Here is a 576716-nt window from a genome sequence, read left to right on the forward strand (position 1 = left end):
AGCAATTACAAACGCATGAATCCACTTTCTCGGTTCTTCAAGTGAGCGAGCGTCGGTTAGCACTGGTCTCCACAATGTGGAGCAGGCATACCGGTACTTGAGGGGGGGGTGTCTCCCTGGTGATCGGGTTGTTGGATTCTGGGCAGGGTGGTACCATGGCACCCCTGATGCCACCTGGGCACTCTGGCAGTGTCATCTGGCTGCCAGCATGGCTAACAAGGTCAAGCAGCACTTAAACAGCATTTGCACAGCCAACCCCACTCAGCTGGCAGCCATGACACCGAGAAGACCGCCCCCACGATTTGGAGATGCGGACCGCGGGAGGCTGCTCGAAGTGGTGGAGGCCAATGGGATGTCCTGTTTCCCACAAGCGTCCCGGAGGGTGAGCCACAGAGCAGCCAGTGCCCCCTGGAACAAAGTGGTGTCAGCCGTAATCTCAGGGAGTGTGACCAAGAGGACTGGCCTCCAGTGTCGCAAGAAGGTTAACGGCTACACTGGACAGCATGGGTTAGTTGATACCATCGCCGCCCCCCCCCCCCCCCAACCCCCCCCATCTCCCGAGATCTTTCCACTCCCCTGCGAGCATCCACGCCCCCAACCCTCCCTTTAACACACCTCTTTTCCTTCAACCCCTTCCGCAACCCTTCCTTCACACCCCCATCCACCACTGTGAACCACGCGTGCAGCTAACAATGCCCTCTCTGTGGCTTTGCAGGATAAGCTCTCCCACAATCACCGTTGGGCCCAGACTGGCGGAGGGGTGCCGGATAGACAAATCCTCATCAGCTTCGAGGAACGGGCCACTGAGGTGACTGGGGTGGCTGAAGACAGAGCTGTCACCCATACGAAGGTTGACACACGCTGCAGATGTGAGGATCCACCGGGCCCCATCCAGAGGATCTGTCAAAGGTTAGTTGTTATTGCTGACTGACCAATCTCTCCCACTGACCACATGTCCATTCTCCTCCAGCTCCTCCAGCAGACGGATCCAGTCCATCTGAGATGACCCCCTCTCCACCTCCCATGAGACCACCTCGGAGGAGTGCTCTGAGAATGCAACAATTGACGTGTCACAGCTCCCATCCCCACCCTCCACCAGCGCAGAAACATACACCTCCATGGGAAACGTTAGTGGACAGGCTTCTGGGGCATAATCCGGTGAGCACCACACTGCTGATGATGCACATCAGGTGGAGGCAGGAACCCATAGACAAGACAGCAGTCGGAGGTCTGCTGGATCCCTGGACCCAGCTGGGTCCCAGTTAGATGTTAAGCCGATGGAACAGGTATACCCAGAGCTGATGGAGATGTTAGGGAGCGGTCAAGACATACAGAGGGAGATGTCAGCGACACTCCAGCAGTTTCAAAGCTGATTGGGGGAGCCGCAGAGACTATGGGTGCAGGAGATGTCACCGGCAATGTGTGCACCGAGGTCAACACTACTCGTGTGGTGACCGCAGTGGAGAGCTTGGTGCACGATGTCAGCACCATTAGTGGAGGTGTCCAAGACGTCATGCAGTCGGTGACGGCCATGGCTGATGGTCTCGGAAGAATGTCTGACTCGTTGGGGAACGTGACCCAGTATCAGGCTGACCTTGATGAGGTTCTGCGGGACATGTCCCGCTCTCAGATGAGAATGGCTGAGGCGCTGCAGAGCTTGCCCCAGTCGCAGGTGGGCAGGGCTGAGGCACTGCAGAGCATGGGCCGGTCACTGAGGAGCATCGCCGAGGGCGTCGACACAATGATGCAGACATTGGGCAGCCGCCAGGGCTTGCAGAGCCAGATGATGCAGGGGCAGCCCGGGCTCAATCCAGCCGCCCCTCTGTCCCAAGGTGAACCCCATGGCCCTATTGGCACCGTGCGGGAGCAGAGGGTGATTGGTGCCAACTTGGACCCGTCCCATGGAGTGGAGACGGTGACCAGCAACTGCCTGAATTCCCCCCTCTGGTCAGGCAGCGTCTCAAAGTTAGCACATGGGACATGGTGGCACAGCTGTGCATGTGCCATCGATAAGTGTGCCAAGGCCCTCTGGCCCCAGAGACTCCAGAGGAAGCCTGCCATGGGGCATTGAAATCCATGGGATGTGATAAACAGCCTCCACCTCAGATGTGCATCCTGGGGACACACCTGGAGGTAGTGGGAGAGCAAGGAAGGTTAAGCACATTGAGGATCACTGAGAGTACCAGGGGAGGGGGGTGGGAGAGGGCCGGGGGAGGGGGCTAGGTAGGGAGTAAGGTGGGGGGTTGGGGAGATTGGGGCGACACCATAAGGAGCATTGTTGGTCACCTAATACACATTAAAAACCCTTGACCACAAGAAGTATGACACCTCCAACACTTACATCCGCAGTGTGGGCCCACCTCTGATACCTTGGCCCATCTCTCCAGGCATCTCCCCTCCCCCCGGGCACACCATGTGCAGCTGATGGGTGTGAGCGAGCATTCAGCAGACAGGCAGGTGTCAGACTGGCATAGACTCAGTCGCACCAGCGCTCAGCTTTCTGCGGGTTATCATTACTCCCCTGCTCTCGACATTGACTCGCTGATGGTGCCGACACAGTCCCAGCACCCTGGAGGGATGTAACACATATCCTGGGAAATGGGTGCGGGTAAGGTAGTGGTAATGAACAGGCCACGCCATATGTGAATGGGTGTATGAGGGCCTTCCTGGCCCTCCGGGTTTGCCACACACTTTCCTGTCCTGCAATTTCTGGTTGGTCCTCCGGTTCAACCCCGGGCGCTTCCTCCAGCCCCTTCTGATCCAGAAACGCCTCATCATCCTCCTCAGACGTGGCATAGTTGCTCATCTCCAACCTCCAGCACGTCACCCTACTGCTGTTCCAGGTTGTGGAGAATACAACAGAGCACCACTAAGCGAGAAACCCTCCGGGTGGTGTACTACAGGGTACCATCAGAGTGATCAAGGCATCGGAACCGCATTTTGAGTAGTCCGATGCACCGTTCAATGAAAGCCCGGGTAGCCGCATGGGCATCGTTGTACCGGGTCTCCGCTTTGATCTCCAGCCTCTGTCCTGGCATCATTAGACTGGTCCTCAGCAGGTACCATTTATCCCTCAAGTGTCAACCGCCCATCTGGGCCTCAAAGAGGCCGGGGATGTCTGACTGCCCCAAAATACAGCTGACATTGACAGTCCCTGGGACACATGCAGAAGGGGCATTATCGGCATATGGTGGTCACACATGGGCTGGACATTCAGGGAGTAGAACTCCTTCCTATTGATGTAGGGCACTCTCAGCTGGCATGGTGCACGCAGGACGACATTCATGCAATCTCTCAGACCCTGGACCTGGGCATCCCGGCGATGGCAGAGATTCCTGCTGCCTGGGCATCCTGTTGGGCCTGGTCCATGTCAAAGTTGATGTAGTTTTTCCGCTTGGGGAAACAGGCATCCGTGAGTTGTCGGATGCACCTGTGGGCTCCAGCCTCCGAGATGCCACACAGGACCCGGCTCGAGCCCTGGAAGGATCCTGAGGCGTAAAGCTTCAGGGCTGTGGTGACCTCGACGACCACCGAGAGTGGGTATCATCCTCCACGTGGTGTCAAGTCCGCGAGGACATGGCACAGGTGCCGCACCATCTCCCTGTTGAGGCGGAGCCTCCTGCAGCACGTGCAGTGCGTCATTTGTTCAAAGGACCAGTGGTGCCTGTACACCTTGGGCCGTCACGGGACTCGCCCTCTGGGTCGCTCCTTGGCTTAATGGATGCCGTTCTTGAAGGGGCGGAGCATCAGAAAAAAGGCCCCGCCCCCGATTCCAGCGTAAAAATGCATTCTCCGGCCGATCGCCAACGTGATTTTGGTGATCGGAGATACCAGCCCTGTTTGTCTGGAATGCCCTTTGTTGATTGAATGTGCGAACAGAAACTCATTTAGAAACTAAAATTATATAACCCTGGCCAGGAGAAATTAAAGGATACTTAAAATCGTGCAGATATGTGGGGCGGGATTCTCCGACACACCGCCGGGTCGGAGAATCACCGGGGGGCGGCGTGAATACCGTCCCCGCCGGTCGGCGAATTCTCCGGCACTGGAGATTCGTCGGGGGTGGGAATCGCACCGCACCAGTCGCCCCCCCGGCGATTCTCCGGCCCGCGATGGGCAGAAGTCCCGCTGGTTCTATGCAGGTCCCACCGACGCAAATTGGATTAGGTCCCTCATCGGCGGGACCTGGTGGTGCAGGCAGGCTCCGGGGTCCTAGGGAGAGGGGGGGGGTGGCGGGATGATCTGGTCCCGGGGGGGTGCCCCCACGGTGGCCTGGCCCGCGATTGGGACCCACCGAACGGCAGGCGGGCCTGTGCAGTGGGGATACTCTTTTCCTACGCGTAGGCAATGTCAGCCTCCGCCATGGCCGACGCGTAGATGAAACCCCCGCTGCGCACGCGCAGAGATGATGTCAGCTGCCGCTGATGCTCCCGCTCATGCGCAGACCCGCGCCAGCCGGCGGAGTTCCTTCGGCCCCGACTGGCTCGGCACCAAAGGCCTTCCAGGCCAGCCGGCGGAGCGCCAACCACTCCGGGGCGGGCCTAGCCCCTAAAGGTGCGGAGGATTCCGCACCTTTGGGGCGGCCCTCCGCCGGAGTGGTTCACACCACTCCGTCCCGCCGAGACCCCCCGCCCCGCCGGGTACGGGAGAATCCCACCCCACATGCCAATGTCCAATACTACCTTATTAATTGCGCAGCAGCACTGCTAAATATTTATCATAGAATCCCTGTGTTTCAGAAGGATTCCATTCGGCCCACCGGGTCTGCACCAACCCTCTGAAAGAGCACTCTACCAAGGCCTCACCCAACCATCTTTGGGCAATTTAGCATGGCCAATCCACCAAACCTGCCCATTTCTGGACTGGGGGAGGAAACCAGAGCGCATGGAGGAAGCCCACACAGAAACAGGGAGAACACACAAACTTCATACAGACAAGGCATGAATTGAGCCTGGGTCCCTGGCGTTGTAAGGCAGCAGTGCTAACAAGTGTGCCACCATGCCATCCCAGCAGAGGTTATTAAAATAGGATGACAACTATAGGTGTAACTTTTCTTAAAGTGATCTAATTATTTCAGGATAATTAGTTAAAATAATAATTTGGAAGAAAATTAAAATGATGGTTAATTTTGAATCAAATACATATTCTCAGCAAAACTATCATTTTGAATTTCCAATAATTATGCAATATGAAATGTAGCCACTGGATGGCATCAGGGACTGAACATTTACTTGTCTTTCTGTACTGGACCTGTTTGCACACAGTTTGGAACTGCTGTAATTTTCTGACTTCACACATCCCAGTGGGAACTTTCCCTCATGTAACATTTACTGGATATTTGGACTCATGTTGTGCATGATTTGCAGATGCTTTCTGAAGTTACATGCAGTTCACACTTAGGTTCGCTTTTCTTGTGGTCTTGGTGCAACTTTGAGTGATTGCTATTCATGTGCTCTGAGATCACTTTATTCGTCTACCCCACCTGAACTTGAACCTTCCAAATAATAATGACCACCTCCAACAAGAGAGAATCTAACCAGCTCCCATTTATGTCCAATGACATTACTGTCCATCAATTTCCCATTACCAATATCCTGGTAGTTCCCATTGACCAGAAACTGAACTGGATCAGTCAGATAAATACTTTGGCTCCAAGAGCAGATCAGAGACTGAGAATCCGGCAGCGAGTAACTCACCTCCTGAACACCAAAGCCTGTCCTCCAGCTACAAGGCACAAGCCAGGAGTGTGATGGAATACTCTGCAGATGCCGGGATGAATACAGCTCCAACAACCCGCAAGAAGCTCGACACCATCCAGGAAAAAGCAGCCCTGCTTGTTTGGCATCTCACCCACCACCTTCAACGTTCACTCCCTCCACCACTGGTGCTCAATGACAGCCGCGTGTGACATCTACAGAGATGCACTGCAGCAAATCAACAAGGCGTCTTTTACAGCACCTTCTAAATTCACGACTTTTATAACCCAGAAGGACAAGGCCATCAGATGCACGGGAACAGTATCACCTGAAAGTTTAACTTCAAGCCCCCCCCCCCAATCACTTGAAACTATATCGCAGTTCCTTCACTGTTGCTGGAATTCCTGGAATTCCCTTTCCAAAAGCACTGGGCGGGTTTCTCCCCCCGCCGCGCCAGATTCCTGGTTCAGCACGCCGGTTGGATGCTCCGTTTCGCCGGCAGCTCAATGGGGTTCCCCATTGTGGGGCAGCCCCGCGCTGACGGCAAAAAGGAGCATCTCGCCGATGGAGAATCGAGCCCACTGTGTGTGTGCCAACATCATAGAGCCAGTAGCAGTTTAAGAAGATGGTGAGCCACCACCTTCTCAAGGCCAGCAACGCCCATGAATGAGTAAATTTCAAAAATATATATGATCTCCCTATTCTTCCTACCAAAATGATGACCTCACATGTATTGTAATGCCAATGGAGGTCCCATGATCAGGACAAGACGATTTCCCAAGACCTTCCTGGAATATGAACTTCCCCTTTGGGGAGGGGGGGGAGGCGGCCTCCTCTTTAAGAGGGCGAGGCTTCCCCTCGACAAGGAGAGCCCACTTATATAAAAACAATTGTATAGATGCAGGTCAGGGAAGAAGGCCTGAAGGTGAGTGGAGGAGTAGTGGAATTGTTTTGAAATAAACCTTGTTCGTAATTTCTACTAGCGTCTATGCGTTCTACTTATCGTGGATTCAACAACACTCATTTGTGTTGAACTTCATTCTGCAAGTTTATTCGTGTCCTCCTGAAATTTATTGCGATCTGCCACAGTACTGACTACTCCCCCAATTTTATGTCATCCACAAATTTAGAAACTGCGTTTTTGATTCGAAAGTTCGAATCATTCATGTAAACTGTGGACATCAGTGGTCGCAGTGCTGATCCTTAGTGTGCACATTTCTTCCCATCTTCTGCCACTCCGAACAACTACCTTTTACTCCCATTATTTGCCTTCTGTCTTGAAACCAGTTAGCAATCTATTCTGCCATTTGATCCCTGACTCTCTGGCCTCATTCATTAGTCCAATGTCTAACACCTTATTGAAGGCCTTTGAAAATCCAGGTTGATTAAATCTACTACATTACATTTGTCTTCAGTCCCCGTTACCTGCTCAAGAAATGCAATCACTATTGACCATGCAAGATTTCCCCTTATGAAATCTATTATTTATTATTGTATTTTTTATTTCAAGATATTCTTCTATTCTCTCCTTTCGTAGGGATTCCATTATTTTACCTTCCACCTACATTGAATTGACTGGCCTATGATTCTCTGGACATATTCTGTCATGCTTTATAATATAGGAATTGCATTGGGCTGCCCACCAGTCCTCCGGCACTACATCTTTTTCTTCACAAATATGGGTCGGAATTCTCGATCCTGAGGCTAAGTGTTCACGCTGTCGTAAACGGCGTCGCGTTTCCCGACGGCGTCAACATGGCCTCAGGATCAGCAGTTCTGGCTCCTACAGGGGGCCAGCATGGCACTGGAGCGACCCATGCCGCTCCAGCTGCTGATCCCGGCGTCAACTGGGCGCCGCGGGGTCCGTGCATGCGCAGTGGCACCGGAGCCAACCCACGTATGCGCAGTGGCACCGGCGCCAACGCGCGCATGTGCAGTGGCTCCCTTCTCCGCACCGGCCCCGATGCAACATGGCATAGGGCTACAGGGGAAGAAAGGAGATCCCCAACCCGAGAGGCCGGCCTGCCGATTGGTAGGCCCCAATCGCGGGCCAGACCACAGCGGAGGCCCCCCCCAGGTCGGACTCCCCCCCCCCCCCCCCCCCCCCCCCCCCCCGACCCCACAGGCCTACCCCGGACCCTTCCACGCTGAGGTCCCACCGGGTAAGACCAGATTAGAACGGCGGCAGTGGGACTCGGGTTTTTTGGTATGGCCGCTCGGCCCATCTCGGGCCGAGAATAGCCGGGGGGGGCCCCGTAGAGCGGCCCCCGTCCGGCACCACGCCGACCACACCGGTGCCAATGGCACCGATTCTCCACTCTGCGGAGAATCGCGTCCTGGCGTTGGGGCGGCGTGGCGCGATTCGCGCCAGTCGTGGCGATTCTCCAGCCCGACCCCGGGCTGAGAGAATCCCACCCATGAAATGTGTGTAATAAAGTGTAAAGGCGCAAATCCATCCAGACGAGGGTCTTAGTCCTTTTGATTTTGTTGAGTTCATTCATCCCCTTGTTTTGAAATAAGTGGACTTATCCCATTTATCATACCATCTTTCAATGTCATGTTTACCTGTTCTGTCTCCCTTGTAAATACAAAGGTAAAATAATTATTTGAATTCTCTACCAGTACCACTGGTATTAACCTATATGTACTTTAATGATTCTGTTCCCATCAAAACTTTCCTTTTTTAATTGATGTACCTGAATAATGTTATTATTGCGCTTTATGCCCCTTGATAAATTGAATTCATGGTTCCTCTTTGCTTCCTAAATATGTTAGGACTTTTCTCCTAATCTCTTGTTCACTTTTATTATTCTGCTGCCTATGTGCTTAATGTACTTTCTTCACCTTAATTATTTTACTTTATGTCTTTATTAATCCATGGAGTCTCAATGGTATTTAGTTTGTTCTTTCCTTTTCGTGGGATATATTTTTCTCGCATTCTGTTGAGCACTGGTTTAAATGTTTCCCATTCTGTTTCTTCACTGCTGTTACAAATATTGGGCGAAATTCTCCTACCCGCCCCGCCACATTTCTGCCCCGACCCGCCGGCGGGAGTCTCTGTTACACCGGCCGGTCAATGGGGTTTCCCATTGTGGGGCAGCCCCATGCCGTCGGGAAACCCCCGGGCGCCGGCAAAACGGAGACTCCCGCCGGCGGAGAATGACGCCCATTGTTCCTCATTTTAGTTTCCCACGTTCTATTCTCATCAGCTCTCAAAATTCGTTTTTTCTCTACTCTGTTAACCTGGTTTACATCACACTAATATCGTTCTCTATCATCATTTTAAAGCAAATTATATCATGGTTATTATTGCCACGGTGCTTCCCTCCTTTTACTTTTCTTGTCTGCTCTGGTTCTTTCCCGACTCCTGGATCTAGTTGTGTATTTTCCCTTTTTTCTCATACATAAATATGTTTTGGGTTAGAAAGGAGTCGTGTACAGGTTGGAGGAACTCTCCTGTTTTATTCACAGATATTGGGCTGAATAATACATCCCCAGATTAGGAGGATTGCCTGCAGTGTTGAACACAGTACTGGGTGTGATGACATCAGGCAGCGTTTCCAAAGTCACCACATTGGTTTGGAATAATATGACATATGGGTGGGGTCAAAATTCAGACACAGACCTGCGTTATTTAAATGTTAATTAAACTTGCACGTTAGATCATTAATGATCAAATTGAGAATGATAATGTGATCCGAATTCAATAATATGCCTTCAGAATGAGAATCATGGCGGTTTTTCAATGGTAAAGCTTGTTTGGGAGGGTTTAAAAGCTGCAGCTGAGACCAGAGTTTCAGTTTTGCATTTAATATAGATGTCATTGAATTTACAGTGCAGAAGGAGGCCCTTCGTCCCATCGAGTCTGCACCGGCTCTTGGAAAGAGCAACCTACCCAAGGTCCACACCTCTACCCATAACCCAGCAACCCTACCCAACACTATGGGCAATTTTGGACACTAAGGGCAATTTAGCATGGCCAATCCACCTAACCTGCACATCTTTGGACTGTGGGAGGAAACCGGAGCACCCGGAGGAAACCCACGCACACACGGGGAGGATGTGCAGCCTTCGCACAGACAGTGACCCAAGCCGGAATCGAACCTGGGACCCTGGAGCTGTGAAGCAATTGTGCTATCCACAATGCTACCGTGCTGCCCTTTTAGGGCATAATGTAAGGTAAAGTTGCCGTAGTCCCAGATGACCATAGGCTGCTTTCCCCTTTGAGGGTTGTCATGATATTCAAGTGAACATCACAGCACATACACAAATACATAACGATAGACAGAGCAACAGACCAATTAGCACACATAACACGACAGCCAATCACAGACAAGAGCATACACAGTACAAAACAAGAAACACGACACTTCCTGGGCAGTCCATCAGGAGACAGCACAGGGCAAGGACCTCAAAGCCAGACACTCACACTGTCACCACGTGCTGAGTACCAAGTTTGTTATATAAATAGTTTAAAGGAATAAAACTGCGTTGTACCAATCGCAACCGTGTTGGTTCGTCTGTATCTCAGAGCACCCAACACTTCACGATACCAGAAGTGAATCAAAACCTACCCACAAATCTGCCATCCTGCGCCATGGACACCATCAACACACCGCAGCCGTTGCAAGTCACTGAGAACCTTGGCATAAATTGGACGCTGTTCAAGCTGCGCTTTGAACTCTTTATGGAAGCCAACGAAAAACAGGGCGCCTCGGACAAAAGGAAGATCGCCATCCTCTTCACCACCGCAGGACAGCACGCCATCCATGTATACAACTCCCTCGTGTTCGCGGAAGGTGAGCACAAATCTAAATCTGACACGGTCCTCCTCAAGCTCGACCAACACTTCAACTTTGAGGTCAACGAGAGCTTTGAGAGGTATGTCTTCCAGCAGCACCTGCAAGGTAAGGATGAGCTCTTTCAGTCCTTCCTGACGCATCTCCGCACACTCGCGCAGTCCTGCGGTTACGACACCACCTCAGAGTCCATGATCCGGGACCAGATCGTTTTTGGGGTTGCCTCCGGCAGCCTACGCCAGCAGCTTCTAAAAATAAAAGACCTCACCTTAGCATCTGCAGTTGAAGCATGTGTCCTGCACGAGAACGCGACTAGCCGCTATGCCCAATTTCAGGCGACCGAATCGGCGCAGAGGGGGTCCTACGCGACCGGATCGGCGAGCCAGGTGCCCCACGAGGCCGAACAGGTCCAGGCGATCGGGTTTCTCCCGGCCCACATCCCGGACGAGGGCGGCCGTTTCGCGCGCTTTTCGAGGCCTCCCGCGCTTGTGCGCGCCAAAACCTACGGCAACACTGAGGGACGTGATGCGCAGGCGCGCTCGACGCAAGACCGAACTGCGCATGCGCAGTAGCATAACGAACGTCATGACGTCACGACGTGCGGCAACTGTGGAGCTGCACATTTAAAAGGGCAATGTCCCGCAAAAACCCGACAATGCCTACGCTGTGGCAAGGTGGGCCACTACGCTGCTTACTGTCGAGCGGCTCAACCTTTTGATCTTCCACATCTCCGACAACCTCGCAGGAACGTGCGGACCATTCAGCCTCCACATTATGACATCCAAACCGACGACACAGATGACCAAGACGACTTCCGGGTTGCGGTCATTGATGTGAACCGGCTCAACACAATCAATCCGGGTGATGAATGGTGTGCCACCCTGATGGTCAACCGATCGCAGGTCACTTTCCGCCTGGACACTGGCGCCTCCGGCAACCTCACCACATGGTCCGCCTTCTACGCCATGAAGGTCAGACCACCAATCCTGCCGTCCCGGTGCAGGATGGTCGACTACAACGGGAACGTTATCCCGGCTATGGGATCCTGCCAGCTCCAGGTGACACACAACACACACACGGCCACACTCTCGTTCGAGATAGTCGGCTCATCGAAGGACTCCCTGCTGGGTGCACAGGCATGCAAGGCTCTCCACCTCGTGCAACGAGTCCACTCTCTCTCTCGAGACGGCACATCAGACTTCCCAGATGCAGAGCTCAACGCACAGCTCCAATCGCTCCTCGCCCACAACCAGGAGGCATTCGAGGGCATGGGAACACTGCCATACACCTACCGAATTCGCCTCAAACCGGACGCCATCCCGGTCATTCACGCTCCTCGCAGGGTTCCTGCGCCACTTAAAGACCGCCTCAAGCAGCAGCTGCAGGATCTCCAGGACCAAGGGATCCTATCCAGGATCACGGAGCCCAAGCCGTGGGTCAGCTCCATGGTGTGTGTCAAGAAGCCCTCCGGCGAGCTCCGCATCTGTATTGACCCCAAAGACCTCAATAATAATATCATGAGGGAACATTATCCCATACCCAAACGGGAAGAGATTATCATCGATTATCATCGAATTTACAGTGCAGAAGGAGGCCATTCGGCCCATCGAGTCTGCACCGGCTCTTGGAAAGAGCACCCTACCCAAGGTCCACACCTCCACCCTATCCCCATAACCCAGTAACCCCACCCAACACTAAGGGCAATTTTGGACACTAAGGGCAATTTATCATGGCCAATCCACCTAACCCGCACATCTTTGGACTGTGGGAGGAAACTGGAACACCCGGAGGAAACCCACGCACACACGGGGAGGATGTGCAGACTCCACACAGACAGTGACCCAAGCCAGAATCGAACCTGGGGCCCTGGAGCTGTGAAGCAATTGTGCTGTCCACAATGCTACCGTGCTGCCCAGTGAAATGGTCCAGGCGAAAATATTTACGAAACTGGATGCTTCCAAGGGGTTTTGGCGGATCCAACTCGATCCCTCCAGCCGAAAGCTATGCACCTTCAACACCCCGTTCGGCAGGTTCTGCTACAACCGGATGCCATTTGGCATCATCTCGGCATCCGAGGTCTTTCATAGGATCATGGAGCAGATGATGGAAGGCATCGAAGGGGTGTGCGTATATGTGGACGACGTCATCATCTGGTCCACCACACCACAGGAGCACATATATCGTCTCCAACGCGTTTTTGCCCGCATACGGGAAAACGGCCTGCGCCTCAACCGAGACAAGTGTTCCTTTGGCCAGACCGAGTTGAAGTTCCTGGGGGACTATATCTCCCGGTCAGGGGTCCGTCCGGATGCAGACAAGGTGAGCGCCATCACAGCCATGCCGCAGCCGGCCGACAAGAAAGCAGTGATACACTTCCTTGGCATGGTCAACTTCCTGGGGAAGTTAATTCCCAACCTTGCCTCCCACACGACGACTCTCCGCCACCTCGTCAGAAAATCCACAGAGTTCCAGTGGCAACACACACACCAGCTGGAATGGGAGGAGCTCAAACTCAAACTCACCACTGCACACCCGGTATTGGTGTTCTTTGACAAGTCTCGTGCCAGCAAAATCTCGACTGATGGCAGCCAATGCGGCATTGGAGCAGTGCTCCTGCAGTGGGATGACACGGCATCATGGGCCCCAGTTGCCTATGCATTGCGAGCCATGACCCCCACAGAGCAGTGCTACGCGCAGGAGTGCCTGGGCTTGCTAACCGGTTTAGACAAGTTCCATGATTATGTATATGTCTTCCCCGGTTCACTGTCGAAACTGACCACCGCCCCCTGGTCAGCATAATAAACAAGGACCTGAACGAGATTACCCCTCGCCTCCAGCGCATATAGAACATAGAACATAGAACATAGAAAATACAGCACAGAACAGGCCCTTCGGCCCACGATGTTGTGCCGAACCTTTGTCCTAGATTAATCATAGATTATCATTGAATTTACAGTGCAGAAGGAGGCCATTCGGCCCTTTGAGTCTGCACCGGCTCTTGGAAAGAGCACCCTACCCAAACTCAACACCTTCACCCAACACCAAGGTCAATTTGGACATTAAGGGCAATTTATCATTGGCCAATTCACCTAACCTGCACATCTTTGGATTGTGGGAGGAAACCGGAGCACCCGGAGGAAACCCACGCAGACACGGGGAGGACGTGCAGACTCCGCACAGTCAGTGACCCAAGCCGGAATCGAACCTGGGACCCTGGAGCTGTGAAGCAATTGTGCTATCCACAATGCTACCGTGCTGCCCTTGAGAACAAATAAATCTACACTATATCATTTAACCGTAATCCATGTACCTATCCAATAGCTGCTTGAAGGTCCCTAATGTTTCCGACTCAACTACTTCCACAGGCAGTGCATCCTACTTAAACTCAGGAGGTATGACTTCCAACTGGTATACACCCCAGGGAAGGAACTCATCGTTGCGGATGCCCTATCCAGAGCAGTGAGCACGCCGCCAGATGAGGCGGGGTTCGTTTGTCAGTTTGAGGCACAGGTGGCTTTCACATCGGCAAATCTGCCAGCTGACGACTCCAGTCTGGCCCGTATTCGATGAGAGACTGCGGCCGACCCCCTTCTACAGCGTGTGATGCACCACATGATGGGAGGGTGGCTCAAAGGGCAGTGCCCGCAGTTCTACAATGTCCGAGATGACCTGGCCGTCATTGATGGCGCCCTTCTGAAGCTGGACCGGATTGTGATTCCGCACAGTGTAGCACCGTCAATATGACGCGAGGCAGGTTGAGGTAATGTCAATTGAAGGATTTATTAAGCAGAACTTTATCCCCAGCAGCGTGGTTACAGAATGCAGCTGCTGAGGGAAATGGAGGGAAAAGCTGGGTTTTTATACCGGCATTTCTGGGTGGAGTCCAGTAGGTGGCAGATCCTCTCAGGACCTGGCATCCCTCCACCAATAGCCTGTCGACACGTGGTGTACCGTATTACCCCTAATACATACCACCACATTCACCCCTTGTTGAAAAAGAACCCGGCGGGATGGTGGTTCGCATGGTGGTAGAGGTTTACAGAGTCGGTACTGTGCCGTAACTTTGAACAAAACACAAAATTATCGCTTCAACTAGGCCAACGGGCCAAACAGGGTCGGCATGATGCCATAACTATAACAAGACACAATAACTGAAAACGTTGAGAGTTAAAGTGAGTCAATGAGCTGGATGGGCGCCCTGGTCGTCCTTTCCGATCGTCTCGGGCATGGTGGTGATGGCGCTGGCTCGAGTCCCGTCGACTCTGGGAGCGTAGCGCTGTCCCCTGTGTCCTTACTCCTGGGCGGGTCTGGGAGGAGAACCGAACCCCCCGGGAAGGTGGTGGCCGCGGGATGAACCGGCGGGAGTGAGGAGGTGGTGATTGACGTTGGGGGGGTGTGGGTAGCTCCGGCGGGCGCCAGATCTCGCAGGGAGACCGTGTCCTGTCGGCCATCGGGGTACTCCACATAGGCGTATTGCGGGTTGGCGTGAAGGAGATGCACCCATTCCACCAACGGATCTGACTTGTGCGCCCGCACATGTTTCCGGAGCAGAATGGGTCCCGGAGCTGTTAGCCAGGTCGGAAGTTGCGTTCCAGAGGAGGACTTCCTAGGAAAGAGGAGGAGGCGCTCGTGAGGCGTTTGATTCGTGGTGGTGCGCAGCAGGGACCGGATAGAGTGAAGGGCATCCGGGAGGACTTCCTGCCAGCGGGAAATTGGGAGACTCCGAGAACGGAGGGCCAGCAGGACGGCCTTCCAGGCCGTTCCATTCTCCCTTTCTACCTGCCCGTTCCCCCGGGGGTTGTAACTGGTCGTCCTGCTCGAGGCTATGCCCCTGCTGAGCAGGAATTGACGCAGTTCGTCACTCATAAAGGAGGACCCCCTGTCGCTGTGGATATAGTTGGGGAAACCGAACAGTGTAAAAATGGTACCGAGGGCTTTAATGACCGTGGACGCTGTCATGTCGGGGCAGGGGATGGCGAAAGGGAAACGGGAGTATTCGTCAACGACGTTCAGGAAGTACGCGTTGCGATCGGTGCAGGGGAGGGGGCCTTTGAAATCCAAACTGAGGCGTTCAAAGGGTCGAGAGGCCGAAACCAGGTGCGCTCTATCTGGCCTGAAAAAGTGCGGTTTGCACTCAACGCAGATCTGGCAGTTTCTGGTGACTGTTCGGACGTCCTCGACAGAGTAAGGGAGGTTGCGGGCCTTAAGGAAGTGGTAGAAACGAGTGACCCCCGGGTGGCAGAGGCCCTCGTGGAGGGCTAGTAGACGGGCAATGTGCCGCGAGATAGGGCATCGGATGGCTCGTTCAGCTTTCCGGGACGGTACAAGATCTCATAATTGAAGGTGGAGAGTTCGATCCTCCACCGCAAGATCGTGTCGTTCTTATTCTTGCCCCGCTGTGCATTATCGAACATGAAGGCAACCGACCGTTGGTCAGTGAGGAGAGTGAATCTCCTACCGGCCAGGTAATGCCTCCAGTGTCGCACAGTTTCCACTATTGCTTGTGCCTCCTTTTCCACTGAGGAGTGGCAGATTTCTGAAGCATGGTGGGTTCGGGAGAAGAAGGCCACGGGTCTGCCTGCTTGGTTGAGGGTGGCCGTCAGAGCTACATCCGATGCGTCGCTCTCGACCTGGAAGGGGAGGGACTCGTCGATGGCGCACATCGTGGCCTTTGCGATATCCGCTTTGATGCGGCTAAAGGGCTGGCATGCCTCTGTCGTCAGGGGAAAAGTAGTGGACTGGATTAGTGCACGGGCCTTGTCGGCGTATGTGGAACCCACTGGGCGTAATAAGAAAAGAAGCCCAGGCAACGTTTCAGGGCTTTGGCACAGTGGGGAAGAGGGTAGTCCATGAGGGGCGCATGCGTTCAGGCGTGGGGCCTATCACTCCATTACGCACTACGTAGCCCAGGATGGCTAGACGATCGGTGCGGAACACGCATTTTTCTTTGTTGTAAGTGAGGTTCAGGGCGTGAGCGGTCTGGAGGAATTTTTGGAGGTTGGCGTCATGGTCCTGCTGGTCGTGGCCGCAGATGGTGACGTTGTTGAGATACGGGAACGTGGCCCGTAAACCGTGCTGGTCAACCATTCGGTCCATCACTCGTTGGAAGACCGAGACTCCGTTCGTGACGCCGAATGGAACCCTTAAAAAGTGGTATAACCGCCCGTCTGCTTCGAAGGCAGTATAGTTGCGGTCACCGGGACGGATGGGGAGCTGGTGGTAGGCGGACTTGAGGTCAACGGTGGAAAAGACCTTGTACTGTGCAATCCGATTGACCATGTCGGATATGCGGGGGAAAGGGTACGCATCTAGCTGTGTGTATCTGTTGATGGTCTGACTATAGTCGATGACCATCCTCTGTTTCTCCCCGGTCTTAACGACTACCACCTGGGCTCTCCAGGGACTGTTGCTAGCCTGGATGATGCCTTCCTTCAGCAGCCTCTGGACTTCGGACCGGATAAATGCTTGGTCCTGGGCACTGTACCGTCTGCTCCTTGTGGCGACGGGTTTGCAATCCGGGGTGAGGTTCGCAAACAAGGAAGGCGGTTCAACCTTGAGGGTCGTGAGGCCGCAGACAGTCAGTGGGGGTATAGGGCCGCCAAATTTAAATGTTAAACTCTGGAGGTTGCATTGGAAGTCCAACCCTAGGAGTGTGGGTGCACAGAGATGGGGGAGGACATACAGCCGGTAATTTCGGAACTCCGTCCCCTGCAGAACCCCGTGATCTGAACGGAGTGAGATCCCGCCGCCAGGAAAATTTTCTGGGTGCTTGGCCAAATTACAAGGGAACAGCGCCTTACCGTGTCCGGATGAATGAAGCTCTCCATGCTCCCAGAGTCGATAAGACACGGCGTCTCGTAGCCATTCACTAGGACTGTAGTGGTTGCAGTCTGGAGCGTCCGGGGGTCGCGACTGGTCGAGGGTCGTCGAAGCCAGACGTGGTTGTTGAAGTTGAGCATCGGAATCAGACAGTATGTGGTCGTCTGTGTCGGGGTCCTTCAGCCAAGATAGCGGCGTCCACGGACCAAGCGCGGTCGGGGGTGGACGAAATGGCGGCGCCCATCTCTCCCTCGTGGCGTCCGGGGTCCAAAATGGCGGCGTCTGTTTGTTGCACGTGAATCGCTGGGGGGGCTGGGTCTGTGGTCCCATTTCTTCCCCGGAGATAACGGCGACCCCGCGGGACTTGCACACCGTCGCGTAGTGGCCCTTCTTCCCGCAGCTGTTGCAGGTAGCCGCGCGGGCCGGGCAGCGCTGCCGAGGGTGTTTCGGCTGGCCGCAAAAATAGCAGCGTGGCCCCCCCCCGGTTGGTCTGGTGTTTTGGCCGCGCAGGTTTGCGGGGGTGGGGGGGTGTCGGAGAGTCGACCGCTGCGGGGGTCCACGGAGCCCAAGGGGCTGTAGTGCGGTCGGAGGCGTAGGCGCGGGCGTTATGCGAGGCCACATCGAGGGATGCCGCCAGGGCCTGAGCTTCTGTAAGTCCGAGAGATCCTTTCTCCAAAAGCCTCTGGCGGATCTGGGAAGAGACCAAACCTGCCACATATGCATCGCGGACCAGGATCTGCAGGGCGTTATAAAACTCGTCCAGCAATTCCCCCGGAAATTGCCGTCGTGTGACGAGCTGGTAACGAGCAAAACCTGGTTGGCGGGCCGGATGTAGATGTCTTTCAGCGCGGCGATGGCACCGGTGAAACCATCCTCGTCCTCGATAAGGGAGTAGACGTCAGGACTCACCCTGGAATAGAGGACCTGCATCTTTTGTTCGTCTGTCGGTGTGCCGGGGGCCGTTCGGAGGTAGCCCTCAAAGCATGCCAGCCAGTGTTTAAAAATAGAGGTCGAGTTAGTTGCTTGGGGTGCGATGCGCAGGCATTCCGGGGTGATTCGGATCTCCATGTTCCCACGTCGTTTTCTTCAATTTAAATTCTGCTGAATAAATTGTAGCACCGTCAATATGCTATTTATTAAGCAGAACTTTATCTCCAGCAGCGTGGTTACAGAATGCAGCTGCTGAGGGAAATGGAGGGAAAAGCTGGGTTCTTATACCGGCATTTCTGGGTGGAGTCCAGTAGGTGGCAGATCCTGTCAGGACCTGGCATCCCTCCACCAATAGCCTGTCGACACGTGGTGTACCGTATTGCCCCTAATACATACCACCACACACAGCAAGCGCAAGCTTGTTCTCGACCAACTACACGGAGGCCACTTGGGGGTCGAGAAGTGCAGACGGAGGGCCCGAGAGGCGGTATACTGGCCGGGCATCAGTGACGATATTGCCAACATGGTGCTCAACTGTACAACCTGCCAAAGGTTTCAGCCGGCGCAACCTCCTGAAACGCTTCTGCCCCGTAAGCTGGTGACGTCCCCCTGGGCGAAGGTGGGTGTAGACCTGTTTCACTCGCTCGGCAGGGACTTTGTCATCATAGTTGACTACTTCTCCAACTACCCAGAAGTCATACGCCTGCACGATTTGACGTTGTCTGCTGTCATCAGGGCCTGCAAAGACACCTTTGCTCGCCACGGCAATCCGATGACTGTCATGTCGGACAATGGGCCCTGTTTCACCAGCCAGGAATGGTCATTGTTTGCTGCCTCCTATGGCTTCACACACGTGACGTCCAGCCCTCTACACCCCCAGTCAAATGAAAAGGCGGAGAAGGGCGTTCACATTGCCAAGCGGCTCCTCTGCAAGGCTGCTGCTGCCGGGTCGGACCTCTGCCTCGACCTGCTGGTCTATCGCTCGGCCCCACTAGCCACTGGTCTGTCACCAGCACAGCTGCTGATGGGTCGCGCCCTCAGAACCACTGTGCCTTCATCCTGGCACCAACAATAGACCATGCTCCGGTACTGCATCGGATGCAACTGCAGCGCGGTCGCCAGAAGAGGTCATATGACACGCGGGCAACTGATCTTCCCGCCCCTGGAGACGACGTCCGCATCCACTTAACAGAAGGTGGCTGGTCAGCACCTGCCGAAGTGCTCCGACGCGTGGCTCCCCGCTCGTTCCTGGTACGCATGCCTGATGGATCCGCGCGTCGGCCCAATCACCGGGCTCTTCGCCTACTTCCATGCTCGCAACGAGACCTTCCACTGACGCCGTGTCCTCTTGTGGTTCCTGATAGCAACTTCATGGAGCTGTCTGCTACCATGCCCCTTCCGTCGCCGCCCGTGGCCAGGCCCGCACCTCAGCCGGTGGTTCCCAACCCACCCTTGAGGCGGTCAACCCGAATTCGTCGCCCACCTATTAAACTGGACGTATGAGACTGTTTACACGTTGAACTCATGCAACCACTGTTTTAACATGTCTATGTACTTCTCGGTACAGGCATTCGTTTTATCGTTCCACATTTCCACGGTTTTTTTTGTTCTGGTACAACCTCGTTAGTATGTCACACCCGACATCGCCCCTTGTATATAGTTAAGCCCCATGTAAATGCTGTAAATATTACGCACACACACATTTCGCTGCACTCAGTACACATTTCTATTTATAACCACGTAGGCACATAATCTTGTAAAAAAAAAGGGGATGTCATGATATTCAAGTGAACATCACAGCGCATACACACATACATAATGATAGACAGAGCAACGGACCAATTAGCACACATAACACGACAGCCAATCACAGACAAGAGCATACACAGTACAAAACAAGAAATACGACACTTCCTGGGCAGTCCATCAGGAGACGGCACAGGGCAAGGACCTCAAAGCCAGACACTCACACAGTCACCACGTGCTGAGTACCAAGTTTGTTATATAAATAGTTTAAAGGAATAAAACTGCGTTGTACCAATCGCAACCGTGTTGGTTCGTCTGTATCTCAGAGCACCCAACACTTCAAGGGTGAGAGCTGTTTGGTGGTGATTTAACCTGAGGATCACCACTTCTCCAGCAAGGAACTAGGTTGAGAAGGCAGGGCCTTCACGAATAACCTCAGCAAGTACAGAAGTATGTTAGTGACTGCGCAGGGTGCTCATCTGAATGAGTAGACAATCCATTTTGAGATTATTTGAGGTGGATGTTTTTTCTCTGCTGTGCTGTGCTCTGCTGAGTTTATTTTCAAATTTTGTGGCCATCCCCCAAAGCTATAAATTGACAGACATTGAGTAGGCATTTTGGTTTTGGTGAAAGATACAACTTTCAATCTGGAGGAGAGAAGGATTAGGGGGAGGAGGAGGATGGTGAGAAAGAGAAGGGCAAAGAAGGAGACTCAGGATGCAGTGGTACTGTATAAAGGGGATTGAACGACCTGTAATTGACTGAGACTCAATGCAGAAATGATTCAGAAGAGGAGCCGCAATCACATCATTCTGTGAGATAGCAGAATTGAGGGTGACACGGTGGCACAGTGGTTAGCACTGCTGCCTCACAGCGCCAGGGACCCTGGTTCGATTCTGGACTTGGTTGACTGTCTGTGTGGAGTTTGCACTTTCTCCCTGAGCTCTCATAGACAGGCGCAGGCAGTCCAAGGATTCACACCTGACTGCACTCACAGTCCTTGTGCTTTGCTTGGACCATGAAGGGGATTTGTGAATGTTTACTCAAACATAAGGGAAGGGATTAGGAGCACACCCCTCGGCCAGTGTTCCATGGCCACCTTCCTAAGGGGGCACTTATGTTTGCCCAGGCGGGTAATGATTCTACAGCACCATCGCACTTATTGGATTTGGAAGTCTGTGCGTGAGGGGTTAAATGTAGAGCAGTAATCATTGGCACTCTCACACATCATTGCTGGTGCTTGGTGAGCCTGACTCAAAGCTTCTGCTTGAGCTTAAGCTCAGTTGTAAAAGCGTGCCCATCTTTGAAATGTTTTTTCCATTTACCTGGCTGTTTTCTTTACTTCTTATCCTGCCCCCAACACCCACCCCAGCCTCTCATTTGTCTGCGTGCAACCTTCAGTCTGTTCTGCCCCACCCACTCCATCCGCTTTTCACTTTTGCCTCTGCTCTGAGGTTGCCTCCGCTCTCCTCCACTTTTTACACTTTTACCCGGGCCCTGACACCACTGTGGAAACCTGCGTGTGGGTACCCCCCTGCCATCCCACCACCCCCACCACCACATCCCCTCCCCGCCCGGAATCCGTACAGCTGCTTCCATGCATTGGAATCTTCATGAACGCCGCATTAAGTTGCTTGCACAATCTAAACTGTTGCTCTGGTTTTCGCTAGTGTCATAATAATGATGGAAAAACACCAAATTACATCTGGAAATATTAAACATTAAGTAAAACCTGTGAGTTTAAAAAAATGGACATGCAAACCAAAGATGGCTAAAGATGTGAAGCCTTGTTCAGAGTATTTGAATTGCTGGGGGATGATACTCTGAAAGACAATGGAACATTGTATCTCGGCAAAAATACTCCCACAGGATCCATAAATTAATTGCCATCGCTGTTGGAGACAATGGGAGGTGAGTAACATTCATCAAGAAAATGAGTAATGCCCAGATGGATTTATGGATTCCTCCTTCCAGGAATAAATGAAAACTGAGATAAAAGCCAACTAAAACGCTGTCCCAAGTTTGTGTGTGTGCGCGTGTGTGTGTGTGTGTGTGTGTGTGAATCAACGCTGGGGTGTGACACCAAAGAAGAAGGAAGAGAGCAGCAGCAACATCCCTGAAAGAACCTTTTAAAGGGGTATCTCCATCTCTCTCTCTGTTTGTTGAAGGAAGCCAAATCAGCAAAGAGCACAGCTGAAACGGAAACAGGGAAGTTTCTCCACCAAATTGCAGAACACTGGAATCTCGAAACCGACTATCCGCCGACTGAAGCCAGTGGTACTGGAATCATGAATCGCAATGGCTGCAATGCGCAATTATCTACTCTACGCATGCCAAGAACTGTTTTGTGTACTCTTTCTTTTACTTACTTTGGTCTTTGATCTCACTTCTAATCTGTATGAATATATATATGCATGGGTTTTTCTCATTTTCTTGACTTTAGTAATCAATGAACTCATTTTATATTTAACTCAAGAGAACCTGGTTAAATTAGCTGCTTTTAAAACAAAATATTTGGTCTGGGAGAAGGGAGTGATCTTTTAAAAATTAATTTGGTTGCCGCCAGCTAGGGGGGTGTAATAAAGAATAAGAAAAGGGAGCCGGTTCATCCCTCCTCATTCGTGTGGCTCAGTAGCACAGTGGGTAGCACTGTTGCTTCACAGCGCCAGTGTCCCAGGATCGAATTCGGCTGGGGTTACTGTCTGTGCGGAGTCTGCATGCTCTCCCCGTGTCTGCGTGGGCTTCCTCCAGGTGCTCCGGTTTCCTCCCACAAGTCCCGAAAGACATGCTTGTTAGATGAATTGGACATTCTGAATTCTCCCTCAGTGTATCCGAACAGGCGCCGGAGTGTGGCGCTAGGGGATTTTCACAGTAACTTCATTGCAGTGTTAATGTAAGCCGACTTGTGACAATAATAAAGATTATTATATAACACTTTGAAGGTATCCCAGCCGGATGGTAAAAAATTGACGGATCTCAACCCGGGTTAATAAATGTAGGGAACCTCACCTGGAGACCAGCAACAACACAAGGTGAAAATATTTGCTTTAAGGCTTGCAAAATTCAATGTTTAATTTTCTCAAATGCACTGTAGTTACTGACACAGACTGTGCCTTTGAACAAGGCAGGATGGTAATCAATTGTTTGGAGTCAAAATATTCACTGTTTGTGTGTCAAATATTCACAACATAACCCTGACAATCTCCCTTAACAATTTTCTCTCCTTTAATCACCTCATCTGCTGAATCTCCTTCTGAAATGTTTCCTCAGCATCTTTAACATATCATGGGACTAGACAAGGACTAAGTTGGATAGCTCCTGAAAACAGGCCAGGATGGTGGTGGGAGGGGAGATTGCACTGTATATTGTCTTGTGCCATTCTGGGCAATGCTGGCAGCTTGCCAATTCTGTGCTGCATGCTCGTCATAATGATCTCTGTGTGCAGTCAGTGCTGAATAAGCTGCAGATTGACTGCATACTGCAGCAGGTAACCCAAATCGAAACATACCGGCATTACCTAGTCTGTGATCCTAACACCTAACCTGTACCTCTTGGCCTTTGTGTGGAACAAGTGCTTGGAGTCCTTTGTCAGATAAATCTGATCTGGGAAAGGCGGAAGAATGGAGGAACTCAGGACAAGAGTAGGCCATTCAGCCCCTTGAAGCTGATCCGACATCAAATGAGATCATGTCTGATCTGAAGAGTAACTCCAGATACCCTCCTTTGCCTGATTTCCTTTAATACAGGCGGCTAGATTCTCCATTTGGGAGACCGTGAGTGGGATTCACCGTCGGCCAACGCCAAAATCACGAAACGCGATTGGGTGGGGAATACCTTCCGCCGCCAAAATCGCAGTGGGCGTCGATTTGACGCCAAATCGGGATCCTCCATCACCCTGAAAATGGCGTAAATGCATTGCTCGCCGCACAGTGTTTAAGTACTGTTGGCATATCATTAGCGGGCCTGACCCTCTATTCTCTGGCGCATCCATGATTCACCGCCGTCGATGGCCCGAGTTCCCGACGGCGTGGTTCACTTGTGGTCTCAGCGGTCGGGAACCCGGCATGGGGGCTGCCGACTGTGTCCAGCGCCGCCACAGTCGGCCAGGAGCCGTGCTGCTGGCCAGGGGTGGGGGCTTGCGTGAGGGTTGGGGGAACTGGTGGGGGTTGGCCAGGGGGTGGCCGGGGCGGGCACTATTTGGCAGATCGGGTCCGCGCACGTCCGGCACCATGTTTTACGGTGCCACTGCTGCAGGTCGTTGCCATGTGCATGCACAGCCACGGACCCAGCCATTCTCCAGGTGTTTATATCATGGGAGCCAGGAGCTTTATTCAGCGCAGTTTGTAGCCCCTCACCGGTCGCAGGATTGGTGAGGGTTCGGCAACAGTTTTTCCATTGTAAAATGGCTACAGTTCCCACGCCAGCGTCGGCACTTAGCCTCCAAAACTGTGAATCCAGCCCTATGTTCTCCCGCCTGAACTGAATTTCACTAATTTTACGATCCCCTTACGGTCGTAAAGTGGGATATAATTCAGTGTTCCATGCCAGGCAAATTTATGCATGGCGTGGAATACGAAAGATTCCCGTCAGAATCCCGCTATCGGGCTGCCATCTTGAGTGGGTGACCCAATAGCGGAGCCTTGCGGCCAGCCACTCCCTCTCCCGCATTGCAAGTTGGCCCCAATTCGACTACCCACTGCTCTGCAAATCGGCCTGACTCCCCACCATAATGCAAATCGACTCTGACCTCCCCCCACCTCATGGCAGTCCCCCATCCCTGGATTGCCTGGGTGCCCCCCCCCCCACCCCCAAGTACAGGGATCATCCAACCCACTTCCTCAGGAACCCCTGTAATAGGTGGACTACCCCCCCTCCCCCCAGTGAACCCTGTAATAGGAGGACCCCCACAGAGATCCCTGTAATAGGAGACCCCCCCCCCCCATGCACCCTCTATCTAAAGGAACCCCTTCCACAGACCCCCCCCCAAACACACACACAGATACCACCCCCCTCCCCCCGCAAAAGGGGACCCCTGTGTGGATGCTAGAGAGCAGTCCAGACAGGGAAGAGGCTGTGGGAAGCATAATAGCTGTAATACGTGCCTTGCAGCTCCATGTGTCCATTCCTTGAAGGAGAACAGCTGTGCCTGCGTCTGGTTCCCACATTCACTGTCTGCAATCTATTCATGGCTTTCCAGTAGTGGTTTGTGATTGACAGCTCATAAAAAACATTTGCAGCTTTGGTCCATTCATGCCCCATCACGTTGCATTGGCCTAAGTGGTGAAAACCCTATGTTTGTAAACATTGCCCACATCAAAGAGATGAAAGTGCACTAAGTGTATTCCAAACACTCAAGTGTGTGAATTCATTGCACTTATTTGCACTTATTCCCATGTTCCCACTGACATTCCTGTTTCTGCCCTGACGCCCGATTTTCTGTCCCATTGAGGAACACATTCTGAACATCCCGAGGATGGAGAATCTCACCCAAGGTTTTTCAAAGTGCAGGTAGCGACCGATGGGTGGGTATGGGGATAGCCGCGGAGTGATCGGTTGCTGCATTCAGTGGTGGAGTGAAGCACCCAACGGCCACTACCGGCTTTTAGATTAAGAAAGACAGCTGTATGGAGTCTTCCAGACAGAATTGGCAGCAGAGAGCAGTTGATGCACCTAATACATGCAGCTGATGTCGAGCACCCTTCATGTAAGTGCTTTTGGTGTCAAATAACAGAGCAGAGTTGCTTCCATCTTCCATCTGTTGGCAGGTGGACTGTGAAGATGGATCATTTTCTTAAAAATAAGAGATTCAAATAGATAGTGTACCTACTGGACAGAATCTCACAACTGAATCTGCTGGAGGGAGCAGCTCAAGAGAAGCCAGGGCAGGAGAAAGCAGTGCTAGTGTTAGCTCTGTACAGAGTTCAAGTGCCTTTTGTTAAAAACCTACAAAGAAGAAACTTAACTCAGGAACAAAGCGTATAAAGATGATTTCTTGAGGTGTAGTTTTATCAATTGTGCCAATCCAAATAAGGATACAAAGTTCATTTGTGACATATGCAGGGAAGTACTCACAAATGAGACGAGAATTTTCAGATTTTGAAAGCAAAGTGGTGGGAGAAAGATTCCTTTTGAAGTTGAGACCCCAGAGCCAGTTATTAAGTTACAGCTGATACCAAATGAAAAGACTATACTGCTGTATCTGACCTGTGATATAGAATCGTAGATTCTAGATAGATTTTACACTGAAGAAGCAGGCCATTCATCCCATCGAGTCCGCACCGGCCCCTGGATGAAACCCACGCAGACACGGCGAGAACGTACAAACTCTGCACAGACAGTGACCCAAGCTGGGAATTGAACCTGGGACCTGGAGCTGTGAAGCAACTGTGCTAACCACTGTGCTACCATGTCCCTCCATGTAAAAACACGCCAAAGGTCTATGAGGCTGTCAGCATACTGGAGTTGCATCTCCAGGCGTACCAAGTGCTGAGTAAAACAAGCATTTTGTTGCTATTGCCCTTTAAGATGACCTACATGCGCGAAGTTGGATTTCATAAAGATGAAAACGGCGCAAAGGAACTGGCTGATGTCTATATCTGATATGCACATTGCCCTCTCCTCCTGTGAATCTGATTGGAGTGAGATTCTGAGAATCAAGCTGGCTCCCCTTTCGCATTGAAGGTGAATGAACATGGCATGTGTCCCAAAGGCCGACCGGCCTGGATTGAGAAGGCTGGCCGCCAAGTGGTGTGAGTGTCTGCCGGCCTGGATCAAGAAAGTCGGTCACCAAGTGCCGCGAAGGTCAGCCAGTCTGAGCCGGGAAGGTCGGCCGCCCAAGTGTTGCGAAAGCCGGGCAGCCTGGATCGTTGAGGTTGGCGCCAAGGGCCATGAATGTCGGCCAGCCTTGGTCGCGAAGATGGGCAAGCCTGGGCCGTAAAGGTCAGCCAGTTGGCAAAAGTGGGTCCCAGGAAAAAAAGTTTGAAAAACACTGCCTTAATGCATTTGGATAGCAAAATTCTATCAACCTTGGTTTAAGAATCTGTAATTGATCCAGTGGAATCAACTTCTACATGCTTTGTTTGTGAAGCTTTATCTTTTATAATTCTACTCTCACAAGATCTGTCTCTAATTTTCAGATGATGCCCCCAGTGTTAAACTCCCCAACCAGCCGCATCAGTTTCTCGCTATCTACCCTTTCTATCACCCTTAATATCTTGAAAAATGCTAACAAATCATCCCTTAACCTTCTGCACGGTAGCACAGTGGTTAGCACTGTTGCTTCACAGAGCCAGGGACCCGGGTTCGATTCTCAGCTTGGGTCATTGTCTGTGTGGATTCTGCATGTTCTCCCTGTGTCTGCAGAGGTTTCGTCCGGATGCTCCGGTTTCCTCCCACAACTCCCGAAAGACGTGCTTGTTAGTTGAATTGGACATTCTGAATTCTCCCTCAGTGTACCCGAACAGGCGCCGGAAAGTGGCGGCTGGGGGATTTTCAGTGACTTCATTGCAGTGTTAATGTAAGCCTACTTGTGACACTAATAAAGAACATTATTCTTATAATTATATGCCAAGCAAGGTAAGTCACGTTTGTAAAATCTCACCTCACAATCCTTGGGATTCTGGTGTAACTTGGGTAAATCTGAGCTGCGGCCCCTACAATCCTTCCTAATGTACTACATCCAAAACTGTTCACAACACCTCAGGATGTGGTCTGAGCAGGACTTTGTATAGTTGAAGCAACCCCACCCCTACCCGCCCAGCAGAAAGATTGAGGCACTTTGGTGTAAAAGATGAAAGTGTAACTGATCCCTTTTAACGTACTGGATAGTCTAAATATTGATGTTCAGTGGTAATTGGTGTGCACATACAAAGGACACAGAAGGTGAGAAACTCAGCACAGCAAGAAATTACTGGACAAAATGGCATGTCAGCATTTATTGCAAGAGCTTTGGCAAAAAGTTCCTGGAATCTTATCTAGCTTCAGTGACCACACCTGAAGTGTTGTGTGCACTTTTGGTCATTTTAGAAAATATCTTGAAGCAATGACATACCTGTCGTTGGGGGATTATTAGCATAAGGGCACGTCAATTTGCCAAGGTCAGAGCTATATTCTCTGATGAGAAGTCCCATTCATCTTGTGATTAGGGAAAAGTGTGAGGTGGTTTCATTGATCCATGTACAATTATAAAGAAGATTGAAAGATTTTAGAGGTCATTTTCCTGGCTCTGGAATAAAGAAAGGGGAGGGTGTGGGGAGAGTGTGGCTGGGCAGAGTCGAGATAATCAGTCAATTCATTGGGGCTGTAGACTGAGAAATCCTGCTCAATTCGCTCGGACAGACACAAGAAGACGCACACTGTCTACTGCAACTCGATTTCATTTGAATATTACAATCTTCAAAATCAATCACACAGAATATGATTCAGATTCACAGCTGAGCTTAAGGTATTATGTGCCATAGTGATGGAGGCTGGGCAGGCTATGATCACTCGGTGTTGATATCTTCTTCTCTGATCACCGAGCTCAGGGCTCCTCTTCTGCGATGATTGCTCCTGGGGATGCCCAATTCATTTTTTCCAATTAAGGGGCAATTTAGCATGGCCAATCCACCTAGCCTGCACATCTTTGGGTTGTGGGGGCGAAGCCCACGCAAACATGGGTAGAATGTGCAAACTCCACACGAACAGTGACCCAGCGCCGGGATAGAACCTGGGACCTCGGTGCCGTGAGGCAACAGGGCTAACCCACTGTGCCACCATGCTGCCCTACGAGATGGAGAGTTGAAGTGAACAGTGGCTTTAATCAGCTAGAACTGTGCCTGCCTGCGACTGCTCTGCACTGAGAACCGCCTACAGAGCAGCAGCTCTATATACCTCCCCCAAGGGGGCGGAGCCAGGGGCGGAGCCCACAAGGGCACTAACATGATACAATGCGGTGTAATACAATACAATGGTCCATAGGTGGAGCCCACAAGGGCAACAACAGAGTACAATGCCATACAGTGGTGAATGGCTGCCATCATACATTCACCACACCCCTCTTCCTAATTCCTAATATATGTGTAGATATAGCTGGAAATCAAATACATTTGATTTCTGTGCTCATGCCTATTTCGTGCAAAAAAGGAGTATCGACATAATGGGTATGTCTGGGGTTCTCCAATGGTCTTGGGAGGACACGGGGATTTCCGCAGCTGGAAAGGTTTGGGAAACACTGGTGCAGCTATAACAAGGCACAGATGAGACCAATGATCAAACAATGCACCTAATGAATGAGGGAGTGAGCTCAAATGGGTCAAACTCCTCCTCCTATTTCCTATATTCCTCTCTCTTTATTTTCCAACTCCTCCAAATTCCATTTTTGGACGCTGGATTGTGTCACGTGGATCTCCATCATTCCATTGCCACACATGGGATGCCAAAACTGGACGTTAAATGCCTATGAGCTTGCTGAGTTAAAAAGCCACCGACAGACATGCTGACCTTCCTCTCTTATTTTTCACAAGATGTTGGACCCTATCCCCCTCCACCCATTACTGCTGAGGCCCATGTGTTTGAAATTGTGCTTTTGTTTCAATGAAGATGTACAAATAGACAAGAAACACATTAGTTATGGAGGTTGGATTTATTTTATTACAACGCTGACCTCTGTAAATATGCAAAGAAAATATTTGTATCATGAGGTTTATTGGGAGCAGTTTGACATTGAAGGCCCCTGAGCCCATCTTCTACAGTTGTTGTGCAAAGCAATGCAACTGTTATAAATTACACTTTTGGAGTTGGCCTTTAACTGCTTAAATTAGATTTTGTCACAGACCCCGCACCATATCCCCTGTCACGCATTCAACACAAAGACCAGAAGGAACATTCAAAGTGGTGAATACGTTAAAATGCCACAGGTTAACAAGCTGAAATATATTACAGGTTACCCACGCAATACTGAACCGCCCCAGCTTTGACTGCGTCTGAAATTATTGGGTCTATTGATGTTGGCGGATGTTGTGCATTAGGGTCCCTCTGGAATGATACAGTAACATCTGCTGCCATCTAGTGGAACTGTTGAAAATTATCATAGCAGTGATGTGCACATCATACACTAATGACACAAGGTGACTTAAATAAGATCTCCTGTTAATAACACAGATTTACCAGAACCGGTATTATGATTATGCTTCTCAAAAAGAGCCAATATTTAATTTAATACATGTACATTATTATTCGGGTGAGGTTTTTACTTTGACCTATTTCAATTTCAAACAATCGTAGAACCACAGAATAATCACTACAGGAGGAGGAGGTCATCCGCTGCTGGTTTGGTGAATGCACAACTCAGCTATGCACACTCCCTCACGCTCCCTTGCAGACTGCAATTTCTATTTTCTTTGGTTAAATTTCCCATTGAAAACCACAAATGGATCTGCCAGCACCTCAGGCAGTGCATTCTAGATCCTAATCACTCGTTGAGTTTATAAAAAAAACGTTTTTCCTCATGTCACCTCTGGTTCTTTTCCCAATCACCTTAAATTAGTGTTCACCGGGTTTTCAACCCTTTCACCAATGGGGGCAGTTTTCCACTATCTACTCTGTCCAGACTCCTCATGATTTGTGCACTTCCATCAAATCTCCTCTATCAGGTCTCAGCTTTATTGATCAAACCTTGTAACTGGAGCCCCTTAACCCCCAACACCATTCTTATACATCTCTGCTGCACCAGCGCTAAAACCTTTCTAAAATGCGGTCCCCACACAAAAATATTATCTGACAAAAAAGTATTTATTTTTGCAATGAATTTACTTCAATTTAATTTATTTGATTTGACTCTAGTTTAATGAGATCTACAATTTTTGTTACATGGTTTCTGCTAATCATTCTCCACATCCTCGGTGTCACTGTCAAAATTCTCAAAATCTACAGCTACACTTATTTCCCCAATGTTTGCTAATATTCTGAATATTATATCATCATCAGTGTCAAAGCCAACACCTGTATATCATTTTGCATTTTCAGTGTTTGTTGAAACATTAAATAATTAATGGCAGAACACAACAGAAGCCCTTCCTTCTTGTAAGGTAAAGGGATTCCTTGGTGATCTTACTCAGTTGTTCTATTTTCTGATGTTTTTCAAGAAGTGTTTTGATTTTTGTTGTTGTTCTAAGAAGAACATTGACTGGGTCATGTGGCTCATATAAGGATGGCAATCATACTTTACCATTTGGTAACACATTAAAGTTGGCTCTTTTTTCCTGCTTTGTCGCATACCTCCGATCTACTGCCAATATCATATTCCGGGTATGTCGCATAATTATGATGAGGGTCGTGGAGGAAAGGTTCCTTAAAAAATCTTGGTTGCTTACTTCCAGTGCTAGTTCTTCTTGCTCTTTGTTGCTCTCTGTCAACCTCTTACCTTCTAGCTTTAGGCTGTTTCTCTTCCTTTTCTCAAAATTCTGCCTGATGCTTTCTGTCGGCATTTTAACTTCTTTTTTTCTTTGGTCTCTTCACCTTCCAGGCTGTGTGTGCCACCTGTTGCGTTTCCTCGGTAAGTGGTAACATGTGATGCCTCTGGACGTAACTTACATGAAAACATTTTAAAAAATGAAAGAAAAGGGGAAATAAAATAGGAAAGAAAGTCAAGGATTTGTGATGTAAATTCATCGCACTCTTTTGTGGAATTTATGGTTAAATTGGGTTAAAGCTTGTCTTAGTGTCCACTGTGCTGCGGGATCCTCTGCTGGATGACAAAATACCTCTGAAGTGGGTGGTTAGATGTCAACTACCCCACAGCATGTTCCTTGGTATAAGGTATTATCCCACCAGGTTTGGTTGACATTGGCCCCAGGACTTCAGAGGAGTTTGCCAACAAACCGACAGACATTTCACTTTTATACATATCGATATATATATGACATATGGCACAAATAATGGTGATTTGCCCAATCCACGCTCTACACAGAACTCTTTCCATCTTTTCTTATCTGCCATTGTAACCATCTATTCCATCCTCCCTCATATGCTTGTCTACTTACCCCTTCAATGAAATGTCACTATTGCTTCAACCACTTCATGTGGTAGCGTGTTCTACATTCTTACTACTCTTTGGGCGAACAAGTTTCCACCATGGGCGACACGATGGCGCAGTGGTTAGCACTGCTGCCTTGCAGCGTCAGGGACCTGGGTTTGATTCCGACCTTGGGTAACTGTGAGCAATTTGCACGTTCTTCCCGTGTCTGCGTGGGTTTCTTCTGGGTGCTCCGGTTTCCGCCCACAGTCCCAAGGATATGCAGGCTAGGTGGATTGACTATGCGCGGGGTTACGGGAATAGGGCAGATGAATTGGTCTAAGTAGGGTGCTCTTCCACATGGTCAGTGCAAGGGGCAGGGGGCGCCGCATAATTTCTGTGTCTTTGCATGCTAAATATGGGCACAAGAAAGTGAGGACCTAGACCTGGCACTCTCAGTCGGCCATTGGGAGAGACAGAGGTGGCAGGAAGCATGGTATGCTGAGGGCATTTTCAGATGGCAGCAAGGGGGGGGGGGGACCCAGCACTGAGGGGTGTGTTGCCACTAAGGGGTGTGTTGCAGGGTCACATGTGGGCAATGACACCTGTTTGAAAGAAACAACTCAGGGACTAGTTTGTGAGGATGTGGTAGGTAGCATTTGAATAGACAGCATAGAATAGGTTTTAGGACTCCCTTTGAGGAAGAGGAGGAGCAGCTCAGAGAGAGGTTGTGCCAGCAACTGTGGAGCTACATCAAAGACCTCAGGACCGGAAAGTGGACCAGTTTTGGAGCGGGCATGCCAGAGAAGGGTGCAGAGGGGTATGACAACAGCCATCTGTGTGCTGCAGAGGCTTTCCCCAGGAGATAGCTTATCACCTGAGGCTGAACCTTCTTTGATTGTGGAAGCAGCAGTGTAAATGAAAACTGTGCCTCTCCAGGGAAGCAGTCACTGATCTCTGCTCCGTCTTGCTGGATGAGCTGGGACCCATTGGGATTGGGGAGACCCAATACCAGTGGTGCTGAAGATCATTGTGGCTCACAACAATTATGCTTCTGGCTCTTTCCACGGATCCACTGAGGACATGTTTGGGATCTCGCAAGCTCTGCTCCATTGTTGCATCAAGGAAGTGACCAATGTCATGTTGAAGAAAGCTGGTAAGTCTCTGCGCTACGGAACTGCGCTCCTGCACTACTGAAGGGCAGCACGGTAGCATAGTCATTTGCACAGTTGCTTCATAGCTCCAGGGTCCAGGGTTCGATTCCCGGCTTGGGTCACTGTCTGAGCGGAGTCTGCACGTTCTTCCCGTGTTTCCTCTGGGTGCTCCGGTTTCCTCCCACAGTCCAAAGATGTGCAGGTTAGGTGGATTGGCTATGCTAAATTGCCGTTAGTGTCCAAAAAAGGTTAGGTGGGGTTACAGGGATAGGGTGGAGGTGTGGGGATAGGGTGGAGGTGTGGGGATAGGGTGGAGGTGTGGGCTTGGGTAGGGTGCTCTTTCCAAGGGCCGATGCAGACTCGATGGGCCAGATGGCCTCCTTCTGCACTGTAAATTCTATGAACTCACCCAAGCAGTCAGGTGGAGCAATTCATTGACTTTAGGGCCATTTCGTGGATATTGGGAGAAAGGGGCTACCCACTAAAGACGTGACTGCTAATGCCTGTGAGGACCCCACGCACTGATGCAGAGTAGAGGCACATCACCTGCCACAGGTTAATCTAAGCAACCATCAAGCATGCATTTGGGCTTCTGAAGATATGATTCAGCTGCCAAGATTGACCTGGTTGAGTTATTAGTAAATCCCAGAGGAGTCTTGTATAATGTGGTAGTCTGCAATAATGCGGGAAATGCTGCTAACAATTCCTCCTCCGATAAAAAGGATATGCTTCAGCCTGCTGACCAGGTGACATAAAATGCGGTATCCCTTGGACCAGAGATAAGGTGCAATGAGGTAGACGCAAGGGGGACTTCGGGTGACCTAATACACAATTGTTCCGTGTGATCCTTATGTCCTTTCAGAAACGTTAAAATAAACCCTTACCTTTAAGCAGTCCTGCTGTCAGCTCCTTTCTTTGGTAACCCATTGCCCAATGCCCAGTTGCATAACATAGAGTGAGAAGGCTGAGGAGCTGAAGGAATGCAGCTCATTCTATCACATGCAGCCATTGAAGGGAGCAAGGGTGGAGATGAGATCTTACAAGGCATCAAGAACAGGTAGGACAACCAGCACCAGTGAGTGCAAGATGGATTGAGTGACACAACAAACAAAACGGGTTTATGTCTACACACCCTGGAATCCCAGTGTTAAGGATTGCAGCAATACATATGATGCTATAAGAGAATCCAGCTGGGAGGATGGAAGTTTAAGATTAAAAGAGTGATCCTCCTGTGAAGTAGAGATTAAAAATTAAAAACAGGGTTCATCTGCTGAACAAAGGTTCAAAAGTTTATAAACATGCCTGAGCATAATCGTGTGCTCAAGGACATCAGGATCCTGTGGAGTAGGATATCGTATACCCTGTAACAGAAGGCAGTTGTGAAAAAACAGGTAGTGACCTCTACATTGCCTCAGCAAGTCATTGGTAAATTGTAAGATATCACAATCTAGCAATTGGTAACCTTATGGATGTCCCTAAATAAGTTATCAGCTGAATCCTGGAAGCTGAATAACCATCAGCTGTAGTTTCCGTATCCTGTTTTCTTGAAGGATATTGACTGAAACAATTGATGTTGTTCAGCACAAGTGCTCAACATGTTTCCTGCTGGTTCAGCTCCAGTACAAATAATTGACACCACACAATAGGATTTTTAAATTCACTGGATTCATTCCATTGTCTCTTGAGGTAAAGGTACGGCTGCTGTCATGTAGCAATGATAGTTCTCCCCTCAATTGGGATGGAGATATCTTGCTGCACCCCGTAGCTTTCTACTCAGGGATTTAAGATAGATACGAGTTAAATATTGAAAGATATTTTAACTATCACTATGTAACATTATTTAAATCTGGAATCTCTAATAGAACATGGTTGTGCTTTCTATTCCTACAATTCTCAATGTTGCAATCAGCTTACCATCAAGTGCATATTGCATATTGAGCTCGTTAGTAAACTTTATATCAGTTAGAAAGCATATTGAGTGCGATTTTCCCACCACCAGGATTGTCCAGTCCTGCTGAAAGCCTATGGACATTTGGCTTGCTGCTGAATATCCTGCCGTGGGACCTGCCATGATGGGGCCAGAAAATCGTGGCCATTGACTCACACAGAGTTCTGCATCCAAACTCGATAACCCATCTTCATAAACTCCTCAATAGAGAGGTACATTGTTAAGGAAAGATGCCTGAACCTTTATAATATCTGTGTCGTTATAAACTTTAAAAAAAATTTAGAGTACCCAATTCATTTTTCCAATTAAGGGGCAGTTTAGCGTGGCCAATCCACCTAGCCTATACACTTTTGGATTGTGGGAGTGAAACCCACGCAAACACAGGGAAAAAGTGCAAACTCCACACGGACAGTGACCCAGAGCCGGGGTCGAACCTGGGACCTCGGCACAGTAAGGCCACAGTGCCAACTCACTGCGCTACCGTGCTGCCCGTGTGGTTATAATCTGGCTAAAACTTCTTAAGCAGGCTATCTGAAGGATGGTAATATGGTTTGGTGGGCCCTTTCCTATTGGAACAGATAGATTAGTTCTTCAGACTCATTTAAGTGTCATGTGCCTGTCTTTATCAACCTGAAGTGAGAGTGATCATCCAAGGAATTCACCTGATCTGCATTAAAACATAGAACATACAGTGCAGAAGGAGGCCATTCAGTCCATCAAGTCTGCACTGACCCACTGAAGCCCTCACTTCCACCCTATCCCCATAACCCAGTAACCCCTCCTAATCTTTTTGGTCACAGAGGGCAATTTATCATGACCAATCCACCTAACCTGTACGTCTTTGGACTGTGGGAGGAAACCGGAGCACCCGGAGTAAACCCACGGGGAGAACGTGCAGACTCCACACAGACAGTGACCCAGTGGGGAATTGAATCTGGGACCCTGGCGCTGTGAAGCCACAGTGCTATCCACTTGTGCTACCGTCTTGCCCTTGCGCTACCGTCTAGTCCAAAAAGGGCCTAGGATTATAATCCACTTCACCAAATGCAGCTAGGTGTTTGACTTAACTCTCTGACAAGTGCTCCTAAGTGGTGCCTCCCTTCCTTTGCACCTCAGTTGGAGTCAGGGTGCTGAGCATGTTTTCCCATGGCTTGGGATGAACTTGGTGACTGTTCTCTATCATTACGACTACTTGAGGTACTGGGGTTACTGACAGAGGGATTGAGGGCCATTGGCTACACCAGGAGCTCCCTGAGATGAGTCCCAAGAAGTAGACGTCAGCCATTGCTTCTCCCTTGAAAAGCACACTCATACCCCCTTGCAAATCTGAGAGAGATGTGGAATGGGAGAAGACTCCAGGCACCATGTCTCCTCTTTCTTTGCCGCTGCTGCACAGAATCCATGGACAAGGTGATGGTATGCAGGTCAGGGCAAATCTCTAGTGTACATTAAGTAGTCTGCTGTATTGGCAAGTGATGAGGCTTATATTAAAGGTTATTATAGAAAATAAAAGCTCATTGTATAGGGGGCAACATATTGGCATGGATTGAAGATTGGCTAGTTAAGAGGAAAGAGAGTTGGCAAAAATGGGCCTTTTTCTGGTAGGCAGGATGAAATGAGTAGTATGCCACAGGGATCAGTGCTGGGCCTCAACATTTTCAACTCATATAAATGACTTGGATGAAGACACTAATGGTGTGGTTCATAAATTTTCTGGTGTTAACATGTATGTGATTGCAGCAATCATGTTTTAAAATAAATCCTATTTTTAAAGGGAAGTATATTTTGGGAGCCGGGGTACAATTAAACCATCATAAAATGCTTGGGCTAATGCAATTTTGTTTGGATTAAGGGGATTCCCTGTGGATTTAATTTGATTTCAGCTTGGTAAGATGATGTTGTTGGTTGATGGAGCTAAGACATCAGGCATTTTGCAGAAAGCAGTTCAGTTGTGACCAGATGACAAGCACTTTACTCTCACTGCAGTTCAGTTAAAAGAGATTAACAGTCTTTAAAATTGTGCAGATTTGTCTGAGAACAAGGTGTGTTGAATCAAACCAGCTGAAACAGCTTCTTAAAAAAATGGCGGCGGCGTTTCTGCATAGCTCTGACAGGGTTCAGGTCTTGTCTTTAAAGCGGCGTTAAAAGATCTCTCTTTCTCAAGGAATATCTATGGAAAGCAGGTATTCCTGAGTGCCAATGGTTTAATAGTATGTTGACAACTGAAATGGTCTTTATCTTGTTGTTTGAGTGGTAATAAAGATAGCAGTTCAGGGTATTGTATTCACCGTATTGAATAGTATTGTTTAAGAGATAATTGTAAATATTTTCTGGTGTGATATTAATGATATTTCAATACTGTTTTGCTCATAAAATTTGTTTCAAAATACCATATCCTTATATCTTCATGTAATAACTCCTGGAGTGAGGTATCCTTCCCCAAGTCTTACAAAATTAAAATTAATTATTGGGGTTTCTGTGCAGTATCCTAGTCTCTGTTGGGGTCTGGTCTGGGATCATAATAGGTCGGCACCTGGTGCCCTGTCCTGTCTAAGGCCTCCTCCTCTCCGGGGTCAGGATGTGGAGGTATGGCACTACCAATCTGTCTTGGCCTTATCTTTGCTTTTGTGTGTTGTCTTTTCCTGCAAGAGCAAAGAAGGCTGTTAGCTTCCCCCTGGAGATAAGCACAACACCTATGCAAGTGGAATCCCATGGGGGAATACAAATGTGCCTCCTGAAAATGTATTTTTTCGAGATCCTTTAGTGAGGGCCTCTCAGCAAAATGCTGTTCTTCCCACCCTTTGGGAGGAGGACCACCTTGCCCTTCTGGCATGAATAAGAGCCTAGGGGGAGACATTACTGAACCATGGGGCCACCAATGGTCTTCCTTGTGCCCTTCTTACCAAAGGTATTTAGTCACCAGTCAAGCAGCACTATGTAATCTGGAGGGAGCAGTCAAACAAAAGGGCTCATTTGTGCCAGAAGCCGTGAATGCAGGGCTGGCAGCCCTTTACGAAAATCACCAACATCTGCCATGGTATCACCTGGCACCGACCTTGGCTCCTAATTTCCTGTTTGGGGCTTGCAAATGGACGGCCTATGTGTCTCCCGTGAATTATTTGGCCGACCACCGTGAGATCACAGTGCTCACCCACTGAATGTGCACTTGTGGTTTCACTGTTGGGACCCTGTGATACTGCTTAAAAATCCAGCCCATTTTTCCAGCACCGCTGTCCTTACCTTGTAAACTTGTTCTTCCATATCAATGTTTCTCAAATGTTACCCCACTGTCACCCCATTTTGATATTTAAAAATCAGCCTGTCCTCAGGTGCCCAGATAAACATTAAAAAAATTAATAGTAACTGACAGGTTAAATAAGGAGAAACTATTTCTGCTGGTTGTTGAGCCGAGGACTAGGAGGAATTGTTTATTTGGAGTCAGATATTTCAGGAGTAAAATTGGGAAACCCTTCTACTCATAAAGCGGGCAGAAGTTTGGAACTCTTTCGCAAATGACAACTGGTGCTCAATCAATTGTCAACTTGAAATCTAAAGTTGATAAATTTTTGTTACCCAAATATATTGATGGTATGTGCCAAAGAGAGATATATGGAGTTACGCCACCAAGCAACCATCGAATGATGGAACAGGCTTGAGGGGCTGAATGACCTCCTCCTGTACCTTTGTTCCAATGCTCGGCTGCTGGACAAAGTGAAAATAATATGCCACGTCTAATGAATTTGTAAAAAGATTGCAAATTTCCATAAAATGGAAAGATTGGCATGTATTGTACTGAATGTTAGTTAAGTTAATCAACACATGAAGCAAGAGAATTAAGGGAGTTTATAAGCCTAGAGATGGTTAAATTTAGTTTAAAAGGGAATGATGACGGGTTTCATAAACAATGGCATCTGTTTATATCTCGCTTTAAGGAATTAACCTTGTGTTATGCTGCTTCGGATAACACAAGCTGCTACTTGATGCAGTCTTAACTAAAGGATGCTCCAGACTCTGAAATTAGTTAAACGTGTTTATTGAACTATTAACACAGTGCTCAAATGAGTTCGACTCTCTGATAATTTAACTGTAGTAACTCAGTCTAACTGTACCAACTTGCTCTAAGCCACGTGTTGGGGTGTGATGCTGCTGATTAACCCTGTCTAACTCCCCAGATGTCTGTCAATGGAAAGAGGCAGGGTGTGAGTGCCTCATCCCTTTTATAGTGTTTACGTCATGCCCCCTTGTGGTGATGCCACCTCTGAGTGTCCTGATTGCACATTGGTTGTGTCCGATTCTGAGAGTTCATTGGTTTCACGTTTGCATATCATGACAAACCTCAGTCAGCAGCTAAAGTTGGAGGGCAGCAGTTAATTACTTGATGAATTAATTATTTTCAGGTTGAGTAAAGGATTGTTAAATGTTAATTAAATATGTGTAATGTAATTGTCATGTGAGAGTACCTTTAAGACATGGATGTTTAAGCAATGTACCTTTAAGAAAACAGTGATGTCAGAGAGTGGGTGGAGCTGAGGTCAGGTCAGCCATTTTGCAGGGTTTTTTTTGCAGTTTGAAAAGAGATTGGGGAGTGTCTGTGTTTGCAGTGAGCTGGATCTCTGCCATGAAAGACTATCTCTGGATCATTTGGGTGATTTAAAGTAAAGCCTTTAACCTGATGTGATTTTGTTTAAAGGTGTTAAGTCTCTTGGAAGTTTGAAGGAACATTTTAAGGAATTATTTGCTGTTGCAATATTTTCTGAGTTATCTTTGAAGTAAGGGATGTTAAGAGATCCAATGTTTATTTAAGATGTGAAGTTGAGTTCATGGAATAAACAGTGTTTTGTGTTTAAAAACCCACGTGTCCATAATTGTAATCACACACCTAGGGAAAAAGCCGTGCGCTAGGAAAAGCAACAAATCCATTAAAGGGAGAGGTTGGTTGAACTCCATGATACATTTTGGGGTTCTGAAAATGCCTCGCCCATAACAATTGAGGGCTCGAGTGGGATAAAAGTCTATCTATTGGATTGGCTTTTGTGAACTTAAAGACAGTGAAGGATTGTTGCTTTTCCGGTGTGGTATTTTAGTTTAAGTGGTGAGAGTGTTGTGAACAATGGCTCTTTCAGAGGCTCAGAAGTTTTTGGGGGTGGAGAATGTCACACGTAGTACTTTACGGACAGAAACGAAAAGCAGACTGTTAGATTTGGCAAGAACATTGCGGTTAACATTACCTGAAAAATGCGAAAAGATGAGGTAATTATGGCAGTGGTTAAGCATTTAAAGTTTCCTGAGATAGAGTTTGACTCATTGGAAATGGCAAAATTTCAGTTGCAAATTAAACAAATGGAACATGAGAAAGAATTAAAGCGGCAGGCATACGAGAGTGAGAGAGAGGAAAAAGAAAGAGAAAGAGAGAGAGAGGAAAAAGAAAGAGAAAGAGAGAGAGAGGAAAAAGAAAAGGAGAGAGAAGAAAGGAGAAAGGAAAGAATAGCCCCAGCAGAACAAAAAGCAAAAGAAAGGGTGATACAGATCAGGGAAAAAGATAAAGAGAGGGAGTTTGAACTTCAGAAAATAGCCATGAAACGTGACAATCAGTTAAAATTGGCACACGTTAAGGGAAACGTACTGTTGGATGATAGTGATGAGAATAATGAGGAAGAGCGTCACAGTCGAAAGTTTGGTGGGAATCTATTTAAATATGTCCAAGCATTCCCAAGGTTTGACGAGAAGGAAGTGGAAGCCTTTTTCATTTAATTTGAGAAGGTAGCTAAACAAATGAAATGGCCACAGGACATGTGGGTGTTACTGATTCAAACAAAGCTGGTAGGTCGAGCTAGTGAAGCGTTTGCATCACGACTGGAGGAGGTATCTTGAACGTATGAGGAGGTGAAGAAATCCATCTTAAGTGCATATGAGCTAGTGCCTGAAGCTTACAGAAAGAAGGTTGAGAAATTTAAGGAAAGAATTTGGTCAAACATACATTGAGTTTGAAAGGCTCAAACAGAGTAATTTTGATAGGTGGATAAGGGCTTTGAAAATAGACCAAACGTATGAAGCTCTTAGAGAAATTATACTTTTGGAGGAGATTAATAATTCATTTCCTGATGTAGTGAGAACTCATGTGGAAGAACAGAGGGTTAAAACTGCGAGATTAGCAGCGGAAATGGCAGATGATTATGAATTAGTTCATAAATCAAAGATTGGTTTCCGACATCAGTTTCAGCTGGTGAGGGATAGAAACTGGGGACGTGAGAAATACTCGAGTGGTAAAGGTAAAGGTGATCTGATGGGAGACAATAAAGAGAGTGTACCTCAGATTAAAAAAGAAATCCAGGAGGGTGAAAAAGAAATGAAAAGTTGCAAATGTTTTCACAATAATAAACTAGGCCATGTAAAATCACAGTGTTGGTGGTTTTGAAGAAAAGCACTGGGAAGGCTGATGTGGTAAAACAGGATAAGACAGTGGGGTTTGTTAGAGTGGTAAAGGAAAGCCCAAGGGAAGCGAAGGAGGTACAAATGATTGTACAGCCTGTTCAAGAAGTAATTGTTAAGAAGGTGCCAGATGTCTTTAAAGAATTTACTTGTGTGGGTAAAGTTTACTCATGTGTATCAGGAGGAGCAGGTAAAGATGTCACAATTTTAAGAGATACAGGGCCAGTCAATCTTGAATGGTAAGAGATGAGGAATTATGTAGTTTGGGAAGAATGTGGCCAGAAAAGGTGGTGATATGTGGAATTCAGGGTGAGAGGAGTAGCATTCCATTATATAAGGTAAGGTTGGAAAGTCCAGTGAAGAGTGGTAAAGTGGTAGTAGGAGTAATAGATAACCTATCTTGTCCAGGAATACAGTTTATCTTGGGTAATGATATAGCTGGATCGCAGGTGGGAGTGACGCCTACTGTGGTTGATAAGCCAGTGGAAAATCAGACAACTGAAGTGTTGAAGGACGAATATCCTGGGATTTTTCCGGATTGTGTCGTAACAAGGTCGCAAAGTCACAGGTTAAGACAAGAGGAGAAATCAAAGAGTGAAGGTGAAGTTGAAGTGCAATTATCAGAAACGATTTTTGATCAGATGGTTGAAAAAGAACAAGAACATGTGGAGGATGAGGCGGATATTTTTAGTTCAGGAAAATTGGCGGTGTTACAACAGAAAGATGGAGAAATAAAACGGATATATCAGAAAACATATACGGAAGAGGAATCTGAGATTATCCCAGAGTGTTATTACCATAAAAATGATGTCTTGATGAGAAAATGGAGACCTATACATATGCAGGTGGATGAAAAGTGGGCAGAAGTTCATCAAGTAGTATTGCCAATAGGGTATAGAAAGGAGGTGTTGCGAGTTGCACATGAGGTACCAGTGGGAACTTATTTGGGAATAAGGAAAACTCAAGCAAAAATCCAGAAACATTTTTATTAGCCTGGACTACACAAAGGTGTAGTTAAATTTTGTCAATCATGTCACACATGTCAAGTGATAGGGAAACCTCAAGCAGTGATAAAACCAGCACCCTTAATACCCATTCCAGCATTTGAGGAACCTTTTACAAGGGTCCTAATCGATTGTGTAGGACCGCTTCCTAAAACAAAAAATGGGAATCAATATCTTTTGACTGTAATGGATGTGTCTACTCAGTTTCCAGAGGCCATTCCAGTATGTAATATTACATCTAAAAGGATTGCGGAGGAGTTACTTAAATTTTTTACTAGATATGGACTACCCACAGAAATTCAATCGGATCAAGGGACTAATTTTACTTCAAAGTTATTCAAAGAAGTTATGGATAGCTTAGGAATAAAACAATTTAAATCAACTGCGTACCATCCAGAATCGCAGGGGGCGTTAGAAAGATGGCATCAGACATTAAAGACAATGTTGAGGGTGTATTGTCAAGGTTATCCAGAGGATTGGGATACAGGAATTCCATTCGTATTGTTTGCAATTAGGGATGCACCTAATGAGTCTACCAAATTTAGTCCTTTTGAACTAATGTTTGGTCATGAGGTAAGAGGACCACTTAAATTGAGTAAGAAAAAATTGGTGGGTGAGAAATCGGAAATTACACCATTGGATTACATGTCAAATTTTAGAGAACGACTAAATAGAGCAGGTGAATTGGCTAGACAACATTTGAAAGTTGCACAAAATGAGATGAAACGGGTAGCGGACAAGAAATCCAACGTTCGTAGTTTTGCCAGTGGGGATAAAGTTTTAGTGTTGTTACCAGTGGTAGGGGAGCCTTTAAAAGCTATGTTTTGTGGACCGTATCAAATTGAAAGGAAATTAAGTGAGGTGAATTATGTGGTAAAAACACCAGATAGAAGGGAGACTCACCGAGTGTGTCATGTGAATATTCTTAAATGGTACTTGGAAAGGGAAGGAGAGAAAAAGGAGATCTTAATGATTCTAACTCAAAGTGATGAACCAAATGCAGATAACTGTGAATTTGACATACCTCAAAGTAAATTGGAAAATGAGGATGTTCTTAAAAATTGGGATGAATTGTTAAGTTACCTACCAGAGGATAAACAAACTGACCTGAAAGAGTTATTGATATCACATGGGCAAGTTTGTAGAGATAAATTGGGAAGTACTAAAATGGCTATACATGATGTCGATGTGGGAAATGCTGTTCCTATCAAACAACATCCATATAGACTTAATCCTTTAAAATTGGCACAGGTTAACAAATAGATTGAGAGTATGCTTAAAAATGGCATAATTGAAATGGGTTGCAGCCAATGGAGCTCACCCATAGTGATGGTACCCAGACCAGATGGTAACCAAGGGTTGTGTGTCGACTATAGAAAGGTGAATGCAGTTACAAGAACGGACTCTTATCCTGTCCCACCATTGAAGGATTGCATGGAGAAAATGTGGCAATCTGTTTTTATTTACAACTTCCAGACATGGAAAGAACATTTAAAGCATCGTATGGAGTTCTTCGATGACTTCAGGTGGCGGATTTGGTGATGAACCTAGCCGAATGTGAATTTGGAGAAGCCAGAATCACTTTCCTTGCGGAGTTTCCGTTATCCACAAGACAAAGGAAAATAATGCGATTTCTTAGCATGAATGGCTTTGATCTAACAGTTGTGCAAAGGTTTTGTGGTGTGATTACTCCACTGATGGACTTGCGAAAGAAACCTAAAAAACTTCAATGGACAGCGGACCTTTAACAGGCATTTGACTGCCTGAAAGCTGTGATCACAAATGTTCCTGTATTGGAGAATTGCAAGGGGCTCTGTGGTCAGATTGAACTAAATTATCTGATTCTGAAGAGAATGCCGAGGGGTAGTGGAATGGATGGATCGTGCAGAGACTTTGTTCAAAGAGACTGTCAATCGAGAAGGATTTTGGTTGTAGGAAGAAGAACAAAGAAAAATGGACTATATTATTATACCTGTTTGCATGTGTTGTTTTTTTTTTAAAACAAAAAGGTATATTTACTCTGTACATTTCTTAGGGGATGGTGCAAAAGTGAAAAATGAAACCGTCTTGAAGTTGATGGTTTTTTTTTTTCTTGGGGGGAGGTGTCATGTGAGAGTACCTTTAAGACATGGATGTTTAAGCAGTGTACCTTTAAGAAAACAGTGATGTCAGAGAGTCGGTGGAGCTGAGGTCAGGTCAGCCATTTTGCAGGTTTTTTCTTTCAGTTTGAAAAGAGCTTGGGGAGTGTCTGTGTTTGCAGTGAGCTGGATCTCTGCCATGAAAGACTATCTCTGGATCATTTGGGCGATTTTAAGTAAAGCCTTTAACCTGATGTGATTTTGTTTAAAGGTGTTAATTCTCTTGGAAGTTTGAAGGAAAATTTTAAGGAATTATTTACAGTTGATGTGGTGTATATAGATTTCAGTAAAGCATTTGATAAGGTTCCCCACGGTAGGCTACTGCAGAAAATACGGAGGCATGGGATTCAGGGTGACTTAGCAGTTTGGATCAGAAATTGGCCAGCTGGAAGAAGACAAAGGGTGGTGGTTGATGGGAAATGTTCAGACTGGAGACCAGTTACTAGTGGTGTACCACAAGGATCTCTTTTGGGGCCACTGCTGTTTGTCATTTTTATAAATGACCTGGAGGAGGGCCTAGAAGGATGGGTCAGTAAATTTGCAGATGACACTAAAGTCAGTGGAGTTGTGGACAGTGCGGAAGGATGTTACAAGTTACAGAGGGACATAGATAAGCTGCAGCGCTGGGCTTAGAGGTGGCAAATGGAGTTTAATGCAGAAAAGTGTGAGGTGATTCATTTTGGAAGGAATAACAGGAAGACAGAGTACTGGGCTAATGGTAAGATTCTTGGCAGTGTGGATGAGCAGAGAGATCTCGGTGTCCACGTACACAGATCCCTGAAAGTTGCCACCCAGGTTGAGAGGGTTGTTGTGAAGGCGTATGGTGTGTTAGCTTTTATTGGTAGAGGGATTAAGTTTCGGAGCCATGAGGTCATGCTGCAGCTGTACAAAACTCTGGTGCGGCCGCATTTAGAGTATTACGTGCAATTCTGGTCGCCGCATTATAGGAAGGATGTGGAAGCATTGGAAAGGGTGCAGAGGAGATTTACCAGAATGTTGCCTGGTATGGCGGGAAGATCTTATGAGGAAAGGCTGCGGGACTTGAGGCTGTTTTCATTACAGAGAAGAAGGTTAAGAGGTGACTTAATTGAGGCATACAAGATGATCAGAGGATTGGATAGGGTGGACAGTGAGAGCCTTTTTCCTCGGATGGTGATGTCTAGCACGAGGGGACATAGCTTTAAATTGAGGGGAGATAGATATAGGACAGATGTCAGAGGTAGGTTCTTTACTCAGAGAGTAGTAAGGGCATGGAATGCCCTGCCTGCAACAGTCGTGAACTCTAAGGGCATTCAAATGGTCATTGGATAGACATATGGATGATAAGGAAATAGTGTAGATGGGCTTTAGAGTGGTTTCACAGGTCGGCGCAACATCGAGGGCCGAAGGGCCTGTACTGCGCTGTAATGTTCTATGTTGCAATATTTTCTGAGTTATCTTTGAAGTCAGGGGTGTTAAGAGATCCAATGTTTATTTAAGATGTTAAGGTGAGTTCATGGAATAAACAGTGTTTTGTGTTTAAAAACCCACATGCCCATAATTGTAATCCCACATCCAGGGAAAAAGCTGTGTGCTAGGAAAAGCAACAAATCCATTAAAGGGAGAGGTTGGTTGAACTCCATGATACATTTTGGGGTTTTGAAAACGCCTCGCCCATAACAGTAATTTATGTAGAAGAAACATTTTGAAAAAGCAAATGAAAATATTTATTTTTAATAAACACACATAACAAATATACATGTATTGTGCGCAAGGCATTTTTGACTAACTTTAGGGTATGTGATTATAATGGTGTCATCATGACCACACCTATGATTATTTGGCCTATACTGTTCGTGATAATCATGACTTAACATTTATTTAATATATTCATATGATATTCATCGGCCTGTTGTTTGAACTTTAGACGTTAACCTCGTTACTTTATCTCCACTAAAATAGCAGGTAGAAATTTGCCAGTCAAATGCATTAAGCTTTTGACCAGTGATTGTGGTAATTCAGTCAGATTTGTTTAATGTACCGTTGATTAAACTGAATTTTGAACAAAAGCTTACAGGTAGTCAGCAAACGGATCTTTTTTAAATGGGATTCTTAAATCCATCAATCTGCTTCAAGCGTTTATGACGTCTTTGCGTCATACGTAATTGACATTCGTTACAAAGTAGAAATGCACATTTGCAGCAGAATAAATTGATAGAATTTTACCTCCACACCCACCCCATCACCTAGGAATTCTTAATTTCAATGTTTATTGTTCATTTGCCTTTTCCTGTGCTTATAATTGTAATACTTGTGTGGCGTGAGGGGGAAGCAATTGCAGAGTGGCATTTTCATTGAATAGTAACTCAAACACCCAGGGTAATGCTCTGGGGCTTCAGCTTCACCATGGCAAGTGGCAATATCATGAATTCAATAAAAACTGGAATCAAAAAGTCAAATGATGACTATGAAGACATTATCATAAACACCCATCTGGCTCACTAATGTCCTTTAGGAAAGGAAATCTGCCATCCTTGTACAGTTTATATGTGACTCCAAATCCAAGGCCATGTTGTCAAGTCTTAAATGCCCGCTGAAATGGTCTAGCAAGCCACTCAATCCAAGGGAAATCAGATAATGGGATATTATTTTTTAAAATGTATTTATAAATTTCAAGAACCCAATTCTTTTTTTTCCAATTAAGGGGCAATTTAACGTGGCCAATCCACCTATCCTGCACATCTTTGTGTTGTGGGGGTGAGGCCCACGCAGACACGGGGCGAATGTGCAAACTCCACACGGACAGTGACCCAGGGCCGGGATCAAACCCGGGTCCTCGGCGGCGTGAGGCAGCAGAGCTAACCACTGCGGCAAGATATTGGTATATTATTATCACCCAGAGGGATTAAGACAGTTAAAAAGCAAAGAAAGTTTTATTCATCAAAGGACCATCTTTATTTTACGAAAACTGCCACATGAAACGCAACTAAGGAACAAATGGCTAAACAAGGTGGACAAGCATCAGCCCATAGTGAAGCTCATTGGACGTCTTTAAGGTTTCTTAAAACTGTTTTTTTCACTTACTTTCTATCTTCCTCTCACTGTTTTTTTTTAAACGAAAGGATAAAAAAAATAAACAAACCATCTACTCAGCTCTGGGGCGAAATTCTCCCCCAACGGCGGGATGCCCGCCGACTGGCGCCAAAGCCGGCGCAAATCAGACGGGCATCGCGCCGGCAAAAAGGTGCGGAAGTCTCCGCATCTTTGGCGGCCTAGCCCCAACATTGAGGGGCTAGGCCGACGCCGGAGGGATTTCCGCCCCGCCAGCTGGCGGAAATGGCGTTTGTTGCCCCGCCAGCTGGCGCGGAAATGCGGCGCATGCGCGGGAGCGTCAGCGGCCGCTGTCAGTTTCCCCGCGCATGCGCGGGAGCGTCAGCGGCCGCCGAAAGTTTCCCGCGCATGCGCAGTGGGGAGAGTCTCTTCCGCCTCCGCCATGGTGGAGGCCGTAGCGGAGGCGGAAGGGAAAGAGTGCCCCCACGGCACAGGCCCGCCCGCGGATCGGTGGGCCCCGATCGCGGGCCAGGCCACCGTGGGGGCACCCCCCGGGGTCAGATCGCCCCGCGCCCCCCCCCAGGACCCCGGAGCCCGCCCACGCTGCCTGGTCCCGCCGGTAAATACCAGGTTTGATTTACGTCGGCGGGACAGGCAGTTTCTGGGCGGGACTTCGGCCCATCCGGGCCGGAGAATCCAGCGGGGGGTCCCGCCAACCGGCGCGGCTGGATTCCCGCCCCCGCCCAATCTCCGGGAGCGGAGACTTCGGCGGGGGCGGGGGCGGGATTCACGGCGGCCAACGGCCATTCTCCGACCCGGCGGGGGGTCGGAGAATGACGCCCCTGATATTTATCGTATTTTCTTTCCCGCCTTGTTTTTGTTTTAATGCTTCACATCTCCCTTCTATTCCCATTTCTATTTCATAGCCTGTGGGATTATTGCTTTTTCCTGCATTTCATTTTATTCTTCCATTTGCTTGTTTCTCCGGATAACAGCAGGAAAACCAATAATAGTTGAAGTATATTGAATAAATAATATCACATGGGTCTGTTATGAAATGGATTTATTCCAAAACCTTGAAATGGCAGCACTGGGTCAGATGCATGCAAGTGTCACTGTGTCAGAAAAAAGATTACTTCATATGTGAGATGCAAAATGAAAATTACTATCAAAATCAGAGAAAATGACATTTCACTGCTCAATTTACAGATGATAAAAGCAATGCCTTGAATAAAATGTCCTTAAGCGTGGAATGAAAATTATGATCCTGTGTGTTGTTTGACAGAAGGCATTGCTAAGAAAGTCCAAGTGATTCACGTATTACCTATCTTATGTCAGGTGCAGCTTTTTAAGATACACCTGTTTACTTAAACAACACCTGAGACATTGTTTTTTACAACATAATTGTCCTTTAATTTGTTAAATGCCTTGATGGTACTTCAAGCATGGTTCCATTTTTGAACCAGCTCAGAAGCTCTGTCTGCTGAAGTGCACCCACTCAGCAACTAAAGACTTGAACTTCACCATCAACAGAGGTGCTTCATTAATGCCGGCCTTTGTGAGCTAAACTGGTGACAGAACTTCAACACTGCTGCCTTTAAGGCTAAGGTTAGCTCGCCCTATCGATTTTAATGAGCCCTGCTGATCCTCTCCAGCTTCATATGTCTGCCTGAACACAACAAAGTGTTACTACCGTACGCTTAAAGCATGAGGAATATGTCTGCATCTTCTGGAATATTTTAGCAGCACACAATGGATCTTAAGTGTGCCTGATGCAAGTATTAAAATGTCTGCAGATACATGTGTAAAGCAAATGATCAAACATTCTCAGAAAGCATCAATAGAGTATTTCCTACACTTGTTCCATTCCAATTCCCTTCCCGCAACTAGTGATGCATTTCGGCAGACTGCCTGTTTCCACAGTTAGGACAGCACCGTAGCACAGAGGGTAGCAGTGTTGCTTCACAGTGCCAGGGTCCCAGGTTCGATTCCCGACTTGGGTCACTTTCTGTGTGGAGTCTGCACGTTCTCCCCGGGTTTCCTCCAGTGCTCCGGTTTACTCCCACAAGTCCCGAAAGACGTAATGTGGACATTCTGAATTCTCCCTCAGTGTACCCGAACAAGCGCCGGAATGTGGCGACTCGGGGCTTTTCGCAGTAACTTCATTGCAGTGTTAATGTAAGCCTACTTGTGACAATAAAGATTATTATTCGTAGTAGTAATTACCGGAACATGTCGCCAGGAACTTATAGATTGAGGGGCGCCACTACACATCAACTGTGGCTGACCAGGAGTCTCCAACCTGTTTGACCGCGTTATCACCGCACCTTCCTTGGCCCTCAAGTCCTGGGATGGACTTGAACGCACAGCTTCTGACTCAGAGGCAGGGATGCTATGCACTTCCGCACAGACATCCTCCCTATCAGGCTGGCTTATTGCACACTCATTGAAGCAAACCTGTTGCCTTCTTTGAAACTACTCGGCAGCATCTTTCATCTGCTTAATTTTAACCTCTTGTCAGCCTTGAGAGTCAGAAATCTGTATTTACACTTTGTGAGAGGACTAAGATCTCACTCTGTATATTGTTGTAAAATAGATATAGATATCCTCATGGATATTTCTAAAATTTTAGAAACTGGACAAATATGTTTTCAAATGGCTGACTCTATGTCTGTCTGTGACCCCCTGAACAAAGGATCTATCTGGCAGTTGTGAAGGAACATACACCTCATTATCTCATGAAAATACACTAATATTTTGGGCTACACAGGCCACTTTCAAAGACAGATACACAAAGTTCACCTGCATTTCATAACCCGGATTAGCCGATCGATGTTGAATAGCCTGCTAGGACAAAGGGCCTTGCCACCTTCCTTTCAATTCTTATTGGTTGAAATATTTAACTATCTCAAGGACATTGACAAGGGATATATGCCCTTGGTCAAAGAGACTGTGAAAGGTGGGAGTCATGTGACATGAACCTCCAACTTGTGTCGTCAGTAATATTGTCTTGCTGTACTGCTAATTCAGTCTGCTATTTTACTATCTAACAGTCAGCAATACAGAAAAGGAACTCTGCCCAGATTGAAGAGCTTTCCACACCTACATTGGTTTCGCTGGAGCTTCTGAACCATCGCTTAAAAAACTGATTCATTTTCAAGTATCAAGGTATATTCAGACACAATTATGATGATATGCATAACGTAATTCTGTACATAATATTATACATGACCTCCGACCACCAAGTGACAGTGTAAATCTACCACATGACTGTGTCTGGGGAGTCGGGAGTAAGTCGTGTTGGTGGATTGACGTATTTTGCAGTAGTTCCAGAATAGTTAGTAAGTGTTAATAGTTTGTTATTTATTTATTCTAGTTATCTTTACAACGCAGTTGTTTCATAATAAAATATTTAAACTATTTGTTCTGTAGTGCATCATTCATATCGGCCAGTCTGCAGAACATGACAACAATGTTGAATAGTTTAATTCTTGAAGGGTAAATACCTAGTTTCGGAAAAAGTGGGATCTTGTGATAATAATAATAATAATACACTTTATTGTCACAAGTTGGCTTACATTCAAATGAAGTTACTGTGAAAAGCCCTTAGTCGCCACATTCTGGCACCTGTTCGGATACACAATGGGAGAATTCAGAATGTCCAAATTACCTAACAGCACGTCTTTCGGGATTTGTGGGAGGAAACCGGAGCACTGGGAGGAAACCCACGCAGGCATGGGGAGAATGCAGACTCCACACAGACAGTAACCCAAGCCTGGAATCGAACCTGGGACCCTGGAGCTGTGAAGCAACTGTGCTACCCACTGTGTTACCATGCTGCCCCGATGGTAGACATGTACTTTTAATGGCGCAGATCTTAAACTGCTGTCAATTATTAACCACCTCGAGATAGCATGTAATATAGTACTCTCATGACTCTGTATTCAGAATAAAACAACACTTACTAGGTCTACTCAGCCTCCCAGTTAAAACTGTATGCATATAGTCTGATTTTCAACTAAAGAATTCTTTATTCATATGTTTGAAAGCAACACTTACAGGCCCCAACTTATAAAGGAGATTTAGCAGTTTGGATGGTGGGGGAAAAACCAATGGCATTCCAGTGTCCCACCACATATGGAAAATGTTTGTTTTGTAAAGGGCAATGAAAGGAGTCCACACCAAGTTGTTGAGAAAAACAAAGATTTGTATATTTCACACGTTATCTATTATGTAAAGCTCCTGTCGTTCCCGACTGGGTCTTCTCTAGTTGGTGCCTGATTGGCCAACTCATAGAATCATAGAATCCCTACATTGCAGAAGGAACCATCAAGTCTGCCCCGACGCTTCGAAAGACCACCATACCTAGGCACATCCCCCACCCCATTCTTGCAACTCCACCAGAAGGGACCATTTAGCATGGCCAATCCACCTAATCTGCCCATTTTTGGACAGTGAGAGGAAACCGGAGCACCCGGAGAAAACACATGCAAACACGGAGACAATGTGCAAACTCCACACAGTCACTGGAGGTCGGAATAAAACCCAGGTCCCTGCACTGTGAGGCAGCTGTGGTAACCACTGTGTCACCATACCGCCCCCTGCCAACTCTATTTATAAAAAGGCACATAAACTTGTTAAGGGTCCCCCATCCCCTTACCAGGGAGCTTGTGTTCCAAAAGCTCCACGGTGTAGGAGATCATCCCTACCCCTTACGACCCGTTCGGGAAATAACAGTATGCGTGTGAAAGCTGGGTATGTCATCATAATGATACCTCTGAAAGAGAAAGAACGATTGCATTCCATCTTTCAGGGTGTCCTTGAGATTTATGAAGTACTTTTTTGTTGAAGTGTTGGCACTGTTGCATGTGGAAGTGAATTTGCGCACAGCAAGAGCTCATAAACAGCAATGTGATAATGATTAGATGTTCTGTTTCAGCGATCTTTGGGGAGAGAGATGTATCGTTCAAAATATTGCTGCTCTGTTCCAAAATGCACCATGGGAGGTTTTAATGCTACCTGAAATGTTCAACTCAGTCTGCGCTTATCTGTCAGATAGAGTTGAACCTTGACCTTTTGATTTAGAGACAAGGGGCGGGATTCTCCCCTACCTGGCAGGGCGAGGGGTCCCAGCGTGATGGAGTTGCGGGAACCACTCCGGCGTCGGGCCGCCCCAAAGGTGCGGAAGTCTCCGCACCTTGAGGGGCCAAGCCCTCACCTTGAGGGGCTAGGCCCGCGCCGGAGCGGTTTCTGCTCCACCGGCTGGCGGGATTGGCCTTTGGCGCCACGCCAGCCGGGGCCGAAAGGTCTTCGCCAGGCGACGTGGGTCCACGCATGCGCGGGAGCATCAGCTGCTGACGTCATCCCTGCGCATGCGCAGGGGAGGGGGTCTCTTCCGCCTCTGCCATAGTGAAAACTATGGCGAAGGTGGAAGAAAAAGAGTGCCCCCACGACACAGGCCCGCCCGCGGATCGGTGGGCCCCGATCGCAAGCCAGGCCACCGTGGGGGGCACCCCCCGGGGCCAGATCGCACCGCGTCCACCCCCCAGGATCCCGGAGCCCGCCGGCGCCATCTAGTCCCGCTGTTCAAAAGGTGGCGAGACAGGCATTCCAGCAGCGGGACTTCGGCCCATCGCGGGCCGAAGAATCGGCGGGGGTGGGCCCGCCGGCCGGCGCGGCGTGATTCCCGCCCCCGCCATCCGGCGTGGCGCGATTCCCGTTCACGCCGAATCTCTGGTGGCGGAGACCTCGGGACACGGCGTGAGAATCGCCGGGGGCTGGCATGAATCCCGCTGATCCGCGGGCGGGCCTGTGCCGTGGGGACACTCTTTTTCTTCCGCCTTCGCCATGGTCTTCACTATGGCAGAGGCAGAAGAGACCCCTCCCCTGCGCATGCGCGGGGATGACGTCAGCAGCCGCTGATGCTCCTGCGCATGCACGGACCCACGTCGCCCGGTGAAGACCTTTCGGCCCCGGCTGGCATGGCGCCAAAGTCCTTTCCCGCCAGCCGGTGGAACGGAAACAGATCCGGCGCGGGCCTGGCCCCTCAAGGTGAGGGCTTGGCCCCTAAAGGTGCGGAGACTTCATTACACCGGGACCCCCCGCCCCACTGGGTAGGGGAGAATCCCGCCCCTGATTACCAACTGAACCATTGCTTACACCTGACAACATAAAAGTCTCATTCCCTGTTGCCACTCACTGGTTGGCTTGAACGCGAATACTAGCTACGTAGGCTACTTCCCAGCACCTGTGGCTCTGGACTTCTTTACAAATTAACATTTTCATGAAAGCAAGGACTGAAATGGTAAAAAGAATGAACTCCAAGTTAGCAGAGCTTGGGTGATCCACGACCTCTGTTTCATCTCTCTGCCACATTACAGATCCAGAGAAACTCTGCTGCCTTTTGCTGTGTTCCACCTTATCCTGAGAAGAATGTCAGAGGTTGCACTTGGTGATGTGCCTGCCATAGCTGGAAGTATGTGGAGGCAGAGAGGTAGATGTAAGGCTGGCGGCACGTTTAGGTATATGAGGATGCACTGGAATATTTGGATGTTATACATGAGTCCTGAGTGCCAGGAACTGGTGCGGGCTCAGTGCTGGGGATCTGTTGCATTAAGCAGTGTTACAGGTGGGTAGAACATGGGTAGTTGATGTGATATGATGATGCTTGCATTAACTTTTATACTCTTGTTAAGTAATTGAAAGAACAAAGGAACAAAGAAAAGTACAGCACAGGAACAGGCCCTTCGGCCCTCCAAGCCTGTGCCAACCATGCTGCCCATCCAAACTAAAATCTTCTACACTTCCTGGGTCCGTATCCCTCTATTCCCATCCTATTCATGCATTTGTCAAGATGCCCCTTATCGTCCCTGCTTCCAGCACCTCCTCCGGCAGCGAGTTCTAGGCACCCACTACCCTCTGTGTAAAAAACTTGCCTTGTACATCTCCTCTAAACCTTGCCCCTCGCACCTTAAACCTATGTCCCCTAGTAACCCTTGCCCCCTCTACTCTGGGAAAAAGCCTCTGACTATCCACTCTGTCTATGCCCATAATTTTGTAGGCCTCTATCAGGTCGCCCCTCAACCTCCGTCGTTCCAATGAGAACCGAGTTTATTTAACCGCTCCTCATAGCTAATGCCCTCCACACCAGGCAACATCCTGTAAATGTCTTCTGCACCCTCTCTAAAGCCTCCACATCCTTCTGGTAGTGTGGCGACCCGAATTGAACACTATACTCCAGGTGTGGCCTAACTAACGTTCGATACAGCTGCAACATGACTTGCCAATTCTTATACTCAATGCCCTGGCCAATAAAGGCAAGCATGCCGTATGCCTTCTTGACTACCTACTCCACCTGTGTTGCCCCTTTCAGTGACCTGTGGACCTGTACACCTAGATCTCTCTGACTGTCAATACTCTTGAGGGTTCTACCATTCACTGTAGATGCCTGGTATGGAGGGAAGATCTTATGAGGAAAGGCTGAGGGACTTGAGGCTGTTTTCGTTAGAGGGAAGAAGGTTGAGAGGTGGCTTAATTGAGGCATACAAGATGATCAGAGGATTGGATAGAGTGGACAGTGAGAGCCTTTTTCCTCGGATGGTGCTGTCTAGCATGAGGGGACATAGCTTTAAATTGAGGGGAGATAGATATAGAACAGATGTCAGAGGTAGGTTCTTTACTCAGAGAGTAGTAAGGGCGTGGAATGCCCTGCCTGCAACAGTAGTGGATTGGCCAACACTAAGGGCATTCAAATGGTCATTGGATAGACATATGGATGATGAGGGAATAGTGTAGATGGGCTTTAGAGTGGTTTCACAGGTCGGCGCAACGTTGAGGGCCGAAGGGCTTGTACTGCGCTGTAATGTTCTATGTTCTATGTTCTATCTTGGGCGGGATTCTGCCGTAATCGGTGGGGCGGGCAACTCTGGTGGGACGGAGCGGCGTGAACCACTCCAGTGTCGGGCCGCACCTTCAGGAGCTAGGCGGGAAAGGGGCTTGGCGCCATGCCAACTGGCACCGAAGGGCCCGCTGGCCGGCGCGAGTTGCCGCATGCGTGGGAGCGTCAGTGTGTGCTGACATCATCCCCGCGCATGCGCAGAGGGCTTTGTTTCCGCACCGGCAATGGCGGACTGCTACAGCCGCCAGTGTGGAACAATAGAGTGCCCCCACGGCACAGGCCCGCCCGCGGATTGGTGGGCCCCGATCGTGGGCCAGGCCACCATGGGGGCACCACCGACGCCAGGTCCCGCCGGTAAGGACCTACTCCAATTTACGCCGGCGGGACTGGCAAAAAATGGGCAGGACTTTGGCCCATCGCGGGCCGGAGAATTTGGGCAGCAGCGGGGTCCATTGAGTCGCGCCATTCTCCGAGGCAGGCGGCGCGATTCATGCCGGGCCTATTTTTGGAGGTAGGCGGGGGCGGGATTCACGCTGACCCCCGGCAATTCTCCGACCGGCAGGGGATCGGAGAATCCCGCCTCTTATTTGGACTGCAGCGGAACTTGGAGTGAAGAGGAAAATCAAGCTGCCATGGTCCACGTACGTAGCAATGACATAGCTGGAACAAGAATAAAGGTTCTGCTGAGAGAATGTGATCAGCTGGGGGAAAAGTAATAATCTCTGGATTACTACCTGAGCAAGGAGCGAATTGGCACAGGTTCAATAATCCAGAACCAGGGGTCACAGTCTGAGGATTCAGGGTAAACCATTTTGGACAGAGATAAGGAGACATTTCTTCACACAAAGAGTGGTGAGCCTGTGGAATTCATTGCCACAGGAAGTAGTTGATGTTAAAACTTTGAATATATTCAAGAGGCGGCTGGATATAGCACTTGGGGAAAATGGGATCAAAGGCTCTGGGGAGAAAGCAGGATTAGACTATTGAGTTGGATGATCAGCCATGATCGTGATGAATCGCGGAGCAGGCTCGAAGGGCCAAAAGGCCTCCTCCTGCTCCTATCATCTGTGTATTAAACACCTAAATGCGTGGCTAAAAGGTTGGTGCGGAGGAAATGGGTTCCAATTCATGGGACATTGGCACCAGTACTGAGGAAGGAGCGAGCTGTTCTGATGGGACGACCTTCACCCAAATCGTGCTGGGACCAGGGTTCTGGCAAATCGCATAAATAGGGTTGTAGATAGAGCTTTAAACTAAATAAGGGGGGAGGGTTCAGTTGCATGGAAAATTAAAAATCAAAGTTAAAGGAGAAGGTAGGAATGTAGGTTAGTGATGAGGCAGATAATTGCCAGAAAATAAAAGGAAGAGACAGAAAGTGTGAATGTTATTTTGCACCAAGGGCACATACAAGAGTAGGGAAATTTGACAGTAGAACAATCAAACTTAAAGCATGAATGCATGAAGTTTTGGAAAAAAATTAATGAGTTAACAACGCAAACAGAGACAAAAGGGATTGATTTGGTGGTGATTACTGAGACATGGTTACAAGGAGACCAGGTTTGGGAGTTGAATATCTAAGTGTACTCAGTGTTTTGGAAGGATAGCAGAAAGGAAAAGGAGGTGATGTAGCTTTGCTAGTAAAGGATGGGATCAGTGCTGTAGTGAGAAATGATAGGCACTGGAGATCAAGACATGGAATCAGTCTGGATAGAAATAAGAAATAGTCAAAGAAGGAAGTCCCTAGTGGGAATAAGCTATAGGTCCCCAAACAGTAGTTCCACAGTGGGGCACAGTATAAAGCAGGAAATACCAGGAACTTGGAAGAAATATATGACAATAATCATGAGTGATTTTAAATGTATTTAGACTGGATTAATCAAATTACCAAGGGTAGGCCCGAGGAGGGGTTCATTGAATGAACGAGAGATTGTTTCTTGGACCAATATGTTCTGGAACCAACCAGGGAGTAATGAGGAGGGAATAACGAATGACCTCATAGTTAAGGATCTTCGAGGGAAGAGCGAACATAGTATCATAGAATTTCAAGTTCAGTTAGAAGGTGAGAACTTGGCGTCCAACACTGGTGATCCAAGGGCAGCATGGTGGCGCAGTGCTGCCTCACGGCGCCGAGAACCCGGTTTCGCTCCCTGCTGTTAGTGTGGAATTTGCACATTCTCCCCTGTTTGCATGGGTATGACTCCCACATTCCAAATATATGCAGGGCAGGTGAATTGGCCACGCTAAATTGCCCCTTAAACGGAAAAAGAAAAGCATTAGCGATCTGGAATTTAACTTTGCAGACATGCAGACAAATTTGATCCTAGTGGACATGGCTGGAAGACAAAAAGGGAGGACAGTTGATGAGCAGTGACATTTGTTTCGGGAGATATTTAATTCCTTTCAACTAAAATATTTTCCAGAGAGGAAGACTGTATGAGTGGAGAAAACATCCATGGCTAAGCAAGGAAGTTAAAGATAACATAAAGACACAAAGTAAAGCATACCATATTACAAAGGCCGGTGGCAGGCTGGAAAATTGGGAAACTTTTAAAGATCAACGAAGGGTTACCAATAAAGTTATAAAAAGAGCAAGGGTAAATTATGAAAGAAAATTAACACAACATATAAAAAAGGATGGCAAAAGCTTATTTAAATATATAAGGGATATTATGGGACAGCACGGTCGCGCAAGTGGATAGCACCCTGGCTTCACAGCACCAGGGTCCCAGGTTCGAATCTCCGTTGGGTCACTGTCTGTGCGGAGTTCTCCCCGTGTCTGCGTGGGTTTCTTCCGGGTGCTCCGGTTTCCTCCCACAGTCCAAAGACGTGCAGGTTAGGTGGATTGGCCGTGATAAATTGCCCTTAGTGACCAATAAGGATAGGAGGGGTTATTGGGTTATGGGGATAGGGTGAAAGTGAGGGCTTAAGCGGGTCGGTGCAGACTCGATGGACCAAATGGCCTCCTTCTGCACTGTATGTTCTATGTATATAAGAGAGTAGCTAAAGTGAATGTTGGAGTATCAAATCGGGGAGTTAATAGTGGGGAACACAGGCATGGTAGAGATGCTAAATCTCTATTTTACCTCAGTTTTCACAGTGGAGGTCACAAGTACCATCCCAATAGTAATTGGTAATGTAGAGGTAATGAAAGGGAGGAACTTGGAACAATCATCATCAATATTGAAAAAGTACTGAACAAACGATTGGGATTAAAGGCAGACAAGTCCCAAGGGCTTGATGGCCCACACCTTAGGATCTTAAAAGAAGTGGCAGCAGAGAGAGTGGATCCATTGGTTATAATATTCCAAAATTTCCTAGATACGGGATAGGTTCCAGTGGATTTGAAAAATGCTAATGTAACACCCTTATTCAAAAAGGGAGGAAGGTGGAAAGTAGGAAACTATAGACCAGTTAGTTAAACATTTGTCATTGGAAATTATTGGAATCGATTATTAAGGAAGTAGTAACAGTACATTTGGAACGTCAAAGGCAATCCATCAGTCAGCATGGTTTAATTTGCTAGAGTTCTTCAAAGATGTAATGAATCAAGTGGATAATGAAGATCCTGTAGATGTAGCATGGATTTCCAGAAGGCATTTGATAGGATGTCACACAAAATGTTAATACACAAGATAAGATCACACGGTGTTCGAGGTCATTTATTAGCTTGGATAGAAAGGCTAACCGACAAAAGGGAGAGAGTTGAGATAAATGGGTCTTTTTCTGGTTGGCGAGATGCAACTGGTGGGGTGCCACAGGGTTCAGTCCTCGGGTCCCAACTATTTACAATATATATTGATGATTTGGATGCAGGAATAGCCGAACAGGTGGGACAGTAAGTTGCAATGCGTAAATATAAATTTACAAATGATTATAGATACGTCAGGTGGGTGGGCCAAAGTTTGGTAGATGGAGTTTAACGTGCATAAATGTGAGGTTATCGATTTTGGTTAGAAAGGTGGAAAGGCAACTTATCTAAATGGAGAGCAACTTCAGAGTGCTTCAGAGCAGAGGGATCTGAGTGTTCTTGTGCATGAATCGCAAAAAACTAATATGCAGGTAAAGCAGGTAATAAGGAAGGCAAATGGAATTTTGGCCTTTTTAGCTAAAGGAATGGAATATAAAAGAAGGGAAGTGTTGCTTCAACTGTACAAGCCATTGGTGATGCCACACCTGCAATACTGTGTATAGTTTTGGACCCCTTATTTGAGGAAGGATGTAGAAGTTTAGAAGACTGAGTGGAGATCTAGTTGAGGTACATAAGATGATAAAAGACATTGACAAAGTAGACATAGAAAAGATGCTTCTTCTTATTGGGTAATCTAGAATGAGATCTTAATTTTAGGATAAGGGGGAGCAGATTTGAAACTGAGATGAGGAGAAATTACTTCTCTCAAAGTAGCGTGAATCAGAGTGCGGTGGATGATGGGACATTAACTAAATTTAAGGAAGAGATAGACAGGGTTTTAATTGATAATGGGTTGAAGGGTTAGGGAGAATGGGCAGGAAAGTGTAGTTGAGGCCAAGATGAGATCAGCCATGATTATATTGAATGGCGGAGCGGGATCAAGGGGATGAATTGCCTACTCCTGCTCCTAGTTCTTATGTTTCTTATGTTCAGACATCCTTAAGAGACATATCCTGTAGCCAACACCATTACAAGAATCACATAAATATCAGCCGCTTCTTATAATTCAATGCAACTGCCCTTTAAGAGGGACAGACTGCCTTCAAGAACAGAATCTGGCTGCACCACATCAAATTCACTCACGCTGCTTGGCTTCCTGTTGAGCACCGAGGCAACCAGTACCATGGAAAAGGTGGTCCTGCGCAACAGTCAGATAAATGAGGTGGCGGCACCAATTTTGTGTGTTACCTACCTCTGTTGGAACTGGCATGGGAAGATTGTGAATCATAACTCTCGCACCCAAGAAATGGTACAAACCAATTTTTAGCCTTATAACTTTGAGGAGTGATCTCGAAGGCAGATAGGGAGAAAACATTTCTTCTGGTGCAGGAAATCCGGAACCATCTACATGAAAAGTTTACCTTAATTCAAAGGTGAAGACAGAGATTGACAGGATTTCTGTGAGGTGAGGATATATTTTTATACATTTTTTAATTCAAATTTTTACATATTTTCCACAAATTTTCTTATTCCAGAAATAAGAAAAAACAAAGAACACATAAATAAACATCTTATAGCTATGCCACCTATTCCCCCAATAGCTTTACAAGCCCCCCATTAAACGATAATAGTAAACACAAACTACCACCCCCACCCCCCCGGGTTGCTGCTGCTGTCCACCTCCTAACGCTCCGCTAGAAAGTCTAGGAACGGTTGCCACCGCCTGAAGAACCCTTGCACAGATCGTCTTAAGCCAAATTTTACCCTCTCCAATTTAATGAACCCTGCCATGTCACTGATCCAGGCTTCCACGCTTGGGGTCCTCGCATCCTTCCACTGAAGAAGAATCCTCCGCCGGGCTACCAGGGATGCAAAGGCCAGAATACTGGCCTCTTTCGCCTCCTGCACTCCGGGCTCATCCGATACCCCAAATAGTGCGAGCCCCCAACTCGGCTGAACCCGGGTGTTTACCACCTGAGACACAGTCCTTGCAACGCCTCTCCAGAACCGATCCAGCGCTGGGCACGCCCAGAGCATGTGGGCATGATTTGCTGGGCTCCCTGAACACCTCACACACCTGTCCTCTACTCCAACAAAACAACATAGCCTTTCCCCAGTCTTGTGCGCCCTGTGCAGAACCTTAAATTGTATCAGGCTAAGGCTGGCGCAAGAGGAGGAAGAATTTACCCTACCCAGGGCGTCCGCCCACGTACCCTCGTCTATCTCCTCCCCCAGCTCCTCCTCCCATTTACCTTTCAGCTCCTCCACCGAGGCCTCCTTCTCCTCCTGCATCTCCTGGTAGATCGCCGAGACCTTGCCTTCTCCAACCCCCGAGAGCACCCTATCCTGGATCCTGAGGGCTAGAAGCAGTGGGAATTCCCTCACCTGCCGTCTTACAAATGCCCTTACCTGCATGTACCTGAAGGCATTTCCAGGGGGAGCCAGAATTTTTCCTCCAACGCCCCAAGGCTCGCAAACGTCCCATCTATAAACAGGTCTCCCATCCTTCTAATACCTGCCCTGTGCCAGTTAGGAACCCATAATCCATTCTCCCCAGGACAAACCGATGGTTCTCTTGGATCAGGAACCACACCAAAGCCTCCGCCTCCCCCCTGTGGCGTCTCCACTGCCCCCAGATTTTGAGGGTCGCCGCCACCACTGGACTCGTGGTGTACCTTGTGGGCGGGAGCGGCAGCGGTGCCGTCACCAGCGCCCTCAGGTTCGTGCCCACACTGGACGCCATCGCCAGCCTCTTCCACGCCGCCCTCTCCCCCTCAATTACCCACTTGCGTATCATCGCCACATTGGCAGCCCAGTAGTACCCACACTAGCCCTGCTCTGTCCCTGCTCCGTTCCAGAAACACCCCTCTCACCCTCGGGGTCTTTTTCGCCCATACAAACCCCATGATGCTCCTGCTGATCTGCTTAAAAAAGGCCTTAGGGATCAGGATGGGGAGGCACTGGAATATAAAAAGGAAATTCGGGAGCACCGTCATCTTCACCGACTGCACCCTACCCGCCAGGGAGAGGGGCAGCATATCCCACCTTTTAAACTCCTTCTCCATCTGCTCCACCAGCCTCGTCAAGTTGAGCTTGTGTAGGGCCCCTCAGCTCCTGGCCACTTGGATCCCGAGGTACCGAAAACTCCTTTCCGCCCTCTTCAGTGGAAGCTGGTCTATCCTCCTTCCCTGGTCCCCTGGGTGTATCACGAAGAGCTCACTCTTGCCCATGTTGAGCTTATACCCGGAAAAGGCTCCAAACTCACTGAGGATCCGCATCACCTCCGGCATCCCCCCCACCGGGTCCGCCACATACAGTAACAGGTCGTTGGCATATAGTGATACCCGGTGTTCCTCCCCCCCCCCCCCCCCCCCCCCCGCACCAGCCCCCTCCAGTTCCTGGATTCCCTCAAAGCCATCGCCAAAGGCTCAATTGCCAACGCAAATAGCAGGGAGGGTGGGGGCACCCCTGCCTCGTCCCCCAGTACAGCCGAAAGTATTCCAATCTCCTCCGATTTGTGGCCACACTCGCCACCGGGCTTCGTACAGTAACCTAACCCAACTAACGAACCCCTCCCCGAACCCAAACCTCCTCAACACTTCCCACAGGTACCCCCACTCCACCCTATTGAACGCCTTCTCCGCATCCATAGCCGCCACTATCTCCGCTTCCCACTCCACTGCAGGCATCATGATTACATTTAGGAGCCTCCACACATTGGTGTTTAGCTGCCTTCCCTTCACGAAACCCGTCTGGTCCTCGTGGATCACCCCCGGGACACAGTCCTCAATCTGGTAGCCAACAGCTTCGCATCCACGTTGAGGAGCGAGATTGACCTATACGACCCACACTGTAAAGGGTCCTTGTCCCGCTTCCAGATCAGCGATATCAGCGCCCTGGACATCGTCGGGGGTAGGAACCCCCCCCTCCCTCGCCTCATTGAAAGTCCTCACTAGTAGTGGGCCCAACAGGTCCATATAATTCCTGTAAAATTCCACCAGGAATCTATCTGGCCCCAGTGACTTCCCCACCTGCATACACCCCAGCCCCTTAGTCAGCTCCTCCAGCCCTACCGGTGCCCCAAGCCCCGCCACCTGCCCCTCCTCTACCCTAGGGAACCTCAGCCGGTCCAGAAAACGACGCATCCCCACCTCCTCCGTCAGGGGCTCAGACCTATACAGCCCCCCATAGAAGTCTCCAAATACCCCATTTATTCCCACCGCACTCCGCACTGTGTTCCCCCCCTTATCCCTAACTCCCCCAATCTCCCTCGCTGCCTCCCGCTTCCGAAGCTGTTGTGCCAGCATCCGGCTAGCCTTCGCCCCGTACTCATACACCGCCCCTTGCGCCTTCCTCCACTGCACCTCCGCCTTCTTGGTAGTCAACAGGTTGAACTCGGCCTGGAGGCTTCGTCGCTCCTGGAGTAGTCCCTCCTTGGGGACCTCTGCATACCTCCTATCTACCCTTAAAATCTCCCCCACCAACCTCTCCCTCTCTCTCCTCTCCTTCCCTTGCTTGTGGGCCCTAGTGGAGATTAGCTCTCCCCTAATCACTGCCTTCAGCGCCTCCAAGACCACCCCTACCTGCACCTCCCCATTATCATTAACCTCTAGGTATCTTTCAATGCACCCCCGAATCCACCCGCTCACCTCCTCATCCACCAGCAAACCCACCTCCAGGCATCACAGCGGGCGCTGGTCCCTCTCCTCCCCTAGCTCGAGCTCCACCCAGTGCGGGGCATGGTCTGAGATGGCTTTGGCCGAATACTCCGTGTCCTCCACCCTTGGGATCAGCGCCCTGCTCAAAACGAAGAAGTCTATCCGGGAGTAGGCTTTATGGACGTGGGAAAAGAAAGAGAATTCCCTGGTCCCCGGCCTAACAAAACTCCATGGGTCCACTCCCCCCATCTGGTCCATAAACCCCCTCAACACCTTGGCTGCCGCCGGCCTCTTACCCGTCCTGGACCTAGAGCGGTCCAATGCTTGATCCAATACTGTATTAAAGTCCCCCCCCCATTATTAAGCTCCCTGCCTCCAGGTCCGGAATCCGGCCCAACATGCGCCGCATAAATCCGGCACCGTCCCAATTCGGGTCATACACATTCACCAAGACCACCTGCACCCCCTGCAGGTTACTACTCACCATCACGTCCCTACCTCCATTGTCTGCCATGATGCTCAGCGCCTCAAACGACACCCGCTTCCCCACCAAAATCGACACCCCTCGATTCTTTGTGTCCAGCCCCGAATGTTAAACCAGCCCTACCCACCCCTTTCTGAGCCTAACCTGGTGTGCCACCCTCAAATGCATCTCCTGGAGCATGACCATATAGCCACATCTGCCTTCAGTCACTTCAGGTGCGCGCACACACGGGCCTTCTTGACCAGCCCGTTCAGGCCTCTCACATTCCAAGATATCAGCCGGATCAGGGGGCTGTCCCTCCCGGATCGCCGCCCGTTGGGCCTTCTGGTAAATAGAGTTGAGCCATTAAACAGCCTTGACCTGATTGACTAAAGGAACAGTCACAAGGGGCTGAATTGTTTCAACCTGTCCCTATATTCCTCAATAAAATGTAACAGCTTATTTGATTTTGTTTAAAAAAAATAAGAACCAGGGGTCTTTAAGCAATAATTTAACTATTTATTTCAATTTTCAATAAAAAGCCCAAAGCAATGCAGTAACAAAAGTTTTGACATTTTAACATACGTATTTAACAATGATAGTTGGCAGCTTGAGAACGGAATACCTCATGTATACTTGGAATAAAACTGCAAAATAAGTTCAGTGAAACAGCACGGGCGAAATTCTCCTACCCGCCCCGCCACATTTCTGCCCCGACCGGCCGGCGGGAGTCTCCGTAACACCGGCCGGTCAATGGGGTTTCCCATTGTGGGGCAGCCCCACGCTGTCGGGAAACCCCCGGGCGCCGGCAAAACGGAGACTCCCGCCGGCGGAGAATGACGCCCCACATTCTTGATTTCATATTGCAGTTTTCGAATTTCAAAATAATGGAACTTCCTTTTCCAATTAAATGACAGCATCTCCTCAATAAATACTTAAATATGCATATGTTCGGACAGTTTATGATAAAGCTCAGAGGAGACAACTGAAATAATTACACACTTCTTTATGGGGGGGTGGGGGGTGGAGAACAACAATATCAAATAAGTTTTCACTGGAGCTACTCTGTCCTAACATGACTGTGAGGAGGATTGTTCGGACGGACATAGCAAATATTTTTCTCTGAAAATACAGTTTGGTTTTGAAAATGACAAAAATTGCACTTTTGACAGTAGAAACTTGCTGTACCTGATAAAAAAATAATCACAGCAAAAAGAAGCGAAATATAATCACTCCGGGCTTCGATCACATGCGGTTAGGGTGTGATGGATCAAACCTTCTCTTGGGCTGAGATGCCGACGGGTCACATTGTTGTAGTTGTTCCACTGCAAAGGAAGTAATGTTTTCCAAACCTGAAGCTTTTAATCAGTACACACTCGTCTGCCAGTTATCCATGCCTTTCCGTCTACACATATGGGCTCAGGCACTTAGAATTTGTCTTATTTTCTCTGCATCTATCAGGTGCTGCAGAGTGAGATTGGTAATGATGCTAACGGGAAGGACTTTGAATATTGTAATGAGCCTGAGAATGTGGCAGTCATGTTAGTTGGCCGGCCTGGAGGATGCAGTGAGAGGTGGTCATATTTTTAACAGTGGTGGAGGAAGTAAGGTCCTGTCGGCCTTTCTTGATGAATTTCGCAATTGTCGCTGTCATCACTGTCATTCTCTTCCAACCTCAGGGGTATCCCTCTGAAGAAGAGAATAAGAACATCATTAGCATCATGCGACCAGCCGATGGTGAAGTACTCCACCAAGAATGCAGCAGCTGAAAAGATTGAAGTATGAATGAAATGGAAGAAAAAAATAATAATTTGCTGTTGAATGATATGCTCGCAAAATATTGTTCTGCAATCACCTCAAATATTGGTGGACCACTGAGAAATGATGCTACTGAAGCAGGTTCTACAGGAGGGATTGACGCTGTCTACTGAACAACAGATGTAGAGTGAATTGCTGTCCCTGGACATGATACGAGAAAACAAAATCATCTGTTAGGCAATCCTCCCCTCAACTCTCTCCTTCAGTTTTCACAGGAATCTTCGCTGATCCTCATTCTGGTCCAATTATCATAGATTCATAGAATTTACAGTGCAGAAGGAGGCCATTCGACCCATCGAGTCTGCACCGGCTCTTGGAAGGAGCACCCTACCCAAGGTCAACACCTCCACCCTATCCCCATAACCCAGTAACCCCACCCAACATTAAGGGCAATTTTGGACACTAAGGGCAATTTATCATGGCCAATCCACCTAACCTGCACATCTTTGGACTGTGGGAGGAAACCGGAGCACCCGGAGGAAACCCACGCACACACGGGGAGGATGTGCAGACTCCGCACAGACATTATCTGTCTGCATTTGTTTTCACTCAAGCTTTCAAAAGCTGCAGGCTGTTAACATTAGATAGTTTGAGATTATTGATGACAACAGGGATGGGAAACTAGTTGTCAACCTCACAGGCAGACTGAACAAGTGCAGTGTCATGAGCCCCAGATTCGCTGTTGAAGGAGCTAGAAATGTGGAAAAATGGTCGAAGGCCTTCTTGTCAGTTTGGGTATCTCGTTCTAACGACCTCATCTGGCATCAAGAACCGTGAAGAGGCCAAGCGAAAACATACGGGAGGAAAAATCTTAGGATTATTTTTCCAAAGGACACCATGGTGGCGCACTGCTGCCACACGACGCCAAGGACCCTGGTTCGATCCTGGCCCTGGATCACTGTCCGTGTGGAGTTTGCACACTCTCCCCGTGCTTGCGTGGGTCTCACCCTAACAAAATTGACCCTTAATTGGAAAAACAATTAGGCACTCTAAATTTTAAAAAAGGATTATTCTTCCAAAATGTGAAACCAGTATATAATAAAACATTGAAATGAAAAAAACAGAAGCTTGGCTATCACATAATCACGACTTTTTGAAATTATTTTATCTTCTTTCTTCCTTGCTTTTCAGGCTTGAAGATATCCCATACTACTCACCCAGGGTGTCCACCTATATTTTATCAATATTAGTGGATTACTGAGCGGTCCATTTTGCACATGGAGTAGGATTTAGCATTTCAGCATTCCTGCTGGAACTATCACAGTTTAGTTTCATTCTGTCTGTTTACAGCATGTAACGATCGAAAAATTATGGAAACAGAAGGAAAGTTCCTAATATCTTGGAACTTCAAATGCAGAAATTGAATTAGTCCCGGTATGAAAAATTGTGAGTGCCGAAAGGACAGATGGCCATTTTCTCAAAATTTTCAAAATGCCATGATGCATGGCTACTTTTTCAATTACATTTTTCAAAGCAAAATGTGCATGGAAACCAGAATTTAGTGACAAGATCTTCTTTACTGCCTGTGCATAGTTATATCATTGTTAAAATCCTGGCTAATGAACACTTCAAAAACTGACAGGAAAGTTTAACACCATTGCTTTGTTTGATATATGTCGCGAGTCAGCAAACCACCTATTTTCAGACTGGAGAATTTTAAAATATTCTTTCATGGGATGCGGGCATCACTAGCAAGGCCAGCATTTGCTGCTTGTCCCTAACTTCCCTTGAGCTGAATGGATTGCTATGCCATTTGGAGAGGGTGGTTACGATCGACCATATTGCTGAAGGTCTGGAGTCATATGTAGGCCAGACAGGTATGGCAAATTTCCTTCGCTAAAGTGGTATGAGTGAACCAGGTCATTTTTTACAACATAAATGATAGTTGTCATGGTCATTGTTATAAACCGCAGGGGACTTACGGGGTAGAGATGATCCATGTTACCACTATGCCACCATCTGTGACACTAGATTTCTGGAGGAAAGGAAGGAGATGTCAGGCACATCCATAGATTCTAGACCTGGTTAAGCTGAAGAAGCTTTAGGGAAGGCTGATACTGAAGCTCGGGCTTCAATTCTCCAAGGGTTGAAGGCAGGAGGCCATGGAAATGATGTGCATAAGCTTGGTAGTGGGTGCTTCATTTAACTGATCAAGGAGATACACAGTTGGTTGCCTTGTTAATTCAGAATGTCCAAATTACCTAACAACATGTCTTTCGGGACTTGTGGGAGGAAACCGGAGCACCCGGAGGAAACCCACGCAGACACGGGGAGAACGTGCAGACTCCGCACAGACAGTGATCCAGCCGGGAATCGAACCTGGGACCCTGGTGCTGTGAAGCCACAATACCAGCCACTGTACTACCGTGCTGCCCTAGTTCTGCAATAGTTAATACCTGAAGGAATATAACTCCACACTTTTAGGATTAATTTTCAATGCCAGAGTGGCTGATTGGCAGTAATGAACAATTATTTTGCTATTAATCCCTACAGTGCAGGAGGAGGCCATTCAGCCCATCGAGTATCCATCGACCCCCTGAAAGAGCATCCCAACCCAGGCCTAATCCCCCATCCTATCCCTGTAACCCCACCTAAGGGGAAACTTAGCATATCCAATCCACCTAACTTGTACATCTTTGGACTGTGGGAGGAGACCAGAGCACTCAGAGGAAACCCACACAGACACAGGAAAAATGTGCAAACTCTACACAGACAGTCGCTTGAGGTTGGAATGAGAACCCGGGTCCCTGGCGCTGTGAGGCAGCAGTGCTAACCACTTTGCCACTGTGCCGCCCGAAAATGGCAGCTACAAATGGCATAACTTTAAATTTCTTTGACAAACTTAGTTTGTATTTGCCTCTCAAACATGGCAGCTTCATGCCATGCAATTCATGTCAGGAGTGAGGCAAGCAACTGCGTGCCTGTCTCTCGCCTGATGTTGCTGTGTCTTTTACACACAAATAACAGCTGGTGCCTTTGGCCTCACCGTTATTTTGACAGCAAAATCTGGCCCTGAATTTTCATTTCAGAAAGATGTTCAGATGTCATGAGATTTAACGGACCTCACAAAATATCTTGCTGAGAAGTTGGTTATGGTTCTCAGAATCAAAATATTAATCTTAGAACACACTTGATGATTTTGGGAATTATTATCTGCCTTTGGATAAACCGAAGCAATCAGTAATAATGATCGAACTGCTGTTAAAGATTGATGATGAGAATTACAATGCATCTGTGCTCTATTCGCTCAAACTGAACAGTTGGAAGCTGATATTAAAGCCATTGGTTATGAATAGCTTGAGTTAAGCACGTAAGATTAATTGTGCCTTCTCAGATGGGTCTAACAGTATTGTCTGGCAAGATTTAATCAAAGTGAATTCCACAAATCTACTTTAGTCACTGAGTCATATATAATCATCTTTGATGCAACATGTACTGTAATTTCACGACATGGTTACAGGTCGAAACCAAAGCACACTGAAATTGCTTATACATCTGGAAAATAAAATATTCCAATGTTTAGTCATGAGCTTGAGATTAATATATCAGTTATGGTGCACAGGATGAAAGATCAATCAGTGGTGCGTTGATTTAATGAGCCAGCCAATCCATCAGGTTAGGAGCTATGAAGAGAGGTTGGATAAACTCGGTTTGTTCTCACTGGAATGATGGATGTTGAGGGGTGACCTGATAGAAGTCTACAAAAATATGAGGGGTATGGAGTGGATAGTCAGAAGCCTTTTCCCAGGGTGGAAGAGTCAATTACTAGGGGACATAAGTTTAAGGCGCGATGGGCAAATTTCATAGAGATATCTGAGAGAAGTTTTTTATAGAGAGAGTAGTGGGCGGCTGGAACTCGCTGCCGGAGAAAGTGGTGAAAGCAGGTACGATAGTGATGTATAAGGGGTTCCTTGACAATTCCATGAATAGGATGGGAACAGAGGGCCCCAGAAGTGTAAAAGGATTTAGGTTAGTTGGGAAGCATAGTTGGCACAGGCTTTGAGGGCTGAAGGGCCTGTTCCGATGCTGTACCTTTCTTTGTTCTTTGTTCTTTGTTCTTTGAAGTGACGCTTTAGCATGTGGCAACTTTTTAATTTAATGACCCAGTGAGTAGAGACTAGGATAGAGATCACAGCTGTATTAAATATACACGCAAAGTCTTGTTCCCGGTAGTTTAGACAGAGATATTGGTCAGAACATTGAATATAGGAGTTGGGACGTCTTGTTGAAGTTGTACAAGACATTGGTACGGCCACACTTGGAATACTGTGTGCAATTCTGGTCACCCTATTATAGAAAGGATATTATTAAACTAGAAAGAGTGCAGAAAAGATTTACTAGGATGTTGCCGGGACTTGATGGTTTGAGTTATAAGGAGAGGCTGGATAGACTGGGACTTTTTTCCCTGTAGCGTAGGAGGCTTAGGGGTGATCTTATAGAGGTCTATAAAATAATGAGGGGCATAGATAAGGTAGATAGTCAACATCTTTTCCCAAAGGTAGGGGAGTCTAAAACTAGAGGGCATAGGTTTAAGGTGAGAGGGGAGAGATTCAGAAGGGCCCAGAGGGGCAATTTCTTCACTCAGAGGGTAGTGAGTGTCTGGAATGTGCTGCCAGAGGTAGTAGTAGAGGCGGGTACAATTGTGTCTTTCAAAAAGCATTTAGATAGTTACATGGGTAAGATGGGTATAGAGGGTTATGGGCCAAGTGCGGGCAACTGGGACTAGCTTAATGGTAAAAACTGGGCGGCATGGACTGGTTGGGCCGAAGGGCCTGTTTCCATGCTGTAAACTTCTATGATTCTATGATTCTATGACTAGGAAACCAATGCAGCTATGTGGAAAGTATCATTATAATGATTGAATGCAACAGGAAGATGTTGATTGAGCAAGAGTGCTGGACTGAAGGTAGTGAAACAGGACATGGTATAGCAAACCTGGGGCGAGTGTGGGAAGCTTTGAAAGGAAAATTGTAATTGTCCCAATGATGAATGTGAACTTCCTGTCAAAGTGAAAACAGGAACTTTATTTCAAATCATACTTGTGGTTCAATCCTTTTCTTAGATTTAATGGATGTTGGAACAAATGTTGCTAATCAGTAGAAGCCATGTGCTTATCTTGCTCCCCAAGTTTTCTTACTCTCATGTTGAGCTATTTCATAATTTGTTTCACTTAATAATGCTTTTATTACTCGGTAGTGGTATATTTCTCCGCAAGACTAACATATGGTCCCCATGGTCGGCTCATGAAGAAAGTAAGGAGATGTGGGATAGCGGGAAATTTGGCCAATTGGATAAGTAACTGGCTCTCACAAAGAAGACAGAGGGTGGTGGTGGATGGAAAATTTTCAGACTGGAGCGGTGTACCACAGGGATCAGTGCTGGGTCCTCTGCTATTTTTGATTTTTATCAATGACTTGGAGGAGGGGGCTGAAGGGTGGGTCAGTAAATTTGCTGATGACACCAAGATTGGTGGAGTAGTGGATGAGGTGGAGGGCTGTTGTAGGCTGCAAAGAGACACTGATAGGATGCAGAGCTGGGCCGTAAAATGGCAGATGGAGTTTAACCCTGATAAGTGCGAGGTGATTCATTTTGGTAGAAAAAATTTAAATGCGGATTACAGCGTCAACGGCAGGGTTCTGAGGAATGTGGAGGAACAGAGAGATCTTGGGGTTCATGTCCACAGATCTCTGAAGGTTGCCACTCAAGTGGATAGAGCCGTGAAGAAGGCTTATAGTGTTTTAGTGTTTATTAACAGGGGGCTTGAGTTTAAGAGCCGCGGGGTTATGCTGCAACTATACATGACCCTGGTGAGACCACATTTGGAGTAATGTGTGCAGTTCTGGTCACCTCATTATAGGAAGGATATGGAAGCATTGGAAAGGGTGCAAAGGAGATTTACCAAGATGCTGCCTGGTTTGCAGGATAGGTCTTATGAGGAACGGTTGAGGGAGCTAGGGCTTTTCTCTTTGGAGCGGAGGAGGATGAGAGGCGACTTAATAGAGGTTTATAAGATAATGAGGGGGATAGATAGAGTGGACGTACAGAGACTATTTCCTCGGGTGGATGTAGCTGTTACAAGGGGGCATAACTATAAGAGTCAGGGTGGGAGATATAGGCGGGATGTCCGAGGTAGGTTCTTTACTCAGAGAGTGGTTAGGGTGTGGAATGGACTGCCTGCTGTGATAGTGGAGTCGGACACTTTGGGAACTTTCAAGCGGTTATTGGATAGGCACATGGAGCACACCAGAATGACAGGGAGTGGGATTGCTTGATCTTGGTTTTGGACAATGCTCGGCACAACATCGAGGGCCGAAGGGCCTGTTCTGTGCTGTACTGTTCTATGTTCTATGTGCTATACAAAAACAGCTTACTTTTATAAACCAAGATTTAAATTCCCAGGAGTCCAAAGTAGAAATCATTTATACTTTGTAGAGAAACTGGGAGTCAATTTACATATAGCAAAGTCCGATAAGCAGCAATAAGATTTTTAAAAATTGTTAATCTGTTGTTTTGAGGACTTCATTGAAGGACACATGTTGGCCACATTCTGTTGCTTTCATAGGATAAATGCATCACCGGCTAGGCCTGTATTTATTGCTCATCTCTAATTGCCCTTGAGAAGGTGACAGTCAGCCACCTTCTTGATCCACTGCAGTCCATGTGGTGCAGGGACGCTCACAGTGCTGTTAGGGAGGGTGTCCCAGGATTTTGATCCAGTGACAGTGAAGGAACAGCAACATGGTTCCAAGCCAGAGTGGTGAGTGGCTTGGAGGGGAGTGTGCAGGTGGTGGTGATCCCCTGAATCTGCTGCCTTTTCTGTTCCAGGGGGTAGAGTTCAGTGGCGGGATTCTTCGAGCCTCCGTGCCGAAATTGAGCTCGGCGGGGGCGGAGAATGGGCGTCAAACCCGAGATCGGGTCCGTTGCCGCTCCTGCGATTCTCAGGCAGCATATGTGAAGAGCGACACAGAGTTAACATTTCAAGTCCATGACTTTCCTCATCGCACTCTTGCTTCTACGTCAAAAGGTGAACTGCTGAATATTTGATGTCCGGCAAGTCTGACGAATTGCTGTGAACGTCCAGCATTTTCTGTTTGTGGCTGAATTCTCCGGCCGTTCGCTGATGGCAGGATTCTCTGGTCCCGGCTGCGTTGGGCGGCTTCAATGGGAAATCCCATTGACAGTGGCGGGAGCGAAGAATCCCGCCGCCAGCGAATGGCGCGCCGCCTCCCGCTTGCCGAGAAACTCTCAGCTCGAATGCTGGAGACTCCAGCCCTATATTTCAGATTTCCAACATCCTCAATATTTTGCTTGCACCTTGGTAAAATTTCAGACATGGGTGTGTTTTGGCTCATTTTAGTGAACACGGCAAGTTCCATACATTGCTTTCCCTGTGAGGTGCTTGCAGTGAGGGATAACACGTACCTGAAACAGGAAATATCATGCCTAGACAGGCCATCATTTCCAGTTTGTTCAAATTAATCTTTGGAATATCAGGGTGTGAGGGTCTCTGACCTCCCAACTAATGTTGCCTACAAGTGTCATGCTTGCTGGTCCACTGGATAGAAAAGTAGGACTGGGAGGCAAGAGTTGTATTTCTGATCAGCACATTTAACAGGAGTTTAAGCAGAAATGCTGTTTGACTATAGCACTGAGATTAATTTTAAACTCATATGTATTCAGGAATATTGAGGAAAATCTTTTTGCTTTTTTCTCCAAGAGCTGGCTCTGTTGAGGAAACTAGTGTGCTTCTTCCCGGCTGCATGGCCAGCTTTCCTCGCCAGATACCGCTGCACTTAGAAAAAAACAATGCTGCAGGCGCCTCTGATGCCACCATGCGCTGGCAGGGCAGGACCTGGTAGAGCTGGCAATGCCAGCTCCACAGCGATTGGGGGACCAAATTCAAATTTAAAAAGCTTATTCCCCTCCACCTTAAAGATACGGTGAATCCCACCCCCCTCCCAACACATGCATTGGGGCAACCCCTCCCGACATAAGAACTGGGAACGCCCCCCCCCCCCCCCTCTCCCCCCGCCGTTCCTCCCACAACACAGGCACTGGGGCAACCCCATCTGCCACACATGAGCAATGGGGCAAACCCCCCCCATACATAAGGGAACATCCCTCCCCTCCCCACCCCAATGGAGCTTCCCACAGAGGCTCCCTGACCCTTGTGATCTTGCCGGCGAGAATCTTGTTTCCGATTCTTGCAAGATATTGCGCCCACAGCGGCGTTTGTTCTCTTGGCTAATAGAGGCTCCAAAGCACTCCCATTATACCTTAGAACTGAGGAAGAGGACACATATTCATGCATATCCATTTATACCAGAAACCTTAAAGCATATACATGGATAGCACTAGCTGACATCTTTTGGTTTGAACAGGTATTAAACCGATATCTCTAAAGTCATTTTCAAAGGAATTTTAAAAGCTTTTACGATTGTATTGTCCCCTTAATAATTTTGAAGGCCTTCCTTCAAACTACCTCTGCAAATTAGACAAACAAAGTTTTTTAAAATCTATTCCCCTATTAAACGTTTAAAATCACTTCAATAAAACAATTGGAGGTAAACTGGAAAGATATGAAGGACATATTTAAAAACATAATGACAATGTATAGGCTCACAGCATGGATAATAAAACTATTTCAACAATTAAATCATAGTGAATATTAAGGACACATCTAAGTCGCGGAGTTAATCAAAGAGGCAACACCCTTTGCTGCTGAAGAATAACGTAATCTGGTTTTGGAAGGGTATAACTGTTCCAGTTTCCTTTCATAAAATCAGGAATATTGTGGAAGGTAACTGGGAGAACCCCCTCAATGTTTCTGTGGTTGTCGAGGAGTTGGATATTTTAAATTGGAGAGCTTTTCTATTCACCTGCCCAAAAAACTGATTTACTCGGTGGATTAAGATAAAACATTACTTTGAAGAAATGGGTATTCTTAAATTGATATTAGCTGCGACACATAATTTTTGAAGTTTTATTAGATTTGGTTTTAGAACTAAGACTGGGGCGGGATTTTTGTGCACTCCAATGGCGTGTCTCACAGCGGCGGGAGGCGGCTCAATGATATTGGCCAGCCACGGGCTGTATGCACCCTCTGTCCCCATGCCCCCCACCCTGCCGCCACTGGTGGAGAGACCACGGCAGGGTTTTCCCTTTGGAGAGACCGTAACATCCTACCAGCAGGAACAAACGCAAAACTCCAGCCTATCTCCGCCCCACCTCCCCCCCACCCCAACCGCCATGCAGGTACAAACCCGCCCCTCCACAATTTGTGAAGAGACAACCGCAGACCCTTTTAATGTCCATGTAATTATGACTTGGCCAACAACTTAGGGCAGCACGGTAGTGTGGTGATATGTATTAGGGGTCATGTGGGACTGTGAAGCCGAGATGCTATTGGCTGACAGATCCCGGGTCCTGGTTGGCTGCCGACTCCTGGCTCCACCCTGAAGGCGGAGTATAAGAACCCGAGCTTCTCCCCGCAGCTTCATTCTGTTGCTGAGCTGCTGGGGACAAGCATCGCTTAATAAAGCCTGGATCGACTTCATCACTTTTCGTCTCTCGTGAGTCATTGTGCGCTACAATTTATTAAGCGAGCTTAAAGGACTATGGAACTCCGGATCGCCCCGGAATGCCTGCGGATCAGCCCCCACGCAGCGAACTTGGCAGCAGTATTTAAACACTGGCAAGCATGCTTTGAAGGCTGCCGCCGAACGGCCCCCGGCCGGATCACAGAAGACCAGAAAATGCAGGTCCTGCATTCGAGGGTAAGCCCGGAAATGTACCCTCTCATAGAAGACGCAGAGGATATCCCGACAGCGCTCGCATTGCTGAAGGGCATCTATGTTCGGCCCATTAACCAGGTCTACGCGCGCTACCAACTCGCGACGAGACGGCAAAGTCCCGGAGAATCGCTAGAAGAATTCTACGCCGCGCTGCTAATTTTGGGAGGGGGCTGCAGCTGCCCACCGGTGAACGCGATCGAACACATGGACATGCTAATTCGCGATGCATTTGTGGCAGGTATGAACTCTCCCCAAATCCGCCAAAGACTTTTAGAAAGAGAGTCGCAAGGACTCCATGGGGGCGGCCATTTTGTCCACCCCCGGCCGCATGCGATTCATGGACGCCACCATCTTGGTTGACAACAAAGGACCCCAGCATCGACGGCTCCACGGGGTCCGAAGAAGACGCCGCGACACTACTACCCCGACTGGCTTCGGTGACACTGGAACAATCGCGGCCCCGGACGCTCCAGATGACGACAACAACGGTGCTGGTCAACGGATGCATCGGGTCATGTGGGACTGTGAAGCCGAGATGCTATTGGCTGACAGAAACCGGATCCTGGTTGGCTGCCGACTCCTGGCTCCGCCCTGAAGGCGGAGTATAAGAACCCGAGCTTCTCCCCGCAGCTTCATTCTGTTGCTGAGCTGCTGGGGACAAGCATCGCTTAATAAAGCCTGGATCGACTTCATCACTTTTCGTCTCTCATGAGTCATTGTGCGCTACAGGTAGCATAGTGGTCAGCACTATAGCTTCACAGCTCCAGGGTCCCAGTTTAGATTCCCGCTTGAGTCACTGTCTGTGCGGGGTCTGCATGTTCTCCCCGTGTCTGCGTGGGTTTCCTCCGGGTGCTCCGGTTTCCCTCCACAGTCTAAAGATGTGCAGGTTAGGTGGATTAGCCATTCTAAATTGCCCTTAGGTTAGATGGGGTTGCAGGGTTACGGGGATAAGGTGGAGGTGTAGGCCTAAATAGGGTGCTCTTTCCAAGAGCCGGTGCAGACTCGTTGGGCCGAATGGCCTCCTTCTGCACTGTAAATTCTATGATTCTAGGAACTTATTTAACAGGCTATCTGGGAAAAATTAATGTGCGGGATTCACTGTCCTGCCAGCTGGCCAGTGGGGTTTCCCATAGTGGGCAGCCCCACGCCGTCGGGAAATTCTCGGGCGTGAGTGCGCTGCCATCGCAATGGAGAATCCCGCCAGCAGAGAATCCAGCCCAATATCTCTCAATCATCGCTTTCCTCGGCGGAGACGCAGTTCACTTTCTCAGACCAAGTGTCTGTGAAGTTGTTGCCTTGAACTCGGGTGAGGGTGATTGTTGAGGCAGCGCTCCTGATCTATACCCACAAGTATGCTTGGCCTGCCGTGCAGGGAGACTGGAATTGAATTCTTTCTCAGGGAGGATAAAATCATGAGCTACAAAAAAAAAGCTACAACAACATATGCAGTGCAGCAAATGTGTTCCATAACTGTAATCATTGTGCAGTTGGAGAAAGCCATTTGAGGGGAACTTTTCAAGAACCAACAAATTTAATGGATACATCGATATTCCTTTAATTGTTAAGGAGAACGAAAAATGTTGACCTATTAAAAGGGGGGAAATATGTCTAAAAGATTTTAACACTTGTCTTTCTTTTTTTCCTTTAGAAGACAACTGTGCAATGTTTCTGGGATGGCAGATAACTGTGTATGTTGAATATTATGAAATGAAAATCGCTTATTGTCACAAGTAGGCTTCAAACGAAGTTACTGTGAAAAGCCCCTAGTCGCCACATTCCGGCGCCTGTTCGGGGAGGCTGGTACGGGAATTGAACCATGCTGCTGGCCTGCCTTGGCCTGCTTTCAAAGCCAGCGATTTAGCCCTGGGAAGCAACTGTGCTAACCACAGTGCTCCCGTGCTGCCCTGAATCTCTCAACGGAATCAGGATTTCCCGATCCGATTGCCCCTGCCCCTGTACCCCCCCCCCCCCCCCCACCCGCCCCATCAATGGCATAATAGGGTTCCCATCATGAAAGCTGAGGAACTCCACTACCATACATTTGAATATCATCAGTTGGTTTTCCTGCTCTATTATCCCCCCCATGCCACCATATTTGGATTCAACCCCCCCTCCCCTCCACCATCTGGCTAAAGGGTTTCGAAAAGCTTTTGATAAACGGGGACCTGGCGAAGGGAAGCCACTGTTAATGCAGAGTTAGGCACAGCCCCTATTTAGGAGCGCGGCATGCATGGGCAGGACAGTGGCACTGCCCCTGACATCATGGGCCCACCGCCAGGATTTGCTTTGACCAGGTGTCAAACAATATGGTGGATAAAGCCAGCACTGGAGCCGCCAGGCTACACTCTACTTTTCCCGCCTGAATTAACACTTAGTCAAAAATATAGAAAATTCCACCCCTTATCTCTCTGGGGTTTCTGTTTGGGTTTGAAAACAGGTTTCCTCAAATCACTGGGAGACAATTTCTAATCATCTACCATCACAGCAGCTGCCCTTGTCTTAGAAACATTGTGGTCTTCAGGTGGGACCTTATTCCTAAATGGACACTTTTATTAAATTCTTCCATTTGCTCTTTCACTCGAACATTTTCAAAATCTCATTCAATTTTCATAGCTCTAAGCCACCGGCCAATATCATTTTCTTTTCCCAAAGAAATTCCAACAAAATCCGACCCTCTTTCTTCCTTAAATGTCTAAATTTCTGGCTATAAGCCTCTGGAACCATCTCAAAAGCTTTGGTCAAATTGCTCAAAAGCAGTTTTCAATGTACCATGACTGTGTATTGAATCCCTACAGTGTAGGAGGCCATTTGACCAATCAAGCCTGTCCCAACTTCACCGAAAGTGCACTCTACCTGGGTGCACTCCCTCACCCTATCCCTGTAACCCCACATATTGATCCAATCTACCTAAACTGCACATCTTTGGACTGTGGGATGAAACCAGAAACCCATGCTGACACAGGGAGAATATACAAACTCCACACAGTCACCTGAGGCCGGAATTGAACCTGGGACCTGGCGCTGTGAGACAGCAGTGTTAGCCACTGTGTCACCGTGCCGTCCATGTGAAAGAAATGAACATGCTTGTAACATACTAAATCGCTGGCTTTGAAAGCAGACCAAGGCAGGCCAGCAGCACGGTTCGATTCCCGGAACAGCCTCCCCGAACAGGCGCCGGAATGTGGCGACTAGGGGCTTTTCACAGTAACTTCATTTGAAGCCTACTTGCGACAATAAGCGATTTTCATTTCATTTCATTTCATCTCCGTGAACACGCTTTGCAATAAAACTGCCCAACTTTCTGCAGGATTTCCCCCACTAAATGGCAAAGTGTCATGTGCTGACTGAAAACTGGCGTGTTCCTCCCCGGAGAAACTGCCAGGTTTTTCCTCCAGATCTTCTGACGTTTTGTCAAATAAAAGAAGGGGGGGGCGTGTTTTGCTGGCATGGCGGGGCCTAAAGACGCCGGCAAGCTTGGCCGTACAGAGATCAGAAGGGCGCCCCGATTTCAAAGAAAAAGTGAAACCCCCCCTACCACAATCGGCGGCATCGGTGTTTCATTCCCCCCACCCCGCCTCCACCACTGTCACATGCAGTGAATCGCAGGTTGTACCAACCGCTGCATAAAAATGTTTTTATGCATGGCCCCTTTGGTCCTTTTGCCAACCACCTAACTCTGTGCTCTTTGATTCTCGACCCATCCGCCAATGGAAATAGTTTCTGTCTACTCTGTCTAAGTTTCCTTGTAATTCTGGGCACCTCCATTGCTCCCAACCTTCTATTCTCTCAGGAGAACAACACCAGCTTCACCAATTTATCCATGCAACTGAAGTGTCTCATCCCAGGAACTAGTCTTGTAAATCTTTTCTATAACGTCTCCAAGGATTTAATTACCTTCCTAAAGTGTCATGCACCAAATTGAACACATTATTCCGGCTGACGCTGAAATAGTGTTTCATTACGTTTCATCACCATTTCGTTGTTTTTGCACTCCCTGCCTCTATTTATGGTGCCTACTTTCTTAGCCAGCCCTGTAACCTTCTGAGCTTTGAATCATGGAATCATAGAATTCCTCCAGTGCAGAAGAAGGCCACTTGACCCATCGGGTCTGCACCAACCCTTGGAAAGAGCACCCTACCGAAGCTCATACCCTCACCCTATCCCTGTAACCCAGTAAACCCACGTAACCTTTTGGCTATTAAGCGGCAATTTAGAATGGTCAATCGACCTAACCTGCACATTTTTGGTCAGCGGGAGGAAACCGGAGCACCTGGAGGAAACCCACGCAGACATGGGGAGAAAGTGTAAATTCCACTCAGACAGTGTGGTGTCATATCCTTACAGGTCCCTTTGTTCCTGCAGCGACTCTAGAATTGTACATTTTATTTAAATTACCTCTCCCCTTCCTTCCAAACAAAATGTATCACACTGCATTAAATTTCCTCTGCCATCTTCATCTTCCTGACCATTCCATTTACCAACCTGTATCCTCTTGATGTCTATCACCATCGGCCTCACAGTTCACTCCACTTTCAAGGTTTGTGGGACATGTTAATTAGGAAATTGTGCCTGTATACCACACCGTTGTCCAAATCATTCACATATATCAAGAAAAACAGTGGTTCTGGTCCCAACTCCTTGGGAATCCCACCCTGTACCTTCCTCAAGTGCAATGGACAACCATTCACCATTACGCTATGAACTTTAGCTGATGTTGTATCCATGCTGTCCCTCTTGCTTTTCTTGGAGGTCCAAATACATCACATCAACCAAGTTACCCTCATCAACCATCTTTGTTAACTCATCATGAAAGCCCATGAAGACAGTTAAACACAATTTGACTTTGACATTCCTTAATTAATCCATACATGTTCAAATGACTGTTAACTTTATCCCAGATTATCATTTTTAAAATCTTATCCACCGCCAATGAGAGGCATTAAAGGCTGGCCTGTAATTTTTTTACTTATCCTTGTACCCTTTGGTGAAGAAGAGTGTAACATTTGCAATTCTCCAGTCCTCTGGCACCACCCCCTGTATCTATGAAGGATTGGAGGATTGTGACCAATACTTCCACCATGTTCTCATGTGCTTCCTTGGATGCAGCCTACTGGCCACCTACTTTCAATGCAACTAGTCTTTCCAGTATCATTGCTTTATCAATTTTAAGCCATCCACTATCTCAAATACCAGTTCTTTTATTAAAAGTATCTTGGGCTGGATTCTCCGTTTCAGGGACTATGTCCCCACGCCGTCGTGTGAACTGTGGTCATTTACGCCAGAAAGACTGGCGTCAAAAGGCCACAGATTCACAGCCTTGCAGGGGGCTAGCAGGCAGCTGTCGTGGAGCTCGCAGCTCCAGCTGCCAATACGGCCCCCCCGCTTCCGAGTCAGAGGCCGCGCGTGCGCACGCCGGTGGCCTCCAGCGGCCACAGCGTGCTCCATAGCGGACTCAGACTGTGGACCTGGACTGTAGGTGAAAATATACTCCGTCTTGTCTGAACATCTTGTCCCTCCAATCCCCTGTATACCCCGGCAAGTGGGATGCGTGGAGTTTATTAGTTCCACGCATCTTCCTTGTATGCTTCTACTATAGCTGCCCGTCTGTCCCACACAGGGTCTATCTGACGTGTCTGCAGTGTGTAGTTGGAGGGGGGTCCAACTCGGGGTGGCCACAAACAAGGCCTGTACAGACTTGGCCAACGGGTAACACACAGACTGCTTTCTGTACAATCGTACATGAGTTTTATAAAAAAGATTGTCTTCCAACCCCATCACCCTTACACCCGTGACAATAGATATTAACGCGACTACATTCCTTAGAAGACTGGGGAAGCACACCATCTTGCTTCCCATCCTTATCTCTATTCATTCCCTTAGCTTATCCCTAAGCCAAGCAACGAGCACAATAAAAGGAACCCGATAGATACAAATTACACAATCATAAATTGAACGATCTGGAAGGTAAATACAAAAGCAAGCATCAGTTCATCATCCATTACTTCGTAGCTTGGTAATCTGATTTAGACATGAGCAACCGTGTCCAACCTTTCATCTGCGTATAGCCGGTATGAATGAGAAAAGCCCGATGAGGTCGTCTTTTCCTCATATAATTTTAATTGGGTCCAATGTTTCCACACTCCTTTTCCCCTAATGTCCAGGCAGGCACAGGTGTCTCCACTCATCATAATCTCATAAGGCCCACTCCATTTTGGGGCGAACCCTGGTTTACTGGGCAGGGTTTTTACCATGACCTTACTACCCGCCGTGGAACGTACGCCGCCATCGCGAGCTCTTGTGCCCGGTCCTTATTTTCCTGATTGTCACGAACGTTCTGTCGCATCGTTTTGAGTTGTGTACTCATTTCCAGAACGTACCGTTTTAATCTGTCTTTTAGGAGACCCACATCGGCCCCGCCTGTTATGATGCCTTCTGGTAATTGCATCGCTTTTCCTGTCATTAGTTCATAAGGGGTTAAGCCTGTGGTTCGGTCTCGCGTTGCCCGCAGTTTCATTAAGATACAATACTTAGGTCCAGGTTTTTCCTGACGTCTGTATTGCCTTTGCTAGCGCATTTTTAAGAGTTTGATTCATCCGCTCCACCATTCCCGAGCTTTGGGGATGGTAGGGAATGTGGAATTTCTGCTTTATTCCCATTAATCGGCACACCGTTTTTATAATATTTCCAGTAAAATGGGTACCCTGGTCTGAGTCTATTTGAATAGACACTCCCCATCGGGGAATTACTTCTTCAGTTAAGACTCTGGCGACTGTCAAGGCGGTACAATTCCACGTAGGGAAAGCCTCCACCCATCGGGTGAATTGATCGATAATCACGAGGCAGTATGCTTTGCCATGTGATGGTGGCATGGGACCTGTAAAATCTATCTGCAAGTGTTCCCATGGTCCCCGTGGTCTGGGTTGGTGTCCCATTCTGACTTTTATGGGTCTCCCCGGATTATGCTGGGCACCGGTGATGCACGATGACAGTATTGTGCAACATCTCGCCCCATTCCTTTCCGCCGCCACTCCCTTCCCAGGCTCCCTATCATGGCTTCCCTGCCTGAGTGTCCAAGCCCATGGTGGAGCTCCAATAATGTATGTTGAATACATTTGGGGGCCATTACCCGATTATCCTTTCGTCAAACTCCATCCTTACCCTTCTCCGCGCCTTGCTTTTCCCACGTACCTCTTTCGCTGTCGGGGTTGTCCTCATGGAGTTCTTTAATACTTATCTCTTTCTCCGTGTGGTCCACAAGCGCGATCGGTGCGTCCTCAACCTCATTCTATTCTAATGCCTTTTGCTCCGCTAGGTCCGTGGTGATTTATCCAGTCCAAGCTGTTCCGGTCCGGTTCCCTCTGATGTGCCTTAATTTTAATCACTGCTACCTGTTGGGGTTTGTTACTAGCATCTAAGAGGGCTTCTATTCTCAACTGATGTTTTATAGGATTACCTCCTGTTGTAATAAATCCCCTCCTACCCCAAGCAGTTATGTAGTCATGTATGACTCCAAAAATATACCTACTGTCTGTATGAATGTTCACTGTCTTGTTCTCTGATAACTCTAGCGCTTTGGGGAGGGCCTCTAGTCCTGCCACTTGGGCCGACGGGCCTCCATCAATTCGTCCTGATACCACTGTCTCCAATGCTCCATTCACTACCGCCCACCCCATTCGGGGCCGCCCATCGACATACTTACGTGACCCATCTACATAGAATGTTTCTTCCGCTGTTGCCAGAGGAGCATCCTTAATCCTGTCTCTAGATTCATGTCTACATCCCCACAATTGTGGGGTTCCCTTGTTCCTAATATTCCCTCGGCTGGGTTCTCCCCCATGTCCTAACAATGGTTACTGACTTACTTGGAGGGAGGAGGAACGCCTCCCACTTGGCCCGCCTCATATTCGAGACGGATCTTAGCTTTCCGGTGTTCAACATTTCTACCAGGGTATGTTTTGTGTGTAGTATAATGTTTCCTGTCATAACTATTGGTTCACTTACTCTCACAGCCCAGGCTGCGCAATCTAGTGCAGCAATGCACCGGGAGAGTCCAGTGACTACCGGTCCCTCTACCGTAGAGTAATAGGCAACGGGCCTTCTCCTATCTCCATGGTCCTGTGTGACCACTGTTGTATAGAACCCGTCCTCATTGTTGCAGAGTATGTGGAAGTCTTTACTCATGTCTGGTAAACCCAATCATAGGGCCGACATTAACTCAGACTTTAATTGGGTATACGCTTCCTCCTGTTCTGGGCCCCACTCCACTGGTTCATACTCCCTAATGATATCGTTGCCCAAAATCGTGCCTTCATTATTTTTACACACATAAAATTTCATAGGTATGTATATGTTGTCAATCTCTACCACCTGTGTGGTACTAAAGTAAGCAGTCATTCTGGTGCCCTCAATTCCCTGTAAAAATATTGATTTATTGGTGATAGGGAGGGGGAGGTTTGTAACGGAGACCGATGCTCCTGTGTCCACCAGCATTTCGCATTGTCGGCACCCCAGCAGTGCAGACACATACATTTTCCCTTCCCTTTTGTTTTTAATGGGGGCCACAGGGCATCAGCTCTGGCTTTTCTTCCATTCTGTCCATTCTTTATACTCTGCAGCGGATAAGGTATTTTGGCCTCTAGGCAGCTTGCATTGTTTGCTGAAACAGGCAGCTTCCAGATGGCCCTGTTTATTACAATAGTTACATTGTTTCTCAACCTTCTTGCCCTTACTAGTTGGTGAATGTCTCTTAAGTGCAGTTGGTGACCCACCCAGACGGCATTGGGTTCCGTCCAAAAGTTTACATTTTGGCTTCGGGGCTGAAGTTTTCCCAGGACGGTCATAATCTGTTGTCTTTCTCCCGGGGTGAATGGTTTGTAACTGGCGGTCGGGTTTGCCAAAGAATCCTCTCGGCTCATGGGTGCCACATCGACCGTCTCCTCAGCCTCCTCACTAAGAGGGGCAGTTGGTTCCATACTCTCATATGGGGGCAGGGAGGTTGTGTCCGGACACGGCCCTATTCTTCCCCCCTCATGCAATTTATACCCTAATTCCTTTATGATTTTTGTTTGACATTTCACTCTCGTCTCTAGTTCTGTCTTCTTCTGTTTTACCACATTTACTTGTTCTATTAGTCCCGCCAATTGATGTACCAAAAGTACCCCTGTTTTCTTAATCTTGTCTTCAGTTTGTTTTGTCAGCCAATCTCTCTGGAGTTCCAAAGTATGTGATCCGTCCCAGCCGTCCTCCTGCATCTTTTTAATTAACAACTGTCGGTCTGTCATATAAGAGTTTATCAGGGAGCCCGGGGATCCCCCTTTAACTTATTTCGCCGCCATTATTAATTTACCTACCGTCCCTGTGTGACTAAAGAATGTTTATGTCTAGACAGTCCCGTAATTCTTTTCTACTGAGAGTACATGGACTTCTTATAGTACTCACGGCGAGGTTCTCAGAGTTCCGGCAGCGTCCTCCTCCGTTCTCGAGAAGGTCCGGACGTGTAACTCTTGCCTCCGCGGACGTGTTCCACAACACCCCCCTTTTCTCTCCGATGCCTGTTTACCTGATCAGGGCCTCACAACATCGTCCTTCAACATACCTCCATCAATCACCTCTCGCACCTGTAAACAATCTCATTCGTTAATTCTCAATGCGGCAGTATCACATTAAAGGTAAACCAGTTAAATCACTTCTCTTACTCACGCAGTCTGTCTATTATTTTGGTTCTTCCGGTGCCACGTCCCTGATCAGTCGGCTTGCCGAGTGTCTATTTCTGGGTGGTCAAAGTTTTACTACTCACCCCGTTCACTGACTCGAACGACTGCTCAGTTCCATGACACCCTGCTCGCTGCACCATATTGCAGGTGAACATATTCACGAATAGACATTTGAGTGAGTAAAGAAGCGATTTATTAATTTTCAGAATTCTGGGAGAAAGGCCTTTGACCCCTATGGTCTGCAGCACCCTTTCTCACCTGAGCTGAGGTTGCACTGAGTTAGTATACACAAGGAAAGCGGAATTAGTTTGCATTCACATTTACATATACCCAATCAATTCTGTTCACGTCACACTCCTTAACATGCATCTTCAATGCCATAAATGGCTACAAGTTAGCTCCTATAGCCTCTAATCGGAAGTCTGTGCCTCATTACATAGATAATGGTTTCATAGAACAAATCCTTCCTCATTCCTTGCTAGTTCCTTAATTTGAGTCACCTTTGTCCGGTCCGTTAGCTAAGTAGCTAACAATACCGACATTAGGCAAGTTTGCTAACAGCTAATTGTCTCTCCGGATGCAGCTTGTGTGTCAATTGTTTTGCACAAAGCTTTACTTACTACAGCAACAGACACTGATAATAACATCGGGTCAAGAACATTGACAGAGTATATTTTATATCAGGCGGCATCCATGTTGTATCTTCTGTAGTCCATTCGGAATTCTACCTCTTCAGACCGCGGAAATAGTGCCCCTGATCGGCCGCGCGCCCGGCTCGGACTGCCCGCCAAGAAAAACCCAGTCTCGAATGAGGCCCCCCCACTGCCCTCCGATCGGCCCTCCCCTGACTGTGGCGGTCCTGGACTGAGCCCGCAGCCGCCACGCATGTATCACGAACGGTGGGACCATGAGTGGTCCACGCTGTCGGAAATTCGGCCAGTCGGGGGCTGAGAATAGCCGGGCGGGCCTCAGGCAATGGCCTCAGGTGGCGCATAATCGGTGCAGCGTAGTCCTCGAGTATGCTGCTTTTCGGGGGGGGTGAACAATCGCTGAACCGGCGCCGGTCTCGATTTCATGCGGGCAACTGGATTCTCGGCCCTTTCGCCAAATGCGATTTTGGCGTTGGGGTGCGGAGAATCCAGCCCCTTGTTTTTAGTGAAGGAAGATGCAAAGTAGTCACTTAGTACTTAATCTACGTGCTCTGCCTCCATGCATATTTCTCCTTTTAGGTCCCGAATCAGTCCCACCAGGAACATCCCACTCACGAACATATGAAAATACGAATTAGAAGCAATAGGCCACTGGGTCCTTCTAGCTTGCTCTGCCCTTCAATAAGATCATAGCTGATCTGATTGTAACCTCAATCCCACATCGCCACCTACCCCCGATAACCTTTCACCCCCTTGCTTATCAAGAATCTATTTACCTCCGCCTTAAAAATATTCAAAGACTCTGCTTCCACTGCCTTTTGAGGAAGAGAGTTCCAAAGAGTCATGATCCTCTGAGAGAAAACCTTCTCCTCACCCTTGTCCTAAATGGGGCGATCATTAGTTTTTACAGAGTGGCTCAAACTAGATCCTCCCAGAAGAGGAAACATCCTCCCCACGTCGATTCTGTCAAGAACCCGCAGGATCTGATGCATTTCAATCAAGTCACCTCGGATCTTCTAAACTCTCCACTTCCTACCTGCAACTATTTATATGCTGGGAAGATGTCAGGATTCCCATGAGAGAGAAGGGCAGACGGGAGGGGGTTGCTGGCGAGAGAACACTATACTTTTCAGTGTGAGAAGTGCTTAGAGTTCCTTTATCTTATTGTTCTTGTGTTATATCAATTTAAGATTTGAATATATTCTCTTCACAATCAATATTTGACAATATTAACATTAGTAATCAGTTTTAAACCTTTTTCACCAGAGAGAGCTGAGGCTCTGTGAACAGAAGCTGAGAACTGGTGATTGCTCTTACAGTCTATTGTGGTAATTTAGTTGTTGTTGCAATAAAGTAATCCACCAACTCGAATTTAGGAATATAAATAGGACAGGAATATTAAAATTTAGTGTCGACAAAAAATGGATTCAAATTTGAAAATCTTAATCGATTTAATTCTTTTTTGCAAACCTTGGACCACACAACAGATTCAAAATCAAGAACATTGTGACTATGTTGCCAGGATGTTCACTCGGGAAAAGACCTTCAAAGAAATGAATGAGGGAATTTCAAAACCTGAGGAGCAGTTAAGTTGATTAAACCATTTGTTTTGGATGACGTGTGGCTTTCAAAATAGTAAATCCGCCTGCAATCTGCTGATAGTCTACCACAGAAGATCCATGGAAACCCTGGAGAAGGGGTATGAATGAAATTTAATCCTTGCAGCGTTTCAATGGGTCTTATGCTATGGTTACAGCGGATGGCTGGAGGTACATGGCTGAAAATTCAATCGCTGATAATTGAAGGGCATAAGATTGAGAAAACTCCAGTCAACACAACCCATCAAGCAGAGTCATGTATGGTTCCACTCAGCTTATTTTCATCTTCCCATTCTCTCTATATCTAGCCATTATAATCTTCCACTTCTAACGAAGCAGAAATCTATTTTTTATGTGACTGTTTCAAGTAAATCTACCAGCATTGTATTAAGCAGAAGTCTGTTTCATAACTCAAACTGTAATGGTTACTTCTTTCAGGAGAAGTTAAGTTTGAGTCATAGCATCTGAACATTATTCAAGGCATTGCTCCGATTGTTCACACTGTGTCATATTTCTAATTTTTTTAAAATGCTCTCAGTATTTCTTTTTTGATTGATATTCCTGCAAGAATAAAAATGGAGAACGTGAGTATCTGCTGGGTTCTTCATACCACACCTCAGTTGGGGGCATCTTTGAATCTTGGGATTTACCAACTGTTGTTGAACATATTTGTGAGCATTTTGTCGTTTGAAGTGCTCATGTGTATTGGCACCACTTGTCATTCGAGGACCTGCCGGACCGGGCAGTGTGTAAGGCCAAGCAGAGACCCGCTACAACAAAGCCCATGCAGCAATCAGAAGCGTGGTGGAGCAGTGCTTCGGCCTCCTGAAGTTGCGGTTCAGGTGCCTGGACCACTCTGGAGGTGCCCTCCAGAATGATGCTGAGAGGGTCACCCGCATTGTGGCGGCCTGCTGTGTCCTCTGTCACATCGCGTAGCAGAGGGATGATGTGTTGGAGGAGGAATGGCAGGCCTCGTACGACGAGGAGGATGTGGGGATAGGTGAGGGTGGGCAGGGCATGGAGCGCAGGCAGGCATGGAAGGCTGCACGACGTGTGCGCCAAGGCCAATGCGCACAGGTCGCTCTGATTGCCTCCAGGTTCACCGACTGGGGGGCGGGTGGGGGGGGGCGGTGGAGGGGGCGGGGGGGACTGGCCAGGAGCACATACACTGCATCCCAACTGCACACTGCCTCATCCCACTCCACCCCCACCCCCGCCCCCGCCTGCAACGCCCTCTGTGATACATACCTGTCGCAGTGTGGGGTGGGGTCCCTGGGCTGGCAGTAACATGGGGTTTGGTCCATGGGATGGAGGATAATGACAACCCACTTCGTGATGACTCTGGTGCTCCGCATCGTATGACGATGTTTGTCTCCTGCCCATGGTAGCACTGTCCAGCGTCCACCTGGGTGATCCCTGCATGGAAGCTGGTCATTCCATCACATGGTTCTATCGGATCCCTGGGGTGGCAGTGGTGAGGACGGTCAGGGGGGCGGGGGTGGGGAGTCCGGGCCACCCATAGGATCCGCCCATTCACCCACCCCAACGTCCACCCTCCCCCCCCATTCACTCCCCCCCCCCCCAACGTCCATCCTACTCACCCCCCCATTCACCCCCCCCCCCCCCCCCCCCCCGCCAGCCAGCCCTCACCTCACACCCATCAGACAGTGTGCACCGAGGCACGTTGTAACGCGGTGGCAACAGGTGTTTAATGTGAATGAACATATACAGATTTGTGCCCTCGCCCCTATAACTAAACTGTACCCTGCACCTGTGCCAACTTAACCAGTGTCTAACTTCCTGGCCTTACGGGCCCTAATGATACGTCTGGGTGGATCCTCAGACTGTACAGCAGGAGTGGAGGCGGCCTGCTGTGGTTCCCGCTCTGGGACCTAGATCCCTGTTGGGAGGGGTCTTCTGGGGCGACCGGGCCCAGATGTGACTGGCTGCTGCTCAAATGTCCCGGGTGGCGTGATGCCGCCCGGTTCTGCCCGCTGCCCACCAGATGCACCAAGGACAGGAGGGGTGGGGGGAGAATCCAAGATGCTGAGGTGTTCTGGCACCTCCCCTGCAGGAGTTACCAGCACGTGCCCCTTCACCTCCTCCTCCCTCGGGATGTCTGATGGCTCCCGAGCTACTCCATGGGACGGGGTTGCGAGGGGAGCTATCCCCTGAGGCACCCCCGTCACCTGGCACTGCCAGTCCTGCAGGCCTGCTCTGATCTCGACCAGGGTCCAAATGCCCGCGGCCATGGAGCAATGGTAGTGGACAATCTCCGTCTGGGACCGCGCCACATTATGCTGCGACTGCGCCACCACCTTCTGGGCGTGTGCCACATCAGCCAATAACTACGCCATCTCCCTCTGGGACTGGGCCACCTCCCTTTGCATCTGCGCCACATTGGCCAGCGCCTGGGCAATGTCGCTGGCGTTCCTAGCTATGTCTGGTGGAGGGTGTTGAAGATAGCTGTGACAGGGAATCAGCGTCATCCCCAGACTCCAGCTCTGGGGTCTCCTGAGTCTCAAGTGGAGGGCTGGTCTCCAAGCTGCTCTCGGAGCCACTGTTCGGCTGGGGCATTAGCTGTGGGCGGGGGACGCCAAATGGACCTGTCCCATCACTAACAGGCCTTGCAAGACACAATACAAGACAGATGGTTAGAACGCAGGCCGGGAGGGATTAGGAGTGGGCACGTAGGTCGGCGTGGTGATGTTGACGTGAGAATGGTGTGGGGGATATGGGGTGAGGGTGGTCATGGGAGGGGTTGGCACACGTGTCACAAGGAACCGCAATAATGCGGGCTCTCACATCCTCGCCCGCAAACGAGCTCCACCTCGGCGGCCTCCCATTCCTCCGGCCCGCCGACAACGTCCACGGCCCTCTGCTCGGCCACGGTGAGGGGCCGCAGTTCCAGCAGTCCCCCCCTTGTTATCCGCTTCCAGCAATAGTTCTGCACGCCCTTCTCCTGGCGGGGCGGGGGAGGTTTGCTGGAACAGAAAATGACAGTGTTACACAGTCCGATGCATACAGACCAGGGGTGGGTAGCTGTTGGCCTCAGTGGCCAGGGCACCCGGCCATGGTGGCCTTTATGGGTACCAGCATATGATGCAGGGGTGGTTTAAGCCACCCTCTGGGTGGGGGGTGGGGGGGGGGGGGGGTGGGGGGCTAGGGTTATGGGTGTGTGGTGGTTACTGCCAGGGGAACAGTGCTTCCTATTCACCCTGGCTGCCTGAGGAGCTCGTGCAGTTTTTTATGCCACTGCTGGCCCGTCCAGACAGTGTTGCCCATGGCGCTCACGGCCTCTTCCACCTGCGCCCAAGCACAACGAATGGCGGCAGCTGGCAACCTCCTCCCGGGCCAGGGTACAAGGTCATCTGCCGTTCCTCCACCGCATCCAAGAGGTTCTCCAGCTCGGCAGCGGTAAACCTCGGGGCTGCTCTCCTCGCTGCCATCTTGTTGGCTGGGATGGTGTGTGTGGTGAGTGAAGTGTGTATATGCAGTTGCAGCTTGTCAGCCTTTGAGTGTCAATCGCAAGTCCGGCGAGTACGGCACCATTTCTCAATATAATCAATTGTGTTCTACTTGGCGCCTGTGCTAGCCCCTTAACAGTCGTGGAATCGGTCCAGGTGTGGCACCAGTTTTCCTGTTGTAGTTCACAAATTCTGCGTTGGCGTCAATACTTAGTTTCAGAAACGGAGAATCCCGCCCACCTCTTTGGCCAATTGCACCTGGGTGGAAATAGTTGGGCCAGGATGCAATTGAAATTGTGGATGGCTGAGGGGGGTGCAGGAGTTTTATCTGCATTCATTGCAACCAAATTACATAGAAACATAGAAAATAGGAGCAGGAGGGGGCCATTCGGCCCTTCGAGCCTGCTCCGCTATTCATTATGATCATGGCTGATCATCCCGCTGACAGCTTCCCACGCATGCGCAGTGGAGGGAGTCTCTTCTGCCTCCGCCATGGTGGAGACCGTGGTGGAGGCGGAAGGGAAAGAGTGCCCCCACGGCACAGGCCCGCCCGCGGATCGGTGGGCCCCGATCGCGGGCCAGGCCACCGTGGGGGCACCCCCCGGGGCCAGATCGACCCGCACTCCCCCCCAGGACCCCGGAGCCCGCCCGCGCCGCCTTGTCCCGCCGGTAAGGTAGGTGGTTTAATTTACGCCGGCGGGACAGGCATTTTAGCGGCGGGACTTCGGCCCATTCGGGCCGGAGAATCGAGCGGGGGGGGCCCGCCAACCGGCGCGATTCCCGTCCCCGCCGAATCTCTGGTGCCGGAGACTTCGGCAACCGGCGGGGGCGGGATTCACGCCAGCCCCCGGCGATTCTCCGACCCGGCGGGGGGTCGGAGAATCTCATCCCAGATTTATAAGTAAAACTTTGACAAACTGTTTATTTATAACAAGAGTAAAAGATGAACATAAAGATGAAATAATGGAACGATGGTCTACTAGTCTACCTATTCCCAAAACCTCATCCTACCCTCCACCCAGACACACAAAAGACAGATACGCGGTGAGGGGATGGGGGAGAATTTAAATCATGGGAATGGAGGGAAAAGGTTTGAGATCAATCTTCACTGCTGCGGTTGGGACCTCTGGAGGGGCTGATCTTCTCCGAATGCGACATCTGGGGGATGGATTTGCACAAGAGATTCAGGTCAGTGCAATCTGTCCGTCGACCCCCAGATGGAGTCTTACACAGGAGATTCAGGTAAATGAAATTCTCTCCTTCGACCACTAAATGGAGCCTCTGTCTCCCTGAGATATTACTGGAACTTTATGCCTGAGAATTTACAGAATTTGCCATTCAGTTGATCTCTGTGCAGAAACATCAGCTGTATTATGAAGAGTGTTGTCAGATTGGGCTTTCCCCAGCCATTCAGACAGAGGATTAAAGTATTATGGACATGCGGAGAAACTGCTTGAAGCCTTTCACTCCAGAAGTTCCCTTCACAGGTCTGACTGCTGCCTGCAATTCTCCAAATAAGAGTGCCTTCACATGTCTGGCTAGGAGCCTTTTAAATCACCTGGCAGAGAGAGAGCAGAGAGTGCACTTTCCAGCTGTTTCCTGCCTGTGTCTTCTCACAAAACTCAGGACAAAATGGAACCTTCATATGACCCGCCTTCCTTCTGGAAGATTCTGAATGGCTACACCAATCGCAAGCAACAACAGGAGAGGGCTCAGAAATCCTGATTCACCGATTGGCTGCTTGCCAAGTCTATCAAACTGACATCACGGGTTCTGCCGCAGAACCTAAAGGGAAAGTCCTGGGCTAGTTCATTAGACCAGGGCTGTTTTGGTTTGCCTAAAGCCTGTATCTTAAGCAAAAATCCCAATGTTACCCTCACGACACAGTCATTGTTCAAATCTCACGTGAGTAAATTGATGCACTATCAATTACCACAAGACGAGAGTAGAGAGTAATCGAGGCTTTATTAAGCAGAGATGTGTGGCCTCCTGCAGCTGCTACCAGAATGAGAGCAGTTCCAGTGTGCACACACATTTATACGCCGCCTACTGGGCGGAGCCAGCAGGCAGGGATTTACCCCTGTACCTCTAATACAGGAGCCTTACCGTACTACATCTAATATACAGTTACTACATCTAATATACAGTTAGTGGTGACTACCACATTCACCCCCTGTTAAAAAAAAGTCTGACGGGGGTGGTGGAAACATTTACAGTTCAGGCAATATTTACAAGTTCAGGCAAAATTTACAGGTTCTGCCGGTCGGGTGCCTTGATCCTCCGCGGTGATCGCCTCGGTCCCGGTGGTGATGCGGGTCACCTGTGACTCCGGGAGTGTGTTGTCCTCGTCTTCATTGCCCCCGAGTGGAACCAGAGGGAGGACGGATCGTCCTGGGGCGGGGGCTGTGGTGAGGTGCGCTGGGGGGAGGGTGAGTGGCGCCGGGCCAATCGGAGGGGGGGGTGTCGGGTTGTGGGACGTGGATGGGGATCCAGCTGGTGCCAGGTCCCAGAGGGAGACTGCGTCCTGGCGCCCGTCGGGGTGTGCCACATAGGCGTACTGCGGGTTCGCGTGCAGTAATTGGACTCTTTCGACCAACGGGTCCACCTTGTGGGTCCGCACGTGTTTGCGGAGGAGGCCGGGTCCAGGAGCTGCCAGCCATGTTGGGAGGTGGATTTCCTGGGGAAGGCAAGGAGACGCTCATGGGGTGTTTCATTAGTTGCAGTGCAGAGTAGCGATCGGATGGAGTGGAGTGCATCGGGGAGGACAGCCTGCCAGCGGGAGACCGGGAGATTTTTAGACTGTAGGGCCAGCAGGACAGCCTTCCAGACCGCCCCATACTCCCTCTCCACCTGCCCGTTTCCCCGGGGGTTGGAGCTGGTCGTCCTGCTTGAGGCAATGCCCTTGCTGAGCAGGAACTGACGCAGCTCATCGCTCATAAAGGAAGATCCCCCGTCGCTGTGGACGTAAGCGGGGAAACCGATCAGGGCGAAGATGCTGTTGAGCACTGTAATGACCGTGGCATAAGTCATATCAGGGCATGGGATGGCGAAGGGAAATCGGGATAATACATCGACCACGTTCAGGAAGTACGTGTTTCGGTCGGTGGAGGGGAGGGGCCCTTTGAAGTCCATGCTGAGGCGTTCAAAGGGGTGGGAGGCCTTCAACAGGTGCGCTCGGTCTGGCCGGTAGAAGTGCAGTCTCTGGTGACAGCCCTGACCTCTGCAATGGAGTAGGGCAGGTTGTGGGCCTTTATGAAGTGAAAGAACCGGGTGACCCCTGAGGTGACAGAGACTATCGTGTAGGGCCCGGAGTCGGTCCACTTGTGCGCTGGCACACGTACACGATGGCTTGGGCCTCCTTTTCGACAGAGGAGTGGTGAATTTCGGAGGTATGGAGGGTGCGGGAAAAGAATGCCATGGGCCTGCCTGCCTGGTTGAGGGGGGCGGCTAGAGCGACGTCCGATGCATCGCTCTCGACCTGAAAAGGGAAGGACTCATCGACCACGTGCATCATGGCCTTGGCGATGTCTGCCTTGATGCGGTTGAAGGCCTGGCGGGCCTCAGCCGTCAGGGGGAAAACTGTGGAGTGAATGAGTGGGCGGGCCTTGTCCGCATAGTTAAGGACCCACTGGGCATAATAGGAGAAAAACCCCAGGCATCGTTTGAGGGCCTTGGGGCAGTGGGGAGGGGGAGTTCCATGAGGTCGGGGTCGGGCCCTAGAACTCCGTTTTCCACAACATAGCCGAGGATGGCTAAGCGATTGGTGCAGAACACGCACTTCTCCTTATTGTACGTGAGGTTAAGGAGTTTGGTGGTGTGGAGAAATTTGAGAAGGTTAGCGTCGTGGTCCTGCTGATCATGACCGCAGATGGTGGCATTATCTAGGTACGGGAAGGTGGCCTGCAGTCCGTACCGGTCAACCATTCAGTCCATCTCACGTTGGAAGACCAAGTCCCCATTAGTGACTCCGAAGGGAACCCTAAGGAAACGATAGAGGCGGCCATCTGCTTTGAACACAGTGTATTGGCGGCCCGCCTTGTGGATGGGGAGCTGGTGGTAGGCAGATTTCAGGTCCACTGTAGAAAGGACCAGGTACTGTGCAATCTGATTGACCATTTCAGATATACGTGGCAGGGGGTACGCGTCGAGCTGCGTGTACCGATTGATGGACTGACTGTAGTCAATGACCATCCTGTGTTTCTCCCCAGTCTTTACTACTCCCTGGGCTCTCCAGCGGCTGTTGCTGGCCTCAATGATGCTTTCCCGCAGAAGCCGCTGGACCTCTGACCTGATGAAGGTCCTGTCCTGGGCACTGTACCGTCTGCTCCTGGTGGCGACGGGTTTGCAATCCGGGGTGAGGTTTGCAAACAAGGAAGGTGGATCGGCCTTAAGGGTTGTGAGGCTGCATACGGTGAGGGGTGGTAGGGGTCCGCCAAATTTTAAAGTTAAGCTTTGGAGATTGCATTGGAAATCTAGACCGAGTAACAGGGCAGCACAGAGGTTGGGGAGGAAGTAGAGTCGGAAGTTGCTGAACTCTACGCCTTGGATGGTGAGGGTCGCGATGCAGTACCCCCGGATCTCCACGGAATGGGATCCGGAGGCCAGGGAGATTCTCTGGGTGACAGGGTGTACCGCAAGGGAGCAGCGCCTTACCGTAGTGGGATGGATAAAGCTTTCCATACTCCTGGAGTCAAGAAGGCAGGAAGTCTTGTGCCCATCGACTTTCACCGTAGTCATCTCGGTTACGAGGTTGTGAGGCCGGGACTGGTCGAGGGTGATCGAGGCGAGCTGCAAGCTGGTGCTGGTAGGTCCCGGGCTGGTCGGCGATGGTAGCAGGCGATGAACGGCCAGACGAAGTTCCCGACGAGCAGGGGTCCTGAGGCGCCATCCAAAATGGCACCGAAGATGGCGGTGCCCACGGGGTTCACGTGGCAGGCGCCGTTAAAGATGGCAGCGCCCACGGGCCGCACGTGGTCTGTAGAGAAAAAGATGGCAGTGCCCACGGGCCGCACATTGTCTGCGGGGACAAAAATGGCTGCGTCCACGGGTAGCACATGGCGGGGTGTAGGAACGCTGAGCCTAGAAACAGCAGCGATCGTCTGGGCCTGGTACACTGCAGCAAAATGTCCCTTCTTTCCGCAGGTCTTGCAGGTTGTGCTCCGCGCCGGGCAGCGCTGCCGGGCTGTTTGGTCTGCCCGCAGAAGTAGCATTTGGGCCCCCCCCGGGGTTGGCTGGCTGCCGCGCGGCGCAGGCTTGGGATGGGCTGGGGGCGGTAGCTGGTGGGGCCCACGATGTCCATGAGGGTGCTGTGCGGTCGGGGGCGTACAACTGTACATTACGGGAGGCTACTGTTAGCAAATTCGCGAGCTGCCTGGTTGCCGCAAGGTCAAGCGTACCCCCTTCCAATAGGCGCTGGCGGATATACGCCAACCCCATGCCTGTAACAAAAGTGTCTCTGATTAAAAGTTCTGTATGCTCGACTGTCGAAACTGCCTGGCAGTCACAGTTCCTCGCCAGGATGTGCAGGGCACGCCAGAAATCGTCTAAGGCCTCACCGGGGAGTTGCTGTCTCGTGGACAGGAGGTGCCTGGCATAGAGTTTGTTAACCGGCCGAATGTAATGTCCTTTCAGGAGCTCCATTGCTTCAACGTAATTGGGTGCATCCCGGATAAGGGGAAAAATATCCTGGCTCACCCGTGAATAAAGGACCTGGAGCTTCTGTGTGTTCGAGGGTTGTTCAGCCGATGATTGGAGGTAGCTTTCGAAGCAGGCTAGCCAGGCGATGGCTGCTTGAGGGTGCAGCTGCAGGCGATCAGGCTTGATGGGTAGTTCCATCGCTGTAAAATCTCTGCTTGATAAATTGATGCACTATCAATTACCACAAGACGAGAGTAGAGAGTAATCGAGGCTTTATTAAGCAGAGATGTGTGGCCTCCAGTAGCTGCTACCAGAATGGGAGCAGCTCCGGTGTGCACACACATTTATAGGCCGCCTACTGGGCGGAGCCAGCAGGCAGGGATTTACCCCCGTACCTGTAGTACAGGAGCCTTACCGTACTACATCTAATATACAGTTAGTGGTGACTACCACATAAACATTGTCACATCATTCATTCCCCATTATGCACTCAAGCCATCTCCCTGGGATGTCCATGCCTCCGTCTGCTATGGAAATTCGATTGTGAGGTTCTCATCAGTAAGTGACCCAGAAGCCTGCCTACTACCTAATCCCACCGAGGTTCCTTGCAGGGCAATCAGTCGACCAGCCTGGGTCATCCTCGTGCCCTCTGGACACCATGACACGAGCAGTTCCGAGAGAGCATTCTCGGATACCACCATTGAAGAGGCGTCACATCTGTCACCCGCACCTTCCACCAGCGCAGATACTCACACCTCGGTGGGATTAGGTAGTAGGCAGGCTTCTGGGTCACTTACTGATGAGAACCGCACAATCGAATTTCCACAGCAAACGGAGGCATGGACATCCCAGGGGACCACCACTCAGAGGGATGCCGGAGCCCAGAACACTGCCGAACCCCTGGCCGATGACATGTCTCTGGGACTGGTAGTCCCAGAGCTGCTGCAACTACAAAGGCAAAATTGCAAGTATCTGGAAGGGACAACAGCATCTTTCCTCAGACTGCAAGTCGAGTGGAGAAGTCCCATCGTCTTCCATCAAAGGGGATGGTGCCGTCACTCCTACACAATGAGGTCAACCCTGTGAGGATGGCATCCACAACGGAGATCTTGGTGCAGGAGGTGCACTCCATGGCGGGGGATGTCCGCTCCATGGTTCTGCTCATGACCTCCATGGCTGTGGGCATGGTCTCCATGGTGTAGACGTCCAACTGCATGTTGCAGGCACTGGTGGGAATCCTCGAGGGTCTGTGACAGAGGATGGTGGGGTTTGTGGATCTCACTCCATCTGCCCCTCCATACCATGGATGAGCACAGGAGCACTGAGCACATAAACAGAAAGGATCAGCAGAGGGACAGCCTGGGGCCTGCTACCCAGGGGACCCTAGGGGTGTACAGCCCATCAGACACCCCTACCTGTGAGCGACGCATCTCCAGCGTAGCAAACCGGGGAGAGCAGCACTGCAGCACCTAGACATAGCGGGAAGGTGAAGTAGAGTAAGAAACTGTCGGCACCGTGTGGGCACGGGTGAACCTAGGCACAAGTTGAGATAGGTCAGCATTGTAATATAGCTCTCTTATTAAACAGCAGATCCGCCACTCTGTCATTTCATGGCACCATGATCTGCAAACCCCTGCACACACTCGGCGCTTCATCCCTGTGCAGTATGAGAATGGCAGTGCCATACCTCTCCCACTTCCCACACTATTACGTCAGTTAGGACGTACTGCTGCTGGCATGGGCCACCACGGAACCCCCACACCTCCCGCCTCCTCCAAACCGTCCCCCCCTGCCCCACCCCTCCCACACTCCTCTCTTCTACTGGCATCAATGGTCAGGCTTTTCATTTCTGCCACTCTCCTCCAGTGATGAGGAGGCCATGGACTGACAAAGTGTAGAGAGGCTGACTGACTACAGCTGTTAGTTGGAGGAAAACACCAGGACCGCTTGTAGCGCACAAAGACTCCCGAGAGACGAATAGAGGTGAAGTCGATGAGGCTTTATTAAGCGTGACTTGTTCCCCGCAGTTCAGTAACAGACTGGCCTGCGGGGGAGAACTCCTGGTTCTTATACTCCGCCTTCAGGGCGGAGCTAGAGGTCAACAGCCAACCAGGACCCGGGATCTGTCAGCCAATTACATCACGGCTTCACAGTCTCACATGACCCCTAATGCATACTACCACATTCACCCCTTATTAAAAATGAACCCGGCGGGGTGGTGCTGCGCATGGTGGTAGAGGTTTACAAGGCTGGTCCTGGGAGGAAAAGCTTTTGCATGTCATCACAGTATGTACAGGGTATTTTTTTGTTTTGAACTATTTACAGTATTCGTAAGAGAGAAAAAAGTAAAAAAATTCTCGTTAAAGTCCACAACATTCTAGTGTTACACCGATGCCACAAGTCGGTCGGGCGGTCTGGTCGTCCTTGTCGATCGCCTCAGCCCTGGTGGTGGTGGTGCTTGTTCCAGTGTTGTCGCCTCCGGGAGCTTTACGGTTTCTGCTTCAGCTTCACTTCTGGTCGGACCTGGGAGGAGAACCGATCCTCCCGGGAAGGGGGCTGTCGCGGGGTGCGCCGGTGGCAGGGAGGGGGTGATAGGTGTCGGGGGGGGTGTGCGTGTTGCCGGCGGGCGCCAGATCTCGCAGGGAGACCGTGTCCTGTCGGCCGTCGGGGTACTCCACGTAGGCGTACTGCAGATTCGCGTGGAGGAGGTGAACCCTCTCGACCAACGGGTCCAACTTGTGCGCCCGCACATGTTTCCGGAGCAAGATGGGTCCTGGGGCCGCCAGCCAGGTCGGCAGCGACGTTCCAGAGGAGGACTTCCTGGGGAAGACAAGGAGGCGCTCATGAGGCGTTTGGTTAGTAGTGGTACACAGTAGCGACCAGATGGAGTGGAGGGCGTCCGGGAGGACCTCCTGCGCAGCACCACCCCGCCGGGTTCATTTTTAATAAGGGGTGAATGTGGTAGTATGCATTAGGGGTCATGTGGGACTTCACCTCTATTCGTCTCTCGGGAGTGAAACTGGGAGATCCCTGGACCGTAGGGCCAGTAGGACGGTCTTCCAGACCGTGCCGTTCTCCCTCTCTACTTGCCCGTTCCCCCGGGGGTTGTAGCTGGTCGTCCTGCTCGAGGCTATCCCCTTGCTGAGCAGGAACTGGCGCAGCTCGTCACTCATGAAGGAGGACCCCCTGTCGCTATGGACGTATGCGGGGCAACCGAACAGTGTGAATATGGTGTTAAGGGCTTTAATGACTGTGGCCGCTGTCATGTCAGAGCAGGGGATGGCGAAGGGGAAACGGGAGTACTCGTCCACCACGTTCAGGAAGTATGCGTTGCGGTCGGTGGAGGGGAGGGGCCCTTTGAAATCCAGACTGAGGCGTTCAAAGGGAGGGGAAGCCTTGATCAGGTGCGCTCTATCTGGCCTGAAAAAGTGCGGTTTGCACTCTGCGCAGATGTGGCAGTTCCTGGTGACTGTACGGACCTCCTCCACAGAGTAGGGGAGGTTGCGGGACTTTATAAAATGGTAGAACCGAGTAACCCCCGGGTGGCAGAGGTCCTCGTGGAGGGCTTGGAGACGGTCTATTTGTGTGTTGGCACATGTGCCGCGGGATAGGGCATCGGACGGCTCGTTCAGCTTTCCGGGACGGTACAAGATCTCGTAGTTGAAGGTGGAGAGCTCGATCCTCCACCTTCAGATCTTGTTATTTTTAATTTTGCCCCGCTGTGCATTAGCGAACATGAAAGCTAACGACCGTTGGTCAGTGAGGAGAGTGAATCTCCTGCCGGCCAGGTAATGCCTCCAATGTCGCACAGCTTCCACTATGGCTTGGGCTTCCTTTTCCACTGATGAGTGGCAGATTTCTGAGGCGTGGAGGATTCGGGAGAAGAAGGCCACGGGTCTGCCCGCTTGGTTAAGGGTGGCCGTTAGAGCTACATCGGAGGCGTCGCTCTCGACCTGGAAGGGGAGGGACTCGTCGATGGCTCGCATCGTGGCCTTTGCGATATCCGCTTTGATGCGGCTGAAGGCCTGGCAAGCCTCTGTCGACAGAGGGAAGGTCGTGGTCTGTATTAGGGGGCGGGCCTTGTCTGCGTACTGGGGACCCACTGGGCGTAATATGAAAAGAACTCCAGGCAGCGTTTTAGGGCTTTTGAGCAGTGAGGGAGGGGAAATTCCATGAGGGGGCGCATACGTTTGAGGTCGGGGCCTATTATCCCATTGCGCACTACATATCCCAAAATGGCTAGCCGGTTTGTGCTAAAAACGCACTTGTCCTCGTTGTATGTGAGGTTCAAGGCTTTAGCGGTCTGGAGGAATTTTTGGAGGTTGGCGTCGTGGTCCTGCTGATCGTGGCCGCAGATGGTTACATTGTCGAGATACGGGAACGTGGCCTGCAACCCGTGTTGATCTCTCATTGGAAGACCGAGACCCCGTTTGTGACGCCAAATGGGACCCTTAGGAAGTGGTATAATCGCCCGTCTGCCTCGAAGGCTATGTACTTGCGGTCACTTGAGCGGATGGGGAGCTGATGGTAGGCGGATTTGAGGTCCACGGTGGAGAAGACCTTATATTGGGCAATCCGATTGACCATGTCGGATATGCGGGGGAGAGGGTACGCATCTAGCTGTGTGTACCTGTTGATGGTCTGGCTATAGTCTATGACCATCCTTTGCTTCTCCCCTGTCTTTACTACTACCACCTGTGCTCTCCAGGGGCTATTGCTGGCCTGGATTATGCCTTCCTTCAGTAGCCGCTGGACCTCGGACCGAATGAATGTCCGGTCCTGGGCGCTGTACCGTCTGCTCCTAGTGGCGACGGGTTTGCAATCCGGGGTGAGGTTTGCAAACAAGGATGGGGGCTCAACCTTGAGGGTTGCGAGGCCGCAGATAGTGAGTGGGGGTATTGGGCCGCCGAATTTGAAAGTTAGGCTCTGCAGGTTGCACTGGAAGTCTAATCCCAGTAATGTGGGCGCGCAGAGTTGGGGAAGGACGTAGAGCCTGTAGTTTTTAAACTCCCTCCCTTGCACCGTTAGGGTCACTATGCAGTAGCCTTTGATCTGTACGGAGTGGGATCCTGCAGCTAGGGAAAGCTTTTGTGCACTGGGACGGATGGTCAAAAAACAGCGTCTTACCGTGTCGGGGTGGATGAAGCTTTCTGTGCTCCCGGAGTCGACCAGGCACGGTGTCTCGTGCCCGTTGATCAGCACCGTTGTTTGTCGTCGTCTGGAGCGTCCGGGGCCGTGCTTGGTCCAGCATCATTGAGGCCAGATGTGGTCGTAGTGCTTCAGCGTCTTCCTCGAACCCCGTTGAAGCGTCGATGCTGGGGTTCATTGTTGCCGTCCAAGATGGCGGCGGGGTGAACAAAATGGCTGCCCCATGCATCGCACATGGCTGGGGGGTCACAGGATGGCGGTGGGGGTGGACAAAATGGCCGCCCCCATGCGTCGCACAGGGCTGGGGGGTCCCAAGATGGCGGCGCCCCTCCTCCCCTCGTGGTGGCCGGGACCCAAAATGGTGGCGCCTGCGGGTCGCACATGGGGCGCTGGGGGGGGTTGGGGAGCGTTTGAAACGCGCAGGACTCCTTGTTCTCCGGGGACAGCGGTGGCCGGGACCCAAAATTGCTGCGCCTGCGGGTCGTACATAGGGCACTGGGGGGGGTTGGGGAGCGTTAGAAACGCGCAGGACTGCTTCTTCTCCTGGGACAGCGGCGACCTCCCGGGACCGGCACACAGCCGCGAAATGGCTCTTGCAAATCGCTGCGCGGGCCGGGCAGCGCTGCCAGGGGTGTTTCGCCTGGCCGCAGAAATAGCAGTGGGCCCTCCTGGGACGACTTGGAGTCTGAACCGCGCAAGCCTGTGGGGTGGGGGGGGGGTGGGTGTTTGTCGCGACGGGGGTCCACGGAGCCCAAGGGGCTGCCGCGCGGTCGGGGCCGTACGCGCGGGCGTTTTGCGCGGCTACATCCAGGGAGGCTGCATGGGCCCGTGCCTCTGAGAGTCCCAGCGACTCTTTTTCCAAAAGTATTTGGCGGATTTGGGGAGAGTTCATACCTGCGACAAAAGCATCGCGCATCAACATGTCCATGTGTTCAATCGCGTTTACCGGCGGGCAGCTGCAGGCCCGTCCCAAAATTAGCAGCACGGCGTAGAATTCGTCTAGCGATACTCCGGGACTTTGCCGTCTCATTGCGAGTTGGTAGCGTGCGTAGGTCTGGTTCACTGGGCGAACATAGATGCTCTTTAGTGCTGCGAACGCCGTCTGGAAATCCTCTGCGTCTTCGATGAGAGGGAAAATTTCCGGGCTTACCCTCGAGTGCAGGACCTGTAGTTTCTTGTCTTCTGTGACCCGGCCGGGGGCCGTTCGGAGGTATGCTTCGAAACAAGTCTGCCAGTGTTTAAAAACTGCTGCTGAGTTCACTGCGTGGGGGCTGATCCTCAGGCATTCCGGGATGATCCTGAGCTCCATTGTCCTTTCAGCACGCTTAATAAATTGTAGCGCACATAGACTCCCGAGAGACGAATAGAGGTGAAGCCGATGAGGCTTTATTAAGCGTGACTTGTTCCCCGCAGTTCAGTAACAGACTGGCCTGCGGGGGAGAACTCCTGGTTCTTATACTCTGCCTTCAGGGCGGAGCTAGAGGTCAACGGCCAACCAGGACCCGGGATCTGTCAGCCAATGACATCACGGCTTCACAGTCCCACATGACCCCTAATGCATACTACCACACCGCTGACCTCAGAGGGCACTGCAGCAGGTGAGAGGTCAACCAGTGTCTCTGAAACCCATGATAAGCCCACTCATTGGCAGGATGTGTTCAGCTCTCTGTCAGGCAAGGTTCAGACGTATCGCTGTGGATGAGGAGAGCATCGCTCTGTCCTCAATGCAAGTCATTATCATTCTCCCGCAGAGCCTTCGCGCCTGCCCATGAAACTGGGCACCATCACAAGAACCTACCGATGGCATCACAGTACTGGTGAGGTGTCAGTCTCCACTGTTGGAGAGTGCTTCACTACCTGGTCCTGGATGTCCCCAAACCAAGATGCTATGAGTGCATCTCTCGCCCTACGCCCCACATGGGCCTGGCCAGGTCTCAAAGTTCTTCCTCCTCCTCCTGCCTGGTTTCCCCCTGCTCGACCTCCGCCTCATCTGATGAAATGCGGTACTCCCCCATCTCCTCCTGGTCCAACTGGTCTCCGCTCTGCTGCGCCATTTTGCGGGACACCCTCTGGGGGCTGTATTTGAGAACTCCCCACACCCGGTCCAGGCACCGGAACAGCATCTGAAGCAGTCCAATTACTTGCTCGACCAACGCTTGTGTAAATGCGTGAGCCACACTGTTGCGAGTCTCCACATGTGTTTATGGCCTTCTGCACTGGAGTCATCAGCCACTTCCTGAGTGAGTACCCTCCAACCCCTGCTCTCCCTCAAAAACATCAGGGATCTGTGAATGCCCCAAGATGTAACTATGCTCCACGGGAAAAGGGCACATAATTGCATTATGCGCATCATGTAGTCAAAAACCAGTTGGACATTGAGGGAGTGGAATCCCTTGCGGTTCAGGAATGGTGTTGCATGACGCCATGGAGACCACCGGGTCGCATGGGTGCAGTTGATCACACCCTGCACTTGGGGCATGCCTGCTAAGTGGGTGAAGCCCATGGCCTTGGTGTCCTGACTCGTCGACTGAGGCAGTCTTCTCCAGCACTGAAGCTCAGATATTTGCAAGTAGACGACTATTTGCCGGTAATGTCCCCTAAGGGGCTCCACCATCTGTGGTGCTGCTCCCGGAACAGCTATGGGCCCAACCTCCCCAGGCCTCTGCAGGATGCTGGGCCTGGCCACATGCAGCGACACGTCAATGTCTGTGCTCCTGCTCGATCGCTATGATTAGAATAGCCAACTCAGGGCAGCACGGTGGCGCAGTGGGTTAGCCCTGCTGCCTCACGGTGCCGAGCTCCCAGGTTCAATCCCGGCTCCGGGTCACTGTCCGTGTGCAGTTTGCACATTCTCCCCGTGTTTGCGTGGCTTTCGCCGCCACAACCCACAGATGGCCAAGAGGATTGACCACGCTAAATTGCCCCTTAATTGGAAAAAAAATGAATTGGGTACTCTAAATTTATTTTTTAAAAACAAAAAATAAAAAAAAAGCATAGCCAACTCAACTGGCTCCATGATTCTCCAGAATCGCACATCGAATAGATAAGAACACAAAAGTGAGCGTTGAGGATTCCTGACAGAACCCTTGCCCTCAGCACTCCACTGCTCTGGAACATCCATTCGTGTGCTTCTCCCCTACCAAGTGCCTCTCCACTAAGCCCCATACCCTTCCCTCTAACACTATAACCACTTCCCCACAATTGTCCCTCTCAGCTCCACCTGGATGAGGTGCGTGGACCTTCGAGAGTCTCAGTGGCACCTTAACCCCGACAATTCCCCAACTAGCCCCCCAAACTCTGGCATTAGGTGAAAGGTCAGTTGAGTGGATGCATGGGACCAGCATCTGCAGCCTCATGGGGTACCTCAAAGATGTCCGTCATGACTTTAGACAGAGTGAATGATGATAAAAATCACCATCACACCTTGCATAGGAGTACACATCGGTGTCATGCTAATGCTTGAATGAGCATTAGAGTTCAATCCTTGGGGCCAACACTTTAAAAGGATGAAGAACTTGGCTCCAATCAATCGCACTGATGTTTAGCTCAGCAGATTTCACTGGCACAATCGACAAGTCAAGGAAGGGTGGTGTAGCATTTCAGAAACTGACTGCCTCTTATGGCAGACAAGGCCATAAGTGAAGCCTGCAATTAGCAATGACAAGCAAGGGCAGCATGGTGGAGCAGTGGTTAGCACTGCTGTCTCACGGCGCCGAGGACCTGGGTTTGATCCCGTCCCCGGGTCACTGCCTGTGTGGAGTTTGCACATTCTCCCCGTGTCTGCATGTGTCTGAATCCTACAACCCAAAAAGATGTGCAGGGTAGGTGAATTGGCCAAGCTAAATTGTCCCGTAATTGGAAAGAAAATTGTGTACTCGAAATTTTTTTTTTAAAAAGCAATGACAAGCACATCCCTAGAGGGCACCCTCTTCTCCCAGGTCACAAGTGATGCAGAGTTGACAAGCCTTACATCAGCCATAGCCCTCCACCTAAATACTAATTCCTGACAGTCAAACTTTCCTGACAAGTAGATTTGAACTTCCATGCAGCTTAACCACTTTGTCCTCACAGTGCTGCCTGAGTGTGGTGTTAAACTCTCACTGCAGTCATCCTCCCCCCAGTGAGAGGGTTTTCATGCCTCATGAGGCAGGGATAAGAACATAAGAACATAAGAACTAGGAACAGGAGTAGGCCATCTGGCCCCTCGAGCCTGCTCCGCCATTTAATGAGATCATGGCTGATCTTTGTCGACTCAGCTCCACTCTCCGGCCCGTACACCATATCCCCGAATCCCTTTATTCTTTAGAAAGGTATCTATCTTTTTCTTAAAAACGTTTAAAGAAGGAGCCTCAACTGCTTCACTGGGCAAGGAATTCCAGAGATTCACAACCCTTTGGGTGAAGAAGTTCCTCCTACACTCCGTCCTAAATCTACTTCCCCTTATTTTGAGGCTATGCCCCCTAGTTCTGCTTTCCCCGACCAGTGGAAACAACCTGCCCGCATCTATCCTATCTATTCCCTTCATAATTTTATATGTTTCAATAAGATCCCCCTCATCCTTCTAAACTCCAATGAGTACAGTCCCAGTCTACTCAACCTCTCATCATAATCTAATCCCCTCAACTCTGGGATCAACCAAGTGAATCTCCTCTGCACTCCCTCCAGTGCCAATATCTCCTTCCTCAGGTAAGGAGACCAAAACTGAACATAATACTCCAGCTGCGGCCTCGCCAACACCCTATACAATTGCAGCAGATGCAACCCATTTCTGAGTCCCCACTCTGTCATTACAGCCTAGCCTCTCATGAAGCCCGACACAAAAATCTCAAACTCACCCCAGTGCTGACACTTTGTATTCACCTCCTCCCACCCACTTTCCAGCTCCCACAAAGGATGGGAACCCCCTCAGTGGTGATCTGATCACAAACCCAGCAAGAACACAGGAAGTGATGCCGGCAGGTCTACCTCCAGACCCCCTGAAAGCCCAACATGAAGGGAAGATAAGGACTATGAGCAGTCCGTCCCCCCCGAGATTGAGTGACTGAACATCATCCTCGGCCCTGAGCTAAACTCATCTTGTCCCTCACATCCTCCCCGGGACACCCTGAGAATTTCACACCCGAGAGGGTGATGGCTGACTGGGAGCTCATCAGTTCCTTGGAGGTGAGGCAAACTTGTTGCAAATCAGGGAAATCTCGGACTGAGTGCTCATTAATGACATGCTAATGTATTAAAATGAGCTTCCTGGGCTCCCGTGGCAGATTTTGCATTACTCCATCCCTGAGGGGGTTTGAAAATCGGAAATCCCAATTTTCCCCAGAGAAGTGTTTTCTGATTCTCTCCACATTTTGTGTCCGTTTTGCCGTTCTCACTGACAACTAACACGGGTTCAAAATTGCCCCCAATATTCCGGGTGTGGTCTCACTAAGGCCCTGTATCACTGCCCGCGAATCCTCTTACTATGAAGGGCAACATACTGAAGCGCTCCTGTACGCGAATCCTCTTACTATGAAGGGCAACATACTGAAGCGCTCCTGTACGCGAATCCTCTTACTATGAAGGGCAACATACTATTTGTGTTCTTTACCGCCTACTGCACCGACATGCTTACTTTCAGGACGAGGACACCCAGGTCTCATCGCACATTCCCCATTCTCTTTTTAAAAAAAAATATATTTATTAAAGTTTTTTTAACACAATTTTTAATCCCTCACAAACAATAACCCCCCTCCCTCATAACAAAATAACAAGAAATCGCACAAAGCAAGATATATACATGGTAAAACGATATGTTACATAGCTTTGTACACTGGCTCTCTCCCGTACGTGCCAGTTTCCCCAATCCTTCATGTTATCTCTTGCTCATCCACCCTCCCAGGCAAGCACCCATTCTCCCACCCACCCCCCTCCCCGCCCCCCACCCCCCAGGTTGCTGCTGCTGCTGACCGACCTTCCTCTAACGCTCCGCGAGATAGTCTAGGAACGGTTGCCACCGCCTGTAGAACCCCCGCGCAGACCCTCTCAAGGCAAACTTAATCCTCTCCAGCTTTATGAACCCAGCCATGTTGTTTATCCAGGCCTCCACGCTGGGTGGCTTCGCCTCCTTCCACATTCGCAAGATCCTTCGCCGGGCTACTAGGGACGCAAAGGCCAGAATGCCGGCCTCTTTCGCCTCCTGCACTCCCGGCTCGTCCACTACTCCAAATATTGCTTGCCCCCAGCTTGGCTTGACCCGGACTTTCACCACCTGCGATATTGCTCCCGCCACTCCTCTCCAGAACCCCTCCAGTGCCGGGCATGACCAAAACATATGGACACGGTTCGCCGGGCTCCCTGAGCACCTTCCACATCTGTCCTCTACCCCAAAGAACCTACTCAACCTCGCCCCCGTCAAGTGCGCTCTGTGAACCACCTTAAATTGTATCAGGTTGAGCCTGGCACATGAGGAGGAGGAGTTAACCCTACCCAGGGCATCAGCCCACAAACCTTCCTCAATCTCCTCCCCCAGCTCCCCCTCCCATTTACCCTTCAGCGCTTCCCCCTCTTCTTTCATCTCCTGGTATATTGCCGACACCTTGCCCTCCCCGGCCCATACACCCGAGATCACCCTGTCTTGAATTTCTTGTGCCGGGAGCAACGGGAATTCCCTCACCTGTCACCTCACAAACGCCCTCACCTGCATATACCTAAAAGCATTTCCCGGGAGTATCTCAAACTTCTCCTCCAGTGCCCCTAGGCTCGCAAACGTCCCGTCAATGAACAGATCCCCCATTCTTCTAATCCCCGCCCGATGCCAGCTCTGAAACCCCCCGTCCATCCTCCCCGGGACAAACCGGTGGTTACCCCTGATCGGGGACCACACCGAGGCTCCCATTGCACCCCTGTGCCGTCTCCACTGGCCCCAGTTCCTTAGCGTTGCCGCCACCACCGGGCTTGTGGTATACTTTGTCGGCGAGAGCGGCAGCGGTGCCGTCACCAACGCCCCCAGGCTCGTTCCTTTACAGGACGCCATCTCCACCCTCTTCCATGCCGCCCCCTCTCCCTCCATCACCCACTTGCGGATCATCGCCACATTTGCTGCCCAGTAGTAGCCCCCTAGGTTTGGCAGCGCCAGCCCTCTACGGTCCCTACTGCATTCCAGAAACTCTCTCCTTACCCTCGGGGTCCTATTCGCCCACACAAACCCCATAATACTCCTACCTACTCTCTTAAAAAAAGCCTTGGTGATCACGATGGGAAGGCACTGAAACACAAAAAGAAACCTCGGAAGGACCACCATTTTGACCGACTGCACTCTACCCGCTAACAAGAGCGGTAACATGTCCCATCTTTTGAAGTCCTCCTCCATTTGCTCCACCAATCTCGTCAGATTCAGTTTATGTAGGGGCCCCCAACGCCTGGCTATCTGGATCCCCAGGTACCGAAAGCTCCCCTCCGCCCTCCTCAGCGGTAGATCCCCTATCCCCCTTTCTTGGTCCCCTGCCTGTACTACAAAAAGCTCACTCTTCCCTACATTGAGCTTATAGCCCGAAAACTCCCCAAACTCCCTTAGAGTCTGCATGACCTCCACCATCCCCTCCATTGGATCCGCCACGTACAGCAACAGGTCATCCGCATAAAGCGACACCCGATGCTCTTCTCCCCCTCGGACCACCCCCCTCCATTTCCTAGACTCCTTCAATGACATGGCCAAGCGTTCGATCGCCAATGCAAACAACAGGGGGGGACAGGGGACAAACTGGTGGTTACCCCTGATCAGGGACCACACCGAGGCTCACATTGCACCCCTGTGCCGTCTCCACTGGCCCCAGATCCTTAGCGTTGCCGCCACCACCGGGCTTGTGGTATACTTTGACGGCGAGAGCGGCAGCGGTGCCGTCACCAACGCCCCCAGGCTCGTTCCTTTACAGGACGCCATCTCCACCCTCTTCCATGCCGCCCCCTCTCCCTCCATCACCCACTTGCGGATCATCGCCACATTTGCTGCCCAGTAGTAGCCCCCTAGGATGAGGCATTTTCTCCTGCCTCATCCCTCGGTACAGCCGAAAATACTCCGACCTCCGCCGGTTCGTCACTACACTCGCCACCGGGGCTCTGTAGAGGAGCTTAACCCAACTGATAAACCCTCCCCGAACCCAAACCTACGCAGCACCTCCCAGAGGTACTCCCACTCTACTCGGTCAAAGGCCTTCTCCGCGTCCATAGCTGCCACTATCTCCGCCTCTCCCTCCTCCGATGGCATCATTATCACGTTTAAGAGCCGCCGCACATTGGTGTTTAGTTGCCTGCCCTTTAAAAATCCCATCTGGTCCTCATGGATCACCCCCGGGACACAGTCCTCGATCCTCGTGGCCAGCACTTTTGCCAGCAACTTAGTATCCACATTGAGGAGCGAGATCGGCCTGTACGATCCACATTGCAGTGGGTCCTTGTCCCGCCTTAGGATCAAAGAAATTGTCGCCTCCGACATTGTCGGGGGCAGGGTCCCCTCCTCTCTTTCCTCATTAAAGGTCCTCACTAGTAGCGGGGCCAATAGGTCTACGTACTTCCTGTAGAACTCCACCGGGAACCCGTCCGGTCCCGGGGCCTTCCCCGCCTGCATGCTCCCCAAACCCTTGCTCAGCTCCTCCAACCCAATTGGTGCCCCCAAACCAGCCACCTCTTGCTCCTCCACCCTCGGGAATCTCAGTTGGTCTAGGAATCGTCTCATCCCCTCTTCCCCCGCTGGGGGCTGGGATCTGTACAGCTCCTCATAGAAGGCCTTGAATACCTTGTTTATTTTCGTCGCACTCCGCACCGTGGCTCCCCTTCCATCCTTGACTCCCCCTTTTTCCCTCGCTGCCATCCTATACGGAGCTGGTGTGCCAGCACCCGACTAGCATTTTCCCCATACTCGTAGGTCGCCCCCTGCGCCTTCCTCCACTGTCCTCTGCCTTCCCTGTGGTCAACAGATCAAACTCCGTCTGGAGACGCGTCTTTCCCCAAGTAATCTCTCCTCAGGTGCCTCTGCGTATCTCCTGTCCACTCTTAAAATCTCCCCCACTAACCTCTCCCTTTCCATGCCCTCTGTCTTCTCCCTATGAGCCGTGATGGAGATTAGCTCTCCCCTGATCACCGCCTTCAACGCCTCCCATACCACCCCCACCCGCACCTCCCCATTGTCGTTGGCCTCCAAGTACCTTTCGATGCACCCCCTCACCTTCCCACACACCACCTCATCTGCCAGCAGTCCCTCATCCAGCCGCCACAGAGGGCGTTGGTCCCTCTCCTCTCCCAGCTCCAGTTCCACCCAGTGCAGGGCGTGATCCGAAACGGCTATGGCCGAATACTCCGTTCCCTCCACCCTCGGGATGAGCGCTCTGCCCAGAAAAAAGAAATCTATCCGGGAGTAGGCTTTGTGCATGTGGGAGAAAAAAGAAAATTCCCTGGCCTGCGGCCTAGCAAACCTCCATGGGTCCACTCCCCCCATCTGATCCATAAACCCCCTAAGCACCCTGGCCGCCACCGGCCTCTTTCTAGTCCTTGATCTGGAGTGGTCCAGTGCTGGGTCCAACACTGTATTGAAGTCCCCACCCATTATCAGGCCTCCTATCTCCAGGTCCGGAATGCGCCCCAACATGCGCTTCAGGAATCCAGCATCATCCCAGTTCGGGGCGTATACATTTACCAACACCACCCACGTCCCCTGCAACCTACTGCTCACCACCACATATCGCCCTCCATTATCCACTACGATAGTCTTGGCCTCAAATGACACCCGCTTCCCCACCAATATTGCCACCCCTCTGTTCTTCGCGTCCAGCCCCGAATGGAATACCTGTCCTACCCATCCCTTTCTTAATCTGACCTGGTCCGCCACCTTCAGGTGTGTCTCTTGGAGCATGACCACGTCTGCCTTCAGTCCCTTTAAGTGCGCGAACACTCGAGCCCTCTTCACCGGCCCGTTCAGGCCCCTCACGTTCCACGTTATCAGCCGGATTGGAGGGGCTCTCCTCCCCCCCCCCCCCCCCCCCCCCCCCCGACCGACTAGCCATCTCCTTTGCTAGGTCAGTCCCGTGTCCGCGCCACCCTCACCCTCCAGTCCCCCAGCCGGGAGACCCCCGCCCCAACCACCTCTTCTGTGTCCCATTCCCTTTCGGCCAGTGCAGCAGCAACCCTTCCCCCCCCCTCCCCACCCCCCCCACTTATACCCCTGTCTAGCTTTTTTGCTCCCCCCAGATCACTCCCGTAAGTCAGCTGACACCTGCTGACCCCGGCTTCCCCCGCCTTCCCATTGACCTCCCCGTGTGGAAGTGTCCCAATCAGTATGCCTCCATTCCCCTTCCCGCCTTTCTTCCCTAGCGCGGGAAAAACCCCGCGCTTTCCAAAGCCTACCGCGCCCCCTCTGGCGCAGTTCATGTCGCGGCCTTGCCTCTCTCCCCCAGCCCATGGAACATTTCCTGAGCGTGATTGACCCCCTATATACAACAACCATCACACATTGAACATCCCCCCCACCCTCACAAACCCTCAGTTTGAGTCCAACTTTTCGGTTTGTATGAAGGTCCACGCCTCTTCAGCCGTTTCAAAATAATAGTGTTGATCCTTGTGTGTGACCCACAGTCGCGCTGGCTGCAGCATTCCGAATCTCACTCCTTTCCGGTGCAACACCACCTTGGCCCGGTTGAAACCCGCTCTCCTCTTTGCAACCTTCATGCTCCAGTCCGGGTATATTCGGATCTCTGCATTGTCCCACTTGCAGCTCCGCTCCTTCTTGGCCCATTTCAGGACCCTCTCTCTGTCCGTGAACCGGTGAAATCTCACCACCATCGCCCTTGGCGGCTCGTTTGCCTTGGGCATCCTCACCAGCACCCGGTGTGCCCCATCCAGCTCCAGCGGCCTCGAAGGGGCCTCCGTGCCCATCATCGCCCCGATCATCGTGCCCGCGTATGCCACGGCATCGGCCCCCTCCACTCCTTCAGGGAGACCCAGGATCTGCAGGTTCTTTCTCCTCGACCTGTTCTCCAGGTCTTTGAGTCTTCCTGCCCACCTCTTGTGCAGCGCTTCGTGCTCCTCCACTCTCACCGCCAGGCCCACGATCTCGTCCTCATTCTCGCTGACTCTTTTCTGTACCTCCTGGATCTTTACCTCGTGTGCTTTCTGGGTCATCCCTAGTCCTTCAATTGCCGACAACATAGGCGCCAGCATCTCCTTCCGCAGCTCCTCGAAGCAGCGCTTGATGAACTCCTGCAACTCCGGCCCGCACTCCGCTTTGTCCCCGGCCGCCGCCATTTAGCTTTTCTTCCCTCGCTTTTCCCGCTGCTCCAACGCCGCTTTTTTGGCCGTTTCACTTCTGGTTCGGTCCATAAACGTTGAAGGGGGACCTCTCTCTTCCCTTCCCCATGGGTTGTCTTCAAAAAAATTTCCGTTGGGGCTCCTCTAAAGAGCCCGAAAGTCTGTGATAGCGGGAGCTGCCGAATCGTGCGGCTTAGCTCCGCATAGCCGCAACCGGAAGTCCCCTTCCCCATTCTCAATCTATAGCCATTCAGATAATATTCTGCCTTCTGGTTTTTGCTACCAACAGTTATCTCTATTATACTGCATCAGCCATGCATTTTTCCACTCACTTAACTTGTTCAAATCACACTGAAGCATCTTTGCATCCTCCGAACAGTTCACCCTTCCATCCAACTTTCTATCATCTGCAAAGTTGGAGATATTACATTTAGTTCTTTCACCTAATCATTAATATACATTGTGAATAGCTGGGGTCCTAGCACTAACCCCTGCGGTACCCCACTAGTCACTGCCTGCCACTTGGAAAATTACCTGTTTATTCCTTCTCGTTGTTTCCTGTCTGCCAACCAGTTTTTTATCCATCTCCATATACTACCCCAATCCCGTGTACTTTAATTTTACACACAAATCTCTTCTGTGGAACCTTGTTAAAAGCCTTCTGAAAGTCCAAATATATCACATCTAGTGGCACCCCCTCATCAATTCTGCTGGATTTCAGTAGATTTGGAAAGCATGATTTCCGTTTCATTCATCTCTGCTGACTCAGTCTGATCCTGCCACTGTTTTCGAAGTGTACCGCAAGTAAATCTTTTATAATGGAATCAAGGATTTTCCTCACTACTGACGCCAGGCTAACTGGTCTATAATTCCCTGTTTTCTTTCTACCTCCCTTTTTAAATATTGGGGTTACATTAGCTACCCTCCAATCCATAGGAACTGTTCCAGTGTCTATAGAATCTTAGAAGATGACCACCAATGCATCCACTATCTTTTGGGCCACTTCCTTAAGCATTCTGGGGTGTGGATTATCAGGCCTTGGGGATTTATCAACCTTCAATCCAATTAATTTCTCCAACACCATTTCCCTACTAATACTGATTTCCTTCAGTTCCTCCCTGTCACTAAACCCTGCGTTCCGCAACATTTCTGGTATCTTATTTGTGTCCTTCTTTATGAAACCAGAACCAAAGTATGTACGATGTTGGCCAGCCATTTCTCTATCATAAATTCCCTTGATTCTTTCTGCAAGGGACCGACATTTGTTTTCACCAACCTTTTTCTCTTCACATGCCCCAAGAAGCTTTACAGTCAGTTTTTATGTTTCCTGCAAGTTTATTATTGTACTTTATTTTCCCCTTCCTAATCAACTCCTTTGTCCTAATTTACTGAATTTTAAATTGCTCCCAATCATAGGTCTGCTATTTTGCCTGACCAATTTTTATGTTTCTCCCTTTAATCTTATACTATCACTAATTTCCCTTGTGTACCATTGTTTGCCCACCTTTTCTGTTTTATTTTTGCGCCAGACTGGAATGTATTGCACACATGCTCCTTGAATATTTCCCATTGCCTATCCATCATCATCCCTTTAAGTAATATTCCCCAATGCATCATAGCTAGTTCATGCCTCATACCATCGTAGTTTCCTTTATTTAGATTCAGGACTCTCGTCTCAGATTTAACTACATCACTCTCCATCTTGATGAAGAATTACAATCAAAAGAGGCAGCCAATGGAGGCCGGAAATATCCCCACGGTCTTGGACAATGGGGTTGTAGTGGGACCCCAAAAGGGACAGGAGATATAAAGGAGTGCACTTAACTGCTTTTGATGTACTCTAAGAGCTGTCAATCATAGTTGGAAGTTTATAAACATTGTGGTTAGTTACACAGCTAGGTACTTGAGAGCCATTCAAGCATTAAGTGAAATGAAACACAACAATCCAGACAATTCGCTGTGTGCAAGCTGTCAATCACAGCCTAGTAAAACCAATTCCCCATTGATATGAATGAAAGCCTTGCAGATCAAAGATCTTAGGGGGTTTAAACCCAGCTGGTGTGGTTTTCTCTTTCTAGGAATTTACAGGTGCTGCTTCCTCTGCCTGAGCCAGCAGGTAAATTGCACAGGTGAGTTATGAAGCAGTGATTTTTTCACTGCCTCTGTCTGGACTGCTCTCTAGCTTCCAGGCAGAGGTCACTGTAATAAGGGGGTGGGGGGGTTGGGGGGTCTTTGTTAAGGCATATCTCTGGTGGGGGTCTCTCTCATGGGGGTGGGACAAAAACAGAGTACCGTTTTGGGTGCATTTAGTGCCATGTTTCTCGGCACTGCGCCAATGCCGAACTGATCTCATTTCCTGCACAGAGGACTCCTGGATTGGGGTGCCATTTTTAAATGGCTCTTCAGCCATGCCACCGCAGTCTCCGGACCCTCCCTCTGCGCCCAATATATCTCTTAGATAGTATTCAAGCCCTGCTTCACCACACCTCATAAGTGCAAGGCACCCCCGGGCCTGATTCCTGGCATGGGCAAGCTGGGACCAAGGCATCTTACATTGGAGTTCCCCTACTGGCCTGACAGTGCCACCCAGGCACCCTATCAGTGCCAGAGTGGCACTGCCAGGGTGCCCTGGTGGCAGTGCTAAAGTTCCATGCTAGCAGTGCTAAGATGCCTGGGTGTCAGCAGGAGTGCCAGGGTACTACCCTTCCCAGAACCAGACCACTCAGGGGTCTCTAATGGCCTGGGAGACCACCCCCCAGATGCCATTACGCCTGGTCCATGTTTGTGGAAAACAGTACTCAGCGAGTTCTCCCAGGTGAGGCCGTTAGTTCCTGGGCCCCAGGTGAATATGGCACAGACATATTTAATGAGCCTAATGGATCATTTAAATATGTTCATCTGGATCTTGCGATGCATTACAATGTCGTGGATCTCATGAGTGGCCTCTCGTGAGATTCAATGGTCTTGTCACGGCATCAAGTCGGGCGCGATGAGGCCGTTAAATCATGCCCGCAGAATTCTGCCCAATATCTGTTAATTAAAATGAAGTGGTGAGTAGAAAAGTTTAATGTGAGTCACTGTTCTCCCTTCTGGTTGTTAAATTTGACAGTGGACTAAACGTTTTGTATGAGTAACCATTAGAGACCCTATGGTTACAAAACTCCTTCTCCATATGCACAGGTTTAATAGCATCAAAACATAAAAAGTTGACAGCATATCAATAAAGTAATAGTGATTTGAGCCACGTGAGGATCAGAGTCCGAGAACCTCAATCGGTGTCCTTCACAATGGATACTTATAAATTAGAGTCAGTGTTCAGCCAGTCACATGGATGACTATAGTATGCAGGTTCCACTTTAAATAAGAAAGGAAGTATAGCACTTTTAATCACCTCATGATGTCCCAAATTGCTTTACAGATGGATACGTTTTTTTTATTGTGTGGGTAAGGTTACAGCTAATTTGCATAGAAGGACCTACAAACAGCAGCGAGATACATGGCAGATGATGCCCAGGGATAAATATTGGCAAGGGTATTGTGCGAACACCCCTGTATTTGCTCAAGAATTGCCATGGGATCTTTTTATATCAGGCAAGAGGCCAGACGGGGCTAACATCTCATCTGAAAGACAGCACCTCCTCTGCACGTCACTGAAGTGTCAGCATAGATTGTATGATCAAGTCTCCAAAATGTGCTTTGATACAGCGACCGTTTGAGTTAGAGGCTAGAGTGCCACTTTATTCCCCCGTCATTGATGTAAAATTGTTTGACACCTTTTTTCCCCACCAGCTACTAATAATTTCTCAATAACATTGATAGATCCCAATAGAACACCACATTAAGGTTAATTCCCTAGTTCAGTCTCTGAGCCCGTGTCGTACAGCACAATAGCCTAAAATGTGGGATGTGGAGCTCAGACTAGAGTTTATTAAAACAAGCTTCTTGGACAAATCCCCAGTCAGTTTGTCTCTGCATTTTTACTTATGCGTTAACACTCGACCACATCCCCTCCTCCCCACCATAAAGAAATAAGATGCACGATAAAATGGACATTGATTTTAACAATTTCAAAGTTCATCAGTCATATGTCTGTATTCACCCAAGTACACAATACTTTGTGCAAAGATTTTAGACAAAAGTAGATATTCATATAAATGCATGCAAAAAAGAGAAGTTTGCAGGATCTGTCACATACATCATTTCATACTGTAGAAACATATTGTATAGTTATTTACCCTGATTAATAAAAATACAACTTTATGCATCTGTCAAAAGAAATGGTTGTAATTACAACGCTCAGTATACAGCACAGTGTAATTTATACCTGTAGATGGAAACATTTTTGATACATGTCTGACAGTTATATATCCTATACAATAAACAATTTGCAATAACTTTTGTCAGAAATCAACTGCTTTTATCTTGGTTTTCACTCTTCAATTCATTGATTTTGGCCAACGTTACATTACTGGCATACAAAGTCTTATTGTGAATATTCCTTAGCGGTTTTGAAGTAGGTTTCAACCTCCTTCATCAATTCCGACGTAATCCATTCACAAAGCAACAGTATGAAAATGGAAGGCTAAAGCACAGATAGGGATGCAGTTAGAAAAATACATTTTTAAGTCGTCTATTACTCCATTATTTTCAATCATCCCTGAAAATATATCAAGATCCCCTCGCAATTAACTGGGATCTCCTGTAAGAATTGTCTTAGAATCTCAGGTGTAACAAAATGAGTATAAAGTAAAATAATCTTGGCTATGGTGAGCGCTAGTAAGGAATTCACGTTAATGAGTCAGGGAGCTTTTTAATCTCCAAAGCTACAAAGAAAACAATTATTGCATATTGTGTATTGAACACCTAAAGAATAATTCAGTAACATCGTACAGAGAAAACAGAATTATATTTATGACGATCATTCCCAGCCATAACAGATTTGGGAATTCCTGCAACTACAGGTAACCTTCTTGAAATAAAACTCTCCAAATTTAGATAATACTCTAAAAGCAAACATTTAAAGGAAGCTTACTAGATATAACTCATATTTAAGTATTGATAATTGCAATGAAAGAGAAAATATAAAATGCCTGGATTCTACAGTGCTCCAATCTGAACATATTATAGTCCTATTTGTTTTGCATTTGACGAGTTACTCCCCAATGCTGAGTAACATTCTTCTGAATCCTTGTCTTCCACCGATGAGCTTGATCTTCAGCCTGTATTTGTCCTGAACACATACATAGATAAATATCTGTGCCATCCTGGGTCCGACTGCACCTTACACAAAAGGCTACACCAATACTGGTCTTTTCATCATTATTGCACAGCTACATTTGGTTCAGGAAACAGACGGTAGGTAAATTGATGTCCAAGAAACTCAAGCTGGCGTATGTCCAAGGTCCACAATTTCAAAATTCTTGGATGCATGTTCAAAATCATCCAGCAGCACATTATTCTCAAGCAGTCTATATAATGGAAATAATGTAGATGTGATACAATGGTTAAAACCACATTGCTGCTAACACATTATGGGAATGGTATTGACTAAAATCGTACTGTGCATCTAGTCAAGTATGTACATGTTTTTGCAGCCAGGAACAAATCTCGTATCCGTTACAGAACCACCCTGATTTTTTTATTCAACAAACAAAAAATCAGGCAGGTTTTATAGCTGGTGGGCGATTTGTTCTATCTTATTATTGGTGAAAACAAAACATTGGCCCAATGAGTCAATTAAATAAATGAGATGCCAAGTAAAAAAAAAAAATTGCTTAAGAAACCCAAGTAATTTCATTTCAAGAGATCCATATTCATAGTTCTCACAATGAGTACAGAAATACTTCACATCATGTCGATTACACAACACATGTTAGAGAGTCAAGTTGCAGGGCTAAAGAACTGGATGGTGACCATAGAACTATTAATATGTTTAAATAGGAATTTGCTGTTTAAAATCTCCAGAAAATATGTTTTTAACTCATTATCTACTGCACAACATCCTTCACCTCATTTCAGTGACAGTCTTGACAATGCAACTATAACATTTGTTCATCCATCACTTGACTCTTGGCCAGACTTAAGCTTAGTAGCTATATACCATCATAGTTCCCCTGTAGTTTAGCAGGTTAACAGCAACACTGCTTTATTATTAATTTTAGAAATAAATAATTTATTTTTATGTGGAAAAACATTGGTTATGATAAAATAAATTTTCATAATAATAATATCAGTCTAAGTTTAGTGGTCCTTTACCCATAAATGTCTGGCCATTTACATTAGACTTTTTAGGAAATCAGGTTTATGACTCCCTTTGTTTCTTAATGAAGCAGTTCAATTTGCTATTTTGCAAAGCCAAATACTGGTGATTTGTAGACAATGTAAGAGCAATGGTTCAAAAGACTAATTATTTCCCATCTTTAGAACATGCGCCTATGCTGGATTTCTCAGAAGCTTATTCTTGCAACTCAAACTAATGCATTATTGATGCCGAGGGCAGATTTCCTCTGCGTGCTGTGTATATAAAAACGCATAAAACTAGTTAGTAAGAACACACTGACATTTTTGACACACACAGTAGACGGAGGATGCCTTCCCTGTGATGCTAACATAAACACCTGTCCTGGTGACTTTGCCCTGAGTTAACAGCGCTACTAAAATAACGAGCAGAAGTGTCTCAGACAAACACATTTAAGCATTCATACTTTAGTGTCCGACAGCATAATTTCAGGGCCAAAGGGAGCTACTTTTTGTGTTGCAGGCAAAAGACTGCACTCAAGTTAGATATGCATTTCTATTTGATTCTGAACAAACTCAGTTTACGACTGTGATAACACAGAGGAAAATCAAAATTGTTTCATGTGCATAGGCATAGGTTTGCAAAGGAGATTGAATAAGAGCCAATACCTCTGTAAAAAGAGCACTATATAATGGAATCAGAAATTAACTAGGTCATTGCCTTCCATAGAGAAACATTGAACCACCGACTGGCATTTATGGGACATGGATTTAGAGACCCCACTTGCACAGGCAGTCTGAATCTAATGCAATTGGCCTCTTTGTATGCTCAAGGGATAGTGAAGCTGCTTATATTTATATCATCAATGAATTTCCTAATACAAGGATTTTTTTCTACTTCATTCAAATTTTGCTCTATTTCAAAGTTGAAACATTTTGCGATTTCTTAAGCAAATATTTCTGTTTCAAGTAGACAATGCAACACATGGTTCACAGATTATACATGAGAGGTAAACCCGTCCTTCACACAGATTTGTGCAGGTCTTTAACTCTATATATGCAGGTGTTTATTTATGATTTAGCTATATACATATTATATGTAGTTATATATAACATATAACAAGATATAGGTATTCATCTATGATAATCTCTATTTTGTCATGTATATATGCATGTACACACACGCATAAAGATATATCCATGTTGTAACTTGAATCAATTCTGAAAAGACAACACCCAATTTACAATGGCTAAAAGATCCAATCACCGGGGGAAGATACATCCCAGTTGGTAGAAGGAAAGCAACTTGCACTTGCTGCTGTAAAGCGTATATATACACATCAAAGCTGAATATTGCTTTACTCTAGCTGTTGGAGGAATTGTGGAAATAATAGAAAATGCACAGAAGAAGGTTCTTGATAACCAAGGCCCGCTGATGTAAAACAAAAAGCGATTTACTTTTATCAAACAGATCTGCTAGCTCACTTGAATATCTAAGATGCAGTACACAATAAAAATAGTTTCTCTTTTATTAGACTTGATTAAAATATTGGTTCATGCCACATTTTCCTGCTTTATGCTGCAGAAAGATTACACTGGCCGACAGTGATTATTAGAGAGAAAGCCACGGCTTGGTTGGTAGCACTCTTGCCCGAGTCTGTGCCTTTAATTAACCCTCCAAAGACTTGAGCATAAAATCTAGGCTGACACTCCAATGTTGTACTGAGGGAGTGCGACACTGTTGGGAGTGCTGTCTTTCATGAAACATGAGACCAAGGGCCTGCCAAAATAGGCTGTGGCACTATTTTGATGCCCCTGCTATCCTGGTCAACATTTATCCTTCAATGAGTACTTCTCAAACAAGTATCCAGTAATTTTCACATTGCTATTTGTGGGGACTTGATGTGTGCAAATTGGCTGCCACATTTCTCAGAATAACAACATTGACACTACCAAAAGATTTAATTGAGTGTAAAGTGCTTTGGGACATCTGGGGTCGTGGCATGTGCTATATAAGTGTAAGTTTTCCTTTCTTGATTAAACATATCATCCATATGTAATATATATGAATATATATTGCCATATTTATTTCAGGACTGAGTGGTTTATATATCGACAAGATGAGCAAAGGTATGGCTGATGATATCACCACTGTAAATTTGAAAAACATTTATTATCATTGGTCTTGTAGAAAATAAAACAAATTTAAAACGTAGCTTTGCTTCTTTTTCCCTCAAAATTATGGCAGCTATTTTATCCCTCAGCTCCTTCATGCACCTCATTATTTGGTCGTACAAAACGGCTCGGTCAAAAAGCAACATAGCAGTTTCCCATCCCATTGGCATATCTATGACATGCACTCCACCTAGTTGGAATGAAAACATACACTACAAAAGTTTCTTTGGTTTTAGCCATCTCAACATTACGGAATATTTTTTGTTGCACAGTGGAACTCTACAAAGCTCACTCCTTTTGGTGCTGGAACATAGAACTGTTTGATTATTTATTTCAAGAGGCTCTTTTGCCTCCTCTTCTCCTTAAAGGTACTGACTCTTATTGGCATGTGTGCCTCTTAACTCTCTCAAACGGCCATTCTGCAGCTTTGACCTTGGACAGGGAGTGCCGGCAGGTTATTCAAATGCATTGATGGGGGAGTGGGGGGACCTATTACTGCTGAGTTGAATCTTTTCCATGTCCTACATCTGCAGTTGCGAGCTTCCTAAAAGGAGTCAATGGAGACAAATGGCCAATTATTGTTCCCCTGCCTATCTTCAATGTCTCGGGGGTCAGTTACTGGGGTGGCCACCTGAGGTTAGCTGTCAGAAACCGGATCGGAATGGATCTGTACCACATTTTTAAAAAAATGTAAAGTACCCAATTCATTTTTTTCCAATTAAGGGGCAATTTAGCACGGCCAATCCACCTACCCTGCACATCTTTGGTTTGTGGGGGTGTGACCCACAGGGAGACACAGGGAAAATGTGTAAACTCCAAACAGACAGTGACCCGGAGCCGGGTACGAACCCAGGTCCTTGATGTCGTGAGGCTGCATTGCTAACCACTACACCACCCTGCAGCCCCTTGGATCTAGACCACATCGAGGAATTTGGATATCCCCAAAACCATTCAGAAATGCCAATTGAGTTTGATACATATTAGAAGGCTTTCCGCCCCCCCCCCCTCCCCCCCTCATTTTCTGGTTGTTACAACTGCTGACAAAGCATCTCAAGGTTCCACAGTGCATGCATGATATGTGAGCCAGAAATGAAAGAAGTAATTGAAAACAGAGACTGTTTGACACTATGGTAAATATGGAGAGTGCAGTTCTTGGTTAAGATTAGTCTTTATCAAAAATCAATTGATACTGACCGCTGGACGGACTTATCATTTCTGGATAGCCTGTGACTCGTCGTCGGGACTTCTTCAATTTCGTCGATATCACATCCATCCCCTGTGTCCTGTGAGTAGCTGTGCTTCATGACTAGGATACTCCGCCTGCTTAAGGACTGGACGCTGGGCTTCACTGGTTGCGGCTGTATTTCTGAGAGGATGGTGGCATCACGGGTGCTGAGGTTACTACGGCTACCTTTAATGCTCGATATCTGGGAACCACAGTGATGGTCGTGAATGCATTTAGAAGATGACCGCCTTAGTTTATGGTAATTCTCAAAGTCATCTACAATGTCCCCTAGATCAGCTGCAGCCCCTTTTCCTTTGAGTGAACAGAGTTCATACTGCGTGGGTTCAAAAACCTCCTGAAAAACTGTTTGGTCAAAGTCTGGTTTTCTTTGGATGACTTTTTTGCGTGGCTGCTTGATCTGAACTATAACAGAGATAACAATGAGAATAATCACAATGAAAGATGTGATCCCGATTATAGTCCCACTAGTGTTGGTAAGCTGGTCCAGCAGGTTAGCCTTTCTTTTCTCTGTATGAGAGAAAGAAGAGTGAAATTAATACAACTTTTAAAATTCAGAATTCAATCACAAAAACTTGTCTTAAAACTGCAGCATCCCTTTCTAAACTCAGCAAAACCAAATGCATCGACTATTAAGATCCACTCAAGATCAAACGTCCAGGCTCACTTCACTTCAAAAAGATGAATTGCCACTCAATAGTCAGTAGTAATAATATACCATGATAATTCAAACGGTGTAGTTTGGTCAGATTTTCTCAACTTGCATTACAGTCCCTGGATAATTAAAATGGTGGTATCATGTTTTTAGCACAAGGAAATGGCTTTTGCAGGAATTTGGAAGGATCCTGGATGTTTTCTTCTGCATGTTAGCTTTGTAAATCATGGGAGGACTTCTGGTGGTGACATGTAGGTGCAGGTCACATGTTGGGTGGCTCCTGCTAGAACTTTCACTTTTTGGTCTTTTTCACCCAGTTTTGGGGGGGAACTTTATTTAAACGGTCTCCAGTAAAGTCGTGGAAATTGGAGGATGTTGAAAGCCCAACGGAACAATATGGGACAGAAAGGGGCAGACGCTCGTCTGCGTGAGAGCTCAGGTGCGGTGCGGAGTGCTTTGGGAGGGAAGATGGCGGGTAAAGCTCGCTGGCTGGGGCTGCGGCCATTATGCTCAACACCCTGGCCGAGGTGATGGCGGTGGCGTTTGAGCGGCAGTTTGAGCGGCATGGAATGGAGATAATGGGAATGCTCAAACAGTTGGTGGACGGTATGGTGGGCCCGTTAAAGGAGGTTCTTGGAAAGACGTCGATGGCAGTGAGGGAGAAGGGAGAGGTGTTGAAGGGGGTGGAGGAGGCATTGTCACGGCACAGTGACCAGCTTGCCTCGTTGGGAGAGGAGCTGCGGGAGGTAGGGGAGAGTAATAAATGGTTAAAAGCCAAACTGGAGGACCTGGATAGGGGGGGGCAGTGGGGGGGAGAATGAAGTAAGTTGATCCACCAAGAGCTGTGATAGTCTGTTTTCACAACTATCAGATGAAGGAGAAGGTCTTGTGATGGGCCAAGCAGAATCGAAAGGTGAGGTGGGAAGGGAGTGCTATTTGTATATACCAGGATGTCACAGTGGAGCTGGCAAGATGATAAGAGGCATTTAACAAGGAGAAGGTGGCACTCTATAAGAGTTGGTCTACCCGGCCAAGTTGAGAGTCACTCATAATTCCAGGGACTATTATTAAGATGGCAGAGGAGGCGGAGGCTTTCGTGTGGGCTGAAGGATTAGGACTGAACTGAGTTTGGACCTTGTTTGCTTATGTTGCGGTTTGGAGGGGATGGTTCAGGGATGGTGGGATAATGTGTGGGGGGAGGGTTTATTTCCCGTTTTGTTTGGGGTTGATCATGTTTGGCTAGTTTAGAAGGGCTGGGTGTGGGGGGGGGCTTTCTGTTGGTTTTTATACTGGGTATGTAGGGGGAAGGGTTCTGGCACGGGCCACCTCACTCGCAAACTTAAGTTGGCCAGTGAACGGGAGCAAGGTGGGGGGAGGGGCCACGGCTGACTGAGCCTGTGTGAACAGGTTTCGATGGGCCTGGGAGGTGTGAATAGAAGGGGTATCGGGAGTATACAGAGAGGAGCCATTTTGACAGGAAGTGGTTGGGGGATTTCTGGGAAGGGGGAGGGATAGCTGGCTGGAGGTGACTAAGGGTAGGAATTGGTCTCACTTGTGGGGCGGGGCCAGTGACTGTGGTCATGGCTGATAGGGGGGAAGGGTGAAAGACCCCAAGTCCCAATGGTAACATGGAACATGCGGGAGCTGCTGGACCGGTGAACTGGACAAGAGTCTTCTCGCATTTGAAGAACTTGAGAGCCGATGTGGTGTTGTTGTCAGAGACCCATTTGAGGATGAAAGACCAGGTTAGACTTTGGAAGGGGTGGGTGAGTCAGGTGTTGCACTCAGGCTTTGATAGCAGGGCCCGGCGACTGGCGATATTAGTGGGTAAGAGAGGAAGGTTTCAGATGGAGAAGGTGGTCGCAGATCAAGGGTGTAGATACGTTATAGTAACGGGTGCTTTGGAGGGGAGGTTGGTGGTGTTGTTTAGCGTGTATGCCCCGAATTGAGATGATGTACGGTTCATGCAGAGGATGTTGCCAGCCATACCAAGTCTGGATACACATCAGTTAATTTTAGGTGGGGATTTAAGTACACTGTTGCATCCCAAGATGGATCGATCAAAACCGCGCTCATTGACCCCTTCGGTTGGGGGCGAGCGGGACAATGTTGGCAGCGTTTATGAAGGAGATGGGGGGAGCGGACCCGTGGCGGATCTTACATCCAGGAGGCAGAGAGTATTCCTTTTGTGCACCAGTGCATAATGTATACTTGGGGATTGATTTCTTTATTATAGAGAGGTTGTTGTTGCCGGGGAGGAGGAAAGCAGGATATTCGCCGATTGTCATTTTGGATCATGCTCCTCATTTGGTGGATGTGGACCTGGAGAGGAGGAGACGGCAGGGTAGGAGGAGCCAGTTGGATTGAGGAGGTTCGGACACGATAGGGAAGATACAAATGGCTAAAGTGCTGGAGCCAGGTGGGTTCCCAGTGGAATTCTAGAAGATGTTTTCGGATAGGGTGGCTCCGCTGTTGGTGGAGATGTTTGAGGAGGCGGTGCCTAAGGGGGAGCTCCCGGAGATGATGGGACAGTCATTTATTTCACTGTTGTTAAAAAGGATAAGGACCCAGTGGAATGTGGGTCATATCAGCCAATGACCAGATGGCGAGGATTCGGAGGTTGGTGCTTCAGAGAGTGGGGCGTGGTAGCATAGCACAGTTGCTTCACAGCTCCAGGGTCCCAGGTTCGATTCCCGGCTTTGGTCACTGTTGGTATGGAGTTTGAACTTTCGCCCTGTGTCTACGTGGGTTTCCTCCGGGTGCTCCGGTTTCTTCCCACAGTCCAAAAATGTGCAGGTTAGGTGGATTGACCATGCTAAATTGCCCTTAGCATCCAAAAAGGTTGGGTTGGGTTACTGGGATAGGATGGGAGGAATGGGCCTAGATAAGGTGCTCTTTCCAAGGGCCGGCGCAGACTCGTTGGGCCAAATATCCTCCTTCTGCACTGTAGATTCTTTGAAAAAGAGGGCGACAGTCGGGAGGTTAGGCTCTTCCGTATTTTTCGAAGGGTATGCGAGTTTGGAGGAGTTTCCGAAGGGGGTGCATTTAGGTATTCGCAGGTGCATACGGGACTTTGCAAGGAAGGTTTCCCCGACTTTTCCAGTGACACCGCCCTCCGCACTGCTGGAGGGGGTGTTGTCGGTGATGAAGCTGGAGGGGACGTCATTTCGTCAATTTATCGGAGGATTTTGGAGGAGGATTTGACGTCGCTGACGGTGGTTAAGACCAAGTGGCAGGAAGAGCTGGGGGTGGCATTGGAGGAGGAGCTGCGGTGTGAGATGCTGCGTAGGGTGAATGCCTCAACCTTGTCTTCGAGGCTGGTGTTAATACATTTAACGTTGGTGCACAGGGCACACCTGACGAGTTTGAGACTAAGCCGGTTGTTTGAAGGGGTGGAGGAAACTTGCGAGGGATGTGGGAGAGGTCTGGTTAACCATGTACATATGTTCTGGTCCTGCTCGAAGTTGGAGAAAATTTGAGGGTCATTTTTCAGCACCATGTCGACGATCCTGCACTTGGATTTGGAGCCCAGTTGCCTGGGGGTTGTGCTTAGGGTGCCGGACATGCCGGAGATGCAGATGCGAGAAGTGGCAGATGTTTTAGCCTTCGCCTCGCTTATTTGTGACTTTCTGGCGCAGGCAGAATGCACAAGATGTTCCTTTAGTGGCAAGGGTGCTTGCTGACCTCAAATACAGTTACCTCCCAGTGGCCCTCAATTATAGTTCAACTCAGAAACTGTCATTTATCCCAAATATTTTTCTCTGAAATATTTCTTGCTTTAGAATGGCCGTCGCAGACTTCAGGCTGACATGGGCAGACTGGTGAAATGAGAAGACGTATGGCAGATTGAATTTAAGGTAGAGAAGCATGAGGGAATGCATTTTGAAAGAGAAAATAATGGGAGGCAATATAAATCACAGAATTCAATTATTTAAAGAGGGTCCGAAATAAAGGGACCTGGGGGCTTAACGTAGAATATTACCATAGATTACTTATAGTGCAGAGTGAGACCATTCGGCCCATAGAGTCTGCACTGGCCCTCTGAAAGAGCACCCTACCTAGGCCCACTTCTGCACCCTATCCCCATGGCCCCATAACCCCACCTAACCTACACATTTTTGGACTGTGGGAGGGAATCGGAGCACCCAAACGAAACCCACGCAGACATGGGGAGAAAGTGCAAACTCCACACAGATAGTCACCCAAGGCCAGATTCGAACCCAGGTTCCTGGCACTGTGAAGCAGCAGTGCTAACCACTGTGCCACCGTTTCACCCAAAATACACAAATCCTAAAGTTGATAATGCTGTTAAAAAGCAACAAGGATACTTGGTATTATAAATAGAGGCATAGAGTACAAGAACAAAAACGTTACGCTGAAGCTTTATAAATCGTTGGTTAAATCTTAGCTAGAATACTGGGCTGGATTTTGCAATCAGAACAACAATAAAGTTTGCACTGAGTGTTGGATTTGGTGCATTTGAGTGCTATAGTGAGAGTTTGGTGACTGAGGGAGTAAAAGGCTTCATTTTTATCTAAAATCTAGTCTTTCTTTTATTTAGTTAATTAACATAAAAGTTGCTGTTTGGTTTAGAAGAAGGTGAATTTTCAATCAGCTCTAAACAAAGGTTCTACTTGTAGGTACTTGCAGCTGGAGCTTGTTGATTAATTAATTGGATTAGGCCAGTTTTCAGAGGCTAGATTCACAGTTCAAAAGTGATCCCCTTCAGTGCAGACTTTGTTTGCACTGAGTGCTGAATTTGGTGCTTTTTGAGTGCGATAGAGAGAGTTTGGTGACCGAGGGAGTATAAGGCTTCATTTTTATCTAAAGTTTAGTCTTTCTTTTATTTAGTTAATTAACTTAAAAGTTGCTGTTTGGTTTAGAAGAAGGTGAATTTTCAATCAGCTTTAAACAGGCTTCTACTTCTAGGCACTTGCAGCTGGAGCTTGTTAATTAGTTAATTGGATTAGGCCAGTTTTTCAGAGGCTAGATTCACAGTATAAAAGTGATCCCCTACAGTGCAGACTTTGTTTGCACTAAGTGCTGAATTTGGTGCTTTTTGAGTGCGATAGTGAGAGTTTGGTGACCGAGGGAGTTAGGTGAGGAGGGAGTAAGGTGCTCCTTTCATTTTGTTTCCTACATTTCCGCAAAGAGTGAGAAGGGAGCCAGGAGTTTACAGAGAGTGCGGCTGACTGGGAGCAGAGTCGGAGGGCGGAGGTCCAGTTGGTCCAGAGGGCAGCTATATTCTGAAAGGTAAGAGGGGATGGAGGCTAGGCCAATTGCATGCTCCTCCTGTAGGATGTGGGTGGTGAGGTATACCACCGGTATCCCCGCTGACTGTACCTACGGGAAGTGCACCCAACTCCAGCTCCTCAAAGAACGTGTTAGGGAACTGGAGCTGAAGCTGGATGAACTTCGGATCATCCGGGAGGCAGAGGGGGTGATAGAGAAGAATTACAGGGAGGTAACCACACCCAAGGTAAAGGACAAGAGTAGCTGGGTTACAGTCAGGGGAAAGAAAATAAACAGGCAGACAGTGCAGGGAACCCTCGTGGCCATTCCCCTTCAAAACAAGTATACCATTTTGGATGCTGTTGTGGGGGGATGACCTACCGGGGGAAGGCCCTAGCGGCCAGGTCTCTAGCACCGAGTCTGGCTCTGGGGCTCAGAAGGGAAGGGGGGAGAATAGAAAAGCAATAGTTGTAGGAGATTCAATGGTTAGGGGAATAGATAGGAGATTCTGTGGTCGCGAGCGAGACTACCGGAAGGTATGTTGCCTCCCGGGTGCCAGGGCCAGGGATGTCTCGGATCGTGTCTTCAGGATCCTTAAGGGGGAGGGGGAGCAGCCAGAAGTCGTGATGCACATTGGTACCGACGATGTAGGTAGGAAGAGGGGTGTGGAGGTAATAAACTAGTTTAGGGAGTTAGGCTGGAAGTTAAAAGCCAGGACAGACAGAGTTGTCATCTCTGGTTTGTTGCCGGTGCCACGTGACAGTGAGGCTAGGAATAGGGAGAGAGTGCAGCTGAACACGTGGCTGCAGAAATGGTGTAGGAGGGAGGGCTTCAGGTATTTGGATAATTGGAGCGCATTCTGGGGAAGGTGGGACCTGTACAAGCAGGACGGGTTGCATCTGAACCAGAGGGGCACCAATATCCTGGGAGGGAGGTTTTCTAGTACTCTTCGGGAGGGTTTAAACTAATTTGGCAGGGGAATGGAAAGAGGATTTGTAGTCCAGCAACTAAGGTAGCCGATATTCAGGACGCCAAAGCGTGTAGTGAGGCAGTGGGGAAGGGAACACTGACAAAGGAGAGTACTTGCAGGCACGGAGATGGGTTGAAGTGTGTATACTTCAACGCAAGAAGCATCAGGAATAAGGTGGGTGAACTTAAAGCATAGATCGGTACTTGGGACTACGATGTGGTGGCCATCACGGAAACTTGGATAGAAGAGGGGCAGAAATGGCTGTTGGAGGTCCTTGGTTATAGATGTTTCAATAAGATTAGGGAGGGAGGTAAAAGAGGTGGCGGGGGTTGGGGGGGGGGGAGGTGGCATTGTTAATTAGAGATAGTATAACAGCTGCAGAAAGGCAGTTTGAGGAGTATCTGCCCACTGAGGTAGTATAGGTTGAAGTCAGAAATAGGAAAGGAGCAGCCACCTTGTTGGAGTTTTCTATAGGCCCCCCAATAGTAGCAGAGATGTGGAGGAACAGATTGTGAAACAGATTTTGGAAAGGTGCAGAAGTCACAGGGTAGTAGTCATGGGTGACTTCAACTTCCTAAACATTGAGTGGAAAATCTTTAGATCAAATAGGATGGGGTGATGTTTGTGCAGTGTGTCCAGGAAGCTTTTCTAACACAGTATGTAGATTGTCTGACCAGAGGGGAGGCAATATTGGATTTGGTACTTGGTAATGAACCAGGGCAAGTGATAGATTTGTTAGTGGGGGAGCATTTTGGAGATAGTGTCTGTGGTGTTGGGTGCTCTGGTGCACAGATGAGCCAACACAGTTGTATGTGGTACAACTCTATTTTATTATAACTCTTATAATACAGTTCGTTCTGGATACTCTGCACGTGCTGTCTCCCTAAGTGTGTTTGGCAACAGATGTGTCCTGGTTCTCCTCTGCAGCTAATACTGACCACCGGGGGTCGTGTCTGTGCTTTTATATCTTTCTGTCATTGGTTGTGGTGTTGTGTGTTCTGATTTGTCTGTTGGTGTGTCTATCATGATGTGTGTGTTTGAATATCATGACATCCCCCCTTTTTACAAAGATATGTGCCTACGTGGTTATAAATATAATTGTGTCGTGAGTGCATCGAAGAGTGTGTGTGTGTGTTATGTACAGCGTGTGTATATGACGTAACTATTTACATGGGGCGATGTCGGGTGCGTCACACTAACAAGGTTGTACCATAACAAAACTTGGATGCGAGAGAAAAAAAAAAACTTGAACATTGGTCTGGTCAGACGATATCCGGAACAATAAACAACAACAGGTTATAATACAGAAGTGTTTGACTTTTTGAACGTATGAACAGCGTTATAAGTCCAGTCTAATGGGTGACCGCCTCAAGAATGGGCTGGTCCTCAAGCCGGTTCAGCTGTGGAGATTTGGGGTCACACTGGTTCACCTTGGACTGTTGGAGGTGATGCTGTTGCCGAAGTCTCTACTTTACCATTTGTTGTACTTCGTGCAGTGCTTGGTTTTTTCATTCGTGCAAATATAACATTCAACATCTTTGTTAGTGGTGCCTTGGCTGTGGTTTGGTTCTGGTGGCGATGGAAGGGGCATGATCCGTGGCATCTCCACGAAGTCATCCTTGGGAACCAGTGGAGGATCCGGCGTGTGCGTACGGTTCAGTTGCGAGCGTGGAAGGCGGCGCAAAGCTCGCTGATTGCGCCTACGCACCAATCCATCCGCCCTGCATGCCAGGAACAAGGTGGAGTCTTTTTCTTTTTATGTTTGTGGTGGACGGCATCTTGTAGCCGATGGGTCGTCGCCATCGAAGTAGCACCATCACTAATATCATGCAAGGCGATGACTGTGCCAGATGTGGAAGTTGGCCGAGACCGTGTACGCTGGTTCCGGCCACCTGCTGTGCCGGAAGGGCGACTCCGCAGAGAAACGTCGAAGCATGTCGCCTTGGAGAGAGAATTGTTGCTCGCATCAACGTCTGGCGATGGCGCGAATTGGTGTGTCCATCTTGGACCGCCGGTGCTGGTTGCCACTGCCGACCCAGTGGGACTGCCACGCGATCCATTCCCTGTCGCCGTGGCATCCGCCGTCACCCTGAGCATGCCATCACCGAGGCCGCGACACCGCCCGTCCGGAGCAAGGTCTGGCGTGCGCGAATCAGAGTCGGCGCTTGGCTGCTCCCCATCTGGAGTCCGGTCTGCCTTCCGTCGATGCCCCCCGTCCGGAGTCCCAACGGGTTCACTGGAGGCAGCCGAGATTCCCTGAAGCTGCACTTCTGGAGTCGGAACATGCAGGAATGCACCGACCAGTGGAGAGGCTCGAGCCATCGAGGGTGGAAGCGGTGCGCCGCCACCGCAGTCGTCAGTGGTCCCACCGTGATCGTCGAGTGCCTCGGTACGCACTAGGCGAGGTCCGTCACCTTGCACCTTTTGCATGGGAAGTGGGATGCTGTCGTCACTCGTCTCACATCCCGTGGATAGATCCTCATTAGCAGCTTGCTGTTCACTAGGGTTGGGTAAATTGTCAGAGTTTTCATCTGGTGGTGCACACCATGTCGGTGGACTGTCATTGTCTTGCCGTTGTCCTTCATTTGGGCTTTTCTTCTTTGGAATTTTAAATCTTCCCCCAGACATTGCAGAACCTTGTTTATTACCCCCAAATTCTCCCATAGGTATGGTCTCGAATATAGGATCCAATGTTTCTATCGACATTGTACTATTTTCCAAAGAACATTCCGTTTCACTTTTCTTCTCAGGTGCCTCATATGTATCTTTGTCTAATGTACATGCCTTCATGGTCTCTGGGTCTGATTTTGCTGGGACTGGCATGGTCACAGTCTCTCTTTTACTGTTCTCAATTGCCCACATTATACTCCCCATACATAACTGCTTAATCACTGGGGTTAGTGTGGTACAATGGATAATCGGGTCGACCTTATCTGCATCTTCACCATTAGTGGAAAGCACACTTGGTTCACTTGAAACTGCTGTGGGTTTTAAATTTGTTATCTGGCTACTCGATGTCGGTGTCCTCAGGATTCTTGCTCCAATGTTCTGCTCAATAATCAGTGGAGCGTGTATAGGTTCAATGCAATTAATGTTCCCCTCAAGGTTTGAAGAGTCATTACTGACTAACTGCTGGTCTCCGAAGTTGGGATTTTGCGGTGTTGTGTTGAAGGGAGACATTTGTCCCTGCTGTAGATATGATTCAGGTTGTGTTATTTCCATTGCCTGAGGATCAATGTCTTGTCCATTTTTTCGATCCGTACTAAAACACTGGCAATTCTCAGTCTGCTCCTTGCAAGTTAAACATTCAATTAATTTCGTTAGCAAATCCTCAGCATCCTTCTGTGGCCGTGCAGCATTATTAATCTCTGTTCGGCTATAATGATCCTGAAGGTCAGCGCATAAACCTTTTTTCTTCGGGCTTGGACGAGGCGATTCCTTTGGCTTGTCTTCAGTTGGGCTTGAACGGTCTTCAGCGCTGTGCCCTTCATTGTAGCATGAGAGACCGTCATGTTCATGCTGCTGTGTAGTGGAGCATGGTAGGCTGTTATAGCCTTCTTGCTGTTCATGTGAGCATGGCAGACTTGCATCGTCTGCCGCTGGTTGGTCAGGAGAGGTTGCTAGACCCTTATGGTCTTGTTCCTGCAAGGACTGCGCTCTGGAGTCTTGCGTTCCTTCCATCGTGGAGTCCGTCCACGAGCTCTCTGTGGAGGCTTGTGACACTGGAGTCACTTCTTGTTCGTGCAAGGACTGCGCTCTGGAGTCTTGCGTTGCTTCTATCGTGGAGGCTGTCCACGAGCTCTCTGTGGAGGCTTGTGACACTGGAGTCACTTCTTGTTCGTGCAAGGACTGCGCTCTGGAGTCTTGCATTTCTGCAATTGTGGAGTCTGTCCACGAGCTTGCTGTGGAAGCTTGTGACACTGGAGTCACTTCTGGTTCATGCGAGGACTGCACTCTGGAGTCTTGCATGTCTTCTTTCATAGAGTCGGGAACGTTGAGCGGGACGTGGACCACGCTCTGTGTGGCAGCAGGGCACTCTCCGTGTGCTTGCACCGCTCCCTGTCTGTTAATGTCAGGCTGCAGCATCATCCGGTACTGATAAGTTGGAACGTCATATCTGCTGGATTGAAGATCCTCAAATCCGAAAAATGAATCCGCATCTGCGTCGGATTCAATGTGGGGGCCGCCAATGTGCAACACGAAAGGTTCGTCCGAGTCATAGTCATATCGGACCACGGAGCTATCATTGGGCTCGCGAGGTCCGGAAACACTGTAAAGATCGTCATCGAAGTATTCAAGGTCGGAATCATCGGCTTGTGCGTAGGTAACTGCTTGTCGGAGGGTTCTTCGGAGGTCAAATTCATCTCCTGGGTCAATTTGCGGCACTGTGCTGTCATTCCAGGTGAGGGAAGGTTGTTTTACAGCTTTAACAGATTTTTGTTTTTTTGATTTGGGACGTTTCCCTTTTAAATTGGATTTGGGACGTTTCCCTTTTAAATTGGTGCAGTCTGGGGCCTCTGACATCCTGACGCTCGGTATGTAGCACGTAGGAAGCGACTGCGCATGCTCAGATCGCTGTTCCTTTACCGATGGCCGTTTTCTGGACTGCGCATGCGCAGCATCTCGCGCATGCGCAAACGAAACTTCCGGTTCTGCGCACTGCTCGCGCAACTGTGCTAGCGTGATACCTTTAGCAAGATGGCCGCCGACCTCGACCCAGCCTTCTCTCAGGCCCGGGATTTCGGCCTCTGGGAATTCGGGCTCCGGGATCCCAGCCACGAGGTGAGTACTGCAGCTTTTCTTACCTTTATGTGCCGATTGGATTGCGTTTTCTTCACAGTACTTGGAGAATTTGCCCAGGACTGCCTGGTAATCGTACCTTTGCTGCCTCCTGAAGAACCTGAACCTTCTGAATATTTCTCTTGCCCTTGCACCGGCGATGGTGAGGAGAAATTCAATTTTTTCCCTATCATCCAGGTCTTGGAGTTCAGCTGCCACCAGGAACAATTCGAACATTTGCCGGAATCGCCGCCAGTTTTCGCGGAGGTCGCCGTGGCACTGGAGCGGCTGCGGAACCGGGAGCTCGTACATCATACCTGGGCACTGCTGGTTGTCTGTGTACACGGAGGTATGCCGGCAGGTATCGATCCACTCCTGTACCATGTGGTGTTGGGTGCTCTGGTGCACAGATGAGCCAACACAGTTGTATGTGGTACAACTCTATTTTATTATAACTCTTATAATACAGTTCGTTCTGGATACTCTGCACGTGCTGTCTCCCTAAGTGTGTTTGGCAACAGATGTGTCCTGGTTCTCCTCTGCAGCTAATACTGACCACCGGGGGTCGTGTCTGTGCTTTTATATCTTTCTGTCATTGGTTGTGGTGTTGTGTGTTCTGATTTGTCTGTTGGCGTGTCTATCATGATGTGTGTGTTTGAATATCATGACAGTGTCCACAATTCTGTGACTTTCACTTTAGTAATGGAGAGGGATAGGTGCGTGCAACAGGGCAAGGTTTACAATTGGGGGAAGGGTAAATACGATGTTGTCAGACAAAAACTGAAGTGCATAAGTTGGGAACATAGGCTGTCAGGGAAGGACACAAGTGAAATGTGGAACTTGTTCAAGGAACAGGTACTACGTGTCCTTGATATGTATGTCCCTGTCAGGCAGGGAAGAGATGGTCGAGTGAGGGAACCATGGTTGACAAGAGAGGTTGAATGTCTTGTTAAGAGGAAAAAGGAGACTTATGTAAGGCTGAGGAAACAAGGTTGAAACAGGGCGCTGGAGGGATACAAGATAGCCAGGAGGGAACTGAAGAAAGGGATTAGGAGAGCTAAGAGACGGCATGAACAATCTTTGGCGGGTAGGATCAAGGAAAACCTCAAGGCCTTTTACACATATGTGAGAAATATGAGAATGACTAGAGCGAGGGTAGGTCCGATCAAGGACAGTAGCGGGAGATTGTGTATTGAGTCTGAAGAGATAGGAGAGGTCTTGAACGAGTACTTTTCTTCTGTATTTACAAATGAGAGGGGCCATATTGTTGGAGAGGACAGTGTGAAACAGACTGGTAAGCTCGAGGAAATACTTGTTAGGAAGGAAGATGTGTTGGGCATTTTGAAAAACATGAGGATAGACAAGTCCCCCGGGCCTGACGGGATATATCCAAGGATTCTATGGGAAGCAAGAGATGAAATTGCAGAGCCGTTGGCAATGATCTTTTCGTCCTCACTGTCAACAGGGGTGGTACCAGGGGATTGGAGAGTGGCGAATGTCGTGCCCCTGTTCAAATAAGGGACTAGGGATAACCCTGGGAATTACAGGCCAGTTAGTCTTACTTCGGTGGTAGGCAAAGTAATGGAAAGGGTACTGAAGGATAGGATTTCTGAGCATCTGGAAAGACACTGCTTGATTAGGGATAGTCAGCACGGATTTGTGAGGGGTAGGTCTTGCCTTACAAGTCTTATTGAATTCTTTGAGGAGGTGAGCAAGCATGTGGATGAAGGTAAAGCAGTGGATGTAGTGTACATGGATTTTAGTAAGGCATTTGATAAGTTTCCCCATGGTAGGCTTATGCAGAAAGTAAGGAGGCATGGGATAGTGGGAAATTTGGCCAGTTGGATAACGAACTGGCTAACCGATAGAAGTCAGAGAGTGGTGGTGGATGGCAAATATTCAGCCTGGAGCCCAGTTACCAGTGGTGTACCGCAGGGATCAGTTCTGGGTCCTCTGCTATTTGTGATTTTCATTAATGACTTGGATGAGGGAGTTGAAGGGTGGGTCAGTAAATTTGCAGACGATATGAAGATTGGTGGAGTTGTGGATAGTGAGGAGGGCTGTTGTCGGCTGCAAAGAGACATAGATAGGATGCAGAGCTGGGCTGAGAAGTGGCAGATGGAGTTTAACCCTGAAAAGTGTGAGGTTGTCCATTTTGGAAGGACAAATATGAATGCGGAATACAGGGTTAACGGTAGAGTTCTTGGCAATGTGGAGGAGCAGAGAGATCTTGGGGTCTATGTTCATACATCTTTGAAAGTTGGCACTCAAGTGGATAGAGCTGTGAAGAAGGCCTATGGTGTGCTAGCGTTCATTAACAGAGGGATTGAATTTAAGAGCCGTGAGGTGATGATGCAGCTGTACAAAACTTTGGTGAGGCCACATTTGGAGTACTGTGCACAGTTCTGGTCGCCTCATTTTAGAAAGGATATGGAAGCTTTGGAAAAGGTGCAAAGGAGATTTCCAGAATGTTGCCTGGAATGGAGAGTAGGTCTTACGAGGAAAGGTTGAGGGTGCTAGGCCCTTTCTCATTAGAACGGAGAAGGATGAGGGGCGACTTGATAGAGGTTTATAAGATGATCAGGGGAATAGATAGAGTAGACAGTCAGAGACTTTTTCCCCAGGTGGAACAAACCATTACAAGGGGACATAAATTTAAGGTGAATGGTGGAAGATATAGGGGGGATGTCAGAGGTAGGTTCTTTAGCCAGAGAGTAGTGGGGGCATGGAATGCACTGCCTGTGGAAGTAGTTGAGTCGGAAACATTAGGGACCTTCAAGCAGCTATTGGATAGGTACATGGATTACGGTAGAATGATATAGTGTAGATTAATTTGTTCTTAAGGGCAGCACGGTAGCATTGTGTATTGCACAATTGCTTCACAGCTCCAGGATCCCAGGTTCGATTCCGGCTTGGGTCACTGGCTGTGCGGAGTCTGCACATCCTCCCCGTGTGTGCGTGGGTTTCCTCCGGGTGCTCCGGTTTCCTCCCACAGTCCAAAGATGTGCAGGTTAGGTGGATTGGCCATGATAAATTGCCCTTAGTGTTCAAAATTGCCCTTAATGTTGGATGGAGGTGTTGACCTTGGGTGGGGTGCTCTTTCCAAGAGCCGGTGCAGACTCAATGGGCCGAATGGCCTCCTTCTGCACTGTAAATTCTATGATAATCTATGATTAATCTAGGACAAAGGTTCGGCACAACATCGTGGGCCGAAGGGCCTGTTCTGTGCTGTATTTTCTATATTCTATGTTCTATGAAGCTCACTGTTATAATGGAGTTTTAAAAAAAGAAACTTCAGGTGTCCCAACATGCACAGTTAAAATTGAAAAGCAGATATACTATTAGAGATAACCCACTACTCTATAAGTTAAACTGTTATAGCCTTTGCCAATAAAATTGGCGTTTAAATCAATACAATGGTGCAAAGTTGAGGTACTCGCCCACTATTTCTGGACTAAAGTTGGCTGAGAAAATTATGGCTTGTGCGTTCAGTGGAAAGTGACATTTAAACAGTCTGATAATTGATTCCTGCCAAACAACCTCTGAGCTGCTGAAAAGAATATAGTTTTCCAAGTGTTGGTTACAATTCGCTCAGAAGGTAGCATTGAAGATCTTGCTACCTTTTCTATCTGTCTTGTCACAAGGTTATGCCCTTTATTATTATATTGTAACTTTCAACTGACTAGAAATTTTCCAATTTGAAATGAGGCAGGACAAATTATTACTCCAAAATGCAAGGCCAACTTCCAAGGTGAAGATAATAAAGCAAACAAGATATGCTCAGGGTAGTGTGAAGACAGTAACATTTCCTATCATTCAAAGACCCTTCAAAACTCAGCACTGCCTGCAGAAGAGGGATTAAAATGCAACATGTTGGATATTGAAACAATGGCTGCCACAGATATACCCACCCCCACAAGCCCCTTGGAAGTACACAATGGGTGAAGGATAACAAGCCAGACTGGCAGTTACTGCAGAGAGCTTGCAAGTGACACAGAGAGTGTCAAGCATATTTCCCACTGCGGAAACGGGCTGAAAAAACTGCGCTCTCTCTTCCGGAAAAGGTGTATGTTACAGTTCGAGAAGTCAGCTTTCAGAAACTTATGGGTGAACCGAGATCACCTAATAATTGCAATAATTTCGACACCTGACTGCATTGAAGAAACCAGCCAACGTAAATAGGCTGCAACAGTTAAAATCTATGCCTCAAGGGAAATCATATGACACATAACCATATATTCGTTAAATTGTTTTTACTTTCTAACTTTCCTCATTTCTGATACGTTTGTTTGTGTGTGTGTATGACTTTCCATTTTATTATTTTTCTCAGGTTTAATGATTAATAAGTTTGCTCTTTCTTTAACACGAACATCATGTTTTGTTGTCGCCTTATTGCTAACTGTGTAAATAGTTAATTAATTCTGATTTGCAAATGGCGGAAAAACATTTTCGTGTCCAACCGAGGGGGCTGTACAGAGTGGAGCCAGTTCACCCCTTCTCACCTGATCCTAACAGTCACTCCTTACTTCCTCTCTTAATCTTAACTCAATTTCCCAGTCTTTACTCTGCTTTTTGCTTGCGATTTATATTCAAAGTTCATTTCCTGCCTTGTACTTCCTGTTTCGATGCTGCTTGCTTCAGTGAGAATTCTTCAATCTGATTGGTTGAAGAGCCCTCACTGTTCCTTCCACTTCTCACAGACACCTGTAGAGTGTCCCATACTGGATCAAACTCCGAAGTAGTGAAAACCTGTGCTCTGAAACCGGCAAAACCTTTATGGGTAGCATCAATGAGGTGAACAATGTGAATTCTCCTTCGCCTCTGATGCAAAATGTGCACTGTCCTGTCTAATTCTCTAATTCTCCGGCACCGGGCCGGAGAATTGCCACAACCGTGCCACGATGCCACGATGCCCCGATGCTGCCGTGCGATTTCCCCGAGGTGCGGAGAATCGGCGTCATTTGCGCCGGCGCGTTTAACACGGCGCCAGCCGTGTCCCGCTAGAATCGGTGGGGCCGCTGATTCTCCGGCCCGAATGGGCCGAGCGGCCGCGTGGAAAAAGCAGAGTCCCGCTGGCGCTGTTCACCCCTGGTCGCTGCCGGCGGGAACTCCAAGGGAAGGGTCGGGGGGGGCGGCCGATGGGGTGGGGAAAAGCGCTCCTTCACCGGGGGGTGCCTCCAATGGGGTGTGGCCCGCGAGCGGGGCGCACCGATCGGTGGGCTGGCCTCTTCCCCCCCCCCAGGGCCTAATTTGTTGTGCGGCTGGCCCCTGAAGCCCCACGCCATGTTGCTTAGGGGCCGGCGCGCGGAAGTCCCCCGCGCATTCGCAGGTTGGAGTGGCCCAACTGCGCATGGGCGGGTTGGCGCAGCGCACATTTGGCGCCGGGGAGGGAATCTGGAGCAGCATGAACCACTCCAGTGCCGTGCTCGCCCCTGTGGAGGACAGAATCGGTCGTCCCCGTGCCCGTTTCACGCCGTCATGTTTATGATGGCGCGGTCACTGTCTGTGCGGAGTCTGCACGTTCTCCCCGTGTCTGCGTGGGTTTCCTCCGGGTGCTCCGGTTTCCTCCCACAAGTTCCGAAAGATGTGCTTGTTAGGTGAATTGAACATTCTGAATTCACCCTCAGTGTACCCGAACAGGCGCCGGAGTGTGGCGACTAGGGGATTTTCAAAGTAACTTCATTGCAGTGTTAATGTCAGCCTACTTGTGACACTAATAAAGATTATTAGCATTATTAGAAATTGCTTCCACTGGCAAGAGGAACAAAGGCTTAAGGTAATTAGCAAAATAAGGAAAAAGAAGAGGGGATACCAGGTGAAATTATTTTACACAGTGAGTTATTATGATCTGGAATACGTTGTCTGAAAAGATGGTGGAAGAAGATTCAATAGGAACTGTCAAAAGGGGATTGAATATATTTGAAAAGGAGAAATTTGCAGCACAATGGGGAAAGAGCGGGGAAGTAGGATTATTTGGATAGAACTTCAAATACTGGGCATAGGCATGATGGGCTGAATGGTTTCTGTCTTTGCAACCTGATGCTATGATTTGATAACTTATTTCATCCTTCATTGGCTCATTCCTCATATTATGAAATTATCGATCAGTTTAAAAAAAAAAAAAATTGAGAGTACCCAATTATTTTTTGTTTACAATTAAGGGGCAATTTAGGGTGGCCAATCCACCTAACCAGCACATCTTTGGGTTGTGGGGGTGAAACCCATGCAGAATGGGGAGAATAGGACAGTGATCCAGGGCGAGGATTCAAACCCGGGTCCTCAGCGCCGTAGTCCCAATGTTAACCACTGCGCCACTGTGCTGCCCTATTGGTCAGTTTTTAAATTCTTCGTTGAGATTGTCATAAAGGACTGCTTTATTAAGCAAGCCGTTGTGAGTTAAGGAATAACAAATAGGAGAAAGTGAGATATACGATAATAAAAAGCAGATGAAATTGTGATCTGCACTTTTATATGGATGTTCTAACGTTTCAAACTCCCAAACACAAATTTAATGTATAGCAGCCATTCCAATTCTCTTCCAGCACCTAGTAGTGCTCTAAGACAGACTTCTTTATGTTTCCATAGCTATTAACTCCTGGACTGGATCACTAGTCTGTCGTAAGAGCTTGTAGCTTGAGGGGTGTCATTCCGCATCAAGAGTGGCTGACCACACATCTCTCCCATTGTTACCAACAGACACTGGCATGTTCGGAAGGATTTGCAGATTGACACGTTCAACCTGTCCGACCGCGTTATGAATGTACGTTCCTTGGCCATCAAGTCCTGAGGTGGGACTTGAACCCGGAGCTTCTGGCTTCGAGGCAGGGCGCTATTATTATTACCCATCGCACCACAAGACCTCTTGGTACATCTCGAATATCAATAAATTAAAATTGCTGAAAGAGACAATCTTTGGTAACTTGGAACTATTTTTCTCCGTTCAGCTTTAAATAGGATTTGAAGCTTCAATTTTCTTCATTCAATCCCCTAATTAAATTGTGGGGTATGTGTGTTTGCGGAAATCTGATCCATTAACAGGACTGTAGAACTAGTTGCCAAGCTCAATGCACCTATTACAAATTACACTCTAACTCTTCTTAGACAGCATTAATGTTGGAAGGTTCACTGAACCAGCTGTGGAGTGCTAAATGGTTGAACAAAATTGACACAAATACTAAATTACACAAGCGGCACGGCTTATCCAAGCACGCATTCACTGTTTTACGAGTGTTTCCTTAAGAATCAACCATACAAACCTCATCTCCACAAAGCAATCACTGCACACAGTATCTCTTCTAGTTTCAATTCAAGAGCGCAGAACTTGAAGGTTTATATTTTAGCAAAGCTAACTGAGGCTTTCTTATAAGATTCAGAACTCAACCGAAAATTTGGGCAGGGATCCAGAACACAGTCTCCCTACCTACTTCATGCATTGTGCATATGGTTGGGGAGTGGAAAAAGCAGAAGCGGCCAAGAAACAGTCAGAGGAAACAGCTGGGAACTGCAGTAAAGTATTTAAATGTCTCAGTGAATGACCTTGATGCAACTTTACAATGATCATACCAAGGTAATTTGCAGGACTGTTTAAGCACATTGAAATTGGACATTGCTTTGAGGAAATCGTGTGTGTTTTTAACCACATTGAAGTAAATTGATTTAGCACTTTTCATTTCTGGATTTCCTTTTTGCTGCCACTTACTTTTAGAGAAACCTTCCAGCCAATTGAAATGCTGCTTTCTTCACCACAACACTCTAATTCCCACCAGCTCCAATATTGGCACAAATGGATTTCCAAACAGGAATCACTTAATTGAGGTACTCAGAGCACAGGAAGGACTTCAAGCTGTTCAAGCAGCAGAGCAGTGATCCAGAGTACTGTGGTAGTCACCACTGTTTGTATATATTGCACATATGAGAAGTAATACGATAAGGCTCCTGTACTACAGGTACGGGGGTAGATCCCTGTCATAATATACACCAGTATATCATGGTGCAGACACACACTGATGGACACACAGTGGGACCAATCAACACACACAACACCGCAGCCAATCACCAGTTAGAGCACACGCATTATAAAGACAGGGGACATCAGAGTTCCCGCTCATTCGAGTAGCAGCTAGCTAGGAGCACAGAGCTCACAACCTGCAACACAGGCATTCACCATGTGCTGAGTGCATCAACTGGTTAGGACAAGGCAAAGGCCTTTACTTAAAGCTGGTGATGCGCAATCAATTACACTCAAGACAAAGTGATTCCATAACTGAAGGCTTTAATCTGCAAGCACTCTTTCCCCAGCAGCTTCGATACAGAAAGTGAAGGCTGCTGGGACAACACCGTTTCTTATACCCCGCCTGTCAGGGCGCAGCTACGTACAACAGCCAATGGTAGACTCCTGGGTCTGGCCAATGGTCATCAGCCTCTTGGGTGCCGCAATACCTGGTACTACCACATTCACCCCCTGTTAAAAAAGAGTCCGGCGGGGGTGGTGGTCAGTGGTAACAGTCGCTTTTACTGTGGTATGACCAGGTATGGGGGCACCGTGGTGTCGAGGATATTTACAAAGTGTTCACAGTGAAGCAATCAGTCGATCGGGTGGCCTGGTCGTCCTTCTGGAGTGTCTGGGCTTCGGTGGTGATTCTGGTGTGGGTCCCTGTGGTTGCGACTCCGGGAGCGTAGTTTCGTCCTCCCAGCAAGCTTCATCACCCCTAGGCGGCGCTGTTGGGGCAAAAGGTTGACGGGGGGGGGGGGGGGCGCCTGTAGGGGGTGTCGGTGGGTGGTCGGGCCTAGATAGGGACGGCGGGAGTACTGACCCTCCAGTGAGGTGCTGTGGGAGGGGGTGGGGGTGGGGGCAATGGTTCGGGTGCGCGTGGGGTTCCGGCGGGCGCCAGGTCCCGAAGGGAGACTGTATCTTGCCGGCCGTCAGGGAACGCCACGTAGGCGTACTGGGGATTAGCGTGCAGCAGGTGGACCCTCTCGACCAACGGGTCCAACTTGTGCGCCCGCACATGCTTCCGAAGCAGGATGGGTCCGGGAGTCACTAGCCAGGTTGGGAGCGAGGTCACGGAGGAGGACTTCCTGGGAAACACAAGGAGACGTTCATGAGGTGTCTGATTTGTGGTAGTACAGAGCAGCAATCTGATGGCGTGGAGGGCCATCGGGAGGGCTTCCTGCCAGCGGCAGACTGGGAGGTTCCAGGACCGTAGGGCGGTGGTTGTGGTCATGTCTGGGCAGGGGATGGCGAAGGGGAACCGGGAGTATTCGTCAATCACGTTCAGGAAGTACGTGTTGCGGTCGGTGGAAGGGAGGGGGCCTTTGAAATCCATGCTGAGGCATTCAAAGGGACGGGAAGCCTTTATCAGCCCTCTCTGGCCGGTAGAAGTGCGGTTTGCACTCTGCGCAGATTTGGCAGTCCCTGGTGACTGACCTGACCTCCTCGATGGAGTAGGGCAGGTTGCGGGTCTTGACAAAATGGAAAAAGCGAGTGACCCCCTGGGTGGCAGAGGTCCTCGTGGAGGGATCGGAGGAGGGCCACTTGTGCAGTGGCACAAGTGCCGCGGGACAGGGCATCAGGAGGCTCATTTAGCTTCCCCGGACGGTACAGGATCTCATAGTTGAAGGTGGAGAGTTCTATCCTCCACCGAAAGATCTTGTCATTTTTAATCTTGCCCTGCTGTACATTATTGAACATGAAGGCAACCGACCATTGGTCAGTGAGGAGAGTGAATCTCCTGCTGGCCAGGTAATGCCTCCAATGTCTCACAGCTTCTACTATGGCCTGTGCCTTTTTTTCGACCGAGGAATGGCGAATTTCGGAAGCGTGGAGGGTACGGGAGAAGAAAGCCACGGGCCTGCCCGCTTGGTTGAGGGTGGCCGCCAGAGCTACGTCGGACGCATCGCTCTCGACCTGGAAGGGGAGGGACTCGTCGATTGCGCGCACCGTGGCCTTTGCGATGCCTGCTTTGATGCGGCTGAAGGCCTGGCGGGGGTCCGTCGACAGGGGGAAGGTTGTGGACTGGATTAGGGGCCGGGCTTTGTCTGCGTAGTTGGGGACCCACTGTGCGTAATAGCTGAAAAACCCGAGGCAGCGCTTCAGGGCCTTGGGGCAGTGAGGGAGGGGGAACTCCATAAGGGGGCGCAAGCGTTCAGGGTCGGGGCCTATAACTCCATTACGCACTACGTAGGCTAAAATGGTTAGACGGTCGGTGCTGAACACGCATTTATCCTTATTGCATGTCAGGTTAAGGATTATCACGGTCTGGAGAAATTTGCGGAGGTGGCTGTTGTGGTCCTGCTGGTCATGGCCGCAGATGGTGACGTTATCCAGATACGGGAACGTTGCGCGTAAGCCGTACCGGTCAACCATTCGGTCCATCTCTCGCTGGAAGACCGAGACCCCATTAGTGACATCAAAGGGAACTCTTAAAAATTGATAGAGCCGCCCATCTGCTTCGAAGGCAGTGTATTTCCGGTCACTATTACGGAGGGGTAGCTGGTGGTAGGCGGACTTGAGATCCACCGTGGAGAAAACCTTGTACTGTGCGATCCTGTTTACCAGGTCGGCTATACGGGGGAGAGGGTACGCGTCCAGCTGCGTAAACCTGTTGATGGTCTTGCTGTAGATAATGACCATCCTCTGCTTCTCCCCGGTTTTTACCACCACTACTTGCGCTCTACAGGGACTGTTGCTCGCTTCGATGACCCCTTCCCCCAGCAGTCTTTGGACCTCTGACCTGATGACGGTCCGGTCCTGGGCACTGTACCGTCTGCTCCTGGTGGCGACGGGTTTGCAATCCGGGGTGAGGTTAGCAAACAGGGAAGGCGTGTCGACCTTAAGCATCGCGAGGCCGCAGATAATAAGAGGAGGTATAGGGCTGCCAAATTTAAAAGTCAGGCTTTGCAAATGGCATTGGAAGTCCAGCCCCAGGAGGGTATCCGCACAGAGGTGCGGCAGGACATACAGGCGGAAATTGTCGAATTTCCTGACTTGGACAGTGAGGTTCGCTAGGCAGAACCCCTGTATCTCCACCGAGTGTGACCCGGAGGCCAGGGAGATCCTTTGGTTTACAGGGTGGGTTACAAGTGAACAGCGCCTTACCGTGTCGGGGTGAACAAAGCTTTCCGTGCTCCCAGAGTCAATGATGCAAGACGTCTCGTGGCCGTTGATAAAGACCGTCGTTGTAGCTGTTGCGAGTGTCCGGGGTTGACTTTGGTCCAGTGTCAACGAGGCCAGATGAAGCAGTTGCGAGTTCTGATCAGGCAGCGTGTAGTCGGCCGTGCTGGGGGCCTTGGGCCCCATCCAAGATGGCGTCACCCATGGGTCACGCATGGTGTCCGGGAATGAACAAGATGGCGGCGGCGATGGACAAAATGGCGGCGCCCGCCTGTCCAGTGTGGTGTCCGGGGGGGCAAGATGACCGCAACCATGGGTCACACGTGGCCCTTGGATAGGGGGGTGGCGGTGAATGCTGGCCGGCCGGGGCCTGAAGGGAGGGTTGCCGCGGCAGTCCACAGTCACTGGAGACCGCGGCCACGGCGCGGGATAGGGGGGTGGCGGTGAGCGCTGGCCTGTCGGGGCCTGAAGGGGGGTTTGCCGCAGCACTCCGGAGTCGCTGGAGACCGCGGCCACGGCGCGGGCCATGCAGACCCCTACAAAGTGGCCCTTCTTGCCGCACACTTTGCAGGTGGTGGTGCGGGCTGGGCAGCGCGGGCGGGAATGATTCGCCTGCCTGCAGAAGAAACAGCGGGGCCCGGCGGCGTTAGCGGGCCATCTCGCAGCGCAGGCCTGCGAGGTCAGGGGGAGGTCTGTGGGGCTGCCGGCTGCGGGGTGCTACGCAGCCGAGGGGCGACGCGCGATCGGGCGCATAGGACTGCGTGTTTTTGTAGGCACGTCCATGGACCCTGCCAGGGCCCGTGCCTCTCTGAGTCCCAGAATGTCCCTTTCTAGGAGTCTTCGGCGGATATCTGAGGAGGTCATACCTGCTACGAAAGCATCCCTGATTAAAAGTTCCGTGTGCTCGTTCCCCGAAACTTGCGGGCAGCCACAGTTTCGGCACAGCACCAGTACCGCCCGGTAGAAATCTTCCAACGATTCCGCGGGGCTTTGCCGTCGAGTCGCAAGCAGGTGACGAGCGTAGACGTGATTTACAAGGCGGATTTAATGTCCTTCGAGCAGTTCGATCGCGGCATCATAATTCCTCTGCCTCCTCGATAAAGGGGTAGATCCCAGGGCTGACCCTTGAGCGCAGGAGATGCATTTTCTGTCCTTATGTGGGGGTGCCTCCGGCCGTCTCGAGGTAGCCTTTAAAGCACGCCAGCCAGTGTTTAAAAATTGCAGCTGAGTTCTCCGCGTGGGGGCTGAGTTAAAGGCACTCCGGTTTGATTCGGAGACCCATCCTTCCAGCTTAAGTCTAGCAGATTAAATTGATGCGCAATCAATTACACTCAAGACAAAGTGATTCCATAACTGAAGGCTTTAATCTGCTAGAACTCTTTCCCCAGCAGCTTCGATACAGAAAGTGAAGGCTGCTGGGACGGCACCGTTTCTTATACCCCGCCTGTCAGGGCGGAGCTACGTACAACAGCCAATGGTAGAGTCCTGGGTCTGACCAATGGTCATCAGCCTCTTGGATGCCGCAATACCTGGTACTACCACAGCTGGTATCGTATTTACCCACAGTTCAAGTATGTTTAAATAGTTAACCTTTTAATAAAATAGTGTTGCACTACTTCAAGTGTTGGTGACATGTATGTGATCCAGAACACCCAACACATCAATCCCTGCCTGCTGGCTCCGCCCTGGCGAGGAACTGCGATTGCCAAGCAGTTTCAGCCCTCGAACGTTCCGAACTCCTAATCAGGGACGCTTTCGTTACGGACATAGGGTCGGCGTACATCCGCCAACGCCTCTTAGAAGGGGGTACGCTCGACCTCACAGCGATCAAGAAACTCGCGACCTCGCTAACGGTAGCTTCCCGTAATGTACAAGCGTACGCCCCTGACTGCACGGCGACCCCCTCCTGGACATTGTGAACCCCACCAGTGACCGCCCCCAGCCAACCCCAAGCCTGCGCCGCGCGGCAGCCAGCCAACCCCGGGGGGCCCAAGTTCTATTTCTGCGGTCAGACAAAGCACCCCCGGCAACGCTGCCCGGCACGGAGCGCACTTTGCAAGGCCTGCGGGAAGAAAGGACATTTTGCTGCGATGTGCCATGTCCGGTCGATCACCGCTGTAACCAGCCCCATTGTTCCTGCACCCTCCACGTGCGACCCGTGAGCGCCGCCATTTTCACCCCGCAACCCGCGTGCGGCCCGTGGACGCCGCCATCTTCCCCCCATCAGACCTCGTGCGGCCCCTGGGCGCTGCCATCTTTAACGCCGCCCGCCACGTGCGCCCCATGGGCGCTGCCATGTTCGCCGCCATTTCGGACGGCACCTCAGGACACCTCCTCGTCGGGCACCTCATCGGGCCACTCATCTCCTGCAACCGCCGTCGACCAGTCCGGGGCCCACCAACACCAACCGCAGCTCGCCTCCATCATGCTCGACCAGTCCCGGCCACACAACCTCACAACCGCGACAACGACGGTGAAAGTCGATGGCCACAAGACACCTTGCCTTCTCGACTCCGGGAGCACAGAGAGCTTCATCCACCCCGATACGGTAAGGCGCTGCTCCCTCAGGGTACACCCCATTACCCAACGAATCTCCCTGGCCTCCAGATCCCACTCCGTGGAGATCCGAGGGTACTGCACCTCCACCCTCACAATCCAGGGCGTAGGGTTCAGTAACTTCCGGCTCTACGTCCTCCCCAACCTCTGCGCTGCCTTGCTACTCGGCCTGGACTTCCCGTGCAACCTCCAAAGTCTAACTCTGAAATTCAGCGGATCCCTACCGCCCCTTACTGTATGCAACCTCACGACCCTTAAGGTCGACCCACCTTCCCTGCTTGCAAAGCTCACCCTGGCTTGCAAACCCTTCGCCACCAGGAGCAGACGGTACAGCGCCCAGGACAGGACCTTCATCAGGTCGGGGGTCCAGCAGCTACTGCAGGAAAGCATCATCGAGGCCAGCAACAGCCCCTGGAGAGCACAAGTGGTAGTTGTAAAGACTGGGGAGAAACACAGGATGGTCATTGACTACAGTCAGTCCATCAATCGGTACACGCAGCTCGACGCGTACCCCCTCCCACGCATATCTGATATGGTCAATCAGATTGCACAGTACCGGGTCTTCTCTACACTGGACCTTAAATCTGCCTACCACCAGCTCCCCATCCGCAAGGCGGACCGCCAATACACTGCGTTCGAAGCAGACGGCCGCCTTTACCACTTCCTTAGGGTTCCCTTCGGCGTCACTAATGGGGTCTCGGTCTTCCAACGGGAGATGGACCGAATGGTTGACCGGTACGGACTGCGGGCAACCTTCCCGTACCTAGATAATGTCACCATCTGCGACCACGATCAGCAGGATCACGATGCTAATCTCCTAAAATTCCTCAACCTTTTCAAATTTCTCCACACCGCCAAACTCCTGAACCTCACGTTTAACAAGGAGAAGTGCGTGTTCAGCACCAACCGCTTAGCCATCCTTGGCTATTTGGTGCAAAATGGAGTTCTAGGGCCCGACCCCGACCGCATGCGCCCCCTCATGGAACTCCCCCTCCCCCACTGCCCCAAGGCCCTCAAACGATGCCCGGGGTTCTTCTCATACTATGCCCAGTGGGTCCTTAACTATGCGGACAAGGCCCGCCCTCTCATTCACTCCATAGTTTTCCCACTCACGGCCGAAGCTCACCAGATTTTCGACCGTATCAAGGCCGACATCGCCAAGGCCGCGATGCACGCAGTCGACGAGACCCTCCCCTTTCAATTCGAGAGCGATGCATCAGACATCGTTCTGGCTACCACCCTCAACCAGGCAGGCAGACCCGTGGCATTCTTTTCCCGCACCCTCCATGCCTCCGAAATTCGGCACTCCTCCGTCGAAAAGGAGGCCCAAGCCGTCTTTGAAGCTGTGCGGCATTGGAGGCATTACCTGGCCGGCAGGAGATTCACTCTCCTCACTGACCAACGGTCGATTGCCTTCATGTTCAATAACACAGAGCGGGGCAAGATCAAAAATGATAAAATCTTGAGGTGGAGGATTGAGCTCTCCACCTACAATTACGAGATTTTGTATCGCCCCGGCAAGCTCAACGAGCCCCCAATGTCCTATCCCGAGGTACATGTGCCAGCGCACAAGTGGACCGACTCCGGGCCCTACACGATGGCCTCTGTCACCCAGGGTCACCCGGTTCTTTCACTTCATAAAGGCCCGCAACCTATCCTGCTCCATTGCGGAGGTCAGGGCCATCACCAAAGACTGCCAGGTCTGCGCGGAGTGCAACCCGCACTTCTACCGGCCAGACCGGGCGCACCTGGTGAAGGCCTCCCACCCCTTTGAACGCCTCAGCATGTACTTCAAAGGGCCGCTCCCCTCCTCCGACCGAAACATGTACTTCCTTAACGTGGTCGAAGAATACTCCAGGTTTCCCTTCGCCATTCCATGCCCCGATATGACGTCCGCCACAGTCATCAAGGCCCTCAACAGCATCTTCACTCTGTTCGGGTTCCCCGCTTACGTCCACAGCGACCGGGGATCCTCCTTTATGAGTGATGAGCTGCGTCTATTCCTGCTCAGCAAGGGCATTGCCTCGAGCAGGACGACCAGCTACAACCCCGGGGAAACGGGCAGGTGGAGAGGGAGAACGGGGCGGTCTGGAAGGCCGTCCTGCTGGCCCTACGTTCTGAAACTCTCCCGGTCTCCAGCTGGCAGGAAGTCCTCCCCAATGCCCTCCAATCCAACCGATTGCTACTTTGCACTGCGACTAATGCAACCACCCATGAACGTCTCCTTGCCTTCCCTAGGAAGTCCACCTCCGGGATTTCGATCCCAACGTGGCTGGCAGCTCCAAGACATGTTCTCCTCCGCAAGCACGTGTGGCTCCACAAGGCGGACCCATTGGTCGAGAGGGAACAGCTACTCCATGCAAACCCGCAGTACATCTACGTGGCGTACCTCGACGGCCGCCAAGACACAGTCTCCCTCAGGGACCTGGCACCAGCTGGGTACCCACCTACCCCCAACTGCCCCGGCGCCACCCATCCTCCTCCCAGCGCACCTCACCACAGCCCCCGCCCCAGGACGATCCGTCCTCCCCTTGGTCCCACCTGGGGATGAAGATGAGGACTACATGCTCCCGGAGTCACCGGCGACCAAACCGGCGCCTGCATCGCCACCGGGACTGCAGCGCTCACAACGGAGGATCAAGGCACCTGACCGGCTAAATTTGTGAACTTTTCCCGAACTGTACACTTAAAAAATGCTCACATACATGTAAATAGTTTTTCCACCACCCCCGCTGGACTCTTTTTTAACAGGGGGTGAATGTGGTAGTCACCACTGTTTGTATATAATGCACATATGAGAAGTAATACGGTAAGGCTCCTGTACTACAGGTACGGGGGTAGATCCCTGTCTGCGCCGCCCAGTAGGCGGAGTATAAATGTGTGTGCTCACCGAGCTGCAGCAATTTTGGCAGCAGCTGTAGGAGGCAACACATCTCTGCTTAATAAAACCTTGATTACTCTCTACTCTCGTCTCGTCGTAATTGATAGTCCATCAAGTACCACATCCACCATAACGTTAGTTGCAGGACACTGGAGCAGCTGAGCAAATATTGGGCCGTAACCTCTTTGGAGGGGCAATCAACGGTGAACGCCACTCTGTATTATGCTGAAATTCTAAATCTCCCATCTTGCCCGATTCCTAAATCAGGCCAGGGAAGATTCAGGCAGTGTAGCAGGTTGAAGTGTAAAAGAAGTGGAGTGAAGCAGAACATGGGCGGCAGGGAGTAATGGGTGACATCAAGCGTGGAGGTCAGATTTTGGGGGATCAGGGATTTGGGCATTGGGAGAGTCAGATATCTGTGGGGATCGGACATGCCTGGGGCGGCCAGACATCGGTATGTTCGGATATTGGGGGGTGATTTTTGACATCGGAAGGGTCAGGTATCGGGGTGGAGGTCTGACATTGGGGGTCGGACATCAGGAGGGTTGGACCTCAGGGGTGTCGGTAGGACATTGGGAGGATCAGACACTGGTGGGAGAGATCGAACATCAGTGAGATTGGACATTGGGAAGGTCGGCCATCAGGAGGGTTGGACATTGGGAGGGTCAGACATCGGGAAAGTCAGACAGCAAGGGGATTGGGCATCAGGGGTATAAAATATTGAGAGGATCAGAAATGGGGGTACCGGACATCGGGATGGAGGATATCGAAGGGATCAGACATCAGGGGGGAAGCGGACATCAGAAATGTTGTACATCCGGGGGTGGGAGGGTCGTTGGGCAGTTCAAGGACCAAGAGAACAGTTTGAGGAGACAGAACTTCAGGATCATGGGGTTGCTGAAGGGGATGGAGGGCCTGAGGTCAACCAAATACATGTCCCACATGTTTGCAAAGTTGTTGGGGAGGGGATGAACAGATGTCCTCTCCTGAGCTGGAAAGGGCCCACCAAACATGCCAGCAAAGGCCTCGGGCGAATGAGACACCATGGGTGTCGGTAGTTCGTTGATCTGGCTGGACTGGACGCAGAACAATACTTTTCACTGTACCCTGTACACGTGACAATAAAACACATCCAAATCCACAGCTTACAGAAGAAGGAGCGGGTCCTGAAATGGGCTAAAGAGAACCGGAACGTGAGGTGGGAAGGAAGCAGCATCCAAATTTATCAAGATGTCGGGGGCAGAGCTCACAAAGAGGCGTCCGGCCTTTAATAGGCGAAGTCGGCGCTATATAAAAGTGCATTTTAGAGTGGTGTACCCGCGAGGTTGAGAATTGCATATAACTTAAAAGATCGTCGAAGGAAACGGAGGCTTTTGTCAAGGAACAAGGACTTGGACTTAATTGAAAGGGTTGGAATGGGACTTTAATGGGTGTTGATGGGACGGGATTGTTTGGGGATGGTTCAGTATTCTGTATATATTTTTGGTTATTTGGAGTTTATTGTTCTGTATTGGAATGCAAATATTGTTGGGAAAGGGACAAGGGGGCCAATGAAATTGGGGTCATGGTTAAGGCAGGATATGGACAGTATATGGCCAGAGGTGGGATGTTGAGAATTTTAAAGGCTGTGGTTTTGTTTATTCTTTTGCAGCTTGGGTGGGCGGGTGGGAGAGCTTCTCTATTGTCTTTGTTCTTTAGTGTGGGCCCAGGTGGGGGTGGGGGGTGGGTGATGCACGATCAATTGGACAAAGGCGAGAGTTGAATACAACTGAAGCTTTATTGCTCTAAGATGTGTGGCCTCCCACAGCAGCTGGCTATTGGGCGGAGCCAGTAGGCAGGAATACCGCAGTACCTGTAGTACAGGTCCGACCGTACATCACTTAACATAGGTGCAACAGTGGTTTACCACATTCACCTCCTGTTAAAATTGAGTCCGGCGGGGGTGGTGGAGAACTATATACAGTAATTGAATTTACATACACAATATTTGCGAGAATTTTTTTTTCTTCTGCAGTCCAGTGAACCAGTTAGAGGTTTAACCGGTCCGCGGCCTTGATGTGCAGCTGGGAATGATGCAGTGGTGGAGGCGATGCCGATGCTGGTCTGGTCTTCGGTGACTCCGGGAGCGTGCCAAAATCCTCTTCATCCTCGGGCGTGGGCATGGGGAGGACGGATGGTCCTGGTGGTGTTGCTGCTGGGGGCGCCTGGCGAAGGGGGGTGGAGCCGGGCCAGAGGTGTGGAACCTGCTGGTGCCATCGGGGTATGCCACGTAGGCATACTGGGGGTTCGCATGGAGCAACTACACCCTCTCCACCAACGGGTCCGCCTTGTGGAATCGGACGTGCCTACGGAGGAGGACGGGTCCTTGTGCTGCGAGCCAAGTCGGGAGCGACACCCCAGATGTGGACTTCCTGGGGAAGGCAAAGAGACGCTCATGGGGTGTGTTGTTAGTGGTGGTGCACAGTAGTGACCGAATGGAGTGTAGTGCATCACGGAGCACCTCCTGCCAGCGGGAGGCCGGGTGGTTCCTGGATCGTAGGGCCAGTTGGACAGCCCTCCAGACCGTCCTGTTCTCCCTCTCTACCACTCCTTTCCCCGGGGGTTACAACTGGTCGTCCTGCTGGAGGCGATACCCCTGCTGAGCAGGAACTGACGCAGCTCATCGCTCATGAATGAGGATCCCCTGTCACTGGGGATGTAGGCGGGGAAACCGAACAGAGCGAAGATGGTGCTGAGGGCTTTGATGACGGTGGCAGACGTCATGTCGGGGCACGGGAAGGCGAAGGGGAATCTGGGGTACTCATCGACCACACTGAGAAAATACGTGATACGGTCGGTGGAGGGGAGGGGCCCTTTGAAATCCACGCTGAGGTGTTCAAAGGGACGGGAGACCTTCACCAGGCGCGCACGGTCTGGCTGGTAGAAGTGCAGTTTGCACTCCGCACAGAGCTGGCAGTCCCTGGTGATTGTCCGTGCTTCCTCGATGGAGTAGGGCAGATTGCGGGCCTTTATGAAATGGTACAACCGTGTGACTCCCGGGTGACAAAGGCTGTCATGCAGGGTCCGGACTCGGTCTACTTGTGCGCTGGCACATGTACCTCGGGATAGCGCGTTTGGGGGCTCGTTGAGCTTGTCGGGGCGATACAAAATCTCGTAATTGTAGGTGGAGAGCTCGATTCTCCACCTCAAGATCTTATCATTCTTGATCTTGCCCCGCTGTGTGTTATTGAACATGAAGGCTACCGACCGTTGGCCCGTAAGGAGAGTGAATCTACTGCCGGCCAGGTAATGCCTCCAATGCCGCACAGCTTCAACGCTAGCTTTGGCCTCTTTTCTCTTTTTTGATGGATGAGTGCCTAATTTCTGAGGCATGAAGGGTGCGGGAGAAGAATGCCACGGGCCTGCCTGCCTGGTTGAGGGTGGCGGCTGGGGTGAAGTCTGATGCATCGCTCTCCACTTAAAAGGGCAGCGTCTCGTCTACTGTGTGCATCGTGGCTTTGCTGATATCGGCTCTGATACGGTCAAAGGCCTGTTGAGCCTCGGCCGTCAGGGGAAAATGGGTGGACTGTATGAGTGGGCGGGCCTTGTACGCATAGTTTGAGACCCACTGGGCGTAGTATGAAAAGAACCCCAGGCAGCGTTTGAGGGCCTTGGGGCAGTGGGGGAGGGGGAGCTCCATGAGGGGGTGCATGCGGTCGGGATCGGGCCCCAGAACTCCATTCTGGACCACATAGCCGAGGATGGCTAAGCGGTTTGTGCTGAACACGCACTTCTCCTTGTTGTAGGTGAGGTTTAGGAGAGTGGCGGTGTGGAGAAATTTGGCAAGGTTGGCATCGTGGTCCTGCTGATCGTGGCCGCAGATAGTTTCGTTGCCTAGGTACGGGAAGGTGGCCCGCAAACCGTACCAGTCGACTATTCGGTCCATCTCCCTTTGGAAGACCGAGACCCTGTTGGTGACGTCGAAGGGAATCCTGAGGAAGTGATAGAGGCGGCCGTCTGCCTCGAAGGCAGTGTATGGACGGTCCACTTTCTGGATGGGGAGCTGGTGGTAGGCGGATTTGAGGTCTATCGTTGAGAAGACCCGGTCCTGTGCAATCTGATTGACCATATCAGATATGCGTGGGAGTGGGTACGCGTCAAGCTGTGTGTTCCGATTGATGGTCTGGCTGTAGTCCACGACCATCCTGTGTTTCTCCCCAGTTTTAACTACTACCACTTGGGCTCTCCAGTGGCTGTTGCTGGCCTCGATGATGCCTTCCCGAAGCAGTCACTGGACCTCGGACCTGATAACGGTCCTGTCCTGGGTGCTGTACCGTCTGCTTCTGGTGCCGACGGGTTTGCAATCCAAGGTTAGGTTGCGAAGAGGGAAGGTGGATTGACCTTCAGGGTCGTGAGGCCGCACAGAGTAAGGGGTGGTAGGGGCCCGCCGAATTTCAGGGTTAGGCTCTGGAGCTTACACTGGAAGTCCAGGCCGAGTAGTAGGGCAGCGCAGAGGTTAGGGAGGGCGTAGAGGCAGAAACCGCTGAATTATACACCCTGGACCGTGAGTGTGACCGTACAGTACCCCCGGATCGTGACGGAATGGGATCCGGAGGCCAGGGAGATTCTTTGATTGGCGGGGTGTACAGCGAGGGAGCAGCGCCTTACCATATCCAGGTGGATGAAGCTTTCGGTGCTCCCGGAGTCCAGCAGGCAAGAGGTCACGTGTCCGTCGATTTTAACGCTGGTCGATGCGGTGGCCAGGTTGTGCGGACGAGACTGGTCGATGGTCACTGAGGCGAGTCGTGGTTGGTCGTCGCTGGTGTCGGATGATGGGGTGCCCGTGGGGCACGGGTCCTGGAACGCTGGTGGTGCCCATGTGCTGTGGGGGAGACAAGATGGTGGCGCCTGAAGATCTTGGGGAGGACAAAATAGTGGCGCCCATGGGCCGCACGTGGCGGGGGTTGAACAAGATGGTTGCGTCCATGCGCAGCACATGTTGCGCGGTGGGGAAGATGGCAGCGCCCACTGGCTGCGCTTGGTATGAGGGTGAGATGATGGCGGCGCCCACTGGCCGCATGTGGTCTGAGGCGGAGAAGATGGCGGCGCCCACTGGCCACACATGGTCTGAGGCGGAGAAGATGGCGGCGCTCACTGGCCGCAAACGGTCCGGGGGGATGAAGATGGTGGCGCCCATTGTGCATAAACGAGTGGGCTGGGGGCGATAGCAGCGGCTGCGCGGGCCTGGCACACCGTGGCGAAGTGCCCTTTCTTACCACAAGCCTTAAAAAGGGCAGCGCGGGCCAGGCAGCATTGGCGGGGGTGTTTTTGCTGACCGCAAAAGTAACATCGGGGACCCCCGGGGTTAGCTGGCTGGTGCGTGGCGCAGGCGTATTGGCTGGGTAAGGTCCCCGCTAGGGCGGCCGTCTGTGGGGTCCATGATGCGTAGGAGGGGTGGGCCGCGCAGCTGGGGCGTAGGCCTGAATATTGCGCGAGGCACCGTCATAGAGAGGCTAGCTTCTTTGTCTCTGCGAGATCGAGCGTGGCCCCTTCTAAAAGTCGCTGGCGTATGAGATCCGGCCCAATCCCCGTAACAAAAGCGTCCCGCATAAGGAGGTTAGAATGTTCAGTGGCCGTAACGGCCTGACAGTCACAGTCCCGGACTAGTGGGATTGGGGCCTGCCAGAAGTCTTCTATGGACTCACCAGGGAGCTGAGAGCGAGTGGCGAGTATGTGTCTGGCAAAGAGCGTATTCATCCGCTGGGCGTAACTTTCTTTAAGTAGCGCCATGGCTTCGTCGTAGTTCAGCGCGTCCTGGATCAGCGGAAAGACGTTGGAGCTCAACCTCGAGTACAGTATCTGTATTTTCTGAGCCTCGGGAACAGGGTCTGGTGCAGACCTGATGTACGCCTCGAAACAAGCTACCCAGTGCTGAAAGTCCTTTTTGGCGTCGCTTGATTGCGGATCCAGCTGCAGGCCATCCGGCTTGATACAGACGTCCATCTTCTGAAAATCTTAGAGCAATAAATTGATGCACGATCAATTGGACAAAGATGAGAGTTGAATACAACTGAGGCTTTATTGCTCCAAAATGTGTGGCCTCCCACAGCAGCTGGTGAAATGGCTGCTGCACGGAGGACACACATATTTATACTCCACCTACTGGGTGGAGCCAGCAGGCAGGGACTGCCGTCGTACCTGTAGTACAGGTCCTACCATACATCACCTAATATAGGTACAACAGTGGTTTACCACAGGGGGGGGCATGCTCTCTAGCAGTTAAGTCTTAGCTAGTGAACAGGCGTGAGATGGGGGGAGGGGCTTCAGCCTGTTGGACCTGTTTAGCAGATGTGTCTAACTTGTTTGTTTAATGGGGGACTTCTGGTGGTGGGGATGTGCTGACCTGTCACAGGAAAGGTGGGTATCCTCTTGGAAATTTCAAACTAAGTACGTTTGATCCGAAAATTGGCCTCTCAGCCAACCAAACCCCCCCCCCCCCAACCCACTCTCCCCCAAAACCACCACATAGCCATATTTGTTTGCTGGGGGGAGGAGGATGGCAAGAAGGGAGCCTTGTTTGATGGGAGGTAGTTTGAAGTTTCTTGAGTTGGGGGGAGGGGGTGGAATGCTGACTGAGACCAGGGGATTTTCTTAGTCTCACCTTCTGGATGGGGTTAGCGGCCATCTTGGATTGGCCTCAGCTCTAGGAACCTGGAGCAAGGATGGGATAATTCCCCACAGCGGAAATGGCAGATTTTTTTTTCCTATAAGTTTAGAGTACCCAATTCATTTTTTCCAATTGAGGGGCAATTTAGCGTTGCCAATCCACCTACCCTATACATCTTTAGGTTGTGGAGGTGAAACCCACGCAAACACGGGGAGAGTATGCAAACTCCACACGTCAGTGACCCAGAGCCGGGATCGAACATGGGACCTCGGCGCCGTGAGGCAGCAGTGCTAACCACTGCACCGCCATGCTACCCTGAAATAGTAGATTTGAGAGGGAGGGTGGTGGTGAGAGATCCCTGATCAGACTAGCCACTTGGAACGTTAAACAAAGGAGACTACAATTGGATGAGGAGAGAATTGGCTGGGGTACATTGGTAGAAAAGATTGGTGGAACAATTGAGGAAAGTCTAGGACTTCCAAAGAGATTTTTCACAATGCAGAATGGGTATATACCAGTAAAAAGGAAGGACTGTAGGAAAAAGGATAAATAAGCCATGATGTCTAAGGAAATAATGGAGGGTATCAAATTGAAAGTAAAGGCATACAAAGTGGCAAAGATTAGTGGGAAACTAGAGGATTGGGAAATCTTTAAAGGTCAACAGAAAGTCACGAGAAAAGCTATAAAGAAAAGTAAGGTAGATTCTGAGAGTAAACTACTGAAAATATAAAAACAGTTAGCAAATGTTTCTATAAATATATATAACGAGAAAGAATAGCTAGGGTAAACATTGGTCCTTTAGAGGATGAGAAGGGAGATTTAATAATGGGAAATGAGGAAATGGCTGAGGCATTGAACAGGTATTTTGTGTCAGCCGTCAAAGTGGAAAACACAAATAACATTACAAGAATTGTTGGCAAGGTCAGTACCCAAAAACGATCATTATCACCAAGGAGGTAGTGTTGGGCAAGCTAATGGGGCTAAAGGTAGACAAGTCTCCTTCGCTGATGGAATGCACCCCAGGGTACTAAAAGAGGTGGCTGGGGAAATAATAAATGCGTTTGTGATAATTTATCAAAATTCACTGTTCCGGCAGATTGGGAAACAACAAATGCGACGCCATTGTTTAAAAAAGAAGGTAGACAAAATACAGCAATTATAGAAAGGTTAGCTTAACTTCTGTAGTGGGGCAAATGCTTGAGTCTATCGTTAAGGAAGAAATAGAAAGACATCTGGATAGAAATTGTCCCATTGGGCAGACGCAACATGGGTTCATGAAAGGCAGGTCACGTTTGACTAATTTAGTCGGCAGCACGATGGCGCAGTAGGTAGCACTGTTGCCTCACAGCGCCAAGGTCCCAGGTTCGATCCCGGCTCTGGGTCACCATCGTGTGGAGTTTGCACATTCTCCCCGTGTTTGCGTGGGTTTCGCCACCACAACCCAAAGACGTGCACGGTAGGTGGATTGGCTACGCTAAATTGCCCCTTAATTAGAAAAAATGAATTGGGTACTCTAAATTTTTAAAAAAATGTTTGGCTAATTTAGTGGAATTCTTTGAAGACATTACGAGTGTGGTGGATAATGGACCAGTGGATGTGGTGTATCTGGATTTCCAGAAGTCATTTGACAAGGTGCCACACAAAAGGCTGCTGCATAAGATAAAATGCATGGCATTATGGGTAATGTATTAACATGGATAGAGGATTGGTTAACTGACAGAAAGCAAGGAGTGGGGATAAATGGATGTCTTTCTGGTTGACAATCAGTGGCTAGTGGTGTGCCTCAGGGATCAGTGTTGAGTCCGCAATTGTTTACAATTTAAATAGATAATCTGGCATTGGGGATCAAATGTAATATGTCAAAGTTCGCAGATGGCACTAAGATGAGTGGTAGGGCCAAGTGTGCAGACGACACTGAAAGTCTGCAGAGGGATATAGATAGTTTAAGTGAGTGGGCAAGGGTCTGGCAGATGGAGCTCAATGATAATAAATTTGAGGTCATCCATCTTGTTAGGAATAGAAAATGGACTATTATTTAAATGGTAAAAAATTGCAGCATGCTGCTGTGCAGAGGGACCTGGGTGTCCTTGTGAATGAATCGCAAAAAGTTGGTTTGCAGGTGCAGCAAGTAATTAAGAAGGCAAATGGAATTGTGTCCTTCATTGCTCGAAGAATGGAGTTTAAAAGGAGGGAGGTTATATTGCAGCTGTATAGGGTGCTGATGAGGCCACACCTGGAGTAATTTTGGTCTCCTTACTTGAGAGAGGATGTATTGGAACTAGAGGGTGTGCAGAGGAGATTCACTAGGTTGATTCTGGAGTTGAGAGGATTAGCTTATGAGGAGAGACTGGGTCCATACTCATTGGAATTTAGAAGAATGAGGGGGGATCTTATAGAAACATATAAAATTATGAAGATAGGATAGAAACAGGGATGTTGTTTCCACTGGCGGGTGAAACTAGAACTAGGGAGTATAGCCTCAAAATAAGGGGGAGCAGATTTAGGACTGAGTTGAGGAGGAACTTCTTCACCCAAAGGGTCATGAATCTATGGAATCCGCTGCCCAGTGAAGCAGTTGAAGCTACCTCATTAAATGTTTTTCAGGCAAAGATATAGATATTTGAACCGTAAAGGAATAAAAGGTTACTATGAGTGGGCGGGGCAATGATCTTATTGAATGGCAGAAGGGCCAGATGGCCGATTCCTGCTCCTAGTTGAGGGGCGGGATTCTCTCAGCCCGCGCCGGTTTGGAGAATCGCCGGGCCGGGCGCAATTCACGCAACGCCGCTGGTCTGCCGATTCTCCGGGGGAGAGAGGGCATCCGATCCCGGGGGGGGCCTCCACCGTGGCCTGGCCCGCGATCGAAGTCTACCGATCGGCAGGCCGGCCTCTCTTGCTGGGGGCCTCGTTTACTCCACACCGGCCCCTGTAGCCCTACGCCAATGTTGCGTCGGAGCCGGCGCGGAGAAGGAAGCTACCGCACATGCGCAAGTTCGCACCGGTTGCAGCGTGCATTCGCGCCGGTCGCAGCGCGCATGCGCAGACCCGCGGCGCACGTTTGACGCCGGTATCGGCAGCTGGAGCGGCATGAGTCGCTTCAGTGCCGTGCCGGCCCCCTGGAGGGCAGAAGATTACTACACCTAGCGCTCTGATGACGCCGCCATTAAACTCTCCGGTTTTTACGACGGCGTCAATACTCTGCCGTCAGAAGGCAGAATCCCGCCCCTTATGTTAGAGGTCTGGGGTGACCGGTGAAATGGTCAAAAGCCTTCGCTCATCTGAAGAATTTAAGGGCCGATGTGGTGCTTTTGCAGAGACCCACCTGCGGGTGAGGGATCAGACTAGGCTCTGAAAGGGCTGGGTGAGCCGCATATTCCACTTGGGTTTTGGTAGCAGGGCCCGGGGCAATTTTAATTAACAAAAGGGTTCATTTTCTAGCGGGAATGGTTGTGTTGGATCAGAGGGGTTTTCCTACCAGATATTTATTTGGGAGGGTTGAGAAGTTGATATCATCCTTTATGTGAGTGGGCAAGGCTTCGAGGATTCGTAGGGCAGTCCTGCAAAAGGATGGACAGTCGGGGGGTTTGGCATTGCCGCGTCTGATATTTTATTACTGGGTAGTTAATGCAGAGAAGGTGTTGGGTTGGTGCAGTGATCGGGAGCTAGGTGGGTACAGATAGAATCGAGGTCATGTAGGGGGTCTAGTGTGGAGGCATTACTGATGGCCTCGCTTCCGTCCTCACCGACAAAGTATTCGTCAAATCCAGTAGTTATTTGGAGACAATTTCGACAACATTTTAAATTGGGGTCCGTGTTGAAGCTGGTTCCCATCTGTGCTAACCATCTGTTCGAAACTGCAAGATTAGATGCCATGATCTGGGGGTGGGAAGGGACGGGAGAGAGTGGATGATTTATTCCTGGAGGGGCGGTTTGCCAGTCTGGAGGAATTGACGGAAAAGTTTGGGCTCTCGAGATCGGATTCATTCAGATATCCTCAAGTGCAAAACTTTGTGAAATTGATTTTCTCGACATTCCCCGTGGCACCCCCAACCTCTCTAGTGGAGAGGGTTCCTTCACTCGTAGGGTCAGAAGAAGGGCACCCTTTGGGTATTTATGGACAGATTTTATCGGAAGATTTGGTGTCAGTGGAGGGGGTTAAGGCTAGGTGGGAGGACAAGTTGGGGCTCATATTAGATGATGCGGTATGGAGTGAGGCTTTTTGTAGGGTGAACTCCATGCCCTCACGCGCAAGTCTTGGTTTGATCCAACTTAAGCTAGTTTTTAGGGCGCACATATTCTGGTCTTGTCCCAAGCTCGTGGGACTTTGGGTCGTCTTCTTTAGCACCACGTTGGTAATTCTGAAGATTAAGTTGGGGCCGATGTCCTGGCCTTCACCTCGCTGATTGCCTGGAGGCTTGCTTGGGTGGAGGTGGTCATCGCAACCCAGTGCCTCGGTGTGGCTGGGGGACCTGGTGGAGTTCCTCGACTTCGAGAAAGTCAAGTACACCGTGAGGAGAAGGCAGTATTTTATTGTTTATTTCAAGGAACTGGCCATCGTTAGTTGTTAAGGGGAGAAGGGAAGGGAGGAGATTAGGTTTTTGTGAGGGGTTATTTTAGGTTTTTTGTTTTTTTACGTATGTAACTCTTTCTTGTTATTCTGTATTATATAAAGTGAAAAAGGAGAATAAAAATATTTTTAAAGAACTGATGTCCTTTCCATTAAGGTACTGCTTGTGGCGATCCGAGTGTCTCCTCTTTGCTACAAACTACTGGCCAAACTTCACATTAATAATACAGCATGAATTATCTACACATCATTATTTTAAAGAAAATTCTAGCCTAATGTCTCTCAAATGGTTTTTGGGTGGACCCACAGACTGAACTAGTAACAGGGCTAAAAACACCCTGGTTTCATTCTTGTCGGGGGCTGGTTAGCTCAGTTGGCTAGATGTCTATGTGTGGTGCAGAATGAGACCAACAAGTGCAGGTTTGATTCCCATCCCGGCAGAAGTAGACTTTGGACCTGCTCCTCCCGCTGTCCCTGGAAGCGGAAGGCATACCACCACGTAAAGAAAAAGTACCACGGAAACAGTTCAAGCTAGAGCGAGCAGTTAAATTGAGCCAAGGCCTTGCCTTCAGGCTGAGCACATATACCATGCCCTACTTCATTCTTCTGTTCTACCTCCTCTGGGGAAATAGGAAGGATGTTATAATGGGTTGTTGAGGAACCTGTCACTTCAGTACAAGGAGTGCAGAAGATTTTTATGATATAATTTGAATTAAACAGGATGAGAAGGAAGAGAAGCAGATGTCAACACAATGTGAAGCAGCCCTTAATCGGCCACTGAAGTGGTTCAATTGGCATCCTAATGGGCATTCTGCCTGACTTCAAATAGGAGCATTTCCACAGATTAATCTGTGACCCTGAGAATTCTGAGCCCTGCTCCAAGTCTCACAGGCCTGGTGGATGCTCCTGGAGGAAGAAACGTGCTGTTGCGCAGTAATACAATTGGAGCTGGCATTGTCGTGCGCCAATATCTTGTCAAATTCTGTTCAGTTGCCAAATTGGGTCAGGGTGGTGAGGACAGCCTGCCACCTGGAAATGAAACTATTTGGCAGAGTGTAATTGTGTAGCTCATGGTAATCATGTGAGAAACCTTTCAACCAATGAGAGCAGTGAGAAAACAGAATAATTTAAAATAAAGGCTACCAAAGATGCCGATAAATATGGCATTAAGTGGTTATCCCTGAATCTGTGAGCTGGTGAATAGCCTGATTACTTTTCCTGAATTACACCAATATTGGTTTGCATTTCCTTGCCTTTTTCTCTGTCCATAGAACCCCTACAGTGCAGAAGGAGTCCATTCGGCCCATCGAGTCTGCACCGACCCTCTGAAAGAGCACTCTTTCCAAGTCTACTCCCCCACCCTATCCCCATAGCCTCGCCTAACCTGCAAATTTTTGGACACTAAGGAGCAATTTAGCATGGCCAATCCACCTAATCTGCACATCTTTGCACACTAAGGAGCAATTTAGAATGGCCAATCCACCTAATCTGCACATCTTTGGACTGTGGGAGAAAGCCGGAGCACCTGGAGGAAACCCACGCAGACACGGGGAGAAAGCGCAAACTCCGCACAGACAGTTACCCAAGGCCGGAATTGTGCCCGAGTCCCTGGTGCTGTGAGGCAGCAGTGCTAACAACTGTGTCATCTTAAAATATTCCTTGTTACTTTGCCCTACCTGCCCCCACAACATATAGGATAAGTACACACCCAGTCTAAACCCAACCGTTTCTTTGCAACATGGTCTGGACCTTTGCTGATAACATCTCAACATTTGAGCTGAGCTAACATGAGTTTTCAGCTACTCTGGCCTTACAATGGTGGCTAAACAAAACTAGAAAATTAGACTTTGAGGCTACTTTTTCCTTTCATTCTATTTCTCCACCATGAAATGAACTTAATTTAGGGGATTTCAAATTAGTCCCCCTGTTGATTCTCTGTGTGATCATACCATTGATTTCTGTGGCAGGTGTGGAATACTCCAAAATCTTCCTGATCTTTTAAACTCACTGGAGTGAAAATCTGTCCTGCATAAGGTAAGACCGGTGGTACAGTGATACAACCAATATTGAGTGCCACAAACCTCCCAAGGTGAATATTTATTCACTGACTCAGGTCTTACATGAAGCTCATTCTTAACTTGAGGACAGTCGTGGAAAACTGCATGAGCTTCTCACTAATGACCTTGGAAAGGCTTTAAATGAGCAGAAAATGCCTTTGCTCCGACAGATGACCCGGCCACTGAAGCCACCAGCTACCAGGGACACCGACATGGATGGGAGCCATTCACCTGAGACCCAGGACACCCTGGAACTCGAGTCAGCGGATGACAGTGATTTCCCGTCACAGCTATCTCCAACACCCTCCACCATCCCAGGCACACTCACCTCAGTTTGGCACTTTAGTGAAGAGGCTCCTGGGACACTATCTGGTGCGCACCACACACAGTGCTCCGGTACAGCAGGTGGAGGTAGAAACTCATGACGGGATGGACAGTCGGAGGTCAGGCTGATCCCAGGGACTACCGGCCGTCCAGATGGGTTTCGGGCTTCTGGAACGGACAGTCGCCATGGACTACATGAAGGATTGTCAGCGAGCATCCAACACCTGCAGGTGCAGCTGGAGGAGTCCAGCCACCTGCAGGAGCAGGAGGTGGTGCCGGCCATGCGTGCCACCCTGGCCAACACCGCATAGGTGGTGTCTGCGATGGAGGCCTTGGTTGTGAGGGTTTTGGCTATGGATCAGCATGTCCAACACCTGGGGCAATCTGTGCAGGCAGTGTCCGAGGCCCAGGGCAGGAATTCTATCTGGTGGGCAGCACATAGAAAAAGGTGACAGCATGCCATATGGGACACCCGAACAGCAGCCGGGTCCATCCAGGCCCAGTCGCCCCAGAAGACCCCGCCAAAGGGGACCCTGGTCCCAGGGTGAGAATCACAGGAGGCTGCCACCACTCCTGATGTACCATCAGGGGATCCACCTAGACGTAGCATTAGGGCCCATAAGGCCAGAAAAGTAGACACCAGTTAAGTTGGCATGAGTGCAGGACATAGTTTAGTGTTGGGGGCTAGGGCACGTATCTGTATATATGTTTTCCCATTAAACACCCATGCATAATGTTACAACCTGCCTCGGTGCTTTGTCAGATGGGTTTGAGGGATGGGCTGGTCTGGGCTGGCTGTAGAGGGGGCACGGGGGGGCTGTGGTGGGAATGGGTGGACGTTGAGGGTAGGCATGGCAGAGGGACCGCAGTTCTGCTAGCGCAGCCCGCTCTGGTGACCCCGTCCTCACCTCCGCCCCCCCAGGGAACCAATGGGACTGCTGGCCCTGGTGCACACATTGTGTGGCTTTCTGTACCTGCCCCAGGCTACATGTCCTGCCCATCCTCCACGCCGGACCAGACCGAGTATTCATCCTACTCCTCTGGCACGTTGTCCCTCTGCTGCGCGATGTTGTGGAGGACACGAGCGATCCTCCCAGCGCCATACTGACGGGCCCCTCCAGAGCTGTCCAGGCACCTGAACCGCATCTTCAGGATCCCGAAGCACTGTTTGATCACGCCCCTGGTCGCGGAATGGGCGGTTGATGTACCGGGTCTCTCCTTCGGTCTGTGTACCCCCTGCTAGGCATCATGAGCCATGGCTGCAGCAGATAGCCCCTGTCACCCAGGAGCTAACCCTCCAGCCGGGGTGCACCTCAGAGAGGCCGGGAATCATCGAGTATGCCAGGATGAAGGTGTTGTGCGCGCTGCCCAGGTCTCGGACACAGATGTGCATGATGCGCATCTCATGGTCACACACTAGCTGTACATTCATCAAGTGGAATCCCTTTCAGTTTGTGAAGAGCGGCCTATCATCTGTGGGTGCTCATAGGGCAACATGCATCTCGTCGATCAACCCCTAGATCTGTAGCATGTTGGCGATGGCGGCGATCCCTGCTGCCCGGGCATCCTTCTAGGCTCGGTCCACATTATATATGAAATGGATGTTATGTGCCAACAGGGCATATAGGGCCTCCGTGATGGCTGTTCATACCCTAACACACCAATGATCCCTCTGCTCACTGAATTAAATTGGCTCCCCGTTAAGCAACACACCTTGATCGCCAAGCTCTGATCCATGCTTGCAACTCCCTCCCTGGCTTCACCCCTCCCTATCTCTGTAACCCCCTCCAGCTCTACAACTCTTGGAGATACCTTTGACCCTCCAATTCTGGCCTCTTGATCACACCTGATTTCATTTCTTCATCATTGGGGTGACACCTTATAACGGGTGAGGAACGCAAAATGACATTTTTACCGACCAAAAGATGCCGCCGATGGCCAACGCCTCCACCGACGGAAAAACCACACCGCGAGGGGGCCAGAAAACCGGAACATTTGATTCTAAGATTTGCCCTAATATCTCGCTTTTTGACTCTGTGTTTATTGATCGCACTTCTGTGAAGGTCATTGGGGCTATTAACTATATCAAAGGCACTATATGAATAGGAAACTGTACTCTCCCTGCACAGGCAGACATCAACGTCTTTATATAAGAGCGAATACTGAAAATGCTCAGCAGGTTTGGCAGGAGCTGTGGAGGGAGAAACAGAGAGTCAACATTTCAGAACAGTGATCTTCCTCGAGAAGAGTAATCCTGAGTATTTCTGGGCTTTTCTGTTTTTGTTTCAGATTTCAAGCGTTCATATTCAGGTGTTGCTGTTGCATCAAAGTCTTTACTGTCACTTCCTGGAACTTTAGACCAGCTTTGGTAAGGCAGCTGTAGGAAGTGATGTTGCTTTGAGCCAGATAGGGGACAAGGTTGTGTGACCCACTCCATCACCATACACCCCCCCGCCCCCCCCCCCCCCCCCCCCGCCCCCACACACAATGTAACAAACTGGAATGTGCAGCGAGTAGAAGTTCCGGGAGAGATGGGGGGTGAAGGAATCTCCCATTCGGACAGCTATGGCAGTGTTAGGCCTCAACACCTGAGCCTTTGCTCATTTTCTGTCAACTTCCGGCCCAGTTTGAATTTCCGATTGGCTTAAGGAACAGGATTACACCCATTTCCCTCACTTTGGGCTTATATGATGAGAGGGGATCTAATGAGGTATTTAAGATACCAAAAGCGATTGATAAAGCAAACGTGGACCAATTGTTCCCCCTTGAAGGGCAATCCAGAATGAGAGGTCACAGATATCGGTTGATAGACAGGAGATTAGGAACTGAGATGAGGAGGAACTATTTCTCGCAGAGGGTGGTGAATTTGTGGAACTCGCTGAACCACAGTGCAGTGGAACCTGAGTCATTAAATGGTTTCAAGAAGGAGATAGATATATTTCAGATTTTTTAAAAAACGGGTTAAAGGGATATGGGGAACAAGCAGGGAGGTGGATTTGAGACCAGGAAGAGATCAGCCAAGATCTGATTAAATGGCAGAGCAGGCTCTAAGGGCTGAGTTGCCTACTCCTGCTCCTGATTCCAATGTTCTCCTCCCGAAACCTTCCATCAATAATAATCATGGTCCGCTTTTCAAATGAGAATGCAGGAGAATTCTGCCCAGTCCTGCTCCAGTCTTCATGGATTCTGACTTGCCTTGCGCATTCAGAACACTCATTTTTTAAGAAGACTCCAGCACTGTTTCAAGATCCAACATCTATTCTCTTGCAGGTCAAACAGCATTTGTTGCTTCCTTTCAGACCCAGTTCAACCTTGAAAATGCCGTGGATATACACGAGAGTTGAATACAGTATGGGGTGGGACAGGATTTGTACATTACAATCAAAGAGTAACACCAGTCTGTCTGTGGAGATGCAATTTGATTTACATGTCTCTGTTTGTCGGTCAGTGATTCAAGACAAAAAAACACTTTGTGCTATCCAACACGAGTTTGTGAGTCAAACGAAACATAACTTTGTTTACACTAATATTTATGCAGCACCAGTACTGCGCCACTGGTCTTAACTCCAGCTGGTATGTAACTGGCTTGCTCCATTTATACAACAGAAAATTAACACTTCCCCTGCAGCCCCCCCCCCCCCACCCCCTCTTCCCCCACCCCTCCCCACTTATCGAGAGAGCTCATATTCCCTGAGATCGTGGGGTAACCAATTGTCCCTACCAAATGGGATCTCTGCATGTTACAACATCGTACTTCAGCAGGAAGTCAAACAGTGTTCCCATTGGGAAAGAAAACACAGCAAGAGTCAAAATGGATCTTACACAGCCCAAGGTCGGTGAGTTGAGTAGCAACATAATTAACCAAAACTACAGATTGCTTTTCTACATGGCACGGTCCAATAGAAGTCCACATCCCGCCTGAAGATGTGGTAAGTTGAAAAAGGAAGACAGTCCACACGCATTTTAGTTGGACAATTTCTTCAGGAAGAAAAAGGGAGCAAGCTATTTACCTTTGCAGTGATTTTCATCCCAGGGATATACGCAGTTTTGCACGCCATTGCAGACCAAGGTGTTGTTGATGCACATGTTGCTGTGACAAAAGAAAGCACTACCTTCACAGGGGGCTGGAAAAGAAAGCAGGATAAACATAGGTGAGTTCAAATGCATCCACGTACCGTGGAGGGTGAGACATAAACCGAGAAGCGGACACTTTCCGACAACAATCGGCCCTCGCTGACTGCAGGTCGAAATGTATTTTTCTCCATTCCCTTCCTCCCCGATGCCAAACTTGACAAATATTTACATGCTCGGTTCTGGTCACTCTGACTGGGTGGATTCTCCTTACATGGCGGTTGGGCAAGTTATTCAGAACTTTCCGCACACTGACCAGCTCAACTGTCCCTTTGCAAACAAAGGACTTGAACCACTTTCGGAAACATTTTGCCAATAATAATAATAATGCAATGTTGCAACACCATCTGAAAAGCTGCAAAAGTGAACATTTTTTAAGTTTGAAAGATTAGTTACAGATCACCCCCTATGTTTCTTTGAGAACGTTGTTTCTTTTCCCAGAACCCTAACCATTTCATACCGGCAAATCAAAATGCCAGCAGTGTGTTAAAAACATAAAACAAACAATCATGTTAACCTCCTGTATTTTGTTTTCGAGAGCAAAGTCTTTTCACTTGTGCATTACAAATATGGACGCAGAGTAGCACAGTGATGAGCACTGCTGCTTCACAGTGCCAGGGTCCCAGGTTCGATTCCCAGCTTGGGTCACTGTCTGTGTGGGGTCAGCACGTTCTCCCCGTGTCTGCGTGGGTTTCCTCCGGGTGCTCCAGTTTCCTCCCACAAGTCCCGAAAGACGTGCTGTTAAAGCATTTGGACATTCTGAATTCTCCCTCCGTGTACCCGAACAGGCGCCGGAATGTGGCGATCAGGGGCTTTTCACAGTAACTTCATTGCAGTGTTAATATAAACCTACTTATGACAATAAAGATTATTATATTAATATTATAATAGGGACCAGATGATTGCATCAATGTGTAGTCTGACTTTGTCACCAAGTGGATGGAAAAGATCGGTGAGATCATTCAAAGAAGACCAGATAGTTCTGCAGATGTTCCAGCAATATTTCTCTCTCAGCACCAAAAACAGATAGGTCTTTCACTCACTAATTGCTGAGAGTCCTTGCTTTGTACGAATTAGCTGCCACGCTTCTCTGCAAAACAGTGAACATGCTTCACGATTGATTTTATGTGAAGCATTTTATGGTGCCCTGAAGCGTTGTTAAGATGCTGAATAAACATATGTAATGTTTTTTGTTCTAAAACCATTTTCCACCCCATTGCTGGGCACACTATCGGGCTGAAGCAGGCTGTTTGCAACCTTTGCATCCGATTTGAATTATCTACTTGTTCAACTTCTCCACGGCCTCACCTCTCCCTCACAAGAGGAAAACAAGGAAGTGAGAATACTGATCTAAATTAGCCTTGCATACTTTAAAACGGGATACCAGTAAAACAGGGAAATAAGAATGCTGGTCTGAAATATTTTTTTCCTTCTGGATCATCAATCTAACCTTCTTCAGCCCCTCACACATTCAAACACTCTGTAACTCTAATTCTGGCCTCTTGACCATCCCTCATTTCCTTCACCCCATAGTTTCAACGAACATGCTTTCAGCCTTTTATGTCCTTAGCTCCAGAATTCCCACCCGAAACCTCTCCACCTCACTCAACTTCATTACGATTCAGTTATGAGCTACCTCTCCGGGCAAGCATTAGGTTAATGACATTGACTCAAATGCAGGGGGGCATGATTAAGAAGTTTGTAGATGATAAGGAAATTGGCTCCGTGGGTAAACGCGTGGAAGGCAGCTGCTGATTGTAAGAAGATGTCAATGAACTGATGAGTTGGACTGAAAAGTGGTAAAATGGAATTCAATGCAGAGAAACGTGAGGGAGTGCAGTTGCAGAGGACAAACACACAAGGGAATACACAGCAGATGCTAGGTTCCTGCGCAGCATAGAGGAAAAGTGGGACCTCGGAATGCATGTCGCCAGATCTCAGAAGGAAGCAGGAGAGTGCTGGATAAGGTGGTGTAGAAGGCATATGGGAAACTTTCCTTTATTGGTTGGGACCCAGGGTATAAGAGCAGGAATATTAGGCTCGAACTTTGGTAGAGTTGTTTGAAGATTCTGCTTGTTTTCACAGTGATTTCTCTTGTAGCAGCATGGCTCCCATTTTATGTTTGTCATACAACTGTACCTGAGTGCCCAACTGAAGTCAAGAGCCATGTCAGCAGGGGATAACACTTTTCACTCATAGAATCACTACAATGCAGAAGGGGACCATTCGGCCCATCGAACCTCTGAAAGAGCCCCCACCCTATCCCCATAACCCAGTAACCTCACCTAATCTTTTGGCAATTTAGCATGGCCAATCCACCTAACCTGCACATCTTTGGACTGTGGGAGGAAAACGGATCACCCGGACGAAGCCCACGCAGACACGGGGAGGATGTGCAGACTCCGCACAGACAGTGACCCAAGCCGGAATCGAACCTGGGACCCTGGCGCTGTGAAGCAAAGATGCTGTTGAAGTCAGATTCAGAAAGAAGGTTTTCAGACAAAATTTACCCATTAGCTTAGATGCTTGTACAAGAGGCAATTTGTAGGAATAGATAGTATAAACAATGCATCTGATTTTGTAACCTAAGAATTAGTAATATCAGAAAAGACAGACATACAATTAAAAAGAAGTTACAAAAAATGGCTGTTAGTTGAGCTAGCAATACTGAAGAGACTGTTATGGGTCAGGGTTTAGAGAACCCCAAAGTGTATCATGGAGTTCACCTGACCCACAACTTTTAATAGATTGTGGTTATGGGGAGCACACGAGCTCACTCTGCAGGTTTGATGCAAACATAAATCTACAGTCCTTTTAAATCACAACAATGTTTATTTATGAAACCAGTTAACACTTTATAAACCCACAGTAAACATCTTACCAACTATCAACACCAATAAATCCCCAAAGAATACAGTATTCGATAGATAACCCTTAATAAATAACCAAACAACATCTGGAAGACAAAAGACCCTTTTTAACACAAAGATCAGGTTTAAATTCACTACTGAGAACAGTAAGCACTTTGAAATCACCTAATTGATTTGGAGACAGTCTTTAGTTTGCACAGAGATCCATGCACATTTGCTGACTTTCACTGCAGCTCTTTTTGAAAACACAACTAAAAACTCACTCTGTACAAACCTGCTCAAAAACGAAAGTAGAGCAGACAGACAGCCCAGCTCCACCCACTCTCTGACATCACTGCAGCTCTCTAATAAACCCCCATTTCTTAAAGGTACACCCAGTACAGCTAATCAATAAACCCCCATTTCTTAAAAGGTACTCTCACATGACAAGACAAAATGGCTTTCAGCTGAACTCGCCACATTCCTGAACAACCATTCGCTGGGTTAAGTTGAAAACTGGTATAAATAACATCATTTAATTACAGACAGCAGAGTTAGTCAGGGAGACAAGAATGATTGACACATACATGGGAGGCCAGGGAGTCATCACAGAGGAGTGATAAACAGTGTCCATAAGACAAGGACTCATCCTCGCCAGCCCAAGGTCACCAATGCAGGCAGGAAAGATAATTTTAACAGTTAGTATGAGTGACCTCTTCATGAAGTTAGGGGCTGGTAAGATACCAACCCACTTACATAATGTCAAACTTAATTGGATATATAGCTAATGTATGTAATCTACAACCAATATTATTGGACAAGGTCCAGCCAAAATGGGCTGAAGTAGCTGTTTTGAAAAATGTATAATGGAAGTTTTCCTTTTGTCGGTGGAGAGATGGTTTCGGACTTTAACAGACGCCATCTCCCCGCCGGTGAAATAAACAGTTTGATGCGAGGACCAGTAGCCCTGGGCATTGAGTGATTTCTTTGAGATCCTCTCCCGCTAACAGGTGCTAACCAGTCAATCAGTGCTAAGCACTCAATAACCAGCTTTAAACTTGGGAACCTGGTTGGAATAAAGGGGGCACGGAGACGGGCAGAGGATGAAAGAGCCATAACTGACACCAGGAAAACGGAGACAAAGCTGCACGTTGTGCTTGCTGGTGGCGGTTCCAAGACAGGTACACAATGAGACAACCAAAATTCCTTTTGAATGATGAATATTCCAGGATTTTGATAAGGAAATGGAAGGCAATGTCGGCGCAGTAAATAGCACCTGGCACCCCAAGGAAGCTTTTGATGCAGGAAAATCCTGACACGTTCTTATACTGCTAAATTCTATCTTCGGGGGAAAGAGATGCAAGTGTTTCTCATGCTCCTCGGTGAACTTTCTGGTACAACATTGTAATGTGTGTGATACACTCACACACTCTCCTTCCTACACCATGATGGTGCACTTTTTTCCAGAAGAATACGCATGCATCTTGGATGCTATTTTGGAGCCTTGGGTAGTCGCATTGCACCTGATAAGCAGGCAGGTGCTTTGCAGTCCAATTCTTCGGTGAATGTTCGCATGCTTGTACTAAACTAGGTAACCACTAGATGGTGCTCTGATCACACTACAGTCGAGCAACCACTGACACTACTCAATTTTCAACTCTAACTAAAATCCTTTGCTTATCTTTGTAAACTTACAATTAAATTTTCCAAATATGTGAGTGAGTGAAGATTCACAAAGTTGGAGCATTGTTTTATTGAGCAAGTGGCCATGTTTTGCCGCTCTCTAATTCAGGTTATCCAAGAAAGCACAACAGCACCTGTACTTCCTGGGGAAATTAAAGAAATTTGGCATGTCCACAATGACTCTTACAAATGTTTACAGATGCACCATAGGAAGCATCCTATCTGGCTGCACCGCAGCCTGATATGGCAACGGCCATGAACATAAGAAACTACAGAGACTCATTAACACAGCCCAGTCCACCACATGAACACGCCTCCCATCCATTGACTCTATCTACACCTCCTGCTGCGTTGGGAAAGTGGGCAGCATAATCAGAGACCCCTCCCACCTGGGTTATTCTCTCATCCAACCTCTTCCATCGGGCGGAAGATACAAAAGTCTGAGAACATGCACTAACAGGTTCAAATACAGTTTCTTCCCCGCTGTTACCAGACTCCTGAATTACCCTTTTCTGGACTGAACTGATCTCTCCACGCATTTACTCTACTGAGTAGTCGTATACTCCATGGCTGGGATTCTCCGGTATCCGGCAGGGCGGGACATACCGGCACCAAGGAGTGGCGTGAACCACTCCAGCTTCGGGGCCCCCCCCGTAGGTGCGGAATCCTCCGCACCTTTGGGGGCTAGACCGGCGCTGGAGGGGTTGGCGCCACGCCAACCAGCGGCGAAGGGCCTCCGCCGACCGGCACAAGTTGGCGCATGCGCAGGAGCACCAGCGTGTTCTGGCGCATGCGCAGAGGGTTTCTTCTCCGCACCGGCCATGGCAGAGCCTTACACAGGCCGGCACGGAGGGAAAGAGTGCCCCATGGCACAGGCCCGCCTGCAGATCGGTGGGCTCTGATCGCGGGCCAGGTCACCGTGGGGGCCTCTTCCGAGGCCGGATTCCCCCGCGCCCCCCCCGAGGACTCCGCAGGCCACCCTCGGAGCCAGGTCCCGCCGGTACGGACCTGGTCTAATCCACGCCGGTGGCTCTGACCGTAAACGGGCGGCCGCTTGGCCCATCAGGGACCGGCGAAACGCCGGGGGGGGTGGGGCACTGGCAACGGCCCCCGACCGGCGCGGTCTCCACCCCCACCAAAAAAAACGCCGCTAGAGAATCCGGCAGCCAGCATCGGAGTGGCAGGGCGGGATTCACGTCGCCCCCGGCGATTCTCTGACCCAGCGGGGGGTCGGAGAAAAAAACGCCGCCAGAGAATCCGGCAGCCAGCGTCGGAGTGGCGGGGCGGGATTCACATCGCCCCCTGCGATTCTCTGACCCAGCGGGGTGTCGGAGAATCCCGCCCCACATTCTTCATCTGATGTCTGTGTCTATGCATTTACATTGTGCATCTATCGTATGCCCTATGTTTTTCTTTTTTTAATATAAATTTAAAGTACGCAATTCTTTTTTTTCCAGTTAACGTGCAATTTAGCGTGGCCAATCCACCTATCCTACACATCTTTGGGTTGTGGGGGTGAGACCCACACAGACACAGGGAGAATGTGCAAACCCCACACGGACAGTGGCCCGGAGCCGGAATCGAAACCAGGTGCTCGGTGATGTGAGGTGACAGTGCTAACCACTGCGTCACCGTGCGGCCCCTGCCCTATGTTTTTTATGCATTGAGCGATCTGCTTGGACTGTACGCAGAACAATACTCTTCACTGTACCTCGGTATACGTGACGATAATTCTAAATCTTTCCGCACTGTGTTATTTCCATTGCTGGGCGATGAAAACATTGCTCCTCAGCCGATCTCAGTTCTCAGTAATCTTGCCCTACATTTGACACACTGGGAAACAAGGCTTTCCATAGGAATATATCACCACTCAAGTCTCAAAAACAATTAAACTCCAGCATCAATCATACCAGCCATCGCGAGACAAATAATGAATGACCTCTGCACATCAAGATTCAAGGTAACGTTACTCTGCTGTGGCATATTCTTTTTCTATCTAGTTATGATTACATCTTAAGGTCATGCAATAGGAAAACAAGTACCATCCACTCAATGTATTTCCTCTCAAAAGACATTTTCACATGTTTGTTTCAAATTGCTTATTCTTTCTGCCATTTACTTGCCCCTATTCACTAAGATCATAGATGTCACCTCTGGGGAACTGAATACTTATCCACTTATCGCATGGATTTCCAGCATTGTGGTCTGTGGAGTCTAGTTTTAGAATCTTTAATTGGCTGCAACAGAGCGCCTTCAACATAACTTCAAAATACCTTCCAAATGTACCAAATATAGATTTCCGCTTGTCGTGCCAGTCATCCTATTGTCTCCTACAATTGAGAGAACAATTTATTAGTCTTAGCGTCGAATCACGAGCGGCTTTTTAAATTTTAATATGATCGATTGCCAACTATGAAACAGAGCACCGCCACCCAGACCCAAAATGTGAAAGGGTTGTGTGGTGATCTTTGTGAGGGGTTCCAGGATGGAAGGCGTAGTGATCACAAAGATACACAAAACTCTTTTGAAGACCTAAACTAATTTTATTAACACTATTACATTTGAGTTTGATTCTTATTCTGAATAGCAAACATACATGTAAGAGTTAAACTGCACTCACTAACACTATCTCGATCTACTAATTATAACTGTGATACCTTAACTAACTCTGCAATACACTATGAATCTTATCTTGTTCAGCTCCAATCCAATCTCCTCCCCTTAGCTTAAGAGCCAGTGCAATATATAATCATGATAATCTTTATTATCACAAGTAGGCTTACATTAACACTGCAATTAAGTTACTGTGAAAAGCCCCTAGTCGCCACATCCCGTTCAGGGACACAGAGGGAGAATTCAGAATGACCAAATTAGCTAACAGCATGCATTTCGGGATTTGTGGGAGGAACCCAGAGCACCCGGAGGAGATCCGCGCAGACACAGGGAGAACGTGCCGAATCCACACAGACAGTGATCCAAGCCGGGAATCGAACATGGGACCTTGGAGCTGTAAAGCAATGGTGCTAATCACTGTGCGACCCAATTTACAGGACTGTCCCTTAGCCCCCTCTAGTGGCTAGGCGTAACATAACATTAACTCTTCACATGCTGTACATTTGTATAATGTCACAGGTTGTGTGCTCAGCGACCAGACCAGCCAATCACTTGCCTTCTTGTAGCTAATGTATGACATTCCAGAAGGAAAATCTAGGGTTGTGAGAGGAGTCTGCAAACGTTAACGGCAACAAGTAGAATGTCATTCTGCAGCAAGGTTCTTGAGTTGACATAACATGAACCTGATTCTTATTGAGCAGAAAATCCCAGCTGTGGTATGGAATGAATTAATTTTGTGTCCGGAAGGTAAAGTCCAATGTGTGGTATACAGCAAACATATTCCTTGTGTAAGTGTTAAATGTTTAATGTACAAGTGTTTTATTTTATTTCCTACTCCAACATTATTTAGTAACAGGCGAATGTATTCCAGCGCGTGGACAGGCACAGGCTTGTGATCACTACTCATGGATTGTTATGTAGGGGCGCGCGCTGAGGTCCCAGGTTCGATCCCGGTTCTGGGTCACTGTCCGTGTGGAGTTTGCACATTCTCCCCGTGTTTGCGCGGGTTTCGTCCCCACAACCCAAAGATGTGCAGGGTAGGTGGATTGGCCACGCTAAATTACCCCTTAATTGGAAAAAATGAATTGGGCATTCTAAATATTTAAAAAATGGATTGTTATGTGAACTTTTTTGCCAAATCTCACAGGGCAGGAGCGGGTACGACTTCCAGTTTTTACTGGGGTGCATTTTCAGGTCTTCTGGAAAACCTGTGGAGCCAGTGCATGGGTTTGCCAAGCTGAGTGGACCTCACCAGAGACACCAGCACAGCAGGGAGCCACTGGTCAAGGAAAAAGGCAGGCTAGGAAGCCAGAAATCTGGGAAACTGCACAGCTGCTGTGCTGCGAAGATGATTGGTTAGTGCTCACGGGACCTGTTTTGAGAGTGTGTTTTCAGTGCATGACAGGAGATTTTCAACTTCTTGGAAGCCATTTCTCCATCACAATTTGTTCATTTTGATCTGAACCTCCCTACTGGCAGCCTTCAGCACAGCACAGGGACAGCTTATGCAGCTACACCATGCACCTCTCATGAGGAATAAAAGGAGCTGCAACACCGGAGATAACAGGAGGAAGATGAACAGTAATGACACCAATGGCACCAGCAGCAGTAAAACACAATAGCAGCTCCCTTCACCACAGTTAAATGTGCCTCAACAGGACATAAGGGATGGGCACAGAGCTCCAGATCAAAGGAAATGATTTTACCATCAGAGTGTATAAAATCAGAGAATTAGCTTTAAGGAGGATGAATGAATGAAAATTGCTTATTGTCACAAGTGAACTTCAAATGAAGTTACTGTGAAAAGCCCCTAGTGGATGATGAGGAGGAGGGAGAGGAGGCATCTCAAATTACCAGGATTCCGCAGTCACTCACCTCACTGCCAGAGTAGTCCATGATGGATTCACACAGGCACGGCAGAGATAACCTGAGTGTGTGAAGGCATAATTCAGAACAAATACACCACCACCAACCAAACACAAACTTTGTGGCACAATGATTAGCACTGTTGCCTCACAGCGCCAGCAGAGGGCAGTAGAGCGGAGCTGCTGATTGGCTGTTGCGGGGGAAATTTGCATACGTCGTTGTGCTCATCCTAACTTGAAAGTGTACCTGAGCAAGAGACCCTAGCTGTTCAAGTGAAGACAACCATCCAGCAGAGGGCAGTAGAGCGGAGCTGCTGATTGGCTGTTGAAGGTTCAGTTAGGGCGTTCGAGAGTTACAAGTTAGCTAGGAAGGACCTAAAGGGAGAGCTAAGAAGAGCCAGGAGGGGACATGAGATGTCTTTGGCAGGTAGGATCAAGGATAACCCTAAAGCTTTCTATAGATATGTCAGGAATAAACAAATGACTAGCATAAGAGTAGTTGTGCTTGGAGAGGTGTTGAGTGAATATTTTTCGTCAATATTCACACAGGAAAAAGACAATGTTGTCGAGGAGAATACTGAGATTCAGGCTACTAGTCTAGAAGGGCTTGAGGTTCATAAGGAGGAGGTGTTAGCAATTCTGGAAAGTGTGAAAATTGATAAGTACCCTGGGCCGGATGGGATTTATCCTAGGTTTCTCTGGGAAGCTAGGGAGGAGATTGCTGAGCCTTTGGCTTTGATCTTTAAGTCATCTTTGTCTACAGGAATAGTGCCAGAAGACTGGAGGATAGCAAATGTTGTCCCCTTGTTCAAGAAGGGGAGTAGAGACAACCCCGGTAACTATAGACCAGTGAGCCTTACTTCTGTTGTGGGCAAAATCTTGGAAAGGTTTATAAGAGATAGGATGTATAATCATCTGAAAAAGAATAATAGAGATAGTCAACATGGTTTTGTGAAGGGTAGGTCGTGCCTCACAAACCTTACTGAGTTCTTCGAGAAGGTGACCAAACAGGTGGATGAGGGTAAAGCAGTTGATGTGGTGTATATGGATTTCAGTAAAGCGTTTGATAAGGTTCCCCACGGTAGGCTACTGCAGAAAATACGGAGGCATGGGATTCAGCGTGATTTAGCAGTTTGGATCAGTAATTGGCTAGCTGGAAGAAGACAAAGGGTGGTGGTTGATGGGAAATGTTCAAACTGGAGTCCAGTTACTAGTGGTGTGCCACAAGGATCTGTTTTGGGGCCACTGCTGTTTGTCATTTTTATAAATGACCTGGAGGAGGGCACAGAAGGATGGGTGAGTAAATTTGCAGATGACACTAAAGTCGGTGCAGTTGTGGACAGGATGTTACAAGTTACAGAGGGACATAGATAAGCTGCAGCGCTGGGCTGAGAGGTGGCAAACGGAGTTTAATGCAGAAAAGTGTGAGGTGATTCATTTTGGAAGGAATAACAGGAAGACAGAGTACTGGGCCAATGGTAAGATTCTTGGCAGTGTGGATGAGCAGAGAGATCTTGGTGTCCATGTACATAGATCCCTGAAAGTTGCCACCCAGGTTGAGAGGGTTGTTAAGAAGGCGTATGATGTGTTAGCTTTTATTGGCAGAGGGATTGAGTTTCGGAGCCATGAGGGCATGTTGCAGCTGTACAAAACTCTGGTGCGGCCGCATTTGGAGTATTGCGTGCAATTCTGGTCGCCGCATTATAGGAAGGATGTGGAAGCATTGGAAAGGGTGCAGAGGAGATTTACCAGAATGTTGCCTGGTATGGAGGGAAGATCTTATGAGGAAAGGCTGAGGGACTTGAGGCTGTTTTCGTTAGAGAGAAGAAGGTTAAGCGGTGACTTAATTGAGGCATACAAGATGATCAGAGGATTGGATAGGGTGGACAGTGAGAGCCTTCTTCCTCGGATGGTGATGTCTAGCATGAGGGGGCATAGCTTTAAATTGAGGGGAGATAGATATAAGACAGATGTCAGAGGTAGGTTCTTTACTCAGAGAGTAGTAAGGGCGTGGAATGCCCTGCCTGGAACAGTAGTGGACTCGCTAACACTAAGGGCGTTCAAATGGTCATTGGATAGACATATGGACGATAAGGGAATAGTGTAGATGGGCTTTAGAGTGGTTTCACAGGTCGGCGCAACATCGAGGGCTGAAGGGCCTGTACTGCGCTGTAATGTCCTATGTTCTATGCCACCTGGGTTCGATTCGAACCTTGGGTGATTGTGTGAAGTTTATACATTCTCCCAGTGTCTGTATGGGTTTCCTCCGGGTGCTCCAGATTCCTTCCAGTCCAAAGAAATGCAGGTTAGGTGGATTGGTCATGCTAAATTGCCCCTTAGTGCAAAAAAAAAAAAAATTTAGAGCACCCAATTCATTTTTTCCAATGAAGGGGCAATTTAGCATGGCCAATCCTCCTATCCTACACATCTTTTGGGTTGTGGGGGCGAAACCCATGCAAACACGGGGAGAATGGGCAAACTCCACACGGACAGTGACCCAGAACCGGGATCGAACCTGGGACTTCGGCGCCGTGAGGCTACAGGGCTAACCCACTGCGCCATCGTGCTGCCCCTAGTGTCCAAAGATTGCACGTTAGGTGGATTGGTCATGCTAAATTGACCCTTAGTGTCCAAAGATGTGCCGGTTAGGTGGGATTACAGGGATAAAGAGGGGAGTGGGCCTAGGTAAGGTGCTCTTTCAGAGGGTTGTTGCAGACTCGATGGGCCAAATGGCCTCCTTCTGCACGATAGGGATTCCATGGATTTTGTTCACAGAGTCTGTCCATCTCAGTTAAACCCTTTTACTTGTCTTCTACCCTGATCATACTATTCTCTTCAAGACTAATGTCCATGGAAAGGAAAAGAGGCTACAAAGGAATGGACTGTGAAAACTTGAAATAAAGTGCAGGGCACATTTACATTTCGCAATACATTCACGTCATGTCATTTTTATGATCAGCTAAGTGAATTCCCTGCTGCATTTATTAAAGCTTTCACTTCTGTTTCTGATTATTCTGTGGCTTCAGCAGTGTGAAAGGTAGGCTGCATAAAGGCCTGCTCTGACAGAGGAGATGCTGGTGGTGAACATCCATTGGGTTTTGGAGGCCATGAGGGCCCAATCAATGACTCCAACAAGAACCTGTGCGAGGGCAGATTTGGTCGTCAGGACAGGGGGCAACATGCAGGGCTCTGACTGAGGGACGGAGGGACAAAGGGAAAAAGTGGGAACACCTTGAATTGAACCTCAGCTTCCCTGTCCCTTTCTCCATCTTCTTTCTCCTGGCACCATCCACACTTCCTTGCTAACCAAGATCTGCACTTGCTCAGGCAACCCCAGCCAGCCCGCAAATGAGGGGCGGCAGTCTCTGACTTCCCGCCGGGGCAGAGAATCGGCGCGACGCCGCTCTGACCCCGGGACACCATTCTCCAAGGCGTGCCAAAATGGGCGCCGTGGGGAGGGGAGGCTCCCGTACCAGCCTCCCCGAACAGGTGCCGGAATGTGGCGACTAGGGGCTTTTCACAGTAACTTCATTTGAAGCCTACTTGTGACAATAAGGAATTTTCATTTCATTTCTCATGGCGCACGGCGAATCGGCAAAAATGGGCGTAGCGGCGATTCTCCGATGGAGCAGCTATACTCCGGGCCGGATGGGTCGAAATCCCGCCGGCGTGACCGGATGTCTTGCCGGCGCCGTTCTAACATGCTATAAAACAGCGTCAACCAGTCGTGCTGGCTGACGCTTGGGAGGATGTGGGTGACGGCGTGGAGCGGCCCCCGTGGGGGGGGGGGGGGGTGGGAGGCGTAGGGGGTGGGGAGCCCGGGAGGGGGAGCAGCACGGCCGAGTCTGTGTGCGGTGTGGGGGAGGCTGCCGGGGGTGGGAGCGGGGTGGTCCCACACATCCGCTGCTGGGGTGGGGTGGGGGGGGGGGTCCGCACATCCGGGGGTGGGGGTGGGGGGGGAGGCGGACCACACATCCGGGGGTGGGGGTGGGGGAGGAGGCGGACCACACATCCGGGGGTGGGGGTGGGGAAGGTGCGGTGGGGGCGACAAAGGCTGCGGGCGGCCACGGGCCGCCATGGCAAGGCGGATCTAATGGCCAGACCCCATGACGGCGGACACGTGGCTGCCCACCCAACCCGTTCGCTGTCGCGGCGCAGGCGGCCCGGCCGTCCTGACGTGTGCCTGACCCCCCCCCACCAAACTGGCGGCACCCACCAGCGGGTAGGTCCAGGGCGGCATAGACGGCAGCCCCCCAGTGAGGGCAGTGCCACCAGATGGTGGTCCTGGCAGGGGGGACAGGTCTCAGGGCATAGAGGGGGCAGGGGTGGGGCGCGTGCTGGCAACCGGGCCGGCCATGTAGCTCATGGCACCTGGTTGTGGAGGGGGGTATACCAATGCTGAAACCCAGTCTATTCCTACCCCCTACAGATCGTACAATGTTTAGCCATCTCCCAGCATTGCTGGCCGCCGTGGCAGGGGCTGTTGCCCTGCATGAGGCCCAGTGGGAGCTGGAGCACGGGCGTGACAGGGAGGTGGCGGAGCCTGTTGCAGAGCAGCGGGCTGCAGTGGGGCACGTGCAAGCCGCCCAGGCCGCAAGGCCACGCGTGCGAGAGGCGCAGGAGGAGCACCACGCCATGCGGGATTCACAGCACGAGGATAACGAGGAGGAGCAGGAGGAGGAGGGTGTGCCACGGCCATGGAGGCGTCCGATGCGACAATGTGTGCACCGGCCCCGCATGTCCTTCGAGGACCTCCCGGATAGGGCGTGCAGGAGGAGACTCCAGATGAGCTGGGAGACCGTCGCCCACATCTGCCACCTGATGGCACATCTGGCACCACGTGGGACCGGGGTTGTACATGCCCTCCCGGTGGCTGTCAAGGTGATGGTCGCCCTCAACTTCTTCGCGATGGGGGTCATTTCAGTTGCCGAGTGGGGACCTGTCCGGCATCTTCCAGCCATCAGTGCACAGGTGCATCCGGGCCATCACCGACGTCTTATATGACATCGCCGACCGGTACATACAGTTCCCTGTGGACCGCGCCCACCAGGATGCCCGCGCAGGGGATTTCACCGCTGTTGCCCGGATTCCCATGGTGCAGGGGGCGATCGATGGAGTGCACATCGCCATGCGGCCCACCTTGGAGGAAAGAGCATGTGCTGAACAGGAAGGGTACATATTCAATGAACGGCAGGTGGTCTGTGACCACATGATGACGATCCTGCACGTCTGCGCCAGGTACCCTGGCAGTGTACATGACTCCTTTATACTGTGGTGGCTGGGTGTTATGAGCCAGGGTTTAGAGAACCCCAAAGTGCATCATGGAGTTCACCTGACCCACAACTTTTAATAGATTATGGTATGGGGAGCACACGGCCCAATCTACAGGTGTGGTACAGCAGAAATCTAAAAGTATTTTTTTTAAAGCAAAACAATGTTTTTTCTATGAACAAAAGTTTACCTTTTTAAAACATACAGTGAACATCTTAGCAACCATCAATTCAAATACAACCCCCAAAGAATACAACACTAAGTAATCCTTAATAATTTCCCAAACAACATCCAGAAGACAAAAGACCCTTTTAACACAGAGGTCAGGTTTAAATTCTCTAATGAAAGGTACACCCACTACAGTTATTCTATAAAAACACCCATTTCTTAAAGGTACTCTCACGTGACAACTCCCACCAAGAAAAAAAAAACCATCAACTTCAAGATGGTTTCATTTTTCACTTTTTCACTATCCTTTAAGAAACGCACACAGTAAATATACTTTTTTGTTTCAAAAAACAATACACGCAAACAGGTATAATAATATAGTCCCTTTTTGTTCTTCCTCCAACTGGAATCCCTCTCGATTGACAGTCTCTTTGAACAAGAAGGTCTCTGCATGATCCATCCATTTCTCTACGCCTCGGCATTTCTCCTTGAAGTCAGATATTTTAGTTCAATCTGATCACAGAGTCCCTTGTAATTCTCCAACACAGGAGCATTGGTTATCACAGCTTTCAGGCAGTCAAATGCCTGTTGAAACTCCGCTGTCTACTGTAATTTTCGATGTTTCTTCAGCAAGTCCATCAGTGGAGCAACCACGCTCCAAAAAGATTGCACAAATGTTCGATCAAATCCACTCATGCCAAGAAATCGCATTATTTCCCTTTGTGTCGAGGGTATTGGAAACTCTTCAATAACTGTTGTCTTCACATCCCGTGTGACCATTCGACCCTGCCCATTTGTATGGCCAAGGAAAGTGACTTGGGCTTTTCCAAATTCACTTTTGGCTAGGTTTACCACCGATTCAGAAGTCGATCGAATAACTCCCTCAGATGTTTTAAATGTTCTTTCCATGTCTGGCTGAAAATTACCAGATCATCAATGTATACCGCACAATTGGGTAATCCTGAAACGACTTTGTTAGTTAACCGTTGAAATGTGGCTAGGGCGTTTTTCATGCCAAATGGCATAACTTTGAATTGGTGTATACTATCTGGAGTCACGAAAGCTGAAATTTCCTTCGCCCTTTTGGATAAAGGTACCTGCCAGTAACCTTTAAGTAAATCCAGTTTGGAAATAAAAGCTGATTGTCCCAGTTTCTCAATGCAATCCTCCAAACGTGGAATAGGATAAGGGTCCGTTCTTGTAACTGCATTAACCTTTCTATAGTCCACACACAACCGTTGGGTACCGTCCAGTTTAGGTACCATCACTATGGGTGAGCTCCATTGGCTGCCACCCACTTTAATTATGCCATTTTTAAGCATACTCTCAATCTCTTTGTTAACCTGTGCCAATTTTAAAGGGTTAAGTCTGTATGGATGTTGTTTGATTGGAACAGTATTTCCCACATCTACATCATGTATAGCCATTTTAGTACTTCCCAATTTATCTCTACAAACTTGCCCATGTGATATCAATAACACTTTCAGGTCAGTCCGTTTTTCCTCTGGAAGATAACTCCACAATTTATTCCAATTTTTAAGAATATCCTCACTTTCCAATTCAATTTGAGGTATGTCAAATTCACAGTCATCTGGATTTGGTTTGTCACTTTGAGTTAGAATCATTAAAACCTCCTCCCTTTTTCTCTCCTTCCCTTTTAAGCATATTCACATGACACACTCGGTGAGACTTCCTACTATCTGGTATTTTTGCCACATAATTCACCTCACTTAATTTCCTTTCAATCTGATAAGGTCCACAAAACCTTGCTTTTAAAGGTTCACCTACCACTGGTAACAACACGAAAACTCTATCTCCACTGGCAAAACTACGAACTTTGGTTTTCTTGTCCGCTACCCGTTTCATCACATTTTGTGCAACTTTTAAATGTTGTCTTGCCAATTCACCGGCTCTATTTAATCGTTCCCTAAAATTTGACACGTAATCCAAGAATGTAAGTTCTGATTTCTCACTCAACAATTTTTCCTTAATCAATTTAAGTGGTCTTCTTACCTCATGACCAAGAATTAGTTCAAAAGGACTGAATTTGGTTGACTCATTAGGTGCATCCCTAATTGCAAACAGTATGAATGGAATTCCTTTATCCCAATCCTCTGGATAATCATGACAATAAGCCCTCAACATTGTCTTTAATGTCTGATGCCACCTTTCTAACGCTCCCTGCGATTCTGGGTGGTACGCAGTTGATTTAATTTGTTTTATTCCTAAACTATCCATAATTTCTTTGAATAACCTTGATGTAAAATTTGATCCTTGATCTGATTTTATTTCTGTTGGTAGTCAATATCTAGTAAAGAATTTAACTAACTCCTCCACAATCATTTTAGCTGTAATATTAAATACTGGAATGGCCTCTGGAAACCTAGTCGACACATCCATTATCGTCAAAAGATATCGATTCCCACTTTTTGTTTCAGGAAGTGTCCTACGCAATCAATAAGGACCCTTGTAAAAGGTTCCTCAAATGCTGGAATGGGGATTAAGGGTGCTGGTTTTATCGTTGGTTGAGATTTCCCTATCACTTGACATGTGTGACATGATTGACAAAATTTAACTACATCTTTATGTAGTCCAGGCCAATAAAAATGTTTCTGGATCTTAGCTTGAGTTTTCCTTGTTCTCAAATGACCTCCCACTGGTACCTCATGTGCAACTCGCAACTCTTCCTTTCTATACTCTACCGGGAATACTACTTGATGAACTTCTGCCCACTTTTCATCCGCCTGCATATGTAAAGGTCTCCATTTTCTCATCAAGACATCACTTTTACGGTAATAACACTCTGGTATACACTCAGATTCTTCTTCCGTATATGCTTTCTGATATATCCGTTTTATTTCTACATCTTTCTGTTGTAACTCCGCCAATTTTTCTGAACTAAAAATATCCGCCTCATCCTCCACCTGTTCTTGTTCTTCTTCAACCATCTGATCAAAAATCATTTCTGATAATGGCACTTCAACTTCATCTTCACTCTTTGATTTCTCCTCTTGTCTTAACCTGTGACTTTGCGACCTTGTTACTGCACAATCCGGAAAAATCCCAGGAAATTTGTCCTTCAACACATAAGTTGTCTGATTTTCCACTGGCTTATCAACCACAGTAGGCATCACTCCCACCTGCGATCCAGCTTTATCATTACCCAAGATGAACTGTATTCCTGGACAAGATAGTTTCTCTATTACTCCTATTACCTCTTCACAACACTTCACTGGACTTTCCAACCTTACATTATATAATGGAACACTACTCCTCTCACCCTGAATTCCACAGATTACCACCTTTTCTGACAATATTCTTCCCAAACTACATAACTCCTCATCTCTTACCATTAAAGATTGACTCGCTCCCGTATCTCTTAAAATTGTGACTTCTTTACCTGCTCCTCCTGATACACATGAGTAAATTTTACCCACACAAGTAAATTCTTTAAAGACTTCTGGCACCTTCTTATCAATCACCTCTTGATCAGGCTGTACAATCTTTTGCACCTCCTTCGCTTCACTTGGGCTTTCCTTTACCACTTTAACAAACCCCATTGTCTTATCCTGTTTTACCACATCAGCCTTCCCAGTGCTTTTCTTCAACCACCAACACTGTGACTTTACATGACCTAGTTTATTACAGTGAAAACATTTGAAACTTTTTCATGTCTCTTCCACCCTCCTGGATTTCTTTTTTAATCTGAGGTACACTCCCCTTATTATCTCCCATCAGATCACCTTTACCTTTACCACTTGAGTATTTCTCATGTGCCCAGTTTGTATCCCTCATTGGCTGAAACTGATGTCGGAAACCAAGCTTTGATTTATGAACTAATTCATAATCATCTGCCATTTCCGCTGCTCACCGCACAGTTTCAACCATCTGCTCTTTCACATGAGTTCTCACTACATCAGGAATTGAATTTTTAAACTCCTCCAAAAGTATAATTTCTCGGAGAGCTTCATACGTTTGGTCTATTTTCAAAGCCCTTATCCACCTATCAAAATTACTCTGTTTGAGCCTTTCAAACTCCATGTATGTTTGACCAAATTATTTCCTTAAATTTCTAAACCTTTGTCTGTAGGCTTCAGGCACTAGTTCATATGCACCTAAGGTGGATTTTTTCACCTCCTCATACGTCCCAGATACCTCCTCCGGTAGTGATGCAAATACTTCACTAGCCCTACCTACCAGCTTTATTTGAATCAGTAATACCCACATGTCCTGTGGCCATTTCATTTGTTTAGCTTCCTTTTCAAATGAAATGAAAAAGGCTTCTGCCTCCTTCTCATCAAACCTTGGCAATGTTTGGACATATTTAAATAGATCCCCACCAAGCTTTCGACTATGACGCTCTTTATCAATATCCTCATCACTATCATCCAACTGTACGTTTCCCTTTACGTCTGCCAATTTTAACAGACTGTCATGTTTCATGGCCATTTTTTGAAGTTCAAACTCTCTCTCTTTATCTTTTTCCCTGATCTGTATCTCCTTTACTCTTTCTTTTTGTTTTTCTAGAGCTATTCTTTCTTTTCTCCTTTCTTCTCTCTCCTTTTCCTTATCCTCTCTATCTCTCTCTCTTTCTTTTTCCTCTCTCTCTCTTTCGTATTCAAGCTGCTTTAATTCTTTCTCATGTTCCATTTGCTTAATTTGTAACTGAATTTTTGTCATTTCCAATGAGTCAAACTTTATCTCAGGCAACTTTAAATGCTTAGCCACCGCCATAATTACCTCATATTTTTGTGTACTGCGTGTGACCGTCTCCACCCACAAAAACTTCAGAGCCCCTGGAAGAGCCATTGTCCACAACACACTCCCACTTAAACTGGAATACCACACCTGAAAAGCAACCACAATATGCTCACCCCTCACTGTCTATAAGTTCACTAAGCCAATCCAATAGATAGAACTTTATCCCCCTCTAGCCTCCACGTTGTTATGGGCCAGGGTTTAGAGAACCCCAAAGTGCATCATGGAGTTCAACTGACCCACAATTTTTAATAGATTGTCGTATGGGGAACACACGGCCCACTCTACAGGTGTGGTACAGCAGAAATCGAAAATAATTTTTTTAAAGCAAAACAATGTTTATTCTTTGAACTCAAGTTAACCTTTTTAAAACATACAGTGAACATCTTAGCAACCATCAATTTAAATACAACCCCCAAAGAATATAACACTAAATAATCCTTAATAAATTCTCAAACAACATCCAGAACTCAAAAGACCCTTTTAACACAGAGAACCGGGAAAATAGACCAAAGTGGGGGGTCGGAGAATCGGCGGGGGGCGGTGAGAATCGCGCCCCGCCGCTGTGACGGCGGCTGCCGAATTCTCTGGCGCCGGACTTTTGGGCGGGTGCGGTGATCGCGCCGCGCCGGTTGGGGGCCGTTGGCAGTGGCCCCCCCCCCCGGCGATTCTCCAGGCTCTGATGGGCCAAGCGGCCACCCGTTTTCGGCCAGTCCCGCCGGCGTGAAATGGACAAGGTCCATACCGGCGGGACCTGGCTTTGACGGCGGCTTGCGGAATCTTCAGGGGAGCATGGGGGGATCCGGACCCGGGGGGCCCCCATGGCGGCCTGGCCCGCGATCAGGGCCCACCGATCTGTGGGCGAGCCTGTGCCATGGGGGCACTCTTTCCCTCCGCGCCAGCCTGTGTGAGGCTCTGTGATGTCCGACGCGGAGAAGAAACCCCCTGCGATGCGCCGGAGTCACGGCAGCGGTTCTGCGCATGCGCCAGAACACGCTGGCGCTCCTGCGTATGCGCCAACTCACGGTGGCCGGCGGAGGCCCTTCGGCATCGGTTGGCGTGGCGCCAACCACTCCAGCACCTTCCGGGCGGCCCGATGCCGGAGTGGTTCACGCCACTCTTTGGCGCCGGTACGGCCCGCCCTGCCTGTTGCGGGAGAATCCCGGCCCAGGTTTAAATTCTCTAATGAGAGCAGTTATCCCTTTGAAATCACCCAAATGAACACTCTTTAGCTTGTAGAGAGATCCATGCACATCTGCTGGCTTTCACTGCAGCTCTTCTCTCTGAAAACGAAACTAAAACCTCACTCTATAGCAGCCTGCTCAAAAATGAAAGTAAAGCAGACAGGCAGCCCAGCTCCACCCACTGTCTGACATCACTGCAGTAACAAACACCCATTTCTTAAAGGTACACCCACTACAGTTATTCTATAAATAACACCCATTTCTTAAAGGTACTCTCACATGACACTGGGCGACAGGGGTTATCCGTTGCGGTCGTGGCTGATGACGCCTATGCGGAGGCCACAGACCGACGCGGAGCGCAGCTACAATGATGCTCAAGCAGCAACCAAGAGTGTGGTCGAGAGGTGCCTTCGGCTGCTGGGCCGCTTCAGGGACCTGGAGCGCTCTGGGTGGGCCCTCTCGTACCTGTCGGAGAGGGTCGGCCGCCTCGTCGTGGTCTGCTGCGTCCTGCACAACATAGCCCAGCAGAGGGGCGATGTGCTGGAGGAGGAGGAGGAGGACGGTCAGGATGAGGGGATCTCTTCTCCAGATGAGGGGGATGGTGAGGGGGAAGCAGATGCACGTGACATGAGGGATGAATGGCAACAGGAGGCTGCCCACGCTGCCGGCTGGGCCAGCAGGCACGGGTGTTGCTGGTACCTGCACGTTTCAGCGACCACGGTGGGGGTTAGTAGTGATGGGCATGGGCACAGGCAGCAGAGTTCGGCACCTCCCCCATCACCGCCAACCCTCACCTCCCCCACCACCACATCACCTGCATGCATACCACCCCTCCATGACACATTCACCTGCGGCACAACGGGATGGGGGCACACGATTGATGGTGTAAGCGGTTCTGGTACAAGGCATGGAGGATGATGACAGCCCGCCCTGCGATGGGCTCCGAACCATACATCGTTCGACAATGTCTGACTCATGGCCACATCAAGACTCTCCACCTGGGTGGGCCCTGCACGCGGCCCAGACACTGCATCACATGGCCCTGTCGTATGGCCGGGGGCGCCAGGGACGGTAAAGGGGCGGGGGGTGGGGGGAGTCCGAGGTGGCGTGGGGTTCCAGCACCTCCCCTGCAGGGGGAGCCGGAATGGGCCCCAGCACCTCCTCCTCCCTCGGGGTGCCCGGTGGCCCCTGGGACTCTCCATGGGATGGGGGTGCGAGCGGATCCAGAACCCGGGGCACCATCATCACCTGGCGCTGCCAGTCCTGGAGGCCCGCGCTGGTATCGACCAGGGTCTGGACGTTGGCAGCCATGGAGCTCAGTGAGTTCGCCATCCCTGTCTGGCTCTGTACATCGCCGTCCATCACCCGGGCACTGGCGCTGATGCTCTGAGCGATAGCCTGTTGAGAACGCGCCAGGTTGTTGAGCGCCTCTGCGATGTTCAGCTGGCCCTGGCTCATGGATGCCTGTGAGACGGCAGCCCTGTCCTGGGCCGCGGAGGCAGCGTGCACAGATAGCCCCAGGCCTTGCAAACTCAGTCCCATGCCCGACACCGTCGCCACCATTGTCTCCACCGTGGACGCCACCCGTGCGGTGTTGGCCTGTGTGGCCCTCATGACCGGCACCATTTCCTGCTCCTGGACGCGGATGCACTCCTGCACTTGCATCTGCAGGTGCTGGAAACCGGTCGTCACATTCTCACACCCCTGGGTCCCTGACTGCATCGAGTCTATGGGTAAGCGGGAGAACTCCAGGAACCCGGGACCTGTCTGGGCAGCAGGTGTTTGCTGGGGCTGGGCTACCCTCCGACCGTCCGGTCCCTCAGCTGCTTCTGCTGGCCAACCGAGGTGGCGGAGGGTGCAGGGGACAGCTGTCACGCAACCTCAGTGTCTTCATCGGACCTGCGGTCGGGAGGTCCCCTGGGGTGCCATGCCCTGTGATGCACGATCAATTACCACTAAAGCGAGGTTGTAGTCCAACTGAAGGCTTTAATAAGCTAGATGATTCCCCCAGCAGCTCAGATACAAAATGAAGGCTGCTGATGCGGCACTGGTTCTCATACCCCGTCTAGCAGGGCGGAGCTGTCATACATTCTAAACAATAGAAAGTATATAGTTTCCACCAATGGTGTTTTAGCCTATCAGATACCGTAATACCTATAATACCACATTCACCCCCTGTTAAAAAAGAGTCCAGCGGGGGTGGTGGCCTGAAACTACAAAACATGGCAACGTGGTATAATTAGGTATGGAGGTACCGTAATACCTCCGTACAGTGTTTAGTAACTATTTACAATTCTGATAGCTATGTACATTTGATGGTTTATATTTACAGTTTACAATGAAAATGAAGCAATCAGTCGATCGGGGTTGTCCTCTGTGATCGTTGGAGCTTCGGTGGTGACTCCGGTGGAGGCTCGGGCATCTGTGACTCCGGGAGCGTGGCTTCGATCTCCATGGCAGCTACGGCACCCCTAGACGGCGCTGGCGGGGAAAACGGTTGACCTGGGAAGGGAGCGCCTGCGGGAGGCGTCGGTGGGTGGGGGGGCCTAGACGGGGCCGGCGGAAGGACCGATCCTCCTGTAAGGTGCTGTGGTGGAGGGGAGGATGGGACTGGTGGCTTGGATGTGCGTGGGGTTCCGGCGGGCACCAGGTCCCGTAGGGAGACCGTATCTTGTCGGCCGTTGGGGTAAGCCACGTAGGCGTATTGGGGGTTAGCATGGAGCAGATGGACCCTCTCAACCAACGGGTCCGACTTGTGTGCCCGCACGTGTTTTCGGAGCAGGATGGGTCCGGGTGCTGCCAGCCACGTCAGGAGCGAGGTCCCAGAGGAGGACTTCCGGGAGGACTTCTTGCCAGTGGGAGACAGGGAGATTCCTGGACCATAGGGCCAGTAGGACGGTCTTCCAGACCATTCCGTTCTCCCTTTCTACCTGTCCGTTACATCGGGGGTTGTAACTGGTCGTCCTGCTCGAGGCGATGCCCTTGCTGAGCAGGAATTGACGCAGTTCGTCGCTCGTAAAGGAGGACCCCCTATCACTGTGTATGTAAGCGGGGAACCCGAACAGTGCAAAGATGCTATGGAGGGCCTTGATGATGGTGGTTGCCGTCATGTCGGGGCAGGGGATGGCGAATGGGAACCGGGAGTATTCATCAATCACGTTCAGGAAGTACGTGTTGCGGTCGGTGGAGGGGAGGGGGCCTTTGAAGTACATGCTGAAGCGTTCAAAAGGACGGGAAGCCTTTATCAGGTGCGCTTTCTCTGGTCGGTAGAAGTGTGGTTTGCACTCCGCGCAGATTTGGCAGTCCCTGGTGGCTGTCCTGACCTCCTCGATGGAGTTGGGCAGGTTGCGGGTCTTGACAAAATGGAAAAAGCGAGTGACCCCCGTGTGGCAGAGGTCCTCGTGGAGGGCTTGGAGGCGGTCCACTTGTGCGGTGGCACATGTGCCGCGGGACAGGGTGCCAGGAGGCTTGTTTAGCTTCCCGGGACGATACAAGATTTCGTAGTTGGAGGTGGAGAGTTCGATCCTCGACTGCAAGATCTTGTCATTTTCTATCTTGCCCCGCTGTGCATTATCAAACATGAAAGCAACCGACTGTTGGTCCGTGAGTAGAGTGAATCTCCTGCCGGCCAGGTAATGCCTCCAATGTCGCACAGCTTCTACTATGGCCTGGGCCTCCTTTTCGATTGAAGAGTGGAGGATTTCGGCAGCATGGACGGTACGAGAGAGGAAGGCCACGGGCCTGCCCGCTTGGTTGAGGGTGGCCGCCAGAGCTACGTCGGATGCATCGCTCTCGACCTGGAAGGAGAGGGACTCGTCGATGGCGTGCAACGTGGCCTTTGCAATGCCTGCTTTGATGCGGCTGAAGGCCTGGCGGGCCTCTATGGACAGGGGAAAAGCTGTGGATTGGATCAGGGGACGGGCCTTGTCCGCGTAGTTGGGGACCCACTGGGCGTAGTAGCTAAAAAACCCGAGGTAACATTTCAGGGCCTTGGAGCAATGAGGAGGGGGAACTCCATAAGGGGGCGCATGCATTCAGGGTCGGGGCCTATAATTCCATTTCGCGCTACGTAGCCGAGGATGGCTAGGCGGTCGGTGCTAAACACGCATTTATCCTTGTTGTAAGTAAGGTTAAGGATTTTAGCGGTTGGTGTCGTGGTCCTGCTGGTCATGACCGAAGATGGTGACATTATCGAGATACGGGAATGTTGCCCGTAAACCGTACCGGTCAACCATTCGGTCCATCTCGCGCTGGAAGACCGAGTCCCCGTTGGTGGCACCGAAGGGAACCCTGAAGAAGTGATAGAGCTGCCCATCTGCCTCGAAGGCAGTGTATTTGCGGCCACTAGTACGGATGGGGAGCTGGTGGTAGGCGGACTTGAGATCCACCGTGGAGAAGACCTTATAATGCGCGATCCTGTTTACCAGGTCGGATATGCGGGGAAGAGGATACGCGTTCAGCTGCGTAAACCTGTTGACGGTCTGACTGTAGGCGATGACCATCCTATGCTTCTCCCCGGTCTTTACCACCACTACTTGAGCTCTCCAGAGGCTGTTACTGGCTTCAATGACCCCTTCCCTCAGTCGCCTTTGGACCTCTGAACTAAAAAAGATCCGGTCCTGGGCACTGTAGCGTCTGCTCCATTTGGAGACGGGTTTGCAATCCGGGGTGAGGTTCGCAAACAGGGAAGGCGGATCGACCTTAAGGGTCGCGAGGCCGCAGACAGTAAGGGGGGTATAGGGCCACCGAATTTGAAGATCAGACTTTAAAGGTTACACTGCAAGTCTAAACCCAGGAGTGTAGCCGCGCAGAGGTGGGGAAGGACGTAGAGACGGAAACTTTTGAACTCCCTTCCCTGGACTGTGAGGTTCGCTACACAAAACCCATTTATCTCCACTGAGTGGGAACCGGAAGCCAGGGAGATTTTTTGATTAATGGGGAGGATGAGGAGAGAACAGCGCCTTACCGTGTCGGGGTGTATGAAGCTCTCCGTGCTCCCAGAGTCAATTAGGCAGGATGTCTCGTGCCCATTGATAAATACAGTCGTCGTAGCAGTTGAGAGTCTTCGAGGCCGAGACTGATCCAGAGTCACCGAGGCTAATCGTTGAAAGTTCTCTTCGGGCAGTGCGTGGTCAGCCAAGCTGGGGTCCTGGGGGTTCATCCAATATGGCGGCTCCCATTGGTCGCACATGGCTGGGGGTGCACAAAATGGCAGCGCCCATCCCTCCAACGTAGCGTCCGCGGAACAAGATGGTGGCGCCCGGGTCCTCACGTGGCCCTAGAATATGAAGATGGCGGCGACCGCTGGCCGCACAGGGCCCGTGGAGAAGTTTGTGGTTGCGGTCCGCATTCGCCACCGGAGACCGTAGCAACGCACGGGCTTGGCATACTGTAAGGTGTTCGGGCAATTCGGCCTTTTTGGAACTGCCCAAGAATAAAAACTCAGAGACTGTAAACTGACTTTTCAGCCAAGAGAACGGAACCAGTTTTCCCAGCAGGCTTGGTCCGCTGAGCTGAGTAGGGACATAAGTACATAAGTATTTACAAACCCCCCCCCCTAGGAGCTACAAGGAAGAAGGAGCCGGACAACGAGATAACATCAAAACACAGACAAAGGGGCACGGGAATACACAGGAGGCCTGCCTGCAAGCAGGACAATGGGATGGTCATAGCCCCATGCAAATGTAAATGACCTGGCCTCCACCAGAGCAGAATCCAATTAACACCCCATCAACATAGCGAGGTGAGAATAGCAGCCATCTCCGGAGCAGCTGGAAGACACTGAAATTCTTCACAAGAGAGCTTAACCTCGTTATCCTAGAAAACAGACTGTCTGGGCTCAGTATATTGCGCTGGAAAAGCCCCTTGAAGATAAGCGGTAGAAAAAACCAAGTTGGAGGCGGACCTGGGGGAGGTACTCCAATCTTGACAGAAGCCACCGGCAGGAACTCACTGGGAGGAGGGGGGCGGAGCCAGCGCCAAATTCAAATCGCGGAGCGGTAGAAAAAAACCAAGTTGGAGGCGGACCTGGGGGAGGTACTCCAATCTTGACAGAAGCTACCGGCAGAAACTCACTGGGAGGAGGGGGGCGGAGCCAGCGCCAAATTCAAATCGCGGAGCGGTAGAAAAAAACCAAGTTGGAGGCGGACCTGGGGGAGGTACTCCAATCTTGACAGAAGCTACCGGCAGAAACTCACTGGAAGGAGGGGGCGGAGTCGGCGCCAAATTCAAATCACGCAGGTCTGCCTAGCTGGAAGGAGCGGACCTGTGAGGAATACCCGGAAACATACAGCTCTGACCGGCTCAAAGGGGGCGGGACCAGCGGGAACTTTAAACCTTACCTTTTCAATGCAAAAGGGGCTGGCCGAACACAGGACAAAGCCAGGTAAAACAATATAAAAGGGGCTGTGTTTCGATTGAGGGTCTCTTCGTTCTTGGCTCGACCTCTGCACCCCTGACTTGACCTCTGCAGCCTGTGACCGTAAGTACCCTGCAGCAGCTTGCGAAACTCCCTTGACTTTAATAGTGGTTGAGGCTTTGGGGAAGGGAACTTGTTTTGTGTCTTGTGCTATTGCTAAAACTGTGTAATCAAAAGAATTTTTGTTGTGTCCGTTATAGTGCTTTTTGAATAGACTTAGTTTGTGTTTAGAGTTTAAGATTTTATTATATTTTCTTCTGTTGATGATTTTGACCTGGGTTTTGCAATAAACCTTGATTTGCTGATAATTGGAGTCGTTTAAATTCTTCAATCTTTCACCAGCGATCTCTGACCAAGTCATTGTTAAAATATTCCTCACCTTAATTCCGGGTTCAAGAATCAAGGGTCATCTTGAGCGATTCACTCAGGACAGACTGCTGGTTAGGGAATAAACAGCAGTGTCCTATTCTCTCTCTTGGGAAAGCTACTCTAGCGAAGTAGGAACCGGGTGGGTGTTGCACCACCGGCAAGAGAGAGAATCACCTGGGTATTGGTAGGGGTCTGTAGATCTGTGTGATATAAGCCTCAGGCTGCCGGTTAGGGATAAACGGCAGGCTCGATTCAGTGCTCTCTTCAGAGGAAGTGTCCCAGTGCGGCATCCCCTGGCCTCTGAAGTTTCAGTGTCAGCTGGAGAGAGACACACACAGATATTCAAACCCCAGATATCGGCCCAGTAGTGGAGTAGCAGAGATGGCACCCTCTACAATACCCCCACGAAATGGCCCTTTTGCCGCATCCCTTGCAGGTGGATGCGCGGGCCGGGCAGCACTGCCGGGGGTGTTTGGCCTGCCCGCAAAAGTAGCAGCAGGGCCCCTCTGGGTTGCCAAGCCGCCTTGCAGCGCAAGCCTGTGGGGGAATTGGGGAAGTCTCGGGTCGGTCGCGGAGGGGTTCCACACTGCCCAGGGGGCTACCACGCGGTCGGGAACGTAAGCGCGGGCGTTCCTGGAGACCACGTCCAGGGAGCCTGCAAGGGCCCATGCCTCCCTGAGACCCAGGGTGTCCTTTTCTAACAGACGCTGGCGGATTTGTGACGATAGCTTACCTGCCACAAAAGCGTCCCGGAATAAGAGTTCCGTGTGTTCGCTCGCCGAAACGTTCGGGCAGCTGCAGCTTCTTCCCAACACCAGGAGTGCACGGTGGAATTCCTTCAGCGATTCCCCAAGGGTTTGTCGCCTTGTTGCAAGCAGGTGCCGGGCATAAACCTGGTTTACCGGGCGAATATAGTGTCCTTTTAGCAGCTCTATTGCTGCATCAAAGTCTTCCGCTTCCTCGATGAGGGTGTAAATCTCCGGGCTCACCCTTGAGTGCAGGACGTGCAGTTTCTGCTCTCCCGTGGGTGCGTTTTCGGCCGTCCCAAGATAACCTTTAAAGCACACCAGCCAGTGCTTAAAGATTGCCGCTGAGTTCGCCGCGTGGGGGCTAAGTTGCAGACACTCCGGCTTGATTCGGAGCTCCATCCTTTCTTCTTAAAAAAAACTAGCTTATTAAATTGATGCACGATCAATGGCCACTAAAGCGAGGTTGTAGTCCAACTGGAAGCTTTAATAAGCTAGATGTTTCCCCCAGCAGCTCAGCTACAGAATGAAGGCTGCTGGGGCGCCACTGGTTCTTATACCCCGCCTAGCAGGGCGGAGCTATCATACATTCTAACCAATAGAAAGCACACAGTTTCCACCAATGGTGCTTTAGTCTATCAGGTACCGTAAAACCTATAATACGACATCCTGTGTGTCCGTCCCTCCGTGGTGTGTCATGTTGTGTTCTTTCATGTCTGTCTGTACCCTGTGTGCTAGTGTCCTGTGTCGTCGTGGCGTGTGTGCTTGTGTCCTGTGTCGTCGTGTCGTGCCTGTCTGTCCCCTGTGTGCTTGTGTCCTGTGTCGTCATGTCATGCCTGCCTGTCCCCTGTGTGCTAGTGTCCTGTGTCGTCGTATCGTGCCTATCTGTCCCCTGTGTGCTTGTGTCCTGTGTCGTCATGTCGTGCCTGTCTGTCCCCTGTGTGCTTGTGTCCTGTGTCGTCATGTTGTGTCTGTCTGTCCCGTGTGCTTGTGTCCTGTGTCGTCGTGTCGTGCCTGTCTGTCCCCCTGTGTGCTAGTGTCCTGTGTCGTCATGTCGTGCCTGTCTGTCCCCCGTGTGCTTGTGTCCTGTGTCGTCGTGTCGTGCCTGTCTGTCCCCTGTGTGCTTGTGTCCTGTGTCGTCATGTCGTGCCTGCCTGTCCCCTGTGTGCTTGTGTCCTGTGTCGTTGTGTCGTGCCTGTCTGTCCCCTGTGTGCTTCTGTCCTGTGTCGTCGTGTTGTGTCTGTCTGTCCCGTATGCTTGTGTCCTGTGTCATCATGTCGTGCCTGTCTATCCCGTGTGCTTGTGTCCTGTGTCATCATGTCGTGCCTGTCTGTCCCGTGTGCTTGTGTCCTGTGTCGTCATGTCGTGCCTGTCTGTCCCCTGTGTGCTTGTGTCCTGTGTCGTCGTGTCGTGCTTGTCTGTCCCCTGTGTGCTTGTGTCCTGTGTCGTCATGTCGTGCCTGCCTGTCCCCTGTGTGCTTGTGTCCTGTGTCGTCGTGTCGTGCCTGTCTGTCCCCCGTGTGCTTGTGTCCTGTGTCGTCGTGTCGTGCTTGTCTGTCCCCTGTGTGCTTGTGTCCTGTGTCGTCATGTCGTGCCTGCCTGTCCCCTGTGTGCTTGTGTCCTGTGTCGTCGTGTTGTGTCTGTCTGTCCCGTGTGCTTGTGTCCTGTGTCGTCGCGTCGTGCCTGTCTGTCCCCCTGTGTGCTAGTGTCCTGTGTCGTCGTGTCGTGCCTGTCTGTCCCCTGTGTGCTAGTGTCCTGTGTCGTTGTGTCGTGCCTGTCTGTCCCCTGTGTGCTTGTGTCCTGTGTCGTCGTGTCGTGCCTGTCTGTCCCCTGTGTGCTTGTGTCCTGTGTCGTCATGTCGTGCCTGCCTGTCCCCTGTGTGCTTGTGTCCTGTGTCGTCGCGTCGTGCCTGTCTGTCCCCCTGTGTGCTAGTGTCCTGTGTCGTCGTGTCGTGCCTGTCTGTCCCCTGTGTGCTAGTGTCCTGTGTCGTTGTGTCGTGCCTGTCTGTCCCCTGTGTGCTTGTGTCCTGTGTCGTCGTGTCGTGCCTGTCTGTCCCCTGTGTGCTTGTGTCCTGTGTCGTCGTGTCGTGGCTGTCTGTCCCCTGTGTGCTTGTGTCCTGTGTCGTCATGTCGTGCCTGCCTGTCCCCTGTGTGCTTGTGTCCTGTGTCGTCGTGTCGTGCCTGTCTGTCCCCTGTGTGCTTGTGTCCTGTGTCGGTGTGTTGTGCCTGCCTGTCCCGTGTGCTTGTGTCCTGTGTCGTCGTGTTGTGTCTGTCTGTCCCGTGTGCTTGTGTCCTGTGTCATCATGTCGTGCCTGTCTGTCCCGTGTGCTTGTGTCCTGTGTTGTCGTGTCGTGCTTGTCTGTCCCCTGTGTGCTTGTGTCCTGTGTTGTCGTGTCGTGCTTGTCTGTCCCCTGTGTGCTTGTGTCCTGTGTCGTCGTGTCGTGCTTGTCTGTCCCCTGTCTGCTGGTGTCCTGTGTCGTTGTGTTGTCACTGGACTGGGCCGGGGGGGCTGTTGGAGCTGCCCTCCCCGTCGCTGCTAGAGTCCCTGTGGGCTGGCCGCCCAGGCGCTGGCCAGGGGCGGTGTAAGCCTGATGCGCCCGGTTGATTTGAGTTGGCTGGCCGTCCAGGCGCTGGATGCGGGCGGTGTCCACCGGGTGTCCGGGTCGGTCTCCGTGTGGCCCTGCGACACAGAATACACCATCATGGTTAGGCGGGTGGAGGGGGTTGTGGGTCGCGGTACGGGGTGAGGGGGGAGTGCTGAGGGGAGAGTGCTGAGTGGCAAAGGCTGAGAGGAGAGTCCTGAGGGGAGAGTACTGAGGGGAGAGTGCTGAGGGGTGGGCTGAGGGGAAAGGGCTGAGGGGAAAGGGGCCAGGCAGGGCGGGGGGATCTCACTTGGTGGCTTGCTCCCAATCTCGGCAGGGGCAATCTCCCGGTCCTCGGGTCCACCAGCTATGCCCAGTGCCCTCTGCTCGTGCACGGTGAGGGGCCGCAGGTTAAGGGGGGGGGGGAGGGGGGATGACAGCATTGTTAGGCGGTCCGTGCATGCGGTTGGATCGATGTTGGCATTGGTGCACAGGGCACACGGCCAACGCGGCTTGCACGTGTGGCTGCAGCCATGCGGGTCACGGCTGTGGTTGTACCGTCCCCCTGGGAAGGAGGTGGGTGTTACACATGTGGGGGGTAGGGGTGTTGGTGCCATGGGCACATTGCTGGGTACTCACCCTGGCTGCCTTCAGTAGGTTGTTGAGCTTTTTGTGACACTGCTCGCCAGTCCTGAGTGTCACCGCGATGGCACTGACGGCCGCGCCCACCACCCTCCACAGACGCCGGACCACGTTGGGTGGGACACTCTGGCTGGGTCCAGGGTACAGACGCCCCCTCATCTCCTCGAGGGCGTCCAGGAGCGTCTCCAGGTCGTGGTCGGTGAACCGGGGCGCTGCTCGGCGTGGCGCCATGTTGCTCCAATGGCGGCCTGTGTGCTTGTGTCGCGTTATGTGCCACGCGGCGCCGCGTCGATTGCATGGCGCCGCGTCTCCGATGCAGCTCTGGGGCCGCGCCTCCCACCCCTGCTGGCCCCCTTGTACGGTGCAGAATGGGGTCCCGGAACGGGCGCCGACCGCGGAGTGAAACACTCCCGTTTTGATGCCGGCGCCGACAGTCTGCCGTCGGAACAGAGAATCGCGCCCAAGGTGCCCAGGAGACCGGCCCCAAGATTCGGAGATGCTGACCTGGCGAGGCCCCAGATGCGGTGGAGGCCAGGAAGGAGGTCCTGTTCCCCCGAGGGCCCTGTAGAGTCAGCCACAAGGCAGCCAGTGCTGCCTAGGATGAGGTGGCGGCAGCCATCAGCTCGGGGAGTGTGACCAGGAGGACTGGCTTTCAGTGCTGGAAAAAGGTCAACGAACTACACCGGGCAGCACGAGTGAGTAGACAGCAAAGCGCCCCCCTTCCCTCGCACCCTGCACAAGGGAGCATCCACCCGCCAAATCCCCCTATGACCTCCACAGCCCTTCCTCACACCCTCCTCCCACCACATGTGTGTCTAACGATGCCCTCTCTGTGACTCCTCAGAAAAAGCTCTCCCTTATACGTAGTGATAGGGCCCAGGCTTGCTGAGGGTTGCCGGACTTAGGAATCCTCACCTCCGTCGAGGAGCAGGCCCTGGTGGTGACCGGGGTGGGCGAGGACAGATCGGTCGGCCATGCGGAGGTTGTCGCATGCCGCAGAGCTGAGGAATCACCGGCTCCACCCGGAGGACCTGTCAAACATGAGTAGTGATTGACTTACTGACTGACTCATCCCTCCCACTGATCAGATGTCCATTCTCCTGCAGGTCCTCCAGCCGATGGTGCTGGCCCATCCCAGGTGGCCCCCTCTCCTGACCCCGAGAAGACCACCTCGGAGGAGAGCTCCGAGGAGGCAACCACAATAGTCGCGGCACAGCTGTCATCCCCATCCTCCACCAGCGCAGATACACACACCTCGGGGGGAAATGTTAGTGGTCAGGCTTCTAGGACACAATCAGGTGAGCATCACACTGCTGCTGATGTACATCAAGTGGAGGCAGGAACCCCCAGTCAGAGATCTGTAGGATCCCTGGACCCAGCTGGGTTCCAGCCTGATGCTGAGCCAAAGCTGATGGTGCTGACAGTGAACAACCTTGACCTTTAGAGGGAGTTGTGGGCATCACAATAGCAGATCCATAGCGGCTTGGAGGAGTCCCAGAGGCTAGGGGCACAGGAGATGGCTCTGGAAATGAGCGGCACAAAGGCCAACACTGCTATGGTGGCAATCTCAGTGGAGAGCCTGGTGCACAACATCGACAGCATGAATGAAGGTGCCCAAGGCATCGCGCAGTCGGTGACGGCCGTGGCTGAGGATCTCGGCCGGATGTCCGACTCGCTGGGGGGTGTGTACCCAGTACCAGGCCGACATCGATGAGGTTCTGCGGGACATGTCCCGCTCTCAGATGGGCACAGCCCGAGGGCGCTGCGGAGCTTTTCCAGTCGCAGGTGGGTATGGTTGAGGCACTGCAGAGCACGGCCCAGTTCCTGAGGAGCATGACCGAGGGTGTCGACACACGGTGCAGGGCTGGCAAAGCCAGATGATGCAGGGGCAGCAAGGGCTCAAACCAGCTGTTCCTCCATCCCAAGGTGTACCCCCGGGCCCTAAGGGCACCGATCAGGAGAAGGAGGTGCTGGGTGCCAGGCCGGACACGTCCCAGGGACCTGGGATGTTGGGCACCAGCTCCCCTGAGTTCCACTCCTCTGATGAGGTTGCATCTTGCAGTCAGCACATGACACCGTGCGACACCATCGCGAGTGGGGTTTGTACAACACATTAAACTCCTTTTTGCAAAACCATTACAATGCCTGTGTCACTTCCTTCCGGAATGCGGGCCAAACCCCGGACCCTTTGCCCATCTCTCCAGGCATCCCCCACACCCCCTCTATGATGGCCCACCCTTGCTGAGGGTCCCCCACCCTTCACCGAGCACTGGGTTGGAAAGCCCAGCACCCCCAGGTTATTTGCTTGTGAGCAAAGATGCTGACTCATTTCCTCGGTCCACTGAAGCCCTTCCACTAGGAGCACGTTTTTCAAAAGGGGTACTAATCGGCGCCAGCGTGAGCACTTGCTGGGGAGGCTGCTGAATGAAGTGAGGCCGTTGGATATGGGGTCACTCTCGTTAGTTATATGGAAATGGGGCTTAAGTGGTGATAATTGGTTTCTCGCCATGCTCCAGCGAGAGCCCGATTTCGCCGATGGAAGCGGGCCAGTTGCATCGCAAACTGTTTGGCGCCTGTCACGGATCTAATTTTTGGCCTCTCCCGCTATTCACCGGCTTTGTTACGCTTGAGCGAGATGAAAACAAGGCCGGAGAATCACGCACTTCATTAATGAACACAAAAGGTATTTATGGATAAAATTTGAACAGAACCTCATGGTAGCAGCTAGTTCCTAAAATGTATCTGCTTCAGAACCTTCTCACCATGGGGTGATTCCACACTCCATTGGTCGATTGGTTGCACAGGCCATGTGACCCTTACTCTGCTGTGTTGCCCTTAAAGGGACAATCATCACAGGAAACAAAGACATTAATTCTCTTTGCTGATTTCAATACTACCATATGATGCTTTTCCTTCTGACTTCAGTTCTCTTTTCCTGTTCCTTACAGAATGTGACTCTCAACTTTCGTACTGTCTCCTCTCTCCCAACCGCTTGTGGACTTTAACACGTTCCTGATACTACTTTCCTCAGTTGAGTACTCTCTTCATCCTCTGCCCAATTATACCACTGTCTTTTGCTGCTCTCTTCCATCCTCGTCTTAAACTTATACAGCCTCCCTGCTCTCCTTCAGCACATGCTTCCAATATTCAGTAGTCATACACAAAACATTTTTACCAACTTCTCGTACACTTCATTCATCTGGCCCCAACTTCAGTCCCAGCTGTCTCTCTCCATTAATACTGGGGTTGGATCTACAGGGGGTGGGGGTAACAGAAACCAACTCTGTTTTTGTGTCAGAAACTCATCACTGGGGGAAAACTGATTAGAATTCAGATTCTCCCGGAGGTGAGTTCAAGGAGACATTTTTCCTGTCCAATTAAAGCTGATGGGGGGCAGGTGTGGTTTGGTTTCAGAAAACCATGGCAGCCCAGCACTGAGGCTGTCAAGGGAGAGAATTTATGCCTCGACTTACACTGCGCAAGAAGAAAGCGCAAAGTCACAGCAGCGGGAGAGGCCTGGCAGCCATCAGGGAGAGGAGAAAGGTCCTCCTCCCAGAAGGTGGCAGAAGAAAGCCATCCCACAATGTAGTGGTGCCACATCTCTGTTCAACATCATCTACTTCCACCTCCAATTCCTCGTCCTGTCTTACCTCCTGCTCCTCTTCCAGTGAGCCATCCCAATGATTAAGGCTCCTGCAGGAGGTCATTGCAGGCTACCAAATGACTGATCCAGGTACAGGACCCAGTGTCGTCTGAGGCTATGATGTCTCATCCTGTGTGAATATGAAAGGGCGGCACAGTGGCGCAGTGGTTAGCACTGCTGCCTACGGCACTGAGGGCCCGGGTTCGATCCTGGCTCTGGGTCACTGTCTGTGTGGAGTTCGCACATTCTCTCCGTGGCTGCATGGATTCCACCCCCACAACCCAAAGATGTGCAGGGTAGGTGGATTGGCCACACTAAATTGCCCCTTAATTGGAAAAAAAAATATTTGGGTACTCTAAATTTATTTTTTAAAATGTGAATATGAAGTGTTTTCCTGGGTTGGCACGAAAGGACATCAGTCACCTGGATGATGCGTCCTGTGTGCACAACTGTAAGGTTCTGCAGAGGTCCGCACTGACCAGGTCACAGATTCCTGGGACCATCTGGCTTGAGAATCACAGTCTCCTTTGGCAATGATTTTCAGACGTCTCCAGGTACCTTCGGCTCTTTCTGTTGCGAGGCATCTTGCTGGGGATGATGGCAATCTCAATGCAGCCCCTCTTAATAATGTGGGAATCACTGCCAAGGTGGCTGTAGTATTTCCCAATCATTCCTCGACCACCTTTCTTGAATGTCCGAGTCCTGAATTCCTAGCTCAGTGCAGCGTCTCCTTCCCCTTTGTGCCCCTTATCCCTCTCCTCTGACCTCCTGATACCTGGTGCTCTGCTCCTCCTCTGCAGACTGCTGCTCGTCATTTCAAATGTCCTAGCTTTTTCTGGGTGCTGCACTCATTTCCAGCTGAATCCTTCCTGGCCCTCAATTGAAGTCCAAACAGCCTTGCCCACTACTCTGATGCCCACATAATGCCAGCAAGGTGATGAGTCCCTGTATTGGGAAAGTTCTTAAGCCTGCCTCCTCACACGACCTATGATGAACTGCGGCAAATTTGTCTTCAAAAGGGTATAAGCCCTTCAACCGTTGAAAAGCATGAACACTTTTGAAACTTATCTGACCTCGAGGACTCGTCCCCGACATGATCCATGTCTGACTTCAGCTCCCTTGATGCAGACAGCTGCAAAAAACTGGCTGTCCTCAGGGTCATTCAAATCGTTTTTAATGAGCCCTCACCTGCTTCATTTGGCCTGTTATAAGAGCAGGCGAGGTTGGAAGCCTGCGCTCTCAATAATGTCTCTGAAGGTAGAAACGTGGCCAGCAAAGCACCCCCGCCATTTCTTGTGTCCGCTTGCCTCCACTCCTATCTGAATTGGGCTACGGAAACTCAGCCCGTGATGTTGCATAACAGAGAGCTGCGCTATTTTAAGGAGATGACCATATGTTTGTTCTGATGGAAGGTCATAGGCCTGAGATAACCCAAAGATGTGCAGGTGAGATGGATTGGCCATGATCTCTGTGCGGGGATCGGTGGGCACGGAAAATCCCACCGATGAACTCCACAGACCTACTGAGCATTCCCGGCATCTTCTGATTTTAATTTCATGGTTTCTGTAATATGTTGAGATATCGTGTGATAATTCACTTCCGTTAATTGGGGACAGTCATTGAATTCTTTCCAGCGCACAAACGTTTGCTATCTTAATCCAGAACCATTTCGATTTATTCTTCATGCTGGTGATTTCGGTGACAGGGGACATAACTACCAGTGAGCAAAACCAAATCAGCTTCTATCATTTATTTTCTGCCTTATGGGTTGATAGCTCCTGTACACTCTCAACTGTCTCCTGTGCTGTCCTGAGGAAATGTCTTTACCACGTTCATCCAGCAGCGCAGTAACATGTTGAAAAATAAATTATTGTTCAAATGTTCTTCAGTTATTTGCCGTTTCTTTCCCATATCTCTTCCAGTAGCTAAATCTCTCACATTGTTGCATTATTCACTGCGCGAACACTTTGACAGCATCATTGTTATTCATTGCAAATGATCAAATTGAAAAATTGCAAGGAGAATGTCCTGTCTGACCAGGGTTAGAGATCTGGGGTGTCATTCTCCGCCGGCGGGAGTCTCCGTTTTGCCGGCGCCCGGGGGTTTCCCGACGGCATGGGGCTGCCCCACAATGGGAAACCCCATTGACCGGCCGGTGTTACGGAGACTCCCGCCGGCCGGTCGGGGCAGAAATGTGGCGGGGCGGGTAGGAGAATTTCGCCCCTGTTTCCTGACTAGCAACACAGTCAATGTGATCATTGTCTCTGGCTCCAATGAGTGATTGTGAAGGAAAAATGATTGAGGATGTCTTTCACAATGTCACCAAATAATGGGATACCCTACTGCTTTGCAGCCCGCGTCTGACAAGGAATAAATCAGTCGGATATGTTAAAATCCTTAATCGTGACTTCCGGTGGCGGCAATGAGTGAGTGAGCCGCACATTTGGGGGCTCTCACTCCGGCGGGATTTGAGGACTTGGTTCCCCGGTTTTGCGGGGCTGTGGAGCACTGAAAGGGCGGCCACGGGGGGCTAAGGAACGAGCAGAGCTGCATGGAACTGCGGGAGAGCAGAAAGCATCGCAAACGGGAGAGGAAGGGACAAAGGCAAGGTGCAGGGGAAGCTGACCCGGGAGCAAAGATGGCGGACCTGCGGACCTCAGACCCGGCGATCCAGCAGGCGCTGGAAAACATGCTGCAGGTGATAAAGAGCAGTTTTGAGTCGTTGAAGCGGGATAACTTGGACCCACTTCAGAAGGCAGTGGATCAGCTGAACCAGAGTCTGGATGCCCAGGACGAAAAAGTTAAGGAGCTGGGGGAGCGGTGGAGGAGCAGGCAGACGCGCAGACGATTGCTGTGCTAGAAGTCGACGGGATGAAGGAGAGACAGAGAAGACTGCTGGCCAGAGTAGAGGAGCTGGAAAATAGAGGCCGGAGATAAAATCTGAGGATCATCGGCCTCTCGGAGGGAGCTGATGCCACAGCGTTCGTGGCGGATCTGTTGATGCAGCTGATGAGGGCTGAAGCCTGTCCGCGACCGCCGGTGCTGGAGGGGGCACACACAGAGTACAGGCGAGACAGGTGCGTCCGGGGGGGGCCCCGTCCGATGGTGATTAGGTTCCACAGGTTTGTGGAGAAGGAGCGGGAGCTGCAGTGGGCAAAGAGCGCTAAGAGCAGCACGTGGAATAACAGTGTCCTTCGCATTTACCAGGACCTAAGCCAGGAGGTGGCCAGGCGGCGAGCAGCCTTTAAACTAGTTAAGGAGGTGTTGTTCAAAAAGCATGTGAAGTTTGGTCTGCTCTTCCCGGCCTGTCTTTGGGTTACGCATCAGGGCCAACACCACTACTTCTCCGAGCCTGAGGAAGCGATGGACTTTGTGAGGGATCAGGGGCTGGTCTCGAAAAAAAGGACCCACGGACGCAAGCTAGGGTCCGAGAATTACTGGTTGAAGGGACGCCTACTGTGCCTGGACTGCAGGTCGGCTGTTTACTGCTTTAAAGGTGCCATGTGGTGTATTTTTTGTGGGCAGTTTTTGCCTGTGGGGGATGTGGGGGGACGTGGGTTAACACTTTTCTGTGTACACAGCTGGGACTGTATTGTGCCTGGAGCAGCCTCGCGTTGCTGTTTGATGTTTACATCTTGTTTGAGCTTTCCCATCTTAGTGAGACTGCTCCAGTGGGTCGGAGTGGGGGATGGTGTGCTGGGGAGTGGGGAGATGAGGCCGGGGAAACAATGGAAGTGAGACAAGGAGGCGCCGGAGCGATGAGTCACCGGGCTAGCAGATTGGCTAGTCAAGGGAGTCAGGTGGGGGGGGGGGGGGGGAGAATACAGCCAGTGAATGGCAGGGGTGGGGTCATCGGGGGATGTTGCTAGGGGGGGAGGGGTGGAGTTATTTTGCTGATGTGGGGGGGGGATCTGAAGTAGGTAATGGAAAGGAGGTCGGGGGTGGAGGCAGTCAAGAGGTAAGCCAGGAATGGCACGGCGCATGGGCCGGGGGTGGGCCCAAGAAAGGTTATGGCTGACCGGCGGGGGGGAGGGGGGGGGGGGAATGGACGGACCTTGTGCCCCCCAACCAGGCTGATCACCTGGAATGTCAGGGGACTAAATGAGCCAGTTAAAAGGGCACGTGTGTTCGCGCATTTGCGGGCTCTAAAGGCGGACGTAATTATGTCGCAGGAGACATATCTGAAAGTGCCTGACCAGACTCAGCTAAGGAAGGGCTGGATCAGCCAGGTCTTCCACTCGGACTTGGATTCTAAGTCCAGGGGGGTAGCACTTATGATCAACAAGCGGGTTCAGTTTGAGGCGGAGGGCGTAGTCGCAGACGGCGGGGGCAGATTCCTTATGGTAAAGGGCAAGCTGGAGGGGAGAAGAGTGGTGCTGGTGAACATGTATGCGCCAAACTGGGGCGACGTTGACTTTATCTAAATAGTGCTGGGGAAGATCCTGGACCTAGACTCACGTAAGTTGATGATGGTGGGGGGGTCTTTAATACGGTCCTTGACCCGGGGCTGGACCGGTTGTGTCCCAGAACGGGCAGACTCCCAGAAATGGCAAGGGAGCTGAAAGGGTTCATGGAGCAAATGGGGGCTGTGGGCCCATGGAGAGCCAGACAGCCGACGGGAAGGGGCTACTCGTTTTAGTCACATGTTCATAAAGTATATTCCAGGATTGATTTTTTTATTGTGAGCAGGGACTATATAGGGGAGGTAAAGAATACAGAATACTCGGCAATCACTATCTCGGACCATGCCCAGCACTGGGTGGACCTGCAGGTCGGGGGGGGGGGGGGGGGGGCGAATTACCAACGCCCGCAATGGAGGTTAGGCGTAGGACTGTTGTCGGAGGAGGGGATATGTGAGAGACTTCGGAAGTGTGTGCAAAATTACTTGCAGGTGAACGATACGGGGGAGGTTTCAGCAGCGACCCTGTGGGAGGCGCTGAAAGCAGTAGTGAGGGGGGAGCTGATCTCAATTCGGGCTCACAGGGTCAGGGTGGACAGAGCAGAAATGGACAGATTGGTTAGGGAAATTCACCGGATAGACGAGGAGCATGCGGGGTCCCCAGGGGAGGACCTACTCAGGGAGAGACGGAGATTGCAGGCGGAACTGGGGGTGCTATCCACGAGTAGGGCCGTGGAACAACTTAGGAAGGCGAGGGGAGTGATGTATGAGCATGGGGAGAAGGCCAGTAGATTGCTAGCACAGCAACTCAGGAAGAGGGAGGCAGTCAGGGAAATAAGTAGAGTGGTTGATGGGGAGGGGAGCAGAGTGGAGGACCCGGCAGGACTGAATAAGGTATTTCGGGACTTCTATAGTAAGCTGTTCACTTCAGAACCCCCGGAAGAGCCGGAAGAGATGAAAAGGTTTCTGGATGGAATTACATTCCCAAAAGTAGGCAGGGTACTAGTGGACGGGCTGGGGGCCCTAATTAGAGCGGAGGAGGTATTGGGGGGCCTAAAGTCGGGGAAAGCCCCGGGACCGGATGGATACCCAGTAGAGTTTAACAAGAAGTTCTCGGAGATAGTGGGACCGGTCCTGACAAGGGTTTTTAATGAGGCAAAGGACAGAGGGACCCTGCCACCGACGATGTCGCAAGCCACCATCTCACTGATACTGAAGCGGGACAAGGACCCGGAATCCTGCGGGTCATACAGGCCAATCTCCCTGATCAATGTGGATGCCAAGCTCCTGGCCAAGATCCTGGCGATTAGAATTGGGGACTGCGTACCGGAGATGATTGGGGACGATCAGACAGGGTTTGTGAAAGGCAGGCAGCTGACAGCTAACTTGAGAAGATTGCTTAACGTGATCATGATGCCCCCGACGGGCAAGGAGGTGGAGGTAGTGGTGGCAATAGACGCTGAGAAGGCCTTCGACCGGGTGGAGTGGGGCTATTTGTGGGAGGTGCTTGGACGGTTTGGGTTCGGGGAGGGACTGGTTAATTGGGTCAGACTATTGTACTAGGCCCCAAAAGCAAGCGTTAGGACAAACAGGATAATGTCAGATTATTTCAGACTACACCGCGGGACCAGACAGAGGTGCCCACTCTCCTCGTTGCTGTTCGCGCTGGCCATAGAGCCGTTGGCGATAGCGTTGAGAGCTGCAAAGGGGTGGAAGGGAATGACTGGGGGGGGGGGGGGGGGGGGTGGAACATCGGGTCTCTCTCTATGCGGATGACCTGCTCTTGTACGTGTCGGACCCACTGGCCGGGATGGAAAATATACTGGAAACATTGAGGAAGTTCGGCCGGTTTTCAGGGTACAAATTAAATATGGCCAAGAGTGAGATGTTTGTGGTGCAGGCAAGGGGCCAGGAGAATAGGCTGAAGGAGCTGCCATTTAGGCTGGTGCAGGAAAGTTTCCGGTACTTGGTGATACAGGTGGCACGAGACTGGGGCAGGTTGCATAAGTTAAATTTGACTAGGGTCATGGAATAAATGAAGAGGGAGTTTCGGAGATGGGATGTACTCCCGCTGTCACTGGCGGGGAGGGTGCAGACTGTAATGATGACAGTCCTCCCTAGATTTCTGTTCATCTTCCAGTGCCTCCCGATCTTTATCCCACGGTTCTTCTTCAAAAGGACTGGCAAAATCATCATGAGTTTTGTCTGGGCGGGAAAATCCCCGCGGGTGAAGAAGGCGATGCTTGAAAGGAGCCGTAGCAAGGGGGGACTGGCATTGCCGAGTCTGATCAACTACTACTGGGCGGCTAACATAGCCATGATAAGGAAGTGAATGGTGGGTACGGGGTCTATCTGGGAGCGAGTGGAGGCGGCTTCGTGCAGGGGCACCAGTTTGGCAGCCCTGGTCACGGCTCCCCTACCGCTGTCGCCGGCCACGTACTCCACCAGCCGGGTAGTGGGGGCGGCCCTGCGGATATGGGGCCAGTGGAGGAGGCATGTGTGGGGGGTGGGGTGGGTGCGTCTGTCTGGGCTCCGATATGTGATAACCATCGATTCGCCCCCGGGAACATGGATGGTGGGTTTCGAACATGGCGGTGGGCGGGGGTGGGGAGGGTGGGCGATATGTTCCTGAAGGGGAGCTTTACGATTTTGAGGGGCTTAGAGGAGAAATTTGGGCTGATAAGGGGAAATGACTTTAGGTACAGACAGACGCGGGACTTTGTACGCAGACAGGTCCCATCCTTCCCACGCCTCCCGCCAATAGGGATCCAGGACAGAATAGTCTCTAGAGGAGAAGGAGGCGAGGGTAGAGTCTCGGATATCTACAAGGTGCTCATGAAGGGGGAAGAGTCCCAGGCGGAGGAACTGAAACTCAAATGGGAGGAGGAGTTTGGCGGGGAGATGGAAGACGGGCTGTGGTTGGAAGCTCTGCGTAGGGTAAACTCAACCGCAACATGTGCCAGGCTTGGCCTGATTCAATTTAAGGTCGTTCACCGGGCCCACATGACGGTAGCTCGGATGAGCAAATTCTTTGGGGTAGAGGACAAGTGCGCTAGATGTGCAGGAGGACCAGCGAACCATGTTCACATGTTTTGGGCATGTCCTAAGCTTAGGGGGTACTGGGAGGGATTTGTGGGGGTCATGTCCCGAGTGCTGAAAACAAGGGTGGTGATGAGTTCAGGGGTGGTAATATTCGGGGTTTCGGAAGACCCGGGAGTCCAGGGGGAGAAAGAGGCAGATGTTCTGGCCTTTGCTTCTCTAATAGCTCGGCGGCGAATACTGCTGGCATGGAGGGACTCAAAACCCCTGAAGACCGAACTATGACTTTTGGCCATGTCACGTTTTCTGGGTATGGAAAAAATTAAGTTCGCCTTGAGGGGATCTGTACTGGGGTTCGCCCGAAGGTGGCAACCATTCATCGACTTCTTCGCGGGGCAAAACCATTTATTTCTTTTACATATCAATTCCATTACATGATAATGGTAGCCAAGACAATTATCCTTGGTTGTTGTAAAAATGTGGCCGGAATTTTCAGACCGTTCCCTGGCAGCAGGATTCCTGGTTCTCGCCAGCAGCACAAACCATACCGTGGGTTTCCCGGCAGCACGGGGTGGCTTCAATGGGAACTCACATCGACAGCGGCGGGGACAGAGAATCCCGCTGCCAGCGAACGGCGCGCTGCCTCCCACCATCGAGAAACAAGTGGTTTGGGAGGCCAGAGAATTCCGCCCGATATCTGGTCCGTTAACTCCTTTAGGAAAGGAAATCTGCCAACCTTAACTGGCTTGGGCTACGTGTCACTCCGGACTCAGAGTAATGTGGCTGACTCTAACTATCCTTTGACCTACCATGCCACTTGGTTCAAGGGCAATTAGGGATGAGCAACAAATGTTGCCCTTGCCAGTTATGTCCACATTTCATGAAAGAATAAAGAAGATAAAGACAAAATCTTGTTCTCTTAACTTTAACATCGTGTCATGCAGAATGACGTTATTGCTAGGCGAAAAAAAACTATGCACAGACTGAACAGCCTAAAATTGGACCTTCATCATTGTATTATGAACCAACAGCAGTAAAACCTGATGCCACCACAATCCCCAAATCTGTGATTCAACACATTCATCATTGTTCCATTACCATCAAGTTTAATCGCCTCCAATTCAGTATGCATGTGGAGAATATGCTAGGAGCAACATCAGTCATACCTTAGTATTGGTACCACCAGAACTATATGCATATTAATCACAATATTAGACACATTATACACAAAGCAATGGATATGAATAAAGTAGTGATGAATGGTTGTGAACAATGAGGTAATCTCTTTGATTAACCATGTCAGGGCCCAGTATGTAGGTGCAAGTACACGGCTAAAACTGTTTCCTTAACTGCCTCATACAGCATCAACTTCACTTTAGCAAGTAGCGTTCATACCACACAAGTGCCAGGAAGTAAACATCTCCAACAAGAGAGAATCTAACCATCTCTCCATCTCATCCAATGGTCTTCCATCACTGAATGTGTCACTATTGACATCTTGGTGGTTACCATTGATCAGAAACTTCACTGGACCACACGTACTATGGCTAAAAGAGAAGATTAAAGATTGGGAATTCTGTGGTGAGTAACTCACCTCCTGACTCCCCAAAGCCTGGATATAAGGAACATATCAGGAATGTAATGGAATACTCTCTACTTGCTTGAATGGGAGCAGCTCCAACGAGATAGTTGACACCATCCAGGAAAATGCAGCCCACTTGATCGGCACCCAATGCAGCAGTTTAAACATTCACTCGCCCCACCAACAATGCAGAGTAGCAGCAGCGTGAACCATCCACAAGATGCACTGAAGCAACTCGCCAAGGCTCCTTAGATAGCACCCTCCAAACCCATGTTGTCTACCAGCTAGAAGGACCAGGGCAGCAGAGGCATAGACACTTGCAAATTCCCCTCCAACTGTTTTTAATGTACAATTAAATTCCATTAAAGTGGAGTGTATCCATCATCACTGGTTGAATATGACTAATGAGAGCTACTTTTAATAGGAAAGGGGCATATTTAAATATTAAAACAGGTAATAATATCAAAAAGTCATCAATGCCATATGGTACAATATTACTTCAACACATCTGTGTGAGATAAGGATATCAGACACACATGGCATTATACATTAGTGGATTCTTCTGATGCCTTTGTCACAGTCGGCAACCCGTGCTAACCTTGCACAACATGTCCCGATAGTGCCTACTCCAATAAAAGAAAACAATCCAAATATTGCATTTCAGGCTTACGTTCTTGAAAGGAGGTGAAAAGCATCTGGAAGTGACTGCTCCGACTCCCTTCATCAGCCCACATGCGAATGACGCCTAACCCTGTGCGAAGCATCAAGTCGTTGGCCACGGTGCTGCAGAATTTGGCTTTAAGGTCCTCCACCGCATTGCTTCCATCATAGATTGCCACAAAATTGCGCTTACACTCATTTGAATTCTGCATCTCGTAGTCAAGAAATCTCAAGTAAATCTAATGGAAGAGAAAAAGAAATCATTCACATAAACCTCACAGCTAAAATTCTTCAAAGTTAACCAAGGGATGTGTGTTGGCCTGTGATCAAACAGCTTTGAGCAAATACCAAAGAAATACAGGAGACACGCGCAACCTGCTTCACCAAACTGAAGAGAAGTGGAATGACAGAAAGAGCGGCCGAAAGGCTTCTTCCAACATTCATTCACTCTGGTCTCATGTACCAGAATGCTACTTGCAAAGCATATCATTCCTATTCAATCACATTTTAAATATACCAGTTCTACATTTCCCATTATTTCAATAAGATAGTCTGTCCTTCAGCAAGAATGCATTTAACTAAAAGGGAGCAGACATTAAAAGGCCAGGTGACTATGCTGCAAAGGCAGTACAAATGGCAGTACAAATGAACAATCATCAGCCATGGGTCAAGTTTCATACCTCAGGAAGCGCCAAGACCTTTGACTGAGCTTTAAAAATCAGAACAAGCTGGGAGCTGAGATAAAAATTATTCAGAGACGCAGAGACAATGAACTGACTTCATGAATATGTTAACCTCGAGATAACTGATGCAATCAGGCCACACAAAGTTATGCGTTTGCCCAGATTTAAGTGGCTGCCTTGACCATCAAACTTACAGTCTAGTGGTTCTAATACGTCAGGGCCGACACCCACATGCCTTGGACATGCAAATTCCAAAGCTTCATCAGAGGGTGAAACTCATTCACCAATCTGATGATTCTGATAAATCCTGAATATTTGCCATTTATATGTTAATGGTCTGTTCACAAATCCAGGATGTGGAATTGATGCAAGATTTAAGACGTTACAATCAAAGGTTGTGGTGGTGTGGGAGCTGGGATGGATGGAATGGTTGTGTCAATCATTGCCATGGGTGTGATTTCTTTCAACTATAAGAAGTGTGCGTTTAGGAGACAAGGGAATGATTGCAAGGGTAACCGCGGATTGATCACCCGTACTGATGGGGATGAATACGTCTTGATCGTTAGGGTGAGTTTTGTCCGTAATGGAGGGGGGTGTAAGAGAATAATGTTTGTGAATATTGCGTGAGCTGGGAGGGAGCAGGGGATAGATAGTGTTATGGGCCAGGGTTTAGAGAACCCCAAAGTGTATCATGGAGTTCACCTGACCCACAACTTTTAATAGATTGTGGTATGGGGAGCACACGGCCCACTCTCCAGGTATGGTACAGCAGAATTGGAAAAGTATTTTTGAAAGCAAAACAATGTTTATTCTATGAACTCAAGTTAATCTTTTTAAAACATACAGTGAACATCTTAGCAATCATCCATTCAAATACAACCCCCAAAGAATACAACATTAAGTAATCCTTGAGCTTTCCTTTTAACATCCATAAGACTGAAAACAAAACCTTTAACAGAAGCACCTCAGGTTTAACTTCACTACTGAGAACAGTTACCACGTTGAAATCAGCAAATGGACATTCATAAGCTTGCAGAGATTCACACACATCCTGCTGTGATTGCAGCTTCTCCAATACTAAAATGAAACCAAACCCACCCTGCAGCAAAAAGTCGAAAGTGAAAGTAAAAAGCTGACAGACAGCCCAGCTCCACCCACTCTCTGACATCACTGCAGTAATAAACACCCATTTCTTAAATGTACTCTCACTACAGATATTTATATACACACCCATTTATAAACACCCATTCTTAAAGGTACTCTCACATGACAATAGAGAGATAGAGAAATAGATAGAGATAGAGAGATAGAGAGAGAGATAGATAGAAATATAGATAGACAGAGAGAGATATCAATAGAGAGATAGTTAGAGAGTTACATAAAGAGATAGATAGAGAGATAGATGGAGATAGATATAGAGAGAGATAGAGCAAGGTATAGAGAGATAAGACCATAACACTATAAGACATAGGAGCAGAATAAGGCCACTCGGCACATCGAGTCTGCTCCGCCATTCAATCATGGTTGATATTTTTCTGATCCCCATTCTCCTGCCTTCTCCCCATAACCCCTGATCTCCTTATTAATCAAGAACCTATCTATCTCTGTCTTAAAGATACTCAGTGATTTGGCCTCCACAGCCTTCTGTGGCAAAGAATTCCACAGATTCACCACCCACTGGCTGAAGAAATTACTCCTCATCTCTGTTTTAAAGGATAGTCCTTTTAGTCTGCGGTCATGCCCTCTGGTTCCAGTTTTTCCTACTAGTGGAAACATCTTCTCCAAGTCCACTCTATACAAACATCGCAGTATCCTGTAAGTATCAATAAGATCCCCCCCTCATCCTTCTAAACTACGAGTACAGACCCAGAGTCCTCAACCGCTCCTCATCCTCATCCTTCTAAACTACGAGTACAGACCCAGAGTCCTCAACCGCTCCTCATATGACAAGCTCTTCATTCCAGGGATCATTCTTGTGATCCTCCTCTGGACCCTTTCCAAGGCCAGCACATCCTTCCTTAGATGCAGGACCCAAAACTGCTCACATAACTCCATATGGGTCTGACCAGAGTCTTATACAGCCCCAGAAGTACATCCCTGCTCTTGTATTCTAGCCCTCTTGACATGAATGCTAACATTGCATTTGCCTTCCTAACTGCTGACTGAACCTGCACATTAACCTTTAGAAAATCTTGAAACAGGGCTCCTAAGTCCCTTTGTGCTTCTGATTTCCTAAGCATTTCCCCATTTAGAAAGTAGTCAATGCCTCCATTCGTCCTTCCAAAGTGCATAGCCTCACACTTTGGTATACCACATTGTATTCCACCTGCCACTTCTTTGCCCACTCTCCTAGCCTGTCCAAGTCCTTCTGCAGCCCCCCTGCTTCTTCAATACTACCTGTCCCTCTGCATATCTTTGTATCATCTGCAAATTTAACAACAGTGCCCTCAGTTCCTTCTTCCAGATCGTTAATGTATATTGTGAAAAGTTGTGCTCCCAGCACAGACCCCTAGGGCACACCATTAGTCACCGCCTTTCATTCTGAAAAAGATCCCTTTATCCCCACTCTCTGCCTTCTGCCTGTCAGCCAATCCTCTATCCATGCCAGGATCTTACTCTTAACACTATGGGCTCTTAACTTATTTAACAGTCTCCTATGTGGCACCTTGTCAGAAGCTTTCTGGAAATCTAAATAAATCATGTCCACTGGTTCTCCTTTGTCTAACTTCCTTGCTACCTTCTCAAAGAACTCTGACGGATTTGTCAGAAATGACCTCCCCTTGACAAAGCCGTGCTGACTCAGCCGTATTTTACCATGCACTTCCAAGTACTCCGCAATCTCATCTTTAATAATGGACTCTAAAATCTTACCAATGACCAAAGTCAGGCTAACCGGCCTATAATTTCCCATTTTCCGCCTCCCTCCCTTCTTAAACAGGATTGTGCCAGCTCTCTGAACATTGTGAGTTTGGGGCAGATTTGGAAGACATGCGGGACCGACTAGTTTGTGGCATTAACAAGAACAACATTCAGCGTCTTTTGCTGGGAGAATCCACACTTACTTTTCAGAAGGTAGAAATTTCCCAAGACATGGAAATGGCTGCCAATATTGCAAGGGATATTCAGAAAGCCAATGGTGGCACACAGGCAGGTGCACTGCATGATGTAAAGAAAGAAGCTGCACACAAAAAGGTGAAGACAGTGGATTGTTTTAGGTGTGGAGGGTCACTCAATGCCAATCATTGCAAGTTAATGGATACTGTTTGTCACCAGTGCAACAAGAAGGGGCCTCTGCATCGGTAATCAGTGAGGAGACCTTCAGGAAGATTTGGGGCTCTAAGCAGTACGAGCCCTTACTCAGGCAGGACTCATCCTTCGGACGTACATGAGCAAGCCGATACCATTTCTTGGAGCTTCAGAGGTAGACATTGCATATAACAGCTAAAGCAAGGGCACGGCCCCTGAGAGTGAAAGGACACGGGCCTAGCCCACTAGGATGTGACGCTCACCTAACTAGATAGGTAGAGGGAGAGATAGAGAGCGAGAGACAGAGATAGAGAGCGAGAGACAGAGATAGAGAGAGCGAGACAGAGAGAGACAGAAAGATAGATAGGTAGAGACAGAGAGATAGATAGATAGATCGATAGAGGCAGAGAGATAGATAGATAGATAGATAGATAGATAGATAGATTCCTGATTAATAAGGGGATCAAGGGCTATGGCAGGAGAATGGGGACGAGAAACATATCAGCCATGATTGAATGGCAGAGCAGACCCGATGGGCCGAATGGCCTAATTCTGCTCTTATGCATTATGGTCTTATGATCTGATGACCCTGACATTTGTATGTTATCGGTAGACAATAAATACTTAAAAGAATTCTGAGATGTATGGCGTTGTGAGCCTTGACCATTTTACCCCATCTGGGCAGATTCAGCTTGGGTTCTGGAATTACAGTGTGTGGGGGAGGTGTGGATTCACAGTGGTTATAAATTTCTTCCCGTTGATTCTCCCACTCTTCAGAGTTAACTGAATCAATGAAATTGTCAAAATGCTGAGAAATCTGCCGAGTGCAGTTACCCGCAGCAATTCCCCAACTGGCCACGCTAACCATCTCATAACAGCAACTCAATGAATTGTTTTGTAGAAAAATCCACTTTGCAGTTGCCTAACCGGAAACCACTGTTGGCCTAAGATGCAGAATCTCACGGCGAGGTTTTTACCTCATTCAAAACCTATTCTCCTGTCAGGAGTTAAAATCAAGCCAGTAATGTCTTTCTCTGATTAAATATCATCATGTACACTATGACTACAACCACTGTTATAGAGTCGGAGAGTCCTCCACCACAGAAAAGCTCCTTCGGCCCATTGCATCTGTGCTGGTCAAAAACAACCACCCGCTTAACTATTCTAATCCCGTTTTCCAGCATTCCGGCCCATAGCCGTGTAATAATAAAAATCTTTATCAGTGTCACAAGTAGGTTTACATTAACACTGCAATGAAGTTACTGTGAAAAGTTATGCCTTGGAATCACAGTTGCACATCTAAATACTTCTTAAATGATATGAGGGTCTGTGCCTCCACCACCCTTTCAGGCATCATGGGCGAGATTCTCCGACCCCCCGCCAGGTCGGAGAATCGCCGGGGGCTGGGGTGAATCCCGCCCCCGCCGGTTGCCGAAGTCTCCCGCACCGGATATTCGGCGGGGGATGGAAACGCACCGCGCCGGTTGGCGGGCCCCCCCAGTGCGATACTCCGGCCCGAAGTCCCGCCACTAAAATGCCTGCCCCGCCGGCGTAAATTAAACCACCGACCTTACCGGCGGGACAAGGCGGCGCGGGTGGGCTCCGGGGCGATCTGGCCCCGGGGGGTGCCCCCACCGTGGCCTGGCCCGCGATCGGGGCTCACCAATCCGCGGGCGGGCCTGTGCCGTGGGGGCACTCTTTCCCTTTCACCTTCGCCACGGTCTCCACCATGGCGGAGGCGGAAGAGACTCCCTCCACTGCGCATGCGCGGGAATGCTGTCAGCGGCCGCTAACGCTGCCGCGATGCGCTGCCCGGAGATGTCATTTTCTCGCCAGCTGACGGGGCACCAAAGGCCTTTTCTGGCAGCTGGCGGGGCGGAAATTCGTCCGGCGCCGACCTCGCCCCTTAAGGTTGGGGCTCGGCCCCCAAAGATGCGAAGCATTCCGCACCTTTGGGGCTGCGGGATGCCCGTCTGATTTGCGCCCTTTCGGGCGCCAGTCAGCGGACATCGCGCCGTTTCCGGAGAATTTCGCCCCATGTTCCAAACTCCCATCACCTGCAAAGTAAAAATGTTTTCCCTCACATCCACTTTAAACCTTCTGCTCCTTAGCTTAAATCTACACCACCAGTCATTGATCCCTCCACCAAGGGGAGAGGTTTCTTCTGCCTACTCTATCTATGTCCCGCCTAACTTTCTACATATCAATCATGTCGCCCCTTTGTCTCCTATGCTCCAAGAAAAACAACCTGGGCGGGATTCTCCGTAAAAAAAGAAAAACGAGTCCTGCCGGCGCCGTTCTAACCTGCTCTGAGCCGGCGGGACCTCGGCGTTGAAGGGTCAGGGGGGGCGGCCCGTGGGGGGTGGGGGGGGAGGGGGGTCCGACGCCGGGGGGGTGCCTCCAATGTGGCCTGGCCCGCAATCGGGACCCACCGTTCGGCGGGCCGACCTCTCTGGCTGGCGGCCACCTTTCCTCTGCGCCGGCCCCTGTAGTCCTGCGCCATGTTGCGTCGGGGCCGACGTGTTGAAGGAAGCCACTGCGCATGCATGCGTTGACGCCGGTGCCACTGCGCATGCACGGATCCCATGGCACCCAGTTAATGCCAGGATCAGCAGCTGGAGCGGCGTGAACCACTCCAGTGCCATGCTGGCCCCCTGTAGGGGCCAGAATTGCTGAGCCAACGCGACAGCGTTACCGATGGCGTCAACACTTAGCCTCAGGATCACAGAATCCTGCCCCCTGTTCCAAACTCCCATCACCCGCCAGGTAAAAAAGTTTCCCCTCACATCCACTTTAAACCTTCTACTCCTTACCTTAAATCTACACCACCAGTCATTGATCCCTCCACCACGGGGAGAGGTTTCTTCCTGTCTACTCTATGTCCCTCATAATTTTATACATATCAATCATGTCCCCCCTTTGTCTCCTGTGCTCCAAGGAAAACAACCCAAGTCTATCCAACCAGGGAGGGAGGAAGTGACCAAGCAAGGGAACCGTGGTTTACTAAAGCAGTCGAAACACTTGTCAAGAGGAAGAAGGAGGCTTATGTAAAGATGAGACATGAAGGTTTAGTTAGGGCGCTCGAGAGCTACAAGTTAGCTAGGAAGGACCTAAAGAGAGAGCTAAGAAGAGCCTGGAGGGGACATGAGAAGTTTTTGGCAGGTAGGATCAAGGATAACACTAAAGCTTTCTATAGATATGTCAGGAATAAACAAATGACTAGGGTAAGACTAGGGCCAGTCAAGGACAGTAGTCGGAAATTGTGCTTGGAGTCCGAGGAGATAGGAGAGATGCAAAATGAATATTTTTCGACAGTATTCACACAGGAAAAAGACAATATTGTCGAGGAGAATACTGAGATTCAGGCTACTAGACTAGAAGGGCTTGAGGTTCATAAGGAGGAGGTGTTAGCAATTCTGGAAAGTGTGAAAATAGGTAAGTCCCCTGGGCCGGATGGGATTTATCCTAGGATTCTCTGGGAAGCTAGGGAGGAGATTGCTGAGCCTTTGGCTTTGATCTTTATGTCATCTTTGTCTACAGGAATAGTGCCAGAAGACTGGAGGATAGCAAATGTTGTCCCCTTGTTCAAGAAGGGGAGTAGAGACAACCCCGGTAACTATAGACCAGTGAGCCTTACTTCTGTTGTGGGCAAAATCTTGGAAAGGTTTATAAGAGATAAGGGGCGCGACTCTCCACTCCCACGCCGAAGTGGCCGCGCCGTCATGAACGGCGTCGAGGTTCACGACGGTGCGGAACGGCCCCGGTCCTGACCGATTCAGGCCCTGACAATGGGCCAGTATCGGGGCCGCGTCATCTACCCGTGCCAGGCCTTGTCGCCCGCGTAAAAGCGGCGTCGCATAGATGACGTGGCCGCGCCGCATAACGGACGTCATCTGCGCATGCGTGGGTTGGCCGGTGCCAACCCGCGCATGCGTGGTTGCCGTCCTGTCCAAATCCGCCCCGCAAGAAGATGGGGGACGGATCTTGCGGGGCCGCAGAAGGAAGGAGGTCCTCCTTCAGAGAGGACGGCCCGACGATCGGTGGGCACCGATCGCGGGCCACCCCACATTGCAGGTGAAGCCCAGTGCAGGATCCCCCCTCGCCCCCCCACAGGCCGCCCCCCCAGCGTTCACGCACCGCCCACGACTGCAGGGACCAGGTGTGGATGGCACCGGGGAGAACCCGCCGTTTCGGCCTGGCCGCTCGGCCCATCCGGGCCTCAGAATAGCGGGGTTGCCTGAGAATCGCCATTTTAGGTGTCTCCGGCGATTCTCCGGCCTGAGGCCCGCGAAACTCGACCGGGCTGTTCCCGCCGCTTGGGAGAATCGCGGGAGGGCGTCGGACCGGCGTCCCCGGAAATGTTGGCGGCCCAGGCGATTCTCCCAACCGGCGTGGGAGTGGAGAATCGCGCCCAGGATGTATAATCATCTGGAAAGGAATAATTTGATTAGAGATAGTCAACACGGTTTTGTGAAGGGTAGGTCGTGCCTCACAAATCTTATTGAGTTCTTTGAGAAGGTGACCAAACAGGTGGATGAGGGTAAAGCAGTTGATGTAGTGTATATGGATTTCAGTAAAACGTTTGATAAGGTTCCCACGGTAGGCTACTGCAGCAAATACGGAGGCATGGGATTCAGGGTGATTTAGCCGTTTGGATCAGAAATTGGCTCGCTGGAAGAAGACAAAGGGTGGTGGTTAATGGGAAATGTTCAGACTGGAGTCCAGTTACTAGTGGTGTACCACAAGGATCTGTTTTGGGGCCACTGCTGTTTGTCATTTTTATAAATGACCTGGAGGAGGGCGTAGAAGGATGGGTGAGTAAATTTGCAGATGACACTAAAATCGGTGGAGTAGTGGACAGTGCGGAAGGGTGTTACAAGTTTCAGAGGGACATAGATAAGCTGCAGCGCTGGGCTGAGAGGTGGCAAATGGAGTTTAATGCAGAAAAGTGTGAGGTGATTCATTTTGGAAGGAATAACAGGAAGACAGAGCACTGGGCTAATGGTAATATTCTTGGCAGTGTGGATGAGCAGAGAGATCTCGATGTCCATGTACATAGATCCCTGAAAGTTGCCACCCAGGTTGAGAGGGTTGTTAAGAAGGCGTACGGTGTGTTAGCTTTTATTGGTAGAGGGATTGAGTTTCGGAGCCATGAGGTCATGTTGCAGCTGCACAAAACTCTGGTGCGACCGCATTTGGAATATTGCGTGCAATTCTGGTCGCCGCATTATAGGAAGGATGTGGAAGCATTGGAAAGGGTGCAGAGGAGATTTACCAGAATGTTGCCTGGTATGGAGGGAAGATCTTATGAGGAAAGGCTGAGGGACTTGAGGCTGTTTTCGTTAGCGAGAAGAAGGTTAAGAGGTGACTTAATTGAGGCATACAAGATGATCAGAGGATTGGATAGGGTGGACAGTGAGAGCCTTTTTCCTCGGATGGTGATGTCTAGCATGAGGGGACATAGCTTTAAATTGAGGGGAGATGGATATAAGACAGATGTCAGAGGTAGGTTCTTTACTCAGAGAGTAGTAAGGGCGTGGAATGCCCTGCCTGGAACAGTAGTGGACTCGCCAACACTAAGGGCATTCAAATGGTCATTGGATAGACATATGGACAATAAGGGAATAGTGTAGATGGGCGTTAGAGTGGTTTCACAGGTTGGCGCGACATCGAGGGCCGAAGGGCCTGTCCTGCGCTGTAATTTTCTATGTTCTATGTTCTCTCTTCATAACTAAAGGTTTCCTGCCCAGGAAACATCTTGGTAAATCTCCAGGTCCCTTTGATCCTTGGTGCTGCCCATGATCTTGTCGTTTATCATGTATTCTCTTGCCTTTCTGTTCTGCCCGAGTGCATCATCTCTCATTTATCTGGATTTCATTCCATTTGCCACTGATCAGCCCATCTCACCAGCCCGCCAATATCCTCCTGTAACCTAAGGCTATCCTCCTCACTATTTATCACCCTCCCACCAAATTTACCTCACTGTTAATGAATTGTTTCTCATTTCCATTTTCAAATCTCAACTTGTATTGAAACGTTGGGCAGCTCAGTTTGTTCAGTGCAATTCACTGTTTTGAATCACTTAATCTTTTACCCTCCGAGGCTCATAAAGTGAGCATTATATCTTAGGGTATGGAAGAAAAAAGGAAATTGCACACAGTGCTCGCTAAACTGTCACAACAATTAGAATGGGTGTTCAGCATTAAAACGTGGATCAGAATAACACAAAATTGCCGCAGTATCTAATGGAGGCCTAAGAGTAGTTTAATATTTTTGCTGAGATTGTCTCCGCCATTTTCTGGTAAACCAGGTGGGGACACGGCTTGAGTTCAGACTCTATCCCACTTTATTCAACGCTGGGTTCATCCAAATAATGTCCCAGCTGAGCCTGGTGTCCACCATGGCAGCCGAAAAATGGGCACCCTGGGAGGGAGGGCTGGTTCTCCCTCCCCAACATTCAAGAATCTCCCCCTCATCTGACCAGACCAAATCAGAACCAGGACCAGCATCATACTCACCTTGAACAGAGAAGAAAAAAAAGAGAAGAACCGCCCCTCCCCCACCCCAAAAGTGAGGGGACACCGCACCGGATCATGGGAATCACCACCGTGCAAAGGATACACCAGGCCACACTCATCCCCCCCTTCCAAACACTGGAAACCGAGCCTATTGGGATCCGACCAACTACGGAGCAAACATTCTAATTGTTCCGAAGTATGGGGAACAGTCAGAGAGACACCAATACAAGGAGATTCAGACAAACCCCTGTCCTCCCAAGGATAACAGGAAGTCTGCTCAGGCCCAGGGGGTTGCAATTATCGATCACAGTGAGATCAAACTAACGCAACCAAAGTCAACCTACCACCCCTCTCCCTGCTCATATTTCTTCCATGTACAATGGGGTTGGTTTGGAGGGGGAGGGGCTGGGGGGTGGGGGGGGGGGGGGGGGAGGGGGGAGGGGGGGAAGGGAGGATGGACAACAAGGATCACCCCCACCCCTGCCCCATCACAAGGATTATTAGACATTGTAAGACCCAATACATTTAGGATTGAAACTGTGCACAAATCCCACATTCATATTTGTCTCAACATGACAAACTTGTGAAATCAGGATAGCCAAAGGTACAGATCATCACACCTATAGTACACATTTCCCTGAAAGGAAGAGAGTACAACATCAACCCAATAACAACAGGGAGCAATGTCAAGGTTAAGGGCTGTGTTGCAGGACGTTCACCAGGATAAAAGTCTGCATCATGGAGATACGAAGAAATTAATGGCCAAAGTTAAACAGGATCAGTAGCAGGATAGGCGAGCACCCCCCAGGATCTTTCACGGATGCCAGCATGAGGCATCAATACTTCCACCAGGCCATCTCACCATCACCCAGGCGGTCTATAGCTCAGACCCTGGCCAGATGGGATGATTCGACCGGTTCGGCCATCTCCAGACCTCGCAACAGGAACGGGACATAACAAGACCATTGGTCAGCAGGCCCAAACAACGCAGGGCCACAAAGACAGGGTACATTGTGTTCCATCAAATTTGATACGATACACCCATCCTCCAAATCAAGAACCCCAGCATATGGTGGCAATCCCTCAATCTCATTGGGGGAGTCTTCCACCACCTCGCAGCGAGGAACGGGTCTGGCAGTGCACCTCTCCGGGGCCTTTTCACTCTCTCTCCTGAATCCGTCAGGCCGAACGATAAACCATACAGCAGGGTCCCAATAGTGCGCACGCAGGCCCTCACCAGGGATAGTCCCCTATCTATTGCCAGAACCTTCTCGTGCACCTCCCATCGCCTCCACAAAAGTACCACCTGGAATTGAGCCCCGACAATCTGTACCGCAAAGCAACATCTTCGTTAGCAGCCAGAGCAACATCGTCGTTAGCAGCCATCGTCCGTTGATGCACACAGTACCGCCAAGGCGGGAACCTGGTCAATAGCAATTACGCCACTAAAATCGGGACCCCACCCCAGCTCATTCCAGTGCCAGAAACATACGATGATTTAAGCAGTTAATCTGCAGTCTTTCAGATAGAGACACCAATCAAACACCTCTCAGGACACAGCACAAGCCACATACACCAAGAAAAGACAAGTACAAAATGTGCACCAGGATGAAAAGACGAGTCAGTGCTCGCAAAAATGCAATCTCTCCCGCATTCACCACATAATGCCCCTTCTGCTACACTTTTACCAGCAGCGGGGAGAGGCATCAGAGAGCCTGCTTTCCTGATTAATGGTCACCTAAATGCCCCCACGTCCCGCCATAACTGGGACTTTACTCATGACAGGCCCAAGCCTGATCAACAGTTCACCCAGGTAAAACCAGTAAGCTTCGATACTGGGCTAGAGGTGGGGTACCTCTTAGATGGGTACCCGTGTTCCGTGTAGGCCCCACCCAAAGTGCAATTCCACCCTCACCCTAACCCTAGTGCATCGCCCTCTTTTCTCCTTCCAGTCAGGACTCCCCTCCCACCCCCTCATAAAAAAAATGCTGTGAATTTGTCAAGATAGACCGGGCCCAGAATCTCTTCTGGGGTTTTTTTGGTGAAAGGTCAACTGTTTAAACACCAACAAAACATTGGTTAATGAAAACTTGGTTTAAAACAGTTTTATTTTTCTTCATTTCAATTAATAATGGGTGTTATATAGCCCATTTGCCTGGAGGTCTATGTCGCGCTCTGCATGCTTGACGATTCGGCATTAGCTGTGCCTGGTTAACATTTACGCGATTGAGTTAAATCTGTGTTTCTGAACCACCAACAAGAACAGATCTTAGATATCCACAGGCAGACAGCCGATGATTTACCTTCATTAAAATGAACCAATGGGAACGTTTGAAGCTCAGCTTTACAATTTGTTCTCCATTTAGGTGATTCCCTGCAGGAAGCAAAAAATCAGCTCGACTGAGCTGTTCATGGGCAGCTTTCATATCGGGAAATGTGCAAGATCATTCACACATTAAATGGCACATAAACAGCATTGAGAAATTGAGTTGTAGACAGTCAACATCACACACTGAACTGTATAGAATCAACATTCACCCATTCAACTGCAGAAAACAATTGTTCATAAAAGGAACCGCTTGTACATCATTCACATATTGAACAGTGAATAGCAAACATTCAAAATTGGACAGTGCCTAATCGGCATTCATGCATTGGCTTGTAGATATTCAAAAATTATATTAAACTAAACACAAAACCATATTTGAAGCTAGAGCAGCATTAAAAATCACTGGTTAATCCTGCACATGAACAACATTCACAAATTAACTCTCTCTAATCAGCGTTCATACACTGAATTGTGCATGATTAATATGCACAAAGTTTACCGTCTGTAAGCAATTTTCACAGATGGATTTGAATCCAACATGATTTCAACAGTGAACTTTATATTGTAAATATTCACACATTGCACTCTGTGTAACCAACGTTCACACTTTGCGGCGTATATCACGATATCACAAAATTGTTACGGCGCAGAGGCGGTCATTTGAGCAAAGGGCCTGCAGGGTTTAATTCTCCCACTATCTCTCCGTAACCCTGCACATCCATTGCCCCCCCCCCCCCTACCCCCCTCCCAGGGGAAGGTGGTGGCATGGTGATATTGTCATTTGGACCATTAATCCAGAGACCCAGGATAATGCCCGGGGACCCAGGGTTTGAATCCTGCCAGGGCAGATGGTGGAATTTGAATTCAATAAAAATCTGGAATTAACCAGCCAAAATTGATGAGTTTCGAAACAATTCCTTCCTGTCAATTCCCGGAACCAAAGAGAGTTTCCTTCTCCTGAACCCAATTGCAAGGTTTCGGCAAAAGAACGTAATGTCTCGGAGTACCAATTTAAATCCACATTCCAGGTTTTCACTGATGACGTTGCTGTCTTGAAAAATGCGGTGAAACTAGTCAGCCAATCACAGGCTGATACCACACTGTATCTGCTGCTGATAGGCTCCAGGTAGGTATCAACCTGTGATTGGCGAATAGGTTCACACAGTGGACAGCACGGTAGCACAATGGTTAGCACTGTTGCTTCACAGCTCCAGGGTGCCATGTTCAATTCCCGGCTTGGGTCACTGTCTGTGCGGAGTCTGAATGTTCTCCCGTGTCTGCGTGGGTTTCCTCCGGGTGCTCCAATTTCTTCCCACAGTCCAAAGATGTGCAGGTTAGGTGGATTGGCTATGCTAAATTGCCCTTAATGTCCAAAAAAGTTAGGTGGGGTTACTGGGTTGCGGGGATAGGATGGAGGTGTAGGATGCTCTTTCTGGTATTGTGTACAATTCTGGTTGCCAGAAGGTGGATGCTTTGGAGAGGGTACAGAAGAGGTTTACCAGGATGTTGTCTGGTTTGGAGACTATTACTATGAGGAATGAAAAAATGAAATGAAATGAAATGAAAATCGCTTATTGTCACAAGTAGGCTTCAAATGAAGTTACTGTGAAAAGCCCCTAGTAGCCACATTCCGGCGCCTGTTCGGGGAGGCTGTTACGGGAATCGAACCGTGCTGCTGGCTTGCTTTGGTCTGCTTTCAAAGCCAGCGATTTAGCCCTGTGCTAAACAGGAGAGGTTGGTAAACTCAGATTTTACTGTTTTCACTGGAACAACAGAGATTGAGGGGCGAATTGATGGAGATTTGCAAAATTATGAGTGCATTGACTGAGTGGATAGTCAGATGCTTCTTCCCCTTTTACCAGGGACATAGGTTTAAGGAGAAGGGGCAGAGTTTAGAGAAGATGTGCGAGGCAAGTCTTTTACACAGAGGGTAGTGGGAGCCTGGAAGTCGCTGCCAGAGGAGGTGGTAGAAGCAGATACGATAGTGATGCACCTTGACAAATACATTAATAAGATAGGAATAGAGCGGTTCTGACCCCATAAGTGCAGAAGGTTTTAGTCTCGACAGGCATCATGATCAGTGTAGACTTGGAGGGCCGAGAGGCGTGTTCGTGTGCTGTATTGTTCTTTGTTGGAAAGTGAAACAGCTCTCCGAACTTGTAGAATCATAGAATCCCTACAGTGCAGATGGAGGCCATCTGAAAGAGCACTTTATCTAGGTCCTGTCCCCCAGAACCCTACCTAACCGTTGGACACTAAGGGCACTTTAGCATGGCCAATGCAGCTAACCTGCACATCTTTGGACTACGGGAAGAAACCGGAGCACTCGGAGGAAACCCACGCAGACACGGGGAGAAAGAACAAACTCCTCACAGTCACCTGAGGCTGAAATTGAGCACAGGTCCCTGGTGCTGTGAGGCAGTAGTGCTAACCAGTGTACCACCGTGGCACCCGTGTGACCCCGTTTGATTATTTTCTGTGTAAAATCTTGACTTCCACTGTTCTGCGCTCCTGCCCTGTACTCCAGCTTGTGGTACTCAAGGGCTGGATGCTTTGGCAGGAATATTTGGCGTGACATTGAAGCTTTCACACATTGGAAATGAAGTAAAATCAAAGGTTAGCTGTGGCTTGAGTAACCGTAAGAGGCGAGCAAAGGTCATTGCGGTATCAGATCCTTATTTCAAAGAAATGATGGATACAGCCGGTAAATATCTGTAACTATGGATTGTACAGCAAACAGGCTAAAGTAATTAGAATCTGTACCTGTCCTCTGCCTGGAAGTCAAGCTCTTCCACAAATTTAGTTCTGCCCATTCTCAGCTTGCACAGTATTCTGGGTAGGGAGTAAATTTCCGGCTCACCCAGAAGGTGTTTAGGGCCCTGATAGGTGGAATGGCAGGAGGTCATAGGTCAGGGATTGCATCACCTGCAGTCAAATGGGAAAGGAACAGGTTTGACAGGTAATGGTGAAGTGGACCAGGGTGTCATGGTGGGAATGGTCACTTCGGAATGCTGAAAGGAAGCGAAGGGACAATGTATTTGCTGGTAGATCTGTGGTAAAGGTGGCACGAATGGCAGAGAATTATTTGTCAAATACAGAGACTTGTGGGGTAGGCGATGATAATAAGTCAACCCCTGTAATAAGTATGTGAGGGAATTTTAAATATTTCTTGACTAGCTATGGATCCTAAACTTACATATGTAGCTGTCTCAGGAGACAAATCCTTTTGAGACAAGTTGATACTCAAATCAAGAGGATTAGAGTTCAGGAGCAGGGATATCTTGCTGCAATTATTCAGGGCCTTGGTGAGGGCATACCTGGAATATAGTGTGTAGTTTTGGTCTCCTTATCTGAGGAAGAATGTTCTTGCTCTAGAGAGAGTGCAGCAAAGGTTTACCAGACTGATTCCTAGGATGGCAGGACGGACGTATGAGGAGAAATTGAGTTGGTTCGGATTGTATTCACTGGGATTTAATAGAATGAGGGGGGATCTCATAGAAACAATTCTAACATGACTAGACAGGGTAGAGACAAGAAGGATGTTCCCGATGGTGGAAGTGCCCAGAACCAGGGATCACAGACTGAGAATACAGGGTAGAGCATTTAGGACAGAGATGAGGAGAAATCTCTTCACCCAGAGAGTGGTAAACCTCCGGAATTTGTTACCACAGGCCAAAACATTATGAATGAAGATCCTCCCCTCACAAAAGGCTCATGGGGCACCATCTGATGCACACGACACACATGCTATGGTTCATCAGGGGGAGGCATGGACCCCCGAGGGGGCTGATGGTCAGTGGGCAGCCCAGCCCAACCCCAGGGACTAGCTGCTGTCCAGAGAGGTTGCATGCTTCTGGAAAGGGCAGTCACATCAATGTTGGAGATACATCAATGTTAGGGCGTAGCAGTGCGAGATTCTTTCCACTCCTAGTTGGACTCTCTAACAGCCAGTGCTTTTGGAAGTTCAAACCTCGAACAATTTAATTCATCATGGCGAGCTGAGATGGGTATGCCTTGCATGGCAAAAGAATTTTCACACCACAAATCGTGTATTCGTATGCTGATGATGACATTTTAATGGGTCAATCGTGATGCACATCAAGAAAGTGAAGGCTTTCTTGACGAAATGAGAAGTGCCAGCAATCCAGCACCTGCAGAGGCAGTGCCAACAATGCATTCCATGCAGGCCAATACCGCACGGGTGGCATCTGCGGTGGAGGTCTTGGGTGCGAGGGTTACGCTCATGGGGCAGGTTGTCCAAGGACTCGGGCACCCTGTGTGGGCGGTAGTTGAGGTGTAGGACAGGGCGGCCATGTCACAGGCAGCCATGTGCCAGGGCCACATGGAAATTGCTACGACGCTCCAGAGCATGGCACAGTCACAGCGGGCCATGTCTGGAAGGCATCGAGTGCATTGGCCTGGCGCTAGCTGACCTGAGCCAATCACAGAGGGACGTGGCATGGTCACTGAGTGACGTGGCACACTCCGAGAGGGCCGTGGCACAGTCTCTGTGCTCTATGGTCACGAGCATTGAGGCCCTGTTCGAGACGAGAGCGGGCCTCAAAGACTGGTGGCAGCAGGCGATGGCAGACCCCCTGAGCTCGCTCTGGCCACGCCCTCACCCCAAGGAGTATCCCAGGGGCCGAGCACCCCGAGGGAGGAGGAGGTGATGGGGCCAGTGCCGGTGACTCCCGCAGGGAAGGGGCAGGAACACCGCAGTATCGCTGAATCCCCCCCATCTGTCCCTGCCGCATCCAATGGGCAGTGGGCAGAATAGCGTAGCATCATGCCACGTGTGACAACAGAAAACTGCCAGGTCCATCCAGGCCTGGTCGCTCCTGAGAACGGCCGCCAAAGGGGACCCAGGTCACAGGCCGGGATATGCAGCAAGCCGCCTCCACTTCTGATGCAGCACCTGGGGACCCACCTAGATGGGGCATTAGGACATGTAAGATTAGAAAAGTAGACACCAGTTAAGTTGGCACAGCTGCAACACGTAGGATAGCGTTAGCGGTGTGAACACATACATTGACACTGTTGCCAATAAACACTTGTTTACAAACTTTCCAAACTACCGCACCCTCTATCCAAAGAGTGTGAGGGATGGGCTAGGTGAAGAGTGTTTGCCAGGTGGGGAGGGCTTGTGGGACGCTGGTGATCAAGGGTGCGGGTGGTGGAGGACGACATGGGCCAGAGCCCTCAGGACAGTCTGGGATACCCCCTTGGAGGAGGCAGGAGACTGGGCAAGAGATGTGGGAGTGCCATGTGGTATGGCCCACTCGGTGAGTGACCCATCAATGCTCACCATCCCCAGTATGGGTGCAGGCATGTGCTGCAGAGTGGGGAGTGAGCACACTGCTGGTGGGTGGGGTTCAGTCGCACTCCAGGTGTAGGGTGTGTCACGGGTGTTTGTTGACAGGGCTTGGTGCCCACTCACCCGGGCTGCCCTGAGGAGGTCCAGCACTGCTGTCCAGCCCTTGCGGTAGGGCCCAAGGCGCTCATGGCCACTGCCACCTGAACTCAGTCCCGGTGTACGGCAACAGGTAGCAACGTCCTTCGAACCCTGGGAAACAGGGTGGTCTTTCTCTCCTCCACGGCATCCAGTTGGGTCTCCAACTCGGTCTGCAAACCGGAGCACCGCACTCCATACTGCCAACTTGTTGGCTGGGATGAGTGTGTGTGGGGAGTGGAGTGCTAATATGCAGCTGCAGCTTGTCAGCCTCTCGAGTGGCAATCCCGACCCCGATGAAATCGGACACCGTTTTTCATTGGAATTGATCGTGTTCCAAATGGCACTGGTGCCAGCCCATTAACGGACCCTGAATTCCTCCAGAAACGGTGCCAATTTATTTGTCGTAGAAGTCCACCGATTCAGTACCAGCATCGACACTTAGTTTCTGAAACGGAAAAACACGCCAATTGTGTTTAAAGAGATTAGATTGCGATTGTTGAGAAAGCAGGCCCAGAAGGATTTGATTAAAGCAAGTGGAGGAATCATTGTGAACAGATTGGAGGGGATCATATTAAGTGAGTGGGTTTGAGGGGATCATATTCAGGAAATAAACCAAAGAAAAGACACATACTGAATGGTATTGGTTAATTACATACAGTAACAGGGAGTTCCACGTTTGCGCAGCTCACGCCCAATACTAACCATCGTTACCATCATTCAGCTGAGAGGTAAGCTTGGATTTGAACAAGGCAATTTTCAGACAGACATTTCTTTTACAAGTGAAGAAGCTCTGATCAATTTGTGAATATTCTTCACTTTAGCTTTCGTGGGGAGGGGCCCCCGCAAAACTGAAGCTGAGCACAGGGCCCCACCAACTGTAAATCCGCCACTGCTCTCAGAAAGTGCATTCCAGATTTATCTCATATCACCGTTCCTTCTTTCACTAAAAACTTGAGGTACCCTCAACAACGACACTTTGAGTGTTAACGGTAAAGAAGGCTTTAATAGACTAAGAACTATGCTAGTTCATTGCCTCAATCAGCCGCATTGCGAGGCCTGCGGGCCTGAGAGCCTGATTTTCGGGCCGGCTGTTCTTTGTTTTTCTGGCCCCTGGGTCTGGCCAGGCAGACCCTCGCAAAATGCCCCTTCTTCCAGCAGTCGCTGCAGATCGCGGAGCGGGCTGTGCAGCATTGGCGTGGATGCTGGCCCTGCCTGCAGAAGTAGCACGGTGTGCCCCCATGGTGAGCGGGTCACCGCGTGGCGCAGGCCTGTAATACGGCTGAGTCTGAGGAAGTCCGGGGGGGGGCTCGCAGAGTCCGCGGGGTACGTACCCAAGTTATGTCGGGCCACCTTCAGCGAGGAGGCGAGCATTAGCATGTCCTGGAGGTCTTTTGCCCCGTTTTCGAGCAGCCGCTGCCGGATGTAGGTCGAGCGGATGCCGGACACAAAAGCGTCTCTGATGTGCAGGTTCATATGGACTTCCCCTGTCACATCCTGATGGTCACAGTCCCTAGCAAGCGCGGTGAGTTTCTCGCTGAATTCGTCTAGCGATTGCTGCGAGCGCTGCCGGCAGGTAGAGAGCAGATGCCTGGCGTGTACCTCGTTGTTGGGTTTGACAAACCGCTTGCGGAGTAACTCGACCGCCTCTTCATAAGTCGTCGCCTTTTCGAGCGTGGCGAAGATTCTGTGACTCACCTGGGCGTGGAGTAGGCTCAGCTTGCGTGGCCCCAGGATGGGAATCTCTGCGGAGTCCAGGTAGGCCTCGAAGCACCGCACGCAGTATTTAAAAATTTCCTTTGCCTCCGGTGTCCGTGCTTCCAGATTGAGCTTCTCTGGTTTTAGGCCTGCATCCATCCTGATCTAGTTTAGTCTATTAAATTACTAATAATAACGACGCTTAGAGTGTAAACGGTAAAGAAGGCTTTAATAGACTAAGAACTATGCTAGAGCCGAAACATATGCTCACTGCTGCACAGCCCACAAGGCAGCCCCTTATATATGGCTCATAGATGGGCGGAGCCAGAGGCGGAGTCCCCAGGGTCCAAGCCCGGTCTTAAAGGGGACATCACCTTACATGATGACAAGGCAGTAACCGTTCATCACAATACTTTAAATCTGTGCCCTCTCATGCCTGATCCTCTCACGAGTGAGAAGAGTTTCTCCCTATCTATTCTGTCCAGGCCCCTCATGATTTTGAATACCTCTATCAAATCTCTTCTCGGCCTTCTTTTCTCGAAAGAGAACAGACCTAACTTCTCCAATCTCTCTTCACATCTGAAGTCCCTTAGCCCTGGAAAGATTCTTGTGAATTGTTTCTGCCCCCTCTCTCATAGTTCAATTGGCTGGACGACTAATTTGTGATGCAGAGCGTGAATTCAATTCCCGTAGCTACTGAGGTTATTCATGACTCACCCGCCTTCTCAACCTTGCCCCTCACCTGAGGTGTGGTGACCCACAGGTTAAGTCACCACCAGTCAGCTCTCTCTAAAAAGGGGAGAGCAGCTTTTTGGTCCTCTTGGACTGTGGCAACATTTACATTGCCTTCACTTCCCTCCTCAAGTGCGCCGCTGAGGAACCCCAGCTGAGGCCGAACTAGTGACTTTTACAAGTTTAACATAACGTCTTTCACCTCCAGCCCAAAAACATACATTAACCATGACTCTCTGTATCCGGCTGCTCAGCCAAACCTGTATCCATGTTTCTACTCTCCCTTTTATTCTATTAGCTTTACTCACAAATCTGTTGTGCGGTGCTGTACACCTTTTGGAAGCCCATGTGTACCACATCAATAACATTGCGCTTATCAACTGTTATGATCCCAGCTGATGTGGCTAGTATACTAGTCAGATCGCAGCATGGAGCCCAGCTTGATAGATTTTAGCTTTATTTATTTTTTGTTTAGATACGTGGATGAACAGCGTCCCAGGACTGCTGATGAACATTTAACAAATGACCAGAACATTCATTCAACAAGACAAGATTGACGATAACACATGACTCCTTCCACCCACCTATACCTTTACAGATAGATACAGCTTTATTAGGGATAACAGAAGTTAGAAAATCTAACTTAGACTCTGTACGTACACAGTCCATGTAAATCAATAGGCCAACTGTGGTCCGCCACACCATACTCCGAAACTATTGCCACCTAATACAAGTTTTACGGATTTCTCATCAATTCCCTGCAGTGTTTCACACCGGCATCAACGGGCCTCTTGGCTCAGCGATTCAGTGGCACGCAGGGAGCCAGCATGGCGCCGGAGTGCGGCACACAGCTCCTGCGCCGATACACGGCCTAGCACTGCCGGTGCGGATCCGCGCATGCGCATGGTGGCCGTTTCCATGCCGGTGCATGCGCGTGGTGCTCGTTTCTGCGCCAGCGCCGTGCAACATGGCAGAGCCACACAGCGGGCCCGTGGGAAGGAGGTAGGCCCCCTCCAGATCGTGCGCGACCGCCTATCGGTAGCCCGCAATCGCGGGCCTGGCCGTCGTGCAGGACCCCCCCCCCCCGGAGTCCGATCCCCCCCCGCCCCCTCCCCCCCAACCAGGACAGCCACCGTGGCCGCGGGTCGCGCTCCAGCTGGGTGATACCAGGTTGGAACCACACCGGCGGAACTCGGCCGGTCGATTGCGGAGAATCTCTGCGAGGCCGTTGTCAACGGCCCCCGACCGGGGCCACGTTGACCGCGCATGCGCGACTGCACGGTCACCGGAGAATCGTATCCCAGCGTCGGAGAGGCTTGGCGGGAATTTCCGGCATGACCCGGCCCCTGTTCTTGAGAAGAGGTCTGGCTTTCTGTCCCTCTGCATTGTCCGGCCTATTCAAGCAGTTTCTGGGGAAGCTGCTTATTCCTGGGTAACTTTCTTTCAGTTGCACTAACTGCTTCTGTTTTTCCGTGTGGGCCCCTAATTGTTTAGCAACAGCTTAGCGTTTTTAAACCCAGTGTTTGCTTTAACATCATAAAACCTCATTACAATGCAAGCATCTAAACCCACATACAAATGAGCAGGAACATTTTGTTTAGCATGAAGCAAAAAGTGAAGTTTGAAATCTTCCTTAGCACACAAATATAGAAATACAAAATTAACTTATTTTAAAAAAAATTTAGAGTACGCTGGGCGGAGTGTCCACGCTGTCGTAAACGCCGTCGCATGAACGGGCCGCTCCCAGGACAAATTCTGGCCCCTACAGGAGGCCAGCACAGCGCTGGAGCAGTTCACGCCTCTCCAGCTACCGATCCCGGCATGAACTGGGCGCCGCGGGATCAACGCATGCGGAGTGGCATCGGTGCCAACACGCACATGCGCAGTGGCTTCCTGCAACACACCGGCCTTGATGCAACATGGCGCAGGACTACAGGGACTGCCGTGAAGGCAATGAGTCCTCCAGCCAGAGAGGCCAGCCCGCCGATTGGTGGGCCACGATTGCGGGCCAGGCCCCGGGGTTGGAGCCCCCCCCCCACAGGCCACCACCCGACCCTTCCACGCTGAGTTCCCGCCGGCTGAGAGCAGGTGTGGATGGCGGCGGCGGGATTTAGCGTTTCCATGACGGCTGCTCGGCCCACCCTGGCCCGGGAATCGGCGGGCCAACCACGTAGAGCGGCCCGCGACTGGCGGCGTGCCATCCGTGCCGGCGTCAGGGCGGCATGGCCCGGTCGCGTGGATTCTCCGGCCCGGCCCAGGGCTGAGAGAATCCCGCCCCCAATTCTTTTTTTTTCCAATAAAGGGGCAATTTGTTCAAAATTTACATAGATTATTTGGAGTTGGGGACCAAGGGCAATTTGCAGACAACACTAAGATAAGTGGTAAAGCAAAAAGTGCAGAGGATACTGGAAGTCTGCAGAGGGATTTGGATAGGCTAAGTGAATGGGCTCGGGTCTGACAGATGGAATACAATGATGACAAATGTGAGATTATCCATTTTGGTAGGAATAACAGCAAAAGGGATTATTATTTAAATGCTAAAATATTAAAACATGCTGCTGTGCAGAGAGACTTGGGTGTGCGAGTGTATAAGTCGCAAAAAGTTGGTTTACAGGTGCAACAGGTGATTAAGAAGGCAAATGGAATTTTGTCCTTGATTGCTAGAGGGATGGAGTTTAAGACTAGGGAGGTTATGCTGCAATTGTATAAGGTGTTAGTGAGGCCACACCTGGAGTATTGTGTTCAGTTTTGGTCTCCTTACTTGAGAAAGGACGTACTGGCTCTGGAGGGTGTGCAGAGGAGATTCACTAGGTTAATCCCAGAGCTGAAGGGGTTGGATTATGAGGAGAGGTTGAGTATTCTGGGACTGTACTCGTTGGAATTTAGAAGGATGAGGGGGGATCTTATAGAAACATATAAAATTATGAAGGGAATAGATAGGATAGATGCGGGCAGGTTGTGTCCACTGGCTGGTGAAAGCAGAACTAGGGGGCATTGCCTCAAAATAAGGGGAAGTAGATTTAGGACTGAGTTTAGAAGGAACTTCTTCATCCAAAGGGTTGTGAATCTATGGAATTCCTTGCCCAGTGAAGCAGTAGAGGCTCCTTCATTAAATGTTTTTAAGATAAAGATAGATAGTTTTCTGAAGAATAAAGGGATTAAGGGTTATGGTGTTCGAGCCGGAAAGTGGAGCTGAGTCCACAAAAGATCAGTCATGATCTCATTGAATGGCGGAGCAGGCTCGAGAGGCCAGGTGGCCTACTCCTGCTTCTAGTTCTTCTGTTCTTAATTTAGCATGGCCAATTCACCCACCCTGCTCTTCTTTTGGGTTGTGGGGGTGAGACCCATGCAAATGCAGGGAGAATGTGCAAACTCCACACTGACAGTAATCCAGGGCCAGGATTGAACACAAAATTATCTTAAACATAAACCTACATCTTATTCTGAACAAATACAATAAAACTATGCATTACTTATACTATCTTCATTTCCTAACACTACCTTCTGTGTAACAACACTCTCCATAATCAAAATTGAACGACATATAGCCATCATTTATTCATTGAATTGTATGAAGTCAAGATTAGCATATTGAACTGCATATATTCAACATTCATGCATTGAACTATATATAACCAACGTTCATACATTGCACTGTATTTAATCAAAATCCATCCATTTAACTATATCCAGCCAACATTCATGCATTTAATTGCACAAAGTCAAGGTTTTGCACATTTATTTTTGTCTGTGATCAACATTCTCAGATTGAAGGACGGCAAGATAGCACCGTGGTTAGCACTGCTGCCTTATAGCACTGAGGACCCGGGTTCGATCCCGGCCCCAGGTCACTGTCCGTGTGGAGTTTGCACATTCTCCTGTGTCTGCGTGGGTCTCACCCCCACAACCCAAAGATGTGCAAGGTAGGTGGATTGGCTAAATTGCCCCTTAATTGGAAACATTTAAAAATGCAATTTTTAAAAAAGCACGCTCAGATTGAACTTTGTATAGACGATATTTACAGATTAAAGCTACATATTCAACATTCACGGATTGAATTATAAATAATTGACACTTACATATTGAACAGTATATAATCAATATTCACAACTTGAACTTCACGCAACCAACATGCTCATATTGAACAATACAGAATCATTATTTAGAAAATGAACTTCAGAGAATCAATGTTCACAGATTGAACTGTGTATAATCACCAGCCTCAGTGAACTGTTTATGTTCAACATTCATAAATTGAACTGCATATAAAGAACCTTCACATATTGAATTGGAGATTTTGAATAGTCTGACATCAAACTGTACATAAACAACATTCACAGAAAATAAGCTTATAATCAACATTCATACATTGAAATGCATATAATTAGCATTCGCAAAATGAAGTGAATACAGTAAATATTCACAATATGAACTGCACATTATCAACATACCATGTGCAACCAATATTTAACAAATGAACTACATTTAATCAACAGTCACAGAGTTGTATGTAAGCAACATTCACACGCTGGATTATATATGATCAACTATCACATTGTTGCAATCTTGTGAGGCACAATTATTGCTTAACAAAGAAACCCAAATACCCAGCAATCAAGGTCGACACCATATATTTTCACATATTTAAACAAAAACAAACTTTATTGTATATCAGAAATAATTAAACAACTTAAACACTATTAAACTCCATGTTCCAACCATCCCTGAACTAAATTTCTATGAGAGTCTTCCCAATAGACCTCAAAACTATGAATGCCTCAGCTCCATATTTGGGTGGCTGGCAGATATCCAACTGCTTTCCTACAGTTTTGCAAGTTAGCTCTGCTGACTGGCTTCTGCCACAAGATTCTATGAGGACCGCTGTAGATGTATTTTACTAGTTGGAAGCTGGAGCAAATCATCCAGCTGCTTTTTCCTCACAAAATGCAAATGAGATTGATCCCCAGCGGCATTCCATGTGGTGAATGATTAAATAACTATTTTCTGGGCAGCACGGTGGTGCAGTGGTTAACACTGCAGTCTCACAGCGCCATGGTCCCAGGTTCGATCCAGGCTCTGGGTCACTGTCCGTGTGGAGTTTGCACGTTCTCCCTGTGTTTGCATGTGATTCACCCCCACAACTCAAAATATGTGCAGGGTAGGTGGTTTGGCCACGGCAAATTGCCCTTCATTGGAAAAAAAATGAATTGGGTACTCTAAATTTATTTTTAAAACATAACTATTTTCTCCAGTTCAAGGGGAGGCCAACTGCCTATCATATCCTGTGGGCTCTCTCAGTCCATCGAGATGCAGTCTACACCACATTAAAGCTGCAATTGCCCTTGTCTGTTTCCCAAACTGAACTGCTTGTTTCTGTTAGCAAACACACACCGATGAATATTAAAAAGGGAACTTTCACCCACAGACCATCTCTATGACAACCTGGCATGCTTTGGGATGTTCTCAAACAGAATTACAAACATATTATTTTACTGTCAATGTTATTCATTGATTTTGTAACCCATATGAATAATTTATATTGCTAATGGAGTTTTACGGCCCTATTCCCTGGGTCCACAAAGATATGTCATGTTTACATTGCTGTTTTTAGCTTCCTTTCATCTGGAACCATACACATAATTTATATCTTTTGTCAAAGTGTAATGGAGCCTCTAGTTCTATTAGACTAAGATAGAAGACCCCACAATGTTCATGGCTTTTACATTATTAATGCTGTCATCAAAGATAATATAAGTTATCTTTAAGTGTTAAAACTCCAAACTTGTTGCGATTGCCTTTAGATCTGAGGTAGCACCAGTTTATCAATCAGGTTTTCCTATTTATCTTTAGCACTTTAGTTCTGAAAACCGTAAGTTTAATTCTAAAACATATGGATGATGAACTGTCTATAATCTAGATTGAACAGGATGAAATCAATATTTACAAAATGATATAGACAATCATCATTCACACATTAAACATTATGCGATAAGCAGTCATTGGACTCAATGGGTTGGATTTGGTCAGGGCCTTCAGGACACCAACCAAATGGGAATCTTGAGCTCACACTTTCCACCATTCAAGTCATTCAGCAATTTTCACAGAGGCCGCCTCTTAATTTGCAACCATTCATGTCCACCATCCAATTAAGGACAGTGGAATGGCTCGCAATGCTGCGCCCAAGCAGCTAACGGACAGATCTCGGAAACCACATCAGGAGACGCGCAGTCTGCTGAGGCAGGGGATCATGCGGGCACTGCAACATGGAGGCAACCTCACTGGCTTGCATGGCAATGGAGAAGTAAACAATATCTAGGCCACCAAGTCCATCGGATGAAGAGTAAACCCCTGTTATCAGTTGCAATTGTAGCTTTTCATACCCTCGGAATTGTCAATGGGTCAAATAACCACCAGCTCTGTTGACCTCCTTGTGTGGTATCATTCGAACATAGCATGGCTACTCCTCTAGCAACAAAATGCTGACGAGTTTGAAAAATCACTCTCAATTGGGGCCTTAACCATCTCTGTTAAGTGGCCAGTAAATCTGATTCCTAGCTTGCTCCGGAAAGGTTTCCCAAAGGAGCGGTTCCCCTCTCTATTCCATTATCATGCATTCAACACTCCCTTCACAGGGTAGGGAATTGAGTTGTATGTAATGAACATTCACACATTGAAGTGTATATTGACAATATGTACACAATAAACTGTATGCAATCAACATTCATACATTGTGAACAATCATGTGTCATCATGCACATTGTTAATATCCCCATATTGATCTGCACATTGTCAGTAGTCTCTTATTGGGAAGCATATGGTCAATATTCACAGATACAAACATATACGGGGCGATTCTCCGAGCCACGCTCCGGGCCGGAGAATCGCCGCAACCGCGCCATGACGCCCTGACGCCGGTGTGCGATTCTCTGAGCAGCGGAGAATCGGCGCCATTTGCGCCGGCGCGTTTGACGTGGCGCCGGCTGCGGGCCACTGGAATCGGCGGGGCCGCCCATTCTCCGGCCCGGATGGGCCGAACGGTCGAGTGGATACGACAGAGTCCCGCCGGCGCCGTTCACCCCTGGTCGTTGCCGGCGGGAACTCTGCGCGAAGGGTCGAGGGGGCGGCCCTGTGGGGCAGGGAAAAGCGATCCTTCACCGGGGAGGGCCTCCGATGGGGTCTGGCCCGCGATTGGGGCCCACCGATCGGCGGGCTGGCCTCTCCCCCTCTGGGCCTACTTTGTTGCGGGCCGGCCCCTGAACACCGACGCCATGTTGAGTCGGGGCCGGCGCGCTGAAGAAGTCCCCCACGCATGCGCAGGTTGGCGCGGCCCAACTGCGCATGCGCGAGTTGGTGCGGCGCCCATTTGGCGCCAGGAATGGAGGCTGGAGCGGCGTGAACCGCTCCAGTGCCGTGCTGGCCCCCTGTGGGGGACAGAATTGGTCATACCCGGGCCCGGTTTCACGCTGTCGTGAAACGCAACGCCGTTCACGAAGGCGCGAACACTTGGTCTCCATTTTGGAGAATCGCCCCCATACACATTCACATATTAAGAAGAGTAGGAGTAAAAGTAAGCCATTCAGCCCCTTAAGCCTACTTCGCTCTTCAACTAGATCATGGCTGATCTTCTGCCTCAATGCCATTTTCCCACTCTATTGCCATATCCCTTCCTATATTTATTTCTAGAAATATTTTATTCTCTCTCTTGGTGATATGCAAAAACTGAGCCTCAGCAGCCCTCTGGAGTAGTTAATTTTAAAGATTAATTTCCTTATGAGTGATAAAATTCCTCTTCATCTCAGACCTAAAATGGCCTCTCTCTTATTCTGAGACTGTGTCCAAGATGGCGCTGAATCGTGGTGACTCTCTCCAAGCTCTCTCCCACAGATCCTTTTCCTACATCTCTTATAACCATATTAACCTTTTAAAACTTAGTTCTCACACTCTATGCATTTACATTGTGCATTTATGTATGTCCCGTGTTTTTTTCATGTATGGGACAATCCGTCTGGACTGTACACAGAACAATACTTTTCAATGTACCTCGGTACATGTGACAATAAATCAAACCGACTCCCCTGGTACCAGCGCCCCCCCCGGCAGGGAAAACAGCTTTCCTGCATCTACTCTGTTGAGCCCTGTAAGAATGATTGCATATTTCAATGGGATTTCTGAAATATTCATGTACTGAACTGCACATTGTCCACATTGAGTATTGTCAGTATTCACATGAAGTGGTATATACTGGCAATATTCACTATTGTGATGCATATTATCCACATTTAGATATTAAGCTGTCCTTCATTACTTTTCATACACTTACAGGTTCACTTTATCATCTGTGCAGACAATCAGCCAGGACACGCAGTGAGAGGTACAGATCATTTCATGAGGCAGGTTTAGTTAAATCAAACAAGGAGGTCTGTTGACCCAAAATTGTACCCGAGTGTAACTTGCTAGAATCAGGCAGCAACATCGGGCAACCAAGAGGTCACCTACCTGGAAGGTAAAGTCGCCACAGTCCTCTATGACCCTTTGAGGGGGAAGAGCTGACTGGTGGTGATTTAACCTGAGGATCACCACATGTCAGGCGAGGGGCAAGGTTGAGAAGGCCTTCATGAACACCCTCAGCCGGAACAGGAATTGAACCTGCACTGCTGGCCTTGTTCTGCATCACAAGCCAACTGTCTAACCCATTGAGTTAAACCGGCCCCCATCATACTAGCCAATGACCTAGGCTATTTTTGTGGGGCCCCTTCTCCTTCAACGACAATAAAATTATCTTTTCACTGGCCAGTAATTCCTACCAAGTGGAGCATCCATGGGCTCTCTGCTTGCTCTACAAACATTGGTTTTGAAGTGCTATCTGCTTAAAAGGGTGATTCAAACGTAATCACGAGATACCGGGCATGTGCCATGAAATCAACGGTTAAAAGACAGCAGTGGGACAAATGAACTTGGAGAGGCTGTTAATATTCTCCCTTGGGGATTGAGCTTGTACTTAGTCAACCTTCACACATTGAGCTCTTGTCGTCAACATTCACATATTGTGTGAATGGTTAATGTTTAATATTGTGCGGCATGATTAATCTTCATAGAATGAGCCGCACATAGTTAATTCCAATGTACTGCAGTTTCCATTTCCCTTTAGATGTTCATTCGTTACAATGCACTGTTCTTTTCATTTATACGTTGCATTGTGTTCAGCTTTCAGATGTTTATCCCTTGCATTTGACTGTATAATTGACTTTTTCATTTAATAATGTTGGATTATAAAGGGACTCATTCTGTGCCCAGAATGAAATAACTCTTTGCTCTGAGCCTGCTTGCTCACAACCAATTATTCTATGTCTTTGGATAAGAAGATGCAAATAAGTTGAATTTGAATATCGTTAGCAGATTGTCACGATTTCAAATCAGTTTGATCAAGAAAAGTATTTGGCAGAAATTAAAGGGCAAGTCAAGATCATCAAAGAACTGCAAAATACTGGCAGCACAAAGCAAATAAATCAGTCACTAAAAAAGAATGATTCATGTCATATGTGGACTCCTTATTCAAAAACAAATCTCTCTTGACTTTTATCAGATTCTGACTGAGCCTCTGCGTATTTCTAGTTTTTATTTTTGGTTTGATTCCAGAGCTATTTGTTCGATTGGGCATTCTTCCTCCAACATGGAATTAAAATGGATATTTTTCTCTCTCTGCGCACTCACCCGGCACGGGAGGAAGAAGAGGGAGTCAGGGCTGATCTGCAGCGTTGTAAATTCAACACAAAAGTGCTGGGCGACACTGGAGGTTCAAGGAGTGCCTGTTAATGCGCCTGATGTTCATTGCAGGCCTCAAAAATGTTTAAGCATGACAGCCCAATCCAGCTTTATACTTCCAGCTCTTCCATTGCATTGCCCTGCATTGGCTCCTGTTCCGACAATGCCCTGATCTTAAGATTCTCTCATTGGTTCTGAAGAAGACGGTGAAATAGTAGTTAGCACTGCTGCCTCACAGCAGCAGGGACCTGGGTTCAATTCTGGCCTTGGGTCACTGTCTGTGTGGCATTTGCACATTCTCCCCGTGTCTGCTTGGGTTTCCTCTGGGTGCTCCAGTTTCGTCCCACATTCCAAAGATGTGCAGGTTAGCTGGGGTTACGGGGATAGGGCAGGGGAGTAAGCCTAGGTAGGATGCTCCTTCAGAGAGTCGGTGCAGACTTGATGGGCTGAATGGCCTTCTTCTGCACTGTAGCGATTGTATAGAAGATCCTATTGGATTTGAATTATTAACTCTATTTCTCTCTCCACAGATGCTGCCAGATCTCCTGGATTTATCCAACATTTTCTGTTTATATTTCAGATCTCCAGCACCCCCAAGGATTTCGTTTTTATTAAAATTCTGATGCTTGTTTTGAAATCCTTCCGTGGCGTTTTCCCTCCCCCTCTCTGTAACCACCTCCAGGCTCGCAATTCTGCTTGATATCTCCTCTCCTCTAATCCTGGCTACTTGATCATTCCTGATTTTCTTTGCCCCACCATTTGTGGCTGTGCTTTTAACTGCTTTGACCCTCACCTCTGAAACTGCCTCCCTCTACCTGCCTCTCTCCCACTTGCCATCCACCTTTAAGATGCTCTTTTAAAACCTACTGCCTTTACAAGCATGTGATCACCTTGGTCATTTTCCTTTATTACCGGCACTACGTAAGTGCAGGTTGTTCCTGTTGTACATATGCTAATCCTTCCTGCAAAGTGGAACAGCAGTTATTGTCAGTGTTAAAAACATACCCAAGATAGAATAGAATCATTAATAGAAACATGGAAATAACTTGGAAAGAAGCTGATATCTTAGATTGAAACAGGCCTGATCCATCAATTAGATCTAGGGCAGCACGGTAGCATTGTGGATAGCACAAATGCTTCACAGCTCCAGGGTCCCAGGTTCGATTCCGGCTTGGGTCACTGTCTGTGCGGAGTCTGCACATCCTCCCCGTGTGTGCGTGGGTTTCCTCCGGGTGCTCCTGTTTCCTCCCACAGTCCAAAGATGTGCAGGTTAGGTGGATTGGCCATGCTAAATTGCCCATAGTGTCCAAAATTGCCCTTAGTGTTGGGTGGGGTTATTGGGTTATGGGGATAGGGTGGAGGTGTGGACCTTGGGTAGGGTGCTCTCTCCAAGAGCCGGTGCAGACTCGATGGGCCGAATGGCCTCCTTCTGCACTGTAAATTCTATGAAATTCTATGAAATCTGTAATTTCGAATCATTGTTTTCCTATTGCACCATGTGCTTTACTGCTCATTCTTTAATGTAATTTCAGAGGTATTTCTAGTCGATAAAATGATTGCATTTGTATTCATTCTTAGAATCTTAAAATTTACAGTGCAGAAGGAGGCCATTTGGCCCATCGAGTCTGCACCGGCCCTTACAAAGAGCACCCTACTGAAGCCCATCTTTCTACCCTATCCCCGTGACCCAGTAACCCCCACTTAACCATTTTTTGGACACTAAGGGCAATTGAGGGTGGCCAATCCACCTAACCTGCACATCTTTGGACAGTGGGAGGAAACCGGAGCACCCGGAGGAAATACACGCAGACACAGAGAGAACGTACAGACTCCGCACAGCCAGTGACCCAGCTGGGTATCAAACCTGGGACCCTGGAGCTGTGAAGCAACTGTACTAACCACTATGCTACTGTGCTGCCCAATTCATAGTCCCCAATACATAGCTGCCATTCATAATGTTAGACGTCACCTCATTGACACATTTGCATAATTAATAATGCTTAAGTTATCAAATAGTACTGTGCATAAGCTTAATAATAAAAAACCTTCATGTGTATGTATTATTGGAATTAATGTTATTAAGAAGTCTTTAAATTGACATCTAAGTGGATTGGATATGTTAAATTGCCCCTTGGTGGGGCTAGAAGGATAGGGTGGAAGATTTGGCCTAGGTCAGGGTGCTCTTTCAGAGGGTTGGTACAAACTCGATGGGCCGAATGGCCTCCTTCTGCACTGTAGGGATTCTATAATCTCTTTACGAGCCCAAATATTCTAATATAGCTTTAACACAGATCATGTACAAGTATAACCAGGGCACATTTGCTCATTTGGACTCCAGTGAGTCCGGCATCAGCAAATAAACAGAAGCCAAATTTAGGATGCCCAATGACTAGGAGGATGGCCTGAGAGCTGGAATTCTAAGCAAAGAGTAGCAGTTAAGGTTAGTTTGTTATAGGGATGACAAAGACATTCTTCCCATTGGTCAGGAATTGTTAATAAAGGGTACAAGCTATGGTTAGGTTTGTAATGCCATGTATAGTACAAGTGTAGTAAAGGGTTAACATCAGACACCATGTGTAAATCAAACACTAGACGGTGTTACTAAGTTATTGTATATAAGGCAGCATCTCTCGGAATTCTGGGAGAACATGATGAGAAGCTGATGAGAGCAGAGTGAGAATTTTTTGTAGAGATATAGCACAACGTCAAGTTATAGTGTAGATTAATAGTTAGAGAAAATATTGATTACTGTACTACAGATTCAGTATTATTAGTTTAGTATCTGTTACTCAGTAAAGTGTGTGAACCTAATCAAGTTTAGTAGTGTAAAATGAATTTGTTTTGATTCAAACTTCTTGGCCGGGATTCACCGCCCCGCCACGCCACATTTCTGCCCCGACCCGCCGGCGGGATTCTCCGTTACGCCGGCCGGTCAATAAGGTTTCCCATTGTGGGGCAGCCCTATGCCGACGAGAAACCCCCAGGCGCTGGCAAAACGGAGAATCATGCCGGTGGAGAATCTCTCCCCATATTTTTATATTCTTTGTCAACAGTAAATATCTGGCTATCTTGGAGGAAAAGGCAAGGAATATAATATGGTACCAGGATTTTGCTAGAGTAATTCAGATAGATTAGATAGACTCTAACAGAAAAAAACTAGCACGTGACTCAGACTTCGAAGAACAGGCTGCTTCCAGACCTGCTACAAAATACAGAAGAATCCCGAACTCATGGAGAAAGTGCAATCTCTATGACAGCTTAGGATATCTGGTAAACTAGATGTAAACTGGAAAGTTTTTAAGCAACAGTTTGAGCTATACCTTTCTGCATCTGATTTAGACAATGCCAGTGATAATAAAAAACTAGCATTATTCTTAACAATGGCTGGTCCACAAGCTATTGAACTGTATAACTCCTTTCAATTCATCATATGAACCTGCCTCCCATCCATTGACTCCATCTATGCCTCAATCAAAGACCCCTTCCACCCGGCTTATTCACTCTTCCAACTTCTTCCATCGGGCAGAAGATACAAAAGTCTGAGAACACGCACCAAGAGACTGAAAAACAGCTTCTTCTCCGCTTTTACCAGACTCCTAAATGACCTCTTATGGACTGACCTGATTAACACTACACCCTGCATGCTTCACCCGATGCCGGTGTCTATGTAGTTACATTGTGTACCTTGTGTTGCCCGATTATACATTTTCTTTTCTTTTCATGTACTTAATGATCTGTTGAGCTGCTGGCAGAAAAATACTTTTCACTGTACCTCGGTACACGTGACAATAAATAAATCCAATCCAATTCTCAACGGAAGAAGATAAAACTAAATATAATGTTGTCATTGAGAAATTTGATCTGCACTGCAGGACTCAAATAAATGAAACATATGAAAGATTTATCTTTAAAAAGGAATACAAAAAGATGGGGATTCTATTGATTGCTCCATAACAAATTTAAAACTCAATGCTCAAACATGTAACTTTTCTATATTATCAGACTCTATGATCAGAGATCAAATCATTTTTGGGATCATAGATGAAAATCCCAGAAAATGTTTGTTAAGACAAAAAGATCTTAAGTTAGAAGACGCTATTGAAATGTGTCAAGTGAATGAATTATCCAAAAGTCAGTACTCTAAGATTCTGAAAATAGAAAAGGGTGCAAAAGTGAGCCTTGAGACTGACTGTGTTGGAGCTGTGGCGCAGTTCAGAAAAATGCGCGTTTCGGACAGCAGCCATTTTGCGCAAGCGCATTCCCGACCCGCACATGCGCACTTCACCAAACAACGCGAGATGAAAGATGACCGTTCTGCGCATGCACGAGGACAATTTGCACGTGACAAAATTTACGTCATGACATGTCGACATTGTGGACACACCCACTCACAGCACAAGAAAAACTTACTCAAATTGTTGCAAACTAAATCACTTTGCTGTGCAACACAGAACTTCACTTAAAGCAACACAATTTAAATCTGCAAATCAACTGAAGACACACATGAATATAAGAAATGTTGACACAACTGCAGAAACTTTTAAAATTGATAATACTTATAATGATCTTGATGTATATAGCTTAGAAGATTCCTTCTTTGCAGGAATTATTGAAAAGTTCAATGCTCCGACAGATGATACTTCTAATCCTCAAATAATACATGAACAGAATGGAATACACCGCTTCAAGTAAATGGTTCTGAAATCATCTTCAAGCTGGACGCAGGAGCTTCCGCGAACTTGATAAACACTAATGACCTGTCGCAACTTAGTCAAGGTCCTGATATACAGAAAACAGATTGCCAATTGCATAATTATAATGGCAAGCAATTACCTCATTGGGATCTTGCTATCTTATAGTGACAAATCACGACACTGTGATAACCTTACGGTTCGAGATTGCTGAATCCAATCGAGCTTCGCTGCTAGGTGCATAAGCCTGTCAGGATCTTCACCTAGTTCAAAGAATCTATAGCACCAGTACACCTCTTCCACCTGTACAGGAAGATATTCAGGGAATTCTTGACCAATTTCCTCATGTCTTTGAAGGTATGGGTACTCTTCCATTTCAATACAAGATACAATTGAAACCAAATACCAAACCAGTGGTACACTCTCCTAGAAGAATTCCTGCTCCGCAACATGAAAGATTAAAGCAAGAACTTGGAATCATCTCCAAGATTACAGCACCGACTGATTAGGTCAGTCTGATAGTATGCATCAAGAAACCATCTGGAGAATTGAGAATCTGTATAGATCCAAAAGATCAAAACAAGAATATAAAGCATGAACATTATCCAATACCCAAACGTGAAGAGGTCACCTGCGAAATAGCAAATGCAAAAATATTCTCTAAATTGGATGCTTCCAGAGGATTTTGGCAAACAGCTAGATGACACAAGCAAGAAATTGTGTACATTCAACACACTGTTTGGTCGATACTGTTTCAACAGAATGCCATTTGGTATAATCTCAGCATCGGAGATATTTAAACGTTCAATGGAACAAATGACTGAAGGCATCAATGGAGGACGAGTTTATGTGGATGACATCATCGTTTGGTCATGTACACATGAGGAGCATAATGCAAGGCTATTGCAAGTCTTCCAGAGGATACACAGATTTGGCTTAACGCTAAACAGAGCAAAATGCAACTTTGGTATCTCAACTTTAAAATTCCTGGGTGCTCAAATCTCAGATCATGGTGTGCAACCTGATGATGACAAGATTTCTGCCATACAGAAGATGACATTCCCAGAGGACAAGAAAGCAGTGTTGAGACTCCTAGGCATTGTAAACTTCCTTGGAAAGTTCACTCCAAACCTCTCTTCAAGAACTACAGCTTTGCGTCATCTCATCAAGAAATCCATGACATTTTCATGGACTGATGAGCGCCACACAGAATGGATGGACCTAAAGTCAACATTGACTACCGCACCTCTTCTTTCCTTCTTTGACCCTGAAAGAGAAACAAAGATCTCAACGGATGCAAGTCAAAGTGGAATTGGAGCAGTTCTTCTCCAAAGAGATGATGATTCTTTGTGGACACCTGTTGCTTATGCATCGCGATCAAGGCATCCACTGAGCAAAGGTATGCTCAGATAGAAAAATAATGTTTCGGCTTACTTATTGGAATTCTCAAGTTTCACGACTGTGTCTATGGTGTTATGGGCCAGGGTTTAGAAAATTCCAAACTTTATCATGGAGTCCACCTGACCTACAACTGTTTATCGATTTTGGTTATAATGAGCACAAAGGCCTGCCATTCAGGTGTTATTCGACAGAGGCCTTAAGCACTTTTCATCAAAAACAAGCTTTATTCTACAAATTTAGTTAACATTTTTATAAACACACACAGTAAGCATTTTTATCAACTACAAACATAAGTACTCCACACAGCTACAGTCAACAACATATCACCCTTAATAAATGTCCCCCTTTAACTGTTCCAATTTAATAACAAGATCCCATAAACCAGAAACCCCTTTTCAAAGTTGTGGCCCAACACACGGTACTCTTACTATCTTTAAAACCTGTTTCCTTTCCAAAAGAGCAGGTTTGAATTCCTTCCAGGAAACAGTTATTACTTTTAAGTTATCAAGTAAACTGGAAACAGCTTTTAAACTGAAGATAGTAAGACACTTCTTTCCAACATGTGCAATACAAAATCAGGTCAAATTCAAAGCGAAAGTAACACTCAGAGCCACAGCCCAGCTCCACCCACACAATGACATCACTGAAGCCATGGGATAAGACAAAAACATTTTTAAAGGGACACTCCCATGACAATGGCCTGCCAACATTCATGGTCGAAACTGATCACCAACCACTTGTTCACATCATTCACAAAGATTTGAATGACATGACTCCTAGACTACAGCGCATTCGATGAAGTTAAGACGATATGATTTTTAACTTGTCTATACTCCGGGCAAAGATTTGATAATTGCTGATGCATTATCTCATTATATCAACTCAGAAGAACGACCACTAGAGTTCATTCAGCAGATTGAAACTCAAGTACAGCTTCGAACTGAAACCCTTCCTGCTTCGGATGACAAACCTAAACTTATCAGAGATGAGACAAACAAAGATGAAATGTTGCAATTGTCATTAACCATTTGGACAATGGTTGGCGCAAAGGACACTGTTCCAAATTCAGAAACATTCAATCTGAACTCACTGCTGTAGATGGTTTTCTACTCCGTCTCGATCGTATAGTTATTCCTATGACACGAAGACCCATGATACTGCAGAAAATACATGAAGGTCATCTAGGCATAGAGAATGCAAACGAAGAGCGAGACAGGCAGCACATTGGCCAGGCATCAACAAGGACATAACAAACCTGATTCTTGAATGTGAAACCTGTGAACGCAACCAATCAACTCAAAGTAAAGAAACACTTCTACCTAATGATCTTGAGAAGACTCCATGGTCAAAGGTTGGAATCGATTTATTTCTCTTTCATGGTCGTGATTATATTGTAATCATTGATTATTTCTCAAACTGTCCCGAAGTAACCAAATTGTCTGACTCAACTGCAAAATCCGTGATCAAGGCAACAAAATAAATTTTTGCTCGACATGGGATACCTTACAAAGTCATGACAGACAATGGTCCTTGTTTTGATAGCTATGAGTGGACACAATTTGCTAAAGCATACAATTTTGCTCACCTAAATCCAAGTCCTGTTGAACCGCAATTCAATGGCAAATTTGAAAAAGGAGTTCACATCGTTAAACGACTTTTCAAAAAATCTCTTAATTCTGATTCTGACATGTGCTAGATTTATTAAATTATAGAGCTACTCCCCTAGCAACTGGTTTATCTCCTGTTCAACTACTGGTGAACAAAACATTGCGTACAACTCTTCTATGCATAAGACTTCCTGATCCAGATCTTCAGCCAGTCATCAAGAAAACATTCAGAATCAACATGTGACACCACTGGAACCACTGAATTCAGGTGATCAAGTGAAGATTCGAATTCCCACTGGAGGATGGTCTGCTCTAGCTAAGGTAATACGTCCAGAAGCACCTCATTCATACATCATTCAGACAAATGACGGTTCGATTGTTAGAAGAAATCGCAGAGCACTTCTGAAAGTTCAGTCTCCGACGCCAAAATCGCGTTTGCCGAATGGCCGGAGAATCCCCATTGGTGCCGCTTTTGCGATGCTCCCTCCCCACCAAAATGGCGTACTCGCAGAGTACGGCGCATGCCGTCGTGAGGGCCTCTGGATGTCATCTGAGGCCCTTCCCCGATGCTCCACCCCCGATGGGCCGCGTTCCTAACGGCATGGGACAGGTGTGCTGCATTTTTCAGAAACCCGGCATGGCGGCTGCGGACTGAGTCCAGCGCCGCCACAGTCGGGTGGGAGCCATTCCGCGGGCAGTGGGGACTTTGGCGGGTGCTAGGAGCACTAGTGGGGGGTGGTCCGGGGGTGTGAGCCTAGTCAAAGGTGGGCATTATTTGGCAGGCCGGGTCCACGCGAGGCTGACGCCATGTTGCATGGCGCATCTGCTGCAGGCCGCCGCCGTGCGCATGCGCGACCATAGTCCCGGCAATTCTCTGACCGTATCCGCAGCTAGAGCCGGGAGCTGTACGCTGTGTGCCTGCTACCACCCACCAGACGGAGGATCAGTGCAGCTTTTACGCTGTTTTGTCGGGTGTAAAACGCCACTGTCACACGCCGGTGTCAGCACTTAGCCTTCAAATGGAAGGATCCAGCCCCATATATTCAGGGAGGTTTATTTATTTGCTTATTTTGATGTGTTGATTCATGAATGTGGATACTGCTGGCAATGCCAGCATTTATTGTCCATTCGTAATTGTGAAGGTGGTGGTGAGCCACATTCTCGAACCACTGCAGGCCATGTGGAGAACTGGCTCATACATCGCTGTGAGGAAATTTTATGATTTTGAGCAACAATGGTGAAGGAACATCAATATATTTCCAATTTAGAATGGTGTGTGACTTGGTGTGGAACTTGGGGATGGTGCTCTCTCCATTACATAGGACATATGGTACAGAAACAGACTATGCTGCTATTTATGCTCCGCTGGAGTCTCCTTTCATCTTTCCTCATATGCATCTATCATTGTAACCCTCTATTCCTTTCTCCCCATATGCTTGTCTAGATTCCCTTTAATTGCGTTCTCTACTCCCTGTGCTAGCAAGTTCCACATTTTCACCAGTCTTTGAGTAAGAAGTTTCTTCTGATTTCCCTCCTCGATTTCGCGATAGTTATTGGCAGACTGTCGATGCTCTTTCCCACAAAACGAAACACGCTTACTGGGTCAATTTATCTAAATTTTTCACAATTTAAAAACACTCCAATTAAGTCACCTTTCGGCCAGGGGCGGCAAAGGGGCACAGTGGTTAGCACTGCTGCCTCGTGGCACTGAGGACCCTGGTTTGATCCCGGCCCCGGGTCACTGTCCGTGTGGAGGTTGCACTTTCTCCCCTTGTTAACGTGGGTCTCACGGCCCCCCTCCAATCCAAAGATATGCAGGCTAGGTGTATCAGCCATGCTAAATTGCCTCTTAATTGGAAAAAAAAGAATTGAGTACTCTAAATTTTACAAAATGTCACCCCTCGTCCTTCTTTCTCCAGAAGTAAATTTATCTAGCCTATCCATCCTTTCCTGACAAATACATATCTGACACACTTCTTCTCGTATATTTTGTACTCTCTCCAAGGCCCCTCTATCCTTTTTAAAATACGGCAATCAGAACTCCAAGTGTGGTCTAACCAAGGTTTGATACAGGTTCAACATAACTTCCCGACTTTTCCAATCTATCCCCAAAGGTTACTGCTGAGTTTGTTACCTTATGGCCTCGTAACCTGTGGCACCGCTCAAGTGATTGAAGTATTTATGCTCTAATATCCCTTTATCCTTCTACCACACTGTGGTAGCTGTCCCTATAAGGGCAACACAGCAGAGTAGGGGCCACCAGGCCTGAGTGACTAATTGTTTTGAATTGTGTGGAATCAGGCAGAGACATTTTGGGGAGCGAGCTACATCAATGAGGCAGCTGTGCACTCTTACCAACAAATACCTTTTTGTGTTCACTAATGAAGTCTGTAAATCTGCGTTTTACATCTACTGACAAGGGTGAATTATCCTGGCACAAGCTCTGGCCAAACATCTGTGAGTATCCTGTTTTAATCGAAGTCTGAAAAAAAAGAACTCACCAGAATGCCTCTCTATGGATGAATAGACCCATTTCAGTCCTCCATGGAGGACTGGACATGATACATCATCTGGCTTGGGTTTTATTTCCAAGCAAACAAAATAGGGAGGAGACAAAATGCAAAGCAATTTCCCTCAGTGGTTGTGGGGCACAGGCCGAAAAACCTATTTGCAGTCTTACAGTCCGACTTCAAATAATTTAGTGAATTCGTGGATTTGGTGATGGCTCAGTTGCAACCTCAACCATCAGTCATATTCCAGAAATTCAAACTTAATTTGCGGTGAGATCCCAGGCAAATCGATCACGACTTACACTGTTAAATTGAGGCAATTATTGGAATATAGTGATCTTGGAGCACCGTAAACGACATGTTATGGGATAGGTTAGTTTGTGGAGTGAACACTGACACTATTCAATGCAGATTGCTTGCAGAAGTCAACATAAATTTTAACCAAGCAACGGAGATAGCAAGGCCATGGAAAGCACGGAAAAAGTGGCACAAGAGCTGCAGAGCACCAGTTAGGACAGGAACGTACAGCTAGCTTTGGTGCCAAAATTGCTGAAGCAGCTGCAAAGCGTGAAACAAATTCAGCCACCAAGAAAACAAAATGGTAAATAATAGACAATCAGTCGGTAATTCTTGAAGTGGAATATTACCAATGTGGAGGTAAACACACTCCTGAATCATGTCAGTTTAAAGAGGCAGAGTGTTTTTATTGTCACAAAGGAGGATAATACTAATAAACTTTATTATGGAGCAGTGGAGAGCTAAAGGTCACCAAGTAATCTATCAACTGAGATGTTACAAATATATGATGTGGAAGAGCCTAGTACCAGTGATTCTGGTATTCACTTTCTATTTAATCTAAACGCAGGCAAGTCAGACTCTATTAATGTAATGCTCTGGGTAAGTGTGAAGCCTGTTAAGATGGAAGTAGTTACAGGGGCATCAGCCACTGTGACGGGCGGGCATACATTTCAGTACCTAAGGGAGGGTGTCCAACCATTGAACTTGAAGAACACTTCTGCCAAGTTGAAGACTTATACGGGAGAAACAATAAAATAAAAGGCATCGCAATGGTACCTGTAATCTATCGACAACAGTCCACTGAGCTCCCAATGATAATAGTAACTGTGAAGGACCAAGTCTTCTTGGCTGCTATTGGCTTAAAGAGATGAAGTTGAATTGGGCTGAGGTCTTTCAATTGCAGGATGGGGGAGTGCCTGAACTGATCGGAAAATACAAGAGCATCTTCTGTGATCAATTAGGCAAAATCAAAGGGCGGCAAACTGAGATTTAGGTGGATCCAAAGCAGAGTCCCTGATTCTTCAGGGCAAGACCGGTACCATGGGCCGTCTAAGAGAAAGTGGATACTGAGTTAAACTGTGTGGAAGAACTAAGCATTATCCAGCCAGTACAGTTCTCGGAATGAGCGGCACCTGCAGGCTCTGCACTTAAACCGGACAAAACCCTCTGCATTTCTGATGATTATAAGCTGACAGTTAATCAGGCCGCCTGGCTGGATAAATATTCAATCCCAAGAATTGAAAGCTTGGGCCAGAATTCTCTGGCTGTTCTCTCCGGTGGGATTCCCCAGACCTGCTGCAGTAAATGCGATTTTGGCTGAACACCAAATTCTCCATTCTTGCTAGTGCAAACTCGGATTAGAGAATCGTGGTCCTGTCTGCACAGCTGGCAGGGCGTCAATCTTACACAAAACTAGATATGAGTCACATGTATCAGCAACTCTAATTAAATGATGTTTCCAAGGGACTTGTCACAAAAAACACACACAAAGACCAGGGGCGAAATTCTCCCGAAACGGCGCGATGTCCGCCGACTGGCGCCCAAAGCGGCGCCAATCAGACGGGCATCGCGCCGCCCCAAAGGTGCGGAATGCACTCCGCATCTTTGGGAGCCGAGCCCCAACATTGAGGGGCTAGGCCGGCGCCGGAGGGATTTCTGCCCCGCCAGCTGGCGGAAACGGCCTTTGTTGCCCCGCCAGCTGGCGCGGAAATGACATCCCCGGGTGGCGCATGCGCAGGAGCGTCATCGGCCGCTGACAGTTTCCCACGCATGCGCAGTGGAGGGAGTCTCTTCCGCCTCCGCCATGGTGGAGACCGTGGCGGAGGTGGAAGGGAAAGAGTGCCCCCATGGCACAGGCCCACCCGCGGATCGGTGGGCCCCGATCGCGGGCCAGGCCACCGTGGGGGCACCCCCCGGGGCCAGATCGCCCCGCGCCCCCCCCCAGGACCCCGGAGCCCGCCCGCGCCGCCTTGTCCCGCCGTTCAAAAGGTGGTTTAATCCACGCCGGCGGGACAGGCAATTTATCGGCGGGACTTCGGCCCATCCGGGCCGGAGAATCGAGCGGGGGGGGCCAGGCACGGCGCGATTCCCGCCCCTGCCGAATCTCCGGTGCCGGAGACTTCGGCAACCGGCGGGGGCTGGATTCACGCCAGCCCCCGGCGGGGTGTCGGAGAATGACGCCCCTGTTGTCGTACAGACGCCTGCCTTTTAGTACAATAATAATCTTTATTCTTTATTGTCACAAGTAGCCTTACATTAACACTGCAATGAAGTTACTGTGAAAAGCCCCTAGTTGCCACATTCCGGCACCGTTTCGGGTACACGGAGGGAGAATTCAGAATGTCCAAATTTCCTAGCAGCACGTCTTTCGGGATTTGTGGGAGGAAACCTGAGCCACCCGGAGGAAACCCACGCAGACACAGGGCAAACATGGAGACTCTGTACAGACAGTGACCCAAGCCAGGAATCGAACCTGGGACCCTGGAGCTGTGAAACAACAGCGCTAACCACTGTGCTACCATGCTGCCCATGTCTTCGGCATGTGCAATATTCCAAAAGACAACAAACAGTCTGCTATAGGGGCTGCCATGAGTTTTAGTATACTTTGATGATATTTGTATAACCGCATCGACAGGCTGATATCTAGCAAGCTTAGAAGAGGTGTTAAAGAGTATTTCAGGAGGCTGGAGTTCTCCTCAAGAAAGAGAAGTGCACCTTTCATGCAACTGAAAGGATTACCCCCTGTGGAAGACAAGGTCAAGGCAATAAAGAGGTGCCTGCCCTCTTAAACACAACTGAACTGATATCATTTTGGGGGATGGTAAACCACTACGGGCACCCTTTTTACCAAGAGTATCGATGACATTGGCTCCTGTGCATATTCTGCTAAACAAAAACACCATCGCTGGTCATCAAGGCTCTCTAGGACGAAGCTTTCAACAGAGTGAAGCATTTGCTGCATTCCTCAAAACTGTTTGTCCACTTCAACCCATCTAAAGAACTGATATTGACCTGTGACCCTTCTCCATTTGGTGTTGGTGCATTGTTGTCCTGTGGAGTGAATGACGGCTCTGAAAGTACGAAAGGATATGTGGCAAGAACCCTCTCAGAGGCCGAAAAATGCTACTCAGAAATTGAGAAGGATGGACTATCAATAGTCTTCAGTGTCAAGAATTTCCACCAGTACTTACATTGGAGACACTTTGCCATCATTTCTGGCCACAAAATGCTTTTGGACCTCTTCAAAGAGGACAAGGCTATCCCGCCGATCGCCTCTGCAAGAATACAACGATGGGCGTTAATTCTGTCTGTGAATATACTTTCAAGCACCGACCTGGAATACACATAGTGAATGCGTTTGTTCTCAGCCGCCTTCAACCCTTGCAAGAAAGTATCACCTGTACTCCAGTACCATAAGAAATCACCACGGCATTAAATCTTTTAGACACTGTGCCAGTCTCAGCGAAGCATATCAGGGACTGAACCAATCGAGATCCTCTTCTATCCAAAGTGAGAGACAAAACACTTATGGTAAATGAGCCAGTTTCAGAGGAAATTAAATCATTCTCTATCCGCAAGAATTAATTGAGTTGGCAGGATAGTATCATACTCTGGAGAGCAAGACATGTCGTTCCTGTACAAGAAAGAGAGAAGCTCATATCTGAATTACACAGCACTCATCCTGGCACCTATAAGATGAAGGTGCTTGCCAGGAGCTATGTCCGGTGCCCTGGTTCTAATACTGATATCGAGAAGCTAGTCAAGCACTGTCAACAGTGCCAACTGCAACAAAGGGGGCTGGATTCTCTGTTTTTGGGACTATATCCCCCACGCCATCGTAAAAACTGTGGCCTTCCACACCAGAAAAGCTGGCGTGAAAAGGCCCAATATTCTGAGTCTAGCAGGGACTCGGCATGTTTCTAGCAGCTTTAGCTGCAGATATGGGCCCCTGCACTTCCGGGTCAGAGGCTGCGCATGCGAGACGGCGGCGGCTTCCTGCGGCCGCACCATGCTCCATGGCGGACTCAGAGCGCGGAGCTGTACCTCACAAATAGTGCCCCCAATCGCCCGTGTACCAGACCCGGATCCCACACCCCAAAATTGTCTGGTCCCATCTGAGCCCCCCCCCCCTTCCGATCGGGAGTCTGAAGCCGCCACACGAGTATCCCAAACGGCAGGACCGTGAGTGGTCCACGCCATTGGGACTTCAGCCGGTCAGGGGTGGTGAATAGTGGGGTGGGCCTCGAGCAATGGCCGCAGATAGGGGATAAGTGATGGACCCGAGAATCAGGGAACCGGCGCCGGTCCCGATTCCGTGCGCGGAAATGGATTCTCCGCTCCGGCGCCGGACGTGATTTCGGCGTCGGGGTGCGGAGAATCCAGCCCAGGATGACTGCTGCAGCCCCACTGCGCCCTTGGGAATGGCCTTGCCGGCCATGGGTACAAATCCATATCGACTATGTTGATCCATTCTTGGGCACAAAGATTTTGCTCGTGATTGACGCACATTCCAAATGGATGGACATTTTTGAGGTGGTAACCTATATCGCATGCTACCATTGAAAGATTACGCCAATACTTTACAACTCATGGATACCTGAAGTCATGGTCACAGACAATGGAACTATGTTCACAAATGCTGAGTTCCTAAATTTCACTGCTCTCAACGGCATTAAACACATTAGACTGTGCCTTACCAGCCAACATCAAATGGACTAGCCGAGGGAACCATCTAAACTTTCAAGTCTGGCCTTAAGAAACAGTCAGGAGAACCTTTGGGACCAAAATCTCATGATTCCTCCTTATCAATCATACCACTCCGCATGCACCAACACGACGAGTTCACCAGCAGAACTGCTAATGAGATGTTATCCCAGAACGAGGGAGAGTGGAAGCCAAAGTAATCAGAAAGCAAGCGATGATTCACATTGTACAGCATGATTATTTATGGTAAATTAAACAGTATAAATGATAGTCTTTGGGAATGGACCAAATTGGATTCCCAGAAATATTGGCCGGAATTCTCCAGCCATTGGGATTCCCGCTAGGAGCGCACCCCCGCCGGCGGGTTTCCCGGCGACATAGGCAGCTTCAATCAGAATTGCCGTTGACAAGCGGCAGGGGTAGAGAATCCTGTCGCCAGCGAACCGCACGCTGCCGCGAAACATGAGCTGGGGAACCAGAGAATCCAGTCCCTTATCTCGAGACCGGACACCTTTCACACCAAGTGGACGTGGATCATTCATAAAGATGTGGACCACTTGAGGAGTAGAGAGACACTCCAGCCATCAATGTTGTCATAAAGAAATGTTTTTGAACCCAAGAAGAGGAACCCGTTATTGCAGTTCCTGTTAATGTCAATCTTGTGGAAGCATCTCAGTCAACAAAACTATGCCTCTCTACAAGAAACAGAGAACACCCCCAAAGACTCGATTTATAATTGTCCAACTCATGTACATAATGTTTAGTTAGTAATTATGTTGTTGATGATTGTATAAAGGAGAAGGGCTATGGTGAGCAAGGCTCACCTGGCCTGGATGACCAATCGGGACTCTGAGTGGGGAGAAAGGCTCTTAGACAGAGACATTTTGGGGAGCTAGCTACAGCCATGCAGCTGTTGTGCAATTCTTGTTCATAAATATCTTTTTTGTTTCCTAATGAAGTTTGCGAAAGTGTATTTCCATACATACCGTGAATTGTAACTTCCAAATAATGCGTAATGTTCCTATTCTTGCTCCCAAAGCGTAGTGCCTAACATTTATTTGTGTTGAACTCCATTTGTCCAATCGGCAAGTTTATTAATGTCTTCTTGTAATTTGTTACATTCCTCCACAGTATTGAATATCTCTCCAATTAGATGTCTTCTGAAAACTGAGTTCTGGAGTTTAGTGGCCCTTGGAATGCTAAAGCGAGCAGGGTGTTAATGAGCATTGTGTTAGGGAGGCTAGGCAGAGTTCTGTGTGTGAAATCGGGGATCACAGAAGTGGAGGAAAGAGCTGAGAAGAACACTGAGTCAACATAGCAGAGCACATCACTGCAAACTGAAATGCAATAGGCAGGGCTAAATCAAGCAGAAGCTACTATTACGGGAGGAAATAAATATTGAGATGCAGTCTTTCATTTAATTTGTTGAAATGGGTTATTTAAATAGCATAATTTAAGAGAGAATTGTTACACTGTATGTACATTGGAAATCTGGTGAGGAGAAAATGATTACTGGTTTGTAGTCAATGGTACCACACTGACATGGGAGTGAAATTGAACAGCATATAAAGGCCTTAAATTCACCTTGGTCCTGATGGTTATTCATATACAAATTGCCATAGAGTTCAGAGGATTAAATAACAGAGGCACATTTATTTTCCTAATGACAAACTAAAAGACCAGTGGATGAGAAAGACATTGGCTGGTATTCTCCACACGTTGGGATTCTCTATTCTCGCTGGCAGTGCACCCCCACCCACGGCTTTGCCAGTGGCGTGGGGTGGCTTCAATGGGAAATTCCATTGACAAGCGGCAGGAAAAGAGAACTCCGCCACCGGTGGGTGCTGCACCGCCGAGAAACACTGGGCTGGAGGACCACAGAGTCTCGCGCAATATTGTATTTACCATGTTATTTTCAGCAAGCAGTTGAGAAGGTGCCACACAGGAGTATATTGACAAAGGATTAAGAGGATAGCGTCTGGGTGAACAACAAAGAACAAAGAAAAGTACAGCACAGGAACAGGCCCTTCGGCCCTCCAAGCCCGTACCGACCATGCTGCCCGACTAAACTACAATCTTCTACACTTCCTGGGTCCGTATCCCACTATTCCCATCCTATTCATGTATTTGTCAAGATACCCCTTAAATGTCACTATCGTCCCTGCTTCCACCACCTCCTCCGGCAGTGAGTTCCAGGCACCCACTACCTTCTGTGTAAAAAACTTGCCTCGTACATCTACTCTAAACCTTGCCCCTCGCAGCTTAAACCTATGCCCCCTGGTAATTGACCCCTCTACCCTGGGGAAAAGCCTCTGACTATCCACTCTGTCTATGCCCCTCATAATTTTGTAGACCTCTATCAGGTCGCCCCTCAACCTCCGTCGTTCCAGTGAAAACAAACCGAGTTTATGCAACTGCTCCTCATAGCTAATCATAGAATTTACATTGCAGAAGGAGGCCATTCGGCCCATCGAGTCTGCACCGGCTCTTGGAGTGAGCACGCTACCCAAGGTCAACACCTCCACCCTATCCCCAAAACACAGTAACCACACTAAGGGCAATTTTGGACACTAAGGGCAATTTGTCATGGCCAATCTACCTAACCTGCACATCTTTGGACTGTGAGAGGAAACCGGAGCACCCGGTGGAAACCCATGCACACACGGGGAGGATGTGCAGACTCCGCACAGACAGTGACCCAAGCCGGAATTGAACCTGGGACCCTGGAGCTGTGAAGCAATTGTGCTATCCACAATGCTACCGTAATGCCCTCCATACCAGGCAACATTCTGGTAAATCTCTTCTGCACCCTCTCTAAAGCCTCCACATCCTTCTGGTAGTGTGGCGACCAGAATTAAACACTATACTACAAGTGTGGCCTAACTAAGGTTCTATACAGCTGCAACATGACTTGCCAATTCTTATACTCAATGCCCCGGCCAATGAAGGCAAGCATGCTATATGCCTTCTTGACTACCTTCTCCACCTGAGTTGCCCCTTTCAGTGACCTGTGGACCTGTACACCTAGATCTCTCTGACTTTCAATACTCTTGAGGGTTCAACCATTCACTGTATATTCCCTACCTGCATTAGACCTTCCAAAATGCATTATCTCACATTTGTCCGGATTAAACTCCATCTGCCATCTCTCCGCCCAAGTCTCCAAACAATCTAAATCCTGCTGTATCCTCTGACAGTCCTCATCGCTATCTGTAATTCCACCAACCTTTGTGTCATCTGCAAACTTACTAATCAGACCAGTTACATTTTCCTCCAAATCATTTATATATACTACAAACAGCAAAGGTCCCAGCACTGATCCCTGCGGAAAACCACTAGTCACAGCCCTCCAATTTGAAAAGCATCCTTCCATTGCTACTCTCTGCCTTCGATGACATAGCCAGTTCTGTATCCACCTTGCCAACTCACCCCTGATCGCGTGTGACTTCACCTTTTGTACTAGTCTACCATGAAGGACCTTGTCAAAGGCCTTACTGAAGTCCATATAGACAAAATCCACTGCCCTACCTGCATCAATCATCTTTGTGACCTCCTCGAAAAACTCTATCAAGTTAGTGAGACACGACCTCCCCTTCACAAAACCATGCTGCCTCTCACTAATACGTCCATTTGCTTCCAAATGGGAGTAGATCCTGTCTCAAAGGATTCTCTCCAATAATTTCCCTACCACTGAAGTAAGGCTCACCGGCCTGTAGTTCCCGGGATTATCCTTGCTACCCTTCTTAAACAGAGGAACAACATTGGCTATTCTCCAGTCCTCTGGGACATCACCTGAAGACAGTGAGGATCCAAAGATTTCTGTCAAGGCCTCAGCAATTTCCTCTCTAGCCTCCTTCAGTATTCTGGGGTAGATCCCATCAGGCCCTGGGGACTTATCTACCTTAATATTTTTCAAGACGCCTAACACCTTGTCTTTTTGGATCTCAATGTGACCCAGGCTATCTACACACCCTTCTCCAGATTCAACATCTACCAATTCCTTCCCTTCGGTGAATACTGATGCAAAGTATTCATTTTGTACCTTGCCCATTTCCTCTGGCTCCACACATAGATTCCCTTGCCTATCCTTCAGTGGGCCAACCCTTTCCCTGGCTACCCTCTTGCTTTTTATGTACGTGTAAAAAGCCTTGGGATTTTCCTTAACCCTATTTGCCAATGACTTTTCGTGACCCCTTCTAGCCCTCCTGACTCCTTGCTTAAGTTCCTTCCTACTTTCCTTATATTCCACACAGACTTCGTCTGTTCCCAGCCTTTTAGCCCTGACAAATGCCTCCTTTTTCTTTTTGACGAAAATTGACGTATTTATCCTTCTTCCTCATAGGAACATGCCGGTCCTGAATTCCTTTCAACTGACACTTGAAAGCCTCCCACATGTCAGATGTTGATTTGCCCTCAAACATCCACCCCCAATCTAGGTTCTCCAGTTCCCGCCTAATATTGTTATACCGGGAAATAGGTCGCGGTGGGGAGGGAATGGAGAACCCTGCTGGAAAATTATATTCATATAAGGTAAGACATTTCTGTGTAAAATGGAATAATAAACTTTGACTAGGAAATGACTAGGGATAGGGATGAGCAGAGGAAATTTGAGATTCACGCTCACAAAAATAGAATTAACTTCTCACACTTCCCAGGGCCTTAAAGGCCAAACTGCTTCACAGGCAATTCAGCATGTTGTGAAGAATGATCACTGATGTTACTCAGGAAAATGCAACAGCCAGATTGCACACAACAAGATTCTACAAGGAGCAATACAATTTAAAGGCCAGGTAGACTGCTTTTGATGGTGTTGACTGAGGGTTAAGTATTGTTCAGAGCACTGGGAGAGCTCCCTTGTTCCTCATCAAATAATGTCATGAGAAAGCTGACTGGGCCTTAGTTTATTGTTTCATTAGAAAGATAAGGGGTGGGATTCTCTGCCAGCCGGATACTCCATTTTGTCGGTGCCTGCGGGTTTCCCAACGGCTTGGCGCTGCCCCACAATGGGAAACCCCATTGACCGGCTGGCGTATTGGAGAATCCCGCCGGCGGGTCAGGCCAGAAATGTGGCGCGGCGGGATGGAGAATCTAGCCCATGATGGGGGATTCTCCGTCGGCCGGATCCTCCGCTTTGCCGGTCGCGCACCCACACCTGTGAGTTTGCCAACGGCGTTGGGCGGCTACAATGGGGAAATTTCTCTGTTTTATTACCTTTGTTCTCGAGTCACCAGGTATCTTTATGATACCGCCACGAGGTTCAAGTCCGAGTAATGATCAATAACCCAATACACCGATTAGTGAGATTCAAATCAAAGCACATTTATTATACACAGTAATCGCTACTCATGCACAAATTCTACGTCTAAGCTACTTCTACAACTAACAGGCCTATACTTAACTTCGGACTGGCCCACCAGGTCAGGGGACCAAATGGCCTTTCGTTCGGGTTCTGAGTCTGCGGGATTCGAAGTAGGCACGGATTGGTAGCTAGGAGCGCCTATCTCGTAGCGAGTGTTGAATTAAGACTTACTTTGTCGGGGTCGCTGCACCGGTCACGGTCAATGTTGGTTTGTGGTGCTGGGTGACCCGGGCAGGACGCAGAGGTGAAGAGAGCTGAAGAGAGCGATTTGAACTTGGGGCTCAACTCTTATAGTCCTCAGGGGCTTCCTGCCTTTCGGGGCGGACCCTGTACCTGGTCCCAAGTGATTGGACTTTGTCCCAATCGCTTGGTTCGATTTTCTCCAATACTGGAGCGGTTCCCTGATCGATGGGCGGTCTTGAGGTACTCGTTCACCTCCTTTGTGTTGGCTCCTGCTGGCGCCGAGGAGTCTGGCTTTGCTTTGTGTGTCCAAAATGTTACTTATTGTTCCCGGGGATTGCTCATCAGTATGCAGATGGCTGCTACTTTGTTATACTGATGGTCGCTGGTATCAATGTTGTCTGGCCTTTTTCAGAGGTAAATACACAGCAAACCTGCAGCTGCTGGTTTCTGTCTATGTTGGCTGACTTTCCCATCAGCCTTTGCCGTTCGCCATTTTAAATCGGGAGTTGGTCAATTTAGGTGGATACAAAACGGAGAATCTCGCTGTCGGCGGGGGTGCGCTGTGCCAAAAAACGGAGCTGGCGGACCGATTATCCCCACCAATGTAACTTTGAAAAGTCAGCTTAGATTGTGCATTTGAATGTGGAGATGGCTGTTCCGGGAATTGGACCGTGCTGCTGGCCTGCCTTGGTCTGTTTTCAAAGCCAGCGATTTAGCCCAGTGCTCTGAACAATACTTAACCCTCGTAACAGCCTCCCCGAACAGGCGCCGGAATGTGGCGACTAGGGGCTTTTCACAGTAACTTCATTGAAGCCTACTTGTGACAATAAGCGATTTTCATTTCATTCATTTCACTTAAGCACACACGGCTATGGACTCAGAATGCTAACCACTGAACAAAGGCTTTAAACAAGGCACCTCAAGCAGGTTAGATCATGAAAAGACAATGGACAAAGGACGTTGGAGAGAAAAGAGAGGTGGAGACTGGATGGTAGTTTGCAAAACAGAAAGGTCAAGGCTGTGTTTTTTGTGGAGGGGATGACGGCTGCAGATTTGAAAGAATGGGAACAGCACACCTGAGGAGAGGGAACCATTTGTATCATCAGTTGGCGCGCCACCAGGGAACCAATGTAAAACAAAATGGAATGTTAATGAGACATGTTAAGAAGATGTGTCCAGAGCAGGTCTAAATGTGAGAAGCAGAATCTTCACCAAAAGTTATCATCTACAAAATAAAAGAGGCAGTGGCTAGAATCTGAAGTTGTTGAACTCAATGTTGAGTTGCAACACCTACCCTTTTACCTCCCCTCTTCTCATCCTCATGGCCCCAAACAATCCTTCATTCCTCCCTTTTGTATTTAATTTCTCCTGCCTTTCACCCTATTGCAGACCTACCCTTTTGTTCTTTCCTTCCTTCCCTTCCACCCTCCCTCCTTTCCCTAATCTGTTACATCTCTAAGTACTCTCAGTTCTGACCAGTTTATCAACCTGAAACACTATCTGTTTCGCTCTCTGCCAGTGCTGCCAGACTTGCTGAATGCTTCTTGCATTTTCTGAGATCATGGAGTCATTTAATAGAGGTGATTAAAATTCGGAAGTGACCAGATAGATATGTCTAGACACCCAGTCATTCAATGGTCTAAGAACAAGGGAATGTAGATGAGATACCCTCAATTACGACTCAGGGGAGGAGTTTGATAATACAAAGGCTTTAATAACCAGAGAACCAGACAGCTGCCGAGAAGTGTGCTCACTGCCCGCTGCCTACTGAACGTAACCTTATATACAGCTTCCTGGGGGCGGAGCCGGAGGCGGAGTCCCCAGGGTTCCAAACCCGATCTTAAAGGGACCTACGCATTAAGGGTACATATGTAGACAGATATCATTCACCACATTCACCCCGTTTTTAAAAAACACATAGTCCGTCGGGGGTGAAGTGGAATTACAAATTCAGTCTTTTGGGTGGTCTGATTGCCCGTGTCGACCTTCTCAGCTCCGGCGGTGGTGCGGTGGATACGGTTGTCCTCGGTGGTGGTATATCCGGGAGCACGGTTGTCTGAGCCTTTGCCCGCGTTGGAGCAGGTGGGGTATCCGGGGTGACTAGGGTGATAGGTGCCGGAGCCGGCTGGGGGGAGGGGGGCGCTATGGGGGGGGAGCTGTCGGAGTCGACCGCCGGTGCAGGGAGGGGAGCGTTGGTGGAAGGGGAGGGAGTCGGTGGGCGAGCCAGCGGGTGCCAGGTCTCGCAGGGAAATGGTGTCCTGCCTGCCGTCGGGGTGCTCGACGTAGGCGGATTGAGGGTTTGCGTGTAATAGTTGGACCCTCTCGACCAGTGGATCTGTCTTATGGCTCCTCACGTGCCTCCGGAGTAGAACTGGTCCCGGAGTCGTCAGCCAACGTGCAAGCGAGACTCAGAGGTGGACTTCCTGGGGAAGACAAACAAACGGTTGTGGGCGGTCTCGTTCGTGGCCGTACAGAGGAGCGACCTAATGGAGTGTAGGGCATCGCATAGGACCTCCTGCCAGCGGGCGATTGGGAGTCGTCTTGACCGTAGGCTAGAAGAACAGCCTTCCAAACTGTTGCGTTCTCCCTCTCTACCTGCCCATTTCCCCGCGGGTTATAGCTGGTCGTTCTGCTCGAGGCGATGCCCTTGTTCCCCTTACACAGCTCATCGCTCATGAACGATGTACCCCGGTCACTGTGGATATAAGCAGGGAAACCAAACAGGGTGAAGATGCTGTGCAGTGCCTTGATTACAGAGGCCGAGGTCATATCGGGGCAGGGGACAGCGAATGGGAAGCGGGAGAATTCGTCGATGACAGTGAGGAAGTAGGTGTCGCGGTTGGTGGACGGGAGGGGCCCTTTGAAGTCCACGCTTAGTCGCTCAAAGGGCCTAGAGGCCTTTACCAGGCGGGCCTTGTCTGGTCGATAGAAGTGCGGTTTGCACTCCGCACTGATCTGGCAAGCCTTGGTCATGGCCTTGACCTCCTTCGTGGAGTAAGGTCGGCTGCGGGACTTGATGAAATGGGCAAGCCGGGTGACCCCCGGGTGGCAGAGTTCAGCGTGGATGGCCCCCAGACGGTATTTCTGCGAGTTGGCGCACGTGCCGCGGGACAGGGCATCTGGGAACTCGTTGAGCTTCCCTGGACGATATGTAATATCGTACATGTAGGTGGAGATATTCCACCTCAGAATTTTATCATTCTTTATTTTGCCCTGTTGTGCGTTATCGAACATAAAGGCGACCGACCGTTGGTCGGTGACGAGGGCGAACCTCCTACCGGCTAGGTAGTGCCTCCAGTGCCGCACAGCCTCCACTATGGCTTGTGCCTCCTTCGCGACTGCAGAGTGTCGAATTTCCGAGGCGGTGAGGGTTCGGGAGAAGAACGCTACCGGTCTGCCCGCCTGGTTGAGGGTAGCAGCCAGGGTGACGTCTGATGCGTCGCTTTCTACCTGGAAGGGAATGGTTTCGTCCACCGCGTGCATGGCGGCCTTGATGATATTGGCCTTGATACAACTGAAGGCCGACTGAGCCTCAGCCGTCAGGGGAAAAACCGTGGTCTTAATGAGTGGACGGGCTCTGCCCGCATATCTGGGGACCCACTGGGCATAATAGGAAAAGAGCCCCATGCACCGTTTGACTGCCTTGAGGCTACGGGGTGGGGAAGTTCCTTAAGGGGGCGCATGCGGTCGGGTTCTGGCCCTAGGACCCCATTTTCCACGACGAAGCCGAGGATGGCTAATCGGGTTGTGTGAGACACACATTTTTCTTTATTGTATGTCAGATTGAGGGCCCGGGCGGTCTGGAGGAACTTCCTCAGGTTTTCGTCATGGTCCTGCCGGTCATGGCCGCAGGTGGTGAAGTTGTCCAAGTACAGGTATGTAGCCCGTAAGCCGTACTGGTCCACAATTTGATCCTTTGCCCTCTGGAAAACGGAGACTCCGTTTGTGACACTGAGGAAGTGGAAGAGCCGACCGGCTGCTTCGAAGGCTGTTTAGGGGCGGTCCTCTGGGCGGATAGGGAGTTGATGATAGGCCAATTTTAGGTCGACCGTGGAGAATACTCGATACTGGGCGATTTGGTTCACCATTTCTGCTATGCGGGGAAGTGGGTACGCATCGAGTTGCGTAAAGCGGTTTATGGTCTGGCTATAGTCCACTACCATACGTTGTTTTTCCCTGGAGCGGACTACCAGTACTTGTGCCCTCCAATGGCTGTTGCTAGCCTCTATGACCCCTTCTTTTAGTAGTCACTGAACCTCTGACTTGATGAAAGTCATGTCTTGGGCACTGTACCGCCGACTCCTGGTGGCGACGAGCTTACAGTCGGGGGTGAGGTTCGCGAGGAGGGGGGGTGGTGCAACTTTGAGTGTCGCCAGGCTACATAACATGAGCGTGGGCAGGGGTCCGCCAAACTTCAGGGTCAGGCTTCGGTGGCTGCACTGAAAGTCCAGACCGAGCAGCAGGGGGGCGCAGAGGTGAGGGAGGACATAAAGTTTAAAACGGGCGTTTTTGGCACCTTGGATAGCGAGGTTCGCGACACAATACCCCGTGATTTGGACCTAATGAGACCCAGATGCGAGGGCGATAGTTTGGGAGGTGGGATAGGTGCGTAGGGAGCAGCGCCTTACCGTGTCTGGATGGATAAAACTCTCCGTGCTCCCGGAGTCAAAAAGGCAGGGGGTGTCGCGGCCGTTGATTTGAACCTGCATCATTGAGTTTCGCAGGTGCTTCGGACGAGATTGATCGAGCGTGATCCTGGTTGCGGGCAGTCAGAGTCCTCGGTTGAATCGGACTCGCAAAATGGCCGCCGCCGTCAGTCACACGTTTTGAGTTTTGAAGATGGCCGCCATCAAGCTGGCCGCCCCCATGACTCGCACGAGGCCGATGACGCGTCGGAGATAGGCGTGTCCGGCCGCCGCGCAGCCGCGTTGCGGGGCCTGTGGTCCCGGGAGTTCGATTTCTGGGCCCGATGAGACTTTTGTTTCTGGCCTTTGGGCCCAGCCAGGCAGACCTTCGCGAAGTGCCCCTTCTTTCTGCATTCGCTGCAGATAGCGGAGCGGGCCGGGCAGTGCTGGCGTGTGTGTTGGCCTTGCCCACAGAAATAACATTGGGGGCCCCCGGTGTGAGCGGGTCACCGCGCGGCGCAGGCCTGAAGCATGGCCGAGTCTGGAGGGGATCAAGAGGGGTTCGCAAGGTCTGCGGAGTACGTGCGGAGATTATGGTGGGCCGCTTCCAGGAAAGAGGCGAGCGCTCCCATGCCTTGGAGGTCCTTCGCTCCATCTTCTAGGAGCCGCTGCCAGATGTACGTGGATTGGACACCGGATACGAAAGCATCACGAATATGTAAGTTCATGTGGACTTCTGCCGTCACCTCTTTATGATCGCAGTTCCTGGCGAGCGCGGTGAGTCTCTCCAAGTATTCATCTAGCATTTCCCCGGAGCGCTGGCGGCAGGTCGAGAGCAAATGTCTGGCGTGTACCTCGTTTATTGGCTTTACGAAGCGCTTCTGTAGGATTTCGACCTCCGTTTCGTACGTCGTAGCTTTCTCGATCACGGAGGATAGTCGGTGGCCCACCCGGGCATGTAGTAAGCTCAGCTTGCGAGGTCCGCCAACTTCAGTCTCTGAGGAATTCAGATAGGCCTCAAAGCACCGGAGCCAGTATTTAAAAATTTCAGTGGCTTCTGGCGACCGAGTGTCCAAATTGAGCTTCTCCGGCTTTAGACCGCTGTCCATCATGATGTAGTCTGGTTATTAAATTGAGATACCCTCAATTACAACTCAGGAGAGGAGTTTGATAATACAAAGGCTTTAATAACCAGAAAACCAGACAGCTGTCAAGAAGTGTGCTCACTGCACGCTGCCTACTGAACGTAACCTTATATACAGCTTCCTGGGGGCGGAGCCAGAGGCGGAGTCCCCCAGGGTTCCAAACCCGGTCTTAAAGGGGCCGCATTAAGGGTACATATGTATACAGATATCATTCACCACAGTAGAAATAAGATTAAGTTTAAGTGTTTTAGTTTAGAGAGCATATATACTCAGAGGATTGCAATGCAGTGAAACGGACTATCAGAGTTATTGATTGAATCAGAGACCATGCCAACATGCAAGAATTGATGAGCGAGGTGATTGAAAGAAAACAGACAAGACGACATAAAAAAACAGGGTACACACATTTGATTTGCGACATTGCTCTTGTAAAGCAATAGCACTAACAAAGACTGGATAGTCATTGGATCTATGGGGGGTAATGCCTATGTAATTGTGACTTTCTGGAAAAGACTGCAGGCCCCAATTTCTCCCAATTCGATGGTCTGAGTTTTCTTGCTACCGTTTTTTGGCTTGTGTTCTGGAGCAACCCACAGGTTATTTCGAAATCTGTAACATACAGGCAGTACAAACGTGCATTTTTAAATGTGAAATGCTCCAACTAATGTTGGTCTTTTCCAAAAATATTTCAAAGCTCCCACCCACAAAAGCCTTTCACATCTGTGCGATCATCAACAATGAAAATGCAACAAATCAGGACTTCTGTAACACCCATTCTGCTGATTCATGTTACTATGGATGCTGACATTCATATTAAGTTTTGATGAAATGGCATTGACTTAAAACAACTCTGTTTCTCCCTCCACAGATGTTCCCTGACTTGCTGAGTGGCTTCAGGACTGTCTTTGTCTTGATCTCAATCACCCCCTCAAATGCAATTCGGTTTTTCTAAAATGCACTCTCCCTGGCAGTCACTGAATTGGTAGAAAAAAAGGTATTGCTCTCTAGTTAAAACATACATAATGGGAGGTGAATTTTGGAGGCAGAGAAGGCCATTTAAATGAGCAGGGGAAGGGGGGGGCTAGTAACGGGTGGGAACCTGTCAGTCACCCAACTCTGCCTCAATTAAGACCGGGGTGGAAAGCCTTGTGGATAGTCTTCCCGACCTGCTGTCAGTTGAAGCCCCTAAATGGGTAATTAGCGCCTACATAAAGGCCTCATCAGCCCTCCAGTGGTAGGCAGGGCAGTTGCCTGTTGCATTTTCTTGCAGGCTCCAGGAAAGTGTTTCTCATTCAAAGGCACTCCATTCCTGATTAAAGGTTCCGGCATCGAGAAGCGGGAGGTGCGAGGGAGGATTTTCAGAGGCCCTTGCCTCTGAACCTTTTCCTCCCTCTCCCATGACCCCCCCCCACACCCATGGCCTGGGCCCCTCACTAATCCTGGGATTCTTTTGGATGCATTACCACTATCTGCCACCGCTCCCCAGTTGCACCTCCCACAGTGAACTTCTGCCACCTCTGATTGGCCAGCAGCTTTCAGGGAGATGGGATTTCTGATTGCAGGATCCTTGATTTGAGGGAAAGCCCACTGCTGGCCTTTTAAGTGCCTGACTTGTGCTTAATTTGGCAGGTGTACCTCAAAGGAGGTTATGTGGGGTTCTCACCACCCCTCCAATCAGCAGTGTGACTCGAGTCGACTGGATTAAATTCTACCCAATGATTTGGATTTTACCAGCTCTCTAGAAACAAGGTGGTGAGGCGATCACCTTTCTGCTGTTATTTTACCAGTGGCGGGAAAGGTAGAGTACAGCTTTCCACCCAGAAGCAAATTGAATCACTTCAAAGGCCAATTTAAGGCCTCGTCCTCTGGCTGGTGATGGTGGATAGGACCTCCACCACATTGGGCACTGCTCGGTAAACACCAGCTGCATACCTGCAGAATTGTGTGGGGGAGGGATCTTTTTCAGCTATTCTATGGGCCGCAGAGGGGGAGGGGCTGCTCCCTGTTTGGCAGTGGTTGCACCCGTGGCAAACCCATCCCCACCCTTGGCATCTCCCCCAACTCTCGCTGGGTATGACTCATTGGCTCCCTTTCCCTAGAAATCAATTAACTGCCTGGCACAGGTAAAATACAGCCAGGGGCCCGGCAAATGGCTGAGGCAGGATAAGCCTGAGCTTTCCCACCTGTCAGCGGGAACCACCACCTCTCTCCTGTCCATCCACAATGACAAAATGCAGTCCTGTCTATGAGCGTCTGTTTGGAAAGTTAATGACTGTCATGTGAGAGTACCTTTAAGAAATGGATGTTTAAGCAATGTAGCTTTAAGGAATGGAGATGATCATATTACTGAAGTGATGTCAGAGGTTGGGGGAGCTGAGCTCACTTCTGCTTTTGGTTTCAGTTTGAAAAAGCAGCTTGTGTGTGCCTGTGTGTTTCCAGAGAGCTGCAGGAAGAAAAGCAAGGCGCTGGAGCTGAAGTCAACCAAACTGATAGATCTCTGCCATCAAACAGAAAATATATATATTCTGTGACCTGGTGTGTTACTGTTTTGAAGGTTTGAAGCCTTTTGGATGTTTGAAGGAACATTTTGAGGGATTATTTAGTATTGTATTATTTTCGGGGTTATCTTTGAAGTAAGGGGTGTTAAGAGATCCAATGTTTATTTAATAGGTTAATTTGAGTTCATGGAATTAACATTGTTTTGTTTTAAAAACCACGTGTCCATAATTGTAATATCACACCTGGGGAACAAGCCGTGTGCTTCAAAAGCAACAATCCAGAGAGGTTGGTTGAACTCCATGATACATTTTGGGGTTCTGAAAACACCTCTCCCAGAACAATGACAAAATAGTGCCGGGCCACCACTGAAGTTCCGCATTTTAGGTGCAAACACCAAATGGATGCTTCACATCATCACAGGAATCATTACCTGGTAGCTGCTCTTATTCCTCTATTGTATCTATTGCTGGAAATGTGGTCGATATCCTCTTTCCGTGTTTGAACATGTTTTCCACTGGAGTTACCGCATGGGAGTGAAAACAGAGGAATCCCTGGAGATCATGCTTCGTTTTTTTCAGAAAATTACAAGCTTCACTATTTCAGGTTACACCGAACAGAAATTGCAAGAAAACCTAAATTAGAAACTGCAGGCTTACACTAAGCTTGAAATAGACAGATACCATTTGCCAGATTAGGGAAGTGTGGTGACTCTATTTTACAGTTGCAGAGTGCAGAAGCTGCATTTTCTTCTTCACATTGGTGCAATATCCCTTTGCCCATGATTTCTACAATCGTGCTTCAATGTTTAGGGGGTCACACATCTTCCGGGTCACTGACGTCACTGTGAGTTCAAAAGTTAAAACAGAAAAAAGCTGATAGAGCTCAGCAGGTCGGGCAGCATCTGTGTAGGGAGAAATACAGTTTACGGTTCAAGTTGAAGAAGAGTCATGGTGGACTCCAAATGTTAACTGTGTTTCTCTCTCCTTAGATGCAGAGTTTTTTCCTGCTTTTTCTGTTTTTATTTCATGCTTCCAGCATCTGCAGTATCATGCTTTTATTATGAGTTCAAAAACTTTGTAAATATCCAAATGTTAACCATCATGGTACAAGACAAAATGTGTTAAAAAATGCTCTGCGTATCATCATAAATATTTGGCAACAACATGCAGCTTATTTGACAGTAAAGTGTTCGGCAGGAGTATTCAAAGTGTATACCAAAGGTAATCAATACTAATTTGTTTGAGAAGTATTATTCTTTCATTTAAACACCACAATCAAAAATCACTGACAAGTTGACGTTGAGTTGATGACATTGACAAAAATGTGACAAGTAGAATCATGGGGGTGGCACGGGGGCACAATAATTAGCACTGCTGCCTCACAGCGCCTTGGACCCGTGTTTAATTCCGGTCTTGGGTGACTACCTTTGTGGAGCTTGCGTGTTCTCCCCCTGCCTGTGTGGGTTTCCTGCAGGTGCTCCAGTTTCCTCCCACAGTCCAAACATGTGCAGGTGAGGTGGATTCACCATGCTAAAATTTCCCCTTCGTATCCAAGGGTGTGCAGGTTGGGTGGTGTTGCGGGAGAGGGCGGGGGAGCGGACCTGGGTGGGGGGCTCTTTCAGAGGGTCGGTGTAGACTCGATATCGCAGCCCAAAAAGTTATTTCACGACAATGAATAAGTCTTTGCAAGCTTCTGATGCTTTGAAATACTTGTACTGCTGGGGACAACACTGACCTTGGATTTTGGCGGTGCTCGAATATACCATTTACAATCAACTGCCTCCGTGGGATTGGCTTTGCCTTCCTGCACGACTTGCTTTGATTCAATGATCCCCTCAGGTCCTTCCATTTCAAACTCACACACTGAGTTAGACAAAACAAAGTGTCAAACGGGGAATCACATGGCATTATCAGACTGATCAAAACGAGTCTTGTTCATGTCAATGTTTATCTCACGTGTTTTCATTTGTACTAACCTGGCAATGGTTTCAGGGCACCAAGATGTGCAAATTCAGGATCTTAAAAAAAATAAAAATAAAAGGTTTATAGTAAAATTCCAACCAAAATTTGGATTGATTTTGATTTCTTTTTAAACTGCTAATTCTGCTGAAGCACATAAAGTTACACATTATTAGAAGCCATACACACAGTCTTTTTTAAAGCCTCTAATGCACTTTTTTGAGTGCTGAAGCAATAATTAAAGGAAAATTGTCTGCCAGGCAGGTGCTCCAAAGGACTAAAGGAAAATTGATGCTCATCATTTCTGTATGAGGCGGACCTGTTTATTCTGCAAGAAATCACAACTAATATACTCATCAGCTCTGTCAATAAATAAAACAGTAATTTAGGTGAGCATGTAAATATTTAACAAAAACTTTAGCTAATGTTTGTTTATACTGATTTGTACCGTCACGGCAGGATGTAACACTGCACCACCTCCTCTTCAAGCTGGACTTCCTTCTGCTGCCTGTTTCCATGGACATGACACTGGCAGATCACAGTTTACTCCAAACATGCAACATTTCGTACAAAAATTAATGAATTGTGTTTAGTCGCAGTCACTTTCTCGGTTAAGCGACCTGAACTTGGATAACTAATGGCATATAAATGGGCTGTGTTCACAAAATAAATGAACTTGCTCTCTAAATAACTCCAGTTACCATTCAAGTTATTCTTATTTCATGCAACCATCTTGCAAATCGAATATTTATCGTGCCTACAACAGGCACACTTACAAAGCTACATATCTCAAGCTTTGTCAAGGTTTACTCAGAATAACTGTTTGTTTAACAGCTCCTTGGTGTACAACACTATGCTGCGAGATAGTCTGTGAGATTTATGATGCTGCTCTTTCTTAGTCTATTCCCTCACGTGTGACTGGAGCTGTGCAAGGAGACACCAGTGTCCCTGCAGTGACAATCATCTGTTCAATTTCCTTAACAAACACAATGTCTGACATCCCAATTGCCTTAGCTTTCTTAAACACGAGCAGAGTAAACCAAAACGATTACGCCAATTGCATCAGTGATCTTTGTGTTACCACACGCTTGTAATTGATTTGATGTAACAGATACAAAGAGTAAACGCTAAGGAGCACAGCACGCAGCTGAATCAAACAAAGAGCCTTTGCTATTGTAACATCGGCAAGGGGGAAGATGGAAGAAACATGCAAAGACTCTGGAGAGCTCTCCGATTTCAAAATAGTCAAAAGAAGGAAGTAATAGAAGCCTGGTAAAACCATATTAGCGAGATAAGGTAAAGGTACAAACGGACGGGGTGAATCTCAAATAAGGAAAAATTATGGAAATAACCAGCACCTGCTGCCTGACCTGCCAAGTATTCCCAGCATTGCCTGTTCTTATTTTAAGATTTTGAATATCTTTGAGGCACAGTTAGATAGATTCTTGATTAACAAGGGGGTGAAAGGTTGTTGGGGGGTAGGCAGGAATGGAATTGAGGTTAAGATCAGATCAGCTATGCTCTGATTGAATGGCGGAGTAGACTCGAGGGGCTGAATGGCCTACTCCTCTCCCAATTCATATGTTCCAGCTCCTACAGCATTCTGGCTTTCGAATAGGGCAAATCTTGAATTGTTTCTCAATGTTATAGGACTCAAGGTTAGATTGTAGCCTCAAAATTCCTCACATCTGTTTGCTATTCTTCTTTAGATGCACATTTCCATCAGACTTAAGCATTTTATTTTCAATTTTATTAAACCAATGAATACATTTCTTGAGCTACAAGGACTGACACTATGGAAGATTCTTATGTGCACTTGGGTGCTGGTACCCCCTTAGATTTCTACCAACAAATCAATCTGTGGATTCTGCTGGGAATAAAAGTCAAATGGGTCTTGAAATGAAATGAAATGAAAATCGCTTATTGTCACAAGTAGGCTTCAAATGAAGTTACTGTGAAAAGCCCCTAGTCGCCACATTCCGGCGCCTGTTCGGGGAGGCTGTTATGGGAATTGAACCGTGCTGCTGGCCTGCCTTGGTCTGCTTTCAAAGCCAACGATTTAGCCCTTGGCATCTTTATCTTCCCCATTTTTGTTAAAGTGCTTGCAGACAGCCTTAGCAATTCTCTGGAAGCACCACGAACTTCAGAATCCTCCGGTCCTTAGGATCACACCAATCTGTGAGGGTTGGTAGAATGCCCCTTTAAAGGGCGAGTTCTCAGAGGGTTATGTGACCCATTCGGACAACCGGGCCAGAGAGTGTGAATCCTGGGACTGAGTGCAGGTTTTCCCTGGAGTCTGGAGTTGTGGAGTACAGTCGCCTTCATCTCACTCCCTGTTACTTACCTTAATAAACTATTTATTAGTTAATCTACTTGGTGGTCACCAGTCTTTCAAGATACCACAGAGGGTGTTAAGTCTTTCTTTCCCAGCTTGTTAATATAGTCTGTTACATTATTTGGTCTGTTTTGAGCATGTTTCATCTGTATGGTAGAGTTGACTGGGACAATCTTTCCAGGAATGTGCATGCAACCCATGTAGTTTTGAATAATTAAGTTTGCAGTTATTTAAGTCATCTACTGAAATATTCTTTTTAAGTGTTTCCAGATTAACAATTTAACATGGCAGGGTAATTTTCAAAGGAATATAAAATTTGTTTTGGACATTGTTAGTACCAGTCCTCTTGAATACCAGTCCATCCACCACGTTGACCATTCACTCCCTTCACCCCAAGCATACTGTGACTGCAGTTTGTACCATCCACAAGATTTTTTTTAATTGTTTTGCGTGATGTGAGAGGCACTAGTACAGCCAGGCCAGCATTTGTTCCCCAACTCTAAGTGGAAGTTAAGAGTTAACCATACTTTGCTCTGGATTCACATATAGGCCAGACCAGATAAGGAGGACAGATTTCCTTCCCTAAAGACCATAAGACCATAAGGCATAGGAGCAGAATTAGGCCACTTGGTGCATCGGGTCTGCTCCGCCATTCAATCATGGCTGATATTTTCTCATCCCCATTCTCCTGCCTTCTCCCCATAATCCCTGATCCCTTATTAATCGAGGACCTATCTATCTCTGTCTTAAAGACACTCAGTGATTCAAAGGGGCATTTAAAGGGCATTAGTGAACCAGATGGGTCTTTACAAGAACGGTTTCATGGTCATCATTAGACTTCTAAAGATAACCAGATAGGTTATCTGGCCTGCCGGGATCCGAACGTGGATCTCCAGAGCAGAACCCTATGTCTCTGGATTGCTAGTCCAGTAACAATACCACTACGCCCCGGCATCCCCTAAAGATGCTCTGCCATGATTCACCCTATCTTCTTTGACATCACTCTCAATCTGCAACTTCTCCCACCTGGGAGAAGGCAACATTTTCATGAGAACTCCTCCAAATGTCTCTCCATGTCTCAGATTATCCTGATTTGGTCATATTTTGCCATTTCTGTTGCTCAAAATCCTGCAAATCCCTTTCTAACTGTTGGAGTATGGACTACAGCAGCTCAAGCAGAAGACTAACTGCTACTCTCTGAAAGGCAACTAAGGGATTGCTAAATCATGCTGATCTTGCTGGAGAACCCATATCCCTGCAATGAATATAAATATACAGCTTTATAAAGACCTTGTAGGCAAAAAATGTAATGTGTATTTCCAGTATGTATATATGCGTATAAAGGGTAGCAAAGGTGACTTCATTCCAACTGGGATAAATTAAAAGATTTTTTTTTCTTGCAAGCCAAACTTATAACTGAGTCAAAAATATGACTTATTTTCACAACATTGTGAAATGTGGAATATTATTTCACAGAAATGTCCTCCCACACACACCCAAAAATTGTAACATGCTAATAGCTACACTTTAGAAGTTTATAAATAGATATTTCACAGAATATATGACAAAGGTTGTCAAAATACCTTTCAGTTTGAATTCTGAGAGATGTCAAAAAAATGTCTCCATGCTTTGGTGCCTGCTAAGGATCTTATACCAATTGGGTTCAGGTGATCTTGATTCAATTTGTAGTCAGCAAGAAAAGAAAAATTAGCTTTTATATAATAATTTATTCTATCCTCGGGGTATCATATTCATATCTAATTAATTACACGTTGAAGTGTTGACTTGCCAAGCAATCACAGGACCCTTCCCCACCCATTGTAGAAATTGTTGCGATCTTCTGAAATTTGGCATTCTTGTGTTTGTCCTGATGAGTGCAAGGCAAAAAGCTTCGGCAAGATGTAGCTCTTTTCAACAATATCCATTTTGAAGTGCAGGCACTGTTGTGTTGCGGACAAAACAGCAATCCAGCAATGTCAAAAAATCAACAGATAAATTGTGTCTAGCTAACAATTAAATAAATGGATTGCTCCTGTGTTTATTGTATTGCTGACTGAGGGACAACTGTTGATCAGCCTATTAGGGAACCATGTGCTTCTTTTTTTTTCAAACCATGCAACAGGGACTTTTGTAACCCTCTTATTGAGCAACAAGGCCTTGGTTTATTTCATTTAAAAGATTGCTTCCCCAACAGTGTGTCATTCATACGATCATAGGAAATAGGAGGATGATTAGGCCATTTGGCCCATCGAGGCTGCTCTGCCACTCCAGAAGATCATGGCTGATCAGATTGTGGCCTAAACTCCAATTCCCTGTTTGTGGCTCTCCATGTTTCATTGAAGCGATGGTCTGAAATATGCGGTCTGGTGCCGGGATGTGACTAGAATCCATGAGCTTCTGACTCTCAGAGACAGGCAAGCTAAGAGTTGAGCAAAGCAGAACCTGCCAGAACAAGTTGATCGCATAAAAATAAATGCTTGCCTGGATTCTCCGGTCCCCTGCCCGCGGGCTTCCCATTGGCATTGGATGGCTTCAATGGGAATTCCCATTGCCAGGGGTGGGAGCAAAGAAACCCGCCATCAGCGAACAGCGTGCTGCTTAGAAACACGTGGCTCGGAGGCCGGAGAATCCCGCCCGCTGACCCTCATTAAGAAGTAATCGGAATCCAATGGGTCACAAGTACTGTCAAGATGTTAACAGTGAAGGCTGAGTCAATACTGACGCATTAGACCCAGAGGAGTTTCTTGCCAGTTTAGCCCACACTTAGCACTGGGGAGCTCAACTCAGAGATCGGGCCGCTATTTTGATAGGGTGCTCCGATCTCTAAGTGAGCTTGTTGGTCCCCCACACCCCTGACCCATGGAGCAATGTCTTTTACCCAATTAATTTTTTCCAATTAAGAGGCAATTTAGCGTGGCCAATCCACCTACCCTGCACATCCTTTTGGGTTGTGGGGGCGAAACCCACGCAAACACGGGGAGAATGTGCAAACCCCACACAGACAGTGACCCAGAGCCGGGATCGAACCTGGGACCTCGGCGCCGTGAGGCAGCAGGGCTAACCCACTGTGCCACCATGCTGCCTCCATGGGGCAATGCCACCCCCCCCCACCCCCACACACACACACACAGATGGACACTAACCCACACTCCTCAAGTGAGGTCAGCCCGCTTTAGGGTCCCTGGGTACCCCCTTTTCAGGCCCCCACAGGTCCCTATCCTTCCAGGGCCTCACCCATCACACCTCTAACAGCTCAGAGGCCCCTCCTTACATGTCCTGCACTCCCCTCACCCTTGACCCTTGGCATTTGCACCCTTGCACTGCCACCCTGGCACTCAGGCAGTGCTCCTTCCGGCTTGGTAGTGCCACCTGGGCACCTTGGCAGTCCCAGGTGGCCACCCAGGGGTTTCAAATGGCCGGGGAGACGCCCGGGTGCCATTCCGCCTGTTCTACGTTTGTGTGGACCAGTGGTGAACGGCGCTCGGCTGCGACCTCGCTGGGGAAGCCGGTGGATCCCGCGTTGCCAGTGGATACCAGGTAAATTTGTCTAAGCCGGTTTAAAACCGGCTTCGGCGCGCTCCATTTGGTCATGCCCCTTGTGGGCGTATTTCAGATTCGGACTGTTTGTGGGACTTGGGTGAATCCTGCGAAGCATGGTGACTGTCAGGAAGCCTGAGAGAGGGCTATCCCGGCGTTCACCGGCCGCACCGCGTTCAAATGAGAGAGCAAATCAGCCGGTGGATCACGCCCTAAGTGAGCCCCACACGTCCTGCTCATGTGCAATGTCACCCCTCACACACATGGGCACTACCTCACACTCCCTAAGCAAGGACACCTCGCTATGGGGTTCCTGGGAGCCCTCCTCTTCAGGCCCCCCAAGCCCCCTTTCAGAACCCCTCCCTTCCACGACCCCCACCTATAGCGCGTCCAATCTCCCAGAGGCCCCTTCTTACCTGCCTTGCACTCCCGCATCCTTCAGATCCCCTTCCACCCTCATTTCATGGGTATGGACCACTCTGCCTGTGACCCTTGGCATTGCCACCCTGGCACTCGGGCACCCTTGCACTGCCACCCTAGCACCCAGGCAGTGCTCCGGCCAGCTTTGCAGTGCCATATGGGAACTTTGTGCCAAGGTGCCAGCCTGGCAGTGCCAAGATGCCCACATTTCAGGGGAAGGGCCTGGGAGCCACTCTGCACTGACTCTGACCACCCAGGGTCTCCGATGGCCCTGGACACCCCCCCTGAGTATCGATCCATTGTGTGGACCAGTGCTGAACAGTGCCCAGCAGCAGCCTCCCTGGGGAGGCCAGAGTATTTACGGAGGCTGGTGGATCCCAGGCAGGTAGGCCATATGTAGGTTTACTTCTGCAAGCATTATTTGGTCCAATTCATTTTGGGCAGAGTTCCGACTCTGACCTCTCGCGAGACATTGTGGTCAATCCCGCAAGGCGCGGAGACTTTCGTGAGGCCTGCTGGAGGCCTCTCCCGGGATTCTCCGGCTATGTTGTGCTCTCACTTGAGCGCAGTGCGGCAAGTGAACCGCGCCCTAAGTGTCATATTACATGGAACCTATTCAATACTCAGCTAGGTGAGCTGCAGGAAAAACCAAAGTAGCATCATAAACCTTCGAGCTCTAAATCATGCAATTATATTTATTTTTCAGTTCATTCTTGGGACAATACGTAAATGTTCTCTTTAAAATTGCAATCGTTTTTATTGGCATTGCCAGAGCAAAGAGCAGCTGGGGCCTCTGTTTCGAATGCATTATATCTATCTGTCTCTAAATGAGAGCCTCATTCCAGCCTCCCCCCCACCTCCCCAGTTTCCGCCCCCCCCCCACCTCCCCCCCCCCACCCAATCGCCCCCCCCCCCCAAGGAGGTGCGGCACAGCCCTAGATGAAACCGACATGGCTGCACCCACCCATGCAGGCTGCATTGGCAGGACGCAGTGTGAACCTCTGCCAACATGTACATAACCGCTGGTCTGCAAGTATATGTCCGCCTAACACTGTTGCCCTTTATCTATGTCACCCCTCCCCCCCCCCCCCCCCCCCACTCTCCCAAAGGAGAAGCGCGCTCATAACAACGGGGAGCATGAGAGGACCGGAGGGGGTCCACCTGAATTGCGCCCCCTCACCGTTCATGAAGAGAGGGCCCTGGACCTTGCAGGCGGACCCGAGGACCGGGAGGTTGCGGATGCAGAGGTCGGGGGCGACGCAGCACCAAGTGAGACCCCCCACTGCCTGCCCCCTTCTCCCCCACCCCCCTTCCCCCCATCCCCCTTTCCCCCCTTCCTCCCCTCCTCCCCCCCCCCCCCCCCCCCCATCCCCTTCCCCCATCTGCGTGTCTAACCATGCATGCTGTATTGTGTATTGCAGGACCAAACTCGACCCACCCGTCCCTGCGGATGCCGACCACCCCCAGGACGTGCCAGGGCTCCCACAGGATGTGATGAACGGGAGGCGCTACCTAGCCGGTAGGAGGTTCACCTCTGTCACCGACCAACGGTCGGTCGCCTTTATGTTCAATAACGCACAACGGGGCAAAATAAAAAACAATAGAATTTTGAGGCGGAGGATCGAACTCTCCACCTACACGCACGATATCAAGTATCGTCCAGGGGAGCTCAACAAGACCCCAGATGCCCTGTCCCGCGGCACGTGCGCCAACGTGCAGGAGGACCGCCTGCAAGCCATCCACAATGAACTCTGCCACCCGGGGGTTACCCGGCTCGTCCACTTTATCAAGTCCCGCAACCTACCTTACTCAACCAAGGAGGTCAAGGCCATGACCAGGGCTTGCCAGATCTGTGCGGAGTGCAAACCGCACTTCTACCGGCCAGACAAGGCTCGAATCGTGAAGGCCTCGGGGCCCTTTGAGCGACTAAGTATGAACTTCAAGGGCCCCCTCCTGTCCACCAACCGCATTGCCTATTTCCTCACCGTTATCGATGCGTTCTCCCGCTTCCCATTTGCCATCCCTGCCCCGACATGACCTCTGCCACCGTGATTAGGGCACTGCACAGCATCTTCACCCTGTTCGGTTTCCCCGCTTATATCCACAGCGACCGGGGTACATCATTCATGAGCGATGAACTGCGTCAGTATCTGCTCAGCAAAGGCATCGCCTCGAGCAGAACGACCAGTTATAACTCACGGGGAAACGGGCAGGTGGAGAGGGAGAACGCGACAGTTTGGAAGGCGGTCTTTCTGGCCCTATGGTCGAGAAGTCTCCCAACCACCCGCTGGCAGGAGGTCCTACCCGACGCCCTACACACCATTAGGTCGCTCCTCTGCATGGCCATGAATGAGAGCCCTCACAACCGATTGTTTGTCTTCCCCAGGAAGTCTACCTCCGGGGTCTCACTTCCACCTTGGCTGACGGCTCCGGGACCTGTTCTTCTCCGGAGGCACGCAAGGCGCCATAAAACTGACCCCCTGGTCGAGAAGGTCCTATTACTACACGCAAACCCCAGATACGCCTACATCGAGTACCCCGACGGCAGGCAAGATACGGTCTCCCTCCGGGATCTGGCACCCGCTGGTTCCCCCACTTCCTCCTCGCAGTTCCCCTGCAGGATCCGGCACCCACTACACCACCCCCCTCCCGGCCCCACCCCCTGTTGGTGGGCACCTACCGCGCGCGCCCCCTAGCACCACCCCCCCTCTGCACACCCCGCCGGCGCCGGCACCACTACCCACAGCCCCAACTATTCCCCCTGCGCCCTGATCCGCTACCCCCACCCCGAAACAAGGCTCTGACCACCGTGCTCCCGGATGTACCCTCAACTAAGACGCCCGGGACCGATGCACCACCGCCCGAGCTGAGGAGGTCGTTAAGGACGATCAGGCCGCCGAGACGACTGGACTTATGATGGCACTTCACCCCCGCCGGACTTTTTTTAAAAACAGGGGGTGAATGTGATGAACGGTTACTGTACTCTTATCATCATGTAAGGTGATGTCCCCTTTAAGACCGGGCTTGGAACCCTGGGGGACTCAGCCTCTGGCTCCGCCCACCTGGGAGTCGTATATAAGGGGCCACCTTGTGGGCGGCACCCAGTTAGCATCAGTCTCGGCACCAGGCTAGTTCTGATCTTATTAAAACCTTCTTTACCGTTTACTCTCTAAGCATCGATATTGAGGGTACAACACAGGACATGGAACGACCCGGGCCATCAGGCATACGACGCCCCCACCCAGTGGCAGTGCGGCGACGCCGGAGGGCCACACCCAGCAACGGGGAGGGCAGCCACACCAACAGGCCCCCGTCCCAGTCGACCCAGGACACTGACACACGGGACACAACCACCCAGGACACCCACATACAAGACACACTCACCCAGGACTTGACTCACAGGACACTGACACACAGGACACAACCACCCAGGACACCCACACACAGGACACAACCACCCAGGACACCCACACACAGGGGGCGCAATTCTCCCATCGGGAGACTAAGTCGTGACGCTGGAGTGAAAACCAGAGTGTTTCACTCCGGCGTCGGAGGCCGTTCCCAGCCCCCTATTCTCCCAACCCCGGGGGGCTAGGAGCGGCGCCGTGTCATTTACACGCGCTGGGCCTTGGCGCCGCGTAAAAGCGGCGGCGCATAAATGACGTCACCCGCGCATGTGCGGATTGGCTGGCGCCAACCCGCGCATGCGTGGTTGCTGTCCTACCCGCGGACGCCCCGCAAGAAGATGGCGGATCGATCTTGCGGGGCAGTGGAGGAAAGGAGGTCCTCCTTCAGAGAGGCCGGCCCGCCGATCGGTGGTCACTGATCGCGGGCCAGACCCCTTTTGAGCTCCCCCCCCCCCGATGCAGGAACCCCCCTCGCTCCCCCACAGCCCCCCCCCCCCCCAGCGTTCCCGCGGTGTTCCCGCCGGCAGCGACCAGGTGTGGATGGCACCGGCGGGAACCTGTCGTGTTGGGCAGGCCACTCGGCAACGGCAAGCGGCGATTCTCCCAGCGGACAGCCGTGATTCGCTCCGCGCCTGTTTGGGGGGGGTTGGGAGAATCGCCTGCGGGTGTCGGGACGGCGTGGCGGGACACGCGCGGCGCCCGGGCGATTCTCCCACCCGGCCATAAGGCCAAAAAAATTAGACACTGAGTAAGTTGGCACAGGTGCAGGGCACAGTTTGGTTATAGGGGCTAGGGCACGTGTATGAGCTGTTTGTCATTAAAATTACTTTCACACCTACAGAAGCTGCCTCTGTGCTCTGTCCGATGCGTGCGGGGGTGGGGTGTGAGATGAACGCCATTGTGTGTGTGAGGGGTGATAGGACGTCGAGCTCAGGTGAGTGTGCCCCCACCCCCCACCCCGGGTCACCCTCGCCATCCCCCCGGGCAGATGACAGGACCGTGCGCTGCAGTGGCAAGGCCGCATGCAGGCATGGTCCGGGTGGAGGGTGTTACTGTGGCCATGAGTCAGACATTGTGGTAGTATGTATTGGGGGTCATGTGGGACTGGAAGCCCTAATGTCATTGGCTGACAGATCCCGGGTCCTGGTTGGCCGTTGACCTCAAGCTCCGCCCTGAAGACGAAGTATAAGAAGCCGGTGCCTTCCCCCGCAGGCCAGTTTACTATCGGGCTGCTGGGGAACAGACACGCTTAATAAAGCCTCATTGACTTCACTATATTCGTCTCACGGAGTCTTTGTGCGCTACAATTTATTAAGCGTGCCTAAAAAGGACTATGGAGCTCAGGATCATTCCAGAATGCCTGAGGATCAGCCCCCACGCAGTGAATGCAGCAGCAGCCTTCAAACACTGGCAGACTTGCTTCGAGGCCTACATCAGATCGACCACAGGCCGAGTCTCAGACGAACAAAAACTGCAGGTCCTGCACTCGAGGGTGAGCACGGAGATTTTCACCCTCATTGAAGACACCGACGATTTCCAGACGGCGTTCACAGCACTGAGAAATCTCTACGTTCGCCCAGTTAACCAAATCTACGCTCGCGACAAGACGGCAAGCTCCCGGAGAATCGATGGACGAGTTCGACGCCGCGCTGCTGATTTTGGGACGAGCCTGCAGCTGCCCGTCGGTGAATGCAAACGAACATACGGACATGTTAATGCGCGAAGCTTTTGTGGCAGGTATGCAATCCTCCCAAATCCACCAAAGACTTCTAGAAAAAGAGTCGCTAGGACTCTCAGAGGCACGGGCCCTAGCAGCCTCCCTAGATGTCGCCGCGCGTAATACCCGCGCCTACGGCCCCGACCGCGCGGCAGGCCATTGGGCCCCGTACGTACCCGTCGCGGCAAACCCCCTACCCCCCCCCGGACACCCCACAGGCTTGCGTGGTCCAAACGCCGAGTTGCACCGGGGGTGCCCGCTGTTATTTCTGCGGCCAGGCGAAGCACCCCCGACAACGCTGTCCGGCCCGCGCAGCCATCTACAAAAGCTGCGGGAAAAAGGGCCACTATGCGGTGGTGTGCCGATCCCGCGAGGTCGCCGCCGTCCCGGGGCCACAGGGAGCCCTACAAGCAGTCTATGCCTCCCAACCCCCCCAGCACGCCATGTGCGACCCGCAGGCGCAGCCGCGCTGGGTCCTGACCACCGCGGCCCCAGGAGAACTGGGTGCCCTGCACGCCGCCTACGCTCCCCAACCACCCTCCCCGCAGTCCATGTACGACCCGCCGCCGGCGCTCCCGATTTGGGTGCCGGCCAACACTCTCCACGGAGAGGGAGGGGTTTTTCGCGTCCCGAACGCCACCCTCACCCCCGTCCCGCGCCCCACGCCTGACACGCCGGCGCCACCTACCTGGACCCCGACCACCGCTGTCCCCGGTGAGGGAGCTCCTCGAGCTCGCGGCCCCACGCCTGACCCGCCGGCGCCGCCGACTTGGGCCCCGACCACCGCTGTCCCCGGCGAGGGAGCTCCGCGCGGTCCTAGCGCCCGCGGCCCTGGCGCTCGCAGTGAAGGAACTCCGCGCGGTCCTAGCGCCCGCGGCCCTGGCGCTCGCAGTGAAGGAACTCCGCGCGGTCCTAGCGCTCCCCAGACCCCCCAGCACACCATGTGCGACCCGCAGACGCCGCCATTTTGGGTTCCGACCACCACGGGGGAAGGGGCGCCGTTGTGCGACCCGCAGACGCCGCCATTTTGGGTCCCGACCACCACGAGGGGAGGAGGGGCGCCGCCATCTTGGACCGCCCCCGACCTGTACGCCGCATGGGGGCGGCCATTTTGTCCATCCCCGACGCCATCTTGGACGGCAACAACGGACCCCACCCCACTACTACAACCACAGCTCGCTTCGGTTACGCTCGATCAGGCTCGGCCCCGGACTCTCCAGACGACGACGACAACGGTCCTAATTAACGGCCACGAGACGCCATGCCTAGTCGACTCCGGGAGCATGGAAAGTTTTATACACCCCGACACAGTAAGACGCTGTTCCTTAACTACCTACCCCAACGCACAAAAGATTTGCCTAGCTGCAGGATCCCACTCCGTACAGATCCAGGGATTCTGCATAGTTACCCTAACGGTACAGGGGAGGGAATTCAAAAACTACAAACTTAACGTCCTTCCCCAACTCTGTGCCCCCACCTTGCTGGGATTAGATTTCCAATGTAACCTACAGAGCCTTACGTTTAAATTCGGCGGCCCCATACCCCCACTCACTATCTGCGGCCTCGCCACCCTCAAGGTGCAACCCCCGTCCTTGTTTGCGAACCTCACCCCGGATTGCAAACCCGTCGCCACTAGGAGCAGACGGTACAGCGCCCAGGACCGGACCTTCATTCGGTCCGAAGTCCAGCGGCTACTAAAGGAGGGCATAATCCAGGCCAGCAATAGTCCCTGGAGAGCGCAGGTGGTAGTAGTGAAGACAGGGGAGAAACAAAGGATGGTCATTGACTATAGCCAGACCATCAACAGGTACACACAACTAGACGCGTACCCTCTCCCCCGCATTTCCGTCATGGTCAATCGGATTGCCCAGTTTAAAGTCTTCTCCACCGTGGACCTCAAGTCCGCCTACCATCAGCTCCCCATCCGCCCAAGTGACCGCAAGTACACAGCCTTCGAGGCAGACGGGCGATTATACCATTTCCTACGGGTCCCTTTTGGCGTCACAAACGGGGTCTCGGTCTTCCAACGGGAGATGGACCGAATGGTTGATCAACATGGGTTACGGGCCACGTTCCCGTACCTCGACAATGTAACCATCTGCGGCCACGATCAGCAGGACCACGACGCCAACGTCCAAAAATTCCTCCAGACCGCCAAAGCCTTGAACCTCACGTACAACGAGGACAAGTGCGTTTTTAGCACTGATCGGCTAGCCATTCTGGGCTACATAGTGCGCAATGGGATAATAGGCCCTGACCCCGAACGTATGCGCGCACTCATGGTATTTCCCCTCCCGCACTGCCCAAAAGCCCTGAAACGCTGCCTGGGGTTCTTTTCGTACTACGCCCAGTGGGTCCCCCAGTACGCAGACAAGGCCCGCCCCCTAATACAGACCACGACCTTCCCTCTGTCGACAGAGGCTTGCCAGGCCTTCAGCCGCATCAAAGCGGACATCGCAAAGGCCACGATGCGCGCCATCGACGAGTCCCTCCCCTTCCAGGTCGAGAGCGACGCCTCCGACGTAGCTCTAGTGGCTACCCTTAACCAAGCGGGCAGACCCGTGGCCTTCTTCTCCCGAACCCTCCACGCCTCAGAAATCTGCCACTCCTCAGTGGAAAAGGAAGCCCAAGCCATAGTGGAAGCTGTGCGACATTGGAGGCATTACCTGGCCGGCAGGAGATTCACTCTCCTCACTGACCAACGGTCGGTAGCCTTCATGTTCGATAATGCACAGCGGGGCAAGATTAAAAATGACAAGATCTTAAGGTGGAGGATCGAGCTCTCCACCTTCAACTATGAGATCTTGTACCGGCCCGGAAAGCTGAACGAGCCGTCCGATGCCCTATCCCACGGCACATGTGCCAACGCACAAATTGACCGCCTCCAAACCCTCCACGAGGACCTCTGCCACCCGGGGGTCACTCGGTTTTACCACTTCATCAAGTCCCACAATCTCCCATACTCTTTAGAGGAGGTCCGTACAGTCACAAGAGACTGCCACATCTGCGCGGAATGCAAGCCGCATTTTTTCAGGCCAGATGGAGCGCACCTGATTAAGGCTTCCCGCCCCTTTGAACGCCTCAGTCTCGATTTCAAAGGGCCCCTCCCCTCCACCGACCGCAACGCGTATTTCCTTAATGTAGTGGATGAATACTCCCGCTTCCCTTTTGCCATTCCCTGCTCCGACATGACCGCGGCCACAGTCATTAAAGCCCTGAACAGCATCTTCACGCTGTTCGGTTACCCCGCATACGTCCACAGCGACAGGGGGTCCTCTTTCATGAGTGACGAGCTGCGCCAGTTCCTGCTCAGCAAGGGCATAGCCTCAAGCAGGATGACCAGCTACAACCCCCGGGGGAACGGGCAAGTAGAAAGGGAGAACGGCACGGTCTGGAAGACCCTCCTACTGGCCCTACGGTCCAGGGATCTCCCAGTTTCACGGTGGCAGGAGGTCCTCCCGGACGCTCTCCATTCCATCCGGTCGTTATTATGTACAAGCACTAATCAAACGCCTCACGAGCGTCTCCTTGTCTTCCCTAGGAGGTCATCCTCTGGAACATCGCTGCCGACCTGGCTGGCGGCCCCAGGACCCATCCTGCTCCGAAAGCACGTGCGGGCACATAAGGCGGACCCGTTGGTCGAAAGGGTTCACCTCCTCCACGCAAACCCCCAGTACGCCTACGTGGAGTACCCCGACGGCCGACAGGACACGGTCTCCCTGCGGGATCTGGCGCCCGCCGGCACCACGCACACCCCCCCCGACACCATCAACCCAACCGCCCCCCTTCCTGCCACCGCCGCACCCCGCGACCGCCCCCTTCCCAGGAGGATCAGTCCCCCTCCCCTTTGCACCGACAGCTGAAACCGTGCGGCTCCCGGAGGCGACAACACTGGTACAAGCACCACCACCACCGCCGGGGCCGAGGCGATCGACACGGACGACCAGACCGCCCGACCGACTCGTGGCGTCGATGTAAAACAAAGATGGACTGTCCAATGAACATTTTGTTTTTCCTATACCCTCTGTAAATAGTTGTAACAGGACGATACTGTCCAATACTGTACTACCATGTAACTGTTCTATCCTCCCAGGACCAGCCTGTAAACCCTTACCACCATACGAAGCATCACCCCGCCGGGTTCAATTTTGACAAGGGGTGAATGTGGTAGTATGTATTGGGGGTCATGTGGGACTGGAAGCCCTAATGTCATTGGCTGACAGATCCCGGGTCCTGGTTGGCCGTTGACCTCAAGCTCCGCCCTGAAGGCGAAGTATAAGAAGCCGGTGCCTTCCCCCGCAGGCCAGTTTACTATCGGGCTGCTGGGGAACAGACACGCTGAATAAAGCCTCATCGACTTTACTCTATTCGTCTCACGGAGTCTTTGTGTGCTACAGACATTATCTAACGATGTAGAGCCCGGAGCTCATCGCAGAGCGGGTTGTCATCATGCTCCACGGCATGCAATAGACCCGCTTCCACTGGCGACCAGGTGAGCCCTGCCCGTTGTGCCGCAGGTGGATGTGCAATGGAGGGGTGGTGCGCATGCGGGTGATATGGTGGTGGGCGGGGTGAGGGTGGGTGGGGTGAGGGTGGTGGGCTGGTGCTGAGCTGTCCGTGCCCATGCTCGGCGGTTCCCACCTCCCCCCCTTGTCTGTGAACCGTGCGGCTATCAACTTGTCCCGTGCCCGCTGGCCCAGCCAGTAACGGTGGGCAGCCTCCCGTCCATGTACAGCCCGTCTGTCCTGTACATTGCCCCCATTCTCATCTGGGAGGCCCGCCCTTCGTCGTGTTGCTCCCCCTCCCCCTCCCCCTCCTCTGCCTCCAGCACATGGCCCCTCTGCTGGGCTACGTTGTGCAGGACGCAGTAGACCCAACGATGTGGCCGACCCTCTCCGAAGGGTACTGGAGGGCCCTTCCCGAGCGGTCCAGGCACCTAAAGCGTATCTTCATCAGCCCAAAGCACTTCTCGATCACACCCCTGGTCGCTGCATGGGCATCATTGTAGCGGGGCTCCGCGTCAGACTGTGGCCTCCGTATAGGTGTCATCAGCCACGACTGCAACGGGTAACCCTTATCGCCCAGCAACCAGCCCCAGCCGGGGTAGGGGGGAGTTTCGCTCGAACATGGCGGTGATGAACGATTGTGCCAATATGAAGGAGTCATGCACACTGCCCGGGTACCGGGTGCAGACGTGTATGATCCTCATCCGGTGGTCACATACCAACTGCACGTTCATAGAGTAGGTCCCCTTCCGGTTTGTGAACAGATCCCTGTTATCCGATGGTAGCCGCATGGCGACGTGCATCCCATTGATCGCCCCCTGGACCATGGGTATCCTGGCCATGACAGCGAAGCCTGCTGCCCGGGCATCCTGGTGGACACGGTCCACAGGGAACTGAATATAGTGATCCGCGATGTCGTACAGGGAGTCAGTCACTGCACGGATGCACCTGTGCACCGATGCCTGGGAAATGCCGGACAGGTCTCCACTCGGCGACTGGAACAACCCCGTCGCGTAGAAGTTCAAGGCCGCCGTAACCTTGACGTCCACCGGGAGAGGGTGTCCTCCCCCAGTGCCAAGCGGTGCCAGGTGTGCCATGAGATGCCAGAAATATGGGCGATGGTTTCCCAGCTCATCCTGAGTCTCCTCCTCCATGCCTGGTCCGTGAGGTCCTGGTACAACGAGCAGCGCCGGTACAAATGGGGCCTCGTCGGGCTCCTCCATCGCCGTGGCACCACCACCTCTTCCTCCTTGTCCTGTCGTGTGGGCAGCCCTCCAGCCTGGGTGGCTGACACCTGCCCCTCTGCGGCACTCTCCACTGCGGCAGCCTCCGCCGCCTCCCTGGCACGCTCCTGCTCCAGCTCCCACAGGGTAACATGTAGAAGGGCGGCTCCCGCCACGGCAGCCAACATCGCTGGGTGATGCCCAAACTTAATGGTCTGCAGGGGATGGGAGTTGTGGGTAGACGGCATGTTATCATTACCCATACCCCCCTCCGCAGCCAGATGCCATGGGCTGCATGGTCGCCACTGTTGCCAGCTGGCATCTGGCCAGGCAAAGCCGCCCCCTATCACCGGCACTCCCATCCCCGGCACCCCACATCACCGGCACCCCCAATATCCCTGGCACACCCCATCCTCGGCACCCCCCATACCCGGCACCCCCCATCCCCGGCACCTCCCATCCCCGGCACTCCCAAGCCATGGCACCCCCATCCCGGGCAACCCCATCCCCGCACCCCCCATCCCCGGCACCCCCCATCCCCGGCATGACCCCATCCCCGGCATTCCCATCCCCGGCACTTCTAGCCACGGCACTCCCGAGCCACGGCATACCCCATCCCCTCCCACCCCAACCCAAACCCCCACCCCCCACCTTCGGCACCGACTACGATCACTGGCACACACCCTCGGCCCTGGGCAGCACCATCCACCGGCACCCGTGACCCCCTCCCCCACGACCCCCCCCCCAGCTACGGCCATGCCGACTCCTCTCTGGCGGCCACCCCACCCTGACTCCTACCTCCTCGCTCCCCGTTGCCAGCCAGCATGACTGGGTGACGCCGTTAAAAAGCATGTCTAAATTACGCCGGCGTGACCTGGGGTCACGTTGCGGGACTTCGGCCCAGACGGGTCGGAGATTTGAAGCAGCCCATCGCATCGCGCTGATTGTCGCGATTCACCGAGGCGCGCGGCGCGATTCCCGTCGGTGCAATGTTTCCGACCAGCGTCGGAGCAGCGGGGCGGAATTCACACCGCCCCCCTCCCCCCCCCCCGGGGATTCTCAAACCCAGCGGGGGGGTTGGAGAATCCCGTACAGCATGTCTGACAATGCAGTTCTCCACTGGAGTGACATCCCAAACCCTCTGACTGGAACTTGAACCTTCTGCCCCAAAGGAGAGAAGGCCTCTCACTGAGCCATGGCCGACACGATATTGATACCTCTCACAACCAAAAACAGTTTGATAAAGGTAAAAGAATAATGGCTCTCATTGGTTTCGCTAATTTGTTGTTTTTCTCTTCCATCCTGTCTTGTAAGTGCTAAGTTATGCTGTAATTGATTTCAACAAGCGCCAGCTGTTCCATGGTACTTTGCATAATACTTCAACCAGTGAGTCTGAGAAGTGAGTGTCAAAAGGCTATAAAATCATTTAGGTGTCACACCCAAGTCCAACACTATCCTTATTAGCAGTCCACACATGTTCATTTCTTAAACAGATGGGAGGAAGGGTTCGAGGCTGACTTTGCCTTGGAAAACTAAGGTTAGTTTTAAATTCCCATGAATGTCATTTGCTGAAACTGAGTAACTTTGCACAGAGGAAAGATCAAACCGGATCATTTTTGAGTTGCATATGCCATACCAGAATACCCAATAATCCACAAGTAACAGGTTTTATTCATCCTTTATTGAATAGATAGGATTTTTTCAAATGTGGAAACAGGAAAATTGTAATTTTCTTGTTCCTTAAACCTTTTGCTTTGATTGGTCGACCTAAGTACAATACAAAATGTTGCAATGTCTTAATAATGATAATCTTTATTGTCACAAGTAGGCTTACATTAACACTGCAATGAAGTTACTGTGAAAAGTCCCTAGTCACCACATTCCGGTGCCTGTTCGGGTACACGGAGAGAGAATTCAGAATGTCCAAATTACCTAACAGCATGTCTTTTGCGACTTGCGGGAGAAAACGTTGTCATATGAGGAACGTTTGAAGTCACTGGGTCTGTATTCGTTGGAGTTTACAAGGATGAGAGGGGATCTTATTGAAACTTACAAGATACTGCGAGGCCTGGATAGAATGGACATGGAGGGGATGTTTGCACTTGTAGGAAAAACTAGAACCAGAGGACACAATCTCAGACTAAAGGGGCAACCCTTTAAAACAGACATGAGGAGGAATTTCTTCAGCCAGAGGGTGGTGAATCTGTGGAACTCTTTGCCGCAGAAGGCTGTGGAGGCCAATTCACTGAGTGTCTTTAAGACAGAAATAGATAGGTTAATAAGAGGATATGGGGTTATGTTGAGAAGGCAGGAAAATGGGGATGAGAAAATATCAGCCATGATTGAATGGCGGAGCAGACTCGATGGGCCAAGTGGCCTAATTCTGCTCTTATGTCTTATGAAACCAGAGCACCCAGAGGAAACCCATGCAGACACAGGGAGAACATGCAGAGGCCATATAGAAATTGACCCAAGCCGGGAATCAGGGGCGAAATTCCTCGTAATCGGCGTGATGTCCGCCGACAGGCGCCAAAACCGGCACAAATCAGTCCAGCATCGCGCCGCCCCAAAGGTGCGGAATCCTCCGCATCTTGAAGGGCCGAGCCTAACCTTGTGGGGCTAGGCCCGCGCCGGACTGATTTCCGCCCCGCCAGCTGGCGGGAAACTGACATTGCCGGGCGGCGCATGTGCGGGAGCGTCAGCAGCCGCTGACAGTTTCCCACGCATGCGCAGTGGAGGGGGTCTCTTCCGCCTCCGCCATGGTGGAGACCGTGGCGAAGGCGGAAGGAAAAGAGTGCCCCAGGGCACAGGCCCGCCCGTTGATCGGTGGGCCCCGATCGCGGGCCAAGCCACCGTGGGGGCACCCCCCAGGCCAGATTGTCCCGCGCCCCCCCCCAGGACCCCGGAGCCCGCCCGCGCCGCCTTGTCCCGCGGGTAAGAGAGGTTGTTTAATCCACGCCGGCTGGACAGGCATTCCAGCAGTGGGACTTCGGCCCATCCGGGCCGGAGAATCGGCGGGGGGGGGGGGCCGCCAACCGGCACGGCCCGATTCCCGCCCCCGCCGAATATCCGGTGCCGGAGAATTCGGCAACCGGCGGGGGCGGGATTCACGCCAGCCCCCGGCGATTCTCCGGCCTGCGATGGGTCGAAGTCCTGCTGCTGTCATGCCAATCCCGCCGGCGTGAATCAAACCACCTCCCTTCCTGGCGGGACTGGCGGCGCGAGCAGGCTCCGGGGGAGGGGGGGGGCGCTGGGGGGGGGGGTGCTGGCGATCTGGCCCCGGGGGATGCCCCCACGGTGGCCTAGCTCGCGATCGGGGCCCACCGATCCGTGGGCGGGCCTGTGCCGTAGGGGCACTCTTTTCCTTCCGCCTCAGCTATTGCCTCCGCGGTGGCCGATGCGGAAGTGACCCCCGTCCTGCGTATGCGCGGGGATGACACCAGCAGCCGCTGACGCTCCGGCGCATGCACGGCCTTCCGCCGACCGGCAAGGTCCCTTCGGCCCCGGCTGGCGTGGCGCCAAAGGCCTTTCCCGCCAGCCGGCGGCGCGCCAGCCACTCCGGCGCGGGGCTAGCCCCTCAAGGTGAGGGCTTGGCCCCTAAAGGTGCGGAGAAATCCACGCCGGAGTGGTTCCCGCAACTCTATCCCACCGGGAACCCCCCACCCCGCCGGGTAGGGGAGAATCCCGGCCCATATGTTGGAGATCCTACGTAGCTCTGGACAGTAACTGTTGAATAATTTTCAATGACCAGAAACTTCCAAACCAAAGAGACTGCATTCAGATTGACAATTTACTTGGCCATCCCTAATACACCAAATTGAAGGAGGGTGTTTCAATCTTGGCAGGCTGGAATAGAGAGTTACACAGGGAATCTTTCCTGTTGTTTGTCAGAAGGAGACTCTAGGCTAAGGGAAGAACATAGGTGGCTAGGTTTTCCCCTAATAATAGCGAGTCCGGAGATTTCTTGACCTGGTCATCCTGCCTGCTGCCTACCAGTTCCGGCCCATGCTATTTTCATAGTAGGGCAGCAGGAACAGGCTGGAATAAAGGCCATGACACCCAAGCAGGTCCCAGGCTGAAACGGAGGCAGGTAGATGCAAAGGTGGTTGGTTACAAGGCCTGCCTTTGTGCACTGGGATATCATTCCAGTTCTGTGCATAAATATTTGGCATTCTAGTCCACACCAATTTCCCTCTCACTCCATATCCAACATGGCCCCTACTGCCCTCATCCCCAATACACTGCCTCCCTACTCTCTTCCCCTTCATCCATCTTCCTCTGCATACCATCTTCCCAGCCATACCCTCTGCCCAGCCATACCCTCTGATGCACAATCAATGACCACTAAAGCGAGGTTGTAGTCCAACCCCCAGCAGCTCAGGTACAGAATGAGGGCTGCTGGGGCGGCACGGGTTCTTATACCCCACCTATCAGGGCGGAGCTATTATACACTCTAGCCAATAGCAAGCATACAGGTTCTACCAATGGTGCTTTAGCCTCTCAGGTACCATAATACCTATAATACCACATTCACCCACTGTTAAAAAAAAGTCCGGCGGGAGTGGTGGCCAGAAACTACAAAACATAACAACATGGTATCATTAGTTATGGAGGTACCGTAATACCTCCGTACAGTGTTTAATAACTATTCACAAGTCTGGTAGCTATGTACATTTGGTGGTTTATATTTACAGATTACAGTTAAAATGAAGCAATCAGTCGATCGGGGGCCCTAGTCATCCTCTGTGATCGTCGGAGCCTCGGTGGTGACTCCGGTGGAGACTCGGGCGTCTGTGACTCCGGGAGCGTGGCTTCGATCTCCATGGCAGCTTTGTCACCCCTAGACTACGCTGGTGGGGAAAATGGCTGACCTGGGAAGGGAGCGCCTGCGAGGGGCGTCGGTGGGTGGGGGGGCCTAGACGGGGCGGCGGAAGGACCGATCCTCCTGTAAGGTGCTGCGGTGGAGGGGAGGGTGGGACTGGTGGCTGGAATGTGCATGGAGTTCCGGCGGGCGGCAGGTCCCGTAGGGAAACCGTATCTTGTCGGCCGTTGGGGTACGCCACGTAGTCGTACTGGGGGTTAGCATGGAGCAGATGGAGCCGCCCGACCAATGGGTCCGACTTGTGCGCCCGCACGTGTTTTCGGAGCAGGATGGGTCTGGGTGCTGCCAGCCACGTCGGGAGCGAGGTGCCAGAGGAGGACTTCCTAGGGAAGACAAGGAGACGTTTGTGCGGTGTCTGATTGGTGGTTGTACAAAGTAGTGACCGGATGGAGTGGAGGGCATCCAGGAGAACTTCTTGCCAGAAGGAGACTGGGAGGTTCCAGACCGTTCTGTTCTTCCTCTCTACCTGTCCGTTACCCCGGGGGTTGTAACTGGTCGTCCTGCTCGAGGCGATGCCCTTAATCAGCAGGGATTGACGCAGTTTGTCGCTCATAAAGGAGGACCCCCTATCACTGTGTATGTAAGCGGGGAACCCGAACAGTGCAAAGATGCTATGGAGGGCCTTGATGACAGTGGAAGCGGTCATGTCTGGGCAGGGGATGGCGAATGGGAACCGGGAGTACTCGTCAATCACGTTCAGTAAGTACGTGTTGCGGTCAGTGGCGGGGAGGGTGCCTTTGGAGTCTATGCTGAGGCGTTCAAAGGGACGGGAAGCCTTTATCAGGTGCGCTCTCTCTGGCCGGTAGAAGTGCGGTTTGCACTCCGTGCAGATTTGGCAGTCCCTGGTGACAGTCCTGACCTCCTCGATGGAGTAGGGCAGGTTGCGGGTCTTGACGAAACGGAAAAAGCGAGTGACCCCCAGGTGGCAGAGGTCCTCGTGGAGGGCTCGGAGGCGGTCCACTTGTGCGGTGGCACATGTGCCGCGGGACAGGGCGTCAGGAGGCTTGTTTAGCTTCCCGGGACGATACAAGATCTCGTAGTTGTAGGTGGAGAGTTTGATCCTCCACCGGAAGATCTTGTCGTTTTTTATCTTGCCCCGCTGTGCATTATCGAGCATGAAAGCAACCGACCGTTGGTCAGTGAGGAGTGAATCTCCTGCCGGCCAGGTAATGCCTCCAATGTCGCACAGCTTCTACTGTGGCCTGGGCTTCCTTTTCGACTGAGGAGTGGCGGTTTTCGGAAGCATGGAGGGTACGGGAGAAGAAGGCCACGGGTCTGCCCGGTTGGTTGAGGGTGGCCGACAGAGCTACGTCGGACGCATCGCTCTCGACCTGGAAGGGGAGGGACTCATCGATGGCGAGCATCGTGGCCTTTGCAATGTCTGCTTTGATGTGGCTGAAGGCCTGGCGGGCCTCTATCAACAGGGGAAAAGCTGTGGACTGGATCAGGGGACGGGCCTTGTCCGCATAGTTGGGGACCCACTGGCCGTAGTAGCTAAAAATCCCGAGGCAGCGTTTCAGGGCCTCAGAGCAGTGAGGGAGGGAGAACTCCATAAGGGGGCGCATGCGTTCAGGGTCGGGGCCTATAACTCCATTTCGCACTACGTAGCCAAGAATGGCTAGACGGTCGGTGCTAAACACCCATTTATCCTTATTGTATGTTAGGTTAAGGATTACCCTTTAAAGCACGCCAGCTAGTGCTTAAAGATTGCCGCTGAGTTCGCCGCGTGGGGGCTAAGTTGCAGACACTCCGGCTTGATTCGGAGCTCCATCCTTTCTTCTTAAAAATCTAGCTTATTAAATTGATGCACGATCAATTACCACTAAAGCGAGGTTGTCGTCCAACTGAAGGCTTTAATAAGCCAGATGTTTCCCCCAGCAGCTCAGGTACAGAATGAGGGCTGCTGGGGCGGCACGGGTTCTTATACCCCGCCTATCAGGGTGGAGCTATTATACACTCCAGCCAATAGCAAGCATACAGGTTCTACCAATGGTGCTTTAGCCTCTCGGGTACCGAAATACCTATAATACCACACCCTCTTCCCCTCCATATCCTCTTCCCAGCCATACCCTCTTCCCCTCCATACCATCTCATCCCTGAAACGTATTGGCAGCCTGTGCCACTATCATACCCCATTGCCTCCAAATCTCCAGTGCCCCCATACCCCACGCATTCACAAAACCCTCTATGCTCTTTCACCCAGTATCCACCATGAAAAGAACTCATGAGTATCATAATAAAATTAAGATGTCTTTGAGATTTTTGTAAGGGCCACAAAGAATCCAGCACGAGTTTTAAGGATACAAAATAATAACGTTTATTTACTATAACACTATATACCTAACAGTAGCAGTAACTTCCCTTGCTACCTTCTCCTTCCTGCTGGTTCCTGAACTGGCCAGCTTATTTATACTAGGAGTTTTTCCGCCCCCCTCATTGGGGAAGTTCATACTCCCATAGGATTGTGGGATAGTCATTAGTCCCCAGCCAATCGTAAGTAGGCAGGTTATAACATCCCTCCCCCCCAAAGTCCAAGGAATCCACCGAAGACCCTGGCGAAGGAAGGCGTCGAACACGTTTGGCCGCAGGCCGGACGCCATTTGCACGCGGCGCTGGATCAGGCGGCGTATAACGAGACGGAGACCAGCGCTTCCGTGATGAACGGTGCGGTTGTACATCCACGGCCTGTGGACCCGAGGATTGCCTCTCTGATTCATCCTGTGTCTCCATCTCGGAGTCAGAGTCTGCTGCCTCCGTCATGTCAGCGTCTCTATCTCCATTCGGTCCCGTAACGACCTGCGCAGGCTTCGAGTGAGGCACCAGTGGAAGATTTTGAGGACTACCTTCCCTTGTCTCTGGTCTTTGCGGCTGTTGAACTGAGCTCCGGGGGCGGGGAATCTTTTGAGGGGATGATCTTCTGGACCGGACGTGGTCTACATGTTTTCGCTGGAGACGACCCTGGGCTTGCACTTGGTAAGATAAAGGGCCCGTTTGGCGAAAGATTACACCAGGAACCCATTGGGCACCACCAGCAAAATTCTGCACGAATACTGGGTCACCGGGCGCAAACTGCCGAATCGGACGATGCCGAGACAATTCCTGTCCCTGCCGTTCTTGTGTGCGGCGTACTTTTGCGCCAATGTCCGGGAAGACCATACTAAGGCGGGTGCAAAGTCTTCGGCCCATTAGGAGTTCTGTGGGAACTACCCCAGTCACTGCATGGGGGGTGGTCCTGTACGCAAACAAAAAGCGAGCCAGTCTCGTGTCCATTGATCCGGAAGACTGCTTCTTTAGGCCTCTTTTGAATGTTTGCACTGCACGCTCTGCCAACCCATTTGAAGCCGGGTGGTAAGGGGCAGTGCGGATATGGCGGATGCTGTTCATCTTTGTAAACCTAGCAAACTCCTCACTCGTGAATGGAGTGCCATTATCCGTGACCAGCACCTCGGGGAGGCCATGCGTACGAAATGATAAACGCATCTTTTCAATTGTTGCGCAGGACGTTGTCCCCTGCATCTTATGCACCTCCAGCCATTTGGACTGGGCGTCAATTAGTAGAAGGAACATGGATCCCTGAAAAGGGCCTGCGAAATCTGCATGTAAGCGTGCCCAAGGCCGCCCTGACCATTCCCAGTGATGTAGGGGCGCGGCCGGCGGAAGCTTCTGATGCTCCTGGCAAATGGAGCAGTTTTGGGCCACCTTCTCAATGTCGGTGTCGAGGCCTGGCCACCAGACATAACTCCGGGCCAACATTTTCATCTTGGTCACGCCCGGATGCCCATTGTGCAAGTCTGATAATATCAGCTCCTGGCCTTTTTCCGGGACAATCACACGCGTCCCCCACAAGAGGATGCCGTCTTCCACGCTGAACTCTGACAGCTTGGAGGAAAATGCCCGCAACTCGCCTGGGAGCTGTCTATGCTGCCCACCATACAGGACTATGTGCCAAACCTTTGACAAGACTGGCTCCGTCTGGGTCCACTCATGGATCTGTGATGCCGTGACAGGCAAGGTGTCCATAAAATTTAGGGTTGCAACCACCTCACCGGTCGTGGGGGTCGACATGGGCCCGGTCGATAAAGGCAATCGACTCTGCGTACCTGGTTTGTGCTCCAGAGAATACTCATATGCAGCAAGCAACAAAGCCCAACACTGGATCCGTGCAGAAGCAATGGGCAGTATTGGCTTATCCTCTCTGAAGAGTCCCAGCAGGGGCTTATGATCAGTCACGATAGTGAAATGGCGGCCGTACACATACTGGTGGAAGCGTTTCACCGCGAAAACCACTGCCAGGCCGTCCTTCTCGATCTGCGCGTACTTTTTCTCCGCTGCAGTCAGTGTGCGGGAGGCGAAAGCTATCGGTCGCTCGGCCCCGTTCTCCATCTTGTGGGACAGGACAGCCCCAATACCATACGAGGATGCATCACATGTGACGAGTAAAGACTTTCCCGGATCATAGTGGGTTAGTAACCCAGACGACGACAATTGTTGCTTTACCCGCCGGAAAGCGGTTTCTTGCGGCTGACCCCAAACCCAGGTGTGGTTTTTCTTTAGCAGCAGGTGCAAGGGGGCCAGCGTAGTTGCCAGATTGGGGAGGAACTTCCCGTAATAGTTTACGAGACCGAGAAAAGAACGAAGATGCGAAGTGTCAGTCGGGGTGGGGGCATGTTGAATTGCACGCACCTTCTCTGCGACGGGGTGCACCCGATAACCTAGGTAGACTACTTCTTTTGCCTGAAATACGCACTTTGTGTGACGTAAACAGACTCCAGCCTCCGAAAGGCGTCTAAGAACAGCCTCCAGATTTTCCAAATGCTCTTGCTCCGACGTCCCTGTAATCAACACGTCATCTAGGTAGACAGCCACACGTGGTAAACCTCTCAGAATGCCCTCCATAACACGTTGAAAAATTGCGCAGGCAGAGGATACTCCAAAGGGCAACCGTGTATATTCATACAGGCCCCGGTGTGTGTTAATTGTTACATATGGTCGGGAGGCAGGGTCCAGCTCCAACTGCAGGTAGGCGTGACTCATATCAAATTTTGTGAATGAGAATCCACCTGCAGGTTTCGCGTAGAGGTCCTCTATGCGAGGCATTGGGTATCGGTCGAGTCGGGAAACTGTATTCACTGTAAGTTTATAGTCGCCACACAAGCGAACTGTGGCATCTGGCTTCATTACTGGTACAATTGGTGCTGCCCAGTCAGCAAAACGGACGGGCCTGATAATACCCAAACTCTCCAAACGAGTGAGCTCCCCTTCTACCTTCTCGAGCAAAGCGTAAGGCACTGGGCGCGCCCGGAAATAGCGCGGCGTGGCTCCTGGTTCAACTTGGATACGGGCTACGGCCCCTTTTATTTTCCCCAAACCAGGCTGGAATACCTCTGGGTATCGTCCTAGCACCTCAGTCAACCCTCCAGAAACTGTTTGGAGGATGTGCTGCCATTGCAACCGCAAATGGCGCAACCAGTCCCGACCCAACAGGCTGGGCCCATGGCCACGCACTACGATAAGTGGGAAATGCCCCTCCTGGCGTCCATAGACAACAGGGGTCATTGTAGTTCCTGCAATGTCCAGTGGTTCCCCCGTGTAGGTGGCCAACCTGGCCTGTGAGTCAGTTAATGTAAGGGTCTGTATACCCTGCTTGATGCGGTCGAATGTCCTCTGGGCGATCACGGAGACCGCTGCGCCAGTATCCAACTCCATCTCCAGCGGGTGGCCATTGACCCGTACTGTCATCTTAATGGGGGCCACACGGGGAGCTGCCACACAATGCAGCTGCAGGCAGTCGTCCTCCATCTCCACGTCCTCAGGAGTGGTCGCCGCAGGTTCATCCACATGGGAGGTACGGCTTCTGGGCTGGTCCCAGTTACGGCCCCTGGGCTGGTCCCAGTTTCGGTCGGAACAACGGCGCCTCTGGCGTCCCCAGGACCGCCGTCCGCGACGGGGTCGGCGCCTACAAGTCTGACACGGACATGGCTCCTCATCCATTGGCTCTGGAGAAGGCTCCCTTCGGGGAGGAATGTCCGATGGCCACTGGCGTCGGTCCGGTCGTTGCCTCGCCCAAGGTACCGCAGGAGTGCGGGGGGACGTTTTTGGGCGGAAAGGGTTGCGCCCCAAGGCATGCACTTCCATTCCCTGCAGCTCCTGTACTCCTCGCTCTGCGCTCTCTCGGGACAAGACTATTTGTATTGCCTGTTGAAAAGTCAATGTTGGCTCCGCTAACAACTTTCTCTGGGTTGCTGCATTGTTAATACCGCAAACCAAACAGTCGCGTAACATTTCTGACAAGGTCTCACCAGTCACAGTATTCCGCAATCCCGCGTAGCCTGGATAAAAAATCGGCAAGGGATTCTCCAGGGGTCCTCTCAGCGGTATTAAACCGGTAACGCTGGACTATCGTGGACGGGGTTGGGTTAAAGTGTTGCCCCACTATATTCACAAGTTCGTCAAACGTTTTGGTGTCCGGCGCAGCTGGGTACGTAAGGCTCCTAATCACCCCAAACGTATGCGGCCCGCAGGCGGTGAGCAATATGACCACCTGGCGCTCGTTTTCAGTGATATTGTTTGCCCGGAAATAGTAACGCATCCGTTGTGTGTATTGGTTCCAGCTTTCCAGCGCAGCATCAAAAACATCCAAACGTCCGTACAGAGGCATGGTATAATAGAAAACAACTTCCAACCTGTATCCAACAAAAATCCAGGGAGGTGGCTTCAGCAGTGTAGACAGCTATTCACTTTTACCTTCGTCGCCAGTTTTGTAAGGGCCACAAAGAATCCAGCACGAGTTTTAAGGATACAAAATAATAACATTTATTTACTATAACACTATGTACCTAACAGTAGCAGTAACTTCCCTTGCTACCTTCTCCTTCCTGCTGGTTCCTGAACTGGCCAGCTTATTTATACTAGGAGTTTCTCTGCCCCCCTCATTGGGGAAGTTCATACTCCCATAGGATTGTGGGATAGTCATTAGTCCCCAGCCAATCGTAAGTAGGCAGGTTATAACAGAGATGCTCAAGAAACTGTCAAAATGAACAAACATGCCGGTCAACCTCCATTTGAAAAAAAAAACGTAATCCCCTTTGGAGCTCAGAAATTTGCCAATTAAACATAACCATTCAAACTCCACCTAAAAGAAACCTAATCCTGTTCGGTCAAAACTAAGCAAATAACCAGTCAAACACAAAATCTCAAAAAACGGAAACCTCTTAGAAGCTCATGAATGTGTCAACGTAAACAAAGCTCATACACTCCTTGACAGCTGTGTAAACAAACCTGTTGAACTGAATTTGTTAGTGGTGTTTCAAGCTCAGCCAAACATTCATAATGTTATTCCATTACGCTGCAGTGTCAACAAAACCTTAAGAGCTGAGCACATTAAAGTCTTTGAATGGCAGATCAGATGACCATTGGTTACATTGCTTCAAAGGCTGAACAGATGGCTAACTGTTAATCAAATAACTCAGTCATCTGTAGCACTGGTTCAAAGGCTGAACGAATTAATGATTTGTTAATCAAAGGAAAAGTCACAGCATACGGTATTTTTGACAGTAAAATTAAATCACAATGTTGTGCAATGCCAAAGTTCACTTTATCCACTAGATAAATTAATTAAATCGGAACACTTCCCCACGCTCACAATTTAATGGTCACTTCCCCTTTCTAAACAAAGCCCTATCATCAATAATTACATTAAAATACAATTAGCTTATCATAGAGCATTACATGATGACATATGGGCAAAGACAAAGAGTCTTAGTGATGATTGAGGACATGTTCCAAAGGAGAATGAGACTCTCTAGGCAGATTGTCACAGTCACCTGTGCCTTTGGTAGTACAGACCTCCACAACATCTTGTAGATGTTGCACACCGGTGCATCACCCAGGTGACAAGTGCCAGGTGCCTCCTTTGACAAGGCTGGACAACACATCAAATTTACAATGGATCGGGAATCACAGGTTCAGAGGTGACATGGTCCGGTGCCAGACTAGTAACATTATTCACTACAATATATTCCTGTAAAAGTCTCAATCATTATATTGGTCTACTGTGCACTCCATTCTATGGGAGGTGTGCACTTTGAGGGCAGTAAGACCTTGGAAGGTGATAGTTCATCAGGGAGGAGCAGATGTAGGAGGTGCGACAAGAGGAGGAATTTTAGTCATAGAGAGATTATACTGAACAGGTGGCTTCCTCCTGCCACCCTCTGGGAAGCGCATCCCTCTCCTCTCCCTGCGCGTACTGTGCCTCCAGATCCCCTGTGCCAACTCGGGTCCCAAAAGCAGTGGGAGGCTTTGGTCAAACTCTCTTTCCCAGGGTAACCAGCAGTCTCAATGATGGCTACCTTGGGTGCAGAAACCCACCTGCATTCCTGCCTCTATTGGCTTCAATTGGACATGAAACCTGTTTCTATATCAATGACATGAAGGTATGAACTTCAGTCAGATTCCTGGTGGAGAGAGGTTTTGATTACAAAACAGACCTGGCTCTTATTAGCTGTTACCAATGGGAGAATCAGGCTCAAGTTGTCCCACAACAGCAATCTCACCAAACAGTCAGCAACCAATCACATTGAGGCATTCTTATAGACACCAATGCAGAAGTAAATGCACTGATTATTCCTCGCTTCTAAGTAGATTGTAAAAAGAATAAAACAACTAAGAGTGACATATATTTGGGATTAAGATAGAAGCTGAAATATCAAACAAACTTTTAGAAAATGTGGCCAAATGGGCAACATGGTAGTGCAGTGGTTAGCACTGCTGCCTCATGGTGCCAAGGTCCCAGGTTCGATACCGGCTCTGCATCACTGTCTCACCCCCAAAACCCAAAAGATGTGCAGAGTAGGTGGATTGGCCATGCTAAATTGCCCCTTAATTGGAAAAAAATGAATTGGGTACTCTAAATGTATTTTAAAAAGTGTCCAGAATTTTATGGTGCTTGGACAGGCACACACTCGACCCGAAAGCACGTAAAATCACATGAGAAGACGTCACAACATCATCATGCCCTCGGGCAATATTTCAGCCAGCAGGCACACTTGCAAATCGAAAATGTGCACACTGATAATCAAGAAGCAAATATAATTAAACTGGGATTTTATGCTTCTCATCTGCTTTTACAGGTGATATGAGGGCTGAACGGCAAGGCGGTCTTTACGTTGAAGCTGCAACCTCTATCCCGGGTGGGGTGAAAGTCAGTGCTCAAATAAAAGTAACAACTGCGTCTGGAGAATGAGGTCTGTGAATGATTGCATTACCCGGACACTCGTGGCATAGATTTCCACTGGTATTTATTTTTTAAGGTTAAACAGCTCCCTCATACAGCTCCACAGTAGCTGTCGCCCTGAATGAGCACATTGGAAGCGCAAGACAGGACACACTTCCCTTTCTCGGTACCAACCCCCACCCACCCTCCCCAACAGCGCCCAACATTTCACAGAGCACATTTTACACTGGTTGGCTGTTAAGTGAACGTAAAATTCAGGCCGATGTTTTAAAAGCGTGCAAAATTTTAAATATCAAAACGGAGATAGTTGACAGTTCACAGATTGAAAATAACCATTTCATGAGAAAGAAAGACTTGCATTTGTATAGTTCTTTTCATGACCACTCAATGGGAGCAATTTACCAGACGCATCCCACCAGAATTGTGACGAACACGACAGTAGATCCCGTGAGAGGCCTCTTCCGGGATTCCCAACGGTCATTGTGTTCTGCAAGATCTTGTGAGACAGCATGATCCAAAATTGCATAGTTAAGTGAGCTTAATTGCTCACTTAACTGTGCCTACGCTAGATCTAATCGGCCCCCGAAATCTTTCAGCCTCACCGAGGAGACCCCAGCCAGGAGCCATTTAGCACTGGTCCCCACAAACGAGGACCAGATGGAAAGGCACTTGGGGGGGTCTCCCTGGCGATGGAAGGCCCACAGGTGGTTGAAATCTTGGTGAGGTGGCACCCGAGAATTGCTGATGCCACCCAGGCATAGTGGCATGACCAGCCTGGCACCCTGGCAGTGCCACCCAGGAGCCACACTGGCACTTCCAGGGTGCCCAGGCGGTGTTGCCTCATTAGCAGGGCATTGCCAGGGTGCAAGACTGGCAGTATCAAAGTGCCCAGATTGAATTCTGCCCATGTCGGAGATCGGATCCAGGGGTGCCCTGCCGATATGAGGTGGAGTGCTGGGACCCCCCAACAGGTGAGATGGTGCATTGGGGGGTCCGTTGGTCGCGCCAGGGGGTAGAGCGATCAGGGCACCATTTTTAAATGGTGCCCCAATCTCTTCCTGCACTGGCAAGCAGAGCTGTTCAGTGCAGGAAATGCGAGTGAGTGTGCCTTGGCGAGGCATTCCCTGCTGATGCCCAAAGAAATAGCATATTGCCGTTCGATAGCGGGGTTGTTTCCACTGCTACAAGAACTGGAAACGACCCTGCTAATCCTGCCCAGAACGGGACTCTGTTGTTTTTTGATAGATCGTGCCCAATGTCTCAAAGTGCTTTACAGCCAATGAAGTGCTTTTGAAGTGTGGTCACTGTTGTGAAGTAGGAAACATAGCACTAAATATGTTCACAACAATCCCCGACAAGCACCAAAGAAAAAATGATCAGTTGATCTGTTTTTGTGATGTTGGCCAGGATGCTGTGTATAACTTCCCTGCTTTTGTTCAAAACGGTGCCATGGAGATCTTTTACATCTGCCTCAGTAGGATGATTCTCAGCTGAAATGCAATGGGGTGAATTCTTCGCCTCCCTGGCCATGTGTTCCACAGTGGCATGCCGTCACTGGCAGCTATAATCTCCGCTCCTGCTCAGGCCAATAGGAATCCCCATTATAGCCACTCCATGCCATTAGTAAACCCGCGGGTGGGGGTGCACTGCTGGCAGAACGGAGAATCCCACCAGCGGAGAATTCACCCCAGTACCTTCAGCGGGCGCTGAATTACAGTCTCAAAAGATGTAATAAGAGATTGCCTTTGTGGGCCTGAATTTTTCCACTTTGCTGATGCAATCTGTGCATCAGTCAATGTTTAGATGTGAACTTAAGCTAATTAACCACAATAATCACAAATAACTGATCATCATTCGATCAAAGATAACTGAGTTGTTAAGGAGAGAGTAATTTCTGCTTACTTTTGAAAAATCTCTCTGGCCCTGAAAAGTTAATATTGCAAGTGTGGGATGGCATTCCCTCAGACGAAAACAAACTTGTACTTTTAAGTTTTTGCATTCTTCTACTTGAGTTTCTACCTGAATCCAGTGTACGTGTCTAAATCTTTATTTTTTTTCAGGTATAATTATTTAAATATATTTTTTCTTTGTTTTTTTAAATTTCCTGCTTTACAGGCTCTGAGGATTCTTCAATATGATTGGTTGATCAGCCTCCCTGCTGCTTGTTCAGTCTGCATAAAGCCTGTAGAGGGCATTGAATTCAAAATTCACGAGAATCCCTCCCGATGCCGAAGTCAGTTTGACGCCGGTTTTCTATCCTCCGCTCCTCCAAAATGGCATCATCATATCGCGCGCCGCACGCCACTGGAATGGCATTGGCGCGTCATATGGAGAGCCTCTCCCGCTGCTCTGCCCCCAATGGGCCGGGATCCCGACCGCGCATTGGACGTGTGGCCTCAGTGGTCGGGAACCCGGCATGGCGGCTGCGGACCTGGTCCAGCGGCGACACAGTCGGCCGCGAGCCGTGCTGCTGGCTGGGGGGGGGAGGGGCATTTACGAGGGTTGAGGGGACTGGTAGGGGATGGCCAGGGGAGCACGATTTGGCACGGCCGGCACTATGTTTTATGGTGTGACCGCTGCAGGTCGTTGCCATGTGCATGCGCGGCCACTCACCCGACCATTCTCCAAGCATTTATATCGTGGGAGCCGGGAGTTTTACTCGGCGCGGCTGCTAGCCCCCTCACCAATCACAGGATCGGTGAGGGTTCGGCGACTATTTTGCCATCATAAAATGCCACAGTTCCCACGCCGGCATCAGCACATATCCTCCAAAACGGTGAATCCAGACCAGAGTCTTTCTCCAGCACACACTTGGTGGACTGCTAATTTTAATGTGGAAAGTGAGCATCTTTCCTTCACTGCTGAACACAAAATCTACGCCACCACTTAATTCAAACAAGCTTCTTCTCAACTGTCAGAAGTCCATTATGTTTTGACCCTCCTCGGAAAGTGTGCATGATGATAGCGATTTATTCAGGAACCTTTGAGTATTGCCAAAGGAGGAAGACACTGAATCTCCAAACGATTAAAAACTCTCATGGTGCTCGATTTATCAGCAAGGCGACCTGCTACAGCCAGTTATCAAGTCTCTGTTGATCAGCACTGACACATCCCATGTTACAAGATGAAAGGACTGACATGCAAACAACACAGCCCATGAGGGGAAAATATACACACACACACATACAACAGGGGAAGCAAATCTCCAAGCCATTTAAAACAAATACATTTTAATTTAGAACACAGCTTCTCTTGAAGGAATAAAAATCCCGACTATAGGATACTGCATCGAATGCTCAACTTGATGCAAGGTAATTTACATATTTGTATTGCGAAGCTTCTTTCTGCTTCTGATTACGGAAGGTGTACCTTTTGGATTTCTGGCACCTTTTAAACCAACCTGGGCTTCATTTTATTTCATAGAGAATATGGAGTCCCTTGCCTGACCCCTCTAGGGGCTTAAACTTAAGTTACTGGGAAAATAGCTCTGCGTCTGCCCAGATGAGCTCAGTCCTCAGCAGGAGAACTGCCGTTGCAGCAATGCAGTATTATAAAGTACTGCCTGGATGGACCTGGTACTGCAGTTTCTGGTTTCAGAACGATGACTGCAATATGACCGCAACACAAACATTTCCATTGTTATCAAATCTTCTGGTGACCTTGGTTGGAAGCAATCCTAGATTTGTGATTTATTCTGCATCGATACCAGGACCTTGTAATCTGTTTGCAGCACTTAAGTACCAACATTTCACTGAACAATCTGTTATGGTTCAGAAATACATACATTTGGCTACATCAAACGGTACTGATCCTCTGGTCGCAGTGGAGGTGCCACACTTAGATGGTACACGAAATAAAGTTCAATCCCTGTTTCTGTAACTCAAGCTTTTCTAGCATAGAGTCTCCCAGTTCATGGACGGAGTCGTAAACACTTTTTGAATTAATTTATAGTGTGGGGCATCGCAGGATGGGCCTGCATTTATTGCCTATCCCTAATTGCCCTTGAGGGAGCATTTAAGAGTCAATCACACTGCTGTGCATCTGGAGTCACATGTGAGCCACACCAGGTAAGCACGGCAGATTCCCTTCCCTATAGCACATTAGTGAATCAGATGGGTTTTCACGACAATTGACGATGGGTTTCATGGTCACCACTTGCCTTTTAATTCCAGATTTTTACTGAATTCAAATTTAACCATTTGCCATGGTGGGATGCAATCCCAGGACCCCAGGGCTTTATAGAGTCTCTTGATTATCCGTCCTGTGATAATAGCACTCCCTCCCCATTATAGATCAATCCCCTTCACTATCACTTGGTCAAAATCCTAGAATGCCTTCCATCACAACACAGTTTGTGTATCCACACCACACAGACTGCAACGGTTTAAGAAGTTGATTCAACACTGCCTTTGGGATGGCTAATGAATACTGACATTGCCAACAATGCTCCAAGCCCATGAAAGAATTTTTAAAAGTGGCAAGGGAGGGGAGGAAAACTACAAAAGTGCTATTTTCTCACTATTGATGTTTAAAATTATTCAAAGCAATTTAAATAACTTGATGCCAGCAAATTCATGAAATGCATAGCTCAATACGACTAGCTAATAAACCATCGAAAAGGGTTTTCAGTGGAGAGGGATTTCAAAGTTGTCAATTCTAATTCATTATATTTTCTGCAGACATTTTACAGTAGGAACATATAAAATGGATATTTTAGATGCACATTTGAAATAGTAGAAAAAGTTATTGGTCTCCATAATCATTAATGAGACCTGAACGGTTCATAAAATGTGGTTCACAGTCATCCAATATAACTTTTTTCATTATTCTTGTTACATTAGGGAAGTCATTTTATCAGGGTTCGGAGGGTGGATTCTTGCGGAGGTCATGGGAGTCTCACCCACCAGCTGGAGAACCGGTGAGACACTCTTTTCAGGAAGGCTCACTACATCATGAGCCACTCAGGCACCTGACAGGCCAACAGCAGGTCTTCACACAGGATCAAGGGTTGCATGGCCGGAAGTCCAGCTCTGTCAATCATGCGTCGACAGCTCTTCTGAAATCAGCAGCGTCAGCGGGGAGATAGCGGTTGCTGCCCATACTTCGCACACCCAAGATCATGGATCAAAGAGGGCACAGGTAAAGGTGAGTGATGACAGGAAGGTGGGCAGTAAATACCAACTTGAGGGCATTAGTTGGTGGAGGGTCGGGAAAGCCATCTGTGGGTCTTCCAGCCACAGACTTAATCAGAGTGCGGGTGGGATAGTGGTAGAGTCCTCCCCTGCCACCCTTCCCCTGATTAAATACCATCTCTGCCGCCAAACTAACCATTTTGAAGTTCACAAGATTCTGCTGTTTAGCTTTTTGGATAAAATCCAATTTTTCTCTGCATCCTGACCTTGTGCCATTTTCTTCTGGCCTCACTGTCGGTCGTGATGTTTAATATGCAAAAGATATGCCTGTCGAAGTTGAGCTCAAGTTTCCCATTTTAAAAGGGGGGGCAACAATCAGATTACTCCCACATATCGTTTTCATTTGGTGGTGCAGGGTTTTGGAAGCATGCCAGATTTGAGAATGGAATTTGCTGAGGAATTTGGGACATTCTGAGATGTAAGTGTAAAATCTCTTCACATTTTCAGATGTCGCTATTAAGTGTTGTACTGTAACATGGATGTGTGCTTAATGCAGTGATTCATAAAAGGGATCTGTCCTTTAAAAGTAAATTGACCCTTACATTGAGCAGCCTTATGTGGTTATTGATGTGCCTTACAGTACTTTTCCAATGGAGAAAGCACTATAATGCAGTAAACAATTAGCAACATGTCCTGTCAGCCTTTGCTATCACGTTTGGGCAGCTGTGGCCATTAACAATGCCTCATTGAGTTTCAAGTGTGAATGTCATTCAGCACAGTAGACCTTCCATTCATCTGAGAATGAATGACAGTCTCAAAAGATGTTGTCTCTGTGGGCCTGTATTTTTAGATCAGAAGGGGACACATGCCTGCAAACTGCAGAAACCCTGATGTCATATTACACTCTAATATGCATTGACTGGCATACATCAAGACTTCCATACCTTACTCAGAAAAAAGTCTTGGCTTGAAGAGCTGATGCTCACTCAGATTGGCCAGCAGCTCTTCAAATCCTCCAGGCACATTGCTACAATAGCTAGAAGAGGCACTGCATGGAGCTGCCTGCCACTGGGTCCTGAGAACAGGAGGACAGGTAATTGGTAAGGGTCCCAGGACAGGTACGACAGGGAATGCCTGAGGTATTGCAAGGGAAGCGATTGTGTTTTGGGAAATAGTCGGGGGATAGGCCAGGATTGAGGGGTGAGGAGGAAGGTCTGGAGCTCAACATGCCTTAAGGGAAGGGCGCCCTGAGTCAGAGGATTTCTGATGGAGGTGCCCCATCCCGTTCCCACCTGAGATCTAGCTTTGTTTATTTATGTGTTTATCCCCCTGAGTTGCCATCTGCATTGAGGCAGGGCAGAAAAACGTTCTTCTGGGGCAAGGGAAGGCTTCCCCTCTGAGGTCCAACCTGCCCCAGCATAAAATCGCTACCAAGTCGGGACAAGTGGGAACCTAGAGGGCATCCCCTCCATGCAATTGCAAGCCCCCCTGCCGCCCTCCAGTCCCGCGCCTCAGATCCCATTGGGCAGGAGGGGGAGGGAGGGGGGTTAGGGGGGTGGGGGTGGGGGGGGAGGCAGGTACACAGTGTAAAACTCTGACCATGGTTTTTGGCTTGTTGGCACAAACGGTTTTCCACATGGCATAATGCATTTTTATCTCATGATGCTAATGATATTGAAGCTTTTATAATATTGTGAGAAGTTCTTTGTTCCCCCCTAAAGAATATAAAATATTTTCCATTGATGTTGCCTGGGATCTGCACACTCTACATAGTGGATACCTGGTCAGTGTCTGTAGAAGATACGAGGGGTACAGGGGTGGCATGGGTCAACTGAGGGAGCATGGAGGATACATGTAGGCTTGGAGGTGACATTGAGTAATTTCAGGTGGCATGGGCTGGCATGGAAGCAGATGCAAGGATGAAAGAAGCGAGGGTCGAGTTTTAAGGGGTTCTAAACTCTGTTGGGAAGCTGGAATACTATGTTGGAGATCCAAGGAGGACTTTCGACAGGCCCACCTCTGTACACACATATCTTTCGCACTGGTCCAGGGCTCGCATACTAAACCTGATGTGAAAAGACAGAAATGGCTGCTGAAGTCACGCATGGGCCCGATGTCCAATTCGTGCACCAGGCAAGTGCACAGGTCTGTTTTCCCTGAGCCCAGAGGAAGAATTGGCACAAAGCATTGTATAAAGGTGAAGAGCATCTGGCCACAATGGGTGGGACCCAGACTCACACAGTAAAACAGCTTAAAAACCCATTCAACTATACAGTCACCAGATCTAACCTGCGCCCGCCATCTATCAGCCTCGCCTAGGAGACCCCAGCCGGACACCATTTAGCATTGATCCCCACAAATGCGGACCAGTCGAAACGGCACTTGGGGAGCCACGGGCAATCGGAGGTTGGGGGGTGGTTAGCCTCTGGCCAGGTTGTAACCCTGGCACTGCTGGTGCCACCCGGGCACCTTGGCACTGCTAGCTCAGCACCCTGGCAGTGCCACTTGGCTGCCACCCAGGTATTGCCAGAGTGCCCAGGTGACACTGCCAGACTGTCAGGGGCATTGCCAGGTTGTCAGGCTGGCAATGCCAAGGTGCCAGGCTGACATTTTGTCCATGCAAGGGATCAGGCCTGGGGGTGCCTAGCCTTTATGTGTTGTGTGTGGGGGGATTCGAGGACATCCCAGCTCTCCGGCGATCGCATCGGGAAGTCGAGAGATTGGGGCACCATTTGACCCAGCTAAACCCGCCCAGAAGAGACTCTGTATTTTCTTTAGTTAAATCGCATCAAAAGGAATTCTCCTCTGAGGGACGGTCAGTGGGGCAGTAGCCGAAATCTGGGACCTTGTTCAAATCCATCACAGATTGACAGGATGAAAGTTTCCTGTTTCGTGACTATGTGGATGCCACATTAAATGTGTACTTCCTGACAAACAGGAATCCATAGCGCAGCACATAAACAGGTGATGTGAAACATAAATACAGTGGTTAGTTCCTGGGGAACAACAAAGACACGATCATTGAGCAGCGTGACAGTACCACAGCTAAATCAAACAGTCAACGAAGCTTGATGGAGTTTGCAAGGTCAAGCAGCGACTGAGAAATGGAAGTAAAACTCTGGAAATAGATGACAGGTGAGCATGAATGATATGCTAATTGCATAATTAAGGGGAAAAAAATATCCAGATCACATTTAATCGGTGCTTGAACTCAAAATGCTGCACATTTTTTTTCATCTAATTGCCTTGAGTGGATAAGGGGAGACTTTAATACATTCATTTTTTTTTAAATCTCCCCTCAGACGTTGCAACCTTCCCAAACAGATATATTATCCTTGTCACAGATGCATCCACTCTTATATTTTCTAACTACTATTCCTGCATGTCCTGTGGGAGATGTAGTAAAACTCACATTAGGAGACTCACAAGGCCTTATCAAGCTGAATCTTCCAGAGGGGTATTAGATTCCTCGGCTAGGAGAGTACTATCATTCCTCAGAGTGGCAGTTCAGCTCTTGAATTATACATCTCGGAGTTTTCTAATCATCTGTAAAAATTCATGAATCCAGTAATATTAATTTCTTCTTCAAGGCGGTGACTTGTTTTAAATGCAGCAGCTATCCATTTTTAAATTTGTATTTTATAGTATGTCTCACAAAGATTTTAACTTTAATTCTGCAGCTCCTTGGCTTGCTGTGTGGTAGGGGTTTTACGTGGTTTGGGGATTACATTACCATCACTGATTCCCCCTATATCAACATCCTACTGGGGTTACCATTGGGCAGAAACTAACCATAGAAATACCGTAGCTACAAGAACAGGTCAGAGGCTGGAAATCCTATAGCGAGTAATACACCTGCTGACTCCCCAAAGCCTATCCATCATTTGCACTACATAAGTCAGGAAATATGGAGTACGCCCTACCTGCCTGGGAGGGTGGAGCTCCAATCCGTTGCAAATAATAATAAAAAACGATAAAGAAGGTTTCCCCTTAAAATCAAATAAGTCAATTCCCAGGAACTCCCATGGTATTGACAGCAAAGAAGAAGGTAATCATGGTTCTTTCTGTTCTTGACTGTTTACGGCACAAGGGATGAAGTTAGAAATCAATTCTTCTGTATCAGGAGTAGCACTTGGTCACGGCACTGACTGTTATGCCCTCGCACAACACTTCGTAATTCCTAAATGTTCTGGTGAAGTCTTTGAAATATATCAAGCCAAAGGGCTCTCTGCATGACTAATCTTTCATTGAAGACTAGTAAATCCTCAATGACAGTGAGGTGCTCACACTGTTCAAAATACTTGTCTAGTATCAGATTACTGAAGATATATTGTGACTATCCTTCCAGACAATATCCTTGGATTTGAAAACATTCTTCCTCCTTTTTCTGGGCTTGTTTTATTTCCTGCAACTTTCTTGCAGGAGCTGGTAGATGCTCAGTGATTAAGGACATATCTGCTTTAACTTCCTCAATGAAGTCTAAGTCCTCTTTTTCAGTTTCTTTTGATGGTATTCACGACAGTGTGACCACTGTTTGTCATTTTCCGTGTACATACTCTGTGATGGAGTCATACCTCATCAATCTTAATCTGAATCCCTGGATTCTGGGTTGCATCCTCACAAATTCTTTCATGTCCAAAGGGTGATGAGTGGTTGATGGTCTATTTACATTTTGAAATGTAATCCCACTGCATTGTCTGAAAATTTATCACACCCCCATGTTGTTTCCGAAGCTTCTTTTTCTACTGTGGTGCATCTTTGTTCCATTGACCTCGAGGCAGAATATACTTGCTATCTTTTTGCACTTAAAATAATACTGCCCCAAGACCTGTAGTTGATGCAACTGCCACATCTATGGTCAGTATGTCTGGGTCGTAATGTGCCATGATTTCAGGGTAGATGGTTCAATGTTGCTAGAAATCTTTGAAGCTCAAGTTATGTTCCTGGGTTGGGGAAATGTACGTTTTGAAAACATATTTTCCTTCAGAAAGATTTTTCAGTATAACAAGACAAAACAAACCAATAACATACAACAAACACCTTAGAAAAATACACCCACCCAAAACTACACCCTCAATCCCAACATCCCATGAACAAACAAAACTTAGCAAAAGCCAAGCCCTCCATGCCACCCTCCCTGCCAGCAGCAACTGACAGTGACTGATTCCCTGAGAAAGGAGATGAAAGGCTGCCACCTCAAGTAGAACCATTGCACCTTTCAATTATACTTAACCTTCTCAAGATACAAAAATTCCATCAGATCACTCAGCCAGGCTGAGTCACTAAGTGGTACTGGGGGCCTCCACCTGAGTAGAACTCGCTTTCGGGTTATTAATGAGGTGAAGTTGAGCACATCCGCCCTTCACCCCTGTCTGCAGTAGCGGCGAGTGCGATACACCAAAAATAGCCACCAACGGACACGGCTCCAGGTGACTATCCAGAATCCCCGACACGGTGCTGAAAAGGAGGACCCAGAACCTTACAAGTTTAGTGCAACATCAAAACATGTGCTTAAAATTTGCTGGTCCCCGAGCACAACAAATGCACCTATCCTCCCCTTCAAGAAAAAACCACTCATCCGCAATCTGGTCAAATGCATCTTGTGCACTACCCTGAACTGGATCAAGATGAGCCTAGCGCAAGGAGGTGGCGTTGGCCCTGTGAAGAGCCTCACTCCACAGTGACCCCATCAAAAACTGGACCCAGTTCACTCTCCCACTTTCTCTTTACTTTTTCGAACGAAGCCTGCTCCGTCGACAGAATCCAGCCATAAATATCTGAAGTCATCCCCTCCCCTCGCTCGGCCAGGGACAGGAACCTATCCAGGAGCGAGGGCGCCGGTGCCAGGGGAAATGACTTACTCAAAAATGCACGACCCAGCAAGTACCAAAATACATTAGTTCACAGGAGCTGGAATTTCTCCAACAACTCCTCCATACCGGCAAACCGCTCTTCAATAAACATGTCCCCAAATCTCTCCAACCCTTCCTTCGCCCAAGCCTGAACGGCAGGCCCAAGTCAGATGGCGCAAACAAATGGTTCCTGCAAATAGAGGCCAACATTGACATGGAGCCCAGCTTAAAATGCTGTCTAAACTGCCTCCAAATCCTCAAAGTGGTGACTGGAATTATTTCAATAGATGCTGAAAAAGCATTTCATAGGATTGAGTGAGGGTACCTGTTTGAAATTCTTGGAATTTTTTTTGTGGGGGAAGAGGGAGCATAGGGTGCATTTACATGAGGATGATCTGCTTCTGTATATCACGGACTCATTCTCCAACGTAGAGGAGTTAATGAAGCTACTTCGGAGTTTTGCTCCTACTCGGGGTTTAAGCTAAATTGGGGAAAAAGTGAATATTTTCTGGTGAATCCCCCAGAGAAGAGAGCTGATCTGGGGAAGGTGCCCTTTTGCCTGGTCAGGACTAGCTTCCATTATCTGAGAATCCGTGTGGCCCACGAGTAGACCTTGCTCCACAAACTTAACTTGGCTAGTCTGGTGAATGGGTTAAGGCTGACTTGAAAAGGTCGGAAGAGGTAGCACGGTGGTAGCTTGTAGTGTGTGACCTAAATCATGGATTTAGAAAACTCATACTTTTCATTCAGCGTCAGGCCTACATCCAGTAAGGCACTCAGGAATGTTCCGAGCTAGCAATCATGCTCCTCTCTAATAGATCCATGCATGAGAATATCATCCATATGGAATATTATTCCTTCTGTACCTTTTGTAAGTGTTTGTGATTGTTCTCTGGACATTTCTGGAGCAGACACAATTCCAAAGGACAATCTAATGAAACAATAGTCGCAGTGAGCAATCAAAATACTTTGGCAAGAGGCAATATCTAACATCCATTGCTTGTATCCAATTTAGTAAATAAAGTGCTCTTGGCTGGTTTTGCTAGGTTCTCGTCCACAGAGGTTAGCACATTCCATTGCTTCATTTACCTGAGTTAAATCCATGCAGATCCTCAATGAGCCAATTGCTTTTGGGCCCATAATCACACTTAAACACAATTTTGTTGCCATGGTGACCGGTGAGCCAACCACTTACTGCTGCCAACCAGAGCTGGTGCAGACGCAATGGGCAGAATGGCCTCCTTTTGCACTGTAACAGTTCTGTGATTATCATCAACAACTTCATGTATCTTACATATTCATGCCTTTTTGCTCAGTAGAGAGCACTGCTGATTTTGAATAACACAGAGTGGTTAAAGGATACAGAATCACAGAAGTCCTGCAGTGCAGCAGGAAGTCATTCGGCCCATCGAGTCTGCGCCGAACCTCTGAAAAAGCACTCAACCCCACCCAATCCCCATACCGCTGCTTATTGAAAGCCAAACCACCTTACCTGCACATTTTAGACACTAAGGAGATATTTTGGAACAGCCAATTCACCTAGCTCGTACATCTTTGGACTGTGGAAGGAAACTGGAGCACCCGGAGGAAACCCACGCAGCCATGGGGAGAACGTGCAAACTCCACACAGACAGTCACCCACGGTCGGAATTTAACCAAGGTCTCTGGTGTTGTGAGGCAACAGTGCTAACCATTGTGCCACACTGCCGCCATACAGCCTGATCTTTATATATCAGATATCCTGGAATTCTGAAATCTGGGGCGTCATTCTCCGACCCCCCGCCGGGTCGGAGAATGGCCGTTGGCCGCCGTGAATCCCGCCCCCGCCCCCGCCGAAGTCTCAGGTACCGGAGATTGGGCGGAGGCGGGAATCGTGCCGCGCCGGTTGGCGGGACCCCCCGCTCAATTCTCCGGCCCGGATGGGCCGAAGTCCCGCCCAGAAATTGCCTGTCCCGCCGGCGTAAATCAAACCTGGTATTTACCGGCGGGACCAGGCGGCGTGGGTGGGCTCCGGGGTCCTGGGGGGGGGCGCGGGGCGATCTGGCCCCGGGGGGTGCCCCCACGGTGGCCTGGCCCGCGATCGGGGCCCACCGATCCACGGGCGGGCCTGTGCCGTGGGGGCACTCTTTCCCTTCCGCCTCCGCCACGCCTCCACCATGGCGGAGGCGGAAGTGACTCTCCCCACTGTGCATGCGCGGGAAACTGTCAGCGGCCACTGATGCTCCCGCGCATGCGCCGGGAAACTGTCAGCGGTCGCTGACGCTCCCGCGCATGCGCCGCATTTCCGCGCCGGCTGGCGGGGCAACAAACGCCATTTCCGCCAGCTGGCGGGGCGGCAATCCCTCCGGCGTCAGCCTAGCCCCTCAATGTTGGGGCTCGGCCCCCAAAGATGCGGAGCATTCCGCACCATTGGGGCGGCGCGATGCCCGTCTGATTGGCGCCGATTTAGGCGCCAGTCGGCAGACATCGCACCGTTGGGGGAGAATTTCGCCCCAGATATCTGATATAAAGATATCCAAATCTTTATATTTCTGCTTTTCCTTGAGTTAGCCTTTCACTTTTAGTGTAGTCCCCTTGTAATTTAATGGATAAGGGTTACAATGGAATCAGTCTGAACCATTTTACTTCACCTAGTGAAATAGAATCTCCTGCTCCTCTGTCTAATTAACATTCTGTGGGGTGTCCATCCACACGTTTAAAACTCTAATATTTGTTTTCAGTGTCATTTGTCTCCTCGAGGATGGTTCATTTCTGGTTCTGTGGTTCTTCCACTTATGCATGGCTTTGCTTCACAATTTTTTCTGTCTTTTTACAGGTTGACAATGTTTTTGAGCGATCAACAGTTTTAAAGTGGCTTGTTTTTACAAAGTTGTGGCAATCTGTTTCCCCTCCTGGCAAGCCAGAGACATTTTAAAATGCTGGTTTGCGTGCTTTCCGCCTGTCCGGCAGGCTTAGGTAGCTGTGCTATACATTTTATGGCCTATGAAGGGTCTCGCCCGTTCACCAAGCTATCTCTCCTTCACCTTGAAAGAACACTCAATTCTGCTTTCCCAACATTAAAGCCCCCATTTGTGTCTACGTGATCTGATAATGTTTCATGTAACACCACTACACGATCCCGCCATGAATCAGCTTGTCTCTTAAAATTCCAGAGGCATGGTTCCCTGCCGGTCGAGAGATTGTTCATTAAAAATCCAAGCTTTCCCCTGGCCTGGGTTTTCTTTAGTTTAGTTTAGCGCGCTCAATTATTCATCTCCAGCAGATGCTGAAGTGGGAGTCAAAAGCTTGCAGAAGTTCTCCATCAGAAGCTCAAGTCTTGACAACCGACACCTTGCTACCGTATTACAGTGATAATCCCTACAGCTTAAAGTATGGGACTGATCTAATGTGTTATGGTACAGGCAGCATATTCTTCGGGTCAATGGGCTTGATAACAAACCTAAATGGCCCTTAATTGACCATGTTATTAGGGCAGGCGGGCTGTGTCTGCCCGCTCCCCATATTATGGGGGTGAGCTTGGGGGTGGGCAGGAAGGTGGTGGGATGGGAGCCCACCTCATTTTACATGGGCACTTCCCCCTGCTGCTGGTAATATGCCCATTGGGGCTTGTGAAATTCAGGCCCTCACCTTTCTGTTTTTTTTTAAAATGTACTCCTGAAGCAGTCCTGTATCTTGTAAAACTTTTTCTCCAGTTTTCTTTTTTCTGGGCCTTCCTTGTGCACTCAGGTTTGGGGAATGGTAGGGTGGATTCCATTCTTCTACTGACCCCTTGAAATTGTTCTTGCCTTTGATTCTCCTTCTCAGCAGTTGCTAGCTGCCTCAGGCCTGTGCTTCCCTCAGGCCCTGACGCCTGGTTTCCGGATGTGTCTCACTGCTTTTCCCCTGCTGCCCTTGTGATATCTCGACATCTCGGTGAGACTTGGATTTTTTTTTCTTTTGTCCTTCCTTTGAGGTTCGCATTTCTTGTAGTTCCTTTCTGTCTTTGCTGTGTCTCACACTCGCAGGCCCATGTTTAGTTGTATGGTAGGGGTTTAGGCGGCGTTTGGGGAGTGTCTGGCCTACAAAATGTGAAAAATGAAATGAAATGAAAATGAAATGCCTGTGGCTCGAGTCCATAATTATTTTAACCAGTCACATATTTACAGCAAATATTTACGCATCGTTCCTCCACACAAGATAAAAGCTTTGAATCTCTTCACGATCTCTCCCAGCTATCGAGTCGTATGATCGGACATCATTATTACATTAGCAACATCTCTGCTTCTAATGTTACCATTTACTCTACGACCCCAATATTTCCTGCTGTAAAGATGATCAAGAGATTTGTATTTCTGTGTTTTAATCGCAGATTTCTGAGCTACAATGTCCCCACATGTGTCACAATTCTACACCATCCTTTTGTGTCAGAACTCAGTTTAGGAATTGAACTAATTCGCGGTTAATTTTTATTGATAGCCCAGTATCATTTTGTGCAACTTAGTAGATTTTAATCACAGGTAAGCAACTAGCCATTGTCTACAAGGAACTGTAGGCATCTCTCTTTATTAGATAGAGACAATAGATTCAGTGACCCCGTTGCTCCCAGCGCGGATCCGGGCACATCGGGTGAATCACGCGCGAGCCCCAAATCGGGCTCCATGCTGGGCCGATCGCAAGTCACCCAACTGACTCCGCCGGGTGCGATCGGGAACTCACCCTCGCTGTGAGTTCCAGATCTCCACAAACCTCTTGGTGAAAAATAATAATTACTCCTCAGCTGCCCTCTTATTCTTCCAGGGCGGAATACACCCACTTCGGCTCCAGCGGCGTCTGTCCGGCCAACCGGAATAGTAGGATCCTGTACCAGATTTTGTGCTAGGAAGCTAATTAATTATGCACAAGCGAGTTCGCCTTCGACTCTCCTGGTGGGCGGGCAGCTGTTTCGTTCAGCTGCCCTTAGCTGATGGGTTCAAAGGTCCCAGCACCATATCTAAATACCAGTCCAGTATACTAATATTACTCTCTCCAGCCCACCTGTCTTCACCAGATCCCCCAACGTGACTGGAACCCAGAGGGAAAGGCTAGCAGCCTCAAGGCGAAGTTTGTTCTTTGTTTCAACCACCCTCTCCTGAGCCTATGCCCCACTTGTACCACTACTCACCACACCTGGAGCCTTCATCCATTCCCTTCCAGTAAACGCTGTGGTAGCCCTGCGACATGCTTGTTTGAGAGCTTCTCATGCAGCCTTGTCGGTGTCCAGCTTCCTTGCCCTTGGTCCTTCCTTTGTCTTCCATTGTTCATCTTCTTCATCCACGTCCTAGCCCCTCCTTTTGCCATTGTGAGCCTTTATACCACCCTCCCCCCTCCTCCCCGCAGCACAGTCCTCCTTCCACATTGCCCCCCTTGTCTTCATTCGAACTCAAATTTGTCACTCCCTGGTCTCACCACAAACTCGACCCCCCGGTTAAACTTTGGACCTTTGTTGCGGTGGCAACATGAGTCCCGGAGCACAGTCCTGTCCAGATAAACACTGCTATGTGGCACCGGGAGCAAGGAGAACCCTGTACTACCTCACTACTGAACAGTGATGGTGACACAGGAGGGTCCATGGGCCCAGCAGCACGATGCTATCCATGAACACCAGCTCAGCATGAAGATGAAGGCAGGAACCGGTCTGTCCTGGCAGTGCATCAGGAGTTGGGATGATTGACCTCCAACCACCACAACCATCTTCCTTTGTTCCAGGTATGATCTCCAACCAGATAAGAATTTGCTCCTGATAGCTATTGACTCGGTGTTGCGAGGATTCTTTGATGCCACACTGTGTTAAATGCTGCCTTGACGCCAATGGCAGCCACTCGCACTTCCTCAGTAACAAAATTTGTCTACCAGTTTGACCTTTACAGCCTTCACAATGATCTTATATTCTGGTATGAGTATCATTTTGGACACCACTAGCCAATTTGTTTTTTACAATTCATACTCAGCTCTTTCTTTTCACTTTTAGTCAGTATTTGCAGTTCTCTTCAGAGTCAGCAATAACAACAGTATCATTGGCGTATTTTGTATTACTATGTAACCTCCAATTTATAATCCAGGAAGGTCTTCAATCTCTCAAAGAATATTTTCACTATACGAAGAGAATAAATGTGGGAAGAAAACATCCCCCTGTCTGACCTCTCTTTTAATCTTCACAAATTGCTAAGATTGTTCTCAACTTTTACAGCACTACTTTGCTCCCAATAAAGATTTTTATCACTCATAGATCTTTGCCATTAATGTCAAGAGGTTCTGACATGTTCATCAGTTCTTCTGTTTCACCTTATCAAATGCCTTACAGTCATCAATAAAACACATGATACATCTTATTTCATCTCGATGGCTCTTTCTGTTGTTTTTTAAATAAATTTAGAGGACCCAATTTTTTTTTTTTTCCAATTGGCAATTTAGCGTGGCCAATCCACCTAACCTCCACATCTTTGGGTTGTGGGGGTGAAACCCACGCAGACATGGGGAGAATGTGCAAACTCCACATGGACAGTGACCCAGGGTCGGGATTCGAACCCAGGTCCTCAGTGTTGCAGTCCCAGTGCTATCCATTGCGCCACATGCCGCCTCGATGGCTCTTTCTGATAACATGCACACCATTACTTGTTCCTCTACCTTCTACAAAACAGTAAGAAGTCTTACAACACCAGGTTAAAGTCCAATAAGTTTGTTTCAAACACTAGCTTTTGGAGCACTGCTCCTTCCTGTTGGACTTTAACCTGGTGTTGTAAGACTTCTTACTGTGCTCACCCCAGTCCAACGCCAGCATCTCCACATCATGGCTTCCACAAAACCACACTGAAGGTCTGACATTTCTGCCTTTAACTTGTTCCTGGCCCTATTCATTAGCACTTGAAAATGGATCTCAGTAACATGACGCATCGGACTGATCATGCAACATTCAGTTACTCTGAGGTTTTGCGGAAGTGCATTGAACATTGTTTTATTTCAGCTTCCTGGGATTGCTCTCATGTCGTAAACTTTATTGAAGATGAGAGCCAGGTCTATTCCCAAAGTTTTCTCAACTTATAATTTGTGCAGCTGAGCAAAATTGGTCTTTACCCAATTTAAAACCTTTATTCCTGCTCTATCTTTATCCTTTTTTATAACTATTCAGAATCGAACTGAAAAGATCAATGACACTAAAATGCTCTCCCACCAAGACTCCTACCTGCCAAACTAATTTCCTAAAACCAAGTCTCGAAGTGTCCATCACTTGTTGGGCTTATGGTAACTGAAAAAAATGTTATCCTGGAGCCATTTTAAAAACTTTCGATCTATTTGTCATTTTTTTTTACTGGTAGTGTGTCTAGATATCATTGTGCAGCGTTTTCAGTACTGAGGAGATAGGAACATTAGCAATGATTAGTAACAATTAAAAGAACACAAACACATTTTTCAAACTACTATCAATAAAAATAAGTTGGGGCGGGATTCTCCCATCTGACGGCAGTGTTGACGCCGTCGTAAAAACTGGAGAGTTTAACGACAGCGTCGTCGGACCGCTAAGTGCAGCGATCCTCTGCCCTACAGGGGGCAAGCACAGCACTGGAGGGACCCACTCCGCTCCAGCTGCCAATATCGGTGTCAAATGGCTGCCGCGGGTCTGCACATGTGCTCTGCGACCGGCGCGAATGCAGTAGCTTCCTTCTCCGCGCCAGCCCCGACGCAACATGGCGTAGGGCTACAGGGGCCGGCGCGGAGCAAAGGAGGCCCCCACCAGGAGAGGCCGGCCCGCCGTTCGGTAGGCCCTGACCCTGGGCTAGGTCATGGTAGAGCCCCCCCCCCCTCCCGGGTTCGGACCCCCCCTCCCCCCCCACCAGGCCGCCCCTGACAGGATGGATGCCAATATCCCACCAGGTAAGACCAGATGTGAAAGGTGCCAGCGGGACTCAGCCCATCCCGGGTGGAGAATCGCCAGGGGGGGGGGGCTGCGTAGAGTGTCGGGGCGGTGTCGCGCAATTCGTGCCCGACCCGGCGATTCACCGAACCGGCGTGGGCTGAGAGAATCCCGCCCATGAATTTTCAGATCAGAGAAAATCACCATCCTTGTTGCAATACTTGATCCAACTGTGGCATCACTGTGGAGCATAATTGGAGAAATTGCTTTCCAAAGCACATTAAAAGACAGAATCCATCTTGCCACTTAAGGGACAAATTCCATAAGAGATAGGGGCAGAAAGAGACCATTTAGCCCATCGAGTCTGCTCTGCCATTCAATGGCTGATCTGATACGATAATCCTCAACTCCACTTTTCCGCTTTAACACATAACCCTTGATTGCCTTACTGACTAAATATCTGTCTATCTCAGCCTTCGACATGCTTAATGAACCAGCCTCCATAGCTCTCTGCGGTAAAGAATTCCACAGATTCACTACTGTTATAACCTGCCTACTTACCATTGGCTGGGGACTAATGACTATCCCACAATCCTGTGGGAGTATGAGCTTCCCCAATGAGGGGGGCGGAGAAACCACTAGTAAACTCCTAGTATAAATAAAGCTGGCCAGTTCAGGAACCAGCAGGAAGGAGTGTGCAGCAAGGGAAGTTACTGCTACTGTTATGTATATATGTTATAGTAAATAAATGTTATTACTTTGTATCCTTAAAACTCGTGCTGGATTCTTCGTGGCCCTTACAAAAACTACCCTCTGAGAGAATAAAATCCTCTTCATCTGTGTCTTAAATGGGTGACCCCTAAGATATGCTGGCCACTGAGCGAAGTGTGGATAGTTTAGTGGCAATGTGCCGTAGTGACAGCACTAACAGGAAGACATTTGATACTTCAACTACTGCAATCAATCCACAATTTAAAATCTACTTATAATAACCATTGCTTATGGTGAGTCGGATGTTTTACTAGTACAGTGATGTTCTTTGACTTTAGCATTGTGGGCTTTCCTGGAAATTGGGAAGATTGGTCAATTGGACCAGAGTCCAGTAGTACTGGAATGGAGTCTCTGGATCATACAATGGTGCAACTTTGAGGGGAGTACAGGAGCAGAGGGATCTTCGGGTTCAACTACATAAATCTCAAGATGGCCAAGTAAGGTGAAACGCTTGTTAAGGCTGAAAGGAACATTGGATTTATAAATAGAGGCATAGAGGAAAAAGCAATACACTGATGCTACGCCTCAGAGCAGAGAAGATTAAGTTTTCCTTAGAGCAGAGAAGATTAAGTGGTGATCATATTGAGGTGTTCAAAATAATGAACACTTTTTACAGGGTAAAGAAGGATATTCTGTTTCTATGAGTTGGTAAGTCAGTGACGAGGGGACACAATTTCAAGATGGTCAGCAAGAGAGCAAGGAGCTGGATTAGGAGAAACGAGGGTGGCACGGTGGCACAGTGGTTAGCACTGCTGCCTCAAAGCGCCAGGGTCCCAGGTTCAATTCCGACCTCAGGCAACTGTCTGTGTGGAGTTTGCACATTCTTCCCGTGTCTGTGTGGCTTTCCTCTGGGTGTGCCGGTTTCCTCCCACTGTCCAAAGATGTGCAGGTTAGGTGGATTGGATGTGCCAAAATTGACCCTAGGTGGGGTTACAAGGATAGGGTGGGGGATTGGGCCTAGGTAAGGGTGCTCTTTCAGAGTGTTTGTACAGACTCGATAGGCCGAATGGCCTCCTTCTGCACTGTAGGGATTCTATGATTCAGAGAGTTGTTGGGGTTTGGAATGCACGGCCTGGGAGAATGGTGGAGGTGGATTCCTTAGGCAGTTTCAAAAGAGAGCTGGATATATATTTGAAAGTGATAAATTTAGAGGGCTATGGAGATAGGACTGGGGAATAGGGCTGGCTAGGTAACTCTTTGGGCACCAGTGCAGACATGATGGGCTCCTTGCGTGCTGTAAATATCTATGATTCTATAATAGGTTTTAAGGCAGGAGTGGAAAATACGGGGCTGGATTCTCCGACACCCCCGCAAGGTCGGATTCTCCGACCCCCCCGCCGGGTCGGAGAATCGCCGGGTGGGTGGCGTGAATCCCGCTCCGCCACTCCAACACCGGCTGCCCAATTCTCCGGCGACGATTTTCGAGAGGGGGGGGTATCACGGCGCGCCGGTCGGGGGCCGTTGGTAGCGGCCCCCACGGCAATTCTCCAGGCCCCGCTGGGCCGAGCGGCCGCCCGTTTTCTGCCAGTCCCGTCAGCATGAAATGCACATGGTCCCACACGACAGGACCTGGCTTGTAGGCCGGCTAGGTGAGTCCTCGGGAGGGGGCGGGGGGTTCCGGCCCTGGGGGGGCCCCCACGGTGGCCTGGCCCGCGATCGGGGCCCACCGATCTGCGGGCGGGCCTGTGCCGTGAGGGCACTCTTTCCCTTCCATCTTCGCCACGGTCTCCACCATGGCGGAGGCGGAAGAGGCTCCCTCCACTGTGCATGCGCGGGAATGCCGTCAGCGGCCACTGACGCTCCCGCGCATGTGCCGCCCGGAGATGTCATTTCCGCGCCAGCTGGCAGGGCACCAAAGGCCTTTTCCGCCAGCTGGCGGGGCGGAAATTCGTCCGGCGCGGGCCTAGCCCCTTAAGGTTGGGGCTCGGCCCCCAAAAATGCGGAGCATTCCGCACCTTTGGGGCGGCGCGATGCCCGACTGATTTGCGCCATTTTGGGCGCCAGTCGGCGGACATCGCGCCGATACCAGAGAATTTCGCCCCAGATTTCTGGGAATATTTAGGAGGGATTTTTTTTGGAACTCTGGAGATGGTACAAGGATTTGAGGCTCGTGCCAGAGGGATTTTAGCATATCGGGGGATTGGATCTGGAAATATGAATTAACACTTCGTGGCATCAAAGACAATTGAAAACAATGAGGCATCATTACAGGATCTGGGAGCCTTAGTGAGGATCTTACGATACAATAGGATTGAAGTTTAAGAGCACAGGAAGCAGCTATCATTATCAAGAGATGATAGGATTTCCAGTATTGACAGGTGTAGAACGTGATGGGAAGGAGGTGCGATCAAGATCTAACTATTGTCTGAAAGGTGGCCCAGAATAACAAGAATTTAGGAGACTAGAAATAGAAATTATCCATCCAGCCCGTTGAGCCCTTCCATCATTCAATTTAGTCATGGCTAATCTACACCTCAACTCGTGTTCTCTATTCACTTGTGTTTTCTCGATATCCTTGGGTATTCTTAGCTCATGGAAATCAGCCAAAACTACCATTGTCCCATTGAAGAAACACCAGGGCGCCACCTCACTGCTTTCATCCATCTGTCTCTTTTCCAACCCTTTTCCTATCGCTTTAGCACTTCCGGGTACCCCACCATGACTGTCAAGTTCCCCACATGTCAACAGCAAAGTGTCTCTCTATCCATACCTGACAGAATTTAAACAGTTAAATTCCTGCTTCTGGAAGAAAATCATGGAATGTGGATGCGAAATCTCCTAGTCTGCACTCAGCACGGAGAAATGGAAAAGTCCTGGCATTAGCGAGTTTGCCGGATTTCAAGTGAACATAAAAAGCAATATGGATAGCCTGCAGCTAACCGAGCAATGAAGAAGCTGAGTGGCTTTAAGGATCAATCACATGTGTCTATTAAAAGCCCAGAACAAATACCTTTATTTAGATTGATGCTCGGCACTGGACTAGCAATGTCAACACTTTTTATCCATCATCTCTGAAATCGTGTTGAACCACTGAAAACAGCTCATCTTAGTTTTTAGAAATTAACTGAAAAAAACACTGTGGAAAGCAATTTCTTGTGTCTGAACTGCCCGATTTTTAGAAATACGTTTCACAATGCAGTGAAAAGCTCAACAACATTATCAGGCCTCAAGGTGAATTAATAAACACCTAGGGCAGTACCTTCTATCCCAGAATGCATCTGAAGATGGAAGTACCACATCGCTCAAACCTTTTGTCTTCACATCCTGCAGATCCAGACTGCATGCACATAAGTGGAGCGAATATGAAGCAAATAACAGGAGAATGAGGAAGAGAAGAACTTGGAGGAGGATGAACCAGCGGGGCATCCCCGGGATAATCGGGAGAGAGGGTAAAGGCCTTTCCTTCCCTACTCTGCACTGTGAGGTTGCAAAAGTGGGGATCAAAAGGGATCTGTGCATTGTGCTCTGCCCCCAATCTGCAACCACAGCCTCATCATCGAGTGCTGGTTCTACCCACATGGAAGCAGCCACACTCAGACCCCCACCCCACCCACCCGCTTGCCGAGGCCACAAAATCCAAGCAGTAGAATCACCCTTGCAGATCCGATAAGATGGGCTTCAGTCAACTCAGTAGCTGAGATCAGGGGACCAGGGAGAATCAGAAGAGGAGAAAGTTGTGCCCTGGCTCCTATTGAGATTGTGGCCAAGGATTAATGAGGAATGGAAACAGAAAGTTCAATGTGAAGACAGATGGTGCAAAAGCATCTCAAATATATAGGGGGTGGCACAGTGGTTAGCACTTCTGTCTCACAGCACCAGGGGCCCTGGTTTGATTCCGAGCTTGGTGACTGTCTGCGTAGAGTTTACATGTTCTCCCTGTGTCTGCGTGGGTTTCCTCCAGGTGCTCCAATTTCCTTTCAAGGTCCAAAGATGTGCAGGTTAGGTGGGGTTGGCAGGGCAAGGGGAGTGGGCACGGTGCTTCTTCAGAGGGTCAGTGCAGAATCAATCGGCCAAATGGCCTCCTTCTACACTGTAGGAATTCTATGGATATGCAGATCCATTCAACATAATTTACATTTGCTCATGGCTGTTGCTGAGAGGTTTTTCAAACTGCGGGTCGTGACCCTTGTGTGGGTCGCAGGCGGGTGTCGGAAAGGCTGAGGGGTGTTTTCTCGTAGCATTCCCGATCACGGCAGAAGTGCCCAACGGCCGTGACTGGCTTTGTTAAGAATACTGGCTGTGACCAACTTTTGAGAATGCCAACCACGACCGGCTTTTAAGTTGAGAATGCCCGCTGCGATGGGTTTTAAAAGCGAATGATGTAGTCTTCCCGCAGGAAGCAGTAGCAGAGACCAGGTCACAGGCCCGGCATGTAGGCTGATGCGTGATGCGTGACATGCGCTGTACATCGTGATTTTGACCCGAAATCATGGAGCAGAGATTCCTCCATTTTGTAGTTGCCAGCAAGCAAGGCAATAGGACTGTGAAGAATTGAAGATGGATCATTTTGTTATAAAGAAGAGAAGGCCAGCAACACAGATAGGCCAGGATCTCACAACTTAATCTGCTGGAGAGAGCTGCACAGCAGAGTCCATGGCAGGACAAAGCAGTGGTGGTGTGAGCTGTATCCAGAGCTCCAGGGCTTCTGGTGTGCAACCTGAGAAGAAAAAACTGAAATAGGGAACAAAACATAAAGATGATTTCTTGAGACATGGGACGGGATTCTCTGACCCCCCCCACCGGGTTGAAGAATCGCCAGGGGGCAGTGTGAATCCCGCCGGCTGCCAAATTCTCCGGCGCCGGGGATTTGGCAGGGGCAGGAATCGCGCTGCGCCGGTCGGCGACTGCTAGCAGCGCCCCCCCCCCCCCCCCCCCCCGTCGATTCTTCGGCCCGCGATGGCCGCCCGCTTTTTGCCGGTCCGACCAGCGTAAATTAGAGTAGGTCCTTACCAGCGGGACCTGGCGGCACGGGCGGCCTCCGGAGTCCTCAGGGAGATCTGGCCCCGGGAGGTGCCCCCACGGTGGCCCGGCTCGCGATCGGGGCCACCAATCCGCGGGCGGGCCTGTGCCGTGGGGGCACTCTATTTTTCCGCATCGGCCGCTGTGGTCCTCCGCCATGGCTGACACGTAGAAGATCCCCCTGCGCATGCGCTGGGATGACGCCAGCACACGCTGGCGCTCCCGCGCATGCGCCAACTCGCGCCGGCCGCGGAGGCCCTTCGCCGCCGGTTGGCGAGGCGCCAAGCCCCTTCCCTGTCGGCCGGTGTGGCGCAAACTACTCCGGCGCCGGCCTAGCCCCTGAAGGTGCGGAGAATTCTGCACATTTGGGGCGGACCGACGCCGGAGTGGTTCACGCCACTCCTTCCCACCGGAGTTGCCCGCCCCGCCGATTCCCGCAGAACTCGCCCCAGGTTTTGTTAATTGTGCCAATGCAATTCAGGATGCAAAGCCCATGTCTGTTATCTACAGGGAAGTACTGGCAAATGAATGTTTAAAACCCTCAAAACTTCACAGGCATTTGAAGAGTAAGCATGACGGGTTCGAGGACAAACCTCATGATTTTTTCCAAAGGATGCAGCGAGATCTTAAATCATCTGTTGTTAACAGAAATGTAACATTGAATAACAAAGCAAGTGAGATTGTGAGGACCAAGCAGGCTCACCTGTCACATTAAAGGAAAGTGAAATTGGTGGGTCACGAAGGTCAACCGGCGAGGGCCCCGAAGCTCAGCCAGCTGGTAAAAGTAGGTGCCGAGAACAAAAGTTTGAAAAACACTGGCTTAGGAGTGATTAGGTGAAGAACATAGGAACAGGAGTAAGCCATTCAGCCCATCTGCCATTCAACATGATCAAGGCTGATCAGACATTTCAATGTGTTTTACCCAAACTAACCCCATAACCCTTTACATTATCGTGAATCAGAAATCTATCAACTTCTGCTTTTAACATTCTCAATGGTTGAGTATGGGGTAGCAGTGGGAGGAAAGTGGGGGGGGGGGGGGGGGGGGGGTGGCGGACGACAGTATCTCGAGGGAGTCCGGCACCTGGCTCCATCTCACACATGATTCCCTTAATTTTTATTGGAAAAATTTCCCACCACTGTAAATAATTAACAATGCTGTTAGTTTTATTTTAAAGTCCTGCTTTTTATCATTTGAAGCACATTCTGTCTTACAGGAAAAATTATTATGAAGGGCTGTCACCAGAAACTCATTACACGGTTGCAAATCTCTGCGCAGTTTGATATTCTGAAATGTCCTCACTATGTCACAGATGCTGGCCTTTCAGTCCACAGCTTCTAACTGGCTTGTGACAGTTCATTTGACAGTAGTGTCTGAACTTTACAGGTTCGCCTGCCCAGCATCGCTGCTTCATGTAGAAGGTTATGGATCTCACCATCTGTGCCTTCCAAAGGTGAAACTGTTCAAAGTTCTGTCAGAGTTTCTGGTTGAGTGTGAGTTTTTCCGATGTCGCTACAAGTTGATTGCGACTGGCTTCCGAGCACGTTTCACCAATGTTGTTCGCTGACTGCAAATTTAATTGCACTTTACCATTGAATTTGTCCATTTTCTTTGTTACGTTATCCTGCCTTTCAGTCCTTGTGTTCACAGACCCACCAAGATCTGTCCACCACATCAGGGGGGCGATTCTCCAATATTGGGCCCAAGAGTTTGCGCCGTCGTGAACGCCGTCGCGTTTCACGACGGAGTGAACCAGGCCCGGTTACGTAAGATTCTGGCCCCCCACACGGGGCTAGCACGGCGCTGGAGCGGTTCACGCCGCTCCAGCCTGGTGCCGCGCCAACCCGTGCATGTGCAGTTGGGCCTGCTCAATCCTGCGCATGCGCAGTTGGGCCGCGCCATCCTGCACATGCGCGGGGGACTTCTTTAGCACGCCGGCCCCGACTCAAGATGGAGTCAATGTTCAGGGGCCGGCCGTGCTAGAAAGTAGGCCCGGAGGGGTAGAGGCGGGCCCGCCAATTTGTGTGCCCCGATCGCGGGCCAGACCCCATCGGAGGCCCCACTGGTGAAGGAGCCCCCCCGCCCCCCCCCCCCCCCCCACAGGCCGCCCCCCCGACCGTTCCCGCATAGTTCCCGCCGGCAGCGACCAGGGGTGAACGGCGCTGGCGGGACTCTGTTGATTCCAGCGGCCCCACCGGTGCCGCGTCAAATGCGCCGGCACAAATGGCGCCGATTCTCCGCACCTCGGAGAATCGCGCGCCGGCGTCGAGGTGTCATGGCGCGGTTGCGGCGATTCTCCAGCCCGGCGCGGGGCTCGGAGAATCGCCCCCCAGGTTTTGCAGGCAGCCACATACAACCCGATTTGGCAGATTCAGTTTGGTGTCCTGGAGAACTGTGAGGTTCGGGAGTCATCACTGGCCCGAAAACCTGCTCCACCAGCCAGTCTATGGGAGCCATCAATCACACTGGTGCCAGGTGGCTACGGGTCAACTCGCAGCCATTATTTCTCAGTCTAAGTTACTGTGGTGGGAAACCTTGTGCAAATCCATGCAATTGGCAGTCACCGTTGATTGTGATAGATCACTATTAATCAACATCTTTTTGTTTTTGGCGAGGCTGTTGGTGGAGCGATGTAAAAGTCCCTAGAAATTAGGGTCCAATGTGGTGAAATTAATATTACCACAGTCTTTAACGGTGCAAGGCAATCCGGATGCATTCACCGAGGCGTATGTGAGAATGGGCATCGGACTAAACATCCGGAAAACAAAGATTCTCTACCAGCCCGCCCCTGCCGCATAAAACTGTCCCCTGACCATCAAGACAATGTAGATCATTTACCATACTTTGATAGCCTCCTCTTGGTGCAAGCATACATTGACAATGAAATCCAGGATCGACTACAATGTGCCAGTGCAGTCTTTGGACGCCTGAGGAACAGATTGTTCGAAGACCGAGGCCTCAAATCCTGCACCAGGCTATGGTTTACAGAGCAGCTGTGGTCCCCACCCTCTTGCATGCATCAGAAACATGGGCAATGTACAGGAGACACCTTAAATCCCTGGAGAGATCTCACCAACCTTGCCTCCGCAAAACCTTGCAAATCCACTGGCAGGATAGGCATACCAATGCGGGCATCCTCTCCCAGGCCAATACCCCAGTATTGAGGCACTAGGCACGCTCGACCAGCTGCGATGGGTGGGCCACATTGCCTGCATGCCTGACACAAGACTCCCGAAACAAGTGTTCGATTCCGAACTCCCCAATGGCAAGCGAGCACTAGGAGGGAAGAGGGAATGCGACAAGGACATTCTGAAAGCCTCCCTAAATAAATGCAATATTCCCATCGACACGTGGGAATCGCTTACCTTAGAACGCACAAACTGGAGAAAAAGCTTCTGCAAAGGCACCAATGACCTCTAGCGTCGTGGAGCATGTAAACAGAGGAAGAGAAATGCAAAATCCACCTGATCAAACACTACCTGCCAACCCTTTGGCAGAGTCTGCGGATCCAGAATTGGACTATTCAACCACCGCAGACCCCACCTCCTCGGAGTGGAAGCAAGTGATCCTAGACCCTGAGGGACTGCTCCAGAAGAAGAGTTACTGCTTTGGGCAGAACTGCTATCCAAGATGCAAACTCTTTTCTGAAGTGAAGTGATGCTTCAAATTTCTGTCCAAACTCATTTGCATAATTCCAAGTGTAAAGTCTTCCATGAACCAAGTCTTCCGGTTGTGGAATGTAAGTGGAGGTTCCTGCCAGAGCTGTCTTTTAAGGCCTTTTTAGTCCAGTTTTTGGTGAAGATTTTGGTGAAGGAGCTGTGGAAGGTCTCGGGCATTGACAGAATGTCAAAAACCAGCAAGAGTCCAGGGAAGAAGGCAGTGAACGAAGGACCGCCACGAATCGTTGTGAGGGATGCAGCAGGAGGAAAATGGCGGTATAGAGCCTGTCGGGTGGGGCCATGCCCATCGCGGTGGAGAAGATGATAGAGGTGATGCCTGGGGAGTTTGAATGGCTGTTCTCGAAGCATTTCGGAAAGCATCAGATGGTGATGATGGCCTTGCTTAAGGCATAAGAACATAAGAACATAAAAACTAGGAGCAGGAGTAGGCCATCTAGCCCTTCGAGCCTGCTCCGCCATTCAATGAAATCATGGCTGATCTTTTGTGAAGTCAGCTCTACTTTCTGGCCCAAACACCATAACCCTTAATCCCTTTATTCTTCAAAAAACTACCTATCATTATCTTAAAAACATTTAATGAAGGAGCCTCAACTGCTTCACTGGGCAAGGAATTCCATAGATTCACAACCCTTTGGGTGAAGAAGTTCCTCCTAAACTCAGTCCTAAATCTACTTCCCCTTATTTTGAGGCTATGCCCCCTAGTTCTGCTTTCACCCGCCAGTGGAAACAACCTGCTTGCATCTATCCTATCTGTTCCCTTCATAATTGTATATGTTTCTAAAAGATACCCCCTCATCCTTCTAAATTCCAAGTACAGTCCCAGTCTACTCAACCTCTCCTCATAATCCAACCCCTTCAGCTCTGGGATTAAACTAGTGAATCTCCTCTGCACACCCTCCAGTGCCAGTACGTCCTTTCTCAGGTATGGAGACCAAAACTGAACACAATACTCCAGGTGTGGCCTCACAAACACCTTATACAATTGCAGCATAACCTCCCTAATCTTAAACTCCATCCCTCTAGCAATGAAGGACAAAATTCCATTCACCTTCTTAATCACCTGTTGCACCTGTAACCAACATTTTGCGACTTGTGCACTAGCACACCCAGGTTTCTCTGCACAGCAGCATGTTTTAATATTTTATCACTTAAATAATAATCCCTTTTGCTGTTATTCCTACCAAAATGGATAACCTGACATTTGTCAACATTATATTCCATCTGCCAGACCCTAGCCCATTCATCAAATCCCTCTGCAGACTTCCCAGTATCCTCTGCACTTTTTGCATGGGTGGGAGAGACCCTTGTCCCCGGTGAGAGAGGGGTTGGTGACAACTTCGACAGTCCCCGGTGAGAGAGGGGTTGGTGACAACTTCGACAGTCCCCGGTGAGAGAGGGGTTGGTGACAACTTCGACAGTGCGGGAGCAGGGGGAGAAAATGAAAGGGATGGAGGAGGCCTTGTCACGGCATAGTGACCATTTCACCTTGGTGGATGAGGAGCTGCGGAGGGTGGCAGAGAACTACAGAGAGCTGAGAGCCAAGGTGGAAGACCTGGAGAACAGGTCTCAAAGGCTTCACCTGAGGATCGTGGGTGTGTCCGTAGAGGTAGAGGGCCAGAGGCCTACAGAATACTTCGCCAAAATAATAGTGAAGCTAATGGGGCAGGGAAAGGTTACGAGGAAAGGTTGAGGGTGCTAGGCCTTTTCTCATTAGAATGGAGAAGGATGAGGAGCGACTTGATAGAGGTTTATAAGATGATCAGGGGAATAGATAGAGTAGATAGTCAGAGACTTTTTCCCCGGGTGGAACAAACCATTACAAGGGGACATAAATTTAAGGTGAATGGTGAAAGATATAGGGGGGATGTCAGAGGTAGGTTCTTTTCCCAGAGAGTAGTGGGGGCATGGAATGCACTGCCTGTGGAAGTAGTTGAGTCGGAAACATTAGGGACCTTCAAGCGGCTATTAGATAGGTACATTGATCACGGTAGAATGATATAGTGTAGATTAATTTGTTCTGAAGGGCAGCACGGTAGCATTGTGTATAGCACAATTGCTTCACCGCTCCAGGGTCCCAGGTTCGATTCCGGCTTGGGTCACTGTCTGTGCGGAATCTGCACATCCTCCCCGTGTCTACGTGGGTTTCCTCCGGGTGCTCCGGTTTCCTCCCACAAAGATGTGCAGGTTAGGTGGATTGACCATGATAAATTGCCCTTAGTGTCCAAAATTGCCCTTAGTGTTGGGTGGGGTTACGGGGATAGGGTGGAGGTGTTGACCTTGGGTAGGGTGCTCTTTTCAAGAGCCGGTGCAGACTCGATGGGCCGAATGGCCTCCTTCTGCACTGTAAATTCTATGATAATCTATGATTAATCTAGGACAAAGGTTCAGCACAACATCGTGGCCGAAGGGCCTGTTCTGTGCTGTATTTTTCTATGTTCTATGAAAGAAGCTTTCCCAGTACGGACAGGGTCCACCGGCAGTTCCGGCCAAAACCGAGGATAAATGAGCTACCAAGGGTGGTGATCGTCTGGCTCCATAATTTTCAGGTGAAGGAGAGAGTGCCTTGGTGGGCAAAGCAGAGGTGCAAGATGGAGTGGGAAGGCAAGGGTATACTTACATACCTGGACTTTGATGATGGAGTTGGCAAGGAGGCGAGCGACCTTCGAATGGGCTAAGGCGGCGTTGTATAAGGGCAACGTGCGGTTTGCCCAGCGATGCTGTGGATCACGTACACGGCAGAGACTAATATTTCGAGATGGGGCAGAGGCAGAGGCATTTGTGAAGACAGAAGGCCTGGGATTGGATTGAATTTGGACATCTGACGGTTTTTGGTTGAGTTGTTTCTTTGTTTTTTTCTGAGTTGGGTTCTTTTCCTTGTATGGGTGTTATGGATAACTTTGTTTTTGATTTTTTGGGATGTAATGGGGATTGGAGTTGGTGTGGTTTCGCTTTTGATGGGAGAGTGGGCTCTGGCAGGGCCCATCGCGCTACCATACGCTATGTTGGCTAGTGAATGGGAGTGAGGTGGGAGGAGGGGCCGTAACTGTTGGAACCTATGTGGGCAGGTTCCGATGGGCCTGGGTGGTGTGAATGGTGGGGGGTGGGGCCGATACAGGGTGAGATGTTTTCAAGAGGAAGTGATGGAGGGGTTGCTAGGAAGGGGGGTGAAGGGGTCAGGGGGAGGAGGGGCGTCGGCAGTGGCCAAGGTCGTGGCATGTCTTGCCTATGAGGCGGGGCCTGGAGGGATGGTCATAGCGGGTAGGAAGGGTCGGGGGGGTTGAGGGACCCCCAGTCAGAGTTGTGGCGTGGAACGTACGAGGATTAGGGAGACCGGCGAAGAGAACATGGGTTTTGTCGCATCTGAAGAACCTGAAAGCAGATGTGGTGCAGTTACAGGAGACCCATCTCAGTGTAAAGGACCAGATGAGACTGAGGAAGGGCAGGGTGAGCCAAGTGTTCCATTCTGGCTTCAATAGTAGGGTACAGGGTGGGGTGGATGGCTCTACTGGTAGTAAGCAGGTGAGATTCCAAATGGAGAAGGTGGTGGTGGATCAAGGGGGCAGGTACGTGATAGTGGCAGGTACACTGGAGGGAGGGTGGAGGTGTTGGTCTGTGTATGCCCCGAACTGGGATGATGCAGGGTTTGTGAGAAGGATGTTAGCAGCGATACTGGACTTGGATACTCAACAGCTGATAATGGGGGGGATTGGAATATGGTGCTGGACCCGAGGATGGGTCTTGGCCGCAAGATGGGAAGGGTGATGGAGTATGTGGAATTTAATCAAAACAGGGAGGTCTTATTGTCGGTGGTTTGGGAGGCATTGAAGGCGGTAGTGAGGAGGGAGGTTATTGCATTTAAGGCAAAGGTGGGTAGGGAGGCGCGGGACGGGTGGCAGCGGCTGATAGAGCAGATTCTGCAGATGAATGGAAGATACGTGGAGGATTCGGAGGAAGGAGTTGCCGGCGAAGTTTGAACTTCTGTCTATGGTTTGCAGTTGAGACGATTGTGTAGGGTTGTGTATGAGTATGGTGAGAAGGCCAGTCGATTATTGGCGGACCAGCTCCGCCAGAGGACGAGTCGGGGATGAGGGAGTCTTTGGAGCGACTGGAATGGCCGGAGTGGAAAGGGTCCGTTTGGAGGAAGTTAAGGTAGCGATACAGAACATGCAATCAGGTAAGGCGCCGGGGGCAGATGGATTCCTGGTGGAGTTTTATAAAAGGTTTAAGGACAAGTTGGCACTGCTGATGATGGAAATGTTTGAGGATTCATAAGTATGGGGGTGGTGGTGTTACCTGAGACTATGACGCAGGCATCTATTTCATTGCTACTGAAAAAGGATAAGGAACCAGTTAAGTGTGGGTCGTTTGGGCCCATTTCTCTCCTGAATGTGGATGCCAAGGTATTGGTGAAGGTGCGAGCGGTGAGGCTGGAGGGATGACGTCGAAGGTGGTGGGGGAGGATCAGATGGGGTTCGTCAATGGCAGGCAGCTGTCGCCCAACATGCGGCGGCTGCTGAATGTACTGTTTTCTCTGGCAGAGGTGTTGGGTGCGGAGAAAGTATCTGCTTGCGGTACTGGAGAATTTTAGGATTGGGCTTAAGTTTGTAGCTTGGGTAAAATTGCTGTGTAAGGATCCGACAGCTTGTATGCAGACGAATGATACACAGTTTGAGTACTTCCCACCATTCTGGAAAACGAGGCAGAGATGTCCCATGTCCCCCATCTTGTTCCCTTTGGCGATTGAGCCCTTGGTAATTGCGCTGAGGGGTTCGGGCTTATGGAGGGGGATAGTGAGGGGGGTTGGTTTGGAGCATCGGGTGTCTCTGTACGCAGATAACTTACTGCTGTATATCATGGACCCGGGCTCTTCTGTGACGGACATAATAGGGTTGCTCGGGAAATTAGGGATACAATTGAATTTAGGGAAGGGTGAGTGTTTTGTCATATCTCCTTTGGGTGGAGAGGCGGGAGTGAAGGGGTTGCCATTTAGGGTGGCGACAACTCACTTTAGGTACTTGGGGGTACAGGTAGCGCGGGACACCATAAGCTAAATTTCACAAGCCCGGCAGGGAAGTTGAAGGAGGATCTGGGGAGGTGGGATATTCTTCCCTTGTCATTGGATGACCGGGTGCGAGCAGTCAAAATTGATATTTTGCCACGGTTTCTGTTTATGTTCCAGTGTCTACCGGTCTTTTTGCCAAAAGCATTTTCCGAGGGGTGGATAGGCTGTTCTCGGTGTTGCAAGGAGTTGGGGTTGCGAGTGCTGGCAATGGCGCTGTAACACTTTGCCCCAGGGAGGTATTCTGGGAATTCGAGAGTGTCAGCCATGCTAAGGACCTGGGGGCAATTTTGACAGCACTTCAAGTTGAGGATGGGGTCGCGGGTGATGCCGATAAGAGGGAATCATGGGTTTCAGCTGGGGAGGATGGATGCCAGGTTCCGGGGATGGGAGGAGAAAGGGGTGAAAGAGATGGAGGATCTGTTTCTGGAGGGGAGATTTGCATGTCTAGAGGAGTTGGGGATGAAACATGAGCTGCAGTATGAAGAAGGTTTTAGGTACATGCAAGTGCGGAATTTCGCAAGAAAGACTTTTCAAAGTTTCCCAGGTGGCTCCTCATTGCTACAGGAGATGCAGTCGTGGGGAGGGGGGAGGGGTGGGTGGGGTTATGGAGGAGGATAAGGAGTCTTTGGAAAAGAAGAAGGCTAAGTGGGAAGAAGAGTTGGGAATGGGGTTGGAGGGAGGACTATGGTGCACCAACTGTGTAAAAATGTTAAAATATTGAATAAGTGGGCTGGATTCTCCGATTTGAAGACTAATTGAAGACTATTGACGACGGCGTGGGAACAGTGGCATTTTACACCAGAATAAACGGCGCAAAAGCTGCACCGGTCTTCCATCTCGTGGAGGGCTAGCAGGCACGCAGCGTAAAGCGCTGGCTTTACCTGCGGATACGGCCTGAAAATTGCCAGGTCCGTGGCCAAGCATGCGTATGGCGGCGGCCTGCAGTGGCCACGCAGTGCAACATGGTGCCAGGTGAATGCGGCCCCGGCCTGTCACATACTGTCCAATAGTAACCCCCATCACCACCCCCACCTGTGCCGCCAGCCTACGCCAAAGTCCCCCATGCCATCGGAACCCCCCCCCCCCCCCCAACTCCCCCAGCGACTGTGGCGGTGCTGGACTCAGTCCGCAGCCGCCACACTGGGTTCACGATAAAAAATAGCATGACTGACCCACGCCGTCGGGAAAACTCGGCCCATTGGGGGCAAAGCGTCTGGGGAGGGCCTCAGGTGACATCCTGAGGCCTTCCATACGGCGTGCGTGTGCGTTTTTGAGGAGGCGGAGCATCGCAAAAGCGGCACCGCCACCGATTTCGGCGCAAATGGGGATTCTCCAGCCGATCGGTGAACGCGATTTTGGGCGTGGGCGACCGGAGAATCCCGCCCAATATATTTTTCAAAAAGTCTTCCATGAACCAGCAAGATTGGTGAATGTAATAGAATGACATTGACAAAAATCTATTGTTATATTTAAAAGTGGCAACCTGCTACAGTTTTAATACAACTGATAAAAAGGCTTAATCACAAATTTCGAATAAAAGTGTCACCTGTCATGTGTGAGAAACCCTGATATTAAATAACTGATAATGAATTCAATTATACAAAACCAGTCACTGGCTTCATTTTCATTCAAATGGCAAGCTTCATTTTAATGGCTGTAAATGGGTGCAAATGACCAACCCACCCCCCCTCCCTTTGCGGTGCCAGCAGCGGCCAACCATTGGCCGGCAGCAGTTCCACCACTGACAACGGGCTTTCCCGTTGCTCGTACCCTCCGCTGCTGGAGAAACCCCCCCTTAAGATTCGCTCTCTGCAAGACCAAGAGCTCCCGCTGGCAGGAACTGCTGGAAAATCCCGCCCTTTATTTCTATTTGGGGGCATCGCCAGTTTTCACGGGAGGGCAAGCTTCCACCACAATGTTTTTAAAGAATCAGTATTAATGATTGCCAAAGCTCACGTTACACGTGAGTTAACATACTTTTAAGATTCTGCGGCCTTTTGCACTAGCTTGTCCACTATCAGCTGGACTGAGCGAATAAAATCAATGAAGGCTAGTGGAAACTCTGGGTCGCAGACACTACCGAGAACTATCATCCTGCCACATCCATAAGACAAAGCTCCAGTCCCACTCACCCAAGACCCCGAAGATCCCTTCCAACTAACTCCCTCACCCACTGTGGTGGATCACTGCCATCCCTTTGCGATAATCCCAGACAGCAAGGTTCAAAACACCCTACAATTTTGAATAATGGTGCAGATCTTCCACTATTTACCATTCTAAGAGGGACTGCTGAATGCTGCAGTATAGAGGGTTATCGGTGAGTGTGTACTTCACGTGAATCATGAAACATTAGCATTTCGGTGCAGCACGTAATTAGGAAGCTAAATGGCCTTTCTAGCAAGAGGGATAGATCAGAAGCAATGGGAAGTCTTGCTACAGCTGTACAGTGCATTGGTAGGTCTGCACCGAGTGTACCGTGTATAGATTTGGTCTCGTTACCTCACAGAATCACAAATATGTTACAGTGCAAAAGAAGGCCATCCAGCCCATCACGTCTGCACCGGCTCTCCAAACGAGCATCATGACTTAGTCAGTCTCCTGCCTTTTCCCTATAACCCTTCACATTGTTTCTATTCAAATAATCATCTAATGCCCTCATTTTCACCCGATCCCCGTAACCCAATAACCCCTCCTAACCTTTTGGACACTAAGGGCAATTTAGCATGACCAATCCACCTAACCTGCACGCCTTTGGACTGTGGGAGGAAACCAGAGCACCCAGAGAAAACCCACGCAGACACGGGGAGAACATGCAGACTCCGCACAGACTGTGACCCAGTGGGAAATCGAACCTGGGACCCTGGCGCAGTGAAGCTATCCACTTGTGCTATCGTGCTGCCCATCTACTCAGTCCAGCCCCCTCATGATTTTGAACATCTCTATCAAATCTCCTTGCAGCCTCCTCCTCTCCAAGGAGAACAATCCCAACCTCTTCAATCTATCATCATAACTGAAATGTCTCATCCATGGAACCATTCTGCACTCTGTTCATATCCTTCCCATAGTGCGGGACCCAGAATTGTACAGAATACTCCAGCTGAGGTATAACAAGTGTCTTGTATTGTATGCCACTATTAATAAAGCCATGGATACTGTATTCTTTATTCACTGCTCTCTTCATCTTTGCTGCCACCATTAATGACTTATGCACATATCTCCCCAGGTCCTTCTGTTCCTACACACCTTTTAGAGTTGTAGCCCTTATTTTATATTGGGAGCGATTTTCCCACTGCGTCGCACCCAGTGACGGGTGAATCACGGGAAAGCCCCAAATTGGGCTGCACATCAGGTGAAAAACTTTGTGCAAGTCACCCAAATAGCGACATCTGCTACGATCTGGAGAACGCCCAGTGAGATAATTAAATGAGTCATTTAGCCACGGGTTTCCACAATCGTAGATCAGTGTGATGGCACCGGAAGGCCTCGCAGGCTACTGGAGCCCCTTGGGTAGTCGGGGACAGGGCAGGGCAGTACACTGGCACACGGGCACTTGGGCAGTGCCTAGGAGCTAGGTTGGCACTGCCAAAGGTCAAGGCCTGGGGGCCATTCCCTTGAAAGGGATGGGAGAATTGAGGGGGCAGATGCCCCTGAAAGAGCGGTGGGGGTGGAGATCGGGTCACCCTTTCAAAAAGGGGCTGCGATCTGTGAGGAGCCGGTTCTGCTGGTGAAGTCAGCTTCCCAGTGCAGGAAAACTTTCTGAGTGTGGCCTCGATGGGCAGAAACTCTCCAAGGCCCAGAAAATGGTTCTGTGCCATTGAAAAGCGATATCAACCTCAACATCACAGCCGTCGAGAACCATCCCGCCAAACGCACCCGAAACGGGACGTGGAACTTTTTCCGATGAATCGCGCCCATTGTTTCTCCGTGTTCTTCCTACCAAAATGAATCACCTTACACTTCCCCATATGGAACTTCACCTGCCACCCATCTACCCATTCCACCAATTTGTCTATGTCTTTTTGAGGTTCTAAGTTTACAATGCTTCCATGTTTTGTATCATCAGCACACTATGATCTATGACATTAATATATATCAGGGAAAGCAATGGTCCCAAAGTCCACAACAATCCTCCCTCCAGCCTGAAGAATAACCATTAACTTTTTCCCATTACTCAGCCAATTCTGTATCCAGACTCTGACTGTCCCTTTTATTCCATGAGCTGTAACTTTTCTCACAGATCTGTTGTGCAGCGCTGTGTCAAATGAATTTGGAAGTCCATGTACACCACATCAACCACATTACCCTCATCAACCTTTTTTGTCACCTCTTCAAATAACTCTAGAAAGCTAGTTAAACACAATTTTCTCTGAAGAAACCTATGCCGACTCTTAATAATCAACTCACACTTTTTCCATGAGTATTAATTCCATCCTGAATAATTGTTTCTGGAAACTTCCCCACCACCAAAGTTAAACAAACTTTATTTGCTGGGGTTACCCTTGCAACCTTTTTTGAGCACGAGCATAATGTTTGCAATTCTCCAACCCACTGCAAACCTCTCCTGAGTCTAGGAAAGACTGAAAGACTGTGACCGGGATTCTGCGACCCCGCGCTGGGTCGAAGAATCCCTGGGGGGATGCGAGAATCGTGCCCCCACGCCCGTTTACCAATTCTCCGATGCCGATTCCTGGGCGCCCGCGGGATCGCCACCACGCCGGTCGGGAGCCGTTGACAGCGCCCCTCCCCCGGCAATTTTTCAGGCCCCGATGGGCCGAGTGGCTGCCGCGTTCGGCGTGGATTACTCAGGTCCACACGGCAGGACATGGAAGGTGTGTCTGCAGGAGCCGTCCTGGAGAGGAGAGCGGGGGGGATCCGACCCGGGGGGGGAGCCTCCACGGTGACCTGGCCCGCGATTTGGGCCTACCAATCGATGGGCGGGCTATTTCTGTGGGGGCCTATGTTCCTCCGCGCCGGGCCCCTGTAGGGCTCCGCCAAAATGCCTGGGGGCCGACGCAGAGACAGGAACCCACGCGCATGCATTCCGCGCCGGCTGGAGCTGCGGGGACCACTCCGGTGCCGTCCTAGCCCCATAGGAAGGGGAGTATTCCTCATTATCGGGGACCACTGACGCCGGAGTGGTTGGCGCCGCTTTTCACGCTGGCGTCAGAACTTGGCCACGGGATTGGAGAATCCCGGCCTGTGACCAGTACCCCACAATTTCCACTCCCACTTCCATCTCTATCCTTGGATGCATCTCTTCTTTAAGTGCCACCAGTTTATCTATTACCCCCCATTAACAATTTTGGACTCTTCTCATGATAGAGTTTGTTCCTCTGTCAACGTAGCCTGGGTAGCATCTGCTTCCTTGGTAAGGACAGATGCAAAGTATTAATTTAACACCTCAGCCATGCCCGCTGCCTCCATGTGCAAATCCCTTGTTGGTCACTAACCTGCCCTACACCCCCTTTCACCACGTGTTTACTATTTATGCACCTGTAGAAGACTTTGGGATGTTGGCTATCAGTCTTTTCCCATAATTCCTCTCTGCATCCCTCATTTCCCTCTGAACCTTGTGTATTCAGCCTGATTCCCAATTGTATTTTCCAACTAACATTTGTCATACGCACAGGTTTTTTTCTTTGTTTTAATTTCTATTTCCTTTTTCAACCAGGGAGCTCTGGATTTGTTTCTCCTCCCTTCCCTTTTTGCGGGAATATACCGTGATTGTGCCCAACTCATTTTTTTTTTTAAGGTAGCCCATTGTTTAGCCTCAGTTTTTCCTGGCAACCTTTGATTCCAATCTATCATGCCCAGCTAGCCCCATTGAAGTTGGCTCTCCCCCAGTTAATTATTCTCACTCTGTAAGAGTACTACAAAATGAAGTGCCTGGCAGTATCGGGGAAGCTCACCCATTGTTATCTCTGGGGAACCACTAACGACCCTTACTGGACTCCACAGGCCAAATTCACAGAGAACTATACAAAGGTCAGCTGTTTATCAAAAGTCAGGGCCGGGATTCTCCGCCGCCGGGATTCTCCGTTGTACCCGCGCCTGGGGATTTCCCAACGGTGTGGGGCTGCCGTACAATGACTGGCCGGCATAACGGAGAATCCCGCCGGACAGTCGGGGCGAAAATATGGCACGGCGGGGCCGAGATTCCCGCCCCAGGCTCGCCAACAGCAGTCTGATAGTCCGCTAAGACTATTGCCCCACAACCTTCCTTTTAATTCTTAATGCTTGAGAAATATAACAATTTCAGGCACCCAGATGAGAGAGAGACATCCTTTATCAAAGATAGTGTGGAGAGCTGGGAGTCTTGTGAGATGGGCCTCTGGCTTGTGGAACCAGTAATGTCGCCTTGCTGAACTGCAAAGCTTAGTCTTCTATTTATCATTTAACTGGCAGCCTTACAGGAAAGGAGCTCTTCCCAGGTGGAATACCTGGCCTGATTTACGCTGTTTCTGCAGGAAAACCTGTACCATCTCCTACAACGCTGATTCAACTCCCATGTGTCCGTCCTCATCATGTGCGGTCACCACCACTGGAAAAATGAATTATACAGCTTCAGGTTTCAGCCCGGTGACCTAGGTGAAGGAATACCCCATTGGACTTTGATTCTGGACGGTAGAACCCAGGTAAGCAAATATTTCTTCTCTCTGTGATCTCTGCACTATAATTCTTTCTTTTCTTGATCCTTCTCTTTACCATCTGAATACGAGGGAGATGTTGCAAACTCTCTTTCATGTTTTGAGTGTGTGCAAATAAATTATCCCTTTGAGTTCAGCTCACTCAGCTTTACTGTGGGGTTATGAATAGAAAAATGGGTCGCACCAAACTGAGGGTATGGGAACTACGCCACCGCTGAATCAAAACATTGGGCAGGATTCTCCGACCCCCCGCCGGGCCGGAGAATCACCAGGCGGGGTGGGGGGGGGGGGGGGAGGGGGGGGGGGGCGTGGGGGGGGGGCGTGAATCCCGCCCCGGCGCCAGCTGCCAGGTTCTCCGGCGCCAGTTCTCTGGCGGGGGCGGGAATCGTGTTGCGTCGGTTGGGGGCCGTTGGCAGCAGAACCCCCGGCGATTCTCCGCCCCACGATGGGCTGACTAGCCAAAAGTTTTCGGCCGGTCCCGCCAGCATAAATCAAACCAGGTCCACACCGGCGGGACCTGGCTCTGCGGGCAGCCTGCGGAGTCCTCGGGGGGGGGCACGGGGGGGATCTGGGCCTGGCCCGTGATCGGGGTCCGCCGATCCGCGGATGGGCCTGTGCCATGGGGGCACGTTTTCCCTCTGCTCCGGCCGTTGTAACAGTCCGCCATGGCTGGCGCGGAGAAGAACTCCCCTGTGCATGTGCTGGGATGACGCCAGTACACGCTGGCTCTCCCGCGCATGCGCCAGCTCGCGCCAGCTGGCAGAGGCCCTTCGCTGGCGCCCACCTAGCCCCTGAAGGTGCAGAGGATTCAGATGGAAAATTGTGGTTGGAAATTGCCAAATTTGCAGAAAGTTGGGGATTCAAGTCAACCTCCAGGTCTTCAGCACAACAAGTCTGGTTGCCCTGAGGACCTGTTCACTGGCGAAGATGTCAACTTTCTGATGAGATGTTAAACTGAGGCCCTCTTTGCTCTCTTGGATGGATGTGAATGATCCCATGATGCAATTTTGAAGAAGTGCCGGGGGGGAGGGGGGGGCACATTCACCCAAGACAGGAGTTTGCAAGTTCAACTCCCACTCCAGGCCTTGAGTGCAAAATCAAGTTCAACCCTCCTGCGCTGTACTGAGGCATTGTTACACTGTTGCAGGTGCCATTTTTTGGATGCATCATGGAACTCAGACCCCGGCTGTCCTCAGACGGATGTAAAAGGCTCCCCGGCACTTGGTAGCACAGTGGTTAGCACCAGACACGCAGGTTCGATTCCTGGCTTGGGTCACTGTCTTAAGCTTACTTGTGACATTAATAAAGATTATTATTATTTCAAAGAAGAATAAGGGAGAATGTGATACATGACCAGATCATCTGATGCTTGTGTTATTAGCTGAGAGATAAATATTGGCCAGGATACCAGGGAGAACTCCCTTGCTTTCCTAAGAACAAACCACAAAACCTATTACATCTACACAAGAGAAAAATGTTTCAGTTTAATGTATCATGTGTATTACAGCAGCTCAGTACTGTAATGACATGCCATCCTGAACAATAACCTGTATTTACAGAGGGCTGCCATTGCAGTAAAACATTCCAAGATGCTTCCCAGGAAAGGTATGAAACAAAATTTGAGCGTAGCCGCATGAGGAGATATTTGGACAACTGATTTGATTGGATTTATTGTTGAGGTTAATGGGGGTAATGCAGTTGATGTGGTGCACGTGCACTTCCAAAAGATATTTGATAAAGAGCCACGTAACAGGCTGGCCAGCACAGATGAAGGAATAAAAGGGAGAGTGGCAGTGTAGCTATGTAGCTGGCTGAGTGACAGGAAACAGGGAGCAATGATGAACTGGTGTTTTTCAGACTGGAAGAAGGTATAAAATAGAGTTTCCAAGGTATTGGCACAAGGACCATTGTTGCCTTTTTTTTAAATTTAGAGTACCCAATTCATTTTTTCCAGTTATGGGGCAATTTAGTGTGGCCAATCCAACTAGCCTGCACATCTTTTGGGTTGTGGGGGCGAAACCAACGCAAATGCGGGGAGAATGTGCAAACTCCACACGGACAGTGACCCAGAGCTGGGATCGAACCTGGGACCTCGGCGCCGTGAGGCAGCAGGGCTAACCCACTGTGCCTTCCACTTCTATGCGGAATGGCAGAAGAGCCAACAACATAAGTGACAATATGTTTACGCAGTGAGTGGTTATGATCTGGGATGCTTTGCCTGAGTGCGATGGAGGCAAATTAATTTGTGGTTTTCAAAAGGGAATTGGAAAAACCCTTGAAGGGAAAACAACTCCAGGGCTGAAGAATTGAGCTAGTTTACTTATCTTGCAGAGAGCTGACATGGACTTAAAATTGTCATGGGTGAGGCATTTTCAGAACCCCAAAATGTATCATGGAGTTCAACCAACCTCCCCCTTTAATGCTATTGTTGCTTTTCCTAGCACATGGCTTGTTCCCTAGGTGTGCGATTACAATTATGGACACGTGGGTTTTTAAACACAAAACAATGTTTATTCCATGAACTCAACTTAACATCTTAAATAAACATTGGATCTCTTAACACCCCTTACTTCAAAGATAACTCCGAAAATATTACAACAGTAAATAATTCCTCAAAATGTTCCTTCAAACTTCCAAGAGACTTAACACCTTCAAACAGAATCACATCAGGTTAGAGGCTTTACTATTATGAGTACAATCACCGAAATGATCCAGAGATAGTCTTTCATGGCAGAGATCACAGCAAAACACAGACACTCCCCAAGCTCTTTTCCTCCAAACAGCAACTAAAAACTGTAAAATGGCTAATCTAAAGCCCAGCTCCACCCACACTCTGACATCACTGCATTTTCTTAAAGGTCCATGTCTTAAAGGTACTCTCACATGACAAAAATGCTGAATGGTTTCCTTCTGTGCTATAACTCTTTATATACTATGGTTCTATGATCATAAATTTGGTCTAAGAGGTTGAGCATCTTAACAAATAGAGGGAGGTAGGGAAGTGCAGAGGCTTAAGGAAAGAATTCTGGAGCCTAGGGTCTCGGCCACTGAAGGTCCTGTCACCAATGGCAGAATGAGTAAAACGAGGGGTGCGCAAGAGATCAGAATTAAAGAGGCACATAAATTGTGGAGGATTATATGACTGGAGGAGATGAAAAAGAATAGGGTCAGGAAGGTCACGGAAGGATTTGAAGACCAGAATGGTAATTTTAAAATAGAGATGTTGCCAGACCTGGAGCAAATGCAGCTTAGAGAGAACAGAGACAGTGGATGAACAGCAGGACTTGGTACGAGTTAGGATTTGGCCAGCAGAGTTCTGAACAAATGTATGGAGGGTGGAATTATTGGGAGGCCAGCCAGTGGAGCATTCGAATAGTCACGTGGAAAGGTAAATGAAGGCACAGATGAAGGTTTCATCAGGAGCTGAGCTATGGCAAGGACAGAATTGGACAGGTTGCAGCATTGGAAGCAGATGGTGGTGATGGAGCACACTTATCTGGCAGGAAACTCAGCTAGGAATGAAAGAAGCAGCCAAGGCTGCAAATATTCTGGTACAACGTCAGATGGTTTGCCAGGGAGGAGGGTAGAGTTGGTGGCGGGGACTGGAGACAATGGCTTCAGTCTTCCCAAAATTTACCTGGAGGAAATTAAGGATCATCCAAGGTTGGATGTTAGACAAGCTGCATGACAAAATCAAAGAAAGTGGAAAGGTTGAGCGAGGTGGTGTTGGGTATCAACAGCGCATATGTGGAACCAAACGTTGTGATTTCAGATAATATTACGTCAAGGCAGCATTTGGTTGCGAAATAGGAGAAAACGGATAAAAGGTGTTGTGTGAGTGTGGTGGTATGTATTAAGGGTAATACGGTACACCATGAATGCCGAGGAGCCATTGGAGGACAGATGCTGGATCCCGATTGGATCCGCCGCCTACTGGGTTCCACCCAGATAGGCGGGTTATAAGAACCTGGGTTTAATCCCAGCAGCTGCATTCTGTGACTGAGCTGCTGGGGAACAAGTCTGAACAAGTCTGCTCAATAAAGCCTCGATTGAAGTTCTTTACGTCTTGCCTCGTGTGTGATCGATGGTGCTACAGTGAGCCCATGTCCTCTTGACGCTGAGGTAGAACCACTGGACCCTGGCGCTGTGAAGCAACAAATCTACCAACTGTGCTACCGTGCCACCCATGATGAGGGAAGTGGTCTTGCTGTGACGTTCCCATGTTTTAAAAAGCTAAACATTCGCCGTTTAAATTCAATCCACAGCATCTGTTTGAATTTTCGCAGGCGAGGTGGGGAGGGATTGGAAAGAAACAACGAAAAATTTGAAGTAAGAAAAGAATTATTCAACCAGTCCTAACATTATCTTTTAATATTTGAAGTGCTTTCGGGTGACTATCAACTTACAATGCAGCACAGTGGGTAATAATGCTGCTACTCATGAGACTCAGTTAAAACGCCATCTATAAAGGAAAATAATATTGTGACATTTGATGAATTTTTTAGTGCACACAATAGATTAGAACTGAACACAATCGAAGGGTGTATGTGATAACTGGATAAAACAGCATTCTAGGAGTTAAATCCTATGACTGCCGCAGTGCAGAAAATGGGTTTGCTCAATTTTTCATGGTGCAAATACATTTTGCACAACACATGTTCCTGCTATGCTCTGCCTTTCCCATTTGCTTCAGTGGATTTAACTTGACAACACTGCACAGGCAGGGCAATGCTATTTTATCCATGCTGGTTGGTCCTCCATGCCATTGTTCAAGGAATTAGAGAATCTAGTGGAGTGGTGTAGTGACAACAATCTCTCCCTCAATGCCAGCAAAACTAAAGAGCTGGTAATTGACTTCAGGAAGCAAAGTACTGTACACACCCCTGTCAGCATCAACGGGGCTGAGGTGGAGATGGTTAGCAGTTTCAAATGCCTAGGGGCGCATGATACACAATCAATATTCTTGAGTCCACGTGGAATCATATCGATTCAGCTTTAATCAGATAGAACTGTACCCAGCAGCGAAGTTACAGAAGTGAAGGCTGCTGGGACGGCATTGGTTCTTATACCCTGCCTCTCAGGGCGGGGCTATGTACATTGCCCAATGGTAGACCCCGCGGTCTAGCCAATGGTCATTCCTCTCTCTGGTACCGCAATACCTGGTATTACCACACCGGGCACTGATTGTGCTGGGCCAAAACTGCGGCTGCCCAGCGGTGACGGCGAACGAGCACTCCGAACTTTTAATTCGAGACGCTTTCGTGGCAGGTGTGATCAGCCCCCCCTCCACCGCACCTGACCGGAGGGTCAGTACTGCCGCCAGAACCCCGACCCAGAGCCGAGCAGGCACCGACGCCCCCTAAAGGCACCCCTTCCTTCTGCCCATTTTTCGACCTTACAGCACCGCCTCGGGGTGACAAAACTGCCTGGGAGGAAGACACCACGTTCCCGGAGTCACTACCGCCGGGGCCCTCACCAGGATCACCACCGAAACTTAGACGCTCCAGTAGGACGACCAGGCTGCCCGATCGTCTGATTGCAGCACCATGAAGAAAATTAACAACGCAAGGACTTTCTCTGCAACCCTCGATAGCGTGGTACCTGCAATACCTGGTCCTACCATGAAAAGGCGACAGTAATACTGGCCATCACCCCGCTGGCTCTAGAAATCTTCTAGCGCCTCATCTGGGCTCTGCCGTCTCGTTGCCAGCAGGTGACGGGTGTAGACCTGATTAAATGGACGAATGTAGTGTCCTTCCAGCAGTTCCATGGCTTTATCATAGTTCGCCGCCCCTTCGATCAGGGGGTAGATCGCCGGGCTGACCTGCGAGCGTAGGAGGTGTATTTTCTGCCTTTCCGTGGGGGTGTCAGCAGCCGTATCGAGGTAGCTCTGGAAGCATGCCAGCCAATGCTTAAAAATCGCGGCAGAGTTTTCTGCGTGAGGACTGAGCTGAAGGCACGCCGGCTTGATGCGGAGACCCATCCTTCAAAGTACTTATCTGATTAAATTGATACACAATCAATACTCTTGAGTCCACGTGGAGTCATATCGATTCAGCTTTAATCAGATAGAACTGTACCCTTTCATAGGCACCCTGCCTACCCAGCAGCGAAGTTACAAAAGTGAAGGCTGCTGGGACGGCATTGGTTCATTTACCCCGCATCTCAGGGCGGGGCTATGTACATTGCCCAATGGTAGACCCCGCGGTCTAGCCAATGGTCATTCCTCTCTCTGGTACTGCAATACCTGGTATTACCACATTGCACATCTCCAAAAATCTGTCCTGGTCCACCCACGTCGACGCTACCACCAAGAAAGCACAACAGCGCCTATACTTCCTCAGGAAACTAAGGAAATTTGGCATGTCCACATTAACCCTTACCAACTTTTACAGATGCACCATAGAAAGCATCCTATCGGGCTGCATCACAGCCTGGTATGGCAACTGCTCGGCCCAGGACCGCAAGAAACTTCAGAGAGTCGTGAACACCGCCCAGTCCATCACACAAACCTGCCTCCCATCCATTGACTCCTTCTACACCTCCCGCTGCCTGGGTAAGCGGGCAGCATAATCAAAGATCCCTTCCACCCGGCTTACGCACTCTTCCAACTTCGTCCATCGGGCAGGCGATACAGAAGTCTGAGAACACGCACGAACAGACTCAAAAACAGCTTCTTCCCCACTGTCACCAGACTCCTAAATGACCCTCTTATGGACTGACCTCAGTAACACTACACCCCTGTATGCTTCATCCGATGACAGTGCTTATGTAGTTACATTGTATATGTTGTGTTGCCCTATTATGTATTTTCTTTTATTCCCTTTTCTTCTCATGTACTTAATGATCTGTTGAGCTGCTCGCAGAAAAATACTTTTCACTGTACCTCGGTACACGTGACAATAAACAAATCCAATCTAATCCAATCCAGTTAATGTACTGGGCTCCTGTTTAACAATGTGAGTGAGCGATGCTTTGCATGGCATGATCAGAGGTTCCAAGATTTGATTGCTCAAAGGAATTCAAACAATGCAGCACCACATCAAGCATTCACAAGTAACAAGGAGCTTCGTCTGTGGAACTTTGTCTTCTTGCCGCATTTCGTTTGACATGGTCATGATGCAAAACGCTAAAAGCATTGAAAAAAGCTCTTACAGTAGTTTAGTGAGTTTGTCTTTTGAGTATCTCAGTCGTACAGTTGATCGCTAGCAGGACATCCAGCCTCAGTTACTTCATTTTGAAATCATCCGAAGTTTCCACTTCAGACCACTGCTCTCCATTGTGACCAGGATGTGGACGAATGATGTTAGAATTCAGCTCAAGTGGTGATGAATTGACCTGCAAATTCCCTGTCACATATGTTCAGATCCCCTTCATCCAAATGACCAAATTGTCATTTAATATAACAGGACAATCAGTCCACTGAGGGACAGAATTATTTAACTTTACGGAGTCACTTTAAGGTAAGGCAGTTTAAAGATATTGCCTGTAAAACCCTATAAAATAGGGTTGGAAGTTTACAGCACTGTAACCAGCTCATGTAACAGATAAATGTTAGAATGACATGCCTTAAAGCAGGTACTAATTTAAATTGTGTCAGCCCAAAGCGTCCAATCAGAATCGGAAATCCTGCGTCTGACGCTGATCAGACAGGCAACTACCCATTTACCTGTATACGTTGAAAGGACTTAGATCCACGTTGCAGAAGAATTCCATCAGCACAGGAATTCTCACAGAGGACAATGAAGATAATCTGCACAGAAGACGCCCCTTTATATACAAGCGTTTAAAGGTCCCCATGTTTTTCTGGATGTTATTCAATGAGTGCATGAGTGTATGAGTGAGTTTGTCAGTGGGTAAGTACATAGGGTGGCATTTGTGTTGGGTGGCATGCAGGTAAGGTGGCAACTCGGTAGGGTGGAACTGCAATAGGATGGTAAGAGTGAGGTATGTGAGGCTGGTAGGGCATGTGAGTGGGTCGGTGGTCTGGAGGCTAGTCAGAATGGGTTGGGCGGGGATATTAGTTGGGGGTAGTCAAGCCAAGTGACGGGGATGTTGGGGGCTGGGAGGGGATGTCAGGTAGTGAGTATATTCAAGTCAGGTTAGGAGGGTGGTTGGGGAGGGTCAAAAGGAGAATCTGATGTATCAGTTGCATAGTTACCCAGGAGTTAGACTGATATTTTTCTGTCTAACATTTCCTGGGAAATTATCCATGCAAATATACAAAGAACAAAGAAATGTACAGCACAGGAACAGGCCCTTCGGCCCTCGAAGCCCGTGCCGACCATGCTGCCCGACTAAACTACAATCTTCTACACTTCCTGGGTCCGTATCCCTCTATTCCCATCCTATTCATGTATTTGTCAAGATGCCCCTTAAATGTCACTATCGTCCCTGCTTCCACCACCTCCTCCGATAGCGAGTTCCAGGCACCCACTACCCTCTGCGTAAAAAACTTGCCTCGTACATCTACTCTAAACCTTGCCCCTCTCACCTTAAACCTATGCCCCCTAGTAATTGACCCCTCTACCCCGGGGAAAAGCCTCTGACTATCCACTCTGTCTATGCCCCTCATAATTTTGTAGACCTCTATCAGGTCGCCCCTCAACCTCCTTCGTTCCAGTGAGAACAAACCGAGTTTATTCAACCGCTCCTCATAGCTAATGCCCTCCATACCAGGCAACATTCTGGTAAATCTCTTCTGCACCCTCTCTAAAGCCTCCACATCCTTCTGGTAGTGTGGCGACCAAATATGTTGAAACTGTCCAAAGTCTCCAACCTTATCTGAGAGTTAGAGTCCTTCTTGCGGGGGTCTCGGGAGTAAGGGAATTGTCCATCGAAAGCTCAAACTCCTAGGGCAATTTCCACAAAATCATTCTGTTGGTACTTCCATAGGAAGTGCATCTTGGAGGGTACGTCCAGTCTCCATTGGGGATCAGAAGGTCTGGGCTGATACTTTCATGAAAAATGTATGTCCATACTACTTTGGGTGTTCTCAACCAAAAATAATTTTTTGAGTGAATTTTTGTTGTTGGTAAATGAAGCGTTAATACTTCTGAGGAATAGGATCTTCGAAGAACATGAGAAATAGACGCTTGTTCTGCCATTCAATATGATGATGTGATCTTGGGCTTCAGCTCCACATTTTCGTCCATTTCCCATATTCCTTGATTCTTTGAGAGACCAACCATCTGTCTATCTCAGCCTTAAATATGCTCAAAGATGGCACATCCACAACCCTCTGGGGTATAAAATCTTTTTGAGTGAAGACATTTCTCCACGTCTCAGTTCTAAAAGATTGGCCCTTCATCCTGAAACTCTGACCCCTTGCTTTAGATGTCTCAGTCAGGGTAAACAACCTCTCAGTATCATGATCTTGAATATTTCAATGAGATCATCTCTCACTTTTCTAAAATGGAGAGAATGTAGACCCAATTTACTCAGCGTCTCAGCATAAGCGCCTCATCATTGATATTCTATGATATAATTTACTCAGCGTCTCATCATAGGACAACCCTCTCATCCCAGGGACCAATTTGGTGAACCCTTGCTAAACTGCCTCCAATGCAAGTATTTCCTTTCATAAATATGAAGATAAAAATGGTGCAGTTATCTTGGTGTGGTCTCGTCAAAGCATAGTACAACTGTAGCAAGGCTTCTTTATTGTTGTACTCCAATACCTTGCAATTCAACCCAACATGCGATGGTCCTTCCTAAATTACCTGCCGTACTCACATGTTAACTTCTTGTGTTCCTTGTATGAGTGCACCCGGGTCTCTCTGAACATCACCATTTACAAGTTTCACACTTTCAAAAAAGATTCTGCTTTTTAATACTGAAATTGGCGGGATGGCCTGACGCCGGCCCCAAGAATGGCGCGAACCACTCCGGCGTCCGGCCCACCGGAAGTTACGGAATCCTCCGCACTTCCGGGGGCTAGGCTGGCGCTGGAGGGGTTGGCGCCACGCCAACCAGCGGCGAAGGGCCGGCATGAGTTGGCGCATGCGTCGAACTGCCTGCTTGGTTCCGTGCATGCGCAGACTGGCCGGCGTGTTCCTGCACATGCGCGGTGGGTTCTTCTCCGCGCCGGCCATGGTGGAGCCCTACAGAGGCCCGCGTGGAAGGAAGTAGTGCCCCCATGGCACAGGCCCGCCCGCAGATCGGTGGGCCCCGATCACGGGCCAGGCCACCGTGGGGCCCCCCGGGCCAGGCCACCGTGCCCCCCCCACCGGGGCCGGATCCCCCCGTGCCCCCCCCCCCTTCCCGAGGACCGCACCAGCCGGCCTACCAGCCAGGTCCCACCGCGTGGGACCATGTCCATTTTACGCCAGTGGGACTGGACAGGAACTGATGGCTGCTCGGCCCATCATGGCCCGGAGAATTGCCAGTGGGGGCTGCTGCCAATTGCCCCCAACCGGCGTGGCGTAAACCCCGCCCCGCCCGAAAGCTGGCGTTGGAGAATACGGCAGCCGGCGTCGGAGCGGCAGGGCGGCATTCACGCCGCTCCATGGGGATTCTCCGACCCGGCGGGCCATCGGAGAATCCCACCCGTGGCATCTCACCTCCTCACATTACATACCATCTGTCAAAATCAAGCACTCCCAGATTAGCTATAGCACCCAGGCAGAAGAAAGAATTTGCATTTATATTGCAACTTTCATGACCTCAAAATATCTCAAAGCGTTTCACGCATAATGAAGTGTTTTTTGAAATGTACTCTCTGTGTATTGTTCGGAAATGCTGTGATGATTTTGCACATAGCAATGTCCAACAAACAACTATCAATTAAGTGAATGGATCATCTATTTTATCGATGTTGGTTAATGATAAATGTTGTTCAGGACACTGGGTAGAAGGTCCATGCAATTCTTTGAATACTGCCTCAATGCCTTTAATGTCCTCTTGAGAGGCTTCAGTTTAGAATTTCTCTCAACAAATGGTACTTCCAACTGTGCTGCACTATAAATCGTTACCCTATATTATGTGCTTAACTCTTTAGAAGCGCTTGAGCTGACAGACATTTGACATAAAAGCAAGAGGATTGCCAACTGATCTCGGGCTGTCACCTGATGCAAAAAGAACGTTTTTATGGCAAAATAAGGATGAAGCTCATCCAGTTTTGCAACAAGGTACGATGGGCTGGATTAAGTGGAGCCTGCTGGAGTAAAAATGATGGCGGGGTGGCCAGGATAATTGGGCAGGAGTACCTGCATCAGGTTCCCAAAATCAGGAAAACTGGCCCCAGTTGAGTTGGGGTGGGAAGGACACAAGTGGGAATGCTGTCCGCCAATGGCAGAAAGACAATTAGGCTCATTAATGAGCCACTGAAAATCAATTATCCCAAGCCCACCAGAAATTAGTGTTGACTCAGGGATTTAATGGGAATGGTATGGCATTTCTGTGCCTTCCAAAGGCCAACCAGTAAACAGTTGGGTTTGCCTGCAAGTCATTGGCACTAGCCCCCTATCCCTGCCTCTGCACCTCCCCAAAATCCCCTTCACCAGTGACCCCCTCGCTGGAAACCCCCTCGCTGCAATCAAAATCCAGCCCAGTGTGACAACGTTAAAATATTCCTTCCACCCCACTCCTGTAATAGGGTATGATGTCCTGCTTTTCCGTGGGTTATGACGATGCACTGTGTAGAATATCCATTTGCAATATCATCTGCTGGATATATAACATAGAGAACATTTTATGTTCAACAAAGGACATTGGCCTACAGCAGCTACAAAGTTACATTTTTAAAAGTCACAACCATTTTATGGAGATACAGAGTCGACGAAGCTCTCAGAGATAATGGCTAAGATTGAAATCAGAGATAGATCACGTGATTCACCTCTTAGGTGTAAACTGTACTTGATTTTAACTAACAGTCAGAAACTGCCATAGGGCACCAGTAGGGCACTATTCTTAATCACCACCCCCACCCCTCTCTTTCTCTCTCAGGCTGTTCTCAACAAAGCTGAACCATGTTTGTGGTTTGAAAACCATCAGAAGACCATATTGCTGCACACCGTGAGTTCTTAAAAATGGATTCCAACTCAACACCACTTTTCAAGAGAAAATAGGAGCAACCGCCATGGCTGCAGAATAACAACATCAGTGAGAAACCAAAGAACCGGCAGTCAGCTTGGAAAGTGACTCTCCAGCTGTGGACAAGTATTCAGCCAATCCGTGAATTATTTTTTGACTTTACCATTTCAAAAAAATTTGGCCAAGGTTCAACATCTGATGCTCTGAAAAGTTTTATTTCTTTTGTGCTAGCCTGGGGAAGTTGACTGTTGTGTTTTTTTTTGTATTTGTGAGGAGTTGGACATATTCGTACATTTCAAACCATTTTGCTCATACATTCTATAAATTTACCTGAGTGTTTTTGTGTTAAAACTAACTCTTTTTACTTGCCAACTCAAGGAATCTGGCTGGTTCAATTCTTGCACCAAGCCATACACAGTTAAGTACACATTGAATTGGCAATATCATATATTTTTTTTAAATTTGAACTCTGTCATAACTAACCCATGATGTGGAGATGCTGGCGTTGGACTGGGGTGAGCACAGTAAGGAGTCTTACAACACCAGGTTAAAGTCCAACAGGTTTGTTTCGATGTCACTAGCTTTCGGAGCGCTGCTCCTTCGAAAGCTAGTGACATCAAAACAAACCCGTTGGACTTTAACCTGGTGTTGTAAGACTCCTTACTATAACTAACCCAGGCACGAATCAAAGGGAGGAGTCAGCTCATTCCTCCTAACATCATTGTGCCAAATGTAAGATAGTAGCATGCCAAAAATCTGGGGGAAAATATCTGACCAAATTTCTACCAGTGACCTGTCTGTTGTGATTTTCAAGTGGACCACAATTTATATAGGGGCTGGTTTAGCACACTGGGCTAAATAACTGTCTTGTAATGCGGAACAAGGCAGCAGCATGGCTCAATTCCCATACCAGCCTCCCCGAACAGGCGTCGGAATGTGGCGACTAGGTGCTTTTAACAGTAATTTCATTGAAGCCTACTTGTGACAATAAGCGATTATTATTATATAGACATCACTTCCAATATAAACAGCACTTCTAGGGCCATAAAACACACACACACACACCAAGCCCAGGCTTCTGGATGCCTAACTGAAGACTGAATACTTCTGAAAGCACAGCACAAATGGCATTCACCTTCCGATCATGTCATCGGGGCACAACTTTACCATTCAAAGTAGACCATGATTCTCTGCCGTGACTGACCGAGCCATGCCTAAATTCAAGCCTTAAAATTGTAGGGGGTGGAATGTGCCAGGACCGTGATGGGAATAGCAACACCTCCATTCTTCCTCCGTGCCACCCATTGCTACTCCTGGCTACTGAGGGCCTAAGCTCCCTCTTTCGTGTCAATGAAAATCCAGCTATGAATTATTTTGGCCTGGACTCATCAATGGGAACTAGCCAGAGATAATGCAAACTCATTGCATGCAAGAGCTTTGCGAGAAGCAGCCGAAAGAAAAGTAATCAAAATAGATTGAAATTCAAGATCAGGGAACATAATACCAATCTGCCACAATGTCTCTCGGTGCAAACTTATAGGAAAATCACCGGTATCTAAATCCATTCATTATTTGGATTAAGAACAAAAATAAGGCCTCATCCCAAAGCTAGTTTTTCTTGTGAATTTCTCCAAATACATATCCCATTGATCCATTGTCTCAGTCTATTTTGCACTTTTGCTTCACTAAATTATCAGCTTTCAAATATAATCAATTTTAATAACATCAAACAGCAACACCAGCAACTTCTATTTATATAGCCTCTTTATTGCAATAAAACGTCCCAAGTCTCTTCACAGAACCATTATAGAATGGCGTATGACACTGAGCTACGTAAGGAGATATTATGTCAAATGACCAAAAGCTTGGTCAACGAGATAGGCATTGAAGCTTGTTTTTTAAAGGAGGGAGATGGGGTAGAGAGGCAGAGAGGCTGAGGGAGGGAATTTCAGAGCCCAGTGCCCAGGCAGGTAAAGGCATAGCCACCAACAGGTGAATGATTAAATTGGGTATGCTGAGGTTAGAAGAATGCAGATATCTTGCAGGATTGTGGAGCTAGAGGAGATGGCAGAGATAGGAGGAGGCCAGTCAATGGAGGGATTTGAAAACAGGAATAGGAATTTTAAAATCGAGGCATTGTTTAACTGGGAGCCAGTGTAGGTCAGCAAGCACAGGGAGAATTGGTGAACGTTATTTGATGTCTGTTCAGACGTGGGCAGCAGAATTTTGGGTTACTTTAAGTTAATATGGGTGGCTGGGCCACCAGTTCATTAGAATAGTCAAGTGTAGAAGTACCAAAAGCTGTGACGAGAGTTTCAGTAGCGGAAGAGCTAAGTCAGGCCGAAGACAGGCAATGTTGGAGAGATGGAAATAGGTAGTCTTAATGATGACACAGATATGTAGTTGAAAGCTCACCTTGGGGTCAAATATGATACTGAGGCTGTGAACCATCTGGTTCGGCCCCAGATAGTAGCCAGGGAGAAGGATGGATTTTGTGGCAGGAATTGAAGACAATTGCTTCAGTCTTCCCAATCTTTGATTGTAGGAAATTTCTGCTCATCAAATACTAGATGCAGATGTCACAAACATGTTCAGTCAATCAAGTCAACTGCCATCTTTGATTCAGTGGTAGCCATTCCAAATGTGATGTTTGAGCAACTAAATTTAGAACAAGGGGTGGGATTCTCCGCAATCGGCGCGATGTCCGCCGACTGGCGCCAAAAATGGCGCGAATCAGTCCAGCATCACGCCGCCACAAAGGTGTGGAATTCTCTGCATCTTGAGGGGCTGAGCCCTCACCTTGAGGGGTGAGGCCCGAGCTGGACTGATTTCCGCGCCGCCAGCTGGCGCGGAAATGACTTCGCTGGGCGACGCATGCGCGGGAGCGTCGGCAGCCGCTCACGTCATCCCCGCGCATGCGCAGTGGAGGGGGTCTCTTCCGCCTCCGCCATAGTGAAGACCATGGCGAAGGCGGAAGGAAAAGAGTGCCCCCACAGCACAGGCCCGCCCGCAGATCGCTGGGCCCCGATCACGGGCCAGGCCACAGTGGGGGCACCCCTCGGGGCCACATCGCCCCACGCCCCACCCAGGACCCCGGAGCCCGCCTGCGCCACCTTGACTTCGGCCCATCGCGGACCGGAGAATCGCCGGGGGTGGGCCCGCCGACCGGCGCGATTTCCCCCGACCGGCGCGGCACGATTCCCGCCCCCGCTGAATCTCCGGTGGTGGAGAATTCGGGACACGGCGGGGGCAGGATTCACGTCGGCCCCCGGCGATTCTCCGACCTGTATCCTTTTACTCTTAAATTCAGACTAACAAAATAGCTTTTGTGGTATTTTTTAAAAATTAGGCTTGCAGACCATGAAGGTTTAAACAAACAAGAGCTTTATTGGAAAGGCGTTTACAGGCTGTTGGGATAGATTGCCTGTTTGCCCATGCAAATTGCTGATGACTTTATCAATATGTCACACGATCGGACTCTTAAAGTGGGACTCCAAATAGGAACAAGCAGAGCACTTTCCTCCCCCTTTGCATTAGAAGTTCCTGCAATGAAATACAATATAACATACACAATCAAAATGTTCAATATGAACAATAATAAACACAACAGCCAATGTGAAGTTTCGGAGGACGTCGATTTCTGTGTGGTTGTCGGTGAACCTCAGGCGTGGTCTAGACATGCTGATTAACCTTTAGCATCTAGAAAAAGTTTGCCAGAGACAGAGTCAACTGAACCTCAGGCATCCGCTTTTTCGTGTTGCCTGCAACCTCTGGTGTTTTTTGGTTTAGTTAGGATGACGTCTGTAATTGTCTCAACCGGAATCAACGTCACGTTTGCAGGTCGACTCGGTGTTGAGGTATCCTCGACTGGGGTACTGTCTCCCACAGTTGATTCTGGTATTGTCAGGTTCTCAGGAATGTCTAGGTCTTCACCTGGCACAGTTTGTTGCGGACTCTCGGTTGACTCTGTCTCTGGCAAACTTGTTCTAGATGCTAAAGGTTAATCAACATGTCTAGACCACACTACATCATCCGGAGTTCGAACAATGTAGGAGACCAGTCCAATCTGCACTAGGATAATGGCAGATATCCACTTCTCACTGGTGGCATTGGTCGGTCCTTGCCAATACCTCCTGCCCTTTCTGTGTTTAGCCTTGTTCTCATGTCGCAAAACCCAATTTTGCCACTTCCTCTCAACAATTTCTCTTATCTTAGATGACTTCAGCAAATCAAATGCTGTGTGTCACCGATATGAGTAAAGTCGGAGAACTTTGGGTTGTTGAATGTGCTGTATTCCTGCACATCATCATGAACTGGCTTAGTCATTTTGATAATGATCCTTGCTCTCGAGTTACCTTCAATGAATGCTTCATTGTCTGAACAAACCCATCAGGCAGCCCATTTGTGACAGGATAATAAGGTACAGATTGGATGTGTTGGATTCCATTCACCTTTAGATAATTTGTGAATTTTTGCGAAATGAAGTGCAGCCCATTATCTCAAACAAGTTGTTCAGGCATCTCACCCAGTTATTCTACTGTTCTCTCCGAGGATATACTCTTCATAATGACGTCTTCAGGCCATTTGAGGGCACATCTACCACAATGAAAAACATTGTCCTTTGCATGGTCCGGCATAATCTATATAAACTCTTTGCCATCGCCTTTCTGGCCATTCCCATGGGTGAAATGGTGATCGGGGTGGCAGTTTTCGAACCTTTGTACAAACAAAACATATGCCCACCTTCTCCTCAATTTCGCCATTGTGCCGTGGCCACCTGAAGCAGCTTCTCGCTATCTTTTTCATCTTTACTATCCCAAAATGGCCGTCTTGAAGTTGATTTTCAGACACATGTCCTGAACAATGGCGGAATGATGACTCTCATTCCTTAGAGGAGACAGCCACCCTGTACGAATAGTTTGAGTCTTCGGGTAACATACGACTTCAATTCTGGGTTTGCTCCCAAGTTTTGGGACAAAATACCATGGACGGGCTTCTCCGTCGTGATGTTCCACCCCCTCCAAATTGGCATCATCGAGACACGCGTTCCGCGCAGTTGCAACCGCTGCTTGGTGTGTTTATCATACCGCCTCACGGAACCAAAAGTTCCCACCATTTTTGTCATGGAACGGACTTCCGTAAGTATTCCGTGCCATCAAACGTTTAGCACTACCGAGCTTCTTTTTTCAGGTGAGGTACCCCTGAGCTCAGCCTGTTTCCTTCCAGATTTTGGAACACCACCCCTCCCCCAACTCTGAACTACTGTTGCAGGGTACTTGCTAGTCACATTGCTCCCTGTACTGTTCCAGATCTTTCGGGGCAGAACACATGGTGAGTTTCTTTTCGATGTTCTTTCCTCCAAAACCTCTATTTAAATGTTGGTTCCTTCGATGGCTGATACCGTTATTTGCCACCCCTTCCATCGGCAGCTTTGGTGTTGTGAAGTTTTTAGCTACTTAATGCTTTTCAGATGTCTGCACGTGGATTGAAGATTTTTCGATTTGTTTTTTACTTCTCCGGGTTTCTGCCAGCGTGGTTCTAATCTCCTCGTCGCCAGTTTTCCTTGTGGTATAATTAAAGGATAGGCTTGCAGCCCATGAAAGTACAACAAACAAGAGCTTTATTTGAAAGATGTTTACAGGCTGTTAGGTTAGACTGCCCGTCTCCCCGCGCAAATGGACGATGATGTCATCAATATGTCACGTGATTGGATTCTTAAAGCCACCTTGTTCCAACTCGGAACAAACATGAATACACAACAACTTTGACTTGGAGAACAAGGGATATGATATGTCAAACCTAAATCACAAGATTAAAGATTGCCGTGCAGTTCAGAGATATAGACGCATGAAAAGTTTATGGGTCGAGAAATCAAAGTAAGGCAACGTTCCTTACCAACAAGTTAAGAAATAATTATGATTAGTTTTAGAAAGACACGGACTTATTTGAAAAAGATTAACCACCATGGAGACATTAATTCAGTAACTAAATGGAGAGAAAGAAGAAGCAATATTGCAGGGGAAACAAACTGAATTGTCATGACAGTGAGGAATTGAGACGGCAATGTTTTATATCTGGCAAACAACATGAAGTCAATAACATTAATGTCTACTTCATTGAGAACAAAGAGAATAGAAACTGCAACAGTAAAGATGGTAAACACAGTATCAGTGATACCTGCCAATAGCTAGTGATGAGGAGCCCCCAAAATCTGATCAACCACACAGTTTTGCAGCAAGGGAGACCATTCAGCCCTTTAGTTCAATGCTAGCTTTGTGAAAGATATAGTTAGGCCCTGTCAGTCTATCTGAATTAATGTGAGATTGTTACTGTGCCTAATAGGTTTAGTTTAGGTGGAGGGCTGTGTAATAGGTTTTGATTAATAATTAGACACAAAGAAATTACTCAAGAAACAAAGTGTTAACAGGATTCTTGACAGTTTCACCAAAAGTTGGAACAAATATTATTGAAAAGTATTTAGAACCAAGGGGGAGTATGTTCCAAACAAAGCGATGGTTATAGTACAGGCAACATCGTGGGTTTACCCTGGGTGCTCCGGTTTCCTCACACAGTCCAACGATGTGCTGGTTAGGTTGATTTACCATGCTAAATTGTCCTTTAGTGTGCAAAGGTTAGATGGGGTTATGGGATTGCAGGGGGGGTGGGCCTAGGTAGAGTGTTCTTTCAGAAGGTCGGTGCAGACTCGATGGGCCGAATGGCCTCCTTCTGTACTGTAGGGATTCGATGATTTGATGATCAGACATTGGCACTTACTGCAATATGCAGTTTGAAGGTCTTACTCACAGCTGAGTTGCTTGGTTTATTTTGTGCAGAACTCTGCACTCTTTCGACTGATAAAAGCTTACTTTTAGAAATGCTCAGCATGCAGCATTCTTTGTGCCTTAATATTAAAAAGACTCAATCCAATATTTCAAGGGTTCCCAAGCAAACCAATGGGCGATGGGTCCAAGAACCAATATGCAAATTAGCACATAAGAAGAAATATAGGGAGTCCTCCCTGTGTCCTGACTCATTTTCTTCCCTCAGCCTAACACAGACACATGGGATGGGACTTAACACTAGGACCGGATCACAGCCCAAATGCCCCCCTCTGCCACCCAGCATAAATGTTGCAGCACAAGCCTGGTATTGCTCTACTAATATGTTTCACAGGCATTTAATGGCTGACGGGCCATTGATTGGCTTGAAGCTGGCCAGGGAGGAAGTCGCACCTCCCACAGCTGATGGCCAGTCAAACAGCTGGCAGCTCTCTGGTCTCAGCATCATCACAAGGTATGGTGACCACTGCTGGGACTTTATCCAGCCTCCAACAGCGATTGTGGCAAAGGTAAGTGGGGGAGGGAGATTATCCTCGAGGTCTCGCTGACAGGCCCTGGCGAGGGGGAAGGAGTGTGGGGGACTGGGGGGGACAGGATATGGGGGGAGGGTACATGCTGGGAGAAAATCATGGGAGGCGCGGCCACCGATAGATCTGTGAGGGTCATTAAAAGAGGTACACACTCCCTTGTCTGCCACCTGCCCAATAGGAAAATTTGTGATGGAAAGTAAGTGGCCCTTAGCTTGCCAATAACTGGCAACTTAAAGACCACAATTCGCCCACAGGCAGATGGCACAACTGAAGTCTTGTGTGCCACAAATAGGACATGCTCCACCGACCACGCTGCACCAGAAAAGCAGCTCGCCAAGGCAAAGCGTGGCCAATAAAAGCTGGGCGACCACACTACTGAGATCTACCCGGCTTGCCACGCCTCGTGGAATCACATTTTGGTAAACCTGCATATTAGAGCAAGACAGTTATCCTTTCTCTATTTCCAGATTTCCGAGGTACCAGAGGCTTTGGGATTCATCGCCTTTGCCTCAGAAACCTTGGGCGAGTGCCATTCAGCATTGGTCTCCAGAAACGGGGACCAGATGGAACGGCACCAGTTGGGGCCTCCCAGAGGATCAAGGCCCCCAGCTGCATGCCCTTTGGGCAGGGTGGTGCCCTGGCACTGCTGGTGCCACCTGGGCATCCTGGCAGTGCCAGCTTGGCACCTTGGCAGTGCCATCTGGGACCCATCCTGGCACTGCCCACGTGCCCAAGTGTCACTGCCAGCTGGCATGGGCACTTCTGGTGTGCAAGTTTGGCACTGCCAAGGTGCCAAGCGGGCACTTTTTGTGCGCGCGCGATCATACTGGGCATCCTCCCCTAGTGCGTTCGGGCTGGTGGGGGGGGGGAGGGGGGTGGTCGGGGATGGTTTCGGGGGCCTCAGAGTTTGAGATGGCATTTAAAAATGACGTCCCGATCTCTTGCGACACTGGGAGATCTGGCGAGCGTAGCTCCCCACTGTACAAAACGGGGCTATGTGCAGCCTCGGCAGCACGTTCCCCGTTCAGTCACCTCATACAATGCGAGTCACGTTGAATAGCCATGTTTTTCTCGGCCAGGAAACACGCGGCTAAACACGCTCGCTAGGGGACTTTGTTCTCTTTCGGGAGAAATGCTCCCGATAGATTGCAGCAGGACTTGGTGGGGCAGGTGGGTGATGTGAAAAACACCCATGGCATTGTACCCAGTTTTATGAACCCTTCCCTCCATCTGCCAACATGTTCTTGAAGGGGTGTAAAATACAGCCATGGATGTACAATTAATTGGGATTGGTGGAGACCAGTTTGATTCACTTCGTATGGTATCAGGAAGTGGTTATTGGTGCTGCAATAGTACTGAAGACTCCAGAACTAGCTCTACCCTTAGCCAAGTTGTTCCAATTATCACATTAGCATCTAGCCATCAATGTGATAAGTTTTCCAGGTATGGCCACAAAGAGCAGGACAAATCAGATCCGGCGAATTACCATCCCTTTCTTTCGATCATCAGAGAAGTGATGGAACGTGTCACTGACAATGCTAGAGAGGGGCACTCATGCAACAACAAGCTGCTCACTGATGCTCAGTTTGGGTTCCGCTCAGCTGCTGACTTCAATATAGTCTTGGTCCAAACATAGACAAAGGAGGTGTGCTCAAGAGCTGTGGTGAGCGTGATTGCCCTTGATATCAAGGCAACATTTGATCCAATGGCATCAAGGAGCCTGGAAAAAATTAAAGTCAATTTCAATCAGGGGGAAATCTCTCCAGTTGTTGGAGTCATACCGAACACAAAGGATGATGGTTCTGGTTTCTGGAAGTTGATCATTTCAGTTGCATCACATTGCTCATGGTCGTGGCCGAGTGTCCTGCTTCATCAGTGACCTTCCTTCCATCAGAAGATCAGAAGTGTGAATTTATATTGACGGTTGCATAATGTTCAGCACCATTTGCAACTCTTCAGACACTGAAACTGTCCATGTCCATACACATCAATGCCTGGACAACATTCAGGTTTGGACTGATAAGTGGCAAATTACATTCAAGCAACACAAGTGCCAGGCAATGATCATTTCCAACAAGAGAGAATTTAACCATCTACCCTTGACACTTAATAACATCACCATTACTGAATCCTGAAGAGTAACATTGACCAGAAACTGGACTAGATCTGCCATACAAATGCTATAGTTTCTAGTGCAGGTCATGGACTAGGAATTCTATGCCAATTCACTCACCTCTTGACTCCCCAAAGCCTATAATGCATAATTCAGGAATGTTATGGAATGCTCTCAACTTTCCTGGATGAGTGTGTCTCCAATTATACTCAAGAAGCTCGGCAACATCCCAAACAAAGCAATCTCCTTGGTTGACACCCCATCCATGAACTTAAACATGCACTCTCTCTATGAGCATTACACAATGGTAGCAGTATGTACCATTTGCAAGATCCACCTCAGTAACTCACCAAGGCTCCATCAACGACACCTCCCAAACCCACAATCTCTATCACATAGAAAGACAAGGTCAGCAGAGGCACAGGAGCACCGGTCCCTGGAAGATCCCCTACAAGCCCCACACCATCCTGACTTGGGGACTATAATGCCGTTCCTTCACTGTTGCTGAATCAAAGTTCTGGAATTCCCTTCCTAAGAGCAATGTGGGTGTCTGCACATCAGATAGACTGCCGCGGTTTGAGAAGGTGGCTCACCAACACCTTCTCAAGGGCAACCAGGGTGGACAACAAATGCTGGCCTCGGCAGCGATGTCTCATCCCATGAAAGATTTTATTTTAAAAACTTTGAATATTGCCTGTTAATTTTGCAGAATAGTGACAGTGACTGCAAGTTTAGCTGCTATAAAGCACTTTTGCACCTTTTGAGGATGTGACATTATACAGTATGTGAAGAGTTAATGTTATGTTAAGCCTAGCCACTGGAGGGGGCGAAGGGACAGTACTATAAATTGCACTGGCTCTTAAGCTAAGGGGAGGAGATTAGACTGGAGCTGAAGATGATAAGATTCATCGCGTACTGCAGAGCTGATTAACATATAATTGTTATAGTTAGTATATATAGATAGGGGCTGATTTAGCACACTGGGCTAAATCGCTGGCTTTTAAAGCAGACCAAGGCAGGCCATCAGCATGTTTCAATTCCCGTACCAGCCTCCCCGAACAGGCGCCAGAATGTGGCGACTAGGGGCTTTTCACAGTAACTTCATTGAAGCCTACTTGTGACAATAAGCGATTTTAATGTCATTTTCATTTCATAGTGTTAGTGAGTGTAGTTTGCTATCAAAATAAGTGTCGAACTCAATTTTATTAGTGTTAAATAAAGTTAATTTAGTTCTTCAAAAAGAGCTTTGTGTATCTTTGTGTTCAATCTGTCTTCTATCCTGGAAACCCCTCACAAAGATCACCGCATGCTACCAGGAGTGGACAGCTTTAAATTTTAAGGTACTTCACCACATGGTACCAAGAGTGTATTCCAGAAAAGCAAGCAGTAAGAAAGAAGAAAGAAAATAAATCAGCGCATCGCTACACATCTGAAAATCGACAAAGAAAAAAGAGATCAACATGGATGCTGTGCAAAAGCCAGATAACTTCAAGATGTCCAGTAAACTAAGATTAAATTAGAAAAACTTCAAGCAACAGTTTGAAGTCTTCCTCTCTGCCTCTGCAATTGAATCAGCTCCTGAGACTAGAAAAATAGCTCTCTTACTAAATCTGGCAGGTCAGCAGGCATTTGAACTCTTTAACTCATTTGATTTCTCAGAAAATAAAGTTAAAAATAAATATGAGAAAGTAATGGAAAAATTTGACTCTCATTGCAAAAAACAGGTCAATGAGGTCTATGAAAGATACATGTTTTTAAAAAGGGTGCAGCTCAAAGGGGAATCTTTTGATTCTTTTCTAACTGATTTGAGACTCCGAGCGCAATCCTGCAATTTTTCCTCAATTACTGAATCAATCCTGTTTGACCAAATTGTGTTTGGCATATTTGAAGAGCAAATGTGGGAACGTTTACCAAGAAAACCAAACTTAATTTTAAAAGAAGCCATCAACCTCTGTAAAGCGAGTGACCAGGCCATCAATGAATATACTGAATTCAGATCCTGGGAAAAAAGCCTGAACTTCAGCAACGTGGTCGGTGCCATTGCCTCTAGAGCGCTGTTTAAAATGAATTGCGCTGCAGCAGATAGCCGTTGTGCGCATGTGCGGGTAAGAAAAAAACTCAAAATGGACTCGATATTCTGCGCATGTGCAGGATCAGTTCGTACGTGTGCACTTTGAAAAAGGGCGCGAACCGGAAGTTGACCGATTTACGCATGTGCAAAAGAGGTTTGCGCATGACGTCACCAACGTGATGACATGTACATGCTGGGGACATTACTACTTAAAGCAACACTGTTCTACATTTGGAAAAAGGTGTACAACATGTAACAAACTCATGCAGATTTAACATAACACAGCAGAATCAATTTAAAAAGGCATTTCAACAGCATAAAAAAGTCAACACTAAACAAGGAAGAAGACATTTTTTTAAAAATCCAACATTGACCTCACTGTGCATACTTCACTGGATAACCTCATAATAGAAGCCATCACTAAATAGAAGCAGCACGGTAGCACAAGTGGATAGCACTGTGGCTTCACAGCGCCAAGGTCCCAGGTTCCATTCCCCGCTGGGTCACTGTCTGTGCGGAGTCTGCACGTTCTCCCCGTGTTTGCTTGTGTTTCCTCCGGGTGCTCCGGTTTCCTCCCACAGTCCAAAGACGTGCAGGTTAGGTGGCTTGGCCATGATAAATTGCCCTTAGTGACCAAAAAGGTTCAGAGGGGTTATTGGGTTACGGGGATAGGGTGGAAGTGAGGGCTTAAGTGGGTCAGTGCAGACTCGATGGGCCAAATGGCCTCCTTCTACTCTGTATGTTCTATGTTCTTAAAACAAATGGAAACGATATTGCTGATAAACCAATCAGGAAACTATCCGATAGAAATAAAGATTGGATAGAAACATTGATCATAAATGGATCAGAGGTGCAATTTAAATTGGACACTGGTGCACAGGGCAATCTGATCCTAGAATCAGATTTGGGCAAAGTAGAAACCCATCTAAAATATAAAAAGACACATTGTAGATTAACAGACGACAATGGAAATGAAATAGCAATAAAAGGTTCATGCTACCTCATATTTCAGAGTGGTGACATCAAAATTCCACTTGATTTTGAAATTGTGGGTGACACAAAATCTTGACTTATTGGAGTAGATGCATATATCCAGCTAAACTTGATTCAAAAAATTCATTCTGCCAAATCTTTCCCTGGTCCAAAAGATTTAGTACTTGCGGATACGTTATCCAGAGCCACAAAGCACGAGGATAACCAAAATGTTGACGTTGTACTCAGTATTGAAACACAAGCCAACTTCATCACAGCAATGTTACCTGCCACAGATGCTAAACTACAAATATTCAAAGCAGAAACTCCACGCGAAACCACACTTCAGCAAGGGATACAATATCTATATACTGACTGGCCTAAAGGGAAACGTGCAAACTTTCGCAACATCAGAGAAGACCCGACAATCATAGACAACTTTCTATTGAAAGGGGACCGCATTGTAATTCCATCATGTCTTAGCCAAGATATTCTCGCACAAATCCACAAAGGATATTAAGGCATTGAGAAATGCAGAAGACGAGCACGACAATCGGTGTATTGGCCGGGAATCAACAAGGATATAGACAACTACATTCAACAGTGTCAGATATGCCAAATGCACCAGCTGACACAATATAAATAGACCTTGGTGGAAAGTGAATTAGTTACTCAACCATGGACAAAAGTCACCATGGACATATTTTACTTTCATGGCTGTGATATTTGATAATCATTGACTATTACTCAAATTTTCCAGAGATTATCAAGTTATCCGACTCAACAACGTGATCAGTTGTCAGGGCAACGAAAAATGTATTTGCCAGACATGGCATATCCGTTACTGTTGTCACAGACAATGGACCGTGTTTTAGCAGCCTGGAGTGGTTACAATTTGCCAATGATTATAACTTCACACATGTAACATCTAGTCCACTATACCCGCAGGTAAATGGGAAAGCTGAAAAAGGGGTAGGAATTGCGAAGCAGCTGCTCAAGCAATGGAAGACAAAAAGGACTTTGACATAGCACTGTTAGTATACAGGGCTACCATTGTCATCAGGGCTTTCTCCAGCACACCTATTGATGGGACCAGGAATACGTACCATCTCAAATAGTTCCAAACAAAGATGAACAAGTCGTGCATCAAAAAATGCAGCAACTGAAGAACAAGAAAAGGAATACGACAATTAAAAACCCCAAGCCACTATCTAAAGTCAAAGAAGGTGATATTGTACTGTCATGGGAATGTCACTTTAAGAAATGTTTGTCTTCTCAAGTGGCTGCAGTGATGTCATTGTGTGGTTGGAGCTGGGCTTTGGCTCTGCTTTTTACTTTCGTTTTGAGCTGGAAGCTGTTTTTGGCTCTGAGTTTTAGTTTCGTTTTTTGTTGGAGAGCTGCATTCAAACCAAGGAGCTGTATTTTGACCTCTCTCTCTGCATGATAAAGATTGTCCCCAGATCACTTGATGATTTCAAAGTAATACCTGTTTTGTTGAAAAGGCGGCGTGATTCTCCACTCCCACGCCGGTTGGGAGAATCGCCTGCGCCGCCGAAATTTCCGGGGACGCCGGTCCGACGCCCTCCCGCGATTCTCCCAAGCGGCGGGAACGGGCCGGTCGAGTTTCGCGGACCGCAGGCCGGAGAATCGCCGGAGATACCCAAAATGGCGATTCTCCGGCACCCCCGCTATTCTGAGGCCCGGATGGGCCGAGCGGCCAGGCCAAAACGGCGGGTTCCCCCCGGCGCCGTCCACACATGGTCGCTGCAGTCGTAGGCGGTGCGTGAACGCTGGGGGGGCGGCCTGTGGGGGGGCGAGGGGGGATCCTGCACCGGGCTTCACCTTGAATGTGGAGTGGCCCACGATCGGTGCCCACCGATCGTCGGGCCGTCCTCTCTGAAGGAGGACCTCCTTCCTTCCGCGGCCCCTCAAGATCCGTCCCCCATCTTCTTGCGGAGCGGATTTGGACCAGACGGCAACCACGCATGCGTGGATGACGTCCATTATGCGGCGCCGGCCGTGTCATCTATTCAGCGCCGCTTTTACGCGGGCGACAAGGCCTGGCGCGGGTAGATGACGCGGCCCCGATACTGGCCCATTGTCAGGGCCTGAATCGGTGGGGACCATGGCCGTTCCGCGCTGTCGTGAACTTCGACGGCGTTCACGACGGCGCGGCCACTTCGGCGTGGGGGTGGAGAATCCCGCCCAGAGTCTTTGACTTATGGATGTTGTCAGGAAAGTTACTAAGGGTTACCTATAGAGTACTGTATCTTTGGGGGGTATCAGTGTTGGTAGTTGTTAAGATGTTTACTGTGTGTTTATAAAATGTTCACTGGATTCAAAGAATAAACATTGTTTTTTGTTTATAAACACTTTAGATCTCTGTTGCATCACACCTGGGGACCCTTGTGCTCCCCATAACCAAAATCTATTAAAAGTTGTGGGTGAGGTGAACTCCATGTTATACTTTGGTGTTCTCTAAACCCTGGCCCATAATAGTACGCATTTGTAATTCTGAAGGTGGATGGATGGACATTGCAAAAGTAGTCAATGAACTCACACCAAGATCATACGTGATCAGAACAGAATCTAGAAAGACTTTTCATAGAAACAGAAGAGATCTCCTCAAACGTAAACAACCTGTTACATTCATAGAATCAGCTAGAACTAGTCTACAACTCATAGAACGAGTCTACAACTCATATTTCCTACAAATAACTTTCCAAAAGCTATATTGGCAAAAGTACCAGATAATTCACATAACTCGGTTGTAACATTAAGAAGGTCTACAAGACTAAGGAAACTTCCAAATAGATTAAATCTGTAAATCTGTAAATCTAACATTAGTTCTATAATTGTTGACATTCTGTATAATACTGTAAACAAGAAAATGTATAGCCAACATTTTTCTCAAAGTAAGGGGGATGTGACATTATACAAATGTACAGCATGTGAAGAGTTAATGTTATATTAAGTGTGGAAGGGAAGTTAATGAGTTACCAATTTAGAAGCATGCTGGGAATATTGACTATATCTTAACACTGCTTTTGAGCGAAAATAAGTAGGTCAAGTAATGTAAACTAAATACTGCTTAGTATTTTATACTCGGCCTTATTATGATAATAAATTGTTCTTCCGAAGGACGACAAAATGCGTACTCAAATTGTTTTTAAACCAAGGGCAAAACATTCATATTTCCTCTTGCGTATGTTCCCAAGCTTCATCTCTTCAAAGTTGTTTATTTCACACTATAAATATAATGGTTTTCGACTGTATAACTCAGAGTGCAGTGCTGGAACACTCTCTCTCCGCAAATATATTTGTGTAAATAAATTTCCTTAAATCGAACCTCGAGGAATTTGTCTTTATTATGATTTCCACGACATTAAGCCTAACCACTAGAGGGAGATAAGGGACAGTACTGTAAATTGCACTGGCTCTTAAGCTAAGGGGAGGAGATGAGACTGGAGCTGAAGACAATAAGATTCATAGTGTATTGCCGAGCTAGTTAAGATATAATTGTTATAGTTAGTAGATATAGATAGTGTTAGTGAGTGTCATATTACTTGAGTAGAAGAATGAATTTTGCTGAATCTGTGCCTGTCCAAAGTGTTTATTAATATCTGAAATCTGCTCACTTAGCCAGTTATTGTAGAGTGAATTCAGTCCAACCTAATTCAGTTTTGAATCTATGCAACCTTCTCAAATATATATGGATGTAGAAACAGCAGCAGCTTGGGATTAAATGGGCTGCTTTTTCTAATATGAGTCAATAATCCTTCATCTGGTAGCAGGGTCCCTGATGTGGCAGAGAATCAGAAAAACATGATGCTCCGACCGCCCGCTGCCAGTGGGATCGAGGTTCATGCCCATGCACCGGGGAGGATGCAAATGAATGCGAATTGGGTCTTAATGACCCATTTGCATTCATTTAGCGTGCCTGGTACTCTATTCTCCGACCCTCTGTGGTTCTCCGGTCCCTGGACCGAGAATCACGTAGGTGGGAATTATTACAGGTCCCACCAAGCAAAAGGGCGCGAATCAGGAGAAGGATAAGAGGCCCTGCGCACTAGGGATCGGTCTCTTTTGGGACCGGCCTGTGCCCACACCAACTACAGCATAACGACCAGACAAGTTCAAGACCCGCGATCGCTACCTGATAGAGGCGAGCCGCAACCGAGACGAACCTGACGACTTCCAGCCGACACACGTGGGGATTCAGATAAAGGCCTGATCTACCCGCACATAGCCTGTCATCCAGACATTAAGTAAAGGTCATTTTAGTTGATAGGTGTAGTTTAATACGTAGCCGCGTGTATCATTGCACAGAGAGATAAGTCTTGTGTTTAATCATAAATTGTCTTTTGAACTAACATACTGGTTGTGTGGTCATTTGGTCAATACAAGAACCATACTCGCAGCTTGTGGTCTGTTAATAGAAGTAGCAACACTGCTTGACCTCCATCTGAGAGGGGCAGAGCATCGTGGAGACCCGGAGCATAGTGGGTCAAACGCAATAATTATGTTTAAATTAATGCAAAAGCCAGTTTTGCATGCCCATGTTGGCCTAAACCACATTATTGCCACCAGCAAGGGACCGGAGCATGGCGCTCGGTTCGGTGGCAGGCGCGGAGCACGATTTTGGCCAGATGCCAGATTCTCCGCCTGATCGCGGTTTACGTTTGCAGTGTCACAAGGTGAAGAATTTCACCCCATCTTCGTACCCCCCCCCAAACTTTTTGTCAAGGTGCTAGGTTTCGGGGGGGGGGGGCGGGGGGGGTTTGGGAGTTAATAGTGCCACTTGAACTGTTGTGTTCAGTTTTGATTTTCTTAAATGTTGGGTGATTCTGAGGCTTTGGAAAACTTGCAAAGGTGGCAGAAGGAGGTGGTTAATGGATAAAATAAATCATCCACAATCCTGGGTTTCCCAATCCTCCTGGAACCATCGGAAATCTCCTGGTTAACAGGGCTTCCTATCCACGGTGTTTCCCGAGTAGCCAGACCACCAACAATTTACATTTCTCTTCAATGCACCCACAGGAAGAATAGACACTTGTGTGAGGCGCTGGACAAAGCTAATGACTGTCACAGTCTGCATGTGAGATGATAGATTCATCAATGCTTCAATTAAGAGACACTTTGCAAAGAACGATGATGACTCTCAGTCTATGAGGAAGAATTTGTTGGTCAGTAATGAGCACCAGAAACTTCCTTAAGTACCATTTTTTTTCCAACTATAATACATCTTGCTGTACACCCTTCCCTCTCCATAATTCAATGCTGAATTATTAACAAAACAAATTACAATAAGGCACGGTTTCAGAGATTCTGACTGATAAATGAGAAGATGAAGGTGAAAGGGTGGAATCAGTGAGTATGTGAGATGTGGGTATGAGACTAATTCTCAGAAGGAATGTCTTAGCTATCAGGTTAAGCTAAAAGAGTTGGGGCTCTACAATGTAGGGAAACATTGACTAAGGCATGATCAGATTGAGGAATAGATGGTGGGCTGTATTCTCCAATTCTGAAACTAAGCGCTGACGCTGTCGTGGGAACGGTGGCCTTTTTTGACCCACAAAATGCCGCAAAACGGTCACCGATCACACGTCTGGTAGGGGGCTAGCAGGCACGCAGCATAGAACCCCCGGCTCTAGCTTCTGATATGGCCGGAGAATTGCCGGGTGCGTGGCCGCGCATGCTCACGCCAGCAGCCTGCAGCGGCCGTGCCGTGCAACATGGCGCCGGCCGCTCGTGGACCCAGCCTGCCAAATAGTGCCCCACTTTGTCCAGGCTCACCACCTCCGGGCCACCCGCCACCAGTGCCCCCAGCCCCTACCAAAGCCCCCCCCTGCCCGTGGATCGACTCTCCCTCGACTGTAGCTCCGCAGCCACCACGCCAAGATCCCGACAAAAAATAGCATGAGTGACCCAGGCCGTCGGGAACTTGGCCAGTTGGGGGCGGAGCATCGGGGGGAGGGCCTCAGGTAATGTCCCGAGGCCGTCCATATAGCGTGCGGCATACTCCTAGAGTACGCTGTTTTGGAGGGGACGGAGCATCTCAAAAGTGGCGCCGTCCCCCATTTCGGCACCAACGTGAATTGTCCGGCCGAACGCAATTTTGGCATCGGCAAACGGAGAATCCCGCCCCAGTGTTCCAGAATTATAGAATTATCATAGAATTTACAGTGCAGAAGGAGGCCATTCGGACCATCAAGTCTGCACCGGGTCTTGGAAAGAGCATCCTATTAAGCCCAAGCCTCCACTCTATCCCTGTAACCCAGTAACCCTGCCAAACCTTTTTTGGTCACAAAGGGCAATTTATCATGGCCAATCCATCTAACCTGCACATCTTTGGACTGTGGGAGGAAACCGGAGCACCCGGAGGAAACTCAGGCAGACACGGGGCGAATGTGCAGACTCCGCACAGACATCGTGCTGCCCTAGTTGACATTTTGTTGCAATCTAATTGATTCGGAAGGATCAATCTTCACAATTTAAAATGTTCTGAGACCCAGACCCTGGTTGAATGCCAGGCCGTGGTTCTTTACCCAGAAAATTGTGAGCCTTTCAAGCATGCGGCCTTGTTGTGGGGTGGATGGTGATTCGCTGAGTTCCAGCAAGCAAAAACTTATAAGATATAGGAGCATAGTTAGGCTATTTGACCCATTGAGCCTGCTCCACCATTCGATCATGGCTGATCTCATCCGAGCCTTAACTCCACCGTTCTGCCCATTCTCCATAACCCTTCAACCCATAACCAATTAAAAACCTCTCTAACACCACCTTAAATATGTTCTCTGTGTCAGCATTCACCGCACTCTGGGGTAGCGAATTCCATAGATTCACAACCCTTTGGGAGAAGTAGTTTCACCTCAAATCCATTTAAAATTTGCTACCTCTTATCCGAAGACTATGACCTCTCATTCTATAATGCCCCACAAGAGAAAGCATCCGCTCCACATCTACTTTATCCATACTTTTTATCATCTTGTATGGATAAAACTGGACCTATTTTTGGGTTGGACAAGCATCACCTCTTGGAAAAGGTTCATGGAATACAGGGCCAGAGCAGACTCCTGGACGAGCGTAAATCTTTTACTGTGGGCTTCGTTGGGATGAAAAATGAGACCGTCTCGGCAATCTAACCAGCGGTGGCCTTCCAACTGGCTGCCTGTGAGCCGGCCATCCTCAGCGTGTTCCTGATGCTACCATCCCAATTAGAGGGTAGGCAGCTCTGAAATCTCAGCTGCAGCACTGGGGTGACGTGAACACTGCTGAGGCAGGCAGCTGACCCTGGGCACCTCCAGGTGGAGGTGCCTTCATATAGCAAAGTTAAAATTAATGTTTTGGCTGGCTGAGGGTAGGAGGCTATCTCAATCACAGGGAAAACCCCTCTGGGGAATCTTTGGGTCTCCCCCATTGTGGTCTTTTCTTTTGGTTACATATAAACCTCCATTTGAATCACTTTCTCGGATCTCTTGAGCTTTTATTCGGACGAGACGAAAAGCTACGGCTGCGATTCTGAACGTCTGGACCACACTTTAATTCCTCAGCAAGGTGGGAGAGAATTTTAAAATGATGCTTTTTTGAAGGCTGGAGGCCTCTGAAGCAGGCATGAAAAATTGGGCCCAGTATACCGAACAGATGCGATATTTCTTCCAGGCGAATGGTATTGCAGGAGATGACCAGCATAAAGTAATAATCCTGACCGCCTGCGGAGCCCCAACTTTCAGTGTGATCAAAAGCCTTATCTACCAGGCTGCCCCAGATTAAAAGACCTTTAATGAACTTGGAAAGCTTGTCACACACCGTTACCAACCTAAACCATCGGTGATCATACAGAGATTCCGGTTCAACACGGCCGGGTGAACCCCGGGGGGCATCGGTTGCAGAATTTGTGACGGGCCTTCGCAAGCACAACGTGACCGGCTGATGCTGGGAGATCCTGGGATCTACCTGGCTCATCATTCCTCATGAGGTCTAACGTGATATCGTGAGACCTCGCGATGTGAATCCTGCAAGATGTGAGTGGGATAACTTTCTGGCAAATCCAGACCAAGTAGTGGGATCTAACTGGAGACCATGGGCGAGCGCCATTCAGTGCTGGTCTCTACAAATGGGAACTAGATGGAACGGCACTTGCGGGAGTCTCGCAGGGGATTGGAAGCCCCCAGGTGCATGCCACTGGGCAGTGTGGTACCCTGGCACTGCCGTTGCCATCTGGGCACCCTGGCACTGCCAGCTTGGCACCCTGGTACTTCTACCTGGTTGCCAGCCTGGCATTGCCAAGGTGCCAAGGTGGCACTGCTTGCTGGCAGGGGCACTGCCATGGTGCCAAGCTGGCAATTTTTTGAAAGATGGTGATTGGGCTGTTTTGTGCCCTGTGTGGGTGTGGGGGTGCCCGCAGACGCCTTACAGTGAGTTGGGGCTTGGGGGGTTTTGGGGGTCACGTTGGGGGTTCAAGGATCAGGATGCCTTTTAAAAATGGCGTCCCAATCACTCGTGCTGCCGAGTTCTGGCGAGCAGATCTCCTCAGTGTAGAAAACGGGGCCTAGTGCAGAAAACGGGGCCTAGTGCGGCCTCTTCGGGGTTTTCCACGCTGAGGCCCCCAATCTATCCGGATGGGCGATAGACAGCGGGGTGTTTCTCGGTGCTCTGAGCAGGATTCCATCCCATTTTGGATAGATCGCGCCCAATATCATTTTTAAAACTGAAGAGATCAGTGTTCCAGATCCGATCTCACCAAATCCCTGTACAACTGCAGTAACTTTCCTACTTTTATATTCCATTCCCCTTGCAATAAATGCCAACACCCCACTTGCCTTCCTAATCACTTCCAGACCCGCAGACGAACTTTATGTGACTCATGTACCAGGACACCTAAATCACTTTTTAACCACTGATTTCTGTAATCTTTCTCCATTTATATAGGATGCTGCTTTTCTACTGCCCACATTTACTCCATCTGCAAAAAGTTTTTCCCAACTCACTTAACCTGTCTATATTCCTTTACTGGCTCTCTTACCTCTTCTTGACAACTTATTTTCCAATGTATATCTTGGTGTCATCAGCAAATCTAGCAACCATATATTTGGTCCTATCATCGAGGTCATTGATAAAGACTGTAAATAGTTGCGGCAGCATTCCATGACTTGCCAATCCAAAAAACATCCATTTATCCACTCTCTGCTTCCTGTGAACCAACCAGCTCTTTATCCATGCTGATATCTTACCCTCCACACCACGTGTTCTTATTTTGTGTAGTACCCTTTGACATGATACCTTATCAAGAGTCAGAGACCAAATAGCAGAATGGAATAAAAGATGTCCACAAGGCAGAAAATATTGGATAGAAGTTAAGGGACGTTTTCTGGACTAGCAGAAAGTAGAAAATGATCTCCAGGGTGATCCCAAATGATTTGGACTCTGAAACTGATATTCATAGAATCATAGAATTTACAGTGCAGAAGGAGGCCATTCGGCCCATCGAGTCTGCACCGACCCTTGGAAAGAGCACCCAAATTAAGCTCACGCCTCCACCCTATCCCCGTAACCCCACCTATCCTTTTGGACACTAAGGGGAAATTATACATGGCCAATCTACCTAACCTGCACATCTTTGGATGTGGGATGAAACCGGAGCACCCGGAGGAAACGCACGCAGACACGGGGAGAACATGCAAACTCCATACAGACAGTCACCTGAGGCTGGAATTGAACCTTGGCACTATGAGGTAGCAGTGCTAACCACTGTGCCACCATGCTGTGTGTGAGGAAACATTTTCAAATGATAGAAATAAAGGGCTGGATACTCCGATTTTGAGGCTATGTCCAGAGCATCTATTCCGACCAAAAAATCGGCGGCGCCCCCGCACCGATGCTCCGCCCGGTGGGCTTCTAGCAGCCACGCCCCCCCCCCCCCCCCCCCGCTTTCCCTGCAGATACGGACGGAGAACTGCCAGGTCCATGGCCGCGCATGAGCATGGCAGAGGGCTGCAGCGGTCGCGCCATACAACATGGCGCCGGCCGCGCGCGGACCCGGCCTGCCATAATGCACCTCGCCACCCCAGACCACCCCCCATCAGTCCCCCCAGCCCCTGCTGAAGCGCCCCGGCCAGTGGAATGGCTCTATCCCGACTGTGGTGGCGCTGGATACAATCTGCAGCCGCCACGCGAGTTTGACGAAAGCTCAGACCACAAGTGATCCATGCCGTCGGGAACTCGGCCCATCGGGAGCGTAGCATCGGGGGAGGGATTCGGATGAAGTCCTGAGGCCGTCCCAACGACGTGCGGCGTCCTCATCGATGACGTCTTTTTGGAGGGGGCGGATTATCCTAAAACAGGCGCCGCCCCCAATTTCGGCGTAAAAGCGGATTCTCCGGCCAATCGCCGAATGCGATTTTGGCGTCGGTAATCGGAGAATGCAGCCCAAAGTATTTGGTTTCATATTTTGGCTTTTCACAACATCAGGGCGCACCAAAACACTTTATCGTGGATAAAGTTTTGGGGAAGTGTGGTCACTGTTGCACAACAAGCTTCCACATACAGCGATGAGATACCAATTTGATAATCTATTGTCTCGGAGATATACATTTTAGTGATGCAAAAACAGTAAATACTGAACAATCGCAACAGGTCTGACAGCATCTGGCGAGAGAAGGGAGCTAACGTTTCCAGACTGGATGACTCGTTGTCAAAGAGTCTTTGTAAAACTCTTTGCTTTAGTGATACACTGCTGAGTCAGCTACATTACATGCTCAAGTCTCTTCCGTCGGACTTGAACACACAGGGCAGAATTTCATGTTCTCCCGCCAGCAGGTTTGTAGGTGATTTGGGGGGGGGGGGGGGGGGGGTGTGACTGATGCCTCCATCAGCACCTTCCTATTAGTACCAGGTGCCCCAACCCCTCAAAAAGGGCTGAATATTGTACATCCTCCTTCCCCACCCCTAACCTCAGTCTCTCCAGCAACACCCCCGTGGGCCTCACCTCCCCAACCCATCCCGAAACCCCCAAAGCATACCTGGTCCTGTACTACCAGAACTTACATACACTCTGGGGGCTCCTTCTTAGTCCCAGTCCACTGCAACTTCTGGCACTGAAGGGACTGGAGAGCTGTTGGCCAATCGGAATGGTTGGCGGCTCTCTGAGGCTTGTCAAATGTCTGCAAGGCAGACAGTGTTGGCGGGAATGTGTTCTCCGCAGACTCCCTGGAAGACAAGAAGGCAAATCCCCGCCTTCCTAAAAGATCCAGGCCAGAGGGATAAATCTGACACTACATTGGGGCACAGCTAATTACGTGGCAAATAAAAAGAAGAAATGAACAAGTCTGTAAGGCTGGCAGATAAATGACCGGTTAAGTAGAACATCATGAGTTGGTTCATTTTGTAACATGGACTGAGCAGATCACTTCTTCCTCGGAAGATATAAGATACTAAACAGGACAGAAAAACAATGAGACCTGGGAACAGAGATAAATAAAGCATTAGAAGTCGCGATACAAATTGATGAAGGCTAAAAGAGTGAAGTGTACTCTAATGTCGATGAATGGAGTACAAAAGCGGAAAGTTTATGGAGAACTGTGGTTTGATCATCATTGTGTGTTGCGCACAGTTATGCCTGACATGGTGCAGAAATGGATTTCGACATTACAACAGTGACTACCCTTCAAAAGGCTTTAATTGGTTGTAATGTGCTTTGGGATGGCCTGAGGAATCGACATGTGTTATATAAATAATCTTTCTTTTCATGCCACAAAAAGGATGTTGAAGCACTGGAGAAAGTAGAAAAAAAATCATTCAACCAGAATGGAGAGGCCTCCACTATCAGGGAAGATTGAGCATATTTCACACTGGTAAAGCGAAACCGAAGGGGAGACATGCTAAAGATCTTTAAAATTATAAAGAGGTTTGAGAGAGTGGATGTGGAGAAACTGCTTCCATTTGTGGGTGTTTCTAAAACAAGGGGGCATAAATACAAGATAGACACCAAAAGATCGTGTGGTGGCTGGAGACATCCACTGGAGGCTTTGGTTGTTAACAGAGTAGTTTATTGATGAAGAAAAGCAAAGGCAGTCAAGTAACAGGCAGACAACAGAATGTAACAGTATTGATACTTCGTCTTCCTGGTCCACAGGGCTCGTAGTCTTGCTTCCAGAGGCCTGCAGAAACTCCCTATTGACCGAGGTCCGTGCACTCCCTTGCAACTGGCCCCGAGCCAGTCACGTGGTCTCCGGAGCCCATCCCCTTTAAAGGGGCCATGCTACCACATCCCTCCTTAAGTTTCTTATTGCAGCTAGCCCAAAAACGATATACAGAAGCTACAAATGGTAACAGAGACAACAAAGGAAACGGAGTGCCCTGCTACAGGTTTGGCACTCTTTTGGGCGATTGAGTGGTCAAGAGTCAGGATAGCAACCTCAGGAGGCACCACTTCAATGGCAGGCAAACTGGCCTCACCTGTCTTGATTGGCACAGCTGATTGAACAGAAATGGGAGACCTTGGCTCCCCTTGGCTGGACAGGTGTATTCACGATTCTAGTTGAACTTGTTGACTCGAGGTTGGGAGTCGCCATGCCTTGACCACTCAGGTGGTCAACGTGCTTTCTGATGGTCTTCAAATCGACCATATAAGACACCAGCCCCGACTAGGCCATAACCCATCCTTCGAACCACGGTGAACCTGAGGTGGAACTACAGCGCAAAACCGGGCCTCACACCTGGGACAACCAGTAACCCCTCTGCTTTGACCGCTGAATCTTCTGAGGGGCCTGATGTGCCTCCACCCTCCCTGTCACATTTGGAAACACACGATCCAATCGTGTTCTTAACTGACGGCCCATGAGCAGCTTAGCTGGTGTGGCCCCTGTGGCTGAATGAGGCGTTGAGTTGTACAACAACAAAACATTAGCCAACCATGGTGAAGGGTTTTTTCATGTTGCTTTTTCATGGCATTCTTAAAAGTTTGGACGACCCCCTCAGCTAGACCATTTGACGCTGATTGTAGGGGCCTGTTCTCATCTTTTGAATGCCATTAGCTTTCACAAAAGCCTTTTCGAACAATTAGGTTTAAGGACAGGGGTCACCGGCACTGCCCACTCTGAAAACTGGAGCATCTTGATTATACCCATCTTTCCCATTCGCCTTAGCTCTGCTTGAACCTTCTGATGCAATGCGTATTACATAGGTCTGGCTCTGAAGAACTTGGGCTTAGAAATTGGATTGACGGACGGGGCGTCAGTGTGATCACCGATCTGTGCAAACCACCGGTTTGTCCCGGGGGGGCTGGATGGGGGCTTTAAGGTATGGCAGCGGGCAGGGATTGAGAGGTTTGGGAATCTATTCATCCAGGAGGGCTTCCCGACCTTGGAGACATTCGAGGAGGAGTTTGACTTGCCGGGAGGAAACGGGTTTCGGCATCTTCAAGTGCAGGACTTTGTACGGAGACAGGTCCCAAGCTTTCCTCGCCTCCCCCTGAGGGGACTACAGGATAAAGTGCTGTCAAAAACAGGGGTTGGAGGTGGGAAGGTTTCAGACATATACAGGGAATTGTTAGAGTGGGAAGGGGCCCCTATCAGAGAGGTGGAAAGGAAGTGGGAAGAGGAGTTGGGAGGGGAGCTGAAAACTGAACTGTGGGAAAAAGCCTTGAAAAGGGTAAATTCATCCTCGTCCTGTGCTAGACTTAGCTTGATTCAGTTCAAGATAGTCCACAGGGCCCAGATAACGGTAGCCCGGATGAGTAGGTTCTCCGAGGAGGTGGAGGACAGATGTGGGCGGTGTGGGGGTAGCCCGGCCAACCATGTTCATATGTTTTGGGCATGTCCGAAACTGAGGGAATTCTGGCAGGGGTTTGCAGATGTTATGTCAGAAGTCCTGGAAGGTAGGGTAACTCCGAGTCCAGAATTAGCAATATTTGGGGTGACGGAAGATCCTAGGGCAAAGGGGGGGGGGGGGGGAGGGAGGCCGATATTCTGGTGGCCCGGAGACGGGTCTTGCTGAGATGGAGGGCCTCGGAGCCCCCGAAGTCAGGAGTGCGGGACAGTGATATGGCAGGTGTTCTCAGTCTGGAGAAAATCAAGTTCGATCTGAGAGGATCAATACATGGATTCGCTCGGAGTTGGCAGCCGTTCATCGATTTCTTTAACAAAAACTGAACGTCAGCAGTAAGAGGGGAAAGAGAAAAAGCGGGGGGTGGAAAATAAGAGGCAAGGTAATGTTAAATAAGGACAGGGAATTTAGTATACGGGTAATTGGGGATAGGGCAGGAGAAGTGGGGTACGTGGTCTATTGTTTGTTGTAATTTAATGGGGTATTTTGTGCGTCGACCCACGCGGTTGTTTTTGAAATGTCAATATGTTAAATTGTGAAAATTACAAATGCTTCAATAAAATATTTTTTTTAAAAAAGAAATTGGATTGACGTATATCTTAGCCTTTTACACCGTCTTCATACTTCCTTAAGTCATCTTGGAGGACACCATTAGATATTAACTGGTCTCATCCCAACAGACTGGGTCTATGTCCTTTCGTGACAACCAAAGGCAAGTTAACCTCCTGCTCTCTCTATACTGGGGTATTGGCTGAGGATTTTCAAGATTTTGCAGGTATATGTTGAAAGATTGGCTGTCGTACTCCTGAGGAAACAGGCGGTCGGAGGGCTGCCCAATCTCAGGAACCAGCTGTCGCCCACACAGATATTGCACTTCTGGAAAGTATGATCCCATCACTGGCAGAGATGTAGATATTGAGCCAGGATTTACAGGATTTACTGGGCAGCATGGTAGCACAAGTGGTTGGGCAGCACGGTAGCACACGTGGCTAGCACTGTGGCTTCACAGCGCCAGGGTCTCAGGTTTGATTCCCCACTGGGTCACTGTCTGTTCTCCCAGTGTCTGCGTGGGTTTCCTCTGGGTGCTCCGGTTTCCTTCCACAGTCCAAAGACGAGCAGGTTAGGTGGATTGGCCATGCTAAATTGCCCTTAGTGTCCAAAATGGTTAGGAAGGATCATTGGGAGGGGTTACTGGGATAGAGTTGAAGTGAGGGCTGAAGTGGGTCGGTGCAGACTCGATGGACTGAATGGCCTCCTTCTGCACTGTATATTTTATGTTGACACCTGTGTTACCCTCTAGCTCATTACGACAGAAGATAATGACCGGGATTCTCCCTTTTAAGGACTAAATCCCCACGTCGTCAGGAAAACCGGCGCCAACCCTTCCGGCATCAACAGCCCCGAAAGTGAGGAATTCTCCAAACTTTCGGGGGCTGGGTTGCCGCCGGAGTTGTTGGTGTCGCTCCAGCTGGCGGCAAAGGGCCGGCGTGAGTTCGCACATGTGCAGAACTGCCAGCGTGATCTCACGCATGCGTGGACCGGCCGGCATATTTCCGCGCATGCGCGGGGGTTCTCTTCTCCGCACCGGCCCGCGGGCAATATGGCGGAGCCCTAAAGAGGCCCGGCGCGGAGGAAAGAAGGCCCCCACGGAAACAGCCCACCCGCAGGATCAGTAGGCCCCGATCACAGGCCAGGCCACCGTGGGGGGCTCCCCTGGGGCTGGATCCCTCTGCGCCCCCCCCCCCCCAGGACTGCCCCCGCACACTTACCTGCCAGGTCCCACTGTGTGTGAGGTTCACGCCGGTGGCACTGGCCAAAACTGGATGGCCACTTGGCCCATCAGGGCCCGGAGCATCAAGTGCGGGGGGTGGGGCGCTGTAAACGGCTGCCAACCGGCATGGCGGGAATCCCGCCGGCCCTGAAAAATGGCAGGGGGTCGGAGAATCCCGGCCAATGTGAAGGAATAGACAGCCATTGTATATGCCAGGTTGGAGACCCTTAACTGGGGCTTCAGTGCAGAATTTACGACACTTTGCTCAGGCAGATAATCCAGATCCTTTCCATACAGGTGGAGGGTATCTTCAGCCTGATGATGAGACTGATCAGCTGGATCAATGAGTACCGGAATGTAACCACGACTCTTCACAATGCAGCAAATCGCTGCAAATCGCTGGTACAATCCTGTATTAATCTGTTAATACTGACCTCTTAGTAAGTGTATCCACATTGATCGATCAGCCAGAACTGGTGGTCTAGGGTGCAAATAACCAAGTAGTTTAAGGACTAGAAATAAAACCAAATCAGATGATGTCCATGGTGAGAGGATACTGACTTTCTTAACACATCGGGGTTACTACAAGACATTTATCAAATGCCTTCCTTAACTCAAGAAGGCCACAATCTACAATTCCCGAAAACTCAGAAACCAGGGGTTACACGGAGCCATCGCTTTAAGGGCAAAACATGGCAAACAGAATTGTTAAAAAGAACAAGTGTTAATTCAATGAACAAGGATAGGGAACATAGTCAATGTGAAGAAAGGGATAAACCCATGACATCCAACCATGAAAAGGAAACTATTTATGGAGAAAAATACAACAGCAAGGAGAGGAAGAAAAGGAGCAAGTGTCAAACTTCAAACAAACAAAATACCATCTACTGCAGCTTCTACTGAAGAACAGCCAATCCAGAACACAGAGATCCAAGTTGAGACTACCAATCTGCCAAGCTTCAAAAGGTCATGATCAGTGAGAGTCAAGAAACCAGACCGGTTAAGCCTGCAAAACAAAGATGTGAAGGGAGAAGGGGTTGAATGTAAATACATTTGGATGCAGAATTGAGGGGAGGTATGGTGTTAGGTGTTCAGGACTGAAAGGGTTAATGGGTTAATGTGGGACTGGGGAAGCAGTCTGCCCACACAATGATGTAAAGGGGGTCACATGACGAGTAGTAGTCCGAATGGAGATAGCTCATGGCTTGTACTGAAGAAGCCCATTGTCTTGTCCGTCTGTGCATAGCTATAAATAGTTCCTGATCAGGCTCTATGACACTGAAGAGCTTCCTTAGACAACCTCAACAACATGCAACACACACGTGCGTGCATTGAGGGTATGTATATGGGTATGCACGCATCATTTGCAAGAATTGTTTGTATAAGTTGCAAAATTTATTATAAGTATACACTCTAAATTAAACATTGCACTACATTGATGAAAACTTCTATAGATATCAATTGTGCTTGTGTTTGCAATTCTGGTGTCCATATCTTGACTCATACCAACAGTTTACTTTCAGCCTGTACTTCCTGATCTACACTGGTCCCTTGTCTGGCAATGCCTAGGTTTTAAAATTCATTCGAGCCTTGTGTTTTGGCTGCGACATACGGTTTACCTCAGTGCTAGACCTGAAACAAAGGTTCCCAACACATCACTCTTCAGTGAAGCCCACTTAGAAGTGCTCTCTGAATGTCTGCAGTGCGTAGAGCCTCCTGTGCAGTGCCCTCCTCCTCCCTCTTCCCAAAGCTGCTCAAGCTCTCTACTGATTTCCTTTTTACTCCCCCTGCTCCATCAGTCACAAAGGCAGCCTGGCCTGACTAGCCCATTCACGGTTGCTGTCAAAGGCTTTTTAAAGCAGCCAACAGTAGGACAACTCGAGCAAACACTTACCTTCAGCAGTGCATAACTTTACACTTATGTAACCTAAAATTTGTCTACTATTCTTAACTTAGTAATTACTGGGCCTAGAATCCTTACATTATGAAGTAATACCTGACCAGGTACAAATTTGAACCAGTATGAGATGACCTTCTAGAAAGAGCCTAAACTGCCACTGATTTCATGTGCTTGATCATCTCTTGAATTAACCAGTCACTTTTGTATGAAATGGAAAATGAAAATCGCTTATTGTCACAAGTAGGCTTCAAATTAAGTTACTGTGAAAAGCCCCTAGTCGCCACATTCCGGCGCCTGTTCCGGGGAGGCTGATACGGGAATTGAACCGTGCTGCTGGCCTGCCTTGGTCTGCTTTAAAAAGCAACAATTTAGCCCTGTGCTAAACCAGCCCCTGGATCCAAAAGTATTTTGTTTCGACAAACAAAGCTGCAATAAAATTTTGCTTTGAATCTCATCACCAGCCCACATAGCCGTGTGTTCTCGTAAATGTGTGGATGCTATTATTATGTTCTTCATCCCTCATTTCTATCAAGAGTTGTGTTAAACAACGTGTCAATGGAAAATACAGAAAACACACACTCACTGGTTTTTTCATCTCCTCCAGTAAAACGTTCAACGTTGGGGCAAAGTTTTCCCAGGCAAGGGGAGATGGATGTGCAGTGAGTTAAATCCCCTGAAATTGATGATGGGCCCAATGTTATCTCACCCTATTTTGGGCTTCTTCAGGGTGGTGGGGGAACAAGTGGCAAATCCCTACTCTGGCAGGTAAAGTATTAGTTAATCCAGTTGAATCCTATTGCAACCCTTCATTCTGGATTTTTCAGCCCTGAGCGGTTTCTGCTGGTCTGTCAGCAACTTCTCAAGGTCGCTGAGACAAGGGCAGAGCAGGAAAATCTTCTTCAGCGAAATTGGAAAGATTTTAATAATCAGTACTGAAGAGGCATGGTCATTGAGAGACTGCTTTTCAAAGCACATCTTCTTTCAGAGAGTGCTTGCACTTCTTGACAGGTCACTGTCAACTTTTTAGAAGGTATTTCAACTGTCCTGCTCTTCACTCACATTTGTGGTATTATCATAACTATCAGCATTGCAAGGGTTAATGTATTGCAAGGGTTCATGTAGTGTCGAAAGTAGCCACTAGAGGGAGCTGCAGATATACCTATATACGGCAGTGATGCAAGACCTCAGGGGAGGAGTGTATGCAGGAGGTGGCTAGTGAAGGTCATAAGAGCAGTTGGTGTGAGCAAGGTTAGATTATAGTTTATACCAGTAGTGAGATTAGCAGTAGATGAGTGTAGTTCGATGTTATTGATCAGTTGTGTATTCTTAAGGACTAAGTGTCAAATCCCAGTTTGGTAGTGTAAATAAAATCATAGCTTTGTTTAAGTTAAAAGCTAATCTATAGTCTTTGTGAACACTATGCCAACCATCCTGAAACAAGTAGCACAAAGACCACCACAACCTTCAGCTGTTCTCCCATGTTGTCAGCGTTCATCGTGTCATGGGACTGCTCATACATCCCCATCTTCCACTTCTGTTGAGAGACAAGACAGAGGCCAAACCATCACCAACTACTCCAGCCGCAGCGGGTGTATCACCAGCAGGAGCGTCAGCTCCCTTCTCCTCACCCCCTGCCTCTGTACGGGTCAGAAGGGATGGACACTGAAATCCAATTGGAGGATTGATTCCCTCAGCATGTCTGAGCACTAGTGTTTCAGGAGAGTCAGGCGCTCATACCAGGTCACTGCTGCCATCTGCAGCCTCATGGAACAAGACCCCCTTTCCAGTGGAACATGTGGCACTCATTACCAATAGCCACCAAGGTGTCTGTCACTGAATGACCACCCGTAGCAACACACTTCCCATTCCCACTGCATCTATGCCTCTTCCCAAGATGTGCACTTTCTTCTACTCCAAGGTGAGAAAGCAGAAAAATGTGAACGTTTGTAATGGCTTCTATGGGGAGGAAGGAAGGGCACAATTTGTGGAAGATGGCTATGGGACACAGGTGCAAGAATGTAATTTGCTGAAGGTGATTGCAAGTTTTGGCTATTTAAAGGGGGCTTTGAGATTCCTGCAGAGAGAGAGGAATGCATGAAGCTGCAAAGTGTGTTGACCTGATGAGTACAGTGCAGGGGAATGCTGGTTTGATATTTGAAACCCAAACGTGTTCTGGCACTCACCTTCCCAACCTTCCTGAGGTCCTATGACCTCTTGGTGCACTGTTACCAGGTTAGATGGACCACACTTCCACTGCTGTTTTCCTCAGCTACTTCCATCGATAGCAGTTTGGGTGAAGAGGTTGTCTTCTCCTTCCCATCCCTGGTGTACTCACCTCATTGCAGCTCCTCAGATTCCAGAACAGGACCGCCAATTTGCATGCCCACTATGCCACCATGCTGTCTCCCTCACCTATTATCTTAACAATAATATTCGCAATCCACTCACTCTCTGAATTCTGAAATTTCTTTTTTGCTTTATTCCCCCCAAAACTATTTTTAATGTAAGCATAAGTCATGTGAAGTATTATTTTGCATCTTTATTATTGATTCTTCATGTGCTAAAATGGTATTCTGAGAACCTGTATGTAGTCCAACCGTACAGTCAGCAAATTGCAGTCAAATCTTTATCTTTGCATTTATTAGGCTGCAAAACCAACCAAGCCCATTGTCACTGTAGCACAAATAGAATGAAGATACTGCAGCCAAATGTATTTTCACTCGTTTAACCTTTATTCTATCTGTCATGTATTCTTTTTGTTTGAGCTAACTGTGGTAATCACAGCCTGGATTCTCCATTGTCCGCCGCGGTAGCAGAGTTCCCGATGCGGCGGAGAATATAGCGTTGGTCAAAAAATGGGATTGGTGTTCCCAGTCCCCCGCAGGCAGTTGCATCGAGGTTCGTGCCCCGTGCCAGCAGGTGGATGCAAATTGGTCACATTGTCTATTAACGGGCTGGGCACCATATTCTCCAAGCCCGGGTGAATCTCCATTCCTCTGGGCCGGGATGTATGTGGGCGAAAATTGGTGCAGGTATTTCCCAGCGTGGCCCTGACGCGACCGACCTTACAGTGGGCCAAAGGGGTAATTCTTTAAGAGAGTTACCCCAAAGTCAATCTGAGGGTCACCTTTCCCACTCCCCCCAAATAATGCCAACCCTGTCCACTTCACCCCCACCAATTCCCCACTCCGCTAGAGACCCCTCCATAAGTGAGACTCCATTGCAGAATTCCACACCAGAGACCCACACCAGAGGCCCCCATTACTGAAACCCTTATCAGAACCCCCCCCCCCCCCCCCACCATTACAGAGGCCCCACCAGAATTCTCTCCATAAAAGAGACTCTGCCTGTAAGCCCCCCATTACAGAGACATCTGCCTGGAAACTAGAGAGCAGGCCAGACAGAGACAGTGAAAAAATATCACTGCTTTGAAACTCACCTGGGCAAGACACCTGCTGGCTCAGGCAGAGGACGCAGCACTTGTAAATTCTTAGAAAGAGAAAACCACATTGGCTGCATTCAATCCTCCTCAAATCTTTGATCTGCAAGGCTTTCATTCACATCAATGTGAAATTGATTTTACTAAGCTGTGATTGACAGCTTCTACACACACCCAGATGTCTGGATTCTTTAGTCTCATTTCCCTTCATGCTTGAGTGGATTTTCAGTAGTCAGCTGTGAAACTAACCAGAATGTTTCTAAACATCTAGCAATGAATGACAACAGAACAATAGAACATTACAGCGCAGTACAGGCCCTTCGGCCCTCAATGTTGCGCTGACCTGTGAAACCAATCTAAAGCCCATCTACACTATTCCATTATCATCCACATGTTTATCCAATAACCATTTAAATACCCTTAATGTTGTCGAGTCCACTACTGTTGCAGGCAGGGCATTCCACACCCCTACTACTCTCTGAGTAAAGAACCTACCTCTGACATCTGTCCAATATCTATCTCCCCTCAATTTAAAGCTATGTCCCCTCGTGCTAGCCATCACCATCCAAGGAAAAAGGCTCCCACTGTCCACCCTATCTAATCCTCTGATCATCTTGTATGCCTCAATTAAGTCACCTCTTAACCTTCTCTCTAACGAAAACAGCCTCAAGTCCCTCAGCTTTTCCTCATAAGATCTTCCCTCCATACCAGGCAACAGCCTGGTAAATCTCCTCTGCACCCTTTCCAATGCTTCAAATTATTCCTTTCTAGATGATTATAAATCCTATCTCTTATAATCCTTTCCAAGACTTTGCCCACAACAGAAGTAAGGCTCACTGGTCTATAGTTACCGGGGTTGTCTCTACTCCCCTTCTTGAACAAGGGGACAACATTTGCTATCCTCCAGTCTTATGGCACTATTCCTGTAGACAATGATGACATAAAGATCAAAGCCAAAGGCTCTGCAATCTCCTCCCTAGCTTCCCAGAGAATCCTAGGATAAAACACCTATCCGGCCCAGGGGACTTATCTATTTTCACACTTTCCAGAATTGCTAACACCTCCTCCTTATGAACCTCAATCCCGTCTAGTCTAGTCGCCTGTATCTCAGTATTCTTCTCGACAACATTATCTTTTTCCTGTGTGAATACCGATGAAAAATATTCATTTAGCGCCTCTCCTATCTCCTCGGACTCCACGTACAACTACCCACAACTGTCCTTGACTGGCTCTACCCTTAGCCTAGTCATTCTTTTATTCCTGACATACCTATAGAAAGCTTTAGGGGTTTTCCTTGATTCTACCTGCCAAAGACATCTCATGTCCCCTCCTGGCTCTTCTTAGCTCTCTCTTTAGATCTTTCCTGGCTAACTTGTAACTCTCAAGCACCCTAACTGAACCTTCACGTCTCATCTTTACATACGCCTCCTTCTTCCCCTTGACAAGTGATTCAACTACTTTAGTAAACCACGGTTCCCTCGCTCGACCACTTCGTCCCTGCCTGACAGGTACATTCTTATCAAGGACACGCAGTAGCTGTTCCTTGAACAAGCTCCACATTTCAATAGTGCCCATCCCCTGCAGTTTCCTTCCCCATCCTATGCATCCTAAGTCTTGCCTAATCGCATCATAATTGCCTTTCCCCCAGCTATAACTCTTGCCCTGCGGTATATACCTATCCCTTTCCATCGCTAAAGTAAACGTAACCAAATTGTGGTCACTATCACCAAAGTGCTCACCTACCTCCAAATCTAACACCTGGCCTGGTTCATTACCCAGTACCAAATCCAATTGGCCTTGCCTCTTGTTGGCCTATCTGCATACTGTGTCAGGAAACCCTCCTGCACACATTGGACAAAAACTGACCCATCCAAAGTACTTGAACTATAGCGTTTCCAGTCAATATTTGGAAAGTTAAAGTCCCCCATAACAACTGCCCTGTTACTTTCGCTCCTATCCAGAATCATCTTTGCATTCCTTTCATCTACATCTCTGGATCTTTTCGGAGGCCTATAGAAAACTCCCAACAACCACTCCTTTCTTGTTTCTAACCTCAGCCCATAATACGTCAGTAGACGAGTCCTCATCAAACGTCCTTTCTGCCACCGTAATACTGCCCTTAACTAACATTGCCACACCTCTCCCTCTTTTACCACCTTCCCTGAGCAGACTGAAACATCTAAACCCCAGAACCTGCAACAACCATTCCTGTCCCTACTCTATCCATATCTCCGAAATGGCCACAACATTGAAGTCCCAGGTACCAACTCATGCTGCAAGTTCACCCACCTTATTCCGGATGCTCCTGGCATTGAGGTAGACACACTTCAAACCACCTTCTTGCCTGCCGGTACACTCCTGCGACCTTGAAACCTTACTCATGACCTCGCTACTCTCAACCTCCTGTACACTGGAGCAACAATTCAGGTTCCCATCCCCCTGCTGAAGAGCATTCGCAAATTTTGCCCCCAGGATATGGCAGATCTGGGACCACATCAAAGACAGTTCAGTGCTTTCTGCAGAGAAAACAAGGAAGGTAGAGCACATAACTGTGGAATTTTTGCATGGGGTGGGAGTAAGGGGCCAGCTGCCAGATCTCCCTATCGAGCCAGCTACTCAAAATAGTGGCTCGATAGTGGGGTTCGTGAGGTAATCCCTCGCAATCCCCGCCATGCATGAATTTGTATGGCAAGGGATAGGGAACCACCGCTGAATTTCTGCTTCCAGGACGAGCGCAAATCAGAGGCGATTCTATCCTGTGGGAGAATTCTCAGTTGCCCAACGCTGATATCGTAATCGGTGACAGGCAGGGAATCCCTTTCGATGTCCAAACGCGGGCTGTGCCGGTTTGATGCCGGTTTTCAAGTCTCCACCCCCCCCCCCCCCCCCCCCCCCGTGGCACATCATCGGAAGGCCCTCCCCTGATGCTCCACCCCCCGATGGGCCAAGTGCCAAGTTCCTGACCGCATGGTTGACGTCTAAGCAGTCGGAAATCCGTCCACGGCTGGGGGGGGTGGGATCCGTGAGGGCTGGGGAGATTGGTGGGGGGTGGCCCGGGTTTATCCTGTGGGGTCGTATTTGGCAGGTCCGGTCCGCGCACAGCCAGCGCCACGTTGTACGGTGCGACTACTGCAGGTCATCGGTGTGCGCATGCGGCCATTCTCCACCGGTTTTTGGCACGGGAGCCAGGAGTTTTACCCAGCGCTGCTGCTATCCCCTCACCGGTCCCGGAATTGGTGAGGGTTCTGCGCCGATTTTGGAGTCGCAGAACGCCACAGTTCCCACGCAGGCATCGGCACTTAGCCGCATAATCGGAGAATCCAGCCCATGGTCTCCCAAATGGAGAATTCTGGCCAATATTTATGTTTTGGAGAATATTGGAGAATCCTGCTTCGGACACCTTGAAATAAGCTTCTTAGCCTTGAGTATGTTAATAGCAAGTTTTTATTAACAATTCCTAACTATGTAAATATATACAGTGGAGTGTACAGATATGGAGCTGACTCCATCTTAGGTCTTTACAGATCTCTGTTAATTTTTAAACTGACCCTGACTCTGGATCCTGTTCTTTCTTACCTCACTGTGTAGGCGATACTGTACTCAATCACACATTAACCCTGTATGTAGGGCAGCATGGTGGCACAGTGGTTAGCACTGCTGTCTCACGGCGCCGCGGTCTCAGGTTCGCTCCCGGCTCTGGATCACTGTCCGTGTGGAGTTTGCACATTCTCCCCATGTTTGGGTGGTTTTCGTCCCCACAAGCCAAAGATGTGCAGTGTGGGTGGATTGGCCACGCTAAATTGCCACTTAATTGGAAAAAATGAATTAGGTACTCTAAATTTACAAAACAAACCTGTATATACCAGACCCTACCACTACACATATACTTGATTTTATTCTCTGCCTTCGCTCGCTTATTCTTCAATATGGAGTTAAGAATAGTGACCAAGAAATGTGTTAACACTTGCCAGTTTTATGGCCATGAAACGGCATCAATACACTGAGTGACCAATGCACTGAATTGTGGGTGCACATCCTGCATATTTCCCACAGGAACTGTTCCAGCTGCAATATTCATAATTGCTGAAGTATGGCGTCCACCTGAAACAGCCATTTGGCCCTTTAATGTACAAATAGGGGACTAGGCCCCGTTTCGCGACCTCGTCCTTAAATTTGGCTCACCCATCTTGGCGGCAATTGCATTAAGGATAACCAAGCCTATGCCCAGCCTAACTAATAGCCCAGAACAGTCCTGAAGACTATTAGCCCCTGCTGGGGCCTCGCTACCCATCCCGGGATCTACCTGCGCACAGAGCGCCAATAACTCCAAATCTGCCATTGGGCAAAAGACTTACAGGGCTAAACCATATCAGCAGGCTTACAATCAAACTTGAAGACTGTGGTAAACCACTGTATTGTATTGTATGCTAGGCACCTTCTTGCCACGAGACGCCAACGCCCTGGGTGAATCACTAGCAGAATTCCTGCGTGCCTTGCGGGTACTCAGCCGGAACTGTGACTGCCAGGCGGTATAGGCTACCCAACACGCGGAGCTGTTGGTCAGGGACGCTTATGCCGCGGGCAAGAAATCAAACTACATCCACCAGCGATTGCTAGAAGGGGGTACACTCGGCCTCCCAGAGACAGGGCAGCTCTCAAACTCACTGGAGGTGGCCTCCCTGAACATGGAGATCTACACCTCCGACCGCGCGGCACCCTCGGGGACCTTGTGGGCGCCGCCATCACCCGACTCGAGTGCGGCACAAGCCTGTGCTGCGCAGCAGCCCACCAGCGCCGGATGCCTGAGGTGCTACTTTTGCGGTCAGGGTAAGCATCCCAGACAACGCTGCCCTGCACGGAACGCGACTTGCAACGGGTGTGGGAGGAACGGCCACTTTGCGAAAGCCTGCCAGGCCCGATCTCTCCCGAAAACTCCTAGGCCCAGCAGCGCTGCCTGCTGCCTGTCGGGACCATCCCCATCTGCCGCGCCACCCGCCATGTGCGACCCGTGGGTGCCGCCATCGTCGATTTCGGCCGCCACGTGCGACACATGGGGCCGTCATCTTTAACGCCATCTTGTACTCCACCCGCCACGCGCGACCCATGGGGGCCGCCATCTTTGACGCCATCTCCGATGCCACCCGCCACGTGCGACCATGGGGGACGCCATCTTGGGACCACTCTTCAGCCTCCTGGGAGCCCTGCTCACCCGATCGTACGCTGGCCACCGCTACCTCCGACCGGCCTACCCATCACCTCACAAAATCTACGATGACCGTCCCGATCAACGGGCACGAGATGGCCTGCCTTTTCGACTCCGGGAGCACAGACAGCTTCATTCACCCAGATACGGTAAGGCGCTGCTCTCTACCAATTTTACCCGCGACCCAGAAAAGCTCCCTGGCTTCCGGATCACATTCAGTAGCAATCCGGGGGTACTGTGTCTCGACCCTTACCGTACAAGGCGTAGAGTACGCTAACTTTAAACTCTACGTCCTTCCCCATCTCTGCGCCGCCCTATTACTGGGGCTCAACTTCCAGTGCCACCTCCAAAACCTTACTTTAAAGTTCGGTCGGCCCCTGCCCTCCCTCACCGTCTGTAGCCTCGCGACCCTTAAGCTCGCCCCACCCCTGCTCTTTGCTAACCTCACCCCCGACTGTAAGCCTATCGCTACTAGGAGCAGACGATACAGTGCCCGGGACAGGGCCTTTAACCGGTCGGAGGTCCAGCGACTCCTACGAGAGAGGATCATTGAGGCTAGTACCAGTCCCTGGAGAGCTCAAGTGGTGGTCGTCAAGACTGGGGAGAAGCACCGGATGGTCATCAACTACAGTCAGACCATCAACCGGTACACGCAGCTCAATGGGTACCCCCTCACCCACATATCTGACATGGTCAATCAGATTGCGCAGTATCGAGTCTTCTCCACAGTCCGCGTACCACTAGCTCCCTATCCGCCCGGAGGACCGCCAATACATTGCCTTCGAGGCAGATGGCCGCCTCTACCACTTCCTCAGGGTTTCCTTCGGCGTCACCAACGAGGTCTCGGTCTTCCAACGAGAAATGGATCGAATAGTTGACCAGTACAGGCTGCGGGCCACGTTCCCGTACGTCGATAATGTCACCATCTGCGGCCATGACCAGGAGGTCCATGACGAAAACCTCCGGCACTTCCTCCACACCGCTAAACTCCTGAACCTCACCGATAATAAGGAAAAATGCATTTTCCGCACAACCCGCCTAGCAAACCTTGGCTACTTTGTGGAAAACAGAGTCCTAGGGCCCGACCCCGACCGCATGCGCCCCCTCCTGGAACTCCCCCTCCCCCACTGCCCCAAGGCCCTGAAGAGATGCCTGGAGTTCTTCTCTTACTATGCCCAGTGGGTCCCCAATTATGCGGACAAGGCCCGTCCACTTATCAAATCCACCGTTTTCCCCCTGACGGCTGAGGCCCACCTGGCCTTCAACCGCATCAAGGCAGATATTGCCAAAGCCGCGATGCACGCTGTGGACGAGTCCATCCCGTTCCAGGTGGAGGTCAATGCTTCGGACTTTGCCCTGGCCGCTACCCTCAACCAGGCGGGCAGGCCTGTGGCTTTCTTTTCCGAAATTCGACACTCCCCCGTCAAAAAGGAAGCCCAAGCCATTGTAGAAGCTGTGCGACATTGGAGACATTACCTGGCCGGCAGGCGATTCACTCTCCTCACTGACCAACAGTCGGTTGCCTTCATGTTTAACAATACACAGCGGGGCAAAATCAAGAACGACAAGATTCTGAGGTGGAGGGTCGAGGTCTCCACCTACAACTACGATATCTTGTATCGACCTGGGAAGCTCAATGAGCCCCCAGATGCCCTATCCCGCAATACATGTGCCAGCGCACAAGTAGACCGACTCCGGGCCCTCCAAAATGACCTCTGTCACCCAGGGGTCACCCATTTGTTTCAATTTATCACGGCTCGCAACCTGCCTTACTCCATCGAGGAGATCAGGACCGTGACCAGGGACTGCCAGGGACCGCATTTCTATCAGCCAGACAGAGCGCACCTGGTAGCGGCCTCTCGCCCCTTTGAGCGCCTCAGCATGGATTTCAAACGGCCCCTCCCCTCCACTGACCGTAACGTGTACTTCTTCGACATTGTTGATGAATACTCAAGATTCCCCTTTACCATCCCATGCCTGACATGACCTCTGCCACCATTATCAAGGCCCTGCACAGTCTTTTCACCTTGTTCAGGTTCCCCACCTACATCCATAGTGATCAGGCTTCCGCCTTCATGAGCGATGAGTTGCGTCAATTCCTGCTCAGCAAGGGCATCGCCTCCAGCAGGACGACCAGCTACAACGGACAGGTGGAAGGTCTGGAAGGCCATCCTCCTGGCCCTAAGGCTAGAAATCTCCCAGTCCCCTGCTGGCAGGAGGTCCTCTCCGATGCGCTCCACTCCATCCGGTCGCCCCTGTATACTGCCACCAACGAGACCCCTCACGAGCGTATGCTTGCCTTAAAAGTTGCTGTTTGGTTTAGAAGAAGGTGAATTTTCAATCAGCTTTAAACAAAGCTCCTACTTGTAGGCACTTGCAGCTGGATCTTGTAAATTAGTTCATTGGATTAGGCCAGTTTTCAGAGGCTAGATTCACAGTATAAAAGTGATCCCCTACAGTGCAGACTTTGTTTGCACTGAGTGCTGAATTTGGTGCATTTGAGTGCTATAGTGAGAGTTTGGTGACTGAGGGAATTAGGTGAGGAGGGAGTAAGGTGCTCCTTTCATTTTGTTTCCTACATTTCCGCAAAGAGTGAGAACAGAGCCAGGAATTTACAGAGAGTGCAGCTGACTGGGAGCAGAGTTCGAGTGCGGAGATCCAGTTGGTCCACAGGGCAGCTATATCCTGTAAGGTAAGAGGAGATGGAGGCTAGGCCAGTTGCATGCTCCTCCTGTAGGATGTGGGTGGTGAGGGATACCAGTGGTGTCCCCGCTGACTATACCTGCGGTGAGTGCACCCAACTCCAGCTCCTCAAAGACCGTGTTAGGGAACTGGAGCTGAAGCTGGATGAACTTCGGATCGTCCGGGAGGCAGAGGGGGTGATAGAGAAGAGTTACAGGGAGGTAACCACACACAAGGTACAGGACAAGAATAGCTGGGTTACAGTCAGGGGAAAAAAAACAAACACGCAGACAGTGCAGGGATCCCTCGTGGCCGTTCCCCTTCAAAACAAGTATACCGTTTTGGATGCTGTTGGGGGGGGGTGACCTACCGGGGGAAGGCCCTAGCGGCCAGGTCTCTGGCACCGAGTCTGGCTCTGGGGCTCAAAAGGGAAGGGGGGAAGAATAGAAAAGCAATAATTGTAGGAGATTCAATGGTTAGGGGAATAGTTAGGAGATTCTGTGGTCGCGAGCGAGACTCTCGGAAGGTATGTTGCCTCCCAGGTGCCAGGGCCAGGGATGTCTCGGATCGTGTCTTCAGGATCCTTAAGGGGGAGGGGGAGCAGCCAGAGGTCGTGGTGCACATTGGTACCAACGACATAGGTACGAAAAGGGGTGTGGAGGTAATAAATGAGTTTAGGGAGTTAGGCTGGAAGTTAAAAGCCAGGACAGACAGAGTTGTCATCTCTGGTTTGTTGCCGGTGCCACGTGATAGCTAGGCTAGGACTAGAGAGAGAGTGCAGCTGAACACGTGGCTGCAGGAATGGTGTAGGAGGGAGGGCTTCAGGTATTTAAATAATCGGAGCGCATTCTGGGGAAGGTGGGACCTGTACAAGCAGGACGGGTTGCATCTGAACCAAAGGGGCACCAATATCCTGGGAGAGAGGTTTTCTAGTACTCTTCGGGAAGGTTTAAACTAATTTGGCAGGGGAATGGGAACCGGATTTGTAGTCCAGCAACTAAGGTAGCCGATATTCAGGATGCCAAAGCGTGTAATGAGGCAGTGGGGAAGGGAACACTGACAAAGGAGAGTACTTGCAGGCACGGAGATGGGTTGAAGTGTGTATACTTCAACGCAAGAAGCATCAGGAATAAGGTGGGTGAACTTAAGGCATAGATCGGTACTTGGGACTACGATGTGGTGGCCATCACGGAAACTTGGATAGAAGAGGGGCAGAAATGGTTGTTGGAGGTCCCTGGTTCTAGATATTTCAATAAGATTAGAGAGGGTGGTAAAAGAGGTGGGGGGTAGCATTGTTAATTAGAGATAGTATAACAGCTGCAGAAAGGCAGTTCGAGGAGTATCAGCCTACTGAGGCAGTATGGGTTGAAGTCAGAAATAGGAAAGGAGCAGTCACCTTGTTAGGAGTTTTCTATAGGCCCCCCAATAGTAGCAGAGATGTGGAGGAACAGATTGGGAAACAGATTTTGGAAAGGTGCAGAAGTCACAGGGTAGTAGTCATGGGTGACTTTAACTTCCCAAACATTGAGTGGAAACTCTTTAGATCAAATAGTTTGGATGGGGTGGTGTTTGTGCAGAGTGTCCAGGAAGCTTTTCTAACACGGTATGTAGATTGTCCGACCAGAGGAGGGGCAATATTGGATTTCGTACTTGGTAATGAACCAGGGCAAGTGATAGATTTGTTAGTGGGGGAGCATTTTGGAGATAGTGACCACAATTCTGTGACTTTCACTTTAGTAATGGAGAGGGATCGGTGCGTGCAACAGGGCAAGGTTTGCAATTGGGGGAAGGGTAAATACGATGTTGTCAGATAAGAATTAAAGTGCATAAATTGGGAACATAGGCTGTCAGGGAAGGACACAAGTGAAATATGGAACTTGTTCAAGGAACAGGTACTACGTGTCCTTGATATGTATGTCCCTGTCAGGCAGGTAAGTGATGGTCGAGTGAGGGAACCATGGTTGACAAGAGAGTTTGAATGTCTTGTTAAGAGGAAAAAGGAGACTTATGTAAGGCTGAGGAAACAAGGTTCAGACAGGGCGTTGGAGGGATAAAAGATAGCCAGGAGGGAATTGAAGAAAGGGATTAGGAGAGCTAAGAGAGGGCATGAACAATCTTTGGCGGGTAGGATCAAGGAATACCCCAAGGCCTTTTACACACATGTGAGAAATATGAGAATGACTAGAGCGAGGGTAGGTCCGATCAAGGACAGTAGCGGGAGATTGTGTATGGAGTCTGAAGAGATAGGAGAGGTCTTGAATGAGTGCTTTTCTTCTGTATTTACAAATGAGAGGGGCCATATTGTTGGAGAGGACAGTGTGAAACAGACTGGTAAGCTCGAGGAAATACTTGTTAGGAAGGAAGATGTGTTGGGCATTTTGAAAAACTTGAGGATAGACAAGTCCCCCGGGCCTGACGGGATATATCCAAGGATTCAATGGGAAGTAAGAGATGAAATTGCAGAGCCGTTGGCAATGATCTTTTCGTCCGGGGTGGTACCAGGGGATTGGAGAGTGGCGAATGTCGTGCCCCTGTTCAAAAAAGGGAATAGGGATAACCCTGGGAATTATAGGCCAGTTAGTCTTACTTCGGTGGTAGGCAAAGTAATGGAAAGGGTACTGAAGGATAGGATTTCTGAGCATCTGGAAAGACACTGCTTGATTAGGGATAGTCAGCACAGATTTGTGAGGGGTAGGTCTTGCCTTACAAGTCTTATTGAATTCTTTGAGGAGGTGACCAAGCATGTGGATGAAGGTAAAGCAGTGGATGTAGTGTACATGGATTTTAGTAAGGCATTTGATAAGGTTCCCCATGGTAGGCTTCTGCAGAAAGGAGGCATGGGATAGTGGGAAATTTGGCCAGTTGGATAACGAACTGGCTAACCGATAGAAGTCAGAGAGTGGTGGTAGATGGCAAATATTCAGCCTGGATCCCAGTTACCAGTGGCGTACCGCAGGGATCAGTTCTGGGTCCTCTGCTGTTTGTGATTTTCATTAATGACTTGGATGAGGGAGTTGAAGGGTGGGTCAGTAAATTTGCAGACGATACGAAGATTGGTGGAGTTGTGGATAGTGAGGAGGGCTGTTGTCGGCTGCAAAGAGACATAGATAGGATGCAGAGCTGGGCTGAGAAGTGGCAGATGGAGTTTAACCCTGAAAAGTGTGAGGTTGTCCATTTTGGAAGGACAAATATGAATGCGGAATACAGGGTTAACGGTAGAGTTCTTGGCAATGTGGAGGAGCAGAGAGATCTTGGGGTCTATGTTCATACATCTTTGAAAGTTGCCACTCAAGTGGATAGAGCTGTAAAGAAGGCCTATGGTGTGCTAGCGTTCATTAACAGAGGGGTTGAATTTAAGAGCCATGAGGTGATGATGCAGCTGTACAAAAATTTGGTACGGCCACATTTGGAGTACTGTGTACAGTTCTGTCGCCTCATTTTAGGAAGGATGTGGAAGCTTTGGAAAAGGTGCAAAGGAGATTTACCAGGATGTTACCTGGAATGGAGAGTAGGTCTTATGAGGAAAGGTTGAGGGTGCTAGGCCTTTTCTCATTAGAACGGAGAAGGATGAGGGGCGACTTGATAGAGGTTTATAAGATGATCAGGGGATTAGATAGAGTAGACAGTCAGAGACTTTTTCCCCAGGTGGAACAAACCATTACAAGGGGACATAAATTTAAGGTGAATGGTGGAAGATATAGGGGGGGATGTCAGAGGTAGGTTCTTTACCCAGAGAGTAGTGGGGCATGGAATGCACTGCCTGTGGAAGTAGTTGAGTCGGAAACATTAGGGACCTTCAAGCAGCTATTGGATAGGTACATGGATTACGGTAAAATGATATAGTGTAGATTTATTTGTGCTTAAGGGCAGCACGGTAGCATTGTGGATCGCACAATTGCTTCACAGCTCCAGAGTCCCAGGTTCAATTCCGGCTTGGGTCACTGTCTGTGCGGAGTCTGCACATTCTCCCCGTGTGTGCGTGGGTTTCCTCCGGGAGCTCCGGCTTCCTCCCACAGTCCAAAGATGTGCAGGTTAGGTGGATTGGCCATGATAAATTGCCCTTAGTGTCCAAAATTGCCCTTTGTGTTGGGTGGAAGTGTTGACTATGGGTAGGGTGCTGTTTCCAAGAGCCGGTGCAGACTCAATGGGCCGAATGGCCTCCTTCTGCTCTGTAAATTCAATGATATCTATGATTAATCTAGGACAAAGGTTCGGCACAACATCGTGGGCCGAAGGGCCTGTTCTGTGCTGTATTTTTCTATGTTCTATGTTCCCCATGAAGTCCACCTCCGGCGTCTCGCTCCCATCCTGGCTGACATTCCCAAGGCCCGCCCTCCTCCGGAAGCATGCGAGGAGTCATAAATCGGATCCCCTCGTCGAGAAGGTCCTGCTCCTCCATGCCAATCCACAATATGTTTACGTGGCACATCATGACGGGCGACAGAACACAGTCTCCCTCCGGGATTTGGCACCTGCAGGTTCCCCAGCGACCATCACCACCACCCCCGATCCTACACCGTCTCCCTCCACCACTACCCGGCTACTTCAAGGTCTGGCACCCACAGGCCCACCGGCGGCCATCACCACCACCCGCACCCACACACCGCCGCCCCCCTCCACCGACTCAACTACTGGGTGAAGAAGAGGACAACATGCTCCCGGACACGCAGGTCTCGACACCGGTGCCCACACCACAGCCGGGACTGAGGCGATCACGGCGGAAGGTCAAGGCCCCCGACAGACTTGATCTTTAAGTCCACTTCACCCCCACTGGACTCCTTTTTTTAACAGGGGGTGAATGTGGTAAACCACTGTATTGTATTGTATTGTTGTACTGTTACATGCCTGGGCATGTCCCTGCTGGGTCCGAACCACTGTAGTACATAATCTGTGTATTGTGGTAAACTGCCACTACTATATGTAATGTGGTAAACCACTGCCTGCTGGCTCCGCCTCCGTCAGGCTAGTCTCCGCCACTGCCTCAGTTCGAGATCAGAGGCCAGGAGGCTTTCTGCTTAGTTTATTAAAGTCTCAGTAACGTTCACCACTCGTCGTGTGTTCATTGATGGCATATCAAAGACCCCCCACAGCAGCACACACCAATATGATTGATGATGGAGACTATTCATCTTTCGTTATTCACCAGATTCACTGGCAGATCAAGGGGGTTCTGACAAGCTTTTTTGCATTGGCCCATCAATTCCATCAGCTTCACAAAAGTTGAGTTGGTTGCCATTTGCAATCCAAGCCAAAACTGTCTCAGGAGCTGAAATAACTAGAAGCAGGCAGGATCATTGAGCGACTCGACTAACCACCTTAAATATCAAATCTAGGCATTGCACGATGCGGAAATTGTGAACATCGGCTACGCATTGACCTTAAAGCAGTGAACAAAGCTATAGTTACAGACAAGAATCCACTTCTTACAATCAAAGAACTATCAGCAGAATTTTATGATTTCACAGTCTTCACGAAACCTGATGCGTGACAAAGCTCTCCTCAGATAACACTAACAAAGGAAAGCCAATAGGGGGATTCTCCGTTTCTGAGTAAGTATTGATGCCGGCGCAGAATTCGTGGACTTTCATTTTTTTTAAATAAATTTAGAGTGCCCAATTCATTGTTTCCAATTAAGGGGTAATTTAGCGTGGCCAATCCACCTAGACTGCACATCTTTGGGTTGTGGGGGCGAAACCCACGCAAACACTGGGAGAATGTGCAAACTCCACACGGACAGAGGCCCAGAGCCGGGATCGAACCTGGGACCTTGGAACCGTGAGGCAACATGGCTAACCCACTGCGCCACCGTGCTGCCCTAATTCGTGGACTTTCATGACAGCACAACTGGCATCGCACCTGGACCGATTCTGCTACTGTTGAGGGACTAGCACCAGTTCCATGTGGAACACAATCGATTCCAATGAGAAACGGTGCAGAATTCGCCAGGTCTGAGATTGACACTCAGGCGGCTGACAAGCTGCAGCCACTTATACACACTACACTCCCCACACACAGCATCCTAGCCAACAAGATGGAAGCAAGACGGGAAGCCCCATGACCCTCCTAACGCTGTGGAGGAGAGGCATATGACCCTGTACCCCAGCCCAGGAAGTAGGCAGTCCAGTGCCCCTTGCACCAACCCTATCCCCCCCACCACACACAACCCAGAGCGCGGTCGAACCCCCACCCTGCACCACATGCCGGCACCCATACTGGCCGCCATGGCTGGGTGCCCTGGCCACTGAGGCCACCAGCTACCCACCCAGTGGGCTACATGCGTCGGACTGTCTAAGACTGTTGTTTTCTGTTTGACCGCCCCCCCACCCCCCCCCCCCCCCCCCCCCCCCCCCCCCCACCCCAGGAGAAGGCCAACCACACGGCCCGGAGCGGGTGAAGACTTGAGGGAGACTGCCGCACCTGCAGCCCCTCATGATGGCAGAGCAGAGGGCCCTGGACATGGTCAGCTGCCCGAAGGAAAGGGAAGTCACTGGAGTGGAGTTCGGTCGCGGCCGAGGAAGTGAAACTCTGCTGATTGCCGTACCCTGTGACGTCTGTATCAATCCTGCCAACACCCCCCCCTTGTCTTGTTTCATGCAGGACCTGCTGGAGATGGGACAGAGCCACCTGGCATCGCCCACCCCCAGCCAGTGCAACAGCCGGAGTCCCCACATGAGCCAAGCACCGACGCTGAAGGCAGCTCAGATGCCAGCACTCCGCCCGAGATGCAGGGCCCTGGAGCTCGAGTCTGAGGATGACATGGATTTCCCATCACTGCTGTCTCCAACACCCTCCACCATCCCAGAGACACTCACTTGGTCGGGCACATTAGTGAAGAGGCTCTTGGGGCACTATCTGGTGCGCACGACACATCACATCTGGTACAGCAGGTGGAGGTAGGAACTGCCGAGGGGACGGATGTGGAAGGGCGGGCCAACCCCACGGAACAGCTGCCACCGAGGCGGGTTTCGGATTTCTGGAACAGACGGTTCCATCCATTGTGGAGATGCACTCACAGAGCCAGGGACTAAATGTGGGGCTGTCAGACAGCCTCTCGCACCTGCAGGCACAGTTGGAGGAGTCCAACCGGGCAGGAGGTGGTGCTGATCATGCGTTCCACCCAGGCTAACACTGCACAGGCGGCATTCGTAGTGGAGGCTTTGGGGGCGACGGTTTTGGCTATGGATCAGCATGTCGGAGCCCTGGGACATTCTGTGCAGGTACTGGCCGAGGCCCAGGACAGGGTTGCTGCCTCACAGGCAACCAGGTGCCAGAGCCACCTGAAAATAGCAGCGATCTTTTGAGCATGGCCCAGTCACAGCAGGCCACAGCTGGAAACGTCGGCAGCACTGCCCAGGTGCTCGCCAACGTGGCGCAGACACAGAGGGAGGTGACCCAGTCCCAGATGGAGGTGGTCCACTCTCTGTGCTCCATGGCCATGAGCATGCAGGCCCAAGTCAAGACCAGAGAAGGCCTCCAGGACTGGCAGCGCCAGATGGCGGGGAGCACACCCGTCCCATGGAGGAGCCCAGGGGCCATCAGGCATCCCTAGGGAGGAGGAGGTGATGGGGCCTGTGCTGGTGATTCCCGCAAGGTGGTGCCGGAATACCGCAGCAGCTCGGACTTCCCCCCCACCCCCTCCCCCTGTCCCTGGTGCATCTGGTGGGCAGCCAGCAGAACAGGGTGGCACCACGCCACCTGGGACACACAAGCAGCAGCCAGGCCTATCTAGGCCCGGGTGCCTCAGACGATGACGGCCAACAGGGACCCAGGTCTTAGGGCGGGAACCACGGCAGGCCAACTCCACTCCTGCTGTACACTCTGGGGAACCACCAAGAGGTAGCATTAGGGCCTGTAAAGCCAGAAAGTTAGACACTAGTTAAGTTGGCATGGCTGCTGGGCACAGTTTAGTTATAGGGCTAGGGCACAAATCCGTGCATACGTTTTTACATTAAACACCTGTTCACACTGTTGCAACCTGTGTCCGTGCTTTGACAGCTGGGTGTGATGAGTGGGCTGGTCTGGACTGGCCAGAGAGGGGTGGGGGGGGGGAGGAGAATGGGCGGATGTTGGGATGGGAATGGACGGACATTGTGGGTGGCCTGAGCTCTGCAACCCCCACCCCCACCCCACCCCTGCCTGCCTTCGCCTCCACCGTCAGCCCAGGGACTCGATGACACCGTGTGATGGAATGACCAGATCGCATGCAGGGATCATCCAGGTGGACGGTAGAAGGTGCTATCATGGGCAGGAGTCAGATGTTTGTAGCCATCTGGGATGGCCACTTACAACAAGAAACATGGACGTTCACAAAGCAGAAAGGGAAATATGGACAATGTAAGATTCAGGCAGGCACAGAGCCTGAATGTATATTCGTGAGCAGAGAATCCAGACAGCATCGAAACACCCAACCGATTAGCATTTAATGGCCCATCTCCGTAAGACAAAGGACTGATACTCAGGTAACCGATACAATTCCAGACATTTTGGCGCCACTCCCTTTACTCAGGAAACGTAAACAGCAAGGTCAATGACCGCTTAGGACACGCCCAGCCACCAAGGCACCCGCCCCTTTATTGGCTCAGATCAAAGGCAGTGATCGAGAACTGCCCAATTAATTGGGTCCAAACCAAAGGACCGCCCAAAAGAGCGCAAAATTCTCCAAGGATAAAGAGGGACACTGCCGTGTGTTCGACCTCTTTTGGACCTGGCGCTCCGGCAACGTCCATCTACAACTGCAGCACCACCAGAAGCAAGTTCAAGTTCAACGCTCGCTACCAGACGGATGATCCTAGCCGAACCACGGTTACTTCTCCGGATCCAGCAGATCCAGATTCGAACAAAGGTCACTGTTCCTCTGACCTAAGCCGGATGCCTGAAGTTAAGTACAGGTTGTCATAGTTGTTAGTGTAGTTTAGCTCGTAGTGTATGTTGCATGTGTAAGTTAATCTTGTGTGTAAATAAAGTACCATTAATCTTGAACTAACTAATTGGTTATTTGGCTCTTTGATCGATACCCGGTTGAACTTTGTGGCGGTATCATTTGATATCTGGCGATATGTGGAGTAATTTGCATGCGTACTAACAAGGGATATAATGTAAACTCAATAGATTTTGTTGCGTGAAACTTTCGGGAGTTGTGTGAACCGGAAAATAGCTTAAGCCATACCTGCTGTTTGCATCACCGCTTTATTCCTCCCTGTCCCAAATTCACGGTAGAGATACAGAGAGTACGGTAAAAATGGCAATGAAGGCAATGGAATGCCTTATGTACCACAGGAACCCCAGGTCGCAGCGACCAATAGAAATGAAATGAAATGAAAATCGCTTATTGTCACAAGTAGGCTTCAAATGAAGTTACTGTGAAAAGCCCCTAGTCACCACATTCCGCCGCCTGTTAGGGGAGGCTGTTACGGGAATTGAACCGTGCTGCTGGCCTGCCTTGGTCTGCTTTCAAAGCCAGCAATTTAGCCCTGTGCTAAACAGCCCCAGAGCAGAACAGTGTCCCATATGGGAAGAGGAAATTAGGAAGTACCTAAAGGGGAAACAATGGCCCCTCTGGTTTGAGTTTTGTGCAAATGAAGAGACAGGTCCTGGTAGTATAGGACAAACTTGGTGGAATAACCTGCCCGAGATCCCAAAAAGAATTTAGGCAGAGTTCGTAAGCCGATGGCAATCGTGTCCTGCTTGGCACAATTGCGAGGCAAGAGCAGGTCGTGAGGACGCTCCGCAGACACTTGAAGAGAAAGAGAAGAGGAATGAAGGAAACGTTAGCGAAAAAGTAAACGAGCAACTCCGAGAGCAGCTAGCGGCGAAGGACAAGGAGATGGCTGATGTCAAACGGCCAACCTTGTCTCGCTCGCCTAAGTAGCTTTCAGTCACAGTATGATAAGGCCTACCAAGACACGCAATGAGCGGTCTCGGTAAGAGAGGAAACAGAACACCGAGTACAACAATTGAAAAAGCAATGTGAGGACTTAAAGGCAGCCCTACGAGCACTCCACAGTTCCACCACGGAACAGAGGCAGAGTTCGGTAGACCATGCCAAGTGCCGGCAGCAAATTGCAAGATTGCAATCACTGCTCTCAGTTCAGAATGGGTTCAGAGACACCTTTGGACCAAACGTAGATCAAGAAGATGGCCCCGATTGGCAGGAACTTAATGAAATGGCCCACCGATATGTAAACGAAACAGAAATTCAGAATAGAGCCCCCCAGGTCCCGAAAAGGAAAGCACCCGCACCACCGACTGCACAGGCAGCACCCAACCCTATGAATCCAGTCACCATGCAGCGCAGAGTACCGACAGAAGACCAACCCGATTTTGTGTACACCACCCCACTAACCATCACCCAGTTAAGGGATACCCGTGATAAAATAGAAACCTTTCACCCCACATCAGACCCACACCATTTCTTTGAGCGAGTTAGACAACAGACCATCATGTGCGGTCTGGACGATTAGGGGGAAGTGAAACTCATAGTAATGAGCCTTGACCCGTCTGTTAGCTCAGCCCTTCCCGACCCACAAAATGTAGGAGGAGGTAGCCTCCAGGATATGAAGACAGCCATCCTAGATGCAATTGGCTATAATAGAGGAGATCCCGTTGATGGACTCAACCGATGTAGGCAGAAAAAAGGAGAGCATCCAACAGCGTTTGCTGGTCGCCTCTGGATACACTTCACAGAGGTATTTGGAGATTTAGCCCGCGCCCATTTAACTGCAGACAATACGGCTAAATGCACCTGTATTTTAGTCTCCCACGCCACAGATGCAGGACAAAAAGCATGTGCAATTATGACCCCTCAGAACCGGCACACAATGAAGTGTGGGTTCTGAAGAGACTATCTAGAGCTTGGGAATAATCCCTACATAACAAGGCAGAGCAGGAGAAGGTAGAAGCAAACATGAATCCAGTAAGGACACATCAAAACCCCGCATGGGTAAATGAAGGTAACACGCAGCACCCTAAAACGCAGGAATGCTCCAATTGTGGACAGAAGGGACATTACGCCCGAGAATGCCAAGCCCCCCCGAAACAGCAACGGAATCAGCATGCAACTGCCCCACCTAGGACCAATGCCCGGCCTATCCACAGCGTTAGCACCCGTTCAGATAATTTGGCCATAAATGGCACCGATTGACGGTGTTCGGACTCCCCAACTAAGGTCTGCGACACACTTTGTGACAAGTCTGGAAGACCGGTAGTCACAGGCACAGTCTGGGGACACCCCATAGAGTTCCTTTGGGACACAGGAGGGTCCCGAACCACATTAAACTCCTCCACGATGTATCAGCGAGATATATGGCCCACTACAGACACTGTCACTCTTAGTGGATTTAAAGGATGCCTCCAGCAGGGACACATTACAGCCCCTGTGGATATTCAAATTGGTAACATTGGAACCAAGCACTCAATCATTTTGGTAGATTTACCCCAGACAACAGAGCACATCTTGGGGATAGATTTCATGAGCTCACACAGCCTTTCTTTCGACCCCGTAAATAAGTGTGTGTGGAAAATGGCTAGAGTAGCACGAGCCCCCGCCACGCTCACAGTAGGAAACTACGAACACAGGATTAGCTCAGTGGGAGATTACTGGTTTGATCCACAAACCATTACCATGGACAAAACAAGTGGGGAAGTCTTGAAGAGACACAAAGCATCTTTTGCCCAGCACAAGCACAATTGCGGTAAAATTCCAGGAGTGGTCACCATTACAGGTCCCGATCCTGAGCCCCAGAAACAATACGGTTTTCCACAGCAAGCCGAGGGCAAAATAGCTATAGTAATTCAAAGTTTACTGAATCAAGATGTAATTCGTCCCATAGCCTCAACAAACAATGCCCCGATTTGGCCCGTAAGAAAACCAGATGGTTCATGGAGACTGACCATTGATTATAGAGAATTGAACAAAGTAACTCTGTTAGCAGCCCCCACCATTGCCACGAGTCCCAAGACCATGTTAAAGCAGGGACTACAGTCAAAGGTTTTCACGGTTCTGGACATTAGCAATGGCTTTTGGTCCATTCCATTGGATAAAAAGTGCCAGTACAAATTTGCGTTCATCTTCCAAGGACAGCAATACACGTGGGCATGCCTTCCACAAGGTTCTCCACAACTCCACCTCCATTTATCACAGACAATTGGCTAATGGAGTATCAAAATGTCTCATTCAGTATGTGGACGACTTGCTCCTACAGCCTGACACCAAGGAAGAGCACATTTCGCTTCTCTCCGAACTATCAGGTCTCCTAAAAGAAATTGGATGTAAAATCAACCCCAAAAAAGTCCAAATTCTCCAAGAAAAGGTTACTTATTTAGGTCCAGCCATAACGCATGCTAAGCTTGAGATAGAGCAAATGCGTACTGATTCAATTGTTAAACTACCCTTGCCCCATAATGTTACAGCACTCCGGTCATTTTTAGGACAGGTTGGTTACTGCAGGACCATATAGACGGTTTTGCCACAAAGGCAGCCCCATTTTCCGAGCTCCTTAAGAAACAAGCCCCATGGAAATGGCTTCCACAGCACACGGATGCCGTAGATGCATTGAAATGCGCCCAAAGTACAGCTCCCGTTTTTCAGGCACCAGACACACACTCCCCACACAAGATAGAGGTAGCGACCACCGACCGAACCCTTTCGATCATACGTCTCCAGAAAAGGCATGATCGTTTAGGACCCGTAGTCTATGCCTCACGAGTTTTAGATCCGGTAGAGCAAGGATTTTCTGCCTGTGAAAGGCACTTGCTCGCAGTTTTTTGGGCTGTTCAGTACTTCGCCTACGTTACAGGACTCAACCCCGTAACCATTTTGACCGATCACACCCCGACACAGCTACTGTTAGACGGTAGACTAAAAGACGGTACAGTAAGCCAAATTAGAGCAGCGCGCTGGACCCTACTCCTACAAGGACGCGACATTACAGTAAAGAGGACAAACACGGCTAAAGCGACAGCAAAAATTCTAACCCAGCAAATATTTACTAGATGGGAACTCCCCTGTAGTATTGAGTCAGACCAAGGTTCGCAGTTCACAGGAAGCGTAATGAAAAACGTCCTAACAATTTTCGGAATTAAACAGAATTGTCACATTGCCTATCACCCACAATCCAGCGGGATTGTGGAATGCATGAACTGAACCCTAAAGGCAACACTTAGGAAGATGGTACAACAACATAATACGACATAGGACACAGTTCTCCCATTCGCACTGATGTTTATTAGAAACACGCTGTCGAGTTCGACCGGATACACCCCCACACCCTCATGATCGGACGACCCATGAAGGGTACCGAGTATTTATTTGGACTTGATTTGGCCAGCCCCACAGTCACCGCCCTTACCCACGAAAAAGCGATCCAACAAATAATGGAGAATATTAAAGCAGCACAGCTCGCTGCAGCTGTTCGACTAGGCGCTAGGAAAAAGCAGAGTAAGGCCTGCTTTGATAAAACAGTACACCCGGTAGAGTATACAGTCAGACAGGAAGTCATGATCTCCCTATACAATCCGAGTTCATTCCTCTCCCCCAAATTTGCAGGACCCTATACAATTTCTGACAAAGTAAGCCCCTCAGTTTATAAGATTACATATCCAAATGGAAAGTCAGGATGGTTTCACATAAGCCAGCTTAAGGTTTATAGAATGCAGTGCAGCCACTCACACCACATTTCACTGGCGATAGCAGACAATGAAGACCCGCCCACTGGCAACCGAATCCAACCCTCCCCAAGCCAGGACAGCACGTCCACAGACACGACTTTGACTCCGCCCCCAGAGACCAGTTTCCGCCTCACACTTGATTCGGCCGCTAGCGATAGCGACAGCGAAAGCACTACGGACGTACTTGAAATCCCCGACCAATGGCAAAACAGACCAGGCCCCAGTCACTACAGCCCCTGTAACACTGACCATGAAATGTTTGGCCCCTCAGAGACCATTTATTTGCCACTACCAGAACCTGACCCACCGCCTGACGATAGCGATCCCCTGCCTTGCCGCTACCGCCCGACAGGATCAGAAACAATGGCACCGCGATAGCTCTTATCGACTGATAAGAAACAACGAGATGGATCCCACATCAGCACAGAAACTCCAGTCCCGGGTTTGGCAACCGAGAGATGGTGACGAGTCAAAGTCTGATTCCCACCATGCTAACCCCTTTCTGACCCTTTTCGGAATGGAACCCTGAGGTGTCCAGATGATGAGAGAAAGGAACCGATTGAGATTTACGGTGATTACGCATCTATTCTCTGATGGAGCCTGCCGGGTTTTTTTTGGTTTGTTTTTTAATGTTGAATGTTTGTCTCTTGTACGACTTTGTGTGTCGATCTCATCCCAAAATTCTTGATGCTGTCATAACTACCTCTTCGACGCCACATGGTAGTTAAAGGAACCAGTTTGTCGGAAGTCCATATGTATTCAAATTCTTTCCGTTCTTGTAAGGTCACCCAGGGAGCAGAGTAACGGCACTTATCCCCACCCTGCCTGAGGACCCCCTATGTATTTGGTCAGCCAATCTCGGGTAGTGGAGCAACGGCACTGATCACCGCCCTACCTGGGGATTGCATCCATTCTTGCCCTGCCGCGGCTCATACGCACCCCATTCGGAAAGTTCTTTTCAAATCTCTTTTACTGTTCTTTTCATAGTGTGGTTTAAAGAATGCACTTTGCCACAGTTTTTGTTTGCCCTCCGACGATCCTTCAGTCACTAACCCCCAACTACTATTTACATGTACAAACACTTGGTTGAAACAAATTTGAATTGTCCGGCCACTCAGCGCATCGACCACAGGCTACGTGATTGCTTGCACTGTGACAGAATTTCTTTCTCGGATGTCTTGTCTCCCAAATGGTTGGTTTAAAAAAAAAAATGAGGGAGTCACATATGGTGACAATTCTAAACGGGAAATTGATGTTAAGGAGAAACAGACAGACAAACGAGATATTAAACAACAAGATAATAACAGATATTATGCTTGAACCCCCAGGAATATACGAATATACCAGGAGACAGAAGAAGACAAAGACAAAATGAAGACGGACCTGATGAGTTGCATCATGATCGTCGTTGGATCACGACAGTTGCGCGCATTATAAGCCCCTACATCCTTCACCACACAGGCCCTAAACATGACCACCCAACATGATACTCCCAGCACGGACACTAGACCACACATAGAAACAGCCACTGATACCTCCACATGGTGCGTAATATCATAAAGTGGTATTCCCTTTCTTACACGGCAGAAGCCCTATTGACAGCACGGGCAGCACGGTAGCATTGTGGATAGCACAAATGCTTCACAGCTCCAGGGTCCCAGGTTCGATTCCGGCTTGTGTCACAGTCTATGCAGAGTCTGCACATCCTCCCAGTGTGTGCGTGGGTTTCCTCAGGGTGCTCCGGTTTCCTCCCACAGTCCAAAGATGTGCGGGTTAGGTGGATTGGCCATGCTAAATTGCCCATAGTGTCCAAAATTGCCCTTAGTGTTGGGTGGGGTTACTGGATTATTGGGATAGGGTGGAGGTGTGGACCTTGGGTAGGGTGCTCTTTCCAAGAGCCGGTGCAGACTCGATGGGCCGAATGGCCTCCTTCTGCACTGTAAATTCTATGATTCTATGATTATAGCAATACTTTGCAGTGTCGTCTAGATACGCAGACTTCTGAAATGGCGAAGGAGAGCCTCCCGCTCCCCAGTATACACACTCAGAGCCCCTTTTTTCGGACTTCAACAGACCCCCCCCATTCTTTCTGAATAATAAAATCCGCGGTTTTTCAAGACAAATTACTCTCTCTATAAATGGCATAAGTGTTAAGTCGAAATGTGATGCTGCTATTGTTTATTTTGTACTGTAATATAAGTTCTTTTGGTTATTAGTAAGCAGCATAAGTGTAGTTTAGATAAGGACAGTTAGAGGTTCCCCTGTTTGTGTAAAGAAGTTGAAATGCATGGTTGAATGTGATAGTGCCCCCTTAGATTTTTTTTTATAGATGTGTGATGTATTAAAACCTAGATAAATGTTCCAATCCACAGGACAGATTAAGATAGAACCTGTCCTTGATTGAGGGTACCCGGCATACCAGAGAACAGAAGAAGGTTCAGTAGTGTGATCTAGCTTCGCGTTGAGGATCAAGAGGACAGACTGTAGCCATCTGGGATGGCCACTTACAACAAGTAACGTGGACGTTCACAAAGCCTGAAGGGAAATATGGACAATGTAAGATTCAGGCAGGCACAGAGCCTGAATGTATATTTGTGAGCAGAGAATCCAGACAGCATCAAAACCCCCAACCGATTAGCATTTAATGGCCCACCTCCGTTAGACAAAGGACTGATACTCAGGTAACCGATACAATTCCAGACATTTCTGCGCCACTCCCTTTACTCAGGAAGCGTAAACAGCAAGGTCAATGACCGCTTAGGACACGCCCAGCCACCAAGGCACCTGCCCCTTTATTGGCTCAGATCGAAGGCAGTGATCGAGAACTGCCCAATTCATTGGGTCCAAACCTAAGGACCGCCCAAAAGAGCGCGAAATTCCCCAAGGATAAAGAGAGACACTGCCATGTGTTCGACATCTTTTGGACCTGACGCTCCAGCAACGTCGATCTCCAATTGCAGCACCACCAGAAGCAAGTTCAAGTTCAACGCTCGCTACCAGACAGATGATCCGAGCCGAACCATGGTTACTTGTCCAGACCCGGCAGCTCCAGATTCGAGGAAAGGCCACTGTTCCTCTGACCTAAGCAGGGTGCCTGAAGTAAAGTACAGGCTGTCATAGTTGTTAATGTAGTTTAGCTCGTAGTGTATGTTGCATGTGTAAGTTAATCTTGTGTGTAAATAAAGTACCATTGATCTTGAACTAACTAATTGGTTATTTGGCTCTTTGATCGATACCCGGTTGAACTTTGTGGCGGTATCATTTGATATCTGGCGACTCTGAGCGCATATCATATCAATATCTAGATAAAAGAAGGGCAACCTTATTGACTGCCATAGTTAGAGCAAGTAAAGATAGCAACATATTGCCGAATGATGCAGAGCACCAGAGCTCATCAGAGAGCGGGTTATCATCGTCCTCCATCGCATGGATAAGACTGCCAACTCAGGGCCCGCACCCCATAATGTGGCAGCTAGTATCACAGAGGGGGTTGCAGGTTGGGGAGGGGTGTCTGGGGATGGTGCATGGGGTTGGAACACGGAGTCCATGTCCCTGGCCAGTTCCCCCCCCCCCCCCCCCCCCCGCGACCCTAGCTGGTGAACCTGGTGGCGATCAGAGTATCCAGTGCGGATTGGCGCTCCGCCCAGCATTTCCGCCTGTCCTCATTCATTTCAGCCCACGTGCAGAAGTGCATGTCACAACAGATACCTCAGAAAATGCGATTGGAGCTGTCCTCTCACAGTATATTGAAGGTTGCAAATGGCCATTCACTTATTCATCATGCCCTGTTGTTGAAAGCTGAATGCAAATGCTCTGCTGAAGAACGGAAATCACTAACCTGCCTCTTCATACCTGATATGGGAAAAAGTTAACTCTCCACACTTGGCCTTCACCTGTATAACTTCAAGGTTGAGTGTTTCACAGATTAATGGAATCAATTCATCATGCAGAACCACATTCTCATGTTCATGGATCTCAGTGTTGCCATCAGATGTCTTTGTATCTCAAAGACTTAGAGAAAGCTGACAAGCTGTAATAAGTGACTCAATGTATATATGTTTGTGGTTTAGGATGATTTAATTTAAAAAAAGGTGTTGGATTCTCCGATTCTAATGCAATGTCCCCATTCCGACGTGGGAACGGTGGCGTATTACGACAGACGATAAAGCTGTAAAACGGCTACCGATCCTCTGATTGACTGGGGCTAGCATCAAGGCGGCATAGAGCACATGGCTCTAGCTGCTGATATGGGCCAGAGAATTCCCGGGTCCGTGCTCGCGCATGCGCACAGCCGTGGCCTGCGGTGGCTGAGCCGTGCTACATGGCGGCAGCCGCTCGTGGACCCATCCCACAAATTAGTCCCCCCCTTTGGCTGGCTCGCGTGCCCCGGACCACTGCCCAACAGTGCCCCCAGGAACTGATAAAGTCCCCTCTTCCCACGGATTGGCCCTCCCCTGACTGTGGCGGCGCTGGACTGAGTCCGCAGCTGCCACGTCAAGTTCCCGACGGATGAGACCACATGCGACCGACGCTGTTGGGAACTCGGCCAGTCGGGGGCGGAGCATCGGGGGTGGGCCTTAGGCAATGTCCTGAGGCCATCATTACGGCGCACGGTGTACTCTCCAAGTACGGCACCTTGGAGGGGGCGGAGCATCGCGAATGTGGCACCGCCCCCGATTCGGTCGGAAACTTTGATTCTCCGGCCAATCGCCGAACCCGATTCCGGCATCACTGACCAGAGAATCCAGCCCAAGGTCTTTAGTTCTCCAAGGAGGAAAAGATATGAGATTCTCTGGCCTCCCTGTGGCATGTTTCTTAGCGGCAGAAGATGGCCTGCCATTTTCCAGTGGTAGGATCTTCTGGTCCAACACTGTCAATGGGATCTCCCATTGAAAGCACCCCACGCCGCTAGGCAATATACAACGCTGTGACCATGGCTGGGGTGCGCTTTTGGCGGGACCGGAAGATCCCACCAGTGTGAACAGCCAGAAGATCTCGCCCATAGTGTTCAATTTTTCTGTGTTTGATTATGTGGGTCTGTTAAATGTTGATGCTCACCATTCCTTAATCGGTTAGGTCTGGGCATGGACTCAGAGAAAAAATAAACAGACTGGAGAAAAAATTGGAAGCTAGAGCTGGAAGCATGCAATAGATATTTTAAAGCATTAAAAGAAAACTGTTACACACACAGAAACTGGTGTCATCTCTGCATAGATCCTAGATTATAAAATATGCACCATGGATCACTCACTACAGGCAGTTTAGAATGGCAATCCAACTTCACCCATCCAAACCTATTAAGCAGCTGATTCGTTGAAACCAATTCCAAAGATTATTTTCCTATGTCTCCGGGTTTTGAATGTCACAATTGATCTGGTAGTATAATTATATATAGTGACCAGCTCCTTATTTTATAAAGGACATCAAATACCTCCCAAATTGTGGCATTAACACCCCAAACAAGCCGACACAGCTACAAGAATTTAGTTTATTAGTGCTTCCCTTAATGGGTTAATATGAACTGAAACAAATAGCATTTCCTATCTTTTCCCAAAATAGTTTTAAATACCTAGCATAAGTAAACATAGGTGTAAAACAATATGGAGCCACCTCACGAACATCAAAACAAACTGGGTTCAATTAAATGACTTGGATTAGGGGTGCTGGTGGCGCAGTGGTATTGTGGCTGAACTAGTAAACCAGACACCCAGTGTAATGTTCTGGGGAACCCAGGTTCAAATCATACCCTGCAGATGGTGAAATTTGAATTCAGTAAAAATCTGGAATTAAATGTCAAATGAAGATGGTGAAACTGTTGGGGCAGCATGGTAGCACAGTGGCTAGCACAGTTGCTTCACAGCTCCAGGGTCCCAGGTTCGATTCCCGGCTTGGGTAACTGACTGTGCGGAGTCTGCACGTTCTCCCCGTGTCTGTGTGGGTTTCCTCCGGGTGCTCCAGTTTCCTCCCACAGTCCAAAGATGTGCGGGTTAGGTGCATTAGCCATGATAAATTGGCCTTAGTGTCCAAAAAGGTTAAGTGGGGTTACTGGGATATGGGGATAGGATGGAGGCGTGGGTTTGAGTAGAGTTCTTTTTCCAGGGGCCGGTGCAGACTCAATGGGCTGAGTGGCCTCCTTCAGCACTGTAAATTCTATGATTCTATGAGGCAATATCCGTAAATGAAGAAACATCAGAACTCACATTAAATCAGCTAATTTAGCTCACTGGTCTGGTTTCCCAACTTGTTTTTTTCTCTCTCTACTGCATTTGACTTGACTTGATTTAACACAGGAAGTCACAGATAGGTGTAGCATGATATCAAATCTAGTCAACTTGACATTGTTCGTGTGCCATGAAATTAGATCATACAGTGCCAAGAAAATCTGATGTACAAAGCTGCACTGTCACATAGTGTTGAGGGAATGATGCATTTTATAATGATAATCTAAGCGGATCATTGGAAAATGCACAGCTAGAGAAACCCGGTGAAACTGTGCCAGCACAGTGCTGCAGTAACATTTTTCATCAATTCTGCTGTGAACTTTAATATTCCCAATAGGCCATTCTTTATGTACAGCCATTTCCTGATTGCATGTCAAGAGTTCGAGAACAATATGCACTTCAGAAAGGACGTGCTGGAGATGCAATAATGAGGAGGTACTTCTTTGCTTAACTGTTAAAATATTTGCATACTTGTCCCAGTTGTAGAGCAATGCGGTCTGCAAAGATAGACTGCAGTTGGTTTTGTTACAAATAATGGTACACTGGGGGTCAAACCTGCCATTCCTTGAGATTGAATTGTGGTCCACCAAGGGTCCGAAGGGTCCCAAGCCAAATGAGTCCTGTCAATATTAATCCAGTGGAGTAAGTGCAAGAATCTTGCAATGCACCTTTTTATTCTGTCCAGATTCACTGCAATCAAAGGATTATGTTGTCACCCTGAAAATGTACTGCGGTCTTAATTCTATAATTACTGCTTTCACGTCATTTATGGAATAGATTTACTATATAATATGCAGCCTTCTTGAACATAATGTGTTGTTGACAAGCATGATTTTATTTCCTCTCGTTGCTTCACCAATATCAGTAAATGATGTTTACTTATTTTTAGAACAAAGTTTGTTAAGAGGGCCTGGGGCTCTCACCAGGTAAAGAGAAGATTGAGAGCAGTGCCATCTGATTTAGACACTCAAGGGGAGGTCATGTTATTGGCACAGCAAGGATTCTGCACCTTCACCAGAGGTTGGAAGATAATTGGGTGAGGATAGGATTAAAAATATAATAACTACACCTTAGATGATTGCTCAGGTCTATTGAATGAATTTCATTTTTATTGCCTCCGTTGACAAGGCAATTAAAAACCAATTTTTTTCCCCCCTTTCAATCTTATTAATTAAATATTTTGACTGTTTACACTAGATTAAATCCTCAGTAAATTTACAAGTTAAATTAATTTATCACAGACCAATCGCTTTCAATTTTCGGCAGCAATGCATGACGACACCTCACACCACTCCACCACTCTCAGTCAACCAGAACACAACACTTTTAATCAATTAATAGTCACTTAAGGACTTCATCCCAATGTCTCTGGTATTTTACCTGAGGCCTACACCATATCAGAAACCCAGCAGTTTTAGCTGCAGAGGGTGATGGCGTGCAAAGTGGGAGAGGGGATTTGGGGTCGATGGGGGTGAACCTACTTTATGCGCTTCCCGGGCCTTCTGGAGATAATACTCTTCCTCCCAAAATCATTCCCCCCCCCTCTCAATTCACCATCCGCCCTAGCCTCTTGAACCCAGCCCAACACCTCTCAACCACTTCGCCAAAGTCAGGACCTGCCTGTAGTCCCAGCAATGACCATCACTCCTGGCTGGCCCTACAGAACTGCTGACTATCCAATTGGCTGACAGCTCTCTAAAAATCATAGAATCCTAGAATTCCGCCAGTACAGAAGGAGTCAATTCGGCCCAATGATGTCTGCACGACCCTCCAAACACGCACACTACCGAGACTGACACCCTCGCCCCTGCCCCATCCCCGCAACCCCCATAACTCCACCCAACCTTGGTACATTAAAGGGCAATTTAGAATGGCCAATCCACCTAACCCACACATCTTTGGCCTGTGGGAGGAAACTTGAGCACCCAGAGGAATTCCACGCAGACACGGGGAGAAACTCCACCCAGACAGTCAACCAAGGCTGGGATCAAACCCAGGTCCCTTGCGCTGCAAGGCAGCAGTGCTAAGGCAGTACCTTCTCGCAAGGAAGGAGGGGAAGTATTGCTTTTCAAAGGGTCATGTCATTGTTATCATGGCATGCCCTGTTGATTCTGCCTGTGATATACTGAGATGCTTCTGGTGTTACTTAGGGCTGTTAACTGGGGTGAAGAGCCACAAATAGGGGGAGGGCAGTATAAAGGATATAACTATGATGCAATATCACATGATTCAGTAACAGAGATCTGGAAGGAAGAAGTCCAACCTTATGTAGAATTACTGAGACATACATAAGGGGCTGGATTTTCCGAGCCTCCGTGCTGAAATCGCGTTTGGCGCAGGGGTGGAGAATAGTCGCCAACCCGGAAATTGTGACCGGCGCCACTCCTGTGATTTCCCTGAAGAATCGCTCGGGAGTTTCTTGTACACGAACTACGCGCAAAACTGGCCGAGTTCCCGACAGTGTAGTTCTAATCACCGATCGGCCATCAGGAACATCAGATGGCGGTTGCGGACTCAGTCTGCGGCTGCCCTGGTGGGGGGACGGAGGGATTGATCACCGGGGTGGGGGGCCTCATGGGTGGCCAGGGGAGGGATCGGGCATCACGGACCCGTGACGCGCGCGATCTGGGGGGTCCTACATTTTTGGTGCCGCTCTGCGGTCCGAGTGCGTCATGGCCCACAGGGTGGTTACTGCAAGTCGCCGCCGTGCGCTGGCGCGGACACCCGACCAGAAGTGTGGGGATCCGTATCCGCAGCCAGAGCTGCGAGGAGCACTCCAGGCCCTGCCAGCCCCCTGCAGGTAAAAGAATCACTCAGGACTTTCTTAAGGAAAGTCCAGAGTGAAACGCCAGCCATCTCCCCATTATTGCTGAATCTAGCCCTAGAGCTGTAAATAAAAAATAAAGGGCAAGATTTTTTTGTTTGGGCGACTATGTTCTTCTGCTGGAGATGAATTGCACGTTATTTCTGCTCAATTTTCATCTCAGCACTTCAACATCACTCAAGCGTGAAGGGCATGATTGGAAAGCACTTAACTCCCTTTGATGTGGTGGATGTTTATAAACATTGAGGTTTCAGAACTGAGACTTAAATATCAATGAAGAAGATGAATGGAGCAAGGCTCACAGCTGTTTTCTAGAATCTGCCAATCACAGCCCACTACCAGAAATGAATGAATGTCTTGCAGCTAATGGATCAGAGGGGTTTAAACCCAGGTACACAGCTGTTCTCTTTTCCGGAATGGACACATAGAGATTTCAGGTGACTGTTACAACTGTAATTGTTTTAACTGCACCTGTCAGGACTGCCCTCTAGCTTCCAGTAAGAAGTCTTACGACACCAGGTTAAAGTCCAACAGTTTTGTTTCAAATCACTAGCTTTCGGAGCACTGCTCCCTCCTCAGGTGAATGAAGAGGTATGTTCCAGAAACATCTGTAAAGACGCAATTACGTGCAAATGCTCGCATTCAAAGCATTGTCTTGCATCTTTGACTTTATCTATATATATGTTTCTGGAACATACCTCTTCATTCACCTGAGGAAGGAGCAGTGCTTTCATCAATTAGCATCCTCCCACTGGCGTGTGGATGTGAATCCTGATCCCACCGCAAGTGGGCTGTGGGAGCATAGCAGTCGGATCGGCGCCTGGCACAAACGTCAATTTTGGCCGGACACCCGATTCCAGACCAGATCGCAATTCGTGATCCCGCACCAAGGAGTGGTGTATTTAGCCCAATGGTTTTTACAAACTAGTTTTAAGCTGCTTTCTTAGGGAAATAAACAAACCCTCAAGAGCTCCATTTAGACCTGAACATAAGGTGAATCATGGTGGCAGCAGACAGTGACTAAAAGACCCAGAAAACCTCCAAGAGAAAATTACAAGATCTGACAGACCTACTGATTCTTCGAAGAATAATAAAAAAAGAAAATTGACTGAAGACTGGTCTAAAAGCTCAGGGCATTTTGGTTGCCGGGGTTGCAAGCTGAGACAGAGGAGTCTGGACAGCAGTGAGCACAGACCAAAATCAGCGACCGTACCACTGAACAGACCCTGCACTTAGGACACTGTCTTTCCCTGGAACTTTCCAAAGCTGTGAATGCTCGCAGCAGATTCAGCACTGGGACAACTGGAGAAAAATATTTTCCCGATACAGAACGGCTTCAGGTTTGCACAAAAAGGAACAAAAGGATAAGGTTAGTACTTTACTCTCTGCAGTTGGAACTATTGCCGACAACAAATAAGCAACATTGGGAATTGATGAGGATTTAAGATTTTACTGTGAATTCCTCAGTAATTTTGAGGTTTTCGAATGTTGAAATACAAATTTTGAAAAGGAAATAAAAACAGAATGCATGAATTTGTTCATTAAGGATCAAGACACATGTCACGCCAAGAAGTCATGGAACAAACTATATATATTACATAAGCATTGATTTTCTCGGCAACATGCCGTTCGCGTGGGATTTTCTGTTCCCGCTGCTTATCAATTGGATTTACAATTGAAGCCACACACACTGCAAGGATACCCATGGGCCAGGGTGCACTGCTGGCAGGAAAAGAGAATCCCAATGAGTGGAGAATTCCGGCCATTATCTAAAATTATTATTTAAAAATGGACAAAGGCTTTACCCTCACTGAAGCTACGACTGTCTACGACTCACAAAAAAGTAATTTCTAGTCTTCAGAAATCCACATCAAATTTGTTATCTCTAAAGATGGCATTAATGTCTCCTATTACCACTGGAATCAAATCACAAGGAAATGCACAATGGCCCCTTTATATTTTGGAGGCAAAACTTTGGCCTGATCTATCTGCGAGGATGAAGGGCATTGAATCCTTTGGTAAACTGATGAATGGATCAAATAGTAACCTTCTCAAGGATCCAAACCAGAAATACACATCCTTGTTCAAACTAAGAACATGACTGCCCCCCACCCTTGTCAAGCTGATATAACCTGTAATATTGCCTTGTAAAGGTAAAGGAGGCAGTCTGCCATTTTCCATCAATAAAACTGCAGCAGAACCAGAGCTCTGTCTCAGTTTAAATTTTGGGTTATCACTTCAGTAACCATGACAACAAAGTGGTGTTCTGGAATGACCACAGTTCTGAAGCCCAATAGCTCAATTAAAATCTGTGTGCACTTCACTCAATTAAACAAATCAGTGGAATGTGTGGCCCATCTGATGGTATCAGTGGATGAGAGTTTGTAAAATTAGCTAGAAGTACCCTATTAACCAAATTAGATGAAAACAGCAGATTTGGCAGTTGCCTCTGGACACGGAATCCAGGCTGCTCACCACTTTAAAATGCCATTCAGTCAATATTGCTTTAATTTCATTCAGAATTGCTTCTCCACCTGAAATATTCCAGGGAACAATGTCTCAGGTCTTCGAGGGCATGGAAGGAGTAATGTGCCATATGGACAACATACAAGGTTCCTCGTGTGAAGAAGATGACCACAGAGTGAGAGCTGTCATCAACCTGCAGGAAACGAGTTTAATATTGAATGAGAAAGGTGAATTTGCAAAGTACGATTAAATTTCTCAGGTACATTTCGCACGATTCAGGAATAACAGCCTACCCACCAAAAACTAAGGTGATTAGAGTCCCCACAACTCAGGGAGTTGCAAAACCTCCTTGGGATGGTCAGCCAAATTGGCAGGTTCCCTACAAAATCTGGCAGAAAGCAATGAGCTGCTGAGACAGTAGTTGAGACAAGGTCAACAGTGATACTTCAATGTGGACCAGAAAAATGCTTTTGACAAGATCAAAAAATATTCTGGAATTCTGGTGCACTACAATCCAGAACTGCTGACCATAATAATAACAGATGTATTGTTTACAGATCTGGCTGGAGTTTTCATTCAAATACAAAAATGATGGTAAACATAGACCAGTTTATCATGCCTCAAGATCACTCATAGACACTAAGAAAAGTTATACAGCAATTGAGAAGGAAGCATTGACAGCAACCTGGACGGGTGTGAAATTTTCAGATTACGTGATGGATTGAGGTTTAAAATTGAAACCAATCACAGCATTTAGTTACCCTTCTTAACCAAAAGGAGATTGCAAAAATTCCGCCTAGAACTCAAGACTTCAGACTCGAAGACTAATGAGTTATGATTCAGTAATTAAGCACGTTCAAGGGAAGTACCAAATGGTGGCAAGCGCACCATCAGGAATACCAGCGGAAGAAACTCTTTCTTTAAATAAATTGAAAGTGCCTAATTATTTTTTTTCCAGTTAAGAGGCTATATTGCCAATCCACCTACCCTGCACAGCTTTGGGTTGTAGGGCTGAGACCCACACAGACACGGGAGAATGTGTAAACTCCACGCAGGCAGCGACCAGGGGCCGGGATCAAACCCGGGTCCTCAGTGCCATGAGGCAGCAATGCTAACAACTGCGCCACATTGCCGATTCAGTGGAAGAAATTGAACGGTAAGATTTGAATGTCAACAAGGCAGGGGAAGCACATATTTCACTCATTACCAAACACCTACCGGCTACGGAAAAGAGGCTACAAGTGATGAAACAAGCACAACAGCAGGATGAAAAATGCACCAAAAATAAAGGAAAACTGCCAGAAAGGATGACCAGATTATACTCCGAACAACACAGTACTACAACACAGAAAACAGAATTGGCTTTTTTTAAGTTTTTAATGACAGCATACTCATCTCAGGAACATTTTGAGTCTGAGATTCTTCAAAAAAATTCATCAAGGTCACTTGGGGCAGCAAAAACTAGAGCAAAAGTCCAGCAGTCAGTCTAGTGCCCAGGCTTTACTCATTCTATAGATGGACTAATCATAAATTGCTTTGCGCATGCAATGGAGAGCAGAGAGAACCAATATTACCCTCCACTTTTCTGTCAAGGTCAGGGGATTGCCTGGAAATAGAATTATTTGAATTTAAAGGAAAGGTATTTATTATTGTCATTGATTACTACTCCAGATGGATTGAAGTGAACTGATCACCCAGCATCATGGCAGATGTTGTGTTATGCTTCTTCATGTAGCATAAGCTGCTTCCTTAATGTATACTCTGACAAAGGAAGGTTCAGACTTGGAGATAGATTAACACATTTATTGAACAGTTAACAATTCTCCTACTTGGATTTGACTCTCCTGCTGACCTTACTATAGTAACTCAATCTAACTAACCAGTCTGCTCCAATCCATGCGGTGGGTGTGATGCTTCCTGATCTGCCCCTGTCTCTCTGAGTGTCGCCTATGGAAAGAGAAAGAGCATGTGAGCCCTGTCCTCTTATATGGGTAATCCCCTTGTGGTAGTGTCACTTCTGGGTGTGTCTTGACTGCCCATTGGCATTGTCCTATCTTACTGACCTATTGGTTAAATGTCTGTGTGTCATGATGTCTCTGGTGCTCCCTCTAGTGTTTATTTAGTCGCAGTGTACCTACATTAACTCCTTGTGTATTTACAGTGATGCATATCACCACAGCAGACATAGTTATTCAGTCACTGAAGAGAACCTTCATGGCCCATAGCACCTTGGACATTTAGGATCAGACAATGGTCCACAATTTGCAAGTGCATTATTCCACTTGTAAAGGAATATGAGTTCATTCACGTGACTAGTTCACCTTGGAATCCTTAAGCGAATAGAGAAGCTGAAAGAGGTGTTTGAACCAACAAAGCATTGAGAAAAAGAATGAAGGTATTAACTTATCCCTTCTTAGTTACAAAATCCTCACTATTGCAAAACAGGTTCTCATCGCCATTGAAGGGAAGACAACTGAGAACACAACTTCCAGCTCTACAACTTAAACCAGGACCGAATATTACCTCCAATGATCACAGAATAGGCATAAACAGATTTGTGACTTCAACTTCAGGCAAAGAGCATGAAATTTAACACTGTTCCAATCGATGGAGAGTATGGATATGAGACCAACAAAAATAAGGCAGAATAATAGAAAGAGTTCCACAACCGAGATCTTAGAGGACTGTGGCAGACCAGGGAAATCAAAGGAGAAACTGTAACACCATAATATCCTTGGAAAGGAGCTGATAGAGACAAGGGGCGAAATTCTCCGGTATCGGCGCGATGTACGCCGACTGGCGCCCAAAATGGCGCAAATCATTTTGGCCCGCCAACCGGCGCGGCGCGATTCCCGCCCCCGCCGACGATTCTCCGACCCGGCGGGGGGTCGGAGAATCTCGCCCCAGGTTTGTAACTTTAAAACACAAGTAACCTGGGGCGAGATTCTCCGACCCCCCGCCGGGTCGGAGAATCGCCGGGGGCTGGCGTGAATCCCGCCCCGCCGGCTACCGAAGTCTCCGGCACCAGAGATTCGGCGGGGGCGGGAATCGCGCCGCGCCCGTTGGCGGGCCCCCCCCCCCGCTCGATTCTCCGGCCCGGATGGGCCGAAGTCCCGCCGCTAAAATGCCTGTCCCGCCGGCATAAATTAAACCACCTACCTCACCGGCGGGACAAGGCGGCGCGGGCGGGCTCCGGGGTCCTGGGGGGGGGGGGGGGGGGCGATCTGGCCCCCGGGGGGTGCCCCCACGGTGGCCTGGCCCGCGATCGGGGCACACCGATCCGCGAACGGGCCTGTGCCGTGGGGGCACTCTTTCCCTTCCGCCTCCGCCACGGTCTCCACCATGGCGGAGGCAGAAGAGACTCCCTCCAATGCGCATGCGCGGGAATGCTATCAGCGGCCGCTGACGCTCCCGCGCATGCGCTGCCCGGAGATGTCATTTCCGCGCCAGCTGGCGGGGCACCAAAGGCCTTTTCCGCCAGCTGGCGGGGCAGAAATTAGTCCGTTTTGGGCGCCAGTCGGCGGACATCGTGCCGTTTTCGGAGAATTTCGCCCCTGTTGTGGGCATTCAGATGTTTCCCTTCAGTAAGCAGGGGCGTGAGAGAAGGCGGAATTCTCCGGCCTCATCCGTCCAGCGACCAGAGAATCCCGCCCGAGGTCAATGGAACTCTCCATTTTCCATGGTTCACCCGTGGCGTTCTTTCGGCGAGCGGGGCGGAAGAATCCAGCCCTGAAAGCCTTCTTTGAACTTCCAAGTTCTAAACGCTTCTGCTAAGTTCTCTCAGAAAGCATCACACAGGAACCAATCACTGACCATTATCAGACAGACCATTGTCCCTGGCCAACCCACCAGTTGCTAGTTAACCAACTGAACCAATTCCCTCCAAACCTGGGGCAAGATTCTCCCGAAACGGCGTGATGTCCGCCAACTGGCGCCCAAAACGGCGCCAATCAGACGGGCATCGCGCCGCCCCAAAGGTGCGGAATGCTCCGCATCTTTGGGGGCCGAGCCCCAACATTGAGGGGCCAGGCCGACGCCGGAGGAATTTCCGCCCCACCAGCTGGCGGAAATGGCCTTTGGTGCCCCGCCAGCTGGCGCGGAAATGACATCTCGGGGCGGCGCATGCGCGGGAGCGTCAGCGGCCGCTGACAGTTTCCCACGCATGTGCAGTGGAGGGAGTCTCTTCCGCCTCCGCCATTGTGGAGACCGTGGCGGAGGCGGAAGGGAAAAAGTGCCCCATGGCACAGGCCTGCCCGCGGATTGGTGGGCCCCGATCGCGGGCCAGGCCACCGTTCGGGCACCCCCCCGGGGCCAGATCGCCCCGCGCCCCCCAGGACTCCGGAGCCCGCCCACGCCGCCTTGTCCCACCGGTAAGGTAGGTGATTTAATTTACGCCGGCGGGTCAGGCAATTTAGCGGCGGGCCTTCGGCCCATCTGGGCCGGAGAATCGAGCGGGGGGGCGGCCACCAACCGGCGCGGCGCGATTCCCTCCCCCGCCGAATATCCGGTGCCGGAGACATCGGCAACCGGCGGGGGCGGGATTCACGCCAGCCCCCGGCGATTCTCCGACCCGGCGGGGCGTCGGAGAATGTCGCCCCTGGTTCCTAAGATTCATTCGGTGCCGAAGAGTCTGGTTCGTCTCCCCAAAAACAAAACCTGGGACCACAGTGTCCTGGCAAGTAGGCTGTTTCAATTTTGTGCCTTCTGCTTAAAAGCACATCCTGATTATGGGTCCATGGACCAAAATAATAAAATGTAATAAAATAAGATATACATAGAGCGAGCTATAAATAAATAATCATGGTTTTTACAAACAACAGTCTTAAGTAGCTTTCTTAGGGAAGGAGGCATGCATTGAAGAGCCCCATCTAGACCCAAAACAAGATGAAACAGACGGTTCCCTTCCTTTCCCATCCTCAGTTTCTTCTCTTTCTTGCCATCTGTTTCCCACTGTCTTTTTCCCCACTTCACCACTTTTAGTTTACCTCAGTTTCTCGACCTTCAGTCTCTCCTCTTCTGCATGCTCTGTTTCCCTCTATCCTGTCCTTCGTTTCCCCTCTTCCCAGCCTCCTTTCCTTCAAGCTGTTTCCCCTCTTAATTATATTACCTCAGTTTCCTAATTTCCTGGGACTCTTCTCCATGCTATGTTTCTCCTCTTCTCCACCCTGTTTTTCTTCCTCAACACCTCAGTCTCCGCTCTTCCCTGCATTCAGTTTCACTTCTACCCCACCCTCAGTTTCCCGTTACTCTAAGCTCTCATTTTCCCCATCTCCTCCCGAGGTTTCACTCTTCTCTGCCCTCAGTTTCTTCTCCTCCCTGTCCTCCGTTTCCCCTCCTTACTTCCCTCCGTTTCACTAATTTTTCCCCTCAATTTCTCTCCGCCTCACCCTCAGTTTCACTCTTTCTCGCCCTCACTTCCCCTCCCACACACCCTAATTTTCCCTCCCACCCACCTCATTTTCCCCTCCCAACCTGAATCATTTTCTTTTCACGCCCTTTCCCTCAGTTTCCCCTCCTCCTCCCCCTCAAGTTCACCTCTTCGCAGCTCTCAATTTCCCCTCTTCATAGCACTCGGGTCCCCTCTTCCCCACTCTTGGTTCCTCCAATTATGTGTCCTCAATTTCTCCTCATCACTACTCCCAATTTCCCATATTATCCACCCTCTGTTTCTCCAATTCCCCTGCTCCTAAATGGTCTCCTGGTTATTGTAGAAAATCACAAGCAAAAACACTCACCTGCAAGATACCTGACATATATATGGTAAATGCAGGGACATTTATCCAGATCATGTGAACACACGTTACGTGTTCAGGCATTACATGGGCAAATGTCATAGGATTAGAATATCACATGGTCATACCTTCAGAGTTATGTCAGATCTAATAGTGAGATTTGGCAAGCCAAGGGCATCTCAGTTGCAACGCTCAACTGGGCTCAAAGTACAGCAGGGTGATTTACTTTGACACATACAACAGAGATACCTCCAAGTAGAGTTGACAACTCCATTCAGCAGACAGCATAGCAAAGTGAGATGAACCTGTGGATCTAATTGCCTTTTGAGGGGTATAAAAAGGTGAGTTATTTTTATATACTCGTTCGTGGGGTCTGGGCATCGCTAGCTAGGCCAACATTTATTACCCGGCCCTAATTACCCTTGAGAACGTGCTAGTGTGTTGCCTTCTTGAATTGCCGCAGTCCATGTGTTGTAGGATCATCCACAGTGCAGTTAGAAAGGGAGTTTCAGGATTTTGACCCGGCAACAGTGAAGGCACGATGATATAGTTCTAAATCAGGATGGTGTGCGTGGCTTGGAGGGGAACTTGCAGGTGGTGGTGTATATCCACTCCAGCGATTCCACCTTCATCAATGCAGATGCCCGAAGGCTGTGAACTTAACCCATACAGCACTTCCAACTGCACACCAGACCCCAGTTGACCCTCTCCACTTGTTTGATAGAACATCCAAAAGTGTGCTGCAACTGGAAAATCCTCAGCTTGCCAATCCCACTATTCGATCTGACACTTGATAAAACAAGTATTGGGGAGAAAGGGATAGGCCTCTGGCAAAACTGGAAACTCAAAAGCATGAGACGAAACATAAAAGAAGTATGAGAGGCAGGAACAGCCCAGCCTGATTCCTGGAGCCCCTCCCTGCTCCTTCAACTGGAGCCTGCCTCAGACAGGCGGTAGAACTGTCCAGCTTGGTCTAAAGAGTAATTTATATTCCCCAAAGCAGTCCTGTCAGCTTTACATTGAACTGTCTTACCAACACCTGTCAATTCACCTGCTTACCATTGAAGGCCCTGCATCTATTGTCCCCCACCAACAGCACAAACAATCCATGATTGTTGGTGAATATAACACAATAGCAGAATTAAAGGCCTGCTTTCTATTGAGTAACCCCGATTAGTAAGTGTGTATATCTTCGACATCAGGCAAAAATGGGATTGGGGCAGGGATTCTCCGAGCCCGCGACGGGTCAGATAATCGCCGGGGGAGCGGGGAATTCCCGCCACGCCGCTCCCACGCCGGGCCACCGATTCTCCGGTCGGCGGAGAATCTGCACCAATCGTGCCTGCGCGGTCGCCGCGGCACCGGTCGGGGGCCGCTGAAATAGGCTCCCGCAGCGATTCTCCGCGGGCGATGGTCTGAACTCCCACCGAGTCCCGCCGGCATGGTTCAAACCTGGTACCACCCGGCGGGAGCTCGGACCCCCGCTGTGGATGTCTTGGTGTGGGGGTGGGGGGGATCTTCCTCCAAATGAAATCCTTCTCGATTGACAGTCTCTTTGAACAAGAAGGTCTCTGTACGATCCATCCATTTCTCTACACCTCGGCATTTCTCTTTAAAGTCAGATACTTTAGTTCAATCTGATCACAGAGTCCCTTGTAATTCTCCAACACAGGAGCATTGGTTATCACAGCTTTCAGGCAGTCAAATGCCTGTTGAAACTCCGCTATCCATTGAAATTTTTGACATTTCTTCAGCAAGTCCATCAGCGGAGCGATCACGCTACAAAACCTTTGCAAAAATGTTCGATTAAATCCACTCATGCCAAGAAATCGCATTATTTCCCTTCGTCTTCAGGGTACCGGAAACTCCACAATAACTGTTGGTTTCACATCCCAAGTGACCATTCGACCCTGTCCAATTGTATGGCCAAGGAAAGTGACTTGGGCTTTTCCAAATTCACTTTTGGCTAGGTTTATCACCAAACCCGCCTCCTGAAGTCGATCGAATAACTCCATCAGATGTTTTAAATGTTCTTTCAATGTCTGGCAGAAAACTACCAGATCGTCGATGTATACTGCACAATTGGGTAATCCTGAAACAACTTTGGTAGTTAACCGTTGAAATGTGGGTGGTGCATTTTTCATGCCAAATGGCATAACTTTGAACTGGTGTGTACTATCTGGAGTCACAAAAGCTGAAATCTCCTTCGCCCTTTCGGATAAAGGTATCTGCCAGTAACCTTTAAGTAAATCCAGTTTGGAAATAAAAGCTGATTGTCCCAGTTTCTCAATGCAATCCTCCAAACGTGGAATAGGATAAGGGTCCGTTCTTGTAACTGCATGAACCTTTCTATAGTCCACACACAACTGTTGGGTACCGTTTGGTTTAGGTACCATCACTATGAGTGAGCTCCATTGGCTGCAACCCACTTCAATTATGCCATTTTTAAACATTCTCTCAATCTCTTTGTTAACCTGTGCCAATTTTAAAGGGTTAAGTCCATATGGATGTTGTTTGACTGGAACAGCATTTCCCACATCTACTTCATGTATAACGATTTTAGTACTTCCCAATTTACCTCTACAAACTTGCCCATGTGATATCAATAACTCTTTCAGGTCAGTTTGTTTTTCCTCTGGAAGGTAACTCAACAATTTATCCCAATGTTTAAGAACATCCTCATTTTCCAATTTAAGTTGAGGTACGTCAAGTTCACAGTCATCTGGATTTGGTTCGTCACTTTGAGTTAGAATCATTAAAACCTCCTCCTTTTTCTCTCCTTCCCTTTCAAAGTACCTTTTTAGCATATTCACATGACACACTTGGTGAGTCTTCCTTCTATCTGGTGTTTTTACTACATAATTCACCTCACTTAATTTTCTTTCAATCTGATAAGGTGCACAAAACCTTGCTTTTAAAGTTTCACCAACCACTGGTAACAACACTAAAACTTTATCTCCACTAGCAAAACTACAAACTTTGGATTTCTTGTCCGCTACCTGTTTCATCACATCTTGTGCAACTTTTAAATGTTGTCTAGCCAATTCACCTGCTCTATTTAATCGTTCCCTAAAATTTGACACGTAATCCAATGATGCAATTTCCGATTTTTCACTCACCAGTTTTTCCTTAATCAATTTAAGTGGTCCTCTTACCACGTGACTAAAAATTAGTTCAAAACGACTAAATTTGGTTGACTCATTAGGTGCATCCCTAATTGCAAACAGTACGAATGGAATTCCTTAATCCCAATCCTCTGGATAATCTTGACAATAAGCCCTTAACATTGTCTTTAATGTCTGATGCCACCTCTCTAACACTCCCTGCGATTCTGGATGGTACGCAGTTGATTTAAATTGTTTATTCCTAAGCTATCCATAACTTCTTTGAATAACCTGGAGGAAAAATTTGATCCTTGATCCGATTGTATTTCTGTGGGTAGTCCACATCTAGTTAAGAATTTAAGTAACTCCTCCACAATGGTTTTAACTGTAATATTATGTACTGGAATGGCCTCTAGAAACCTAATAGACACATCCATTATCGTCAAAAGATATTGATTCCCACTTTTTGTTTTAGGAAGCGGCCCTACACAATCAATTAGGACACTTGTAAAAGGTTCCTCAAATGCTGGAATGGGTATTAAGGGCTCTGGTTTTATCACTGCTTGAGGTTTTCCTATCACTTGACATGTGTGACATGATTGACAAAATTTAACTACATCTTTATGTAGTCCAGGCCAATAAAAATGTTTTTCTATTTTAGCTTGAATTTACCGTATTCCCAAATGACCTCCCACTGGTATGTCATGTGCAACTCGCAACACCTCCTTTCTATACCCTACCGGCAATACTACTTGATGAAATTCTGCCCACTTTTCATCCGCCTGCATATGTAAAGGTCTCCATTTTCTCATCAAGACATCACTTTTACGGTGCTAACACTCTGGTATACACTGAGATTCTGCTTCCGTGTATGCTTTCTGATACATCCATTTTATTTCAGTGAAAACATTTGAAACATTTCATTTCTTTTCCACCCTCCTGGATTTCTTTTTTAATCTGAGGTACACTCTCCTTATTATCTCCCATCAGATCACCTTTACCTTTACCACTTGATTATTTCTCATGTCCCCAGTTTCTATCACTCACAGGCTGAAACTGATGTCGGAAACCAAGCTTTGATTTATGAACTAATTCATAATCAACTCCATCTCTGCTGCTAATCTCACAGTTTTAACCCTCTGCTCTTCAACATGAGTTCTCACTACATCAGGAATTGAATTTTTAAACTCCTCCAAAAGTATAATTTCTCTGAGAGCTTCATACGTTTGGTCCATTTTCAAAGCCCTTATCCACCTATCAAAATTACTCTGTTTGATCCTTTCAAACTCCATGTATGTTTGACCAAATTCTTTCCTTAAATTTCTAAACCTTTGTCTGTAAGCTTCAGGCACTAGTTCATATGCACCTAAGATGGATTTTTTCACCTCCTCATACATCCCAGATACCTCCTCCGGTAGTGATGCAACCACTTCACTAGCTCTACCTTTCAGCTTTGTTTGAATCAGTAATACCTATATGTCCTGTGGCCATTTCATTTGTTTAGCCACCTTCTCAAATGAAATGAAGAAGGCTTCTACCTCCTTCTCGTCAAACCTTGACCAATGCTTGGACATATTTAAATAGATTCCCACCAAGCCTTCGACTTTGATGCTCTTTCTCACTGTCCTCATCACTATCATCCAACTGTACGTTTCCCTTTACATCTGCCAATTTTAACTGACTGTCATGTTCCATGCCCATTTTCTGAAGTTCAAACTCTCTCTCTTTATCTTTTTCCCTGATCTGTATCTCCCTTTCTTTTTCTTTTTGTTCTGCTTAGGCTGTTCTTTCTTTTCTTCTTTCTTCTCTCTCTCTTTCTTTTTCCTCTCTCTCACTTTCGTATTCAAGCTGTTTTAATTCTTCCCCATGTTCCATTTGTTTAAGTTGCAACTGAATTTTTGCCATTTCCAATGAGTCAAACTATATATCAGGCAACTTTAAATGCTTAGCCACTGCCATAATTACCTCATCTTTTTGCATTTTGTCAGGTAATGTTAACTGCAATGTTTTTGCCAAATCTAACAGTCTGCTTTTAGTCTCTGTCGGTAAGGTACTGCATGTGACCGTCTCCACCCCCAAAAACTTCAGAGCCTCTGAAAGAGCCATTTTCCAGAACACACTCCCCACTTAAACTAAAATACCACACCTGAAGAGCAACTACAATATGCTCACCCCTCACTGTCTTTAAGGTCACTAAGCCAATCCAATAGATAGACTTTTATCCTCCTCGAGCCCCCAATTTGTTATGGGCCAGAGTTTAGAGAACCCCAAAGTGTATCATGGAGTTCACCTGACCCACAACTTTTAATAGACTGTGGTATGGAGAGCACACGGCCCACTCTACAGGTGTGGTACAGCAGAAATGGAAAAGTATTTTTGAAAGCGAAACAATGTTTATTCTATGAGTAAGTTAATCTTTTTAAAACATACAGTGAACATCTTAGCAAACGTTAATTCAAATACAACCCCCAAAGAATACAACACTAAGTAATCCTTTAAGCTTTCCTTTTAACATCCATAAGACTGAAAACACCTTTTACCAGAAGCACATCAGGTTAAAGTCACTACTGTTATTCGTTTTAAATCACTAGGATCGATTTACAGTCTTTAGATTACAGAGAGAAATTCAGACACCTTCTGGCTGTGACTGCAGCTATCCAGCTCTGAAAACGAAACTAAAACACACCCTGCAGCAAACAGCCTAAAATGAAAATATAAAGCTGACAAACAGCCCAGCTCCACCCCCTCTCTGACATCACTGCAGTAATAAACACCCATTTCTTAAAGGTACTCTCACATGACAGATGGTATACTGCTTCCAAGATGCTAATGTATGGGACCTCACAGGGCAAATACAGAAGGTCCTGCGATGGAAAATTGAGCAGCCAGGGATCTCAGTGTCTCAACATATAGATATTTTATGTATATATAAATGATATTAATTTCTCCAAAAAAGGAATAGAGTTGTACATCCCAGTTTACAGATTATGCTGTTTGGAGGCGCAGTAAATTATGTGGAAACTGTAGAATATTAGATGAGACATTGACAGACTAAGCATAATATCTACCGGTCGCATTGTGCTCGCAAAGCAGTGGGCAGTAGATACCAGAAGAACCATCTTCCTGGATCAACCCAGCTCGCCACACTTCGCGAGACCTAACGTGATCTCGCTAGATATCGCAATGTGAAACCCACCCATTGTGGCCGGGATCACTTTCTAGCAAATCTGCACATTAGAGTGAGACAGCTAGTCTCACTCTAATATGCAGTCGCAAGATCTAACCAAGGCATGGGATCTAACCCCCTCACCTTGGAGACCTCGGGGACCACAAATGGAGACCAGACAGAACGGCACATGTGAGGGTCTCCCAGGGGATCGGAGGCCCCCAGTTGCTTGCCCTCTGGGCAGGGTGGTGCCCTGGCAGTGGCACATAGGTGCCAGCCTGGTACTGCTAAGGTGTACAGGTGACACTGCCAACTGGAAGGAGCCCTGCTGGGTGCCAAGCTGGTACGGCCAAGGTGCAAAGCTGGCATTTTGTTGCCCCATTTTTTGAGTTGGGGCTTGGGGAGGAGTCGGGGGTCGAGAGAGCAAGGAAAAAATGGCGTCCCGATCTTTTCCTGCACTGAGGAGTTCCAACGAGTGGAGCTCCTCAGTACCGAAAACGGGACTAAGTGCGGCCTTGGCCATGCGTTCCCCGCTGAGACCCCTGATCTACCTGAATGGCCTTTCAATGGCGTGTTTCTTGACGCTCTGAACTAATTGCATGCACTATGGGACTCTGTTCTCATTCGGGTAGATTGTGCCCAAAGTGAGTGTGCACAACTATAGCAAATTAATGTTGAGAAATATGTGATTTTATTTCTCACAACTCAACACTGTTGATTTTAGAAAAACAAAAACAAGAATACTTTCTTAATTGTGAGATTGGGAGCTGTTGAGCATTTGATGTGTAGAGATGCATAAATCACTATGTGCTAGTGCATTCGGAAAAAGCAAGTTATCAGAAAGGCTGTTAAATGTTGACTTCAAGGGCATTGAGATTCAAAAATTACAAAATAATACTTCAATTATATAAATCCTATCAGGAGTATTAAATTCAGTTTTAGACACCAATCGGAAGACAGTTATATTAACTCTGGAAGGTATGTATTGAAGACTTACCATAAAATATTACATTTTAATTGCAGGTTGCATAAACTTGGTTTGTATTCCCTTGAGTTTATACATTTGAGAGGAGGTCAAATAGAGGTATTTAAATTATTAAGATACTGGATAGAGTGGATGCAGAGAAATAAATTCCTCTCTTGGGTGATTCAAAAAGATGGCATGATCGTCCATGACCAGCCAAGCTATTGAGGGGTGAAATCAGGAAATATGTATTCATTCAAGGCGTAATGAAACTCAGAAATGCGCCCTCTCAAAAGGTTATGTATTCTAGGTCAATAGAAATAGAGACTGAGATCAGTAAATTAATATTAGATAAGGGCATCAGGGGATATGGAACAAAGGGAGGTAAATCAAGTTGTGTCATGATCTAATTGAACGAACTTGAAAGGGGAAATGGTCACTGACTATTCCAATGGCCCTGTGTTTAACTTTGGTGAGCAGAACAATATATCTGTCAGATCATGACTCAGGGTTTGAACCAGCAGGCAAATTTATTGACCATCACAGACAAAAAAAAAGTGCTCTGTACAAAAAGTATATTTATTATAATTTTAAGCTTCAATTAAGCTGAACTGGCAAAAACAACAAATGTTATTTTCCCTGCCCTAATTCTCAACATTACCCTGATCCTTAATAAATAATTGCTGCCTGAAATGGTGAGCTGCTAAAAGGAGCCCTCCAACCTTGTGTGTGTCCCAAGGACAAACGCGATGGTGTAAAATTAGCGTGAAAGGATTGGTTTCCCATTAGAAATGCCACATGATTATCCTTACCATTAAGAATCCATGAAAGGAGCAATTTGTGTGGAGTGCATAATAGGCAGGCGTTTACAAATATCCACATTTTCTTGTGCTACACTAAATCTCTTGTCCTCAAGTCTGCATATGAATAAGTAGGGGATGAATATTGAAGTGAAACTGACAGAAAGCACTTAACTCTGTTTGGTGTGGTCCAGGAGCGAACAATCAAAGTTTTATATTTACAAACCTTACAGGTGACCACTTCAAAGTCACTCAACCGTGAAGGGAGATGAATGGAACAATGCTGTCAGCTGGCTGTGTGTGGAAGCTGTCAATCACCTCCTAATAAAATCAATATCAAAGAGAAATGAAGTGTATAGCATGCAGATCAAAGATCTGATGGGATTTAAACCCAGCTGGCTGGTTTTCTATTTCCAAGAATTGGTGATGCATTCTGTGCCTGAGCCAGCAGGTTATGGGGATAGGGTTGAGGCATGGCCTTCAGTAGGGTGCTCTTTCCAAGGGCTGATGCAGACTCGATGGGCCGAATGGCCTCATTCTGCATTGTAAATTCTAGGTGTATTGTCCAGGTGAGTTTTCAGCAGTGATGTTTTTCACTACCTCTCTCTGGATTGCTCTCTAACTTCCAGGCAGGGGCCTCTCTCCTGGGGGGCTTCTTGACAGGGGACATAGAATCGTAAAATCTACAGTGCAGAAGGAGCCCATTCTGCCCATCAAGTCCGCACCGACCTCCAGAAAGAGCATCCCACCCAAGCACACACCTCCTCCCCACCCCCTTAACCCAGTAACTCCACATGCCCTGTTTTTTCTTTGGATACTAAGGGTAATTTAGCATAGCCAATGCACCTAACCTGCACATCTTTGGAATGTGGGAGGAAACCAGAGCACCCGGAGGAAACCCACGCAGACACAGGGAGAACGCGCAGACTCCGCACAGACAGTGACCCAAGCCGGGAATTTAACCTGGGACCCTGGAGCTAATAAGCGACAGTGCTAACCACTTTGCTACCCTACCACCCCTCTTCTGGGGGGCTTCTAGATAGGGGTGTCTCTTCTGGAGGATCTCTGGGGGGGTCTCTTTATTTAGGGGCTCTCATGGGGACTCTTTATTCAGGGTGTCTGCGGGGGGGCCTTAATTTGGGAGGTCTCTTTATTTATGGGTCTCTGGGGGTCTATTTATTTAGGGGATCTCTGGTGGGGGGAGGTGGAAGGTCTGATGGGGATAGCAGGGGCAGGTCTTGCATTGTGGGGGGAAAGTGGTTTTCCGATGGACTTTGGGGGCAACTCCTGAGCAAGTTACCCGCTTGGCCCTCTGAGAGGTCCACCAAGTCAGATACACGCTTGTCAGGACCTGCACCAATCCTCGTCTACATGATTCTCGGCCAAGAGGACCGGAAAATCACATAGGCCCAGAGAATATGGTGCCTGGCCCGTTAATAGGATGCAAATGGGCCTTAATGAACAATTTGTATCCTCCCGTTGGCATGGGGCATGGAACCCGACCTCTATGGCAGTGGGGGACCGGAATATCGGAAACCGATCGGCGCTTTCCCCGACACTGGATTCTCCGCCGCATCGCAAACTCTGCTACGGAGGGGCGGCGAATCCAGCACTGTGCATCGGTGCAAGTCTTTTTGTTTCTCTCATTCTTTACTCCTCTTTTCTTTTTTTAAATGTTTCTAATTAATGGGCAATTTAGCGTGGCCAATCCACTTACCCTGCACATCTTTCATCATTGGGTTGTGGGGGTGAGACCCATGAAGACACGGGGAGAATGTGCAAAATCCACACGGACAGTGACCTGGGGCCGGGATCGAACCCAAGTCCTCGGCGCTGTGAGGCAGCAGTGCTAACCAACGCGCCACCGTGCCTCCCTCACCCCTCTTTTCTTTTGTGAGGAGCTTAGAAAAGCTTCACAAAAGCTTAGAAAAAATGATAAAGCTCTATCATTTGCCAGATCTCATTTGCTTAATTGTCGAGACAGATGTGACTGCTGAAATCTGGGTTATTAGACCCTGCCTGGAACTAAATTAAAGGTTTAGTTCAAACTTTAAAATTGCATATCAAGAATTAGGTGTCACATGATGCTAAGATGTTCAAAAATGCTGGGACGAAGAACGTCTTACATTCTGAGCAGGACAAAAGAAATACATACTTAAATGTTGCTTCTGCAACACAAACCACCTGGAATACTGTGAACAGTTTTGGTCCCCTTATCTAAGGAAAGATACACTGGCATTGGAGGCAGCCCAGAGAATGTTCACAAGGTTAATCCCAGGTATGCAGGGATTTTCTTATGAGGAGGGGTTGAGTAGGTTGGGCCTGTACTCATTGGAGTTTAGAAAAATGAGAGATGACCTTATTGAGACATATAGGATTCTCAGGGGCTTGACAGAGGAGATGCTGAGAGGATATTTCCCTTTGAAGGAGAGCTTAGAACCATAGGGCATAATCTCAGAGTGAGAGAAAGGGGCCATCCATTTAAGGTACGATAAGGAGAAATTTCTTCTCTCAGAGGGTAGTGGGTCTATTGAATTCTTTACCCAAGAGAGCTGTAGAGGATGGGTCGTTAAGTATGTTCAAGATGTACAGATATAAATCAGTAAGGAAATCAAGTGTTATGGGGGTTGAGGCGGGAAAGTGTTGAGGATGATCGTAACAGATCAGTCATGACCTCATTGAATGGCAAAGCAGACTTGCTTGGCTGAATGGCCTACTTCTGCTCCTATGTCTGATAGCCTACTGACCTATCTCTGACAGACACCCAGTTGATTCTCATTATGTTCGTGATGATACATGAGACAATTTTGGATGTGCTTTTAATGCAGGGGAAACAAATGCACAGAGAGATTCCACACTTGATAGCAAAGATGGCAACAAGATATAAAGACAGTAATTAGATTGGGGGTTCTCATGATATCATAAACTACAAGAGGCAAACTCAAGTGGCGTATAATCCAATCACAAGTATGAGATTCAATTGTTGTCCTGTACCTGTCAGCTAAGTTTTACTCTTTATACCATGTAATGCAGTCTATTTATATTATCCATTGATAATGTTCTCTATTTTTGTGAAATAAAATCAAAATGTTTTATATATAAATTTAGCGAGTTAATTCTCCTGGCAAACTGCGCACAAAACTTAAACATTCCGATTTGAGATGCCCCTGATCTCTCAGTAATAGACTTCAATCTTTGGGAAATTGGAAATGCTTTGATTTCAGTACAGTGACCTCCACATTTAGTTCTCCAATTGTACTTCGCTAAGTAAGAGATTTCCATCAGGAACATTGACTCTCTAAATTCACCTGCAAATGATTTTGCATATATGCGCCCTAATGCACTAATGGATTTAAGAATATTGATGCAAATGTGGAACATGACATAACAGCAGGAAATAAATCCCTACACATCAATAATCAATAGTTTAGGTGGAAAAGTTTGGAAAACATGGTGTTGCAGTGCTGCCTCACAGCACCAGGGACCCACATTTAATTCCAGTCTTTGGTGACTGTATGGAGTTTGCACGTTTTCTCCGTGTCTGCGTGGGTCTTCACCGGATGCTCCGGTTTCCCCCACAGTCCAAAGATGTGCAAGTTAGGTGGATTGGCCATGCTAAATTGCTCCTCAATGTCCAAAAGGTTATGTGGGGTTAGGAGGGTCTAGGTAGGGTGTTCTTTCCAAGGGTTGGTGCAGACTCAATGCAGACCTCCTTCTACACTGTAGAGGTTCGATGATTCTATGATAGTAGAGCTCGGAAGGCTGAAGGGTTACATCAAACTATTAGTTCACTATAGTTGCCAGGAATTTGCAGTTTTAATGATGTTGAAATGGTTAGTTTCTGTTGTCATTACTATATAATACTAACAAGAAGATCTAGTGCCCGCATATATGTATTTAGATGCCGAAATCCAGAAGTTATTGTCAGGGATACCCCGTTCCTCCACCGGGTGTGTTGTTGCAGCTGCATTGTTGCAGTCAATACAGAATTTGTGATTTGATGCATACTTCAACATTTTCAATACAGTGAACTCCAGGAACTACTGGAAATGCGAAGCCTTTTTGAATGAGGCGTAACTTTGAATTTAATGGTGCGATAATAATTACTGAACCACCCTTCTGGCCCTGAAAAACTAAGTTCATGTGTCTGGAGAATCAATCCCTCAAAATAACATTCCAAAATAATAATAATCTTTATTGGTGTCACAAGTAGACTTACATTAACACTGCAATGAAGTGAATGTGAAAAAGCACTAGTCGCCACATTCCGGCGCCTGTTCGGGTACACAGAGGGAGAATTCAGAATGTCCAAATTACCGAACAGCACGTCTTTTGCGTCTTGTGGGAGGAAACCGGAGCACCCGGAGGAAACCCACGCAGACACGGGGAGAACATGCAGACTCCGCACAGACAGTGACCCAAACCGGGAATTGAACCTGGGACCCTGGCGCTGTGAAGCCACAGTGCTAACCACTGTGCTACCGTGCTGCCCGAAATTCCATGATTTTTAAAATGTTAAAAGTTACGGGTGTTTCTGCACAGAGTTCTGGCTGAGGCGGGAAAACCGGTGTGCAGCTCATCAGTCGCACAGTCGGCTTTTCTCGTCACATTGTGCAGCAACTCTGCAAAACAAATAATAAATCATGCTGGTGGGGGGAGGCTGGAAAAAGCTGGCAATGCCGGGAATTCCGAGATCAGGGCATCCTTTTTGAAAGGCTCCTTGATGACCGATTAAAAACACCACAAAATATTCCCCATTGCACATGGTACCTCCACACATGCACACGGGTAACGCACCCCCCCCCTCTCCATCACCCAGCCCAACTCACTCCTCAGTTCACCCTGCCCCCCACCTCCCGCCCCTCACCACCAATGGACACATGGAGCTTCTTACGGATAAGGGGAGCCCCCCCCCCTCCAATAGAGCTCCCCAGAGGGGTTCCTTTGGCACTGGTCCCTGGCACTGATCCCTGGCACTGCCCCAGGCACCTTGGCACTGCCCTTGGTACTGCCCCCTAGCACCTTGGCACTGCCCATTACCAATTCCCCAGCACTGCTACCTTGGCACTGCCTCCTGGCACTGATCCCTGACACTGTCCCCTTGCACTTTGGCACTGCCTCCTAGCACGTAATCCCTGGCACTGTCCCAGGCATCTTAGCACTGCCCCCAGTATTGTTCCCTTATTCCTTTGAAGTGCCCATTGGAAATTCCCCAGACCCAGCACTGCCTCCTTTGCACTGTGCCCTGGCACCCTAGTGCTTCCCCCTGCCAGAGGGCAGTGCCAGGGGCAGTGTACTGTCTAGGCATGTGCCACTCCGCCCAGGGGCTGTACATATCTTTGATCCCCCGACAGATTCCCTTCGACTCAGTTTTTAAAGACTAGTTGTAAATCTCGCCATCAAGATGTCGCACTGGCGAGAAGGTAGATCCAAACATGGGGGACGGTACAGCTGGAAGCCCTTCAATGTTATTACAATTTATTTCAATTAGGTTTCCGAAGTTTCTGGGTAGGAACCTTGTTACATCACTGGTGGGTTTGGGAAAATCTGAAAACAAGATCTCGCCGGCAAGCTTCTCGTTTTTGTAGTCTCGTGAGATTTCGCAACCATGTGACGAACATGGACACAAATTCCTGGCCAATGGTGTTTTTAAACTTTTTTTGATATTTCATCTTCTCTTTTAAACCATTGTGTATCTATGAATCCTTATTTCATTTCTGTGAAACAACAAAAAATTGAATTATATTTTGTGCTTTTTACTTCCTCGTTTGGTGTCTGTGAGAATCCTTCAATCTGATTAGCTGATCAGATTGCCTGATTATGCCTCTAATCCCCAATAGATGGCACCAGATACAAAGTCGCATCAGAATAGAGGAACTTGAAGCTCGCAAGCCTGTTCAACCTTTTTTAGACAGCTCGTTGTCAAGATCTGTGGTGGGACCGATCACACCCGTTATGAATCTTATATTCTGTGGTTTGCATAATATATTATATTAGCATGTCCATATACACCCATTGTGCATAAACTCATAATAGTGTGTCGATGTTCTATGTTCTATGCAATGAGAACACAATGGCAAAATAAGCATACTCGTATGGCCCAACCGCAGTATTCCTCTGCAAGAGGTGTTCAACCTGATGCAGTTAAAGAAAACCACACATTTGGAGCACAGACAGCCTGGGAGATCACAACAGTTTGGAGAAGGAAATACAAGTTGAGGGATCAAGCATCAGTTAGAAAAGGGTGTAGAAGTGAAGGGGCTGATGACAGATAGTTGGTATCAGGACGAGGTCTAGCATATTAAGTGCTCTGGATTTTGTGGTAAAGCAGACCTGAGTGGGTCTTTTCAAACACCGTCAGAAGGATGCATATTGAAGTTATTTGACACATTTAGGGTGCATTCCATTTAGTTTGTCACTGAGTGTGTGTGAAGAGAAGTGACATTTGTATTGGAAGCTTCAGTTAAGCAGACCACACACTTGTCACTTATCAACGCTCTCACTGCTTCAAGGAGCTTTGGGGTCTGTTGCATTTCCAAGTTTGCTTTACACAAGCTCACCAGTCTCACACTGGGACTGGGAAACTACATTTTGTGGTTTATTTGAAGATACTATACAGGATGTCTCAGCAGGCAGATCGACCTGATGGATTTAGCAGCCATTGCTCACAGGCACAGAAGAGCTGCAATCCCGACACCACACTACTAGCCAGGTCACATATAATATAATCTTTATTACTGTCACAAGTAGGCTTACATAAACACTGCAATGAAGTTACTGTGAAAATCCCATAGTCGTCACATTCCGGCACCTGTTCGGGTCCACAGAGGGAAAATTCAGAATGTTCAATTCACCTCACAAGCACATCTTTCGGAACTTGTGGGAGGAAACCGGAGCACCCGGAGGAAACCCACACGGACACGGGGAGAAAGTGCAGACTCCGCACTGACAGTGACCCAAGCCCGGAATCAAACCGGGGTCATCTGCTCTATATCCTGGTTAGTTGCTTGTTTGCATATTTCCTTAAAGTCACTTTCATGGAGCAATTTCATGGAAAAATTTCAAGTGTCATTTTGGGCACAATTGGAGGGGTGTTTCTTGACGGCCGCATTGTTCTGATAGCGGCCCATATTTAACGGCACTTAGTGCCGGAAATTAGCCCCTACGAGCTTCTCACCATTACTGGCTGTCTTGCCATCCGATTCGCCAGACTCGCACCTCAGCTTCTTGTCACTAACAAGAGGGAGCTGCTTTTCAACACTCCCTCAGCACTCATACCAGTCAACAAACAAGCCTGGCAGCACCCAGATCTCCTCCTCATTTTGGCAAGGTTTCTCAATGCTGTGGATGCCCGAAGGGACATGATGGGCGGGTTTCTCCATCCCGCTGCACCAGATTTCTGCAGCGGCACGCCGTCGGGATTCTCCGTTTCGCCGGCTGGTCAATGGCGCTCCCATTGTGGGACGAGCCCCATGATGTTGGAAACCCCCCGGGCTGCTGGCAAAATGGAGAATCCCGACAGCAGAGAATTCAGCCCCGTGTTCTGCCGAGGTGGTTAGAGGACCAGCAGCAGGGTCACCAATACCGCCTCGGAGTCAGTGGCAATGGCTGTCAGTGTGGACAACATAACCCGAGAGGACCAGCGTCGAATGTCGGAAGAAGGCCAATGACCTCCATGGATCTGCAAGGGCAAGTTACCACCTTTCTCCTGGCATCAGTTCTACCTGCCGCAACTCAAATTTCCAACCCCCCCTTCCCCACAAATCACATGTCTGACGCCTCACATCTTCAAGATGCCCTCAGTCTCCTCTGCTCCAATGAAAACAACCCCAGTCTATCCAATCTCCCTTCCATGCTGGTAAATCTCCTCCACACCCTTTCCAGTGCTATCACATCCCTCATCTATTGTGGATTCCAGAACTGTGCACAATACTCTAGCTGCGACCAAACCAATGTTTTATACAGTTCCAGCATAAACTCCCTGCTCTTAAACACCTTGCCTCGACTAATAAAGACATGTATACCATGTGCCTTTTCCACCACTTTATCCAACTACCCTGATTTCTTAAGAATGGATGGATGGATTTGTTTATTGTCACATGTACCGAGGTACAGTGAAAAGTATTTTTCTGCGAGCAGCTCAACAGATCACTCAGTACATGAAAAGAAAAGGAAATAAAAGAAAATACATAAAAGAAAATACATAATAGGGCAACACAAGGTACACAATGTAACTACGTAAGCACCAGCATCGGATGAAGCATACAGGGGTGTAGTGTTAATGAGGTCAGTCCATAAGAGGGTCGTTTAGGAGTCTGGTAACAATGGGAAGAAGCTGTTTTTGAGTCTGTTCATGCGTGTTCTCAGACTTCTGTATCTCCTGCCCGATGGAAGAAGTTGGAAGAGTGAGTAAGCCAGATGGGAGGAGTCTTTGATTATGCTGCCTGCTTTCCCCAGGCAGCGGGAAGTGTAGATGGAGTCAATGGATGGGAGGCAGGTTTGTGTGATGGACTGGGCTGTGTTCACAGCTCTCTGAAGTTTCTTGCGGTCCTGGGCCGAGCAGTTGCCATACCAGGCTGTGATGCAGCCAGTTAGGATGCTTTCTATGGTGTATCTGTAATAGTTGGTAAGAGTTAATGTGGATATGCCGAATTTCCTTAGTTTCCTGAGGAAGTATAGGCGCTGTTGTGCTTTCTTGGTGGTAGCGTCGACATGGGTGGACCAAGACAGATTTTTGGTGATGTGTACCCCTAGGAATTTGAAACTGCTAACCATCTCCACCTCGGCCCCGTTGATGCTGACATGGGTGTGTACAGTACTTTGCTTCCTGAAGTCAATGACCAGCTCTTTAGTTTTGCTGGCATTGAAGGAGAGATTGTTGTCGCTGCACCACTCCACTAGGTTCTCTACCTCCCTACTGTGTTCTGACTCGTCGTTATTCGAGATGCGGCCCACTATGATTGTATCATCAGCAAACTTGTCGATGGAGTTGGAACCAAATTTTGCCATGCAGTCGTGTGTGTACAGGGAATAGAGTAGGGGGCTAAGTACGCAGCCTTGCGGGGCCCCGGTATTGAGGACTATTGTGGAGGAGGTGTTGTTGTTTATTCTTACTGATTGTGGTCTGTGGGTCAGAAAGTCAAGGATTCAGTTGCAGAGTGAGGAGCCAAGTCCTAGGTTTTAGAGCTTTGATATGAGCTTGGCTGGGATTATGGTGTTAAAGGCGGTGCTGCAGTCAATAAATAGGGACCATTGTACATGCACACCAAGGTCCCTCTAATCCTTGGTGCTTCCCAGGGTCCTGCTGTTCATAATGTATTTCCTTGCTTTGTTTGTCCTGCTCAAGTGCATCACTTCACGCCTATCCTGATTGAATTCTATTTGCCACTGATCACCTCATCCGGCCAGATCGTCTATATCCTCCTGTAATCTAAGGCTATCCTCCTCACTATTGACCACCCCATCAATCTTCATATATTCCGTGAACGTACTGATCAACCCTCCTACATTCAAGTCTAAGTCATTTATATAAACCACGAGTGGCAAGGGCCACAACACTGATCCCGGCAGGACCCCACTGGACACAGACTTCCAGACAGAAAAACACCCCTCAACCATCACCTTCTGCTTACAGTCACTCAGGAAATTCTGGATCCAATTTGCCCGATTTCCTTGGATCACATGGGCTATTACCTTCAGTCTCCCATGTGGTACCTTATCAGAAGTCTTGCTGGAGTCCAAGTAGACTATGCCAAATACATTGCCCTCATCCACACACCTGGTTACCTCTTTGAAAAATTCAATGAAATTGGTCAGGCCTTAACCTTAACAAAACCGTACTGACTGTTCTTGATTAATCCCTGCCTCTCCAAATGCTGATTAATTTTGTCTCTCAGAATTGTTTCCAGTATTTTCCCCCTAAGAGAGGTTAGACTGTCTGTCCTGTAGTTTCTTGGTTTAACCCTTCCTCCCTTCTTGAATAATGGTACCATATTGACTATCATCAGTCGTTCGGCACCTCTTCTATGGCTAGATCTAATGGTTAGCACTGCTGCCTTACAGCGCTGGGACCCCGGTTTGATTTCGGCCTTGGGTGACTGTTTGCGTGGTGTTTGCATGTTCTCCCTGTGTCTGCATGGGTTTCCTCCGGATGCTCCAGTTTCTTCCCATATTCAAAAGCTGTGCAGGTTAGGTGGGTTGGCCATGATCAGTACTCACGGTTATGGTGCTAGGGCCTAGATCGAGTGCTCTTTTGGAGGATCGATGCAGACACGATGAGCCGATTGACCTCCTTCTGCACTGTAGGGTTTCCAAGGAATCTATGAAAATTATTGCCAGTGTCCCTGCTATTTCCCCCCTTGCCTCACTCAACAACCTGGGATACATTTTACCCAACCCTGGGGATCTATCTACTTTTAGGCCAGCCAGACCATTCAGAACCTCCTCTCTGTCTATGTTAATCTCTTGAATTTTATCACAGCCCTTCTTCCTGATTTCTATACCTACATTGTCCCTCTCACTAGTAAACACTTACACAAAATATTCATTTACATCCCTACCTACATCCTCCGGCTCCACACAGAAATTACTACTGTGGTGCTTAATGAGCCCGACTCTTTCCCTAATTATCCTTTTATTCTTAATGAACTTGTTCAACAACTCAGGATTTTCCTTTATTTTACCTGCCATTTTCCTATCATACCCCCTTTTAGCTCTTCTAATTTCCTTTTAAAGTTCCCTCGTGCACATTTTATACACTCTATACTCTTCTAGGGTTTCTGTTGTTTTGAGTCCTTGATATTTGCCATAAGCCTCCTTTTTTCTCTTGATCCAATGCAGTGTGTCTCTCGATATCCAAGGTTCACTGGATTTGTTGGTCCCACCCTTTTTCTTTATTGAAGCATATTGGCCTTGCACTATTTCCTTCTTGAATGTGTCTCATGGTTCTGTCACACATTTACCTAAAGGTGTCTGCTCTTATTGAAATCAGTCTTCCCCCAGTTCAGAACTTTGATCTCAGGCCCTTCCTTGTCCTTTCCCACAACAATCTTGAATCCAACAGAGCTATAATCACTGTCTGCAAAATGCTCCCCCACTGAAACTTCCCATCTTTGTTGCCTAAAAGTAAGTCCAGGACTGACCCTTTCTTGTTGTACCTTTCACGTATCATAGAATCATAGATGCCCTGTAGTGCAGAAGGGAGCCATTCAGCCCATCGACTCTGCACTAAACCTCCGAAAGACTACCCTACCTAGGCCAATCCCATGTAACCCCACCTAACCTTTGGACACTTAGAGGCAATTTAACATGGCCAACCTCCTCATGTGCACATCTTTGGACTATGCGGGGAAACTGGAGCACCCGGAGGACATTGACACAGACACAGGGAGAATGTGTGAACTCCACACAGTCACCCAAGTTTGGAATCAAACCCAAGTCTCTGGCACTGTGAACAAACTTAATATTGCACTTATTGTGTTCGCCATGGATACACTTGGGGTGCCCTTCAATTGTCTGATGATTGGAAGTCATTGTTATGGATAGTGAATAAATCTGTTATGATTTTAGACAAATAGTACAGTGGAATCGCATGAAGGTATGGAGGTTCTTTATGTTGATGTGGTTGGTAACTCTGGCATGCTGTACATCCTCATTACCTTTTCAACTTCATGGTTGATCCCTGTCCAATACACAGTATCCTTTGTCAGGTAGCCTGTTGGTTCTATGCCCTTGGTGTAGCTATGGTAATATGCCCTGGCGAAGAGCTTCAGGTATTAAGACCTGTTTTGCTTTGACAACCATGCCTCTTGAAATGCCTAGTTCACTTCTGTGCTGCCAAAAAACATCTGAGGGTGTTCGGCACTTCTTTTATCATATAAGGCAGCCTTCTACAATTACTCCACATAATGCATTCAGTCGTGCACTATTTGTGGTTTCCTCCCGGCATTAGTTGCATTTGTGTTGACCAAACTCATTAGATTGATGTTGAGTACATCTTCTACTTTGATGTCTACGCCAATCAACTGTAGGTATAGCAAAATAGAACGGTATTCATGAAGGCTCCGCCTTCTCAAACTTGCCCCTAGCCTGAGGTGCGATGATCCTCAGGTTAAATCACCACCAGTCAGCTCTCCACCTCAAAAGGGAAAGCAGCCTATAGTCATCTGGGACTATGGCGACTTTACATTAACCTACAGCAAAATATCCATAATCTTAGTCGGATTTGGTAACCTGCTCAATGTGTCTGAAGTAACTCGTTTTCTACCCGGTTTGTAACAGACAAAGTCGTACCCCTGTATTTTATCAGAGGATGTTGTAGTCTGGGTGGTGTACTTGGCAGTGGCTTGCACCAAATCACTTCCAATGGTTGGTGGCCAGTTTCCACAATGAATTATTTACCGAATAGATTACTTATGGAATCACATGATAGAGATTGCCTGAGCGAGTATCTCACACTCTATTTTTGAATAATTGGATTGTGATTGTGATTGACTTTTGTGGCCAAATGCAATTGGTTTGCCATCTTGCACTCTAAAACCGCCTCGTTTCTTGTGTCTTAGTATTGCAGAACATATATTTTTTCTGACCCTGTTGAAGTGACTCGAACGCATGTTGATGATTCCCCCTTCCATACGTAGTGAATATCCTTCCTTAAGACCTTTCTTAGTGATGCTGATGTTTTATTGGCAAATGTATGTTAAGAAGTTGATTAGATCTGAGGCATCTCTGCAAATCCTCTCTGGCCCAGGAGAAGGTATGTCTCATATATCTTTGCGATTGCCTGGGTCAAGACGGACCCTGGAACTGAATAAATAGAGCTGGAAATGTTCATCTGTCCCATGCTAAGTTGAAATTTCTTGCCGTTGATGATTGGTCCTTTGCAATGAGCTGCTGCCATCAGCAAGTGTAGATTTCGATCATGCTCTTCTTTGCTTCTGCCCATTGTCATGTCATTATTTCATCGGCAGTACGTACGCATCCACGGACATTTTCTGTGATGCTGTCTATATGCAGCTGGAACAGATCCTTGCTATTGGATAAACTGAACAGTAATCTCTGGAAGCAGTATCTTCCAAATGGTGTCCCAAAAGTAGTGATTTATTGAGGTCCCTCTGCCAAACGAGCCGACCCAATATCTGTGTTTGGTGTCCCATTTGCAGATAAAATTTGCTCCCATGAATTTGGGATTCAATTCAGCTAATGGTGAAATTTTTTATGGACGTCCCATTAGAGCAAGATTTGGATATCTTGGGCCCAAGCAAACCCGATTGTGCCAGTTTATTTCAGTACACCTCTGATAGAACTACACCAGTTAGCGTGTTGATGTGCATGATGGATTATGCTACTCTGCTCCATGTTCCTAATTTGCTTTACTTTTCTCCTGTATGTGTACACTGCACTTTTTAGGGAGTCAATTGACAGAATTGCATCTTCTCTGAGGTGTACTACAGAATCACGTCTGAAGCTTCCTCTGGCATCGAAATTCACAGGTCTACTTTCCGAATTCAGCAAGCATTGTTCACAAGAACAGCAGAGCCACAATTCCTGCACCACACTGCGTACTACTGGCTAGTTATTGGTCCCATGCTTCTCTACATCCTGGTTCCTTCCTCATCTGTATATTTCCTGAAAGTGATATACAATAGAGTTGACATTCTAAGAGCCAACTTAACTTTGCTTGCCAAATGGTGACAGGAAATCATGAGGAAGGATTCTAAGACTTCACAAATTGCACCATAAAGGTTCCTCAGTACTGAACAGAAGCAACAAGTTGGCACTCCTTTCAGTTGAACCAGTTCAGTGTCAATATGTAGTCCTACATGAGAGATAGGTAGTAGTGCCTCTTAAAGGAATAAGGTTTGAGTAACCCCGCCAAGGAGATCTTAATTGATACAGATCACAACTACTTGTAGAATCAGTAGGAGATCGTGTGCACCCAGTTGACTAGAGAATAAATGTTATTCTCTTACAGCACAGTAGCACAGTGGTTAGTATTGTGGCTTCACAGTGCCAGGGCCCTAGGTTCAATTTCCGGCTGGGTCACTGTCTCTGCAGAGTCTGCACGTTCTCCCTGTGCCTGTGTGGGCTTCGCACGGGTGCTTCAGTATCCTCCTACAAGTCCCTATTAGGTAATTTGAACATTCTGAATTCTCCCCCTGTGTACCTGAACAGGCACTGGAATGTGGCGCCTAGGGGCTTTTCACAGTAACTTCATTGCAATGTAAGCCTACTTGAGACAATAAAGATTATCATTGTTAAAGGGAGCAATGAGGGGCTTAGCACATTCGCAGGCAACACTGAACTTGATACTGCACACAAATGGTGCCAAAACTTGTTAATTGTCTGGAAGATAAGTGGATATTGCGGGATAGAAATGAGTCCAGGCCAATTTCTGGGAGCCCTTTGTCCTTTTTGACACCCTCTTCTTTTCATCCTAATGCACACTGAGGTGTCCATCGTTAGCCACGTGCTTTGTGATAGAAAGTCTTTTTATGTCTCTCTCCTCTATCACCATGATGGCACTGCTTTTGCATCAGTATTCACCAAAGAGAAGGAATTGGTGGATGTTGAGTCTGGAGAAGGGTGCGTAGATAGCCTGGGTCACATTGAGATCTAAAAAGAAGAGGAGTTGGGCATCTTGAAAAATATTAAGGTGGATAAGTCCCCAGGGCCTGATGGGATCTACCTCAGAATACTGAAGGAGACAATAGAGGAAATTGCTGAGGCCTTGACAGAAATCTTTGGATCCTCACTGTCTTCAGGTGATGTCCCGGAGGACTGGAGAATAGCCAATGCTGTTTCTTTGTTTAAGAAGGGTAGCAAGGATAATCCAAGGAACTACAGGCCGGTGAGCCTTACTTCAGTGGGGTAGGGAAATTACTGGAGAGAATTCTTCAAGACAGGATCTACTCCCATTTGGAAGCAAGTAGACATATTAGTGAGAGGCAGCACGGTTTTGTGAAGAGGAGGTCGTGTCTCACTAACTTGATAGAGTTTTTCGAGGAGGTCACAAAGATGATTGATGCAGGTAGGGCAGTGGACGTTGTCCATATGGACTTCAGTAAGGCCTTTGACAAGGTCCCTCATGGCAGACTGGTACAAAAGGCGAAGTCACACGGGATCAGAGGTGAGCTGGCAAGGTGGATACAGAACTGGCTAGGTCATAGAAGGCAGAGAGTAGCAATGGAAGGGTGCTTTTCTGATTGGAGGGCTGTGACTAGTGGTGTTCCACAGGGATCAGTGCTGGGACCTTTGCTGTTCGTAGTATATATAAATGATTTGGAGGAAAATGTAACTGGTCAGATTAGTAAATTTGCAGACGACACAAAGGTCGGTTGAATTGCGGATAGCGATGAGGACTGTCAGAGGATACAGCAGGATTTAGATTGTTTGGAAACCTGGGCGGAGAGATGGCAGATGGAATTTAATCAGGACAAATGTGAGATAATGCATTTTGGAAGGTCTAATGCAGGTAGGGAGTATACAGTGAATGGTAGAACCCTTAAGAGTATTGACAATCAGAGAGATCGAGGTGTCCAGGTCCACAGGTCACTCACTGAAAGAGGCAACACAGGTGGGGAAGATAGTCAAGAAGGCATACAACATGCTTGCCTTCATTGGCCGGGGCATTGAGTATAAAAATTGGCAAGTCATGTTGAAGCTGTATAGAACCTTAGTTAGGCCAAACTTGGAGTATAGTGTTCAATTCTGATCACCACACGACCAGAAGGATGTGGAGGCTTTAGAGAGAGCGCAGAAGAGATTTACCAGGATGTTGCCGAGTTTGGAGGGCATTAGCTATGATGAGAGGTTGAATAAACTTGGTTTATTCTCACTGGAACGACGAAGGTTGAGGGACGACCTGATAGAGGTCTACAAAATTATGAGGGGCATAGACAGAGTGGATAGTCAGAGATTTTTCCCCTGGTAGAGGGGTCAATTACTAGGGGGCATAGGTTTAAGGTGCGAGGGCCAAGGTTTAGAGGAGATGTACGAGGCAAATGTTTTTACACAGAGGGTAGTGGGTGCCTGGAACTCACTGCCGGAGGAAGTGGTGGAAGCAGGGACGATAGTGACGTTTAAGGGGCATCTTGACAAATACACGAATAGGATGGGAATAGGGGGATACGGACCCCGGAAGTATAGATGCAAAGGAACAATTTAGTATGGCCAATCTACCTAACCTGCACATCTTTGGACAATGGGAGGAAGCTGGAGCACCCGGAAGAAACCCATGCAGACACGGGAGAAAGTGCAAACTCCAAACAGCCAGTCACCAGAGGCTGGAATTGAATTTGGGTCCCCGGTGCTGTGAGGCAGCAGTGCTAACCATTGTGCTCCTGTGCTGTCCCACAGTGTTCAGGCTTGGGTTCATAAGTGGTAAGTAACATTTATACTGCACAAGTGTCAAGCAATGACTCTTTCCAATGAGGAAGGATGTAATCGCCTCCCTTTGGCATTTAATGGTATTACCATAACTGAATTCCCCAACATCAACATAATGGGGATCACCATTGACCAGAAACTGACATGGAACAGCCACATAAATATTGTGGCTATAAGAGTAATTCAGAACTTTGGTATTCTGCATCTACTAACTCAGCTCCTGACTCCTCAAATATTTTCCAATATTTATGAGGTACAAGCTAGGAGTGTGAAGGAATGTTCTCCACTTGCTTGGATGAGTGCAATTTCAGCACTACTCAAAAGGTTCAATGCCATCTCGGAAAAAGATTGCTTGATTGCCATCTCATCCACCACCTTGAACATTCAATCCCTTTACCACCATGGTGTGTGCAGTCTGTACCATCTCATACAAAGGATCTATTGCAGCAATTCACAAAGGCTTATTTGGCAACACATTCATAACCTACAGCCTGTACCTTCTAATAGGACATGGGTAGCAGGTGAATGGGAACACCATTGCCTCCAGGTTCTCCCCAAGTCACACATTAGCCTGAATTCGAAAGATACCGCTGTTCCTTTATTGTCACTTGGCCAAGGACCTGCAACATCCTACTAACAACATGCTGGGAAAACATTCAAGGCACAGACTAATGCAGTGCAAGAAGGAAGCTCACTACCCCTTTCTCAAGAACAATTACAAATGGACAATAAATGTTGGCGATGGCCAAGTCCCATGAATTAATTTAAAAGAACTTCACAAAACTTAACACTCAAAAATGCTTCTGAGTAGCACAAAGTGAGAAGAGTGTTGTGCCCAGAAGCTCATTATTGTTTACATCTGTCTAATCTTCTAGAAAATTACCAAACGTAAGAATGTATTCTCCTTTTTATGTAACAAGAAACAGGAAAATTCATTGTTTATTACATGACAAAATGTCAACCTTTCCTCGGCGATAGCTTGTCTGCCCCTGAGTCAGAAAGTTGGAAGTCCAAGTCCCACTCCAAACATATAATTGAAGGTCCTGTTGCACATTTAGTGGTGCTGCCATTTGAATTAAATTTTAAGGCAAAGCACCGCCTGCCCTCTGGTTAAAGATACCTTGGCATGATTTTGGTAAAACGGTAGAGAAGAGGGCCCTGGTCAATATTATTTCTCAATCAGCATTGCAAAAAGGTCAGATTACCTCGTCATTGTCTCATTGCTGTCTGAGGGACTTTCCTGTGTTCAAAGTGGCTGCAGCATTTCCTGTTACAGCAGTGACTTCCTTTCAAAAATATTTCATTGACTTTAAAAGCTTTGGAGTAACCTAGTGTTATGAAAGATGCTTTATTAATGCAATGGCTTTCTTCTGTATATAGTAAATGTACACATGATATATATAATGTATGTATATATAAGGTTGGGAGGCAGTGGCGCAGTGGTATTGTGAATAGACTAGTAATCAGAGACCTCAGGTCATGGTCTGGGGACTCGGGATCAAATTCCATCATGGCAGGTGGTGAAATTTGAATTCAATAAAATAACCTAGAATTAAAAGTCTAATGATGACCGTGAAACCATTGTTGCTTGTTGTAAAAATCCATCTGGTTCACTGCTGTCATTTAGGGAAGGAAATTTATCACCGTTACCTGGTCTGGTCTATATGTGACTCCAGACCCACAACAATATGGTATGCGCTCAATGACACCCACATCCCATGAACTAAAGAAAAATTAAATACATGCATGATAATTATATATTTGAATTTTCTCATAATTTTTAATTTATATTTCATGTTTCACTATCCTAGAATAGCATGTTCTGCTACATGGCATCACAAATGACATTGGGTTATTATATTCCCTTGAGTGAGGGATAGAGAACATCAGTGCCAGAGATGCCATTAATAAACCTGTCTGTGCTTGAAATGTGAAATTTCCCCTCTGCACCAGAAATGAAAAAAATAATTAAGTTAATGGCCAAGAAGAATGCATTCCGCACTACAAAGGTGGGAGTACTTTTTCCGGCAACTCGGAGGTCATTCTTGGAAATAGTGAATCGGCATTTTGCCTTTATAATAAATAAACCATTTCAAAATAAAATAAACATTAGCTGCTTGGTTGGATTCTGTCCCAATGCGAACAATTGAAATCCTCATACAATCGCAGAATGATACGGCAAAGAAGGAGGCCATTCAACCCATCAGACAACTCTTTGAAGGAGGTATTCCATTCGTCCCTGATCAATTTCCCATAGTCCTGCAAAGATTTCTCCTTTAAGTATTCATTCAATTCAATTTTGAAGGTTACTACTGGATCTGTTTCCATTAGCCTTTCCATCACACTTTGCTGTATAATCTTTTTTTTCTGATATAACATATGTTTTGTTTTGCTAATTATCTTAAATCTGAAACCTTTAGTTACCAACTCTTCTGCCAGTTTCTCCTTATTTACTCTGTCAAAATTGCTCAGGACTCAAACCTCCCCTTAACCTGCTATGATCCAGGGATCCAATCCCAGCTTCTCCCATCTCTTCACCTAACTGAAGTTCCACTCCTCTGATAGTCAAGCTCCTCTTTACCTGGGGCCTAAGCAGTATTTTATAACACTTCCTTTGCACTCCGGGTCTCTATTTATAATGGGACACAACCGACAAAATACCCTTTGTCGTCCAGTACTTCCCCGGAGCAGAGAAACTACGTCATCTTCTTTACAGCCTTCAACACGTCATTGATGACGATGAACATCTTGCCAAGGTCATCCCCACACCCCCACTACTTGCCTTCAAACAACCGCGCAACCTCAAACAAACCATTGTTTGCAGCAAACTACCCAGTCTTCAGAACAGTGACCACGACACCACACAACCCTGCCATGGCAATCTCTGCAAGACGTGCCAGATCATCGACATGGATACCACCATTACACATGAGAACACCACCCACCAAGTACACGGTACATACTCGTGCGACTCGGCCAACGTTGTCTACCTCATACGCTGCAGGAAAGGATGTCCCGAAGCGTGGTACATTGGCAAGACCATGCAGACGCTGCGACAACGAATGAACGGACATCGCGCGACAATCACCAGGCAGGAATGTTCCCTTCCAGTCGGGGAACACTTCAGCAGTCAAGGGCATTCAGCCTCTGATCTCCGGGTAAGCGTTCTCCAAGGCGGCCTTCAGGACCTGCGACAACGCAGAATCGCCGAGCAGAAACTTATAGCCAAGTTCCGCACACATGAGTGCGGCCTCAACCGGGACCTGGGATTCATGTCGCATTACATTCATCCCCCACCATCTGGCCTGCGAAATCCTACCAACTGTCCTGGCTTGACACAATTCACACCTCTTTAACCTGGGGTTACCCCATCTCTGGATCTGTAAAGATTTAATCACCTGCTAATGGTCACATTCAAAGCACTGTTTGGCATCTTTGAATTTGTCTATATATATGTTTCTGGAACAGACCTCTTCATTCACCTGAGGAAGGAGCAGCGCTCCGAAAGCTAGTGACATCGAAACAAACCTGTTGGACTTTAACCTGGTGTTGTAAGACTTCGTACTCTATTTGTAAAGTTGAAGGTCCCTTCTGCCTTCTGCCTTTTAAATAGCTTATTAACTTGTCTCAACACTTTCAAAGATCATTGGGCATTCAAACCCAGGTCTTTGTTCCTGCACTATATTTAATATTGTACCATTTATTTTCTGCCAACTTTCACAATTACATTATTGAACAGCACTCCAATAATTAAGGGGAGAGGGAGGAAGTGCAGGGAAAATCCGACAAGGCTGGAGAAACAGGAAGATGGTCCTGCCGCATTCAATGGGGCAAATCATCAATTTCAGCAGAGGTTTGATAAAATCCACAGTCAGCAGATAAATGGCTATAGAATTTCTTAAGGTGGCAGTGGGAGCACTCCCACGGCCCAAAGGAGTGCTATAAAAAATTATCACCTCCCGCCCACAACTCCCCCTGACCCTGGCAGAAGCCCCCTGGCCAGCGGCACACCTAACAGCAAACTATGGTGATGTTGGATACTTTCTGCATCCCCTCTCTCTCCCTCAGCAGCCACAATGCCAGTTTCATTTTTTAAAAGAACAAGTGAACCGCATCATCGGGTACTTGGCCCATCGGAGGCGAAGAATCGCGGAGGCCCCGAAGAATACTCGGTCGCGCCTGCTAATGATATGCAAACGGTGTTTCTATACGTGCATTCTGGACCACATTGACGCCACTATCGAGGCGACGGAGAATTGTGATTTGGCGTCAAATCGGGGCCTGCCGCGATTTTGGCGTCAGAACCGATTCTCCGCCCAATTGTGTTTCTTGATTTTGGCATCAATCCCGCCCCAGATATCTGTTAAGTTATAACCTAGCATTAGCAAATGCTTTCAGAAAAGATGGTTTTGAAACACATGAGGCTATTTCTACCATTATCTTCAGTAGGAATTAATGTCAAATATTTGAAGATCAAGGGCGAGATTCTCTGACCTTCCCATGGCATGTTTCTCAGTGGAGGGAAGCGGCCCACTGTTGGGCAGCAGCGGGCCTTGCCACTGTCAATAGGTTGTCCCATTGAATCCATCCCACGCTGCTGGAAAACCTGCGGCGAGGTTGCACTGTTGGCAGGACAGGCAGATCCTGCCGGTGTGAACGCCAGGAAAATGGAAAAAATGAAAATCGCTTATTGTCACAAGTAGGCTTCAAATGAAGTTACTGTGAAAAGCCCCTAGTTGCCACATTCCGGCGCCTGTTCTGGGAGGCTGGTACGGGAATTGAACCGTGCTGCTGGCCTGCCTTCGTCTGCTTTAAAAGCCAGCTCTTTAGCCCTGTGCTAAACCAGCCCCTACCCCGTGAATTTGTAGCCATCTGGGATGGCCACATACAAAGGGAAATATGGCCACTTGCAAAGAATCACGGGAAATATGGCCAATACAGGGTCCAGCCGAACTCAGAGTTTAAGTGTATATTGGCCACTAGGTAACCAGACACTATCGAAACCCCCAGCCGATTTACATTCTAATGGCCCATTTCCCCAGAACAAAAGACTTGTACTCAGGTATCAGATACAGGTACAGACTCATCGGTGCCACTCCCTTTACCCAGGAAGCCCAAACAGCCAAGATCAATGACCGTTCAGGACATGCCCAGCCATCAAGGCACCCGCCCCTTTATTGGCTAAAATCGAAGGCAGTAATCGAAGCCTGCCGAATTATTGGGTCCAAAGCTAAGGACCGCCCAAAAGAGCGCGAAACCCCGAAGGATAAAAAGAGACACTGCCACATGTTCAGTCTCTTTTGGTCCCGGCGCACCGGCACTCTCTTGGCCCGGCCTACGCCTGATACCAATTGCAGCATCACAACCAGAAGCAAGTTCAAGATCCAGACGGATGAGCCCAGCAGAAATGAAGTCACTTCTTCAGACCCAGCCACGCCAGATCCGAACAAAGGCCTTGTTCCTCTGCTTAAAGCCAGGTGCCTGAAGTTATGTACAGGTTGTTGTAGGGTTAGGTATATTTTAGCTCGTAGTGTTTTATGTTGCATGTCGAAGTAATTCTTGTGTGTAAATAAACTATCATTGAACTTGAACTAACTAACTGGCTGTTGGGTCTTTGATCGATATCTGGTTTCACCTTGTGGTGGTATCATCTGATACCTGGCGACTCTGAAAGCAATATCATCATTAAGAACTGTCAGATTAATATCTGAATAAAGTAGATACCCCAAACTTGGCAACATTATTGGTGACACTGGTGGGATAGTATTCCACTCATTAAAAAGAGCAACATTATTGGCGTCTCCGGTGCCGATTGGCAACATTGTTGGCGACATCTGACGGGACTCGACCTAGAAGTGATTTTGTCACTCCGAGAGAACCCGCACAACGTTGAATTAGAAATCCAATTGGGAAAAGTGAAAGAAACTACAAGTGTAAGGCCCGTATCGATCAAATCACCAAGATTCGGAAGTGTGTTTTAACTTGCATGCGTACCAACAGGGATATAAGGTAACCTCGTTAGATTTTGTTGCGTAAAACTATCGGGAGTATTGTGAACCAGAAAATAGCTGAGGCCATACCTGCTGTTCGAATCGCCGCCTTATTCCCCCTGTCCCAAATTTACGGTATAGAAACAGAGATTACGGTCGGAAAAGAGATACTAGTAGCAATGGCAACAAAGGCAATGGAACGCCTGCAGGAACCCGAGGTCGCAGCGGCCAGTACAGCAGAGCAGTGCCCCCATTGGGACGAGGAATTGAGAAAGTACTTGAAGGGGAAAGGAATACCCCTCTGGTCCGAGTTTTGTTCGAATGAAGAGTCAGGTCCAGGTAGCATAGGACATACCTGGTGGGATAACCTAACCGAGATACATAAAAAGAATGTAGGAAAAGTTTGTAAGCCGATGGCAATCGTGTCCTGTCTGGCACAATTGCGAGGCACAGAGGAGGTTGTGAGGACGCTCCGCAGACAGCTTGTAGAGAAAGAGGAGAAGAGTGAGGGAAATTTTCGTGAATGTAAGAAAGTTAATGAGCAACTCCGAGAGCAGCTGGCAGCTAAAGACAAGGATATGGATGGTGTCAAATGGGCACACCAATCCTGTTTAGTTCACCTTAGCAGCTTTCAGACACAATACGATAAGGCCTACCAAGATACACAACGCGCAGTTTTGGCAAGAGAAGTGACAGAACAACAGGCAGAACAGTTAACAAAACAATGCGCAGATTTGAAGGCAGCTTTATGAGCACTCCATAGTTCCACAACGGAACAAAGGCAGAGTTCAGTAGATCACACCAAATGTAGGCAACAAATAGCCAGGTTACAGTGACTGCTCTCAGTACACAACGGATTCAGAGACACCTTTGGACCAAATTTAGATCAGGAAAATGGCCCTGATTGGCAGGAATTCAATGAAACTGCCCATAGATATGTAAAAGACACTGAGAATCAGAATCGAGCCACCCAGGCCCCGAAAAGGAAAGCACCCGCACCACCGACTGCATAGGCAGCACACAACCCCATGAATCCAGTCACCACGCAGCGCAAGTCGCCGATTGACGACGAACCCGATTTTGTGTACACCACCCCACTAACCATCACACAATTGAGAGACGCATACAACAAAATAGAACCATTCCAACCCACAGCAGACTCGCATCATTTCTTTGAGCGAGTAAGACAACAGACAGTTATGTACAGTCTGGACGAACCGGAGGAAGTGAAGCTTATAGTAATGAGCCTTGACCCATCCGATAGCTCAGCATTACCAGACCCACAGAATGTAGGAGGAGGAAGCCTCCAGACGATGAAGATTTTAGATGCGATTGATTACAACAAAGGAGACCCCGTAGAAGGTCTAAACCGTTGTAGACAAAGTAAGGGAGAGCATCCGATTGCATACGCAGGACACCTTTGGATACACTTTAAAGCGGTCTTTGGGGATTTAGTCCACGCACACTTAAATGTCGACAACACAACCAAAAGGGCCCGTACTTTAGTCTCCCATGCCACAGAAGCAGGTCAAAAAGCCTGTGTGAATTATGACCCCGGAGACGCCACACATAATGAAGTGTGGGTTTTAAAGAGACTCTCCAGAGCTTGGGAACAATCCCTACATAGAAAGGCAGATCATGAGAAGGCAGAAGCGAATATGAACCCAGTAAGGACACATTAGCACCCCGCATGGGTAAATGAGGGTAGAAATGAAAGACAGCACCCCAGAGCACAGGCACCATGAGGATGCTATAATTGTGGACAGCAGGGAAATTACGCCCGCGAATGCAATGCCCCCCCGAACCAGCAACGGAACCAGCAATTGAACACCCCACCTAGGAACAATGTTCGCCCCATACACAGTGTTAGCGCCCATCCAAATAATTCGACCAATAGCACAGATTGACGGTGTTCGGACTCCCCAACTTGGGCCGGCGACACACTCTGGGGCAAATCAGGCAGACCAGTAGTCACAGCCACAGTTCGGGGACATCCAGTAGAGTTCCTTTGGGACACAGGAGGGTCCCACACCACTTTAAACTCCTCCACAATGTTTCAGCGTGACAAATGGCCCATCACAGACACTATCGCTCTTAGTGGATTTACAGGACATGTACAGCAGGGATACATTACGGCCCCCCGTAGATATTCAACTCGGAAACATGAATACCAAGCACCCCGTTGTTTTGGTGGATTTGCCCCAAACAGCAGAGCTGTTAGGAATCGACTTCATGAGCTCACACAACCTTTCCTTTGACCCCGTGAATAAGTGAGTTTGGAAAATGGCCAGAACAGCAAGAGCCCCCGCCACGCTCACAGTAGGAGACTACAAACACAGAATATGCTCAGTGGGAGATTATTGGTTTGACCCACAAGCGATAAGCACAGATAAGACGATTAGAGAGGTCCTAAGAAAACACAAAGCAACCTTCGCCCAGCAAAAGCACAACTGTGGAAAAATTCCAGGAACAGTCACCATTACAGGTCCCAATCCCAAGCCCCAGAAGCAATACGGTTTCCCACAGCAAGCCAAGAAGAAATTGCAAAAGTAATTCAAAGTTTGCTAGACCAAGGTGTAATTCGGCCAGTAGCCTCAACAAACAATGCCCCAATTTGGCCCGTAAAGAAACCAGACGGTTCATGGAGATTACCATAGATTACAGAGATTTCAATAAAGTAACTCCATTAGCATTGCCACGAGTCCCGAAACAATGCTAAAGCAGGGACTACAGTCAAAGTATTTTACGATACTGGACATTAGCAATGTCTTTTGGTCCATTCCTTTAGATAAGGCTTGACAATACAAGTTTGTGTTCACGTTCCAAGGACAGCAGTATACATGGACATGCCTCCCCCTCCATTTTTCACCGACAATTGGTCAACGGACTATCCAAATTCTTCCGACCCAAATGCCTCATTCAGTACGTGGACGACTTACTCCTACAAACTGACACAAAGGAAGAGCACGTTAAGCTCCTTTCTGAATTACTGGGTCTCCTACACTCAATTGGATGTAAAGTTAACCCCCAAAATGCCCAGATCCTAAAAGAAAATTTCCTTTATCAAAATTATCATCACCATTATCACACACAGAAAAAGAGAGATAGAACAGAAACGGATTGATTCGTTAGTTAAATTGCCCTTGCCCCACAATGTCACTGCACTCCGGTCATTTCTAGGAGTAGTTGATTACTGTAGGAACCATTTAGATGGTTTTGCCTCAAAGGCAGCCCCACTTTCCGAGCTCCTTAAAAAGAATGCCCCATGTGAATGGCTTCCTCAGCACACGGATGCCATTGATGAATTAAAACGCGCCCTAGGCACAGCCCTGCTTTGCAGGTACCAGACCCACACTCTCCATACGCCATAGAAGTGGCAACCACCGACCGAACCCCATCGGCCGTACTACTCCAAGAAAGACATGATCGTTTAGGACCCGTAGCCTATGCCTCACGAGTTTTGGATCCAGTGGAGCAAGGATTTTCAGCCTGCGAATGGCACTTGCTCGCTGTCTTTTGGGCAGTTCAATATTTTGCATATATCACAGGCCTCAACCCTGTAACGATTTTAACCGAGCACACCCCATTGCAGCTACTGTTAGATGGTAGGTTAAAGGACGGTTCAGTTAGCCAGATCAGAGCAACTCGCTGGACCCTGCTCCTACAAGGAAGGGACATCACAGTTAAAAGGACAAAGATCCACACATTTTTTGCGGATAATTTACAGTATGAACGAACCCCACATGAGTGCCAGATCATTGCAGCCAAACACCACACAGGACCCTTCAAGAATCGCTGCACACATGTGTAGGTAGCAAAGCACAGAATCCCCCAACCACGGATAACTCTTTAAAAATTTATGTAGATGGTTCCTCCACCATTGACAATGGAAAAAGAATAACAGGATGCGGTATTTATGTGGAAGGCGCGCAGGGACGCGCATTCGAGGAGATACCACTAAAATTGCCAGGTCACTTAGGATCGCAGGCAGCCGAATTAGCCGCAATTGCATATATAGTGCAGCACCCAGATTCTTTCCCGACCCCCGCAGATATCTATTCGGACAGTTTATATGTCTGTAAAAGTTTGACGGAATTCGTGCCCCTGTGGGAATCTAGAGGATTTATATCCGCTGACGGTAAACCCCTACCCTCAGCCCCATTATTGAAGCACATTCATGAAACAGCTAAAGACCACACATATGGCATAATAAAAGTCAGAAACCATCATCGTACGTCCCCACCTGGTAACGTAAAGGCAGACGTCCTAGCAAAGGCAGGATCACAACACAGTCACTTTTGGCAACCCTCCAAGAGTGAGCCGATACATGCAGTCCAGGTCTTACAGACAAATATCGAAGATTGAGCCCAGGCCTAAAAGGCAGACGACACTCTTGGACAAATTTTAGACGGTATCTTCCCAGCCCCCTACGACAAATTCAAGGACACACTGACGGAACAGGACGGAATAATTTTAAAGAATGGGATTTATGTGGTCCACACCCAGGACAGGAACCAGATAATTTGCCAATTTCACGATGGACACGGACATCAGGGGATAGAAACCACCATTGCCCACTTAAGATCTTTGTGCCGGTGGCCCGATTTAAAAGCAGATGTCCCGCATTATATTGAAAATTGTTTAAGTTGCGCACAAAATAATCCAGAAAGAGACTCCAGGAAAGGACAATTAAGACACACCCGACCTGTTAATGGCCCATGGACAAATTTACAGCTTGATTACATTGGTCCCCTCCCCCCTGCAGAAATGGTTTTAAATATGTGTTGGTAGTGATCAACACCTTCATATAATGGGTGGAAGCATTTCCCTCCAGGACAAACACGGCTAAGGCAACAGCCAAGATTTTAACGCAGCAGATATTTACACGATGGGGACACCCCCGCAATATTGAATCGGACCAAGGTTTTCATTTTACAGGCAGAGTTATGCAGAATGTCCTGACAATTTTCGGCATAAAACAGAATTTCATATTGCTTATCATCCACAATCCAGCAGCATTGTGGAAAGTATGAATCGGACCCTGAAAGCTACTATTAGGAAAATGGTGCAACAGCACAACACCACGTGGGACACGGTTCTCCCATTCACTCTTATGTTTATTAGGAACACAGTATCAAGTTCCACAGGATTCACCCCCCCCCCCCACACCCTCATGACCGGACGACCCATGAAAGGAACTGAATATTTCTTAGGACTTGATTTGGCCATCCCTCAGTCACCGCCCTCACCCACGAAAAAGCAGTCCAACGGGTCATGGAAAATATTAAAGCAGCCCAGCTTGCTGCAGCTGTCCGACTAGACGCTAGGAAAAAGCAGAGTAAGGCCTGCTTTGATAAAACAGTCCACCCAGTAGAGTAGACAGTCGGTCAGCAAGTGATGGTTTCCCTGTATAATCCCAGTTCATTCCTCACCCCTATATTTGCAGGATCCTACTCCGTTTCAGATAAAGTGAGCCCCTCTGGTGGACAAAATAACGTACCCCAATGGAAAAACAGGTTGGTTCCATATCAACCAGCTTAAAGTTTATGGAACCCAACGTAGCCATTCCCACCACATCTCCCTGGCAATGGCAGACGATTCCACCCCGCCCATCGACAACTTAGACCCGCCCCCCAGCCAGGACAGCACATCCACGCCCACAGACCCAACCTTGTCACCACCCACAGGTACGCCTTTCCACCTTGAGCTTGATTCGGACGACAGCCCCTGGAACCACAACATGTTTGGCCCCCTGTACCCCCTTTCACTGCCACAGCCAGAGCCACCGCCCAACGAGAGAAATTTGCCTTTTGCAGCTACCGCCCCTCATGACCAAAGAATTCCCCATTGGCACCGCGATAACTCATATCGATTGATAAGGAACAATGATTTGGATCCCACGACGGCCCATGCGGCCACAGCACGAAAACGCCAGACACGTGTTTGGCAACCGGGAGATGGTGATGACTCCGAGACTGACTCCCGTTATGGTAACCCTTTCGCGACGCTTTTTCATACTGAACCCCGAGGTGTCCAGATGATGAGAAAAAGGAACCGACTGAGATTTACGGTGTCTTATTTTCTGATGGAGCCTGTCCGCTTTCTTTCTTTCTTTCTTAATATCACTTCATAGATTTCATTGAATTTACAGAAGGAGGCCATTCAGCCCATCGAGTCTGCACCGGCTCTTGGAAAGAGCATCCTACCCAAGACCCACACCTCCACCCTATCCCCATAACCCAGTAACCCCACCCAACACTAAGGGCAATTTTGGACACTAAGGGCAATTTAGAATAGCCAATCCACCTAACCTGCACATCTTTGGACTGTGGGAGGAAACCGGAGCACCCGGAGGAAACCCACGCACACACGGGGAGGATGTGCAGACTCCGCACAGACAGTGACCCAAGCTGGAATCAAACCTGGGACCTTGGAGCTGTGACGCAATTGTGCTATCCACAATGCTATCGTGCTGCCCATGCACTTCAACATGAAATTTCTTGATACAGTTTATTCTTCTGGTCTCACATGTTTGAATTAATGTCGCCCATTTACTAAATTTGTTGATGTAGTCATGATTACTCTTCTGCACAATGTCGGAGTCCATATGTTAAAAATTCTTTCCGCTCGTGTAAGGTCATCCAGGCAGTGGAGTAACGGCACTTATCCCCGCACTGCCTGAGGACCCCCTATGTATTCGGTCAGCCAAGCTCGGGTAGTGGAGCAATGGCACTGATCACCGCCCTACCCGAGGAAATCCACCCATTCTTGCCCTGCCGCGGACACGCACCCCATGTTCCCATCATTGCGAGTAATTTGGGAAATTTCTTAACACTCCTTACTGTCCTTGGCAGGTTTTTGTTTCCCCGTATCTGTTCTTTTTGCGTGTGGTTTAAAGAATGCTCTTTGCCACAGTCTCTGCATTCAACTCTCTACTTTCAGCGACTCTTTGGTCGTTACCCCGGCTGCTATTTACATGTTCAACACACTTGGTTGTAACAAAATTTGCTGCTTATACGCATCAACCATAAGCTGCGAGATTCCTTGCACTTTAACAGGATTTTTTTGGGGGGATGTCTTATCTCCAAAATGTTTTTTTTTTAAATGAGGGAGTCACACATGGTGATGATTCTAATGGGTAATTGAAGTTCAGAAGAGAAAGACAAACTAAATGAGATATTAACCAAGGGTAATAACAGATATTATGCTGCAGCCCCAGGAATATACGAAGAACGAAGAACAAAAAGACACGAAGATGAAGACAGAACTGATTACCTCCATTTTGATCATCGTTGGATCCCTACAACTCTGCGCGTGACAAGCTTTTGTACCCTACACCACGCCAGTCCCGAACATGACCACACAACATGATACCCCGAGCCCGGACACCACACCACACAGAGATACACACTGATACCCCCACATGGTGCGAAAACATTGTAAAATGGTATTCCCTCTCCAATACAGGAGAAGCCCTCTTGGTACTAGCAATACTCTGCAGTGTCGTTCAGACATTTAGACTCCACAAATGGCGAAGGAGAGCCTCTCGCTCCCCGATATATACATTCCAAGCCCCTTTCCATGGAATCCACCAAACCTCACAAACCTTTTAAACCTTTTTTCTGACAAAATAAAGATTGTATTTTTCTATGATTGTAATGAATTAAGTAGAGATGTGATGCTGCTGTATTTGTTTAAAATTTTGTATTGTATATAAGTTCCGTTTGATATTTGACAGCAACATTAGTGTAGCTTAGGTAATGACAGTTAGAGGTCCCTTGTGTAAATAAGTTAAATGCATGATTAAATGTTTATAGTGGCCCCTTAGAATTTATGAATGTGTGATGTATTAAAAACTTAGGTTAATGCTCCAAAAACATAGGACCGAGTCGTGTAGAACCTGTCCTTGACCAAGGGTAACCAGCACAACAAAGATGGATGAAGGACCAATAATGTGATCCACCACGCTTCGCGTTAGGGATGTAGCCATCTGGGATGGCCACTTACAAAGGGAAATATGGCCACTTGCAAAGAGTCACAGGAAATATGGCCAATGCAGGGTCCAGCCGAACTCAGAGTTTAAGTGTATATTGGCCACTAGATAACCAGACACAATCGAAACCCCCAGCCGATTTGCATTCTAATGGCCCATTTCCCCAGAACAAAAAACTTGTACTCTGGTATCAGATACAGATACAGACTCATCGGCGCCACTCCCTTCACCCAGGAAGCCCAAACAGCCAAGATCAATGACCGCTCAGGACACGCCCAACCATCAAGCCACCCGCCCCTTTATTGGCTAAAATTGAAGGCAGTAATTGAAGCCTGCCGAATTATTGGGTCCAAAGCTAAGGACCGCCCAAAAGAGCGCGAAACCCCGAAGGATAAAAAGAGACACTGCCTCGTGTTCAGTCTCTTTTGGTCCCGGCGCACCGGCACTCTCTTGGCCCGGCCTACGCCTGATACCTATTGCAGCTTCATGACCAGAAGCAAGTTCAAGATCAATGACCGCTACCGGACGGATGAGCCCAGCAGAAACAAAGTCACTTCTTCAGACCCAGCCATGCCAGATCCGAACAAAGGCCTTGTTCCTCTGCATAAAGCCGGGTGCCTGAAGTTAAGTACAGGTTGTTGTAGTGTTAGGTGTATTTTAGCTTGTAGTGTTTTATGTTGCACGTCGAAGTAATTCTTGTGTGTAAATAAACTATCATTGAACTTGAACTAACGAACTGGTTGTTGGGTCTTTGATCGATATCCGGTTAAACCTTGTGGTAGTATCATCTGTCCTCATTAATAACTGTCAGATTAATATCTGAATAAAGTAGATACCCCAATCTTGGCAACATTATTAGTGACGCTGGTGGGATAGTATTCCACTCATTAAAAAGAGCAACATTATTTGCGTCTCCCGTGCCGATTGGCAACAAATTTAACTAAACTCTTAGCAAATGACCGTGATGAATGTCAAAGCATATGTTTGAAACATCAAAAGTTAAGAGGTTTCCAAACAACTATCCAGTTAACGTACAATCATTTCAATGTACAAAGCATTTTTTAATAACATGAAAGAAGGAAGATAGTGGGAAACGATATGAATTGACTGCTGTACCTCACAGAAACAAATTGATGTGTCTGAATAATAATATAGATTTTGAACTGCAAATTCCAAACATATCTGACTGTGAGTCATGGTGTCGCCAAAGAAAATCTGATAACGTGCATAAATAGTTCATTTTCATGATTATAATTCAGTGAAATATTAGAAGCACCTTACCCCCAAAAATAGTAATTTTTGGCCTTTCTGAAGTCAATTTACATCATAATCCCACTGATACAATACATAATGCTTGCGTGTTCTGTGCTGTGCAAAGGTAAGAGCCATGAATTCCTTTTGGATTTTTCACACAGTGAGGTACTTATGTTATTCAGGTCAACTAGCAATGTTCCAAACAGAAATGAGGGATCATAAAATAAAGACCTGGTCAACATGAAATGCTCTTGTGCCCTCTGAACAGCTTTCTATGAAATAACACTGGTCGACGCCGGAGAACAGAAAATCTGCAGGTCTGGTGAATTGAGGAATGGTGCATTTGAGGGGACGAAGCATTAAAAATTTGAAGAATGCATAATTAAAAACATCAGGGGGGGAATTATAAAAATTAAGCAAAGCTCTTTCCTAATAGAGATAGTGCACATGAGAGTAAACTGTACCGCTTTTGACTTTCGTTTTGATCAAATAAACCATGAAAGGATAGCATTGGCCACAATTAAGGTCTAAGTGCTTTAATTTAGTATATTAATGCTAAATTAACTTTCACTATAAAACTAAAATACAAATCAGATGTTGTAAAATGGGCTGCAAATTTTCTTCAACCACTTTTACATTCATGCACAGAGCCGAAATCTACCTCAAGGCGATTAAAATAAGAAGGTTTATTGAAATAAATGACAGAACATTCCCATGTGAAAATATGAACGTTTACATGTTAGTATTATCAATATATTTTCTAAGCTATAGTGTAACAGTAAATGAATTCAATGATGAATATGTGCAGCCAACGTGCCAATCAATATTTTCTTTTGTTTTACGTGCCAGATGTTGTCACAAATCTTCTGTGAACTAAAATGCCATGATATTCAAATCTTGCTTAGAGTACACACTTCCTGTTCACGTGCTCCACTTCCTGTGCCATGAATTTAGATCATGTTTTGTGTCAATATTTACCATTGTAAATTGGAACACATCCAATGCAATTTTCCTATGTCAACTGTCACACCATAGTTTCTTGTGTTGGCCACTAGGTGGCTTTGGGGAATTACTTTCTGAAATCTCTCTTCCAAATTTGTTGCCACTTCATATATATATATTTCTAAAAATGTAATAACTGACTGTGAGAAGTGCCACAGGTGATTTACTAGTCTACTTGGAAAGGTATTGGTTCGAAATGCGTGAATTTGCAAGTATCTGATGTAATTATTTAAATGGTCAAAGCACATCAATAGTTATGTCAACTGGACATTGTATTGCAATGAAACTGGCACTGATTTTGTCTGCCCACCTTAAGTTGTCCTTCCGAAGGTGGTGGTGAGTTGCCTTCTTGAACCGCTGCAGTCCTTGAGGTGTAGTTACACCCACTGTGCTGTTAGGGAGGGAGTTCCAGGATTTTGCCCCAGCGACAGTGAAGGAACGGCGATATATTTCAAACTCAGGGTGGTGAGTGACTTGGAGGGGAACCTCCAGGTGGTGGGGTTCCCAGATACCTGCTGCTATTGCAATCTCTTCTCAGTTACTCTTGAAGTAACAAAGTGAAACTTCTTGTTTACTTTTATGAAACTATGATCCACTATCTGGTACACGAGAAGGCAGTGGAAACTGCTGATGCGAACCCACACCAGCAATAAGAGAATTTCTGCTGAATAATATGTTTAATGCCAGACTATGGGCGATATTCTCTGGCCCTCCCACGGCACATTTCTCGATGGCGGGAGGTTGCCCGCTGTTGGCCAGTGGCAGGCTGTCAATGGAATTTCCTATTGAATCCACCTGATGGCCACGAAACCCATGATGGGCGTGCACCATTGGTGGGACCATAAGATCCTGTTGGTGAGAACTGCCAGAAGATCTCCTCCTATATATTATTTCTCATAAAGCTCAGAGTTCAATTGAAAATAGTAGAAAAAATTTGAAATTTCAGATGTACACTGTTGATTTCATTAAAAACACGAATAAAGAAAGAATAAGAAATGGCCTGTCAGATTATTAATCTCCCCACATTTTCTTCCAGTTAAATTCTGCATGTAATCATATCCAATTTTAATTTCATTTTGAACAGGTACTGATACAACTCTTTTATACCAACAGCAAAATCCCCTATCCACTACATTATGAGACAACATTACATTCAGTATGTCTATTCTATATCAGCAAGGAATAAAATAGATCTTTCAATTATGAAAAAGAATGTGAACTTTGTTTTGTAACTAACATTTATTCATTAGCAGTGCATAGGGTCAATTTCCCATCACAAGATTAAAAGGTAGCCATGATGTGGAAATGCCGGCGTTGGACTGGGGTGAGCACAGTACGAAGTCTTACAACGCCAGGTTAAAGTCCAACAGGTTTGTTTCGATGTCACTAGCTTTCGGAGCGCTGCTCCTTCCTCAGGTGAATGCAGAGGTCTGTTCCAGAAACACATATATAGACAAATTCAAAGATGCCAAACAGTGCTTTGAATGTGACCATTAGCAGGTGATTAAATCTTTACAGATCCAGAGATGGGGTAACCCCAGGTTAAAGAGGTGTAAATTGTATCAAGCCAGGACAGTTGGTAGGATTTTGCAGGCCAGGTGGTGGGGGATGAATGTAATGCGACATGAATCCCAGGTCCCGGTTGAGGCCGTACTCATGTGTGCGGAACTTGGCTATAAGTTTCTGCTCGGCGATTCTGCGTTGTCGCGGGTCCTGAAGGCCGCCTTGGAGAACGCTTACCCGGAGATCAGAGGCTGAATGCCCTTGACTGCTGAAGTGTTCCCCGACTGGAAGGGAACATTCCTGCCTGGTGATTGTTGTGCGATTGTTGCGCGAATGAACGGACATCGCGCAACAATCACCAGGCAGGAATGTTCCCTTCCAGTCGGGGAACACTTCAGCAGTCAAGGGCATTCAGCCTCTGATCTCCGGGTAAGCGTTCTCCAAGGCGGCCTTCAGGACCCGCGACAACGCAGAATCGCCGAGCAGAAACTTATAGCCAAGTTCCGCACACATGAGTACGGCCTCAACCGGGACCTGGGATTCATGTCGCATTACATTCATCCCCCACCATCTGGCCTGCAAAATCCTACCAACTGTCCTGGCTTGATACAATTTACACCTCTTTAACCCGGGGTTACCCCATCTCTGGATCTGTAAAGATTTAATCACCTGCTAATGCTCGCATTCCTAGCATTGTTTGGCATCTTTGAATTTGTCTATATATGTGTTTCTGGAACAGACCTCTGCATTCACCTGAGGAAGGAGCAGCGCTCCGAAAGCTAGTGACATTGAAACAAACCTGTTGGACTTTAACCTGGTGTTGTAAGACTTCGTACCAAGATTAAAATGGTAATTGATGCGCCAAACATTTTTGCATGCATACCATTAATGAAAAAAGCAGAAGACAGCAATACCTACTTGACTCCAGTTACTATTATTCCAATGAGAAAATAAATTGCTAATTACCTGGTATAAAGTTGTATCTTGCCAGAAATCCAACAGATTCGAGCTCACCATCAGCAACAAATTTAATCCATAAATATCTGCCCGATGATGTTATAAAAGGTGGAATATTTTGACCACAATAACGTCCAATCTCAGTAGAAAACCCAAAAGGTCCATCCCGCACCTCGATATGGTCAAATTTACATTCCCAAGAAGGTTCAATGGAGTACTTTTCATCAAAGTAAAGTTCAATGCTTTGTCTTGGGGCAGCTAAATGGTGATATCACACAATTAGTTCAAAGATAAAAAAGAAATATTCAGAGTTGACACATTATGTTGCATGTGTGTAGTGTACTAAAGGAGGATGGTGGTTTTGGAGGATGCAAGACATACCATCCAGCCTAACTCAGAGCATGTAATGTCATCTGTACCTTATGTGTACTGCAATCTTATAACATATAATGTAAATATTTTAAACAACACCAATATTAATACATTATAAATTAGTGCTCCCCAACATGTCCTCACTTTGACCCGATTTTGATGCTTCAAAATTGTTGCGACCTCTGAATGTGAGGCAGGTGGGGGTTGGAACTGTGGAAGTGGAGGGGGGTAGAGGTGTGACGGAGTGTTTAGGGTGGGAAATGGGAAGGGCTGTGGGAGTAGAGGGAGAGGAGAGAGAAGTGAGACTGGGGGATGTTTAAATTACTGGGTTCATTTTAGCAGAATCCCCTACTTTTTCACTCATTTTTTTGAGCACGTATCAGCCAGTCGATTATGCCAAATCCACCACTGGGCAAGAAACGCGAGCGCCTCACACCTGTTAGCACTCAGTCCAAGCTCTACTGCAATCAACGCTGCCTCAGAGCTCATGACCCCAAAGTCCCATCTTGCGAACCCAGTGGGATAGCGACCCCAGGTTTGGGAAGCCCAAAATAAAATACGATATCACTATTTGTTGCTTTTACATGTTGAAATAATTTGTGTGTTTATTTCATGTTGCACCATACTAACAAATGATTGCCAATAATTAATCCATGGCATGGTTGAAGTATGGGAGATATTCTTACATTAATTAGGCTGTATTGAGAATACGATCTGATTAAATAAAAGCAACATCTGTTAAATTCCTTTCAGTTGCAAAATAATCTTGCAAAAGAGAGCTGCTTGGCACTCAACTTCTGAAAATCTCAGTGACGACATTGGGAAATACAAAAAGAAGCATTTTTAGAGATCGAAGAATTTATTTCAATGATGCTTTTGTGGCTTAAAAACGCATTGCATATTATTTGCTTTGTCTTAAATACTTGGTAAATATTGTGAAAATGTCTGTTGACCATACGGCAGAAAATCAGATTGGTTTTAATATAACTTTTAAAGTTGCTCCCACTGTAGAAATAACTAGATTTATTCAAGACAAAACTAAAGTTGTTTTTCCTTTGCTGGTTTTGGTTAAAGTTCTTATGAGAATTTTATCGGTGACAATCCATACACTCTCATTTTACATTTTCTGCAGTATGTATTATGTGAGGTGCCCTTTGTTCATACCTTCAATGATGTATATGCACTCTCTGTCAGGAGGGTACTTGTTTGGATAATTGGGAGATGTGAAGAAGCCACCATTTGGATTCTTGATCCAAGAGCCACATTGCACTGACTTTGAAGAGGTTGATTTGTCTGTAAACAGATCAGAGTCAGTATCAAACGAGTATTCAGTGAAACTTATTTATCTAAAACACTAATGTATCTCCCCTACTTTGATCAGTGGTAGAACATTGAGTCATAAACCTATGAGAGCCAGGGGTAGGGTGAAGGGTTAGGGTGCACAGATGGGTCTAGGGTGGGGGAGCACACAGACTGACCCAAAGTGAGGTAGGGCTTAGGCAAAATAGGAGGGATGAAGAAAAAACTTATGTGGCATCTTACCGTGCCCTAAGAATACTCCAAAGTGCAATTAATTACTTTTTGAAGTGCAATCAATTGCTATGTCAACAAATGGAACAATAATTTTTCATCACACCATATCTAATAAACATGAAATGAATCGAAGTTTAGTTGAGGCGCTACAACACAGTGGTTATATTACTAGACTAGGAATTCAAAGACCTCGATTCATGGTCTGGAGACATGAGGCTTTAAATCCCACCACAGCAGCTGTGGAATTTAAATGAACTAAAACAAATCTGGAATTAAAAAGTTAGAATCATTAATGCTGACCATGAAACAACTGGAATGTCATGAACATCAATTTGGTTCACTAGTATCCTAGAGGGAGGGAAATCTGCAATCCTTACTCTTATCTGGTCTATGTGTGCCACCTTAACTGCCCTCTAAAAGGTCCATTCAGTTGTGTTCGAGAAGGTAGCTCACCACCACTTTCTCAAGGGCAATTAGGGATGGGCAATACATTTGGGCCTTGCCAGGGACACCCACATCCGCTGACTTAATTAAACAAATCAGGTAATCATGTTTTTGTGGCATTGAATGAGGGAGCAATATTAGGTGGACAGCTTGAATGCTTGATGGAGTAGTAGGGGCCCTGATATGAAGTAATGGCTCCTGGTTATATCTGAATCAATATACAGTAAATTAAATTACAGATTTATGCAGGCAATCTGCATTCTATTTTATTCATAGGATTAATAATAAGTGATAAGCAACTCACTTCAAAATTCATATGGGGCAATTTCTGGCAGCTTATTTAGGTGCTAAACAACTACTGAGGTGGCCAAGATGGGGATCTTGTGGTTTGAAGTGCTAGTTTAGACCAGGTTTCACAGAAGACATCACCTTTGTGAAGGATTTGAAGCCTGCACAAGAAATTGCCACCCAAAGACTTGTTAACAGCCGGAATGCCATGTAAAATGCCTCATTGAAGAGTATACATGGAGCTTTGGTGCCTAGTACTTATCCAGACATCCTTTCCCAAACATGGTATTGATGTGGATTCCATGCACTACTGAAAGGAATATTCACTATTTTATCTTCACTTGCTGCTGGAGCTTTGTAGATCTCTGAGACTCAATGGGAAACTTTCTTGGGCACCTTGTCAAGATTTTGCCAACGCTCTCGCAACACTTATCCCTGAAATTCCAAGCGGACTTCACCTGCAGTGCTGCTCACCTCAGTGGAGACTCTAAAGGAGCCAGCAGGAGAAAGGGAATGCCAGCTCATGGGAATATTGCTAGAATCGATACATTGGGGTTGTGAGGCTGGGGTATGAGCCTGGGTAGGGTGCTCGTTCTTTTGGAGGATCGGTGTAGACTTGATGGGCTGAATGGCCTCCTTCTGCACTGTAGAGATTATTTGGTCTCAGTGAAGAATGATAGGAGGACATGGGACAAGGCACAGCAGCACCAGTTGCAGCAGAAGAGAAGGACTGGAGGGCAAGATGGTCCCTTCTGCAGCTGCAGGGCATCCCTTCTCCTCTGGACTTCCTCCAGAAGGACTTCCAATGCCACAGCTGAGAAAACTTCCTTGGTCTCTGTGAGCCGATGTGCTACAGTGTATGAGCCAGCACAATCCACACTGTCAGTGGAAGTGCGGAAATGGAGCTCGCATGTACTGCTCCATTGGATCTGCTCAACACCTGAGAGTTAAACCTGCAAGTTTCTGGTTTAGCATCTCCAGGGAAATCCAAATTATGGCAATAAGCAATTAGGACCATAACCGTGTGTTAAATTCAGGCTTCAAAACCAATGTGTTTTATTAGCACAGCACTGACTTAGCACCTGATTTAGCCTTAGGAACAAAGATATCCCCATATATTTACTACACCACTTACATTGAAAGCTTTTGCTCAGTCTAAATGTGGGTTGGAAGAGTTTGGGTGGCAATATCTCATAGCCATACATATTGTTGTATTAAGTTTGGGCACATATTTTGCTGCAATGTGACTTGCAGAACATGTTGAGTCCAATGATATGCAAGTTAGGTGGATTGGCCATGGTAAATTGCCCTAGATGGGAGTTACAGGGATAGGGTGGGGGAGTGGGCCTGGGCAGAGTGCTCTTTCAGAGGACTGGTGCAGACTCGATGGGCTGAATTGCCTCCTTCTGCACAGTAGGGATTCTATGATTATGATCAGGAAATAGTTACATTTTGGGATAATATGTTGGGTAACATCAGGGGTAGAAAATAACCAATTGGAGGTTCGACCAACGAGTAGCCAGAAAATTGAAATTCAAAATGGGGCGCCAAGGCATGTCCGGGCACAGAAACGTTACTGAGAAAGGAGAGAATATATGCTTCCCCTTCCCCTCTCCTCACTCTGGATAATTTCTGTGGTCTACTCTGACAGACATTAAACTGCAGTGTCTGCTCTATGCAGTAACTGTGCTGGGCAAAGCATTTCGAAAATGTTGTAGCCATTTCAAACTATGTGAGTCACTTCAATGCTCGATAGGTCACTGCAGCAAACTCTGAACAAAAAGTGTGACATTATCTGCTGCCAGTGATTACAATCAGATAATTAAAAAAACAGGAAGAAAACGTGATTATGAAAGTAAGGGCACAGTGATGATTATTACCTGATGTCTTTTTTGTTGACACACACAACCCTAGCAGGATGAGATTTGATACAACTGCAAGTGGAGAGAAAGGGAAAAAAAGCACATTTATCACAGGAATGTTTTTGTTCTGTTTGCATTAATATGGGTAAGTAGCTACACACAGCGATTAACTGCGAGCAATGTTGAAGAAAATCGCTTTAATACTGCGGGCAGCAGTTCATGTACTTTTGCGACTGCCTTTATGAATATGTCTCACCTTGCAGTTTTAATACTGTAATTATATTTATTATTCACGCCTGGGAGATTTCACGTGTTTATCTCCATTCACTCGGAGACGTCTCACATGAACCTTTTTTACCTGCCCGCATCAGTTTTCTACTGACAGCCGAGTATAACCCACAAGTTAATAATGGTAATCCATTTCAAAAGTTCGCTTTGCTCGGGAGCGGGGCGGGGGAGAATAATCTTCGACGATTGCTGAGAGTTTCGAATTAAATAAATTGAGCTTGTGCAGTATTAATTCGGTAAATAAATAGGTGTCTGGCAAAGGGGGTGGAAGGGAAAGCGGAATAAACTGGCGGTGCAAATAAACCGCGCTTTGGGGAGACAGTTTGGTTTTCTGAGTGAGCACTGGTGAATCAAAGAGTGCTCTATCTAAATAACCCATCTGCTCTCTCTCCATCTCATCACTCCCCCTTTCCCCCACCCCATGGTTCTTTCCCAATGCTGGCTGCATCGCTATTGCCTAATGAATGTCCAGTCGGGTTTCTCCAGCCGCTATGGGGTCCCCTTCGCGTTCTATACAGTTCTATGACTAGAGTGTCACAACCACCCAGATATCGACTGTCTAGAGCATCTACTGGAAATCGCATAGGCAGAACTTACCGTGAAACAGGCTGAGCCGCTGCCCATGTACCATGTCTGGTTCTTATGCACGGGGCTCCAATCCAAACTAATTCCATTTAAGCAGTGCGTGCCTGACAGGATGACGGAAGATGGATGGATGGATGGATTCAGGAACAAAGCTGGTAACACAAGACCATCCACATTCCACACACCATTCAGAACATATGTCCAGACATATGTGTGTGTGTTTGTGTGAGAGAGAGTGTGTGCTTCTTCCGCCAAATAAAAACTCAACCAAAACTAATCCCCAGCAGTTTCGCACAGGACCCCGGCTTGATCAGAATATCTCCATGATTCCCGCACCACCGTCGCCACGATCCTTGGCTCCTTTTGATGCATTGAAGGGATTAACAGGTCCGTCATCAGCTCCTCTGATCGCTCCACCTTTGCAATCTTCTGGGAGAAACCAGGAGAACTGCTCCCCCCCCCCCCCCCAACTTTTTGTTTCCCTCAAAGCATATTTAACACCGGCAATCGGTGAGAAAGAAATAAAGGAATGAAATACGGTCAAGATCCCGATTATCTGGCAGTCAAAAGATTTCGCTCCAACTTGTTCTGATTTTCTCCTCCTTCCCCATCTACCCACCGTTTGCAAATCGCTCTTACTGGTACACAGATAGCTTCTTCTTTGCCTCCCCTCTTCCCCCCCACCTCCCCCTCTGCTTTTTTCCCTTGGACGTGTTTTACATTAGATTTCTCTCTCTCTCTCGCTCCCTGCAATAATCCAACCGAACCGAGAGCTCTCTTCTCTCTCTGTCAGCCGGTGTCGCGGGTGTGTGCGAGAAATTAAAAGTCCCCCCCACCCCGTCTCCTGGCACCGGGAGCTGGAAGGCAAAGTAATTCGGTCACATGTCAGTGAATCCAATATTTTTTTTTGAAAAGGTGTTGGGGAGGGCATTCGGTTAAAAATAACGTAGCCACATCACCAAGACCCTGCAAACAAAAGGTCAGCCAGCTGTGAGCCACAGGGAGAGGGTTGGGGGGGGGGGTGGACCCATCAAGCCAGGTCCAGAGGGGGGGACCCATCAAGCCAGGTCCAGAGGTCAAAGGTACAATTTCAACAACAGGGGTGGCTGGGTGGGGCGATGGCAAGGCACAGGTTAAGTTGCTGCAGTCAATATCACTGTGCATCTGCAGCCAGGGAACATGGCGGGAATCTCAACAACTGCAAATGATTTTTTTTGTTGTTGTTAATTTATGATTCAGACGCGCAGTTCACGCCGAACTGGCTCCAGACAGGAGCAGGTTGGCAATGAATGACTCTCCCGGGCGCCCAGGGTTCCGTCGTCCTGTCAGAACCCGAGCATCAAGTTGCAAGCGGCTTGTGCAAATGCCTCCCTTGTCAAATGCCTCCCTTGTCAAATGCCACCCTTGTCAAATGCCACTCTGCCAACCCCATTCCAATCTTCACAGATGTGTGTGTGCTCCCTCCTCCCAGCCCGCCATCCATCCACTCCTCACATCAGTCACATCAAAGGTGCCGCGCACTCACTGGTCTTTTCCTTCCCTCGTCGACGAGGAGACTGCAGCTATTCCAAATCAGAGAGGGGAAAAAAAACTTCTGAAGCTTTGATAGATATGCGAACCCATTCAGTGGACAATATTCTCTCTCTCTCTCTCTGACTCAAGGAGCCGGCTGGAGGCAGAGAAAATAGAAGAGTCTGCAGCTAAATATCTCTCAACCTGGAAAATTAGAATGTGCACTTGGACAGTGTAATAGAAATGGATTAAACTTGTCTCCTCATACATTTTATACACACACATTTATAGTATTCACATGTATATTACATTTATTTACATTGACCAATACACACACACACAGATAGAAATGTATATAAAGTGTGTGTGTTGTCGAGTGGTGCAGATGTGCGAGGACACGGTTCGGTGCTGTGGAGTCTCGAACTGCTGCCGTTCGCCTCTGGCTGCGAACAATTCCATCTTTCCCCTCCTCTGGCGCTCAGAATGCTTCAGCGTCTCACTGCAGTGAAAGGAACTCCATCATTCTTCTCGAAGGCGGGTGGGGGGGCGGAGGCTAAGGACGGAGCGAGTTGCAGAGGAGCTGCTCTTTTTTCCCCCGCTGTTTTCAATGTTGATTTTGGCAGGACAACTTCCGCGTCGTCCGAACAGAGATCTCCGAATGGATCTCTAGCGCACCCCGCCAACCCGGATTAAACAGTTGCCCTCACCCTACACCGCTTTAAATGAGGAGCGGACGCTGTGACCTCCCCCTTGCATCTGCCCCGAACCCTCTATATCATTTTTGATGCAGAATGCACATGGACTCGTAGGTGACCCCCCCTCCCCCAACCCTTCCAACAGAGGGGCGCAATTGGTTTCAACAGATATTTTCGCATTCCCCTGGGGCCCGCATTCAGGCTAAGTGGAACCCAGAAATGAGGAAAAAGCTGGGAGCAGATGGTCCCAGGAGTCACACTGGAACCTGGCCGTCTAATTCACCCCATCCTTCCTTCACCAACTGATTTTTCCAAGACCCATGTCATGTTTCCGAACGAGTGTCAGATTGTAAATATTTGGATGTGAGAGGTTACACGAATGCACGGTTAAAATATTTTTTTTAAAACATGAACAACCTGTGTCCAACAAATATGGTTGAAAGTAGATCGACAAAAATCCATCCTTTTCATCACTATCTCCCTCTTTTAACTCATGATCAGCAAGGCACCGTCGTGAGTTCCTGAGGTTAGCGCCGTGCAGGCCAGGTTGCAATTTCTACCTGCTTTATCACAACATTGGATGAAACATAGCCAGCTATTCCAGATCACAAAGCAAAGAGAAAATGCTGGAAAGTCTCAGCAGGTCTGGCAGCATCTGTAGGGAGAGAAAAGAGCTTAACGTTTCAGTCCAGATGACCCTTTGACAGCTTTGGTTTCAGATTCCAGCATCAGCAGTAATTTGCTTTTATTCCAGGTCACATCCGGGTTGTGCATATTTTATAACCACCCTGCAAACCCAGGGTTACCAGGAAAATAGGAACAGCAATCCAGGCCAACGATGTTACTTACTGTGATTAGGAATGAAAGTGTGAAATCATAAGCAAGTCGCATGCGTAACCCTGAGGCATAATGACATAAATCTCCTGATTTCTGGGAGGGTACTGAAAAATGATTATGATAGCTGCTAGATTTTTGTGAAATAAAGCGCAGATCTGCTGAAAATCCTACTCTGTCCACAATCCCACTTCAGCCTCCCAGTATTCCTACAAGACATCGCAGCAGATAAACTAAGGGGTGGGCCTATTGGTAATGAACAATGCATTGCCAGTTTCCACAGGTGAAAAGGTGACTGATAGGAGTAGTCTATAGGCCACCAAATAGTAACAGGATGGTAGGGCAGGCAATAAGCAAAGAAATAACGGATGCATGTAGAAATGGTACAGCGGTTATCATGGGAGATTTTAATCTGCATGTCGATTGGTTTAACTAGGTTGGTAAAGGCAGCCTTGAGGAGGAGTTTATAGAATGTGTCCGGGATAATTTCCTGGAACAGTATGTAATGGAACCTACAAGGGAACAAGCGGTCCTAGATCTGGTCCTGTGTAATGAGGCAGGATTGATTAATGATCTCATAGTTCGGGATCCTCTTGGAAGAAGCAACTACAATATGGTGGAATTTAAAATACAGTTGGAGGATGACAAGCTAAAATCAAACACTAGTGTTTTGTGCTTAAACAAAGGCGATTACAATGGGATGAGAGAAGAACTAGCTAAGGTAGACTGGGAGCAAAGACTTCATGGTGAAGCAGTTGAGGAACAGTGGAGAACCTTCCGAGCGATCTTTCACAGTGTTCAGAAAAGGTTCATACCGACAAAAAAGAAAGACGGTAGAAAGGGGAAAAATCGACCGTGGATATCTAAGGAGGTGAGGGAGAGTATCAAATTGAAGGAAAAAACATACAAAGTGGCAAATATTAGTGGGAGACTAGAGGACTGGGACGTCTTTCGGGGACAACAGAAAGCTACTAAAAAAGCTATAAAGAATAGTAAGGTAGACTATGAAAGTAAACTTGCTCAGAACATAAAAGCAGATAGTAAAAGCTTCTACAAATATATAAGACAAAAAAGAGTGGCTAAGGTAAATATTGGTCCTTTGGAAGATGAGAAGGGAGATTTAATAATAGGAGACGGGGAAATGGCTGAGGAGCTGAACAGGTTTTTTGGGTCAGTCTTCCCAGTGGAAAACATGCCAGTGACTGATGGAAATAAAGATATGATAGGTGAGGACCTTGAGATGATTGTAATCACTAAGGAGGCAGTATTGGGCAAGCAAATGGGGCTAAAGGTAGACAAGTCTCCTGGCCCGGATGGGATGCATCCCAGAGTGTTAAAAGATGGCTAGGGAAATTGTAAACGCACGAGTGATAATTTATCAAAATTCACTAGACTCTGGGGTGGTCCCAGGGGATTGGAAAGTAGCAAACGTGACACCACTGTTTAAAAAAGGAGGTCGGCAGAAAGCGGGTAAGTATAGGCCGGTAAGCTTAACTTCGGTTGGAGGGAAAATGCTGGAATCTATCATTAAGGAGGAAATAGCGGGGCACCTGGAGGGAAATTGTCCCATTGGGCAGACGCAGCATGGGTCCAGAAAGGGTAGGTCATGTCTGACTAATTTGGTAGAATTTTTGAGGACGTTACCAGTGCAGTAGATAACGGGGAGCCAATGGGTGTGGTATATCTGGATTTCCAGAAAGCTTTTGACAAGGTGCCGCACAAAAGGTTGCTGCATAAACTAAAGATGCATGGCATTGAGGATAAAGTGGTAGCATGGGTAGAGGATTGGTTAGCTAACAGAAAGCAGAGAGTGAGGATAAATGGGTGTTTCTCTGGTTGGCAACCTGTAACTAGTGGGGTCCCTCAAGGATCAGTGTTGGGCCCGCAGTTGTTCACAATTTACAGAGATGATTTGGAGTTGGGGACCAAGTGCAATGTGTCAAAGTTTGCAGACGACACTAAGATGAGTGGTAAAGCAAAAAGTGCAGAGGATACCGGAAGTCCGCAGAAGGATTTAGATAGGTTAGGTGAATGGGCTAGGGTCTGGCAGGTGGAATTCAATGTTGCCAAGTGTGAGGCTATCCATTTTGGGAGGAATAACAGCAGAATGGATTATTATTTAAACGGTAAGGTGTTAAAACATGCTGCTGTGCAGAGGGACCTGGGTGTGCTGGTGCACGAGTTGCAATAAGTTGGTGTGCAGGTGCAACAGGTGATTAATAGGCTAATCGAGTTTTGTCTTTCATTGCTAGAGGGATGGAGTGCAAGACTAGGGAGGTTATGCTGCAATTGTATAAGGTGTTGGTGAGGCCACATCTGGAGTATTGTGTTCAGTTTTGGTCTCCTTACCTGAGAAAGGACATATTGGCACTGGAGGCAGTGCAGAGGAGACTCACTAGATTGATCCCAGAGTTGAGGGGATTAGATTATGAAGAGAGGTTGAGTAGACTGGGACTGTACTCATTGGAGTTTAGAAGGATGCGGGGGGGGGATCTTATTGAAACATATAAAATTATGAAGGGAAGAGATGGGATAGATGCGGGCAGGTTGTTTCCACTGGTCGGGGAAAGCAGAACTAGGGGGCATAGCCTCAAAATAAGGGGAAGTAGATTTAGGACCGAGTTTAGGAGGAACATCTTCACCCAAAGGGTTGTGAATCTCTGGAATTCCTTGCCCAGTGAAGCAGTTGAGGCTCCTTCTTTAAACGTTTTTAAGAAAAGATAGATACCTTTCTAAAGAATAAAGGGATTCGGGGATATAGTGTACGGGCCGGAGAGTGGAGCTGAGTCCAGAAAGATCAGCCATGATCTCATTGAATGGCGGAGCAGGCTCGAGGGGCCAGATGGCCTACTCCTGTTCCCAGTTCTTATGTTCTTATGTTCTATCAGCAAGCCGGAACTGTCGCAGAGTATCTTCCACCTGCCTGGATTGGTGAATCTGCAACAATACTCAAGAACATTGACACCATTTAGGACAGTCGGTCCACCAGATGTGTCCCTACCCCATTGATGTGGCTGGAATATGTATAATTGCAAGACACACAGCATCCACTTACTAAGTGTTTCTTCCAGAGTGAATCCAGTGAATCCCTACATTGCAGAAGGAGGCCGTTTGGCCCATTGAGTCAGCAATGACCCTCTCGAAGGACACCCTGGGCGGGATTCTCCATCTAACTGGTGCGGCGTGCCCCCGCCAGCAGTGGGATTCTTCGTCCTGCCGGCTGGCCAATGGGGTTTCCCATTGTGGACAGCCTCATGCCATCAGGAAATCCCCGGGCATGGGTGCACAACGGAGAATCTCACCAATGGAGAATCCAGCCCCCTATCTGGGCCCACTCCCCCACCATATTCCCACAACCCCACCTAACCTGCACATCTTTGGGCATTAAGGGCAATTTTAGCATGGCCAATCCACCTAAGCCGCATATCTTTGGGCTGTGGGAGGGAACCGGGTCACCCGGAGGAAACCCATGCACACATGGGGAGAACGTGCAAACTCGGCATAGACAGTCACCCGCGATGGGAATCAATCCCGGGTCCCTGCCGCTGTGAGGCAACTATTGTGCCCGAGGTCTCGGCCTGTACCTTGAACTGTTGAAGAAAAGGACAAAAACAGTGACGTCAATGGTGAACACAAGACACATAAAAGTTCTCCATTCATGCCGTAACATCACTGGATTAACCTAACACCACAATGGCAGCATTAATGCCCCGAGAATGGCAACATTCCTGCAGGTTCACTGTCACGTTATATGGGCAACAATGAATGGGCAGTAAATGTGGCCTTGCCAGCATCCATAGAGACATCTAAAAATGGTCATGGACGTTTTACATCACAATGCCAGGTGGTGAAGAATACAATTGCAGCCAATCTTTAGACTGGTTTATAAACATTTCTTTATGAAGATTCACAAATCTGAATGTGAGGCGTGTTGCTAACTTTTGCTTGGCTCTTAAATCGTAATTTTCTCTGTTTGTTTAACCTTTGCTCTAGAGTCGCCAGGTATCTTTATGATACCGTCACGAGGTTCAAGTTCAAGGACTGATCAATAACTCAACACACCAATTAGTAAGATTCAAATCAAAACACATTTATTATACACAGTAAATCACTGCTCATGCATAAACTCTACTTTCCAGGCTATTCCTATCACTAAAAACCCCATACTTAGCTTCGGACTGGCCCACCAGGTCAGGGGAACAAATGGCCTTTTGTTCAGGTCCTGAGACTGCAGGATTCAAAAGCTGGTATGGACTGGTAGCTAGGAGCGCCTATCTCGTAGCAAGCGTTGACTTGAGACTTACTTGGTTGGCAGCAGCGAGGCAGGTCACTGTCAAGGGTTGGTTCGAGCTGCTGAGTGACCCTGCCAAAGAAGGACGATTTGAACTTGGGGGCTTTAATTTACAGTCCCCAGGGGCTTCCCGCCCTTCGGGGCGGACCCCGTACCTGGTTCTAAATGATTGGACTGCGTTCCGATCATTTGGATCGATTTCTCCAATACAGGAGATGTTCCCTGATGGCTGGGTGGTCCCTAAGTGTCCGTTGGCCTTCGTTTGTCTTGGCTCCTACTGGCACCGAGGAGTCTGGCTTGGCTTTATTCACCTCAACTGTTGTCATTGTGCCCGGGAATCGCTCATTACTATGCAAATGGCTGCTGTATTACTATGCAGATGGCTGTTGTTTTTAGTGCTGTCTGGTTTCTTACAGGTTCCAATATACATGATTTCTGTATTTGCTAGTCTTTACCTGTGTTGGCTGAATTTCCCTTCAGCCTTTGCGGTTCTCCATTTTAAGTCGGGAAGTGGCCAACTCAGGTGGCTACACACCCTCCTTGTGATCCTAACGCGAAGCGTGAAGGGTCACATAACTGCGTTGTCTTCATTCCCTGACCCGGCAAGCACTCTTCTATGGCCTCTACACTGACCATAACTATGCAAGAAAAATTTTAACTAACAATTTCTAAGTGGCGCTATGTCAAAACAGGGACATGCATTACAAAATTTAAAAAACAGTACCTCTAACTGTCCTTAATAAACTACACTCACTCAAACATTCAATCATACTAACTTCCAAAACAATAGAAAATGAAAGCAGCATTTACATTTTTCCTGGCTTGGCAGTCAAACACAGGGTTGTACAATCTTTCCATTTCTTTATTTACAGAAGAACGCAAACAAATGTCCTTTATTATAGATCGAGGGGTTCGGGGTCCTGGGGATAACTGAACATAGGGGATCTTATTCTGTAAACCAGGGTTCCAGCACGGTAGGCTCGCCTTCTCCATTTCCTCATGCGGATAGTCTGCACGATGCTGCAGAGTATCGCCAACACTAATAGGGATTCGACTACGTAGGACCACGTTATGAGCTTATCACACCATGATGGTGCGGTGTTGCCTGTTACTGGGCTCTGGGTGCTATGGGGAAGTGAATCATTAACGGCTGGGGGGGGTTGGGGTCAGGGGGTTCGCGATCACGTGCAATCGGGTACACATTATGACGAAAAACACGTATGCCGTCTTCATTGTTGTCTTCTTCTTTCTCTTCTCTTCTCTTCCTTTCCGTTTTGTCTCTTCTCCTGGAGCTTCTGGGGTTCTATGGGATCAAGCATAGTGTCTGTTACTATCTTGGTTAATATCTCGTGCGTTAGTATGTCTGTCCTTCAGTGCCAATTCTCCCTTTACAATTTGTCACCATGTGTGAACCCCTCTTTTTTTTTAAACCAAATATTCCAGACAAGCCACACTTAAAAATACTGAAACAGTGCGAGCCGTCTCGCAGCCTGTGCAATTTACCATCCAAATGTTTGAGGATATAAATAGCATGGGGTTGGCAACCTAAGGGTCGTCTGAAAACAAAACAAAACCTTTTGAACCAAAAGTGCCGAAATGAGGTGCGTATGGGCCGCAACGGTTAAGAATTGGATGGAATCCCCGGGTAGGAAGGCGACCAATGCCGTGTGTGCTCTACCCGAGCGTAGCTGACCAGAGGGGGGTCCTCAGGCAGGGCGGAGACCAATGCCATTTCTCCACTGCCTGAGCAACCAACAAGAACGGGCAAAAATGTAGTTATCGTGGGGGGATTGCCATAAAGGTTCTACCTTCGAACCAGAAGAGCAGTTATGAACGGGGGTCTGGTAAGCTCTCAGCGGTTTCTGCCGATGAGCGTGCTGGCAAGTTTTCATAGGTTTCTGCAGACAAATAAGACGTGGGGCCGTGGAAAAAAAAATTCCGATCTTACAAACAACATTTAACACTAACAGTAACAAACAACATTAAACAACATGCTGCAGGTTCCATCAGAAAAGACACCGTTTTCTCTCAAGCTGTTCCTTTTTAAAACATCATCTGGACACCTCAGTTATCAGTTGCGAACAGGGTCGCAAAGGGGTTCTCGCTTTGGGAGTGAGACTCAAAGTCGTCATGTTCTCCCGGATGCCATACTCTCGAATGTATAAGGGCTGATAGGGCTGCATGGTGCGATTTGGGGTCCATCTCGTCGTTCCGGACGAGCCTGAATGAATTATCGCGGTGCCAAAAGGTGTGTCTAGTTCTGTGGGGACGGAATCGGGGTCATAATCGTAGGGCGGTGGTCTGTGGTGGGGTTTGTTGAGGAAAGTGATGAGGAAGGGATCACTCGAATCGTGGTCAGATTCGCTGGGTGTGGGTCCTGTTGCTTGGGGATAGGAGGGAGGCATGCTGTGGCTATTGTCTGAGTCACAGTCGCTGTCGCTGCTGCTGTCTGTGGGCGATCCGGGGCGGAGTCTAGAGGTCGGGGGTGGAGTTGAGGGTGAGTCCGTTGATGTGGTGGGCGTGTTGGGGGAGGGTAGGGATATGTTGGCTGTGGGCAGGGTGTGGTCTGCTGCGTCGAGCATGACATGATGTGTGTGATTGGACTGTGGGCCATATGCCTTAAGCTGGTTGATATGGAACCACGCAGTCTTTCCGTTGGGGTACTTACTTTTATACACAGAGGAGCTTACTTTGTCCGCAATGGAGTACGGACCCGAATATTTAGGTGACAGGAATGTGCTGGGGTTATAGATGGAGAGCATGACCTGCTGTCCTACCTCAAACTCAGTCGCATGCACTGTCTTGTCGAAACAGGCCTTGCTCTGTTTCTTCCGTGTGCCTAATCTTACTGCGGCTGCTAGCTGAGCCGTTTTTACATTCTCAATTAGTTGTTTTACTGCGTTCTCGTGTGTGAGGGCCGTCACTTCGGGGCTGGTCAAGTCCAATCCTGATAAAAATTCTGTGCCTTTCATGGGACGTCTGGTCATGAGAGTGTGTGGGGTGTAACCTGCGGATGTTGAGACTGTATTTCTCAAAAACATCAGTGCAAAAGGGAGGACTGAATTCCAAGTGGTGTTGTTCTGTTGGACCATTTTTCTGAGGGTTGATTTTAGGGTCCGATTCATGTGCTCCACGATACCACTTGACTGGCGGTGGTATGCGATGTGTAATTTTTGGGTAATGCCAAATATCGTGAGGACGTTCTTCATGACACGTCCCATAAAATGGGAACCTTGGTCGGATTCAATGCTGCGGGGGAGTCCCCAGCTCGTAAAGATGTGGTGGGTTAAGATCTTAGCTGTGGTCTTTGCCGTGTTCGTTCTGGATGGGAATGCCTCTACCCATTTCGTAAAAGTGTCCATGACGACTAACACATATTTGTAACCATTCCTGCAAGGAGGCAATGGTCCTATAAAATCGATCTGTAGGTTAGACCAGGGGCCGTTAACGGGGCGGGCGTGACTAAGTTGAGCTTTCTTTGCGTATCTGTCCGAATTGTTCTGGGCACAGATAAGGCAATTCTCAACGTAATGCATTACGTCTTCTTTTAAAATTGGCCACCAACACAGCTGCCTGAGGTGGGCTGTAGTGGGATAAATTCTCTGATGTCCATGACTGTCATGGAATAAACAAATAAGTTGATTCCTGTCCTGTTCAGGAACCACATAAAGGGTGTCTTTTAACACCACACCGTCATGTGTGGTCAGTGCATTTTTAAATCTATCATAGGGTGCTGTAAATTTTCCCTTCAAAATCTCCCTGAGATTGCTGTCCTGCTTCTGGGCCTGCACTAAATCCTCGATATTAGTCTGCGAGACCTGAACTGCATTCACTGGTGTGCTTTCAGGGGGTGTCCAAAAATATCCATGCCTGGAACCTGCTTTGGCCAGTGCGTCGGCTTTTACATTTCCAGTGGGGGAGGAACGGTGGTGACTTCGAAATTTAACGATTCCTAATGTCCTGTTCTGTGCTTTTTCTAAAATGTGGCAGAGCAATGGGGCTGAAGGGAGGGGTTTTCCATCTGCGGAAACAAATCCTCTTGCTTTCCACGGGGGTAGGAATTCTGTAAGCCTGTTGCAGGCATAGAGGCTGTCCGAGTATATGTCTGCTGGGCTGGGGAAGGAATCTGGGTGATCCATAATGTACGCCATGGCTGCTAGTTCTGCCGCCTGTGCGCCTAAGTGGCCTGGTAGCTTTAGTGATATTTCTTCTAGGGCACGTCCCTGCGCGTCCTCAACATATATGCCGCATCCTGAAATGTGCTTCCCTTCTAATACTATGGAAGAACCATCCACATAAATCCTTAAAGGTTCGCACATGTCTGTGTGCTGGGGGCTCTGGGGTGAACTACCCATCTTTCTGGAGGGTGTTTTCGCAATAAAGGGGCCTGTGTTGTGGTGCGGTGAGATGATTTCACATTCGTGGGGGGTGCCTGGGTACTGAAGGTTATCGGCTAAGGAAGTGTGGGTCTTGGTCCGTTTAACAGTGATGTCCCGTCCCTGCAAAAGAAGGGTCCATCTGGCTGCTCTTATCTGACTAACTGTACTGTCCTTGAGTCGTCCGTCAAGTAAAAGTTGGGTGGGGGGCTGTTCTGTGAGGATTGTGATGGGGTTTAGTCCGGTTACGAAGGAAAAATACTGAACTGCTCAGAAAACTGCGAGCAGGTGCCTTTCACAGGCCGAAAATCCCTGCTCCATCGGATCTAAAACTCTGGAGGCGTAAGCCATGGGTCTTAACTGTCCGTGCCTTTCCTGGAGGAGCACGGCCGAAAGGGTGCGGTCGGTGCTAGCTATCTCTATAGCATAAGGGGAAAGTGGGTCTGGAACTTGTAGTGCGGGGGCTGCAATGAGGGCTCTTTTCAAAGCATCCACAGCATCCGTATGCTGCAGAAGCCATTCCCAAGGGGCTCCTTTCTTTAGGAGTTCCGAGAGGGGAGCTGCCTTGCTGGCGAAACCGTCAATGTGGTTTTGGCAGTAGCCAACCAGTCCTAAAAACGACCGGAGGACTGAAACATTCTGGGGAAGGGGCAATTTGGCAATCGAGTCAATTCTTTTGTGCTCGATCTCGCGTTTACCGTGCGTGATAATCGTACCCAAACATATCACTTTGTTTTCCAAAATCTGGGCCTTTTTGGGGTTTACTTTACAACCAATTTTCTGTAGGAGTTCCAGGAGTTCGGACAGATGTGCTCTGCCTTGGTGTCTGTCTGCAATAATAGGTCGTCCACATACTGGACCAGGCATTCGGGGCGAGAAAATTTTGATAATCCGTTTGCCAGCTGTCAGTGGAAAATGGGGGTAGTTGTGGAATCCTTGTGGAAGGCATGTCCACGTGTACTGCTGATTTTTAAAAGTGAAGGCAAATTTGTATTGGGACGCTTTTGCCAATGGGATGGACCAGAATCCATTACTGATGTCCAAAACCGTAAAGTATTGTGAGTTGAGTTCCTGTTTGAGCATGGTCTCGGGACTTGTGGCTACCGTGGGGGCTGCTGCGGGGGTGACTTTGTTGAGTTCCCGGTAATTGATGGTCAGTCGCCATGATCCATCGGGCTTTCTCACTGGCCAAATCGAGGCATTATTAGTGGAGGCTACTGATCTGAGTACGCCCTGGTCTAATAAGCTGTCGATCACTTTTGCGATTTCTCCCTCTGCCTCTTGGGAAAATCTGTATTTCTTTTGGGGTCTGGGGTCAGCTCCTGTGATATGAACGGAACCAGTCATCCGGCCACAGTCATGTTTGTGGGTCGCGAATGCTGTCCTGTGCTTCTGCAGAAACTGCCCTAACCTGCTTGTCGGTGCTAATTGTGGTTGGGTCAAACCAAAATTCGCCGACAGCGCTAATCTTGTTTGCATATTCTCCTATTGTGAGCTCTTGCGGATGTTGCCATTCTCCAAACACATTGGTTGACTGGATCAAAGGACAGGTTGTGGGAATTCATAAAATCAATTCCCAAAATGTGTTCTGCTGTGTGGGGCAGGTCGGCTAAGACTATGGTGCTTGGTGGTGAAGTTGCCGATTTGAATGGGTACAGGGGCGGTGACGTGTCCCTGTTGTGAGTGGCCTGTAAAGAGGCTGAGGGTGATGGTGGCTGTAGCGGGCCACGTGTCTTTCTGGAATATGGTGGAGGAATTGATTGTGGTGCGGGAACCTCCTGTGTCCCAGAGAAATTCGATGGGCTGCCCCCGTATCTTTGCTGCAACAACTGGTCGGCTGGACCTTTCCCAAAGGGTGTCGCAGACCCAACTGGGGGGAGCCCGAACACCGTCAGTCCGTTCCGTTCAGGTCCGTCTGATCTGAACGGGTGCCTACACTATATATGGGCTCTGTCCTATTCTTATTCAGAGTGCCTGCCTGTTGGGCTCTCTGTGGCTTTCGTGGGGCATTGCACTCTCGTGCAAAGTGTCCTAACTGTCCACAGTTGTAACACTCCTGTGGCTTTTGTGGGGGGCTGTTCCTGCCTTCGTTCACCCAGGCTTTTTGTCCTGCCTCTGTGGCATGGGAGATAAGGGTGCGGGTCCATTTGGCCAAACCGTCTTGGGACAAATGAGCGTGTTCTAAATGTCCAAATACTGCTGTGAAATGGATCCACAGGCGTCCAGCAAACGTTGTGGGGTGTTCCGTCTTTTTCTGCCTGCGCTTATTCAGGCCTTCTACGGGGTCACCTCTGTTGTAGCCGATCGCGTCTAGGATCGCTGCGTGCATTTCTGCAAGGGTGCCTCCTCCTACATTGTGTGGGTCGGGAAGGGCTGCTATGACCGAAGGGTCTAAACTCCAAACTGTGAGCTTCACATGCTCACGGTCGTCCAGGCCGTACATGGTCGCCTGCTGTTTTACTCTGGCAAAGAAGTGGTGGGGGTCTGAGGTGGGGAGGAACGGTGTGATTTTCTCGCACGCGTCCCGTAATTGGGTCACGGTTAAGGGGGTGGTATAAAGAAATTCTGTGTCTCCGTCCGATGTGACTGTGCGGTGGGTGGTTACTGGATTTATTGTGCCTGAACTATCTGCTCTGTGGGGGGTTGGGGCGCGTTTCTCTTCTGGGGCTTTCCTTGCGCACATGTTCCCTGAACATACCTATGCGCGGTCTCATTTAATTCTTCCCAATCAGGGCCGTCTTCTGTATCTAACTGGGATCCAAAGGTGCCCTGGAACCCTTTCTGAACTGAAAGCAAAGACTGCAGTTCTGCAATCTGCTTCCGGCACTTTGCGTGATCTAGTGAGCTTTGTCTGTGCTCCGTAGTGGTAGTATGGAGTGCTCGTAATGCTGCTTTCAGGTCGCTACACTGCCTTTGCAATGCCTCTACCTGTTTCTCTGTTTCCTCTCTTACCAGGACTGCACATTGCGTGTACTGATAGGCCTTTTCGTACTGTGTCTGGCAGCTGCTTAGGTGTGCCAGACAAGCCTGGTGTGCCCACTTGGCATCATTCACCTCTCCGTCCTTTGCTGCTAACTTCCTTTTTAATTCTAGGTTCTCTTTCTCTATCTTGCCCACATCGACCTTACTCATTCGATGTGTCTCCTCTATCTCTTTACGGAGCGTCCGAACGACCTCCTCTGTGCCTCGCAATTGTGCCAAACAGGACACAATTGCCATCGGCTTGCGAGCTTTTCCGAAGCTTTTCTTATGGATTTCGCCCAGGTTCTCCCACCAAGTATGTCCTATACTCCCGGGACCTGTTTCTTCATTTTCACAGAATTCGCTCCAAAGAGGCCATCCTTTCCCTTTGAAGTACTTTCTGATTTCCTCTTCCCAAATGGGACACTGTCCTACTCTACTGCTGGTCGCTGCAACCACAAATTCTTCGGGGTTCAAGAGGCATTGCATTGCCTGCATTGCCATCTTTCCCCTCTAAATACTTCTCTTAAAATTTGGAACAAGGGGTACTAAGGCGGTTCTGTAATTACGGGTGCGGCTTCGCTATGTTCCAGAATACAAACTCCCGACAGTTTTCGCAACAAAAATCTAACAGATTACCTTATATCCCTGTTAGTTACGCATGCATTAACACACTTCCGAATTATGAGGATTGATCAGAACTGCTTGAACACTTGTGGTTTTCCTCTTCCCAATTGGATTTCTAATTCAAATTTTGGGTTCTCCCGGAGTGGTTAAGCCACTTCTAAGTCGGGTCCCGTCAGGATGTCGCCAGTAATATGTTGCTAACTTTTGGTTGGCTCTTAAATCGTAATTTGCTCTGTTTGTTTAACCTTTGCTCTAGAGTCGCCAGGTATCTTTATGATACCGCCACGAGGTTCAAGTTCAAGGACTGATCAATAACTCAACACACCAATTAGTAAGATTCAAATCAAAACACATTTATTATACACAGTAAATCACTGCTCATGCAAAACTCTACTTTCCAGGCTATTCCTGTCACTAAAAGGCCTATACTTAGCTTCGGACTGGCCCACCATGTCAGGGGAACAAATGGCCTTTCATTCAGGTCCTGAGTCTGCAGGATTCAAAAGCTGGTATGGACTGGTAGCTAGGAGCACCTATCTCGTAGCGAGCGTTGACTTGAGACTTACTTGGTTGGCGGCAGCGAGGCAGGTCACTGTCAAGGGTTGGTTCGGGCTGCTGAGTGACCCTGCCAAAGAAGGACGATTTGAACTTGGGAGCTTTACTTTATAGTCCCCAGGGGCTTCCCGCCCTTTGGGGCGGACCCCGTACCTGGTTCCAAATGATTGGACTGCGTTCCGATCATTTGGATCGATTTCTCCAATACCGGAGGTGTTCCCTGATCGCTGGGCAGTCCCTAAGTGTCCGTTGGCCTTTCTTTGTCTTGGCTCCTGCTGGCGCCGAGGAGTCTGGCTTGGCTTTATTCACCTCAACTGTTGCCATTGTGCCCGGGAATCGCTCATTACTATGCAGATGACTGCTGTATTACTATGAAATGAAATGAAAATGAAAATCGCTTATTGTCACAAGTAGGCTTCAATGAAGTTACTGTGAAAAGCCCCTAGTCGCCACATTCCGGCGCCTGTTCTGGGAGGCTGTTACGGGAATTGAACTGTGCTGCTGGCCTGCCTTGGTCTGCAATTAAAGCTAGCAATTTAGCCCTGTGCTAAACAGTCCCTACCAGATGGCTGCTCGTTTTAGTGCTGTCTGGTTTCTTACAGGTTCCAATATACATGATTTCTGTATTTGCTAGTCTTTGCCTGTGTTGGCTGAATTTCCCTTCAGCCTTTGCAGTTGTCCATTTTAAGTCGGGAAGTGGCCAACTCAGGTGGCTACAGGCGTATGATCAGTAAGTTCGCAAGTGAATGGAAATTGGTGGTATGGTAAATAGCAAAGAGGAAAACCTTAGATTACAGGATAATATTGACCGGCTGATCAGATGGGCAGAATAGTGGTAGACAAAATTTAACCCTGAAAAGTGTGAGGTGATGCATTTGGGGGGATTAACAAGGCAAGGGAATACACAATGAACAGCAGAATGTTAAGTACAGAGGACCAGAGGGACATTGGGGTGAATGTCCAAAGACCCCTGAGGTCAGCAGGACTGGTAGATAAGGTGGCTAAGAATGCATATGGGATTCTTGTCTTTATTAGCTGAAGCATAGAATATAAGAGCAAGGAGGTTATGAGGAAGTATAAATTGCTCGCTAAGCCGCAGCTGGAGTACTGTGTGCAGTTCTAGTCACCACACTAGAAACAATGCAGAGGAGTTACACCAGGATGTTGCCTGGGCTGGAGCATTTCAGCTGTCAAGAGAGGCTGCTTAAGCTGGGGTTATTCTCCTTGGAGCAGAGAAGGCTGAGGGGGGACCTGATTGAGGTGCATCATATTAAGAGGGACATAGGGTAGATAAGAAGAAATGTTTCTCCTGAGTAGGGGGTTAATAACCAGTGGGCATAGACTTAAGGTAAGGGGCAAGAAGTTTAGAGGGGATTTGACCTTTTCACCCAGAGAGTGGTGGGGATCAGAAACTCACTGTCTGAAAGGGTGGTAGCGGTGGAAACCCTCAGAATATTTAAGAAACATTTAGATGAGCACTTGCAATGCCATAGCATACAAGACTACAGATCAAGTGCTGGAAAATGGGATTAGAATTGACATGTGCTTGATGGCGAGTACACACATGATGGGCCGAAGGGCTTCTTTCTTTACTGTAAAGCTCTATGACTCCATGCATGATGAGCATACACCTACTGACCCAACAACCACAGTTTCAGTCTTTTCCTATTTAAAGGAACAAAAGCGAATCCCCGGTTAAAACCCATTGTCTGTGTACAATGAAACACATTTTACAGGCAGTTAACAAATTCACTTCCCTCTTTAAATGTAAATTAGTTGATATGTACAACCAAAATTTCATAACAATTTAAATCAAATACCTTCCTATTCTGCACAAAGCAATACACTCCTCTAGGATCTCTATCAGACAATTAATGACAACTGTGCAGCCATTGAATTTAAAGATTTCCTTTCTTCCCAGTTTCTGTTTAAGGGCCACAAGTGCAATCATAACATTTTTTCCAGGCAGTTTTTGTAGAGCGTATATTATGCAACATTGAACGATGTATTACATAATATTCAGTGAACATGCAATTTTCAAGATGCCCATTGTACAGGAAATCTCGCACAGATTTTGACAAATGGCATTCCATGTCCTCTGCCTCCATAAAAGCTAGTGTTTCTGTAGCCAAAGTAATATTAACAAGTCCTATTTCTATTTTCTCTGCTTCCCAAGCTGAAGGACAACATTTTCCATTCTCACTCATAAAAGATATTAACAAAGCAGCTTCACTCAGAATACCCCTCAGCAAGATTTGCACGTGAATCATTTCTAGAAATGATTAATCTCATGTTCTTTGGGTCACTTAAGGGTGGGAATTTAAGTATGCATTTATCTAAATGTGTTTTGTTTAGAGTCATAAGGCTGAATGTCCGAAACTCCATCTCCGCATCCCTTTCACACCCGTTAGAAACGTGCCTTCTCCCTTTCAATGGGTCCTGTAAACTCACCTTCTTTATGCACCTAGTGGTGTAAAAACGGGCTGGGAACGATGCTCCTTCACTTCGCTTCGCTCTTCTGCTTTTGCGCTTTGCCACTGGAGCTATGAACGTGCTTTGCTTATTCAGTCTCACCCGGCCCGAGTTAAGAAGGTCAGGCGAGACAGGATGCTGGATTCTCCGCAGGCCCGTTCTAAATGCGATTTTGGCGCGGGGCGGAGAATCAACTTTTGCGCCGAAATCAGGCCCGGCACTGCTCCGCCGATTCTCCAGGACCCGAGAATCGGTAATTCCGCGAGTTACTCCGCGCTGCTTGGGAGGCCATTGCCAGAGGCCCACCCAGCGATACTCCGCTCCCAGCCGGCCGAGTTCCTGACGGCATGGTGGTAACCACCTGTTGCCGTTGGGGAACCGCGCGTGGCGGCTGCGGACTCAGTTTGCTGATGCCCTGGTGGGGAGCGGGGGGGATTGGGCACCGGGGGGGCTTACGGGCGGCTGGGGGACATATTGGGCCGGTCCGATGCAAGGGCAAGCGGCTGATCGGGGGGCCTACATTTCGGAGCTGCCTCTGCATTCCGAGACCGCCATGGCACTCGGCGTGGCTGCTGCAGGCCACTGCCCTGCGCATGCGCGGACTCAAAACCGGAAGTGCGGGGGCTCGTATACGCGGTTAAAGTTGCGTGAATCTATCCAGGTCTCTGCTCGCCCTCTGAAGGTAAGTGAATCGACTGATCTTTTTTTGAGGAAACTCCGGAGTGCAACGCCAGCGTTTATATGCCGGCGTGGGGACATAGACCCATTTTGGGAAAATCCAGCCCAGGGGCTTTACAATTTAAGTGCAGGTAAGTCAGTACGAAGTGGCAATGTGCCACTGGTAGCCACTTGGAGGAAGTTACAGGCCAATATATTTTAAGATTTGTTCAAAATTTACTGCAGAAGTAAACTGACAATTTTCAGAACATGTTAGCACCCAATTCAGAAAACAATCAGATACTGTCGATCGAGAGGCTCAAGTGGATTGAACATGAGCGCAGTTGCCATGCAGCCGTTGGGAGTGAGACCATCAACAGGAGAAGTCCCGCTGGACGTGGATCAGTCCTACTCAGATTGGATAAGAGCAGTCTGCAGTCAACATAGTTTCTGACTAGCTAGAGGGCAACTATATGTTTTAATCACTGTGTACTGTTTCCAAGTTTTGGATTTGGCAATAAAGCTGTTGGATTTGTGGTGAAACTGTGTCAATTGTGATCCTCAATCTCTCGGATGTAACTTTGCCAAGCTGCCGGCCCTCTGATTGGCCGTTGCTGGTAAAATCATTTCCGGGAACTTCTTTTGTTTCTGCTGAAAGGCAACCGATGAGTTGGAAAACCTTCGATCACAGAGTCAATACGGCACAAAGAAGGACATTTGGCCCATCGAGACCATGTTTTCTCTCCATGTGGAATAATCCAATCTGTCACATTCCCCTGCTCCATCCCCATAGCCTTGCAAGTGCCCTTCCAATTCCATTTTGTAATCTTTGATCATCTCTGCTTCCAACAACCTTTTAGGCAGTGAGTTCCAATTCATTCCCATTCGCTGCATAAAATGTTCTTCCTCACTTCCCTTGCATCTATTGCCTAAACCTTCAATCTCTATTCCATAATCATTGTGCAATCAACGAATGGGAACAGATTTTATTTGGCTATCTTATTGTGATGAAGGAAGTGATTGTTATATGTTATATTTCATATTTGTGGCAGTAATGTTATTAAAAACCTTAGCTTCAAATACATACAGGCAATGTGTTTATGAAAGCTGTAATTAAGGAGTCATAAAAAGTTAGGTAAATATTTTCTTGTTTAAAGAGAGATGGCAAATGGGATATTGTTTTGTTTGCTGGGCATTCCCTGGAGTTTAGATAATTTATGAGGGAGTGGTGTTCAGTCCTAGCTGAGCAGGTCATGGCATTTAGTGGGTTAGAGATGTTGTAACCAATGGGAGGAGCCAGGTCTGTCTAGTTTGCAGTTTTGCTGTTAGGTTGAACAGAAAAATCTGACAAGTCAGGGGAATTTTAAAGTTATTCCTGAAAAGGGCCCCTCGCTTGCGGAGCTAAGCAAGTAACGTGTTTTGTTAACTTCATTTAATAGTGGTGTTTGAACTGTATTTGGTTGCTTAATTGGAATTAATGGCAGGCGTAGTTAGACAGTTAAAGTTTTCGCTTTTATTTAAGAACTGTTTAACTGTTAATTGTAAAGCTGTTTCTTTGATGCCAATGTGATTAATTCTTTGTCTAAATTCAGGTTTATTTTAACATAAAAGATACCAATTGGTCAGAGTCATCACTCCTGGCTTGAAGTATCCTTTCTTCACAATTTTGCAAATTGAATAATTGTTTGCTGTTCTAATCCGGTATCCGAACATAAATTAAAGTCTGGTCCGGTATCCTAACATTATCTAAACCTGTCATGATCTTGTGTACCTCCATTAAATCTTCCTTCAATCTCCTTTACCCCAAGGAAAATACACAGTTTCTTCGACCTAACCTTGTAGTCAAAATCCCTAAACCTTGCAACTATTCTGCCAAACCTCATTTGCATCCTCAAAAGGGTGGTCGTAATCTCGCAGAAGTTTTGTAACTAAAACTTAACGGAATACTCCAGCTATGGCCTAATCAGAGTTTTGCTCTTAAATCAGGCTCAACTTTAAGGTGTTTCATCATGATATTTAACTCCAAAATATTAAAACTAGCATCTGGTCTAGTCTGACTGTTCTACTAGCTCAACTGACTGATCAAGCAATTATTCTGTCTCTTCTTTAAATATAACATCATCTTTCTGTGAAGAACTGGTATGATCCCGAGGATGTGAGTAACACCCTCTAAATAGCGTTGTTGATTTAAAGTCATTCCAAACATAATGTGCTTGATATCTTGAATCCCCCACAAACCAATTTTAAATCTTATTGATAACACATTTCTCAAATTATGCAGTACCGCCCAGTATGAAATCATTAACATGCATCGTGGAGATTTCTGAATCATAGAACCCTGCAGTGCAGAAGGAGGTCATTTGGCCTATTCAGTCTGCACCCACCCTCCGAAAGAGCACCCCACCTAGGCCCTCCCCATCCCTGTAACATTTTGGACATTAAAGGGCAATTCAGCATGTCCAATCGTTTATAGTACAAATAAAATATTTCAGATTTGCTTATGATTGAAAACAGCCCATTTTCAACAAAACAGGTATTTCACTGCAAAATACTATTGCTTGAATTTTGTCCTTAAGGCGTATCCAAAGTTGGCGGGGGTGGGTGCGAATATGAAGGCCACTCCTGCCCAAGATTGCATTGGTAAGGCAATATTATGCTGGGTGGCCAATTAAGGTCCAACCAGTGTGTAACATGTCTGCTAGTTGGGTCTCTGCAGGCGAGGGCAGGGAATGCATCGGGTGCTGGATCCAATGAGGCTCAGTTGCAGAGGGAACATGAGGATACAAGCAGAGGATGCAGCTCCCTGAACATTGCACAGAGTTTTTGGGGAGGCTGAGGGCACTGTGTGGCTGAAGATCAATAAATTTACTGCTGTCCAGTAATGTAATCAACGCCAGGAGATGATGGAAGACGGGAGGGCAAGACGGGTGGGCTAAATGCTGCCCATTTCACAGATGAGTGCCTGTCTGTACCAGTGCAGGAAGTCAGTGCCATGAGCTAAATCCTGATGCCCAGGGTTAGAGGGGAAGGCTGCCACACCTGACTAAGATTGCCTGGACTGAGGTAGCTGTCCAGGATAGTGGGCATGGTGTTGTACGCTGCACCTGGCTGCAGTGCCACAAAAGGATTAATGATCTTCTGTGGTCGGCAAGATAAGTGCAGAGATGGCATGGACCTGTGCGGAGAGGTGTAACCGGGTGTCCATTCCCCTGTTTGCTCAGGGGTGTGAGTCTGTATGCCAACTGGCACTGAAGCCTGCCAGCCAAGAATGGATTGTCAGCACAAAAGGCTGCAGTTCATGAGAAGGGGAGGTGAAATAGCCTGCAAAATGCCTATGTGGGGGAAGGCGACATTTCGAATGATCCTCAAGGAAGATGGAAAACTAATGCGCCTTTCTATTGCCCCCTGTCAGGAGAAGACAAGTCACAATAATGCAGGGCGAATCTGTACTGCTGGGGGAGATCCCAGTCTGCTTGTCCTGAAGAGGAGGAAGAGTTGCTCTGGTGTTGGACTGCCACTAGTCAGTTTGCTTGGTCCTGGTGAGATTGGGCTCTGGAATGAATGTAAGTGTGTAGATACCAGATGCGTGTGCCATGGCGATGGAAGAGTTCAGAGCCCCCTCTTATCAGAAAGTGAGGTGTCTCAGCCAGAGTGCCCATTGAATCTCCAATACAGATGTTACCATGTAACAACTCTCTATTGTCTCAGCGGGGCACCGAGCTTGTATTGTGACCATGGCAATCGAATTCACTGATGTTTTGCCTTCCTCCCGCAGATCATCCCCCCATTGCAGCCTTTCCCTCCCCCCACCACCAGGCACCAAGGAGGACATTGTTCCTGTACCTGTCTGCACTACACTATCCTTCAGTACCAGGCACCAGCAAAGTACTCACATGACAGTGAGCATTAGGACTTTGCCTCCATGGATAGTGCATAGTGGGGAGGGCACATCATGCTGACAGGTGACATGCCAGCAATGCTGGGAGGACTGCTGGAGACTAGGATTCTGCTGAGTCAGAGCAGATGATGAGCCTCTGAAGTTGTCCATCAGGTGATAGATGCTTTATATCCAACGGTATCTGTGGTGATATCTGGCGGAGATCCATGAGGATCTGCATATCATGGCGTCCATCATGGAGAAATCCATGTGGAACATGACTGCTAAATTTACCTTGCGCACCAGGCAAACAGACTCCCCCATTGAGAGACTTGGAGACACAGCTTCAGGGACATCCTAGGTGGTGGTATGGGTCACGGGCAGGTCTGCAAGCCAGCACACTGACTGTGACCCTAACCTAGTCTCTCTGTTAGGTGTCCATCCATCAGCGGTGATCAGGGGTGTGCAAACGTACCTCAAGCTGGCAGGCGAGCTGCCTGTCACCTCTGTGGGCTCTTCTCAGTGTGCTCCAGTCATGGGCAGCAGCTCCTCCTGCCCTCTGCCAGTGGCCGCTGCATCTGAGGAGACCAAGTCATGGGGCAGGATGATCTTTTCCAGCCGGAACCAACTCAGGATGCCCACGAGTGTCAATCCAGACACCAGAACAGCATGTCAGCAGGCTACCTCCAATGCTGCTGCCAGCGAGTGGGGGAAGGTACCAAGATATAGCACTCACAGGCATAAGGTTATGGCAACTTAAGGCAGTGTGTCATGGGTGACATTATGTGCATTTAATACTTTGAATTTTCTGTTAGGTTTGGAATATTTGTATGCTAATTTGACATTAATGTGAAGTCACGTAAACATGTTCCTCAATTCAATGCGCTGAGTTGCCTGCGTGTTTTGTTGGTCAGATGTTGTGCAGGCTTGTGGAAGGCTTTGCGTGGTGCATGATTTCTGAGTTGGGCTCTGAAGGAAGGGTTTCTTGCGATTGGATATTGTCCATTGGATTGAGTCAACCTCCATGCTATAGATGCCTAGCTGAATATTCACTAGATCAATGCATCTCTCACGTCGCTGCCCACCTGAATGTTCTGATTGTCTGCCTCAAAATCTTCACCCTCTGTAATCCCAGGCTGATCCTTTGATCCATCACTAGAGTCATCCACCCTGGCCTGTAGTCCTGCCTCATTATCCTCAGTCTCCACAGGGTCCCCCTTGTCAGAACTAGATTGTGCAGATTGAAACAGAGAACTATGAGGGAGACCTGCCCTGGCGAATATTGTAATGATCCCCCAGGAGACATCCATTCAAATTTGCATGAGCCACAAACAGCTTTGACACTTTGGAGTGCCACAGCAGGTATGACGTGTTTGAGCTTCCTGGGTAATGGGCACGGAGTTGTTATGTCTTGTGTTCACAGTCAATCTGCACATTCATCGAGTAGTACCCCTTCCAGTTGTTGAAAGCTCCCGGCTCTCCTGCCGGGAATCCCTTGGGAATCCAGCCATTACTGCAGATCCTTGTGCTCTCTCTGTCTGGCTGTCCATCTGTCTGGTGGTTGATGAAAATTTGGGCATGTCTGAAGATAGTATCAGTCACTAGCTTGACACAACGGTATGTGGCTGGTTGCGAGATGCCACACAAATCCCCCACTGAGCCCTGAAATGAACCAGAGGCATAAAGGTTGAGGTCTGCTGTGACCTTCCCCGTGCAGTTGGAAGCAATTTCAGAACCCATCGTGTCGCAAAGGGATGTCACTGTGTTCCTGGAGAGGCGTAGCCTCCTGGACCTCAGACATTTGCAGGTAGTAGGTGTGTTGCCTGTATACTCTAGCTTCTGTGTAGTGTACCTTCAGTATCCCTCCTGTCTTGGCCTCCCTGCGGGTCTGGCACCAACTGAGCCTGTGCCTCTCCTATTACAGGCTCTGCCTGCGACACTGCCTGCATTCATGTTGTGTTCTCCTCCTCCTGCCCTTCTCGTCCTCCTCAGAGGAGATCTCACCAGCAGAGTCTACTATCACCACTGGAAGAACACTGTTCTTCCAGCTGATAGAGATCGCAGGTTTGCAACATATTGTTAAAGGATCCTTGACAAGTTACGACAGTGCATCTTGTTGTTAATACATTGTGGCTTACACTATGCATTGGTGGTAGAGGGGGTGAATGTTCAAGGAGGTGGATGGGGTGCCAATCAGGTGGGCTGCTCTGTCTTAGATGGTGTCGAGATTTTGATTGTTGTTGGGGCTACACGCATCCAGGCAAGTGGGGAGCGTTTCATTACGCTCCTGACTTGTGCCTTGTAAATGGTGGAGTCAGGTGTGTTAGTGATTGCATGGATTCCCAGAACCTCACCTACTTTTCCACAGAATCCCTCCAAAGAATCCCTACAGTGCAGAAGGAGGCTATTTGGCTCATCAAATCTACACCAACCCCTAAAAGAGTATCTTACCATGGCCCACTCCTACCAACCTATCACGAAACCCCACCAAATCTACACATCTTTGGACACTAAAGGGCAATTTAGCATGACCAATCCACCTAACCTGCACATCTTTGGATAGTGGGAGGAAACCCACGCAGACATGGGGAGAACATGCAAACTCCACACAGGCAATCACCCAAGGCTGGAATTGGACCTGGGTCCTTGGCGCTGTGAGGCAGCAGCACTTTGCCACCATGGATATGGCTTATCCAGTTATGTTTCTGATGAATGACAACCTCAGGAGTTTGATGATACGGGTACCAACAATGATAATTTTAAACAAGGAAAGATGGTTAGATTCTCACCTGTTGATGATGGCCATTGCCTGACACTTTGTGGTGTGAATGTTCCTTGCAATTTATCAAGCCAAACTTACTGCATGCAGCCACAGGCCACTTCAGTAATTGAGGGTGGCAAGGTGACACAGAGATTAGCACTCCTGCATCACAGCGCCAAGGACCCGGGTTTGATTCCGGCCTTGTCTGTCTATGTGGAGTTTGCACATCCTCCCCGTGTTTGCGTGGATTTCCTCTGGGTGCTCCGGTTTACTCCCACAGTCCAAAGATGTGCTACTTAGGTGGATTAGCCATTCAAAATCGCCCTAAGTGTCCAAAGGTTAGGTGGGGTTGCAGGGTTACGGGGATAGGGCGGGGATTAGGCCTGTGTAAGGTGCACTTTCAGAGGGTCGGCACAAACTCAATGGGCCAAATGGCCTCCTTCTGCACTGTAGCGATTCAACTCTATGGAGTCGCAAATGGTACTAAACTCTGTGCAATCATCAGCAATCAGCCCTCCTTTTGACCTGATGAAGGAGGAAAGGTTATTAATGAAGCAGCTGAAGATGGCTGAGCCAAATGCACTACCCTCAGGAACCCCTCCAGTGATGGCCTGGAATTGAGATGGTTTACCTCCAACAGCCACAACCATCCTTTAAGCTGAATATGACTCCAACCAGTGGAAAGTTCTCTCTGATTCCAGCTGGCTTCAATTTTACAACAGCTCTTTCATGCCACATTCGGCCAAATGCTGCCTTGACATCAAGGCCAATCACTCATCTTACCTTTGAAATTCAGTACCTTAGTCCATATTTGAACCAAGACTGTAACGAGGTCTAGGACCAAGTGACCCTGGCCGAACATAAGCTGAGTATCAGTTGGCAGGTTATTAGTAAGCGCAGCTTGACAGCACTGTCAATGACATCGCCTTTCTGCTGACTGAGAGTACATTAATAGGGTGGTAATAGGCCAGGTTGGATTTGTCCTGCTTTTTATGGACAGGACATGCCTGGGCAAGTTTGCACATTGATGGGGAAATGCCAGTAGTTTAGTTGTGTTGGTACAGCTTTGTTCTGGGCACAGTTTGCTCTCAAACACAACAGTATAACACCAGAAGGATTGTTAGGTCAATAGCGTTTGCTGTATCCAGTGTGTTCAAACATTTCTTAATACCACTTAGAGTTAATCAAATTGGCTGAAGATTGGCATCTATGATGCCGGGGTCCTCAGGGGGAGGCCAAGATGGATCATTCACTTGGCATTTCGAACTAATGATGATTCCACTAACATGCAGGCCTCCCCTATCACTGAAGATGGTGGTGTTTGTTGAGCCTCTTCCTCCAGTTAGGGTTACTTTAGCATTAGAAGGCCCATGTGCCTTTTTTAGTTCAAATCCACTTTTGTGACAAAGCTGACATATCATTGCCTGTTACCTCAGTATGAAGTACCAACACTTCCCAAATGCCTAAATCTCATTGTTTTACCACTCTTATTAGTTGAACTTCAAGTTTATTGGCAGCCTATAAAACTTCATGATCATAAGGGCCTCTGCCTCTTGTTGCGTTCTGAGACTGTTCTGCGGCTTTTATTTTTATATCGGATCCATTCAAACCATGAAATCCACTTGCATTTTAATGTCTGTCGGGACCAGGACTGCAAGATCTCCCTCTTGCACTCTCTGAGGTTCTTTCTCCAGCACATGATTGATTTCTGATGCACAACTCATTTCTTGACCTACCATCAGTACTTGGACTGCATTTTCTTACTTTCCCCTCTTTCACCCCATTCCGCAAGTCCTGAACCTTTTTCTTGACCATCGCTCTGAATATTCAGCCAATATTTATAAAGTTAAGGGCAACACAGTAGCACAAGTGGCTAGCACTGTGGCTCCACAGCGCCAGGGTCCCAGGTTCGATTCCCCGCTGGGTCACTGTCTGTGCGGAGTCTGCACGTTCTCCCCGTGCCTGCGTGGGTTTCTTCCGGGTGCTCCAGTTTCCTCCCACAGTCCAAAGACGAGCAGCTTAGTTGGAATGGCCATGCTAAATTGCTCTTAAGGTCCAAAAAGGTTAGGAGGAGTTATTGGGTTATAGGGATAAGGTGGAAGTGAGGGCCTAAGTGGGTTGGTGCAGACTCGATGGGCCAAATGGCCTCCTTCTGCACTGTATGTTCTATGTTCTATGTTACCAGCACGTTCCTACATATTCCACAATGGTTACACCCCTCCATTCACCATACTCCTCTGGACAATATGTCACCTGAGTGCCACTATGGGCAATGGCCGTTCCTTAGGAGCCTCATCACAAAATATCTGTCACCATTCAAGGCCCAAGGTATGCTCTTTACCTCTATCAGTGGCTTAGAGTCTGGAACACTGGGTGGGGTTTGCCAGCCCAGTCACGCGTATTTACTGGCGGGCGAGGCGGGTCACCAATAAGTGGCGGCAGAATCCTCTGGTCCCACCAATGCCTATGGAGTTTTGCGTACCCAGCACCCTCTGCCACCTGGGAATGTTCCACACGGGGTCACCATTTTTAGGAGATCCTGTCAGCGGGAAAGGTTAGAAAATTTTGGCCATTGTAATTGATTCTGGTTAATCTTGAGGAATAACGGGTGGCACGGTGGTTAGCAATGGTTAGCACACCTGCCTCATGCGCCGAGAACCTGGGTTTGATCCTGGCCCCAGGTAATTGTCCATGAGGAGTTTACATATTATCCCCGTGACTGCGTGGATCTCACACCACAACAAAGATGTGCAGGTAGGTGGAATGGCCACGCTAAATTGCCCCTTAATTGGAAATTTTAATAAAAAATCATGAGGGATAACCGTTAACTGTTCAATTGCCATGTTTGATAAGTATTGCTTTACCATCACGGCCTATTACCCACCAGGGACTTTGCATTCCCTCTGACCATCTCATTTACAGTTTAGCAAATCTCCTATAGTAAACACTTTGGGCAGGGTTTTCCGGTCCTGCTCACTGCCAGGATTGTCCAATCCGGCAGAAAGTCATGGACCTTTTGTTGGGCCACCGAATCTCATGACAGGTCTGGAAAACCCTGGCCTTGGTCTGGTGGCCTTATACTAAACCTCAGTGTTGTCTAAATTTTCTCTGAGTGCTCAGAATTGATGAAAGCCCACCCCCTACATATAAAACATTCTTTAAAAAAAAAAATTCCAATTAAGGGGCAATTTAGTGTGGCTGATCCACCTACCTTGCACATCTTTGGGTTATTTTAATATCTTCTGGAGCAGGAGGATGATCATGCTGAATTTAAGACAGTTTGGGATTTCGCCCAATTGATATGGAATATTGCCTTCAATCAGTTAGATTGAATCCTTTGCGTGTACTGCCTATTCCAGGGTAATTTTCAACTTGCAGTCTGGTTCATGAGATTAAAAATTAATGTACCATTTCATTGATAACAACATTATTCGTTTCACAAAATCCATTGTTGAAAGGTCTTTCACCTGTGGTATTCATGACCATGATGTTCAGAATCTCCCACACATCTCTGAACTCATTATTAACAAATTCCCCTCCATTATCAGTCAGGAATTTACAAGTAAGGTGAGGTAATTGCCAAGGTAATAATGAGATATTATTGTGCTTTTTTTTCTCCTCTCCATGATTCTATCTCCTGGGGCCATTAACCCTCTCATTCGAAACATCAGGTTTTGTAAAGGGGATGCCATAACGCCCTGAGGTAAATTGCAGACCAGCTGTCTTTTCAGAACATAATTACCTCATCATGCTCCATGCCAAGCTTCATGTGTGCCCTTTTCATAGAAGGTTTACTCAACAATGTGGATATCTCAGCAGAGACTGCATCAGGAGGCTTGCTCCAGCTATTTTACATGGAATTAGAACTCTCTTTACTGACATCAATGTACTGTCAAAGTCCAACCTAAATATTGCATTCATCTTCCTACTTGGTGCATCAAGATAACACGTTAATCAATTTGCATCACATATTCTTGAAGTAATACTCTATCTAATACTGCACAGTTAAAGGAATCCATGACCGTCACATTTTTCGCAGGACCTAAATACCTTGCAGCCAGTAGCATTTGTTTGGATTCGTTATTACTTTCAGCCTGTTCCTTCAGAATTCTCTTCCTCAATGATCATTTCAATAACACTGACTCTTTGCTTTGGGCAGTTCACAACATAGTACTATTTCAGATCAACCTGGCACATTGCACCTTGGAAGTTCTTGGGATTCATTTACTCATTATTTTTATTCCGATTTTGTCTTCCTCTGTAATAGCGAAATATGCTAAAAGTACTTTCATCTTCATTCTGACAGTCTTTGCTTCTTCTATTGTATTGTTGCCTGTGTCTAGTATCTGAATTATTTCAAAATCTGGTAACCTGGGGCGAAATTCTCCGTTATCGGTGGAAAGTCTGCCGATCGGCGCAAAAAACGGCGCAAATCCGACTTGCGTCACGTCGGAAAAATGGGTCGAAAGTCTCCGGCCCGAAATGGGCTAGCAGCGGCGTAACGGGATCCGCGCTTGCGCAGTGGTTCACGCCGCGCAGCGTCATAAGCGCCGCACGGCGTGACGGCTCATAAGGCCGCGCTGCTCCCCCCCACCCGACCGGAACACACGACCGGAACACCCGACTGGATGGCTGGCCGCCGCTCAGCCCCGAGGTTCGAGTCACGGGATGTGGAGGCGCTCCTGGACGCGGTGGAGCAGAGGAGGGACGCCCTGTATCCCGGGCACGGCCGCAGAGTTGCCCCACGCCACAGCCGGCGTCTGTGGAGGGAAGTGGCAGAGGCCGTCACCGCTGCGGCCCTGACACCACGGACAGGCACCCAGTGCCACAAGAAGGTGAACGACCTCGTCAGAGAAGGCAGGGTGAGCCTCCCCATATCCCCCCTCCCCATATCCCCCCTCCCCCATATCCCCCCTCCCCATATCCCCCCTCCCCCATATTCCCCCCTCCCCCATATCCCCCCTCCCCCATATCCCCCTCCCCCATATCCCCCTCCCCCATATCCCCCTCCCCCATATCCCCCATATCCCCCCTCCCCCATATCCCCCATATCCCCCCCTCCCCCATATCCTCCCCTCCCCCATATCCCCCATATCCCCAAGTGAATCCAGCCCTAACCTTAACCTCTGCAATGCACGCGCAACCGATGGCGTGCATTCATATACCTGCCTAACAGTGTTGCCTTTTACCCCTGCCACCGCCCCCCCCCCACAGGAGAAGAGCGCACAAAACAATAGGGAGCATGTGAGGACTGGAGGAGGCCCCGTTGATGAGAGGCCACTGACCGAACACCAGGAAAGGGCCCTGGAACTGGCTGGCGGACCTGACGACCGGGAGGTTGCTGATGCAGAGGTCGGGGGCGTACTAGCAAGTGAGCCACCGACAGCCCGTCCCCATATCCCCCCTCCCCTATATCCCCCTCCCCCATATCACCTGATCACTGCCTGATGTCTAACCATGCATGCTTCATTGTGTATCGCAGGGCCAAACGTCCAGGCACCCATTCCCGCAGATGCAGACCGCCCGCAGGATGCCCCTCGGAGGCCACGGGACACGGAGAGACACGGACCCTCCAGCATGCGACGCCCGCAGGATGCCCCTCGCACATCACGGGGCAAGGAGAGACATGGACCCTCCAGCATGCGACGCCCGCAGGATGCCCCTCGCACACCACGGGACACGGAGAGACCTGGAGCAACAGGGAGACGACACCCCCGTCACGTGCGGGAGCGACCACCCAGCGACGAGGGGGGCAGCCACAGGCCCCCGTCACATCGGAGCCAGGACACAACTACCCAGGACACCACTACCCAGGACACCACTACCCGGGACACCACTATCCGGGACACCACTACCCAGGACACCACTACCCAGGACACCACTACCCGGGACACCACTACGCGGGACAGCACTGCCCAGGATACCCCTACCCGGGACAGCAATACCCAGGAAGACGAAATACCGGACAGTGACTCAGAGTGGATGGGTGGAGACGAACCCCCACCCCAAAGTGCCATGGACTCAGAGTGGGACGAAGAGCACGACACAACGTCACTGCTGTCACCAACACCCTCCACCATCGCAGAAACACTCACCTCGGTTGGGCACTTTAGTGATGAGGCGTGTGCTACACTCACTGGTGCGCACAACACTGCCGTCCCGGTACAGCAGGTGGAGGTAGGAGCAGCAGAGGGGCCGGGCGGTCGGAGGGCAGCCCAGCCCAAGCGAACATCTGCCGCCCAGATGGATCCCGGGTTCCTGGAGTTACCACACCCACACATAGATCCGATGCAACCACCGACCCGGAGACGAGCGAAGAGGGTGACGGCCGGCTTGCGGCGGCTGCAGCCGCAGGTGGAAGAGTCCACCCACGTCCAGGAGCTGGGAGTGGTGCCGGTCATGCGTGCCACCCAGGCCGACACCGCACGGGTGGCGTCCGCGGTGGAGGCAATGGGTGCGACGGTGTCAGACATGGGGAACGGTTTTCGAGGCCTGGGGCTTTCCGTGCAGGCGGCGTCTGTGGCCCAGGATATGGCTGCCCTCTCACAGGAGGCCATGAGCCATTGCCAGCGCCAGATGGCAGAGGCACTCAACGCCATAGCCCAGTCTCTGCAGGCCATGGCCCAGTCTCAGCAGGCCATGGCCCAGTCTCTGCAGGCCATCGCTGAGGGCATTGGCGCCAGTGGCCATGTGCGAGCCGGCATCGCACTGTCACAGACAGGGTTTGCCAACCCCCTTGTCTCCATGGCTGCAAACCTGCAGAACCCTGTCGATACCAGCACGGGCCTCCAGGACTGGCAGCGCCAGATGTCGGGGGGGCGTCGGATGGCCAGTCCGTTCGCATCCCCCACTCATGTAGAGGCCTGGGGGCCATCGGGCACCCCGAGGGAGGGGGAGGTGGTGTGGTACGTCCCGGCTCCCCCTGTAGGGGAGGTCCCGGTACACCGTGGCACCTCGGACTCCCCCCCCTTCCGTCCCAGGTGCATCGGGTGGGCAACGGGCAGGACAGGCTGGCAGCTCGCCATCCCAGTCGCCCGGGCCGCAGCCTGGCCCATCTAGGCCAGGACGCCCCAGGAAACGGCCGCCAAAGGGATCCAGTGTCAGAGGGCAGGAATCACAGGAGTCCACCTCCAGTTCTGCTGTACCGTCTGGGAAACCACGTAGACGTAGTCAAAGGGCCCGTAAGGCCAAACAATTAGACACTGAGTAAGTTGGCACGGGTGCAGGGCACAGATGAGTTTTAGGGGCTAGGGCACGTGCATGAACTTGTTTGGTTATTAAAGTCAATGTTACACCTACAGAAGCTGCCTTTGTGCTCTGTCCAAAGCGTGCGGGGGTGTCATGTACGTTGAGCGCAAGTGTGTGTGTGACGGGTGGTCTTACCTCAGCCCCAGGTGAGTCTGCCCCCTTCCCCCTGGGCCGCCATCAACATCCCCCGGGCAGAGGACGGGACCGTGCGCTGCAGTGTCACAGCCGCATGCAGGGGTGGTCCGGGTGGATGGTGGTACTGTGGCCATGGGTCAGACATAGTCCAACGATGTGGAGCCAGGAGCTCACCGCAGGGCGGGTTGTCATCATCCTCCATGGCCTGCAATAGGGAGGGTGCTGGGTGGGTGGATGGGTGGGTGGTGTGGGTGGTCGGCTGTTGCCATGGTGTGCGGTCTGTGGCCATACTACCCGATTCCCACGCCCATCTAGTCAGTGAAGCGGGCGTCTATCAGTCTGTCCCGTGCCCGCTGGGCCAGCCGGTAACGGTGGACAGCCACCCGCTTGTGTCTACCCCGTCTGCCCTGACCATTACCCCCATCCCCCTCATCTGGGGAGGACTGCGCCTCTTCCTGCTGCTCCTCCACTTCGCCCTCCTCTGCCTGCGGCTCATCGCCCCTCTTCTGGGCTATGTTGTGCAGGACGCAGCACACCACAATGATGCGGCCGACCCTATCTGACCGATACAGAGAGGTCCAGGCACCTGAAACGCATCTTCAGCACGCCAAAGCACCTCTCTATCACTCCCCTTGTCGCTACATGGGCATCATTGTAGCGGTTCTCCGCCTCATTGCGTGGCCTCCGTATAGACGTCATCAGCCACGATCGCAATGGGTAGCCCCTGTCGCCCAGCAACCAGCCCCTCAGCCGGGGATGGCATCCCTCGTACATGCCGGGGATGGATGACTGCGACAACACGTATGAGTCGTGTACACTGCCTGGGTAACGGTCGCAGACGTGCAGGATCATCATGCGGTGGTCGCAGACCACCTGTATGTTCATCGAATAGGTCCCCTTCCTATTGGTGAACACGGCCCTGTTATCTGCAGGTGGCCGCACGGCGACGTGCATCCCATCAATCGCGCCCTGGACCATGGGGAACCCGGCCACAGTAGAGAAGCCCACGGCCCGGGCATCTTGGCTGGCCCGGTCCACGGGGAAGCGGATGTAGCGGTGCGCCATGGCATATAGGGCATCTGTCACTGCCCGGATGCACCGATGCACCGATGTCTGCGATATGCCGGACAGGTCCCCACTCGGTGCCTGGAATGACCCCGTTGCATAAAAGTTCAGGGCCACCGTAACCTTGACGGACACGGGGAGAGGGTGTCCCCCGCCAGTGCCATGCGGTGACAGGTGTGCCAGCAGGTGGCAGATGTGTGCCACGGTTTCCCGCCTCATCCGGAGTCTCCTCCTGCATTCCCGGTCCGTGAGGTCCTGGTATGACTGCCGGGGCCGGTACATACGGGGCGCCCTCGGGTGCCTCCGTTGCCGTGGGGCCGCGACGTCCTCCTCCCCCTCCTCGTCCTGTCGGTCAGGTGTCCCTCCAGCCTGGGCGGCTGCCGCCTGCCCCTCTGCAGCAGCCTGCGCCGCCTCTCTGGCATGCTCCTCCTTCTCCTCCTCCTCCTCCTCATCCAGGGCAACATAGACATTAGCGGCTGCCGCCACGGCGGCCAACATCGCTGGATGATCGAAAACATGACGGCCTGGTGGGGGGGAGGGGAACGACGACATGTCATCATTGCCCATATCCCCTCCTCCCCCCAGCCAGGTGGCATGGACCGCATGGGTCCAACTGTTGGAGGCTGGCACCTGGCCAGGTGGACCAACTCACTTGTCCTCGCATCCCCCTCCCCGGCACGGGCCTCCCATCCCCCTCCCCGGCATGGACTCCCCCCAACCTCCACCCCGGCACGGACCCCCCCCCATCCCCCTCCCCGGCACGGACTCCCCACCCCATCCCCCTCCCCGGCACGGACCCCCCCCCCCAACCTCCACCCCTACCTCCTCCCCGGCATGGACCCCCATCCCCCTCCCCGGCACGGACCCCCCCGAACCTCCACCCCGGCACGGACCCCAACCTCCTCCCCGGCACGGACCCCCCATCCCCCTCCCCGGCACGGACCCCCCCCCCAACCTCCACCCCAGCACAGACCCCCCATCCCCCTCCCCGGCACGGACCCCCCCAACCTCCACCCCGGCACGGAACCCCCCCAACCTCCACCCCGGCACGGACCCCCCATCCCCCTCCCCGGCACGGACCCCCCCCAACCTCCACCCCGGCACAGACACCCCCCCCCATCCCCCTCCCCGGCACGGACCCCCCCCCAACCTCCTCCCCGGCACGGACCCCAACCTCCTCCCCGGCACGGACCCCCCATCCCCCTCCCCGGCACGGCCCCCCCAACCTCCACACCGGCACGGACCCCCCATCCCCCTCCCTGGCACAGACCCCCTCCCAACCTCCACCCCGGTACGGACCCCCCATCCCCCTCCCCGGCACGGACCCCCCCCCAACCTCCACCCCGGCACGGACCCCAACCTCCTCCCCGGCACGGACCCCCCATCCCCCTCCCCGGCACGGACCCCCCCCCCCAACCTCCACCCCGGCACGGACCCCCCATCCCCCTCCCCGGCACGGACCCCCCCCAACCTCCACCCCGGCACGGACCCCAACCTCCTCCCCGTCACGGACCCCCCATCCCCCTCCCCGGCACAGACCCCCCCAACCTCCACCCCGGCACGGACCCCACCCATCCCCCTCCCCGGCACGGACCCCCCCCCAACCTCCACCCCGGCACGGACCCCCCTCCCGGCACTCCCCCGGAGCCCAGCCCACTCTAACCCCCCCCCCCCCCCCCCCGCCGCACACACACACACGCAACCCGAGACACACCTCTCCTCACACATTCAGACTGCGGCCACGCCATCGCCTGCCCAGAGCCAACCCCCCAGGCCGTCACTCACCTCCACGCTGGTCGGCGTGAGCCTGGAGCACCGGGTCACGCCGATGAAAAGGAGGTTTAATTTACGTCGACGTGAACGGTCATCACGTCGACGGGACTTCGGCCCATCCGGAAGGGAGAATATCGGCAGGCCGAAAATCGGCTGCCTTGCGCAGACCCGTGACATTCTCCGACGGCAGCGGCGACATTAACGCCCCGACGACTTTTCTCCCTTCAGAGACTTCGGCAACCGGCGGGGGCGGGATTCACGGCGTCCAACGGCCATTCTCCGACCCTCTGGGGGGTCGGAGAATGACGCCCCTTGATTCTCCTATTCTTTGCACCTAATCGGAATGTCTCATTTGTTCCATGAATGCAATGAACATTTTCCTGGATTTCTTTCAGGGCACCAGTCTCCTGATACAACAGGATTTCCCTCTCCAAGAATCAGGTACCAATTAGAATCGATAGCCTGCCCATATGAGACATCTTAATACGATCCAGTAGTTTAAATGCAAGCACTGATACAGTTGAACTTAATCAATCTTTTATAGTCCATGAAATACTCTTCTATAGACTGACCAACTGTTTTCCTAATCCCATAAATATCTGACTATGCCTCACAGACTTTTAACAAATTATTGTTTCTTGTAGATTTTGTCCTTGAACACTATTAAAGTTCCAAATCTTTATCACTTTTTACTGACAAGCATCCATCTCACAAAATATTTTGTTTCTGATTTTGTTCTTGAGGGAAATGATAATGCCAAGATAATACCTTGATTTCTCAACATATGTCCACATATCCAATTCATTTTTCTACTGATCATGTTGTTTTCATTCCGAGAACATCAGAGAGTATTTATAAATTGGCTTTATGTTGCAGACATGGTACAACCACCCAGGTACAAATGTCTAGTAGAACAAGCAATCTATTATATATACAATACTGCCAAGATGTACACCAGAGTGTCATTGGAAATAAATAACATGCACATTGAATGCAAGGCTTTACAAGGCGGTTATGTTTGAAACTGTCTCCTTTAACTTAAAGTGAAACAGAATATTCTGTATCAGGGGATGATGATCATACTCAACCTCTGCCCAGAAACAGGCTCATGTGATACAATTGTCAAGGAAATGAAAACCAAACTGAAATCTGTTGAAAGCCAAGTATCAGTTTTCACACTGTGACAAAGAAAAGGGAAAACTGCTTTTTGGACACAGAGATGCAAGGAAGAAAGAGAGAGAACATGCAACCAATGTGAAGAGCAAGGAAATACTTTTTAGTCTGTGTTGGCAACCAAGCAGGATGCTCGTGACAGCTGGTTCTTTGTTTGAAAAGTAGAAGATGAAACAGACAAGACTTTTGGAGATTTAAGGAACAAGAAGTTGCTAATTAAAGGCTATTCTGGAATACTCCAGGCTGAGTAGGATGATTTTCGAAGGACACTGGAAGTTTCAGCTTGGTGTGAGCCTGCTGGAGAGCCGGGAGTAATGTGGGATTCAATCGTGTAATGCTATATAATCTGCCAGAAGTGCAGTGCACAGCAAAATTGAGTTGCATGGTGTATTTCAATTGCAGCAATTAATGTAAAAGTACTTTTTCTCTAGATTGATCTATTTTTTGCCTGTTAAGTAATGTTTTAGTTTATTTGCCACCATGAAAGTCTTAAAGCATGAAACTTTCTCTTTTTAGAAGTTATCAGTTTCTGCAGGGATCGTAACAATGTACACCCTTTCATGATCCCATTGCTTCCCAAAATATTTTATAGCCAATTAAATACTTGTTAAAGCGTAGTGACTGTTGTAATGTAGGAAAACTGACAGCCAATTTGTGCAAAGCAAGATCCCACAAACAGCAGTGAGATAATTACTAGGAAATCTGGTTGGGATTCTCCGATCCAAGTTTGCCCCATCACCACTGCCAGTGAGGACGGAGAATTTGGTACTCAGTCATGACTTCATTCACTGCAGCGGGACCAGAGAATCCCATTGGAGTGAACGAAGGGAAAACTCTGCCCTCTGTTTCAGTGATGTTGGTTGATGGATAAATACTGGCCAGGACACTGAAGACAACTCCCTTTCTGTTTTTTGAATAGTGCCATGAGATCTTTCACATTCATCTGAGAGCTAGAGCTCTTCTGGACTCTTTCCAATTGTCTGACGCTGATGCTGCAACGACAACAGTAAGAGCTTCCATTTGATGTAAGTCAGACTAAGTATGTTACAATAATTTTTGCAAATGTTTACAAGTACAGTTAAGAATTATTTTATTCCAGTGATCCTTGGGTAGGTGTTTAGATTTCTGCTCCCTCTATAGTTTATCCCCCTTCTTCACCCAGGTGCTTGCTGTCAAATCAGCTACACTGAGAGGTGGAAGCGGAGGCTTCAATTTTGCATGGCAAGATCCATACACTTTTGCATACATTTGTGGATAAAGTTTTCTATTTATTATTTCTCCCTAGCCCTCAGTTGCTCCAATCCAATATCTACATCTCCATTAAACAGTAAGCGGTGTTTAACTTTATTTTATTCATTAAAATTTCTGTTTCCTTATGGAACACATATGTTGGTGCCTCGATTAAAAGTTGTTTAAAGCTCCTGAGCCGGGTTAATCACTTCATATTGTGCTGTTATCAACTCATTGAGCATGACTGAGACCTGTTCCTCAGTGTACCTTCAATGTGTATTTCTGCATGCCAGTTGTCTCATGCACAATATATACAATTGAACAGACATCAGTGACCCAATATCATAGCACACTTGAAATCAGCGACCAGCCATTCTTGGGCTTTTAAGTTATCCCATCAAAGGACTTATCTCATCTTCCCCTGTATAGTTACAACATTGGATAATGGCCAAGTTATCTGTTTTTTGTTTTTCAGTGTAAGCAAAAACAAAACATCTTTAATAGAAATTTATCAATCAATGATTCTCACGTCCTCTTGCCTGACTTTCAATAGAATGTACATCAATACCAAATTGAAATCCTTTCAGAAATCATTCTGGTGATTTATGTTACTCAGTGCTGTACTCACATTTTTTTTCCTAACCCCTCTTCAGGTTCCTGAAATTCCCCGCAATAACACAGGAAAGTTATTTGAGAAAAAAAATCTCATTTGCTGGCAGCATTTTTCCTGTTGTTATTTAATGTCCTCAATCATTTATTTTCATTCAGTTCTATTCGGTAATTACCATTTATTACCATCTTATCTCATTCATGACCCCTGGAGAACATTACAGTCCAACACAATATTTTCATAATATCTTTAAAACATAGATCAAATGTTCCCATTTGATTCAACTTATTTAAAAAAATATATATATATTTTATTCAAATTTTTTTCGGTCAAACAAGAACAGTACAGGATTTTCCCCTTTTTACAACTTTAAAACAATATAAATAATAATGACCGTTTTTTTAAAAACAAATAAATAATATATTAACTAACCGGCAACTGCCAACAACAAAATAATAACTCTCCAAGACAATAAAGTCCCACACGCCAGTATAAATAACTAATATACAAACAACTATAGGAAACCCCTGAGGGCCCGCGTGGGCCCTCCCCCCCCTCCCCCCCCTCCCCCCCCCCCCCCCCCCCCCCCCCCCCGGGTTGCTGCTGCTACCTTCTCCATTTCTCTTATCGTTCTGCGTGGTAGTCAAGGAACGGTTGCCACCGCCTGGGAACCCTTGAGCCGAACCTTTTAGTGCGTACTTTATCCGCTCCAATTTTATGAACCCAGCCACGTCGTTTATCCAGGCCGCCACGCCCGGGGGTTTAGCTTCTTTCCACATAAGTAGAATCCTTCGCCGGGCTACTAGGGATGCAAAGGCCAAAACATCGGCCTCTCTCGCCTCCTGCACTCCCGACTCATCTGCAACCCCAAATATAGCCAACCCCAAGCCTGGTTCGACCCGGACCCCCACCACCTTTGAAATCACTTTTGCCACACCCACCCAGAACCCATGCAATACCGGACATGACCAAAACATGTGGGTGTGGTTCGCCGGGCTTCCCGTGCATCTCCCGCACCTATCCTCCACTCCAAAAAATCTACTCAGCCTTGCTCCCGTCATATGCGCCCTGTGTAGAACCTTGAATTGTATCAGGCTGAGCCTGGCACACGAGGACGAAGAGTTTACCCTACTTAGGGCATATGCCCACAGCCCTCCTCAATCTCTTCCCCCAGCTCCTCCTCCCATTTTCCCTTCAGTCCTCTACCATCGTCTCCCCCTCATCTCTCATTTCCCTATATATATCTGACACCCTACCATCACCCACCCATGCCCCCAAAATCACTCTGTCCTGGATCTCTTGCGCCGGGAGCTGCGGAAATTCCCTCACCTGATGCCTCACAAATGCCCTCACTTGCATATAGCGAAATGCATTCCCAGGTGGCAACCCATATTTTTCTGTCAGTGCTCCCAGACTCGCGAACGTCCCGTCTAAGAACAAGTCCTTCAATTTCGCAATTCCTGCTCGCTGCCAAGATTTAAATCCCCCATCTATCCTTCCCGGGACGAACATATGGTTGTTCCTTATCGGGGACCACACTAAGGCACCCGTCACTCCCTTATGTCGTCTCCACTGCCCCCAAATTTTCAGTGTTGCCACCACCACTGGACTTTTTCGGGAAGAACGGTAAAGGCGCCGTCGCTAATGCTTGCAGGCAGGTTCCCCTACAGGACGCCATCTCTAGTCTTTTCCACGCCGCTCCCTCCCCTTCCCCCATCCACTTGCATATCATTGATATATTGGCGGCCCAATAATAGTCACTTAAGCTCGGCAGTGCCAGTCCCCCCCTATCCCTGCTACGCTGCAGAAACCCCCTCTTCACTCTTGGGGTCTTCCCAGCCCACACAAAGCTCATAACGCTCTGATCCACTTTTTTGAAAAAAGCCTTGGTAATCATCACAGGGAGGCACTGGAACACAAAATGAAATCGCGGAAGGACCACCATTTTGACCGCCTGCACCCTGCCCGCCAGTGACAGGGGCACCATGTCCCATCTCCTAAAATCCTCTTCCATCTGCTCCACCAATCTTCCTAAATTAAGCTTATGCAAGGTTCCCCAGTTCCTGGCTATCTGGATCCCGAGGTACCGAAAATCCCTTGTTACTCTCCTCAGCGGCAAATCATCTATTCCCCTGCTCTGTTCCCCAGGGTGCATCACAAACAGCTCACTCTTCCCCATATTCAGTTTATATCCCGGAAATTCCCCAAACTCCCTGAGTGTCTGCATTATCTCGGGCATCCCCTCCACTGGGTCCGCGACATACAACAACAAATCATCCGCGTATAATGATACCCGGTGCTCTTCTCCTCCCCTAAGTATTCCCCTCCACTTCCTAGAGCTCCTCAGCGCTATGGCCAGTGGCTCAATTGCCAACGCAAACAGTATCGGGGACAGGGGACACCCCTGTCTTGTCCCTTTATAGACGGAAGTAGTCAGATCGCTGCCTGTTTGTGATCACACTTGCCACCGGGACCCTATATAAAAGCTGAACCCACCCAATAAACCCCTCTCCAAATCCAAATCTCCTCAACACTTCCCACAGGTAATCCCACTCCACTCTATCAAATGCTTTCTCAGCGTCCATCGCCACCACTATCTCCGCCTCTCCCTCCGGCGGGGACATCATCATCACACCTAGCAGCCTCCGTATATTAGTGTTCAACTGTCTCCCCTTAACAAACCCAGTTTGATCCTCGTGAACCACCCCTGGAACATAATCCTCGATCCTCGTCGCCATCACCTTGGCCAAGAGCTTGGCATCTACATTCAGAAGGGAGATAGGCCTGTAAGACCCGCACTGCAGCGGGTCTTTGTCCCTCTTCAGGAGCAACGATATCGTTGCCTCCGACATCGTCCCCCCTTCCCTGGCTTCGTTAAAGGTTCTTGTCAGAAGCGGGGCTAGTAGGTCCATGTATTTCCTATAAAATTCCACCAGGAACCCATCTGGTCCCGGGGCCTTCCCTGCCTGCATGCTCCCAATCCCTTTTACCACCTCCTCCACCTCAATCCGTGCTCCCAATCCTGTCCTCTCCTGCTCCTCCACCTTCGGGAATTCCAGCTGATCCAGGAAGTGCATCATTCCCTCCTTCCCTTCCGGGGGTTGAGCCTTATACAGCCTCTCATAAAATGCCTTAAACACCCCGTTCACCCTCTCTGCTCCCCTTTCCATCTCACCCTCCTTGTCCCTCACCCCACCTATCTCCCTCGCCACCCCTCTCTTCCTCAATTGTTGGGCCAGTAACCGGCTCGCCTTCTCTCCGTACTCATACTGTACTCCCTGTGCCTTCCTCCATTGTGCCACTGCCCTACCCGTGGTCAGCAAGTCAAATTCCGTATGCAACCTTCGTCTTTCCCTGTACAGTCCCTCATCCGGAGCCTCTGCATACTGCCTATCCACCCTCAAAATTTCTCTCAACAATCGCTCCCTCTCTTTACTCTCTTGTTTCCCCTTATGGGCCTTTATGGAAATCAGTTCCCCTCTGACCACCGCCTTCAGTACCTCCCAGACCACTCCCACCTGAACCTCTCCATCATCGTTAATCTCCAGGTACCTTTCGATACATCCCCTCACCCTTACACACACACCCTCATCCGCCAACAGTCCCATATCTAATCTCCAGAGTGGGTGCCGTTCCTTTTCCTCTCCTACTACCAGATCTACCCAATGTGGGGCATGGTCCGAGATGGCTATGGCCGAATACTCCGTCCCTGTCACCTTCGGGATCAGTGCCCTTTCCAGGACAAAGAAGTCTATCCGAGAATACACCTTGTGGACATGGGAGAAGAAGGAAAACTCCCTACTCCTGGGCCCAGTGAATCTCCAGGGGTCTACTCCTCCCATCTGCTCCATGAAGTCCTTAAGCACCTTGGCCGCTGCCGGCCTCCTCCCGGTCCTAGACCTGGACCGGTCCAGCCCTGGATCCTGCACCGTGTTGAAATCTCCCCCATTACCAACTTTCCCGCCTCCAGGTCCGGGATACGCCCAGCATACGCTTCATGAAGTTTGCATCATCCCAATTCGGGGCATATACGTTCACCAGAACCACCGCTTCCCCTTGTAATCTGCCACTCACCATCACGTATCTACCCCCACTGTCCGCTACTATGGTCCTCGCCTCAAACACTACCCGTTTCCCCACTAATATAGCCACCCCTCTATTTTTCGCATCCAAGCCCGAATGAAATACCTGTCCCACCCATCCTTTACGTAATCTGACCTGATCCGCCAGTTTCAGATGCGTCTCCTGTAGCATGACCACATCTGCCTTTAATTTCTTTAGGTGCGCGAGTACCCTTGCCCTCTTAATCGGCCCATTCAGCCCTCTCACATTCCACGTGATCAACCGGGTCGGGGGGCTCTTTACCGCCCCCCCCCACCCCTCCCATGTCGACTAGCCATTCCCTTGTTTATACCAGCTCCTGACCCGGTTCCCACGCTCCCGTTTGTCCCCCCGACGGTGTCCTCCCGTCCCGACCACCCCGCCCCATAACAGCTCCCCCTTTCCCTTAGCAGCAGCAACCCAGTTAACCCCCCCCCGCCCCCCCCCCCCCCGCCCCCCCTCTGCTAGATCCCTTTCTAGCGTAATTGCTCCCCCCATGTTACTCCCAGAAGTCAGCAAACTCTGGCTGACCTCGGCTTCCCCCGTTTATCCTTGGCCCCCCATTGTGTAAGGCTCCCTCCTTCCTGCGCTCCCTTTCCCGCTGCAATTACCATAGCGCGGGAACAAAGCCCGCGTTTCCCACTCGGCCCCGCCCCTAATGGCGCAGCTCCCTCTCTCCTTCCCCCTCTCCTTCCCCACCAGCGCCCACAGTTCACCATACCCCCCCCAATGAGGGGAATAGAGAAAATTCCCCCCCCCCCCTTCCCCCTTCCCCGTCCCATACAATCCCCCCACTACTTTATTACAGAAAACTCTTTCTCTCTCCAGTCTTGTCCAACTTCTCCTCTACAAATGTCCACGCCTCTTCTGCCGTCTCGAAGTAGTGATGTTTCCCTTGGTGTGTAACCCACAGTCTCGCTGGCTGTAGCATTCCAAATTTAACTTTCTTTCTATGTAGCACCGCCTTGGCCCGATTGAAACTCGCCCTCCTTCTCGCCACCTCCGCACTCCAATCCTGGTATACGCGGGTCACTGCATTCTCCCACCTGCAGCTCCGTGTCTTTTTCGCCCATCTCAGGACCATCTCCCTGTCCTTATAGCGGTGAAACCTCACCACTATGGCTCGAGGTATTTCTCCTGCCTTTGGTCTTCGCGCAAGGACTCGATATGCACCCTCCACTTCCAAGGGGCCCGCCGGGGCCTCCGGTCCCATTAACGAGTGAAGCAATGTGCTCACATATGCCCCGACATCCGCCCCCTCTGCACCTTCGGGAAGACCCAAAACTCTTAAGTTCTTCCTCCTCGAGTTATTCTCCAGGGCTTCCAGCCTCTCTACACATCTTTTATGCAGTGGCTCGTGCGTTTCTGTCTTCACCACCAGGCCCTGTATTTCATCCTCATTCTCAGCAGCCTTTGCCTTCACATCACGAAGCTCCAACTCCTGGGTCTTCTGTGCCTCCTTTAGCCCTTCAATCGCCTGTAGCATCGATGCCAACACCTCCTTCTTCAGCTCCTCCACACAGCGCCGGAGGAACTCTTGCTGTTCCGGGCCCCACACCGAACGGCCTCCTTCCGCCGCCATCTTGCTTTGCGCTTCCCTTCCTTGCCGCTGCTCCTGAGGATCCTCTGCAATCCAGCCACTATTCTCTTCTTTCTCCATATATATCCGGGGGGATTCCCTTCTATTTCACCACACAATGGTTTTAGCCGTCAAAAATTGCCGTTGGGGCTCCTAATAAGAGCCCAAAAATCCGTTCCAACGGGAGGTGCCGAAACGTGCGACTCAGCTGGTCATCGCCGCACCCGGAAGTCTTGATTCAACTTATTAACATGATGTTTCTGTTTATATTGGAGAATTTTTATTATGCCAATTAGCTCATATATTGTACCTGATTGTGTCAGTTCAAATTTATCTCAAATTGAAAGAGCAGCATTGATGAACTGATAGATCTTGTCAATTGTATTTCCCCAAAACCTTCTTCCTCAATATACAGGGATTGTGTATTGCACTCTTCTCTTAATGCAAATTTGGTCATATTCTTTAACTTTGGTGTGCTTGAAGCATCACCTCAAATCAATGTAGATATATCAGTTTTAATTTTAGAAGGAAGCGATGCCTGGTGGTTTTACATTCTTTATATTCGGGACAGATGTGTTTGCACTCAGTTTAAAGGTAACTTTCCTATTGTCATGATATTCAGATGAACATCAAATGGCCCGGACGACGTCAGCCATTTCGCGTGCTTTTCGGGGCCTCCTGCGCTTATGCGCGGCAAAACCTACGGCAACACTGAGGGACGTGATGCACAGGCGCGCCCGACGCAAGACCGAACTGCGCATGCGCAGTGGCGCAACGAACGTCATGACGTCACGACGTGCAGCAACTGTGGAGCTGCACATTTAAAGCGGCAATGTCCCGCAAGAACCCGACAATGCCTACGCTGTGGCATGGTGGGCCACTACGCTGCTTACTGTCGAGCAGCTCAACCTGTCAATCTTCCACAATTCCGACAACCTCGCAGGGACGTGCGGACCATTCAGCCTCCCCATTACGAATCTTGCCCAGACGACATCTAGACCGGTGACACAGATGTGTTGCGGTCATTGATGGGAACCGAGTTAACACGATCAATCCGGGTGATGAATGGTGTGCCACCCTGACTTTCAACCCAAATTCGTCGCCCACCTACTAGACTGGACTTATGAGACTGTTTATACATGCAACCACTTTGTTAATATGTTTATGTTCTTATCGTTACAGGAATTTGTTTTATCGTTCAACATTTCCCCGTTCTTTGTTTATGGTACAACCTCGTTGTTATGTCACACCCGACATCGCCCCTTGTATATAGTTAAGCCCCATGTACATGCTGTAAATATTGCACACACACACATTTAGCTACACTCAGTACACATCTCTATTTATAAACACGTAGGCACATAATCCTGTAAAAAAGGGGGGTGTCATGATATTCAGATGAACATCACAGCACATACATACACACATAATGATGGACAGATCAACGGACCAATCAACACACAAAACACGACAGCCAATCACGGACAAGAGCATACACAGTACAAAGCAGAGAACACGACACTTCCTGGGCACTCGAGCAGGAGAGGGCTCAGGGCACAGACCTCATTGCCAGCCACTCAGAGGTTCACCATGTGCTGAATACCAGAGTTTAATATGTTAATAGTTCATTGAAATAAAACTGCGTTGTACCATTCGCAACCGTGTTGGTTCGTCTGTGTGTCAGAGTACCCAACACTTCACCTATCTTTCCCCTTGTGCATATTCTCATGGAATATAACATATGACCGCAAATTAGGTTTGTCCAAGTCTTTGAAAGGAAATATCGTAGGTCTATACCATCGCCAAGCGGTGACATTTGACACCTGCCGATGACTGCCGTTAATTTCCTACATTTTAAAAAATGACTGGATCTCTTGATACATCCCGAAAATCACTGTGGTCTAGAAAAGGCTGACGTCCTGCTTAAAACAAAAGAACAACAGAGCATCCATGGCAGCTCTATTCGACAGCTCAATGAGTTAATTTGTTCATTCATATTTTCCTTCGGTCACCATGGAGAAATAGCCACCCAAATTAAGAAATTTAAAAACTGATGATGTCCAAAATATGGTGCAGGCTCGATGGGATGAATGGCCTCCTTCTGCAATGTTGGGATTCTATGATGCTATGATTTAGCACGCAAACATTATTGTTCTATGAATTAAACACAGAGCTGATTGATACCAGAAAACAAAAAAACTTGTGGAAAGAGGTCACTTTTTTCTATTGCATTTCAGAAGACAAACTCAAACATCATCAATCAAGTTGGTTTGTGCCAAACTGCTGCCTGTATCTTTTGAGTAACTTTATCCAAATAACAGGAAAACAAATGTCTTTGTTTTATCAAAATGTTTGTGCTTTTAAAATCTACACAAAAATCCTGATGCAGTCAAATTCAGAAATATATTTCAGCTTCTTTTTTATTTCCAATGTCCAAACGTGAGCCACAAAGAGGAATGAAAGTTCTGCTTTTTTTTTATCCATCCTTAGGAATTAAAAATAATTTTAAAACTGTACAAGATTTTTACACACAGAGAAACAATTAGCAACACCACCATACCACTTCTGACATTCTTAAAACATTGACGCAATGTGATCCACTGCAACATATCTCCAGATTGTTATCCTTTTTTTTCACCTTGGCCAAACATTTCAGTATCATGATGAAGAGGCGATCAGAATCGCCTCAAATCAGTGAGTCATTATCTTCGGTTGCAAATTCAACAATCTAGAATGATGAGGGGGAAATTCTCCAAATTTACCGGCTGCTTGGATTCTCTTTTCCCACTGGCAGCGCACGTCCGCACATGGATTTCCTGGTGGTGAGGGATGGCTTCAATGGGAAATCCCATTGACAAGCGGCGGGAAGAAAGAATCCCGCCACCAGCGGATGGCGCGCCGCCGAGAATCCAGACTGGAGAATCCAGCCCAAATTTAGGTTTTATCCAGATGATTTTCCTTGATCAGTTTAAGGGACACATCCTTTGGTGGATTTATTTAGTGGTTGGTGCCTGACATGTGGAGAGGTACATAGGGCAGGCAGAGGACTAGAGGACATGGTGCATGTGCGGCTCCCAACGTTTAGTGGCGGCGGTCACAGTGGCGTCGGTTGGAGGGGTTGGTAGGGAGTATAGAAAGTATAGAGAATGTATGGAGACATCAGCAACAAAGTTTGAAGGGAGGGATAGGGATGGTAAGGGCCTGGTGGGGATAGCATCAGAAGGACAGAATGGCATGGGAGGGGGATGGAATTGGGGCAGTGGGGTAGGAGGAGGGAGATGGAAGTGGGGGTGTGGGATGGGGGAAGAGGCATGGAATAGGTGAATGAGATGATGGAATTGGTTAAGTTTGGAAAAATGGCAAAGACAATTACAATTTATTATTCGGAATCTACTTTCATATGTTTCCACGAAAACGTTTCCGAAAATCTGTCAGCTGTATCAAAAGTAAATATCAGCATTGATTCTATCAATAAGCAAGTTGATAAATAGCTGTACCCACTAGAGGTTCTGCAGCCTTAACTCCAATGTTCATGCCGCTGCACAAACTTGGACTTAGGAAAGGAATGGCTTTAATGATGTGACAAAACTTGAATTCTAAGCAAGGACTTTGTCATGGAACTAGTTTGGTAATTAAGAGAATATATTCTTAAGACATTTGCTGCCTTAAATTGGGCAGATTGCAAGGAAATGGGATGTTTATTCATCAAATATTATTTGAGGTCATCTGATGCAAGAGATAAAAATGAGACATTCTTATTCTATGACTGCAAACAAACCACAAGGTTAGTCTTGACAAAATTAGGAGTTATATTTTGAGGGTGTTTTCACACAGGAATGATTATGTATAGCTTTTGCAGGAGTGAAACATTTTGATTCTGGTCAAGGTTTTAGTGAACTATTATCGAGAAACCCTATATTTAAAGAAGCACTGTTGCTGTGAAGATACTAACTTGATTATGGGTCCCTATTGGTATCAATTATTCACGTGAAAGCCACATGCAATTTTCAACCAGCAGAATTTCACTGAAGTCATGATGTAAGTTGTGTCCCACAATTTAAGGGTTATTTAACCTCGACATTCATATTTAATACAGACCAATATTTTATTTTGAATCACAATACAGAATAAATAAAATAATCAACACAGCACATGCTTATTAAAAGCTATACATTACATTGGTCCATAACTTCCTCTCCAGTCAGCAACTTAAGTCGCTGATCCACCGCATATGCATGACGTGCCGACCGGAGGTACGTGCGTATGGACATGCATGCTGGAAGCACGTGGCATTAAAATTCCCGTCTGTTCTTTTACTCTCTGCTTGAATTCCGGCGCTGCACTAGAGCTGCTGAATGAGCAATACAGGGACAGCATTAACTTGGACCATTAAATTCCAGTAAAAGGGTATTTTACTGTTTTAAGTGAGTTGGGAGTCACAGAAAGTGAAAGAAAGATTTCTTTTAAACGTTGGTTCGTCATGAGAATGTTAATTCCATTAAAGGAACTATAATGGATAGAATGCGGTAATCACTCATTAACGAGTATGATTGTTCACCTAAGATACTCTGTGTTGCTGGTCACAGGTTCTGTGCGTGGCGAATGAGCCCAATCCGAGAGCCACATCTTCAATCACTCATTTGGCAGGAGTTTACAAAAGGTGGGCGTGGCCCTTGGATGCTAGGTCGCGGGTATTCCTCTGTCAGGCTCCTTTTCTGGGCTTCCGCTTGCCTTCGGATTTTCTCAAAGTATTGTGACCCTTCGACCAAGAGGTTCCTCCAAGTAGATTTCTTCTGAGCAAAGGTCTCCCAGGCATTGACGTCTATGTTTAATTTTTAGAGGCAAGCCTTCAAGATGTCTTTGAAGAGGTTCCTTTGTCCTCCTCTTTTTCGGGATCCTTCCTTGAGCTGGAGAAGGTTTGTTTTGGAAGTTGGGACTCTGACATTCTAAGCATATGGGCTGCCCAGCGGAGCTGATTTCGGATGATCAAGGCCTCGATAGTGGTGCTGTTGACTACTTCAAGGACACTAATGTTAGCACGCCTGTCCTTCCAGCTGATTCAAAGCTAAAGTACATTTGGATTTTGCAATGTATTTTAAGCTGTGTCATTTACATGTCTCCCTGATGTAATGTTCAGTCTTAGAAACCTCAGTGATTACTTCAAATGCCTTAATGAAGTTTAGTGACTTAGTTGATATATGAAAGCTTCCTGTAAGTTAATGTGAACGACCTGTCTGAAAGGTATTGAAGCAAATCAATCACCCACCTCGAAGAGTGTACTGCTAAAGGACATCCCAAAATGATGTCTGAGGAGATGTGTGCCAGGACACTGCGCTTCAGCAGCTGCTGCTTTCGGACTTTGAGCTTGTCAATTCACATTGGCAAACCCTCCCCTTCCCCCGCCCTTCCCTCCCTCCCTCCGCTTCCCTCTCTCCCCTTTACAAGTAGACAGGACCATTGTGTTCAAGCGAGAAAATATATTTTATTGTAAGAAATTTGCAAAAGTTGAGGTAATTTAATGTCATCGTGAAGCTGATGAAGTTAAATATTAAGTTAAATAATAACTGTTTTCAGACTGTTGAACTTATCAAATTATTTTTGTGAATAAATCTTCGGGCGGCACAGTGGTGCAGTTGTTAGCACTGATGCCTCACGGCGGCGAGGACCTGGGTTCAATCACGGCCCCAGGTCGCTGTCCGAGTGGAGTTTGCACATTCTCCCCGTGCCTGCATGGGTCTCTCAGCCACAACCCAGAAGATGAGCAGAATAGGTTGATTGCCCACGCTAAATTGTCCCTTAATTAGAAAAAAAAGAATTGGGTACTCTAAATTTTGAAAATAAATAAATGTTTTACATTAAACTTTACAAACTTCCACAAATTTCTTACGGAAACATCAAAACACAACATTTAATTGAGATAATTATAAATGAATAAGATAATTGAAGTAAACAAGGCAGAAACATAATAACCCAGGTAACATGGTTGCACACTGGTTAGCACTGCTGCCACCACCAGGGATCCCTGTTAAATTCGGACCTTGGGTGACTGTGTGGTGTTTGCACATTCTCCGCATGTCTGCATGGGTTTCCTAGAATCATGGAATAGAACCATAGAATTCCTACAGTGCAGAAGGAGGCCATTCGACCCATCGGGTCTGACCCTCTGAAAGAGTATGCTACCTATCCCCACTCCCCCTCCCTATCCCCGGAAACTAACTTTTACATCCCGGGACACTAAGGGGCAACTTAGCATGAGCAGCCCACCTATCCTGTAGGTCTTTAGACTGTGGGAGGAATCCAGAGGACCCGGAGGAAACTCAGGCAGACATTGGGAGAACATTCAAAGTCCACGCAGACAGTAACTCAAGGCCGGAATTAAACCCAGGCCCCTGATGCTGTGAGGCAGCAGTGCTAATCACTGTGCCACGTGCTGCTCACATTTCCTCCGGGCACTTCAGATTCCTCCCACAGTTCAAAGATGTGTAGATCAGGTAAATTGACCGTGCTGGGTTGCCCCTTAGTATCCAATGCCACCACACCCCTTAGTGTCCAATGCTTCAGTGGGGTTACGGGAATAGGGCGGGGACATGGGCCTGGGTAGGGTGCTCTTTTGGAGTGTCGGTGCAGCCTTGATGGATTGAATGGCTTTCTTCTGCACTGTAGTGATTCTATGATTCTATAAACACAAGTAAAAAAAAAATCAGATGTTACATGGACAGTGACAGTAAAAAGCCCTGGGGCACTTTTCAAATCTTATGACCATAATCTAAAATTGAAACATACAAAAACATAAAGTTGTACACTAATGTAGTGCAGATTTAAATAGTTTCACAGATTTAAAACAAATAACCTAATCTATGTTCACTTCCGACCAACCACCTTTAATCATTCAAAAAATTAAAAGAATCAATAACAACAACAATGCCCGCATACAAAATCTGATAAAAAACTTCCACATACCTTTACAATACCTGTTAAATATGTTGCCTGTTGTCTTGAATATAAACCTACTGTTTAAACGTCTGCCCTCAATGGATGTTCCCAAGCTGGCCCTGTCATAAGGGAGCGGACTACGCTCCTTCTGCGCGGCGCTGGAACCTGTGCAGGCCAGGGCGCTGGAGGTCTAAGGCTGTCAGAGGGAGGTTGGACTTAATATCCTAGTGCAGATAAGTGTGCATTTTTACCTTTTAAAATCAACACCCTATGGCTTTCCGCCACTAACCGTAAGTTACGGGAGAGTATGTTTTTTTTTCTTTCCTGGGTTTTCCAAGAGACTGAGAGTGGAAATTGCAGGGAGACATGTGATAATCTTCCAGTTTTCCTTGGACACAGGGCTGGAGAATTGTGAATGTTACACGCTGGTTCTAAAAGGGGTGTAGGCATGAAGCCAGAAACTACAGACCTGTCAGTTTGACTTCAGTGGCAGGGCAACATCTCGAAACTATCGTTCAGGACAAAATCAACAGTCATTTAGAGAAGTTCTAGATAATTAAGGAAAACTATCTTGAATCCATTTTGGAAAAATCATGTTTAATTAACTTGTTGCAGTTTTTTGAGGAGGTAACAGAGAAGTTTGATTTCTTTTTAAATTCATTCATGGGCGACAGGGGGAATCAATGGTCAGCACTGCTTCCTCACAGCGCCAGGGTCCCAGGTTCAATTCCAACCTTAGGAGACTGCGGAGTTTGCACTTTCTCCCCGTGCCTGCATTGGTTTCCTCCGGGTGCTCCGGTTTCCTCCCACATTCCAAAGATGTGCCGGTTAGGTGGATTGGCCATGATAAATTACCCCTTAGTATCCAGGGATGTGTAGGTTAGATTAAGATATTACTCGGATAGAGTGGGGAAGTGGCTGAGGTGGGGTGCACATTCGGAGGGTCGGTGCAGACATGATGGGCTGAATGACCTCCTTTTACATTGTAGGGATTCTATCATTCTATGATATACAGGATGTGGACGCTGCTGTCTTCATAAATACATAGAAGCCCTTCAAGCCTGCTCCGACATTTATCACGATCATGGCTGATCATCCAACTCAATAGCCTAATCCTGCTTTCTCCCCATAGCCTTTGATCCCATTCTCCCTAAGTGCTATATCTAGTCGCCTCTTGAATATATTCAATGTTTTAGCATCAACTATTTCCTGTGGTAATGAATTCCACAGGCTCATCACCCTTTGGGTGAAGAAATGTCTCCTCATCTCTGTCCGAAATGGTTTACCCTGAATCGTCAGACTGTGACCCCTGGTCCTGGACACACCCATCATTGGAAACATCTTCCCTGCCTCTACCCTGTCTAGTCCTGTTAGGATTTTATAAGTCTCTATGAGATCCCCCCTCATTCTTCTGAATTCCAGCGAGAACAATCCTAACCTAGTCAATCTCTCCTCATATGAAGTCCCGCCATTCCTGGAATAAGACTGGTAAACCTTCGCTGCACTCCATCGAGATCAAGAACATCCTTCCTCAGAAAAGGAGACGGAAAAGCCACACAATATTCTAGGCGTGGCCTTACCAAGGCCCTGTATAGTTGCAGCGATGCATCCCTGCTTCTGTGCTCGAAACCTCTCGCAATGAAGGCCAACATACCATTAGCCATTTTTACCACCTGCTGCACCTGCATGCTTACCTTCAGCAACTGGTGCACAAGGGGACCCATGTCCCGCTGCACACTCCCCTTTCCCAATTTGCAACCATTCAGGTAGTAATCTTCCTTCCTGTTCGGCCACCATTTATTGGCCATCTGTAATTGCCCTTATGAAGGTGGTGGTGAGCTGTCTTCTTGAACATGGCAGTCCCTGAGGTGATATTTTCCAGGTCTTGTTGCATTTGAACAAGGATACTTCAGTATCTGATGAGCAACAAATGGTGCTGAACATTATGCAGTCATCTGCAAAAATCCCACTTCTAACCTTACGATGGAAGGGAGGTCATTGATGGAGCAGCTGAAAATAGTTGGGCCTAGGACACTTACCCTGAGGAACTCATGCAGTGATGCCCTGTGGCTGAGGTGATTGGCTTCAAACCACCACAACCATCTTCTTTGTGCCAAATATGACTCCAACCAGCGGAAAGGTTTTCCTCTGATTCCCATTGACTCCAGTTTTTCCACAGCTTCTTGATGCCATACTCGGTCAAATGATGCCTTGATGTCAAAGGGTCATTCTCACCTCTAGCTTTCACCTCTTGTGTCCATGTTTGAACCAAAGAAATAATGAGGTCAGGAGCTGAGTGACCCTGGCAGAATCCAAACTGAGTGTCCGTGAGCAAGTTATTGCTGAATAAGTGTCGCTTGAAAGCATTTTTGACGACACCTTCCTCCACTTTGCTGATGATCGAGAGTAGGCTGTGTGGTGATGTGCATCAATGTAAATACATGTAGGCTAGCTAGACACTAGATGGAGCACCGGAGACATCACACGTACACACTCAACCAATAGATCAGTTAGATAGGACATGACCAATGAACATTCACGATACACACAGCGGTGACACAACCACAGGTGGGCATTACACCAACCCATATATAAAGGACACAACACACATGATCTGCCTCTTTCCAGTGGAGACAGTCAGTGAGTAGAGACACAGGGTTGATTCAATATTACACCCACCACGTGGATTGCAGCAGTTGGTTAGTCAGTCTGGGTAGCTATAGTAGGATTAGCAGTAGTGTCAAACCCGAGTAATAGAAGTGTAAATAGTTTAATAAACGTGTTGAACTTATCTCCACGTCTGAACCTTCCTTTGTCAAGTACACCACAAGGAAGCCGCTTATGTTACACCTAGAACATAACGAATCAGACTGATGGGGCTTTAATTAAGGTTTTTCCTTTATCTTGTGTACAGGACATACCTGGGCGATTTTCCACATTGCCAGGTAGATGCCAATGTTGTAGCTGTACTGGAACAGCTTGGCTAGGGGCATGACAAGTTTTGGAGCACAAGTTTTCATGATTATTGCTGGAATGCTGTCAGGATCCATCGCCTTTACAGCATTCAGTGCCTTCAGCAGCTTCCTGATATCATTTGAAGTTAATTAAATTGGCTGACGATTGACATCTGTGATGCTGGGGACCTCCGGAGGAGGCCAAGATGGATCATCCACTTGGCACTTCTGGTTGTTGATTGTTGCCAATGCTTCAACCTTATCTTTTGCACAGATGTACTGGGCTACTCCATCATTGAGGATGGGTATATTTGTGAAGACTCCTCCTCCAATGAGTTGTTTAATTGTCCACCATCATTCATAACTGGATGGCAGGACTTCAGAGCTTAGACCTGATCTATTGGCTGTGGAATTGCTTAGCTCTGTCTATCACTTGCTGCTTATGCTGTTTGGCACACAAGTACTCCTGTGATGTAGCTTCACCAGGTTGACACCTCATTTTTCGGTGTGCCTGATGTTGCTCCTAGCATGTTTCCCTGCACTCTCCATTGGACCAGGGTTGATCCCCTGGCTTGGTGGTAATGTTAGAGTGGGGGATATGCCATGCTATGAGGTTACAGATTGTGGTTCTGCTGCTGCTGCTGATAGCCCGCAGCACCTCATGGATGTCCAGACTTGAGTTACTATACCTGTTCGAAGTCGATCCCATTTAGCACACAACATGATGGAGGTTATTGTCAATGTGAAGACAGGGCTTCGTCTCCACAAGGACTGTGCCATGGTCACTCCTACCATTCCTGTCATGGGCAGATGCATCTGCGGTAGGCAGGTTGGTGAGGACGAGATCAAGTGTGTTTTTCCCTCTTGTTGGTTCCCTCACCACCTGCTGCAGTCCCAGTCCAGAAACTATATCCCTTAGGATCCAGCCATCTTGGTCTGTGGTGGCACTACCAAGCCACTCTTGGTGATGGACATTAAAGTCCCCCACCCTGAGTACATTCTGTGCCCTTGCCACCCTCAGTGCTTCCTCCAAGCGGTGTTCAATATGGAGTGGTACTGTTTAATCAGCTGAAGTGAGATAATAGTGGTAATCAGCAGGAGGTTTCCTTGCCCGTGATAAAGGAAACGGTTTAAAAAAAGCCTTGCCTACAATGCCATCCAGCAGACATGTGAGCAAAATTGAGCTCATGGAACAAAAGGGAAAGTAGGCACTTGGGGCGGCACGGCAGCACAGTGCTTAGCACTGTTGCTTCACAGCGCCAGGAACCCAGGTTTGATTCCTGGTTTAGGTCACTGCCTGCACGTTCTCCCCGTGTCTGCGTGGGTTTCCTCCGGGTGCTCCGGTTTCCTTCCTCAAGTCCTGAAAGACATGCTTGATAGGTGTGTAGGAATGTTTCCAAGGCCTAAGTATTGAGCCAGCCTTCACGTGGGGTTCCTCCCTCATTGTTATGGCTTTGCTTAATAAACCGAGCAGACACACAACCTAATTAAGACAGCTTTATTACCCCAAGCTTGGTTTCGTGTACACAAGAGATATCCCTGGATAAATGCCAAGATCAATCTGCCTAACACTGATAAAAACACATCAATTATATGATTTTCCAAAATTCAGTAGCCCACCCCAGATGGACTTGATCCAATTCCTGGAGCTGTCACTTCTATATTATCCAGTAAAATTACTTCAAACAAAATGATGACTTTTAATCAACTCATGATTTAACCTCATACTGTCACCTGTTGTTTACCAGGGTCTTGTGTCCATTCTAAAGTTGTTTTTCGGACATTGCCAAACTTCTGCCCCAGTCAGTTCCTGTCCACCTCATTGTTCATCCGTGGCAGGATACCAAAGCTGGGTTCCTCTTTATTCCATGGATTGTTTGAACCAGGATATTGGGGCCACTGAAAAAACCTGTTGACTAAATTGACTATGTAATCTGCTGACCACACAATCCCATTTGTCTCAAAAACATGGGCAAGTTAGCTAGCTTAAATCCCATCATGCATTGTGGCCACTGCTTGTAGCTAGAGTTTACATGATTATCACTGCTATGTCCTAAAATACAGGTTTAATAATTAATAATGGTTACTGGGTACACTTGCAATGATTAATCTCAATCCTTAATTAACTTATGTAGAACTATTCGAGTGTTATCCTAGCTATACGGTTTTAAGAGGTCTCATCTCTGGACACCCCCTTCAAGGTTAATTTGACATTCTGAATTCTCCCTCAGTGTACCCGAACAGGCGCCGTAGTGTCGTGACTAGGAGATTTTCACAGTAAGTTCATTGCAGTGTTAATGTAAGCCTCCTTGCAACACTAATAAAGATTATTATAAAAATAAAGATTCTTGGATAAAAAATTGACCGACTGTCAGGAAACAGAGAATGGTGAGAAATGTTTCTTTTTCAGATTGGAGGAGTGTTTTTAGTGGAGTTCCCCAGGGATCAGTCATAGAGTCATAGTGGTTTACAGCATGGAAACAGGCCCTTCGGCCCAACTTGTCCATTTTTTACCACTGAGCTCGTCCCAATTTCCTGCATTTGGCTCATGTCCCTCTATATCCATCTTACCCATGTAACTGTTCAAATGCTTTTTAAAAGACAAAATTGTACCCGCCTCTACTACTGCCTCTGGCAGCTCATTCCAGACACTCACCACTCTCTGTGTGAAAAAATTGCCCCTCTGGACCCTTTTGTATTTCTCCCCTCTCACCTTAAACCTATGCCCTCTAGTTTTAGTCTCCCTACCTTTGGGAAAAGATGTTGACTATCTACCTTATCTATTCCCCTCTTTATTTTATAGACCTCTATAAAATCATCCCTATGCTTCCAGGGACAGAAGTCCCAGCCTCTCCTTCTTACTCAAACCACAAAGTCCCTGTAGCATCCCAGTAAATCTTTTCTGCACTCTTTCTACTTTAATGATACCCTTTCTATAATAGGGTGACCAGAACTGTATACAGTATTCCAAGTGCGGCCTTACTAATGTCTTGTACAAATTCAACAAGACATCCCAACTCTTGGAATCAATGTTCTGACCAATGAAACCAAACATGCCGAATGCTTTCTTCACCACCCTGTCCACCAGTGACTCCACTTTCAAGGAACTATGAACCTGTACTCCTCGATCTCTTTGTTCTATAACTCTCCCCAACTCCCTACCATTAACTGAATAGGTCCTGCCCCGATTCGATCTACCAAAATACATCACCTCACATTTATCTAAATTAAACTTCATCTGTCATTCATCGGCCCAATTGATCAAGATCCCGTTGCAATCCTAGATGACCTTCTTAACTGTCCACTATGCTACCAATCTTTGTGTCATCTAAAAACTTACTAACCACGCCTCCTAAATTCTCATCCAAATTATTAACATAAATAACAAAAAGCAGTGGACCCAGCACTGATCCCTGAGGCACACCACTGGTCACAGGGATCCAAAACTTCTGCAACCACTATTTGTCTTCTGCCGTCAAGCTAATTTTGTATCCAATTGGCTACCTTACCTTGGATCCCGTGAGATTTAACCTCATGCAACAACCTACCATGTGGTACCTTGTCAAAGGCCTTGCTAAAGTCCATGTAAACAAAGACTGCACTGCCTTCATTTACCTTCTTGGTTACCCCTTCAAAAAACTCAATCAAATTCGCGAGACCTGATTTTCCACTCACAAAGCCATGCTGACTGTCCCTAACCAGCCGTTGCCTCTCTAAATGCCTTTAGATCCTGTCTCTCAGAATACTTTCTGACAACTTACTGACCACAGACGTTAGGCTCACCATCTATAGTTCCCAGGCTTTTCCCTGAGTCCTTTCTTAAACAAAGGCACAACATTTGCTCCCCTCCAATCTTCAGGTACCTCACCTGTGGCTGTCGACGATTCAAATATCTCTGCTAGGGGGTCGGCAATTTCCTCTCTAGCCTCCCACAACGTCCTAGGATACATTACATCAGTTCCCGGGCATTTATGTACTTTGATGCACTTTAACACTTCCAGCACCTCCTTCTCTGTAATATGTACACTCCTCAACTCATCACTATTTATTTCCCCAGTTCCCTAACATCCATGCCTTTCTGAACAGTAAATACCGATGAGAAATATTCATTTAGGATCTCAGCAAGGACAGCACGGTGGCGTAGTGGTTAGCATTGCTGCCTCACGGCGCTGAGGTCCCAGGTTCGATCCCGGCTCTGGGTCACTGCCTGTGTGGAGTTTGCACATTCTCCCCGCGTTTGCGTGGGTTTCACCCCCACAACCCAAAGATGTGCAGGGTAGGTGGATTGGCCATGCTAAATTGCCCCTTAATTGGAAAAAATAAATTGGATACTCTAAATTTATTTTTTAAAACAAAAAATTTAGGATCTCACCTACTCTCTCCCTAGTTACACTTTTGCCCTTTCTGTGTTTGTGGAAGCTCTTTGGATTCTCCTTTGCCTTATCTGCCAAAGCAATCTCATGTCCCCTTTTTGCCCTCCTGATTTCTCTCTTAACTCTGCTCCGACAACATCTATATTTTTCAAGGGATCCACTTGATCCAACTGCCGATGCATGTCATATGTCTCCTTCTTCTTTTTAGCCATGGCCTCAATATCCCGACTCATTCAGGACTCCCTACTTCTACCAACCTTATCCTTCACTCTCAAAGGAATGTGGTGAACCCTGGTTAACACACACTTGAAAGTCTCCCACTTACCAGCCGTCCCTTTGGCTGCCAACAGACTCCCCCAATCAACTTTTGAAAGTTCCTGTCCAATACCATCAAAATGGGCCTTGCCCCAATTTAGAATTTTAACTTTTGGGCCCCACCTATCATTCTCCATCGCGATCTTAAAACTAATGGAATTATGGTCATTGGCCCCAAAGTGATCCCTCACTAACACTTCTATCACCTGCTCTTCCTGAATTCTATTAATGACCTGGAATGTTTTCTTCAGGGCACGATTTCAAAATTTGCAATGATACGAAGGTTGCAAACACTGTCAACTGTGATGAGGATAGTCTTGAACTTCAAAAGACATAGACATGTTGGTGGATTGGGCAGATAAGTGGCAGATGAAGGTCAATGCAACAAAATGTGAGGTGATTCATTTTGACAGGCCAATATGGAAATACAGTATAAATTAAAGGGAGAAACTCTAAATGAGATGCAGGAACAGAGGGACCTCAGTGTGTATGTACATAAGTAATTGAAACTGCCAGGGCATGTTGAGAGAGCAATACTAAACCTGAGAGTTTCTTAGGCTTTATTAAAAGAGGCATTGAGTACAAGAGTAAGTTGGCCATGTTGAACTTGTATAAGGTTTCATCGAGAGTACTACGACCATTCTGGGTGCCATATTGAGAAAGGATGTGAAGGCATTGGCGAGAGTAGAGAGAGGAGATTCACAAGAATGATTCCACAGACAAAAATATGAGTATAGATTGCAGAGGTTGAGATTGTTTTTCTCGGAGAAAAGAAGGCTGAGAGGAAACTTGATAGGGTATTCAAGGTCCTGAGGGGCATGCAGATGGTAAATAGTGAGAAACTGTTCCCACTCAAGAGAGCATCAAGATCTAAAGGACACAGATTCAAAATAATTGGCAAAAGGAGTAAAAGTGATGTGAGGGAAAAAAAAATTCACTCAGAGGGTGGTTGGAGGTTGGAATGGACTTCCTGAGAGGGTGATGGAGGCAGGTTCGATCGAGGTATTCAAAATGGATTGCTTTCTGAAAAACAAAAGTGCAAGATTACTGGGATAAGGCAGGGGAGTGTGACCAGGTCGAAAGTTTTTTTCAGAGTGTCAGTGTAGACTTGATGCGCTAAATAGCCTCCATCTGCGCTGTAATGATTCCATGACTCCGTGATTCTGTGAAAATGGTGAATATAATTGAAGAAAAAATAACATTTTCACACCTAATATTTTGATAGTTAGCCATAGTCCACGAAGGACATAGGCACTTTTCCCCATTAGAGACAGGCAATTGGTCACATATCGATTGAGGGACACCACCCTGCAAGAATGGGGATAGATGAGGACGGAGGCCTCTCTGAACTGTAGCCAGCAAAGGGATTGAACTCACACTGTTGGTCTCATTCTGCATCTGATTCTAGCCATCGAGCTATGACACAGCGAAACAAAATCTTCAACATTCTTACTGAGAAGAGTTAAAGATATTTTTTCCCACACCGTGGGGCAGCATGGAAGCATAGTGGTTAGCACAGTTGCTTCACAGCGCCATGACACAGACAAGCCACAGACAGCAAAGGAAAGGGGGGGGGGCAAAGGTGGAGGGGAAGGTAAAAATTCATAATCAGATCGTGAAACATGAGGGGCACAACTGCAGTGGACAGATCCAAGGGCAAATGGGAGAGCAGAGGGAGCAACAAGTGGGGAGGCACAAGTTAAGGCTGACAATAGGCAGGGCAGCTGAGGGAGAGTGGCCAAATGAGGCCTACACCCACTGAACGGAGCCGAAGCTGGCAAACGTAAATAGGCATAGCGAGCCTCGTTTGTTTGTACTTTGTTGGCTTTATAATTTTCTCTCTTCCCTTTTATAATTATAACCACACCTTGATTGCCTTTGTAAAATACCACATGTGGGTACAACACCTGTAACTCAATGTTCAAACTAAAATATGTCATAAAAAAATGTGAAAATCAACAAAAACATTTAAAACAAAAATCTTGAGGTCTGGGGTGAGAGGTCAATCAATATAACCTGTCTCAGGCCTGCAGTAACCAAATTAAGAAAACCATATTATGTAAATATTTATATTGATCTCAAATGAGATCACACGTTTTTAAACATTTGGCTTGCATAAAACAATAGTGTTTTGTTTTGCCAGGATCCAATTAAAGCAAAGGTTCAAATTGATTGAACAAACTGCTCTTCACGATTGCACATGTAAGTTTTAGGCAAAATAAATGCACACTACAACCCTTTGTTGTAATTCAAAGTTTCCCAATTCTGAGTGTGATCTGAAAGTGGAATTAACGCAATAAACAGCCACATTCACTTTCTTACTTTTACTGAAATGTTAATCCCTGCAATGTATTGTGAATTTAAAGTGCCAAATATGACATGATAGTCCTCTGTCATCGGCTCAAGGAATATTCTCACTGTATGTATCAATTTAAAAACAAAAACATGACTCAAATATCGCAAAATTAATGCGGACGTGAATACTTACCGTGGAAGGCAAATAACAAACTTAAAGCAGCGTTCACTTGTAGAAAACATTTAGATGTCCCAGCCTCTGGATTGTTAGAGACAGGACATGTGGCCCAAGATGTGAGTTCAGACCCCATGGAAATCCTAATGTATTGGGCTATAAGGGGATTGCTCAGGGAGTTTGAAATTCTAGGCAATACTGCAGATCCTGAAAGAGTTTGGAACCTTTTCAGGCTACAAACTTAACCTGGGCAAAAGTGAGGCATTCCCAGTTAACTAAATGGGGGAAGAGCAGAGCTGGAGGTGCTCCCGTTTAAAATGGCCCAGCACAGAATCCGTTACCTGGGGATCCAGACAGCCAGAGACTGGTCACCGATCCACAAGTGGAACCTGACCAGCCTGGTGGAGGGAGTAAAGAAGGACCTACAAAGGTGGGGCTCACTCCCACTCTCCCTAGCGGGGAGAGTGTAGACGATCAAGATGAACGTACTGCCGAGGTTCCTCTTCCTGTTTAGATCCATCTTCATACTCAAGGCCTTCTTAATCATGGCGTTTGTGTGTGTGTGTGTGTGTGTGGGGGGAGGGGGGGGGGGGGGGTGAGAATCCGAGAATTCCCAAACCAACACTGCAAAGAAGAAAATCAAAGTGGGCTTGGCTTTACCAAACCTATAATACTACCACTGAGCAGCAACGGCAGAAAGAGATAGGGAATGGGTACATGAACCCAGCACAGAGTGGGTACAAATGGAGGAGGCCTCCTGTAAAGGAACGACCCTCCGGGCCCTGGCCACAGCAGCACTCCCATCCCCCTCAACAAGATACACAACGAGCCCAGTGGTAGCGGCCACGCTGAGAACATTGGCCCAGCTGAGACAACACTTCGGGCTAGCTAAAATGTCCCCCATGACCCCCATCTGCGGCAATTACAGATTCCCCCCAGCCATGCTAGATACCACCTTCAAAAGATGGAGGCGGGGCGGGAGCACACTGACGGTCGGGGAGTTTTACGTAGGGCACAGACTGGCGACACTGGTTGAACTGGCGAGGAAGTAGAAACTAGCAAAAGGACAGGAATAGAGACACTTCCAAATAAAGCACTTCCTCCGCAAAGAGACAGTAGGATATCCCGGGGCCCCATATTACACACTACTAGAGGACCTGATAGGCACAAGCAACAAAGAGGTGGGTCTATGTGGGAAAATATATGGATAGTTACTGGCAGAGCACAACACCACTGGAGGAGACCAGACAGAAATGGGAGGCCGAATTGGGGATGGAGGTAGGGTGGGGACTCTGGAGCGAAGCATTGAGCAGAGCTAACTCCACCTCGCCCTGCGCAATGCAACTCAAAATGGTGCACAGAGTGCATCTGACCAGATCCCGAATGACCAGGTTCTTCCCGGAGGTGGAGGACAAATGTGAGCGGTGCCAGAGGGGCCCGGCCAACCACACCCACATGTTTTGGTTTTGCCACAAGCTTGCTGGGTTCTGGACAGCCTCCTCCGAGGCAATGTCCAAGGTTGTGGGGGTGAGGGTGAAGCCATGCCCGATAGTGGCAATCTTCGGGGTATCGGAGCAGCCAGAGCTACACATGGGGAAGGGGGCCAACACCCTTGCTTTCGCTTCCCTAATCGCACGGCGGAGAATCCTGCTCGACTGGCGATCGGCAGCACTACCCACAGCTGCAGACAGGCTTGCTGACCTCTCGGAATTTCTCCTGGAGAAGATAAAGTACTTCATCCGAGGGTCGGAGGAAGGATTCCTGGATACCTGGGAGCAGTTTGTTGGCCTGTTCCCAAACCTGTTCGAGGCTAGCAATGAGGAGTAAGTTAAGAATAAAATACCAAGATATATGAGGAACCAAAGGACTGGGCAACCCAGGGGTTGGGGGTTGGGGGGACAGGCGGAAGGTGGAGAAACCACAAAAAAGAAGAGAAGAGGGAGGGGGGGGGTAACACCTTCCCCTCCCCCACAAAAATAAAAGCAAAGCACAGCTGAAGCTAACGGGGGGGGGGGGGGGGGGAGGGACAGAGGGAGCATGCAAGGGAGGAGGGTATGTGGGGTAGGGGGAGGGACCATAGGCCGACTCAGAGGGTGGTGAAATGTACATAGGACCAATTAAAAGAAAGAAATAAACCTTTCTGCACATGTTGCCTTTTTTACCTGCTATAAATATGGCAATCAATGAGGGTGCCCTTCTTTCTTTAGATCTCGATATTATGTTGCTCAGAGTCGCCAGGTATCAAATGATACCACCACAGGGTTCAACCGGCTATCAATCAAAGAGCCAAACACCAGTTAGTTTGTTCAAGATCAATGGTACTTTATTTACACACAAGATTAATCATGCAACATAAACACTACAAGCTAAACTACACGTATCAACTATGACAACCTGTACTTAACTTCAGGCACCTGGCTAAGGTCAAAGGAACAGTGGCCTTTCCGCGAATCTGGATCTATCGTATCTGGAGAAGTAACTGCTGCTCAGCTGGGCTCATCCGTCTGGTAGCGGGCGTTGAACTTGAACCTGCTTCTGGCAGACGTTGCTGGAGCGCCAGGTCCAAGAGAGATCGAACGCATAGCGGTCTCTCTCTTTATCCTTGGGGAGTTTCGCGCTCTTTTGGGCGGTCCTTCGGTTTGGACCCCATTAATTGGGTAGTTCTCGATCGCTGTATTGGATTTGAGCCCGTAAAGGGGCGGGTGCCTTGATGGCCGGGCATGTCCAAAGCGGTCATTGACCCTGTTGTTGATGCTTCCTGGGTACAGGAAGTGGCGCCGAAATGTCTGGGATTGTATCGGTTGCTCAAGTATCAGCCTTTTGTCTTACGGAGATGGGCCATCAAAATGCTAATCGGTTGGGGGTTTCAATACTGTCTGGATTCTTCGCTCACAAATATACATTCAGGCTCTGAGCCTGCCTGAAACTTGCATTGTCCATTTTTCCCGTTATTCTTTGCGACCTTCCATGTTTCTTATTGTCAGTGGCCATCCCAGATGGCTACACACAATAAAGTAAATTAACGCGGCCAAGGAAAATGTGATGTATAGATACAATATTTTATAAATATGAGAAATGCCAATAAAAAGATTTAAAAAAAAAAGAAATTCTAATGGGCAATTCCCCTCCTTCCCCAAGGTGCTCTGTAATAATAATAATCTTTATTGTCACAAGTAGGCTTTCATTAAAACTGCAATGGAGTTACTGTATGCATGTCTCTGACTCTGAATTAGATGCAGAGATTTCCGAACAGTTCTGCATTGCTTACTTGGATAATTATCCAGGAACTGTTGGCAGATTAAACCATCGCCTGACTCCTGGATAACTACATAACTGACTCCCCAACACTCGTAACGGCCCCACCAACACCCCCTTTGAGCCCACTGAGAATCCCACCTGGCTCTTCGACTCTATGACTATCCCTCAACCAGCTGAATACCCCTCTAACCCTAGGACTAATCGAAACTACCTCTAGACCACCAGACCACCTCACTGACTCCCCATCCTATCTCTCTCACCTGACCTGACTAACTTCTGACCCAGTGCAGCTAAATCTCCTGACCATGCTACTCACTGATCAGACCTGACAAGCCCTCACCTGTCTACTTCCCAGACCCACACACCCACTCATCCATCTACCCAACTGATATCTCACCCACCTGCCAACCTACCCAGAACCACCCCACCCCACCCACCTGCTCCACTACACATCTACCACCCTACCCACCTACCACATCACTACCGATCACCTGTCACCGTACCTTTCTACCACCTCATTCCAACTACTACCCTACCCACCTACCACCTTATCGGCAGACCACCTCACCCACCTGCCATCCTTTGCACCTACTACCTCACCCACCTGCTATCCTACCCACCTACAACCTCACTCACCTGCCACGCTGCCCATATACTACCTTACCTCCTGCCACCTCACTCAACAACCACCCTACCCACCCACCTAACCACCTATCAAATCATTGGCCTACCATCTTACCCATCTTTTGCCCTACCCACCTACCACCCGACTTCCCTACCCACCTACCACCCAATCTCCCTTCTGCCCTACCCACCTACTCTCACCCGCCTACCACTTCTTTCACCTGCCACCTCACTCACCCTATCCACTTACCCACTTCCATCACCTTCCCACGCACCCACCCTACCCACTCACTCTGGACACTGGACATTTGAACTTATTATTCAGCAACTAGAGCCATAAAATGGGTCTGCATCCTGTCTTCCGGCCACTCTATTGCGATCCAATGGTGTTCTCTGAGGGACACTATGATCTGCCTTTCTGGGAAAGTTAGATTCAGACGACCAGGCAGGAAATGCGGATCGGTAATCTATTGATGTTGCCAGTCGTTAAAAGATCCGGGACATGGATTAAAATACTTCCAACATCCAAGACAGAGGGTTAATCAGCTTTCATTCTGTGAAAAGTGAGAGTGGCATTGATGCTGAAAAAAAACAGAAAAGCAGATCTTTCAGACATAAGAAATGCCATAACTGCTTAAATATTTTTCTGCACACTTTCACACAAATTGAAATTCAGCAGCCTTTAAATGTTCACTCAGTTTGTAACTCCTGGAGTCGTATTTCATTTTTCTTGGCAGAGAATTTACCAGCACACACCCATGAGCTTCATTGCAGGTTTCAATTTGAAGTTTCAATTTGGTCACCTTTTGATACGAATCCACTTCTAGATTGATCAAAACTGACGCTGAATCTGTCTCAAAACTCTTATCTTGGGCCTTCTGAATATCGCTTGAATTCACTATCTTTAATGAACTGTCATCCATACTGCTGGCTGCTGGCATTGTCCTACACTCTTGAAGGTGCCCTTTCTGAACTAACTAGATAATCAGCCACATCAATCCCAGGACCCTACTTACATTAAATACACTACAATGGTGGTCCGGTGGCTTAGTGGTTATCACTGCTGTCTCACAGTGCCAGGGACACGGGTTTGATTCTGACCTCAGTTTGTACTTGCTCCTCATGTCTGTGTGGGTTTCCTCCGGGTGCTCCGATTTCCCCCACAGTCCAAAGATGTGCTGTTTCGCTCAATTTCCCTGTAGAGTGGGATTGCAGGGTTAGGATGGCGGATTGGGCCGAGGTACGGTGGTCTTTCGGAGACTCAATGGACTGAATGGCCTCCTTCTGCACTGCAGGGATTCTATGATTCTATGAACTGGTAGTCAGTTTCTGCATTCTGACTTGCCATGTTTACGGCCCTCTTGAACTCTTCAGCTGCCTGAAGCTGATATCCTATTGGAAACAATGGTGGTTTTTATTTGATAGAAGTAAGACTTCATACTATTTGAAATAGCGTTCACAAGTTAGCATTCAGAATCACGGAAGTAGGCCAAACAGGGGCTGTTTAGCACAGGGCTAAATTGCTGGCTTTGAAAGCAGACCAAGGCAAGCCAGCAGCACCGTTCAATTCCCGTATCAGCCTCCCCGGAACAGGCTCCGGAATGTGGCGACTAGGGGCTTTTCACAGTAACTTCATTTGAAGCCTACTTGTGACAATAAGCGATTTTAATTTCATTTCATTTGGCCCATCATATCTGTACTAGTTGTCTGAAGGAGCGATTCACCTAGTGCCACTCCCCTGTCTGTTCCCCGTAACCCTGCACATTTTCCGTTTTCAAATAGTAATCCAGTTCCCACATGAAAGCCTTGATTGAATCTGCCACCACAATCTCAGGCACTGCACTCCAGATCTTAGCGACTTGTTGCATGAAAAAGGTTTTCCCCATATCAACATTGCTTCTTTTCGCCAATACTCTTCAATCCATGCTGTCTTTTCCCCCATCATTTCAACAGTGGGGACAGCCTTTCCCTATCTACTCTGCAAAGTCGAGAATTGTATGATGCCAATACTCCTTGGATTGACGTTGTCACTGCTGTTCCACATTCACTCAACAACTTCTCATTTACCCTCCGGCTGCTCACTGTTGAAGCTTCTGAACTGAGAATGGTCCTGAGTTTTCTGGTTACATTCCCCTCTCTCACCCCTCCCCCCCATTGTCACCCCAATGTACCCAATCTGTCTATACCCTGGCACAAAAGATGTCTGGGGCCCTCTTAGCTCTGTCTTCACCATCATCTTAATCTTCCATTGTCCCTGGGTTAATGGCACAGGCCTGCACACCTTCAAGCTAATGGTCTTACTGAAAGTAATCAAGTCTCAGGGCATTTTTAAAAAATAATTTATGGGATGTGGGCGTTGCTGGTTAGCCTAGCATTTACTGCCCATCCCTAGTTGCCCTTCAGAAGGTGGTGGTGAGTCACCTTCTTGAACCACTGCAATCCTTGGGGTGTAGAGACACCCACTGTGCTAATAGGGAGGGAGTTCCTGGATTTTGACCCAGCGACAGTGAAGGAGCAACAATATATTTCCAAGTCAGAGTGGTGAGTGACTTGGAAGGGAACCTTAAGGTGGTGGGGTTCCCAGGTACCTGCTGCTCTTATCCTTCTAGATGGCAGTGGTCATGGGTTTGGAAGATGTTGTCTAAGGAACCTTGGTGAGTTACTGCAGTGTACCTTGAAGATGCCACTGTTCATCGGTGATGGAGGGTTTGAATGTTTGTGGAAGGGGGAGCAATCAAGCGGGCTGCTTTGTCGTGGATGGTGTTGAGCTCCTTGAGTGTTGTTGGGGCTGCACTCATCCAGGCAACTGGAGAATATTCCATTACACTCCTAACTTGTGCCTTGTAGATGGTGGACATTCTTTGGGGGGTGAGGAGGCGAGTTACTCGCCGTAGGCTTCCTAGCCTTTGACCTGCCCTGGTAGCCACAGTATTAATGTGGCTAGTCCAGTTCAGTTTCTGATCAATGGTAACCGCCAGGATGTTGATTGTGGGGGATTCAGTGATGGTGATGCAATTGAATGTTAAGGGGTGGTGGTTAGATCTTAACTTGTAGGCGATGGTCATTGCCTAGCACTTGTGTGGCGCAACTGTAATTTGCCACTTGTCAGTCCAAGCATGGATCTTGTCCAGGTCTTGCTGCATTTGGACATGTGCTGCTTCGTTATCTGAGGAGTCGTGAATGGAACATTGTGCAATCATCTTCAAACAACCCCACTTCTGACCTTATGCTGGAAGGGACATTGATGAAGCATCTGAAGATGGTTGGGCCATTTAATTAGAGGAATATATGTGACCCTGGCCTATCAATCGTAAGAATTGAAACATGTCCATTAATATTATAAAAGAGGTGGTAAATTGGACAAAGGAATGAACAGACTACATGTTAGGCAGACAATCTTTACTGTTGCTTGTAGGAGCATAAGTTGAATTCACTGTTCAGGCTCCAACTTTATTTCTTTCAGACTAGTTACCCCAAATATCGCCTACACCCATATCTCCATACACAGGAGGTTTGCTTCCTTTTCTTTCCTTCCCTGCTGTCGATCTGCCTCATCATTAAGGCATTTGGACTTGAAGCCTGATGCAACTTGATGGACAAGTTGTCTCTAGTTTAAATGATTGGTTGCAAGCTCCTCCCAGTCATTAATGACCACACTGTCGCACTTCAAGCAGAGGTTCAGAGGCATTCGAAGAGGAAGCAAATCCTGCACTCTGGATCACATTACCTCATGAGATGTCCTGCCCCTCCTGTCCAAAAGTTGTTGGGTTCAGAATTGGTCTGATCAGTCATGTGGAGACTCAGGGCAGAATCTCAAGACCCTGTGTAGGCACCATCCTTGAGGGACAGCCAATGATTACAACCATACCCCAGTAAGGGAGACATTTGGATTCCTATGGTGTCTGATAAATTAGGACCAGACCGGGGAGGTGCATTCGTGCCACATTGACAGCGTGTACAGTCCATTGTGGATAACACTTGAAGGAGCTTTGCCTGAATGCCTGTGCAGCTGGATTGAAGAAGGACATTTGTTTTCTTTGATGGTGCTCCCATTGAATACAGAGGGTGTGGTGGAGGGGTTGCTCATGGAATTTCTCGAAAACTCTTCTGAGTTTCTAATACATACTCTGGGCTGGATTCTCCGATCCCCGATGCCGAAATCGCGTTTGGCGCCGGGGCGGAGAATCCCCGATGATGCCAAAATCGGGGGAGCGCCTTCACGATGCTCTGCCCCCTGAAAAGCGGCATACTGCGCACGCTGTATCCACGGCCTCAGGCCATTGCCTGATGCCTGCCCCGCGATGGTCCGTCCCTGACCGTCCAATTTCCCGATGGCGTGGGACTCTCATGGTCTCACCTGTCGTCAACTCAGCGTGACGAACTCAGTCCAGCGGCGCCACAGGCGAGGGAGGGCTGATCCGTGGGCAGGGGGGCACTATTCGAGGCTGGGGGCACTTTGGGGGGCGCGGTCCAGGGCACGCGAGCCGGCCGAAGGGGGGGACTATTTCTCCGGTCCGGGTCCTCGGGCTTCGTTCGCCATGAAGCATGGTGCGGCCGCTACAGGCCGCCGCCGTGAGCATGCGCAGTCACAGACTCGGCAATGCTCCGGGCCGCAGCTAGCCTCCGTACACCCCCTGCAGAGCATGGAATCGGTAGCCGTTTTGTGCCAGTTTTCCTGGCGTAAAACGCCACCGTTTCCACGCCAGCGTGGGGACTTAGTCTCCCAAACGGAGAATCCAGCCCAGTTGTCTCACTTCAGTACAGGAGTGAGGTGATGCCAATAGCTCTGTACACTCGGGCCAGAATTCTCCAGTAGTCTGGATTCATTTTTCCCGCTGGCAGTGCATTCCAGCCAGCGAGTCTCATGGAATCGTGGGGTGGATTCAATGGGAAACCCCATTAACTAGCGGCGGGAAGATAGAATCCCATTGCCAGTGAACATCGCGCCACCGAGAAACACATGGCTGGCGGACCAGAGAATCTTGCCCAATGACTTTCTTTGGCTTCCAGAGATCTTTGTCAAACACTGATTGCTGTGGTTTGTAGAAGTCTGTGTTGGTGCATGTAATGACCTCCAATTGGCATTATTGGTTGGCCAATTGGAGTATGAGCTCCCTCAATAATAGCTCATTGAGCGGGCCCATATAAGCACCTGTGTAGGCTTTGTGAGGCAGTCTTAAGTTGACTGGAATGCTAGCAGCACTGTTTGGAGCTGCTCTTGAATATAAGTTGTTGCAAATAAATACTGGTGTGGTGACGGAACCCCTGCCTCCTGTGGATTATTACAGTGGCGACGAGGTAAACAAAGAACCTTGCGGAGACCAGCTGCTGCACTCGGAGGGTAAGCCTTGCTCTTTCAAAAATGTCTCTTTTTGGGAAGTTGGATGCATTCGACCCGACTATTGAGGACTGGTCCCAGTACATGGAGAGAATGTGTTATTTTTTCCAGGCCAATGAGATAACGGAGGACGTAAGGAAACGGGTTATATTGCTGTCGGCGTGCGGACCCTCATCCTTCGCCATTATACGTAGTCTAACTTATCCCGATATGCCAGACACGATACCTTTCCAAGAATTAACTAAATTGGTGGAAGAGCACTATGACCCAAAACCACCCCTCATTTTGCGTAGGTACAGATTCTACACAACGAAGCGGGAAGACAGAGAGTCAGTCACAAATTTCTTGACCTGCCTGAGAAGGCTGGCGGAAAAATGTGAGTTCAGCCCGACGCTAAATGAAATGCTTCGGGACCGGTTAGTGTGTGGCATAAATGACCACCAAATAGAGAAGCGCCTGTTGGTGGAAACGCAGCTAGACTGCAGGCGGGCGTTACAGCTCGCTCTGTCCCTAGAAAAGGCAGCAAGTGGGGCGCAGGAACTACAGGGCACGCCAATGGAGATAGATACCTGGGAGGGGGACTACCACAATGGGTCCAGCTACCAGATAGCCGCCCTCAGGAAAAGCCTGAGGAACAGAGGGCCAAAGGAAAACCCCAGAACTGCCCCCACGTCTGCTAGGACTAACTGGAGACAGAGGGAACTACCGGCTGAGGCTCCCCCAACAGAGCAGGACCGTTTCTGGCACCAGACAGAGTGGGGTAACAGCGACAGAAACCCTAGAAGGAGGTGGCAAAAGAGGAATAGCAGGTGGGGACTCAGGGAAGTACACAACCTAGATGTCCCATCCTCCTCCGAAGGGGAACAGTTATATAATATTGCGACGAAGAAAGCAGAACCTATTAAGACTACCCCACGGGTGAACGGTCGGCCGACAATAATGGAAATAGACACGGGTGCGGCCGTATCAGTAATGGGAGTTGCAGCATTTTAAAAAATCAAAGATGGACTCCAGCCACTAACCCTAACAAAAACATCGACAAAACTTAAAACCTACACGGGGTGTTGCTCGTTTTAGCTTTAGTTTACTTTATTCTTATTCTGTCACCTTTGCTCATGAGTCGCCAGGTATCTTTCCGATACCGCCACGTGGTTTAAGTCCAAGTAATGATTAATAATGCAGTACACCGCTTAGTAAGAGTTAAATCAACGCTCATTTATTATATACAGTAATTAATACTTACACAATAATCCTACTTCTAGACTACTACCTACCACTAAAGACCAATACTTAACTTTGGAAATGGCCCACCAGGTCAGGGAAACGAATGGTCTTTCGAATTGGTTCTGATCCTGCGGGATTCAAAAGCTGGTACAAGTCGATAGTCAGGAGCGCCTATCTGGTAGCGATCGCCGGAGTAAGACTTACGGTTTTCTTTGTCAAAGGGTCTCGAAGGTTGTGAGCAGGAGAAGAAGGGTCGAGTTGAACTTGGCCCCTATTCTTATAGTCCCCAGGGGCTTCCCGCCTCTCGGGGCGGACCTTGTACCTGTTTCCAAGTGATTGGACTTGGTCCCAATCACTTGGTTCGATATGCTCCAATAATGGGGCGATTCCTTGATCGGGAGGTGGTCGTTTACCTTTCTTTGTGTCAGCCCCTGCTGGCGCCGACAGGTCTGGATCGGTTTTATGTTGCTAATGTGTAGCAATTGTTCCCGGGGATGGCTGCTTACTATGCAGATGGCTGGGTTGTTGTGATGTTGATGGCTGCAGGTATCGGTCTGGGCTGACTTCCCCAGAGGCGAATACACTGTTTTACCTGCAGCTGTCCGTTTGAGTCCTGTTGGCTGATTTTCCCATCAGCCTCTTTCGTCCGCCATTTAAAATCGGGGTTTGACCATTCTAATCGGGAATCAGCCATTTTAGGTGGCTACAGGGGGAACCCCTGGAAGTTCTAGGCACGACTCATGTACCTGTGGAATATGACAAACAATTGCTCAGATTAACATTGACGATAGTAGAGGGCTCCGGACCGAACTTAATAGGACGGAACTGGCTGAAAGACCTAAACTTAGATTGGATGAAAATTTTCCAGCGTGGAAGCGGGCAGTTGAGTGGAGTACTCCAAAAATACCCGGAGGTCTTCCAAGAAGGTTTGGGTGAAATTATAGGCGCCAAAGCAACTTTGCACGTGGACCCAGAAGCCCTTCTGAAATTTTGTAAGGCCAGGCCGGTACCTTTTGCATTAAGGAAGAAAGTAGATGTCGAAATAGAAAGGTTACGGCGCGACGGCATTATCAGACCAGTACAGTTCTCGGAATGGGCAGCACCGGTGGTACCAATTTTGAAGCCAGACAGCTCAATACGTCTCTGTGGAGATTTCAAACAGACGGTAAACAAATACACACTGCTGGACAAATACCCGATCCCGAAAATAGACGACCTATATGCCAAATTGGCATGTGGGCTTTTGTTCATGAATCTGGACATGAGCCACGCCTACCTGCAGTTAAAACTGGACAAGGACTCCCAGAAGTTCGCTACGATCAACACCCTGAAGAGACTTTTTCGTTATACTAGGCTCCCCTTTGGAGTGTCATCAGCCTGCGCTATATTCCAGCGAACGATGGAAAATATTCTGCAGGGACTACCGCAGGTGGCGATTTATTTGGACGATGTCTTAATCACGGGTAGGACAAACAGGGAACACTTAAGGAACCTGGAGGAAGTGCTCCGCCGTTTCGCCAAGGCAGGCGTACGGCTGAAAAGAGAAAAATGTGTTTTTCTGGCCCCACAAGTGACGTACCTGGGATATAAAGTAGACGAGTCAGGCTTACACCCATTGGAAGACCGAGTAAGGGCAATAAAAGAAGCCCCAGCTCCCACCACGGTCCAGGAGCTACGATCATTTCTAGGATTGGTAACATATTATGTCAAATTTATTCAAAATAGGGCGTCCATCCTAGAACCCTTCCACCAGCTACTAGAAAAGGGACAAGAATGGAAATGGTCCGCCCGCCAAAACCGAGCATTTAGGGACATTAAGGAACAACTGTCATCCGAAAATGTCCTAGAGCATTATGACCCAAGGAAGGAATTGGTGGTCACGTGTGATGCATCACCTTACGGGGTAGGAGCCGTCTTAGCCCATAGAGGAAGGAATGGGGAAGAACGGGCAATAGCCTATGCTTCGAGGACCTTGGCGATGGCTGAGAAAAAGTACGCCCAAATCGAGAAGGAAGGACTGGCGATGATATTTGCAGTAAAACATTTTCACCAGTATCTGGGCGGAAATTCACCATAGTGACGGACCATAAGCCGTTATTAGGGTTATTAAAAGAAGACCAGTTAATACCCCCGATTCCATCAGCTAGAATCCAACGCCGGGCGTTGCTACTGGCGGCATATAGATACGTTCTGGAGCACAGACCGGGAACGCAAGTAGCAAATGTAGATGCTTTGAGCAAACTTGCCCTCCCAGACACCCCGCCGCTAATACCGAAAGTAGAGGAGACAGTAATGACTCTAAATTGTTTGGACACCCTATCAGTGGACGCACAACATATTCGGTTGTGGATGCAAAAAGACCCAGTTTTAGCCAAGATGGAGCATTTACTGCTAACAGGGGAACTGGAGAGACCAGTGGAGCCCCAGATACACCCATACTGGAGCAGAAGGGACCAAATAACCGTAGAAGACACTATCCTATTATGGGGAGCCCGGGTAATAGTCCCAGCTCAGGGCCGTCGGGCAATCTTAACCGAGTTACATCACGGACACCCAGGGGTGTCTAAAATGAAGATGCTAGCTCAAAGCTACGTTTGGTGGCCAGGTTTGGACACAGACATAGCAGCCTTGGTACGTCGGTGCCAGGAGTGCCAACAGGGGCAAAGAGTGCCACCAGCTGCATCATTGCACCCATGGGAATGGCCAGGCAGACCGTGGACCCGCCTGCATATTGACCACGCCGGCCCTTTCATGGGCTCAATGTTTTTGGTGATAGTGGACGCCCACTCCAAATGGTTGGACGTCCACCGGGTAAACGCGGCAAGCACAGCATTGACAATTGAAAAGCTCAGGGCCTCGTTTGCAACACATGGACTTCCGGAGGTATTGGTGTTGGACAACGGAACGGCATTCACAAGTGGGGAATTTGGAAAATTCCTAAAGGGAAATGGAGTCCGCCACATCAAAACGGCCCCTTACCATCCAGCGTCCAACGGCCTGGCAGAGAGAACGGTCCAGACACTAAAAGCGGGACTCAAGAAGCAGCCAGCAGCATCAATGGACACAAAGCTCTCCCGCTGGCTATTTGATTACAGGACCACACCGCATTCCACAACGGGCATACCGCCAGCTGAACTCTTAATGGGAAGGCGGCTGCAAACGAGGCTGAGTCTCCTTTTCCCAAATTTAACGGGGAAAGTGGAGAAACAACAGGAGGGCCAACGCAGGGGGCATGATAATAGTCGGCAGCAGAGACATTTCCAGGTGGGGGCACCGGTTTGGGTCAAGAATTATGGGAATGGACCAACGTGGGTCAAAGGCACGGTAGAGTCCCAAACAGGGCCCATATCATATAAAGTTTCGATAGGAGGTAAGGTGCTGAAGAAACACCTAGACCAAATAAGGGCAGTGGAACCACACTTGGAGGCAGTTGAAGCAGGACCGCCTCAAGCTGGGATAGCTCAGACGGGAAAGATACCCACACCCCAGCCCCGAGCAATTTCTCCAGACCCCGTCATCCAGTCGTCCAGAGTCGGAGATGGACACGTTCGACGAGGCCGCCGCGACACCTCTCCCCGAGGAGGAGGAAGTACAACTTCCAAGGAGATCGTCAAGGAAAAGACGGGCACCTATAAGGTACACCCCACCAACGTCGGAGAACGACCCGGCGGACGACACAGGTGACAGACCCGGACAGGAGGAGCAGGAAGAAGCTCAGAGGAATGCCAGCTGGCAGGAATTCCTCGGACCTGGGGGGGGGGGGAGGGGTGTAATGACCTCCAATTGGCATTATTGGTTGGCCAATTGGAGTATGAGATAGCTCATTGAGGGGCCCATATAAGCACCTGTGTAGGCTTTGTGAGGCAGTCTTAAGTTGACTGGAATGCTAGCAGCATTGTTTGGAGCTACTCTTGTATGTAAGTTATTGCAAATAAATACTGGTGTGGTGACGGAACCCCTGCCTCCTGTGGATTATTACAGTGCAGCTGATCTGTTGTTCGATATTCTTACGAGATGTGGCTGCCAAGGTTTGTGATTTACTCAACATATTCCAGAGGCCCTCCCCCAATCTGTAGGGTATTTGGCTGACCAGGTATGGGTTGATATGCAAATTTTGTTTTGGCAATATTCAAGGACAGGCCCAAATTTCTTCCATATGAAATTGAAGAGATTGTGAGTGGTTGGCAAACCAGGTGCAGAGTGGACAATAACACTGCAGTCATCTGCAATCTAGGAATCATGTAAGCCTGTGTGGCTAGTTTAGTTCTGCCACAGAGTTGATTGAGCTAAAGAGTTTTCTAGATAGCCAGTATTTCATGCTCACACCGGATGACAGCTGGGGCGAAATTCTCCGGAAATGGCGCGATGTCCACCGACTGGCGCTCAAAACAACGCAAATCAGTCGGGCATTGCGCCGCCCCAAAGGTGCGGAATGCTCCGCATCTTTGGGGGCCGAGCCCCAACCTTAAGGGGCTAGGTCGGTGCCGGATGAATTTCCGCCCCGCCAGCTGGCGGAAAAGGCCTTTGGTGCCCCGCCAGCTGGCGCGGAAATGACATCTCCGGGCGGCGCATGCGCGGGAGAGTTAGCGGCCGCTGACGGCATTCCCGCGCATGCGCAGTGGAGGGAGTCTCTTCCGCCTCCGCCATGGTGGAGACCGTGGCGGAGGCGGAAGGGAAAGAGTGCCCCCACTGCACAGGCCTGCCCGCAGATCGGTGGGCCCCGATCGCGGGCTAGGCCACCGTGGGGGCACCCCCCGGGGCCAGATCGCCCCGTGCCCTCCCCCAAGACCCCGGAGCCCGCCCGCGCCGCCTTTTCCCGCCGGTAAGGTAGGTGGTTTAATCTACGCCGGCGGGACAGGCATGTTAGCGGCGGGTCTTCGGCCCATCCGGGCTGGAGAATCGCGCGGGGGGGCCCGGCAACCGGCGCGGCGCGATTCCCACCCCCGCCGAATCTCGGGTGCTGGAGACTTCAGCAAACGGCGGGGGCGGGATTCACGCCAGCCCCCCGCCGATTCTCCGACCCGGCGGGGGGTCGGAGAATCTCCCCCCTGATCTTTGACGACATGAATAGTCACTGTCGGGGTGTCTTCCTTTTCTTCTTCTTTGATGATCACTCCCTAACTAGTATGATTGTCTACCTAAGAAACTCTATGTTACTGGTCATGGGTTCTGTCAGATCTTGCATGGTTGATGAGTATGTTTCTAGAGCCGCATCTTCGACCACACACTTGACAAGTATTTCCGGGAGGTCAGATCGGTCCTTGGAATCTAGACTGCAGGTAATCCTTTCTCAGATTCCGTTTCTGGGCCTCCTCTTGCCGTCGGGTGTCTCTGAAAAAGTTTGACCCTTCAAGCAGAAGGTTCTTCCAAGTAGGTGTTTTCTGAGCAAGGGTCTCCCAGGTTGAGGCCGATGTTGCATTTCTTGAGGTAAGCCTTCAAGGATGTCTTTGAAGCACTTCCTTTGTACTCCTCTAGTTTGCAAGCCTACCTTGAGCTGGGCAAAGAAGATTTCACAGCATCACAAATACTACAGTGCAGAAGAGACTCTTTGGCCCATTGAGTTTGCACTGGTGAATGAAAGCCCCGGACCTTATCACCTAATCCCGCTTGCCAGCACTTGGCCCAGAGTCTTGAATGTTATGACATGCCAAGTACTCAACCAGTTACTTTTTAAAGGATTTAAAGGATGTGAGGGATCCCACCTCTACCACGCTCCCAGGTAGTGCATTCCAAAACATCACCACCCTCTGGGTAAAAAGGGTTTTCCGCAAATCTCTCCAAAACCTCTCAACCCTCACCTTGAACTTGTGTGCCCTTGTAAATGACGCTTTAACTCAGGGGAACAGCTGCTCCCTATCGACCCTGTCCCTATCTCTCATAATCTTGTACACCTCGATCAGATTGCCCCTCCGTTTTCTCTGCTTCAGAGAAAACAACCCAAGCCTATCCAACCTCTCTTTATAATTTAAATGTTCTATCCCACGTAACATTCTGGTGAATCTTTTCTGCATCCCGTCCAGTGTAATTACATCCTTCCTATAATGTGGCAACCAGAATTGCACACACTACTCCAGCTGTGACCTCTCTGAAGTTCTATACAGCTCCATCTTGACCTCCCTGCTTTTGTAATCTGTGCCACAATTGATAAAAGCGAGTGTCCCATATGCCTTTTTCACCACCCTATTAGCCTGCTTTGGCAGCCGGGTCTCTGGCATGCTAAGCACATGGCTGGCCCAGCAGATGATCATGATCTCGATGCTGGTGTTCTTGGGTATTATAGCAGACATCACACAATCTCGTTAGTCAGGATTTTCCCTGCTATTGGCACCAGGGAACCAAGTCAATAGTTCCACGGTACAATTTATCACTCTCTCCTTGAAAATAGTTACAATTATTGCATTCCTGAAGTCGTGAGGTAGTGTGGGGGAGGGGGGCCTCTTTTCCCTCCCAAATCCATAGGATTAGTGCATGGAGTCCTGATGTGAGTAAGCGCCCACAAGCTACGAAGCCCTCAGCTGGACTTCCATTGAGTCTGCAGGTCCATTCACTTTTCAACTGTTTGATTGCATTTTGCAGCTCCCCCCTCGATGATAGTTTACCTCTGCATTCTACCGCAGGGTACTGGGAGGTAGCCTGGAGAGCACCACCTGTCACTAAGTTCATAGTCAAGAAATTATTGAAAACTTTCCTTCCAGTGTTGATAAATGGTATTGTCATATTTAAAAAGAGAAACTCCATCCTTGTGAGTAAAGGGGATTTTGCCCATTTTCACCGCAGTGATAGCCCTGGTGGCTTCAAAAACCTTTCACATGTATCAATGGTCAGCATATTGTTGGAACCCTTGGGCTATCTCTCCCCACCACATGTCCTTTATCTTCCTGATTGATACTTGGCTGTCAGCCTTGAGCTTTTGGAATGCTGCCATCTTGACTTTGAGTTGTTCTGCCAGGCAATGAAGGCTGCTCGTTTTTGTTCAAGGTGGTCACATACTTCAGAATCGTTTTCACCGAACCTGTTCAGGTGTCGATGATGCCCGAACCTAATGGGTACAGGAATGTAATAATAATAATCTTTATTCGTATCACAAGTAGGCTTACATTAACACTGCAATAACGTTACTGTGAAAATAATACAGCTGACTTTATTTGACCCCACTGTTCTGAAATGGAGTTGTATGCGTGACGATTTTCCAGGTTGATCAGGAACTTCCCCGTCTTCGGTTTGTGCTGTTCTTGGGCTGAGATATTGAGCTCTTTCCTCTTGGATGATTGGACCTTGTGACGACATGGTGCCAGGTGGATGTTCATCACCGATCGAACAATTCAATCGATGGATTAATGTGGACTGAGTGATACAGAAATCAGTGAACTTTGACTCAAGCAATGACAGAATCCAGGAGGTGCGAATGCTTTGGTCTTGGATGCCTCCATGTGGTTTTTTATTTGTCCTTCTGGTGGAAGAGGTGTTTGTTATAATGAGGATATGCTGAGCACACTTGGATTAGATTGGATTTGTTTATTGTCACGTGTACCGAGGTACAGTGAAAAAGTATTTTTCTGCGAGCAGCTCAACAGATCATTAAATACATGGGAAGAAAAGGGAATAAAAGAAAATACATAATAGGGCAACACAAGGTATACAACATACCTACATAAGCATCGGGTGAAGCATACAGGGTGTAGTGTTTGTCTGATAACCTTTATTGTCAATGCTTACATTAACACTGGAATGAAGTTACTGTGAAAAGCCCCTAGTCGCCACACTCCGGCGCCTGTTCGGGAACATGGAGGGAGAGTTCAGAATGTCCAAATTACCTAACAGCATGTCTTTCGGGATTTGTGGGAGGAAACCAGAGCATCCAAAGGAAACCCACGCAGACACAGGGAGAACATGCAGACTCCGCACCGAGAGTGACCCAAGCCAGAAATCGAACCTGGGACCCTGGCGTGTGAAGCAACAGTGCTAACCACTGTGCTACCATGCCACCCATGTCAGCAGCAGGGCACAATTTCCACTGACTTTTCCCACCCAGTTTTTCCCAATGATTCCTCTCCAGACATTGGAATTATGGCAAACCCTGTCATGAATGTCCCCCAGAAGGATAATCTTTACTTCTTTTGGGGTGGCAGCGAGGGCATCATCAAGGTCAGAATAGAACTTCTCCCTAACATCCTCATCGGAGTCAAAAGTTGGGGCACAAGCACTGATGTTGGCATTCTGGTTACGACTGAGCTGTAGCTAAAGTGTCATGAACCTTTAATTTATACAAATGGGGATTTTTAGCAGAGTATCCAATATCCTATTCTGTATGGCAGAACCAACTCCATGGACATAAGGGTTGCTTTCAGCCTTTCCCGTTTAGTAGAAGGTAGATTCCTTCAGCTACATCTCCCCAGTAAGGTGGTTCTCTCTGAGTGCGGTGATTTCCATTTGGAATCTTGATAGCTCATGTGATACGATTACCATTTATCTTTCCAGACAGTCATTCTTAAGTTTATCCGTGAGTGTTGTGACATCCCAACGTTGCAAAAATTAAAGTTTTCTTTCATTGGTCACAAAGATGGTGATCCCATAGGGTGTGGTTCCCCAGCCAGGAGGAAGTGGGATAGCCTATTCATAGAATCATAGAATCCCTACAGAAGGATGCCATTTGGCTCATTAGGTCTGCACCGACCCTCTGAAAGAGCATCCGCCTTTACCCGTAATCCTTTAATCCCACCCAACCTGCATATCTTTGGACACTAAGGGGCAATTTAGGAGGCCAATCTATCTAACCTGCACAACTTTGGACTGCGGGAAGTAACCGGAGCACTCGAAGGGAATCCACGCAGACACGGGAGAGAAGGTAGAAACTCTACACAGTCAGTCATCCAAGGCCGGAATTGAACCCGGGTCCTGGCGCTGTGAGGCAGCAGTGCTAACCATTGCAGCACCATGTTGTCCATATCGTTAGGGTACCTTTTCCAGCCTCTTGCCCAATTGCGCTGAGTAGCAGGTATCCTGAAGAGTACTCCGTTACTGACGCAGTTGTCCAAAGATATCTTTGTCCCACACAGGTGTCCAATGACCTTCATGCATCTGTCGCCTATGAGTAGATTCTTGATGGTGGTCTTCCAGGTTCACAGCCCTGTCCCCATCAGCAATTCTCCAATGGCATGAGACTTAGAAAATGGGGGTTGATAGAAACCTGCACTTGATTTTGTTTTACATGTGGCTTTGGGTACTGTCATTTTCCACATGATCTGGATGGGTTGGTGGTCAAATATTGGTGACAAGGAATACAGCAGCATAATGATGAACATAATGTAATATATAAAGCCACAGTTACTGTTTTAGATACAAAGGTATTCAGGAGATACATGAAAGATCATCATATATGCGCATCATTTCAATTTCCCAATTGTGAGCATAGGAACGGAGAGGTGAGCTATTTAGCACACATATCTGATTTGACAGTTATTCATATCATAGTTGATCCCAGTCACAATTCCGTTTACCCACTTTGACGATACCCATACCTAACCTTGGGTGAAATTAGCCATTTGGGAGACTAAGTGTTGACGTCAGGACTGAATTGTGTGCGGTTCATATTCCCGTTGGGAGCACTATTCGGGGAGCAATTCAGGCCATGCTAATTGGCCAACAATCTGCAGGCACAAATTCTGAGCAATTCCAGGGCTAGTGGGCATTCTAACAGCTGGGGCTGGAGTTCATGCCAAAGAGCCTATCAGTTGGCGCTGTTTTTACATGCTCCACTTGCACCACAGTCACTGCAGCCAACATGGTTCAGTGAAGAACTGTCCTCCAAGGTCGGGATTCCAAGGTTGACCCACAGCTCCATGCCAGTGAGGAGCAGAGGGACACTCTTTTCCCCAGTGTGGGCCGCAGACTCAAGCCTGCCTTCCTGAACGCTGCCTGGGAGGTGGTGGCACAGGTAATCGGTGTTGCCAGTCGCACCAAGAGGAGATATCTGGTGAGGCGGAGGGTTGAGGGTCAATAGTGAGCCCTCTGCCCTGAGAAAGGCAGAGAAACAGGGAGGGTTCCAAAGTCTGCGGTGAAGGTGTCCTCTGGTTGGGGTGAGCTCTGCTCCTCCTCTGCTCCCTCTGCAATCGAGCAACACTTCTGAGGTGTGCAAACACCTGATGGGCTGCTGATTGAACTTGGCCCTTGATGGTACAACTGCGGTATGAGGGTGTCCAGAGGGGTGACCTAGGTGGGCTCCCAGATGGCCAGAGGCCTTATGAGCATTTAAAGGACACAGGCAGCACTCAGAAGTGTGAGCAGCCAGGCATCTGTAGCACCAAAGGGGTGGGTTTGAAAGACAGATTGCAGGAATGGTGGTTTGGATCAGGCCGCCATGATCCCGAGAGGGCCACCCCAAGTCCACAGACTTGGCACCAACTCACTCCCTGCTCCACCCCCGGCTCAGGCAGCCATCCCCCAGCAAGCTGGACATTTTTCAATGGATTTTCAGCGATTTTTCAACCTCCTGCTCTCCCTCCGCAGCCATGGCGGGCAGTCCACATTTGTCAATACTTGTAGTCATTTACGACCTCGACCTGAGAGGAGCGGAGCATCGTGGAAGGGCAGAGCATACTGTGTCCAACCGCTAATCACATCTAAGTGCATGCAAATGCCGGTTTTACATGCCGGCGAGGGGGCGCAAATCTTGTTTTCGCCTCCAGCGAGGGTCTGGAGCATGGCACCTGAATCGGTGCCGCCCGCCGACCTTGGTTATGGTTGGTCGCCAGATTATCCGCCCGATCGCAGTTCACGTTTGCAACGTCACGAGGCAGGGACTTTCGTCCAACATTTCAATACGTGTGATATCCGTGACTGTGGTGAGAGAGTTTTGGGTTTCCACTACACTTTTGTTTGAGAAAATGCTTCCTGATTTCTCTCCTCTATGGACTATCTCTAGTTTAAAGATCTTTCCTCTTTGTCCTGTGCTGGGAAATTTGGAACGTCAAGTGCAGGAGCAATATTGTGCGAGGTACAGCATGTATTAACTGCTAGATTATTTTTCATGTAAGTCAAACGGCAAACTCCACTTATTCAATACAAACGGAGCACATCGTTTTGCACCAAGATTTAAATAAAACAATGCAAAATGACTCTTGGTTCTTTGGTTAATGCCAAGTGGGAAGATTATATTTGCATGCACGATCGGCATGGACAGAGTTCTCTCCTTTTCATCCGTGTCGACCTCTCGCCTTCTTCGTGCCTCTCAGCTGATGTAAGCTCTACCAGTTTTGTGTTGACATTTCAGCACACAAGCAGAGCAACTGCTGACTAATCAAATAAAGGCTTTTGCTTTTCATTCTCTTTCTGCCTGTTAATGTGATGATAAATCATTATGCATGCTGTATTGCAGTGCATTTCCTGTGTATATTTGTTTCTGTGACTATTTGAGGGCAGGCTGGAGGAGGTTGATTATTGGGGGTGGGGGGTGGGGGGGGGTGGAATGGGTGGGGTGCGTGTGGTACAGGGGGGAATTGGCATGGATATTAAAATATTTATTCTAATTTCCACCGAAACCAAATATTTTAAGCTGACTTTTCAAATTGACGTTAGCACCATCAAAAATGTTATCCCTCCTGAACTAATTATTAAGATGATAAAAATTCCAATATCTTCAAATGTTCTCTTTCAAATTCATCCAACATTTTGCTTCCTGCAAACATTAAAGCACTGCAAATATTGATAGTTAGTACAATTTGATTCAGAATAATTAAGTGAGTGTGACCTCGCACCAGCTCTGGCTCTTAATCTAAGGTTTAGCATTCCTGTGCCATATTCTCAATCATGTTTAATATCAACTAATGTGACAGTCTGAGGGAAATTAAATATTTGCAATGTAACTTCATGCTGGGCGCCTCCCCTAACTTTGAGTTGAGGAATCGACACCACTAAGTGAGCACGAAAGTTAATGCTTTTTAACCCAATGGGAATGTGGTGAAGTCTCATTAGCAAATTATTATGAAACAAAATCACATCAACTGTCACATGACAATTACCTTCTCCTTTCTTTAAACAAAACCCTTCCTCAATAACATCTAGGCCATTACCACAAATTCACTACGGCTGATGCTATTAATTTTTTATCCAGCTTTCTCCTGTCTATTGATCTATGATGGATGAGCACTAGTATTCGGATTTGGAAGTAATCATTGGGAAAAATAAAAATGCAAAACAAAAGGTGTTCTTTGAAGTTGCAGATGCGTAAGATGTTTGTGGGTTTCTTCTGGAAAAATAAGACAGATTAAGCTCCATTTCCCTACCTATAGAAAGGCGTGACTCCACATCAGGCATTTACAAAGTGGGAGTCGCGACCCGCAGGTGGGCCGCGGGCAGATGTCGGAGGGCCGTGGAGCCATCCATTGAGGCATTCCCGATTGCAGGAATTCAGGCGCAACAGCCGCAGCAGCAGGCTTTTAAAAATTCCGGCTGTGAGCGGCTTTAAAGATGACAGCCGCGACCGGCTTTAAAAACGCGGGCATGCTGCGCATGCATGCCTGCTCATCAGTGCGCATGCCCAGAACCCAGAGAGAAACACCGCCTCCTCCTGATGTGAGCACGCTGACCCAGGAGAAGATTTTTTTAAAAATTCAATTCAGTCTTCCTGCATCTGTCTTGAATATGCTCAATGGCTGAGCCTGCAGGACTCTCTTTGGTAGTGAATTTTAGAGATTAAAAAGATTCACAATACTTTGAGTTAAGTCATTCCTCCTCATCTATGTCTAAAATCATTGCATTGTAATTTGCTGACTATATCCCCAGGCTGTAAACCACCCATCTGAGGAAAACTTACATTCTGCATCTGCTCTGTAGAGTCTTGAGAGAATAATGCCTTTTCAATGAGGTAATTTCTCATTTTTCGCTACTCCGGTCTATATAATATAAGCCCAGGCTCACCTCTCGCATTAAAGGTAAGAGAAAATGATGGGTCCCAAAGGATAGCCGGTTGGTAAAAATGGGTCCCCGGCAAAAAAGCTTGAAAATCACTGCTCTACATGATGCTGACCTGTGTGTTGCTGATGTTTGGTAACATTTAAATTATAGGGTTAATAGATAAGGCATAATGACCACAGGGCTTTTCTTGTGGATTATTTTTTTAAAATAAGTTTTTTACACCACTCAAATCAGACAGATCTGAGTTGATTTTGTAAACGAGTAGTAAGAGACCATTATAGGAATGGATTGAACAGCATTGGCAATTGATCATTTCAGAAATTTAGAGGTTATGAAAAGAGTGAGATTTGCTAAAATTTGGTCTGCTCTCTTTATATTTTAATGGGATGTGACTATCGCTGGCAAGGCATTTGTTACCCATCCCTAATTACCCTTGAGAAGTTGATGGTAACCCTCCTTGAACCTCCAGAAGTTTGAAAAAGCACAAGAGGAGCTGAGAGTTTGAAAGAGCGCATGAGGAGAAGGATGAATACACACGCTGGTTCAGAAAGTGACGTGTGACCAACCAAAGCAGTTGATTGGTGAGTAAGCCCTGGTGAGTATTTTCAATCTTGTGACCTAATTCATTGCTTAATACTAAGGTAGGGACCCCAAAAAAAGAGTACAGAATAATACTGTACAATTATAATAGAAGTGTTTGGTAAATCCGAGCTAACGGAAATAAGGGCCCAAGCTAACCTTTTTTTATTTTCAGGGGGTAACTAGCTTAATCAAGAGGGACATCATGGCAGGAGACCTCAGACCCATGATATGCTCCTCCTGCACAATTGGGAAATGAGGGACACCGGTGACCATAAGTGCAAAAGGTGTGACCATATTCAGCTTCTAGCTAACTGGATTTTGGAGCTGAAGCTGCGGGTCGACTCACTGTGGAGCATCCACGCGACTGAGGAAGTCGTGGATAGCATGTTTAGCACAGTGGTCACACCACAGGTGAGGATTGCACAGGCAAAAATGGAATGGGTGACCATCAGTGACAGTAAAAGAATCATGAAGGTGGTACAGGAGTCCCCTTGGTGTCATCCCCCATATTATGTGCAGTTCTGGTCACCACATTATAGGAAGAATGTAATTGCTCTGGAGAGAGTACAGGGGAGGCTTTCAAGAATGTTGCCAGGGTGAGAAAAGTGTAGCTACGAGGAGAGATTGGATAGGTTGGGGTTGTTTTCCTCGGAACAAAGGGAATGAGAGGTGACTTAACTGAGGTGTACAGAATTATGAGGGGACAAGATAGAGTCAACAATATAAAATAGTTTCCTTGGCGGAGAATTCTAGAACCAGGGGACATAGATTCAAGATAAGTGGCAGAAGGTGCAGAGGGGACTGTCGCCATCTGGCATGGCCACTGACAACTAGGGACAGAGAAACTCGCAAAGCCTAGTAGGTAAGATGGACAAGCCAAGACTCGGGCAGGCTCAGAGCCTGAAAATGTATATTTGCAACCAAGTAGTCCAGACGGTATCGAAACTCCGAACAATTAGCATTTTGATGAGCCGATTAGCATTGGATGGCCATCTCCACCAGAACAAAGGACTGGTACTCGAGAGACCGGTACAGTCCCAGACATTTCGGCGCCACTCCCTGTTCAGGGGACGCGTAAACAACGGTGTCAGTGACCGCTTGGGACACGCCCAGCCATCCAGATCCCCGCCCACTTATTGGTTAGGAATCGAACGGAGTGATCAGGGATCACCCAATTAGTGGGGTCCAAACTGAAGGACCACCCAAAAGAGCGCAAAAAACCCCAAGTATAAGAAGAAGAGTTCGCCATATGTTCGTCCTCTCTTGGACCTGGTGCCCGGTCACGACCATCTCCAATTGCAGCAACACCAGAAGCAAGTCCAAGTTCAACGCTTGCTACCAGACGGATGAACCTAGCTGAGCAGCAGTTACTCTTTCGAACTCGATAGATCCAGAATCGAACAACGGCCACTGTTTCTCTGACATAAGCAGGTGCCCGAAGTTAAGTACAGCTTGTCTTAAACAATAAGTGTAGTTAACTAGTAGTGTTTATGTTGCATGACTAATTGTGTGTAAATAAAGTACCCTTGACATTGAACTAACTAACTGGTGTTTGGATCTTTGATCGATAGCTAGTTGAACCTTGTGGTGGTATCATTTGATACCTGGCGACTCTGAGCATTAGAACATAGATATCAAAAGAAAGAAGGGCAAATCCACTGATTGCCATAATTGGAACAAAGCCATAGGAAAAGACATAGGAAAAGAAAAAGGCAACAGTTATTGGCGACATCTGACGGGACTCGATCCAGAAGTGACTGTCACTCTGAGAGAACCCACAAAAGTGTCTGAATTACAATCATAATTTGGCAAAGTAAAAGAAACCACAAGCGAAACCAGTATCGATCAAACTTCCAAAATTCAGAAGTGTGTAATTTGCATGCGTACTAACAAAGGGATTTAAGGTAAACTCGATAGATTTTGTTGCGTGAAACTTTCGGGAGTTGCATAAACTGAAAAATAGCTTGAGTCGTACCCGTGTTTGCTGCACCGCTTTATTCCCCCTTGTCCCAAATTTCCAGTAAAGAGAGAAGTAATTGTAGGGATGGCCATGAAGGCAATGGAACGCCATATGCATCCACAAGAGCCCGAGGTCGCAGCGACCAATAGATCAGAACAGTGTCCCGTATGGGAAGAAGAGCTTAGGAGATATCGAAAGGGGAAAGGATGGCCCCTATGGTCGGAATTTTGCGCAAATGAAGAAACAGGTCCTGGCAGCATAGGACAGACTTGGTAGGACAGCCTGACCGAGATTCACAAAAATAGTTTCAGCAAGGTTCGTAAGCCAATGGCAATGGTGTCCTGTCTGGCACAATTACGAGGCACAGAGGAGGTCGTGAGGATGCTCCATAAGCAGCTTGAGGAGAAGGAGAGAAGTAGAGAGGGCGATATTAGTGAAAGCGAGAGATTAAATGTGCAGCTCCGGGAACAGTTAGCGGCAAAGGACAAGGAAATGGATGATGTCAAGAGAGCACATCAATCTTGTCTCGCCCACCTTAGCAGCTTCCAAATTCAGTATGATAAGGCCTGCCAGGACACGCAACGTGCTGTAATGGTAAGAGAAGAGGCAGAGAACCAGGTACAACAATTAAGGAAACAGTGCGATGATTTGAAGGCAGCACTCCGAGCACTCCACAGTTCCACCACGGAACAGAGGCAGAGTTCGGTGGATCATGCCACGTGCAGGCAGCAAATTGCAAAGTTGCAATCCCTGCTATCTGTTCAAAATGGGTTCAGAGACACCTTTGGCCGACAGCTAGATCAGGAAGACGGCCCCCATTGGCAGGAACTCAGTGAAATGGCCCAACGGTACGTAAGTGAGACCGAGAATCAATATAAAGCCCCCCCAGGCCCCAACAAGAAAAGCACCTACGCCACCCTCTGCACAGGCAACACCCAACCCAATGAACCCCATCACCACGCAGCGCAGGGTCACCACGGAAGACCAACCCGATTTTGTGTACACCACCCCATTAACCATCACCCAGTTAGAGGATGCCTGCGATAAGATAGAAACTTTCCACCCCACATCAGACCCACACCACTTTTTCGAACTAGTGAAGCAACAGAACCTCATGTATGGTTTAGACGATAAGGAAGAGGTAAAGCTCATAGTTATGTGCTTTGACCCGTCAGTTAGTTCAGCCCTTCCCGACCCACAAAATGTAGGAGGAGGTTGCCTCCAAGAAATGAAAACGGCCATTTTAGATGCCATGGGATATAATAGAGGAACTCGGTAGAAGGACTCAACTGGTGCAGGCAGAAGAAGGGAGAGCATCCAACAGCGTTTGCTGTACGCCTCTGGATCCATTTTCCTGCTGTATTTGGTGAGTTAGGCTATGCCCATTCATCAGCAGACAATACGGCCAAATGGACCCGCACGCTAGTATTCCATGCCACAGAGGCAGGACAGAAGGTATGTGCCAGTTACAACCCCTCAGACCCAGCACACAATGAAGTGTGGGTTCTGAAACGCGTATCGAGAGCTTGGGAACAGTCCGTACAGAGAAAAACAGAGCAGGAGAGAGTAGACGCTACAATGAATCCACTGAGGGCACACCAAGATGCTGAATGGGTAAATGAAGGGAGAGGTACAGCGCAGCACCCCAAAGCGTAGGAATGTTATAATTGTGGACATGATGGACATTATGCCCAAGAATGCAATGCCCCCGCCCCCCCCCCAAAGCAGCAACGGAATCAGCACACAAATGCCCTCCCCCAGAAACAATGCCAGACCCATTCAGAGTTTTAGTGCCCGACCAGATAATTCAGCCATGAATAGCACTGATTGACGGTGTTCGTGCTCCCCAACTTGGGTCTGCGATACCCTTTGGGATAAGTCCGGAAGACCGGTAGTTGCAGGCACAGTCCGGGGGCACCCGGTAGAGTTCCTTTGGGACACAGGAGGGTCCTGAACCACGTTAAACTCCTCCACCATGCACCGGAGAGAGATATGGCCCACTATGGACACCATTACCCTTAGTGGCTTTACAGGTCACCTCCAGCAGGGACACATCACAGCCCCTGTGGACGTACAGCTCGGTAATATTAAAACAAAACACTCGGTCGTTTTAGTAGATTTACCCCAGGCAGCAGAACACATCCTGGGCATAGATTTTGTCAGTGCACACAACATTTCATTCGACCCAGTCAACCGATGTATATGGGAAATGGCTAGAGCAGCGTGAGCCTACGCCACACTCACAGTAGGAGATTATGCCCATAGAATCAGCTCAGTAGGAGAGTACTGGTTTGATCCACAAACCATTACCACAGACAAAGTGGTTAGAGAGGTCTTGAAAAGACATAAAGCAGCATTTGCCCAGCACAAGCACGACTGCAGCAAGATCCCAGGAGTAGTTAACATTACAGGTCCCGATCCTAAGCCCCAGAAACAGTACGGCTTCCCCCAGCAAGCCGAGGGAGAGATAGCCAAGGTAATTCAAAGCTTATTAATTCAAGGAGTGATTCGACCCGTAACATCAACGAATAATGTCCTGATTTGGCCAGTAAGGAAACCTGATGGTTCATGGTGATTGACCATCGACTGCAGAGAATTGAACAAAGTGACCCCCCTAACAGCCCCCACCATTGCCACAAGTCCTGAGACCATGTTGAGACAGTGACTCCAGTCGAAATTTTTCACAGTATTGGATATCAGCAATGTTTTTTGGTCCATACCATTGGACAAAGCATGCCAGTATAAATTTGCGTTCACTTTCCAGGAACAGCAGTACACGTGGACGTGCTTTCCACAAGGCTTCCACAACTCTCCCTCCATTTTTCACAGACAATTGGCAAACGGTTTATCTAAATTTTCCTGCCCTGAATGCCTTGCTCAGTAAGTGGACCCCTTGTTCCTACAGACTGACACCAAGGAAGAACACATTTAGCGTCTTTCCGAATTATTAGAACTACTCACAAAAATTGGATGCAAAATTAACCCCAAGAAAGCCCAAATCCTCCAGGAAAAGATCACATATTTAGGTACCGTCATCATGCATGGGAAGCATGAAATAGAACACAAATGCATAGATTCCATTGTAAAATTGCCCTTGCCCCAAAACGTTACAGCACTCCGGTCGTTTTTAGGACTGGTTGGAAATTGTAGAAACCACAGACGAATTTGTCACAAAAGTAGCCCCACTTTCCGAGCTCCTAAAGAAACAGGCCCCATGGAAATGGCTTCCACAGCACACTGATGCCGTGGATGCATTGAAACGCGCCCTGATCACAACCCCCGCTCTGCAAGCCCCAGATCCACACTCCCCATACGCGATAGAGGTAGCGACCACCAACCGAACCCTTTCGGCCGTACTCCTGCAGGAAAGGCACAATCGTCTCGGACCCATAGCCTATGCCTTCTTAGTCTTAGATCCAGTGGAACAGGGATTTTCAGCCTGCGAAAGGCACCTGATAGCAGTTCTCTGGGCGGTTCAGTACTTCTTGTACATAACCGGATTCAACTCAGGAACCATTTTGACCGAGCACACCCCGACACAGCTTTTATTGGACAGCAGACTAAAAGACGGCAGAGTAAGCAAAATTCGAGCAGCGCGATGGACCCTACTCCTGCAGGGACGCGACATTACTGTAAAACGGACAGAAACGCACACGTTTCTGGCCAATAATTTGCACTACGCAGGAACCCCACATGAGTGCGAGTTCAGAGCCCCCAAGCACAGTACAGGCCCCTTTGTTCCCAAGTCGGTACCAAAAAAGACAGGTATCAGACCACAGGCGACCCCCAGCCCACAGCCAAAGCATTGAGAATTTATGTAGATGGCTCCTCCACAGTCCTTGATGGGAAAAGAATCACAGGATGTGGGATTTATGTAGAGGACGCGCAGGGACGCGCTTTAGAATAAATTGCTATAAAGCTGCCTGGACACTTAACTCGGCAGGCAGCCGAGTTAGCAGCCATCACTTACATTGTCCAGCACCCCGATTCGTTCCCGACCCCAACAGACATATATTCAGACAGTTTGTACATCTGCAACAGCCTAGCAGGATTCCTACCCCTGTGGGAATCTAAAGGATTTATTTCGGCCGACGGAAAACCTCTACCCTCAGCCCCATTACTCAGACATATCCTCCAGAGAGCTAAAGGCAGGAAATATGGCATAGTTAAAGTAAGAAGTTACCATCGTTCCTCCCCACCAGGTAACGTGAAAGCTGACACCCGAAGGCAGGCTCATGACATGGCCACTTTTGGCAACCCCCCGAGATTGCCCCAGTACATGCAGTTCAGGTCTCACAGACCAACATCTAAGACTTAGCCCAGGCACTGAAGGAAGACGAGGCATTGAAGGAAATTTTAAAAGGAAACTTCCCAGCTCCCGACGAAAAGTTAAAAGATTCCTTAACGATCCATGAGGGAATCATTTTAAAAGATGGCATTTAAGTAGTCCCCACCCAGGACAGGAATGAGATAATTTGTAAATTCCATGACGGACATGGACACCAAGGGATTGAATCCACCCTTGCCCACCTCAGACCCCTCTGCTGATGGCCTGTTTGAAAACCGCCGTATCCCATTACGTTGAAAATTGCTTGATTTGTGTACAAAACAACCCGGATAGATATGCAAAAAAAGCCCAGCTACGACACACCCGCCCTGTAAATGGCCCATGGACAAACCTTCAGTTAGATTATATTGGTCCCCTCCCCCCCTGCAGAAATGGATGCAAGTATGTGTTGGTGGTAATCGACACATTTACGAAATGGGTCGAAGCTTTCCCCTCAAGGACAAATACTGCCAAGGCCACGGCAAAGATCTTAAGCGAGCAAATTTTTACGAGATGGGGACTCCCCCGTAGTATTGAGTCGGACCAAGGTTCCCACTTTCCAGGAGGGTCATGAAAAATGTTATGACCATTTTTGGTATTAAGCTAAAGTTCCACATTGCCTATCACTCTAAGTCCAGCGGCATTGTGGAACGCATGAGTCGGACACTAAAGGCCACACTTAGAACAATGGTGCAGCAGTACAACATGACATGGGACACAGTGCTCCCATTCGCACTGATGTTTATTAGAAACACAGTGTTGAGTTCAACAGGATATGCCCCCCATACCCTCATGACCGGATGACCCATGAAGGGTACCGATTATTTATTTCGACTTGATTTGGCCAGCCCTGCAGTCACCGCCCTGACCCATGAGAAAGCAGTCCAGCATATGGTAGAAAATATTGAAGCAGCACAGCTCGCTGCAGCTGTTCGACTAGGCGCTAAACGAAAGCAGAGTAAGGCCTGCTTTGATACGACAGTACACCCAACAGAGTATACAGTCGGACAGCAAGTCATGATCACCTTATACAACCCCAGCTCATTCCTCTCCCCTAAATTTGCAGGGCCCTATTCAATGTCGGACAAAGTAAGGCCCTCAGTTTATAAAATCACGTATCCGAACGGAGAATCAGGATGGTTCCATGTAAATCAGCTTAAGGTTTATGCAAAGCAGTGCAGCCACTTGCACCACCTCTCATTGGCGATGGCAGACAATGAGGACCCACCCACTGACATCCCAATTCCCCCCTCCCCCAGCAGAAGCAGCACGTCCACAAACACGACCTTGACCCCGCCGGCAGAATCAAATTTCACCCTGACGCTTGATTCGGCTGCCAGCGACAGCGACAGCACAACTGAAGCCCCTGAGAAAACCGAACAAAGGCCACACAGACCAGGCCCCAGTCACTACAGCCCCAAAGACACCAACCAGGATATGTTCAGCCCCTTTGAGACAATTTATTTGCCCACATCGGAACCTGACCCACCACCCGACGATCGTGACAACCCCCGACCGCCCTACGGAACATGAAACACTGGCACCATGATAATTCCTGTCGTCCGATACGGAATGATGAAATGGACCCCATATCGGCACACGCTGCATTAGCACGCAAACTCCACGCGCGAGTTTGGCACCCGGGAGATGGTGATGACTCCGCGTATGACTCCCACCATAGTAACCCCTTTGAAAGCCTTTTCGGAATGAAACCTTGAGGTGTCCAGATGATGAGAGTCAGGAACCGATTGAGATTTACGGTGTCCTATTCCCTGATGGAACCTGCCCGCTTTTCTTGTTTAATTGTTTTAAATGTTGTACATTCTCTCTTGTACAATTTTGTGTGTCAGCCTCATGGACACTTTCTTGATACAGTTATAACTACTCTTCTGATGACATATGGCAGTTAGAGAAACAAGTTTTTTGGAGCCCATATATTTACAAATTCTTACCGCTCTTGGAAGGTCACTCAGGCAGTGGAGTAACGGCACTGATCCCGCCCTGCCCGAGGAACCCCTATACATTTGGTCAGCCAAGCTCGGGTAGTGGAGCAACGGCACTGGTCACCGCCCTACCCGGGGATTCCACCCATTCTTGATCATAGGCACCCCATTCGGAGAATTGTTTTCGAAACTCTTTTGCTGTTCTTTTTCATTCCTGTGGTTTAAAGAATGCATTTTGCCATAACTTTTGCCCTTTCTGGTGGCCCTTTGGTTGCTATCCCCCACCTTCTATTTACATGTCAGAATCACTTGGTTGGAAAAACGAGTTTGCAGAGGATGGAGAAATTGTCCACCCACTCAGCCCAACAAACACAAGCTGTGAGAGTGCTCGCACTGTGACAGAATTTTTTTCAGATGTCTTGGGCGGGATTCTCTGCCCCCCCCGCCGGGTGGGAGAATTGCCTGGGTGTCGGCGTGAATCCTGCCCCGCCGTCCTCCCAATTCTCCCGCCCCCCCACACACCGGCATGGCATGAGTCGCGCCACCCACCTCGGAGAATGGCGAGGCCCGGCGCGACTCAATGGGCCCCGGGGCTGTCCTGATTCTCCAGCCCGTGATGGGCTGAAGTTCTGCCCGTTCTATGCCGGTCCCGCCGGCATAAATTAGAGTTGGTCCCTTACCGGCGGGACCTGGCGACGCGGGCGGGCTCCGGGGTTCTTGGGGGATCGCGGGGGGATATGGCCCCGGGAGGTGCCCCCACGGTGGCCTGGTCCGCAGTCGGGGCTCACCATCCGCGGGCAGGCCTGTGCTGTGGGGGGACTCTATTCCTACCGCCGGCCGTGTAGGCCTCCACAATGGCTGGCGCGAAGGTGAACCCCCCTGCACATGCGCGGGGATGACGCCAAAGACGCTGACGCTCCTGTGCATGCGCGGAGCCATGCCGTCCGGTGGAGTCCCTTCGTCTCCGGCTGGCGCGGCGCCAAATGCCTTCCACGCCGGCCGACGGGGCGCAAACTACTCTGGCACTGTCCGCGCCCGTAAAGGTGCGGAGGATTCCGCACCTTTGGGGCGGCCCAATGCTGGAGTGGTTCACACCACTCCACTGCACCGTTTCTGCCCGCCCCGCCGATTCCCGGAGAATCCCGCCCCTTGTCTCCGCAAATGGTTGTTTTTTTTTTAAAAATGAGGGAGTCACATATGGTCACGATTCTAATGGGAAATTGACGTTAAGGAGAAACAGACAGACAAACAAGATATTAAACAACACGATTATAACAGATACAGTACTTGTTGCCCTAGGAAGATACGAAGATACTCAAAGACGGAGAAAAGCCTGAACAAGATGAAGACGACCCTGACGATCTACATCATGATCGTCGCTGGAACAGTACAGTTGCGCGCATTACACACCCCCTCACACAGGCCCCGAACATGACTACTCAACACAACACCCCCAGCCCGGACACTACACCACACATACCACCCAGCCACCGATACCCCCACATGGTGTGAGAATCTCGTTAAGTCCAACACAGTGGCAGCCTTACTAGTGATAGCCATATTGTGCACTGTCATCCAGACAATCAGATTGCAGAAATGGAGAAGGAGAGCCTTTCGCCCTCCAGTATACACATTTCGAGCCCCTTTCCTCGGACTCCAACAAACCCCACACTCTTTCTTAACCTTTCTCTTTAATAAATTCCGCGGTTGTTGTTTCGTTTAATAAAGCTTATTTTTCAGTGTATGAATGTTAGTGATAAGAAGAAATGTGATGCTGCTATTGGATTTTTGTACTATAAGATAAGTTCCTTGATTGTTAAATAGCAGCATGAGTGTAGTCTAGTTAGAGACAGTTAGAGGTTCCATTTATTATGGAATGTTAAATGGCCCCTTAGGAATTTTTAGATATGTGTTGTATTAGGGAAATTTAGGTCAATGTTTTTGACCCACAGGACAAAGTAGGGTAGAACCTGTCCTTGATTAAGGGTACCCGGCATTTCAGAGAGCAGGAGAAGACCCAGTATTGTGATCCTTCATGCTTCACGTTGAGAATCAAGAGGACGGAGTGTAACCATTTGGGATGGCCACTTACAACTAGGGACAGAGAAACCCGCAAAGCCTAGTGGGTAAAATGGACAAGCCAAGACTCGGGCAGGCTCAGAGCCTGAAAATGTATATTTGCAACCAAGTAGTCCAGACGGTATCGAAACTCCGAACAATTAGCATTTTGATGGGCCGATTAGCATTGGATGGCCATCTCCACCAGAACAAAGGACTGGTACTCGAGAGACCAGTACAGTCCCAGACATCTCGGTGAACTCCCTGTTCAGGGGATGTGTAAACAACGGGGTCAGTGACCGCTTGGGACATGCCCAGCCATACAGTTCCCTGTCCACTTATTGGTTAGGAATCGAACGGAGTGATCAGGGATCACCCAATTAGTGGGGTCCAAACTGAAGGACTGCCCAAAAGAGAGTGAAAACCCCCAAGTATAAGAAGAAGAGTTCGCCATATATTCGTCCTCTCTTGGACCTGGTGCCCGGTCACGGCCATCTCCAATTGCAACAACACCAGAAGCAAGCCCAAGTTCAACGCTAGCAACCAGACGGATGAGCCTAGCTGAGCAGCAGTTACTCCTTTAAACTCAATAGATCCAGAACAGCGGCCACTGTTTCTCTGACCTAAGCCGGGCGTCCGAAGTTAAGTACAGCTTGTCTTAGTTGATAGGTGTAGTTAACTAGTAGTGTTTATGTTGCATGGCTAATTGTGTATAAATAAAGTACCCTTGACCTTGAACTAACTAACTGGTGTTTGGATCTTTGATCGATAGCCGGTTGAACCTTGTGGTGGTATCATTTGATACCTGGCGACTCTGAGCATTAGGATATAGATATCAAAAGAAAGAAGGGCAAACCCACTGATTGCCATAATTAGAACAGAGCCATAGGAAAAGAAGAACAGAGCCATAGGAAAAGACAGTGGAAAAGAAAAAGGAAACAGGACGTGAGGAAGAAAATTATTATGCGGAAGTTATTGGATGTCTGGAATTCGCTGCCTGAGTTGGCAGTAAAGGCAGAGACCCTAAACTCTCTTAAAAAGTACCTGGATCTGCACCTTAAGTGCTGTCGCCAGAGGGCTATGGGCTGGGTGCAGGAAGGTGGGATTTGAAAGAGCACCTGGGTGTCCTCGGGCTGGCATGGACAAGATGGGCCGAATGGCGTCCTTCTGTGCTGTAGCTTCTCTATGATTCTATGGTTCTAACTGCTGCAGTTCACGTTACAAGTGCCTCAATGTAGTTCCAATGATGTAGGTACACCCACAGTGCTGTTAGGAATGGAGATGCAAGATTTTGAGCCAGCAACAGGGAAGGAACAGTGATATAGTTCCAAGTCAGGATAGTGTGTGGCCTGGAGGAGAACTTGCAGGTGGTGGTGGTGTTCCCATGCACCCCTGGTCCCCCTCGGTTATAGAGGTCACGGGTTTGGAAGGTGTTGTTGAAGGATCTTACCTGCTTATAGCCGTCATACACTATAGATGTCAGATGTAGTAGCTGATGGGAAAATCCATAATGTTTTATCATTTTAATGAATTGACGAATAAGTCTGTTGCAATTCCCTGTAATCAGACAAACTCCACTGAGATTACTGATATCCTACGAGTTTTAATTTGCACAGGAAGAATTCTCAATTTTATTGTGCAATGACTCATGTTTTGCGTGACATTGCAGTCCATTATGTTAAAAAATAAAAGCTTCCACTGCTATAATTTCTTAAATATGCTTAATGTGCATGAATGGTTGTGTGCTGCTTTCGAACAGTAGTTATCAGGACATCAATAAAATAATATGGGCCTTAAAGAAAGAGGGTGGCTTACGTTCCACGCTTTAATTGTTTTCTTTCTTGTCTGGGTTACACTAAGATCCTCGGGAAATTTCAGCTTAAGTTGCTAGTGCCGATTTCAGTGTTCGAGGACAGGATGCACAAAGGGTGCGCAATTCAACCCTTCTAATTTTACATCCCAGCAAGGTCGAACATTGTTTTTGCACTTTCTCATTGAAAGGAAAACATTCGCTGACAACCCGAGAATCAGACAGTTCAGCAATGAG

General features: G+C 48.6%; 1 protein-coding gene and 1 long non-coding RNA gene across 11 annotated transcripts; one reads left to right on the top strand and one right to left on the bottom strand.

Moving 5' to 3' along the window:
- Positions 1 to 64878: 64878 nt before the first annotated feature.
- Positions 64879 to 479648, bottom strand: neto1l (neuropilin (NRP) and tolloid (TLL)-like 1, like). Of its 10 annotated transcripts, none has more exons than XM_072467142.1 (11): positions 478879 to 479648; positions 478012 to 478065; positions 475031 to 475159; positions 473504 to 473752; positions 274879 to 274920; positions 274638 to 274765; positions 213476 to 213704; positions 175802 to 175858; positions 168876 to 168989; positions 123037 to 123490; positions 64879 to 66020 (listed from the first exon to the last, which is right to left on the bottom strand). In XM_072467142.1, exons 1-11 carry the CDS (start codon positions 478910 to 478912, stop codon positions 65918 to 65920), a joined length of 1593 nt encoding a protein of 530 aa, XP_072323243.1. In that variant the 5' UTR covers positions 478913 to 479648; the 3' UTR covers positions 64879 to 65917. The 10 variants fall into 10 exon arrangements, with proteins under 10 accessions (XP_072323243.1, XP_072323239.1, XP_072323244.1 ...); XM_072467138.1 differs by having other exon boundaries at positions 123037 to 123595; XM_072467139.1 differs by lacking the exon at positions 64879 to 66020 and adding an exon at positions 117336 to 118898 and having other exon boundaries at positions 123037 to 123595.
- Positions 275997 to 290088, top strand: LOC140385229 (uncharacterized). Its single transcript, XR_011933318.1, has 3 exons — positions 275997 to 276157; positions 282575 to 282672; positions 289819 to 290088. It is a non-coding gene; the product is annotated as an uncharacterized lncRNA (long non-coding RNA).
- Positions 479649 to 576716: the final 97068 nt, after the last annotated feature.

The sequence above is a fragment of the Scyliorhinus torazame genome, chromosome 11 (genome assembly GCF_047496885.1).
Source record: "Scyliorhinus torazame isolate Kashiwa2021f chromosome 11, sScyTor2.1, whole genome shotgun sequence".
NCBI lineage: Eukaryota > Metazoa > Chordata > Chondrichthyes > Carcharhiniformes > Scyliorhinidae > Scyliorhinus > Scyliorhinus torazame.

Coding starts and splice junctions, on each gene's coding strand:
- neto1l (XM_072467138.1), bottom strand. CDS start 478,912: ATGGTACATGGGCAGCGGCTCAGCCTGTTTCACG. Junction 168,990..175,801: donor ATATTTGGTACATTTGGAAG/GTATTTTGAAGT, acceptor TTTCTTTTCCAG/CCCCCTGTGAAGGTAGTGCT. Junction 123,596..168,875: donor GGATGAAAATCACTGCAAAG/GTAAATAGCTTG, acceptor TCTCTCATACAG/AGAAAAGAAAGGCTAACCTG.